General features: G+C 48.0%; 19 protein-coding genes across 41 annotated transcripts; 10 read left to right on the forward strand and 9 right to left on the reverse strand.

Moving 5' to 3' along the window:
• The first annotated feature begins 68422 nt into the window (after nucleotides 1-68422).
• ALDH1A3 (aldehyde dehydrogenase 1 family member A3) lies at nucleotides 68423-106682 on the forward strand. 2 transcript variants are annotated; one of them, XM_050309013.1, is made up of 13 exons: nucleotides 68423-68447; nucleotides 74940-75044; nucleotides 80714-80854; nucleotides 83032-83161; nucleotides 84797-84858; nucleotides 87703-87831; nucleotides 90164-90277; nucleotides 93081-93183; nucleotides 94149-94333; nucleotides 99246-99410; nucleotides 101243-101400; nucleotides 102579-102653; nucleotides 104044-106682. In XM_050309013.1, exons 3-13 carry the CDS (start codon nucleotides 80780-80782, stop codon nucleotides 104114-104116), a joined length of 1269 nt encoding a protein of 422 aa, XP_050164970.1. In that variant the 5' UTR covers nucleotides 68423-68447; nucleotides 74940-75044; nucleotides 80714-80779; the 3' UTR covers nucleotides 104117-106682. The 2 variants fall into 2 exon arrangements, with proteins under 2 accessions (XP_050164970.1, XP_050164969.1); XM_050309012.1 differs by lacking the exon at nucleotides 68423-68447 and adding an exon at nucleotides 71418-71534.
• A 4912-nt stretch (nucleotides 106683-111594) lies between these two features.
• Nucleotides 111595-184390, forward strand: LRRK1 (leucine rich repeat kinase 1). 2 transcript variants are annotated; one of them, XM_050308998.1, is made up of 33 exons: nucleotides 111595-111793; nucleotides 128209-128372; nucleotides 129238-129409; nucleotides 131627-131806; nucleotides 132410-132558; nucleotides 138429-138655; nucleotides 139200-139327; nucleotides 139592-139755; nucleotides 140462-140599; nucleotides 144264-144376; nucleotides 145541-145617; nucleotides 148938-149067; nucleotides 149605-149717; nucleotides 150578-150792; nucleotides 152754-152918; nucleotides 154909-155081; nucleotides 157076-157196; nucleotides 157446-157605; nucleotides 158213-158489; nucleotides 161462-161633; nucleotides 163020-163183; nucleotides 164255-164394; nucleotides 165838-166087; nucleotides 167491-167657; nucleotides 168735-168932; nucleotides 169597-169874; nucleotides 170059-170253; nucleotides 171009-171160; nucleotides 172754-172871; nucleotides 174219-174335; nucleotides 179639-180474; nucleotides 181049-181150; nucleotides 182924-184390. In XM_050308998.1, the coding sequence occupies exons 1-33, from the start codon at nucleotides 111727-111729 to the stop codon at nucleotides 183099-183101; spliced, it is 6000 nt and encodes a 1999-aa protein (XP_050164955.1). In that variant the 5' UTR covers nucleotides 111595-111726; the 3' UTR covers nucleotides 183102-184390. The 2 variants fall into 2 exon arrangements, with proteins under 2 accessions (XP_050164955.1, XP_050164956.1); XM_050308999.1 differs by lacking the exon at nucleotides 111595-111793 and adding an exon at nucleotides 112434-112754.
• Nucleotides 184391-190484: 6094 nt separating this feature from the next.
• On the reverse strand, nucleotides 190485-266121 carry CHSY1 (chondroitin sulfate synthase 1). 2 transcript variants are annotated; one of them, XM_050309008.1, is made up of 3 exons: nucleotides 265850-266121; nucleotides 256373-256868; nucleotides 190485-193060 (listed from the first exon to the last, which is right to left on the reverse strand). In XM_050309008.1, exons 1-3 carry the CDS (start codon nucleotides 266119-266121, stop codon nucleotides 191468-191470), a joined length of 2361 nt encoding a protein of 786 aa, XP_050164965.1. In that variant the 3' UTR covers nucleotides 190485-191467. The 2 variants fall into 2 exon arrangements, with proteins under 2 accessions (XP_050164965.1, XP_050164966.1); XM_050309009.1 differs by lacking the exon at nucleotides 265850-266121 and adding an exon at nucleotides 257542-257561.
• A 7721-nt stretch (nucleotides 266122-273842) lies between these two features.
• On the reverse strand, nucleotides 273843-279774 carry SELENOS (selenoprotein S). Its single transcript, XM_050309036.1, has 6 exons — nucleotides 279646-279774; nucleotides 279414-279545; nucleotides 277989-278095; nucleotides 276777-276866; nucleotides 276611-276686; nucleotides 273843-274628 (listed from the first exon to the last, which is right to left on the reverse strand). Exons 1-6 carry the CDS (start codon nucleotides 279749-279751, stop codon nucleotides 274549-274551), a joined length of 591 nt encoding a protein of 196 aa, XP_050164993.1. The 5' UTR covers nucleotides 279752-279774; the 3' UTR covers nucleotides 273843-274548.
• Nucleotides 279775-280145: 371 nt separating this feature from the next.
• On the reverse strand, nucleotides 280146-285967 carry SNRPA1 (small nuclear ribonucleoprotein polypeptide A'). The gene is made up of 9 exons (XM_050309035.1): nucleotides 285814-285967; nucleotides 285043-285190; nucleotides 284458-284536; nucleotides 284089-284135; nucleotides 283290-283392; nucleotides 282683-282762; nucleotides 281332-281407; nucleotides 280890-280983; nucleotides 280146-280306 (listed from the first exon to the last, which is right to left on the reverse strand). Exons 1-9 carry the CDS (start codon nucleotides 285893-285895, stop codon nucleotides 280248-280250), a joined length of 768 nt encoding a protein of 255 aa, XP_050164992.1. The 5' UTR covers nucleotides 285896-285967; the 3' UTR covers nucleotides 280146-280247.
• Nucleotides 285968-289278: 3311 nt separating this feature from the next.
• On the reverse strand, nucleotides 289279-323782 carry PCSK6 (proprotein convertase subtilisin/kexin type 6). Its single transcript, XM_050309007.1, has 21 exons — nucleotides 323564-323782; nucleotides 318369-318473; nucleotides 313630-313740; nucleotides 312863-313006; nucleotides 312214-312290; nucleotides 311456-311544; nucleotides 308184-308356; nucleotides 304248-304460; nucleotides 302759-302859; nucleotides 301112-301215; nucleotides 300538-300655; nucleotides 299431-299619; nucleotides 299110-299246; nucleotides 297003-297182; nucleotides 296313-296415; nucleotides 295555-295751; nucleotides 295030-295117; nucleotides 293893-293984; nucleotides 292488-292617; nucleotides 291376-291488; nucleotides 289279-290934 (listed from the first exon to the last, which is right to left on the reverse strand). The coding sequence occupies exons 1-21, from the start codon at nucleotides 323780-323782 to the stop codon at nucleotides 290837-290839; spliced, it is 2781 nt and encodes a 926-aa protein (XP_050164964.1). The 3' UTR covers nucleotides 289279-290836.
• Nucleotides 323783-340437: 16655 nt separating this feature from the next.
• Nucleotides 340438-367051, forward strand: PLEKHO2 (pleckstrin homology domain containing O2). Its single transcript, XM_050309690.1, has 6 exons — nucleotides 340438-340608; nucleotides 345347-345499; nucleotides 351761-351877; nucleotides 358470-358574; nucleotides 360708-360806; nucleotides 362593-367051. Exons 1-6 carry the CDS (start codon nucleotides 340600-340602, stop codon nucleotides 363823-363825), a joined length of 1716 nt encoding a protein of 571 aa, XP_050165647.1. The 5' UTR covers nucleotides 340438-340599; the 3' UTR covers nucleotides 363826-367051.
• Nucleotides 367052-380626: 13575 nt separating this feature from the next.
• Nucleotides 380627-393943, forward strand: ANKDD1A (ankyrin repeat and death domain containing 1A). 6 transcript variants are annotated; one of them, XM_050309588.1, is made up of 15 exons: nucleotides 380637-380841; nucleotides 383225-383328; nucleotides 383990-384109; nucleotides 384659-384757; nucleotides 385219-385323; nucleotides 385986-386084; nucleotides 386491-386589; nucleotides 387519-387617; nucleotides 387944-388039; nucleotides 388243-388341; nucleotides 389249-389347; nucleotides 390650-390745; nucleotides 391803-392010; nucleotides 392701-392832; nucleotides 393065-393943. In XM_050309588.1, the coding sequence occupies exons 1-15, from the start codon at nucleotides 380808-380810 to the stop codon at nucleotides 393124-393126; spliced, it is 1551 nt and encodes a 516-aa protein (XP_050165545.1). In that variant the 5' UTR covers nucleotides 380637-380807; the 3' UTR covers nucleotides 393127-393943. The 6 variants fall into 6 exon arrangements, with proteins under 6 accessions (XP_050165543.1, XP_050165545.1, XP_050165544.1 ...); XM_050309587.1 differs by having other exon boundaries at nucleotides 380650-380841; nucleotides 387941-388039; XM_050309589.1 differs by having other exon boundaries at nucleotides 380652-380841; nucleotides 383990-384088; nucleotides 387941-388039.
• A 203-nt stretch (nucleotides 393944-394146) lies between these two features.
• SPG21 (SPG21 abhydrolase domain containing, maspardin) lies at nucleotides 394147-404479 on the reverse strand. The gene is made up of 9 exons (XM_050309593.1): nucleotides 404338-404479; nucleotides 401356-401449; nucleotides 398443-398604; nucleotides 397570-397650; nucleotides 396803-396948; nucleotides 396179-396287; nucleotides 395627-395734; nucleotides 395110-395250; nucleotides 394147-394807 (listed from the first exon to the last, which is right to left on the reverse strand). Exons 2-9 carry the CDS (start codon nucleotides 401416-401418, stop codon nucleotides 394682-394684), a joined length of 936 nt encoding a protein of 311 aa, XP_050165550.1. The 5' UTR covers nucleotides 401419-401449; nucleotides 404338-404479; the 3' UTR covers nucleotides 394147-394681.
• Nucleotides 404480-405445: 966 nt separating this feature from the next.
• Nucleotides 405446-424661, forward strand: CLPX (caseinolytic mitochondrial matrix peptidase chaperone subunit X). Of its 2 annotated transcripts, XM_050309580.1 has the most exons (14): nucleotides 405446-405569; nucleotides 409022-409182; nucleotides 410635-410752; nucleotides 414879-415033; nucleotides 415845-416004; nucleotides 417219-417260; nucleotides 417743-417919; nucleotides 419059-419223; nucleotides 419516-419604; nucleotides 420148-420312; nucleotides 420917-421216; nucleotides 421350-421442; nucleotides 421674-421780; nucleotides 422779-424661. In XM_050309580.1, the coding sequence occupies exons 1-14, from the start codon at nucleotides 405509-405511 to the stop codon at nucleotides 422867-422869; spliced, it is 1884 nt and encodes a 627-aa protein (XP_050165537.1). In that variant the 5' UTR covers nucleotides 405446-405508; the 3' UTR covers nucleotides 422870-424661. The 2 variants fall into 2 exon arrangements, with proteins under 2 accessions (XP_050165537.1, XP_050165538.1); XM_050309581.1 differs by lacking the exon at nucleotides 417219-417260.
• Nucleotides 424662-424828: 167 nt separating this feature from the next.
• Nucleotides 424829-429278, forward strand: PDCD7 (programmed cell death 7). The gene is made up of 5 exons (XM_050309680.1): nucleotides 424829-425562; nucleotides 426613-426751; nucleotides 427090-427326; nucleotides 427883-427970; nucleotides 428319-429278. The coding sequence occupies exons 1-5, from the start codon at nucleotides 424867-424869 to the stop codon at nucleotides 428434-428436; spliced, it is 1278 nt and encodes a 425-aa protein (XP_050165637.1). The 5' UTR covers nucleotides 424829-424866; the 3' UTR covers nucleotides 428437-429278.
• UBAP1L (ubiquitin associated protein 1 like) lies at nucleotides 428500-440953 on the forward strand. 5 transcript variants are annotated; one of them, XM_050309678.1, is made up of 7 exons: nucleotides 428500-428544; nucleotides 429302-429382; nucleotides 432642-432796; nucleotides 434121-434840; nucleotides 435738-435947; nucleotides 438880-438981; nucleotides 439871-440953. In XM_050309678.1, the coding sequence occupies exons 3-7, from the start codon at nucleotides 432665-432667 to the stop codon at nucleotides 440003-440005; spliced, it is 1299 nt and encodes a 432-aa protein (XP_050165635.1). In that variant the 5' UTR covers nucleotides 428500-428544; nucleotides 429302-429382; nucleotides 432642-432664; the 3' UTR covers nucleotides 440006-440953. The 5 variants fall into 5 exon arrangements, with proteins under 5 accessions (XP_050165635.1, XP_050165632.1, XP_050165636.1 ...); XM_050309675.1 differs by lacking the exon at nucleotides 428500-428544 and having other exon boundaries at nucleotides 429274-429382; XM_050309679.1 differs by lacking the exon at nucleotides 428500-428544 and having other exon boundaries at nucleotides 429331-429382; nucleotides 432645-432796.
• Nucleotides 440954-441306: 353 nt separating this feature from the next.
• RASL12 (RAS like family 12) lies at nucleotides 441307-451535 on the forward strand. 5 transcript variants are annotated; one of them, XM_050309649.1, is made up of 7 exons: nucleotides 441307-441756; nucleotides 445550-445737; nucleotides 447611-447727; nucleotides 447838-447894; nucleotides 448997-449070; nucleotides 449194-449384; nucleotides 450107-451535. In XM_050309649.1, the coding sequence occupies exons 3-7, from the start codon at nucleotides 447619-447621 to the stop codon at nucleotides 450489-450491; spliced, it is 816 nt and encodes a 271-aa protein (XP_050165606.1). In that variant the 5' UTR covers nucleotides 441307-441756; nucleotides 445550-445737; nucleotides 447611-447618; the 3' UTR covers nucleotides 450492-451535. The 5 variants fall into 5 exon arrangements, with proteins under 5 accessions (XP_050165606.1, XP_050165604.1, XP_050165607.1 ...); XM_050309647.1 differs by lacking the exon at nucleotides 445550-445737 and having other exon boundaries at nucleotides 441308-441756; XM_050309650.1 differs by lacking the exons at nucleotides 441307-441756; nucleotides 445550-445737 and adding an exon at nucleotides 445919-446712 and having other exon boundaries at nucleotides 450111-451535.
• Nucleotides 443568-445094, reverse strand: KBTBD13 (kelch repeat and BTB domain containing 13). Its single transcript, XM_050309642.1, has one exon. The coding sequence runs from the start codon at nucleotides 445092-445094 to the stop codon at nucleotides 443712-443714; it is 1383 nt and encodes a 460-aa protein (XP_050165599.1). The 3' UTR covers nucleotides 443568-443711.
• Nucleotides 450970-458211, reverse strand: SLC51B (solute carrier family 51 subunit beta). 2 transcript variants are annotated; one of them, XM_050309645.1, is made up of 7 exons: nucleotides 457980-458211; nucleotides 454500-454600; nucleotides 453872-454246; nucleotides 453430-453573; nucleotides 452888-452978; nucleotides 451865-452121; nucleotides 450970-451388 (listed from the first exon to the last, which is right to left on the reverse strand). In XM_050309645.1, exons 2-6 carry the CDS (start codon nucleotides 454567-454569, stop codon nucleotides 451902-451904), a joined length of 900 nt encoding a protein of 299 aa, XP_050165602.1. In that variant the 5' UTR covers nucleotides 454570-454600; nucleotides 457980-458211; the 3' UTR covers nucleotides 450970-451388; nucleotides 451865-451901. The 2 variants fall into 2 exon arrangements, with proteins under 2 accessions (XP_050165602.1, XP_050165601.1); XM_050309644.1 differs by having other exon boundaries at nucleotides 450970-452121; nucleotides 457980-458207.
• A 5015-nt stretch (nucleotides 458212-463226) lies between these two features.
• MTFMT (mitochondrial methionyl-tRNA formyltransferase) lies at nucleotides 463227-468421 on the forward strand. Its single transcript, XM_050309766.1, is given in 10 exon segments — nucleotides 463227-463344; nucleotides 463818-464030; nucleotides 464418-464540; nucleotides 465283-465385; nucleotides 465944-466019; nucleotides 466565-466656; nucleotides 467183-467264; nucleotides 467581-467663; nucleotides 467975-468124; nucleotides 468126-468421. Coding segments are annotated over 10 exon segments (1083 nt in total). The 5' UTR covers nucleotides 463227-463234; the 3' UTR covers nucleotides 468177-468421.
• A 4989-nt stretch (nucleotides 468422-473410) lies between these two features.
• Nucleotides 473411-484453, reverse strand: CILP (cartilage intermediate layer protein). Of its 4 annotated transcripts, XM_050309755.1 has the most exons (10): nucleotides 484299-484453; nucleotides 482628-482760; nucleotides 481725-481808; nucleotides 480874-480954; nucleotides 479281-479466; nucleotides 477854-478168; nucleotides 477639-477747; nucleotides 477047-477204; nucleotides 474084-476440; nucleotides 473411-473929 (listed from the first exon to the last, which is right to left on the reverse strand). In XM_050309755.1, the coding sequence occupies exons 2-9, from the start codon at nucleotides 482692-482694 to the stop codon at nucleotides 474102-474104; spliced, it is 3339 nt and encodes a 1112-aa protein (XP_050165712.1). In that variant the 5' UTR covers nucleotides 482695-482760; nucleotides 484299-484453; the 3' UTR covers nucleotides 473411-473929; nucleotides 474084-474101. The 4 variants fall into 4 exon arrangements, with proteins under 4 accessions (XP_050165712.1, XP_050165713.1, XP_050165711.1 ...); XM_050309756.1 differs by having other exon boundaries at nucleotides 473411-476440; nucleotides 480901-480954; XM_050309754.1 differs by having other exon boundaries at nucleotides 473411-476440.
• Nucleotides 484454-494083: 9630 nt separating this feature from the next.
• Nucleotides 494084-502149, forward strand: LOC126636909 (gonadotropin-releasing hormone II receptor-like). 2 transcript variants are annotated; one of them, XM_050309670.1, is made up of 4 exons: nucleotides 494084-494524; nucleotides 495774-496286; nucleotides 496798-496999; nucleotides 497298-502149. In XM_050309670.1, exons 2-4 carry the CDS (start codon nucleotides 495780-495782, stop codon nucleotides 497702-497704), a joined length of 1116 nt encoding a protein of 371 aa, XP_050165627.1. In that variant the 5' UTR covers nucleotides 494084-494524; nucleotides 495774-495779; the 3' UTR covers nucleotides 497705-502149. The 2 variants fall into 2 exon arrangements, with proteins under 2 accessions (XP_050165627.1, XP_050165628.1); XM_050309671.1 differs by having other exon boundaries at nucleotides 495777-496286.
• An 840-nt stretch (nucleotides 502150-502989) lies between these two features.
• Nucleotides 502990-508208, reverse strand: PARP16 (poly(ADP-ribose) polymerase family member 16). The gene is made up of 6 exons (XM_050309672.1): nucleotides 507983-508208; nucleotides 507011-507148; nucleotides 506191-506397; nucleotides 504867-505038; nucleotides 504341-504482; nucleotides 502990-503708 (listed from the first exon to the last, which is right to left on the reverse strand). Exons 1-6 carry the CDS (start codon nucleotides 508172-508174, stop codon nucleotides 503564-503566), a joined length of 996 nt encoding a protein of 331 aa, XP_050165629.1. The 5' UTR covers nucleotides 508175-508208; the 3' UTR covers nucleotides 502990-503563.
• Between the last annotated feature and the right edge of the window lie 27251 nt (nucleotides 508209-535459).

The following is a 535459-nucleotide window of genomic DNA, read 5'->3' on the forward strand; positions in this document are numbered from 1 at the left end:
AACACTTTGTGAAGGAGCAGTAGGAGGGATTCTGTAGTTGGGGCCAACTTTATAAGCTACCAGTAGACTTTTTTTCTCCCTAAAAACCTGGCCTGCTTTGATAGAGTTGCTTAAACACTTTGATATCTAGTCCAGAATTGTTGGGACACATTTCAGTTTGATGGTCCGTTCCATATCTTGAGTAACCTAATTTATCTGCTTATTTTCTAACAAACAGCAGATTAAAGTAGCTTTGCAAATGAAATGTAAATTCATTTTATTTTAAAGGCTTAATTAATTTTAAAGCTGGTAGAGATTAAATTTCATATATTTGAACCTAGCATCAGGTCCTTCTGTTCTTTGCTGAGTGGAGTCTTCCTTGCAATCTGCATTCACAATGGGTTTAAAATACAAGGTGCTGAGTTTGAGCAGCATCTGTGGGCTGGAACAGTCAGAGCTACACTTGTCCATGATAAGTCAAAGCCTAAAGTGATGCTGGAAAATGTTACATTCTGTGCCCTGACCAGCTGCAAGCCAATTCTGGGTGATTTTTAGGTTCTCATCTGTTCCTACCTGGCTATTGCATTCACAAGGGATAATTTAGATTCAGTTTCATCCAAGTTGCTTGAGTTTTAAACCTCAGAGTGCCCAGCTGCAGGATGTGGGTTATGGAAATGTGGCTTCCAAGCTATGCCTGTCTCAAGCAGCTCAACTTGAGATCCATCCCCTGGCTCTCTGGGTGTTGCTCATCTCGTTATGGGTTTTAATAAAGCTGCTAGAAAGCAAAACCAAATAATATTTAGAGAGCAGTCAGTCTGAAAATGAAGTGATCAGGATGTTTGGTGAGAGGCTGGAGTTTGGATGTGTGTGGGATTGTGTGTGAGAGAGAGCAGAAAATGCAGCTTTTGATCTTACAGAAATGTTTGGTATGTGGGTTGTTGGGCTCAGGAGTTTGAACGTCCTTAATATAAAATAATCTCTGTGAGTATTTGAGTCTGTTCCTTTTTGACTTTGTGTGAGCTGTTTAATGGTTAGTGAGCCAGAAAAAAAACCACTGAGTTTTCTGATGGTTCGGGCACCCTCCTGATGAGTGGAAGACTTGAATTAAAGTTCCCACTCTGAACCAGGCAAAGCAATTAAGGGATGGGGATTTGCACTTGCATTCCCACCTCTTAGTGCTGTGATTACAGGTTTGTTAAAATCGTGCCACAGGCAGAGAGCACAACAGAACTGTTACACAATCTCCCAGGCTGACCCTGGAAGTGCTTCAGAGCAGGTTCCTTCAAAGCAGTCTCTTGCTCTTGTGAACAAATGACTGAAGCTCATGGGGCTTTTTTGTTCCTACTTACCTGCAATCGACCTGGGAAAATTAATTCAGACCTCTTCTGGTTCCACGAGCACCTTCCCTTGAGCTCTGGTGTGTTTGTATTTAGATGCCACGTCCTTGGAAGTGTCCAAGGCCACGTTGGATGGGGCTTGGAGCAGCCTTGGGTGGTGGAATGAGCTGAGCTTCAAAATCCCTTCCAACCCAACCCATCCTGTGATTCTGTGGGCACCCACCTCCTTCCAGCTCTTGTCTTTGGTGTCAGTGCTGACTTGTTCTTCCTCCTCACAGCCTGTCTTCCACCCCAGGTCACTGAGGAGGACAGGGAGTGATGAGACATTCCCTGCTCCAGAGGAGACCATCCCTAGTGATTATAGTGGTGTCTACGTGAAAAAGTCTAATGCAATGCTGGTTTTTGTGGAACTGCTCAGGGCTCCTAATACTTTGTTTTTATTTTAGTTTAATCTGCTTGCTTGGCTGAATACTCAATTTTTTTTTTCATAAAACCAAAATACCTTACCCTGCATTTTCACTGACTTCAGTTCCAGTGTTTCATTCCAGATCACTGATTTACCTTAGGGTTTTTTTGAAGGCTCTAACACTTAGCAAACTTCTTTCTCATCACAACCAGTTGCTATTTTAATGACTCAGACTGTTTAAGGGCACAACAAAATCCTATAGTGACATATCTGCATTATTAGTACTATATCCTGTAACTCCACTTTTAGTTGTTCATGTCCAAGTAAATTAAATTAAGGGGCTTTTTTAGGAGTCTCATCAGTTGTTTTCAACTAAAAATAGAAAACACTTTAATGATTCTTTGAAAGATGCCCACATAGGGGCATTTTCAGTCTTACCTGATAAATAACTTCAGACAACCTTTGCTGCAAACTGAGCCTCGTGGTTTGTGTTTTCTTCTTCCCAAGCTTGAGTACGACACTGATTATTTTTCTCAAGACATTTTGCCAAAATTTTTTACAATCTGCCATTTTGAGCAAAGAAAACTCGAAGTGCTTTCACAATTCATTGGTCTTCCTTCAGTCTTGGTGAGAGAACAGCTTTTAATGAGAACAGACCCCTTGTTCTAAAGGGCATTTTTGGTGCCCCCTGTGTTTTGCCCACATGTTCAACATCTTATCCAGTACTTTAGTAATTTGGAGTTATCTTGTCAATCAGGTGGCTTTTTAGCAGATAGATGTAGCAAAGCAGTTATTAGTTATATTGGTATATACAGCTGAACTTGCTGGCTTTGAGTATTTCCTGTGCTTCACAAATACTTTGTATAATCTGTTGTGCAGGCTCAGCTGTTCTTAATTCTAATGTGATTCATATTGTGCTTAGAAATCTGACATTCTTGGCTTGTCAGAAATATTAATATATGTTAGTGCCATATCTATTGAAAATTGACATGTTTTGTGCAGGGCCTTAATTTTCACTTCTTTATATTGCAGCATTCCGTGTTGAGCAACGTGGCTTTGTTTGCTTTTAAACTTCCCTCTCACCTTCAGCCCTGAGAAACCAGAAATAATTAGATTATATCTTGCTCTTGGCTCGCACAGCTTTCACTTGCAGTGAATTATGCCATGCAAAACTATCCCTCCAGTGAGAATTTGGTTGTCATTGTTAGGAGCCACATCTGGACTGTGTAACCCTGGGTGCGTTGTGCTACAAAGACTCGGAGTCAGCGAGTAGGAATTGCTCTTTCCTCCAGCAAAAGTGCCACTCTTCACCTCCCCGGGCCCTTCTGCTGTGGGCAAGGCTGATGGACAGACAAAAGCTGCTCTAAACCTCCAAAACTGGTGTGAGCCTGAGGCTCTAAACAGCCAAAAGTACTCCAGGAATGGTGACCTCCACGTGGACAAGTCCCATTTCTTCAGTGGGTGATGGAGGGCCAGATGGGGAGTTCAGACTTCCACCTACTTGAGCCAAGTAACTTATCCTGATAACTGGGTGAAAGTTTAGCTTCAGGAGAGAAGTTTGAATGCACCTTTAGGGTCTGTTGGTGGTGAATGAAAAGCCTTTTCTGTTCAGCCCCTTCTGTGTTTAATTACCCAACCGCAGAGGAGCTGAAGCTTTTGTTTCCAGGTTGAGTCCTGATCTCAGCTGGGAAGTAATGAATGTTGCTGTCTCTCTGTACAGTCTTTCATCCTGCTGATGATATCATTTTCTTGGGTAATCATGGGAGTAGTAAATGATTCCTATTCAGACTTCCTCTTTAAAGTCAGCCTGAGAGTTCCCCTCAGTCCCCACACTGGTTTTGTCATCTGTCATCTCTTATGCCACGCTCTCTTTTGGGGATGTGCCTGGTACAGACCCACCACCAGTTCTTTGCTGAGGCTGATTCTGACAAGGCACTACAAACCCAAACCTTCTTTGGAGGGTTCTCTTGGTTGTGAAGTAACAAAGCAGTGATGCCACTTGGCTGCCCAGCAGAGAACACAAAAAATGTGTGGCCTTTGGCTTTGGGTGTTTGCTTGTTTGGTTTTTTTTTTTCCCCCTTCAGGGTCAAGAGAGCATCAAGTGCTCCAAGCAGAAGTGCCCCTGCAGGCAGAAACCTTGGTGATTGCTCTAATTCCTCACCCAGTAAATTTTTCCTTGCTTTAGAGCCATACTCAGAGCTGGTGCTGGAGGAAACACTCTGGTTGAAGTGTAAAAGTGGCCTGATGTTGAACTGGGACAGCAATTAAGGTGCTGCCATTTTCTGTCCACACAGAGGAAAATGCACAGCTGGAAACTTCACCTCTCTTAGTTTCCCGTCCTTGTCCATGTCCTGTCCAATCTCCTTTTCCCACATAAATTACAGCATCAGCAAAGTCAACTATTCTGCCTCAGAAAAAAATCTACTCTGAGTTAAAACCCTGACTGTCTGGTTTATGTACTATTAGGAAACTCGGGGTTTTATTCTAGCGTGTAAATGAAGTCCGGACACGGCTGCACAGCTGCCTGTCCATCTCTGGCAGCAGGATCTGTTCCAAGGGCAGGAGATGAACTGACGCTCGCTGAAGTTCCCCTGACTCATCTGCCTTACCAGAACATCCCACAGCACAAGAGACATCGTGTTTTTAAGTAGCATTTCCCCTCGAAGTGGCTCCTCGCAGCTGCCTCTTCTTCGTGCCGTGCACAGATGTGAGGTTACAGTACAGTTCTTCCCCCAGAGTGATGGATTGCCATCCTGACCTCGACTCCTGCCCCCGTGGAGGTTCACGGCCATAAAAACCACTTTGTTCAAGAGCAGTGGCTGTAACAAATAAGCTTAACGAAACCATCGCTTTTTTCACTTTTACTGATTCCACCCCTCTGCTTCATGACAGAGGTTCCTGCAGAGAACGAGATTGCGGTGATGTCATTTAAATCTCCTTGTCCTTGTCTAATTAAACTGAATGCTTTAAAGATGATTCATATCGCTTGACACCCTTGCAGCAAAATGCTCCTTCTTTTAGGTGGGAAGTGAGGGGAAAAATGCAGGTTAGAGACTCGAATGGGCCTTCCTTTCACTTGCTGAAAAAAGGGGAGGGTTTGGTTTTTAGGTATTTGCTTGAACTCTCACTGGAAAGCACTTTACTTTTCCAGTGTCTGGTGTGATGACAGCCAGATCCCAGATACACCATTTCCCAGTAGATGTTTCTTAAGTGGATATGCTCCAAAGCTGTAATGAAGACTCCTGTTTCAGTGCAGAGCAGCTTCGTCACCTGTTGCAGGGGGGCACCACCTTGTTTTGGAGGTTGTGACCTCACCCTTTGGCATGAACACCTTTTGACGTGTTGGTAAGACCCAGGACTAGGTACAACCTTCCCTCAGCTCCATTCCCCATCTCCCCTTGCTTCCAGCTTTCTTATCTTAGAAATTATGGTGTACTGAGTGAAGAAGTTGATGGGAAGGGGCATCAGGACTGTTTGTTGCCCCCTCCACAGATCAGTTGTGGTCTTGTGGCAGATTCTTCCAGGCTTTGTCAGCTCAGTCAACAAAGACACACTGAAATGAAAGTTCTCTGCCGTGTGATGAATTCTTCTCCCTAAACTCCCAGGAATGACTTGGTTTTGCCTAACATTTTGTGTGCTGTCCCTTCCAGCAGGCATGGTGTGAGCAACAAAGGCAGGGTTGAAAGATGCGATGGGTTCCTTTCCTCCTCATGGCAGGACTTAATGGTACAAAGAGCTCAGTATTTCATTGATGTTTGTTGCCATTTCTGCTCGTGGGCTTTTCACAATACTGTGGTCAGGAAGATGACAAGATAAAGGATGACTAGTGTAGATCTGCTCCCTCTTGTAGAATAGGAATAATTCCCTTCTCTGATTATATTTCCTCTCCCCTCCCTTGGAAAAGATGACTCAGAAATCCATGACAAAGGAAATAAGTTAATTTGAATTTCTATTGAACCCTGAAAAGCTGCTTTTATAAGGTCCTGTTTGGAGGCTTTCAGCAGTGGCCTTTGACAAGAGCAGAAGGCAAAACTGAAACTCATGGTCCAAATACTCCAGTGTCAGTGGGTTGCCCTTGGCTCTTGCATAGTATTGCAGATGGAAAATGAGACCATTACTCATTCTTGGGGGTATGCTGTGGAATTCAAGTCCTCAATAGCTGTAATAGTAGGAATCTCTACCATACAAGGAAAAATTACTGTAAGCTAATTGGGGAAAAAAAAAAAAAAAAGAAAAAAGCCAGCAGAAATCTGCTTTTCTCTATTTGGAGGTGAGAGAACAAGGCTGAATGCGATGACTTATTTCCTTGTGCCTTTACAAAATCTCTGATGTTCTTCTAAATAAGAATTTGTGCATCCAGCCTTCATTTTTGACAGTGGGATTGCACGTACTCAGAAGAAAGACTTCTCTTTTCTCCTTTGAAACAGCATCACTCAGAACAACAGTCCCCAGCGGATGAAAATGAGTCTGTTCAGCCCTGTGCTGCAAAGTGGTTGTGGTTGTTCTCAGTGCTCAGCGTGACGTGAAAACGTGTGAGGTGCTGAGACCAAGAGCAGCAGTTGTGTGGCCACGTTATGAATGTAGAATAGGTGCCTCTGCCAGGCTTTTGAGGCCAGGAGAAACTCTGCTTGCCCTTGTCAAAAGTTAACATTTAAGTTACCATCAGGTTTGCAAGTGGTGTTCTGAATTCAGCCCAAATCTGGTCTTGCCCCGAAGAGCCTCCATGGTCTGCACTCTGTTACTGGGGCATTTTGTTACTGTGCAAGCAAGGAGATGTGGTAGAGCAAAGATACTGGTCCCTTCAGCTGAAAAACCTTGGCTTTCCTTAAATCAAGGCTTTAAATCCAACCAGATATTTTTTTGTCCCCAAGTCACTCAGTAAGATACACAAAGAGGACCCATCAGCCCAAGGGAAGTCACTTCACGCCTCAGGGTTTCTGTGTTTGCAGCTCGATGGGTGTTTGAGCCCTGCTTTCTTCTTCCCCTTCCCATCCTAAAACACCTTCTCTGAGGGCTAGAAAGGAAAAGCTGTTTCTGCATTTTTCATCTTCTGTAGGGTAATCAGAGGCTTTAGATGATTGAAAAATGTTGTCTGAAACCGAGTCCTACTCGTTAAGCAGTACCAAAGACAGAGATGAGATGGGGAGTGGTCTCGGGCTGTGATTTCTTTTGGAGGTGATTCAGTGCAGAAGGAAACAATTGGCACATCATCATTTTAGCTGTGCAAGATACAATTTTTAAATAAATCCCCTTTCCCTGATAACTTTGACACTGAGCTGCTCATTTTGGTGCTGGTGTCGTGAGCTGCTGCCACACAGGACAGGCTGCCCAAGTCTTCAAACTGTGCTCTCCGTGGCTCATCCTGCTGAGCTATTGCTGATACCAACAGTTTTTTCTTAGTTAATACAACTCAGGATAATGTGACAAGTCTTTATTTTTTTTCCCTCTCAATAGATTGTCTTGAAAGAGAAGTTCTAAAGAGCAACCTAATGTGTCTTTAAAAGATGCCCACCTGGTTTTGGGTGTGAGTAGAGAGGTCTGGACCCAATGTTCAACAGCAAGGTAGTCTCTGAAGTTTGGTGAAGTCTCTCAGAGCTCAGGCTGTCAAGTTATTTCAGTAAATCAAGTTGCTCTGCACTGGATTAACTGTATATTTTTAAAAGCCATTTTTAGTGCTAGAGAAATAATGTCATGTATGATATAGTCTGGTTCTGTGTCTCTTTTATTTGAACAGTTCTCAAAATAACAGGTGGCAATAGGAAGGCAAATAATGGGAATGATATGAGGCCATGCCTTGAGAAATACTTCTTTCTTGCATCAACATTGGAGTTTATTTCTCCAGGGTTAAAATCTGACAGATCATTTCTGCACTTTTTTCCTAATTTCATACCAGTCTGCACCCATGGAACTCAGCACTCGCTCTCTGTAGCTTGTTTATCTGGCCCAAACCCTGACACTGCCACTACTGAAAATACTTTTTATTTCATTAAAAATGAGATGGGGGAGATTTTGCAGATAATCCTTAGACGAGGTCACTTTTGCTATTTTTTGAAGGGAGTTGTTTTTGCGGCTCTCTGAGCGCCGAAATAGCCGGAGGAGCCCGTTGGAGGCCTGGGAATCGGGGCTGGATCTCTGCTGGAGCTGCTCACGGGGTCCTTGCCCACGCAGGGGACAGGGCACGGTGTCACTTGGCCCTGCCACGGCTGCTCCTTTCTCATGGCTCCCCTCAAAAGGCTGGCCCTGAATTTTCTAGACTAAACATCGGAGCTGTGTGATGGCCATGAGGGTCAGGAAGGACGAGAAGGACAAAAAGGGTTCAGGCTGGGAGGATTTCACTGGAACTTGTCCATGGGGCTGAAAATGTGTATGTCTGGTGGAGCCTTTAAAGATGTATAATCTCTGTAATGGAGCCTGCTCTTAATTAGCAGTTTGTTTTAATATGAACATTTGCATTTTGAATTCTGCCTTCCAGCTCGTGTAACTCAGGGCTTGGTATTTGCAGCAGTTCCCTGAATCCTAAGGATTTTCCTCTTTTCCCGTCAAACTACCATTTCTTTTTGAGGGTTTCTAACACTTTTTTGAATGTAAGCACAGTTGTTAATGGATTATTCCCTGCTTGGGTTCACTTCAGGCAGTTGTTTGCATGCACTCTTTTTTGTAATAATAAAATTAAAGGGTGTGTTAAAAAAGACTTGCAAGCAGCAGATGAAGCAATAAGCGAGCAAAGAGCATTTGTATGCAAATGCTCCAAGTGCTTTGTCATGTTCTGGGATCTGTTAGCCACCTCCATGCTTCCAAAACTCCATCCCCATCAGCTCTTTGTGCTGAGACCTTCGTGCCAAAGCCCAGTGAGGTCAGCGGGTCTCCCACAGCCACTGGTGGGCTTCAGACTTGGGTATGACAGAGGAAAGCAGGAAGTTACCAACCACTCTGAGCTTCCCTGTTATTAGGAAGGCTTTTCCTGTGTGGTGAATAAAACCAGCTCACAAGAGCCAGAGAAGATCCCAGCTTTGGAAACTCTTGTGTTGCCGTCTGTGCTGGCCACTGTCTTGATCTGTTGACCTCGAGAGCTGAGAGCACTGAGCCTGTTCTGCCTGCACGAGGGAGCCAGCAGCCACTGGAGCTGGAACTGGAAGAGGTTAGCAGTTTTTGCAGCTTCTGGCAAAAAAAAAGAGGACAGGAAGCATGTTGACCAGTGTGTCAAAGCTCAGTTTCCTTGTGCACAGCGTATGAATCTGTTGGGTTCACCACGAAGTTACCCCTTGAGAGTTCGCAGAGTGGGTGATTTCCATCCCTCTCCCCCATCCCCTCGTGCCTGCAGTGTCTGCTGTTAAGCTGTGAGATCCCTGAGTAAATCCCTCTGCTCCTCAGCTGAGACAGGCTGGAGAACTTCCAAACTCTGTCCCACCGGTGCCATTACCTTTTTATTAGCGGGAATCACAAGGTGCTGTTGTGCTGGTGGGAACGAGTGCAACCTGGCTTGGTTTTATACAGCTTTGGAGTTGTTCAAATGACTCCAATGAGCTGCTTTACATTATAGGACAGGCAGATCAGTATCTCAGGGGATCTCCTAAGTTTGGCTCCTTTTTCCTTGAGCTTGGTAATCAGGAAGGATATTCCCTAATGGGAGGAGAGGGAGGGAAGGAAGGAGGAGACATGTGGCACGTGCAACCTGGAAAACTTGTCTCTGAGCTTGACTCGAGTCCATCCAGGGAAGGAAGCTGATGTTAATGGCTCTGCATGAGATAACAAATTACACTGGAGCATGTGTTTTCTGTATTCATTACAATATGTCATGGGGGGTGGAGAGACAGGATGTATGGAGTGTGCTTATTTCTGGAGCCTCAGGAGAGCTTCCCAGATGTTGAAAAGAAGCAAGGAAGGGTTGGAGATAACGGAGAAAGACCTCCAGGGTGGGGACTGTAAAAGCTGATCCAGAATAGGAGTCATTGTGTTTTGCTCACAGTCACACCAGCTGGCTTCAAGTGGCAGGGGAGCTTTCCGGATAAACTGTGGACAGTAGGAGCATAAATAAGGAATTTGGTCCAAAAGGGTGAAACAAAAATAAAATAATAATAAAAAAAAACCAAACCAAACACAAACCAACTGAGGGATGCAATACACCCAGAAATAATGTTTTAAGCAAGCTCTCCTTAACAACAGCTGCTGGGTTGATTGTCCTAATGTGAGCCTTGGGTCTGGTGGGAAATGTGGTGATGCTCTGTTTGTTGATAGTTGTTGTTCAGTTGTCTTAACGGGCCTTCTAAGGAAGCACTCTGGTAATCCCATTGCCATGTGTGCTGGAGGTGGTTCTGATCCACGTGCTTGGCTCTCAGGCACTGCAGCAGTGACTGATGGGACTGGCTGCACGTGATCACTGTGTGCTCACAGCATGTGGTTTTTAATGAATTATCCCATTCCAGTCCTTCCCCAAGGCTTTCCCAAGACTTTCCTTCTGCCCTGTGTAGCCTTGCTGGAAGGATGGCACTGGGGGTGGTGCAGCAGCCCCCCTGACCCAATGTGGTTGCCTGTTGATGCTTCCTTTTGTTCTTATCACACCAGTCATATTTTGCTGTATTTTAATTTAATCTCTGCTAAAACCAGAGTTCAGGATCTGATGTCTGAGCACATCCCACTTTCATGTCCTAATCAAAGGGTATGTTTTTCTCTCCACACACACACACACACACAACTGTAGAGAAAAAAACCCTACAAATTAAAAAAAAAACCAATTTAGGCTTCCCCACTATTCCCTGTCATTTTGTGTATTTGCAAGAATCCAGCTGCTGCTGCTCTTGCTAGGTAAGGAAAGCCCAGAACATCTGGCTTCCTTGTGAGTAATATTGTGGTTTAGTTGTCCTGAATTCAGTGTGAATAAACTCCAGTTAGTTATTCCCAAAAAACCCGTAACCTTTCCAGATAAGAAGTTGGATCCCCGTTTCCCGCTGTCGCTGATCCGTTCCCATGTCCTTGCCTTTCTCACAGCGGGATTTTCGGGGGCGAGTGGTGCCTTAGCAAAGCCCTCCTTGGCACAAACTTCTCGGATGCATCAGCCCTGCGTGGAGTTCGTGTGGTGGGAAGTGCCTGTGCCTTGTGCCAGCTCCTCGTGGTGGGGGCGAAGGTGGGAGCTTTGCAAAATCCGCACTCGTCGATGGATTTGCTCAATCAGTCAAACGGGCTGGGGGGGGGCCACAACCTTTCCAGAGTCCCAGAGGAGGTCAGTGCTCGCTCTTCCTGTGCTCCAGGGAAAGCAAAAGTAATCTGGAAGGATGTATTTTGGCGGCTTCAGCAAAATACTTGAAAATGGCAGAATTTTATCCCGGCTGCCGTCACTTCTTGCGTCTGTTGGAGCCAAGTGGGTGGATGAGGAGACTAAATCAGCAGAGGGCTGCGAAGGCTGGGATGATGGGCAGTGCAGCTGACAGATAATGGGGTGATATCATCCATTTCCTGGAAAATGAGATGTTTCTGGCCAAAGTATTCCAGACCCCGAGTGCTTAAGCGATCTGCAGAGTTCCTGGAATATTTTAGACACATATTTCAGTAGTCTAGGTGTAATGTGATTAAGGATGAGTAACAGCAAGATATGACTCAAAGGGAAGATTTCTGGTAACTCCTCTGTAGGCCACAGTAAGAATTACAGGAGAGGAAAGAGAGGGAGGCTGAGAGAGGTGGCCAGGACCTGGGAAAAATTTAATTATCGTTTGACCTTTGTCACTTTGGGAGTGAAGAGCTCTAAACAAGAATTAGATTTGAAGTATTGAAACAACCAAAAATGCCATGAGAGAGGGGAAGGTTAGGAAGCAGCAGACAGCTTGCCTGTCCAACAGGTGGCTTGGAAGAAGACTGAGCTTCTGGGAAAGGTGACTTCTGCATTTTGCATAGCGGGGAAGATGATTTCTGGTTACTTGTTTAGTTCCCTGCTGAGGAGTCTGATGTCTACAGTCAGTCATAACACATGGACAGATTCCTTGTGAGAGAGGCTGGAAAGCAGCAAGAGACTTTCTGGGTGTTATGGGCAACTCAAGAGCAAGAGGGATTTTACTTGCCAGCTGTTTGGTTTTAAACTTTAAAATGAAGTAAAAAGGGACAAGAAATTTGTACATTATTTCACTGTGGTAAAGGTAAGGAAATTGCACACCCAGGTTTAATACCTTGGGATGAGAGAGGGTGGAGGAACTGCTCCAGACTGAGATAAGGATGCTCATGAGCAGACAGGTAGTCCCATAAGGGCAAGCTGGTTCGAGCTCCTCTGCTAAAGAAAGTAAGAAAAAGGTATAGAGGCAAAAAAAATTCACTATGTCAACGTAAATGAACCTCAGTAACATCCAACAACTTTCCAGCAAAATCCTCAGGACCACAAAAATAAACTGGGGCTGTACACACTTCATCCAGCTGCTGACATCAAGGTGCTGGGGTGTGAAGATAGACCCACCTGTCTGGGCTGCCCTCAGGTAATTGTGTTTGGGAGGATCTTTAAAAGGCAAACACAAGGTCCCCCCCCCCACCCTGTGATGTGTCTCGTGCTCACAGCAGCCCGTGCTCAGCATGTCTGGCAAACAGGAGCTGGTCTTTTCTCATTCTTGTAGGATCAGCTGATCAACAGTGAGTGTCTAATTACCCTGATATGGGCTGGTTGGACTTGGTGTTTACAGGTTGTCTCCTCAGAGGAGGCGGGGAGTGTGGGTGGAGGGGTGGTCAGGAAGAAGGGAGAGGTGATTGGGACTAAATACAAGCCATGTTCTGTTTTCTGGGAAATGAATACCTTTGTGAAAGGGAAACCCCCTGATCCATACTGAGGGTCTTCTAAATAGCAAAGAAAATCCATCTGAAAGAATGGGGAACTTCAGGAGAATCCCAGTGGAATGGTTGGTAGTGAGATCCCAGCTTGGCTGGGGGTGGCAGGTGCGTGCAACACGTTCTGCCTCCTGCTTTTTTTTGATGGAATTACCTGCGTGCTGCAGGTGTGGAGAAAACAGATCCCTCTAAAGCTTCTCAGACCTTCTTTTCGAAGCAGCAGCTGTTTGTCAGCCTGAGGAGTCTCCTGGCAGATGGAACCTCCCAGCCCCCTCCAACCTGGTGCGCGTCATCTCCGTTATCGCTGAATTAGCTGTGTTGTCACGGGGGATCTCAGAAAATGTGGTTTGCCTTTGCTTGGATCCAGAAATAGGAGGTGACGTGATGTTCCCGTTACACAAGGTGGAGGCAGGAGTGGAGATGGAGCAGAGCAACACTCTGGGAGGTCGTGGCAAAAACCTCGGAGAAAGTCAAGGTAGATGATGCTCCTCTTGCCCCAGAACAGGCAGCAGGTAGGAGATGAGACTGGAATCATACAGTGAGTATGTAAATATATTCTGGGAGCTGTAGATGAGCTGGTGGCTCCAGGAAGAGCACAAGTGCTGCACATGGGATGTCCCTGGCGGGGCTGGTGGCTTCTGGCGGCTCCAAAGTGTGGCAAGGCTGGACCTTGATTTTTATGAGCTTAAAGTAAGTCTTTTGCAAAACTCTGAAGCTGTAATCCTTCAGGTCAGGTGATGGCTTAGTGCAGTTTAATGACCTTGTAATGGGACAAAAATATCTAATTTTTTTTGTTTTTTAAACTCTCTTTTGAGAAACAGTGGAGGGCTGTACATGGCACTTAAATTCCAGGAGAGCTCCTTTGGAACAATCCATGTTGCTTTCTGAAATACTGTTAAGGAAAAAAACAAGAACCAGACCACCTGGTTATGGGGCTAATGGTTTTGAAAACAAGGCTGTTCTGAATTCTTACACACTGTTGAAAAAAATGAAAGCAAAGGTGTCAAGTGAGTCAGTCTGTGCAGATTTCAGACTGCAAGTGCATGTAATTAGCAAAATACTGGTGGAAAAGCCACGTCTTGTAAGGATGCTCCTTGTTCTTGTAAATTGATTAATAAACAAAAGTGGGTCTAGAAGAGGCAGCAGCCCCTTCTGTGCTGACCAGGGCAGCACAGACACTGAGTGTCCCAAGAGCCTGGAAAAATCCACAGCAGTTTGTACTTTTTCCCAGTGGAAGGGGGGTGGGAGGTGACTGTAGGAGTAAGAGGCCCCTGAGCTTTCTGGTCCCAAGCTCCATCTGCAGTGGGCTTGGCTCAAGCTCAGGGGACATGGACAGGGACATCCTATTCTCTTCCCAGAAGCTCCTTCCTCAATAATTTCTCTTTTTCATTCATGATAGACCCATCTCACTTTGCCAATACCTACTGGCTGTTACTTAGAGGAAAACAAGGACAGGGCAGGTACCCCCCTGTCTGGTGCCTTCTTGGAATGGCTCTTTGTGGGTTCCTGCACCCCCATCCTGGTGCTTCACCAGCCCTCACTGCAGCACCACCCACAACTTCCACTGCTCCCTGCAAATCCCCTTAAAATCTGGGATCTGAAACATCCCATGACAGTGAGTTTCCCAATCAAATGACTGTTGCACACGAAAAGATACTTTCCTTTTCTGACTGATTCTTCTGCTGGTTTTCCCCTAATTTTTTGATGTTTTCAGAAAAAAAAAAAGTGAATTTTTTTTTTCTCTTCAGCTTTTCCATTCGGTTCATCTTCGTGCTTCACCTCCAGCTGTTGTTCATATACACTTTTCTGGGTATACAGCCTGTTTTTATCCCTTCTCTGGTTTTGTTACAAACTCCTGAGGTGTAGGGAAGGGCGATTCTGGAGCTGAATGCCATGCTTGGGGCGTGGGTGAGCTGTGGATTTACAAAGCAGAGGAGCATCACTTATTTTGCTGGGTTCTCTGTTCTCTCTGCAGTTGTGCCAGCTGTTGAACATCGTGCCAGTGTTTTTAAAGTATCACTCAGGGTAGTGGCAAGACTTCTTGGTGGCAATAGCTGATTCAGTGGCCACTGCTGCCTGTGTGGCATCAGTGGTGGTTGTCTCCTCTGTGTTGCCATTGTGCTTCAGAGGCAGATGAAATTCACAGTGCTATTTTCATAGAATCACACCATCATTTAGGTTGGAAAAGGCCTTTAAAGATCATCACATCCACCCAGTGACCCAGCACAGCCAAGGCCACCACTAATCCATGCCCCCAAGGGCCACATCCACACGGCTCTTCAATCCCTCCAGGGATGGGGACTCCACCTCTGCCCTGGGCAGCCTGTTCTTGCAACACTTCACAGTAGGTTCCAGTTTGAAATACCCTGAAGAATTTTTTGCACTGTTGGTAAAATTAATTGCCTTTGTGTTCACTTTTATGGGCCAGTTATGAATGTGGACCATCCACAGCGTCCCATCCTCGGTGGCTGAGGATGGGAAAGGCCAAGACTTGAGCTTTTCTCACAGTTTGGAAAGGGCACGTTGGTACTGAAGGAATGGGGCTTCCAAATTAAGAGCAACCAGTGGAGCAGGGACTTCAACCTCTGAACAAGCAAATAAAGGAGGGAACTGGGGATAAAGGAGGTGTTTTCAGCCAGAAAAAAAAGTGCTCAGCTGCTGGGGAAAGGGACAGAAACAGGGCTCACCAGAAGTGGCTTAAGTTGCTATTTTGGGAGCTGGCTGTCATTCAGGTGAGCAGTGGACTTGCTTGGATGGAAAGCACAGAAGGGCCTGCAAGAGTTTCCCTGGATCCATGAGCAGCTACTGGGAACGAGCTCTTGTGGTGAGGAATACGCCTGGCTCTTCGTGTTTGCTTTCCCCTCCATCAGATGCGCTGAGCCACTAAAGCCACAAGGTTAAGATGTTTTCTGGACTCCAGGGGCTCCATCTGCTCCCTCATTGCTGCTGTTCCAGTGGGGGTGTTTTGTTTTGATTCGGTTCAAGTCTAATGGGTTCGGGTGGCTTCGTCTCGAACTCTGAACCTCGCAGTGCAGCAGCCACAGCAGGGCAGGACCCCTTCTAAACCTCTGCAGGAAAATCCATCTGCAGGCAGAAGCAGTTCCTCATAAACAAACACAACGTGCACTGGGGTAGAACTTCAGCTTTTGAGATGTAAACAAGGAAAGTACATGTAACGAGGAGTGAGGGTCGGAATGTAAGTGCCTGGATGTTCTGTCCACTCTGGATGACCACTTGAGCTGGCAGTGGTTGACAAGAGCGTATGTCAGAGAAGCCTTAAAAACAAAGTGAAGCAACAACTGATCCATCTTTGTCTCAGATAAACATTCTAATGGGAATATTTGTGGGATTTAAGGAGGTTGAAAGTCACAACTTGAGGGATGAAGAAGTCTCAAAAGGCAAAGTAATCATTGTATTCCAGCTCCTAGCAGTAAGAATGAGACCAGTAGCTGGAAGGTTCAGCAGACAGAGGACTTTTAGACTTTGTATTGGAAAGGAGACAGACTGAGGATTGCACATCTTGAATTTTCCAGTAACTGGAAAATAATGGAGGATGTTCCCCTTGTACATGAGCTTGTGGGGTCCTCCCTTGTGCCTGCAGGAGGCAGAGCTGAATCAGCTGCTCAAACTTTGATTTGGTTTCCTTTGTCTTGTTACCTGTGAGATGCTTCTGTCCTCTAACTACAAGATTCATTTGTTATCTTTAATTTTAGGTTGCCCAGAGAAGCTGTGCATGTCCCATCCCTGGAAGCTGGGGCTTTGGGAAGTTGGATGGGGCTTTGAGCAACCTGATCTAGTGGAAGGTGTCCCTGCCCCTTGAGCAGTGGGATTTGGAACGAGATGATCTCTCAGGTTCCTTCCAACCCAAACCGTTCTGTGATTCCCTGTTTGGATCAGCTGGGAATGCCAGTGCTGCTACTGGGCTGCAGAGGAAACGAAACACATCCAAAACCAACAGCCTCTTTAAGTGTTTGGTTTGAAAATACAACACAGGATGCAGTTTTTACCCAGGGCAGCTGTGTTTGGCTTCGCTCTCCAGTGCGTGCAGCCCAACGGGAGCTGCTCCGGAGCTGCCAGAGCTTCACGGGGAGAATGTGGAGCTGATGTTCCTGTTCCTTTTGGTGTCACAGGCATTATTTCCACATTTTACAAGGCACGATCTACGCCTCGTTTAAGAGATTTCAGAAAGCATTATTCCAGGAAGTTAAATTACCGAATTTCTTCATTTTCCACCCCTCCCTTTCCGCGAGGGACATTCCGCACCGCTGGGTGACGAGTCACCTCTGCACACTGTGTTTGTAAACACTGCACATTTCACCAGGCTTTCCTCCCCAGAGTGGGCTGTCTGAAAGCAGCCTCTGCAGAGAGCACCCATCTGGGTTTTCCTTTCTCCTTAGGACGGCTCTTTGTGCTGTCTAAACCTTCACTCTGCTGTTCTGTTTCTCTGTCTGAAAGTGCTGCCGGGTTTCCTTGCCTGCCTGATGTTTCTGCTTTCAGCTGTGGGATTTCATCCTTGCTGTTACCCTGGGCAGCTTCTTCTTTTCTATAAAGTGATTTGTTCCTGTATTGGCCCTGCTCAGGACACCACCCCTACCCTTACCTTTCTCATTTGCTTCTCTTAGAAACATTAAAGCTCGTTAATGAGCTCTGTCTTGGCATTAGGGTATTTTTGTAACTGCTACTGCACTTAGAAAGTTAGTTGGAGGCTTTCTGTATGGTCAGGGTGTTCTGTCTCTTTTGAGTTTGGTGCTTTCCTTTGCCTTCTCCATGAGAAGAGCACTGAAACTCTCATGGAAGCAGAATTACATCACACACCAGGTTGCTTAAACAATGTCTGTTATGCACTCCACGGTGTAACGGGGGAAAAAATCACGTCATTATTCCCTCTAGGTATTAAACCCCAGCTCAGCTCAAAGGGGAACTATTTGGAAAGCAAACAGCTCCCTTTCTAGTATCATCACTGGGTGCTTTTTCAATATCCTGTATCATTTAGGACTGAAAGCACCTGTCTTCTCAACCAGCTACACCAGGCACTGAGGCATGACCAGCTGAAACCCGGGGCACTGGAATGTCCTCCTGCTGAGTTGTTTCCTTAGCCATCATCAACAATCACTATTTATCTGCAATCTGACTTCATACTGCATTTTCTGGAGGGCTGGGGAGGCTGAAAACTTGCTTTTTACCCAGGAGCAATATCTGTGCAGGCAAACCCATAAATGCCAGGTCTGTGCTCCCAAACATCTCCCTCGTGCCTGTAAGAGAAGAAAAAGGGCTTGACACAAACCAACAAGGGCTCTATTTCAGTGCAAAAGTTGGGAGAAGAGTATGAAACACGAGCTGATTAGCTGGGTCTCAAGCACTTGCAGTGTCTAGTGATTCCCTGCACAATATTCCTCACGATGTCAGCCTGACAGGGCCAACCTTGGGGACAGCCAGGGGGCCATACGTCGCTTGAAATAATTAGGCAAAAATATCTCACACATGGCTTCTCCCCGAGAATGTGGCCTTATCGGGTTTCAATTTTGTTTTGTTTTTGTTCTGCATTATGGCTTGTTCTGCCCTGCTTGAGGTTGGTTTGTGGGGGCTGTGGCAGGGGAAGCTGAAAGAGGGAGAGAGCAGAGCACGCTTTGTTTATTTTGGAAAAATACGTGTGATTTGCAGATGAACAACTACTGGGATAATGTTTTTGTTACCATTTCTGATTGTAGCTCTAAATGGTGGTTATGTTAATGATGGATGTGATGTTGTGTGCCCAAGTGTTGAGATGTCTCAGTGATTGCTATTCTAGAAAGTCCTTTGTTTTTAGGAGCAAACTTAAGTAGCTGCAAAAACTGAACAGGATTGTTATCCACTGAAATGATCAGAACTGGCTTAAATAAGCAGGTAACTTTTGGGCAGTGGTGGTCAGCAGTGAGTGGAATAGCTTTGTGTCTTCTTTCTGGTCTAAAGCCACTGGGGATGTCGATGGAAGCCATGAAAAAATGAGCCAGGGCAGCAAAGCCTTAGGAACACCCAGGTATTTCTGATCCAGCTTCAAAATAAGTAAAAAAAAGCAATATTCTTAAAATAATAGAATGACTGTCTGTGCCAACTGAGGGCAGCCTTTCCCAAAGGAGAACATCCTCTCCTATCAGCTGCAAGGATGGATTAGCTGGATGATGGATGAAAGAGGATCCTTTTTGAATCTTGGTTTGGAGCGTGGGGGAAAAAAAAAAAAAACCTAACAAATTTTTGTTTATTTTGAGGCTTGGAAAAGTGAATTTGTTTCTTAGATCTCCATTCAAAGTCTTGTTTGCATAACTTTGCAGAAGGTTGAGTTTGCAAGAAGCAGATGGTGCCTTCAGTCCCTCAGGTGGATGTGACAGCAGACAGGACAAGCTTAAAGTGAACATGAGGCTCCACTTGTAGTGCCAGTGAAAAGTCACAACAGGCTGGGCTATGTCATGGAAAGAAAAAAGGCACTTTTCTGGCTGTTTTTAGATTTATCTAAAGGGCTGTTCAGCTGCAGAACCACCAGTGCTGGGGTCTGGTGGTGCCACCTTCTGAAAGCAAGCTCAGAGCTCCAGCTCCTTGGAAAGGTGTCTTTTTGGACACAGCTGACCGTGTGGAGATAACCCTGGTAATGCTTTAAGGTCTCTGTGGGACAATCCAAGCCTCACTGTGGTGTGAGGGTATCTTCAAAGGCACAGAACTCTTCAGCAGAAGCTGTAGAAACATCAGGAAAGATGTAACGAGGATTAAAAGTCAGTCATTATTTACTCTTCTGGTGCTGCTTGAAAGATGGTTCTTCTTTTGATACCTTGAGAGTCAGCACATGGAAATAATTGGTTGCATCATTTTGTAGTAGCTGTGGAAACCTCTCGGTAGCTTCAAGCTCAGTAGCTGGAGAAGGTCATGGGCCACTTGGCATGGAGCTCATGGCTTTTATTGTTCCTGGGAAATAAGAGGAACTGTGGCAGGAAAATCTGGTAGAACAGACGCAATGACAGACCCAGGAACACTCAGTGGGTACAAGGGCTCTGCTTTGTGCTTCAAAACAAAGGAAACACAAACATCTCTTCACTTTCTCTGGTACAACTTAGTATTTTGTTTGGTTTGTTGTTTGTTTGTTTGTTTGTTGTTGTTTTGTGTGTTTTGAATTTTAAATCGTTCTGTCCAGAGGTATGGAATGATCGCCTTGGAGATTTTGGGACCTTGTGCCAGTGATCTGCTGGCCTGTTTTATGTGGAATGTCACAGAGCACACCTGTGTGTGCACAGAGTTGGGCTGTTGAACCCATCATCTCTCTGCCTGGGTAACTTTGCATCCTTCCTAAACGAGCACAGATCCAGGGCAGTTGGGTTACTTAGTTTGGGGTTGTTTTGTTAACTGTGTGTCTTGGCTCTGAGGGCTGCAGTTGGAACCTCCCAGTGTTAGGATCAGTTCTTCTGTTGTGGCCAGTTAACGTAGGATTTTGCTGATTCCTTTGAACACCTTCAGCTTCCCTGGAGGTCCCAGTATCTTCCTGGGCTGCTGGAGAAGCCCCTGGCATACAGAGAGCTCGTTATTCATTCCATTTTGCCCATTTTCCAGGATGGCAGAATGACCCTGATTGATCTGATTCCTCTGGAACCACATGGTGGCAACAAGTGATCTGAGTTTCCCCTCAAAATAAACCCAGTTTCAAACGGGCTGGTTTCTGTCCAACAGTTCTCCTGAGGTGTTTGGACCCACTAACCCATTGCAACAATATCAGGTTGAAATGGTTGTGGGTTGGAGGTTCCAAAGGTGCTGCATCCTCAGCAGATCTCAGTGGAACTGGCAGGTGAAGGAACAACGGGGATGCAGCTTGTGGTGTTTCCATGACAGATGAGGTCGGGAGAGCTCGAGTGATCCCAGATTGGTGCCTGAACCTTCCAATGCTGACCAGCTTGGGATGCTGGAGGTGGTTGGTTCACACACACACAGCCCTGAACAAGCTGCAGTGACCCAGCCACGAGGTCTGAGAACACCAGGGGACAACAGGAGTAGGAATATGAAGTGTAAGGAGTAAAAACTGGGGACACAGGACACAAACCTTCTGCCATTCCTGCAGTCTGAGGAACTCGGATTCTTAGAAGCTGCTTAGGCTGAAATTGGTCCCATCCAGGGCTGTGTAAAACTGCTGAGTATTCTACTCACTTTTCTCCTCTTTTTTTTTCTGTCTGGTTGTTTTGGAGGGATGGGGTGTGGGATTGGGTTCAAGTGCTGTTAAAGGCTCAAGTACTGGGGGACCCTGCAGCAAATGAAGTGCTCAGGAGGATGGCCATTTGCAGTGAGTGGAGCTAATCAAGCAGAGATAATGGGGAGTTAGACCATCTTTGAAAATCATGATGTGTGTCACATGAAAGGGTTGGAGACTTACTGTTATAAGTTTATTTAAGTGAAGAGAGATTTGGCTTCTTGTGGGTTTGGTTCCTTCGAGGGACTACTGGCATGGAAAATCAAGAGGGGTTTTGCTGGGGAGGTGCCTGGAGGCATTGCCTCTGTCTTGGTCATATTTATGCACACAAAAAGAACCCGAGACAGGATTGTTAACCTCTCAAACTTCTCCAAGGCACTGAATAGAGGCTTGTGTTTCACTGAGAGAAAGCAGGATGTCATCTGCTAAAAAAAGCAATTTTATATTCTTTATCATGGGTTGTGATGCCCTGAATCTCATTTAAGGCTTTGAAGTATTCCAAACCCACTTGCATTATCACCAAATCCCCTCCAGTTAAGGTGTTCAGGGAAAGGCACATCCCTTAAAGGAAATAACCATGGAGGGAGCCTTCCCTGTGATAGCTGAGACGTTCGTGCAGACATTGCAAAGCGTAATCTAAAACTTCCTTGGCTGCAATTAAGTAAATCTTGTGTCCTACAGCCCTGAGATAATATCTCCACAGAAATGCTTTTTGAAAGTTTCCTGTTTCCATTGTGCTCTCAATCCCCACGGGATAATATTCTCATTCACTAAGTCCAGGGCCCTTAAAAAAAATAATCATTAAAAGGGGTGTGAGTCAATGGGATTCCCCCAAGTTTTTTTGTTTGGTTTTTGCTTAAGGAGCATTACAAACAGGATTTGAGCAGTCTGGGGGAATGGTGGGGCTCACACACACTTGGCTGAGCCCAGAGACACGAGGGTGAGGCAGGGAAAATGGGGGTTCTCAGGATGCACTCCAGACCCTTTTGTCCCACACTTTGTCTACACTGGCAGAGGTTTTTCCCTGTCTGTCCCATCACACTGTCTGTGCTTTGGGGAAGTGCTGTCCTGTGATGAGCACACCAATGCCTTGGAAGCGAGGGCTGAGCCCCAGCCCTGCTCTGGTTCAGTGCAGTGAATTCCTGTGCCTCAGTTTCCCCGGGTGCAATGAATGACATTTGGAATGCTGAGCAAAACAAGGGCATAAAAATCACACCACAGTTCCCAAATCTTTTTTACCCTGCTTTTGTGCGTACCCCTGAGCTCCCTACCCAGCTTGGGAGCCACCAACTCTCACCCTTCAGGAGGATTTTGAGCTTCTCCAGTGAAAGCTGTTGGACAGGGAAGCCTTTGTGGAGCTGCCTGGTGGGAGATGGTGTCTGGTTCTCCAGATGAGCCCAACCCACAGCTGAGTGGTTTGACTGTTTCCCTGATCTGCTGGAGACACTGCCCTGAAGTGCATTTTAGGAGGAGACCACTGTGTTTCTCAGGGCATTTTGGATCTGCTGCCCCATCCCAGGGAACAGGAGAAGGAGGAGAAAATGGTCCATAAAATTTCCATTACTCTGAAAAGCAGAAACATCTGTTGGAGCCTGTGAGTGAGGTTGGAAGTGGTATTTACCAGCGAGAAGCTGGCATCTGAAGTCTGCTCAGACCCTCTGCAAAATAACTCCTGCTTCCTCCCGTGGAAAACAACGTTGGGGAATCTCTGAGTCAGGAGCTGCCCCAGGCACTGAGAGGCAGCAAAGTCCTCACTGCTGGCCAGGCCGTGGGGATGGACAGACGCTCGTGGGCCGTCTGAACGAGGTGCATCTCATGAGATCCCAGCTCAGCACGGGGCTGTTTCTAATCACCAGGCTTACGTCAAGTCAGCTGTTCTGCATCACGCACTCAGGGTTGGGGAGCTCAGCTCTTTAGAGCAGAGTTTCAGAAAATAAGCTGGGGGGTTTTTTTCAATTTATTTCCTTTTTTTTTTTTTTTTTAAAGGAGGGAATTGGAGGAAGTGGTGAAGTTCCCAAGTTATCCAGAGACCTGTGGTTCCTCCATCCCCAGGAAAAATATGTATTAGGGAACAGGGAATTGCCTGTTTTTCAAGACAGTGCCTTGAGTCTACATGAGGTTTGTTTGCTCCACATATAGCCCATGACTGCCTCTTCCATGGTGATTTTGGTGCAGAATGGCAGGCACCTTCTCTGGGATTGCAGAGCTGCCCCAGGAGAAGCTGCTGGAAGAGCTGGAGCTCCTCAGTGCAGCAAGTTCCCTGTTCCTCCTGTAATTCCAGAGGATGGAAGTGTCCCACTGTCCCAGCTCGCTGTGTGAGCTTCCCAGTGTAGTTCTGGGCCCTGTTAAACCAGAGTTTAAACATGGAGAGATGACCTGCACTCAGGTAAGCCAAATGTCCACATATTAACAGAAGTTTTAAAAGAATGAGAGGGGTGTGTCTGTCTGGGGTAGGTTTGGTTTCTCCTGGTCTCCTGTTTCTCCTCAGTTTGGTCTCTCCCCAGACCCCAGGTGAGACCAGGTGTGTTCTGGGTGCCCACCAGAGCAGGCTTTTCTGGGAAAAGGGCATGAAATCCAGAGGCTGGAAGCCACTGTGAACATCCTCCTCCTGGCAGCATCCTCTCCTGCCAGGTGGGGGGCTTGTATCCCAAACTGATGGTAAATTTACCAGATGAAGTGTGGCAGGAAGGCAGTTAACATCTTTGGCTTTCATCACAGGATGCTTTGCCAGCTGCTTCTTCCAGCCTGTTTTATTGTGGAGCGTCTCATTAAAAAGCAAGGGGGTTTAAATGGTGGTTTGAAGACCCAGAGGTGAGAAAAGCTCTTTTGTGTCACTGTGGTGTGGTGTTTCCTGGGCACAAGCAGCTTCATTGGTTCACCCTGTTCCAAGAGATCAGATGAGTAAGTGAGTTGCAGCGTGTTCTGAGCTGAGGCTGCTCCTTGGCTGAGGGATTGGCTGATTTTGGAATTAAATTAGCTGTGAGCTCATGCTTGTACCGAGCTGGCCACCTGTGACGTTGGCTGATTGGCAGGTTATTTCCTTGGCTTTGTGTAAATCATTTTGAGACCTAATTCTGTGGGTGCTGCCTCTTCCCAGCCACGTGGTGTTACCAGAAGGATTGTCTGGACTTGCCCACCCTGGTAGAGGAGGGCACAGAGCTGCTGAAGGTGCCAGGGAAGGAGGCCCTGTCTGTGATGGGATCCTGATCCCCTTGTCTGGGACTGATGCAATTCTTTAAACCTGCTTTTTGTGCCTTCCACCTGTGCTGCACAGCTGGAGAGTGCTTGGAGAGTGCAGTTGTTTGGGGGTTTTGTGCATCCCTCTGGATCATCCGGTCCGAGCCCTGTCAGATACAACATCCCAGGCTAAACCCCTGCAGTGACTGTACATGGCATTTCTTTCTGTCCTTTTGCCAGGTTTTCCTCTGAGGATAATATTTGTGCATTGCAATGTTGGCTGATGATGCCAAGGACTGCTGGAGGAACTTTAGCAAATGACCTGTTTTTTGGTTTTTTTTTGTGTGGGTTTTTTTTGTGGTTTTATTTTGTGAGATAATCTGTGGGTTATTAAAAAGACATATATTTAAAAATCCTGAAGTCAACAGATTTGCATGAAAAATTGTCTGCCTTGCCTGGCTTACTTGACACTTTGGCTGTCTCAGAACAGATGGGACAGTATCCAGCTGTGGGAAAGGAAGTAGATTTAATGTTCATATTGTGGTCATTTGAAATGTGAGGGGCACCAACAGGCTCATAAGGAACCATTGAGAAAATCCCCAAAGCCTATCAAAGCCTGGGTTGCATAATTTGGACATAACAGCACTGCTCAAAGTAGCTGGGCTAAATCTAATAGATGTCCAGGCTGTTCTGTCCTGTCATGGAAGATTAGGCTTGATTAAGACCAGTAAGTTTCAGGAGATCATTTGTCCCTGCAGATCCATGCAGGATGTTCTTGGGGGCTTAAAGAAGAACCTCTGAGGAGGCAGAAACTGGAGAGGAAAGAACACGAGACATACAGGCTGGACTGAAAAGGAAACAGGACCCTCAACTGTCCCTGATTTTCAATAATGCTGAGAGTTCCTCCTCTGGTAGGATCAGTCATTGCTGCCCTGGTGGGCAGGAGCTGCTTTGGGTGGCTTTGGCCAGGTGGTACTTTCACGAAAGAGTAGAACTGACCCCAGACTAGTTCTGTTCTGTGCAAGAAAACCCAGAGGTGAATTAAAAACTGGCTCTGTGTGTACCATTCCTCTTCACTGCCTTCTCACAGGGAGTTTTGGCAATGAGGGCAACAGCCAGCACCATTAGAGCCCTGTGTTGGAGCACTCTCAGGGCTCTGCTGCCCCATGCCAAGGGCTCAGATGGCCCTGCAGCACAAAGGGAAGCTCCCTCACCACATCTCCCTTCCAGCTGAGTAGAGTCTCCTGCAGTATTTCATAACTCCCCTCCTCCTACCATTTATTTTCCTTCTTTTCACTTCGAGATGAGCCTGGATTTACCCCTTCCTGACTCTTGATAAAGTTGATCAATGGACCATCTCAGCCACGTGCAGAGGGCAGAAAAAAGCTCTGACCCAAACATCTTGAGAGTTCAGATTCACCTCCAAACTCCACAGCTTGAGCCCATCTCCACGTTTAATTATCCCAGACCATTCCCATGTGTCTTACTTTGCAAAAGACTCATCCCCTCATCTCTGTATCTGCTTAAAAATTCTATCAATTGCCGTTCTTCTAAATCCTTCTATCAAAGAAATCCTCTCCCCTCCCTCCTAAATCTCTTGCACTTGGAACTTCGGGGAGCGGAGCAGATGCAGTTTGATGCCCTCATCCAAACTAATGATTTGTTTCTGGCCGAGAACACGTTACCATCAAGGGGTTTTTAATATTCTGCAGAATTTAGTGGAGGCCAATGGAGTAGGAGGGGGGTTAGATGCTCTGCCTTTGCCAAGATGTTTATGCAGCAGGAATGTTATTTATGTAAATCTGGAAGCACTCTTGAAGCGATAGCCTCGCTCTTGCATCTCAGGCTTTTTTCATTAAGTCGTTGATCTTCCTTCAAAAAAAGAAGAAAAAAAAATTAATTATTTTTTTTTTTTAAATAAAAAAAATCCCTCTGAAAACCTTAAAACTCAAGCATGAAAAGCGCTTGGGGAAAAATATTTACTGCATAACTGCTCCAAACTACCCACATTATACAGACCACGGCAATTGGTGAAGAATGCTGGGGTAACAACCCCACACCCCGATCCGGGGCTTCACACATCCGCTCCCCCTCTTCTCCAGCTGCCTCCTTCCTCCTTCTAAATGAAGTTACTGCCTGCTCCAGCGTCTGGCTGTCCTCTTTAGGGTGAGTCTGTTCACCTAAACAGACACCAAATTAAAATACAAGGTCTGGAGGAAGTGCTGATGGCCAAAGCGTGTGGGCAGGGAACACGCGCCATCCTCGGCTCCGAGCTGTTCCTTTCCCACAGGTAGGAAGCCCCACAGAGCCCGGGGTTCTTACGTGAAACAAATGGGTTCTGGCACAGCTCAGTCTGCGCTCCTGATTTATTTTGGACAGACTTGCTCTCCCTGTAAAGTTTTGAACATGTTTTATGAATTTCCTCCCTGTAAATAGCATGATAAGTGCTGCTCACAGCTCTGCCGGTTAAAACTCAGTGTAACAAAGTGGATCGGGATGGATTGAAGGGCGCAAGGTGGGACACCTAGGAATGGGTTTTGTTGGTGGGAAAAATCAGGCAAAAGCTGATTGTCAGAGCAGGGCAGCCTTGGCTGTGGTAAGGCCTGTGGGTGCTTGTTGTGTGTTTATGCATCTATATCCATCTATATCCATATATATATATATCCATGAGGAGACAGGGATGCACATTCAGTGAGTGAGGTGGGGGCAGGCAGAGGAAGGCTGGATGAAGTGTTGCTCAGAGAGCAGGGTGTGCATGAAACATCACAAACTCAGTCTTACCCATCTTCCTTGGAGGGACATGGGTAACAAACCTGCAGAAGCACTCCTCCAGAGCCCTGTTATCTATCCTGAAAAGCTTTAAAAATAGCTCCAAAAAGGCTAATGGCGATTCTGGATCATTGTATGGATGCACTGTGGAAGATCACCAGTGCTGGTGATGCTCTGACCCGCTCACTGCACCTCCAGGTGCCCCACGAAGCTCCCACTGTACAGAAGACGCTCCCTGGGCAGAATTATCCTGCTCACCGTGGAAACCAAGAGCTGCAGTGAAGTGGATGCTGTGTTTCAGGTATTTGGGTGTGATGATTTCCCCAAAGGAACATGCACCCAAGTTGGTTAACCTGTGTTCTGCAGCCCATGTCACTGCAGGATGCTGATGCTGTGTGTTAATGCCATGTGGGTGATGGAGCAGCAGGTCTGATAAAAACAAATAATGTGAGCCACCCATGGCTGGAAGTGAGCAAAGACTGGAATACCCTGGGAAATAAGGGATCAATAACGTTGCCAGTTGCTTGGGTTTTCCCTGGAGTTCAGTGCATGCAACTCTGATTCCCGATTAATTGTGAAACTCTTGCGTGGCGTGTAATCCTGAGACTTTATGCAGATAATTCACCTCGCTTATCTTTGGGGGATTTGCATTATCTGCACTGGCAGCAGAATTTGACCATATCTGATCCTCTCAGAACCCCAGCCAATCCAATGGCAAAATATAAACATCTGCCTGGAGACTATTTTTGAAGGGCATATATGGTAATGCCGGGGATTCAAAGGCACGAGAAAGGCACCTACAGATAGCACAGCCCAAATCCCAGGCCACTGTGTCTCTTTGCCTGCTGCTCAGGGATTCTTCCAAGTATAGCACATTTGTGCAGCTCACGGTAGTAGCAAAGGCAGTGAAAAAAAAAATGGTGACAACAAGCCAAGTATTAATGCTTTTATAGCTGAGCAACACAGGCAGCAGAAACAGAAGGAGCTGTTTTACAGTCGGCACCTGACCACAGCGAGAGCATCCACATCCAAGTTTGTCCAAGGCTGAGGGAAACATCTTGAATTCCCTGGTAATTAACCCTCTGTGTTTTGTGTTTTCGCATCCCAAACCTTTGCTTTCAGCAAAGGAGGACAGAGGTGCTGTGGGCAGGACCCACCGAGGTTGGCAGATCCCGCCAGATGTGCAGCTGCCCTTAAGCTCCAGCCATAGAGCTAAAATTGGCTTTTAGAAAAGAATGTTAAAAGCAAACTAGATGCCTTTTTTTTTTTTTTTTATTGACCTCCTTTTTTTTGAGGGGGGCAGGGTATGTATTTTGGTGTGTGTTTTTTTGGTTTTTTTTTTATTCCTAATGGCAGGTATGAGACCAATTATCTGCATTTTCTCTGAGCAGTTGTTACCGAGCTTTATTAACATCTGGAGTTTGACCCAGACCATCAGTGTGTGGCACTGGTAGCAAACAGGATTATGATGTGGCAAGGGGACATTCTTATGTGCATAAAGAATTCTTGGACTCCTTCCTGCTAGGGATGCTTGGATCCCTCAGAGATGGGTGTGGGGTTTATGAGGAGGGGGAGGAGGGGTTACTTGCTGGTTTTTGAGTCTCGATGGGTAACACCCTACCCGTGGGGCAAATAGCAGGCAAATCAGAACCAGGAAGTGATGTGGCACATGCACATGAAAAATGATGGGTGGGGAATGTTAACCAAACTCGAAAGGAACTTGGGACAGATGCCAGGTCGTGTTCTGGTTCAAGCCCTTTGCTTGGCTCCCGGTTCATCTCAACCCAGTGGCCCACTCGGTAAAACCCACATCTCTGAGAAGCCCAAAGCAGCGAGAGGCAGGAAGGAAGTCTCTCCTTGTTTTTGTTTTCAAACCTGCTTTGGATGGGGACATGGCAGGGACTGTCCCTTGGACAGTTGCTTACTCATGGCTCTGCCTTGTTCAGCACCTTCCACGCCAGCAGCTCCTGCTGTCAGCGTGCGTTGCTGATGGGGTGGGAAAGGCTTCTCAGCTGTGCCTGGGATGGTCAGTGCAGTCTAACAGCCAGGAATGACTCCAGGAGCCGGTGCTCAGCCAGCAGCTCCAGCGCTTCCCAGGTTTTGAGGGAAAACTGGAAGTGTCCTGAGGACACCTGCTGCCCTCACTGGTCCTTCAGCTTCATGAAGGACAACAGGGTTCCAGCCTGATGTGCAATTATCCCTCCTGTGTGGCTTCCTGCTCTGCACAGCAGGGCATCCTTTAGATGCCCAATATTATCTCAGCCTCCTGTGCCAGGATCACGGAAGGTCCAAGTCTGAGGGGACGGCAGATGTCGGATGTATTTATACACCTCTGGCTGGGAGCCCTGGAATCAATCAGTGCTGGATCAGAGCTTTTCCAGCTTCTTCATATGAGAAGCCCTGACATCACCCTGGGATGACCAGACCACAGCAGTGGTCAAGCCCTGTGTCCTCTCCTGGGATACTGGGCCTCAGGAAGGCCTGTAGGAACCGTGAGGTGAGGATTCCTGCGTTTCATGTGAGATCCTGTCCCACCACAATAGATTTATTGACCTGCCACGTCATGTGAGAGGTGCCAAGTGGCCATAGCATGAGGGAAGGTTTATCTTTTGAAGGTAATTATCCAGTAGAATGAAAGACTGTGGATTAAAGAATGTCCTTCAAGAAATGCCGAGTATCTGAGCCCAGGCAGCAGTTAGATACATATGATTTGATGAAATAATTAAGAAAACATGCCTGGTTTCCTTCAATGAAACATGCAAGCCATCTCTAAATGCTCATTTGTTATGTAGAGGTTTTACTGCCTGGATCCTAATTTCTCACAGCTGTAAACAGAAGACAAAGGCTGGTGAAAAAAACCCAGTCTTAAGTAGGAAGGAAGAGGTGTGTGATCAGAAAACCTTTTGGCAAGTTAAGAGGATTAAGAAAGACCCCAATGTTCTGATTTTAAGTTCTCTGAGTTGGACTAACATCATGGATTAGATTTGGGTGGTTAAGAGGAAGAAAATACCTCATTAAAAAGGAGCAATTGGGTTTAAAGTTGTTGTAAGACAATGGCTGAAACAGCTCAACTGGAATGGTCTCGCTTGCTTAATTCTGGGGTTTTGTGTGTGTGTTTTAATGCCCTCCCCCACCTCTTCCTTCCCAGTCTGAAAGCCTGCAGGGTTTGCCTTAACATATATTACTTTCATTCCTTCAGCCCTCTTGGTATTGCTGTATTTGGGATGTGTTGAGCTCAGTGAAGCCAGGCTGGTGTTGGGGACTCTTTGGACTGGGGGCTGTGAATGTTGAAAAGTGGTGCTGGAAAAATGAGAGACCAGACTTATTTTTATCCAATTATTTTAAGTCCACCTCTCCCTTTACGAAAAACAAAATGTTGGAGTTTTACACCCTTACCCTTTGCAAGGTAGTAAATAGTGGTAATAAAGCAGAGGGCCACTGTGGTGGGATTAAACTCTGCAGGTGAGAAGGGGACTCAGGGTTGAACGCTGCAGTCCCTTTCCCAGCTGAAGCTTTCTCAAAACACACCAGCAAAATCCTGGGAAGACATTGGGGGGGTCCATATTTTGGAGAAGAAGTGTGAGAAATACCAATCTGGAAGAGCAAGCAAGGTCAGCACAGCGAGAAGGCAGCCAGGAGGCTGCAGGGTAGTAAAGAGCAAAGCAAAAAAAAAAATATAATAATTAAGCTGTGTCTGTGATGCCCTTTGCTGAGAAATCACCTGGGAACCGTTTAGTGCTGGTGGAAGGTTCCTGTGGCAAGGTTTTCCATCATTTAAAGCTCTCAGGTGGCTCATTGACAAGTGTTTGATTGTTCTTGGAAGCCAACGGGAGAAGAGTCGAGAATGCTGTGGCTTGGGCAGGTGCAAGTCCTGTTGGCATCCTACCAGGGGGAGCTGCATCCAAGGAGGAGATCAGTCCAAGAGGAGGTCAGAAGATGCCATGACCCTCCTTGATTAAGAAGTTTTGGGTTTGAGAGGGACCTGTGCTCTTCCCGAGGGCAGCACCTCCGTTGGCGTGCGCGAGACCCTCCTCGCTTGGACCATCTCGCTGTTACCTCGGCTGCTTCCTCCTGCTCCTGCCTCCAACCAGGCAGATTTTTTCCATTTCGTACTGAAAGCAGCTCAGTTCCTCTGAGAGAGCAGCTCTCTCGGCCATCATATCTTTTGCCAATGGAAAAAGTGACACTAAAAATAAACTTGTTTCGGAAAGAAGCGAAGGCAGCTTCCAAAAATCCCCAACTAGAAAGGAAAAAAAAAAAGAAAGCAAACCACCACCACCCCAGTCTAGACAGCTGCACTAGGTGGAGGCAATAACAACCAAAAGGAATAAATTAAACTGTGGTTAAGGGGAGAATTTGTCTCCCCTGATTGCAAGACAAAGGAAACCCAATTCCTTGTTTGTAGAAAGAGATGCTGGGGAATTTCTCGGGCCAGCTGAGGGCCCATTAGAGTGATGTGAACTGGAAATGGAGTTGAGGGCTTTGGCTGGTTGCATGACCCAACTCTGGACCACACACACGACGCAGGGCTTTGACGAGGCACTGAGTGGTGGGAGGTGGCAACACCATCTGTTATTCCACCGAGGAACAAAACGGGCTGGGGCTGCGTGGCCTTGGCACCGTCTGCAGTGACAAGGGAAGGAGAAACAAGTCCTTCTCCTTCCAGGTGCTGCTTCTCAAAACTGCCCAGCAGCTGGAGCTGCATCAGTAGTTAATGGATGCAAGTTGTGACCGTAGTTTGAAAATCCCTGAGGTGATGGATTCCTCCTTTTTATCCCTTGGGTTGTGATCAAACTGAAAGCTGGGTCCTGCCCACGCTCTGGGTGGATTTTGCTGATTTATTTTCGTGTTGTTCCTGGGTGCTGTGGCTGCACAACTGGCAGAGAGGTTGGTGCTTTCTAGGTCCTTTCTGGGTGTGTACATGTGCCACACAAACTTTGACTCCTTTATTTGATTTGACGTGGGCAGGGTTTCATCCTCTCAGTGCTCTTGGAGACTTCAGTGGGAAAACTTTACCACATTTATTTACTTTTTATCTTCTAAGGGAAAACTGAAAACTCACGAAAAAATAGCCATAGTTGCACTCTCAGTTGTCTTTCTCCTCTTAATGAGATCTGTCATTGGTCTGTGTGTGATCTGTCTTGAAATATCTTTTCAAGAGTGGACGTGTAAAACATGGTTTTGGTTTGGGAACTGTACCTGGAACCTGGCTGGGTGTTGGTTCCCATCCCACAGCAGACATAGTGGAGGGAGGACCTGCAGGGTATCACACTTTGTGTCCTCTGTCCTGGAAATCAGCAGCTGACACAAAAACAAGGACCAGCTCACCTGCCTCTAGTCAGTGAGGGTCACTTGACACTTGATATAAGCCCCAGTGTCTGCCCCAGTGCCCAGCCTGAATTCCACTTTGCTTATTGAGATTTTTCCTATGTGAAACTCATAACTTCAGTTGAAAGCCAGATTTTTCTTTTCTTTTCCCACAGCCTTGCACTGCAGAGGGGCTGCATTTCAGTGGTAAACAAACCGTGGAGGGTTTTGGTACCACCAGTTAATAAAATAGCTCAAAAAAACACTGACAACCAGCTGGAAAAAGGGGTTTGCAGTTGGTTTATTTATTCATTGCTTGGAAGTTTCCTTTTTTTAATTGAATTATTGATTAAAATTGGACTGTTTCTGGTTTTTTTAAGGTGGTAGCTGTTTACAACCAGACGCCTGCGGCCGATGAAGTCCCAGTACCTCGGCTCAGCAGGAATTTGGTTTCCTATCAAACCTGCCTGAGGACACGTGGAGAGTGGTGATGTTTTCAAGCTCCAGTGAAGGCATTGCTGGCACAGCAGGGGTTTGCAGAGGTGAAACTCGGGGAGTTCAATGCTCAGGGAGGGAGGTTTGCTGAAGTGTCCCTGTCCATGGGGTCGCTTCCCGCTCGCGGTCTGGGTTTGTTTGCCTGGGATGTGGTGACGCCACAGGAACAGCTTGGGTGGGTTTGGGCTTGTTTTCTTCCTGTGGCAGGCAGGTTTAATAAACCATGTTGGGGGTTTAGCTGCTTTCCCAAGGAAACAAGCCTGATGGGAGCACATCATCTACACCAGTCCGTGTTCTTTTTCCCTACGTGAGGCTTTCTGCACCTCGGGGTCTGCAAAATACCTGCCAGTTTTGTGAGAGCCATGGGATGGGGTGAGGTGAGAGGTGCGTGCTGGCATCCCACCAGGGGACCAGTTGGGCTGTCACTGTGCCTTTGTGTGAGACACCAGGGAGCAGGAGGGGAGGGAACATGGTGGGTGCTCCAGCAAAACAAGAGTTACTTGGGATTTGCTTCTGCTTTGGCATAAAGTGACCTGAGGTGCACAGCCACAGGAAATCCCTACCTTGACAAGTGTCACTGCTGGTAGGAAAACTTGGATTAAGTATTTCTGCTTGCCTGGAAGGATCCAGGCTGCTGGAAGCAGACAGGCTCACCTGGAAATCACGAGCTGCCTGAAGCTGTCTGGTGTAAAGGGGCACCCACGAGGACCCTGTGAGAATAAACCCACCCTGTGGGGGTTCTTCCAGGCTGCTCTGAACACCCCTTGAGGTGGGGGAGCCTTGACTGTGCCTTTACTGTACCAACCACAGGGACCAGGCAGCCCAAACAGGGCTAACAGAGGGATAATCATCCCCATGGTTCCGTGTGAACAGTGGATAAAAGGCATCGAGTCCTTTCTGTCCCACCTGATCTGCTCCCTCCTCCCCAGCTCCTTTTGATGTTCGCTTTCACGGCGGTTCCTTACAATGTGAAATCCATCCTGGGTTTAATGGTTTGGGGATGATGTGGTTTTTCAGGGGAGCAGAACAAGGGTGCAGAGCTCTGAAAGATGCCTCTGCTCTTTATCAGCGATTTCTTTCAAGTACTAAATGCTTTTTCATTCCCTTTTTGTTCTGCAAAGGTGGATTCTTCCCCCGCCCTGTTTACTAATTAAAATTTAGTTGGTAAAGAATAAGCATATTGTCCCTGCTGCAGTTTGATCTATTGTTATTAGGGCTCTGTGTTGTTACAGATGAGATCAAAGAATTTAATTTATGATGGGTGGATAGGTCAAGTTCAGTCGTCTGAAGCGAGTGCTGGGTGGAAAGCATGGCCAGACAATGATGTCTTAAGCAGCAGCCCAGGCAATGAGATTTTCCTTGTCAAACAGCCCCACTTCCTCCATTTTTGACTCAAGAAAGTCAAGCACTCCTTTGGTTATAAATTCCAGGGGACAGCTGGATGCAGTCTATGAAACCCACTCTGCCTTCCCTTGGTGCAGTATCCACAGGGGATGATACCCTACCAGAGGAATCCAAGGCTGAAGATAAAGGAAAAATCCTGGGACCACAACTGCGTGTTTCATGCAGCCCAGCTCACAGGTTTGCATCATGTCTGAGTGCCTGCTGCGACTTCCTATGATATTTTTAATGTGATTTTAAAATATCCCTTGAGCTCGCAGCAAGAACCTCTAATTAAGACCTAAAGTCGATGCTGCAAATGTGATGTTTTAGTCACACCCTAATAACAAAAGGGGAACGGGGCGGGGGGCTGAGGGGGGAACAAATTTATTGGGTCTGCTTATGGTCTCTAGCTGCAATATTTTCCTTGAACTGTGCTCAAAGAGGAGTGGGTTGGATTATTTCCACTTCATCTTTTATTTATTGCACATCAGCGTGCAGCGCTGTTGTGAAACCAAGCAAGACACCCACCTCTCCCCTATGCCTATGGAAACCACGAGGACTGGCTTGACGTTCAAGATGAGTAACTTGGGAGCAGTTTTTGGGGCTCTGTTGCTGGGCCACGTCTGTGAATGCATGGTTAGCATAGCTGTGTACGTGGGGCGTGCTCTCCCTGTGTCCTGCCCAGCTGGAGCCTGGAAGCTGCTCTGGGTGGGAACAGCATCTCCCTGTGTCTGCCTGGAGAGCGCTCAGCACACCATGGGATGCTGGAAGGGGCAGGGTAGCTCGGGGCCGTGGCTCTGCTTGGGATGGAGCAACAGGAGGTTCCCTGTCAGCTCCATCACTGGGCTCTGCCCCTCCGTGTTCCTTGCTCTGTCCCAGCAAGGGCTGTGGTTTCCTGGGGCCAGGCAAACCCATTACGAGGCAGTGAAGCTGCAACCTTTGCACAAGAGCCAAATGCAAAATGTCAGTGGTTTGAAGCAACACAGTCCCTCTCCCTGACCTGCTTAGGGCTCTCCCTGACAGTGTCAGGGCTCTGTGGATGGGTTTCCATGGGCAAACACCTCCTGCCCTGACATGGTTGCTCACCCAAAGGGTCCGTGTTTTCGCTGCTTGAGAAGCCTTGGAATTTATCAGTGATCCCATTTAAAGACCCCAGGGTGCCTTCTGCCTCACAGGGCTTCTGCTCCAGGTCCCATTGCCTTGACTCCCGTTTCTTGTCCAGTGTGGTTGGTGGTTGTTCCAGCTCGTTGTGCTGATGCCTCCTCCTCCTCTCCTCTGCTCCTGCTCCCAGGCTGCAGCCTCTGTCCCTCAGTCATACACGGCATTTTGGCCACGATCAGGGAACTTATCTGGCACTAAAAAAACAAAACAGTGGAAGTTTCTCGTAAGTTATTTGGGGGTTGTTTTGTATTTTGGAGTGAGGGCAATGCCTCAGGTTGGTTCAGAGTGTGGCCACGCCCAGAGCTGTGCTGGAGGGGCAATGGGATATTGTGCATCAAGAGGGGAGGGGTTGTTTGAGGAGGGGGTGTCTTGTGCCTGCATCTCACCTGGGCTCCCACCCATGACGTGGTCTCAGCAGATCTGCCACACTTCCCTCCACTGGTTGTGTCAGAGGATCAGCAGGGGCATTTCAGCTGTGGTGACACAGTCATGACATTTTCAGAGCCTGGATCATGGCTTGCCCTTTTTTGCAACTTCTTGTTGTCTTTAGCTTTGGGAGGCCAAACTCTGTGAGGTGGAACTGCAGCTGTACAACCCCACGCTGCCGCTTCAGTCCAGGGAAGGTTTGCTCAGGTCTGTTCTCCCGTGGCTTTCCAATTTCTCCCTCATCCACACCTGGACTGATAATCCACAGCTGTAACAGGGCAATACTGGAAGAGATGATGCTCTCAGGGTATTATTTTTTTTTTTTTTTAACCCAGGGAGAAGCTGTAAATATGTTATACCTTGGCACGTCCTTGTAAATCTTGCAAGCCAAGAGCTGGATCCGAGCAGCTCGTACAGTCTGGATGAGCCTCAGGGATGCTCACACACATTGTGTTGCTCATCCAAACCCAAACCCCACAACTCTTATAATTTTCTCATTATGGCTCTGTCTGCCAGTCAGCTTGGAAGCTTTAAAAGGGGAACTGGTGGGTGGCACAGTGTCTGTCTTAGTGTCTTCCTTGCATTTGCTGCCTCTTCGTTTCGGGAATAAAAGCTTCAGTTTTGTTTCTCATGACTTTACAATGTATCATCTTGGAAATCAATCTTCCCCTTCAATTTACTTAATAATGCTGTCAAAAGTCATCAGCTAGAAAGCATTCGGTGGTGAATACAAGAAATCTTTTCAAACCCCACTCCCCTCCATGATGAGCGAAACGGACAAAGCAAATCTTTTACAACTTCGTTTTTCTGTCTCAGTAAAATAAAAACAGCCCCCTGAGAGGCATTAGTAACTGTTGAGAACCAATATTTACATGTAGTAATTTATCCTCCTGTTTATAGAAGCCACAATTAATTTTTTTTTTTAAATCTCCAGAAAATTATAAGTAGAGATCTGCGGCCAAATTTTGGGGAGGGAATTTAAAAAAAAAAAAAAAAAAAAAATTTACAAGGCTTTTTAATGTCTGGGGATTTGTGTTGTTTGTTGCTGTTGACTAATATATGGAGTAAACTGCCCGAGCCCCGAGGTGACTCACGGGCTGTGCAGATGGGGAGCTTTGGGCTCTCTGAGTTAATGGAGCGGGAAGAGACGCTGTGGAACCACGTCCTCATCCCCTGCTGCAAAACCAGAGGCTGTGTGAAAACCCCTCCTGGAGACCCAGCTGCAGGAACACTGGGTTTTCCAGGCGGTTCCATTTTTGGGAAGCCTGTGCCCTGACCCAATGTGAATGAAACTGGGGGGCTCCTGGAGGCTGCCGAGGTGGAAGCCGAGGGGAGGGTGTGAGGGTGTGAGAGGAGAGAGCAGCTCTTGGAGGACAAAGTGGCTTCTTTTCAAACTCACCTCTCGTTTAACTGTGTGTTATCCAAGATGCTGAGGGCCTGGAGTGTGTCCAAAGAAGGGTGACAAAGCTGGAGGAGGGTCTGGAGCTCAAGTCTGATGAGGAGCAGCTGAGGGAGCTGGAGGGGCTCAGCCTGGAGAAAAGGAGGCTCAGGGGGGAACCTCCTGGCTCTCTGCAACTCCCTGACAGGAGGGTGTAGCAAGGTGGGGGTCGGGCTCTGCTCACAGGGAACAAAGGACAGGACTGGGGAAAACAACCTCAAGTTGTGCCAGGGGAGGCTTAGGTTGGTTATTGGCAAAATTTCTTCACCAAAAAGGTTGGCCAGCATCAGAACAGCCTTCCCAGGGCAGTGGTGGAGTCACCACCCCTGGAGGGATTTAAAAATCATGCAGATGTGGCACTTGGGAACATTGGGTGGACTTGGCAGTGCTGTGGGAATGGTTGGACTAGACCTTAAAGACCTTTTCCAACCTTAAAAATTCTCTGATTCCGTGATCTTCTCCAACCTAAATGGCTCTATGATTCCTGTGGGCAGGACAAGGGGAGCTGTGCTCTGTCTCGGTAATGAACTCTGACTGTCCAGGAAAGCATTTATTTTTGAAAAATTAAAAGGTGGGAGGAGTGGAGAAAATCGATGGATCTGTTTATAGCCGTATAAAAAAAGGAGGAAAAGTTAATGCTGACATGTGTTGCTTCATGTTCCCAGAGCAAAAACCTTCTCAGGATGTCCAGAGGGCCCTGGCTAAGTGACACAATTCATCACTTCCAGTGTCACAATTCCCAGTCTATAAAGTGCTGAAAATTCTTTCTCCTTATTGATGCAGATTTTTGGGGTGAGGGGCTTGCACCTGGCATGGGGTTTTGGACCATTCAGCCCAAAAGGCACAGGCTCCTGTGGGTAATACCCAGACAGGACATGTCTCTTTACAGGTCTGACAGAGTGTATATTTTAATTTAGGGATATATATTGTTAGAGATAAATCTTTCTTTCCTTAATCTCAAATATTTGGTTGGCTGTTACTTGTGTTTCTCACACATTTTGATGGAAATATCCTCTGGTGGTTTTGCAACAGAACACAAACTTTTCATCTTCTCTGTTGCTGTCAGTGATCAGAGATAAAACCCTTTTTAGTGCCTTGCTGTGTTTTCTAGGGGGAGGTGAGAGGCTGCTGGTGTGAGATCATCCCCTTTCAGAGGATGATGAACTGGTCTAAGAGACCACTGTCTGAGTACAGGTGAGATAACAGGCAAGGCTCCGAGATATTGCTCCAGGACCTCAAACGTCCTCCCTGCCTTCAGGATGCAGGTGTTGCAAGTTACAGAGTTGATCCTCCAGTCACAAAACAGTTTCCTCAGTTCGTGAAGCCAACAAAAGGGTTGACCACAAAGATCCAGGGCTAACAGGTGTTGTGGTGATTTGGTTTGTAGTGCTGATGTTTATCTTCCACGGAGAGGGAAGGTCCTATGTGCTCACTGTATCATGCTCATAGTTTGCTTTCCCATTTAGGGCCAGATACTCCAGCATAAGTTGGGAACTTTGGAACAGGAACTCACAGGCTCTGCATCCCATACTTGCCATAGGACTATCTAGGAGATGATCTGGTGGGACAGCAGGCAGGAAGGCTGGGCTCTGCTCAGACCCTGCCTGGTTTTGACCTTTGTCCATATCAGTATTTTTGTGGAGCACTTTGATCATTGACAGTTTGTTTTCTGCCAGAAATGTTCCACCAGAGAATTTGCCAACTGATCTAAAGAGCTGGTTAACTAATAATTGTTGGTGCTTCGTCTACAAACGTTCCCACAGGAGCCATTGCTGTGGTTTGATTGAAAACATGAATGAGTTTAGCTTTACTCCATCTCTGGAAGTTAGATAAATAGGACATTGTTATTTTTCTCTATAACACAAGCAGTTTTTCAAGCACTAGACTGGACACAACACAGCAAAAGTCAAGAGTTTTGTCTGTTTTCCCCAAACTGGTAACAGAGCTGAACCTTTTCCCAGTGTAAATAGCAGGAACCCCCTCTGCCAGGCACAAGGGCAGCCACCATCCAGCCCCACATCATGTCACACCCATCCAAAGCCACCCGAAAATCAGCTTGAGCAAATCTATCTTGGCCTGGGTGTAGCAAAGAGGCTTTGGGGAAAATAATTCCAAACTGTGAAGGCTTTCCTGACGTCTTCACTGGCAATATCTGTTTGAAAACCGAGTGAGCTCTGGTGTGGATCTCTATCCACTCCAGCTGTGATGTTATGGCAGGAGGACAGAGGCACATTCCCGGTGGGAAATCCTGCAAGGAGTGGTTGGTTCTGAGCACAGGGGTGGCCTGGCAGTGGGCAGCACTGTGGAGAGAGTGGTTAGAGCAGGGAAGGGTCTGAATGTTCCAGCTGCAAACACATTTCAGGTTTTGGAGAAAATTTCCTGGGTTTTGAATTCATCAGTTTGCTTGTTTTTGTAGTGGAATGAGGGTGGTTACCTCACTGCTCAGGGCTCACACTGAGCAGGGTGCTGGGTGAGGATCAACCACTGCTGTTGTTGAGGCTTCACTGATAAACCCTGCCTGGGGCTGGATGAACCTACAAACACTGCCAGCTCTTCTGAGATGGGAAAATGCTTTTCCTCCCCCCATTCTGTTTTATGTATTTTCCTAATGTGTGCTGATGCTATATGTTATTAAAATCGATTACCTCCTTCACTTATTTCCTCTCCTCTGGACTCAATTATTTTGCATCTCTTTTTTTCTTTCTTTTTTTTTTTTTTTTTTTTTTAAAGTAGTTTGAAGCTGATACGAGAGAAATAATATCCAATCTGTATTTCCTAAGGTACAGGACCAGTCTGTCAGGCTGTTGGCACAAAACAACAATTGTTTTATTGTTGGGGTAAGTAAATAAGAACAAGAAGTCTTAAGTATTGGCATATGTTGATACTTGGCCAAAAAGGTCTCTAAACAATACATTTTCTATTCATTCCAGAAAGCTCATACTCTGTTATTTCTCATTTAATGCTGCTGGCAAATACCCATGTCACCATCTAATTTTGACTGTAGTTCAACTTTTTTTAGTGCAAAGCTAATCCTCATTATAGCTGTAAACATGTGTTTCATTTGCACTCGTGTTCACGTGCTGAAGTGACAAAGGCAATCGAGGGTTTCTATCAGGAGTGGAGACGTCCAGGTAAGTGTTTTGGTCAATCTGCTTCATCTTTCACACAGGGAAAAATCAACCCAGTTGCTTAATAGGGAAGAATGTTTTTACAAGCCTCTCTGTGCTCTCGTGCTCGGTCTGTTCCCTGCTCTGCACCTTTATTTGGGAGAACAGGACACACTAAGAAGGAAAAGAAAAGTGAGTGCAGTGCCACCCACTAGATCAGGTTGCTCAGGGTCCCATCTGACCTGGCCTCGAACACTTCCAGGGCTGGGGCAGCCACAGCTTCTCTGGGCACTCTGGAGAGTGACTTTTCAGCTGTGGTTATTTTACTGTGCCTCAGTTTTCATGGAGAATTACAAAGTCAATCCTTAATGAGGACCTACTCAAAGTGAACTCTCTTTAAAATGACTCTTCCTGTAAGGGCTCCCAAAGCAGAAGCCCTGAAGTCACAATTCACTTTCAGCCAATTTTTTTGTAAAATATTTTATGGTTTTTAATGGCAAATTCAGCCTGACTTGCCTGCCTCCAGTAGAGCAAGCAACAAACTGTTTATGAAAATTATCTGAAGTCTGGCAGTGATTATAACTGAGGTTTAAGTGTTGTCACCAAACTCCTGAAAATGCAGCACCATAAAACCAGCAGAAACACCTGAGCCTTCCAAGGACAGCAAGACACTGATAACCTGAGCCAGGTGGGACCAGACTTGGTTCCTCTATGGTTTCTTTCAGTAGGATAGAGTAGAATATTTTCAGCTGAATGGGACTTGCAGTGATCATCTACTCCAACTGCATCATCCAGTACAACAATTAAAATTATTCCATTGAAGTTCCTGGTTAAAATGGACCTTCATGTTGGCTCTTTTACTAATTGCTGCCAAGTTGAGATATCACGTGGGGATAGATCAAAGGGAGGGGTTTGGAGGCGCAAGGTGGAGGTGGAGTTTTGTTCCTGGATGTGGTTTGCAAGGGGATGGGGTTGCAAACAGCCCCCAACCTACAGTGGTAGTGCCAAAATAGGGATTCTCCTGAGAAATCCCCGAGCAGACAGAGCCCATCTGCTTGGGCTGGGTGAGCACCACAACTTCAGCAGCTGGCAACTTGGTCAGGGCTTGTCTGTGCTAAAAGAAATACAGTTTGCCACAAAACATTTTTCTATATTCAAATACACACTTGGGCCACAAACATTTCTCTGTGTTTTCCTACACCACCGAGTTGCAAATTGTCCTCTTGTATTTAAATGGAGCCCAAATTCAATCCATACATTTCCAGTCATTATCACCCCATTATCCTTTCCATTTTTTTTGCTATTTTTCTCACCAGGCAGTGGTAAACCCCAGGCCCTCTCTTTCAAACATGTGGTTGATATAAGAGGAGAGGAAAGTTCTTTTCATATATTAAAATGTTTTTAAATACTGTTTTATGGCAATCATGGTCATCTGCAAGAAATCAGTTTTCAAAGAAGCGTTTGATGGACTGACAATCATCCGACCCCTGGGATGAGATGAAATGGCCCAATTCAAGCTGGAGTGGGACTCACTTTTCTGGAGAGCACGTGAGTTTAGGAGAGAAGTGGTGAAGCTGAATTTTGAAACCACCAATTTGGCTTCTGGAGGGTGTTGGGGTCCAGGCTGGCAGTAATAGCAAAGCAGGATTTTGCACCGTGAAGTTGTCACCCCAATTTGACGACAGTGAAAACTGTGCCTGTTCAGCAGCTGCTGGAGCACCTGAAGCATCTGTGCCACCTTCAGTACAGCTGTGTTGGAAACGAGGGGGAAGAACTGCCTGAGTCTTGTGGTGACCAAGGCTGGAGGAGACCTCGTTAAATCACATCAAATGAGCCTGGAGGTGCAACGCGTGGAGAGCTCACCCTGATGGTGCAGTGGGGTAAGTCCAGGGCTCTGACATCTCTGGTGTCCACAGCTGACAGGTGAGCAGGAAATCAGTTCCTAGAGGGAAAATTCTCCTTTCTGCCTTGACCTCTGCGGGTTCTGCCTAGGGAAACCTCATCATTTAGGTGGGTTCTGGGGGGACATTGCTCTTGACACGAGGTTTTGGGCATCCCAGGTGCCTGTTCTGTGAGGATCAGAGTGAGCTGGGAGCTGAAGAGTATGGAAGGTGGCCTGCTTTGTAGAGTGGGCAGCAGTAAGGAGGAATGATCAATGTATCACACAGGTCACCCCACCTTTCCCTGGGCCGAGGCACGAATCCAATCACAACCTCTTCATCCTCTTGATTAAAGATCTAAAGTTTTTACTTCCTCCACCCAGTATTTCTGGGACAGGTTGTCCTGTGAAGGGCGAGCAGTTGGACTTGATGAACCTTGTGGGTCCCTTCCAGCTCAGGATATTCTATAATTCCATGATTCTTGTGTTTTTGTTACACAGCATTTATTGCTCTCCAATGCATGCAGGGTGTTTGCTTCCTACACACTTCAGCTGATGGTTTTTGCCATGAACTGCATATCGTTTTGTTTGTGTATGTAGACAACTTTCAATATTAGGTTTCAATGTGTTGATATGGAAAAAGCTCAAGAAAACTCCCTCTTGGCTGGAATTCATCAGGTTCTCAGCTGGCTGGTTGTGTTGGGAGTTGCTGTGTTCACCATGCACGTGGCTGATGTGCCCCCAGTGTGAGAGACCTCCTGCATTTTCCATCATTTATGCTGTTTTTACTGGATGTCCTCGTTCAGAAGCAGCAATAACTTCAGGCTATTTTGCTTTTTCTGGTTTTATTCTCTTGGATACTGGTAAGGAACAGCCAAGGCTTTGGTGATCAAGACCCGACACTGGCGCTGCTTTAAAAATCATTCAGGCTTTTCAGGTGCCCAACTTCCAAACTACTTAGGGCACAAGGGGAAATGTAAACATTGTCCTGTTATTCAACCTACTACATAAGAGCACTGAGTCTGACAAGGCTCCAGGTCCCCCTGTGCCCCGTCCTTCCCGAGATCAGACGCTGATATCCCTCCCCAGTGACATCCAATCTGCCAGGTTTGTTTTCACTATAACAATTGCCCACTGTAAATGTTGGTTATGCTCCTTCGTGCCTGCCCTGACGGAGCTGCTTCCAGGAGGGTTTTGCTGCTTTTCTCAGGGTTCAAGCTTGTAGCAGTTCTTTCTTAAACACAGCCAGGGTGTATTTAAATACAAGTTCAGGGTGTATTTAAATACAAGTTCAGCTGTGTGCTGCGTTTACTTGATCTGTGTGGGGAGGGAGGTGATTTCAGGTGTTCTTTTGAACCCTGTTTCAAAGCCTGTCTTATTTTTATATATATATATATATATATATTTTGAAGATAGATACCTGTGGTATTAAAAATTGTGAAACTTCCCTGCTATGGAATTGGCCACATTGGATGAGCTTGTTTGCACAGCCCAAAGTTGGTTGCAGAGCATGAGATGGGTTTCCAGGCTGTGCCATTGACAGACTGGACACAGCTCATGGGGTTGGAAGTGCTCACTGTACATATGGAGGGCCGTGGTAGGGGAGAGGCTGATGGGCTGCAGGGCCGCTGCTGGGAGCAAAACTTGGTGTCTTTGTTCTGCAGGGAAAGCAGAGCAGGAGCCATTTCCTCTGTCCTCCCCATCTGCAACCCCTGCTCTGCCTCTGGTGAACGTGGTCCATGTTTATATCCAGGAATGGCAAGGCCAGGCCTGGCAAATGCCAACAATCTGACTCTGCAACAGTGCAAGAACATTCAAAATGCTACTTTAAAGTTTGAAGTGTATGTAAGGATTATAAGCAGTAATAAATGTGCTCTGACCAGGCAGGAGAGAATTACCCCTTCTGATCAGAGCTGGATGTAGAACAGGACCCTGGACTTTGGTGTAGTTTGAATTAAGCTGGATTTCTGCACTGGGTTGTTTTTATAGTCTCTTCCCATCCAACAGAGATCTCTATTTGTTTGCTAACATGACTCTGTGCTGTGTACACTGCACATAGCTCAGTCCACTGCTCAGTCCACTGCCAGGGAATAGCTGTGCCATGATAGTTCAGGCTGATAGTTCCCTGAGCTGGTGGATGGGATGGTCCTCCCCAGAATCCCAGCATCCAAGATGAGATAGCTCCTTCCCAAAATCCTGTCCTCTCCCCTGCTGCACTGAAAGACTTCTCTGCTGGTCCCAAAAGCAGCAGGGAAGCATTTCCATCCAGAGAAGTTTGTTTCTTTTTATTTACCTTTGGCCTCTGGGTCAGGAAACCTTAATAATTTCCTTTTTATTAATTTAATCCATAGTTCCTAGTCATTACCATAAATTAAGCCTGCTGGGGGGAAAAACACAGCCAATAAACCAGAGAAACTGCTGGCTTTATTTGGGTAACGTCAGTACCTAGAGGATTGTTTCCTGCAGGTCAGTCCCTTGGTTGTCGTGATTAACTCGAGATCAGCAGAGAGTTTCCCGTCCACCTTTTAAACGAGGCTGGGGCGTGCCAGGAATTCTGCTAATGCCCAGGGTCCTGTTAAATGCTTAACCTTGGTGGGAAATGAGCTTTTTCTCGCCCCTGTGCAGGTACTGGGTATTTCCCAAGGGGTGTTTCTCTGTGGGTTGAGCGGCCTTGACTGGAGACACCGGTGCGTTCCTCCCGACGGCGTCCGCAGGGGAGGTGACAGCACTGGAGCTCAGGGCGTGGATGAAAACTGTGTGTAACCTGCAGAGAACAAAGGAAACCAACAACAATCTGGACTTGCAGCGGGAAAATACGTGGTGTCATTGGGCACAGGCCATTCTTTGGTCCCTCCTCAGCAGCGCCTTTGGGAACGGGGCGCTCGGAGCGCGGTGGAGAAAGCGGGAATCGTAACGAGCCCGCGGGACGAGAGGCCGCCTCCAGGAGCCCGCAGAGGCCCCACTAGTAAAGGGTTGCTGGTTTCCTTTTCTAACTGGGCTGAAGCCAGGCATTCCTGAGTGGCACCGGTCCTCCCAGCGCTGGAGAGGAAACATTCCCGTTTGTGAGCTGTGGAAGTGCATGCCTAAGCCAAAGGTTACCAGGCTGAGGTGATATTTTTGCATTCCTACGATGTCTTGGCTTTTTTAAATTAAATTCTTGCAACATGAGGATTTAATCCCTTCTGGTATATATGGTGTGTGTGCGTGTGTATATATATATATTTATTTTTTCCTGCAGAAATTTCATCAGGCAAGTTATTTTTGTTTTTGAAAATTGGCTCAGATACAGGGTCAGTAACTTTCCATCCAGAGCCTGTGGAAAGGTTTGGGGTTTGAGGCTGAATAGAGGGTCAAGTTTTAGGGTTGTACTTGAAACAAGATCTGGGGTTGAGAGCCACTAGGGATGAAATCTGTTGAATTGTTCTTGAATATTTTTTATTAAAAATAATGGAAATAAGCAGTTTTCCCCTGCCCAAAAGCAGAGTCCTACCACATTGGTACTAACAAAATTAGTGGTTTCCAACATGGAATTGGGTTCGAAATCCAATCCCAGAAGGATAAGTTTGGAGTCAGAGACTCAAAAGTGAAGCTCCAGCAAAACAAAAAAGCATTTTGATTACAATCCTGTGAGGGTGGGGAGGAACACAGACTGTGCCCTGATCCTGCTGGAATGGAGCTGGAAATCACCTGGGGCCAGAGAGGTGCTGTGGGACACCACCAAGGGGTGAAAGCAGCTGCAGGCACAGCCCAGCTCTGTGTCCTGGGCTCCAGGAGCAGATATTCCAGCCCAGGGCTACTTAAATGAGCTCAAGGCTTTGGCCTTGCATGGGCTGTGCCTCTGGTTGCTCTGAGCTCACACACTCTCTGCCCTGCTTCTGCTGCTGGATGAAGGTAGTGGTTTTTCCCTGGGGAAAAAGAAAAAAACCTGTTTGCTCAGGCTGTGATCTGGTTTTCTTTTTCCTTCTGCTGAGATGCTTCTCCAGTTTTGAGATGATCAGGATGATTAAACCCACCTTCAGTGATGTCCTGGAGAAAATACCCACAGCTGCTTCTGCTAAGACAAGCAACCCTCTGCTCTGGCCCTCAAAAGGGGGTGGCTCAAACCTGCACCTGGTTTGAGCTGTGGGGTAAAGATGGACCAGGCCAACAGCAGTGGGAGACAAGTGCCCATTTGCTCCAGGTTTTAAGCATCATTTTCCTACTGAGATGCCCTTGAAAATATATCTTGGTCATGCTGGAGAAACTCAGTATTACATTTCTGTGGTGAGTTTTTTCCTCTGAAGCATCAGCTTGAGGTAAATCCTGTGCTAATGCCAGGGAAGTGCCCATGTGGGCTCTGCTAAGACCTGGCTGAGGTGATTTGTCCGTGTCCTGGCTGAAGGTGTCGTGGAGCAAAGATGCTCGGGTGAAATGAGGATTAGGGTGCTCCAGGAGCTGGTTCCCTTCTGGTGGCTGCTCAGTTGGGGACATCCCATGGCTGGCATGGCCACCTTGGGGTTTGCCTGGTGGTGGGAAGGGATGTCCTGAGCTCTTCCCTTGCTCTGGCTCAGCAGAGCCCAAGTGATGGGAGGAAATGCAGGTTCTGCTCAGGGAAGGTACCTTTGTTTTGTCACCGCTTCCTTCCTTGGAAGAAAAATGATTCCTCCAGGTCTTGACATCTGCTGCTGTTTAAAGGATCATCATCATCACCACCTCATTCTTCCCGGGGCCTCAAGGTATATAAAGCCTTATTCTTCCCAAATTTGTGATTGGAAACAGATATTGTGTGATGGTGTCCCCTTAAATGCCACGTCAGTGGTGGGAAGCTTATTAATTAATGGTTCTGCTGGACAGAAGCTGGTGGGGACTGGGGAGGGCAGGTGGAAGGTTTTAGGCAGATTTTAGCCCCCCTTGGGCAGGTGGGTGGTGACCACCTGTGGACATCCTGCAGGAGGAATCAGCAGCGCTTGCAGCTCTCTGCTGGTGCTGTTATTTGCATTATCCAGGGATTCCCTTGTGACCCTTAGCAGTTTTTATTCGGGCTCTGGTGAATGGCTGTGTCAGAGGAAGAATTTCTCAGGTTAGCAGCCCCCTCTGCTACTTGTCACCCCCCTCGTACACCCACGTACAAGCCCCTGCGGCCGTGGGACCGAGGGAGCAATGGGAAAGTGCACCTGGAAGCTTCTCAGAGGGTCCAAGCTGTGGAAAAAAGCTCATAAAACACCTCCTTGAAGCCTGTCTCCTGTGGGAGGCTGTGTGTAACCTCCATCCTCACCCTCCATCAGATGGCTCTGAGGGGGGAGGCTGCAGCCACAGACACTCTCACCACGAGCAGCCCTGTGCTGGAGGGGAGCCCAAGCTCTCACTCTGTATTTAGTTTGCAGGGTCAGTGCTGATGGTAATTATTTCTTGGTTCTCAGCATGGTGGTGAGGCCCTGGCACAGGTTGCCCAGAGAAGCTGTGGCTGCCCCATCTCTGGAAGTGTCCAAGGCCAGGTTGGGCAGGGCTTGGAGCAACCTGGGATAGTGGAAGGTGGTGGAGGTGGAACTGGATGATCGTTAAGATCACTTGCAATCCAAATGATTCTTCTAATTGCAGGCCACTGAGAAGTGAAGTGTTGCTCTGAAACGAATAAAAGGAGTCTGTGTCATCAGCCCATTGTTCTGGTCACCTCCTTTAGGGACACCTTTCATTAATTAAAACTTGGATTGTTCAGCTCAGTGCAAGGAGAGCTGCCCCTGCCTCCCCCCACTCTCCCTCACTGCTGTGTCCATGCACATAGAGCAGATTTAAGGACTTCACCAATTGCAAAGCAACAGCACTTGGAGCTGGTTGGTTTGACACAAACATGGACCTTCACCTTTAGGGATATTCGGTTCCTTTCTCTTTGCACATCTGAAATGTTTGTGTCGTGTGGTTTTGTCCTTAGGAGGCCAATCCCTTTGAAAACTTTGAAAGGTGCCAGGACTGGTTCAAAGTGAAGGATGTCCCACAGATGGGACCAAACTCTGATGCTCTGTCATCTTTATCTCCCTCCACAGGCTCTCAGCAAATAACCTCTCAATTGCCAGGGCAATAAAAGATGTCAGGGCTGATTGAAGATGTGGCAGCTGCTCCATATATCTCCATGCAGCCAAGTCCTTCAGATTTTCCTCGCTCCCTCCAGAACAGACTCTCCCAATATTTGTTACCAGCCTCCAGCACTTCCCAAGGTCATTCCCAGAGCAAGCTGAGGATGTTGAGCACCCAGCAGGATTCAGCACATCTCTCCAAGCTCCTTTTTCTCATCCATCTGATCCTACCCATCCCTGCTGGGTGTCCTGCCCAGGGGCTGAGCTGGGAGCGTGTGGTCCTTGTGCAGTGCCTGGAGTACTGCTTACATCTGGTATGTTTTCTGTGCAAAATGGTTTTTTAAGAAATAAGGGCTTTCTTTAAATGGACTAAAAATTTTTACTGGGGCATCTGGTGTTGCAAATATTTGAAAAAGTTGAAAAAAATTTTTTTTTCTTTCTTGGCAGGAGAAACAACCCAGCTTCTTGCCCGCTGCAGTCCAAGAACTATTGAATGCATTTTAAAACAGATCGTTTGGGGGGTTTATATCACTATTTTTATGGTACTGAACAGAAGATTCTTTTCTCCTTAGAACTGGTTCAGTATCCTGAGTTATAGTTGCCCGTTTCTTGGCTTATGGGGAGCTATGTGATTTACACCAGTTAAGAATGTCAGAAAGCTCCGAGAAACGTTGAAAGAGCGAACCAGAGGAAGATGAGCTTTTGTTTTCCTTCCGAGATATTCCTGTTCTTGTTGCAGACCATGCCTGGATTCACTCCATTGCTGTTGTGAACTGTGAGACTTTAACCAGTCCCCGGTACAGAGAGAAGCTCGAAGGTTCCCTGAGCAATTGGGAGGGATCTGAGGGAATCCAGTCCCAGGGATGAGGTGAAACCACCCACTGCAGCTGCTCTGAGCTTGTTCCAGTTATTTTTTTCCTGGGAATGACCATAAGGTCACAGGGTCTGGGGTTTTTTTTTTGGTGTGTGTTGCTTTCTAACTTACTGAATCATGATATTTTTTATCATTATTTTTTCTCGTGCCTGTTGCACTCGGATATAGCTTTGACAGAAGCTGAAAGAATCTCCCTCAGCTGGAAGGTGGGACTGGACCTGCATTTTTGGCATCACAGCTGAATGCCCTGAAAACTGCAGATGGTACAGAGGGATAACACTAATGTTTTTTGGGAAAAAAATAAAAAAGTGGGGGATGGGAGGGGGAGAGGAATAGGAATGGGACAAATAATTATAAAAAAGCAGCATTTTGTCCATAACTGACCTTGTACCTGTGTGCTGAAAAACCCTCCGTGTGTGACAGCTCCCTGTGCCCAGGTGTCAAATCATCTTGGGAAACTCCAGATACACCTGGGATATCCTTGCACACAGTCAGATGAGTGTTCAGCTTATTTTGTGGCTGGACAAGTCCTGGTGCTGGCAGGAGGGAGGTGGCAGGAATGAGGATCATGGGATGGGGCTGGGAATGCCCTGCAGAGGCAGCTCATGCCTGGCTGTGCCCGTGGCCAGCACTGCAGTTGCTGTAGTTGGGATTTGCTGATGCAGAGGTCTGTCACCCCCCCTGACCCAGGGTGAGACCTCTCAGGGACGTAAATGGCCAGAATTCCAGCCCTGCACGAGGAAGGGAAGGGGATGGTGCTGGTGGAGGATCCAGCCTGGTCCTTGGGGTCCCAGCTGCCATCACCTTGGCACAGCCACAGCACCAAACCACATCCTGGCCAGTCCCACTTCGCAGTCTGGCCTCGTGCCCGGGTTGTGAAAGTGGGTGAAGGGCAGATGGGTTGTTCTGGCCTTAACATTTGTCCTGTGGCATTTAAAAAAAAAAAGAAGAAAAAAAAAAACTGGAAAAGCACACAAGGACAAAATCCTGAAATTCTTGGTTTATTTAGATTTGCTCAAGTGCTGCTGGGCTTGTCTCTGCTTGCTGCTGGTGCCAGGGTTTCTGTAACTCCCCCGGGCTTTCCACATGCGGCTGCACACGCGTGTGTTTTCATACACAGACCTGCTCGGTGAGATTTTGCTCCAGCACTGCCACAGCACAGGCTGGACACTTACAGATGTCCATCATTCTCTCTGACCAAGACTCTTCTCCCCCCAGCCTTGGTAACCCATAGCTGGATCACCTCTCTCCAGAAGACAAATTCCCTGTTTGATTTGAAGACAGCGAGCGCAGAGGCATCCGCCGCATTCCTTCCGGACGTGTTCCAGTGGTTGGCTGCCCTCATTCAAAACCAGATGTGTCCTCTCTGATTTGAATGCTGCTGACTTCAGATTCCTGCCATTAGACCTTCTCCTGCCCGTTCCTGAGGGATGTGAAGAGCTCCAGGTTATGGGATAGCCAGGCTGCCGCTGCCACCCAACAAAGCACCACCTCAGGTGTCCCACCCCAGCTCCCTCTCCCTCAGCGTTACTAAAGCAGAGCTGTCGGGGTCAGAGAGATCAACAACATCGTAAAACACTTCAGGCATATTCCTTCACCTTGTATCATGGCTGTGATGGCCATTTAGTGGCAGCAAGGCTTTCATGTGCACAGTCCTGGTCTGGTTTTTCCATTGCTAACTCTTCTTTGACCTACCTGCTGGGCACAATGATGTGGGTTTGTCCTTAGTCCAATTTTCCTCCTCTTAGGAAATGATAAATCTGTTAAGATGTGTATTTTCTTTTTTTTATATATTTTTTAATATTTTTTTTTTATATCATGCCATTAATATTCCACAGTATCATCCTGCTGCAATGCTGGTTGAGGTTAAAGGGTTGATCCAGTTTCCGATTGAGCAATGGACGTTCCTTCCACAAAAAACTCCTGGTGAGATGTGGGGAAGGCGATGGACAGCCCGACCAGCAGTGCTGGTGAAGCCAGTGCATGAGTCTTCACGAGCAAGAAACTTGGGATTTTCTTCTTATCAACAGTGTAAAGGTCAGGCTTGTTTTTGTTTCTCAGCTGCACGCACAGAACAATGTTGGTTTTCTCTGCCGAGCTGTCCTTCCACCTCCTTCCCCTGTAGATTTTGCTCTTAATTTAATTTGTTTGCAGCCCAGCCTTTGGAAGCTGAGGCAGAAACGCTGGCAGAGACAGAGTGTGAGACTGGAAAATATCCCAGAAGGGGTTTGGTCCTGCAAAACGCTGGGACTTTTGCTTTTTGGATTGAATGTTGGGCTCTTCTTATTGGAGGGGGCACCTGGTCTCAGCTCATTTTAAGCACAACTGGCATTTCTGAAGCACTTTAGGAACTGTGGAATCATAGAATCACAGAATGGTTTGGGTTGGAAGGGACCTTAAAGATCACCTAGTTCCAATCCCTCTGCCACAGTGGACACCTTGCCCTAGACCAGGGTGCTCAGAGATTTAAAGGAAGAAAAATAGTGTCCATAGTGGAAGTATTTGTGCTCTCTGCCTCCCCATAAGTACATCACAGTAACTCAGAGGAGGAGCACGTGCTCATTTACAGAAGATGAGCTACAGAAGAGTTATCACTCATCAGAGGAGATATGGGCCTAATGCAAAAAAGAGCCTGAGATCGCAAAGATGCTCAGCACAGCCCGTAGCTGAAACGTGTTGTGATACCCCTGGGTGAAGATCAAACTCTAAAGGTCTTACCGACATCTGATTCTCCTCAGTTTTAGTTGGATCCAAATCTAGCAAAAGGGCATTTTTATGTCTGGTCACAGTCCAAAAAGATATAGCAAAATCACCTGGAGTTACAAATGTGTTGCAGAACCTGTCCCTAATCACATTAAGGGCTCTAAACTGTAAGGCTCGATTGTTTGCCAAATGAAATATTCTCCTCTGGTATTTGCAGAAAGGAATTACAGTCTGTGAGTCATGTTTTTCATTTGGTATTGAAGTGCAGTTTCTGTTTTACGGACCCAATCCTGGGCTTGGGGAAGGAGTCGTTAAAAGGGCTTTGTTTGTTGGGAAATAAGGGTGAGGTGACTCTGTCATCACACCCACCTTGGGACTGGCATCCAGGGCCTGGTTGTCCCCACTGGGCTGGTGTCACCTGCCCTGTGTGGTGCTGGTGATGCCCAACAGCAGCAGGACTCAGACAGTGCATTTTGGGCTCTCAGTTTCCAGTTGGGCTTTGTTCTGTGGCTCTGAGAGAGATCTTGGTGGCTGTTGGATTTGAAGTTGTGCTTAGACAAATGGAAAGGCTGTGTAATTGTGGGGTTCTGGTCTTCAGAGCTTCAGTGACAGCCCCTAAGGTTGTGAAGCTCACTGCAGAAATGCCTGGTGGGTCCCCAGTGTCCCTCTGGCTGCTTCACTGTCACAGTGACCACTGGATTCTTGCTCCAAGGTTGAAGTGCCTTTGGCTCTTCTTTTTGGCCATTCTGATATTAGCTGGCCATCAGCCACAGTCTCTGGTCTGGAGGTGACCTTTGGTTTGTTCGTGAGCTCCTGGTCTAGTGGAAAGTGTCCCTGCCCATAGCAGAGGAGTTGGAATGAGATGATCTTTAAGGTGATTCTACAACCTGATATCACCCAGTAAACTGATGAATTGGGTGACATGGAATTCTTGCAGTGGGTAAGAGGTTAGGACAGTGAAATCAAAGAAAGGAAAATGTTTCTCTTCTCAGCAGGGATTTGGTGCTTTGAATAAGGCAAGATGGTTCAGAGAGCTCCTGTCCCCCAGCCACAGAGGATGGACCTTGCCCAAGCTTTGCAAGCACAAGCCCAGAGCTGTGAGAGCTGAGCCAGCTCCAGGGGCAGCGGGGAGATGCTCTTGGCTCAAACCAGAGCTGCTGCTGAATGAACTGCCCATCACACCACACTTAATTACGCTCAAGCTGAAGGAAACCCTTGCCCGGAGTCGCCCTGTGTCCCACGGGAAGGAGAACCCAAACTGGCTTTATACCACCTCATCTTTAGAGCTGGGGGCAGGAGGGGTGGGCAAAGCTCTGTAACCCCTGGGGAGAAGGGGAGCACAGCCCCTGGGCTGCCCAGCAGCCACAGCCTGCCCCCAGCCTGCCCCCTCCTCATCCTCGGGGAGGAAGGAAGAGCAGGGCCAGGTCAGCAGTTGTGCCTGGGGGATTTTGGCCTGACTTCTTGCAGTGTCTTAATATACCCCAGCTGGCAGCAATAATTGGAGAGTTATTAAATAACTGTCTGCAGTGACATACAATCTGCAGAGCACTGTACCAATTATTTTTCATTTGCTTCCCTCTATCTCAACGTGTCTCTATCTCCCCATCCTGCACCCGCTGCCGTTCCCAGGAACAATTTACTGTAGTGAGATCTTCTCCAACAAAGAAACTACTTTATTTTCTGCCATGGTTAATGCCCCAATTTAATGAGTCCTTCATATCATTCTCACCACCCTAAATTAAAGGGTAGCCAGTGCAATTAAACTGTTTAGCTTCCAGAATGCCCCTCACAGTTATCTGCAAAATGGGTTCAAATGCAGCTGCTACTAATATTGCTTGTATTAACACTGGCAAAGGGAAAGCCACTTTCATCTCTTTATTTTTAGTAGTGTGCCTTTACTTTCAATTAAACTAATTATTTGCACCATCTTGTTCCTGATCGTTGTCCCATGAGATTTTCCCAGCCAGGAAATATTTCATGCAATACATAACTGGAGATGCTTAGACCTTCATGGCTGTGTCTTTTGGGAATGAGGAGAGAGCTGGGATTTGCAGCTCTTAGACTAATTTATACCACTACTAATCCAGAGTAAAGCTGTAGTTTGCAGTGGATTTACTCCAGATTTAAGCCTTGTTAGATGATAACTGCTCTTTCTTCTCCTTTATTTTTTAGATCAGAATTTGCTCCTTTTTCCATGTATTTTTAAATGTAGAGGTTTAATGAAGAAAAGAATTCCCTTAAAACCCTTCTCCACAAATGTCTTCTTTGCATCCAGAACCTACTGCTGTATTCCCAAGGGTCATATAACAACCTGCATTACAGAGCATCCTTGAGGACCTCCCAGTTCTTTCCATCAGGAGCTGCTTCACCCATCCCACTTGAGATGAAAAATGGCTGCTTCTTAAGAACTTGAAAGAGGTTTGTAACTGCTTGGGTTGGGAGCAGAGCAGGGACCCCCCAAAATGTCAAAACAGAGGCATGAATTGTGGCATAAAAATAGCTCTTCTCTACCATTTAGCTGAGAAAGGCTCTGCAGCAATCCAAGGAATTCTGTTTGGGATGCATCTGCAGGGAAGTGTCTTCCTGCCCCAAACCTGTTGAGTTCCAATGTTCATTTTAATGATCTCATTTTGTAAATAATGGAAAGAAAAACAATGCATTCAATAGAAATGAGATTATAAATAGGAGGGGAAGGAATTACAAATGCAAGAGTCTGTAGTTATTCCAAGGAAGATAAATCTCATTTTAAGTGGTCTCCAGTGAAACAGTGTCTTGCTAAGACTAAAACAAAGTAAATCTGGTTTTGTTGATAAATACAAGTGTGTGGCAGTGGCAGGGAGTGTTTTCCAACACTCTTTGGTTGTCATGGTATCCTGGGACTAACACTACCTGGGGTTTAGTCTCGGCCTCTCCACTGTCTCTCTGCAGTAAATCATTTTACACCCTGTGCTGGAGTCACAGCACAAACTGGAAAATCAAACTTGAGTGAACAAATGTCCCAATGACATCAGTGTGTGACCCTCGGTAAGGCTGTCACTGACAGCCTTCTGCCTCAGCAGGGTCATGGAGTTTGGACTGGAAAGTGGAATCAGTGGCATTTCAGCAGCCCATGCACAGTTTGCTTCAGACTGTTGTGGGAAAGGCTGTTGGTGGGAGATCTTTTAATTTGGGGCTGGATCTGGGGTGGTGATGCCTCTTGTGTGTCACCCAGTGTAGACGCGATGCCAGCGGTGGCTTGAAAATTCTGTTTTGGTTTGGTTTTTTTTTTCTGCTGAGATTTGGTCAGATTTTCTGTCCACATGAGTAACAGGCAGCAGAAAGGGTGTTTGCTCTGCAAAGCTCCTCCCGAGTCACCTCTCCATCTGTTCCTTGAGCTGCAGTGAGGAAGGGTCTGTATCAGGGATTGTAAGAGGGCTGAACTGCAGACGCCAGCTCAGCAGGGAGGTAACACCACCACTGTGTTCCCACCTGACTGAAAACACACTGTCCCTTTCCATCCCAAACCTGGTGACTGGGAGGGAAGCGCTGGCATGAGCCATGATGGGATGGATGGAGTGAGGTATCCCTAGAAAGAATGTCCAGCCAGGAGCTGGCACGCGCCGAGCCGGGCACGCAGAGCTGCACGACACAACACCACAGTCAGCAGCCACGTGGGCTGGAGCTGGAGAGTGGCCGACCCTCCTAGCTGGGAGCTAATGATTCCCTTCAGGATTGCATCATTAGATTCGGACTGAGTCATTATGAGGAGATTTGGGAAAACAAGTTGGAGTTCATTGCTGAGGAAACGCTGGAGCTGTCGCAAGGGCCTCCTGTCGGGTGTTGGGTGTTTGGAGGCACGGCCAGGGCCTCACTCCTGGGGCCCAGCACTGCTCTGCCCTCGGTGGCAGGAGCTGAGATCCACAAGATCCAGGTGTAGTAGAGGGGCTGGAAAGGAGTTACCTGCAAATTGCTTCCTCTTTTATACGGAGTTCAGCATTTTGTTGGAAACCCAACAAAACCACACCTCTGGAATCTTTGGGCTATACCTCGTTCCGTGGAGCTGCCACTGAGCCACAGGATTTCTACCCCAAGGTCACAAAGCTTTGGCTTCAAAATGCTGGATGAACAGCAACATCCTTAAGGAGGGCAGAGAATGTGGTGTGAAGGATGAGAAAGGTTTGAGTGAGCAGCAAGACAAAAGGAATTTGGGGAGCAATCCAAGGCTTGATTGCAGGTTGGCACTCGGATGCTGTCATGTCTGATCATCAATCAGCAGAGATCAGTCACTCAGGAAGCTTAAACACCTACAGGAGTGCAAATTAACATCAGCCTGATGACTAAGGAAACAAGGGCAGGGATAGAAACCGGAGTGGATGGATCCAGGACTGTTCCTTGTCTCTGCAGAAAGGTGTTAGCCCAAAATTACTGCTGGGAGAGATCAAGCTGTGGCCACTGAAGGTGAGCTGGGGTCTTTGCTAATATGTTCATAAAGATGTAAGGCCTGGGTGTTTGCTGAAAAACAAGTCCTTGCAAATAAAATAAGCAAATGTTTGCCCAGAAAGGGAATAAAAATAATTCAGAAATATATTGAGTAATGGTGAAACTCCTCAAAAATCACATATAGTGAGGAAACAAGACCGTGAAACCCTGCTGAGGTGAGCCAGCTGGTGGGTAGTGAAGGCAACAGGGGACAGACTGCTGAGCATTTCCCATCAGACCTCCATGCCACAGGTGCTGGAAGAGATGACGGATGGCTGATCCCAGGTAAAACCTCTACCAGCTCGGCATGACTCACCAGGAATGAGGAGGTTTAAAGGAATAGAACTCAGAGCATCACAACCCTTGCTACCACTGCCCCACATGGTGCTTACCACAGGACTGGCAACAGAAAAGGCTTTACATGTCCTCACAGCTGCATGTGATGCCAAAGCCACGCAGGACAGGTGACAAACTCACCAGTCTGGGGCACTGGAGTGGCAGTTCACCCTCTACCCAGTGGCTGCAGGCTCAGGACTGGCTCTACCAGGTGACCCTTTGAAATTAGAGCCACAAAATCGGGTCAACTTTGTGAATTAGTGGTGGTTGCACCTCCAAGAGTGGGGTTTTTTCCCCCAAACTCCTACTGAAAAGCAGCAGGGTCTGCTGTTTGCGTGAGGGAGAAACCAGGTAAAATCTTGGTGAATTTGGGTATAAAGGCTTTCCTTTGCTTCCTCAGCAAACAATCTTACTGCAAATAACTTCGAACCCCCAGCCTTGTTCTGTCCTAGGTGATGCTTAAACTGTCAATAATCCTGAGGCTGCTGTCACAGTGCTGCTCAATGGGGGTGACAGATTATATCTCTAAAGTCCCTTTATTGGACCTTGTTCCCAGAAAAGCTTGCAAATTGCTCTGATCTTACCAGACAAAGGCGTTGCTCACTCTCGGAGTCCTTGGATATCCTGCACAATAAGGTAGGAATTGGTGAGAATTACCCGAGATAAAATATCCCTTACAACATCAAAGTTCCTGATCTCTTAGCTGTCAGCTACAGGTATGTGAAAGTCCTGACAGGCTGAAGATAGAAGGAAGAGATAAAGCAAAAAAAGAAGGGAGGGGGAATGGAGAAATTCTCTGGATGAAAGGTTATATCACTGGATTTGGCACAAAGATGTCAGTGCAGCGGGTCTGCACGGCCAGCTGGGGTGTGAGCAGGGCACTGGGCTTTCACTTCTGAAACAAAGCAGCAGCAGCCGATATCAGGTGACCAAGGACAGATCCTGATCCTTGTCACATCAGTGGATAAGGAGTAGAACTTCGATGATCTTTGTGAGTCCCTTCTAACTCGGGATATTCTGTGATAAAGGAAGCAGGAGTAACAGAGACCAGGATAGGGCTAAATCATGATCGTACAACCCCCACATTTTCCCCGTCCCCACACACTCAGCTGCCGGTTGGTTTTGCCCAGTTAAACGGCTGAAATGGGTCAGTCCCGAGGGGGATTCACTGGTGTAACACAAGACATCATCCTTTTGCCATCGTTGCTCTGCACGTTTAATAATTGACCTCCCTGGACTGTTCACAGGAGCTGTGGCAGGAGAGCTGGGATCAGACTTCTTCTACCCAATGGATCACTAAACTTGTTGCAAAAGTCCAGCTCGCTGGCAGCAAAGCCACAGGTAAGTCTGACACTGATTTTCACAAAACAGAGTCAAAGAGGTTGAACTGAAACAGGATCTGGCTTGTTTGTCTAAAATCCTGCCCTTTCACACCACAAAGATCGGACAGACCTTCCCTCTGCTCACTGCTCCTGCACACCTAATCCTCCTCTAAAACTGTGTTTTAGGGCAGATCAAATACCTTTAGGTTCTTAGAAAGGGCTGGTTTTGGCAAATGCACAAAATACTTTTCTCAAATGACATAAATATCGTATGTGATTTGCTGCCTTGCCAAAATGCAAAGGCACACACATGCTCTCCTAACTAAGCAGCATTCTTTAAAAGTTAAGATCATTGCTTAGAAAGAAATATAGAGCATTTTATAAATCCAAATTGATCACGCACTGCGTGTGTTGAAAATATGTACCAAAAAAAAAAAAAAAAAAGGAACCCCCAAACTCCATTAAACCACTTCTGAGACAATACATCACTGCACCTTTATATTGCACCGAGGGGTTTAACAACCCTTCTCCAGGAAAATATTTTACTAGGTAACAAAAAAAAAAAAAAGTTATTGAAAGCATATATTTGATACTTTTGGCAATTCATTTTACTACTTGCATTTCCAATTCATTGGTATAGTTCATGAAAAAAAATATTTTCTCAGTTGGGTCATGTTATTATTTCTCTAATTTTTTTTTCTACTTGAAAGTCATGATAGGATTTTTTTCTATGAAACAACAAAGACAGACAAAAGCTGCTTGCTTGGTGATCCTGTAGATGTTTTAGGGCCTGCTGGAAATGCAGAATACACACAAACATGCCTACAGGGAATTATGGCATCTTTCTGCTTTTCGGTATAACCAATTTTATATCTGAACAAGTTAAAGTAGAACTGGGGAAGAACTAGTGGGTTGAATCTTCTAGGGAACAAAAAGAAGATATCGTTTATTAGAATATTAAAATCTTTTAAAAAATTAGATGATTTTGCTTCAGATTACCTGAACCTGTCCCTGGCACTCACTTATTGTGTGACTCATCCTCACCCTCCAGCTCAGCTCCTCTCCTGGCTGGTGTGAATGTGCCTCTCCAGGGGAAAGCCTGGCTTGAACTTGACCTGCTCACAGGATTCCAGAAGGCAAAGGAATTCCAGGAGAGGAGGAAATAAGTATTTCCTAAGTCAGACTAACAGCAGATCTTCACTGCAAACTTAACTTGGGCTCAGATTCCTTTTCCCATCTAGAGAATAACTTTTCACCCAAAGCAGTTCATTCTTTAGCCCATTTTATCTGGCCATCATGGGAATGTGGGCATGCACTGGGTTTTGCTTTCCCTTGGGCAGAAAACACACTCATATGGCAACAAACCTAAATCATAGGTGCAACCCTTCAGTACCAGCTTGTTATCCATCCTCCCTTCTCTCTCCCCACCTGCCCCTTTCCTTCACATCTCTCCAAGAAGATTTTGATGGAGAGGTTCCGTGGAAGGACCCAGGTGACACGTGCTCTTGGAAGCTCTGGTGACCTGCAGGCCTGTTGGTCTGAACATCCACACAGGGACTTCTGCTTATTTAACCAAACTGCTCCTGGACTGTATGTGTGTTCTTATACCACTACAGGTGAGTGTAACCTTCGCTTTGAGAGAGATCCTGCGAGTGCCCCCGAGCATGTTGGATCCCTGTTTGCCTGGAGAACGGTGATTTTCCATTTTAATTGTTTCCTGTATGGCACATTTCCTTAGATCCCAGCTTCCTGTCAGCTCTCCTCCTCACTGCATTTGTTTCCTGATGTGTGTGTAATTACAGCCACGAAAGTCCACCAGCAAAGGCAACATCAATTTGAAAGATTAACGAATCTCACGCTTTCCCTCTCTCTCCTCCCCCCAAAATTAGAAAGCCCACTCTGTAGTTTCCAGCTCACATCTATCATTACACACTCCTGGGTCTCAGGTAAATTAGCAACCTGATTCTTTTCCCTGCTGTCACTTAGAAGAAAAGGGCTTCTTATTTGCCATCCAAGGAAAAGTACAGTAAACCTAGAACTAGATAAAAGGGAAGTAATCAAATATATTTAACTGTACTCAGCCAAATCCCATTGTTTGTATAGATGTTAGCTGGTGCATTGGAAGAATTAAGGAAGCCTTTTTTTAATAGGAAATAGTACTGCTTGATTGAAAAGTACAATGTCAGAGCTACTGTTCTTCAGCTTAATTAAAAGGAGAAGTTCAGCTTTATGTATAGATAATTTATATAAGAATAGCAGATTTAAAAGAAGTTTAATGCCCTTACTCTTCCATAAATCAAGTGCATTTGGGGTGAGCACAGCATCCCTGTGGGTTTTTTTCAGAGATGGGAAATGCCTCCTCAGTGTGGGAAGTTTCCTTGGATTGTCCTTCTCACTTCTACCTGAAGGAAGTAAGCAAAATAATTTTAGATAAACCACCTCCTACAGATCAGAGGGCACCACCTCCCCACGGTGTGAAGAACAGCTTACAGGGTGTGGGGATAATGTAGGGACAGACTGAGCATCGTGAAGGAACATCCTGGGATTATCGCATGGACATTATAACCTTGGTGAGGGCTGTAGGAGAGCACAGAAAGCCTTCAGTTGGTGCTGGGACCACAGGTTTTGAAAATATATGTGGACAATGTCACGGCAGTGCTTGCACAAGGGATAGTCCTTCCCCTGGCAGCTGGTTGTGTGGGAAAGGGGGAATGCGCCACCTCTAGATGGCTGTGGTCGGTGGTCGCACACACAAGACCTTCCTCGTGGAAATCCCTCTAGTGCCAGGGCACACAGAGTGCATGGACCAAGACTAATCTCACTGGGAAATGTACCCAAATATACCCAGACCCACCTCACCCTCAGCCCACAGGACCAAATTATCTTCCAGGTGTCCCTGTGCAAACAGCGCGAGTTTTGCTGTGGAAGTGTTTGATTAAGATGTTCCACCACAGGCATTGAAATCCAGGTCCAAGGGCTGGAGGAGAGCCTCCCCTGACTTGTAGTCTTACCAGCACACAGCCTTTCTCAGCTCGGTTTTGTGCCCAGAAGTCACTGTTTTGGGTGCTAAACAGCCAGGTAAGTGACTGGGACTCTGCAGGGAGCCTGGTTTGTCCAGGATGATGAACCAGCTCACCCCATGGCATTATGATCCCAGACTCCATGTTTACTTTGCTTGGATGAAACATCACAACTCAACGTTGTTTCAGTTCTTTGGGGAGAGGAAGGAGGCAGACAAGAGCCCCCACAATGGTTTTTTACATGCCTGAGTCAAATTACCTTCCCTTCTGCGGGACTTCTTCTGAAGTAACAGATCGTACTGTAACCAAATATTGCCATGCAGGAAAGCCATTTTCCATCCAGCAAGGAGGCTTCTTCCTTCTCAGCAGCCACTGAAAAGGGCCTTTGTTCTCAGGCTGAACACCTGGGGAGTGTTATCAGCACTGGCCTCTGCGGGCCGGCGCACTGAGCAGCTGTGACAAGAGCCAGTGGCATTGGCATCAGGGTCAGCAGCAGCATCTGGGAACTGCTGGCACCCAAAAAACATCCTGTTGGTCCGTTGCATGGGTAACTCTGGGTGGTGCCCCTCCTCTGTGGGGACTGGGGAAGCTGGTCTGGTCTGTATTTTCCTCCTTTTTCCATCCTAAAATGCACAGCCTCACTCCAAAGGATCTTCAGACAACCTCAAGGATGTGACACCTCTGTGGGGAATGGAGGACAAGACTTGAGCATCACCTCTCTGGAGAAGCTGGTAATGTGAGGGGTGAAGGGCTGACTGAGAGCGCTGGTGTTCTGGGCACATGGCTTGAAACTACACCTCAAGTACAAGGTGGAACTGTTGCTTGGCCTGAGGGGTAGGACATCCAGCAGAGAGGGAATCACCTGATATGACCAAGGACAAGATTGCACAGCAGCTGATGTGACCCTGGGCACAGCTTTCTGCTCTGTCCATACAGTCAGCACCACTTCTGTTTGTGCCCATGAAAAGACAGTCAGACCCACAACTGCTCAGAAACTCAAGGAAACCCAACTCATTTGGCCCATCAGGTAATTCCCTGAAGGCAGAGGGTCCTTTTCCATACACTGCACTGTATAAACCATCACTTCCAGAGATACCAACTTCAAAATCAAAAGGTTTTAATTCTTTTGCTGCATTTACATGACAAAGTAAAAAATCTGCACAGGGTGAGGAAAACTGGAGAGTCATAAAGCAGAGGCTGTCGGTGGATCTTCCATGGGATAACCAGGAGAGCTGCTGGCCCCAGCTGAGCCTGTGCTGAGTCTGTGAGGGTTTTACCAGTGGCCTCAGGGGGAATTGTATCTGCAACCCGTGAGTTATTTAACAGGTCTAGATCTGCAGACTGTTCTCAGTGTATTGATTTTCCACTGAAGTCACAGGCCAGGCAGTCCAAATAAAGGAAGAAAAAAGAAGAAATAACAATACCACAAAACCCAAAAACCACAACATAATTCTTCCTTTCCTCATAACCCGGATAAAATTTTGATTCCTACAAGGGAGTCATACATTGGAGGATTTCAGCAATGCCTCACTGCAAGATGCACAGCTCTGCAAAGTATCTGTTCTGGAGCAGTTCTGCCAAATACCAAGAGAAAGTTGCATAACGTGAGAAGGAGCAGACCACAGCTGAAGCTTCATCATCCGCAGTGGCAGTTCAGCATGGACATCACGAGTTCTTCCATACCCTGTGGCATCCTTTCCATTTTCTTTGGACTGGAGCAGTGAAAGAACAAAACATCTCAAGAGGTTCAAATGAGACCTCACAGTGCCAGCGTGAGGTTCAGATAAACAGACAAATTAACATCCTGCAGAAGCTTTGCCTGGGACAAACCAGCATTTCTGTGTCCCTGTTCCTGCGGTTTGTAGCGTGGGGGCCACTTTAAACCTTGGTCTCTGTCCAGGCACCAGTACCAGCTCTCCCATGACTTCATGTTTGCATCTCTTTCTTCCCTGCAAAGGGAAAATGTCCAGGTTTGTTCCTTTTAACTTTGTTCGTGGTAGCACTCTTGACAGAAGGACTTAGTGTCTATTTAGTGTCTTTGCAAGGAAAAGGGAGAAACTTCTCTGTTACATAAAAGTTTGTATCAAAATTCAAGAATCCGGATTAATTATAGAAGACTTGCCTTGTATCATTCAATTTGTTTGAATAGCTTTAAAGATTAAGCAGATCCAAGGCCTAACAGAACCAGAGCCAGTAAGACAATAGCTGAGATTTCCCTTTGAAACAAAATATACAGGTGGTTTCTGTGAGTTTCTGTGTCTATCTGCCCGGCTTTTTTATTTTTATGTCGTATCCAATATCACAGAACCTGGCAGTAGAAATCATATAGCAATTTGTGAAAGCTTGTTGCTGTTCTAGATATCATATAGTCTGTTCCACACCAGCAAAGACAAAACCAATGCCTTTACTCCTCGAGTTTTCATTCAAAAGGATAATGATCTCTGGTAACAAAATATTTGGCAGTAGCGTTATTTAAAATGCACAGAGGAAATGTTTGTCCCTAATTCAAGGGACTGTGGTCACACAGTATCTATTCACTTGGTATTTACCAGCGAATGCCAAAGGCTAATCTGCAAAGAACCCCGGGAACAGAGTTAAGTTTATCACACTCCGTCCTTAACCCATCCCATTGTAAGGGAGGAAAAATTAGTAATTACTGAATTTCTTTGTGGCCAGAGAACTTATAAAGCGTGTTATACCCAGCAGGCTCTAATGGCTCCTTCGGTAAGTATCTAATTAAGCGGTTGGGGTGTTGGATTTTTTTTTAGTTTGGTGGTTTTTTTCTTTCACCGCATACTTTTGTGTTTTAAAATCCCTTTGCATTAAACGACTTCTCGAGTTTTCCAAATTTCTCACACGCACAGGAGAGGGAAGTAAGGAAAAAAGCGGAGGGGAGATTTCGGTCGTGGGAACAGGAGGCAGAGACGAGGATTTTCAAAGGCTAAAGGCAAATCCTCCCCGAAATCTCCATCTAAAACACCGAAAACCGCAGCTACGGTCTGCCTGGAACCGCTGGCTGGCTGGAGAGGGGGGAATAAAGCCTTCCCGGGGGGAATTGGCTGCGTTTGGGTAGGGGGGGCCACTCCCCCAAATCCCAAAGCGGTTACAGCACCTCGAGGGCTTTGGACGGTGCAAATGCGGACTTCGGGCGACTTTGCCGACCCCGCTCTGCATTTGCCGCCCGCCGGTCCCCGCGAACCTCCGTCCTGCCCCGGAGCAGCGGAACGCGCCGAGCGGCGCCGGGAGAACGCCCGCTCGGGGTGGGGAGAAACTGCCCCGGAATGGGGGGAGAGGAGCCGAGCATCAGCCCCGCTCCCTCCCGGCCTCTGGGAGGGATGCTCGGCTTCGGCGGGGACGGCGGGCGGTGAGAAAACTGCGGATCTCCGGCCCGGAGAGCCCGGGGAATGCTACCTGCTCCCGGGAAAACTGCCTGCTCCGGGGAAGAGCCTCGCTGCGAACCTCGGTGCCAGCGGCCACCGCCTCCCCGCAGCATCGCTGCTCCTCCGAGCACCCCGGGGACACCCCCGCTCTCCCGGCCGAGCTTAAACCCGGCGAACGGTTTTTTTTTTAAAGTGGAGCCACGTCGAGATGCCAGAGATGGGCTGGAAGGCGCTGAGCCCCCGCATCCCCGCTCGGTCCCGCATCCCGGCTCGACCCCGGGCGCACCTGCCCCGACCCCGGGGCTGCGGGTCTCTGCCGGGGCGGCTCCTCCCCTGCGCCCCCGATCGCTCCGGCCCCTTCTCCCTCGTTAGGGAAGTGTTAGAAAGTTGCTGAAGTGCGAAATGAGCCTGCGAAACCTCGTTGTCCTCATTAAACTCTGACAAGGAGGGTGACAAGAAGCAGCGGAGGGGAAACAATGCGGCAGTGTTGGGGAGAGCCCCGCGCCGGGGCAGCCTTTGTGCCCGCACACAAAAGCTCTTGTTTGCATGTGTTAAAGTCCATTAAACCGCGGCAGCCCCAGGTGCAAACGCCAGCCCGGAGGGGCCGCTCCACCTTCCGCGCCCGCTGAGCGCGGCGGCCGCTCCGCGCTCGGCCCCGGCACTGGTGGGCGGCGGGGCCGGGGCACGGCCCGGCGGGCTCCTAATGAGGGCCCGGGGCTGGCCCTTCATTAACAGGCATGGGTGGGTTTTGCTCTCTGTGCCCCCAGATTCGCCTGTCCCCCCGCCTCGCCGTTAGTGGAAGCGACGGAACACAATGTCGCCTATTGTGCTCACCCGAGGGGACACGGATGGGACCCCGCGAGCAGCCCGGGGGTCGTGGATGCTGACCTGGTGCCAAAAAGCCTGGTGGACAGGGGCCGAGGTTTGTTTTTTCCCGCTTTGGATTGTAAAGGTACCTTTGGGCATTGGAACATCATCAAATCCTTATAGAAAGTACCCCCAAGCAGAGCAATTTTCCAGCTTCTGGTTCAAACGGCAGAATTCAACCCAGAAGGTGGAAAAGGGAGGAACTGTGCAGAGAATAACCACAAAAAAAAGCTTTGCACAGGTCGAAGCCTACAAAAACAACCTCATCACAGTGTTAGTGTTTCATATGACTGGCACAGGGCTTTGTCCAAGAAAAAGTATTTCCAGGTTCTGTTGCAACAAGTCCACATCCCTTTATCCCCAGTGGGTCTGCCAGGGATCTGCCCCACGGCTATTTTAAATTGTGCTGTTAATAGCAATTCATTACAGTTGATAGAACTGGGAGAGTTGCCTTTTATTTTGCAATTAGACATAAAGACTCTGATCTGGCAAACTCTGCACTGTGAGAATGTGAGTAGCTCTGCTGAAGTCATCTGGGACTGCTCATGTGCTTAACATTAAGCCCGTGTGGGTTTGCAGGATCAAGGTCTGAGACAGGATCATCTTTAAGGATGTTTGTTTACCTGCTCTGTTCCGTGTTTTCCAGATTTGTGACTGTGCCCCGCAAAACCACTTCTCTGGGAAGACCTGCAGTGGCTCGAGTCAGCTGGGCACAGCTCACAAGTAGCGTTATGGGGGTGAATGATTCTTCCCGTAAACAAAAATTGTTTGCAGGAGCTTGATTCGGGAAGACATGACGGCACCGGGTACGTTGCACTGCAAACTGTTCAGCTGTGCGAGCCTGTGTGTACTGAGGCGTTAATGCAGAACTGTTGGGCACTGGGCCCAGCACAGATGCGAGGATGAGTGAGAGCAAAGAGACACGGGGGAAGAAGCAGGAGAAGAAAGCACATTTTAGGGTCCCCTATTCCTGCCTAGATAACCATGGCTTTGGAAACCTGGGCACCGGCCCCAGATGCCTCTTATCAAGACAAAGTGGGAAGCAACATGATCTGTGAAGAAAACAAACATATTTGGTTTTTTTCATTTGCCAATCCTGCAAACAATAGCTGTTTGTAGGCAAATAATCCTCAGGTCTGCATGGCTGGATCAATGCAGGGAGTGGTTCCCATCAGTTCTGTGGTGCCAGACACACTGAGTGGTTTGTAGGGAAACAGGCCCTTGAACTTCACAGCACAGACACTATCTTAGTAGGTTATCATGCACTTGCTTCTGTTCCTGCTCCCACTCTCCTCATCTTCCAACGCTTGGCCTGGCAGGAGAAGCGAAGGTGAGAGGAAATGGACGTTGTTTTAACAGAAAAGGCTTCAAAACGTTCAGCTGTTTGTTATTTCCCTGCCACTTACTTTTCCAATTTACTTTTGGAGCCAGGCAAGCTAAAGGAAAAGCCAGTCCTTGTACACAGTCACAGTTTAATACCTACGATATGCATGAAGAAAATTAATTTGACTGAGGATTTTGCTTCATGAAGTAATTACAGTGCAATGCATAAAAAGGCTGTGTTTTGTCTTGAGCTGCCAAAGTCCTGGTTTGCATCATGAGGTCATGTTTAGGATTACAAATGTTTGCACAAATAGCATCTCACAGAGTCTCACATCACTTCTCTTCACCTTTACTGACAGGATTTGTGGAGGTGGAGAGGAATAGGAAAAGGAAGTCTCCTTTAGCCTCAGATGTGTTAAAATTGCAAAGTATTGTCTGAACAGTCTGATTTTTTAATTTTTATTTTGATTTTCATTTTTTATGGCACCTCTCTGAATCCAAATCCTTTTGAAATGGCATGTGTGTACTTTGATAAACTGAGTAGGACTTGTCTTGGTATAGAATTTGGTGTGATGTCTTTCACAACTGAAGGCAGCACTTCAGTTATCACGATTTTACAACCAGAAAATATTTGGGAAAACAAAGCAAACCAAAATGCACTGGCAAAGCACACCTCACTGCCTTTACATGGACAGCCCATATGAATTAAACAGTCACTACTGCTACCAGGGAGCCTGTAAAATGCCAATCATATCACAATTCAAAAGTATCCATTCTGCCACCAACCCATATCGTGGAAAACTACCCCAGGAAAAAAAAAAGTTACAGGAATAGTAGACTTAAAAAAAATTTAAGAAAATTCCCAGATTAAAGTCACTGGAGAGCAATGCCCACTCACCTGCATGCTCTGCCTTGCCTGGGTGTTTAGGTGGGAGCTCTTTAGATCCAGTTTGTTGCACAATGACTGCTGGAGCTGAGCTCAGTGGGAGCTGAGCTCTGAGTGTCTGTCCTCACAGTTCTCGGGCTGTAGGTGACTCACATTGAGAATCCAGAATTATGAAGACCCTTTTTTTAATTCACCTGCCTTCTTTCCTCACTGATAATACAGGGTCAGCATCCTCTCAGAATTGCTGGAAAAGGAAATGGTGGATGTGAAACACTCAGACACTGCTGTCACGAGCACCATGGAAAAACCACATGGAAATGAATAATTTTGTGCCCAAAGCACAGTTTGAATAACAGGCAGTAAAAAGCCCCATCGCTGCACATTAAACAAGAGGAGAATAAATCATGGGGGGGAGCTGCTCCCTCAGGAGCAGCAACCACTGCCAGTGTGGAGTGAGGGGGATGCCTGTAGGAAAAGGGTGTGGATAACTCAATTACAGCTCATCTGGATGAGGAAAACCAGGCAAACTCTGGACACTGCAGGCTGTTGAATGCTGGAGAGCACAGCCTCAGTAGCCTTTCAGAGTGTATTGTTTCACACACGTATTTATGTTTGTGTGTGCATGGGCTTCAGGGTATATGGAAAATAGGCAGGATAAGCTTTGGCTCTGCGCCAGGTTAACTGCTCTACACAGCAAAGGTCAACTGGAAGCACAGGCTGAGGTCTAGATGCAAAAAATCATTGAAATGTCAACTGAGCAGCTTGTAGAGTCACTCTCAGATGCAAGAACACGTCCTGTAATTGCCCTTGGCACAGAGAGACAGAGCAGCACAGGGAACTGTGGTTAGGTCTCATTAATGGTGGCAGATTTAGGAGTGCCTGATCCAACAGAGGGAAGGCAAGCTTTGTTCTGGATGGAAGAGAAGAGATGATCTACTCAGCCGAGGAACTTCTGTGAGATGCAGCTCTGCAGAGCAGCACAGCTCCAAGGAGGTCACAGCCATCACCATCCCTTCAGCAGGTAAAGGACACTTACTGCAGAGATCTCTGCAACTGGAGAACACAACAGGGTGACTCAGTAGTAATGGGACCTTTCATCAACAGATGCTTTTCCTCTTGTTTCTAACACATTTATCAACTATTTAAAACGTAGGTAAAACCATTTTTTCAGTGCTTCTATCCAAGTGGTGGCATGGCTCTCCCAGAGCACGGGAATGAATGTAAAATGTCTTGCATTTGTTCTGATCAGGGCTCTGTTGTTGCTTTTAGGGCATCTCCCACTCATCAGTCCGGAGATGTGAGTGTTTCCACCTCTGTGCATCTGCTTATAACCACCAGTGACAAAAGACACGTCTCTCCTGGGGTTGGTGAGTTCTTGTTTATGACAGGATTGAGTTTGCCTAACAAGGGACCAGTCAGTGTCCACAAAACTCTTTGACAGTGAAACATTTCACTACTCTCCTTGTGACAGTACTAGAGGAAGCATTGCACACAGCTACATATATCAGTTAAAGTCTATTTTTTCTACTCTTTCATATGTCACTGACTCACCATTTGTTAACTTTGGACAACCTTTTAAAGGTCTCACACACCCCCAAACTCTACATATGGAATTTCTGCCTGAGATATATCTCATGCTGCACCAACATTGACTCAAAGGAGCAATAATTTTCCCAGCAAAGTCCTGTAAAAAATCTTCCTCATAAGAGATAAGAGAGAAGGTCATTTCACATGATACTGCCCACTGGAATGACTCTTTAGACACTGCTTGTCCTGGAACTTCTTATTCATCCTTCTCCTCATCCAGATATTTTGTCTTCTAATTGCAAGAGTATTTTCCACTTCAGCCGAGGGTCTCTGTGGGCAAAATACAGATAGAAATGGATGAAGTCTATCGATAATGTGTCACCTCTGTAATGATTTGCTCCTTTGAACTATCAAATTGTTGCCTACAGGGTTGTGGTACATTCTGGTAAAAATAGAAATGGTGAATTACTAAAGGCCCAAACAAGTTCTGTTGCCAATCTGGCAACTGTCACTGGCCCTAAAAGGGATCAGTGGTCGCATCTTTTCCAGAGATAATAGAGAGAAATATTTTCCATCTCAGAGTTCAACTTGCACATCCTATCAGTCACCTCGTAGTTTTGTAGTTTACACCTAAGCATCGCTTGGATCCAAACTTCTTTTCGTGGGGAATAGGAATATGCTGGGATTTGTTTAAGGGATTCTTTGATGGGAAATAGGAATAGCTAAAAATGGATAGCTTAAAAAGAACATTTCTGCACCAGTTACCATCAGACAGGTTTTAACCCGGGCAGACGACCTCCAAGGACATGGTGCAAGCTGCAGGGATCAGGGTTTGATTCACCAGGGTACTTTCCCTTCTGAATCAGCACTAGCTCTACGCCACTGTGATATCACGGGCTATCTGCCTTTGGAAGCGCTGAGTATTTTTAAGCGTTCTAACAGCAAAGTGCTGACTATTGCTGGGGATTACAGATTCTGTGAAACATTTTCTAAGATAACTTCTGGCATCTTGCCACTTGTTATATGGAAAATATGTTGTATTATCTTCCATGTGTGTGGGGGTGTAAGGGTGCTCCTAGTGTCCTGGCCCCCAGCCTGCAGAGACTTACACATATTTTATTCAGAATGAAGTTAAGCAATACATGATGAACTTGTTCAGGCGCAGAGCCTAGATCTGTCACTTCAGACATGTTCCATATCCTGTAGGACTTCTCGAAAGACAGCATCTTTCTCGACGTTCCAAGTATGCTACTATGAACACCACACTGGAGATTGGCTGGGTGGGACACAAATATGTTGGTTATCAGTGTAAGACGTTTCAGTGGAAGGGCCTGGCCCTGCCCTGGTGGGCTGAAGTCCTTCAACTGGGATAGTCAGACTGGGGTGGTCAAACTGGTCCCAGACTCCTGTACACCGGCAGGATGTGGAGGAGTTGCTGTCAGACGTTGCACGTCAGACATTTGATTTAATGTTCTTCTCTTACTACCAGTCCTGGAAAGCTCTCCAGAGACACTGTGTGAAGGATGGGGTGTAGCAGGTTGGGGTGAGGATGTCGGGGCACCAGGAAGAGCAGAGAAAGGCCCTTGTTCTGGAGGTAGAGGGTGAAACGTGACATATTAGGAGAGAACTGTCTGGACAGTCCAACACCATGCCTGGAGAGAGTGATGGTATTCCCATGGAAAACCTACAGTGGTCCTTCCACGACTCACTTCTGGATGAGTTTGAGTGGGGCACGAAGGCAGCAGAGAGGGTATGTCCTCCCCAGACCCACCCCAGTGCCACACTTTAGGAGAAGCCATGGTGGCTGCTCCACTCCCCAAAAGGAACCCTGTGAGAGCCCCAGGAGACCCTGCGAGAGCCCTGAGGGAGCAATGTCAGAGCCCTGCAGAAGCCCTTTGGGGTCACCTGTGGGGAGCCCTCGCAGACCCTTTGGAAAGCCTTTGGAAACCTTTTGGGGAGCTGCGAAGGACCCTGTAGGGAGCCGTTTGGGGAACCCTTTGGGACTGTGAGGGGAACCCTGTGGAAGCCCTTTGGGACCCCGTGGAAACGCAGAGTGGAGGAACCCTTGGGAAGCTCCGAGGGAGCCTCTTGGGACGCTGAGGGGAGCAAAGGGTAGCCCTCTGGAAGCCCTTTGACAGCCCTGAGGGACCCTGAGGGGAGCCCTTTGACAGCCCTGAGGGACCCTGAGGGAGCCCTTTGACAGCCCTGAGGGACCCTGTGAGAGACCCTGAGGGGAGCCCTTTGACAGCCCTGAGGGACCCTGTGGGGGCCGCTGAGGGGAGCCCTTTGACAGCCCTGAGGGACCCTGAGGGGAGCCCTTTGACAGCCGTGAAGAATTCTGAGGGGAGCCCTCTGAACGCCCTGAGGGACCCTGTGAGGGATCCTGAGGGGAGCCCTTTGACAGCCCTCAGGGACCCTGAGGGGAGCCCTTTGACAGCCGTGAGGGACCCTGTGAGGGATCCTGAGGGGAGCCCTTTGACAGCCATGAGGAACCCTGAGGGGAGCCCTTTGACAGCCCTGAGGAACCCTGAGGGGAGCCCTTTGACAGCCGTGAGGGACCCTGTGAGGGACGCTGAGGGGAGCCCTGCGGGGTTCCCGCCGTGGCGGGCGCGGCGCGCGGGCGCCCCCGCTCCCGCAGCGGTTCCTCGGCGGGGCGGCGCCGCCCGTCACCTGCGGCCGCGCGAGGGGCCGGGGCGCGGGGCGGGGCGAGGGGCGTGGCCGGGGCGGCGGCCAATGGGGCGGCGGGCGGGCGGCGCGCGCGGCGCTCTTAAGGCGGCGCGGGCGCTGTCAGCGGGCAGAAGGCGCGCGGGCTCGACGGCGGGGCCATGGCCGCCCTCAACGGCGCCGTGGAGAACGGGCAGCCCGACAGGAAAGCGCCGCCGCCTCTGCCGCGGCCCCTGCGCAGCCTGGAGGTGAAGTACACCAAGGTGAGGCAGCTCGCCGGGCGCGGGGGAGGTGGGCGGCGGGCGGCGGGGCTCGGTGGAGTCAGGGTGGAGGCGAGGTGTTAAGTTTTTTTGATGCGAAGTTTTCACCCTCGTTGTTGTTTTTTCTTAAGTTCTTTTATTCCTCCTGCTGCCTGAGACAGTAGGTTTATGGGGGTTTGAGGTTGAGCGAGCAGGTGACAGTGGTATTTCCAATGGTGCAGCAGTTGCCTCTATGTCTAAAGCCCAAAAACTAACTTTTTTTTTTTTTTTTAAATAAAATGGCCCCACTGAACCTATTGTGCTGCCCCAGGTGCTCTGGGCTCCTATGGTGCCTGACAGCATCTTCCCTCCCAACCCACCCTTGAGCGCCTCCAGCCCTGCACTGGTGCTCAGCGAAATCCGATTTGGATGGAGTGAGCCCGGGCAGGGAGAGGAGGGGGTTTTATCCCTCAGGAAGCTGCTTGTCAGAGTTGTGTTCAGCTGTCCTTGACCTGGTCTGCAGCTCCTTTGCTGGGAGGGGGCTCAGTGCCAGGGGTGAATTTGGGTTCTGGCAAGCCTGGAGAAGGACCAGTGTCCAGCAGGACAGGGCCTCATGGAAGGGCTTTGCCATGAGGCTGGAGCCATCCTGCAGCTCTGGAAGTTTTGTTCATGTGAGTCTTGTTGGTGACTCTCTCTCTCTGTCCCGACAGAGCTCCTCTATGGCCTCCCTGTGGGATGAGGAGTCAGGCACTGAGCCTGCACAAACCCTCACCTCTCCCCTCTTCCCTGAGCTTCCCTTTAAACAGTCTCTCCTGACCTTTTGGATTAAACCAAAGGCTCCTGAGCTTGATAACTCCATCCCTCAGAGGTGAGGCTGGTGTGGAGCTGAGCAGGGCTGCAGAAATCCCTGTTCCCAATGCACTGTAGCTCTGTGATCGCCAGGTCGCTTTTTGTTCCACAACAGCCTGACCCGCTGCCTTGCGCAGTGCAGAAAATGTCCCGGCTGGTTACGCTGCTAAGGAGCCTCAACTGCCATAATTTCAACTTTGTGTCTGGACTAAAAGAGCTGGAGGGGCTGAATGAGTGTGCTACTGTTGCATTTGTGTGTTAAGTACTAAAAAAAAGGAAAAAAAAGGAGAATTTGAAGTTCATTCCCTTGCAGTGAGAAGGAGTAAACAGCGATAGCTTATCCCGCGAGGTGTTGATTTGAATTATGCGTCCAAGCTAGTGAAACAGATTAGCAATTAGTAGTAATCACCGGACTAGATTAATTTTTACCATCCCAAGTTTATCTGCTCTTTATTTGTGAGATAAACTTGTCATTTAGCAGCAAATTGGATCTGCAGCTGCTGGTTGCGGAATGGCGTAATGCTGCACAAACAGCTCTTTCCCGCGTCCAAAATGGACACGGCCATTCGAGTTCTTCTTAAACATCCAAATGTTCTGGTTTTTGTTATTTTTATTGTTGTGAACACTTTTAAAGGCTCCTTAGGGATCTTATCCTGCAGCCCGTGTATGTTTTAAGGCACGCAGTTTTATTCTCCAGAGTTTTGCCAGAGACTCTGTGCGCTGGAAGTATCAAGGTAGTCTCTTAAAAGTGGAAACCAATGTAAATTAAGAGTGGGAGTTTGATGTTTGATCTGGTGCTGCTGGTGCATCTGAGTAAATAATGAACAGCAGTCCATTTTCATAAAACTTCGGGGGTTTTGTACAAGCTCTGAGTTTCACCAGATGTTTACAGCTGACAGCGTGTTTTCCTCTGCTTAGAGGAGATTTTTATTTTTGGTTCTACCAGTTACGGGGCTGGGGCAGAAGAAAAAAATTCCCAACAAAGATCTTTCTTGTGAAGGAGCTTAGTGCTTGTCATGGATGTGTGATGGAAGTGATCTGTCCACAATTCCTTGTCTCAAATCCTGGGTATGCAGCATGAACGGCTGATAAATTATTCGATTTGATTTCAACTCCTGGCACCAAAGACCTGGGATATGTGGTGCAATTCCCAGAATGATGCCAGTGCATGTGTTACATTTAAAACAGCCTGATCCTGTCGCTCTCATGTTTTACTACTTGTAGGAACATCATTTTCCCACAGAATTCACGTTGAGTGCAAAGGAAAAATGGTATCATTCCCCAGTCCTCAGTTTGTGAGCATATACCTGATGCTTTAATTTTACAGTGCCCGTCATATCTCCTCAGTTTATAACGTGACTCTGCTTCACTAGTGAAACAAAGAAAAACTGAAGTTAAAATGTGTGAGTGTTAAAATGTAACACTTGGATAACAGAGGTAGTTCAGGAGTGTTGATGTCTTAAAATGGAGTTAATATTTCTAACATTGTATCTCTTCTTGTGACTTTCCTTGGCCACATCTTTGGCAAAATAGTCTTTTTCTTGGCCCGTGTGAAACAGGTGGGTCCAACTGTGCACCTTCTACACCAGTTATATTTTGCATGCTTTGTGCAGAAATAGTGAGAAAAAAGCCCTTTCTTGAAGAAAAAACTGCCCAAGGAAAGAAAATTATGACCCAAAGCAGTGGGAATTCCGAATGTAAGAGATGCAACATTAATCTCCTGGTGGTGTGTAGAGACTCATAAACAAGATTGCAAATGTGGATGACTTCCAAATAAAAGTACTAGCTTACAGCCACTAGCAGGCTACTAATAAAGATTACTTCATCTAATCTTACTTGAAGTATATTTATAAAATATAACACTGCCAAGTTAGATCACAGCGTGGATAAGATGCATGTTGAATCAATTAATTGTATATAGGTATTCATGTTCTGTTTACAGTGAGTAACAACACTCCAGTATTTAATGCATTTTCGGTTACGCAATGCTGGGACTGTTTGTTCTTGCTGTGGAAATGCAATATTTTGAAACACTTAAATCTTGTCACAGATGACTCCAAGTGACGTGGGAGGCTTGATCCAGCCTGTGACAAGGCATGGTGGGGTAGGACTGAGCCAGTCCCCACCCTCCTCTGGGTGCTGCCAGAGGGGGGAGCAAGATGTGGAAGTAGCCCAGGGCAGGATGCAAACAGCCAAGGAATATTGTGCAGTGACATGTAACGAAGGGCTCCTTTTGCTTGGACCATGCCAGCTTCTCTTGGTGTCTGCTTGGTGTTCCCATGGAGGTGGACTTCAAAACCCGCCTGTTTCTCACTGCCAAATCACAGTGGTGTGTGGTGTGAGCCCCATTCCTCTGCCTCCCTCTTGCTCAAAACCAACTGGGTGCACAAAGTTTGGATAAATGCTTCTGTATTCCAGTCTCCCTGGCAGAGAGACCTGAGCACACTTGACTCTGCCACTGATGGAAACTGGAGAGCTCTGGGAACTTGGAGAAGCACTTGTGGTTTTTTCTTCTACATCAGTGTTTTCTTTCTCCTGCCCATCCCACTTCCCTTCCACTCTCTCTCTCTCTCTCTTCAGATATTTATTAACAATGAATGGCACGAGTCTACAAGTGGAAAGAAGTTCCCCACCTACAACCCTTCAACGCTGGAGAAAATTTGTGACATTGAGGAAGGAGACAAGGTAAGCGTTGTCAGAAAAACAGTACAGAAGACTGTTTCCAAAGCCTTTCTTTTTGTAGGGAAGCACCCAGACGAAAAACTGGCTTTTAACAACGTCATCCATCTGGCCAGACTGATTTGAAGGTCTGGGACACTGGATGTGCTGCTCAAGAATTACATGGGCTGGGTGGGATCAGTCCTGTCCAACTCGTCAGAGGCACTTTCCCTGGTAGGAACTGGCTGCTGAGCACTGTCAGAGGAATGAGATTGAGCATCATTCTTGTGGCATGGACTGGAAGGGAGCAGCCAGCCTGAGGAAATAGCAATGATGGTGTATGCACATCCCTGACAGGACATGGGCCTTGTGTTGGGAGTGGTTTATACACCAGCTGCACAGCAGCCTGTTGGACACACTGAGCTGAAATTTGTCTCCTTATAAACAAAGTCAACAAATAACCTGAGTGCTTGGGGGAATTTGAGCTCGGTCATACAAACACTGACCACTTACTGCTGGAGACATGGTGCTGCTTTTCCAACTGGTGTTGTGGGTTCCGGCCTCCTGCACAAGTGTGGCAACTCCCACTTAAAACCAAACTGGTATCTCAAGAGCTCTGCCAATTCTTGGCTGGCCCTGGTTTACTGTAGATCAACCTGGGCTGTAACAGGGTTTGGTAACAGTTTGAGGTGAGGAACAATCAGATGTGACACTTTCTGTCCAAAACAGCTGATCATATAGGGGCCAACCTATGGAAGAGGGCTGGCCCAAGAGCTGGCTTTTTGCAGGGTGTCATGGAAAGGTGACTCACAACTGCTGTGCTGTGCCAGGGCTTTGGCAGCTCATTGCTATGGGCAGTGTGGCCATTTCTGCCCTGCACTGAGATCTTTTTGTGGCTCAGCTTGTCCAACACTTGTGGGGCCCAGTGCCTGGTTTCCAGTGAGGTAGCTGCCTTGGGGGTCCTTTCCTAGTAGGATTGAAACTAGCTGAGCAGGGACAGTGTGTTTTCTGGTATTGTACAGTGTAGAGTATAAAGCCTGACCCTTCTGGAGATGGGAGCAAACTTCCTTGGGAGTACAATGCAGTGTTGTGTAAGGTAGTTGTGCTTTTTTTGGGTGGCACTAAAGCAGCCTCCAGGACTTATTGCCACGGGGGATTTGTGTATCCATAGGGCAATTGCAGATCCAGGCAGAACCAAACATTGTAATGTCTTTATACTGACTGGGTAGGACACAACTGTGTTGAATTGCAGTGGCATGTAAACAGTGGAGTTGAAGCTGACTCTGATGCAACTGTATTTTGATAGGCACAAACCATGACACTGTTATTGTTCCCTGAGCTAAGTGTCTCCTCCAGCAGCTACGGGAGTATTTCATGCCTGCTTCTTACTGTCTGACTAAAAGAAAATTGTTATGCAGAACTGAAAACCCAGTTTTAAAGCTTGCCTTCTTGAGATTTCTCCCTGCCTGGATTTGGCTTTTAGCTTGCAGGAGACTCACTGTAAACCTGTCCTTGGGGTCAGTCCGTGGATCCCTCTGCCCCTGGATACTCAGTGGGTGCATGGAAATTGCAGGAAGGAATGTAAGGTAACTCTGGCTAAGGTGCTGAAAGCCTCTTCCACCCCTTTATATCATACTTTTAAAAAACCCCAATAATTTTTTGCTGTAAGTGGTTTTTTCCAAGGAACTGAGTGGGATTAGACCTGGATCTGGGTTACTTAGAAAGCAGTCATGGTTGAGAACCATCCCCAAACAGCTGTTTGGCTTCTGGTGACATTTGCCATAGGACAGTGGGACATGGTCAAGCCAAATCCTCTGAGGCTTAATTTGCCCTGGTTGGACTTCCCCCTCTGGATGTAACTCCAGTCTGCTGGAGTCACTACAGGAAGTGGTGAGTTGTGTTTGGTGCTTTCCAGTGTCCTTCCCCATGTGCCACCACACTTGTTGTGCCGCTCGGTGCCACCCCAGGGGTGTCAGTTCCTGGTACTGGCTCTGGCTTCAGCTGTGCTGAGCCGGGTTTGGCTCTGCCCTCACAGCAGGCTGGGAGCAGAACTCCACTTTCCAAGCCCTCAACAGAAACCTGCCCCTCCCTGGCCATGCAGAGTGTTTTGCTCAGGCTGCACGTGAGGGGTGGGAATTTGGCAGCCGACATCTCGGCGATGACAGTTCAGTCTGGTGTTGAAACTTGGCCAATGCTTTATGAGCCTCGAAGCAAAGGTTTTGTTGTTTGTTCTTTAGTTACAGAATTGTCCTTGATGGGACAGTTGAGGGATAAAGAAAAGTCTGTGTGGAAAAAGAAGCCCTGGAAATAAAATGGCAAATGTCTTCACTGGATGGTGGGAGGCTTTTTACCTCCCAAAAAGTGTCTTAGAGTCCAAGTGTTTGCCAGGTTGATAACAGAGAAGGAATAACTTTCTCCATTAGACTTCTGCTCCATGGGAGTGGTGAAGCCCCAGAACTTCCACCCTGTCTTGATGTTACCATGTAAAAGCAGGAATACTTGTGCCATCATAATGTCTCTGGTGCTGTCAATAAAAGTTGGAGAGAGGCTTTTTCCTTCCAACATCTTGCTGATATCCATCAAAGGCAGGGGAAAGGTGCTCCCTCCTCAAAGGAGTGCCCAGCTCAGCTGGAGGCCCCAGAGTACAGGCAGCAGGTCCACAGCTGTGACTGTGGAGCAGACTCGATGTTGTGGAGTGTCTGCCATGGTCATTTCCAAGCAGTTCACCCTCACATGTGGATCTTTGAAGGGTTGTGAGAGGGATTTGTCTGCAATCTCCCTCAGATTGTAGCGGCAGGCTGAGGTAAGACTCCAGCAGACTCCAGTGCCCTCAATAATGATTTTGGATACTTGGGGCTGTTAAGATGCATTTTGTGGCTGTTTTGAACTCAGGTTCAGAAGTCAGAGCAATGCAACGTGTTTGCAGGGGAGCAGGTCAGGGAACCTCTTCTAATTGATAAACTGTGACATGCTCGTGCCCTGTGTCAGAAAAGTGCCTGTCCAAAGACAGGGGAGCCTTTTGAAGGAGTTGTAGCTGAATTGAAGGAAGATGGTCTCCACTGGCTGTGCTCCACCTTTGGTCTCCTTAGTGACCACAGTGAAGCACTGTGGGACACCCTGAGACTGATGCAGAGTGAGGCTTTGTTGCAGGTGTTTTCCCCACTCACAGAGCCAGTGGGTCTTCACTGTGAGGAAGACACAGGAGAGAGAAAGAAAGGCCAGGGGAGAAAAAGGGAGCAGTGATGAGCAGGACTTGAGGTGGAAAATGGAAGAGGTAGCTTAGAACAAAGAACAGTGTGTTTTTTGTCCAGGGGGGGAAAGGTATGTGGTTGTGTAACTGGGGGTTATATCATAATGTGAACACCAAGGTGGGCATGAAGGTTTGCAGGCATTGCTGCAGTGCTTGACTTTGCAGTCTTAATATTCTCTTAGTGGAGCTTTTTGTGTAATACTCCATGTGTTATAGATCCAGACTGAGCACCAGGATGCACAGGATCTCCTCCTCCTGTGGTTTTGTGCACCACAATGTGTTCCTGGCACCTTGACAGTCCCGAGTCCCTTTGTCACGCCTTGTGCCTACCTATTGCAACACGCCTGCAATGAACATGCCATTCAGACTCCCCTAATGCCTAGTCATAACAGGATGGATTAAGAATGGCATTTCAGCCTTTCTGAAGAATTTCCTTGTTTTTGCTGGTCTCTCAGCCCTATTGAGGCTGTGCAGGCTCTCAGGATCTCACTTGGTGGTGTTACCCCCAGGGTGTTTAGGGCAAGCCTGTTTGCTTGTGCGACAGTGACTGCAGTCCCTGAGCCCCTGTTTGTACCCAGCATGTCTGAGAAAAGAGACAAGAATGAAGACAACCATCTACAGGAACTGCAGCAGGACTTGAGCTCCCATGGTTTGAGGATGGGGAAGATTTGGGCATGCACTGCAGTCCTTTGCCAACACAGCCATCTCACCCCTGTTCTCGGAGTGCCAGGGTAGAGGGAAGACCCTCAGTACCAAGGGCATTGTGCCACTGCAGACCCAGTTCCCTGCACGTCAGTGCTCCCAGACCAGTCACAGAACTAATTAATTGCTGCTAAGGGAAGGCTTGTTTAAACCTGACAGGCTTTTTATGTTCCTCTACCTGCTTTGTCACATAAAATATTGCCTTCTTTCAGCTCGAGCCTTCATTCCAGCAGGCAGGATGGGGAGTACCTGAGTGTGCAGTGGCTGGTGGTGCCTTCTGGCTCTCATGATGTGCCAGTTTGAATCCAGAGCAGTTCTGAAGGCCTGTTGTGCCCGTGGGTGACAGGCCCCAGGCAGGATGTGCCTGTCTGCACTCAGTGGCTCCTCACCACCTCTGCCTGACCAGCATCCTTTGCTAGACCAGAGCCATTCTGTAGCAGCACAAGTTTCCTGCAATAGTTCCCCAGCAGCACTCTTCCAAAAGGGTGGGTTTCTTCAGTATAAATCAGGTTATTTCAAAGCTGTGTAATCTTTTTGTGAAGAAAAGTAGCCAACTTTAAAGTGCCACTGCCTTGGGTGATGACTTGCTGTTTTGACCAAGGACTTTTTGAGGTGTCAACATGTCTCTCTGTAACATTTTTTTCTTGGTTGAGCACCACACATCTCCCCATGAGGAGAGAGTAGCCAGACCTGGTTGGATCAGTGCAGAGGCTCATTTCCTAATTGTGTCCAGACAAGACTTGACATTAAACATAGGTGAAGTTCTGTGAGGAGCAATCAAAGCTCCTTTCTCACCCTTTTGAGCCATGTATTGCAGTGAGGAGCAAATTCTCCAGCAGCTGAAGTGAGGCACAGGCTGTGCCAGACATTACATACAGCAGGAGCCCCTCCAAAGCTTTATGTATGCTTGGGCTACAGCCTTGGCCTTGTGGATGTTGGTGGCAATGTTCCTGTTGATTCCATTGGATCATGAGGTTGCCCTTGGCTTCACTTTTTTAATCGATGTATGTGAGAGGAAGGGAGGAGTCCAGGGTCTACTGTGGCCAGAGCAAATGCATGAAGCTTTGGGGGGTGGTGCTGTGGAAAGAGAGTGAACTTGCTGCCCACTTGAGTAGTAACTTGGGTAAAGAGAGTTAGATTTGGTCCAGAGGATGGTAAAGGTGCAGGGAGATGAAGGGAGAATGGTACCAAGTGTGTGTAGGTGAAATGCCTTTGTTGTAGCACTGAACAGCAAAACCTCTCCCATCTGGCAGAAATGTTCTGGAAGTGTTTTAGGATCTAAGGGATGGCATGGGTTCCAGGGGGACTGAACGGTGGGATCTGAGCTGTGATTGTTCCCCTGGATAAAACCTTGATCTCACTGGGAGACTTTCCTGCCCACACTTGTTTAGGCAGGAGGCTGATTCATGTGGGCCAGTGGCCTGTCATGCTTGTTTCTCCATCTCCCCCAGTGTCACATCCTCTATTGGCAGGAATTATTTTATAAACAGATCAGTTACATTAAATTGCCCTTGCAAGACCCTATTGGTACTTTGACCTCAAGGTTGTTTCTGAGCCCAGGCCAAACCTAAAACATATTCCAGGCTGGGATTCAAACCCAGGAGTAAAATGGAAGGGGTTTTGTCGGACAACTTGGTTTTTGCCATCGCAGCATCAATAAGGAACCAGCCTGAGTGGGGTTTCTGGGCCATTGTCCAGCTCCTTCCTTGTAACCTGAGGTTTTCTTGTGTATGTGGTGCTGTAGCCTGATGTGGATAATGCAGTGGAGGCAGCAAAGGCAGCATTCCAGAGGGGCTCTCCGTGGAGACAGATGGGTGCCCCAAGCAGAGGACGACTCCTGCACAAACTGGCTGATCTTCTGGAGCGAGACAGAGTCATCCTGGCAGTAAGTACTGGGAGCACTGATAGACCAACAATAGCTGACTGATAATTCACCTCCATCCCTCTGATGCATCCACATCTACCTAATATTTTTCTTTTACTCCCTTTTATGAAGGGCAGAAGAGCCCATATAGGAGTCATGACTTTCTTCCTCTTTCTGCAAGTTGATTCTATATAGTTGACTTCTCCAAAACTTTAGCTAGTTATTAAAGTGATTACAGATATTAGTACTCAAATTTTCAAAGCAATAAACACACTTTTTCTTAGCTTAACGGTCATTAATGTTCATAGCTGTCTCCCAGCTCTTATCTATTAAAAAAAACACACTAAAACTGTGAAACAAAACCAACCAACCAAAACAACCTCAAACCACCACAGCTGACTCAGTCTTTAGTACAAAAATGCAGGGCCAGTTTAACACTAGTGCAAATTCCTTCCCCTAAAATAGGGGGCTGGAAAGAGAATCTTTCTCTTGCTGGATATCATCCAAAGTTTAAAATGTGTGTAAGTGGGAATTGTTCCTTTCCCTACTGAGTGTACTGGCTCAGGACAATCTGTCTATAGCTGTGAAGCTGTGTTAACTTGGACATCTGCACTGAAAAACTATTGCTAATGGTTCCATTATCCTGTCCTGGAGGAGTCCTGCTGGTGCAGAACAAGGGGATGAGAACCTGAGCTAAAACGTGCTGCAGTTGGTAAGAGCCTTTGGACTCCGTGGGCATTGCACATCTCTCCAAATCCCACTCCCAGATCCTCAGCTTAGGGCTGCTGTCCCTCCATACCCAATATCTGAGCACTCTCCTGTTCCATGCTGCACTTTTATCTTCATGGGAATGGCATTTCTGACATTCTGTGCTGTTGGAGGTGCAGGTTCCTGAGCCAGGGTCCTGCTGAGGTCAGTAGGAATTACATACATGGGATGTGTTTAGGAGCCTGCACTTGCATGACTGCTTTGAGCTGAGTTTCTTTCCCCAACAGTGTCTCTCAACCACATGACAGCTTTCAGTTTCAGCAGGACAAAACCAAACTATTCGGATCTAAAGGCAATTCTGGCCAGCAAATAAAAGGGGAAAAAAATTATGTGTGTGTGAATGAACCCTGTTCATTTTTGCTCACTTTTTGATGTGACTTTAGAGGATCCTGCTTTTTCCATAAGCAGAGCACTCACTTCAAGCTTTCTCTGTCCTTCTGGTCTGGGAGGGCTTGTTTGGCATGGCTGTTTGCACTGCAGAACACCAGCCCTTAGCTGCCTTGGCTGTGTGCTAAGTAATGACTTATAAAAATCAGTTGTTTTAGCAGACATTCAGTGGATAACAATCCCAGTCATTCCAAGGGGAATGTCTGTTCGAGTGCTGTTTGGACCCTAATGTCTGTGGAAGATGACAGGGTATGACTTCATATGTAAACAAAGATGTTCCAATCTACCAAGGGATAGTACTTCCTTTATGGATGTGCTGGCCATTTGTACCAATATCCCATTTAATGACCTGTGTGGAGAACAAAGCATTCCCTGAGCTAATGTCCAGAACAGTGCAAAGGACACAGGCTGAGCCTGGACTTTGTTGAGAGCTGCTCAGCACCGGTGCAGCTTCAGTGGAGCAACTTCTGCCTTGCCTTGGTCTCAGCACAGATCTGAGCCCAGAGGTTACTTCACCAGAACTCTGTAAAAAATGTGTTTTCTATCATTGGACAAAAGAGGCTTTTCAGAGGTTGGGTTTAGGGTTATGAAGTAGGAAAACTAGATTTTTCTTTTTCTTCCACATAAAAGGCAAGTGGGTCTGATTGCTTTCAGTGACACCATCTGGAATGCAGAACATCTGCATTGGAAGGTCAGTTATGGTGAAGTCATGACTGGCTTTGTTGCTGACCAGTGCCCCAGACCCTCTGTATCCCACCCACACTCACATTCTGGGGGCTTCTGGAAGGTGACCTTTCATCATAGCCACTGGACAAAGCAACTCCTGCATGGATCAGGGTTGTCTGGTCTAGTCTTCCTTCTGCCTAATTTGTATCACAAGCTCATTCCTTAAATATAAGAGGAGAGAAGAACATGCTGTGTCTTCAGAATGAGGCAAAATAAAGCTGAGAAATAGTTCCTCTAAAAGCTTTCTTTTTTTTTTCCAAGAAAAATAGTCATTAATTTGTCTGAAAGTGCATGCAATTTGTTTTTTTTATTCCCAGACTCTGGAAACAATGGACACAGGAAAACCTTTTCTGCAGGCTTATTTCATTGACCTGGAAGGCTGCATAAAAACACTCCGGTATTACGCTGGATGGGCTGATAAAATTCAGGGCAGAACTATCCCAGTGGGTGAGTTGTGAGTTCCTTCAGACCCAGTTTTAGAGCTGGGATGGGATTGGGCTTTGGGGGGTGGGAGGAAGATCCATGGAAAGGCTGGCTTCTGAAAACCTGCAAAAATAGCCTGCACTTCCTTGCTGTCTCAGGATGCATTTTAAGCAGAGGTGTTTCAGTATTTAAAGTAGTGAAAGAGCTATGTCAAGGCCTGGATAGATCTTTGAAAAATAATGGATGAGCTCTTCTGCTGCTTTTTTTGACAGAGAAACCTTTTTGGTTTTGAACCGATTAATTCTTAAAGAAAACACCCCAGACATTATAGGGGAATTTGTTTGTAGAGGTCACTGAAATGAATTAAGATGCCAGAGAGTGTGAGGACAGAGGTTTCTGGGGAGAATTGTATGAATTCTGGGGAAAATTGCTTGTGCCATTCCAGGGCCACAGGGACGTGGCAGAGGGTTGATGTGGAATCCACTGGTGTCTCCCACCTCACTGATGTTCCTGGCATTGCTGTCTCAGATGTTCAGAGAGGTCATTTACTGTTTTTTCTTAACTTTTATTGAAGAGGAGATCTAAGATGTTGACTCCTCTCAGGAGTCAAAGCACTGAGCTCTTTGGGGGCCCCTGTCAAGTTTTCTGACACTTAAAAGAGGTTTTCAAAATGTGTCCTAGGCTGCAGAGTCAGAGCAGTCACACAGAAGGAATGCTTTGGTTCAGCTAAATAAGTTCAGGTATGGTTTTGGGGAGGACAAGTTAAGACAATGAATGTCCATGTGGCACAATGAGCAGCGTGGTGCATTTTCAAATTCACCCTCTTTTGTCCCTGTGTGCAGGTGATCACTGAGGCTGTAAAAAGGGCAGGCACTGCAGACAAAAATTAGTCACCAGGGGAAGGACTGAAGGGCTGAGCTAGTTCAGTCTCTGCAAGCAGCAAAGGGAGTCATGTCAGCCTTATAAACAGAGATGTCACCCTCATTCAGAGTAGTGTAAAGCTTTGCTTGCTTGGACACTGCTCGTTTGTCCTGATTTGAGATTCACTCCCAAAAATTGTCATTAGAAATGTTCATGTTCTCTCTCAGATCTTCCCAATAAAAGTGGGTGTTCAGCAAGAATGAATTTGAAAGGCAAATGTCCTTCCTGCTTTCTCTTTGAAAGAGTAACAGCAGTATTTTAAGAAGAATGGTATTACTTTAGTCCCAGAGTTCTTACTAAAAGTGTAATTCCTGTTACACTGAGCACGATTCGTGTACAAAATGAGTTTAAAAACTCTCTCCCTCAGGGAGGCAAGTGCTTTGCTTCCTTCATTGAGACACAACCTGAATGAAATTTGTGCTTGCTCTTCAGTGTGGTGGAGATATAACCTCCATTGCAGAGAGTTTGCAGAAGCAATCGAATCCCTGGTTTTGAAAGGCTCCACTGTAACCATGAGTAGTGTTTGGCTTTCGAGCTGACACAAGACCTTTACCCACAGTCATCTTCATCCATCTGGGATGTCCCAGAGGCACGAGTTAAGAGGAACATATACAGGGTTCTTTGTCTAACAGGGGTTTAGTTCTGTCCCCAACTTGTTAGTGTGCAGTTATCTTGCACCCTTTCTGTACAGGTGAGGGTTTTGACTGTTCTGTTGTCTTTTATCCTCTTGTCTCGCAGATGAGAATTTTGTGTGCTTCACCCGGCACGAGCCGATGGGTGTCTGTGGAGCCATAACCCCAGTAAGTACCAGTGATGCTGCCCTGCATCTCCCCAGAACTGGAAAAGTCCACGTGCACTCCCACCCTCCACTCTGCAGCCTCCTGCTCCCTGGTTAAGCACAGCTGTTCTGCAGGGAACTCCCATCTCAGTGGCCTGATGTAGTTTCTTGTTTTACCCCCATGCCAATTGCTCTTGGCAACAGAAATCCCCTGCAATGGAAGGGTGGGTCTCCTAATCAGACGCTCTGTTCCTCTCTGAGGCTGACAGCAGTCACCAGAGACCAGTCAGAGCTCTCTCACTCTCGCACTGCTGGGACACCCATCTCGTCATTACGTCTGCTGGCCCTTTGCTGCCTCGTGCTGATGCATAGTTTTGAGTTTTAAATCATATCCATTCTTAATAAACCCTGGCTGTTCTCTGAGCTTTCTGGGATGACATCTCACTGAACAGTTTTCTTTTCCTTGAGGTCTCATTCTCTGCTGAGGGGACAGTGTGGATGGTTCTTGGAATACCTCCAGTATTACCATGTGTTGCTTGCTCTCTTTAAACAGACAGCCAGGAAGACTTTACAGCTACAAGGAAGACATAGTTTGTTCCTGTCTGGTTGTAAAATGCTTTGAATGTGGTATCCTATAAGTCATGAGGCAAATTTTGCTGTGCCAAGATTCTCTGTTTGGATACAGCACCAAGCCTGCCAGAGTTCAGGATGGTCTCAGGCCCATGGTGGGATTCTTGGGGCTGTCCCATGCAGGGCCAGGAGCTGGACTTTGGTGATCCTAATGGATCCCTTCCCACTCAGAATATTCTGTGATTATATACTGGGATCAATAAGAATCCATGGAAGATTTTAACCTTTGGGATAAGGAGAGAGTGAAAGGAATGCATGTGGGGCACTGGATGCATGTGGATGCTGGGAATACCAGGTCTGGACCACTTCTCAAAGAGATGTCTGGGAAAATTCTGCTTTTTTTCAGCACAATTGAATCTAAATCCCTAGTGGTAAGAGGACATGGTCTATTTGGCAATGTCAGGGTGAGGCAGAGTGGGAGATGCTCAGTAGGATTTATCAGATGTTTGTCTTGGTGACTTCTGCACAGCTTTCCTGGCTGAGCAAGAAATGTGGCTGCTTGTGAGCAGAATTTATGACTAAAGATCAAAACCTCAGGTTCCTCACATTGATCATCAGTTAAAAGGTCACACTCAGCCACCTTTGGCACTCAGCAGTGCTTTGGAAACTATCCCTTTAAAAGCCTCCATGATGTAGGATGCTTTGGAAGGGAACATAGTGGGACTTGTAAGATCTCAGGTTGATCCTAGATCAGCAATAAACACAACAGAAAACACAGAACCAAATTTGACTCAAGTTCAACACTGTGTTTGTAAAAAGGATGATTGGGGTCAACAAAACCACATCTGTCTTCAGTTTACTCAGAACAAATCTTCTCCAATCTTTTTTCCCAGTTTGATCTCAGTAACACCAACAGTCCGTGGGTTTGTATATTCCTATTTGATTGAAAAAGATTCTGTCACTGTTCTGCATAGGTCTCCCCAGACCAATTACCAGTCCTCCCTTTTTCCTGTGGCTTGACTATATTTAAACCAGTGTTGTTATCAAGGGAAGTTCTAAGAAAGTGCAGCATATGGCTGATTTTTATCCCAAGGTGATATCATGAGGCAGCCCTGGAGTCCTTTACTGTTACTTTCACCAGCCACTCTGCAGCAGAAAGCTCCTAATGGAGTTATTTCATGCTCTGAAAGTGTGGAAAAGTAGTACAGGTGTGAATGGCTCAAGCTGCAGAGTCAGGCCTCCAGGAAGGCTTAGAAGAAAAAGACAAATGGGCAAATTATGGGATGTGGCCATTGGAGAAGATCACTGAAATGGAACAGGTCTGGGAAAAAGAGTGAAACGAGTTGAAGAATAGCACTTGAGACTAAATTCTGCTTTGTCTCAGGCTGCTGGGTTAGAACAGAACTCATTGCTTAAAAGCTACACTGCTAATTTCTTTGTAAGTGTGAATCTGTGGATTCCTAACATATTTGGCTTCTTTGTTGATAGTTAAAGCCCTTGGCTTGAGTCTTGACAAGAAGTCCCCTTACTGTTGGCCTGCTTCCATCATCCCTAAAGCAGCATTAATTATTTTTAATGAAGAAATCCTTTCTGCTGCCAAATGACCTTTCTGAGATTCATTGTGAGCTACATTTTCCACTTCTTGCTTAGGCTCCAAAATCTACAAATACACATGACCATGAGAGAGATTAGCACAGAGTAAACTGATGTGGACTGGTTCCTAATTCTAAATTAGAAAACTAATTGGAAAGGAAAAATTTACAGTTTGAAGGGAGGATAAGACCTCCCCTAGATTTACATGACTGCAGATTCCTAGTTATAAATCTGGAACTGAATGATATTGTATAACTCCTGACTACTCAGCCAGTGCCTAACACAGAAAAACGAGGGTTTCTTTTCAATGAGTAGTTGCACCCTGCAATTCCCCACATACGGACGCTGTGCAGAAGTGACACATCAGGAAACTGCCTCCAACACAGCCTCTGTGAACAGCCAAAATCCTACACCAAGTGTGATCAAACTCCTGTAAAGAATGAGGTCACTCCATACAGAAGTTTGTCCAACTTACAGGATTAGCGTGAGGACTGCCAGCAATATTAGGGATCTCAGGGGGGAAATCAAGGAAGTTGTACTCTGTAGTCCAAGCAAATGCAGTATTGTGAGCAGACACTTCCCTTCACAGCTTTCCTCCCAGCTCCTTTTCTCCCTGAGCTGTGGGAAGGTGGGGAAAACACTGCGTGGAAGCGAGTAGGTGACTGTGCCAGGCTGGTCTGACCTGTGAGTTGTGTTCTTGCAGTGGAACTTCCCCCTGCTGATGCTGGTTTGGAAGATGGCACCGGCCCTGTGCTGTGGGAACACTCTGGTTATCAAGCCAGCTGAACAAACCCCCCTCACGTCGCTGTACATCGGCTCTCTGATCAAGGAGGTGAGGAACTCTCAACACCCCCCTGAGTTCTCTTAAGGTTGTAAGGAGGAGTTTTGAACTGTCTGTCCAGATTTTTCGGGTTTAAAGATATTAAAGCCTCACAAGGGAAAGTGAGAACAAGCTTTGTATCCAGTGTTTCTTCACAAAGACCTTCGTGACTGACGGTGACTGGCTGGGAGGTAGCAAAGATCACAAAACCCGTACGTTTTTCTCCTTTCTCAGGAAGCTGCAGGGAGGAAAAAATGGTGCTTTTATTACTCTGCCTTGTCTTCCCTTCTCCCAAATGAGGGAAAAACAACAGCTCAGTTTTATTAGACAATGGGACAAAAAAGAGTGTGATTAGACAGCAGTGTTGTGTTTGTTGTTTTTAAGTGGGATAATTCAAGCAAGACAGAGTGTCCTGGGAAACAATTCTTCGTCATTTCTGTGGTTCATAGAACAATTTAGCTATGTCTGGCCTGGAAAGTCAGCTGAAATAAAGGGAAGGTCATAGGTTGGGGTTTTAAGTGTTGGTTTAGGGCTTGTCAGTTAGGACCTGTTGTGCCCTGTTCATCATACAGAGGGGTGGGAGGTGCACAGAACCTTCCAGCACTGGTCAGAACAGCAACTTCCTATAGCTATGGATGTGACTCACTGAGGAAAACTAAAGGAGTTGTAGATATGCTTTTTCCTCTCAGCTGGAAGCCTGTTTGTTAGGCTCAGTCAAATGATGGTGATGATTTTGTCTGTTCTTGGCTTAGCCTGGGAGAAAACAGAAGGATACGTTGATAATTGACACTTAGGGCTCCTCCATCAGGAAAGGAAGCGGGGAAAAATAATACCAGTTAAGCATTTCCTACAATTGCTTGGCTTAATAAGATCACACAGGATGAGTGCAGTTGTCATGGCTTTTAGTGAGCCCTGCCACACCACTGCTTTTTTCACTCTGACATGCAGCTCCCCAAACACAGGCATAGCATCCCCCCCCGAAAAAAAACCCCACTAACATTCAGTTCTGGTAAAATTAATGTTTTGAGCTGGAATTCTAAGCTCGCTGTTTCTCACAGTTGATCTTCAAGGCAGAAGTGTAATTAGAGCAGAATAATTTTATTTGGAGGTGCTCCTTTCTCCACCCAAAATTAGCTAAATTCTTTGGAGTTTTTCAGAAGAGTGAGTTAAAGTTTTTTGGTTTTCATCTTTAAAAGGATGCAGAAGAAGATGTTACCACACAAGCAAAGCTACATGTTGGGTTCAATGAAATAATTTCAGGCCAACCAAAATATTTTGGCTTTCGTTTTTTTGCTGAAAAACAGAAAAAACTTTTTGGCTCAGGGTGTCCTGAACCAATTTTTTGCTTCCTTGTGGCTTTGCTGCTTACTCCAAACACCATTACTTGCACAGTTTGACACGCAGTATTTGCTTGAAAACTCATTAGCCAAGACACAAACTCCATTAAGTGCACTTTTGTCATTGTCACATCCACAGAAGAAATGAGACTGCCCTTCCAATTTATGAAGGGAAAACTGGGAAAAAAAGGTCTTATGAGGATAACTTTTCCCAAGATAGTACATGAGCAGTTGCTTCCTTCTTTACTCTGCTAAGAGGAGAAACTGCACTTATTGAGATTTTGTATTAAAAAGTCATAAGAAACAAAGAAAATGTGTTATGTTCTGCAATTCCATCATTAGAAATGGCAGGGAAAACAACCCTGTGCTATCAGCAGTAGGGGAGGGCTAACCTAGAAGAGTGTAATCCTTGAAACTCTTGTTTCAGGAAGTAAAAACAAACCAGTAAATCCCTCAGTTCTCCTCGCACTAGAATTTCACCTAAAGTTCTGCCGTTTGTCTCTTTTGGCAGAATTACCAGTTGGCTAATCTAGGTTGTAAATGTGGTGGAAACTTGCATAAGCCTGTGACCATCTGCTTTTGTATTCCTGTTTTATTAGCCCCACCATCTAGTGAGAGGTTTTACTGACTCCATAATCCCTCTGGCCCCTGAAGAACCACAAACGTCAACCTTTGTTCAAAGCAAACTTTCCTTCGGTTCCCCCTTGGCTCCAGCTGCACTGCAGTAGCTGGGGGCCAAGTTTGGCCAACAGACTCACTCTCCTTTGACTTGAAACTGGGATTTCTCCAAGAATTCCTACTGAAACTTGGCATTTCCTAAGCGTGGCTGTGAGTTCCACCCACGGCCACTCCAGCTGGTAGCACGCAGCCACGTTACTGGAAAGTCTGGAAAAGAGGGATGTATCTGGTAAGAGCTCTAGGGAGTATAGTACAACTAATTCAAGCTCCCTGAGAAATGAGCTGTGCTCTCAGAATCTCTACAGAGCTGTTTTTAACCTCTGTTTCAGGTGGGTTTCCCTCCTGGTGTGGTGAACATCGTGCCAGGCTACGGCCCCACAGCTGGAGCTGCAATTTCTACCCATGACAACATTGATAAAATCGCTTTTACTGGGTCAACCAAGGTAGGTGATGGATTTCTCAGAGGACACCTGTTGTTCCTCTTTGCATTCTCTCCTAGACTGTCATTCATATAGGACTGGACTAACGAAATGTTGGTGATTTCTGTATAGCCAACAACTTCCTCCATCACATTCCGAGGGACAGGATTTCTCAGAAGCGTTTGCTATTTGTCTAATTCAGGTCCTTGTGCTAATCCCACATCTCTGTAAGCTGGGTTTTGCCAAACCACCACACTTCTGTAAGAACTGAATAGGTGCTCTCATAAAAGACAGTGTGCTGGGCAGGCTGGCAGTGACTTAACATCTTGTCATTGACCTGATGGAGCTTCTGGGCAAGTTTTCCTGCCAGTCCTGCCCTGCAACTGGAAAACATGTCAGTCAGAGCCCTGAACAATTCTTCCTTGGCTTTAGTTACCTCTGAGGAACTTAGGACTTAAACAAAAACATGGCCCAATGCCCAAGGCTTCCTCTGCTGACGTGGAGGGGATTAACATTTGAGCTTCTTCTGAGACCTGCATGGTAAAGCACCTTCTATTCAGTTTTTTTTTTCCTGTAAATAGGTACATCTGCCTTGTTTATGAGAGGGGTGGAAGTGAGGCCTCTGCACTCTCAATCCCCTACAGCCATCCCCTTCTGTACCTACATGGGGGAGAGTGCACAGGGCCTGGCCAAGTCCATGGAATTGAGCACAGCTGAGACATGCAAAAAAAAATTGCCTCCAGTAATCACTGCTGAAAATTCTCAAACAAAAGATTGCTTAGAAATGTGAATGTTTTTCCACTGACTGCTTTAGATGTTTCTTGCATATCCACACCCCCTGAAGAGAGGCAGTGTCCAAAGAATGGAAATGCTGACACCAGTGGAGGCAGTTGAGGCAAATAAAGTCTCTTCTCCTTTATTTCTTTGAGGAACATTGTTCTTGTCGAGTATTTGCTGAGTTCATCCATTCTTATGTCTGTTCTCATAACTGCAGAGCATAATCTGAATGTATAGTGATGACAAATTACCTTGAAAGGTGTTCTTGGCCAGTAAAGGTAACTCTAAACACTCAAAAGCTGCTGCATTTACCAACACTACCATCTAGTGGCTTTGTGTACATCCAAACTGCTGTGCATATCCCATAGGAAAAGGTGTGTTAAGCCTCTGTTTCTGTGCAGGGATCATGGGAACAAACAAAAATGCAATAAAGCAAAAGTTCACAATGAGCTTTTACTCTCTTGATAGTTGGTCTAATCTCAGAGTTTACTCAGTGTCATGCTTCTCTCCAAATCCTAGATCAGAAACTTTTAGCCCAGATGAGACTCTGGCTGTGTGAAAACAATGGAGCTTATAGACTCATCTAGCCCACATGGATCTGTTTGGGTTTTTAATGAAAAAGGAGTATCCAGTGGATTAGTGGCAGAAGGAAAATCTCAGCTGTTGGAGCCCGTAGGCAAAAAAACTCCTGTAGACACTGTGCTTGTCTCCTAATCCATGGGTGTGCAGGAAACACCGAGGGAGACAGATTCTTTGCTAATGCATGTGTAATTTAGAAGTGTTTTCTTCCCCCTCCACCCATCTGTGAGTTCAGCTGCATCTCTGCAGTACTTGCAGCACAATGCTACTGTTTCTGAGCCAGGAAGTGAAGTTAATTCAAAATATATTTTGACTTAGTTTTTAAGCCAGCTCGGGCCCAGTGCCAGCTTGGAAATACTGATCTTACACTCCATGAGAATTTTCCCATCTAGATTTCTTCTTTTCTCTTACTTTATTAATTTACTCCTCTTTGGCCAGCTAGCTTGTAGTAATGCCTCTTGCAAAGCTATGATGCATCACTTATTTCTGCTGTCTCCAGGACTAAGCTCTGAGTGACTAGAGATGATCTGCACTGCTAAGTTCAGAGTCGTGCTGGAGTTACAAAGGCAAACCAGGAGAAATGCAGATCTGTAACTGCCAGCCAGCTGCCCCCTGCTTTCCTTGCTCCCAGTTCCACTCCAGGGAAACAGTATTTTTGGGCAGTAATAAGGTTTCCATGTGCAAAGAAAATCAGTTGTAATAGAAATAAATTCAAATATAAGGTCACTCTTAAATTAACCTGTCCTAACAACTAAAGCTTCCAAATAGTTATAATTCCTACTGTTTCTAACAAAATTAGATGGCTAAACTCTGGAAGCAGAGTAAATCCTCCCCTTCAGGAGAGGGTGGGCATATAAATGCCAATAGATGGTCAGAGCAGGTTCCTGGGCAGAAAGTGCCATGGCAGATCTAGTTGGAGTTTCTCTGTTGGCATCCTCAGGTGTTGCCTTGGAAGGAACATATCTCAGCTACTCTTGCGTTTGGGGTAGCTCAGCCTAAACTGTCAGAAAGTTTTAGTTTTCCCCTAAATGCCAAAATCACTGCATGGCTTTTTGGTATGGGAGTGCTAACAGATAGGAACAGTGAGCTCTTATCGTTGACTTGGCAAGATTTACACTAAGAAGTTTGAATTCCCACTGTTTAAAGGTAAAAACTTGTAGCCCTTGGAGCCAGTTGACTGCCAGCGTTGCTCACTGGGTTGCACTGGGTGGGAAATGCCTTGTTCTACAGCTCTGAGTAGCAGATAACTTCAGGATACAGATCCTGTAGCTCTCCCACATAGCTCACCCTTTCAGATCTGCCCAAAACCAAACGTTAATTCTGGGGCTGGTTTTGACCCAGCACATCACAGCAATAGGAAGCTCAAACTCCTTGAGTTCTACCTGCTTCAGCTGCCTGCTGGGCTCTTCCACTCTTGTCAGCATCACACTGGGGGAAAAACTCATGTCCTCTCTGTCTCTCACTGCTGCAGGTTGGAAAACTGATCAAGGAAGCCGCTTCTAAAAGCAACCTCAAAAGGGTGACATTGGAGCTGGGAGGGAAAAACCCCTGCATCGTGTGTGCAGATGCAGACTGTGAGTATGGGCTGCTGGGTTTGCTGTAAGAAGAGGTGGGGGGTGGGTTGTGTGTCTCTGCTGTCCTTTGGCAGCTCACAAGGCTGGGGTTTGCCCCCACATCCACCCCAAAGCCTGGAGAAAACCTCTGTCTTGGAGCAGGATACAGTTCTGCATCACTGGAGCTCTTCCCTAGGGCAGGGATCATTCCCATGGCCCATGTTGCCTTCCCTGGGGATCTTGCATTTGTGTTTCTGCTCTTTGTGTGTTTTCCTTTTGGTTGGCAGTGCTGCAGAGCCTGAGCCAAGCACTGGGGAAAAGCAGTTTTCTGGAAAGCAGCCCCTGTGCAGGCATTCCTGTGACAGGAGAGTTTTGTAGGACCTGATCTAATCCAGCCTTCACCTCTATCCTGGGGGTCTGCAGGGCTCATTCAACAAGTTCTGTTGTGATTTTGTTACACTAGGAGATACTTGTAACCTGTGACCACCAAAATAGCTGGAAAATTGTATTTGGGCTTCAGGAAAATATTCTCTACTCTCCTGCTCAGCAGAGCAGAGGTTGGAATCAGAGGTATTTGTGCCAGCTGCTAATAGTGAGCCTTGCAAGGACGTGGCCAAAGCTGGCACACTCCTTTCTGAACAATCACTGCTGAAACCAGTCATGAGGAACCAATGCATGGTATCCAGGAATCCACATTTGAATTCCCACAGCAAGAAAAGCTGGTCACTGCCTTCAGTGAGTCCTTGTGGAAGAAAGTATCAGGAACTGTGGCAAACTAGACCTCGAGACAAAAGGCAGGAAGGGGGGTGGATACAATAAGAGATGTGGTTTGGGGGCAGTGGGAGGCCCTGTGAGTGCCCCCGCTGGGTGTGGACCATCCATCAGCGGGTTTTTTTGAGGAGTTTTTCCAAAGGGAAAGGAAACACTGGAAGGGTTGAAACTGTGCATGTGGTAACACTTCTCCTTCCTCTTGGGCCATCTTGCAGTGGACTTGGCAGTGGAATGTGCCCACCAAGGCGTGTTCTTCAACCAGGGGCAGTGCTGCACGGCGGCCTCGCGGGTGTTCGTGGAGGAGCAGATCTACCCCGAGTTCGTCAAGCGCAGCGTGGAGTTTGCCAAGAAGAGACTCGTTGGAGACCCCTTTGATGCCAGAACTGAACAAGGGCCCCAGGTAACCGTGTGCCCGAGAACAGTTTATTGTTTGGTTTTTGGTTGTGGTCTTGTTTAATTTTCCTTGTGTAAATATTATCCTTGTGAGTACGGTCCCAGCAGAAGTGCCGAGGGGTGAGTAATGTATCATGGCTTTATTTTTCCTCTCCATTTTAAATATCAATTAATCACAACTGTTGAAATGTTATGTTGTAATTTAAAAAAAAAAAAACAAAACACAAATGTATTTAATTCAGTTCTTATCCAGCTTTAAGGAAGGAGCTGTCTTCCTGGTGCAGTAACACAAAGCACGTTGCAGTGAGCCATAGCACTGCTCAGAAGAGTTCAGCTAAATGTCCATTCAGCTCCTTGGCTGTGTTGGTGATGACAAGTAGTTAGAGCCCAGGGACTCCTGAGTCCTCAGTTTCCTTCTCTGCTCCCTTCCTGATCCTTTGGAGAAGTTTCAGCTGAATTAGGAGGAAGAACCATGCCAAGCTGCTGTCAGGACCGGCCTCCTCAATGCTTCCAGAGCCTTCCTCTTAGTTTTTGCATTTGAAGCAATCTGAGCTGTGCTGGAGAGCTCTGGAGAAAGGTGATCCTTGGGTCACATCTTCTAACAGGCCCACTGTTTGCTACCAAAAATAAAGCAGAATTCCCAGAAATCTCTAGCCAAGGCCTCTTGTTCTCAGTACTGCACTGTGAGTTTAATTTCCTTGGTGCTGTGTAGGATCCCTCAGAGAAGGGATGGCTCTGGGTACATCTGCCTCCCCTTATCTGGACCTGAATCCCCACATGATTCATGCATGGCATGTCCTCTTGCAGGGGCAGTAAGATGATGTACACCCTCTGTTCATGCTGAGGCTACAGCTAGCCCTGTAACTTGCCTAGAAAGGGATTTCAAACTGCTCAGAAGTCTCTGAGAAAATACTCCCATATTTTCTCTCAGAAAATACTCCCATGCTGGGACTTGCTTCAGCAGAGATGAGCTGACCCTCAAGCTGTTTCAGGGTCTGCTCTTACCTTCTGTTAAGGGCTGCCAGCTTTGGAGGTTTGTCTGTTGTTTGGTGTTTTTTAATATAACATCATCCTAAACCTTATCCAGTGGAAGCAATAAATGAGCTGCACTTATTGCTCCCATCAGGACCGTGTTCACCTGGCTGTGCTGACAGAGACCACTGAGTTCATGAGAACAGCCCCTGAATTCACAGAGAGCAGTTGTGAGGTTTGAAAGGGTAAAACACCCTGCAATGATTGGAACACAGAGAACTGGGCTGCTTGTTTCAGTTCATCCATGCTCCCAGCTCTCCAAGAGCACTCCCCAGGGCACAGCTGTGGCACAGCACCATCCTCTGGGATCACTGTGGCTGAAGGGAGACTCCCTGCATACAAAGCTGTCATTAAGGGTAACAGTAAGGCCAATTAGCAGTGTCTGGGCAGATTTTAAATATGGCCCATCTGTCTTCTTTCCCTGCTCTGGCTTACCTGTTACATTTGTAGCTAGGAGAGATAGCACACCCACACACACCTGAACTTCTGTGCAGGCAACTGTCAAAGCCCAAGATGGGAAGGTGTTGAGAAGTGGGAGGAAACTGTAAATGCCAAAGCTCTTATTTGGTTACCAGTGCAAAGGAGCAACCTCTTCCTCTGCAGCTCTGGTTCCTTGCTCTCTGGAGCCTATGCTGTGGGCACACACAGGAACTTCAGCAGAGGAGAGAAATGATGCAGTGTCACAAGGACTTAAAATACCTTCAAAAGTAGCAAAGATTCACACCTGCCCACAAGTTACTGTTCAAATGTGAAGCTTCCAGCTCAGTTTTTTTCCCTGTTCCTGAAGTAACCTGCTTGGCTGTGAGGGATTTTTTTATCTTGAACTGATGGATAAGGGAAGAATCACCAGGAAAAATAATCTGTCTTCCTCTTCTTCATCTCTCCCCATCAGATGCTTCAGATCCAGCCTGTTGCTCTCCTTCTCCTTTTGCGTGGGTCAGGGGGAACATAACACAACAGCATTACAAAAATGACCACATGCTGCTGCATAGATCCCACTTTGGGATGGTCACTGCTTGGAAACCAACAGTGGGAAGGAGTTGGAGCCCACATGGGCTGACAGTGTTCATAGCCCATGATCCTTCTGGTCCTACATCATCTGTAGGTGATGACAATCCTGTTCCACAAGAAGTTGATGTAAGCTAGTCCTGGAAAAGTGGTCTCATGTGCAGCTGTTTGTTCCTACATTGCACTGCACTAGTCTGGGGAAGGGGCTGATTCAGGGCTTATCCAGCCTCTTTGGAAGTGAGGAAGAAAGGTTTTACTCAGGTCAGTTCCCTGATGTGGATTACTGGCATGGGTGCCCGTGGCATGGACGTGGGGAAAAGGCTGTGTCAGCTGCAGTGTTGGGTTATGCTGATACAAACTGTACTGCTCTGATCAAAATTAGGTCAACTTTAAACAGCATTAAATTTAGACAGAAATGAGGCATGCTTCTGATGAGACCTCTCCAAAACTCACATGTGTCTGGCAGTGCTGACTGGCTGGAATTCAAAGGACACCACAAGGAACCTGCGGGGTGATCAGGGCCGTTTGAGCAGAGTGCCAACCCCAAATCCAGACCAAGGGCAATTTTTAATTTTGGATTCCTGGGAGCTGTATCACAGGAAGCAATAAAGTAAATCTGCACAGATGGCAAACTGGTTAACCAGGGCATTATACAACTGGGAACAGCAAACAGCATTAGATGAGACTGATTGTCCTGGTGGACTAGAACAGGGATTACATTAGAACAAGACTAGACTACTTCTGCTATTTTAGAACCCCAAATACTGGGATTGGTGGACTGTAAAACCTAGTCTACAGGAATAAAATTAACACTAATCATGGCAATTGCTAGCCAGGAGTTATTCAGCCTAAAACATGTAATTTGATTTATAAGATGGTGAATATTTTCCCTTTGACTGTAGACATGCACCTCAGGATTAAAGTGTGAAAGTAAAACATGTAAGTAGAAAGGGTCTGTTTCCAACAGTGTTGGACCCAGTTGTGGGTTATTGTGCAGGATTACAAATGCTAGGATTGGAAAAGGAAAAACTTCTCCTTGTGGTCTTGACTTAAATGAAGCAAGAGAAGAAGATTTGGGGGTTCTCAGATTTTCGGCATTGCAGTGATCCTTAGAAGCCGCCTTCTCTATTGAATTAGATGAATAAATAGTAGAATTTGCCTTACCAGATCATGTGTTTTTAATAGAAGTCAATGCTTGAACCATAAATAATAGTGGAGTAGGGGACAGAATTTAAACAAGCCTTGCAAGCTCCAGTTACAATGACAAACAGTTCCATCCTTGCATGTCATTTTTACAAATGTTTTCTTTCCCCAGTGTCTTTTCATCTAACTGTAGTTTGCCTTGCAACAAGTTACAGCTGTATAAATATCCTTGTTTTGTTTTCTGTGATGTGAAGTGGATGGACTGGATTGGTCTGGATCACAGACATGCCAGGATGGAAAGCACTTGCAGATATTTTCAAATTATTTACGCTTGGCAACCAAGCAACCAGACAAATAGACAATATGTCTGACACCTGCCAAGCTCCCTGTGTGACACTGTATCCTCCATGAGGACACACATTTCCCAGTGCAGTAGCATGTATGAAGTGTGTCCTTGGGTGGCACCTCAGCACTGGAGAGGACACGAGCACTTGGTCCAGGCTGTCCACAGTGCAGGAGGGACACCCACATCTGTGTGGCAGCAGATGTGCTGTTCTCTGTTTTCCCTGTGTGCCAGAAGTACCCCAAGGACACCCTCCTGCAGCTTTGATATTTGTCTAAAAGCATGAAAACTTGGATTGTGTGTGGCCAGGATTAACTAGGGACAGGATATAGTCTGTAATCTGGAGGAGTCAAGTGTGGAACACTCCGTGTAAACAGTCCCAACTGGCAACTGGCCCTGCTGAAATAAAAACAGATGCTGAGGGAAAGGGACTGAACAAGCACAAGCATCTGGAGATACCTGGCATTCAGAATAGCCCCCTAGGCTTCCAGGGCACCTCAAACCCTGGTGGAGTCTTTTATTTAACCACCTCAATACGTTTGTCAAGCTTTTTGTTAGTTTTACTCTTTTAAAACATCTCTGTAAGAGTTTTACCACCTCCAGCGTGCCGGTAACAACAGCACTCACTAATTGAGGTTATTCCATATTTAGATGTGGGTGAGGAGGAGTTAGACCAGGTTGGTAGTTTGAAGATATGGCTCCTAGTGCAGAGAGCCAAAAAAATGCAGGGTCTCTAAGATCTGTGAAAAGAGATTGTGATTTTAAAAGCAAGGCTTCAGTGCAGCAGTTGTTCTGCAGTCACCCCACTAACAGGGTTTATCTTTGAGGTTGTACATAGAGTGTGAGAGTGTGGAAGGGGATGGAGGCAGAGCTCACTGGGTGCTTCCAGCTGGGGACAGAGAGCTGGGGGTGAAGCTGCACGTTGCAGCGAAGTCGAGCCAATAGTTTATATACCCCGATTTTCTCTCCCTTGCACCAATTCTGTTGTTCAGATCCCTTGCTGAGCCCAGCAAAACCCGTCTCAGGCTGTCTCTCATGCTGCTACTGAGATGAATCAGTGCCTGGAGAAGGTCTGTAAGTCCCAGAGCTCAAGGTGAGCTGCATATCCAGGACACAGAGGAAGGGAAAGTGGGGAGACCCCTCCATGTGGCAGCAAACTATTAGATCAGATTACACAACCCCATGCAACTTCACCTTCTGTTTCCTGTGGCTCAGGGCTGTGCCCACGTCCTGTCTCTCACCCTGTTCCTTGCCTGACTGTCCTGTCCTCAATGGAGATGTTAATTGACTGGTTGGACAGTGCAAAGCTGTCCCTGGGCCACCTTCCATGACCTGGTCTCTGGAACCACGATAATAAAGGCACTGCTGTTTCTCTTCCTTTTGTGTCTGACAGATTGACCAAAAGCAGTTCGATAAAATCCTGGAGCTGATAGAAAGTGGGAAGAAAGAAGGGGCTAAGCTGGAGTGTGGGGGTCTTGCCATTGAGGACAGAGGCCTGTTCATAAAACCCACGGTGTTTTCGGAGGTCACTGACAACATGCGGATCGCCAAAGAAGAGGTACAGTACAAGTCACCTGAATTTTATCTGCATTTACCGCTGCAAATGGGAAAGAAAGAGGTATGGTGGTGGTTTGAAGTCAAAACTTGAGAGCAGAGTAGAAGTCATCCATTCTACTGATGAAGTATCTGCAAGATGAGCTTCAGTTTGGACGTTGTGTGTGAGTTGTAAGAGAAGAAGGGAAAGAGCAGAATAGAAAAAAATGTCAAAATGTTTTAGCGTAATTTTTTGTGCAATTTGTGGGTGTCTGTTTGCCATCCCTTCCTAATGCCTTGCTGCTTTCCCTCATTTTCTTTGGTTTTCCTGGGGAAATTAGCTCTGTGAGTGTACTCACTGGACAAAACCAAACCCAAAACAGTAGATAACACTACTCTAGATTTTTTTAGTTCTCATTTTAGGAGAATTTGATATAATGCAAAATACGAGCACATGCCTTACCTGGATAAATGCTGCTTCAGTAGTAATGGCTATGGAGGGGTTTCTGTCTGAATCTGTGATTTTAAATATAACTAACTGAGTAAAAACAACTGAAACTGTGGCAGGATGGAGCAATTCTACTTATTCTTTGTCCTAAAGTTTGAAGGTTTTTCTAAAGACAGAGTTAAGCTTTATGGGAAAAGAACTCTGGGGCCTGCAGCTGGTGAGGAGGGAAGGAATGGCCACTGAAGAACTTCTCTCAAGTAGCCTTAGTCTCAAACAATCCCAGATTCCATTCTCATGGCAAAATCCCCCGAGGCTGACCATTTCTTTCCTATATGAAAACATGCTCAAAGCCAGCAAAGTGCAGATCTAATGCTCTGGCTTTCATTATTCATCTGCAGAAATGTTGAACAAGCTGCATGTGATTAGATCCTGTGATATTCCTTTGAAATAGAAGTTAATCTACTTTTCATCGTGTTCCCCAATGGAAAAGAAGTAGTTGCCAAAGTCTGACTGGCACTTGTGTTTTATAGTTGAGCCTAGTGCTTTTTATGGGGCTGCTTGCTGTTCACTCCTGGCAGGATGTTGAAATGTCTCAGATCTGCCACAGAATCTCTAAGGAACCTGGGAAAGATATCAGTCACTCAGGGCATGAGTTACATGCTAAAAATAGAGGGAAAAAACCTGAAAATCCCATGACAGGCCTTTTCTTAATGAACTGACTCCAAATCCCATGTCATGATTCATGAAGCTTATCCAGTTTCATTCATTTGCAGTTTTGTGGCAAATGCATGTTCACCCTTTGCCTAGGATTGAGGCTCCAGTTAAACACCTGGAAATCCCAAAACAGACACTTAGAAACCCTTCTGTGACCTTAAAAGTAGCCCAAGTGACAAGTGAGTCTCCATCTCACCTTCAGAGGGGTTTATTGTGCTGTGAGGCCTGGGAAGCCAAGTTTGTGGTCAAACACAGACATGGTAAATGCAGTGCATGCAAATAAACTGCCCACAGTGACAAAGGCAGACTTAAAATCAAGGAAGGAAACTTGCAGTCTTTGAAATATATTAATTACTACTTGAGTACACTCAGCTTCAGAGTTCAAAAGGAGAGTGGTCAAGGAGTAAGGATGAAACATTTGAAACTTGTCCAGATCTAACTCTGCTCGTTTTGACTGTTATAGATGATCCATTAGTTGTTGGATTTTAGCATGTATTAACTAAAATAGCAGATCACTGTGCTTCCTTTGAAGTTTCATTAGTGGTTTTTAAGAGACTCTATCAGTGACTTTCTAGAAGGCGAGGATGTAACATTTTAAAATATATTATCCAAACAAAGCATCTGACTCTGATTACTCCAGAATTACCATGATCACCAGAGGCTTTCCTGTACTAAACTTTAATTGATCTGTGCAGATTTTTGGGCCAGTTCAGCCAATCATGAAGTTCAAGAGTATAGAAGAGGTGATAAGGAGAGCCAACAGTACTGAGTACGGACTCACGGCCGCGGTGTTCACGAAGAACCTGGACAGAGCCTTAGCTCTGGCTTCGGCTCTGCAGTCAGGAACGGTCTGGTGAGCAGTGTGGGAACGGAGTGTGGGCTGGGAGTTGGTTTCCTGGGAGGAGAGAGGGATTTATGACTTGCAGTCGTGTATAAATGCTGGAGGTGAGATGTATTAGGAGCCTGTTCAGTTCTTTATGCTGCTCAGAAACAACATCCGTTCCTCAATATGAGGTGGTGAGGACCAGACAGTCTGTCGAGAAATGGATTGGTTTTTCCTTCAGTTGATGTAGTTCTTCGTCTGAACAACCCTGGAAATGTAGGAGTTGTAGTAAATTCCACCAGATGTGGTGCCTTTCAAATCCTCTGTGTGTGTCATGATCTTCAGGCACCACCAGATGGGTCTTTTCTGCACAAACCAGTGTGGACAGTAGATGGCAACACACCACTGTCACAAAGGGCAGCTATTTTTGCCTACAGAATTCCTTATTTTATATTAGAATCATTTTAAAGATGGAATCCTGATTTTTTTTTCCCAGCTCAGTATAGGAGTTTGATCTGATGCCTGATTTTGATGCACACAAAGGATTGATTTCGAGAGCTGGCACCTGAAGAATCTGCTTCAAATATCTAAGTAAAAATGGGATGTTGGGCTTTGAAGGATACATGTGCTATACATGGAAGTGCAGAGCTACAGCACAAGCCATAGCTGTCCCTTTTCTGTCATTTGATCTCACTGAGGTGCTGAGGAGGTGTCTGCATTAGCTTTTTCTCCCACATGTCTATAGAAATGGGCCCAGTGCTTTCATTTTACTGCAGCACAATTGTCTGATACAGTCCAAATTTTTTTCTATACCTGGAAGCGGATGCTGGGCCTGGTTGTGGGTGTTTAGACAGCTTTTGGAGTAAACATGTTCAGTTCAGAATGTGCTTCATAAACTAGGGAATAGGCTGGACTATTTATTGTAATCACATCTCTGAACACAGACTAAATTCCAGCTCTAGCACGAATGTCTTTGCCACTGGAGACCATGAAGTGAGATGTGGGTGAGACTGAGTACCACTCAAAAGTTTTGTGTTTCTGCAGCAAAATAAGATTTTATTGCTAAAATTTGATTTCTCAAGTGACTGAATTGTATAAAGAGAAAAGGGACGGATTTCAGCCCTTTTTTGCATTGTCGTTGTTGTCATCATCTTGCTTCTCTTTGGTGCTGAATTGACTTTTCAAAAAAATTGATGTTTTTATTGTAGGATCAACTGTTACAATGCGCTCTATGCACAGGCTCCTTTCGGTGGCTTTAAAATGTCAGGCAATGGCAGAGAACTGTAAGTTTTGCTCAGTATTTTGTTTATATGTGGGTGGTGAATGCAATAACAATTGTGACTGTGAAAACATTGTTGGATTTGCTTCTAAACTATCAGGCTTGCAGCAGGCTGCAGGGGGAGGTGCTGAGCCAGCTACAGTGTGGATGTAAAGCATTCCTTCAGGAGTACCTTCATCTGCTTTATAAGCTTTTAGGAACATCAGTTCAGTCAAGTCCACTTGGAAGCATTTTTCCATACTGGTTAAGTTTTTAGGTCAAGGGAGAGGTGTAACAGCTTGGCTGGGGACGCTGGTATTTACCCCAAACCTCCTCCACCTCTCTCTGGTGGTGTCTGGGCCTCCCTGGGCTGCTGTATCATTGCTTCTAGTTGGACTTTTTCCAGTGGGAATGAATGATCTCCAAAATCATTTTGCATCCCACCTGCCAAGCTTGCTGCTAAATTACAGGAGGACCTTTTGTCCCTCTCCCCTAGCCTGACCTGTTGCAGTGGGTCTACCAGACATTTCAGCTCTAAGTAATTACTAAAGCCAAAATTTTTAAACCAAGGTCACCCCATGAGTTAGAGGTAGAGCTGAGACATTTTCTTAAATCTTAATTGTTTTCTTGTATAGGAGGGAGGCAGCTTTTCTTACACCACTCAGCAAACTCTTCAGAGAAATCTAAAGCACTTTTTCTTTCACAAGACAGATTTCATTCCAGGAACCACTTCCAGTAGCTGTTCTTGGTGCATCTGCTGCTCTGGGACATTCAGGTGCCTCACTTGCTAAGCACAGCAAATGAATGAATCCTCAAATGGGACACAGATATATTGAGACCTTATGGTTTACTTTGCCTGACTGCCTGTCTAATTAAAGGATGTCAGGGCTTTATCCCTTGGGCAAGGTATGGGAATAGAGCCAGTTTCCACCAACCATATAATGCAGTGGTGGGCTCTCTTATCAGAATGATTCTGGAGCAAATGCCATGGTAACTTGTAGATAGAAGCTTTCTTTCAGTGAAAAATTAACTTTAATTACTGACTGAGCACTGATAACTGTGTGTATGTGGCTGGCTCTTCTGTGGCTGCTCACAGCAGCACTCAGTTTTCATTAGGCAGAGTCACAAGGTGTCACCTTGTGGGTTACAGTGACCAGAAGCATTCCATGTTTCTTTTCCAAGAGGATGTAGTTGTATGTCCTTGTGTGCACGTACTGAGCAGTTACTAGAAGTGGTGGGACAAATCAATAGCTGGTCTAAGTTGGTTCAGATCTGGGTTTAATGGCCTGATGTCTCTACAGCAGCTGGCAATGAGAAGTTAAAGTGCACACATGCAGAACTCTCTTCTCTTAGGGAAGTACACGTTAACATACTACAATTGTTTGTCCCTCTCCCTCCTCTCTCTTCTTTTCTAGTGGTGAATATGCTTTGGCAGAGTATACTGAAGTGAAAACAGTCACCATCAAACTCTCCCAGAAGAGTCCATGAGGACAAGAAGGCCTAAAATGCTGACACTCTGAATGTGACACATGTGGGACGTGTTCAGAGCAAGGGGGAGGGGAGGGGTAAGAAGGAAAATGGAAACACCTGTCTTTATTCCTCTAGAAACACTGAATCTACTGGACTCCATTTTGTCAACTGGCTCTTCAAAAACTGATTTTCCTGGCCCTACTGGCAGTACACTCTGGTACTGTGCAAGTCCCTGGCTGTTCATCTGCCTGCTACCTGTGGCTAAAATGATGGTCGGTCACGGTGCTTGCAGGGCATCTGCTTTCAAACTGTACCCTGGAGGATGTGGACATGGCTGGCATGTGAGACAGATTGCTGGTACCATCAGCATGGGCTGGCAAACAACTTCAGAGGCATTTGGGTTTCACTTGGCGTAGATGGACTCGAGTGGTAGGGTTAGTACAACTTGTCTGGAGTTGGTGGAGTTTGTGTGGAGATTGCAGCTGGAGTTTGGGACCTGAGTGCAAACTTCCATGGAAGGATCTGTAACAAAATTCTCTTTGAAAGAGCTATCTTAGTCTCTCTAAAGATACATGCATTCTGCATACTGGTGATATTCTAGCCCTGAATGAGATTTGGGGGAGTTTCCTAGAGGACTCCTTTGGGGCCAGGATTTCACCCACCAGAACTAGACTTTCAAGTGCCCTTGGAACCTGATGTTTTGGTGTGCACACACTGCACATGCTGCAAATGCAAGTCACTGACTTGCTGACCCTTCTGGCTCCGAGCGAGTCCCAGTTGTATCTCAAACCTTCACTACAGCACTTTTTGCAAGAGGATTTTGCACTGTACTTACCGTGATGACACCGAGTTGGATGCTGAGCATGTAGCATGGCAGATACCCCACAGAAAACACCCCCCACCAATCCTTCTGACCTGGGGGAGAGAGCAGAAGAGCTGCACGAAAGCTGTCCTGCTCTCTCTTTCTCTGTAACCTTCAGGCTTTGTGAACATCTCTTTGTTTTTTGAGCCAGGGCTATTAATTGTGAGCATAAAACTGATAAGCTCTTCTCACTGCTTCTTTATCCTGTGTGAATGTAGCTTAAAATACATTTCTGGAAGTGCAGTATGAAAAGGCAGGTGCTCCCAAGCACACATTAAATGCTAAAGAGGTGGGTGTACGAGCCAGTTACTGATGTATAAGCTATGGCTGGACTTCAGTGTGCCAGAGCTTAGCAGTAATTGTCCCTGTGAGTGCTGTCATCTCGTAGCCAGCACAGAGTAGCTGATCCTTCACTGAGCAACCAACTGCCTTGGACTGTCTCTTGCTCACAGCTGTCCATGGAGTGGCTGTCACACCAAGTTCATACCTTAGCACTTCCTGCAGTAACTCCTTTGCATGCCCAGACATTATTAGGGGATTAATGACAGGCCACACACTGTCCTCAGTTCCTGGGTTCACTGCTTTCCCTCCTCCTCCTCCTCCTGGAGAACCACTGGCAAAAGGATGGCAAGTCCCACGTCTGCAGGAGCTGTGAGTGTGCAGGAGTTAGTGGTGACAGCTTGGTAGGAAGTTCAGGTGATCCCACTGGGATTGTCCTCTGGGAACCAGCCCACGGAGGTTCCTTATGGTGTATCAGCACATCTCCAGGGAGCAGTGATAAAGATTCCTGCCTGGAATTTTCCAGATGGTAGAGCTTGAAGCAGAAATGCAGGTCTAACCTCTTTTCTCTCTGCTGCAAGCAAGGATTTAACCAGTACCTTCCTTTGCTCAGAGATACTCAGTCAGTAAATAGTTCTGTTGCATCAGTGGAGCTTTTTTTGGAGGAGGAAGGAAGGTGGGTGGTGATAAGTAAGGAAAAACTTTGCATGAGCCTAAACTTCCTTATTAGAGAACGTTGAAATTGCACTTCAACACCACTTAACTTCTTACATGACATACCTCCAAGAGCTGTAACCAGATGCCTGTCCTTCCACGGGACGTGAGACAGGTAAATCTCCCCATCCAGTGATGAAAATGTCCTCCCTTCCCCATGAAAGGCCAAATGGGAACACTGTAAATAAGTTTTTATTTTTGTAAAACTCTTAGAGTGCAAACATCTTCTCAGACAAACGTTTTGCTCTTGCCTACCTGAGGGTTTTCTCGGGCTGCAGCCAGACAGTAGGGAGGTGAGGCAAACAGTAAAAGGTTGGTTATCTTGATGTATCTTTGTATTTTTGGTAAGCAGTGGTGGAAACTGAAATCATCTAAAATTCTTAAAATCCTACTATTCTGACTTTATATGTATGATATATATTTCACTTTTTTTTTCCCTTATCATGTTTTTTAAAAAAGTCAATGTATCTCTTATTGTATAAATCAGGGTTTGACTCTACACACTGAATTTTCTAAGTTATATAACACTAGACACTAACTTTAAAATAACCCCTTAGAGGGTATATATATTTCTTTCATTGCACAGTAAGGCTTTCATATGAAATACTAGTTGTTTTTTTAAAAGAAAAAAACTATATTTATAAATTAGGATACAGTTAATCTAATGTATTTTTATAGCTAAAGGTACATGAAAATGCTATGTTTAAACCTCATGTATATATTTAGACTATGGGTATCTTTTTTTTTTGTAATAGTTCTTGTTCCTAATAAATGTTTAACTTTGTGAAATGGGTGTGTCTGAGGATTCAGTATCTCACTGGGGAACTGTGAGGGAATCTGCACTTTTGGTTTAATTTCTGCAATTTGTGAAGAATTGGCCTGTTTTAATAGAGTAAAGTGCTGAGTGTGGTCAATGCTCTGCACATGGAAGCTGGAGTGTGTGTGAACAGCTCACCCTGCAAACAGCCACTCGTGTGAGTTGTGCCATTTACTGTGGGTGGAGGGAGGAGGGGAGCAGAGCTGCAGCTGGCAGGGGCAAGCACAAAGTCAGATGGATCCTCTTCCTTCTGAGGTGAGACCCAAAATGGAAGTATTTGGAGGGGTCATGCAGACAGATGGGGCTTCCTGCCTTGGTCTGGCTGCTCCTAAACCCCTTTGAGACACATCCACCCAAACTCCTTGAATTTTCCACTTGCTAACAGCATCTCTCAGAAGCTTTTAGACTCCAGGAAGGGGAAGACTGGAGATACAAAGGAATTACTGTGAGTGACACAATCAATGGAGACTTAAGGAAGAGTGGGATGAGATTTGGGGAGGGGAAAAAGGGAAAAGTTAGCTTGAAGGTGTGGATGAATTATTGCCTGGGGAAGTTAGAGTTTCTATCATAATGAAGAAGTTATTTTAATGTGTTTTCAAACAATTGTGGTAAAAAGCTGTAAGAAAAAAAAAGCTGAAAAAAAAGCTGGGTAAGAGCTGGGCTGTGAGGCATAACAGGCAGCAGGCTGGGTAAGAGGTAGAAAGGGTGCTAAAACCAGGTAACACTTGTTTTAGCTGTGTTAAAAGTTAAAAGACAATGGTAGAGGTTTGTTCTTGCTCTCTGTCTATGGCTGCAGAGATTGACTGATGGGGACCTGAACACAGGTAAAAGCACCAGTGAAGACCTATGCTCTCTGTGTCTCCATAATCACTCCAAAGAAGCATTCCAGGGGAATCTCAGGCTGCCACAGCCATTCAGCGAGTGGGCATGGCTTTTTCCATCCTTAAGTGACCATCAGAGACCCATTGCTAAGTACGGACCAGGGAAGAAAAAATATCCTCAAGTGTTTAATTTACAGAATCACTGTGAGTAGCCGAGCAAAAGGCACGCAGAAATGGTCTTTTCTTAGTAGGTCCAATGGGTGGGGAAAATTCCAGGCTTGTCCAGGAAAGTTCCAGGCTTGTCAGAGGCTCCCGGAGAGGAACGGGTCAGGGCTGGGGAAGGACCGCGCACACCAGCACAGCGCTGGAGCGCAGCCCGGCTGACTCCGTCCGAAGAGAGGGGGCAACCTCGCCCTGCTCTCCCAGCGGGGAGCAAACTCGGCGCGATCCGGGGAAGGAGCAACTCTCGAAGTCGGAGATCTCGGAGCAGCGCGGTAAGACCGTGCCGTGCCGATGGGCAGCGCTGCCCGGGCAGCCACATGGCCGGGGGCGGGGGCCACGCCGGAGCTCGGGGGTCCCGCTCCGGCCACCGCAACTCGCGGTCTGTTTTTTTCCTAAAAAAACCAAAAACCCTCCACCCCGCAGGGCCCGCGGGGCTGTGCGGGGGCGGGCGCGGGGGTCGAGGCCGGTGCCGCCCTGTGCCCTCCCTCCCTCCCGCGGGGCCAGGCGAGGGGCCGGCCCGCAGGACTCGCCCTTCGCCGCCGCGGAGGAGGCGCCGCTGCCCCGCTCCCTTTCCTGCCGCCTCCCTTGGCGGAGCGGGGCGGGCGCCGGAGGAGGAGGAGGAGGAGAGAAAGGAGGTGGAGGAGGCGGCAGCGGCGCAGCGACCGCCGGCCCGGGACGCTGGAGGTACCGCGGCTTCGCTGCCCCCCTCGGCCACCTGCCCGGCGGCGAGGGGAGGCTCCTGGGGCTCGCCGGGGCGTTTCAGGTGGAGAAAAAGGGGTGGAGGGAGAGGGGAAAGCAGCTTTTTTAGAAAGAAAACGAAAGTTGGGAGGGAAGTTTGCAGGCGCAGGGCGGCGGCGGGCGCTGCCGGTCCGCCCTCCCCGGCAGCCCCGCCCGGCTCTGCCCCGGCCAGGCGGGCACCGGGAGCGCCGGGAGTCGCTCCCGGGGGTCACCCGGGTCTCGCTTCGGCGAGTGGGAAGTGCCTGGAAAGGCTTGTGAGACTCCCCGAATCGCGGTGTGCTCCTGGTCTCTCCCCAGCCGGGAGTGGGGTGGGAGAAAGGGGCTGGCTCGCTGCGCAGAGCTCACCCAAGGATGAAGGATGCGGGTCCCGCAGGGAAGGGGGTCCTTGTGCTCGGTCCCTGGCACCGAGCCTGCCACTTCAGCCCCAGGTTCACCATCACCCTGCCCGGTGTGACAGCAGGCGGGTCTGTGCATTCCCACCCGGACTGTGCCCTTGGGCCTCTCAGATCCGCGCCGTTCCCATCACAGCGACCAACCCCAGGAGGGATTCTTAAAAACAACAGGTGGTTTGAGCGAAGAGCTGAAGTTTTGGCAGATTTCTCACGAATTGGGAAGTGATCTCGGGCAAATCGCGTTGTTTCTGAGGGCCTGGCTGGGTTTAGGCACAATGCACGGAGTGAGACCAAAGAGGCTGGTGAAGGGGAGAGGAGGTGATGGCACAGGCACGGTCAGATGTGCCGGGGCACTGTCTGACTGCTGGCAGTAGCAGCTCTCGGGAGAGAAACTGGAAACGTGTGAAATGGATGTAAATGCCACTTCAGGTGTATTCTGCATGGTCCTTCTCCTTCTGAATGAGATTCTGCGGAGCTTATAGATTCCTTCTCCCTAAATCAAATCAAAACATGGTGTTTGCACGCGTTACAGTTGAGATGACCTTGCTTAAGGCAAACTCTGTAGGGTTTTTTTGTATTATATGCTCAAAGGTCCTGAAATATGGAAATGCTGCTTATATGGGCGCTGTGTGGCAGTAACACACATGTAGTTACTTAGAGGGAACTGATTGTCAAAACCACACCACTGTTTTTCCTGAAAGTGTTTCTGTTTTGTGTTTTTGTCGTTTTTGTTTGGATTTTTTTGTTTGTTTGGAGTTTTGTTTGGTTGGTTTTTTGTTTTGTTTTGGGATTTTTTTTTTTCACTATATACAGGGAAAGTTTCAGCCTGGGGAATAAGCTGAGTAGAAGGCTAAAAATCAGGAGTAGGATGGTTTTCAAGCTTCTGTGGTTCATGCTGACCCCTGTTCGGTGTTTCTTGTACGGTTGCTGTGAGTGCACAGGGTTTGTCCCCATCGTAGAGCAAGGAAATGCCTCAGAATTTAGCAGGGGCTAAAGAGAGCTGGTCTGTTGGTGTGTGCAGGGAGAAGTGTTTATTCTTACCAGAGCTGCTCAGTGCTGGTGGAAGCATCTCATCCCTTCCATGGTCAGAGTTAACAACCTGGACAGCTTTTGGGAGGTGTGAGAGCCTCCCTGACACCTCTGCCTGTGGCATCACACCCTTGGCATGGCAGAGATGTGTGATCCCAGCACAGCAGCTGTGCCTGCCAGGGTGGCTGAGGGAAGCTCAGCCCAGGAGCCAAGCTGATTCCAGTGGGAACTTGGCGTGTTACAGGACAGAATCCAGTCCACCAACATGGTCCCAATTCACCAGTTTGTGGGCTTGGACTGGAAATTAGGGATTACCTCCATCTCAGCCTCCTGCAGCATGCAGTGCCCAGACTGTGGGGCACAGGGGTGTGAGTTTTGGGTCCTGCTGCCAGGCACCACAGTCAGGGGCATCAGAAGCTATTTTCCTTTAAGTACTCTGAAATGCAAGTATTTGCCTAGAAACAACTGATATTAGGAATCACTGCAGTGATTTTTAGTGTTGTTGGCTAGTGGTTAAAACCCAATGTAAGGAGGGAGGACAGAAAGCTTCACAAAGTGTGGAGATGGATCAGCATATTTTTGTATTCACCTTGGCTTTTGATCCCAGCTCTGCTCAGGGAGAGTCATGGATGATCTTAGGCCTTGCTGGTCAAAGCAGGAGGTGGGTCATGAGCTTTGCCTAATTAGAGCCTCAAATCAAAACTTCGAGCATCACACACCAGACATCCGAAGAACCAGTAAGAGTCAGTTGAGGGGCATCGTATTACATCTGAGAGGCATTTACTGACTGAAACTGAAAGCAGAAAACGAGGGAACTCTGATGCTGGTCTGGCACACGCTGCAAAGTCACCCGTAGTTTAACCTCTGTGTGGAAGAAGTTAAAAGGCAGGTGTGAAGCTGTGAGGAAGGAGGGAGTTGGAATTGCCTGGGAAGGCTGAGCTGCGCAGTTTTCTGCTGGCTGTTGTGCCAGACAGTTCAGAAGAAGCCAACCTTTAAGAGCTCCTAAGGACCTGATCTGCCTCCCTGGATCTGTTTGGAGAAGCCTGATGCTTCCAGGGTAGGAGAGCTCTCTGAAAGGACTGGGCAGAGGGGACAGGAGTGTGTTTCTCTTCGCCCTCCTTTCATTCCTGCAGAGGATTGTCTCAGTAACCACAGCAGTGTTTCTCAGTTTCTCACAGTCTTACAAGGGCCGTGGTTGTCTTTGTGGATGGGAGAGGTTTTGAGGTTGCATTTAGGATTTTTCCAGCTGCACTGCATGGTTTCAATGCTCTGCCTTTACACCAGCTTGTGGAGAATCTGAAACTGCAGCTGTGACCCCTGCCCGCCCCCACGTGCTGTGCCCAAAGACTGAGCAGCTTTGGTGGTGAAAAATTAAGAACATTATCTTTCTATAGTGGAGAAATTGTTAGTCCCCTCTGTTAATTCACATTATACTCTTAACAAAGCTAGTATGCAAATAATTGTATTTATAGGATAAAAATAATTGTATTTATAGGATAAGTGCATTTCTGCAAAACAATATTTAGACAACTGTGTTAGACTGCAGAGGCATGAGGAATTTCTATACTAAAATGGTTAATCTGTTTTGTTGGTTTTATTTTTAAACAGAATAAATGATGTTTCTTCAGGATGGTGCTTAGTAGCAGTCGCTGCTGCTGCATGTACATGATGGAGATGGTTCAGCTTTGACAACACTGTTCAGTTTGAAGTGCTGTGGAAAGTTTGCCTGTTGGACCTTCACAACTGGACCCAGAATGTACTGGTGTGTGGGAACTGAGGAATCCGCTGTTTGCAGGGAGAGCACCATGGATCCACAAAATGGTAAATAGGAGGAGTTTTTTTTTCTTTCCTGTTCAGGTTGGGAGCAAAAGTTTTTAAGAGAAATCAGCAGCCACTGGGTTTTGATGAAATTTAAAGATATGAAAGATCTTTGAGCCCCAGTCTTTGAACATTTGCCGAGGAATTTTACTTGCAAGGAGAATGATGCTGAACTACTCAGGTGGTAAGAATAGCATTCCCCTCAAGATTGATATTCTCCAAAAGGCTACAGAATTAGTCAATACATGCATCATGTCTCCCCAGCTCCTAAATATGTTTTACAAGATCTGTGCTTTTTCAGTGTGTGAATGCAAATATGTTCCCAGTCACTGATGCAGTGGGTTTTCAGGGTATGAAAGCTGCTAAAATCAGAGCATCCTTTCTCAGCCTGAACAGATATTAACCTGCTCCAGTTTTACTGTCAGCTCCGATTCAGTGCCTTGCAGTGATTTATTGCTGGGCTGGATCAGAAGGTCTGTGTTTATGTAATCTAATAAATCCATGGGTGGAAATTCCTCTTTCAGCAGGGACATATGCTTCAGGTTGCTTCCTGTGAAATTTCTTTTTCTTTTTTTTTCCCCGAGCAGCCGAATTATTTTTGGATGGTTTCTCTCTCTGAAACCCTCAGCTCCCAGGCACTGCTGCTTTTCTCTGAGTCAAACCCCAGTTCTGTTCCTGCAGCAAGAAATAGCCTCCTGGTTCTTGTGTAACGGTGTTCCCCCCTTGCAGCAAGTGCTTCATTAGGAGGCAGCATCTGCGTTTGAAGTGTGGGAAGAAGGTGTGTTTGACGCTCTGTAGTGAGTAAGCAGCCCTCAGCAGAAGCTCATGTTTTTGCAGCCTTATTTCGGATTTTATCAGCAACTATGAAGCAAAACCTGGTAGTTTATTCAGAGGCCGCCTTGTCTTGTTTGAAGACGTTTCTCACCAGCATCACAGGGAGCTCTGGGAACTCTTTCCTTTCTCTGTATGTATTCTGCTTGTTCCGTGATACTGATCTTTCTGTTTGCCTTTGCTTTTGTTAATTAGCATTGCGATTTTCTATAGCACTTGGTTACTGAATATTCTTAACATTCTTGAATTCTATCCGCTGAGTTTCACTCTGGAAGAAATTATCTCCACTTCAATACTAAGCTACAAACCATGAAAAGAATTTTAATCTGCGCTAACGATTCGAAAGTGTTTCAAATTGCTACATTTTTGTTTTGCAATAGTGATTTGACAAGTTATCTCACTGTTTAAAGATACAGTAAATAAATTATTTTATGAGTGAATAACGAAGTGAAGAGTGAAACAGTTATGCTTTCTACATTTTGAGTTCATTTCTTTTTTTCCTGAGAACTTTATTACGTGTTGCTGTTATGTAACTACCTTCAGTTAAACTGGTTGACTGGAAGCATACAAATCTTAGTGGCAGACTCTTCTATACTGACATGCCTGGGTTGTATTGTTTGGTAAACAGAGTTGGAAAACTCACAGAGAGATCCTTGGAAAGCTTAAGATCTTTGTCCAAGGCACCACTATTGCCTTGGTAGATTTGCTCTTTATAAGGATGCTGTACATGCTTAAACTCATTGTTATTTCAGGATTGTTTGGGTCCTGCCAAGAGTAATTGTCATCAGCTAACTGGTCCACTCCCTAAGTTAGCTGGTCCTTGTTCTGCGTTTGGATCCTCTTCCAGGGATGGAATCAGGAACACGGTGACTCATCCAGCCTCCACATCTGAACCTATTGTTTACGTGCCTTTAGGAACACTGTGGATGCAGCCTCCTGCTTCCATTCAGTGGGAACTGCTGGGAAAGGGTGGGGGGGTGAGATCCCAGATCGTTTCTTTAATGCTGACGACCTCATTAGTGCTTGCAGAGCTTGGAGTCTGTTTTTTGGGGCAGGAAGGGCAGGTGTGTGGCTGTGAGGGGTTTGTCCAACGGTGGGTGGTGCCGGTGGCTCCGTGACGGGTCCATTGGAGGCACCTTCTGTGCCTGTGCACCCACTGCCTTGATCTTTTCAAAACCTTGAGATTTTTAGGGCTTTTTTTTTCCCCCCATAGCAGCTATGAAGCCCTGGCCAAATTAGAAGATGTAATGGGTGATTCCGGGGCTCACCTTACTCTCGTGTCTCCCCTGCTGTTCCTCCCGGCAGTGCAGTGATCTTGCCTGTATCCCAGCAGGATTCCTGCTTTCCCTGGGAGTGGGTGAGCTGTGTTTCAGAGCTGGACCCTGTCTGCCCTCCAGGGGTGGTGCTGGGTTTGACTTGGTTACACACTGGCTGGTCCACAGCGTAGATTTGTCACCAGGGTGCAGGATAAGGCTCCGGTTTGGATGCAGTCACATCTCCCTCCTCAGACCCTGCTTCCTCTCTCTTAGATTTGTTCATCTTGTCCTAATTAAGAGGTAGAAACTGAGCACAGATACGGGGGCGGCTGCAGTCTCTCATGAAGCACAGGGCTTGTTTTTTTTTAAACTTGGTTAAAGAGCTCTACATAATATAGTGGAGGTGACATAATGTGAATTTTATAGAAATACAACAAGGACATCAGTGTGGGAATGCCTAGAAAAGCATAAGGATTCATCTCCTTTCTACAGGCTGGTTGGTTTCTTTGAATCTTATGAAATTTTACAGTAGGGATTTAATTCTTACATGGTTCTCTAGGAGACAGTTCCTCAAAGATGTAGGACAGCAAACATTGTCTTCTGAAATGTAAGGGCACATCTGTTAAAGAGCTTATCTCCCTCTTACTGTGAATTTTATTCCAAGTTGCAGAATGTTCGTGTGCCACTGGTGTGTGTCTCGGAGGTGGAATTGGATTATCCTTTTCCAACATGCCAGAGGGTGTCTCTTCTCTCCTGCTAAACCTAGAAATGAGCACTGAAAAAGGGATGTTACCTTGTAGTGTATCTAACATTACGTGATTAGGGACAATGATGCCAATGATAGCTGCTTGAAATTTTATAGTAGCTTTGCAGGTATTAACTAAAGGAACCTTCACAATTTCTTTAGAGGCAAATCAGTTGTAAGCTGGTGACTTTCCACTGTTCAGGGCAACACACATGGACATGTGCAGTATGCCTGGAAAGGAGACCTAAATATTAAATGAGGGAGCAAGCAAGTCACCAGAATATAATGGCTTGAGTTGTCCTCTGGAGTGGACCAGAGCCCCTAAAGCTGTGCTTTGGAAGTGCTGTGGTGACCCTGCAGCACACAGGGAATTCTGTTTTATCAGAAAGAAGCAACCCACAGCGGTAGTGACCTCTGCAAGCCCTCCTGGGCCATGGCTCAGCTCAGAAATGACTCAGAGGGAAAGCTGCTGCCAGCAGAGCTGCTTCCTGAGTGGGAGAAAAGCCTCCTGTGCGAGAAGGAGTTGAACTGGAAGAGTTAAAAGAGCAGTTGTAACAAGAGGGACTTCTCAGGAGCAAGTGCAATTTTATATGGAAAGTTTCACAATGGACTGTGTGGTGATAACTTGAGCTTAGCAAGTGGAACAGCTTGTCCTCCTGGGACACCCTTTGTGCATCCAGCCTTGCTCCCTGTTTGCAGCAGGGCAGGACATGTGCAAGTGTGGCCGAGGCCTTTTTGGGGAGCAGCAAGTTTGGGGAGGTGATGGAACTGTAGGTGGAAGGATGGAAACTCTGACAGACTCTGCCTTTGCTCTCCATTCTGTACTCACTGACAGCCCGAGCCTTCCAGCTGCCAGCCTGGCAGTGTGAGACCCACTTCAAAAATAAAAACCTACAGAAAAACCCTGACTTCTTATAGCAAGAAAGGCAAGCAGAGCCCACCCACTGCTGGGTGGGCATGGACATGGCTTCCAGATTAGATCTTTGGAGGGGTGTCCTTTGCAGGGCAAGGAGTTGGACTTGATGATCCTGATGGGTACTTTCCAACTCAACATATTCTATGATTTCCTCACAGTTCTGCACTGTTGGTTTTTTTTGCCTTAAACATGAAGGGCAGGAGCTTAATTTTGGTAGTGTGGCACATTGTGCTGTATAACAGGGAAAAAATACTCACAGCTTCTCTCCTGCTTTTCCCATCCACACCTTACCCTGTAGTAACATTACCCTGAGTATTTTGTGACAGCATGGGGTGAGAAGGGCAAGGAGAGCATCTGGGACGTGAGCTGAGGACACAGAGACCTGCAAAGTGTGTTGGCTGTGTGAAGTTCTGGATAATCAGACTAAATGAGCCCTGAAGGTTTTCTGTTTTTCTTCCCGCTTGTTAAGCTGAGAGTTAATTTGAGTCCAAACAGCAAACTGAAAGTGTTCCTATGATCAAAAAAAACCAACCAACCTAGCAAAAAATAGAACAGGTATTGTGTGTGAGTTGGTCTCACTGCAGAGTGCCCTGCAGAAGGAGAAGTAGGAAATGCTCAGCAGGAATAGGAAGTACGCTAGTAAAGCAGTAATAGGTCTGTATTTTTAAACATTTAAATAAACTCTTGATACAGAAGTGGTGCAATCTCACAAGAGCTGATGCGGAAGGCTGGTCTGCAGCAGAACATGCCTGTGGTTAAACCTGCCCTCCCGTGCAGACAGCAGCAGGGCTGTGTGTTGCAACATCTCTCCAGACTGACCCTGGATTATCAAAAAGGGTGATGAATGCTGAGGCATTTACAGTCTTCCTGATAAATACCATCAAAGCCAGCGTGCTCTTGAATTTGAGGGCTGCTGGGAGAGCCACTGGTGCAGTAAAGACCTTGGGAAGCTAATTGAGCAGAGTCCAACCTGAGAGCCAGCTTGATTTACAGGCAGTAGTAAAGAAATTGATCTTTATCTGACCTGGATCTGGCATTATCTGCTGCTTTACAGCTTTATTTTTCCACCTTCCTGTTACAATAGATTTGTGGTTTATAACATTGAAATGTAACTTATGACAAGTCTATCAAGAAGCCTGGGAAAAAAACAAAGGTAAGGTGATAAGGTTGTAAGGAAAATCCTTTGCCCTTAGAACTTGTGCACAGAGACTTTTTTACAGCCTCAGAAAGTTGTGATTTACAAGGCAGCTTTCAGGTGAGAGTTGATTCTGAGGTCACAGAACTGCTGTCTTGTGTTTCAGTGGGAAAAAGGCAATTGATAGTGTTCACACCAACTCGGCCTTTACCAGGCCTGTAATTGATTTGCTGTTTTGTCAGAGATGTTGCATGTGATTTTATACTTGCATTAAGAAAACGCAATGAATTATTTTTTTTTTTTTCATCCTCCCCAAAGCCTGTGGGGGCCTCATCCAAAACCCATTAAAGACTCTGGGCTGACATAATGGGATCTTCAGGGATCCTTACAGCATTAAGTCTGTGGTTTGTTTGTTTTCCACTGCTCCGATCGATAAAGGGGCTGCCAGGGCTCTGCTTGGCAGGAGGCAGCGAGCTGGGAGGAACTTGTTTGCATTGCAGATGGGGGTGTGGGGGATGGATTCTGTGCCATTCAGCTCCCAATATGCTGTGTGGAATCACAGAATCACGGAATTTTTACGGTTGGAAAAGACCTTTAAGATCACCGAGTCCAAGCATTAACCCAGCGCTGCCAAGCCCACCATTAAACCACGTCCCCAAGTGCCACATCCACAGGGCTTTTAAATCCCTCCAGGGAGGGTGACTCAACCGTGAAGTCTGTCTGTCCCTTAATAGGTTCTCTTTCAGGTTTGACATCAAGTCAGGCTGATATTTAATTCCTTTCCTTAATCTAAGTCTGTGTGCTCATTAGTGGGTCAGGAATTGCTTATTGGCATGATTGTGTATCACCACAGCAGCAGCTCTTTTATGTAAGCTGCTGATAGTTTCACAACAGAAGTGTCTCCATGCTTTGAATTTGTGCCTTGCCCTCACTTAGAGAACTTATAAAAGAAGTCTTTAAGTTACAGGGAAGACCCTCAATCTTCCCAAAGCCCTCCTGCGTTCAGAGGGGCTCTGGAGGGTGGCAGTTTGTGTTGCTCCAGGCAGACTGGCAGGACTTGGGGTCTGGAGAAGTTCACACCCTGTATGAGCACACAAACCCCATTTCTCCAGTATTTTATACTCATACAGGGTGTGAGTATGGAGATGCACAGAGTAGTGGGAAATCTGGTGCAGATCCTCTCCTTTCTGTCTCACCTCTCCAATTGGAGAGGGCAGCAGATCCGTGGTGAGCTTTGGGAACTCCTTGTCTACAAAGACAAGCCCTGAGTTGTGTCACCCAAGGGTGAGGGAAAGGGTCAGTCGGCCACAGGAAGGGCAGGAGGAAGGAGACAGATGGAAGGAGCAGGGACCTGGGGTTGGGAGCTGGAGGAGCAGCTTCATTTCCTCTCTAACACTCAATATATGGCTCCCAAGCATAAAGGTTGGCATTTCAGGTTCTGCCAGGGAAAGCTCAGTCCCAGTCTGTCCACAACTCCTTCTCTGTGTGCCTGCCTGAAAATCATGGAAAAATAACCACCCAAAGCAGTGATTCAAACAAGAAGTCTGGATAAATTTAGCTCAAATATTCTTGGTATGTTTGTGGCCGCTGTGGAAATTGCGTCACCGCTCGCTTTAATGATCCAAATATCGCATGGCTGCCCGAGAGGGGCTCAAAATGCAATCTTTTAAAGGCATGTGTGGCTTTGGATTTGCTTCACCTGCAGCTAATTGGTTTGGGGGGTTGTTTGTTTTATTCCCTTCTTGGTTAAGGAGTTTTTTTGGACTAGAGGTTACTGCTGCTTAATTGAAAAGCCACAAGGTTTAGGGCTGATGCACTCTGCAGCGTGATTATCTGCTTCACATGAAAGTTCTGTCTGGGGAGCAGGATTCAAAAAGAGTGCTGGTAATTGCTGAAGACAAGACCTCCTCCAGAATCTCCCTGCACATCTTTTTGTCTTGCACATCAAAGAGCCTTTGAAATTGCTTTTATTTTTGCATCAAACAGGAACATCAATTTTTTTTATTTTATTTATTTTTTTTTGTAGCATTAATGGACAGGATCCCTTTTCAGATCTCATACATAGTTTGAAAAACAAAAAGCCTGGCTCCTTAAGTGAGTTTCTAATCCTGGTCACAGTTCTCCCATGTTTTGCACCTTAGACCTTTCACACAGTGGCAGGGTGGGAATAAAAGCTGTCAAATCAAAACCATTTGCATGGATTGGACCAGGTCCTTGGATAAAACGGATCAGAGTTCATCAAGGGTTGGTGAGAAGGGGATGAAATGTGCCTTGCCTCACTTTGCTGTCTCTGCCTTGAAGAAGACACCTAAAAATGCTGTGACCTGCAGCAGGGTCACATCATGAGCTGGAGACTCACTTTCTCCACTGTTTTATTGTTGGTTTGTTGTTGTTTTTCCCAGACTGTCATATCTGTCTTCCCAGCTCTGCCCTTCCCTTGGCTCTGCTGTTGCCAAATTGCCCCTTCAACTCTTTTGATGCCAACCATATCTAATATCTTGATTGCATTTTCTTTTCCTCTGCATGAAACACTTTTACATAAACTGGTCTAGAGTGGTTGTTGTTGTGGTGATGAGAAGTGAGGATAGCAAAGAGTAAGGTGTTTTATTAGGCTGGCAGGCACAGTTAAAGAAGCTCTAACATGCACTAAGCTTGGATTTTGCTGTGTGGGATGTTTACCTCCCTCAAATCTCCTGGAAGGCTTCTTCCTTTAGAGGTGTCTGCTTTTTCCTGCATCTGTCAGTTTGTTTAATAATAAAAAATATTCTCTCATTCTCCAAATTTTTCCTCGAAGCAGGCTGTGAAGCTGTTATCATCTCTCGTGTTACGAGTTAGTGCTTGGCAGTTGGGTTGACTCCTGCCCGTGTTTAATGTGGGAACATTGGCTGTAGGACTGGAAGGAGTGTGTGGATCAGTGTCCTGGTGTCACACTCCTAAACCTTATGCAGGGCTTGCTTTAAGCAAGTTGAGTTGTCTGTTGCTTCTGTTTTTTATAGAAGACTGTTCCAAGCCTCCTTTCTCCAATATTTTATACTTTTTTTCTATCTGTCAACCAAAATGTATTCACACCCTGAACACAAATAGCTCTTCTCCTTCCCCGGTGTCTCCCTCTGGATGTATTTATAGACAGGACTCCCAAGCTCCACAAACCAAGCTCTTCTCATCTCTAGTCTGGAAATTAAATCCTCCATTTCTTCCATTTGTCTTCTCCACCACTTCCAGATTCTCATAGTCTTCCTTGAACATGATAAACTGCTGTTGTGCAGGGTATTTCACACATCTCTTTAACATTGTCTCCCCTTTTTTCTCCTCTTTGAACAGCCTTTCCAAAACCTTCCCCTGTCCCAGCTCTTTCTCTGAAAACCCCTTGGAGGTTTGTTTTTTCCCAGTGGCATCCATGGGGCTGGAGAGACAGATTTTGGCAGCTTCTATGCTGTCATTTTTCACCAGCAGTTGAGTTGCAGTGTCGGGAATGGGCTTTCCACTTCGGAGGGTGTTTAATTAAAGTGAAACATAAGCTCAGGAGCTGCTTTTCTCAACTCAGACAAGCTGTGGGGTCACTGGATGTGTCTTTGGTGGAGCCAGTGGAAGACTTGGACTAAGAGGAGACCTGGGCAGAGACTTGGGCCCATCCTCCCCTCACACTCATACAGGGAGTCCCTCCTGAGCTCCTCCCAGCTGAAAGCATTTGCTTCTTTCTAAAGCAACCTCCCGTCTGAGGAGGTTGTAGTAGAAGAGGGCTGGCCATGAGTTGGTGCTTCCCTAGTGTAAATAATTAATGATTTTATTGTTTTTAGAAGAATGTTGAGCAAATTATTTCTTTGAAAGAGAGAAAACGTCGATGCATGGGATTTTTTTCCCTTCTGATGAAACTTGAACTTAAGGGAAAAGGGGAAAGTTTCAGAAGAAACCAAAGCTAGCCATGAAATTTTATTTTACGAAGTTCCAAATGAAATCCAATCTTGGTTTGGTTTCGTGGCTGTAATATTTGATTCAGTTGGACAGCAATGGTCTCACTAGAGACACCTTTCATCATTTAATAATCCTCTCTTTGCTGCCATGCCTGGAAACGAACACAAAGAAAACCCAGAAGCGTAGTCATACTCCTGCATGCTTAATGTACACCTTCCAATTTAAAATTTGGAAAGCAAGAGTGGCATAGCTGGCCTTGCATGCAGAAGCATATTTCTGAATGATTCAAGCTGTAGGATGGGAACCAAATCACCGAGGCCAAAAGACAAAAATAGCAACTTTCACTTAGAGCTGAGTCATTCGTATTTTCAGTACAGCTCTGGCCATTTGGAGCTCTCTTGGTTCCCTCAACAGCTTTGCTTTGGGGGTGAAAATTAACTCTATCAGTGCATGTGAAGCTGCTTAGGCCTGACACTCAGAGGAGAGAGTAAAACCATCACTATCACCAACAATTCCCAGTCCATGGTGCTGGAAAATGGGATGGCAGAGTTAGCGAGGGGCTCTCTCTGACCTCGTTGCCTTGCCATGGCTTTGTGTAGCCTCTTTGGTGCTCCAGCAAGGAATAACCAGCTCAGTTTCATTTTAACTTCTTGGAGAGTACAAATGATTCCCAGAGTCCCAGGAATCTGGGAGGTGCACACACAAGTGCAGGAGGTCTGAGCTCGCTCAGGTCTTTTCAGCCCCAGCTCAGTGCTGGTGTTGGCAGACACTGATACTGCCCCCGATACTGCTGAGTCTGTGTTACCAGTATTTGAGGCTTTTCTGTCCCCTTGTCACCCATTATCCTGGGTGAGGGAAAAAGGATTGTGTAAGTGAGGAACTGAAGCCTTTGGAGGCGTCTGTTTTTCATAAATCAGTTCTGGAGCCCAGTCAGAAGGCAGGAGTCCAAAGCATTTTTCCGTCCGGGACTTAATATTTTCCTTTTAGGTTGGCGTTAGCAAATGCCTTTTTTTTCCTTGCAGGTTAAGAGTGTTTCTAAATAGAAAATTTCCAGTGATTCTGGTTGATGATTGGTCACTTTGCACAGCTGTCCCTAAAATTGTCAGCATGCCCTTTAGGAGCTCCCGTGTGCTTGCTGGAAAATGTTCATTGCAGATCAGCACGTTGCATGTGTGGTGCTGGCATGTAAACAGTTTAAAAAATACTTCCAGAATATGCATTAATAGTGAGAAGAAAAAAAAAAATCCCTTCAGGGCTGGACTTTTGCCTTTGTGGCATTCTTCTGTGTTTCATATCTGGTTTCTTTTAGGGTTATAAGTTTCCTTCAGGGGCAGCGAGCATTGATTGTGAGCTGTGTTGTAGATGCGGGTGGCTTTTGTACTCAATACATCATCTTTTCCACTGCCTTGGCAGGAGGTTCTTAGTGCAGAGCCACTCCTTTAATTAGCTGAAATAATGGATGTTTGGGGGAAATGGAACCACAGAAAATGGGCAGAAAAAGTGTGTGGAGGGTTCCCACTGTCCTGGGAAGCTGGCACGTCTCACTTGTTGGGAGAGACATTAATCAGGGTCAGAGGGAGGTGGCCCAGTTCTGGCCCAGTTTCTCCAGTGGGAGTACTGAACTTTCCAGATAAACCATCTTGTTCCCTCTCGGTTGGATTTACCGTAGCTTTCCATCCTTATCTTCTCACGGGGGGATTTATAAGTAGTTCTGACCAATTTTTTAATCCTTTCAGGGGCATTTTATTGCAGAATTGGTTGAGCTGTGTGTGTTGGGCCCACATCTGAGGACAAGGTGTAGTAGATCAGAGATCATTCTTGCTGCAGGACCCTCCTTTGAATAGTCCTGGGCCAGGTCCTGCCTGTGGGGCCATGTGGGCAGGTGGGGAGCACAACTTCCCTCCTGGGGAGAGATTTTGGTCTGTGACTTTATCTTCTAAGAACTGAATGAATGAAACCAATGAACAAAATCTTTCAACTTCTTAAAAAATGAACGAAACCTTACTTTGAAGTGTCAGCTAATTAGAGAAGGAACACAAAAGGTATCTTTGTTTCATGAAGCATTTTTACTGACTTGGGCTGACTTAAAAATGTATTTCTTTATTTTTTATTAAAGAACTCAGGGCTTTGGGGTTTCTTTTCCTTCCTGTTTTGGGATGGGATTTTTTTCAGTATCTCAAAGATTTCTGGAGGACTGAGAAATTTTTCTTCCCCATCTAAACGGAAAGTGCAATGTAGGACAGATCCATCATCCTTTGAAATCACTGGAGGCTTCCCGTGGGCTGCTCTTCAGTTTATTAGCCTGAAGTTTTTCAAAGCAGCAGAAGATACACGAGTCTGTTGCAGAGACTCAAGAAATAACATGGCTTTCCATTAATTTTTCCAACCCAGCAGGGCAAAGCTTCCGTAGGGTAGTACTGAAAAATGCTCAGCGACGCTGGTGAGTTGTGAAGCGTTTGGGGGCGTTGGCTTTGAATATTCAGAGCATCTTAAACCTCATCTCTGTCCCATTTTGTGTTTGTGCTGTGGCAGCACTCAGAAGTCAAAATGGCAAAAGATTAAGCTGGTGAAGGTTAGCTGTAGCCATCTGGTGCTGTTGAGGAATTAATGCCTGAGCTCAGGCCGGAGAGGCCCTGCCCACCCCCCATCTCCACATCCTCTGAACCAGAGGCTTGGATTTCGCTGTAATGGGACATGGAGATGAAAATCACTGTCAGGGCTAAACTGGAGTAGTTAATTCAGACAAAGAAGCAGCCAGCCAGCTGAGAGCTGTTCCATCCAGTGGCTGCCGTAGGAGCTGCTCGTGCTGGAGCAGGGGTGGGTGGTTATCAGTCCAAGGAATTAATAGCTTAATTGCATTGCTGAATGGGAGGCTGTGTTAGAGCATCATCTGGATTTGTTCCCGTCTCTGGAAATACCTGCACAAATTATGACAAGGTTAGTAGTGGTTTTAAGGCTTTATTATTGTTGTAATTCTGTTTTGGAGTAAGTTAGCTTCCTGCCCTGTTATATCCTAGGTTAAGCATCTCATTTATATCTTTCTCTGCTAAATAAGAATATCCTGCTTAGTTGCCAAAGAACTTATAAAAGGGCCTAATGTAACATTTACAAGCTCTGTGAGTCTGTGTCAGAGGCAGAGATGCAGTGATTTGGGAAATAAAGGTAATAATCATCTCTACAGTGTTCTGCTTTGTTATGCAGCTGTTTGCTGATTCACAGCGTTGACCTGCAAACCCTCCCCTTTTGATAATACTGGCATACCGTCAATTTAGAAATTTTAGAGGGTTTTTTTCACCTGCTGTAATAACAAGGCCTGTGACATGGTGTAACTGCACATACCCCTGAAATTCTCACGGTACTCTTTATTGTTAATAAGACATTTTTATTTTGTTTCTCTGAGCAGTCTATTGCACTTTAGAAGTGACACCTTGTACCCTTTCAATGGCAATAAAATAACACTGCTTTTTTTTTATTGATAACCTCTGTTTGCCTTGGGATATTCTTTTTAAAGAAAATTAGTTTTGCCCTTAGCTTTTATAAAAGGCTTTTACTGCAAAGGTAAACTTTAAAGGTGCTTCCAAAGTATAAAATGTGTAAATTGAGAGTGGGAATTATTTCCATAGTTGGCTGTTTTGTTACAAGCTGTTAAGGGGGGTGAGGAACAGATGAGGGATGTGTTTATAGTGTCAGCAAATGCCTTCCATTTTCCCCCTGCAAACAGCCCTGGGTTTGCTTACAGCCATTAGTAGGAAGCAAGAAAAGAAAAGAAGCCATGGATCTGTGAGGAGGTTAAACAAATGCAAGGCAGAGATGCAGAGGCTGAATGATTTGGAGTAAACTCCATGGCTTTATTTTCACTGACATTTAAAGGGGTCAGAGAAAAGAACCCACCTGAGTTCAAATAGGCTTCATTTATCTGCTTTTTGGTGCTACTTTGGGGCAGTGGCTTCAGAGGAACCTGTGCCAGCACGGGAACTGTCCCAGATCTGTGTGCAATAAAAACCAAAGGGAATGACAACAGGTGTGTAAGAATTTCCGGAGTTTCTTGGATATTACAGGAATATCCAAGAAGTACTGCTGGAATATCATCCCTTGGTGTGCTGCTTTGCATATGCTTTGTTCCAGGCTGCGTGTGAGTGAGGTGACTCTGTCAGGAAAGCCATGAAGAGCTCAGGTGAAGACCGTGAGATTTGTAGGGTTAAAACCAGAGGCAGAATTTCTTTGGATTTTGGCCCAGATTTTTGCTTAAAATGGCTGATGCACGTATTGGCAAAACTTTATTCCCAGCCTGCACGAATTGATGACAGTTCAGCCATGTATCTTGTAGAAATAAAACAGCCTTTAGTCACTAGCATGTAATTTTCCTCATTTTTTTTTTTCTCTCTGCTGGTGAATATAAATTAAGATTATAAAATGTGCTGTTTCTTATTTTCCACTTGTATTTCAGAAGTCAATATATCATTTACGAAGTCACCGGGAAGTCTTTTGTGAATTGGGTAATTTATTTGGCGTGATGCAGCGGATGACTTCTGTGTTTTTTGGGAACTCGGGAATGGATGGCCAACCGTCTCTCATTTAACCTTTGAAAGCTCAGCTTAACTTAGACAGGATCTTGTGGGTACAGCTGTTGGTTCAGGGCAAGCTTTTTTATCACTTTGTATCTCACCAGTTGTGCTCTTTTGAGGCTTGCAATTAGTTCAGTCTCAAGGACTATTTTTTTTCTGAAGACTTTTGGCAGCTTCTTGACTCAGGTCTTAGGCAGGAGGTCAATTTACTCTGCAGAATGGAATGATAGAAGGAAGCTTTGCTGACAGCTACGTAAGAAACTTGAATGATGAGCAGGATTATTTTTTTTTTGCCAGGAATATTTCATGTAAATATATTGGTTTCAAACAGTAGAATAGCCAAAATTTCTTACCCTCAATGAAACTTTTATTGACTTCTGCTTGATGGATGTTCAAATGCCCAAAGCTGAACCGTTTTGCTTAGGTCGATAAAAATTTGACAAGACTAAAATTGAGTTTAAGAACTAAAATTAATATCCTGAAAACTCTTCTGATAGCGTATGAACTCCATGGAACCAGTTGTTTGTCACCTTCCCATTCCTGGAGAGCCCAGACAGTCTGCACCTAACACATGGACAGGCTGTGCTGGTTGATGGCCAACCCATGTTCTCCAAGCAGTGGTGGTGGTACCAGTGGTTTTAACTGAGCTGTTAAACTACAAAGGACTTAAGAAATTTTTATTTTTTTTTGGGGGGGAGAGCAAAACTGTAAGAGGAAGCATGACACATTAGCCAAGTAGTTTTGTGAAGTAGTTGTTTGGTAAAACACAGAACTAGTCCTGGGATTAGAGTCTAGCATGGAGAGTTCCTCCTTCCCTCAGTTACCATTCCTGATCCTTCTCGTCCTCCCTGGACAAGTGGTTTGGTAGTTCCCCTGTGCACAGTGGGGCAATGCCAGTAGGAGAGGTGGAAAATGCTCCTTTAAGGAGAGTTCTGGTGTGCAGGATGCAGGGGAGGTTGGCTGGAGACCTCTCTACTAGAGAAGGATGTGACACCAGGGTGAATAATAAATAATGAATCATGGATCTCTGTGAGATACTCGTACCTCCACCCTCCCTGGCCATGCTGTAGAAAGAAAGGAAAAATGGCTCTGCAAAATCCTGTGGCAGAAAGGATGTGCCTTTACATCTGGGATGGCTGGAGATGTGGGTCTTGAGTCATAGTCCCCAAAATCAGGACTGAGGCTGGAAAGAAGTGAATTTTGTCCCTCCTTTCAGCATTTTTGTAGGAACCAAGTTAGAGCTGCTGTGCTCTTGCAGCCCTGCTTTGCAGGGCTTCTTGAGCAGGAAGCTGAGCAGTTTTCCAGCTGTTTTGTATCTCCAGTGTGAGACATTTTTTTCCTCCAAGGGGAATTCCAGAGCTTCTCTCTAGGTTCAGGATTTCATCACAGGGCTCCGAGCGGGGAGGCTGCTTGTTCCAGTAACTGCAGGGTTTGCTTGGATTTGTACTTTCTGATTTTACTTGGTCCAGTTCTGAGTTGTTTTGACCATAGAAATGTTTGGCTTTAAAGTTCTCCCTTCTATCAACCTTTAAACAGTTACTTGCCTAAGAACCATTTGCATTTGCTACCTTTGGTGTCATTAAAATGAGAACTAAATCATGTGCATATGCTCTTGGAGATCCCTTATAGGTGTATGGTCTGAAAGACTGGACCAAATGCAGATTTCATTTCTTTTCCCATGTGCTCCCTAAAACTACGGAATGATGAGGGCCCTGCATGAACGTGAGGTGACCTCTGAGATGCTGTTTGTTGTGCTGTAATTTAATCCCACTTTCATCAGCCTTGATTTCTGCTCCTCGTCCTTCACAGGTTCTGCAGCATCTGAGAGAGGTTATTGATGTGGGCACATTTTTAGTGGCGCGAATCTCTGGAGCCGTCTCCGATGTCTGAGTGATTTGAGCTTCGTTTAAATAATTGATGAGAAGTGTTAGTCAGAATCTATCGGTGAATCAGACTGCATTATTCAAAGATATTTACTGACATGTATAGATTGCTCCAAATTTACTTCTTTTTTTTTCCCAGGCTGCATTAAACTAAGCCCTGTTTGACATATGTGCCTGTTTGAAAAATAAAATCCTGATTAACCTATGTGAAAATCTGTGGGCTTAAGGGCTTTATTTAACCTGTTGCAAATAAGCAGTAATAATTCATAACAGGAAAAGAGTGAGCATGAAACAGTTTCTTTTCAAGTGAAAAATGTTTTTTTTTTTCCTCTGTCTTGCCTGTTGTTCAGGAGTAGACCTGAATATCTTGGAATTCAGTGACTTTCCTGCAGTTTTCCCTGTCCTGATGGCTGGAGGAGTGGGTGTGAGACTTCATGGCTACCTCTTCTTTAGCCACCCACCACAAAGCATCTTCTCTAATGGCTTCCAGCTTTTAATCTTTGACATGTAAAAGCTCTTCTGGCTCCTGATGGTATTTAGGGAAAAAAAGAGTCTAGTCTGGGAGAATTCTCCAGGATTGATTGGGGTGACACTGGGCACCTTGCACAATCTTCAGAGTAAAAATATTCCAAATTTCTCCTCTTTCATGCTCTTTGAGGTGTATTGAAAGCACTGGGGAAGGACAGCAGGGCTTTATTGGGTTGTCAGGAGTGAAATACGACCGAAGCAAGGCCAGTGATACCAGAATTGCCTTGCAGGTTGTGCGGATTCCTTGACTGTAGGAGTTCTGCAGGTGCCAGTCCCATGGAAGCCCTTCCCTTCCCTGCTTCCTGCAGCAGGAGGAAGAGTTCCCAGGTTCCTGCAGCCTGTGCCAGGCAGCTGCAGAGTTTACATGTCTGTGTGTGTGAGCTTTCACACCATCCTTTGGAAACCACCTCTGGGAGCGTTTGGGGAACTCGCAGTCCCCTTTAGTTTCATGTCCCTCTGGGGAACTACTTTAACATATTATCACTTCTTTTCTTCAGGCTCTCTTTTTAATTGTGTGCAGTAAACATTCCAGTGAAAATAATTTCACCTCCTTTTTTTTTTTTTAAATTGCCAGCACTGATGTTGCAGCTGTACCTGGTAATGAGCAGCTACTTCTTCCTGACCCCTCTTTCCTATTTTCCCTGCAGGAACTGTGGACATGGGTGGCAAACAGTCCACAGTTGGAGAAGTCTCCGTAATTCAGACCCCTGTGACAGAGAGCATCCAGGATGCCTACAGAGCTGGGGACACCAGCAAGGCCCAAGAGCTGATTAGGTTGTCCTGTGAGGAGACTGCACTGCAGGTGGAGAAGGTAGGGTTAGGTTGCTGCTCTTCCTCCAGTTTTATTGGGCAAGAAACCCAAATGCCAAGCTGCTGTCATTTTTCACGGAGAAAATCCATTCAGTGTATGAGTCCCAGATGTGGCTAGTTGTGTGAGGCACTTCAGAAACATGCTCAGGGACACTGTTTGCCCTTGGAAACACTGATCAGGGAGATGAGACAGACCACAGGGAACCCTGCATGTAGGAACAGGAGGCTGTGTGAGGAGGGGTGCTGGTGCTGTGGTCACCAAAACAGGGAAATACATTTTTCCCCGTAAAAAGGAAGCAGTTTCTAGACTTAGCAAAACATGTATTCCCCCATCTGTACAAAGATGGTTAATGGCCCACTGGGCAGATATTGCTGCTTGTGTTTGGAACTACATCACAAGCCCTGTGCCAGCTTCTGCTCTGCTCTGCCTTCAGAGCCCTCATTTTGAGCCTGCTCTTTGCACAGGGCTGATCTTGGTGTTTTGGGAGAGCACCTGCATGTCAAGTCCAGACCACCTTCAAAATAGTAGGAATCCCTTCAAAAAAGGAATTACTACACCTCGTAACTGAGCTGTGCAAATGCTTTTGCTGTTGCTCCACGAAAAATGGATTTACACTCACTGTTCTCTGCCTCAGGCACTTCTGTGTGAAAACCATACAAAAACCAGTAACAAAAACCCCCAATAAATCAATTAATTAATATACCACACCAATGATTCTGAAGGCTGCTAGTGGTTATGACATTCTCAATTAACCACGGTGACAGCGTGCATGCATTAGCATGGGCACAAATAACCAGCGTAGCTCTGGAAATGCTCCTTCTCTGCCTTTACAGGAGAGTTTCTTTTGCTGTGTTTTCTTTACCAGTGTCAGCTTTTGGGCATTGCAGCAGCATATGGGGATCTGCAGGCGGTGAGGTACCTGCTGAAGGAAGCTTTGGTGGTGTTGCCAACAGAACCCAACGATGACAATGCAGCTGTGGTGGCAGCTTATTTTGGACATAAGGACATCGTGAAAGAGCTGCTGGATTCCCTGCGTGGTAAGGCTGCCTCTGCCTCTCCTCCAGCCTTCTGGGAGCCGTGTGCTGGAGCTTCAAGCAGGCATTTATTTGGGTTTTTTTCACATTCCTTGAAAGGGGAGGGCCTTAGTCATGGGAAAGTGCGTGGAGGGATCTGCTCTCTGCCGTGCTTGAGGAAAATTTCCCCCGTGGGGGAAGAAGCACATACATAAAAATATTCCATGTTTGCACATTGGAAGTGGAGGAAGATGCTGTTTCGACAGTTCATTCCCATCAACCCTCACAACTGGGTAAAATTCCAGACCCTACAGAGAAATTAGGGGATTTTTGAGAAAAAGCATAATTCCACTGCTGATCCAGCAGTCCCAGTGGTGCTGGGAGTGAGCAACAGGACTGGTGAGGAACAGTTTGGGTGCACAGCTGGCACCCACTTTGTTCTCTTCTTGGCATTTTGTTTTGACTAGCAGGGGAACTCCTCCTTTAGAATCATCACTATATTTTACTTCACTTTTATTTCAGCAATGATTTTACAGCAGAACAGAGACATTTTTAGACTCAGACACAGTTCTTAAGGCAGCTGTGGGGGCGGGGGGCAGAGCGTTGCTCTGAGTCAGGACCAGGAGCTGTGTTTGGGTGCCCTGTTGCTCTCTCAGTGTTCTGTGGGCTTGGCAGCTCCCAAATTCTCCCTGGGACCCTCCCTGGGTTTGGGGTCCAGTGATCACTGCCTGGCCCTCAGACACTGCAGTAACCAGCAGAGCTAAGCTGGCTTCTGCAATGTTTGACCTGGATATAGGTCTATAGGTCTAGCTCCTCACCAAATACTTGCCAGTGGCCTCACTGAGAACGGGAATAACCTGCTGGGAAACCTGCCTATTTGGTGTTCTGTTGGAGCACTGGCAAGCAAAAGAAATGTTCCAGTTTGGAGGATGCAATTAAATGTAATATTTCCTTCAGCCAGAAAAGAAACCGATTAACCTAGTAGCAAAAATTGAATTGTATTAGTATAATACACTGAGTAATCAAAAGTGACTTGAGTAGTTTCTGGAAACTTAGCTTGGTTTAGAAGTGACCAAATTCCCTCCAACACTTGCTTTCAGGCATTATTATGCAGGACTTTCCAATTGTTTTCCTGGGAAATTACACAGAAACCAATCACAGGGCTCAGGAATAAATTACATGAATTTGCAGTTTGGCTGATGCACTGCAATGAGTCTCTCTGGAACAGTGAGAACTTCTTGTGGCTTACAGATTAAGTGGAGCCCGTTTTTTGTAGCACGAGGGTGAGGGATTTGGTCCAGTTGTTAAGAATGCAAAGAGCCTTGTAATTTCCTCATGGATAAGCTGCAAAAAAAAAGCTGACATGTAAACTTGGGCTTCTGGGTATTCCTGTAAGTGTTTTGAAGGGGACGTGAATTTGTGAAGTAAACAGAGGTGGTGCAGTGAATCAGAGGAGATTTGAGGACTCCTTACTGTTGGCAGAAATAATCTTGTCACGGGCATTTAGTTACGTGCACAGAATTAGGCACACCTAGAGGACAGCTGTGTTCTACAGGTAAAGCATTAATTCAGCAAAAAAAGCAGTTTGGAAATGAAGAAAACATCAGCAAATTCATGCAGAGATCAAAATGTGGTATTTTAGTTTTAGCCTTAAATGACGTTTGTCTGACTTTACTATGAATTGATAGTAAAGAGCTGAGCTAAAATGAAATGTTTCAAGGGGAAATGAAATTTTTTGTGGCAGACTTTAGGCTGCAGAGAAAACAAACTAAACCAGTTTTTTTTTTTTTTTTTTTTTTGTTAAGTGAAGCATTTATTTTTCTTTTATTCACTCAATAGCATGAAAAGTAATCTGGTTTTCCCCATCCTTTGTATTCTCATGAACTTGGAAGAAGTGGCTTACCTTGGGTGTTTGGATCTAATGTTGTTGGATCTGGATGCAAAGATAGTCCTGGGCTTCCCGTGCCACCTCTGCTAGGGATCAGATGGTTGGTTTATCTGCCTGTATTCTACCTGGCATCCTCAGAACCTTCTGGGTTAGACTGGGGGTGTTAAAAAAAATTGCCCCTTAGCTGGGTAGGTAATGAAGAACAGTTAAGCAAAGCTGAAAACTCTGTGCTTAGGGCTCTCCCCATCACACTTCTGCAGTTCCTTTGTCCTCAGGGGCTGCGCCCTGAACCCAAACCCTCTGCACAGCCCCCGTGGCATTTACTGAGTCACATTCCATGTCTTTTTGGGTAGGCCCTAACACTTGCCAGCAGCTCCTGAACTGGATGCTGGCCATCGCCTGCCAGCAGGGCCACCTGGACATCGTGAAGCTCCTGATCCGTGCGTACAGCGCTGACCCCGAGAGCTGCGCGGTCCGGAAGAACGAGTTCCCCGTCCTCATCCGCTTGCCCCTCTACGCCGCTATAAAGGCAGGTGTGTGTCTGCACGCTCCCAAATTGTGCCCCTTTCTCCCGCAGTGCCTTTTAAAAAGGATGGCCGGAGTTGCTCGCAGCGCGGACTGGCTCGCCCGGCTTTCCGGCGGGATGAGTTGAAATAAAATTGGCTCTGCGTCTTCTGACTCAGCCAAATTTAAGTCAGCGCCTTCTGAGGTTCGATTACCGTAAATGCTGAGAGGCTGAGCTTTGCTTTATGAACTGCCAGGGAAAGGACCCTTAAAAAACTAGAGGCCTTGCAAGTGAAAGCATTGTTGTTATGGACATTCTGGCACTCATGCTTGAATTAGGCTGAATAATTTGCACTTCAAAGCACAGCTGTGTGTGTAGTTTAATAAGACAGGGAAAAAAGAGAAAAAGGAGCCTGGGCCAGCACTTTTAAACAGTGTCTGTGCTGTCTCAGTTTGACCAAACTGAGTCCTGTCACTGGAGGGAACAGTCTTTACACAGTTCAGTTTCCTTTTTGCACACCCCCATGGGTTTTTTTTTTTCAGAAGTGGTTATTTCTCAGGATTTCTGTTCAGCTCCTTGTTCGTTCATTTACATGAGACAAAGAGAACAAACAATCTGCTTTTCTCCGAAGGGAATGAAGATGTAGCCGTGTTTTTGTTACGGAATGGAGCTTTCTTCTGTTCCTACATCCTGATGGACAGTCCTGAATCCAGCAAACACCTTCTCAGGAAGTATTTCATTGAGACGAGCCCACTGCCAGGTAGTGCTCCAGCAAAAACAGTAAGTAACCAGTTATCTATCTGAAGAGATGTTATTTTAAAGGGGAATCATATTAATAGTCGATAAATGTCTTTGTGTTCCATGTGACTGGTGATTCTTCTTCTCAACTAAGAACCTTGTGGTTTGCCACCCATTTAGAGATCAAGCTGTGGAAGTGACTTCGGTGGCAGAGCTGAATTACAAGGTGTAAAACATTAGGCCTTTAAATGGCCTTGTGCAAGACAGGGCGTGTGACAACTTCCACGTGGCAATTCAAACACCATCCTGTGGACCAGGCATGTGCTGGGCAAAGGAAACATCCACTTTGCTCTCCAAGTCTTCCAGAGGAGAAGCTGGGCTTCTCCTAGCACAGGTTTCCTCTGTGACCCCGGGGTAATCACTTCATCTGGGTTGCTGTTGTTCCTTCTGTGGTTGATGCCACAAGCTCTGTGCTGTCCCAGAGTGTCAGTGAGGCACAGAGTAAACCCTCCTGTGTCTGATAGCTCGGGGACAGCACATACAAACTCCTGAGGTTTTTAGTAACGTGGAGCATGAGCAGAACAAACTCACATCAGTATCATTCCTATTTGAGGTCTTCATCAGTAAAAGATGCCTGGTAGGCTTTGCTGTCACTGGCTCAGGACAGATGTGAATTCTAGAGCAGCTGGGTATGTGATCAGATCATATTACTTGAGCTGTACTTGTCCCACAGAAGTGTTTTTTGATGGGACACAGAGGCTGACAAAAAGCAAGTGAAGACTAATATTGAAGACTAATATTTAGCCACTTACAGCCTTTTGACTGTTTTGGTAATTCGTTTGCATCTCTCTTTCTCCCACTGCAAAATGGGGAGATTTAAACTCCTCAAATCCCACAGCTGTTGGAAGGCTTAGTGCTTTGAGATGGATGCTTTGAGATCTGCAGTTGAGTGGCATTGTTTTCATGCAGGGTATTAATACCTTTCATTATTATTAAATGTCTTTGGATGACTAGGCTATATTCTTTGTACTCTTAATCTCTATTATCCAAATATCCTTTATTCAGAACTGAAGAATGTCTCACACTGTTACTGCTTTGTAGGGAAGCAAATAGTATTTCATATTATTTGTACTGTTACCCAGCAATTTATTATCAGGCATTTTTCATTTTCCCCCCTTACTGTGTAGTTTGTCCAACACTGAATAGGAGCATCAGAGCCCTGACCTTTCAGTAGTTACAGTTTTCATCAGGTCATAAAAGTTTTTGCAGTGGAAAGTTGTCCCTAATCAATCCAGTGGAGTGTCTGTTTGCTCACTTTGTAACATTGCAGGCTGTTGATTCTGCTTTGGTGTTAAGTAAAAATAAGCAGAGAGGTTTTCAGAGTTTTACAAAGTTTTCCATTCTTTGTTTTCCTGCCAAAACCGTCTCACTGGGTTGCTGATGGTGTTCTGAGTGTTAGTGACTACAGACCACATAAGTGAGCTTGACTTGGTTAGGTTCAATCAGCAGATTCAGAACCCTCCCTGTGTTATTCTTAATTTTGTTGACAAATAAACAAAAGGAAGCTGAATCCTAGATATGGGAGAAGGGTTGATAAAACTACATGCCTTTTAGAAGAAAAAAAAAAAATCCAACTGGATAATTCAGCTTGAATAAACTTGGAATAAATGTTTGAATCAACAGGGAAGAGGTCTGTTTTCCATGTGAATTTGCTGGCAATATTTAACTTAGCTGCTGTAAAAATGACTCAGCTTTGCTGTTGTCACACCCTGAGTGAAGAAGAAGAAAAGAGCAGTCTTAAAACATCAGCTAATTGCCAGAAGGGCCAGGTTTAGAAAGAAAGAAAAAAGTAAAGAAAAAAAAAAAAACCCAGAAACCTGACCTTGTTTTTTCTAGCAGCTGTTTATTTTTGATATGTTTGCTTATTTAATACCTTCCCTTTGAATTCGCTTTGGCAGACTGGGACAAATTCGGGAAGATGTGTCCCAGTTTGTCTGCAGAGCTCAGGTCCCCGGGAAGGGACAGTCACACTGATAATCTTTTAAAGCACAACTTCATGGCAGCTGCAAACAAACAGCCCCAGTGCTTCCTGCTTGTCTCAGAAGGTTCATGAATTCGGGTCTCCTCGTGCCGGTGCTGGGATGGATTTTGCTCTGGGGGGAAGCAGGACTGGGTTGTGTTGCATGGCACGAGCTGGATGTCAGAAAACCTCTCCCCTTGGACGGGGCAGAGCCAGCACTGACCATTTCAGAGCCCAGAACTTCGAAAGGGTTTGTCCCATCTGTGCTATCTCTGAGTGGAAACACTGCACAGTTGACCTCCAGTGGATTTCACAGTAGTGAATGCTGCAGCTATGCAGAAAATGTGCTTGGAGAGCTGGTTTTGGCTGCCACACCTTCCAGACAGCCACTGCACCGAGCAGTGCTGCCCTTGCTGAGACAAGAGGAGTTACATCTCATTTTTCTAATATCTGTTTCTCCTTTTTTTTTCCCCCCTGGCATAAATTTATCCCCACAGCAAACCACAGTCTTGCTAAAGAGAGGAAGTGGTCCATTTTTACAGGAACAGGTAACAAATGCCAAAAAGACCCTCTGCAGTAAAGTGGCTGGGCACAGATTCCAGACTTTGATAGGTGTAATCAGCATGGAGATAAATGTAACTTTCCAGTGTGTGTAGTGGGAGATATATTTAATTTTTCCATCACAGACCAGAAAAGAGCTTGGGCTGCTGCATTTTCCCTAGGACATATTTTACCAATAATCTTATATACAAGCATACAAATGTTATGTGTATGTGTGGGATCCTCCTCTCATTTCTTTTTTTTTTTTTTTTATCCCCTGCCTGGTACATCCTGGTTACATCACCATCAGTATAGAGATCTGCAGCAGTCCCACTCAAGATTCACAGCAGTGCTGGTGATGGAGGAAGCAGATCACCACCCTCAGAATATCCCACGTATGGCAGGAGCGAGGTTCTGTTGGGACACGTCACGTCATTTAGGAGAAATGCACAACAGCCCTTTTTAATCACCTTACCAGACAGTCTCAGATTTAAGTAAATATTTTTCATATTTATAGTTGATCCTTTGCCCAAGAGCAGCAGGGTTTCCTGCTTCTGCACAATTTCCAGTCTCTTGCCTTCTTCAGTGCATCCCCTGACGTCGGTGTTGTTGAGGATTTCAGTTTAGTCTTCAGGGCTTATGTTGAGAAATCCTTCCCTTGGCAAGAGAGGGGAGTCTGCAGAGGTTTTCCTTGCCCTTCTGAGGAGCAGTGAGATGCCTGGAGTCAGGCTGTGCCCAGAGCTGACATCCTCTGTCTCTCATTTGAGCACAGAGCTCCCCAGCTGATTCCAAACAGTGAAGGATTGGGTTGATCACTGTGTTCTGCACGTTTGGCATCATAGACCTTTGGCATCAAAGACCTTTGGCTTTCCTAGGAAGATAGTGGGGATGATTAAGTATGGGTTGGGGAGGAAATCCCCTCTCTTTGTGGCATGCCAGGCTTTCTTTCACTTAATTACGTTTTCACTGCAGAGTCCTGAGCCAAGTAAAGCCCTGAGGTAACTCCCCTGACATCAGGTCACTGGTACCAGGATGTATTTGGTCCAGTGTCCCTAAGTCAGACGAAACCCCCCAGATTGCAGCACTCAGGGGCAAGAGGCACTCTCAGTCCCTGGCTGTGGATGGGAAGGAGGACTGAGTGGGAAGGAGGGCACTGATTGCTGAGATTCAAAAAGCTGCCTTGGAGGCAGGACACCAATCCTGCAGCCCTCATAGCAGGTGCTGGATTTCACAATCTCATCTGTGGTTTGGGGAGGCACTGTCTGAATTCTTCAGGTATCTTTTTATCATGTTAAATACCCTTTGGCCATGGCTCTGCATTTTTCAGGGAAAGGATACACAGCAATCTAGATGCAAAATAGAGATGGGTATCAGTCTGCAAAGAGAAGCAGCAGAGACACACGGTCCTGCTTGCACCCACAAAAACAGGCTGCAGGTCTTGTTATTACTGCCTTGGTTATGTACTCAAGGACAGGTACTTTTCTCCCAGGCCCAGGGATTTGTGGTGTATGTTGCAGGTGAGAGGAACTTGCAGAAAACCACATACAGAATTTAAAACAAGGGTTTGTAAGCAGGAAGCTGTTAAGACTTGGAAAATGGGGGGTAGAGCAGTTTACTGTTTAGTGTCAGTGTGAAGCTTTGCAGAGTAACTCCCTTTGGATATTGTGTATTTTGCAGTAGCAGTGGCTACTCTGCTTAATTTGATGTCTTGTTGCTGCTGGCTTGTTGTGTTTTACAGGGATGCCTTGTGGTGTGATGGGGAATGTAACTTTAAACAAACAGCTCGTGCTTTCTGCCTTGGTTTCCCCAGTGATACAATGGGCATAATATTTCCATTCATATTTACAGGGCTGTCCTGAGGCCTCACGAGGGAAGATTTGAAAAGCACTGTGTCTGCACTAAATACAGTTGCTGCCAATAAGGGCAACTGTTTGTGCTTACCCTTTGTTCCATTCTCCTACACGTTTGAACAGTCTGATCTGCATTACTTGGAGTCCTGAGTCTCAAATAACCGTTTTAGATAGACCTTTGTTTCTCTTTTATTTCCCTCCCTTCCCAAAATGTATTCCTTTTCATTTTAAATCTGGGGTTTAAAAGGTCTTCAGAGCTAAATAGTGGGCATTGGAAAGCAAATTAATTTGCTGTATGGTCCTTGCTGCCTCCTGGTGGAGAATTGATGATCATTCCACTGAGGCTGTTCTGGGGATGAGTTTTGTCAAAAATACCAAGTTTGTGAGAAAGCTTTGGGAAAAGGAGTTTACAAAGGTGTATTTTGGAACACAGCTTGGAATGCAATGAGGTGATCTTGAAAATGAGGCCTTGGGTTGTTTCCTTGCATTGGTGACTGCTGTGTGTTCATGTTTTCTTCTGTCCAAGCTCAAGCCTGAATAAGTAGTGATGCCTTTCACAACAGCTTCTGTTTTTTCTCAAAAGACGATAAACCGACTTCCTCATCTTACTGTCAAAAGCAGCAGAACATTGTCTAGAAAGGAGGCAACTGCCAACATCATGCCTCTCAGAAACTAAAATATCTTCCTGAATGATACTGAGCAAATTTCTGTTGTTTAGAAATGCTTTATAGGAGGTGTTTGCCTTCCCCTGCCTTTCCCAGGTGTTCCTTGGCAAAACCTAAACCTCCCCCAAAACAGTTTGACTGCTTGTTGATGGAAGGTTTAAGGTGGAAGAGCAGTGTCTGGGCATATGTTAATGACTACAGCAACAGGCCTCTTTCTGAAAAGTCATTTCCACACTCGGCAGATCTGTCCTTGTCCTCTCTACAGAGCACAAGGAATGATCCATCAGCATGTCAGAAGCTGCCTGATCCTCAGGGCTCCTCAGGGTTCTGTTGGAGGTTCTGTTGGTGTTCAGAGTCCCCTGGAGATGTGGGCAGCAATGCAGACCATGTCTAAGAGGCAGAGTGTTGGGGTTCTGTCAGTGGAGTCTGGATTCAGGACGGTTTCCATGATCTGTCCATAACATGCTGCTGGTGTAGGGTGGGATGTGTCCTGTGGAACATCCAGCCCCATGAAAACTCACCATTAGGGGCTGGGGCATGCTGGTCTCAGGCAAGGGGCTTGCTGGAGCTGGTGTATGGACTGGGGAAGAAGTCCAGGCTCCCTGCTTGCACTTGCTCACAGTGTTTGGAGTGAGATCATGGAGCAGATACAGCAGGAGCTGCTGATATCCAGCCATGATTTCATCTCTGAGTCAGTTTAATTCCTAGAAGCAGATTGGAAAGTGAGCAAAATGTTTATGGTCTGTGCTCTGCTCTGCCAGATTCCTGGTGTTGAAACACAGGCTGAGAGCAACTGGGACCTCACTAATGTGGTTTTTCTTTCTTTGACATATGCAGGCTTTGTGTGTGAACTGGTCAAACCTCAAACTGCCCTGGGTGGATCTAGACTGGCTGATAGATATCTCCTGTCAGATAACTGAGCTTGATCTCTCTGCCAACTGCCTGGTGTCCCTTCCATCCGTGATCCCATGGGGCCTGATAAACCTCAGGAAGCTCAGCCTGGCTGACAATCAGCTGACGGAGTTACCCGGTGTACAGTCCTCTGATGAGATCATATGTACAAGGTGTGTGCACTGGATGCCTGCAGCAAACTGAACCCATGTGGAGAGCAGGTTCAAATGAGTCCATGTGCCTGTGTGAAACTGTGTGAGCGAAGAGCATACTGCAGGAGTTTTTTGCTGTATTTTCTGTCTGCTGTGAGGTTTAACTTAGGATTTGCCCCTTTGTGTTCTCAGTATTTCCATGTTAGTTGTCATCAGGACAGTTGTGGGGACTTTTGTCCATGTATTGTCTCATGTTGCCTCTGCTTTTCTCCAGCTCTGCTGAGCCCCATTCCCCTAAGACTAAGACCTGAGCTGACTTTGACATTTACTGGCTGATACCAATGATCTGGTCTGCTGTCTATCCAGACCACTTCGCTCCCTGGAAGGGTTAATTTTCTAATTAGGGCTTTATGCTTTGCTTTGTGAGGCACATTTCAGCTGCTTTCATTCAGAACTAAAGCTGTCCTGGTAAAAAAAAAAAAAAAAAAAAAAAAGATGTCTATGGCAACAGGATTCTTTGCTAGCATTTTACTGATGCCTGACTGAGTATGTTCTGTACTCACAGGTTACTCGAGGTCGATGTATCCAGCAACAGGCTCTCTACTCTCCCTACTGGATTCCTACATCTTAAAAACCTTAAAAAACTCATCGCTTCCAAAAACTATATGGAGAAGTTATTTGACGAGGAGAACAGTACGTACCGTCCAGTATTTTGCTTACATTTCAAGGCTGCTGAGTTGCAGAGGAGAACCCCAAACTGGTATAACAAGGGCTCAAAACCAGTATTAGATGGAGATGCTCAGTGTCTCTCAGCCCTTTGTCTGAAGTACATGAAAAAGCCTGGTTGTTCTTTAGCCCTCATGAAATCCTTCGGTTTTTATCTAACAAGTGTTGTTCCTCTTGCTGGATCAGAGTGCTGTCGTGCTTATACAGTCCCCAATGTTTCCTGTTTTCTAGCAACTAACTGGATTGGTTTAAGGAAGCTGCAGGAGTTTGATGTCTCTGACAACAGGTTGGTGGAACTTCCAACGGTTTTTCTGTACTGCTTCAAGTCCCTAAACGTACTGAATGTTTCCAGAAATCAGCTGAAAGTGTTTCCAGATCCCTGGGCCTGCCCCTTGGTAAGTTGAACTGTAAGCTCTGACAGAGTCAGAGGCTGAAAGAGCTGTTGAAACAATGCAGAAAATAAAATGTGGTGCTTAAAAAAGCTGTGTCAAGTGCTTAAAAGGGTGTTCTGTTTCTGTAAAAGTTCACCTCCCTAATTTGGTTTATGGGTCTCAGATCGGGTCTTTCTGAGGTTTTACCCTGTTCTCACCATGTTGATGGCACTGGTGGAAAACTCCTAGAAACGTGTCTTATTACAGGGATGTGTTAGTTTTCCCTGTAGTTCATATGAGCATAATTGTTATAATTGTTAGGATCGTTTTACAGAACACTCAGCCTTTATTCAAAGTTAACTTTGCCCAAAGCCATGGCTAATTAGGACATCTTTATCGACCCATCACTGTGATTTCACTCCTCATTATTGTAACAGAACAGGATACTCTGGTGAAGTGTTTGTTTATGGTTGAAAAGCAAATGGGGATGATTTCCAAAATAACTTTTGAGATACATTTTGCCTCACCAAAGAATTTGCCCATCAGTTAAGTGCATCTCCTTAGCAAATCCCATGTGCCTGCCTGCCCAGTAATTTATCTAGGTCAAAATATTTAAAGACATTGCCTAGAATGAATTTATTTATGCCTTTAACATGTGACAGCTTATCTACCTCATTATTGAAGGGGATTATTCCTACTCTGTAAGTGTGTTTTCTTTTATGTTTTCCAGAAATGTTGTAAGGCATCGAGAAACTCACTGGAATTCCTACCTGATGCGTTGACTGTTTTCTGGAAAAATCACCTGAGAGAAGTGGATTTTTCTGAGAATTCACTAAAAGAAGTTCCACCAGGACTCTTCCAGCTTGAAGTAAGTGTCATTTCTTCATACTTCACAGGATTTCTCCTAGTACTGACTCAGACCTCGAGGTCACAGCAGTTGTTGAGGAGGGGGACTGTGCAGTTTTGAGTTGGTGCAATTGCAGAGGGTCTCTGAGCCGCCTGGAACCACCTGAATCAGTACAGTCAGGCCCTCATCCAGTGTGATATGATATCTAGCTCTTGACACAGGTGTTCTGAGAACTCTTTGGGTGTCTATGGTTTCCAGAAATTGGGAGCACAGTTTGGAACAGAACCACTGCATTGTAGCTCTGAGCTCCAACCACTGAAATATTGATGTACTCAAAAATGCTCCCAAATGGTCGTGTTTTTTCTCCATCTGGCACACCAGTGTTGTGCAATTAAGGGTTAGTCTTTCTGGGCTGAAAACAGCACGTTTGAATGCCCTAGACAATGTTACTTGGGACCTCTGCAATCTTTAAGTTTGTAGGTTAAATAATTCTTGCCAGTGGACAAGACACAGATCCATAGTTTTACATCAGAATTCTTCAGAATTTGTGGTTTTGTTTGGTTTTGACATGAAAACAAGGCAGAACTTGAGGTTTTCCTCCAAGCTTCCCTTCCAGATTGTGAAACTGGGGGGGTATGGTGAGAGAAACAGAGGCCAATCTTTGTGCAGAAGTTTCATGCTTTTCACTGCTGGCCTCTGTGGGAAGGTTGCAGAAATGATGGATCATTTTGGATCTCAGGAGTCTTCTGAAGAGGTGCCTTTTATTCCTGCTGGAACAGGAGTACTGAGGGTTGAACTCCCTCAGTTCTCTTTAATGATTCCCTCAGATTTGGCTTTGCTCTCTGGGAGCCATTTGTTTTCAATTGGCATTTCTCCCAAAACAGAATGAATCCTATGGACTATTGTCTCCAAAACTTGCTTTTTGTGGATGCATTAAAAATCATCCCAGTGGGTGGGAGCCACCATGACGGGCATTAAACACTAGGTGGTGCTTCGAGGGCACAATTTTTGGGTGCTGCTGCTCAGAGGCTGCTGGGGGGTGCAAAGGCACCAGTAAAGAGGGTCAGAGACCTCAGTGCCACCCCTGCTGATGGTCTGTTTTCAAAGTTAGCGAGCTTTGACTGCCCTAAATTGTGTCAATTTTTATCCATACCTCTTCATAAAAGGAATAAATAGCAGATATTTCCAGTCCCTTGAGGGCTGGAGCATGGTGGGCAAACAGAAGGTGAAAGCCCATGCCCAGGTGAACCCTGGCTTGGCTTGGTTGTAGAGTTTGTGCTGGTGAATAGGGCTACACTCACACTCCAACCCTCTCCAGGAGCAGGTGTGGGAAGGGGAGGAAATTTGCAGTAACATGTTCCTACATATAATGTGTTATTGTTATGTAGGAACAGCAGTGAACTGCCTTCTCCCTGGGAAAAGTGAAAAGCAGAGGAGACCTGTGACTTGAAAGCAGGTCTCTGACCTAGACTGGTGGGACTTGTAGTTTAGCACTGCCCTTTGCATGGTTTGTGGAGGAATCTTAAGACTGGGACCAGCTCACAGTCGCTAATATGATGTATGTTCTGGAAATGTGGTGTTAAGGGAAGCAGGAACATCCTCAGCTTTCCTGGCTGTTGCCTTCTAAAGGAACCAGCCATATGTTCTCCAATCCAAGGTTTTAGTTCTCTAGACTAGATTGTTTCCACCTAGTTTGCTTCTCTTGAAGACACCTGACCCTCCCTGGGTGGACTTATTCAAGTAAGACTCTGGTCAGCTTTTCCACATCATGAGCTGACTGAGCCACTGTGATCTGAATGCTGCAGTTCCTTCCCCCAGGTACAATCTAACACCCTTTCTGCAACTGTGGCAGCAGGCTTGAAGGAAGTTTGTCTGCCACTGCCATTGTGTCCCTTCTGGAGGCCCCTGTTCTCATCCTGTGAGGCAGCAAAAATGGAGAAGTTAGAGATGAGGGAGGAGAGGCAATTGCTAAACAAGGACTAGACATCTCCAGAATTACAGCCATGAAGAACCAGAGCCAGTTGAAAGTCACTAATTTTCCCTATGGAGACAGCACATAAGCATTGGATAGAATCTCACCAGGCTCTCAGCATCCTGGAGAGTGGCCTTTGTCAGCGTTTGGGGGGACATGTAACACGGATACAGCTGACTGAGAATGAAGCACCCCAGCTAGACCACACAGGACCGAGTTTGTGCTAATTCTGGAACGTGTAGCCTCCCTTTCCTCCCACCCCCTGCTCAGGGATGTTTTGGGGAGAAATCTGAGGCATTGTCAGTGCACAGCCCCATGCTGGTACTTGGAGAGAGCTCCACACCAGGCGCGGAGGGCGGGCTGGGCCTTCCTTCCAAAGGGAGCTTGAGCCAGTGGAAGACTAACGATGGGAAAAGCATTGGCTGTCAGGACTCAGTTTTCCAGCCCTTTCCTCCAGTGGCTCACTCTGCCTTGTCTGCAGTTCTTTTATTTTGCTCCACCTTTCCCAAATCCCAACAAGGCCCCTCTCCCATCACTAGAGGGAGCGTTTTGCATGATAATTCCCTTTCCAGCAACTGCTGGTTGTCCATCGTCGCTGTCACGTGGATACCTCATATTTTTCCAATCTAAGAAAAGGGGAGCAAGGCCAACAAACTTTGTGAGACATTGTTAATCCTGCTCGATGAAAAGGGGCATAAACCTTTATTATTAAATGGAGCACATAAAACATACTTGAAGCTGAAGTCTCTGCTGGTAAAACATGATTTCCATGGGGTATAATTCATTATTAGTGCTGTACTTGTGGCACGAGATAATTCAGCTCACGTTCTGCTTATCTCAGTTTTCGTGGGGGGAACTTGCAGAGTAAACTTGGTTGGAAACTCTACATAGAAGACTGTTCTTCAGTGGAAAATTGGATTTTCAACCAAATGAAAACGATCATTTGAGCCTCAGCATTATTAAGGACAGATGGAAGAGCATAAACTTCACAAATCTGAATGGGAACTACATTTTTTTCTTTTATATTTTGGTTAAGTGTAAAGGAGACCTCATATTTAACCTTATTCATGGTGTTTCCAGCTGAATCCTTTCTGTATGGTGTGAACTGTGCGGGGTCAGTCAGCTTCACTTGGCTTTAAAATTTCTGTCTCTGGTGGGAGGGGGGTAAAAAACCTGGGTGGGTAACTTGTACAGACCTTGGAAAACTAATATAAATCCTTTCCACTTCAATAGAGATAAAAAAGCAATTAAAATCTTTCCTTGTGTGAAGCAGTTCATGTTTTGCATGATTTTATTCACACTCAACAGGTGTAAGCCCACTCTGAACACCAATTTTCACACACACACATATAAATATATATATAATCCTATCCATACGTGGCATGCTGTGTTGGTAAATCACACTGTTCTTTTCCATTTGGAAAGGTTTCCTCGCTTAAAGCAAAATGTCCTCTTGCATGGGTCGTTTCCAAGTGCATCTGTCAGCGAGCAGAGTAATAATCTCCCCGAGCTGAGAGCGGTGCTGCTCCGTGCAGAATATGCTTGCTGGGGACAAGAAGGAAATGTTTGCATGCTGGGCAGCACGGACAGGATGTTCTGATGAATAAGATGTACTTTCTCGGTGTTTCTGTTATTTAATAGCCACGCTAAAAAAGCTCTTTCTGTGTGTTTGGGGCGCTCTGTCTTCTAACTGCAGGCTGTTCCTCTCTTTAGGCTTTGGTGTCCCTGAAGCTGCCGGGAAATCAGTTGGTTACGTTGCCTTCGCAGGACAAGTGGAATTGCAAACAACTTAAATCACTGGATCTTTCAAAAAACCAACTTGGGAAGTAAGTGTTTCTTTCAAAGTTTTTGGCTGAGAAAAGAAAAGCTGAAGAAATAATGGCAAGCCCGATCCCTCGTGTGACACAAAGGGTGTCAGGAGAGAATTAATCACCTGCATAGAAGGCATTGATATCCACATACCATGTCCCTAAGTCTATTGTGTGTCTGTGACAGTGATGAATTATCCTTTGCTGATTCTTTGGGCATTTAGCACACTGTATCATTTATTAAGTGGATAGATTACTGATAATTGGCACTTTAATTTCAGAGCATGTAGGAATTTCTTTAACCCAGTGTGTGGTTCCTCACTGCAAATACCAGTTTGTGGGGAGCAGATCTTAACCATAAGCCATCTGGCTGGACTTCAGTTTGTAGTTTGTGTGGGAGTGTTGTTTTGGAAAAAATGAAAAATCTTTGGGTTTTTAAATGGAAGTGTAACCAGCTGCAAGTTCGTAGAGAAGATTTCCAACCTGAATGATTCTATGATTCTAAGATTGATGTTAAAAAGGTCATCAAATAAAAGAGTGATGCTCTCCTGTTTAGAAATTCCAATAGGGATGTTTAACATAGAGAGTTAAAGGTCCCTAACCTTCTCCAAAACTGCTCTGAGCTGTGCCACGCTGATATCTCCTCGTTTGGGTGCCTGTCCAACACATTTTTTGGAGTCCTCAGGAGCTGCTGTGTCAGTTGCAAAAGACAGGTTGCCGTTTTCTGAACGTCTCAGTGCATTTCCAGAGCCATGTTGGTGGGTCACCTTGTCAGAGACCCTCTGGTGTGGGCAGGGAATGGCAGCAGCTCGGTTCTCCGGCGCTTCTCGTGGAGCTCCTTCGATCTGCTGTCTGACAGCCCACTTAACCTTGACACCCATAAAGCTGGGGGTCAAGTGCTCTCGCCCTGGGAGCTGGAAGTGCTGCCTTGAGGAGCTCTGTTGATTTGCCAGGAGTAAAACCATCGGGCCTGGACAAGTGTTGTTGCAGTCTGGCTCTGTGATTGCGCAGCAGGTTTCAATCCCACCTCTCCAGGTGGGAACCCGTGAGGGCTGTGCTGGGGATCAACAGCCTTAGTGGGGGCAGACTGTGCATCATGGAGCATCCCAGGCATGCAGCTCAGCACATTGTCCAAGCCTGTTTTTCCATGTCTCCCTTTTTTTTTTGATTTTTGGCCCACAGGAGCGACGAGGGATTTAAAACGAAGCGGATTCCCTTTTTCACCACCAAGAACAGGGTGCGTGGTGGCCCAGAGGCAGGTAAGGGGGCGTGGGGAGGCAAGTGCTGAGAGTGCCAGGTGAGCAGCAGGAATCTGTGGAGTTTGGTTGGAGGGAGATCAGTGTAAATTCATCTGCGATTTTAAATGCAACAGCGTTTAACTGAGACAAAATAGGGTTTTAGGTAAAATGTTTCTAAATAAATGGTGCAGCTGGTTGGTACCATCAATATAGGAAGATGAAAAATGAGTGAAACCTGTTTCTTTCACAGAGCTTTTGTTCTTTTCATGAAGGTCATGCTTTGTAGCCAGAGTTCTGACTGGTATGTTGAAGGCAAATTAACCCATAATTACCCCTGTTACTCTTAGGGTTGTTTCTGTTCCTGACTTTGTAAATGGCACATTTTCCCCTGTCTCTGTGATTTGCATCCACAGTTTGGGGCAGAGCAGAAGAAATGCTCTGGATTAGTGCACGTGAAATCCCAGAGAGAACAAAGGAATATCTTCAGATATTGCACTGCTTCCTGACCTCTGTGGGATTTGTCTCCATTTCTTTTGTTTATTTGTTTTATTTTAAAGCACTTAGAGAGCTTTCTCGCTCTGGCTGCCTGCAGAATGCCTGGCTTTAAAGCACTGCTTGCCAACTGCAGAGTGGGATGGAGCCAGTGCCTCCCTGAACGCTCCCGAGCAGCCCTGAGCTGCTCGTGGGAGGGAGACCCTCCTGCAGCAAATGCTTTCCTCATTTCCCCTGCAAATTGTGTATGATCTCAATTAAAATTGCAAAATGAAGCACGTACAGCCATAGCCGTGGGTTATGGGCTCGAGATCCTCACCTCCAGTCTGCTCATCTGGGAAGCAGAGGCTCTACCTGGACCTCCAGGCAAAGCTAATCCTACTCTTTTTGTTGTCCGTGGAAGTAGAGGCTGCTGTGCAGCAGGGTATGTGCACCCTAAGGATGAGCAGGGGCTGGTCTGCTCTGTGTCACAGGTAGGAAATGCAAATAGAACTGCTGTGACACTGGTGAAATCCTGAACATGGAACAACTAGAGAAGAGTCTGAGTCTTGTGAATCTGTGGAGTCTGACATATCCTGAGAGCTTCTCTGTGAAGCAGCATTTAAAAGTGGGGAGAGAAAGAGAGGAGCAGCAGGCAAAGGCAACTAAAACCAGCTTTAAAAAGGGAATTGCTGTCCTAATGGAAATGTCTACATGCTGCAAACTCAGCATAACCCCCTGCATAAAGGAGGAGAGGGTGGACTCTGCATTAGCAGCATTTGAAAGCCTTGGCACATCATACCCTGGTGCAACTTTGAGCTGCCTCAGGTGGTCTCAGGTTGCAGGAGGGCACAGAGTAGCCCACCTGGCTGGTGCCACGGTTGAACAGCCACAGAGGCAGAGCAAAGCCAGCTCATCTCCTTCTCTCTGTTCCTCTGCCAAGTATAGCTTGGTGAGACTAGAGGATGTGGCCAAGAATTTAAAGAACATAAGAGAAAACAGAAGCTGGAGTACATCAGCTACTCACAGAAGTCTCCTGGTGAGGTTGGGGGAGGGGGGCAGGTTTTCATCTGATTTACCAACAAAGCTGTTTACTTAAGTTTAGATTATTTTAAGAGAATAATTTATGGAAGCTCACTATACTGGATTGATAAGTCTCAGAATAACTTCTTGCACACGCATGCGGCGTTGGTGGTGTTTACTCATCCAAAAATATATTTTCAAGATGGGATTTGTTTTAATTTTTCTACAGTTCTTTAAAAGAAAATTTGAGCTCAAGCCAGAGAAATCATAAATAACTCATGAATAAATAATTACAATTCATAAACACCTCGAGCTTGCTTCCAATATAGTACACCCCTTCCCACCTGGGACTCCTTGGTGAATTCAGACTCGAGCTGCTATTTTAGGTGGCTGTTCCTACGTGTCCAAGAGGGACTAAATCTGTCTGTGCCTAGGTGCATACTGGAGAGGAACAATGAAAAGTTTAAGTCCAGCGATGAGCCAGAAAGGAAGTGAATTGCATCCATGAATAAGCCTGCTGTTCTCCTAAAATAATCCCCAAGATGATTTTTTATTTGAAAACTCAAAGGCGGACTGTGACACTCTGCCCACACCAGACCTGTCACGTATATGAAACACCCCTGCAGACAGTGGGACTCTATCTTACTCCTTTTCTGATCATGGCTCAGGCTGGAAATGCTGTTAATATTAGAACTGGGGAATTTTTCCTGAGAGAACCTCTTCCATTTTCTTTTTTTCTTTTTTTTAATCTTTTTCTGCTAAGTCTAGTTACAGTTCCTCAACTCTTCTCTGTAGAGGAAGGAGATCTTGGTGGAAGTGGAACCGTCCTGTGCTAGGGGAAGGCAGGGTCTCACATCTCAGGGAGTTGCTTTGATTGACCATGGAGGCAGCAGGTGGTGCTGATTGTACTTTCCCAATCAGACTCAAAACCTACCTAGTTTTCCTTGACTTCAGGATGCTCCTTGGCAGATAAATGCGACGCTCTTAATGCAGCAACACAATTCATGACAGCTTTTCGTGCCACTATCCCAGGAGCAATTTGTGGAGCGAAATGATGCTCTTTGGAACGAGCTGAACTTCCCTTTGTTTGAACCCTTCCAGCAGCAGCAACTCAGCCATGCAGTTGTTGCTATTATTACTTGGGTTGCTCCCAAAATACGCAATCTGCTGCTCAGACATGGAGAGAGTCTGACGTGCCCTGAGTCCTCTCAGAGTAAAACAGAACAGAGGGGTAAACGCCAGTGTGTTTTAGAGACAGCATATGTCAGCCTGTCAGCTGCAGTTTGGGTTTTCTTCTCTGTTGTTGTTGACTTTGATCCACCATAAATTACTCCAGGATGCAACGTGAGGGCCTGCCCGTAAATTCTGAGTGGCTTCTGGCTTTTCTCAGGCAATATGGAAAAAACATGTTGAAAAACCAGTTGTGCCACTGGTGGGCCCTTTCAGTGCCGTGTTGAGAAACAGTTGTGCCCTCCATATGCCCTTTCACTGCCAGCTGTTGGGCTGGAAGAGGGGCAGTTCACAAGATATTACCATCTATTCATCAGTGCCCCTTGTCCCCTGATGTTTAGTCATTTTGGCAGTCTCGGACTTCCTCCCTCACACCCCAGAAGCCCTGGACACTGTAACCTTCAAACACATGATATTAAAACATTGAGGTGTCAACATTGATGTCTGATTGTCACTGAAGGCCATTTGCTTTCCTGCTCTTGCTTCATGGTGGTCCCTGCCAGTGAGCGTGACCTCGTGTCCTGCCTACAAAGTTCAGGTGAAGCTCTTGGTTCAGAGCCTTGATGCCTGTTTGTTGCTTTTTTAAAAGGTGCAATTTGTTTCCTGTCTTGTTCCAGGTCCTTTTTTGGAGTTCCCAGCGTTCCTGAGTGATTCTCTGGAGGTTCTTTATCTGAACGACAATCAGCTGGACTCCGTCCCGCAGTCCGTTTGCCTCCTGAAAGGTTTAACAGAACTTTATTTAGGAAAGTAAGTCTGTGTCCTGGAAAAAGCTTTGCAGTGTTATTTCCATGTTGTTTTAGTGACCAGTCTTCTGTGGAGCCCCACCCCAGATGTCCAGTGCTTTTGAAATCAAAAAGCTGGAAATAGTCAGCCCCTTGTTAGAACTGGGCCTGTCGTTTGCTTTAGATAAAGGAGGAGGCTGGTCTTTTGAACTAGGGAAGATGATCTAATGCTTTGAACACAGGCCTGGGAATCTAATGTGCCTCTAGTTCATTCTGGCTTTTTGCTGTCTGTTTCTGTAGTGTTAGATTCAATAACTCATCATTTTTGCCTTTATTTCCTCAACTATCCAGTAAAGATGATTACATCTGTCTGCCTCAGACGATAGATTGAGGTAGTACATCACTTTTAAGGATGGAAATTGCTATTAAAGTGCTGAGTAGTCTTATTAAAATGTTAATGGCAGATTTCTGCGAGGAGAGAATGGTGTAATGTGAGAGTCCGTGAGAGCAGCTACTTACACACAAAGCCTGGTTGTTGGTAGATTTATTTGTTTTTGTACAGTAACCCTGGGATCCGAGAGCTTCCTCCAGAACTTGGACAGCTGGCTAATCTCTGGCAGCTGGATATCGAGGAACTAAATATCAGTAACGTTCCTGCAGAGATCAGAAAGGAGGGTAAGGCTGATCCTGTGTATTTTTTATTAAACTGACTGAACTTATAATGAAAATCTCTTCCTTTTAATGGTCAAGAAGAGGAACAGACAGTGTGTGCCTGAACCCTTTTCCCAGGTATCTGGGATTGCACAGAGGAAACCTACTCATATTTCCAAGTTTGACAATCAGTGCTAAGCTCTGGCTGTGTGATCAGTTTAAGATAGATCACATGTTAAAATGATGTCTTATAAATGCAATATTTCATTTGCAACATGCAAGCCAGATAAATTGCATGGCTTGCTTCCTCGGTGTGTATATTTTAGGGTATTTAGATGGTCTTTCTAAAGACTGAAAATGTTTAGGATCAGCAGTCACAGTCCCATTGAAGGGACTTTATTGTGAGCTGCTAGATTTTTGGATCTCTTACAATACTGTTTTCTTTTTTGTGCCCTTTAATCAGAAAATCCTGTGGGAACAAAGTTATTAGGAATTATCCTTCTCCAGCAGTATACTGGTTGAAGCCTAAATCTAATTTTAACTGGAAACATAAAAGTAGAAGGAAAAACTGAGTATTTTCCAATACTAAATTACTATTTTATGTTTCCTTTCAGCTTCTGGAGCATGTGAGCCCCAGCATTTGTTTCTCCTTACAGTGCTCCATTGTGGAGCCTCAGAGCAGTGACCTTTCTCTGGGGTCTCTGTCTCAGGTTTGTCCGCTGGAGGTTTCTTTTGTTTATTCTCCGGGTTGTCTCGGCCCGCAGCTGAAACTGCAGGGAAAATATTAACTCAGCTGATGCGTCTGCAGCAGCAGGTTTTGTGCAGTCCTGGTTGTGACTGCAGAGCCCAGAGATAAAGCCCCGTTCCCTTCCCCGTTCCCACAGGCCCCAAGACGGTGCTGGCGTATTTGCGAGCGCAGCTGCGCAAGGCGGAGAAGTGCAAGCTCATGAAGATGATCGTCATCGGCCCTCCACGGCAGGGCAAGTCCACGCTGGTGGAGATCCTGCAGACGGGGAAAGTCCCCCAGATGATGCACAGCGACGCCACCATTCGCACGACAAAATGGGAGCTCCCCAAGCCGGTGGGACACAAGGCAAAGGTGAAAAACCAGTCAAAGGTCTTCATCCCTCAGGGAGATGTTTGAGCCCTGCAGTGTCCGTTTTTTGGGCTGAAATTGTGAGCCCTTTTATCACAATTCCTGTTTCATGTCCAGTTTTTTCTAGAGGACAGTTCTGTTTTCCTGAGCGCTCAACTTTGTATTCTAAAGAGAGAGAGAGAGAGTGTATGTAGACCCCTGTGCCGAAATTCTGGCTCTCCCAGCTCGGGTGGCCCAAGAGTGTGTTTTAAATCAGCTTCTTTACAGCAGATTGTCCTTTTATTTGGGGCCAGAAAATGGGACATCAGTACCTGAAGCTGGAGTCCCTTGATATCAGAACTGTCCTAGGTGGGGAAGGTGGGTGGAAGGTGGGATGCCTGACCTCTGCTCTGATCCAAGGATGTCCAAGGCGTACCTTAAACACCCAGATCTCAGATGGCTCATTCAGGGCGTGTGTCAACCCATATTGAACTCATCTGGAGAGCACTGAATTCATCCAAGCATTTTAAGTGGCCCTGTCCACCACCTGCATGGTAGCCCAAGGATTAGAGCCTGCAGAATTGGTCTGAGATCTTGTCAGAGCTGAGGGGGTGCAATGCATGGCTCTCCATTCCCAGATGAGAGCCATGACCACCAGACTGTTTTGGAATGGGGGAAGGAGCCTGCTGAGTTCAGCTATTCTACAGCAAAGAGTGCCAGGCCAGAGACAGAAAGAAAAGAACAAGCACAGGCTGGCTCCTTAAAGGGAAGGCTTTGGTGGGAGAAGGGATTTGTGTATTTTGTGTTGAAGAGTAATTGAATAAAATAAAAACATAGACAGCATCAGAGACCTGGAGTGGGATCAAGATGCTGAACAGGCTTTTGTCCCTACCTCCGAGTCTCTGTCTCTCCACACACGCACTCACAGCTGAAGGCCTTTTGGATGAACAAAGCAGCTCTTGTGCTAGTTAGGGCTCGGTTTAAACAATATGGAAGTTCTTCCAGCTGTTTCTGGGAGACTTCACACTGGGGCTCTGCTGGGAGATCAGAGCCCTGCTGAGATACTTGCTGAAACCTCGTGGGGTAACTTGTTGTGTGGGATCAGACAGTACTTGGACCCAGACCCCTAAACAGCCCACTCGGTGTTACGTGATGCTCTGAGGATGGTGGCTGAGTTTTCTCCTCAGTCACAGGCTTCTTGCCTCCTCAGGGCCAAGTGTTTTAGGGACAGAGCTTCCAAGGCATATAGATGCTTCCTACTGCATTTGGGAGCCTGAATGCCATTTAAGCAGAGAGCCATGCTCCCTCTTATTGCTGTCACAGAGGAATGGATGCAGAGATACTTGGAAGAAAGCCAGAGCTGGGGAGGCCTCCATTTACATATTCCCCCCAGAAATCAGTGAGTGTAGTTTACAGTAACTGTAATTCTGGCCCATCTCTGGCGTGGCACACACGTCAGAAGCCTCAGAGCAACATGTAGGAGGTGTTTATAAAGGGCCTGAGAAGTTTCCCATCTCCCCAGCATCCCTATTCTGCTTGGCTCGGTTCAGTCTGAGCTCAGTGGAAGTGATTTCAGCAGGGGTTTCCTGTTCCCCGTGGCAGTGGCTGATAAGTAGCTTCACCGGTCCTGTCAAGCGTGGCACAGACAAGGATGAAACAGTTTCTATTCCAGATGCAGTGAAATACAGTGCTCAGAATGAGACCCTTGTTTGTACTGGAGAAGCCCCAGCATTAACTGGAGATTTACCGGCATCAAGGGCACCTCTATGGTTTTAGCAGCGAGTAATTAGTCTTGATTTCCTGTGGGGAAGTGGTAGCCATGCCTAACAATTGCTTGTTGATTTATCTTTCCTGGAGGCACAATTAGGACATTGAACCCCCTTCTTGTGTCATACATTATGCAGGCGTAGGTTTATACTTCAGCTATTATCTCCCAGTGATTTACTGCCACCGTTGGACTTGAACACTTCTCTTTGTCTAAGTAGGTTGATTCAGTGGAGTTCAATGTCTGGGATATCGGAGGCCCAGCAAGCATGTCTACAGTCAATCAGTGTTTCTTCACAGACAAAGCATTGTACATAGTGGTCTGGAACTTGGCACTGGGGGAAGAAGCTGTGGCAAACTTGCAGTTCTGGTTGCTGAACATTGAGGTAAGAAGTCACTGGTGGGCTCGAGGGGGTATCTATTTATCAAGTAGTAGGAGCTCAGCGTGCAGATATGCGATATTACAGATTCTTTTTGGTCTGCTTTTTTAAAAAGTCCCCAGGCTGTGAGTTTTGCACAGCTTTTGGAATTCGTTTGCCATTACGCTGTAGGCGTATCGCTAAATTTAATGGTTTAAATTTATCATTTGCTTTGTTCTCCCTCACACACAGCAGAGAACGAAACAAAAGCTGATTTATAAACCCTTGCTAAGTAAGGCTGAACATACTTGTTTTGGAATTAGTGTTTGACCACACTGTGCTCCGAGGGGGGTTTGAAGCATTTTCTTTCTTGTGTGGGTTAGACACACATTAGTCTTGAGGTTATATTTTTAACACTTTAGATTCAGATAAACCTGAGAGTATTTCCCAGACAGGTCTCAGCTGAGACTCAGAGCTGCAGTGAATTTATTGGTGTTGATGATTTTTATAATAACAGCGACATAATTTTCTTGTAAGTGTTTATTATTTGATAATTGCCTTAACATAACATACAAAAAAAAGGGCTGCAAGCTGACACCTTTCAGAAAAGAAACATCTTGTCATTGCAAAAATATTGTCTTAATGGTCAGCAGCTCTCAAAAACCCAATCTATGTAACAAATCTGAAAGTAAAATTATGATACTTCAAAAATATGTGATGTGCCCATGTCCTTGATACATCCCAGCAAGCACATAGTAGCATCAGAAAAAAAATCCAGAGAAAAATGAGCATGATGGGTAAAAGTATGGAAAACTGAGGAGGGCTGTGTGTAGACTTAGTGGGGTAAGGAGAAAACCACAAGGGAGTCTTTGTTCATGGTCTTTTACAATAGAACTGGGAGAGATTAAGTGAAATAGCGAGATGGTAGCTTTGAAACAAACAATGGGAAGTATCCTAAACACAACAGAACCTGTGGAATTCACTGGGACTACAATGTGCTGAGGGTGTCAGAAAAACAGACTGGTGGAAGAAAAATCCATCAAGTGGTACTAATTCAGAGATACCGTCTCATGCTGAGGAGGTTGGTGAGCTGTGGGCTGCTGGATGGTGGGAGAACACACCAGGGAAAATCTCTGCATGTGACCCTGTGCCTGTACTCCTCATTAACCTCCAGGCAGCATACTGAGCCAAGGGGGCCCTTTGGTCTGGCTCGGTGCAGGCACCACTCCTGTTGACTTTGGTGTCATTCCGGTTGGGAGATTTCAGCAGGAATCATAAGAGAGAAATGGATGGACTGCAAATAAACATATACTGCTGCATCTGAATATTGGTCTGTGGTCAAAGCCATTTGGATTGGGAGTCTGATCCCTGGTGAGCCTGTGCAATGCTGTTGCATCTGGCAGCGTGTTCCCTGAGATCTGGATGCATTCCATTGTTGTCATACAGTCACGGAAGGGTTGGAGGAAACCACGAGATCATCTAATCCATTCCTTTGCTCTGATTCAGTATTAAGTCGATTTAGACTTTTCTAGCAGTTTATCTCACCTTTCCATTTGCCTCCAGTGAAAAAGTTTGTGTAACTTCCCCAGGTCTCCATTCCAGAGCATAGGGAGGCTTTTACAGAAAGTCACAGTTAGATCTTCTGGCTACAGGTTGGGTTAACTTTGTCTGGGCAGACTTGTTTCCCATCACTGAGCTGACTCGTAGCAACTTAATACCACAGGGCAACTCCCTTTATGTTAAACCCTGATGTAATAAACCCAAACTGACAGTTTCCTGCTCTGCAGTAGCAGCAGATGATGAAGCTGTGTTCTGCAGAACTTCTGTAATACCCAGATCGCTTCTTGCTGTTGTCAGGATGCCACGACAGGTTACCTCTATTTTATGTGTATATATATAATCTGTTTTATTAATGCATGTGACTCCCCCCTCTTGAATATTATACTTTTCACATGTCCTCACTGCATTTGCCACCACATAATCTGGATGAGATCATTGTCAGTGTTTTCTTGTACAGGCCAAAGCTCCAAATTCGGCGGTGCTGGTGGTAGGAACACACCTTGATTTAATTGAAACGAAATTCCGCGTTGAGAGGATCGCGACTCTGAGGGCATATGTCTTGGCTCTGTGTCGGTCTCCCTCTGGAGCCAGAGCAACTGGCTTCCCAGATATCACCTTCAAGCACCTGCAGTAAGTACTTGTGCCTTTATGAAGATCAGTCACTATTATGTCACTTTAAACAATTTTGAAATGCTTGATCTCCTTGGCAACGGGACCGATTTAAGGACTCGTCTGCGTTGCATTTCGTCTATTTTTGACTGAGATAATGTAGCATAATGAGAGAGAAGGTCAGTGTTGCTCAGGGGTCTGATCATGGGATCTCAGAGCTGCAAGCTCCAAAGTCGTGACCTTGACCAGCCTGTTTACTGCTCCTGCATCACTCAGGTTTGTCACCGTTAAATGGTGATACAGTTTATTAGTCACAAGGAGAGAAGGTGCAGATTGACTAATTAATATTGCAAAGAGTGAGAGCGTGACTGTTACAGGGTGGGAGCCGCAGGGTTTGCCAAGGGGAGGCTGTGTGGGTGTTACCTGATGTGAGAACACGGCTCACGTGGCAGCGTTGGCTGGACCAGGAGCGGGGCAGCCCCCTGAGCTCAGCCCAAACCTGTGCCAGCCACGTTCTCCAGTGTGATAATGGAGGGCTGGTGCTGCCTGGAAGGTGGGTGTCAGTCAGGCCATGCAGTCTGACTCCTCTCCCTCCCTTTGGCTGACAGAGAATGCCCTTGGGGAGAGGAGCCTTCTCCAGTGGGGAAAGAAGCAGGTCTGTCAGCCAAGGGCTGAACATGAATGCAGCAGGCTGGCACCACACAGGGTAAAATCACCACTGCCTGGGGCAAGAGCAGGTGGCAGCTGGCAAGTGAGGAAGGGCACTACAATGTCCTCAGCACTTCCCATCTGCTGCCTGGCAGAGTCATCAGCCGCCTCCCACACGCTGCTCTGCAGATCCAAGCGCTGTGTCGGGCATCCCAGCTGGCTCTTCCCTTAGGAGGAGTACCAGGGACCCCGGGAGAGGATCAAAGACTCACAGTGAGAAGGATCCAGCTTTGTGTTTGAGTCACCTCAAGCCTCTTTTCCCATCACCACAGAGCGTCCTAACATGATTTCAGTCATTCTGTCTCAAGGGGACTTTCTTACACCCTTGCCACACATCCTACACATTCCTTTTCACCTTCCTTTCCCCCTGCATTTTTTCCCAGTTGGAGTTGTGCCTGATTTCGTACCTCCTCCCTCCCATGCCCCATCTGGGTGGACCCCATTGTCCACCTTTATGGTGACCTCTGAGCTGCTCTCTGTGGCCAGAGGAGCGTGAGGGGTGTGAAAGCCTTGCGTGGGTGACCCAGAGTGCTCTTATCAGTGGTCAAGGTCCTCCAGCATCCCGGTGAGAACACTCTTACCAGTGCCACTGAGGGCTGAGGTTTGAGATAAAACATCCTGCTTTAGAAAAGGATTTTCTGTCTGCCATGGGAACACGTGTAGGATCAGTTAGAAAGACTCTTTGTTGGGAAAAGTGAAAAAGAACTGTTCTTATCCAGTCCCTAAAAAGACCAAAACTAGTAGGAGCTGGAGAGAGCAGGTTTTTAGCTAATAGAGAGATAATGAAGGCCAGCTTTTAGGATCTAAGCATCAATTCCCAGATTACAGGATCCAGCTGAGCGAGGGCCGGAATGAGGGTGGGGAAAGGTGTCTGGTAGTCATCACTGTGCCTCTTTGATCTGAGGCGGGGAGAGCTGGACTTGTCTCCAGAGATTGCTGGGGCACAGTGTTCTCCTCCTCCCTGCAATCCCTTCCAGGATGTGTGTGGCACTGAAGGGACAGAGGGGGATGACTTTGGTCAGGCTGCCAGGGATGTCCCCAGAGATCCCTGAGCGCAGGGAACAGAACAGCAGTGCACAGTGAATGAAGCAGGCAGAGCGGAGGTTGTCCTGATACAGATGTGGCCTAATATATCTTTTCCAGGCCACTTGGTATTTTCTCCAAAGCTAAAAATGCTCACTGACAGCCTTCCTCCCATTCAGCTGACACAGGAAATTTAAAGCCACTGATAAGAGAAAGTGAGCCTGGAAAGGAAGCCAGTGTGCTGATAAGGTTTGATAATCTTTGCCCTTGTGTGACTTTTGCAGTGAGCTCTCGTGTAGGACTCTGGAAGGCCTCGAGGGACTCCGGCAGCTGATTTTTCATGTCACTTGCAACATGAAGGACGTTGGCAGCTCCATTTGCTCACAGAAACTTGCGGGGAGATTGGTGAGAACTGGGATTTCGTGGTGATAACTTACCAAAGTGGGCCTTTTGGGGGGCTTCGTCTTGGACTGGGAGGTGAACTTTAGGAGTTGTTATTGATGCAGGAGGCACGTGAAGTACAAAGATGGCAATCTGGCTTTGGGAAAAGGCAGCACTGCAAGATCCCTGGGAAGGGGTGATGGCAGGCAGTTCATCCCCAGCAGAGTGATGGCTGTCTGATACTGATCCTGCTGTTTCTCTCGTGGCTTGCAGATACCAAGGAGTTACCTCAGTCTTCAAGAAGCTGTCCTAGCAGAACAGCACAGGAGGAGTCAGAATGATGATGTACAGTACTTAACAGACAGACAAATAGAACTGATGATTGAGCAAACACCTGGAAATGATATCAAAGACTACGAAGACTTGCAAACTGGTAGGTCAGATCAGACCAGTGATTTCTGGGAAATTAATATGTGTGTCCAACTGAAATATTCCACAAATAGTAAATACAAAGTGCTCTACACCAGTGCAGAGGTCACTTTAGAAATTGGCAAGACAGCAGATTAGTAATGGAACTTCGGGGAGGGGACTGGGAAGTTTCTAGGATGGTCTGAGTCTACTGATTTTTTTTTTATTTTTTTTTTAAACAAGCTTTGTCTCGTTTCTGCTCTGTGAAGAATGAGGGTTGCCATAGTTTCAAGGCTGACTTCTCTGTAGGGCCCCAGTCTTGTGATCTTTACGGAGGCCTTGCTCCACAGGAGGCAGGGAGAGCCCTTCCCTGTGAGGATGGCAGGAGGAGGGTAAAGGGGAGGTGTCATGGGGACAGAAATACTGCCTGTGAGGCAGTGAGATGTGGGGTTTACAAGTGGAGTGTCAGATAGCAGCACTCCTCAGATAAATGTTACTCTCTTGACTTGGCTACGTGCTGGATGTATCTGGAATGCATAAAACTGCACAAACTGCCTCATAATCTCATTCCTCTGCGCTGTGGTTTCCTCATGCTGGTCTGTTGCTGATCTCCAACTCTTTATTTTTTGCAGCAATTAATTTTCTCATAGAAACAGGTACACTACTGCACTTCCCAGACACGAGCCATGGCCTGAGGAACCTCTACTTCCTTGACCCTGTCTGGCTCTCAGAGTGCCTACAGAGGATTTTCAACATCAAGAGCTCCAAGTCTGTAGCTAAGAATGGAGTCATCAGAGCAGAGGATCTCAGGATGCTGCTGGTCGGGACGGGCTTCACTGAGCAGACCGAAGAGCAGTACTTCCAGTTCTTGGCCAAGTTTGAAATTGCACTGCCTGTGGCAAATAACAGGTGAGTTGATAATTAGAGCAGCTTAGCCAGACTGAGGAAAAATATCCATTTAATCAGTGGATATTGACAGGCTTTGCCACTCTAAGTGGTTATCTGGACAAGGATCTTACTCTGAGAAAGTGAGAGCCTTAGGGAGGGTAATGGAAGGCGCCCATCCATTCAGGCTGTATTTCCCAGCTTAAGCATCCTTTGGTCCAAACCAGCTTTCAAGCTTTGCAGAGCAGGTCTTTGTCCCCTGGGTGCATTGAGGCTGGTGACAGGCTCAGCCACCAGCCCGGAGGGGCGGTGACACCGCCGGGGATGTGGCGATGAGCAGGTGGAAGCTGTGAGCGCTCAGCCGGCACAGCTGCAGCCGAGGGAGGATGTGAGGCTGTGGCTGCCAGATCTGAAATATGGATGGGCTGGAGTCATCTGTTTCCAGTGAAAGATCCTCCATTCTGAGCGTGGCAGAAAACTTTGGGCAATCAATAATTATGTCAGCCCTGAAAGTAGTAGTATTTTTATTTCTAGTGAAATCAGGAAAGCGTGGCTTCAGTAGTAACGTGATTCACTCAATTTTTAGCCTCAATAGGTGTTGATCAATAGTTTTCCTAGAAATAGTCTAAGAAACCTCACTCTCTTTAAATGTTAATGAGTCCTCCTCCCCCTCTGCCCCCCGATCTCTTTTCCTCTGGGCAGAGTTCCCTGCGATTTTTCTCTCTCCCATCTGCTTGGCGACAGCCTGTTGTTGGGTGAGCGGTGGAACCAGAGTTGTATTGCACTTTTGATGGGGCATTTGCATTTCACTTCCTTGCCCTCGCAGGACAGCGCGGCTGCATCGCCCTGAGCCCCTCGGGAGCTCTGAATGCCAGCACAAGTGCAGCATTCTCTGTGCTGTCATTATGCCTGTCACTTATCCAGTCCCGGATGCCAACAAATTTTCTCAGGCTTAACACAGATAAAGCAGCAATGTTTCTGCTCAGTCCAAAATGCCTTTTGGACTCCTTGTCACTATCTGCCATTTTTCTCCAAGGCAATTACATTGTCTGTGCCTCGGGAACAAGGAAACTGCTTTTTCATGGCCTGCCCAATGTTTTTTTGAGCGATCCAAGCCACATTAGCGGAATATTCTTCCCACTGACGGACTGTAGCAGGTTGGATTAATTTAATGTACTAGCCAGACACAGAGCAGTTATTTGTTACTGTGCTGCTGCAATTATTGTCTAGATTGCCAGATAGAGTTTCTGTGCAGTCAGTAGAGAAAGCAGCTGCCAGTTTCTGTTCTGAAAGGGTGGATGGGGGCATGTTTCACATATTTTCAAAATTTGCATTGGCTGTAACTCAAGAGCGTTGAATCACCATCTGTGCTATAATCCACTATATAGTTGTGGTCCAGAAGGGCCTCACTGGCCCTTCTTATACTCCTAGTTATACATCCCTTTCTTGGATGTGCTGAGGAAAATTTATTGGCTGTCTTATGATGCATCCACTACTTTTGTAGAGCAAGAAGTTTTAGTTTGTTGCACTCCACTTTCCTGCTTAAGGTGCACATAATTAAGCTGTGTTCCTCTTGCTAAATTAGGGCTAAAAGTGGGGACTCTTAGTGTAATTTATAAGTGAAATTTTGAATAGTTTTACATTCCAAAGATGCTTCATGGAAGGGATAATTCGATGGTGGATGATGTCACCAGATGTTATGGACTGTGACATATGGAGAGAGCTGCTGTCTAACGATGGCTGCTTTTTCTGAGCTGATATTTCAGGTTTTACAGAATACTGCAGCTGCTAGAGAGAAAGCATGAGAGGCTTACAGCCTTGAATTCTGACCCAGCATTGATTCTAGTTGTGAGTCTGGTCCCCACCACTGTTACTTTGGTCAGGTCCCTTGGCCATGTGCCTCATGGCTGTCGTTGTGCCCGTCAGCGAGGAGCCCCAGATGCCAACACATTTTCTCAGGCTCAACACTGATAAAACAGCAGTGTGTCTGCCTGTAAGCAAATAATATTTTAGACTGCACAGGCATCCTGGGATGTATTTGGTTCTGAAGAGAATCACTGTCAGGAGATTTACTGGCAGGTATTGAAAGCCATAAGCTCATAATTTTCAAAACAGTTCTAGTGTTTCAAGGGGTTTTAGCTTCTCAAATACTAAAGATCATGACAAATGAGTATTCTGGGCTTACTGGGAGATCTGAAAATAATTTGTTGTGGTCCCCTACACCAGCATAACTTTGTTCCTACTGACTGGTCAGGCTCAGATAACACTGAGTCTCCTCCACACTTGGGCAAAGTACCTGATAACCTGATTGCAGGAGGAGTCTGAGCAAGACAAGGGATTTCTCTGCTGGCATCAGCCTGGCAAAGCGAGCTCTTGCTTTGGGATTTTGTCGGGGATGTGGCAGGGATCCCTCAGTGTGGAACAGCAGGAAACCCTGCTGTGCTGACCCATGGGGTGCTCTTGTTCTGGGGCTGGGGGGGGACAGCCAGAGCAGCTCAGTCCCTGCCACCTGGAATGGCATCACTGCCACCTCCCAGGACAGCTCCTCTCCCCGCCTTCTGGGCTTATTGAACCTGAGCTGCTGCAGGTTGTTTTTTTGCATTTATCTTCTGCTCCACAGCTGTATTCCCCTGCTTGTTACCAGGGCAGAGTAGTACCAAAGAAACGAGTCCCAGCATCACAGCTGTTCTAATGACTCTTATATTTTAATGCATTTAATTTGTGAGTACACAAATGCTCACTACATCAGTTTTAGCCCTGTCCAATAGCCCTGGCTGGATTATGTAATGTCTGTTTTGCCTCTGCTTGCTTCCACAGTGTAAATTAATTTCTCCATGTATTGCTGCAGTGCTTTAGTCTAAAAGCTTTTTTATATGCAGTGGGCTGTGCCATTAAAAATCTCTTTGGAGACTGAATCGCCTTATTATCCAGTAACAATGTACTCACTGTTACAAGCTGTAGCTAAAATCTGAGCTGCTGAACTTGATGTGTTTCAGCTACCTCCTCCCTCATCTGCTTCCTACCAAGCCGGCGTTGGATATCCATGGGCTCTGCCACCAGACCACAAACACAGTCCAGAGGGTCTTCAAGATGAGTTTTGTCCCCGTTGGCTTCTGGCAAAGATTCATAGCCCGGATGTTAATCAGCCTGGCAGAGATGGACCTCCAGGTAGGTTACTGTGTCTCTCTGCAAGCAGAGAAAGACAGCTGCAGTTGTTCAGTGTAAGTGGGATGTCTCTTCACATCCAGCTCGCTTCAGTCACAGACTTCAATGGCGTTATTTGAGTAAACAGGGAGAGATGAGACTCTGCAATCCAAATCTGATTCTGTTTTTAGAGTAGGTGTCATTGAGAACAGCAGTTGGCACCGGGGAAGAAAGCCTGAGTTCTCCACAGCCTCTTTATAACATGATCTCCTGGAAGGTCTCAGCACCTTCAGCATCTTCCAATTACAAGCAATTGGAGTTCTGCCTGCGGCTCCTGTCCATGACCATCCCACCAGGCCAGACTCTGCTCACAGCGTTTGCCAGAGGAGATCTGGAATAGCTCCACCAAAGTCAGCTATCTGAATGTCTGTGGTTGAAATGGGAACAGAACTACAGGACTGTTGCCTTAATGAGGCACCCTGTTAGTGCAAGTGCTATGAATGACATTAAAGTAGTGTTTGGAGGTTTTGAGAGCTGAGTGGATTTTGATGTTGTTGCAGGCACATGTTTGCAGCAGCTTCTGTCTGAAGCCGTAATAAATACCTGCAAAATATTTATAGTACTGCTGTGATATCTTCTTAACAGCCCTCCATTAAACTGTGGTCTGTCAGTGATGTACAGAACACGGAAAACATGATACCTGTTTTTGGAAGGTCCTCTGTGTTCCAGGCTTCTCAAGCCATGTAATAACTTTACCTCTTTTAACGGGCTGTCTTGGCAACCCCTTGCTCACATCCTCATGGGCACTACATAATCCTAGAGCACCTTTCCTAGGAACCTCATCCAGTCCTCATGAAGGGAATGGAAAGGTTCCCAGGCGTCAGACCCGTCTGCAGTCAAATAAATGTTGGAGCAATGAGCACAGAGTTGTTCTGCAGATTAACTTTTTGGTTTTAAAACAGAAATACATTTTGCTCTAAGTGCTGGTTTGAAGTGTCTTGGAGAAGAGCCATCTTCCTCCCACTGAAACAGGTGGAAAAGTTAACTCTCTACATTGAAGGCAGGCTTTATCACTCTCTAGAACATTTAGTTCTTTGGGCTTATAAGACTTTTGCAAATGCACAATAAATATGACAAATGTCACAGTCATAGAATTAACTTTGCTCACTGATACGAAAGTGTTCTTTTTTTGAGTGGCATGAAAAACATTTCCATTGCTGCAAAAGCAATTTTACTACATATATTTCCATTCCATTGCAAAATTTTTTACGAGCCCAAGTCGCTTTTAATGGAAAAGGTACAACAGCACCTGTGAAAGCCAAAAAAAGAAGTCACCTTATTGCTTGATTAAAACATCCTTGAGAGAAATTTCAGCAATTTAACGACTTCTTTGTTTTCTGCCTGTTTCAGCTTTTTGAAAACAAGAAGAACACCAAGACAAGAAACAAAAAGGTGACCATCTACAGCTTCACAGGCACCCAAAGGAACCGCTGCAGCACATTCCGAGTCAAAAGGACTCACACTGTTTACTGGCAGGAAGGTCTGTTCGTTACCTTTGATGGAGGCTATCTTAGGTAATTTGTGTTCCTAATGCAGCATGTGTGACAGGGCACTAATAGAGTGTATGAAACACATCAGCTCAATAGAGATGAATGGGCCTGACTCATGCTGTGTGCTCACTTGTCAGGAGAAGAGGAGGCTCTTTAATGGACATAACTCATCTGGTAACAACTGGTGACAAAAATGATCTATAACTGATTGTTTGGCAGTTCTGAATATATCAACCTTATCTGTTATTGCAGCCACCAGTTTAAAGAGGCCTGAGAACAGAAAGTGGTATTCAGAGCAGGACTCTGCCAGCGTAAAATCATGCATTTTCACAAGCAAAGATTCCCTTATCTCAATGAGTTTTCCACTAAATCCTAAAACTTCACCACTGTGTGTCAGTAAATCCAGGTCAATGGATCTGCTTCTGTGCAACAGGGGACTGTGATTGCATTTGCTCTTTCAGTCCCTGCCAGAATAGGGGGTGACCACTGGTACTGTTTGCATGGCTGGAGATCAGAAGGAAACAGGGACTTCTGTGAGTTTCAAAGCTCAGTAGAGACTTGGACCCAGATACTGCAGATCACAGGCTGGAATCCCAAATCCTGGACCACGGTAGTGGTCATACTCTTATTTCTCCAAGTACTTCAGGGAGTTATAGTTTCATGGGAATTGTGCAAAAATTATGTCAATAAACTTTCCCTAAGGTTTTTGGAATCTTTGTTATTCATATTATTATTCCACTGGAATCTCATTACTGATTTTAAAACTCCCAACCTTCCATCATCCTGTATGGGGCATTTCTGTCAAAACTCTCCATCGTACTCAGCTCACTTAGGCCAGAGTTTTCTCTAGGTCTGACCTTCAATAGCATTTACCCTCTGTGAGTAACTGGCATTTCTGTGCAAGAATTCTCTTCTGAAAGCCATCTGCAGAACAGACTGAATAGAAAATCACCCTCAAAAGCTAGACTGCTTTTTGTTTTGATGGCTTATGAACTACGTGTTATTATGGAACTCGGTTTCCCTGCCAGACAGAAAGTTTGTTGACACTGAGACTTCACAGAAGCTTCACAGGTCTGTCTTTTGGCTTTCTTACAGTGTCGAGTCTTCTGATGTGAACTGGAAAAAGAAAAAAAGTGGTGGAATTAAAATCATTTCCCAGTCAGAAGTGAGAGACTTTTCAGCCATGGCGTTCATCACGGACCACGTGAACTCTTTGATAGACCAGTGGTTTCCTGGTAAGAGAATCACTGATTTTCTGTGCAGGGTTAGGTCTTTTTTGCAGAAGGTTCTTCAACAGAGCTCTCCTAGTGCACAATATGGTATGTTAATTGAAGACCCCTCAGGCTCTGACAGTCTCAACCCCGTAACATCTGATGAAAACTGATAAACCTGCAGACAGATTGAGGTCAGTTGGCAACACCCTTTGGTCTAGACGTTGTCTTTCAGTCTGCCAGTCACTGCAGCACAGGTGAGACACTGCAGTTCAAACAGGACCCGTAGGAGTTCAAGAGACTCTTCCAGTGCTCGAAGCAGGGGCAGAATTTGGCCCAAGCAACTTGGCACTGTCTCTTAATAGACAGACGTCATTTTGGCATCAGCTGGGATCAGAATTTGCCCACCATTTCTGACATCCTACAAGTTATAAAATTGTGGTGTGAGGGGCAAGAGTGAATGTGGTACCAAGGACTCTGTGCCAAGGTGACTTCCTTGACTCCTGCAGCTGTTTTTCCTGTGCTCAGCACAGATCCTGCTGTTACCCAGCGGGCTGCTTGCAACCCCAAATCGCTTTGTTTCAAACCAAAACAAAATCTGAAATGTTCTTTGTCGTCCCACACTGGTCTAGAAAACAGTGCCAAAGTCTCTTAATTGGAGGCTCTCTGGAGGAAACAGTGGTGCACTCTCACACATTCACGTTCTACGTGTTTTGAAGATAAAAGAACATTTTATTTGCCTTTGGATTAAAATAATGCTAACATTAATCACTGAAGCTTGAGAAGAGTCATGACTTCAAAGGCTGCAGCCTGTGTTCACCCTGACTAATTGTGGGCATTTAACAGAGCCTGTCACCACAAAATCCCTCTGTACTTACAGGAGAGGTGTGAACCTCCCAAAGGCTTAGTCTTGGTACAATCCCCATTTCTCTCATGTTGCCCATGCAGGAGCCCACAGTACCTGTGTTCCCCACCTGGGTGCTGCAGGTGTTGACCCTGAACCTGCACCTGCAGTGCTCAGTCTGAGCTCAGCGTGCTGTGCCCCCCAGTCTGCTCCCATTCCCATTCCTGCTCCCCACCTAAAGCCATCTGGCAGCTTGCAGTCTGGGAAGAGAGATGCACCCAGCACTAGGAGAGTCTCTCCAGTGCTTTATTCACACACTTCTAATTTTTGCTGGTCCTGAATATATTTTCCTCACCAGCCTGTGGATTACCCGTGCCCAAAGCAGGGGAGGTGGCAGGTTATGTCCCCAGTCCTGTCTCCCCAGTGCTGTCCCTGCTACCTCTGCATACTTTGCAAAAAGCTGTTTTCTATTCCAGTCAATGCACTGCTGCTTTCATGAGCATGACCTTTTTCAGCCAGTGGACCCAGGCAGTGCTTGCAGACATTTGGATGCACTTGGAGCTGTTGTTCCTCCTCAGTTCGGGTGAATGATGTTGTTTTCTGTTTGCTTGCTTGCTCTGAAGCCCTCACAGCCACGGAGAGTGATGGCACGTTGCTGATGGAGCAGTATGTGCCCTGCCACATCTGTGCAGCTGCCAAGGCAGAGGAGAATGAGTTTGGTGAGAAGATGGAGGATGCCCAGTACTTTAACATGGAGGACTGTGTCCTGACTGCCATTGAACTGGACTACATCATGTGTCCCAACCACCCTGACATCCCTGTTTCTCTCCAAGAACTGGTCCCAGAGCTTTTCATGACCGATTTTCCTGCCAGGTAATGTTATTTGAGGGCCTTTGATTAAGTTTCAGTGCACCGATGTCATTCAGTTGGACTCTTTTCCTAAGTTATCTCTGCTAGAGGAACATACTGACCACAAGAAACAAATCCATCTGCTCTGGCAATTCATCCTGAACTGCACTCCTGGTGTTTAGTGCACTTGCCTAGACAATAGCTGTGTGCTGACCGAGTCATCACATCGGGGGTCCTTTGAGATCACTGTGGTGCAATGTGAAAGTCCCTTTTTAAAGCCACAGCTGTCCTGCACTGCCCAGTTCTCTGGCCAGAGCTTTCTGTAGCTGGAGTCTTTCTGGAATCCCACAAAGGAGATTTTAATGTGGCAAAACCAAAAGGAAGTGCTGCTGCATCTCAAGGTTGGCCCTGGAATTGCCTGCCTTTTTTTAAGGGGCTGTAGGTGAGTGAATTTATAGGCGCCACAAGAGAATTCACACTGAGTCGAGGCTCCTGCTCGGCTGAGAGCTGCTGGATGTGTTGGATGTGTGGCAGTCCTGAACAGCTGAAACAGCTCTTCCCTACCCAGAGCAGCACTGCCAAATCTTTAAGCTGCTTAACTGCTTTCCCAGATGGGTTTGGTCTTATACCCCTTATTACTTAGTGTGTAGAACAAGAGACCTGACAGCAGGCAGGACAGGACACCAGCGTCTCTTTTGGTTCATGCTCTCTCAGAACTTTCAGTGCCCGATGCAGAACCTCTAGACCAAACTGCCCTGTTGGCTGCTGTCAGAGCTTTCTGTGCTCCCACTGGCCTCTGTTGCTTTCTTGGGGTCATTTTTCTGGGCAAGCACCCCATCAGCTTGTCAGACAGCCCTCCTAACACTGCTATCTCCTATAGATTTATTTGACGGGTGCGGGGCGAGTGGAGGTGTTTGAAGTGTGAACAGCTGTAAAAGTAGTCTCTGGGAGAGTGGGGAAATGATGAATTACAGCCTGGGAACACTAAGCTGATTTGAATAATCAGGTTTCAGAGTGTGGGGCTGTTCATAAACATCCTGTCCTGCCTCAGCGGAGAGAAGACGAATGGAAGGTAAATGAAGCAAAAAAAATCGTTAATACAGATAAATGGTACAAGTATCGGTACTTGTGTCATCTGGCTGGAAAAGAAGCTTATGTGCTTTCCAGATCTGTTTGATTCTTGTGGGATAAACTAGTAAAAACCCTTTTTTGCTTATTTGCTCAAGTTTTTCTGGGACAAATCCGTTGTACAACACGAGCCAGCATAGAGTACACTGAGATGACCAAGGTAGTTTAGGTTATCCAGTCCTCTTGGTAGATAAGACAAGAACTTATCAGGCATTTGTGAAAATGGAAATCACATTAAAAACATGAATTTACAATGTCTTTGAAACTTTAATTAAAAAGGCCCAATTTCTCCTTGGCAGACTGTTCCTGGAAAATAGCAAACTGGAATGCAGTGAAAATGAAAACAACGTTCTTGGCCAGGGTGGAAGTGGAACTGTTATATATCGGGCACGATACCAAGGAAAGCCAGTGGCTGTGAAGAGATTTCAGATTAAAAAATGCAAGGGTTCTCCCACTTCAGCTGCAGGTACAGTGCACAGAATCAGTGTTGGGAATCAGCTCCTGCAATCTGTGATCCCAAGCTAAGACCAAAGAGCCTTTGCTCTCCAGAGTGCTGGCAGCACCTGTTTAAATACAGCTTTGAAATAAATAGCAAAACTGGTGTGTTTCAATGGAGGAGGAGGATGCATCTTAAGAGTTCTTCATGAACACTTGTAGCCTTGAAGGTCACTGGCACAGGAGCTTCTCTCCTGCAGATCAGTGGGTGGATTTGTAGGGTGCCAGGGCAGAGCCATGGATTGGGGTGGAAGGTAAGATTTCATCTCGTGTTCCCGACCTATCTGACCGTGAGAAGTGTGGATTTGCATGGGTTTGCACTAAGGACTTGTGCACCTCTGTATTAGCTTTTTGTCCCATCTGTGCCAGCAGCTGCAGAAAGCAAACTGGGAATCCTTCTGAGCCTGCCAGGTCCTCCAGGCAGGGATGGGCTCTCATGTCAAGTCCAGGATTCCAGCAGAGCCTCAGTCCATGGACAAAGGAAAGGGGAAAGGGGCTCATATTCTTCATTTTTGTCAGGGGAGGATGTGGTGAACTCCTGAGCTGTGGAGGAGGCCAGCTGCTGTCCCAGTGACAAATAACCTTTGGGAAGACCCAACCTTCCTGAGCAGCCTGTGGCACAAGGACCATTATTGTGATGGGTCTCTCATCTGGCAGGAAAGCCAGGAAAGGGTAGGGAAAGACCCCTTCCAGCAAAGGGTCTGCAGTGTGACACCCACACAGAGTCCCTGCTTGCAGAAGCACAGCATGAGTTTCCCAAAGTCATCCAGGTGAAATATGAGATCAGCATGTGCCAGACACACCAGAGCCCCGTGTTAAAGGGCCAAGGGAGGTTTTGCTTCCTGAGGTACCATATATATCCTGCTTATAGCCAGTGTCTGTTAGTGGCCCATGCATCAGCACAAGGATTCAACTTAAAGCCTCGCTGTTGGTATCATCCCACCAGCTGCCTTCCTCCAGCAGCCCTTGCTCGGTGATTGATACCTTGCAAAGAGTTTGTGGCTTGGTTTCTGAGCTGGGCAGTGAGAAGGGGGTCGTGTCTTGCCAGATACCATGCTGAAGCACCTGAGAGCCATGGATGCCATGAAGAACTTCTCGGAGTTCCGCCAGGAGGCCAGCATGCTCCACTCCCTGCAGCACCCCTGCATCGTGTCCCTCATTGGCATCAGCATCCACCCGCTCTGCTTCGCCCTCGAGCTGGCCCCCCTGGGCAGCCTCACCACTGTGCTGTCTGAAAACTCCAAAGGTAAAGCCAGGGTCTCCCCACTGAGAGAGACTGCTCTCCAAGTGACAAACAGCCAGTAATATTTAAATTACTGCTAGATTTATCGGAAGGGGATTTTTTTCCAGACGAGGGGAAGTGGGAGGGGTGGAATTGTTCTTAAACTGTGCTTTTGGGAACCTAGTAAAAATTGATGCTCCATGATTTTCAAAACTACTTTGGAGACCTGGATTTTCAATTTTCCTGCAAATTAGTATGAAGTGCATCTCAATTCAGCACTGCATGGATGGTGCTGTGTTCCTCCCCCTGCAGATGGGTGTCTGGCACTCTAAATTATCTCATAAGTATCTTTATTTCTGTTGCTGTCAAATGAACGACGCTAATTCCAAGATAAGTGGAGGCCATCTGACCCTCTTGGCACCTTGGCTTTGTGTCAACTTTCAGTCAAACACTAATTTTCACCAGAAGATTTAGGAGCCTAGAAGTGAAAGGGTTTAAAAAAAGCATCTAATAGGACTGTCAGACACATATAGTAACACAAACAGTGTCATTTTAAAAGGTGGCTTTGAGTGATGTTTTAAAAGGTTGTCAGTTATTGCTCTGGAGTTAAAAAGAGAAAGAGGAAGGGGGAGAAAAAGGCAGTTATGGCAATTAGAGGAGCTGAAGACAGGCTGTTCCTTTGTGGCAGGGTCTTCCTTTGTGCCGCTGGGACACATGCTGACACACAAAATAGCGTATCAGATTGTGACAGGCCTGGCCTACCTGCACAAGAAGAACATCATCTTCTGCGACCTGAAGTCGGACAATATTTTGGTGTGGTCCCTGGACGTCAAGGAGCACATCAACATCAAACTCTCCGACTACGGCATCTCCCGGCAGTCGTTCCACGAGGGCGCGCTGGGCGTGGAGGGCACGCCGGGATACCAGGCCCCCGAGATCAGGCCTCGCATCGTCTACGATGAGAAGGTGGCTGGGGTATCCGTGGGGCAGCCCCCGTGGCAGTGGGGGGGTGCTGGTGCCACGCCCTGGGGCTGCACTCCCTTATCCGTGGTGGAGGGCAGCGCTGCTTTCCCCCTCTGGCCTTCCCTGCTCTCCTCTGCACCCACCAAGGGAGCTCTGCCCTGATTTTCCTCCCTGTTTCCGGCTCTAGGTCGATATGTTCTCCTATGGGATGGTCCTGTACGAGCTGCTGTCTGGCCAGCGGCCTGTGCTGGGGCACCACCAGCTCCAGATCGCAAAGAAGCTGTCCAAAGGGATCCGCCCCGTCCTGGGGCAGCCGGAGGAGGTGCAGCTCTACAGGATGCAGGCACTCATGATGGAGTGTTGGGACACTAAGCCAGAAAAGGTACAAGACAACCCTCCTGACCCCTGTTTTCTGATCTGGCTGCCCTCTTCAAGCAGGAGGGCTGAGCTTGCTCTTGGTACAGCAGAACACCTCGACTGCCCGTTCACCCCTCCTGCTGATTTGGCCCAGAACTTCTGTTGACTGAAATGAGAGTGTTCTGAATGAAATGATGACAGATCTGTGGCCTTAGCCTTCTGTGGTGACTGGAAGGTCCCTTGATGTCAGTGGCAGTTAGGCTTAGTTGATTTCACCAGGACAAGACGTTGCTCATAATTTCTAGAAACAGCTCCAGCATCAAGCTGTGAGTGTAACTACAGAGACTTCAAACCCCCTGAGATTATAAAAGGAGGTATGAGGAGGAAAAAGTGTTCAAAGTATGGGAAAAGGATTATGCTGCACTGCATTTTTCGTTAATTACAGCTCCGTGTTTCAGAGCTGTTGTCCTTCAGACAAAGGTGAGCTCGTCTCTCAAAACAGCTACACCCTGTCAAGACAGCTTCCAAAATCCATAAACCTGAAGAAATTAATCAGCAAAATGTGTAAGAGAATGACAGACCAAGCTTTAATAAATAATCAGAGAATAGTTTAGGTTGGAAGGAACCTTAGAGACCATCGAGTTCCCTGTACCTGTGTTTGGGATTGCCCTGACCCAGCTGCAGGACTTTGTACTTGACCTTGTTGAATCTCCTGTTTATTATGGTTCTTCTATTTCATTTTATCTGACATTAAGTCTTTCTCTTTTCCTTTCCCCTCAGCGTCCACTGGCCATTTCTGTGGTAGGACAGATGAAAGATCCTACCTTTGCAACATTCATGTACCTGCTGCCCTGTGGGAAGCAGTCTTCCTTCTTCTGTTCCCAAGGACAGGAGTACACTGTGGTGTTCTGGGATGGGAAGGAGGACACCAGGTGAGATGGCTCCTATTGCTAATTTCCTTTTTTTCTTTTTCCTTTTTAAGTAAAAACCCTTCAGCATCTTCACTTCTGCCTCTGGGAGGGAGGTAGAGAAGGTGAAAGTGAATTTGGGTGCATGCCAAGGGTATGGTGAACACTGTTTTCCCAAACTCTTTTAATTGGGAACAGTGGTTTCTTTATAAAGGATATTTAATGAGCTTAACTCTGCTTCAGTTAATATGAGGAGAAGATTAGGGCAATGTAATGATTCACACACACAAGATGAAGCATTTGCACATGAGAACAGACGTGTTCTGCCTTTCCTAATGAGGCCATTTAACACTAAACCTTTCCTAATTGAGGCTGCAGTTCCATCTCTCTTCTGCAAAGCAATTAAGCACATGCTTAAATCCTATTGCAATCATCGGGAGTTAACCACATGCCTGGAGCTGTGTGTGCATCCAAGTGTGCACTGCCAGTAAAATGTATTCCATACTGAAGGCATGTGCTTAAAATGTTATTAAATTGTGACTGAGATGATGGCATTTTGCTCAGCCACATGTGACCCGTGGCTAGTTAGGTTCATTTTTATGGATGCTACTGATTTTTATAGCCCCAGTCTTATTTGGAAACATTCACAAAGTGATCTGAATTTTATAATAATGTGTTCATTATTTGAAACCATTAAGCTAATGGGATAGGTACGTGATTTGTTCATGAATTATTTGCCTTGCTATTTGTGGCGCCTGGTCAGTCATTCAGTGCAGACAGTGCAGCTCTTCCTGCTAAACTGGTGGAACACATGGCACTCACAGATGTATTTTGAATACGTGGATGATGTCCAAATATTCACAGTGATATATCTCAGTGAATCAGCTTCCTGACTGGACAATCCACTTAGGAGACTGCTGAATAACAAATTACTTATATGTGACAGATTTCAGGACGTGTAATTGCTTGTGCCACAGTTGGTAAAACATCTGGGGCTCACAGATGTGGTCGTGAATATCCAGTTATTTGTTCAAGTACTCAAACTCAATAAACTTCCCCAAACAAATAAAATCCTTTTTGTTACAAAAAAAATATTAATTAGTCATATTTATAAATTATTTGATCGGGTTACAGATCTTGGCTCTTACTGGGAAGAATCATGCTCTTCTGTTTATGTGCTGGATTTAATAATGAAGCCAGATAATATCGAGGCAGTGAACTTGGAAATGGAGTGGACATTCTCTTGAGAACCTAATGGGCAAGATGGGCTGAGACTTCCCAGCTATTAATTACTGCTGTTGAGCTGGAGCTGTTTGTCTCACAGCTGAATTATGGTAACAGGCCATGTACGCTGTCCTGATCCTTTCCATGCAAAATCAGAGAGCTGAGTGTAAATCTTCACAGAAGCGATTGCACATTTTCCCCCTGAGGAAGAGCCGTGGCACATCTGTACTCCTCTTCCTTTACAAGGACCATTTGGAGGGGTGTAGGTCCTTGCAGCATCATCCACATCTGGACAGTTGTGTTACGGCTTGGCCACAGGTGCCATCGTCCTGTCCCGTAGCCTGTGCAGGCTCAATGTTGGCTGCAGGAAATCGTTATCTGCTCCTTTTTCAGAAACTACACGGTGGTGAATCTGGAGAAAGGAGTCATGGAAGTGCAGAGGATGAGCTGCCCAGGAATGAAGCTGTGCTGCCAACTAAAATTTCAGAATGCCCTCTGGGCAGCCACGGAGGTGAGCGCTGCCTGTGCCTCAGTGCCCCACCTCGAGAGGGGCCTCGTTAGGAGAGACACAAGCGAAGAGAAAGAGCCTGTTAAATTAGTAAAGCCGAGGGGGCGGTGAGACAATGGGCTTCTCAGATGAGCAGCGTGACTTTGCATCTGCTGTCTCCAGGTTTATTGTTCCTCCCTGTCACGTAGCTGATACCTGGAACTGAATCCTGCCTCCTGCCGCTCCAAGCGAGCGTGGGAACCTCGGCTTTCCGAGGGAAAACTCTCCGGGTTGGAACGATCTGTACCCCGGGGGTTCATCTGGGAAATGTCCTTATCTGCCAGCGATAAAGGGAAGCAGTGACAGAAACCATGCATTTAAGGGTGGGGTTCTGAAGGAGGCCTGAGGGATTTCAAAGTTGGTGGGAAATGGGTACCCAAGTTTTGTGTTCACCGTGGAAAATTGCAGCTAAAAAGATAAGAGTGAGAGAGTGGGGTTGGTTTATACCCCAGAGCCCCCATCCACCCATCAGAAAGGGCTGTGTTAAGTGTCAGCCAGTTCTGACATGATCATTTGACACAAAACAGATGAAAAAACAGCCAAAAAAAGTGAAACATACCTGAAATTCAGTGTTTCAGAGTGGGGAAAAAAAAGGACACAGTGAATAAATAATTTGTGTTGGTTAATTCACTCCACCCTGGCACAGATGCTATAACTGGGTGAGAATAGAGATCTTTTTTTACCATGTAGAAAAATCAGCTATTTTGAGTTTTTCTCTTCCTAAATGCTTTCTCTTCCTAAATAGAGATAAACTTCAAATACTCATGTGTTGTTTTTTTTCAGAACAGTGAGTATAGAAAAATTAAAATTCAAAAATCTTAAAGTATTGTATTTCCACCTTTTGGATCAAAATGGAATGTGTTGCTATTCTACAGACTGGGTGCTCTTGGTCGGTCTAGTAGATTTATGAGGTGTGGAGCAGATGTAATTCCACATAAAATGTAATATCAGCTTTCCATGAGTTGACAGAATAATGCAAAATAACACACAACGTGCTTCAGTTGTTGCTTGGGATTGTTGCAGTCAGGGTTGTCAAATGCTGCTTTTAGATGTGGTGATAAAACCCCTATAGTGGTGATTTTTAGTGGCTTTTGGATAGTGTATATATTGCCCACAGCTCATTCTTGGGAAGGCAGCACCTGCTTTCTACCCACAGACAGGGCAAACAAAAAACAGATATCCAGGCTTTGGGCACCAAAAATATACAAGTAAAAACCAGTTTTGGGACCAATTAGGTCCTGTTCAGGTATCAAAATATGGAAAGCATGGGAGGTGATTGGCATTTACAGAATTTTCTGTGCTCTTTCACAGGACCAGAAGATTTCTGTGTATGCGTTGCAGGGCATGTGTCCCTTAAAGACTCCACTGAAGGGTTTAGACACTCCTGCTGCTGTGAGCTGCTTCCTAGTGATGCCTGTTGTCAAAAAGGTAAGGAGCAACCTCAAGGAAAAGGGGCATTAGTGAGACTCAGCTGTCTGCTCCCGGGCCAAGCTGCCAGACGTAGCTGGTGTTGAAGGACTTTGCAAAGCCCAGGAACATTCTGGCACCGGGAGGAGAAGGTTTCCTGGTCTTGGTGTCTCTGCCAGAAAACAGAGGTGTGGGCAAGAACCTGAGTCAGGGGACCGAAGCTGGCACTTCCAAGCCTGCTGGGAAAATAGTCAAAATAGGTCAAATTTCTCCACAAGGAAATTTTCCAGCTGTGTTTCCACATCACTGGAAGACAAGGTTTAGGCTGATCAAGCAAAGTAGGGAGGGCATGAAACAATAATTAGAATAGAGATTTGTTAAGTGCTAATTCAGGATGTGGGTATATCCTGACTCTTGTACCCTCTGTTTTCCTGGGATGTGTGCTGTTATTTGTGTGCACAGTCATCCATAGTATTATCTAGGCTCAGCCACACTTCTGTTTTGGTTTTGAATGAGAACACTTAGATAATACAGCTGTTTTGGGTAATACTCTTAGGGATAACATGTATAATTACTCTTATGGGTAATAACACAAGTTATATGCTATCTATCTAGTTCTGGAATGGCCAGCATCCAGTTTTTGGCAAGAGAAATCTGACATGAGTGCCTATTGTGGGCAAGTCTTGGGAGATGTATAAAAACTGTTTGCGAGCTAAATTACCTCCGGTTTGCTTACAGCCACCTTAAGTGAAAACATATAATTATGTTCCAACATTACTGGTAGCTGTGTAGTCTTTGCAAATGCCAGCAGACTGGTATGTGTCTGCCAGCTCGACGTGGAGCAGCTCTGGGAGCGACAGCGGGGCTGGTTTATACCACAGGCCCGTCCTGAGCTCTTGTCCATTTCTGGCGCGTTTGCTCCCATTGCTGCATCCCTGCAAACTGAATCCGAGGCAGATGGTTAGTGTAAGGTGTTCTGCCTCGCTTCCAAACATGGTGTAAGTAGCACTAAAGTAGGGCATGGATGTGAAGTTGGCACAGGGGTGGATTTCTCCTGCCGGGAGGCTGCATCTGTCGGCTTTCTTTGGCTCCCGGACCTGCAGCGTTTCTCTGCCGTGGAGTTTCATTTCTGATGTGTAGGGCAAATTTCTTTTTCGTGCTGCCTGAGGTTTCGTCCAGGACAGTCGAATGAGTCTTTCACTTTCAGCTTTTCCACTGTCACACAGCTTGCAAAGCCATTCCTCAGGGGTTACGAGTGGCTTTATGTCTCCTGGTTTCTATTTCCAGTTTGTGGCTTGCCTAGAAAATGTCATAAATAATGCCAGGCCCTACAATAGCAATATTGAGTCTAGACACCTCCCTTCCTCCCCCGACCCTACCCAACCTTCCAGAAATCCACATCCCTTCAGCGCACTCCTTCTTAGTTTATTGGACTTACTTTTTCCTCTCTCCTTTCTATGAATGAGTTTGGCAGTGAAATGGCCAGAGCAGCAGCCGTGGGGATGTGCAGACCAGGTTGGCAAGAACTAAACCAGCCTCTTCTTCCAAAAATTCTGAGTGGAAAGCTTACACTTGTCACACTCACTGTGTGACCAGTGAGCTCTGTCAGAGTTGTCAGAGTTATCAGAGTCGTTGCTGTCCAGCGGAGAAGGGAATTGCATTTTCCTGGGAAGAAAGCCTTTAGCTGATGAGATGTGAGGTAACTTTTAGTCAGAGAATTGCCGAGGGATGTTGCTGGGAAGGGGAATTCTTTACAACTGCCTTGGGAAGGCTGATCCAAAAGAAATAGTTTCCAAAACTTGGTTTCTCATCCAAAGGAAGCATCATGGAAATTTAAAAGCAACAGAGAGGGGCCCAGAATCCGAAACTCACCCAGCAGGGAAAAGTCTTGTATAATTTAAGTTTTTTGTTGCGTGCTTTCTGTCACCAGTATCATTCTTTTTGGTAAACAATACAATTTTCAGTAAATTTCCTTTCAGAAAAAAAACACCAAGTAAGCCCCCAAACAGGTTAAAAACAGCAAACCAAGATGATTTCTGACTTGGTTTGCAGCATTCTTACAAAGAGATGAGGAAGGGAGAGGAAGACCTGAATGGCTGCAAGGCTCTGGCCTCTTGCAGAAACCTGGAACACACGGGAACAAAAGCTGCATTTAAAGGCTGCAGCCTGCCCTGTGTGTGCTGCCAGCAGTGCCAGACCCCGCAGGGATCAGAGGAGGAGGAGGAGGTGACCAGGCCCTGGTGTCAAGGGCTGTATCGTGTTTTTTAGCCTTCTCAGAGTGGCCGTGCCGATGGCCCCGAGCCTTGTGCTGTCCCCGGCCCCAGGACAGGACGTCTGGAGCCGGCTCATCCCTGCACATCCCACCCCGTCACGGCCCCGCTCTGGGGCCTTCCTCCTGGCACGGCGGGGCTGCTGGCAGGGCCCAGCCTTCAAATGCAGTTTTGTTGCTGCGTGTTTTTGTTGGCTCTTTGCGGAGCCCAAACGTCGAAACTGAATTCTGAGAAAGTTACTTAAGGTTTCTGGAGGCTGCGGCCCTGCCTGCCTTTGGTCGCTGTTGGAACACCCGGATCAGGAGGGCTTTGCCTCCCTGCCCAGCTGCACCAGCACCAAATGGGCTCTGGCAAGGCGGTGGCACCTGTGGGGAGGTGATTTTTGCCGTGGTCTTCCATGAAATCGGTCGCTCCCTTGGCTCAGTCATGTGAGGGGTGGCAGGTGTAGGATGTGTGTTTGGATGATACTCTCAGGTGCATGGTGTGACCCTTGGGGATGGTTCTGTGCAGGGCCAGGAGCTGGACTGGATGGATGATCCCTGTGGGTCCCTTCCAAGTCAGCAGATCCTGTGATTCTATGATTTGAGTTCCCACTCCACATTTCTTATCTCTCTCTCTGAGAGAGAACAACAGTAGCTGGATAGAAACAGGACCCAAGAGCCCCCAAAGCCAAGGCAGGGAGTAATAAATGCCCCAAAGCAAAAAGTATCTTCCCAGCTTGCTTCAACAGTTCTGCTGTCCCAGGCAGGATAGAATTTGGCATTGATATTAACCAGTAACACCAGGTGGGGGTCACTGACCCAGCTCTACCTGCTTATGGTGCCAACTTATTCAGTGCCAGGGAGACTTGGCTTGTGGAACCCAAAAGGGAATATGGATTCTGTCCTGCAGTAGCTGACACACTAATCAAAGAAATCAAAATATTTTTTATGAAGACTATGCTTGGATAATTCAGCATTTTCAAATAAAATCAAATCAGACAAAATTATAATGTCTGAAGACTTTAATGGTGTCCTGTGTCATGCTGGGAGCAGTTCAGGTTGACATACCCACATTACAGTTAATATCAGATGTTCCCATTTCAATTTAAATTTTCCATTTTTAGTAAGAAATGCCCTTTGTGCGGGGTCCTTTGGACTGAAAAAGTTGGACCATTTTCACCAGAGAAATGTGGGCTGTTCTGCTTTGTTTTGTTCAGTTTTAAATAATTGAACTCCTTTCCAAAAAAAAAAAAGTAACCCAAGACCCAGCTTGTGCAAAGCATCGTGCCATGTTCCAACCTATTGATGCAACTCCCTGGCAAAGCCAAATCCAGGAGCCTTTGCACCAGATGCACATGGCAGCAGGGACACGGCACCGAGCACTGCAGGTCATTGGGGTTTCTTTTAATTAGAGGTTGGAGAATTGGGACTGGACTGAGTTAAAGTCCAAGCCCCATTTCACAACTTTCCACTTGCTTCCCTAGTTTTTCCCATTACAGTAAAATTCTGCTGTGATTTGGATTAGTCATCCAGGGCTCAGTGCTCTCGTGGTTTTACTCATACTTGGTGTGCAGAGAGTGCCTCTTTGTCCAGGACTCTTCATGAGCCTTGCAAACAGAGCTGTCAATTAAATAACACTTACCCTGCACTATCTGCCCCTCGATAGCTGGAGCAAGTCAACATACTGATTTCAGCCTCTGTGGGTTTAAACAGCCTGGGAGCTTCCTTCCAGGGCTGGCAGAGCCATGATCCTTGGAAGGGCACAGGGATCCCTGAATTTATGAGCAGCAAGGGGTGACTCAGAGCCCTCAGCCCATCCCACTGTCCTCCCAAGCTTCCCACCATGGTGAGGCTGTGGAGGGGCGAGGTTGTGTCGGATCAGCTGATGGTGCTCTGTCTGGTTCTGTTTGGTTTGCTGTGCTTAGTCCAGGCAGATTGGAACAACAGCAAAAAAAGTCCTGGGTAAAAGGGTATTTTTTTAGAATGTATTGCTCTCCAGGGAGGAAATAGAAAGGCCTTTGAGGTAGGTATTGTTTTATCTGCTTCACAGATCGGGGAGTTTCTAGTACAGACCCAAGGTCACGGGGAGTTTTGTTCCCAAGAGATCCATTTCCCAGTCTGTTTAGCAGCATTTTGCACCGCTGTGATGAGCTGGAGGAGTCAGTGAGCCATGGCCTCCTCAGCAGCTCCCACCCACAGGACGTGAGGGCATCCATCACCGCAGTGCCACGGCCAGCACATCTGTACGCTGCAGGGCAGGTTCTTACCAACATGCAGAATTGTTCATGGCACTTTGGTGAACTGCTGGGCAGGGGCTTTGCTGAACTGCTGCTGCTGGGATGCCTCTGAGCTGCCAGGGATCCCAGACCCAGAGGACGTCCCTGAGAGGTGCAGTGGTCTCAGAGCAGCAGCCATCGGGTGTGCAGTGATCACTGGATGCTCTTATTTATGAGGATATTGGCTCCCTCTTTCCATTTTAACTGCATTTCTTCCATTCCTCTCCTACCTACACTGATAGCAATAGCTTTACTCCTTTTTGGAAGTGAGCTGGGTTTCTACAGCTGGATTCCAAGGATCATGATGGCTGCCTCTGAACATACTCCAGCTTGAATTTGTTAACCGTCAGGGCAGGCTGCCAGGTCTGTCTGTCCGCCCTTGCCAGTAAAAGAGAGGTAATACTGGGTGAGAGGAGTATGGCTCTGCAGCAGCTTCTTGGTAATGACTTCTTTTTATGTTGCTGTTATCACTGTTCTGGGATAAGTTACCCGTGCTCTTGCAGCATATGAGAAGCAGCCAGAGCCTCTGGGATTGAAAGGTCTTGTACTGCAGAGACATAAAGAAGTAGGAAAAAAAATCTTTACTTTAGGGGTGATGAGGCACTGGCACAGAGAGGTTATGGACTCCCCATCCCTGGAAGTGTTCAAGGCCGGGTTGGACGAGGCTTGGAGCAGACTGGTCGAGTGGAAGTTGTCCCTGCCCGTAGTGGGAGGGTTGGAATGAGATCATCTTTAAGGTCCCTTCTGGCCCAAACCATTTTGTGATTCCATGAGATCCTGCTGTCTCTTTCTTGCAGAACTCATATGTGGTGCTGGCCGGCCTGTCAGATGGACTTGTAGCCGTGTTTTCAGTGTCCCAGGGCATGCCAGGGGACAGCTGCTCCTACCTGTGCTCCCACACAGCAAACAGGTCCAAATTCAACATTTCGGATGATGACCCCCGGCAGAACCCGTACCCTGTGAAGGCCATGGAGATCACCAACAGTGGGGCAGAGGTGTGGTACAGCAACGGCCCCGGCATCCTCATCGTCGACTGCGCCTCCATGGAGATCAGCAGGAGGCTGGAGCCCTTCAGCCCACCCTCGGTCATCACATCCATCGCCTGCAACTCCGAGTGCCACGGGGAGGAGGTGGTGTGGTGTCTGGACAATAAAAGCAACTTCCTGGTGATGTACCACGCGTCCACCTACCAGCTCTGTGCACGCTACTTCTGCGGAGACTGCAGCCCCCTCAGGGACATGTTTACAATCCAGCAGCCCTCGGCAGCCATCCCAGCTACAGCCCCCATCGACCACGGGGCGATGGAGAACAGCCCAGTGGGGGACATGAGCATTATGTACAGCCCAGAGCTGGGCACCCAGATCCTGAACCACCAGGACTCGCTCACAGATTACTGCTCTGTGTCTTCCTACTCCTCCTCGCCTCCCAACAGGGTAACCCGCTGCCCCTCCAGCCTACCCAGCTCGCCCATGAGCTCTTCCAGTGCACCATTCTCCACAGACTTTGAGGAGTCTGAGAAGTTTAATGAGCTGAAGGCTCCCCTGGATCACGATGCTGTGCCTGTGGATGACAACACAGAGCATCTACAAGCCATCAAGATTCTTCCAGTGAAAGACCTCATATGGATCCCCAGGTAAGCGGGTCCCTTATCAAAGCAACTTCGCCAAAATCCCTCGTGGGCTGAACGTGAGGTTAACTCAGGCTAATTCAAGATATTTTGCATTCCCAGTGTGAGTCACCTGGCCAGAAAGTTGTTAACCATTAAGAAACTTTGTTCCCAGTACAAGGGTACATCCATTTTCTACCCCTTTTTGAAGTATCTGGTGTTAAGCAGAAATGGCCACTGGTCTTGCTGGATTGATTTCAGGGGAATGAGAAGGGGGTGGTCAGACTCAAAGCCCTGTTTCCCCAGCTACTGAGGAAACAAAGAGCAGCAGGCAGCTTCCTTGCTCGGACACAGCCCTGGCAAGTCCTGTTGCCTCCTGTGGAGCTGCTGGAAACCACCGGGAAGCTGATTTTGCCTGTCACGGGACCTCTTGCTGCAGCAGATTCAGGATGCCCCTGTGGCATCGCAGTGCCCCTCCCCTGCAAGGTGTCATCCTGCAGGCGGGTGTGCAGCAGAGGGTGGATATCCAACATGGATTTTCCTCAGCTGTCAGCATCCCTGTTGCTGAGTATGTGTGACATCTCCCTTGTTTCTCTTCTAGGAGAGGAGGGGATATCATCGTTATCGGGCTGGAGAAGGAATCAGGCACCCAGCGGGGCAGAGTGATCGCTGTGCTGAAGGCTGGGGAGCTGGCTCCCTACGGGTGAGGCTGAGTGGGTCACACCACTGTCCAGGGGTGCAAGGGGATTGGGGGCCAGGAGGGGGCTCTGAAGGCTCCGAGGGCTCTTGGGAGCTTCCTCTTGGCCTCCAGTGGCCTCTGAGAAGGTCCCAGCTGGAGGAGACACATTTGCTGGTTGCACATCGAGGCACGTGCGTGCTCTTCAGCGTGACAGATGGTGAGGGGAAGGTACTGTGGGTCTCCAAAATCCGCAGAGATCCAGTACCCCCACAATGAAACAGGCAGGACGGTGCACAGTGAGATAAAGTCGGCCTGATCCTGCCCGGTGCTGGCTCCCGGTGCTCCGAGGGCACCTGGCAGAAGGTCGGTGGAGCTTGGCAGACTCAGGCCCCGCGCTCAGAACAAGAGGTGTATTTATGCAGAGCACGGTGCTTGTCTGTGGCTGCATTCACGGGGGTCAGGTTGATGTTCTGGCTCTAAATGAGCACCTTTGTGCTGTGGGCAGTGACGGGCTGGGGGACGGCCCCTGGAGCACAGGGGGGAGCAGTTACATACGTTAATTTAAAATGTTTCATACAGCGAAGAGAGTCCAAGTAAATAAATAACTGCTGGAGAGGTGGGGGTGTTCCTGCTGATCACTTAAATACCGGTCTGGGATTGTACTATTTATGTCCAAACAAATGCAGGTTAAGCAGTGCTAAGGATTATAAATGGTCATTTATTACCACCAGGCAAAAACAACAGGAGATCAAAGGGCTCCTGCCATTCCCTCTACTCTCTAGAAATGAGAGTCTTTATCAGTTAGTTAGGGGGAAAGTATTCTCCTTATTGGTCACAGATACTCTCAGGTTTGTTTTGCTTCACCCAAACTGGAGTGTGGAGTTAAGGTGAGGTGACACAGCATCTCACATTTGGCCTGACTGGTCCAGGCGTGATGGCCATTGACTCTCCTTGTTTTATCTGCAGGATAAAGAGCAGGGTAGTGCCTGACTGCTCCAAGGGCAGAGCACAGCAGGGAGGGGAGGGGGCTTTGTAGGGGCAGTTTGTGATGAAAATCAGCTGCTAAGGACAGCTCCTTGTGGGCAGTGCTCCCATCCGGGGCCTTTCTTGGGAGACAGTTTGGGGCCAGCCTTCCCCATCTGCTATTGGAGCAGTAGAAAGAGCCCAGCAAGGTTGGACTTGTGTCCCTTGGACTCTGCAAGGGCCACCTCCCTCAGAGGTATCTGCAGGACCAGCTTCATTGAAGAGCATGAAGGGAAGCACACACAACGTGATGCTGTTGTGCAGGGTGGCTCCTGCATGGACCTCACGGATCCCTGGCTGCTACCATAGCCGTGCCTGCTGTTCTGGGCTCAGGGCTCAGATCCTGAGCTGGCAGAGCCAGGCTCCATCCCACTTCCACACTGTATTCCAGGCTGTGGAAGCTCTCAGCAGCCTGTTAGCTGTGGCATGATGGAGCTGTTTTGAAAATGCCCAGCTGGCAGCAGGCACAAGAGTGTGTGGATTTAGCAAATGGGGAGATTAACAGCAACTTCAAAATGCCATGGCAGACTTAAGCCCCCACCTGAATGTTTAGGCACCTGAAACCCTTTGAAAACCTCTTCCCCTGTCACTGAGCCGCTTGGTTTTGCCGTGACACAGTTTCTGATCCCCCTCTTTGTTATGTTCTCCTTGCTCAAGGATTTGCAGCTTATGAAAAGATTGTGTAGCTGGAAGGGAAGCTCGTGAGCCGGTGCTGCACTTGCAGAGCTGCTTTTTGTCCTCATGCCCTTCCCTGCTCTCTTCTCCCTTCCCCAGGACGCTGGTGGACGCGGCCCTCGTAGCAAAGGACACGGTTGTGTGCTGCTTTGAGAACGAAAACACGGAGCGGTGCCTGGCTGTCTGGAGGGGCTGGAGTGCCAGAGACTTTGACATTTTCTACCAGGCCTACGAGGAGCTGGGAAGGCTTGAAACCTGCATGCGCAAGAGGAGGTAGTGCTGGTGGAGCTGGGACCCGAGGCTCGACGGGAGATGGAGGTGTCCTGCTCCGAGGTGTCCTGGACTCGGAGACACGGCCCAGAGAGGCAGGGGATGAGGGGTGATAGGGGGGAGTGTGCATCTGGTTTGCTGCTAGTGAGTGCTGCGGGGTTCCCAGGGCTGGAGCCCCGTCAGAGCTTTTGGGGAATGAAGAAAGGGGTGTGAGCAGGGCAGGGATGAGCCCGGGAGCTGGGCCAGCTCTCCGCTCTCCTGCTCCGTCACACACTCCCCTGCACTAGTCGAGAGCAGAGGGCATGGAGGTGGCTGCAGTTCTGCTCACGCCTCTATTTCCGGTTTGTTCTTCCCCATTTGAAATTCCTTCCTCACCTTCAGCATGCCCTGGCTGCTGCTGCTGCTTTGATCCTGTGTATGTCAGCCAGGAGAGCTCCCTTAGCTCTTCCCTTGCAATCCCGGCTGCCTGCTGGCTGGCAGCGTGGGGCACTGTGGGCTGATCCACCCTGTTCCCAGGGGAATGCATCTGCTGGAAGCCCTGCACCGTGGGGCTGCTTCCCACCTCCCTGCAACTCCGTTAGAGGCTACTTCAGGCGTAGTCCCTGTGTACAGACACCCAGGTGTAGGAACCAGCAATTGAGCTGTGGCTGGCCACTGTGCTCCTGGTTCCTAAAAGCTGTTGTGGTGCAGTGTTCCTGTGAGGGAGCCCAGAACAACCTGCCAGGAATGCTGCACCTCGAGTGAGTGAGCTGGTTCACTGCACTGCTGCAAAGTCAGCTGTCAGTGGAGCTGATGGAAAGCAAAGCCACTGGGTGTGACAGATACTCCTGGTGGAAGAGAAGGGAGCCCCATAAGGGGGAAGGTTCATAAGCTGTCTCTGCTCCACTCCTCTTTCTCTTGGGAAATGCACTCTGGAGCAGTGGGAACACAATAAGCTCAGTTTGCCTCTGTGTATCTGTGCAGCTTCCGCCCACCACAGCTTGTATTTTATCTTCGTTAGTGGCCTGGGATGCTGTTTTGGCTCTGAACCCAATTGCACTTAGTTATCCCAAGCATGTACAGCAGTGTAAAAAGTGAGCTTGGCTATGCACCCTGTATAAAGGTGTACAGTTTGAATTTTGGACCTTTTTTTTTTTTTCCTTTTCTATCCCAAGGAACTCGTGTGAGCATCGGCAAGGCTGGCCAAGGCCGAATGGGCAGGTTAACCCTCTGGTTCACATTTCTGTTGCAGGCTGCTAAAATATCCTTCTTCAGAAACAGAATGTATCTTTAAAAATAAACAGATTCCTCCAAGAATGACACTGCACTGGTGGCATTTTTTATTGGCAACCCATCCCTGCTCCAAAACCCGCTGCCCCCCTTGTGAGCCAGGTCAGGGTGGTCAGGAGGAGAGAAGGGGAGGGCAGCTGGGTTTCATGGGACCTGTGAAGAAGCTTGAGAGATGCTGCAGTGATGGGTGTGAGTGTGTCCCCAAACCTCCTGGGACTAGGGAGAGTGGGTTCCCAAAAACAGCTGAGATCCTGAATGTTCCCACCCTGGAATCAGGATAAAATCCCCCCTTCAGCAAACCTGAAGCCTCATTAGCACAAGGCTCCATTAAGCAAGCACCGCACGTGCTGTGGGAATGAATCTCCAGGGGCAGAAATAAACACAAATTAAAACCAAAATTAGGAAACTCCCACCAGTTCAAACAGTTTGAAATCTCTGTGCTTACTCCCAGCTCTCCTACCAGCAAGGCCCGTTCTCCTGATAGCTGGAACAGGTGAGGAGCATCAGCCATCCTGGGGAAAGGGGTGGGATCATGGCCAAAGGCAGGAAAAGCCCCCAGAGCTCAAGAAGAAGGGGCTGCCCAAGCCCCAGGCGTGGGTCTGGGGAAGCTGTGCTTATCACAGTCACTGTTTTATTTCAGCTGTTAGAAATAAGTCCTGAGCAGGGGCCTGGCAGGGGTTTATTCCTTCAGCTGACGAGGAGAGGTAAGAAAACAGCTTGGGGTTTTTTTTGTCAACGTGAGGTTTCCCCCAGCCCTGTCTGGGAGCAGCAGGAGCACATGGAAAGGGCGGGATGCTGGGAGGGAAGTGGATACTCTCAAATGGGATTAACCCCCTGTACCAGCCCTGCAGTGGGAGGGTGGCGGTGCCTGGGCAGTTAATTCCTCATCGAGGAAGCTGAGGGACATGAACAGGACCTGCTGGCACAGGGATTAATTGAGCCATCAGTGCTGGAGCCCCAGCCTGGGCTTTTTCCTGGAGTGCTTAGTGGTCCTTTACCTGCTTTGAAAGAAATAGACCCAATTCCCATCCAGATACTGATTGCTATTCTTGTTTCTTTGCTGGCATCAGTGTGGCAAGAGGGATGCAGGGTCAGGGTTATGGAAGGAGGACGATAGCTGTGCCAAATACTCACATCCCAGCTTGGAGCACACCCTGAATATTTTTGGGGGGAGCTGTGGATACAAACTGCTGGTTGCACCCCATCTCTAAGACCCCACATTCTCATGCTTTCTCAGGGTATTTTGGGGCCCCAGCACAAGCTCCCAGCACTGTGGGTGCACTGGCCTCACCAGGCTGAGGCTATCCAAACCAAATCAACCCCTTTTTGTGCAGGAAAACAGGGAACATCACAGCTAATTCCACTAGGAAAGGGAAGAAGGGCTGGCTCTGCCCCGTTGCTCACATTGTCCTGGGCAATGGGGCAGGAAATACCATAATTTAATTTACTATGGCAAAACCCATCTCTTATGCCCCCATGACAAATGTGGGGGAAGGTGGGCATTCACACACCACTTGGATTCTCCCTCATCCTGAGCTGCACTAAAATCTCTCAGCTTTGTGTAAGGAAAACCACGATTTCTAAGGGAGGTTGGGAAAGGGGCAGCGCTGACTGCTTTGTATTCTGGTACCAAAGGGACAGAGGAAATTAGTTTTCTTTAAGCAAACTTTAAAAGGACAGGAAATACTGTGGCTATTTCAGGCTGCTGGCCTGTCCTCGGCTTACCCCGTCTGGCAGCGGTGGGATGGGAGCTCTGTCGGGATTTGGAGGCTTAACTGAGGTGGAAGAGGATGAGGATGGGGCTGGGGATGAGGATGGGGACTGGGATGAGGATGGTGCCAGGGATTGGGCTGGGGTTGAGCTCACCTGGGGCAGGTGAGTTCACCTGGGGAAACCACTGCCAAACCCAGGACATGGAACATCCAGTGATTCAGGTTCCTCAGGGCCACTTCAGTCCTACCCCACCATGCAGAACCATCCTGGCAAAGCCAACACTGGCAAAGCCAAATGCCAGCACAGCAAACAGCCTTTATCTGCCCTTATCACAGCCTGTTTGCTTTGGAAGTTTGTTTTATTGTGGAATTATTTTAAACCGTGCCCTCTGTGTGAGCTCTTTTGGTGAAAAGTCAACAAAGCAAAAGGTGTTATTTGTTTTGTTCTCCTCTTCTAAAACAGTCAGTGAGAGGTGAAGCAGGACCCCAGCAAAGTCCTCCCAGCACCCCCAGCCACGCAGGGGGGACCCTTGATTTCCAAGACACTCCAGCCCAGCATGCTGGAAACGTTGGAGCCGATTCAGGTCAATTAAAGTTGAGGTTTTTATTGAATTAAAGTGTGAAAGTAAACACAGCCAGCCTGGTATTTTGGCTGGTTTTTTTTTGATGTTAATTCAATTTTTTTCACCTGCCTCATAAATGTGATTTAGAAGGTGATAGAGATTCCTGGGCTGGAGGAGAGCTGGGAGATAGGTTTTGGAGCTTGGAAAGGACGCGGACAGGTTTCTTGTGCCTGGGAAAGCATCGGCAGCAGGTCTGAGGTGAGGAGTAAAAGTGCTCCTGGCAGCAGCAGACAGGTAAAATCCAGTAAAATCCCCAGGGAAGGATTCCTCATGAGATGTGGCTGCACTGCCTTGGCTGGGGAGCCCAGGATGTCTCCAAACTGCCCATGCCCAGGGAGGAGGTGGCTTTTTCTGGAGCTCCAACTGAGATCAAACCCCCTGAATTTGCAGCGGTCAGTGCAGTAACTCACGTTGGCTGAGGGAAGACCTGGACACAAAAACACTGATTTAAAACAGGTCCCACAGGGGCAGTGTCCCACCAGCCCAGGGATCACCACAGCCAGAGCAGAAAAGGAGCCCAATGGGGCCTGGATGCATCTGCCCAGGGCAGGGCACTGACCTGCTCCTCATTTTTAATGCCTCTGCAAGATTTTCTTTCCCAAGAGCTCCCAAGTGTGGCTGGCTGTGCGAGCAGCGTATTTTTAGCAGGTATTCATGCAAAACAGCTCAGACCAACAGTTTGCAATGTAAAGTTAAGAGCTTCCACAAAAACTCAGAGTAAGCAGATTTGGGTCAGAGGGACTTTCTGCTGATTTTGGTGAAAGGAACCATCCAGCCAGGCCCAGGGCAGCTATGTAGGCCTGGAGCTGGTCACTGAGTTTTCCAGGTAATAAAACCCCACTGTCAGTAAATCAGACCAAAACTTGAAATCCTTCCATAGCCTGTGACTCTGCAAAGTTACAGACAAATGTTTCACCTCTTTCAATGTGTCACATCGAGCACAGCAGTCACTGAAACCACTGTGTGAGCATTTTCCCAGGCCTGTGCTCTCCCTGTCTCCTTTGCCTCTTTGCACCATCCTTGATCCTTGAGAAAAGAAAGCTGCTGGGAAGGAAGCACTTCTAAAAAAGTGGTAATAAATCCAACCCCCCTTTCCAATGTTGGCTTTAGGCTCCTTTTTGGTCCCCCCAATGGTCACCTCAACCCATTAGCACTGTTCCTGATGGAAGGTGGCAGACATAAGGCACCCCTAAGACCCTCCAGGGCCACCAACGTGCCAGGCACAAGCCAACATGGGTGAGAAACTCCTGTTATGGCCCCGTGAGCAGCAGGAAAGTGGGAATGGCAAAGTTTTTCTGAGCTCTGAGCAGCAAGTTCATCCTTGGCACAGGCATGTGGGACAGTGTTCGCTTCCATGGGTGCCCAGAGAAGGTGAAGGGTTTAAATCCAAGTGCTGAGGGGCTGCAAAGCTCTGCTTGGGTGGGAGTTTTATTGCTGTGAGGATGCCCGTGGCCAGCACAGCATCACACCCAGGTTACCTGCACCAGAAGAACGAGGGAAAGGAGTGTCTCACATTTTTAATTGTTTTAATGAAGAAGAGAAGCATCTCCATAGACAGCAATGCTCAGCACATGACTGGTCACCACATCCTTCAGGGTTTCAGGATGGCACCATCTCATTTTCTCCTACCTAGAGGCAAACCCTCTGGAATTTTCCAGCACCAACGGGCTTCTCAGCATGAAGGAAACTTCTCCCTAAACCAAACCACCAGAGTAAACTGGGATGAAATGTTCCAGCCCCACAAAGGATTTTTGTGAAGGCTGGGTTAGCACCTGCCCACCGACGGCTTCCACCTGGTCCAGCTCCTTACAACTGGGGCAGCAAATACCACTTATTTTAGTAAAAAATGGGTTTTATACTGTTAGACTTTATCACAGAGGGCTATAATTAGAGATTTAACTTTAAAATTGATTACTTTTAAGCTGTGAGTCCATAAAATACGTGATCAATGTGAACAGTGTGGGCCCCTCAAGAGCTGCCTGCAAGCTTGGTGGAAAAGTCGCTTTTAATACAGATATGGTAACAGAATTAGAACTGCAGCAACTGAGCAAAAAAACCCCAATACCAGATGGGTGCTGGTTATTAAATGGCTTTTTCCAGTTACATACATTCTGCTTTTACCAGCTGTTATGGGCTAAAAAAAGTCCTACATAATCATAAATGTTAATAAATACAGTACGAATACAGGGCTTTTTTCCCCCCTCTCTTTTGGTGTAGTTCTTTAGGATTACTATTCTCCAAGCTCTTTTCTGCAGCCACAAATACAAGTTGCCTTTTTTTTTCCCCTTTCCCTTGTGTGAAGAAACACTTCTGCAATCCCTAAGATTCTTGCTTTGGGACTTCATTTTTACATAAAAAAGCCTCCACACCAACACTGAACAACTGGCAGAGCTATTAAAAAATAAGCGCTCAACCCACTTCAAAATTATTTTTACTGTGTTTGGAACACACAAAACATTATGACATCATTCAGCCTTGTCACTGTATGCAATTGCAATCTATAGCTGTGGATATTTTCAGACAGCAAAAGCACTTTGAATCTTTTCAGGAGGAAAATCTCAAACCCAGGGAATGGCAGAGCTCACCGGTGCTGTGTGCCGAAATCTGATGAACAGGTTTGTTCTCCCTTTCCCCACAGCCACGGGATGTGGCATTAAGTTTATTCCAAAACACAAGATGAGAGTTCAAAACCCTTGGAAAGATGGGAGATCCTTTTACCTGGACTTCCCAGAAGTGTGTTGTTACCTCTGCGCTGTGCCTACGCTGGATGAAACGATACGGACTGACGACGTGAGCAGCTCCGATTGCAAATAAAAAAAATCTTTATTGCATCTTAAAAGCAAGTCTTAAAAAAAAAAAAAAAAAAAAAAAAAAAAAAAAAAAAAAAAAAAAAAAAAAAAGAGGGAAAAATAAATTCCATGCATTGAATTCAACCAAGTACCTACATCCTTGGGACTGTCACCAGAAACGATGGACATTGTAAGACACTGACTCTACACTAGTTGCAGTTTGCACTCCACACACGTGTGAACAATAGTTATTTCTTCTACTGGAATAGCAATTGCTCTGTAAGATCCCTTCAAACATGGCAACAACCACCTAAGCATCAGCTTTTCTCTGTTCCTTCACTCGTCTCCACTTCCCAAAGAGTAGGCAAAGTGGAACGGAGGGCAATGAGACGAAGTGGTGCTGGAGGACATGATAGAAAAATATATTGTTCACTGGTTTTTATTTTTTGTTTCTGCTGAGCAGGATATTTACAGGTAGGTAAGTCCCAAGAGATCATCTGCTTGATAACAATTTCCATACACTGTCCAAGTGTCAATGTACAGGGTTCCCTTTCTGACTTTAAGGCACTTTATTTTGTGTATTTTCTCTTACCTTGCTAGGTGTTAATTCATAGGGATCTCACTTTCCTTGTATTTGGCCTCCCCATCCCCTCTTCCTCTTACAATACCAAATAAATTCATAAGCTCACTGAAGTCCTTCCAAAAATGTTAAAGAAATTCAGGGGGGAAAAAGAAAAAGATTCGTGAAAAAATATTTTAGAAAGTAATCTTTGGAGATCATTTACTATAAGTATGATGTACACTACCTTATCAGTGAGAAGATGCAATACATTCCTAATATATATATATATATTTACACACACATATATATATATATAAAATATTAAAATGACTAACAGATATTCAAGGAAAGGTCAAGAATCTAAAACAATGGATATTAAATAAATTAACGGTCTAGAAGATACAGAAAAAAAAAATAATCCCAAAACAAAACTAGTAATCAAATGTAATAATTGTTCCCATTAACATCACGTAATTGACTGAACAAAATCGATGCGATCGGGCGCAGGACACTCAGCGCAGAGGAGTTTTCCAAGTTCTTTTCAGGAATCTTGGATTGTTCGCTGTGTGCTGCCGTTTGGCTGCAAGAGATTCCCATTTCCCAGCCTCTTCCCCTCCCACACGACACTTCAGCATTTCTTGGTCGCATCGCCCAGCTCTAGGACAGCGGTTGAGGACAATACACAGAACCCACCACGGATTCCTAAAACATTCCGTCCATATACGGACCAAATAAAACCACAACAATTTCTACAGGGGCTAACTGGGTCACGGGTTGTGCTTACTTCCTTCCCTCCCTTGGAGTCGCCTGCCCATTATAAGTGGAAGTGTATTTTTAAACTGAAATAATCAGGAAATAATTAGGAAAACCCCCCCCGCTGCGATTACCACCCTTCTCATCGCCACGGCGGTTTGGTTTGGTCTCACACGATTTGAAAATTCATGGCTACGCTGAACCAAAGGAGCAGAATCTTTGCAGGGCAGCAGTCACACCAAAACATTTAGACACAGCGTTTTGTCACTTGGCTTTGCACGCTCAGGTCCCAATTTACAGAATCCCAGCAATGAAGACGGCAACGGAAACGGCAGGAAACAATCTTTTGTTCATAAGGAAATTCTAATTCAAGTCAGATTTCCGCTGATTGGTCAGATAACTCTTAACAATTATTTTGTTTTGTCTGAAGGCAAATATTGATCACAGTTTTGTTCAAGACCAAAAACACAACAGCAACAACAACAACGACAAAAAAAAAAAAACCCAAGGGTCTTGTTCTTCTCGAAACAAGCGCTTTGTAAGAAAACAACGATGATTTCTAAAATATATCCTGTGTGGTCTTTTAAAAGTGAATTATCAAAAAACATTTTCCCAAAAATAAATTAGATAATTAAAAAAAAAGTCTTTTCCAGCATAGCTGGACATTAGGCTGTCCTCACTGAGCCATTAGTATTGCTGCTTTTCCCAAAATTGGGGTCATTTTTTTCAAACCATATTTCAGCCAGCTGTTGTGTGGACCCATAAGTTGAAGCTTTGGACCCCAAGCACATTTTATATTGTTTTGGATCAAGATTAGGGTCACAAAAAACAGGGTGATGCACGTGGACTACTCCAATTTCTTGGCTTCGGAAAATTTTTAAGCCAGCCTGAATGACTTTGTTAAATAGATCTACGTCTTCAAGGCCCCAACCTTGGATGGAGACATCAAAGCCACCTGCTTGAAGAAGATCACCTTTGTAAATACAGGTGATACCAAAGCCGTAGTTCCTCCAGAAACCTGTTTTCTGGGTGAAGGCAAAATGATTGTCACTAGGAACCTTTCCACTATAAACAATCTTTGGATCATACTGGCTAAAAATGATGGGAAAATATACTTGTTGACCCAAAACTGTATTGGCTCTACACCGCTGGAGGAATTCTGCGGTAAACACTAAGTCAACATCACAGAAGAAAAGTAAAGACTCGTTCTGGAACTGAGAAGATCCGACTTCCAGAGCCAGTGCCCTCGAGAACTCCCCCGACACCGGCAGGACCTGCATGTCAGCCTTGGGGTACTTGGAGCGGTACTCCCTCATCAGATCGATCTGCTTCGCTTTGTCAGGGTTGGAGTTGGAGCTGAAAATCAGGACAACCAGCTTGACATTCTGGTTTGGAATGAGGCACGTCTTTTCAAAATTCCCCATGAACCTTGCGAACATGTCGAAACGCCCGGAGAGAGGAATCAGGATGTTGATCTTCTTGTCTTTGAGTTCCTTCCTCTCTGCCCTGGATCTGCTGAGCTGGAAGGGAACGAACATCTTCAGCGAGTTGGAGAGGAAAGACAAGGAACCAGAATCCTGGTTGATTTTGCTGGCCAGCTCTTTGGCGTCCATCTCCTCGTGCTCCATGAACTGGATCTTGCTGAACGTCTGCTGCAGGTACGCGTGCCTCCGGACGGGGACCGTCATCTTCTTCCCCTTGTGCTTCTTGTACAGGAGCAACAAGTCCAGAACGTACTCTGCTCCGTACATGGGGTTCACCCTGCGATAGCCATACTGTATTTCCTTGAAATCTATGATCCTCCCCCGGGTCTTGGCGTTGGCGTTGATCATTTCCATGACCTGCATAACGATGTCATCCAACGCTTCGCGCTGAGATGAGTCCATTCCTCTCCGCGGGGGCTGCCCGTCGGCACCCGAATACAAATATTTTCCCGTGAGAAACTCCCACTCCAAGATCTCTTCCCGGTGGCGGGGCTGGAATCGCATGAAGGAGGGCGGCATCCCCAGCTGCAGGTCTTCTTTGTGGATTTCAGTGTTGCTGTATTTGCTCATCAGGACGATCTCCCGGTGCAGCTGCACGGTCCGGTGGCGCAGCTCCGCTATCTTGCGGCTCAACATGTAGCTGTGAAGCCTGTACTGGTACGGGGGGTTCTTGTTGGGGTGCAGCGTTATAGCTCGGTGTATTTTGCTGTTCCTCAGGTCTCGGATGTAGCCCTTTTTGTTCTTCTCATAATTCTCGTAGAACAGCTGCTGCATCTAGAAGAGAGAGAGGAAAAGTTACAGTCTCGGCAGTGTGGTCCCCGTGAAAGTCAGCCCACGCAACCCCGCTGGGAGAGAATTCCTCCTCGCTTGCAGGGCCAGAAGGCTTTCTGAATAAGCTGTTCTTGGGTTTAGGCACAGGTTGTAGCAATACCAGCTGCTATTCAAGGAAATTAAGAGGATTATTCATTGTAAACTGGTGAAAGAAACATCCATCATGGATTTGGGATTAGTACAGCCCATTCTAGAGGTATCACCGTTGGGCAAACAACTGAGCAGTAAGTCAACTGTAAGCTCATTTTTTCACGACACACCATCACCAGGAAAAAACATCATGAAGTGTTCACTACAAAAATCTTAACTATTTGTCTGCCTCCCATTGTTTTAATAATAACAATAAAGAACAATTAAAAAAAAAAAATCCAGGTTTAGGCATTCAAAATCCAGGTTGCTGAACATTTTAGTCAGGGTGCCAAATACTTTATTTCAAGTGCTGCAATGCAAAGCTATAGTTGTCATTTTAAAATGTCAGTAAAATGCACCTGAGATTCCTAGAGTTCCAGAAGGCAGGTAATACAGGATGCATGTGTACACTACAATAAAAACACCTTTATGGCAACTGCCATTTCAAAACAAGAAGACAGAGAGCTGAGATGTGATTTACAAGCCTTAGTAAAGCAGACAAACCAGCTTTCCTGTTTTTAGCAGCGCAGGCAGTAGCTGATATCATGAAAGAAAAATCACGATGATAACGTGGAAAATAAGCTGGGAAAAAAAAAAGAGAAACAAGAGAAAAAATCCCCTCGAGGCCAAAGGCATATACCAGCTCAGGTAATGGAAATTTAAAAAGATCATGGGCTGATTCTGTCACAGCACAAACATCATCAACCTGCCGGAGGAGCTGGCACGGCACCTTCATTCGATATGGGACCCAATCGATGCTGCTGGCAGTAGAATCTGCTACAGGTAACACAGTCAATAAACCACAAAGGGCTGTAAAGGGCTGCAAAGATTAGCAAAGAGCTAAACCAAAAACAAGAACCAGTGAGAATGGCTCGAATATGATGGCAATTAAACTGAGCACTAAAGGGAAAATCACCGGAACAGAAACCCTCCCTTTACCAGCTGCTCAGAGGCAGCACAAGCCCTGTTTTATTAGGCCTTCAGCTGCATTTTTCCCATTATTGTGGACAGACACTGAAGCTAGGGATAAACTTACACCTGGATTTAATTGCTGCTATCTTAACACACCAGCTGTGTGCATGCTGAAAGCTGCCACTCGGTGCATCGCTGCCGACAGCTCGGGAGCAAGCTGTGCCTACTGGAAGCATGGATTTTAATCTGAACAAATGTAATTCATTGCAAAGGAGGGAGGGAGGAATTGCAGCCAGATTGAGAAAGAAAGGACATTTATTTCATGGGTCACCCCCTGCCCCCCACCCCTTCTTTCCTGCTCAAGTTCACCTTCTTCCCGCTCTCCCCCAAGTGATCCCTGCTGCGTGCCTGCTGTCTGGGAGCAATCCAGGCCAGAGGATAGATGGATCTGCACAGCAATGCAGCCAAAGGAGAACATCTTGGCCATGGCCTCTTGGCAGGCCTCAGATGAGCTGCCTGTCGAGATGTATAATATCCCTTTAGAAGTCATGCAAGATTTAAAAGCGCGCTACGGGCAGAGGTTGGCTGGTCTAATCCTGCGTTCAGCCGTTATCCAAACGAAGCATGTTTTTCCACTCACCCAAAGATGTTCTTCATTTCTATCCCCATATTGTTTCCTCTACTAACAACACTCTATTTTTTGGTCACTCTGAACCTGGCTGCTGCTGTGAAGGGCTCTAGGAGACCTCCAATCACACCCACTTAGGGTCAGTCCTGTGAGCACAATTTATTACAGCAGGGAGCTCACACGGGAAGAACGAGATCAGCCCAACGCTGCAGGACCCACATGGATATTTTACTGACTCCACTGATCTATCCTCTCTCAAGCTACACATATGGAGAACTAGAAGCACTAAATGCATATGGCAATAATTTTACTGACCTTTTAACTACAACTAAAGGCAGAGGCTTTCCCAGGAGTATTGTGACATTAGATAAAAGTTCTTAAATCACGTCACTATGCGATTTCCACTATTTAAAGCAAAACTGACAATAGGACTTCATTTCAAATCTTGTTTTGAATTTAAAAGAAAACAAAATCAAGACCATGCAGCCTGAATGCATTTACTCCGAAATTGCTACCTAGGGCATTCTGAATTAGCTACAAGAGGAAACCATGAGAAGCAGAAAGACTTTTAGATTACACAATGATGTTTTAATAGAATACTGATGGGTAGGAAAATGTTATGAAACTTCCCAATGGAAGTCAAGATAGGAACCCCTAGCAGATGGCCCTAAATAAAGTTAAGAAGTGTACTTTAAAACTCTGGCTTGCCCCTCAGGAGCCACTTTTCAGGTACACTGGTTAACCTTGAACTTCTAATACTATATTTTGCCTCTTCCAAAAACTAGCTTGCTTCAAAAACTGAAAAAAACCCCATATCTCAGCAAGACTTTACTGGTGCTTCAACACAAAGCAATTTACAACTGAAATGCCTATCAACAGCCACCTTGCTCCAGCCAAAAAGGTGACCACTGCCCAAACCCTACGCTCCGGCCAACCCTGTGGTGCAGCTAATGAGAAGCACCACAGTAGCCAGGCTTCTATATAATCCTATTTTTCAGAAGAATGCCTTGAAAGGCTGGCACCTTCAATATTTTTCCTGTGAAGTCTCCCCTCTCCTCCTCCAGTGTCCCTCTTGTCTCCTTGCATTCTGCAAGCTGCAGTGGGCACGGGATGTGCCAGCTTCCCGCAGCTCCAATCACCCACCTGGGAGCCAAGGAACACCGGTGGGAAACACAAAGGGCATTGGAAGGGATTAATAAATTCTCTATGGAGAGTCCAAGACTTACAGACTATTTTTTCACAGTGACATGAAGTGTTGTACACAAAGTCCAAGTGGCCAGAGGCCAGTGGGGCAGTTTAACCCTTCCTGGGCCCAGGTGCTGGTGGACACTGCCCCAGGGCCACAGAAGCCCTGGGATGCTCATGGGCTTTCCTCCACAATAAGAAGTGGTTCTGTTTTCTCGCCCACACCTACAAACTTGGAGGAAATGAGCAGTTCCCTCCATGCTGTTTGACAACTCCACCAAAATCAAAATCACTAATCAAAATCCATCAAAATCACTAAGGCAGCGCTACCACTGGGTTCAATCACTAACAAGGGCAATGCCCAACTATCACAAATCACTGCTAACATAATTTTCTACCTTATTTGGGTCCAAAACACTATGCTAAATATTACTTATTAGCACACACCAACTTTCAACTCCAAGCAATACCGGAAAGCCATAAGGAAGACCAAAAAAAAAAAATCATAATTAACTGTTGTGTACATCATTAATAGTGGGGTGCAGGAAGGCCACAGAGAAAGTAATACCTGTAATTTATCTGCTCCTCCCACATAGCAGCCATTAAACACATGTGGGGAGTGACACAAGCCCGGCACACGCACGTCTCCAACAGACATTACGTGCAAACCTCCCCATGCCTGTTACCAGAGTCCTGAGAGCTGAACTCCTGCAAAACCCTTCTTTTAGGGAAACAGGTTCCTCTGTGATTCTTCTCAGAAAAAGAACCTTTCATGGATATTAATTTTGCAATGATTATATTCTGAGCATGCTTTATTCTAGTGCGGAGCACTGAGAGCGTAGGGATACAAAGAAGATCTACTCTTTATTGACCACTATTTACTCTAGACCTGTTGAAGCCTTAAAAACCCTAATGTTCCCCAAACCATTAGAGACTGAATGTTTAAACTGTGGTACAGCTGTTGTGGGCACTGCTGGCTCGTGTCCAAAAGACCAACTGAAAGGAGAGAGTGTTATGTTCTTCGTTTTAAATGAAGAAGTCTTTTGCAGGCCAAAAAAAAGTGTACTGGAGAAAATGGACTTTAAAAATAAGACCAGTTTATGCAGAAACTGGCCTGCAGCCACGGATTAGCCCCCGAGGGCTTTCTCTCACAGCTCCAGATTGTACTACCAAAGCCCAGAGAACGCAGCCCCACAAGTCTCATGAAAAGCAATCACGGACAAGACATGTTGTATGGCAGGTTTTGAAATGCCCAAGATGGGCTTTAAATACAAAGGCAAGCTAATTAAAAGATGGTTCATGTCACCTAGTGCCGAGCACCTCTGTCTGGAGGGGATGAGCATGCGGTCCCTCTCCACAGTCGGTGTGGAGCTGTCCTACTATGGGAGCAATGCGGGTGCTGGGACAGCCCTGCCCCTGCCCCAAAGCTCTGCAGCCAAAACAAGGCAGGATGCTCACCCTTATCTTCTCCTTGCTCCGCCTTCCAGACATGCAGCAGAGGTGGTGCACTGGGGACAAATCCTGTTGGCTGGTTGAAGTGAAATGAAAAGACTTTCTGCACCCACATCCCAAGGAACTGCATGAAATAATTGCAGCTGCACTCACATGGCTTTGCCACTTCACAGTGATTAACCTCAACAGATCATTAGTTTTCTGGTTTTTATATCACCAATACAGCTTAATTGATCAAATATTTTGCCAAGGGAAGGAACAGCGGGGCTCTGTTTACTGCTGACATCCCTATGGTGGAGGGGGAGACTGCAGGGACCCCCTGGATACAGCTCTGGGTATTCAAGGTTCTTTCTGTTTAAACCCCGCTGCTTTATGTGCAATTCCACAGCTAAACACTGACATGACTGAAGCCACTCCTTCAGAGAGTTATTATGGTGGAGACAAACACAGGGAAGTAATGGGTAAACACTCACTTCCATGAACTTGGCCACTCGTTCATGCCCGTAACCTCCCCAGTTGCCACTACAGGAAAGGATGCAGGAAACGCCACTCGGCTCTGGGAGATCAGACTTCCCTCTCAGCTGGCAAGTGAAGCCCTGAACTCTGGAGCACGATTAAATGATGTGATTCCTCAGACAAGTTACTTCTCACACAACATCCATCATGTGCTGCTGGTTCACGTTTGCTTTGTTTCATAAAGGGGGGCAAGAAAATCATCCCGAGCAGCCAGTACTCAGAATTTCCATGGCAGATTACTAGGGAAGCAGAGGCAGATCCAGCTGTGACCTCTGGGTGCAATAACTCCAGGCATGCTCTGAAGCAAGAAGTTTATTTTGCACAGCACAAATGCCTCTTCTTATACGATCCTAAGTGAAGCAGTGCTGGTCTCGCTCAAGAGCCTTGCAGTGCCTTCTGCACAGCTCTCCTCTCCTCTCCTAAGTATTCCAGAAAGGAAGCCAACTACTAAGGCAAGTTTTGAGCACAGCAAACTCAAGGTCATTGAATTCCCAAGGAATCTGTGAATTAAGAGAGTTACTGCTGGAGTTCAAGCTTTTGTGAACCGTACCAAGTAGCTGTTTAATTAAACAACTGTTCTTCTCCCAACCCTTTCTTGTTTAAGCAAGTAGAAGAGCTTTAAAATTACTTATTCATTTACAGTTTCTCGAATCGAGTAGCCTTTAAAGTATTTCCAGCTTGGCAACAGAAAGAAGAAAACCTGCAAAAATGAATGGGTTTTCAAAACTGGCATCGTGTACCTCACCTCTGACCCTGAGCTTGACGATCTCATTACCCAAAATCTACATGTGGGAGCAGTCCAAGGCACTTGGGAACTGAGATCCTCCAGCTAGGAAGCAAAGAACTTCCCTCCTGGCCCTGCATTAAACTGAGCTTCATCCTCCTGGTCTAAATGAAGATACAGAAACCAGATAAAACAGAATGTGCCAGTTCAGGATATTTGGATTTAACTGTGCAAACTGCAGGGAAGCTGGACGTGATTGCGAGGTTTCCATCCAAAAGGTTCTGATTTTGAAAGAAACAAAAACAAATAAAACAGCACTAAATATTAACAAATGTTCTGTGCTACGGCTATTAAGGAGTCAGAACATCATAGGTGCTAATGACTAATTGTCATTGTGATTGCCTGAGAAAGTACTCCCAAAAGCTGTTTCTAGCATAATTTCCAAATTACGAGTTCTGGTGCAAACTGCTGCTCTGCACAAGGCTCGCCCCTTGCTCAAGGCTTCGACCCATGGGGCAAATGATTCAGCTTTCCCTCTCCAGCCTCTGTCCCAGATCCAAACAAAACCAGGGATACAGTGACTCGCCGCTGATTTCTTCATTTAAGGGTCAGACTCGGGGATGATGGCAAATTACTTGCCCATCGAATATACTGCCTCAGGATTTCTTTTCCTTGTTGTCAACTCCACACTTTTACTCTGCAGTACAGGCAGAGCACAAGAAAACTTGGTTTTCATTATGAATTTCAACAGGCCCCTGAAAGACAGAGCCACAGCCTTGGAAGTCTGTATCTGCTCTTTCTCATGCAAAGTGTTAAGATTCCAGAGGAGCAGCAGACGACCCTTGGAGGGTAGTTTCTTGGAGGTGATGAGAAGAAAGCTTCTGGCACCCTGGCCAATATTTTTTTGGATGCTAAAAGCAGAGTTAGAGGGATGCAGTCTCCTCTGAGCAGGGACTACAGAAGAGAAGACCCCTCCTGGACTGCTGTGGGATTTTCCACCATGTGTTTTCAAGAAGCAGTAATGTAATCATTTAGAAATACTTCTGTTCATGGAATTCAAAGATTCCTATTTGGGAGCTACTTTCCACATCCAGTGGTTTTGCAGGAGTTGAGAGCCCTGATGGATGATGAGCCTCTTTGGTCCACTTGGCAAGGCCACCACAAGCTGCTGCTTTACATGGGGGTGGAGAAGAAACCCTCTGCTTGGAGAAACTTCAGCTGCAGCCCAGGCATCCACTCACCACCACCTCAACATCAGAAATCAAGCCAGAGCAGTGCAGCCTCTCTGCCAGACTGGAAGGGGACAGCAGTGATCCTGCATCACACACCAGGTCTCTGCCAACACCGGGTTCTGCGGGAAGCCTGGGGGAAGGACTGGCTCCAGTGGGTCTGCCTGCAGGATCCATCCCTTTCAGCCTTGCCCACATGTGCCCACCAGCACAGCTTCCTTTAGCTGCAGGATGTCTCAGGAGCCCCGAACCCTGAGGAGGAACACGGAGCCCTACGTGGAGACGATGCCACAGTAACAGAACCGAACGACAGGACTGGAACAGTCACATCAGCGCAGAGCTCTGAATCTCTCTTGAGCCTTCACAGGAGATTACTGTGAATTTAATTAGGCAAAGACTCAGCCTCACAACAGCAACTGCTGCAGTTCTTGCCTGCGTGTAAAAAGGTGGGGGTGTATTTTCAAAACCAGACTCATTTTCAAGACGTTCATCGCTTCCGGCTTGAGCAGAACCATTTTAGAAGAAGAGGGACACAGCCCCCTTTTTCATGGCAACAGGCCATGCTTGCTGTTTCTGATTCCTTGAAAAGGCTTGTGTCAGGAATATATCTTTTGGAAAGGGGCGAGAGGAGAGCTGGGAATGCTGAATGAAGTCCCCACGACAAGACCAACCGCTGAACTGCCTGTGTCAAAGGTGCAGCCCTTCAAACCTGTGGTGCCAGGGCAGCCTTGAAGTGACAGAGCCTCTTCCACAAAAGCATTCATAAATCCATTTGCTTTATGTTTTCCTAAGAACTGATGGTACAAGCACTTTTTTTTTTGGCCAGTTGTATCAGTATCAGCTAATGAAAATTGACAGAAAACTGGAAATATTTAAGATTTCTAGTTCCTCTGCTAGTGAACCCTCCTCCCAGCTGCCACAACAGCCGCTCCGTGGGGGCTGCTGTGTTGTGCCTCTGCCAGGAGAGCAGCTGGAAGAAGGGATGCTGTTTAGGATGCACTCTTGAAACCTCAGCCCTTTCCAAACTGGTGGTGGCCTGTCCCTAGGAGGTGGCAGCTGCACACCACTTCATTCTGGAGAGCGTATCTGGAAAACAGAGCAAGCCAGCACTCAAACACACTCCGAGAGTGGGCTCACTCCACCCACTTGGCCTCACTGGATCAACCCTCAGCTCTTTTTGTGTCTCACTGGTGTCACCTGGTTTGGCACAGCACAAGGGACAAGGTGATGATGAATTGCTGCAGTGTCAGCTGTATGGCACAGTCATCTCTCCCCCAGGCTTGGATTTCAATGAGTGCTCCAACGTGGTGCTCCCTAACTGCTCTTCCATGCTGAAGACATCCTTTGTTGGCCACAGGTGAAGGCTGCCCTGCTCCCAGCAGGAGGGGATCCGGCAGCACGAGGCAAGGCTGAGTTTCCTGCCCAGGTCCAGTGTCAGCAGGACACCCCTCCCAGGCACCCAGCAATGAAAGGGGAGCTTACTTCATGATCCTCTGCGTGGTTCTCCTAAATCAAGCTGGATTTAAAAGAATATCTCCTTTTATTCCTGTTGGTAGGAAATCAGAACAAGCCACGGCGTTCCTTACAGACTCCCACAGAGCTGGTGCCCAACAGTTTGTGACGCAGGCAGATGGTTTCCCGCCTCCTCTCTCACCAGCCCGCGAGCTCAGAGCGGTTCTTCATCTTCCAAAACGTTTTTTTCAGCCAGAGCCACCATTTCTGGAGCTGGTTTGAAGACTGTCTCCGAGGGCCTGGACTCAATCACCAGCTGGTTTCACACGGTCAGCAGCGCAGGATGACAGCTTCCAGGGCTCACCAAAGCTGCACAGCATTGTTCTCAAGTGTGGGGATTAAACGCAAGCTCTTTTTTTCCTTTCTCTTTTTTTTTTTTTTTTTTTTCCCCCTCCACCAAAAGAATTGTTCAGTAATTGCTCGGAGGAGGGGAGGGAAATAAAGTCGCAAACCCTTGTTTTATGTGGAGAAGCCACATGTTTCAGTCAGCCCACGAGGATGCACAGCTGAGCCCTGGCCCGGAGATAACAGAGCTTTAGAAGGCAGTGATGGTGACGAGCACCGTGCGGTAACGCCGCTGCTGCAGATGGAATTTCCACAGAGAAGATGCCACGATTGCGAAAGCCTTTCTCCAGTGCTTGTGTCACCACAAGCAGGACTTAAAGCCTGCCTGCTACCCTGAGGTTAAAAGCAAAACCTGCCCTTTGTCTCATCACTGGAAAACACATGTACATCGTCCCAGTGTAGACGTGGCACTGCCAAAACCATTCCATGACAAGGTCTCTGCCTCAGAGAGTTCTGCCACATAAAATGACACGCAAAACAGAGCAGTGTGGTGATAAAAGATACAGCTCCTTGATCAGATGAGGAGGTTTGCCCTCTGCTGATTATCAGAGGGCTGATAATCTCTCAAGAATCTGACTTTCATGCCCTGTCAGCCAAAATTCCTATAAATTGTGCACTAGTAGCTTTAACTACAAGCTGAAGCACAAGGGATAATATATTTAAAATTAGGTGCTTTTTAGGAGAAAGCAGTGATTTGCTAATGCAAACTAGAGCCTCACTTGGATAGGGTTGGCAAGGTGGGTGCAGACTCAACACGCCAGAAAGAAGAGAAAAATGGTTAAAGAAGGGAAAAGGGATGAAAGAAGAGAAAAGGCTGCAAGAAAAGGAAAAGCACGGCTGCACGTGCACAGGACCAACCCTTTCCTCTGCAGTTTCATATATGCTCTGAACTAGAAGAAAGGCAACAACTTTCTAGGCAGCCACGGTTTTTTATTGTCCTCCTGTCAATGGAACAACTTTCTCATTATTAAAACGAGCTGTCAGGCAGACTGGCATTTCCCTCCTTGCCGTGTCCAAGTCAGCCCGTTCGTTCAAATATGGTTAAAGATTTCACATAGTGTTGCTGGCTAACTGTATATGGTCTGAGGTTTTCTGGAAGTTTGCTGTCTGGCACAGTTTGGAAAAGTAACAAGCAGAGTTGCTCTGCAGTGCTCTGTAACCAAGTGCCTCTTGCATTACACACAGTCTGTCAAGAGCGAGGGGTTCACCTCCACACGGGTGTTTAAGCCTTGCTGGTGTTCACCATCCATCATCCGGCTCTGACAAAAAGAATATTTAGCTGCTGCTTTTGTAACGCTCTAAATTAAAACAGGAGATGTGGATCCTGATAAATGCAGTTATGCTGAATGTAAATGCATTAGCCACTAGAAATGGAAAGGGAAAAAAACCACTGCCTCAAACATTCCCCAGCCTGGGGAAGGATTTGCTACTCACACAACACGCTGAACTCTCTTCTGAACATTAGCCATACATACAAGGAGTTTTTCAGTCCTTTTGTAGGGTTTTCTTTGTTCCTCTGCTTCCAACCTGGAGGACAGTTCATTCTGCTGGCTGCAACCAAGTTGCTGCAGGTGCAGTTTTGGGAGGGTGGACCTGGCTCCAAAACTTGTGCTCATTACCTGCAGCCACCATGGCTTGGTCCCTCCATCCCTCAGCTGCCAGACTGCAGGCTCCAAGTCTCAGCGTGCACCCAACTGGTGTTTCCTTTCCCTCTCCCTTGACCATTGCAGCCCTTCCAGATTTGGAAACCAGGGCATCTTGAAGGAATTTATCATTTTCATTGGTGGCTTTCCCATACCCCATTGACACTTTTCACTCATCTGGGAGACAGTGGGAGATCTTCTGGGTGGTTTGCCTGCTGGGTCAAGGTCCCGTTGCTTCAGGAAACCTTGTGGGTGCTCAGTGCTGCTGAGCACAATGGAAAAGGGCAGGGAGGGAGGAAAAGCCATTGCTGAGAAAGCAGAAGAGCTTTACCCAACAGATGGAGAAGGCCAGTGGAGTTTGCAGCTTCCTTCACCAGACAGCAATGCCTTGTCTTCTTATGACCCATTTTTAGTTGCTGATGAAGAACATTTCAGGGATTTGACTCATGAATAGCAAATGACTTGTGCTGGGTTTGCCAAAAAGCCTTCTCCTTGCTGCAGGAAGGCTGGGCTGCTTTGAAGTAGCTCCTGAACCAAGACAATTTACAGCCTGACAGCTTAAAGCTGCATTTGAAATGGGCACTCGTGTCCTCGGGGTGTTATAAATCACCGCGGTTCAGAGGCAGGCGGGCACCGGCCCGGGAGGGCAGGGTGCATGGATGGGGACTGTGTTCCTCTGCTGTCCCATAAAGACACATCCACGAGGGAGCCAGAGCCCTTCAATGGGGCTTTCAGAGGGACACACAGGACTACTCTCTGCTGCATTTTCCTCAGTACTCTTCTGAGATGTACTTGTGTCATCTGAACTGCAGGTTGTTCCCGAGCTCAGTGCGGTTTTGAGCTGGAGCTAATACGGGTTCTGACGTGCACCCCCTGAGCAAATAGGTGCTCCCAACTCACAGTCGACAGCAGGCCTGGAAACCATCACCGAGAGCAAGTTTTGGGAACAGGCCAGGCTGGAGGCAGAGGGATCCACTGATGACTCAGCCCTGGGGGCTGCACCTTGTGTCAGAAACAAAGTGGGCACCGACACTCTATTTGAGTCTTAAAATAGCAGCACTGTTCAACACAACTCATCCAGCAGGAAGGTACCCCGAGAACTCAGAGTGGGAGGAAGGCTCTCGCCTCACTCAAGGACGTGTGTCAAGGACGTCTGTCAGCCATCACTCTACAGCAACAACCTGATTTGGGATGCTCAATCCAGCCTTAACAGGACTTTTCTCTACAGCCCACAGAAAGCTTTGCATGTACCCCAGGATTCTCACCCTCACTTCATGGCTGCTGGGGGGTTTTTCCCATCAGATGTCCAGCAGGACAGTGTGCAGGCTGCTGAACTGTGCTCTTCATCAAGCCCTGCCTCCGCTGCCTTTGCCTCGTCCTGATGTGAACGCCAAAGTCAAATACAATCCACCCACCCAAAACAGATGTTAGAAACCTGTCTGTCTCTCTTCAGCTGTCCTCTGGGGTCTGGCCTCCTGTCAAACACCCGAGGGCATAGTTTTCTTTTTTATTTTAAAGGCAATGATAATATGTTCAAAGGCGGTTTTTTTTCCTGTTTGGAGAAGGCAAATCTACACCTGGTCCAGAAGTGCTTCAACACACACCAGCAAATAACAAATCTCTGTCTCTGAGAGAGGTTTGACTTCTTGACTTGCAAAATAATTGTTTCCTCCCTTCACAGAAATTTTAACAGCTAATTCAGTAGTGCCACAGGAACACAGGCGACAAATTGAGCCAGATCTGTTCAGCCTGCCACCTTTTTATTCAGCATACTGTCAGAAGAGAACTTTTATTTTCCCCTCTGGAATGACATTTGTTTCTGCAGGTCTTTAAGCCAGAATAATACAGAGCTGATCTCCTGTTCTCCATGGAAACAGTGCATCGTTGGATATTTCCCACAGATAAAAAAAGAGCGAGGAGCAAAGACAGAGGGAGAGTAGAAGGGAGAAAGCACAAGGATGGATCAGAACAGAAGAGAGAACTTAACAGCAGTGCTGTGTTGTCTTTAGAGTACTTTTAAGTAAGCAGCTCTTTTTGGGTACTTTGTGTCCTAAAAAAACCCCAACACGTAACAGCAGCCCGTGTTGCTCAAAAGATGAAAGATGGAAAGCATTATGCTAACCTGAAAACGTGGCTCGGGGGCCTGGTGCATCACTGGCTGTTTAGTATTAGAATTACCCAGAAAAGCACCGAAAAATGCATTGCAGGATATTGAGGAAATCTATATCCGGATATTAAAACCGGCATTCAGTAAAAACTGCGATCACAACACGGGCAGACCACGGGCTTAATGAAGCCTAGGAAATAAAGCACCGTGACTGATTTGAAGCACGTTAAATCACACACAAACCCCACTAAATCCATCGACTCACAAGGGTACTTCTTCGCCTCCCTTCAGGGGGGTGAGGAGACAAACACACGTGATTTACACAACATGTTGCACCGCTCACTGCTTCACGTCGATCCTCAACAGAAGTACTGCCTGTTCTTGAGGGCTGGGATTTCACATCTGGAGGATTTCTAAGGAAAAGGTTTTGCTGCTGGGACTGAAGTGATGTGGTCAGAACCTGAAGGCCCAGCATATCCAGACTGCTGCTGCCCTCCTGTTATGCAAAGCCCCATCCTCTGGCACAGGATGAGTGTCCTGTGGGTTCTGTGACTCACTGGTGGGGTAACAGCGTCATCTTAGCAGATGTAGAATGTTATTTGCAATGAGTTAAGAAGTAGGTCAAAGCCTTCCTTATCATGAAAGTCCAGCTCCCTGGGCTCCTTGTAGGCTGGATTTTTATTGTGGTGTGGCCCCCTGTCCACTTTGAATGGGAAAGAAACCACTCAACCCATTAAATGTCACTCTCTACAGTTTGTCAAAGGCCTAAGGTAGAGTAAAACAACCCCATGGCATCAAAAAACACACATCAAAACCCAACCCTATCCACAACACCCTTCTCCTCTTCACCCTTCAGACAACTGGTACTGAGACTGGAAACTGTCCTGAAGGGACATTTACCTGAGCTGGTCTGCCCTGCTCTGGTTTTGCTCTGTGTGCCACAGGAGAGCAATTAGAGAGGGATCAGGTGGCTCGTGGGCATGAGAAGGTGTGTGGTAACAAGAGCTGATGGCTCACTCGAGGTGGCAGATGGAGCTTTCTGAGCTGCAGGGGATCATACAGTTCTGCCATGTTAGATAGGAAGTGGTGCAATGAATTCCAGCCCAGAAATTTCCTTACAGGAAAAGAGATATACTGAAGACTGTAAAAGAGCAGAAGACAGCATGGGGTCATAGTTTATGGGAGTGGTTGAGAGTACTGCTAACAATTTGTGCCCTGAGTGTTGCAAAATGCCAGAAAAAATGAACTGTGTGAACTCACCATGATGCAGGCTTGTAAGAGAAGCACTAATTCATGTCACTGCTGAATCATACCAAACCCTAATGTCAAATACACTCAAAATCCACTGGTAAGTTAGCCAGCTCTAGATTCAGTTTCTTTCTTCACTTCCAAGTTACAGAAACCATTACCCTGACATAATGGTTTGGGTTTTAATAGCATGAATCTTTTGGCCATAACCATGAAGTAAAAACAAAATAATAATAATCTGTAAGCCTCAGTGGCAAACACAAGAATGCAATCTTGATTCTCTTGCCCACTAAATAATTATGCTTAGATCAGGCTAAAACAAAAGTCTAAGTTTTGCTTTCTGTTATTAAAAATACAAGGAAGAGATCAAACTGTCCATATAAATGGAATTATAAAACCAAGCCGTATATAACCCAGACCAAAGTATGTAATCAGAACATAACAAATGGAGTTTAATACTCAGAGGAAACCACAGCTCTGGAAGACATTTAAAGGAATATTTCCATTTTCCTAGGTACTATATCAGGTTCTTGGCCAGACATTTCTGATTGCACTGTACTAAAAATATAGCCCCAGTTTCAGAAGACAAAAATTTTCGAAGCATGACGAAATGTGAAAGGTAATTGCAATGCACCGCTGAGCTATTTTATTACATTATCTAACATCTTTAAAGAGTAGATTAGCTCACAGTGCAAACATTCTGGTTTCCCTGATGTTTGAGTGCTGGCATCGACACAAGCAGCAGGAACAGCCGTGCCTGAGGACGGGGGAGTGGTGCTAGTGAGCTTCTGGAGCAGCTTTCCTCGGCACAACGGGCAACGCTTTCCATCCAAGAACTACGTGGAAGAGCTACAGCCCCTGCGTAAAGGCAGTCTGGGAAGATGCTGGGAGAGGTGTGTGATGCCTTGCCAAGGCCTCCTTAGCAAAACTGAAATAGCCAAACATTTATCAGCACTGTGTGGGTCTCACTGCTGACATAAAACCGGGGGGGGAGCTGGGATGAAAAGCTGCCGAGGGCCTGCAGGAGCCCACAGAGCACTCGCTGGTGGTCGGGAGCTGCCTCCCCCCTCAGCTTCCTTCATCTAACCATGACTTCTTACCTTCCCAGAAAGACAGGGCACAGTTCTAATGCGGCAACACCTTAAGAACTAATGTTGACCCAAATTAGAGATACTCAACTCTTAAGAAAAGTGAAAAAAAGCACAGTTAGAAACAGCAGCTGTGGGGAGAACAGAAGGGGCTCGCTACACCTGCAACAAATAACTCACTCCAGTGGATTTGTGCTACACAAATCCCTGTTTACCTAGGAAATCCGTATTTACAATGGCTGCAATTGCATTTTCCTTCTGTTCCCTTTGCCCTCCCACCTGTTCCAACAAGGAGTGGGGGGAGCCCTCCTGCAGCCGCTTTGTTATTCCCAGCGACTTTCCCTTCCTCCTCTTTCTCCGGCTGGTCAGTCCAAGAAACAGTTCCAGTTAGGGGACAAACAGCAGTGAGAAAGAATAATCACTAACCAAACTTTGCTCCCTTCATGCAGCCAGGCTCAAAAATTAACTGCTCCCCTCCTTCAGCACAGGGAAAACCTCTAAGGAAACAGCATGCAGGGGGATCCAGCATGGCATGGGATGCAGGGAATAAACAAAGGAAGGAAGGAAAATATAGGAGAAATATCAAGGCCTTCAGTTAAAAGTAGACAGTAGCTGTATGTTGCCACCATCTAGTATGTGACATTGCATTTTACTGCTCCATAAAAATCAGTTTTAAGTTCAGTTTGAATCCTGAAGGCTGTCTGCAAGCAGCAATTTAAATGCAGGGTTTCAAACGTGACGTTTCAAAACTGAAGACTCATTTTAGACGAGACTGAATGAATTGTATTTTGAATGTTGTTTTTCTAGAACATGTACAGTCTGCCATAAAAACTAGTGGGAGAAACTACAGCCAGAATACGAGGTGTCAATGGTCAAGCATATCCTCATTAGAGGGTGGCCAAGTGATATTTATTTAAAGTGTTACGCACTATGAATTAAACATTTATTTTGTATCACCCAGTAAAATACCTGAACCTCATTTTGGCAGCTGTGCAAATTTCTACCCCGACTGCACTGACGACTGACTGTACTTCCTTTGACTTTCGTGCAGCCTCTCTTCTCATTTTAAGAGAAAAACCTAAAAATCAAGAATGCCAAAAATGCAAACATTCGTGTATCAGCCCGCAGTACGCAAAAGGAGGACGAAAGCAGATCACCCCTCAAGACACTGTGTTTATTAAGGTCGCAGATGGAATTACAGCACGATAATTAAAGTTTTCGAAGACTTGGTTACCTCATCCTGTGACTCCTCTAAAAGATCTGGGAACACAAACCTTCCGCTCCTGGGTCAGTGGCCTAAACAGGGACCATATTAAACAAAATCTTGGAAATCTGACCATCAGTTCCTTTCCCCTCTAAGGAGAGAATGAGCCTCACAGATTTTGGCTCAAACACCCCTGCGGATCCTCCTGCCCAAGGTGGCTAAAGCTGGAGATGACGGTCCGCAAGAAACTCGTGTCAGCCTCCTATTAATATTTCCCCAGTCTGAAAAGTGTTTTGGCACGCTTTTAACAGGATTGCAAGATTTATTCCATTCCAGATGCTCTTTGGACCACACGGCAGAGCAGTGCTGCTGTGTGTCACTGTTCCATTGACTCAGCACTTGAAATGTGCCACTTTTTTCTACCTCGGAACAGGCTGGCAGATCAGAATCAGCCTCTGCAACTGAGGGACCTCAAAAGGTTCATGGAAAAATACAACAACTCTAACAACAACTGAGACAGGAGCTGTTGACACCTACTTCTCTTGAGCAAAGCACATTCAAAAGGCACCTTTTTACAGACCAACATTTACTTCACTTCAGTGCCTGGTGCACAAGAGAATCGTCACCACACATACTGCCCATTGGAGGGTTTACTATGAAGCAGGAGTGGGAGAGCCATTTACAAAGGGAAGTCCCAATCTGAACACTAGGTGTGGGCAGTTACTGTCTGACAATATGGAAACAGGCCTCCATTATTGATTTAAAGGTGCAACGAGATCCAAGAGCTGAAATGGGGGCACCACAACTGTCAGAGTGGCTGAACTTCTGAACAGCTTCACCCAAAATGGAGAAGGTGGGTAAGATAATACACTACTGACCAACTACTCTGACTTTAAAATGAGATTTAAAACCTTTTATTGGAAAAAATATACTTTCAATATAGTTTCTGGGAGTTGTTGCACAGAGCATCCCCCTTGCATAGATGTGACCATCTTGTCTGGACCAGAAACACTGAATTCTCTTTATAAGTCATCACTTTACAATTGCCTTTATCTTGCTCCATTTGTTCCCACTGCTCACAGTCCTGTGTTAATGAACTTTTATTTGAGAGCTTCAGAAGCTGTCCACCAGGATCAGGGAAGATCCTGGTACTGTTAAATGTATTTGTGGTAGCAAAAGATTTAGGAGGAGGAGATCAGAGGGGCACATGGGGGCTTTGCTCTGAGAAGCTCCTGAGCCTCTCTCACCAGATCAAGTCCCATGCAAGATACAGACTTTTTTTTAAGAGGTTTGGCTAGTTACTATGCTGAAGGTCACTGCTGGTCAGCAGAGCTGGTGTCAGGAATAATTCCCATGCAGGACAGATGGGAGACTAAATCCTTCCCCCAGAGCCTCTCTTGCTGCAGTGTGAGATATGCCTCTCTTTTAGGACCACTTAAGTCTCTCTCACCTAATCAATCATTTGTCTGTGGAGACGATCAGGAATTAACCTCTCTGTCTCTCCAGAGCAAAATTGGATTAGGCTGAAATTCTTGAGTTAACACAGACATACCTGGGTGAAACTTACCAGCCCGTGATGCACATGAGATCAAACGAGCAAAGTCCAGGAGGGGACATGAACTAAGTGCTCTACAAGCTACAACTCTCAACGAAAACATCACCTGCTTTTCCAATCGCTTAGGCAGGAAAAGCGGATTCAGAGCCGTGGCTCCGACTCAGACCCACGGATCTGTCCCAGCTGCAGTGCTGCTCTGCCTCCCTCCCGGCCGTGGGGAACACGGCACAGCGGTGCCAACTGCAGGAGCATCCAATTTCCTAACGAGGAACGGCGCGGCAGCCGCCAGCTCCGGGCACCGCCGCGCGCCGCGCCTCGTGGAAAAGCCACTGCCAAACACCGCGCCGAGCCAGGCCCCAAACGCTGCCAGGAATCAGCCACTGCAGTCGCAGTCTCCCCATCAACGTGGACAGGAGGCTCCCACGAAAACTACCGGGACGCAATATTCCTCCAGACACCGGCAAATCCAGTGGCACATTTTATGCCGCTTCGGTAATGACGCTGGTCTGGAGCGAGCCAAGCCTCAGCCCTGGAGGACAAAGCACTGGAGAGCAGGAACTCCAAGTTAAACTGTGGGCACAAAAAGTGACTTGGGATTAAGTAGCGTTTTGCTTTGCTTAGACTATTATCCTGGGTGGAGCACAGCAGCTGGGCCAGATATCCCTGAAAGGCACTTTGCCGTGCAGCACAGCTGGATCCTCCAAGTTTTGTCGGCGCTGGAGACCAAAAAAACTCCTGCTTTAATTCTAAGAGAGCAGTGGAGAGGGAATGCTGACTCAGGATTTTAGCTGCTTCTCCCTGTGCCCCACCACATCCTAGCAGTGCTAGAAAGGTGCTGTGTTCCCACACCCACAGCAAGAGGATGAGGAATAAGTAATTTTTTTGGGCTCAGTGAGACGTTCAATGAGAACCTCTACCAGTGCAATGCACCAAACCTCAGCAAATTGTCATTAAAATGCAGCCTGCTTCTTGTCCAGAGAAAACCAGCACTCCCTACCAACTTCTCCCCCTCTTGGAAGGCCTGCCAGGAGCGCACGATGCCTGAGCTGTGCTGAGATGTGGGGAAGCTCAGCAGACAGCAGGATGAGCCTCACTAAATGAGAAGCAGCAGGTTTGGAACCGGGGGGGAAGGGAAAGGAAGGGATGAGAGAAGGAAGCAGATTACTGACCATGGCCCAGGCTATACTCATTACACAGAAAGGACATGAAAGGCTTTACTTAAAGTGCCAACGTCAGTTCAATGTATTTATAAGGATTCAAACAAGTCCCACTGGTGCAGAGCAGCCCGAAGGAGCTTTGCATTTGTGCAATTTAATGGTTCTTTGTTCGCTGAAGTCAAAAAGCAGCAGCAGCGGATTTTGGAGAGTCCCTGGCCAGGCCCTGCACAGCTTCCAAGACAAAAACAGCCATCGCTGGAGAGTGCACTGAACTATGGTGGGGCAGCACGAATTAAAGGGCGTTGTAAAATAAATCCTCTGATAAGAGCAATTAATGCTATCCTAATTATGTCTTTTCCCATACTCCCCACTATTCGTGCTGGCTGCCACGAAGGCAACTCCTCCTCCCAGGCGAAAATAAGAAGCTACAAGCGAGGTGGGGACTTTAAAAACACACTTTTGCCAATTTCTTTTCAATCCAGCGTACTGAATACAAGATATAAAAAACCACTCTGCAGCCTTTTGTTCTGGGATCTATTTCTATTACTGGCAAACCCATTAGGCTTGAGGTTTTCTTATTTTATCTTTGCTTTCAGTTTTTTGGGGTGGGATTTTTTTTTTTTTGGGGGGTAATCAAAATGGCAATAGTTTATTATATGCTTTGAGGTTTCCTGCACACAAAAAGAAAAAAAGGCTGTGCTACTATTCCTGTCTCTAATTCATCCCTTTTGCTTGCTCTGCTGTGGGCAAGACTTCAAATCATAACCAGCAATTTTGTCTGCCTCCTACTTACCAAAAATTACTGCTGCACCCACTGGTGATTCACAGACACACATGCACACACGTTTGGTACCAGGACATCCATCTGAACCAGCAGATGCCTGGCAGCTTTAACTTTTGTTCATTAAAAAATGAAAGCAAGCCAGGCTAAAAAGTCTCCCAGACAAACCAGTGGAAAACACACATGTGTTTTCGAAGGGGTTTTTTAGGTTGATTAGGTGGAATAATATTTTCAAACCAAGAGGATGATACTGGAGCATTAAACATCCTTGAGATACGTTATCTGAAATGTACTTTGTCAAAATGGATGTTTTCAAAGGCAATATCGGGTTATTCCTAAGAAAGATATGGAAAGGGAGAGAAACCCCTCCTGTATCAGTGTACTTAAACAGAACTCCACCTCCAGTCACCAGGATGTCCCTCAAGCTGTCTGGAAGATCACCCTCCAGTAAGGCACAGCTCAGCATCCCCCCCAAACACGCTGAGGCGTTGCCCAACACCGAGCTGTATCTCCATCTTCCACGCAGTATCTGCGGAAGAAAGCATTCATTTGCATCCCCAGAACAATAGAGAAATTAATGAAGATGACTGCAATCCACAGAGCCTTGTGTCTGCAGCAGTGGAAAGGTCAAACAAATTAAGGCTCTGAATTCTGGGCAGAGATCTCAAGCTGGCTCCCTAACATTCGCAACACAAGGGAATAATTAGAAAACATCCATCAGCTCCATTTCCGTTGGAAAGCCCGTTACTGTTAACATGGTGATGAGCTGTCCTCTGCATAGTGAGATCTGCTGTCAGATTATGGTCAATTACTTCTCCTCAAGTATTTCAACTCCCAAACATAGACTTTAACTTCCTTCAGCTCTCAGATCTCAGACCGGCCCGACCACACACAATACCCCTCGCAATAAAGAGCACCGAAACCCCGCCGAGCCAGTGGATGGGCTGAGCCCCTGCAGGAAGCCACTGCAGCTCTGAGGGACAGCAAGGAGGGGGGAAATGGTCCCTGCATTTAAAAAAAAAAAAAAAAAATCTCTAGGTACTGTAAAAAATAATAAAAGGCTCATGGGTTTTCCACGCTGAACACACAAAACCCACATCACCTCCCTCCTCCTCTAGCTGTGAAGTCATATTCCAGCACTTAGTCCTCTTTTACAAGGAAGCACCCAGCTGAGCCCAGAGGATGTTTTTGGACTGGGAGACAGGAGAAATGCAGGACACTGCAGTTTCAAAAGCACATTTTATATGAGCTGTTCCATGTGAGAGTTTGCACACCCAAACGTATCACTCCCCACAGAGCTGGCACAAACTTATTTTTAGCAGACCAAACCAACCTGTCCCTGCTGGGATGCAGAAGGCTGCTCAGAAGAGGTCTGCTGGTTTGGCTCTGCCTTGGAACTCCAGGCTTTTTTACCTCACAGCTGAGGAGGAGACTGCCAGTTTCTGGAAATCTGGGTAGGGATCCATAAACCTGTGCAACGTCCCCAGTTACCCTGTGAGAACAGTGCCAGGAAAGATTTCATGCAGGAGCCTCAGAAAAGGAGACAAAAATCCCTTGCCTGCCAGCCTGTTGTGCTGTTTTGGGCTGGACAGAGTTAGTTTATAGGGGGCTGTGTTTTGGATCTGTGCTGAGCACAGTGTTGGTAACACAGGGATGTTCCAGTTACTAAGGAGCAGTATTTAGAGAGTCAAGGACTGTTCTGCTCCTCATCCCACCATCAAGGATGCTGGGGGGGGAATGAGCAGTTGGGAAGGGACACAGCTGGGACAGCTGACCCCAGCTGACCCAAGGGATATTCCAGACCATATGGCATCATGCTTGAGCACACAGAGCTGGGGGAAGGAGGAGGATGAGGGGACGTTTGGAGTGATGGCATTTGTCTGCCCAAATCACCATTAGGCACGATGGAGCCCGGCTTTCCTGGGGATGGCTGAACACCTGCCTGTGATGGGAAGTGGGGAATGAATTCCTTGTGCTGCTTTGTTTGCAGGTGTGGCTTTGCTTTACCCACTGAACTGTCACCACAGGAGAAAACAGAGAGGAGGGGCCCATGTGAAGGGTTTCCCCACCGTGCTGCTGCCGTGCAGGCAGTGATGGGACAGGTGAACCTGCTCATTACATGGCTCAGCTCTCTGCTTTCTCTGGGGTCTCTGTGTCAATCATGAGCTTGCACTGAACCAGTATCTCCAGTGATGCCCTTTATTCTCCCATTTGAGCAACCTGGTCCAGTGGTAGGTATCCCTGCCTACAGTAGAGGGGTTGGAACTTGATGGTCATTAGAGTCCCTTCCAGTAAAACATTCTATCATTCTATGTCCTAAACTTGCTTTCCAGCTCTTGACAGACACAGGGATCAGCAGCAGAGTCCCACCTGGAGTACTGTAGCATGGCTGCCAAGGCTAATATTGATATCTGGCCATAATCCTTCCTAACCCCACGGACGGCTCTGGCAGATCAGTGTGCTGCAGCAACAAGGTTTAAGGGTTAATGGGTGCTCCATAAAAAGTTTGCCCTTGGAAGATTTAAAACGTGTTTCCTTCTCAAACGTTATGACAACAACCCCCCCACGACATGCCCTTTCCATGCTGTCCATCCCAGCTATTGCACTGCCCTTGTCCCACTTCCTTGGTTTGCATTTGTGTCCCTTTCCCCCCAATTTTTCTTTTTAATTTAATTCAAAATGTTTGGTTTGCTGAGGCTCCATTACCTAGAAATGGCACCAAAAGGAAAAAAAAAACCAAAAAAACCAGACTTTTCTGGTTTTGGAAAAAAAAAATGTTTTGGCTGCCAAAGAAAAGAAAGAGTTACACCCATGTAAAGCTTTCACTTAGGGAGAATTAATACAGCCAACTGTTTTTGGATGGACTGCTGGATAACTACAGTACAAAAAACAACAACAACAAAAAAAAGCAAAAAGAGTCCCAAGCCCTGTCCTATCCCATTAGACTCACTCCAGCTTCCAGCTTCTACTGGGTTCCTGTTCAGAGGGAGATCCTCCGTCACCTCTGTCTAGACTCCTCACCTGAGTTTTTACTGGAAGAAGTGCTGAGATGCATCTTCCAGGACCATAAACCTCTCAAACCACACATGCCAGAGCACACATACACGCTGTGTTTTATGCACTTGCACTGTTTTATAGACGTGTCTCCAGCATCAACCCCAGTGAAATTCCCTGCTGTGCTATTTCCTTGCTGACCACCAAACTCAAACATTCCCATCCACGAAATGCTTCACGAAATGCCCCTTTTAAAATAGAAGTTGCATGTGCAGTTCCTAGCATGACTTCCTGTACGTACTATAGGATTTTGGCTTGATCCCTGTCACCTCCCACAGAGCCAGTTAAGCTAAAGATCTGTCCAGCAGGACACGTAATCTTGCACATAACACTGCTGAATACACAGCCAAACTACCCCAGCTAAACTCCCAGCCTGGGTAATTAGAGATTTTATTCCTCCATTGTCCGACTGCTGATTTCATTACAGACTTTATGAAATCTCTCCTTTAAATTCCCTGATACTCATTAGCAATAATTAAGCAATGAAGATACAGAAGACAGAAATAAGAGGTTAAGCAGAAGGGAGTGGCTTTTTCTTCTTCCCCTTTTAATAAGTCCAGAGCCAATGTTCATGAGCCATAATTTTCACAACTGTCCAGCAAAAACATGTGTCAGGGGGAAAGAAACCCTGGAGAAATCAAGGGGTTTTGTCTCCCTTGGATGCAATGCTGAGTGCACACCCCATCAGCTTGATTTAGACTGTGCTAAGTAAGAGGATCTGCTTCAGCATCTCCCCTTATGCTGACTCACAGCACAACAGGGACATGCTGTTTTGCCACCTCGACATAAATGACTTGTATTACAGCAGGACAGGCTGTCAGAGGGGCTGACAGGCTGGATTTCATTACTCATACCCTCTTTCCTGCAGCACTGACATCCCTCACCTCGGTGCTGCAAAGGGTCTCACCGCTGCTCTCACATCGTTCTGTGCTTTCTGCTGTCACCTGCTCCCCAGAAACACAGCAAAGGTGTTTTAATATGGACTAGATCAGCCACTCAACCCTTTCTTCTGGACAAAGTGGTGAGATACAGAGGATCCTCTGTATAGATGTTAACTCTCTCCAGCAACACAAGCTAAAGGAAACACATTAAAATGCATCGCTTGCAATTAAAAGCATGCTGACTTGAATTTTCCCACTTAAAAACAATAAAAAATTCAGCTCCTGAGTACGTATCCCTCCCTTCCTCCCTGATTTGGAAGCTTCAAATTCTGAATAATCATTATTCTGAATAATCTGCCCACAGGCACAGCCCTGAGACTCCTCACAAACTAGGACATCTCAGCTGTATTCGAAATTCCCAAGTGCTGCTCTGACTTGCTTATCAAATGTCTGAGTCCAGCAGCAGTGGAGACAATCAGTCTATGCACTGGTGGCTCAAGTATCGTACACTGTTGCTCAATTTTGTCCTGGGTTGTATTTTTTTTTTTTTTCTGGTTTCCTTCAAAAAAAAAGCAAGCAGCTGTTCCAGCAGACAGCTCCCGGATTTCCCTGGATGTGCGTCAGTGGGATGATGCATGCAGCTCCTTCTCAATCTGGCGGCCATCCTTCAGACAGAAGGAAGTAAGACCGTGGTCATATCTAAGCTACTGAAAATCTTGGACATAATCTGCAAAGTAAGCCAGACAGACGGCTTTCCGTGCTTGCACTTTCTAAAAATGAATCATGAAAAGCCACGACAGTGGATAGGACGGTTTGAGCCAACCAGTCAAAAACAAGCCAGAGCAGAACAGCACTGCCAACGTTGCTCCACTGTGTCATTTGACATTCAGGAAGGTCTTACAAGCGTTTGCAGAGCCTTAAATTAAGCCATCAGCAGTAAAGTGGACAGTCTGTGGACATCCACCACCGCTGCTCAGTGAAGCAGCGCGACGAATCTCCAAGCTCTGCCCTCCTACAGTCATATTCCCCCTACTGCCTTTAATAGCGTATTTTGAAGCACAGCTTCACCTTTAATTAATGCAAGATGTACAATAACTCTGCAACCTCTTCCCTCCCCAAAAATATTCAGCCTGAAGGTCAGCTTATCAGTTTCATATTGAAAACCCAAGACGCAGCCAAGAGTCCAAGATGACACGGTCGGGCCACAGCAAGCAGTGGAAAATGTACAAAAGAGATTTACACATCTTTGCTGGAAAATTCCAAGAGCAGCAGTATCTGTTCTGGGCCCACTGCTTCCCACAGAGTATGACAAAATCACACTGAAGTCAATGAAAATTTGTCATATCCTGTGAGGGAAGAGAGACAGAAGGGGAGAGGGAGCTGTCAGTGTGTCCTGATGAGGTGCAGCTGATCCAGGAAAGAAGCCAGACCCCAGATATCCTGACACCAGCTGATAAACCCTAAATGAAGCCATTTTGCCCCAGGCAATATTCTGACAGGGCTAAACCACATCCTTAGCAGACACCTTCTTGACCACACGCATTGTTGGCCTGCTGAGAAATGTGCACAGGAGTTAACCTAAAAACCTGCCAGGTGTTAACCTGACACACACAACAGCCTTTGCCTACCAGCAGCACAGAGGGTCAAACTGAGTATCACTCACAAGCCAGGAATTTTTGCCAAGACTGCACTGGAGTATCTATATTGCATGTGACAAGAAGATCTGTTTCACTTCCTCGCCACCTCCTGCCTAAAAATTCAGCCCAGACAACAACATCCTAAAGCTGTCCCCAATGTAGGCAAGCCCAGAGAAGGTGTCTTGCTTCCATTCCTCACACACCAGCTCCCACATGACATTCTTTCAGACCATGATTAAAAAATCCATCCCACCTACCCACAGAAGGCTCACCACAGTTCAGATTTCAACAAAACGCGACATTAAACCCACCCCAAACCAGAGTCACGTTAAACGGGTGCAAGTGGCCAAACTTGCAGGCGATTTGGCCGTGCAGTGACAACCCAGATGTTCCCTGTCCGTGCCTCCCTTCCTCCCACCCACCTCCTCACGGCATTACTCACTCAGAAGACATCAGAACAAAGCCACATTCAGGCTCGCCAGATCAGGTTTTGTTTGCTTCAAGACCACAGTGGTAGACAGCTGTTGCACATTTTTACCCTGAAGTCTGAGTGAGTTCCTCGCAGGACCCATGAAGCTCTGATCAGGAGTGACCTCTGAAGGGCTCCAGCCCAACCTCCTGCTGGAAGTGGGGCTACTGGTACGGCTTTGTACCCCCTGAGCTTCATTATGTGTCTGCTGCTCTTCATATATCATCAGGCAATCCCAGTTTGGTTCTGTCACCTTCACATCTGCCCTTCAAACAGTTGTAGGTGGCTATGAGATGAATCCATAACTTCTTCACCAGAGGAAACAAATCCAGCTCCCTCATCTCCTCCTTGGAGGGCATTTGTGACTAACGGGTCTTTGGCCATCTTGGTGGCCTTCTGCTAAACCCTCTGCAGTTTCTCCATGACCTTTTTGAGCTGAAGGGATAATATTTTAGATGTATTTCATCAGTACCCGAGCAGAGGTGGCCTGAGCTTCCCCCATCCTGTCGGCCAGGCTTCCAGGGTAGGTAATAATAAATGAGAACAATTTGCTTCGAAATATATTCTTTGTATGATCCCCTCCCTCTATCCTTCCTTGGCCTGAAGGATCCACACAGTTAAATCCCCACTGATATCCTATGACACCAGGTTGAAGCATTTGTCCTCTGTCACCTGCTTTCCATATTTAAGAAGTGATAAATATGCACACAGTTATATGCATAAAAATCTAGGTAACACAGCACTTCCCTGCCTTGAAGGTGAAGGTGATGTTAAGTTCACTGGCAGGCAGTCACTGAAAATGCAAAAGTAACATGACCATATCAGCAAGTGCCTTGCACTGAATCAGTGCTCTTTCTTGCTTAAAGCTAACTGTAAGGGTATTAAATATATTTAAAGCCTAAGGGTTATAAACAATTCAATTTGGAACAATTTTAATTTTAGACTATATACAAATTGACCTTTATGTAATCAGAGAAAAAGCAGGGCAGTTTAATCCTATAATGATTTTTTTCCCCTATAAATAGGCATTTAATCAACAGAAGACAAAACATGGCATCCTGGAAAATCACTGAAATTATCAGATTTGGCAGGCAAAGCCCTGGTTTTCTTTATTTTCTGCATTAATCTAGGAAAAGAAAGAAAGGAAAGAAGCACTGGACTTCTTTCAGAACAGCTGTTCACCTTAAGGGGGATGTAAAGAGCTGTTCCTCCTCACACCCTCTTTCCTGGAGAGTTTCACACTCAGCAGCACAGCCAGGACCAGGTAACACCTCAGCCCCTTTCTCTCATGGGCAATTTCACCTGCTGAGAAAGGAGGCATAACCCCCCCAAACTAAAACAGGGAAAGGTTGGAGCTTTTTGGGGGTTCCTTTCAAATAACTGATAATCCACGATGTCAATTCAAGCTGCAGGGGGAGAAAGAAGAGTCAAAGATACTGTACACGCTACCAGGATCATGGAATCACAAGATCTGTCAGGTTAGAAGAGACCACAATGGGTCACCTGTCCAACCTCCCTGCTAGAGCAGGTTCACTGTTCACCTTCATCCTACACCACATCCCAGCTCAACCCTTTCAGCTGATGTCCTACAAAGGTCTGTTGAGGAGAGGAGCAGAGTCCAGTGGTATGCATGGATCAGCCCTCCCAAAAAAGCAGGGGAAACCACAGCTGGAGAGGAAAGATTAAAGAATGGATGGAGGTGGGGAACACACACCTCTCCCTCCTCCACCATGCAGAGACACCTGTCTGTTCTTCCCTGCAGCTTCTCCTACACTCCTCAAAGCAGGCTCAGTTCTGAGTCTGGCTGTGCTGGTTGTAGCTGCAGGTTGTAACCCTGTCCTCCTGGCACCCATCCTGCCTTCTTCTAGGGAGGGCACACTGAGCTGGGAAGGCTCAGGCAAAAAACTGGCACTGAAGGCAAAACCCCAGTGTCAGCAGCCCCAGTGCAGGTGCACCTCCCCGGGCAGTGGGCGTGCTGCTCCTGTAAACACGTGCTGGATGTGCCCCAAAGGGATGTGTTTTCACCTCAAGCTCACCCCAGTGCCCTCAGGATGTCGCCAGGCACTAACGCACACCTCCCTGCGAGTGCTTTGTTCTCGTTTATGGCTTCTTGGACCAACAGCTGTTTAAAGTTCTTCTTACCCCCCTATTTTTAAACGAAAAGGAAGATGCTGACAATGCAAGTGACCACCCAGGCTTTCAAAGAAAGCACTGCAGGAGGCCAAAAAGGAAAGTCACCCATCAAGCTGCTTGTTATCCTGATGCCTCTTTAGAGGAAAGGCAGTTCCCACAATCAGCCCTATTTACTGCAGGCTGTAATTTTGCCTGGATGGCAGGACAAACTCCTGGATACTGCTCTAGCTGCACGTGAATGCACTTGAGGCAATATGTAAAATTAATGAAGACAGGTTTTGAGTCCCTCCCCTGCAAACGTTCAATGCCCATGTGCTGACTGTCAGTTTTAATGGACTCACGTGACGTGTGTCAACGTGGAACATGCAAATACCCAGCCTGATTGGGAAAAACCGTGTGTGTTATGGGGCTAAAAGAGTGGCAAACCTGTAACTTTTAACGCCTCAGCCTCTGTCAAGACCACAAGGCCCAAGAACAAGAGCAGTTTTACTTGGCACGAACAGGGATGCCTGAGCAAGACGACACGTACAAGGATGCCAGAGGTTTCAATCTCTTCTGAAAATCTCTGCCCTAGTAAGCCAATGACAGGGAACATATGGCTCCCAGCCATATTATTTGTTCTAGTTTATTATGCATAGCACAATACAGACAGTAACAAGTGCGTGTCAAGATGTGGCCTGTTAAATTGTGTTGAAAGCATTTACTGGGCCAGTAGCAATGAAAAGGTTCCCTACCCTTGTATTACACAGATAGAGGTTTACCACACGCAGCCCCACTTTGAATGCATTGCCCAACTTGCAGCCAACAGCCCCAAGCCTCAAATGTTTCATGAGCAAGCAACTTGGACTCCTTCTCTTCGATACGCGTGACGTGTCTTGCTTCCAATTTGCAACTGCAGTTGCATTCACGCGTCCAACAGGCAACGGCCGATTGCACAAGGATTGCAAAAGGGTTGCGCTTTCCAGTGGTTACCAAATGGCAAACTCCAGTCCCAAGGCCATTTTAGAAGCTTCAGTAAGCGTAACAGAATGAGTCAGGCCGGGAGGGGCTGGTAGAAATTATGAAGTCCCACCGCTCTGCTCAAAGAGGGCGGTTCAAGCAGTTCCTCAAGACTCTGCCCAGCTGGCTGTTGACTGTGTCCAGGGATGGAGACATCTCTCCACAGCCTCTCTGGACACACAGTTCCCATGTCTGACCAATCTCACAGTAACAAAGTTCTGTCTTATGTTTACATGTAATTTCCTGAATGCCAGTTTGGACCCCCTGCCTCAAGGCACTAAGCACCACTGAGAAAAGACTGGATCCATCTTTTTACCATTCTACCAGCTATTTATGCGTGTTGATGAGATCCCTGCAATTCTTCTTTCTCCAGGCTGAGCATCCCCATCTCTCCACCTCTCCCCACACACCAGATGCTCCAGTCCTCTCACAGCTTTCTCAAGGTGTGTCACTGGACTCCAGTATGCCTATGTCTCACTCGTACTGGAGAGCCCAGCACTGGACCCAGCACTCCAGATGTGCCTCACCAGGGCTGAGGAGAGGGAAAGGCCCACCTCCCTCAGACCCCCTGGTAATCCTTCACTCAACACATCCCAGGATGCTGCTGCCCATCTTTGTGCAAGGCCATACTGATGTCTCACATGGAACTCTTTGCCCACCAGGACCCCCATGTCCCTGTCCTTCAGTGTTGCTGCCACCTGGTCAGCCCCCTGTTTTAAAAACTCAGTAAAGTTACAAGACTTCTTTCACATCCACAAGACTTCCTTCACATCAACCACCCACCCTGGTCCGTATTTGCCCTCACGTAGCCAGAAAATCCAAACGCAAACAGCTGACTCACCAAGCACGTGGCAAACCCCCAAGTCTGCCCAGAGCCTCACCCACTGCACTGAGCTGCGAGAAAAGGCCACCAGTGCAGACATCTGAAAGGTCCTTTTCTTGGTGGGAGACAAATATAAAGTTCAGATCAGATATGGGTCAGAAAAATCAGCGTAACCTTGTAATCGGTTTAATTAACGTAGTCAGTGTAATTGAAAGCACTCTGATCCGTTGAAGGAAGAGCACGTGAGGAAATAACACTGTAAAACAACACATAATGACAGTGTTAGCACAGCAATTACTGTTCCCAGGTTTAAAAGGCAACAGGAAGGTAACAAAGAGTGAACCAGTCAAATCAAAGCTTGAGACAGCACATTAAAAACACCCCTCGAACAACCTTAAAACTGTCCTGCTTCAAATTTGCATTCTCTCTCCTGGAGAAGATGATTACGACCTTTTGATCTCTGCAAGCAAGACAAATTATATTATCATGATTAAAAATTCAGGTCCTTCTCTTGCATCAGTAAGTAGGACATACAGAGAGCACCTCACTGTGCTGGCCCCTGTGACAAAGGTGCACAGCAGCATTTCTTTCCTGAGAAATCTCAGTTTCTGGACACAAAAGAGTTAAAACCATAAACTGCCATGGTTTCAGGGATGCTCAGCTCCCTCACCCAGAGTGCCCAGCACCAGCTGCCCAATGCAGGAAAGCCAAAAGCAGCTCTCCCAGAGGTGAAATCGAATCGCACACACCCATTATTTGATTTCTAGCAGCACGTGTAACAAAATTAAAATTAAAAGGGGAGGAGGGGAATCAAGTTAATTTTACCAAAACCTAATTGGGAAGGGAAACCAAACAAACTACCACATGTCTCCTTTTCCTTTCAATAAAAGCTCCCCTGTCAAAGCCTTAACATCTTGTCAGTGCACGCCAGCAAATCCATTTAAAGTTCAAACACAGAATTTTATTCTTTTGTGACTGCACAGCAAAAGAGATCGTTCTTCCTTTGTCGTGCTGGAAGGATTTGGGCTGAAAACTGGCAAGAACCAAATTTTAAAGCTGGGTCACTTTTCCCCCCCACCTTTTTTCATCCTGGTAGGATCTTGGTAGCAACCTTCAGTGTGAGTCAAAGGGGATTGATTAGTAAGAGGTTCAAGAGCAGTACAGCAAGAAAACCAGAAGTGTTACCTTTAATAATTACCAAGACTTTCATGGTGTTACCATAGGAATTAATCCTTATATTAATATTTAAAGCACGAACAAAGCAAGGACTCTGGAAGACATGATGGGGGGGAAAGTGGTAGCAGTTCACCACTGCAATGCATTAATTGTAACTTAAGGGGGAAAAAAAGACACCTTGAGATCCCCAAGGAAATTGTGCTGTCTGGATAACAGGGTGAGCTCAAAACCAGAACCACCTTCTTCCCTTGCCATCTGCTTGAGTGAGCAGCCAAGCCTACCTAGATTTTTACAGGTCTCCAGAACTGAACTCCTTCCTCTACAGCTTTTTGGAAATACACACCAGCAACACAGAGCACTCTTGAGCAAACCACATAAATTACAAGGCAATGAGATGTGAAGAAAAGAGTCCTTTCCAAATTCCGCAGGGTTGTTCTGAGTAAAGTTTGGCACCGCACCAAGCCCTAAAAAAGGAGGAAGGTGTTGGGCCAAACGTAAAACTTTTATCTTAAAAAAGATCAGAAATATCAGACATCCCCTTCAGATCATTGCTTCACAGCAAGCCTGAACAGCAGCTTCGAAAGTGAAGTTGGGCAAACCTCAAACAGCCACAGAAGGCAGAACTCAGAGGATGCAGCAAGGCTGATGAAACCCAGGCGGGTGTGTGTGCAGGAGGAGCTGCAGCACCGCTGCCCAGGCTCAGTGCACGTGGCCTCAGTCAGCTCTCCAGTTCACTTAGCCCTCTTTGCAACCAAGAGGCTGGTGAAAGCAGGGAAGAGGTTCTGCCTGCAGTGGTGAACCTACCTGACACCTCTGCTCTGGAGATGGGCTGGGAGAGCTGGGGGTGCTCAGCCTGGAGAGGGGAAGTCTCCAAGGAGACATTAGAGCTCTTTCCAGTGCCTAAAGGGGCTTTTAACAAGGGTCTGGAGTGACAGAACAAGGGGGAATGGCTTCAAAATGACAGAGGGCAGGGTTAGATGAGATATTAAGAAGGAATTCCTCCTTGTGAAGGTGGTGAGGCCCTGGCACAGGTTGCCCAGAGAAGCTGTGGCTGCCCTATCCCTGGAAGTGTCCAAGGCCAGGTTGGACAGGGCTAGGAGCAACCTGGGCTAGTGGAAGGTGTCCCTGCCCATGGCAGGGGTTTGAAACGAGATGATCTTTAAAATCCCTTCCAACCCAACCCAGTCTATGATTCCACAACTGCTTTTAATAGAACAAAATCCAATGTAAGTGCTGTGACACGGCAAATGTACTAAAAATATAGGTCATGCAAGATGCACAACCACCAGAAAGGTGGGGGTTTAGACTATGTCTCCCTTTAAGTCCCATTATTCCAAGAGAGCTTGCAGATTTCAACACCACCCCATGCAGGAACTCTGATCTTCAGTCTCCTTTTCCCTGCCAATTTTCCTCAGTCTTTTGTGTTTTGTTTTGTTAGGTTTTTTTTAAAGAAAACTGTACACCAAATGCTGCATTTCTAAACATTACACATTTATTCCCTGCTCTACCAGTTTGTTACAAGGCTTCTTCTAGATTCATTCCCAAACCATTTTAAACATTTGGAATACCTCCCATGTGGGGGAAGAGCACAGAGCTCCTGGTCCCTGCACAGACAGCTCAGAAATGGAAAAATCCTTTTAGCAGCTGTTTGGACATTAAAGAACAGGTCCATGAGCAGAAGACCTTATTCCCTTCAACTTGTAACAGAAGGTGAATATTTCCTTTTCCTTGGCAAGTTTGAAACAGCCTGAGTTCTGGAGTTGTATGGTGGCTTTGAGAGATGAAAGTAGCTCATTCAAGAGAAGAAATAAGGTTTTTAGCTCTTAAGGAGGTTAAGTGCATGTAAATCAGATAATATGGTTAAAGTGAATTATCAAATTCTTCAAAACCTCATGTTGCAGAATACTGCAAAGAAGTTTGGGGGAGCAAGCATGGAAAGGACAGGAAGAGTAATAACTAATAAGAGAGCTCTCCAGTTGCAATTTCCTAAAGCTGATGTCCTGAGTACTGCTATGACAGCAAAAATAACAAGCCTTTTTTTTTTTTTTTTTTTGCCCTTTCCCTGTTAGCAACAGCTATAAATGTCATCAACAGCACCAGCAGGAAACCTCCACAGAGGGTAGGATGTGAAGAAATGAGATGCTTGCTAGTTTTAGAAACCATTAAATTTGCCATTTCCACTGAACTCCTACAGTCACTTCTTCCTGCGAAGTTCAGGGACTCAGAAAATAAAAAAGCCATCCTGGCAGAAAGAGAAACTGCCTCTGCACTGGAGAGCGAGTGTGACAGTCTTACCCATCCCCTGGGGAGCCTTCCCAGTCTGCTGGCATCAGGACTAGCCACTGCAGGCACTGGAAGAGGCCAAAATCCTCTGGGTCAAGAGGATGAGGAACTGAAGACAAGGTCCTCTGTTTTCTTAAAAAAAACCCAGGATGATTTCAGGGGAAAGACCTCACCGTCCAAAGGACTCTGCTCTCAAGCTCCCATGAAAAATCCCCCTCCTCTGTTAGATGCCCAAGAGGAAGGAGCACATTTCTGGAGATCTGTTATTTTCCACCTTCAAACAGGTATTCAGCACCACTGAATTCAGTCCACTAACTTTCTGTTTTCCTCAGAGATACTGGATAAGTTTATGAACCGTTTACATTTAACTTACAAGCTCGTGTGAAGTCAACGGGACAGAGAAGCTGAGCAACACAAGTCCCTGTAACAGTTTAAAAAGTGCTCCTGTAAAGTCTGTGGACTTAACAGATCAACTAAGTACTGGAGAACTATAATTAAACCTAATTCTAGCAAATGCCTTTTGGAGGACAAACCTACTGCTGGAAAACAGCAGCACTTCAAAGAGGCCTGTACAAGTAGCATGAGAAAAATCAGATGCCTCCAGCTTCTTCAAACACTGCAAATCGCTGCAGTCCTGGGGTGTTTTTCCCTGGTGGTGGGACAGCAACACCCAGAATGACTTGAAATGCCTCAGCTCAGGTACCAGGTGCAGTTTTACTCCGGGAAGAAAGTTACAGTAAGTGTTTGTTACACCTTCCTACTCAGGCCCTGCTTTCACCCACTTCAAGGAGAAAAGTGAGGTCTGCCAATGGGCTGCCAAAGACTTAAAATAATTTTAAAAGGCAGCAACGTCACCAAGGCCACTGGAGAGCAGAAGTCAGATCTTCACAAATGCCAGCTAATACAGGTCTCCATTCAGCTGGCTAAAAAAATGAAATTTATCAAAAGATCAGCTGGGCTGTCTCATGTACCACGGATTCTGGTACACTGTCACTTTGACAAAGATTGCTTGTTAACACAAAAAAGCAGTGCAGCAAGAGCAAGAATCAGCTCCACACAGTGTTTTTAACTCTCCTGCAGTGCAGTTGTGGAAGGGAACAAACCCAGGGCTGCACTAACCTTTCCTCGTTCTTCCTTCCCTTCATGTTGTGAGTATGACCGAACGCTTTTTGTTTTAAAGGTCAGAATTTGAAACAAGAATGTTAACGGTCTCATGATCCTTAAAGTAGCAATTCTAGGTTCAGTTGCAGAAAGCATTTGAGAAACAGTGGTTAAAAGTAAGTTTTCTCAGTTAATACTAAAAAACCAAGAACTCAGCCAAGAACCTGAACATTGCACTGTACCCGTGTGTTTTGAAGGAGGGGATGCTCTCCCCAGCACACCACCCTGGCACAGCCCTTCTCCCCAAGGACAACAAAGCTGGAGCAGCCCCAGGCCAGGTGCAGGCTGCACTCCCATCCCTTGCAACACGCCCATGGTATTTTGGGAGCTGTTTTATTGATGTGTTCTGGAGGGACTATCAAGTCTGCTGGCAGCAAATGCTCATCAAGGCCCATCACCTCGTAAAGCAGGAGAGTGACTGCTGCTATGTTACATTAGGAGCTGCTGGCAATAAAACACATTTCAGCGATTCCCAAAGACAGGAACGTTCAGCTATCTAATGGAAAATAATGAGTTTGGTGAGTTCAGTGGACAACAGCACTAAATAAAGCAAAGATTCCTGCAGAAGCACATAACTGAGCCGCAGGTAACACGAGAGGATGATGATGCAGCAGAGGCTGCAGGAACCAAAAAGCCCAGCTGCATCAAAAGGGAGAAAAGCAAAGCAAACATCTGCTGCAGGACTAGCATTTAAATAGACACTACCTAGACTTCAAACTGAGAAGTTTTCAATAACTGAAACATTAAAGGCCTCTGTATTGTCCATACTCCTTTACCACCCACTTAAAAAAAAAAAAAAAAAAACCAACCGGATAGCATTTCCAAATCCATCTTCATGATTTAAGGGCTGCTCAGGAGTGTTATGGAAACCTGCCTAATTCGTCCAGACAGTTTTGACAAATCCAAACCAGTGTGTTTAAATGTTTAGCGAGGAAACATTTTTCAGGAGATGTAATACCTTTTATTAGACCAACAGATACAAACAAGGAGCCCGAGGGGCTGGGAGGGCAAAGAGACCGACAAGCTTTCAACATCTAAGTCTTCTTTTCCAGTCTGAAGATGGGCTGTTGGCCTGAAAGCCTTTCTGCTCAGACTAAATAATACTAAAAAAAAAATCAGAAAACTTGGCTCCTCCTCTAAACCTCCCTTCATTTGTACACTTAAACTGTCAAAGCTTCAACATTATTTCGTTATATGATGAATATACCTTTGGACGGTGTTTTTGGACGCACCAAAAGGTTTGCAAATCCCTTCTTTAAACAATGAGAAAACTTAAACCCATGTATGGAAAGTGAACAATGTCATCTCTTGCCAACCTTTGCTTCCCTGCCCCTCAATGCAATGTCAGCAGTATCACCAGCACATGTTAGACTCGATGCATCCCAAGCCTCAAGCTGTGAACGTGCTGGACTGCCAACCGCTCTCAGTTCAGTAGCCAGGGAACACGAGAGGATGTGTATCCCTCCAGACTCCCAAAAGCTCCACAGAAAAAGCCCTTTTTCTGCTGCCCTGCAGCGAGGCTGGGTTGTGGGAAGCAGCTCTTACAAAGCTTGTCGCCACACGCAAGACGCACTGCAACATCCCCAGCGAGGATGAAAGAGGGAATGCACAAAAAGTCATTTCAGAGTTGTGTCGGGAGAAACATGACCTCAGTGTAAGTGTAACGTGCCTCTGGAATTTCCTCGCTGCACCTGGGGACTGCAGCCTGCAGGAGAGGCCACTGGCCATGTCTCCTTCTCATGGAAAAACGCTGCAGGGCCACGAGGGTGCTCAAGGCCCCGAACATCTCAGCTGCCCCTGGATTTCTGAACCATTCTGAGTCATTCTGTGTGTATTACACGGCCTTTTAGAGGAGATGGTTGATCACTGTGGACATTTGGAATGCTGTAATCTAATCACCACCAAGGACAGCTAGTGGCTGTTTTATAAGCTGTACTAAGGAGGATGCTAGGTATGAGAAGCTCACAAGGATATTCCCCAAATGTAACTTTTAAGAGAGTCACAGGATACTAGAATGGTTAGGTTTGGAAGGGACCTTAAAGACCATCTAGTTCCAACCCCCTGCCAAGGGCAGGGACACCTTCTACTAGACCAGGTTGCTCTAAGCCCTGTCCAACCTGGCCTTGAACACTTCCAGGGATGGCACAGCCACAGCTTCTCTGGGCAACCTGTACCAGGGTCTCACCACCCTCACACGGAAGGATTTTTCCAAATAACTAATCAAACCCTGCCTTCCTTCAGCTGAAAGCCCTTCTTCCATGTCCTATCGCTGCATACCCTTGTGCAATGTCCCTCTGCAGCCCTCCTGTAGCCCCCTCCTGGGTATTGGAAGGCTCCTAAAAGGTCCCCTCCCATCTGTGCCTTCCATGGTTTGATATATTCTGGGAGGGTTTCACGTTACAGCCACCACCACTGACGACGTGCTTGACTGGCAGGAATACAGATACACCCTCCTGGCCTATTACTCCTAGAATCTGGTCACCCTACCCAAAAAAAGCAAATTATGGTCCTGCCAGGGGATCCTCTCCAACAGTGAGGCACGGCTGGACAGCTCAAGCAGCAAGAAAACACCAGCGCTGCGACAACTGGCTTAGATGAAGGAGCAGCGACCACAGCGAGCTACAGCTGAGGGACAGGGAAGGAAGCCCAGGGGCTGTGCCCATCCTTGTGTCTGGTCTCACACCCTTGCAGTTCTCAGAAGGGTTTGATCTCGCTGCCAAGCAGCCGCTTGTGATTCCAAGCCCGGACGCGGAGAGGCTGCCCAGCGTTACGCGCCCGGCCGGGCACTCCGCCCGCATGCCACTCAGAGCCAGCTCGGACCACAGCGCTCCAGCCCAGCCCCTGGAAAGCTGGGCCACAGAAAGCCAAAGCTGCAGCACATCCAGCTCCGAGAACCACCTCAGAGGGCCCTCACCTCGGTGTACTCACATGCCCCTTTCAGAAGGAGCTGGGGAGCGAGAGCCGGCGGCACTGGGAGTCTGTGCCAGGTAAAGACAATCTGCACTCAAGACTCACCACTGTCAAACACTTGGAAGACAAGCACGAATAAAAGAAACTGAGGTATTTTAAACATCAGCTGCCTCCATCCCACCCTTAAAAAATGAACCAAACCCAAGGCCAAATATGAGGACTTACAGGCTAATCTAGTACCTTAAATAAGGTCAATTTTCCACGTGACCAGCATTTTAATACTGTATCAAATTATATATATTTTTCACTGTACCCCTTAGTAAAAAAGCCTTAAATAGATGCCTGAGGTCTTTTGGGCTGTTATTAACAGCAGAGACAACAGACTTTGAAACACACACCCTGCAGGGATCTCTGCGCACATATCCAATTACGCAGAGTTCTGCTTCCAAAGTTTTCTCCTGATAAGTGTCTGGAATAAACTGAAATCTCTTCAGCAAAACTTCTGGGATGAATTTAAATGAGCGTCTTCAGCAGTTTATGAACAATCCCTTACAAAGAGGAAAACTAAAAGACAAGGCTCATTGTCTGAAATGAGCTCTAGGTAAGGTTTTGTCATAAAATTCCTATATGACTTATGGGAAATGTCCATTCCATAGAATGGAAACTGGAAATGGAAACTGGACAGGTATAAGAAACTGCTTTCCCATGCATCTAATAAGCCAGATGACAGACTATTTAAGTGGTATTACAGACTGGGCAGAGCTGTCTCCAACCAGACACAATGTCCCTGCCCATGAGAGTGCAGGAGATTTGGGGAGCAGCCAGAAATGCCCACTGTCAGAAAGAAAAGCCCTGTTTTACTGTCAAGTAGGCAGGACCTGAAATCATGTGCTAGAGTCAGAAAAGGGTGAAATAAAAATTTTAAAAAAATTGAAAAGGAAAGGAAAAAAAAGAAAAATAACTTGTCACAAGATACTTTATTACCATGGATCCCGAGCCAACTGTACAACAAGGCTTTGCAGCAAGCAGACAGCTCTGCCAGACAGCTGTGAGAACTTCACACTCAACAGACAACCAACCTCGGCTCTAATCACCACCTCCAGTGGTGATCTCCTCCAGGAAAGATTTGCTCAAAATCTGCAAGTTGAAGGCAATTCTGTTTATAATTTATAGGCTTGGGATGGCCAAAGGTTCTCTCTTACCCCGGAGGAGAATCCATGAGGCTTGGTAACAATATGAAAAGAAAAAAAAAAAGCAGCCAAGAAAACACAAGCAACAACAACAAAAATACCCAGCAAAACCCCCAACCTCTCTCTGACCTCCAAACTTAACAAGTCAGAAGTAGGGTAGGGTGACACACAACAGGCAAGTACAGGCAGAGCAGAGAGCACAAGGCAAAAGGTGAGGTACAAACAAACACACCTGGAGAGGACACACAGAGGAAAAATGGGGCTACAGACTGACAAAAAGAAGATGAAAGCTAATCAAGGAAATACAGATCCTTCCATCACACTTCATCCTTTACTGTGGTGGCCTTGCAGACTGAATGTGTTAAGTCCAGACCCTGTCCAAGACACTGCTGTTCAAAACATGGAATTCAGGTAAGCAACAAGTGATTTCCCTAAGCTTGACCCTGCAGAGACACATCATCACACTTTGTTGCCCCAGGCTTTGCATTTCAGCTGTGACAAAAATTAAGGACAGAGGAAAGACACCACCTCACATGGGTGCACACTCTTTTTTAAAGAGTTTTGTATGCTGATGGTTTAGCAATCCTGCCATTTTTAATCACAGCTGTGGTGAAAGGTAATGTGTTTTCCCATTATGGCTTACAACTGGGAAATATTTATGGAATGAGCAGCATGTTAGAGTGTCTTTATTTCCAGCAGTTAAACGAGGCTTCTGAGAGTCCTCCCTAATATTGTGGACATTTGTTTCATTGCATGAGACTTGTGCTCCAGTTCAGGATTAAACTGTCATAGGGGGATTTACTGATTTAACTGAATACTTGCTTTCTGAGAGAGAAATTCCAGTTGTCTGCTTCTCAGCTCTATCTAGCCATCAATACAAGCCAATTTCAATTTCAGGTTTCCTGGATTGAAAGAAAAAGAGGTGAAAATAAAAATCCATTTTTTCATGAAAAAAAAAACCAGCCAAGACAACAACAACAACAACAGAACCAACACAAGAATCAAACAACATTAAAAAGAACCCCACATATGGTTCTTCCTAAAGGTATTGAGAAGTCTCTTCTGCTCGGCCTTTATTGCTTCCAGCTTCTTTAGGCACACAAACTTGTCAAAGTCTGACATGCAGAAGGGACTCTCGCAGGGCCTGCCTTTTGTCTGCTGTCCAAACTTGTTGGATCCTCTGAGTGGCTGCAGAATGGAAATGAAGCCGCAGCTCTCGTGGCTCAGCCTCTGCCGCCCCGGGCAGATGAACACCCATAAAGCACAGGAAGGCAAGTTCCCCTCTCAATGGAGTTAATCAGATCAACAATTATTTTCCACAGTGTCGTCATGTTCAAGCATAAACATGTTTATCTTTGTGCTTAAGATACAGCAAAGGCAAAGCCCTGCTGCAAAATCCCTTTTTCATGTCTGGTTCTGTTGTGGGAGCCATAATCCCAGAGGAGAAAAAAGGATTAAGAGCAAGGACTAACTTCATTCTGTCCTTAAAACTCCAGCATTTTGAAAAGTGTTTGGGATTGCAAATATGAGTAAAAATTTAGGTGTAATTTTTTGCTATTTACCTTTCCATAATTAATGTAATGCTGTTTATTTTAAAGGTTGCAGGCAAAGGAAAAAGGACATTATCAAATTAATACTATAAACATACCACGTTCCAACTACAAAAATCATTATTAACAAGTTTTTAAGAGACTTTTCAATACTGTACCTAAACAAGCCTTCAATTTAAAAATTCATTTCCATGACCTCAATTCAACAGCTATGATGAACTACCAAATCCTCCCCTTGTTCTACACAAGAAACAGAAAAAAACCCCACAACACAAACAGAACGAGCAGTGCAGGGCTGGAATGAGCACCAGCTTAAAACTTCCTTGGAAATACCTACAGCTTCAAAGGCGAGATAAGGTGATTGGAATATCAGAAGTAAAAAGAACTCCACAAAGGCATACTCCTCACCTTCTGAAATAAGTGACATCCAAGTGTCCACAAAATTCTTGAGAAGTTAATTAACTACTCAGGAGTGCTCAAATCAAAAGCCATTGTCTCTGTCAAAAGCCTAATAAAAGTGTTGGTTTAAAACAAAGTACTGACACAGATTCATACCCAGGAAATCACTTTCTGAACAAATCAAAAGTTCAGGGAGCCTGGGTGAAACTGCCCAGCTCTCCTGGCCGTGCCAGTGCTTAAGAGGTATCTAGATTTTAATGAGCCACCATTTCAGGCTGGATTGGTTCAGCAGGTCGGGTCCATCACTGCTTTGGGGTACGTGGAAAGGCCACTCAGGTTCAGGAGCAGCCCAAGCCTCTGTGCAGAGACCAGCTGGGATTTTCCAACCAAACACACGGGTCAAAACCCGGCACTGCAGGTTAGGCACAAATTAACCTGCCCTGTGACTCTATTCAAAACATGGAAAGTTTTCCTTCAGGAGGGAGAAGAAACAGAAACCTGATAAAAACTCCAAGAGCCAGAAACCCCGAATCATCATTATTGCTGATCACCCAAAGAAGGAACAATCTGGGCACTGTTCTTAAACCACGAGATGTCAGTAGAGAAAGTAGGTGTGTCTTTCCACCTTTCCCACTTGCACATGTCTAGCCCCAGGCCAAATATCTTTAAGAAAGGCTATTAAGTGAAATATAAAAAGCTCTTGGCTTCGTGTTGCATTGTTCATGTGTTCTCTCTCTGCTGCAGTGCCCTTTGGAGAGCTGTAAAGGACAAGGCAGATTTAAAGACAGGGAGGAGGAGAGAAACAAGACAAGGCATTCTCATTAAAAGCAACCCAGCCCCATCTATAAATTCTAAGTTCAACTGACAACTAGATTTAGCACTGCACTCTGGTCAAGGACATTTTCCACTGAACAGTTCGTGTTCCCAGGACACGGAGGAGGAAAGCACAAGATGTGTTGGTGAGAACCAGGAGACAGCACGTGCTCACCCAACTCAGTACCAGGTTAGGGCACTCACGCCAAACAAGCACTGCTTGTGAAACCTGCCAAAGTCCAGTGAGCAGGCAACAACTGAAGCCACTGGCCTGGCATTTCGTAGGATTTCCCAGTACAGGAGGGTCCCTTTGGTCTGTTGTCTCCTAGTAATCTTCCCTCCCTGAGCAAACATCTCAGAAGCACTTGCATAAGCTTAAGATTGATATTACTGGAATACACCCAGTCAGATACCCACTTCTTTTCCTGATACCAAAAATAATCCTATACCATGAAGCTTCATTAATCACAACCAAGAAATGCAAAGCACTAACCTTTATTAAAGTGCTTTCACGTACCAGCAGGAAGGGCAATACTTGAACTTGCATTAGCAAAGGGAGAGGAAACACTACAGATATTACCCTCTCCTGCCAGCAATTAAAGAGGCTCTTCATGGAAAAGCTGCTCTTTACAATGTTTGCCCTACTTAGCATTAGCTCTCAATTAGTAAGAGGCAGTGCTCCAGAGGATGGTAGGAATCCAAAGAAAAATATTAACAGGTAGAGAGTAGAGGTTGAAGGCTGTTAAATGAGCTCACAAGATCCTCTGGGTGGTAATAAGAGGGGGGAAACGGGCTGAAGCAAACTAAATGCTGCTTCTCAGTGCAGACTGAAGCAGAGCAAAGCCACCACAACAAAAAAAGAAAATGACATCTGGTTGCAAAGGAAAGACTGAAAAGCACCAGAAATTAAAGTCTATGCAGAAATGGGTACATGGGAGAAGATGACCCCAGCATTAGCAGTACAATTTTTCAAGAGTAATGCTTTTTAAGAGACCAACATTACAAACAGTTTAAACAGCAGCAGTGACACGGCTCCATCCAGGGGAGGGGAAGCTCTGGAGGGGGGGCCCATCTCTTAATTACAGAGGAAGAAACCAAAAGGCGACACCGCACCAGTAAAAGCCTTCAATGACATTCCTCGTGCAAGAGAGAAGCTCACAGAGCTGGAAAAAAAAGGGTCAGAGGAGCAGTTAATGTATTTCATCTCGTTGCATCCCCTTGGTGCAGTGAAACCAGATGACATGCAGCCAGAGTTTGTGAGCCAGCTGGAGAAGCATTTGGACAACTCAGTAAGACAGAGGTGGCACCAGAAGGAACTTAAGATTATAAACACAGAGCAGCCACACTGAGCTGGAATAAAGGCCCACCTGGATCATGCCTGGCCTGGCAGTGGGCAGTTGTGAATTCCTCTGGGATGTGTCCAAGCAGCAGGGTAGATATAGGATGGCCCTTACCCCCATGCTGTTTTCCAGCTACAGCAGTTGAGGAGCTTCCTGAGCAGGAGATTGCATTTGGACCATTATGTTTAACAGCCCCTGACAGACCTTCTCACAAAAGGAGAAAACATCCTACAGTGTGAGCTAGAAAGCCATTTAATCACCAAAGGCTATTGCTTTGGGAGATATTAATGGTATCCCGACATTCAGGGCCGGGGAGCCAAAAATCACTCATGGACTCCAATGCTGCACCTTCTGAGGATGTTCCTGGCAGAAACCTGGCTGCAGAACTAGGAGAGTTAGGGAAAAACCCAACACAGCAACAAACTACCCAAGTATATGTCAGACTGTGCACAGGGAAGAGTAATGTCATCGGTTTGAAAGGAGCCAAGGTCTGATCTGCTAAAACGTTACAAAGATTTGTAAAGCAATAATGAAAATGTGAGGGGTAGAAATGTCAAAGCCCTTAGCAGGCACCAAACCTTTCCCCAGCCCTTCAGCAGGAGGGTATCTCAGAAAGCTGTGCACCCATTTACTGCACATTTACATCTCCATTTATGCACCAATGTGCACAAGATAACTGTTCATTTCTTCAACTGCGTGAGTACCAAACCATTCGGCTGAACCACAGCTGTGTTTTCATTTACACCTGCCTTATATCATCTGATACACTTAACAAAACAAAAATGCTCAAAACTAATCAGATTTATATTTGCTCTGCTCAACTGCTGTATGAATAATCTAAAAATGATCAGTGGGCTGCAGTTCTCAGATTATTAACATTTACCAAAAAACAAATGCAAAAAAAATAAAAATTGAGTAGAACTAGACTTTCAACTGGAGTCAGTTTAATCAGCAAAAAAAATAAAAGGATTTTCAAAGCATAGGTTCATGTTCAGTATAATGCTGATACTATTATGGGTTGGTTGTTCTTCAGAAAACACTTCCTGCACTATGGAAATCAGGTTCTTCAGTCATTATTTGCATGTCTGAACTAATGCATGGCAAGTGATGCAGAAAAACTCAATGTCTTTATCCAGGGGTTGCAAGAAAGTATTTCTTCAAGCTACAGGCACCTTGGAGAATTCAGTATTATATGTGCATTTTATAAGAAATGTCACTTATTAATGTACAGAATAACTTCAGTGGTTTTACCTACCTAAGAACATTTTTCACGTTCATAACTTCTCATTTCCTTCTTCCACTTAATTTAACCTGCAAATATCAAACCTAATATCCTAATATTGCCACGACAGCGCTAATCCCTCCCTCTGCCAACGGAGACAGCAGGCAAAAAAGATAACAACCCATAATAAAATTGCTTCTCCTACCTTTCCAAACACAAAATTTGCTCCCTAAATTCCTCTTTTTTTCCCCCCAAGGCACAGAACGTGCAAGCCCTTACTGACATGTCCTACCAACAGCAGATCTGACATGGTTAATGAAAATCAGACATTTTACATCATCCCCCCCAGTATTTATAAAGGACTTCATGCATTTCAAAGGGAGATTCCCAGCTCAATAATGGAAGAGTCATTACTGGAGCCTAGTCCTGCAAGAGCCCAAGACACTCAGCTTTAATGTCATGCCAATCTTATGCACAGAACAGCTATTTTGGGTAATTACAGAAGTTGTAATAATGCCTTTGGAGTCCCATGAAGTTGAGCTCACTCAAGACATGTAGTCTTGGAGGCAGAAGTTTTTTTCAAAAGGGGTTCAATTTGTTTCAATGAAAAGCTGAACAAAAACAACCTTTAGACCTTAGTATTTTATTGTAGCACTTGTGTGTAGTCACATCCAAGATCTCTAACCTTTAGCTGATGTACATCAGCATAACCTTGGTATCTGATCAAGTTACACCCATTTACATCAAAGGAAAATTCAACCTTATGCCAGGTCTTATTTAGGAGCAGCTCCTGTAACTCATCTGTGTTTCACTTTCAGTATAAATACATTAATTACAAAATTATCTTAAATGTCATCTGATACCGCACTTGCTGTTTTGAACTGGGCATTTTATTAGAGCAGAATTAATTTCCTATTGTGCATGCATCAAAGGCAGATCAATCCAAATCGATGGAGATGTGCCTGTAGGAAGTTCAAGAGAAACCTTTGTCAGTGTGAGGCTGTTTTTGCACGAGGAACCCCCTTTCCTTTTGCTGCAGGACAGGTGAAGGGTGAAGGCCTTGGTACAGCCCACGAACCTGTGGATATGAGCCGTTCCTCCAGCTCATTCAGATGCAGCTCTTGGAATGTGTCTTGACTCTCCAAACCTCCACAGAGGTTGTGGACCACATTTTTATCTGCTTGATGCCTCGGGATTTTTTAGGATGTTTAGTTTTTTGTACTGAAAAGCAGCACAAGGACCTGCACATCTCCATCCGTGGGGGTTCCCATGCACGTATTTTGTGCTGGTCATGTGAATTTTCAGGTGCACTGCGGCTTCACCCTTAGAGCCAGTCAGTGTTCTCCTGAGATGAGAAGACTCCTCTCTCCCTGGGAGGGAACAGCCTGTTCTACAAGCAGGCAAAATGCAGTGAAAGCCAGCAAGAAATCAGAAGAAGTATGACAAAATACTAAAGCCTGTTAGCTGGTTTTCACTGACGTCTTTACTGCAGCCTCCACGTTCTCAAGTCCCTTCTGTTAAGCGGGCATGATTAATTCCCCTTCAGTTTTCCAAGCCTGCTTCTGCTTAGAAGCCAATTTAGCAATTAAATTAATCGGCAAATATTTCTTGCCAGAGAATAAAAAAGAAGTTTCACTCGCCTGGGCAAAACACAATTCCCAAAGGATCTGAGAAGTTAATGAGCGGAACAGTCACAAAAAAATGTAAAAACTGGCAAATCAGACAGCCAAGAGAGAGACAGGAAGTGACAGATTTCAGAAAATACCTCTAAAGTAGAGGAAATGAGTCGTCCTTTAAGAAGAAATCATACACATAAAGCACATAAAACAGAGTATTCTTTGTAGACTTGACTGAAGAAGGAAAACAAAAAAAGAGGGATCAAAAAAAAGACACATCCTGAATAGCAGTAAAAGCAAGGCAGCTTCAGTGGTCAGCCTCTTCTAGTCAAGACAGAAATCTGATAAAAGCAGTGGTCAAAACCTGTAGGTAACAGAAAAAATGGGAAAAACAGAAAAAAGGCCACTAAATGTATGGAGAGGAGTGAGCTGAGCCAGTAAATGGACACACAGCTGCTCGCTTTAAACAACAGGTCTGCCCTGCAGGTAAAGTCCTGAGGGTGACAGTCTCGAATGGATAAAAGGAATTTTTTAAAAATTAAAATACAGATAAGCTTCTCCTGAGACAGATGTGCTGAGAAGAGCCTTGTGTTGAGTTTCTGCTCAGGTGAAGTTCTCCTGGACTGAGAGGTTGCTTCAGGGAGTTACTAACTGGAGGCCTCTGTGGTAGCCAAGCTGTTGGATGCCCAGTTTGGGGACTACATAAAGATGCACCATTATCACAGGCATGACAGGCAGTTCCCAGACTCACAACAGCAAGAATTACCCAGCTGGATCCACTGAGGTCTTGGAAACCCCATGCACCAGGTCAAGGAAGGGACTGGCAGCAACCTGAGGAAGGTGTTAAGGGCTTTGTTGAGTGACACTGACATTAAAAAAGGAAACTCAAGCTAAGTACAGCCTTGCTTATGTGACGTTAAGTCTTCCTTAAACACTCATTTTTTACAGCTAGTTGCTATAATGCAGGAAATGTCACACATAAAAGAGCTTTATGTGAGTGCAAACACCTTACAGGGCAAATTTAACCTCTGAGATTGTGTTTTCATCCCTACAAAAGGACACTCATTGTCCAGACGTGTTCAGGGAAGTTTTGCTGGGGAGGAGGGGAAATGCAAGAAAAAACCCTATCTTCATTGCATTTTATGACTACAAAAGGCATTTCTAAGACATTTCTGTACAAGAGAATCACAGAATATTCCAAGTTAGGAGGGACCCAGTAGGATCAACTACAATGTTCTCTTTTGTTATAACGTTATCTCATTAAATATAAATTTACCTGGACCTGATTCTTTACTTTTGGAATGGTTTGTCTTTCACAAGGTAGAGAAATTAGGCTAATTAATAAATGCGAAAGCCTTCTGCCACAAGGATTTCCCCTGAAAGAACTCTCACAGCAATTTTAGCACTAAACTGCTTCAAGCAAGTTCACTGCCTGGTTTTCTCTGGCCACAAAGGCAGCAGCAGTTACACTGAGGAACAAGCCTGCTACTGTAATACATCACTCATCACGGCCTAACTGGCATGATAAAGTGTTTGCTCGTGAGGGGATTGTGTGGCCAGCCCAAACAAAGACCACTTCATCCTGCATTTCCTAGAAATCTTTTTTTTTTTCTTTTTCTAGAAGAAAAAAGCTCACATCCTGAGCTGTGCCTATGGAGAGTGCTGGGAAGCCTGAGCCACTCCCCAGCCTTCCTCTTCCCCCACAAAGCAGAGCTGCCTGCCCTGTCAAATAACTGCTCTGTTGCAGACATCCCCTACGTATTTCATTCAGTTATAAGTGAAATAATATTATAATCACTTGGGCTTTTATTACTGTTACCTTGAGACACTGCCAGCAGTTTGCTGAGTGGATGAGATTTGCAGCAAACCTAAAGCAATCGAGCCAGCAAGGTCGGTCTTTATTGCAGAGCGAGAAATAAAGCCTGGATGAGCCTCACGTGTTACTTCGCTCCTCGCCCTTCTCATTTGCCTGCTCATCCCAGCAGCTCCAGTTCCTGAAGGCTCAGGGGGAGGTGATGTAGAACTGCTGGGAGAGCATCTCCCCACCTTTCAGGGAGCAGGGCTGCATATATATGGACATACAGAGATATATACACAGATATATCTCACATGCACATCTGCAAATCCCCATTTGTTCCCGTGTTTCCCCACAAATAGAAGGGAGAGAAACAAACAGCGAGGTCTATCATCTCTGCAGAATTATTATCCTGCTAAATTTGCTGTGGTTTGGGCAAGCAGGGATTTACCCAGCAGCAGCTCTGGTTTGAAGTGCACAATCCAGAGGTGAGCGTGGCCCAGTGCTCTCTGCACGTCCTTATGTTTTAATTCCCCTTCAGATCTTCAGAATTTCCTACTTGCACTGACACTACACGTCAGTGAGCTTCCCAGGCTACCCTGACACGAAAAGCAGACCTCAGCCTCGACCGTCAACAGAAGTTTCAGGGGGCAGGAGGGAGGGTGTGTTTGGCCACCTGACAGATCCTCCCACCCTTCTGAGAGGCTGGTGTGACATTTGCTGTAGTTTACACCCGGGAGATTTGCCATCTCAGCCTGGTTAACTTGTACGTTTGAGTCCCCACTCTCAAAGACTAAAGGACCACTTGCCAAAAGCCAGCATGGGATGGAAGGTGCCGGCCTTCCCAATGCTACGTGCCTTGTTCAAACCTCTCCTGATGTCCAAGGGCCACAGGATAGCTTACCCTCAGCCTCTGAAAGTCTGCTGGCCCTCCTTTGGTGGCTGTGAGCCTGGGCTCACACCCAGCAGAGATCCTACAGGAGCTCTTCATCCCATGGGAGAACCAATGTGGTCACTCCACACTGGAAGTGATGAGGAAAACAGGGCAGACGAGAGCTAAAGGGGACACAAAGCAGCCAGCTTGACCAAGAGGGCAGCCAGGAAGCTCTCCTAAACCACAGGCAAGAAATTCTTTCCTTGTCAAGTTGTTCATCTAAACCGAATTCGCTTCAACGTAAAACATCACATAATATCTACATCTGTTCCTGCTCTCTCAATGCTGCCCATGGCACTGTGTGGTGCCCTGCCATTCACTGCTCCTCTCCCAAATCTCCTGGCATGTGACCGTTCCAGGGCGAAGGCTGGAGCACACAGTGCTCTGCACTTCCTGCACAACTCCCAGACTCCCAGCAGGGATACAGCAACCCTTATGGGATTACAGACTCCACATCACAGCGGATCAAACACAGCAGGAACTCTCTCCACATTGCAGTCTGCCACCTTCAGCCCAGGACCACTCTCAGGGAATGAAAAACAACCCAGACTGGGTCATACATACAACCACAGCACCACAGGCCAACGTGGATACTGCCCCAACAGGACACAGTGCCAGCAGCTTCTCTGGCAGGACGGGCTCGAATCCACCGGGCAACTGGATCTAAGAAGAATGGACAATCCCACGGTTTGTTTGGAACATTATAGAAGACACAGGTTGAATATTAATCAGAAAGAAAAAAGTACTGATCATCACCATATCAATGGGCTCAGTTTAGCTTTCAGTGCTCATTATTGTCTGGTGTGAGGTGCAGGACTGAGTCTGCACAGATATTTCCAAGTTTCAGAGTTATAGCTATGGCTTTATCCCCAAAGCCTCATGTAGAAAGGACTGCAGAAAATCTACAGAACACTTGAAGATTTAAAAATAAATAAATAAATAAAACCCCAATAGCTGCAATAGCATCATCCAAGTGACAGTGCTCAGGAACAGGGTCTGGAATATTTTACAGCGATTCTGCCACATTCCAGCACACACAAGGATGTGAACATTTACTTTAGCTAACCACAGAGTGCATGAGCATGCAGCTACATGAAAAGGGGTGCTTTCCAGTGTGTGGCAATCGGGGGAGTCTAACCAGAATATTAAGAGCCAGCCATATTTTACTATTATTTACCATCGAGGGACCACAAGAGCCACTGCAGCTCCTTTCTTCTGAATATAATCATCATATTGATAAAACTGGCACCCATCCCAAACTGGACACGGCTTTTTTTGTCCCACCACACAAAGAGAGGCAGACACAAAGACAATCAGTGACGTTATATTGGCTACCAAAGAAAACAAAATCCAAGCCACTGTTCTTCACCGCACGCCCTCTGCTTGGGCAGGAAGAAAACATACCCTGAGGAGTCACTTTGAGACCCCGTTTTTGGGTAAAGAGATGACTGTTTTGCATGGTAATTAGGCATGAAATTACACCAGCCACAATGCAGGCTGCTCAGTGTTTTTCCTGTGTTGGCCATCAGTCAGGTGCATGAGTGCTCCCACTCGGATTGAACTCGGATGCCACGCCAGAACACGTCCCATCAGCATCACACTTGTCACTTCCGTGCAGGATGGTTTTGCTGGCATGGGGAAGCAGCTGAGGCTCAGAGCACGTTGCCTTCTTGGCAGGTGTTCTACCTTGCCTAGGGGAGACAGGCATAGGGGAGTTCTACGTCTAGGAAAAATAAGATTATTGTAGCCCATCAGATATGATTTCCGGCTTTGAGGATTAGAGTTGTGTCACAGCGAGAGCCAGGGAAAACAGCTGGTGGTTCCTTAGCTTGCACCTTGTAACATTTCACTGCTTAGCTGCATTCATTTTAGACTGATTTCCTTGCTGAATGCACATCTCGGTCCTTCTCTGCCCACCCCCACCACATACCCAGCTCCCATACTCTTGTTGGAGAAACTGCAACAAAGGTTAAGCACATTTAAGGTTCACACTGTCCTCACACTCCTTAAGGAGGCAGTTCCTTCAGCAACTGCAAGTGACTGCTTCTCCTCCACTCCCAGCACTCCCCACCTCAGTTTTATCACTCTTGGTCCTCTGCAAAGCTGAGCACCTGTAAAACAGCTCCCCGATTTACACAAGCAGCCAAACTCCCTCACGGCAAGAAGCTGGCTCTCTCTGAACAGCAGTTACAAAAGGAGCAACATCTGCTCCGTAACCGCTCGGCAGAGCGTTGCACAAGAGCGCTGACTTTAGCCAGCCTGATATTGCAAATGCCAAAGGAATCCGGTTCCCTCGTATCTCTCTGCTCACGGGACCTCTGTTTAGAATATTTGAAATTTCTTGGACTCCACCGCATGAATAAGACCCCCCCTGGGTTTCACTCGGGCTCTCTTGCTTTCGCTACCTTTCACCTTCAAGAGGTTCTTTCCCGTTCCTCCACTTTGCTCCCCCACCCTGCCAGTCCCAGCAGAGTCTCATCTGCACCCCTGCAAGCCAGGCCCCCCTCAGTTTTATTAAGATATAATCTTCAGTGATTGCTCTGGGCCTTGGTTCAGAAAGGCTGATAGAGAACTGCAGGTTTGTCTGCAGGGCCCTTTGCTTCCAGCTCCATTCGTTCCCTCTCTGATGCCCTCGGGGAGCTGAAGCACAGCATGCTGATTATTTCTGCAATCTCTGCCTGTGACTTTCCTGCACCTTAACTGGTGGGGAGGGGACATTTCCTGAGCCCACTCTGGGAAAGGCCCATTCCAGCAGAAAATTCAGTTCTCCCTCCTGAAAACAAGTCTGCTCCTGCCTCACCTCCCTTCAGCCCTGACGGTGGAATTTTAATTGAAGTGACTGGTGAAAGAGGGGAGGGAAGGTGTGGTTTGGCTGCAGGACACACAGTCAGGACCTCTTACGCTCTACACCTTGCCCTGGCAGTACCTCCTCCTGTGCCCTGGGGATAACCCCGTGCCATGCAGGGAGAGCTGTTGTTCCACAGGGTGGAAGGAGCATGGGAAAGGCTTGCAAAGCTCTCTTTGATGCCAAAGCACAAAATTCTAGACCCGAGGTAACAGTTCCCTCAGTGTGCTGGGAAATCAGGTTCCTCCAAGTTGCCCTGCGAGCAAGGTCAAAACCACAACTTCAAGTTTGCTGGAGTATGACAGCCAGTCTAAACTTAAGTTGAAAAGTAACTTCTCACCCTCTTGTGAAAGAGGCCACAAAAAGCCATCTTCAAAGCCAAAACAGATCTTCAACAAGAAACACTCCCCAGAGAGGGAGCAAGGCAGAGCTGGGCACTGACACCAGGGCCTGGGCAGGGCAGAGCTGCTGCTCTCCAGGGACAGGGACTCAGTGGTGGAACATGCCATGGACCCACCCCAAGTCACCTTTTGCCACACTCAGATACCAGATTTCACAACTTATCCACCCTGATGGAGCAGAAGAGAAGATCAACACCGAAGCAAAAGAGCTTAAAATAAAACAGAGCACATCCCTCTCGTGCTCTTCCTCTGTCCCGTGAGACCTATCCCATGGTAATTTGATGAAAAGTTATTTTTCCACCCAAGCTCTACTTTGAGACAGGAAGCCAGCAGTGACAGCATGAGAAAGCTATTTGGGAATGGAATTGAAGAGCCATCAGATAGCTTTGTGGGGTTAAAGAAAACCAACTTAGAAAAGCAAACACGAGTGGCCAGGAGATGGCAAACCTTAAGATGTCTGAAGGCCACAGGAGACAAACTCAGAGATTCCAGACTCACCAGGACTTTGCTGGCTTACAGAGCCTCCTCTCACTCCCTCCCCTACATTTCAAAAGATGAGTGTGCATTTCTGGGCTGGACTGGTTTCAGCAAAGTCTTTGTGAAACGAGCATGAGGACACGTGCAGGAGAAAAAAAATATCAGAGGAGGCAGGGAGAAAATGAGAAAATTAATCCAAAGGCTGCAATAAAGTTCAAAAACTTTAGGAAGTCAGGGTTTTTTTTCCAATTAAGTGCCCTGTGAAGGACAGGGGTCCCTCTGTGATGGTACATGCAGTGTCTTTCAAGCCAGGTCTGCCTCTGGAGCAGAAATTCAACACACTTTTCCCCAGAGAAAGTTCTATTATCCTGCAGTCCCATCGCCAAATTCAGATGTTTAACTGGAAGCGTGAAACAGAAGGATTCCAGTCTGTTTTTAAAGAGAAAATCTCCAGGCTACTGCTCCATCCCATAACTAACACCAGCTTTGTTCAGGGCAGGACCCAGCACAGCTCCCTATCCTCAAAAGGAAAGGGAGGCAACATATAAACAACATATCACTGTACATCACAGCCTCAGAGCTGCATACCTCAAACAGCAACCAGTGCTCACAGTCTGAGGCACCTCGACAGATGTATAGCCAAGCAGCTATAAAAGAGCCTTTGTGCTGGCTGAACAGAAACAAGGCATTTTCTGTACAGGAGACGGCCCCGACCACCTCGCAGGATAAACGGGGTTACACATTTCACACTTCCCCTGCACCGGGAACCGCGAGGGCAGATGGCACGAGGCAGACGCCGCGGGCTGGAGGAACGACCTGCTGGCTCTGCAGGGCCACCTCAGGGATCTGGAGGAGCCACCCTACCACCACAAGGAAGGTGACTTTGCCCCCAGCTTCCACCTTCCCTGCATCGGAACCGCACGGCTTGATTTAAACCTGAGCCAACCTCTGCGATTCAGCAGAGACTTCTCCGTGCAAGAGATCACCACAAAACACCTCTGATCCACCAGCCAGAGCTCCAGACAAAGGCTTTTCATCCCAAGGCTTCAGCACCCAGCTGCTATTCTGTATATTTTGAAATGCACTTTTCATCCTCACCCTTGTTTCCAGCTCTGAAATTAGGCTAATTCTTTAAGGCTGCAGGAGCCACGGTGTTATTTTTGGCCTAGAAAAGATAAGAAACCACGTGGACAGTTTCTCCTCAGTACAAGCACACACAGCAGCAGCACTACCACTGGCAAACTTCAGGATTCAGCCAAAACACATTATTCCACGGGATCAGAGGAGGCTTCCAGTTGGGCCCAGTAAAACACAAGCAAGACAAAGTACAACTGCAAAAGGCTCTTGCAGCGACTACAGCGAACATTTCAACTCCAGGGAGTCAGAGAAGGGGGGGGGGGGGAAAAAAAGATTACTTGAAAAAGTCAAAGAAAAATTGCTCTGTCCAAAACCTGGAAAAGCCACAGTTAGCAAACTCTCCCAGGGAAGCAAAAGCCCTGCTGCTTTATGAAGATTAAATCTGCTATTGTCTCACGGTTGTTGGTTGTTCCCTTTTTTTTTTTAGATAAAGTTCCCTCGGCCAAGGATGCCAGGAAGTGTCTTCAATAGAAGAAGGATATAAAAACAGGTATGCCAGTTTATTACCTGTGATAAGGTTAAACAAACAAGGTAAGATAAGGTGAGGGTAAGGCTTGATAAATCATCTGTGATAAGGTTAAGCAAATTTTTCCTTTGTCAGGACAGCAAAGACTCACATGCAAGGGCAGGATATTTTTGCTGACCTGGACAATGAATGCAGGAGGTGAATGTTCTGGAGTCGCTCATGTTGGACAGGACTGTTTTTAGTGAAGCATCTGGTCTGAAGACTGTAGGAAACCATTAAAAAAATTGGGTCAGGCATTTAACCCACTCTGCACCCAAACATTATGGGGGACTGTAAAAAACTCTGACCTAAGATACAGACATTTCCCCACTGAATATCTGTGAAGAATTACACATTATACACCCCCACCTACTAAGAACTTTCTTAGCCCTTATTGAGGACAAAGAACATTGCCCTTATGCAGAGATGCTGAGGAGTGAACTCTGCTGTCCCCTGGGCAATTGTTTCCTCTCTCTGTAAGACAGTAACACATAATAAAACCTACGGTTATAAAGGATTAAGGCAGCTCAGTTAATACAAACTAGCACTCTCTCCTGCATTCCTCGCTAATACAGTGGTGACATAACCAGCCAAAACATGTAGCCTTAATTCAAATAAGGTTTAAAGAAGTTACTGCCAAGTAATTACACCCATTGAAGGCCCATGAGCAGAGGAACCTTCATTAATACCCTGCTGCTGCTCTCAGAGCACTTTTCTAACCAGCTGCACCAATCTGAAGTGGCAACCATGGACAAGAGCAGGCAACAAGTTTTCATGAGCAAACTTGTGCCTGCTTTTCAGGAGGCACACGGTCTGAGCAGGGCCACGAGGACAGTGGGCAAGGACACAGCATCCAAATGCTGGCTGCCTGCTCGGCAAGGGCTGGGGCAACCCTGAGGCAGAGGAGCTTTCTGACAACGTCCTTCTTTATTCTTCTGTTAACACGCTTTTCTTCGCAGCTGGAAGAAGGTGGCAGTGGCACTTCTGGAGCTGCAAGCAGCCTTTTAATGAAAAAATGCTTTCTAATGAACTCCTGGCTGAGTCCAAACTATGGGTTCCCATTTATTTCGTTTCTAATCCTGGCCTCTGTCTAAGAACCTGTGCTTAATCCACAAAGAGCACCGGATGCTTCTGAAGGCTGCTTCCAAGAACAAAAATACGGCACTCAGCTGGAGCTCCCTAAAGCCATTCAGTAGGAAGGATTAAACCCAGAGACTCGGGTGGAACTTTAGATCCAGTGGGCATGACCCTACCTGTGCTCTCCTCATTACACAAGAGCGTGTCTTTGCCTTTCCCTAAACCTCTCTCTAAGCTGACTCCAAAGCACCGGCTCCAGGAGCCTCAGCCCACAGCTCTGCACAAACATTCAGGGCCCCCATCCTGCACTGACTGTGCTCTCAGCTACAAACCAGGGCACTAAAGGAAGCTGTTTGCCCTATCCCAGCAATGCTCCCAGGACATCAGAGAAGCAGACAAGCAGAGAAGATGATCACTGAAGTTTTCATCTGCACTGGAAGTGGAAAAACTGCTGGGCTGCTCACCTGTAAAAAGGGAGCTCGCTGTAGTGGTTCTCCTCTTATCAGCAGTGCTTCACATCAGGGCACAGCACTGCTGTGCAGTCAAAGGATAAATGATAATCAGACAGTTCTGACTCCAAGAGTCTTAAAAAATGGTCCTTAATAGCTTGGGTCCTTAATAGCAATATATAAATGATATTCAGGCTCTGATTCTCTTCCTGAAGTCATCATTACCACACGAGCTGCAAGTAACAGACATGAAGTTCAATTGGTTCTTGAGAAACTCACCTGAGAAAAATCTGCCACAGCTTTTACTTTGGTTTCTTTATGATAGCAGCACTTTTAACTTGCTCAAGACACAATTGAAAAAAAAAACATTGGCACTAACTTGTTTTCACAGCAGAAATGTACTTTTATGTAAGAAACTAACCAGAAATAACCAGGACTCGACTTGCAGTTTTGCAAGGACTCCCAAATACACTTTGAGCTGAAACTTCAGGACTGAAGAAAACAAAAACAGTTAGTTCCCCAAACTCTTCCAATTAAGCTCCCAACTTCTTTGTGACACATAAAGGTCATTTTGATCTGGGCATGCAGGAAGATAATCCCCACCCTTCAGGCAATTGGGATTTCTGGCAAGATTTTAAGAGGTCTCCAGCTGATAACCATGAAAGTTCACACCACCAGGAGTCCAGATAAGCTTTTAACACAGGAAATTAGTGCAAAAATGTTTTAAGCATTTTAAAGATCAATTAAGATGGTGTAACAGTCCAGCAAAGTAGAATCGAGTTCTCTGCTTCAAATCAGACAGTTTTAGAATACAAAACAGCAGCTCCTCAGCTGGGAGGTGTCTACAGGAAATGAGGTTAGACAAATGCAGGGTAATTAATCCTCTGTGCAGTCAGATTAGGGACTCACACAGTCCACAGGGCCATCACACACAGCCCAGAGCACTGGGCTAAACTGCTACCTGCCTGCTGCAAGTTGTCATCTTCCACCTTCCCTGCCCCTCCACGAACCAGTGGTTCTCCCACCAGAGCCTAAAAAGCCAAGCTCCTTCCTGACACCTCAGGTGCACTTGGGTACAATGCATGGGAAGGCAACATATGCAGTTTTCATTTGCAACTGCAGGTGCAAGCCACAAAAAAGGGAACATGCCAGCACTCCAAATGCAACCTTTTGCCTTGTCAGCACCAGGGGACCACAAATCCATCGAGGACAGCGACTTGAGGAGAACCAAAAGGAGAACTGGGAGCTCCTGGGGCCCGGGTGAGGAGTCACCTGGTGTTAACAGCTCTTTTCAATCCCTCTCCCAGCACCAGCAGCAAACCAGTGGCTGCCAACAGTGTGAACTGGCAAAATGTGACTGCAGGGATCAGAAATGCATCCCCAGACACTGCCCTGGTACACTCTCAGCCCAGGGAAGCGCTCAAAGAGCAGCTGCTCAGTGCTGCCTCAGGAGAGTGAGCCTGATAGGAACTATTTGCTCCTAAAGTATTAAGAAAACTCTTCAAAACAGGTTTAATGTTACTATTGCTACAACCAGCCTAAACCAACTCTGGATAACTATCTGTGTTGATTCAAAAATCCAAAAAAACAAACAGTGTTTTACACTAAATTTGGTTGGGGTTTTTTTTCAAGTAACAAATAGATATTGCATCAAACCCCACCATATCCATACATTTACAAAATCCAACTTCTGTTCCTTTTGTTTTTATTGAAAAAAATCCCAGTACTTCTCAAAGCACCATACTCCAAGTATTAATACAGTTTGCACTGAAGGCACTGGAGCTGTGTGTTCCTACCATCCCGTTGGTGACCTCAGCTAAGTTTATATTAAGCCCCTTCCCCACATCAGCACTTCATTTCTATTTCCCATCACCAAACAAGTCTGGTTTTTCTCTCCCGTGCTTACAGGCTCTGACATCTCCACGCTGCTGGTGCTTTAAGCTGCTCACAGGACTGAGCTATAATAGACTGAAGGGAGAAATGCAAATATTCTCTCCAAATTAACATAACTAACCCCCCCTCCCCTAAACATCCAGGTCACAGTTACCCTCTACACACAGACCAGCTAAAAATTTCCATACTGAGAGCCCCAGATGAAAACACTTCATGTCCCCTTCAGTGAGAAAGACAATTTTTTTTTAATTTATTTTTTTACTGTCAAGTCACGTATGACATTTACAGAGATTCTGTTTATACAGAAACCGTGAAGTGGTTTATTCCCCCACCCTTGTATTTTAGACACAGAAATAAGCACTAAATAAAACAGGAAAAGAAACTTGCCAACTCAAAATTTGGTCAGATATAATTGACCCATGGGAGATAACTGACTACAAAGGTATTACTGGGTTTGGTGTTGATTAGATTTGGAATTTAACAGTGTCCTTCCAAGGTCTCCAATCAGGTGGGATTCTCCTGCAAGAAACAGTGCAGCTCTGACCACAGCACAATGGTGTTTCTTCCAAGTCTCACAACTCCAGCAAGCTGTAAAGTACCTACCCTAAAGAATCTACCCTGTGGGATGGCTTTGCCATCAGTTCAAAAGCAAAAAATACAATAGAAAGCTTCTAGTCTGACTTACCTCCCTCTGCCTATCCCCACTGCTGCTCAACAGAACAAACTCAAATCCTCAACTATCTTCTGAGTGCCTTAATTAACAAACTGGGATGATGAGCTATTTTACTCGAGTTCTTTGTCCTGCCATGCAATGAAGGATTAGCCTTTCCTGACTTGTCCTCGAGATAACAACTAATCCTGATGGCTCTCTCAACTCAACAGGCTGCACAGATCCTAATTTATAACTGAACCACTGCACTTCGTGACAACAATAATGGGGGGAAAAGCATTACTTCTGTTTGCTGGATTCATGGCTGAAGCTGCACGACACCATCAAAGTCCTCATTTCAGCAACCCTCAGCTTAGGCATTAGGTCAAGTCACCCAGCTACCTCAGGACAGATTACGTGTGTGCTCACAAGAACTAGGTCAGTCCCAAACAGCCTCTACAACCTGGAAAGGCATCTGTGTGTAAGCACGAATCACACAGCCCTCCACTTTGAAAAGGATGGTCTGCAGAAAGGGAGCGGCATCCACACTCAGGTTTTGTTACAACACTTGCTCTTGATTTCTGCAACACAGAAGAAACCTTTACCAACCTGAGCACAGAAGTCACTAAGAAATAACTTAGTGAAGCCACGTTCTCCCTCTTTGAAATGTCTGGTGCTCAAATACTCAACTATTTTCTGAACTGAAAGGGCCAGGTCAGGACCCGGGTGCAGACCCGAGACAAGTCTCCTTATTCCAAACCCTCCTAATCCACGCCTAGTTTCACAAGCCCAGTCTGCAGCCTTTACTCTCTCCTTTGACCTCTCTGCCCTCCTCCTCAGCTAACACTAAAATTAAACCACAGTGGTCAAACCACGCTGCCTCTCCCACTGTCCTCACAGTGACTCCCTGTCACATCAGTCACGTATTTTCAGTCTCACACTGACCCCCACACATCACCTGCCCTGCCCAGATAATGCTCTTCTCTAGTCTTACCTGTCTGTCCTCTGACAAAATGCCATTCCTCATTACCTTCAGGGAGCTCAACCTCCATCCGTCCCCAGAACACATGGCCACCCGCTTACAATTTAATCTGAAGCCAAAAAGACATCTCAGAAGCGTTTTGAAGATAAAATTCAGTGCTGGAGGAAAGATGATTTATAAACATCCACTCTAAAACTCTGGGCGCTTTTGTATCCTCCCTCTCTCACACGTGATTTGTACTGCAGGTTTCTTGAATGAAGAGGTGCAATGGGCTGCACACCCAGGGAGATAAGATATCTGAGCTGTCAGGGTTTGCCAAGTTCCTATGCTCTGACTTTGACAAAAAGCACAAGCTTTGAAGCCAGGACAATACACATACACTAGAGCATCTGATTTCAGAAGTGCTGCTGGATGCTCCCACCACCAAGACAAGTCTGGAGTCTAAGGCGAGGGTTTCAGAGCCCTGCCCAGCACCTCCTCACAGACCCATCCTGCTCTGAGATGCTGCAGCAGCCACTGCACACAGCGTGCCACACACGAGCCACCCACAACAGGAATAATCTGCTTTTTTGATAACAAAGGAAGGTTTACTCAGAGGATAAAGCAAAGGAACTGCACGTTAGCTGTTCACAGCTGCAGCTCTTCCCAGCCTTTCAGATCTGATCAATCACAGCACAATCAATCTTTTTTTGACTTCTGGCTATCTTACTGAAAACCATAAACTTCAGTTTTGCCCATGGGAGAGTCCATTCCAGAAACGGTACATTCTGGCACTGCCAATGTTCTTGGCAGACATAATGTACACTTTAAGGGCTTTCCTAACTTCAGTGAATTTCACAGTAGCAATTATCTTCAATTACTCCAGATGAAAGACCACACAAAATGTTAATTCAAGCCCCCCTTCTCCCAGAAGCCCCCTGCTATCCCCAGTCACCACTGCCCTACTTTTTGCCTCACCAACGCCCAGAAGGTTGGACCTGCTCTTTTCCCTGATGCTCACGTTTCCTGATGTGATCGCTGCCTCTGTCATTGCCTTCTTTTCCATGTGTATTATAAAAAATCCTGTCTCATTTCAGGTATTTAAGAGTATTTCTGCCACCTCCACAGACACACATTTGGCTGCTTTTTACCTGATTTCTCCCCCAGCCTGAATCAGAACAGAAAGAAAAACAGAGAAAACATCTGGGCATTTGCACCAGCAATCAGAGGTAGAATAAGCCACTTTGTGATATCCAGCTGTTTCTGCTGCACTGTAGGACACAAAGAAGCATCACCTACAAGCAGTGTGTGTCAGAAGGGTGAAGAAATTAATGGGATATATCAGCACTACCTTGATTTCTAGCAGCTACAAGGAGCTGGTATTAAAGTTGTGAAGATATTTAACATAAACTAGAACAACATTCAGCAGCAGCTACGAAACAAGACTGAAACAAAACCAAGCTACACAGCGATGGCTTCGTAATTCAGGTGCACTTAGAGGAAACAGCAGACTCAAAATAAAAACTGAGATCAGCAACATGTTGGGATGGTTTAAACCACAAATGAGAGAGCTTGTCTGCAAAACTGAAACTTGTTCTCGGGCTGAACTGCCAAGACCACACATGGCACCACATGGCAGTGCAGGAGAAAACAAAACTTCCATGTCCCTGTGATCCATGCAAGATGAACTGGAAGAACTACTGATGAAAGTCAAGAAGAGAAGGAAGGAGACTTAAGTATGTACATTTTTTCTGAGAAAAACACGCAGCAAGTGTGCCAGAGGTCCAAAGTACCAACATGCACTAGAAATGCAGAATCATTTCACTTTCAGAGCTAGCCTTTGGTCCTCTTCAGGAGGAATGACTACCCTCTGCATTGCTTCACAGACCCTCGAGCTCCCTTCTGTAAACTTCTGAGACTTCCTAGCTCCATTCTTTTCATGACTTTTTTTCTTCTAGTTTGCTGCGTGAAACCTCCAGCCCTGGCCGCTCCACCCCACGGAGCACTGCGTTTTACAGCTATTTGTCAAACAGCAGCGCCAGTCTCAGCTTTGCTTTTTACAGTGATGATAATCCTTGCCCTAAAGAACTCACATTTAACAGGCATGTCTCATCTGTGACTCACTTGACCTGTGTCAAATATAGCAAACGCTACGAGCCTGGTCACGGAAGCTCAAAACCCATCATGGGCTGCAAACTGCTCCTGGAGCAGCAGCCTGGGTGGGTCAGAGGAAGCCCCCCAGAGCCCAGGGAGCTTCAGCTCTCAAGCCTGCACAGGCTGTTGCTGCCTCTTTTCTGGGGTGGGATGACACAGGAAGTCCAAAGAATCGCGGTGTCAATTCCTCTACTGTGTTTGCTGAAAAGCTCCTGACGGCAGGAAGAGGGTGAACAAATCTTTACAAGTCTCGAAACGGGCAATAACCGGTGCCGCTAATGAAGTGGTCTGAGAGGCACCGCGGAGAGCAGAGCAGTGACAGAAACACAGGAAGGGGGGGAAAAAAAAGGGGTTTTGAGACAGACTGCTGCGAGCAGAAAAAACACACAGAGCTCGGCCTGGTGATGCATTTGGGCACAACACCAGGGCCAGGGCCAAGGAAGATGAGCAGCACAGTAAAGACATTGTGGGATCCTGAAAATCGGAGAAAGGGGGCAGTGACAGTCGTGGAGATGAGTAAAACGGTTCTGGGCAGGGAGCCCACCATGAGAATAGTGCAGGGGAAAAGCCACCCGCGGAGAGGTTCGGCAGGGCGCTCCACGTCCCAGATGCTACGGACTAAAACCAGCGAGCTGGGCGGGTGACTGCAAAGCCCTGAGCTCCTCGTTTATGCTGCCACTTGAGCCTCTGCAGAATAGGAAGTGCGGGCTGCAAAGGAGTAGTTTGAGGTCTGGGTTTTCTGAGGCCAACGCCGCTTTGTTTGCTGGGCCTCGTGCCGTCGCGGCATCCCTTTCCATGGGAATTGTGAGGAATCTGGTGGCTGTGCCCCAGCAGAGCAGGCACAGATAAACCTTTTTTTCCTCCATCAGGAGCTCACTGAAGTACAACGCTTTGCAATTCACTTCCAGTGGCCTGTTACTTGATGTTCACGAATGCACAAGACACGGAAAATGTCGCTTTTGCACCAGGCTTTCCCAACACAGCTGTTACGACAGCTGTGTTATTTCACACAGCTATTGCTTTATCTGAAATAAAATACCAGGCACATTTCATCTAGTTGTCTGGGCAATGAGAGGACCACATCAAAAAAAAAAAAAAAGGAAAAGATGACAGGTTTTTAAATTGAAAAGCCACAACTAAATGAGAGTGGACCTACTCCTTGCAGAAGCAGAGTGCTTTCATCACTGGAACTCTTCCCTCCTCCCCAAACAGCTGAGCCTTAACATCTCACACACTTGGGTTACTTCTGAACATCCTACAGTTTATACACTTCACACAAACCAATTTTAAGTAATTCATGGCACTTGGGAGAATCCAGCACTAGGGACAATTTAACAGAAGCTGATCAAACAAAACTGATTTTGAGAAAAGCCCCATCTATTTCTGTCAGACAGCATTCCTAGTGCAGTTGTGTGCTGTCATTAGCTATTTCAATCCAACATTTGATCATATTGAACTTAGGAGAGCTCTGCCAGTTTAAGTAGAATAAAAATGTTAACCTTCAGTAACTTAATCAAATGCCACATGGTACAGGCACTCACAGCAGAAGTTATTTCAACTCTGAATGTCTAGAGTAAAAATTTTACACGGCCAAAAAGTTACTGTGGAAAAAGTTACTGATTCCTTACAAACGTCTAACCACAATGCTGGCAATTCAGAAACTAGTTCCAGTTCTGAAAGCAAGGAACATGGAGTGAGACACTGTTAGTCCAGAAAATCTCTAGGCACAAAAGATATGAATGAATTACTGCAGCTGGAAACCTCCTTCCTCCTCCTCAGAGGCTTTCCCGTCACTGAACTGTGAACTGAAACGAAGCAACAGCTTCTCGGGCAGAAACTCAGCGTCAGAAGTTGAACACAAGCCTTTGCCAGTGAGAGAGCGGCTCAGGAGCAATATCTGTCATCATCTGTGACCACAGCTCCTGTCACACGGGCAGAAGAATCCCCCCCCTTCACCACATCTCATAAAAGGACAAAGCGGTAGTTGCGTCAAGTCATAAATGTTTGTGCACAAAAACTGTTCACCCTCTCTTCTGCTTTCAGCTTCTCCCTTATTTCCATGACAGACCCACTGGCATTTGCTCTGGTGAAACTGCAGCTCAAGCCCAGCAGGTGTTTTCAACCAGACAGCCTGCAAACACCCAAGACTCGATTTAAAAAGCCCAGCACACCCAGGCAGGAGAAGCCCCCTCGCCCCTGAGAGGAGCTGCCAGTCCCCAGCAAAAAGCAGCAGGAAACTCTGCCATCAGCAGGCTGGGACTCTCTGGTTTATTTTCCCCCAAATGCCAAAGTTGCAGCTACATCAGTGTGGGCAGACCATGAGTTTTGGTGTAAGAGTGCTGGTTTGTCTCTGCTGACACCAAGGACCTGCCGAGCAGGATGGGGCTGCCAGCGAGTCCCCAGGGCAGCAGCAGATATGGGCTGTGCAGGGTGACAGTGCCAGCCACCAGGAGACATCTCTGGTTTGGGGAAAAACTGTCACTGTCAGGACAAACATCTGTCAGCCTCACACATTTCAACTGCGGTAAGAAACACGGTAATTGTATCATCCATTTTCCACACTCGCACCGTGACGAGCTAAAGAAGATAAAAGGAGGCTTGGACAGCCAGGACTGCAGGGAATTGTGGCCATTTTGATTTAAGCTTATTCCCTTTCTGTCTAAATAAACATATCTGTTATGAATGATGAATGTTCCTCCCCTCATGTGCCTCACGTCCAACTCTGTTTCCCTTAGCGCTGCACTTCCACATTTCCTTAGGTCTTTCCTGACACTTGCAGGAAACAAAAAAGCGTAGAAACTCTACAGCTGGGAGGTCAAGCTGCAAAGGGAGGCGAGGGCCGTGTACAACAGCACTCCCCTGCTGCAGCCTCTCCCACCCCCAAAGCACGCTCCTCATCCTTCTTACCTCGTAGGACCACACGCACTGCACTCCCGCAAACCTCCGCACGCATCTCCCCACTTCCACGTCCTCGTGGGTCGTGTACATCTCCCGCAGGCACTCGCCGATGTGGGGCACCATCCTCCGCAGCACCTCCCTGCTCATGATCACTCCTGGCCCCCCCATGCAGAAGTTCTCGCCCGGCTCCAGCGCCAGCTTCCCCATCTCCTCCGTGGTGCCGAGCCCGGTCTGCCCCAGGAAGAGCGGCTCGCTGCTGTTCAGGCTCCGCAGGAAGTTCTCCAGCTTGTCCCCTTTGATGTAAACGTCGTCGTCAGCCCTCATAAACCATTCGTATTTGTCCAAGTAGTGGTCATGCATGTATTTGAGCATCATGAAAGATTTCTTCTGGGGTGGGTAAGAGTCATCTACACCTGGGAGCGGCACGATGGGGATGGGAATAGAGGTGTCCGAACCCTCGCTGGAGAAGAACTCGACCTTGCCAGGAATGGTTTTGGACCACGTTCTAGATCGAAAAAGACAAGAAGGACTAATTAAGTACACACACCAGGACAGGCAGAGAGTGCTCCCAGAGGCTGCACCTCATCTGCTTTACAAATTGTCTTTATAAACGCCCTGAAAGGTTATTTTTCACCACACAAATGGCACACAGAGCAACTGGTACAACACACAAAAAGGTCTGCTACGACATGCATTTGAATATCATTTTTGCACCTTCATGTGTTAGAAAAGTAATTTGATAGTAGCAGTTCACTAGTGGAAGGCAGGATTTCTTAAGCACCCTCAGTTTTGGACTAACTAGTACTGGCCACAAAATACAGAGGGGAGCCAGTATGGACAAACAATCCACATACAACTGGATTTAACACTTCCAAAGCTTCCCTGCAAGTTATTCAGCATCATCTCCACCTTCCATTCCTTCTAAGCCTCCCCAAAAGCTCAAATGTGCACTCAGAAATACAGACTTCCAGAGAGTAAATTCACATGAACTTGTAAGGAATCGGTATCCCGTGGGAAAAGCGACCAAACAGCAACTTCTCCAGATGCTGCCTGGAGAAGCAAAGCACAGAGCATGGAGCAAGAGTAACCTCAGGCAGGTTTGTCCATACCACTGAAGTCCTAAAAGACGCCTGTAAAACATGTAACTCCCACAATAACGTGGTGCTACCAACACTCACACCTCCAGCAGCTTTCCAGGTGCTTCATTCCAGATTTTAGTGGAGAGGAAAATCACAGAAGAGGAGCTTTTCCTGCGCAAAGCAGCACAGAGACAACATCTGCTCCACACCTTTCGTGCTCCTCTGACAAATCCAACCCCTCTGCGTGGGCAAACTGGGTCACTTATATGGCAGGAAGAGCTGCAGGATGATTCCTCCAGGCAGACTGCAGAACACTGTCTCCTCCAGGGAGGATTTCCAGTCATGTAACTGTTACAGCCTTGCCCTAAAAATTATTCATTTTAAGCTTTCAGGACCATTTTCTGAGATTCTGTCTGGGGAAAAAAGCAGAGATCACATATCCCTCACAATGAAAACTATCTTCATTGGTAAACCAACAAATTTTGACCCTTTTTTCATGGGGGGAGAGTATTTTATAATTGTATTTGGTGACTGTGCTCAGAATATAACCTAAAGGTGAATGTGAAAATGCTCTCAAGGTAAAGGACACAGTATTCCCTCAATGCATCACTGTCACTCTGACCAGATGTCTCTCAGTACAGGTTTCTTGCCAAAACCTGAGCAGATTTTGGGCAGCACAGACCATCCCAAATTTGAAATCTCCAGAATTAGCTGTTGTGCAAAGTCTGAAATGCAAAAATATTTCGGAAGAACTATTCCTAAAGCTCCACCAGAAAACACAAAGGTATTTAATTAGACTTCCGTAAACATCAACTTTGACACCTTAACAGTTTCACACTAATTGAGTTGCGTGTAATTAATACCACCCAATTACTTTAAAAGCTTTGTCTTCTGGATTTCTTACTGCCCTGGGTAGCGTTTCATAGGAAAAGTTTAGATCCCAGCTTCCCAAAGAGCATAGAGTAAAGCAAACAGAAACATTCCCACTGACTTCACAACAGAGGTGATGAGGCTTTTAATCATCAGTCATGCAATTAATGCACAGTACCACTGGTTATAAGTCATATCCTGTTAAAGCACTGAAAGCTGCCCCTTGTAAACGTGACATGATCATATCTCGACCTTTCACTATTAAGGAAGTTCTGCTGTTTACTTTCTGACACCCACACTCACCATACAAATCATCTACAGCTCTTCCCACACCAACTCCCAATCTAAGTTTAAAAGGCTTCTTTTCATTAAAGGTACTCGATGTATTTCAATTTTAATCTCACAGAAAGAAAAGGCAGGAGCAGCTACTGAGAAATTTCATCCACTGCAAGCAGTTCCCAAGGCAGCTTTCGATGGACCCAGGACAAGTTATTACCTAAAGTCTTATGGAAATTTCTGTTTATTGACTTTTTTATTCAAAAGCAAACAAAGACTTTTCAGACTTGTTCTCCATATCCTGAAAGATCTGCCTTTCTAATGACTACAATCTATGGACAACACAGGATGTTTTCTATCACTCCAAGCTTTAGCTCCTTGCTGGACTCATGAGGATTTGTCGTCAGCTAGTTTGTTGGGTTTTTTTTTAAACCACCACCCAACTCTGTTGGTTCCCAGCTTAAATTTACTCCCTGCTCTCCAACCTGGTACCCTCGCCTCTGGACCCAGAAAGTACTGTCAAGAGAAGAATTCCCACTCAATGAAGATGGAACAAAATGCATCTACATCCATAAACCCTGGCATGTTTGATTCCCAGCCTTCTCACTGCACTAAAACCCTCAAATCAAAGCCAGTTTGAGCCCATTTCTCCACGTGTCTGAGTCATATTTAAGTTTCCCATTAAAGCAGGAGCACACCAGAGACATATTCCTGCATATGTGAGGAGCACAACACAGACAGAAAGACCAGGTCCTAACAACAACCACACCCCAAGGACCAGTGTGTGACCTGGGTCGGCACCAAAACGTTACTTCAGCCTCGGGATCTCACGTCAACCACATCAACCGCATCGACCAAGCCCCAGCACAGCTTGACTGAGCCTTTGTTCACTTCCTGCAACAACACAATTTCTGGGATGAGACAACTCGACGTGTTGTGACTGTGGCTTTGAGCGTTTGTTCGAACCCAGGCAGGCAAAACACATTCCCACATGGAAAAATGGCCCGAGTGTCTGTGTCAACGGGCAGAGGCTGAAACAATGGAGTCACCACGGGCTGCTCCTCACGTCGGAGCCACAGCTCGCTGCGGCCCTTTTTTGGGGGGAGAACACACAGGGAACAGTTTGCTCAGGAAACATGTTGTTGCTCTCAGCCAAAGAAGCCAAACCACAGACAGCAAGATGAACTGTGAGCACGTCTTTCTGACCCCAGTTATCAGCAGAACCGAGGGCTGGTAAATGCAGGGGCAAGTTCTGGTCAAAGCTGCTTTTAACTTTTTTCTCCGACGTTGCAAAGAATCAGACCTGGCTCAATCACCAGCAACTCCGCAGACTAGCGTGGTAACACCTACGTTTCTTGCCTGTCCTCCCACCTCCAGTCTAGTTTACCATGTCAGCTCTCAGGTTATGGGCAGCAACCTGACCCCTTCAGCTCCTTAGCACAGAGCTCTTGTCTCAACACCTCCCCACCTCTGTGGCCCCCCACCAGCACCCACTGGCATCACTTTCCTGGTCAAGGGTTCTCCAATATAAGAATTGCAGGTTGTATCTGAAAAAGAACTGTATGTTTGATAGTTAAACAAACAAACAAACAAACAAGGGAAAATGTTTTAATTGACACTTGATGCCCTCCTTCCCCTGCGCTGCCCTGTCACCCTCAGCTGTTTAAAGGACATGTGGACACAGCATTTCTGCCACCAGACTCCTGCATCTACACCTGCAGAGAACACCTTGGCTGCAGTGACCGATTGCTGGTGGCCTCAGTCAGCTCAAAGCCATTTTGACTCTGTCCAAGGAGAAATATCAGGTTCTGGATACAACTGATACATGTCCTGCACCGGTCATTAAAAAACTCAGCAACTGAACTGCTCTGACAGATCCCAACCTTATCTCCTCCGTGTAATCTGAATCTGCTGCCTAAACAAGAGGATGTGCATGAATCAGGACAGCAAGGCTCTCCATTACCTTCCCCAGGAGGTAAAACACCTGCACAACAGTGTGTGACCTGGTTTCTCTCAGTGCAAGAGGTACAGAACTCCAACAAAGCAGAAGCTTGTCTTGGCAAAGAAGTCAAAGTGAAAATTAAACAAACACAAACAAAATCAGTAACGCTTCCTGAGGAGAAAGCTCTTAGCAGAGGACACTGATCTCCAGTATTGGTGGCTACCAAATCAATTTTATCACCCCTCAAGTGGTTTTGCACACTGGATACCCTACATCTGAGAAAGTCACAAGCAAACTGAGTGAAAAGATTTTACCCCAGCTCGTACAGGTATTCACAAAATACAGAAAACTTTGTGCCCCCTAAGAGTGCTAAAAACCCCAATATTGTCTAAAACAGTGACCACAACTATAGTCATTGAACCTTGTCGTACGTTTGTTTCTTCGTTCAAAAAGAAGCTCAAAAAGCATAGCTTGAAGCAGGAGGAGCACAGATCTTGAATGTTTTATCTTGAGTTTCCAGTATTTATTATTTATTTGTATTACCTAGCTTTGTTATCAGCTCTGCAGACTCGGCAGAAGCACAGTCAGGGGTATTATGCAGACAGTGCTCCCTTTGTAGAGACCCAAGCTGAACACTATGACAAAAAATGCTTTTTGTCTGCAGCTCAGGAACATCCCTTAGAGGAGATCAGAGAAATCATTTAAAGTTTTGAGAAACAGTCACCTGGTATAATTACGCTGAAGAAAACCGTAATTTGTGAAGAACTCGGAAAGATAACAGACACAAAAGACCGATGTGTTGAATGCAGCTAAATCTCATGTTGTATTAGGGTTAATTTTGCATCACTTCAAGGTCCCATCTTTCCAGCAACACTTGCTGCAGGGGAAGCAATGAACCACAGCTTAGCCAGGACAACTGAGCATGGAAACCAGCACACTGCTCCTGCACGTGGTACTGCACATGACCATCATGAGAGGTCACCAAAAAAAAGATGTTTAATAAAATCTCCAGATAAGTTTAAAAGATCTTGTCGTTAAGATCTGCATCACAGAATTTAGATTTTTGAGGAAACATTCCTGTCAAGTTTTTGCAGGGCAGCTTTACCAGAGAACCCAAGCAGCTTCCACAGCTCTTAAGAGTCCTTTGAACTAAACTCTTCCAATTTAAAGTGATGCCAGGTTTCTGTCCGTGCATATCCAGCCACCTTCCCTGTGGAAACAGGGACAGAAATGGATCTATCACCCATAGGTAAGCCAGCAGTCAGCAGGTCAGGCTAAGATCAAAGCCCAAGTGTCCCAGAGGTTTGGGCCATGTGGTTATTGGGGGGTGTGTAGGTGACTTTGTTGCTCCTTATCTCCCACATACCAACGCCAGCTGCTCTCACTCTATTTGTTTCATACTGTTCCTTAAACATTCTTGCAAATTTTAGGTTACTGCTCAGAAAGCTCCGAAAGTACATCGTGTTTCTGCTGGAAAGGTACAAGGGCAGGACAGGACCGAGTCCTCACTACTGCAGTACTGTGGTACAATTAACACGTGAAGTAAAGCATGTATTGAGATGTCACGATGTTCAAAGTCACTTCACGTGAACCCCAGTGCCACCCAACAGCCTCCACCCAACAGCCTCTGAATTCAGAAGCAGCACAACAATGTGTTTTGTATTACACTTCTGCAGCAGCTAGTGCAGGCTTAGACAGATAATACCAACTCCTTTAGGCCCCAAATCCTTCTGGCTGCCTTTCACTTAAGCCCTTCCAAGCACTCAGGTATTTAGGTTTCAGTGCACACTGTCTCCCCGAAGCCACCACCACCACCAGTGTGGCAGCAAATGGAGCCTCCCAAGGGGGCATCCTTCTGCCACAGGAGAGGGATGGCTCAGCACAGAGCCCTGGGCATCACTCATGGTCCTCGTGGCGCTGGAGGGTGCCGTGGGGACTGTCCCAAACCACAGTACTGCGGCTGTGCTCCTGCAGAGATACTGCCAAAGGCCAGCCGCTGACATCTCGCCATTAACTGCATTCACACTACTCTCCTGCCACGTTTCCCGGGAAATCTAGTTGCTACGCAAAATAAAAAAAAAAAAAAAAAAGAAAATGGGTTAACTGCCTGATATTTCTGTTCCTGAGACAGCACACTTAAATCTTCTGGGAGCCTGCTTATTCCCATCCTCTCCTTCCCGCAGCTCTTTTAGGGCAACTCCCCTCAACTGCAAAGCCATTAGCACATATTGTTGCACTTTCCCTGAACCCCAGCCACACTTTAACTGCTTCCTGCCCGGCTCTTTTCCTGACTATTCCTTGTCCTGTGATGTGACACCGCAGTTCCTGCTGCTGCACTTCACCGGCCTCCTGGCAGGGAAGCTCTGCTAACCTGGCTGTCAGATGCAATAACTGCTGAGGGCTGCAAACCTGCCCTCTGAAAACCTGTAGAGCTAAAGCTTATTCTCTGTCTCCTACACTACAAAAGCACGACTGTTTCAAAGAGCCAGCGGCTCCCGAAAATCCAGCAGGCCCTGTTTTGCCTTGCAGTGGTCATTTTGCTCATGATTGATGTTCAGGAAGTGGATTGCTTCCCCTCTTTTAGACCCTATCTGGATTCACAGCAGCAAGGATCAGCAAATGCTTTCCGCTCCGGTCCCTTTTAGCTGTGTCTGTAAATGGCCTTTGAGCCACAGCAATTTGGAGGTATTCAGCCTCTGAATCCCTAATTCCTTTCAGCGTGGTATCAAGGCTCTGCACACGCTGCCACCCCGGGAATGCCTTGCTAGCAGCTTCCCATTTCACTGGCTGTGCCAGCGATTCAGCTCACCAGGATGCTTTGTCAATGTAGTAATCCCAGCAATTGTCTGCTTGAGTACTTCATGGCAATCAAAAGCCATTTAAGATTTCAGGTTTGTCTTCCTCTTCCCCCCTCCCCACCTTCCCCCCCGAAGATGTCTTCCTGTCACCAGGACATTAGCTCATTTCTTTCACCAACGGAGGTGAGAAAAACGCATTTAGCCCTACCACATCGCTAAGAGTCTCCTTATCCATCCCTTCCAAGAGCAGACATCATCTCTAGAGGTTAAACCAAAATAGCTGTGCAGCAAAAAGCGACACTCAGATCTCCTTCTAGGGGCTGAAGGAGCCCGGTTTCATTAGTTGGATTTGTTAAGTTGCATCTTTAGCCATTGCTTTGTGAGAGCAGATGTTGCAGATCTGGTTCTGTAAACCCAGCTCTGCCACAGCACGCGACTGCTCAGCCAGCACGGGCAAAACCAGGGATGAGAATCCTTCCCACACCAGCAAAGCGAATTCCTCCCAGAATAACACCAACCTCTGGACAATATTGTGATAAATTTCCCTTCCTTGAATTCTTGATGCAAAATCTGAGGGACGCTAGACAAGCTCTTCTACCAGAAAACATGTTACGTGATGTTCCAACACAACTCCAGCCTCTCTGTATGTAAATGTAAATTACACAGCACATGAGATTTGCAATCCAAAATGCTCCATCCCACATGGTGATGAAAAGAACATAACCCTGAAGAAACAGATTCTTTTACCCATTTCAAAGCACCAATCATGCTCTCCCTGTAACTTAATTACAGGTCTAGTACTGAAAGAAGGAATTAAGTTTCCGTTAAAACCATCGTTGGTGGACAATACGCCTCAGATTGCCCAAATTAAGCAATTTTACTGCATTTGGTGCTGATATAGAGATATCTTGAAACCAGAGCTGGGCAGAGGAGGAGATGGAGATGGCCCGTCCTACACGGTTTTGCCATCCTGTTCTTATTGGCCAATAGGGCCGAGTACTTTTCAGCCAGGGCAGGCGGGAGATGGAGAAGGGTTTGTTCCAGCACAAGACTAAAGGGGATGTTTTATTAAAGATCCTCTCCAGAGCTCCTGGCCACTCCTCCGATGGTGCTGGCTGTGCAGAGCTCAGCCAGAGCTGGGGTTATACCCGAGCTCACATTTTAGCTCTTAACTCTTTCAGATTCCCAAGCCAGGCTTCCCGCGCAGCCTCCCAGCACTGCCTGCTGGCGTGGACGCCGGAGCAATAAGCATATTCCAGCATATTTCAGCAGAGCAGAGTGTTTCACCAAAGCCACAGACACGTCTCTCACAGAAGAGATGATTATCCTGATGCTGCCGAGGCTTTGGACAGAATTCCTGTTAGCGCTCACGGCCATATCCAGCTACAGCTGGAGACCATGCCGCGAGCTACAGCAAGCAGCACAAAGATTATCCCTGCTCCAAAAATAGGTGTGCTCAGGTAACAAGCACTCGGCTCTGAGCCCCCAGTTCCTGCATTAGCTCCATCAGCCCAACGCTTGGAGCATTTCACCCAAGCTTACTTCCCTCATCCCAGCTGTTTCACTGCCTGGTCCAGCCTCAGCAGCAGCTGTGGCGAGCAAAGGTGGGTTTTACTCTTTGTTCCCAGATGCCTTTTCTGGGTCTCATTCCCAAGCACATGCTTTTGGCTTGGTGCAGTGGTCTTTTCTCCCTATCCAGAGGGTCACAACGGTCTCCAAACTTTATTACTGTTCCCGTCACGCTGTCAGCTCTCCCCAGAAGCAGCAGCCAAGGACTGCACCAGCGTGGCGCAGCCGTGCCAAGGCAGAAGCGCTGAGGGACGAAGTACTTAGACGCCTGTGCCCCCTTCGGTGACCGGAGGTCGGTGCCCCCTCGCTGTGGTGGGGCATCCTGACCCTCAGGCAAAGCCGCTGGGGCCACCTGCCAAGCGGCACTTGGCTGAACCAGACCCTGTGAGAGCGGCAACGCGACTCCTTCGACCCCTCGCATCTCCGCCGACCTGCCCGGGCAGCGGAGGAGCGCTCGGGGCACTGATTCTCCCGCACCCCGCACCCGCCCGGAGAGCGCCCCGGGGCTCCCTCCCTGCGCCCGGGACGGTGCGAGGAGAGCCGCGGCTGAGCGTGCCCTGAGGATCGCGAACACCTGCCCCGGGCAAGGGCGAGCGGTCCCCGGGGCCGGCAGGGACATCCCGGATGCAAGGGCATCCCGGGCCGGGGGCTCATCCCTCGGGGGGACCGGCCGTGCCCAGAGCCGAGCCCAGCCGAGCGGGACTGAACCGAGCGAAGCCCAGCTCAGCTGACCGCGGCCAAACCGAGCCGAGCCGAGTCCAGATGAATGGGACCGAACCCATCCGAGCCCAGCTCAGTTCAACGTGGCCAAACCGAGCCGAGTCAAGCCAAGCCGACCCGACCCGACCCCAAGCCCAGCCGAGCAGACCCCCAGCCCAAGGCAGCCCGCCGGACCCGAGCCCCGCCGAGCCCTCCCGCCCGCAGCCCCTCGGCCCCCCGCCCGCCCTCTCACCGGTGCGCGGCCACGGCGCGGCTCCGCAGGTACTTCTGCGCCGTCATGACCCCCACGAAGAGGAAGCTCTGAGCCGGCGGGCCGGGGCGGCGCGGCGGGGCGGCGGCGGCGGCGGCGGGCGGCGGGCGGCAGCCCTGCGGGCGGGCTCGGTGGGGCCGCGCCGCCGCCGCCAGCTCGGAGGCGCGGGGCAGGACGAGGCGCGATGCGAGCACGAAGCCCAGCACCAGCCCCAGCAGGACGCTGAGCCAGGCGCGGCGGCCGCGGCCCGCCATGCCCGCCCGGCCCCGCTGCTCACAGCGCCGCCGCCGCCGCCAGCCGCGCCGAGGCGCCCAGCGCCGCCATGGGGGAAGGGGCAGGGACGGGAAGCGGAGGGAGGGGAGCGGGGGGCCGCCCGCCTCCCCGGCCCTGCCCCTCGGCACAGGCGCCGTGTGCGGCCCCTGGCCCCGCCCGGACGCCGCCGAGGTGGCGGGGCCGCCGCGGGTGCAGCCCCCGGGACGGCCCCCGGACCCCGCGCGGGGGTCCCGGCGAGGGGATGGAGGAGGAGGTGGGGAGCGGGAGAGGGAGCCGCGGTGGCCCCGGGAGCCGGCTCGCAAAGCACCACCCTGGAGCGGCACCGCGGGACGTCCCGCCCCGTCCCTGGAAGCGTGCCAGGCGGGGCTTGGAGCAACCTGGTCCAGTGGAAGGTGTCGCTGCCCGTGGCAGGGGTGTTGGCGTGAGATGAACTTTAAGGTCCCTTCCGACCCAAACCAGTCTGTGTTCTATGAGAGGGACCAGCACCTTGACCCAGCAGCCCACACTGGGGACAAGGACCCTGACCCAGCACCCCACACTGGGGACAGGGACCCTGACCCAGCAGCCCACACTGGGGACAGGGACCCTGACCCAGCACCCCACACTGGGACCCTGAGACTGGCACACCAGAACATCAGCCCAGCTGGGACAGGAGGCTGAAAGAACATGGGTGCCCAGATCTGGGGACAGGGACTGAGACCCTGGACATAACCCCAGGACCAGCATCCCAGCACCCTGTGCCAAGACCCCAGGGCAGAACCCTGGCTCAGGGGCCAGCAGTGGGACACCAGCCCTTCAGACCACGATGGGAAGGCACTGGGACACTGGGACCCTGACTCAGGATAGGCACCAGGTCGGGTTCCTGCTGCCCAAGCCCCAGCCCTGCCCCACGGCACACGCAGAGCCAGAGGGGAGGCAGGCGGTGAGGAGCAGCCTTCCAGCCCCGTTTGCCTGGCACTGATGCATTCCTGCAGCACATGCTCTGGTGCCAGGGAGTGAAGGCACAGGCAGCCTTCCGTTTTTTCCCACCTTGCTAATTAACTCGACCAGAAATAGGTCAGTCTGTTTCCATCCGCAGGCTACAGCGACTGCTCAAGAGTGAAGACTTTATTGAGTGGAGATTTCTTTTTCTTTTGTCCAAACTGACTCTCCACGTGCTTTTCATCTACAGAGTGCTTCAGCTTCAAACACTGCAGACCCAAAACCTTCACATTTCACAGGAAAAAAACCCTCCGGTCTTAACAGAAGAAACTTATCAAGCACAGCCCACTGACCTCCTGCTTATCATTGTGGTTTTTTCCGTTTCCTGCCCACTTCGGCATTTCTAAATGCCATTTTAAATTTTATTTATATCATGATGTCATCCACAACAAGCTGAGAAGAAGAAAAGTCTCGGTGTAACGGCAGTCTGCTCTTTTGAGCAAGAACAGTTGCAAGACAGGAAACCATAACAAATGAATCCTCTACATTAATAAGCCAAAGAGAGGCATACATAAAATATTTTTATGATCCATGTATCACAAGTAATTGTATCACATCTGGGATTGAGCAAGTAATAAGACAATCTGCTTATCTAAAGAACTCGATGACATGTCTTGAAAACAATGCTTTTGTGCAGGGGTTTATTGCCCTTCTAATGGTGCAATCCTCATACCAAGGTCAGCACCGGTGAACTCTTGATGTCAGGAGCAACAAATAACAGAAAGAAAGTGCCATCACAATTTATGGTATTAAACAACAATAAAACTCAAGAAACATAGAAACTAGATAAGAAAATAGATAGGAAAAAAAGAGCAGTTTTCCTTTCGGTTGCCCACGAGCAGAACACAGAGGTATCGAAATGTGTGTCTGTGGGAAGGGAAAGAGGAGAACTAAATGGTGAAAAGGGGAAAGGAAGAACAGTCCAAACTGGAATACACATGAGGTGGGTAAAGTGAGGAAGGGGCAGGAGCACCACTGCTTGGCAGAGGCTAGCTGGACTGTCCTTTCCACCCCCTTCCCAACCACTACTGTAATTCCTTTCTATTTCCCAGGGTTTGCAACGCTTCATTATTATTTCTAACTATGGGTGCCCTGATCCCTTTCCATGAAGTCTGGGGTTATCGTCAGACTGTGCCACTCTGCACATGTGGATCTTTTAGCCCACTTTGAAAAGCTTCTTCATCAGACTCTGCTGCTCCCCTCTCCCCACAAGCCTAAAATACAGGACACTGGTAGACATTCAAGCTGAAGTAAAAAGTAAGGCCACTCCTTTCCAAGAGAGGCACATGTGGCAAGTCCATGAGCAGGAACAGGATTACTCTCTGCGTGCTCCAAATCAGCTGTAAAAAATTCCTGATTCAAGGGAAAGCCACTGTGGCCTATGAATTACAGGAAAAGGCAGAGCTAGCGTGGCTAAAAGGCAATAAAAAAGAGAAAAGTTGGGGCTGGGGCTGGGGAGCTGTCAGTTGGCTTCTTCCCACAGAGAAAAGAAGTTAGTCATCAGAACTGAAAACTCCGTGCAAGTTCAGCACACATGGAAATGATGAAGCAGAGCAGCACGTTCCCCTGTAGGATCTCCTCAGCCCCGAGCTCCCCTTCGGTGTGTTCCCACCCCCCTGCACCTCCACAGCAATCACAATCCCGGAGCCCTTCAACGCAGGGGGTGAGAACACTTGGGGAAGGGGCAGGACAAGGAAGGGGCAATTTCCTGGTGCGACCTGGAGAGGAGGCACTGTCAGACTTATTGCTGTCACCACACGAGATCACAGCCCTGGCTGTAAGGCCGAGATGTCCAGCTATAAAGAGGGGGGTGGCACCTGGCAACGTCCTGATACCCCCCAAAACCTCCCACAGCACATCCAAGTGCCTCCCTTTATGTCATTTGTTGTGCTAAACTCACGTTCCAAAGTGCTGGCAGGCAAATGCCCCTTCTACTGCTCCTGCCCCCTCCCCTGTTCTTGCATAGAGCAGTTGCTGTTTCCACTACTGGAAAAAAAAAGGAAAAAAAAAGCAGGTTAAAGGAAAACTTGAAGAGAATAGCTTAGTTCTTCCAGTGGAAATATAACCCTGCTGTTACCTGCCTGAGTGTGTTTTTAATCTGGATGGCAGAGAAGGGTCATACTGCATAATCACCTTTAAGTGCCTTCCCCTATTAATACAGCTCTTAGTCTCAATAAACAGTTGACACTATATATTATGGCTCCTACATATTAAAGGCATGGTATTTTTCTCATCTAACACTGTATACAAGCATAAGCACATTTTTATGCAGCATGTTTTCTATTCCATGTGGGATGGCTTAAGGAAATATTCCGAGGGCTCTCCAAAATCTGCAGAGGATGCACAGAGTGTGTGCTGATTCTCCATGTTCCCATCCCACTCACTCCAGTGAGATTAGCACCCTGACCAGCCAGCAAGAGCCCACTTGACAGGCCCACATGGTTTAGATTCATAATCAGATTAACAAAACAGTAATCCTATTTTTGAACAATGAAAAAGCCAAGTCCTTGAGGCGGTGAGCTGGTGTGTGTGTGTGTGTGTGCACACAGAATAGATCTCATCCTTTTGGAATAAAGAACCTTAATACAAAATGAAAAAAGTTCCTTGCACAGAGGAAACTCTGCCCTGTAGAAGAAAAAGGGACTATCTTATATTATACCACTTCTTTCCCATTGGTTATGATCTCTGATAGGCCCACTCCAACACTTGCAGGATGCACCTTCTACAGTACACACTCTTTACCACATTTTAAAATAATAAAGAAGTGAACTACTTCCCGAATGCTCCAGAAACTTCAATTATGAATGTTCCAGTACTTATACTGTAAAAACTGCCCATGCATTGGAAAATGAGCATATTTCATACACTCAAGGTAGCAGACTCATGGTGGAAAAAATCTCACTGGGCAACCAGCAGCATTTGTCTCTGTCACAGTATTTCCAGCACCGTTGCATTTTCCCAAATGATGCGGAAACTCCTTCCCCAGTTCCAGCCCTCACTTCTTTTTTCCCTCCCCATCCTCTTCTGGTGCTGCCCCAGACCGGTCCCAGCCTTTCCTCTCAGCCGAATGACTCAGAAGGTGCCCGCTCAAGGGACTGAAGGAGAGCTGTCACGGCTCGCTCCTGCTCAAAGCCAGCCCGACATTGCCATCGCCCGGCCCGGCCCCGCAGTGCAGCGCGCCGGCCTCCGCCTTCCCGGGGCCGAGTGAGGACATTCCCGGGAGTTTTGGGAGGTGATGGAAACCCCTCCTGCTCCCCATGTAGCCCATCAGGCGCCTGCTCAAGCCTCCAGGTCTCATCGCTCGTTTGGCAGCAGAAGCACTGCGAGGTGCACCGAGGCACTCGAGCTCTGCAGCACGGAGGGGAAGGTGACCTGTTTTTAACGTGCTGCCGCCAGATCCGAGTCAAGAAACCACTGGAAAAGTCTAGAACGTGTATTTAAACAGCAAGCATCAAGATGTGATAACCTAAAATGCAGAACAGCTGAAGAAGTGGCAGTTACATTACCCAAGAAATGGAATTTACAGGGAGCACTACCCGCCCCCCCCCTCATATGAGATGAAGTTTTAGGACCCAGGTTTGGGTTTCTGCAAAGTGCATCTTTTAGGCCAAGCTAACACTAACTCCCCATTTTAATGCAGAGCACTAGAACTAGGCTGAAAGGCCAGGTGTTTCAGGATATTGATTTTTCTTCCATTCTCTTTAAATATAATTTTCTAAGTTCTTTTCCCTGCCCTTCCTACACGACTGTTACTCACGGCACCAGCTTGGAAGCTCAGCTTGGCAACCAGCACACAGAGAAAATCTTGATCAGCAAACTTGACACAGAGGGAGGAATGAAAATGTATCAGTGGAGATCTTGCTCTGTGCTGAGAGTGCTTGTCAAAACACACATGATATCACCAATAAATACATGAGAACAGGAGCTGCCCACCTGCCAGTGCCTCGCAACAGAAACCTGCCACGAAAATGTGCATTTCCCCCCAAAAGCTGAGCTGAGGGGACCTATCCCATTGCAGACATCGGGTTTTCATAAGAAAAATAAAGGAAGTTTTTGAAGTTGCTGGCTCTGGAGCTGGGAATATGTGCAGGGTGTGTGTCAGGCGTGGAACAGCTGGCTTGGAAGCTCCCACAAAATCAGCTACAACGGTGCAGCCGGGCCAGGACACCACCCAGCCAGCAGCCGTGTGCTTTTCCTTCGTGGTTGCAGAGCTGTTCCAAAAGCCAAGCTTTCATTCCACAAAGGAGGGAGAGGGGAAAAAAAAAAAAAAGAAAAACCCAAGGCTTCTGCCCATCCAAGTCTAGACCAGCTTTTTTTTTTTACAGCTGGAAATTACATAGTTTTAGTGTTCAGCAACAGCGTGGACAAAACACACTGAGCCTTGCTCGTGGCTAAACTGATCCCTTAAAAGCTGCCACTTTTGAACCTGTCCAAGGGCAAAATTCATCCATCTGATGCAGAGACGTGTGCTGATGTGCAGCCAGGCTTCCAAGAACACAATTGCCCAGAGAAGGGAGCAGCCTGGTTGAGCAGGAGGCAGAAAGAACAGCATTAGGGGCTTTAGATGCAGCCAGTAATCACAGGGCTGCTGGTAAAATGTACAGGAGACTGTCAGGCTGGATGCCATCCTCCTTCACAGAGCTCTGGAATGTGAAGTCACCTTCTAGAGAGGGGAATAAGACAAAGCCCAAGAGTCTGAGCACAGCCCAACTCTCTTTTGAGTCAAAACAGTACAGAACCCTGTGAAACACAGCAGATGAGATTTGTTAGTACTGGCATTCCACATCTCCATTCAGACTCTGCAAGGGCAGCTGTTCCTTGCAGATACAGGTGTAATTATCATTTTAATTCACACTGATCTTTGATTAACACACAGGTACCTCTGGAATGCCTGGGAACAGCTCTGCTGACAGACTCCCTGATTGCCCTCACCCTCCCAAGTCCATCCTCTGCTATTTATTAAAAGTGTCCAGCATAAGCAACATATTTTTTTTAAAAGTCCAAGTATGCAATCTCTCTCTTAAAATCTTTCCCTCATTTCACAATGTTTTTGAAAGGCATAAATAAAGCCAAATAAATTTTATGAGTGTGACAACACGGAGGCTTTTTTGTTCAGTTTTAACTCCAGTGCTCAGTATCTCCTGATGAATAGTTAAGAGAACTATGCACAAACCAGATCTCATCTGCAATTTAAAGAAAACAAAAAATTTTGCTCCTCCAGCATATAAACCATCCAAAAGCAATAAAAAATACTTAGCTGCACATTTTTCAGGCATTTTTTTGTGCCTCTGAACACTTGCTTGATTTAGGATTTTTCAGTACCCAAAATACATTACTCTACAGCAGTTAAATACCATTTTACAGCAGTTTAATAGCCTTGAATTAACTCTAAGTTTGTTACCCAGCTTCTTCCAGACAAAGGTATTTCCACCTGCATCAGCAGAGCAAGAGGCTTCTTGCATAACTGCTCCAGTGGGGGGAAAAAAGAAATCTCCTGAAGGCTTTTTAATATGATCTTTCATAATTCAAGTTCTTGGGAATTCATACCAAAGCAGGAACAATGGATTCATTAAATAGTTCACTTTCACCTAATGCTTTCTGCATGCCTCACTCTTAAGTTATAAAGCAGCAAGCAACCACCTTTCCATAATGTTTGTGGTCAAGGGAGAGCTTTCCATTTGAAGTCAGAGGAAAAACCCTTCCATCTTGTGCAGGTTATGAGCCAAAAAAGAAGTTTTACAAACTGAGGTTCTTCCTCCCACGCTGTTCAATAGCTTAGAAGTGTCTGATCAAGACAAATTTAGGGACTTCATGATTAAAATAAAATATTAAAAAAAAAAGGGAGAGAAGAGAGAAAGTTGAAGTTTCCAGAAATATGTAAATCACTTCATTCTTACTATGTATGTCCTAATAAATCTCAGAATTGGGCAAAAAGCCATATCCCTAGTCCTAGCAAGAAGCAAGTCTTGACTCACAGAGAGAGATTAGCACATGCTCAGTCCAGACCTGCTTGTTTCTTAAAATGTTTTTACTGAATTAAATCAACCCATCCTAACCATTTTATCAGCACGAGGATTTCTGCTTCATTATGACAAACCTCCCCCAGTTGTTTTTCTGAAGACAACCCCTCAGTCTGTTGCCTGTTTCCCCAGCACAAGGGGAAGGTGTTCCCCAAGGCCGGAGTGAGATTACAACTTAACCCTCTTTCCTGAGGAGGAATCTTCAGACCTTGAAAATATCCTTACCCACCTCTAGTTTTCTTTTGCCTCGCTAAAGATTAAAACCTGAACTTACATACACCAATCTGTGTTACAATGATAGGAATTTAAGTTTACATACCAAAACGGGCAATGGCCAGGAAATGAAAATTAGTTTCCATAGGAACATCACAACAGCATTTCCACTTCTCCACACACTTATCTGGCAACTTTAAAACTCACTGGTTAACACGCTCCTGTAACATTTATAGTCAAGAGAAGTATCTAATGCACATGAACAGTGTATTCAAAGTTGGCACTTGTACCTGTTGATGAACACAAGGATTCCAAGAGCAAGTCACAGCCCTCCTGAGCACACACCACCCTCAGCCTGGGTGCTGCACAACCTGGCAGCAGGCTCATCTCATCATCTCCCATCCTGCTTTCTGCACATTTATTGCACTAGAACACCTTCCTTCTATGAAAAAATGCTGTAGAAAAACCACGAGATCGTAAATACTAGATTTATCATTGGTTTGCAATTATATTTAATATTAATAATGTCTTGTTTTTACAAAGCAGTTGAAATAAAAAAAAAGAAAAAAAAAAGAAAAGGAATAGCAAGAACCCCCCTCCCCCCATCTGCTGTCTAGCATGTCTAGCATCAGTTAACCTCACTGGTTTGTTTACCATTTATGAGGGAAACGTCATTCAAGCTGACTCGTTACAGAGACTCTTCTGCAATAACTGGCCACGGTGCAAATCCGTGGCCTTTGTCAGATCACCTGTGTTTTTCCTGGAAGTCCCTCTGCCTAAATTCAAAGTGTCTGCCAATGATAATATCCTTCCTCTCAGATCTGGTAACACACGTCTGAGGATGGCAAACATCCTCATTTTTGCAGAGGTAAACAGAGATCATTAAATTTGCCTGAGGCCAGTGCTGTGAACAGCCAGAGAGCCCAGATCTCCCAATTCCAGGTGATTCACCTTGGCTGGAGTGAAAATGAACTGATTACACTGGGAATTGCTTCTCTGTCCTCTCTAAGAGGATCAGGTACTCCTCTTGGGTAGGACCATCCAACGCAGTTTGGAAAGGGTGTGAATCTGTTTTAAGTGACCACCAGCACTAAACCAGCCCCAAAGGAGTCCCTGTGACAGGCAAGCTGTAGGCAGGTAGACAGTGGGTAAGATCAAGGCTGCTAGTGCCATGGGGCACTGGGGAGGTTAACCTCATCCACCTGCTGACGGGCCTCTCCGGCCTGGTCTCCAGGAACACGTTCCACCTCCTTCTCCAGACAGTGGGTTGTAGCCTGGGAATACAGAGGAGACATCCATCGTGTCAACATTCATCCTCCACAGCCCTTCACCAGCACACAAGGAACACCAAAAACAAATCTCACCGTTATTTACGCCTCATTCATACGTACTACATAGGCAGCATTTTATGGAAAATGAAAGCAGAGAAAATATCCAGTCTTGAGAGGGCTTATTTTTGTAGTGCCAACAGTAAAAGCCATTGCAAAACGCTTGTGTTTTAATATGATCAATTTGGATCAAATTAAATTGAAATGAATTACCATTTGATTTCTCTAAGTCTGCACTAAAGCTGTAGTGCTGCTCTGCAGGATAAACAGAGCGGTAACAGCAGCTTTTACAGTAAACTCTGTGGGAGTGTAACTGTTTTCCAAGAGCCCTAACAGTCAGGCACTTAAATAATCCTGTATTCCAGACCTGCATGGTCTGAAGGTCAAAAGGTAAATCCACTCATTACTACTACAAGGTATTTTTTTAGAGATTTTCAAAAGGTGAGCATAGATAGTGAGAAAAATACATTTTAGTTAAACATCCTAATGCTTCAGCTATGGGAAACTTCATTTCAGGACACACTCAGAAAGATAAAACCTGGCAAATGTCCTCAGTTTGTTCTGCACAAAGCAAAGTACCCAAATTGTAGCAGCACAGGTTTCCCTGTTCCACTGAAACTCCCAGCATCACCTTCACCTTCTAAATTTGTTTTTCTCAGAGTAGCCAAGTTTCTCTTTCTAGCTTAATTCAGCAGCTGAACAGTGCAGATGGTTCTTTCACTTCATGCTGATCTCACCTCATGAGAAGATACCAGACCTTTAATTCTATAATTGGTTACTTAAGCAAAGATTTTGCTTAGGATTAAGCCAGGAGAGGTGGAAGGTGGAAAGGTGCCTCAGCCCAGCTGCCCTGATCCTGGTTCTTAGCACAGCTCTAACCCACACATTGCTCACCCCCAGGGAGGTAAAAATCCCATGTGAGAGCTACCAAAGATATCTGATAGGATCAGACACCGCACTGCCCTCATATTAAACAACCTAAGAGAAATCAACTTCTTGATTCCTTCAAATGTCAGGAAAACTATTCAAAGCACAAATTTCAGCACTACTGAGATTTGACGTTTAATATGTTTAATCAAGAATCTGCAGATTTTATGCACTTAATCAAGTGGCTTACTCAGTGCTGCACCCTAAGTGGGTCTCCCTTTCAGCCTGCTATGATTAAGGTTGTCTACACGATCCACTCCACTGTGGAAAACTGTAATTAAAATATACCCAAAGCAGCATTTGCAGGTAAGGCACAGGCTGTTGGGCTGAGAGGAGAGAAAGGAGACTGCCTGCATGGCCAGTGTATGGCAAGGAGCCCAACAAGGGCAGTGTGAGGCCATAGGAAGCACTTCATCCATCAAGGTGATTTCAGCAGGTGACAGTGAGTTTAATGGTGAGACCTACTGGTGCTTTGTGACAGTTGATAAGGGTTTATACATCTGCAGGATTTATACATTCAATAGGTCATTACTGTGGTATCTGTTAAATAAGGTCAGATTTTGCATGATTAAGTCTTTCATGTTCCTGAATCTACATAATAAATCTACAGATTTACTTCCAGCATTTAGTTCATGCTATGGGAGCTTGAAAGACAGAGCAGGTATTAAATTACTGGACTTCTACCATAATGGGGGAGGTATTCCAGAAATATTGTGAAAATCTATAATTTTGAGGGACAAAAATCTCAGTAAATTATGGCAAAAGCATTAACAAAGAAAACTGGAACACTATTTTCCTGGGGAAAAGCCCCACAAAAACTTCCTGCCAGGGTTTTTGCACAGAGTGCAGAGCAGACCAACTGACCAGAGACACAGAGCTCGTTTGTGAGGCACATTTTGCTTCCTCACTGATGAACACAAGAAGTCTGTACAATGACTATGGACACAGCTGGATAAATGCTCTGTTTCAAGCTCAGGGTGTCTCAAGGATCCCACACTTACCCCCTCCTCTCAAAGGCTTCTTGTTTGGTTTAGATTTCGGGACCGCTGAGGTGGAGGCACCAGACTCTGCTTCTTGCTGTTCAGAGAAGCAGAAAGTTACTGAGTGTGAACTTCAGTTAATTTAAACACACAAACACAAGTGTGGCCTGACTAGCAGGGTTGTTACCTGATTCAGCTTCAGGTTTCCTTTGTAGCTCTTCCCCTCTTGCATGCTTTCCCACATCGCTATCTTCTGCCTCCGCTTCTCTTCTTCAAGCTGCAGAAAAAAAATCCAGGACATAACAAGATTTCCGAACAGAATCTCCAGAAACAGCTACAACAGACTCATCAAAGCCCAAGGGATCCACATTTATGTGATGCAGTAGCTCTGAGCTTATGGAAGCATTTACTTCTATACACACCCACATCTTCCCCTTCTCGGTATGTGTCTGTATGTTCACCTCCTCAGACTCTGTCTGCAGCTTCTTTTGGCCACTTGGTGCTTTAAAACATTTTGAAAGTAAAACAGAACCAAGTGGCAAGCTTAAATCCTGAGCCTATAAAAAGCACTAAGTACAGAATATTGCACATGACAGGACTTCAATGCACAACGTGGGGTTCCTCAGAAGAGAGTCAGCTGCATTTTTACATCCCCATATACACACTGTCAACAACTCTCCCAGCTCTCTTCTAGAGGAATTTATCCACAAACCAAATAAATTAATGGTTAAGAATCACTGAATGGTTTGGATTGGAAGGGACCTTAAGGCTCATCCACTCAAGGACACCTTCCACTATCCCAGGCTGCTCTAAGCCCCATCCAACCAGGCCTTGGACACTTCCAGGGATGGGGCATCCACAGCTTCTCTGAGCAACCTGTGCCAGGGCCTGCCCACCCTCACAGGGAGGAATTTCTTCCTAACATCTAACCCAAAGAGAAGAGGTGGGATTAACATGCTGATCACACCCACTCCTCTGCCCTGCCCCACACAGCAATCTGCTATTCCCTGTCACCTCAGGCTGTAATTCAAACCCTTAACTTGCAGCAAGGCTGAGCTACAAGAACTCACATTTGCCATTAAGAACACAAAATGCACGTATGCAGTGGCACAATTAATCCAAACGCCAGTAAACCCCCTGCAGCCACTCACTGCACACACAGCTGAGTTCCTGCAGGTTCAGATTCACCCGTGGAAAAATCAAGATCAGGCCCACACAGTGACCCTGGCACACAATTACTTGTGCAGAGGCAAGTTCACAGAGGTGAATCACATCAACATTCCAGGGAAAACGAGTCTCCTGTTTGTCTGTATCTAACATGGAATAATCATTTCTTTAACAGCAGCAAAGTACTTGCTGACGAGTTTATGAGTTAAAGAAAGAAGCAGTCTCTGGTTACCTGTTTTTGTCTTTCTTTGTATCTTTCTGCTTGTGCATTCAGCTCCTCCTGCATCCTGAGGCGAGCTGCTGCCAAAGCTTCCTGCCTTCTCACCACCACATCGGGCTCTAGGAAATTGGGAAAGTAAATTCCAGATGATCTCCCCAAAGAACTGCAACAAGGAAAGGCTCACATCTCTCCCTGCAGCTGTTCTGCAGAAAATCACAGCTTAAGTCCAGTTTCCAGCTAATCTTTTACAGTAATTTCTATGCTGATTTAAATTTCATCGTGCTTTCACATTTTAAAGTTTTGAGTTTATTGAATTAATAAGGACAACGATGTAACTAACCCATAAAAAATTAACCTCACACCTCTGGGGTACTTGCTTCTATTTCTGAGGGATTTGTTTGATACAAATAAATTCAGAAATATCACCCAGGCTTCACAGGGATCCCATTTTTACCCAGAGAACTTCTTTTACGCAGAAGGCTGAGGCAAACCAGCCCACACTCACTCCTACTCCTTCTGGCAAAGGGTCCTGCTTGTGTCAGTGCTGCAGTGGATTTAACACACTCCACCAGCACAGAAATCACTTACAAACATGACACATCTATGTCTCAGAAAATCTACATGGAGTCACCATTTCTCTTCATGACTGGCCTTTAGGAGAAGTCAAAAGAAAAATTATGCCCCAAAAAAGGCAAATATTGCTCTCCCTTTTTCCCCAGCAGCTGAAGTGTCTCCCCATTTGTTGGCCTCCTTATATGTTTGCTACCATCCAGCGATGACTATGTGAAACAAATGTCAGCACTTTCAGTAATTTCACTTCACAGGCAGTTCTGGCAGTTAAACCACGGCTTAATTAGCACCACAAAAGAGCAGCAGAGGGATAAGGGCACGCAAGGGAGATTTTCTGGGGCCCCACGTTCAAGGTTCCAAAGGGATGGGTGCCAAGCTCTCGTGGACTTGGCAGATCCACAGGCACAGCCTGTGCTTTTACAGCAGGATCCTGTCTCTGTGAGCCTTGCAACCTGTGCCACACTCACTGAGATAACACAGGCTGCTACACCCCAAATGCACACAGTGCTGTAGGAGCAGGAACTGGGAAGGACTTAATTTAAAGAAAAACAATGAATACTAATTAAAAAAAAAAAAGTTAATATTTTCCCCCGGGGTTCAGATTTGGTTGTGTTTGGTAAGTTTGAAAGTTAATCTGGTAAGTGACCACATCTGCTTTCAGCCACCATTCCCTCAGCTCCTGCCACCACCAAGGGGCAGCTGTTCCCCCGCCCTGCAGGTGCCCAAACACGTCCCTTCGGGACACAGCCCTTCCTTCAGAACCTTCTAAAGACACTTCTCCCGGTCCAGCTTTTCCCAGCAGGACCCGGCGGGGCACAAACACCGCCCCGGGGAGGAGGGGGGCTTTATTTCACTGTGTTTACTCACCCTCCGCCGCCTCGGCCGCTCCGCGGGCGCCCGGCCGCGCCGCCAGGCTCCGGGACACCTTCTGCACGAGCAGATAGACGGCGACGGCGGCCAGGAGGATGTACCAGCCATAGCTGGACAGCAGCGACCCCACTGCGAGGGGACAGGCCGGGGGTGAGCGCGACATCGGGCCCGCCCGGCCCCGCCCTCAGCCCCGCCGCCCCGGCCGCGCCCCGGGCCCCGCTCCCCTCACCCGTGTGCTGCAGCACCTCCAGGCCGCCCCGGCCCAGCGACGGCCCCGAGCCCGTCCCGGACCCCGCCGCGGGCCCGCCGCCCCCGAGCTCCAGCACCGCCGCCATCGCCGCCGCCTCACGGCCGGCACCGCCCCTGCGCCGGGCACGCCCTCCGCGCCAATCACCGCCCCGTCCGCCGCCGCCTGCGCCAATCAGCGCCCCGTCCGTCACCGCCTGCGCCAACCACCTCCCCGTCCTGCGCCCCTGCGCCAATCACCGCCCCGTCCGTCACCGCCACACGTACGGGCACCGCCCCGCTCCGCCAATCACCGCCCTGTCCGCCGCCAACTCCAGCAAGCGACGCGCCCCTGTGCCTGACGGCTGCGGTGGCCAATGAGAGCAGAGGGGCCGGCGCACGGCAGACCAATCAGAACAGAGGGGCCGGCGCTCGGCAGCCAATGAGGGCGCGCAGAAGGTCCCGCCCGCCCCGCCCCCGGAAAGGTTCGCGGCACGGCGGGGAGAAAAAGGGAGCGCTGGTTTATTGGACACCGAAATGTGCAGGGACGGGGGCGATGGGCCCCGAGCGGCGCGGGAAGGGGCTCCGGGGCAGCACCGGAGCCGGCTACGGCCCGTTGGGCACCGTGTCCTCTTCCATTTCTTCTTCGCCGTCCTCCGAGGGACCTGAAAGAACAGAACAGAGTTTCAGGGAAGCTGCCGCAGGCATTGGTGTTCTTTTCCCACCCCTCTGCACAGGAGGACTAATAATGAGGACTTCCACTCCTTCCAGGAGGAAAAATCCAAGCAGCACTGACACACAGCAAACAGGTGACGTGAGGAGCCCGCCACGGGCTGTGTGTGCTGGGAGAGCTCCAGGGACCCACTGCTGCACCCACAGCCCAGGCACCGACACTCAGCACGAGTCCAGACGGACTCTGTAATTCATCTCATTTTTTAAAAATATTTTTAAAGTATTTTTAAAATATTTTTTGGAGCTATCCGATATAGTGAAGCCCCTTGTTTGGCACCTGCTCTGGAGGGAGTGCAGTAACAGCCCTGAGCTGCACTCGAGGCCAGGCAGATCCCACACCAATTAGGAGTCAGGGATGTGCTCCACAGTCCTTCTGATGATTGATAGTTACACTCATCTAAAATGAGCTTTTCAACTCCCAAAGCATCCTTTTCTCATAACTCCCTACTGAGATCACATAAAGCATCAGAGGGGTGGATTCTGCTTGGGGAACAAAAGCAACAGAAGTGAAGTGACCTGATTTTCGCTCTCTGCCAGGGATCTGTCCAGCCTGCAGCAAACCCTTCAGCCTCTCCACCTCGGCCAGAGTCGTGGCATTTGCTATGGCAGTCTGAAAACAGAGAGAGAACACAGTGAATCTTCACACTCAGCACCTTGCTCTGCTCACAATCAGCACAAGACACGGGTTTTTCTTCCAAGGTCCTACGAAAGTTCTACTAAATCCTAGAAAATTCTAAGTACAATCTTACTTCTCTCCTTATTAAACAAACTGCTCTCCCCTGGGAGATCTCTAAGCTCAGACTAACTTTCATTCAAGTTCTCAAAAACAGGTATGTCAGAACTAAAATTACAGGAAAAGCACCTAAACCAAAGTCAGGACACGCTGATCTATCCGTCTGAACAAAGGAAACATTTGTTCAGTTTGGATCCACGACAGTTTTTCTCCTGACACATTTACCTTAATTGCCTCCACGTCCCCTGGGGACGGCCCAGTTTTCTTTTTGTCAGTTGGCAGACCAGCCCCGGGGTTGAAGCTTCAAAGGAAAAATAAAGACCAGTTAAGACTTTTCGAAGAACAGGTGCTTCTCTAACTTGAAATGTTTCCAAACTGGGTTTGGAAGCATTTCATTCAATCAGGTGTAGTATCTTATCTTTGTTAACAAACTGATACAGTGAAGAATTGCCTCCTTCAGAAACACCAGCAACTTGTCCTGCTGTCCCATTCCCCCCCACCACCACCTTTTCCCCTGCTCAAAAAGAGAGGCAGAACTTAACTATTAATCAGGCAGTTGACAAAAGCTCTTGGCTTTGGATGTTGTTGAACACTCAGGAGGGTCTGTTGCCATTACAAAAGCAGGGTGGATAAATAAAGAGTAACCCAAACTGGGTTTCCCATTCTCATGTGTCCAATGAGATACTGCAACAGAATATGTTAAAGCCTCTTCTAGACTGGGTGTCATCTTAACACTCCAAAGGAAAAGGTTATTTGCTGCTGCTTTAAGCAGAAAAAAAGAGAAAAATCTGTAGTATGTCAAAATAGAAAGAGCTGGAAAGGAATTCCTGGAGTGCTGACCCAGCACCAGAGTGCTGCAACCTCTCTTGCAGCTATAGAAAGGTTTCCTTCATATTTATTGAGCTATTTAGTTCACTCAGCTGCTTGTTCTGAAACTACCACAGACCTGACACCCCTTCCACTCACAAACTAGAGCTGGAGTCCATCTATTAAAGCTTTAAATGCCAAGTAAGTTCAAGGCATTTTTTTATTTTACTATGAATTTGAAATGCTGTTGCCACACATGATCTGAATTCTTACTTCCAAATAGGCAGATTAAACAAAACATATGATGTACAACCTAAGAATTAAACTAAATAAACATATACTTGCAATAGCTTAACTAAAGATTTTCATCTGCCTTTATCCTCATAACTCCAGCAGATTTTATAGTTTATATTTCCTGGCAAAAGAAAAAATTTTAGTTACTAATTATCTAGGGGAAAAAAAAAACCAAAATAGACAAAGGCCACCACTCTACAGTTAAATAACAAAGAGAAAAAAATAAAATTTAGATTTCCTGCTCATTCATTTCAGTGAATCCACCCTGACCAAAGACCTCTTTCAAAGATATTCCTGAGATGCATTCACCACCACCCAAAACTCGGGGTGCTTGGAGCAGGCACTTCTGGCTCCCAAAGCTTTTAAGGCATCCTGCCAAGCAGCTGACACTCCAGTTTTCTGCCTGCCACTGCACACAGAGGAAGTGGTGTTTCTGAAGGAGGATGCCAGTGTAAATTTGTGTGTTTTATCTTACGTTTTTGCTCTCCTGGCAATATCCTTTGCAAGCTGTGCACCCCGTTTGCCCTTGAACATTTTCTCTGCCTCCTGTCGCTCCTACAGCGATACCACACACACAGAGTTAATTTGAGAACATCACAGTTTGCAAAGCTTCTGCCTTTGCCAAGAACAGACACTTTGGCTCATCTTCATCACTGAAATTGGTACATGGGGACCAGATGTAAGAACAAGCAGATAAACATTGCCCAGAAAGCTCAGAGATGTATCAACCTCGTGCTCTTAAAATTTAAACTCTTTCCCACGCTCATCTTCACCGAGAGCTGAGGGCTCTGCTGTGATTGCTCATTTCTTTCTCTAGAGGTCTGTCTTCTACCAACCCCAGAGGGACAGAAAGGAATAACACTGAACAAAGGCAGTAAAAATTAATTACACATAATTAAACAGACTATATCCTTAACAGAATGAAACCGTGAAAGAAAACAAGGAGCGTGTTTTAAAGCCACTTAAAGAGTTTCAATAAAATTTACAGCTATGGCAAAAAGCTTTCTGTCTTACTGAGGAATTTTCAAGAATGTAAAAGAAAAAAAAAAAAAATTTGCTAAATCAAAAGAAAGCAGACTTACTTTGAGTTTCACTTTTTGAAAATCCAGCACTCTGACCTGGGGAACTTTATGGATTAGGTACAATCTGTAATGCTTCTTATTTGTTACAGGATTCCTTAAAACGCTATAAAGCAAATAAAGGTTATAAAGAAGTTCTTAATATATTTTAAAATACATTTGTACTAAAATACATTAATATACTCAAAGTGCATTCACGTAGCTTTTGCTGTAAGGCTACAAATAACACCATTAAAAAAGTTCTTTGATATGATGGAGACTACAGTAAAAACTTGCACTTCATTAATAAGTAGATTTTGCTGAAGAAGGACATAAAGAACAACCTCAAAATAAGAATAAAAGCCCCAAACAAATAACTGAACCATCACATTTCCCACCTGGACACTGATCAACTGAAAAACCACAGGACAAACTACTTTTCTTCTTAGATCAAATGTAAGGTTACAGAAAAGTCCTTGCTTACACAGCTTAAAGTAGTTTGGAACAACAGTTTAAACCTTTTTAAGTTTTTAAAGTTTTTTAAAGGTCAAGTTTACTTCAGCCCTTGCTGGTTTATAGAGATGTTACATCTCACTGGTCCAGCAGCCACTCAGTGACACAAAGCCTCAGACATTAAATAGCAGATGTTTATGAAGCACAGTTTATTAATTCAATTAAGTTGTTTACTAATTCAATTTTTAGACATCAAGGATCTGTCACAGCTCATAAAAAGCAGAACACTCCAGACCAAAGCAGAGAGCCAGGCCAGCAGCAGAGTTCAAACACCAGAGGAAGAGCAGCTTTTGTTTTTAGGATTACATACCTCAGGTAGGTCAGTGATTTAATAGTTGCTAACGGATCCAGTTCGCCCTGGGAAACACAGAAACTCTAAGTCCATTTAGTGAAAAAGCAAATATTTGAAAACAAAGTTCCTGAACTCTTATCTGTTTTAGAGATTAATAAGAAGTACTGCAAGTATTTTAACAGGAAACCCACTAAGCTTTGTGCAAGCTGCAAATCATGTTCCTTAAAGTATGTTCACCATTAACACCAAACCCACATGATATTACTCTGAAGAAAAATAACCAACTATTACCAAAAGCACATGGTCCTACTCTCAGGAAAACGGTTCATTAGAAAGAGAAAAATCACAAATTTAAGCCTGTTTAAATTATCCTGCACCACAGCTTACCAGTTCAGCAATGTTGTTGTTGGTGAGAATGAGCTCTGTGAGGCTGGGCAGAGCCTGCTCCAGGTTCTCCCCGATCCGACTGAAGGACAACAAAAAACAAAGGTTTAATTTAGGCCAGGAGTCAGCAGTGGTGAAAACACACACAGAAACATGACAACACAGAGGGTCTCCCTGTGAAACAACCCAGCCTGGCACGGGCAGAAGTTTGGGTGAGCACCCACCACAACTAACAATATTTATTGCTCTGGCAATAAATACCAGAGCACTGGGTGCAACATGGGATTTAAACCCATTCACTTGCAGGTATCCCTGTTTTCTTGTCTCTACAGGGATGATTACAGAAATCTAAAGTTCTGGCCAAATTTCAAACTCTGCACCTCGCTGTCCTGGCTGAAAAACAAAGACTGACTCTTGCACTGAAAGAGGAAGGAAAATCAAAGAAGGCCTATACAGGACTTTTTTTATTTTATTTCCATAAAACAAACACTTCTGCAGCTGCCCAGCACTGACAGTCACATACATTTCTCTCCCAGGAGCATCTTCCTCTGCCCCAGGGTCCCACCTGGCCCACACACAGCCCCTTACCAAATCCTGTTGTTGTTCATGAGCAGAGTTTTCAGCCTCCTCAGCAGGGGGAACCCATCCAGCTTCCGGATCTCGTTGTCAGAGAAATCAATGGCATCAAACTGGTCCAGGGTGGCTCCCAAGTTCTCAATCACGGGGATTTTGTAGCCTGGTGAGAGAGGGCAAGGCAGGGATCAGGTGGTGCCCAGAGCAAAGCAAAGCGGGGGGCACGCCTCGATGGACCCAGGATGCTGATAAGTCTCAGTCAAAACACCTCGGTGTTGACTCCTCCACGCCACTCACAGACCAAACATTCCCTCTCAAACAACAGCCCCCGTGGCTTTTTGAACCCCTCTCCTTCAGCAAACACCCCAAGTCCCCCCCTATATGTGACTCCCCCACCCTTGCAGCGCATCCCTCGTGCTGGGGGCACATCCCACCCCCTCCCCCGCACCTTCCTCCCACATTTCCCCCCCATCTCCCCTCCCTGGGGGCTGGAACGAGATAATTAAATCCCCCCCCAACCCAAACGACCCCGTAACTCCGATCTCCCCCCTCATCTCTCCCCACGTTCCCCCGACACTGGAGCCTGTTTAACCCCCCGATCCCCAACCCCACGGACACCGCAGCTCCCCCAACAACCTCCCCGACCTGCTGCGGCGCCTCCTCCCACGGAAACCCCCGGATCATCCCCCACAGACCCGCCCAGGCCCCACCAGGGACCCCCCCAGCCCTCAGCCCCCCGCCCGAGCAGGCCCCTCTCCCGGCACAGCCCCCGCCGGGCCCGCGCACCGCGCAGGTCGAGCTCCCTGTCGCGGACAGCGTTGGTGTACTGCGCCGCCTGCTCGATGAGCTCCGCCGTGAGCTTCACCATCGCGACAGGCCCCGCGACAGCCCCGACAGGCCCCGCGACAACCCCGACAGGCCGCGCGCGCCGCCTCAGGACACCGCGCCGAGCGCCGAGCACCGAGCGCGCCCAGGCCGAGCGGCCGAGCGCCGAGACAAGCGAGCGGCGGGGACAGCCCCGCCCCCGGCCCCGCCCCGGGAGGGGACAGACCCCCCAAAAACAGTTCGGAAACCGCGACGCGGGCATCCCCCTCCTCCCTGGGGTGGCACAGACCCCCCCAGTACCCCCCAGTGCACCATTCCGGGCATCCCCCTCCTCCCTGGAGTGACACAGACCCCCCAGTGCCCCATCCCAGGCATCCCCCTCATCTCCGGGGTGACACAGGCTCCCCCCAGTACTCCCCAAAACACCCTCCCCGCGGTGACACAGACCCCCCAGTACCCCTCAAAATCAGCCCCCATCCTGGCGCCTGAGCCATGGATCACCAAACACAGTAGGGACGTGGCTTTGCCATCTGCAGCGCACTAAAGCAGCGCAAAGATGCCGCCAGAGGTTCCCTCCCGACTTCTTGTGTTTCCAGGCACGGATTTATCCACGGAGATCCCGGCGGAGCGGACTGGGAACCTGCCTCACGCAATGACTGGCAGCAAGTGGGCTGCTTCCCTTCGGACACAGCTGGACTCCTGGGTGCTCAGCCCATGGAATTCTGTGTCCCATCACTTGCTGCTCCCCTCCTGCCACACAGCCAGGATGGTGTCCACAACTTTAGCTGCTACCACGGCTCTGGGTGCTTTCCCTCCCTGCAAGCAGCAGCTCAGCCTTTGCTCCTGGACATCACCTTGCCCATAAGCACCTTCCCCTGCAGCTTTTGGGGCAGTTGCTCTGTCACTTCCATAGGAATTCCCGGTCTCAGAGATGCCGTGATGGGCTGGGAACATGACACTGGCTATGGCATGACATCCACCCTTCATCTGTGAGGTGAAATGTGCTTTCAGATGTCACTACACCCCCTTTACCTGCTTTAGGAATGCAGAGAACAGCAAGGAAGAGCTGGGAGTAGGGCTAGGGGAGATGAGATGGCTCTGCCTGTGGCCGAGGGACCTGGTTCCACGGGGAAGGCTCAGCTGGTGGCAGGAGGGCTCTGCAGGTGGGTGAACCACAGGGATGACTGGAATGAAGGTGACACGTGAAGGGAAGCAGGTGACCACCCTGCAGCCCCAAACCCTGCTGAATGTCACCACGCCACTGCTTCTGGAGTAATCCTTCCCCAGCCCTCAAGGTTCCCCTGAGCAAAGAATGATTCCTGTACCCACTGCTACCGAGGGAAGGACGTTTTTCACGAGCCGTGACATTTCTGTGAATCCAGAGGATGTGCTAATAGGTTAAACACTGCAGCCACGCTTGGCACTGCAGGGTGGTGGCTCACACTTTTCCTCTGGGAGCATTTGGAGCATCACCCTGAGCATGAGCCTGGCTCCTTCCCCAGGACTGCGGCGTCAGAGGGGTCAGCCGGGGCCAGGCAGCTCCTGGGCTCCCTCCTGTAAAACCCCTCACCAAAGCTCTTCGTGCAAGCACGTAGAGCCAGGCCTTGGTGACATCTGCATTTGTTTAAAAAGCAGTAAGAGAACAAGAACAAGAGGGAGCTGTCACAAGAAAAACCCAGGAATTAGCAGCGCTGTTGTACGTGACTCAGGCATCATGCGGTGGGAAAGACAACAGAGTCTTTAGTCATTTCAGGCAGTTGTTAAAAGGAGACTCTTTTCAGCCTTCTGGAAAGCAGGTCCTGCCTCTGACAAGGCCAAAGAAAACAGGGGCCTTTCTCCCCTCAGCACAATGCAGCTGTTTGCCTCAGCCCCACAGCCGTGGAGGAATTGGAACCGCGAGCAGACGGGTTCTGGGGCTCAGATGCTTCACAAGAGCTCTCGACAGCCCTTCCTTTGCGATGGAAAGTCAAAGCAATGGTTTTTAAGATGTGTGTCCCCCACCTGCCAACTGCACAATGGCAGATGGCCGTGGATGCAGCCTCACAGCCAAGCAGCAAGCGAGGAGTCAGGCTGCACTAAGATCTTCCAGAAAACAGCTATTATAGATTTAGCTTTGGTGCCAGGAGACAATAGAGAAATGAGCTTTAATAAATTGCCTAAATATGCATTTATCTTGAAGACACAGCCACTTTGATCCTCTGAGCACACCAGAGCCAGAATTAAATAGCTCCAAGCAAGTATTGCAACAGCTTGGAGAAATAATCTGAATTTTATTACTTTACAAGAATGATTTCTGAGGGAAAGGCTGGAAGCTGATGTTGTTGCATAAACTTGATGTGTAGAATTTGTTTCTCTTTCCCTGGCAGGCTGGAAGGCAGCAGAAAGTAGGATAAAGCTGAGGCTGCTGGGGACTGGTCATCTTAAATTGCATTGCTTCTCCCAGTGTGTATTTTAAGTTATGCCAAGGATATAAGAGTAAACATTTTCCTCTTTTTTTTTTAGCATTTCAGTACATCTAAATATACCAGCAAGCAGTATTTAGAGGGAGGCTTCTGTGAGCCAGAGAACTGAAAGGCTGACACAATAATCCTGACCCACAGCTCCTGTTTTCTGACTGAGTAACCCAGCAACAAAAATGAAGTTTGGTATTTTACAACCACAGGGGCAGAAGACAGGAGCATTTCACCCCAGTCCTGACCTCTGGTTTGGCCCAAGACCGAAAGGGAAATCCTCAAGCAAGAGAAGGAATCCTTCTATGTGATTAATTCACATTTATCATCTGATAAACGTGAAGACCCACAAGATGCAGGAGCCCAGAGCAGCATAACTGAGGAGGATCTTCCCTTGTGGAGGGCTCCTTTCTTTTCTTTCTTTCCCACTTAAAAAGCTCAGTTGCAGATACCCAGACACTACCCTGGGCACTTGGCCCATGCTTAAACATTGCAAAACCAACACGACAAACAAAAGGCTCCGCAGCTCCCTCCATTCCCCAACACACCAGCGGCTCCTCTCCTTCCCCAGACAGCCAACAGGGAACAATTCCCCTGCTGCTGGGAACTTCAGGGGGGAAATGGGGGGCTCAGGATGCTCCTTGTACGAGTGGGAGTGGGGAGCAAGCCCTCCTGCCAGCTCACACAGGATCCCCCACACTGGAGAACACACCCAGCCATGCCCAAGCACAGCCCCAAACCTCACCAGAGACACCAACCCAGCCTGGCATGGGGCAGGTAAAGGTGAAAGACCTTTATGAGAACAACAGTGAGGTTTCAGCAGATGCAGCTCATCTGTTCCTGAGCGTTTCTCCCACAGGTGCTCTGGGCTGATCAGGAGCTGCTTTGTCCAGCAAGATGAAGACTCACAGTGCATCCCTGCCTTGCCGCTGGCTGGGATGGCAGCTGCGTGAACTTGGAAAAAGCACAGATTCACTTGTCAGGGGAGATCAATAGTTTATTAACTTAAAAGGTCAGTTCACCAAAGCTCCGTCTTTCCTTGGGTTTGGCCCAGGCAGGTGAGGACCGGTGGTGGTGTGGCTTTCCCCTCTTCACCTGGCTGAGGTGAGCTCTAGTGGGCAAGCCCAGGCAGGGCACGTGTCACTGCAGCTGAAACCAAGCAGGGATTATCCCAGCTCCGTGAGGGACTGGTGACAGTTCATACTGAGGATTTCACTGGCAAAAGGTTTTTAACTCATAAAAACTATTAACAATGAAAATCAGAACATGCAGCGTAGGAAAGAGTGTTTACATACGTCTGGTGCAAAGAGTGGCTTTGCAGGGTCAGAGAGGAGAAAAGGAGAAGGAAAAAGACACAAAGAGGTACCCCACTCCCATATAAAAAATAGTCCACAGAGAAAAAACAAGGATTGTATAAGTTATTTTTTAAAAATCTGTAAAACAACATAGCCAAGGATATTTTAAACACAATTATATAAACACCACATGACTTACTATTAAGAGAGAGCATGAAAAGGGTTGTTTCAGGGGAGGGTTTTGTAGAATTAAGTTTCCTGTCTGGATCCCCGGAATGTCTCATTTGGGAAATAGATGCCCAAGAAAAATCACTGCCATCAACAGGAGGATTTTGTGAGAGAGAGGGGTATACCCAGCAAAACAGGGGAAGGATGATGACACAAAATGCCAGAAGAGATTAACTGGGACAGCATCTCGTTTAGAGGAAGGATCTAGCTCGTTCCAGAACTGAATTCATCAGCAACTTACTCGCAGTTCCAGGAGGGAAATACATTTCGCGGTAAGGCTGGTCTGTGTGGACAAACCCCCTCCCACATCCCTAAGACCCCCTGTAGGCACACGGGTTTTGCCTGCCTGCAGTTCCCTGCTGGGCTGACACACCTGCAGAGCCACGTGGGTCAGCTCTCGCTTTGGTCCTCAAACCTCCAGTTATTGCCCCGGCCAGAGGGAAACAGCGACCGACCGAATCCGAACAGGAATTCCGGAGCGGGCTGCCAGGGCACCACTCCGGAACCGCCTGGTTCATCGTTTGACCTATGTACACAGCCGCTGGCAATGCAGGTTTGTGTCGGCTGTCACCTGGCAGAAAAGGGTACCGAAAAGTGAGCCCCGAGCGGCTCTTCCCTCGCAGGTGTGGAGTCCCGCATCCCTCGCGGCGAGGGCTCCCGCCGGCCGCTCGGAGCGGGCGGGTCAGTAGGATTTCTGCGAAGAACCAAGCGTGTGTACATGGATCATGCATCAGTCCCTGCTCACGAGGAGTGTTTGAGAGTATTAATATCACCGCTTGTCTGCTGCTCCCGGGACGTGATCACTCAGGGTACGATCCGATCTCTGCTTAACATATCGCTATAGAAACGCGCTGACAGTGATATTAAAGCTATCAAACTTAGGAGCGAAATGCTTGACAGCACCATGTAAACTCTCCCAAAGCTGAAAAAATAAACTTTTTTTGTCCTAAACATTTGGCAAAACTGGGCTGGCAGTCGGTGGAAGTCCTGGGTGGACGCAGCCGCTGAACTTTACCCGGCCATAAGACACGTCTGACAGCAGAACTGCACAAACAGCTTCTTTTCACACAGCTTGTTTGATTTCACCATCTCACAGAAAGTCTTGTCAGCTGGGAGGCCGAGGTGAGGAACAAGAGAAAACGAGAGCAGATTAACATTTTAAACAAACAAACATTGCGCATAACGGGCGGTGCAATTCATTCCAGCGTTTGGGGAGAGAGAATTGAAAAGGAGTCACTTTTTAAGGGCATCTTTCACATGATTTTAATGAAGGAATAAAGGAGCTTTGCAGCGAGTGGGAGAATTAGCCCCAAGACTTAAACTATAACGAAATACAAACGCTTGGATGTGTTTGAGCAACAGGCAGATATCCAGCAGCAATGCTAGTTGAGCTACCTGCCCACCTCAGCTGGAGCCCAGCCCGCTGCAGCTGTGCCCCAGCAAGCCCAGGAGCTCCAGCCCTTTTGGCTTTACATGGTGAAGGGAATCCCCCAAACCCCTCGTTTTTGCTAGCAGGGAGGCACTGCGGTGCCAGCAGTTCTGCCACTTACCGTTGGTACAGGTTTCATTTCTTACACAGGAGCCACCCAGGAGGCTGAAGCCTTCCTTACACCGCAGGCAGTTTCCACTGGAGCCCTCGCAGGCTGAGCAGTGATCGTCACACCTGGGGACAGAGACCCTGCTGTGGGCTGAACCATCAGCACCCCGATCTGGCCACCTAAAATGGGCTGTCAGCCAGAAAACGCGTGTGCCAGCACTGTGACATCCAGACTGAACCAGAGGATGTGGAAAATGGCAAATCTGAACCTTGAAAAGCTGTTGAAGCCCGAGGAAAATGGGCTCAGTGGTGCCAGCTCAATGCCCAGTGACATCCCAAAGGCTCTCGCCTTGCTGGGAAGATTTAGTGGGACGTGAACCTCTCCTCCCAGCAATATCAGTTAGGAAAAGGACTGTGAGGGGAACCTGTGCTGCTCCCATTCTTTTGTTCAGGAAGAAGAGCCCAGCAGCTGTGCCCCCTGCCTGGAGACAGTGGCTTGTGGAGACTGTACCTGAAATCCCTGGGAAGGGATGCTGGTCCCTTGTTCCTCCCTGCTGGAGAGCCAGCGCAGCTGAGTGAAACCCCAGAGGCAGGCAGGGACTGTGTTGTGTGCTCCCAAGTCACCTTTAATCCTTCCCTTTCGTGCTTGCTTTAACGAGGCTGAATCCACTCCCACTCCCCACTTGAAGAGCAGATGCCGGAGAGTGGGAGCAAATTGCTGCCTCCCGGCACCTCCCGGTCTCCCGCACGCATCCCCTGCGCTGGGCCAGGGAGTGGGGAACACTCCTCAGCGTGGCCACGGGGCGAACGGAGCAGCTTTAATTGAAAGCTCCAGTATTTACCCAAACATTACTGTTCCTCCCACACCTCCTCCAGAGAGCCCGGGGCTGGGGCTGAGCCCCTTCCACCGTAGCCCTAAGACACCTTGGCTGGCTCCAGCGGGGGAAGCTCTTAAACCCACAGGGCAGGGGCGTGTGGGGTCCAGCCCCACGGCTGCCCTGGCTCCCTCATCCCTATTTTAATCTTCCTAGCAAACAGCTCCAGCTGTGAGCTGTTTCTGGCATTACTTTATCATTGCTGACAGTGCTCCCCCATCGGGGGGTGCACCCCGGGGTGGTTCCGTACCTCTTGCAGACCTTGTTGGGCAGCCCGTGGCTGTCGGCGGGGTAAAAGCCCTCACGGCAGGCGGGGACGCAGCGCCAGTGGGGTGCAGGGCCCTCGGGGGTGCAGGGGGTGCAGTCCTCCTCTCCTGGCCCTGTGGGGACAGGGAAGAGGGCAAAATGGCATGTGGGTGATTTTGGAGACAGTGCAAGTATGGCCATAGCCCCAGATAAGACGGGGGGCACCAGTTTGGCTCTGCCTTGCTCATGAACAAGGTGGTTGTTGCGTCACCAGAGTCCAGCATGTCTGCTTGGCTCCCAACCCAAAAACCTCAGCTTCCATCCCAAAAACCCCAGTTCCCACCCCAAAAATCCCAGCTGGGACACAGTGTCTGTCCCTTTGCAGAACCAAGAGCCAGCCACCAGGGCTCAGTGGGGAACAGCACATCAAAATCCCCTCAGGGCCATGAGCCACCACTCCCAAGCATGCACTGGTTTGGGCTTCCCAACCTGTGCAGAGTGGAAAAGGAGATGCTAAACTGGGCTGTGGAAGAGCTGGAGGAGGGAAGGGCTTGGGACAGGAGCTGGGAAAGCAGAGGACTCCACTCTGACACCTGCACATCGTGGCTGGACAGCAAACTCCAATGATGGAGGTGGTATCATTAGAGGCCGTCCATGCACCAGGCTTGAGAAATGGTTATGCAGCAAAAGGAGACGAGAAAGGGCTGGAAAAATAATTGTGGTGAAGTACATTTACACTGACTGGAATAAGAATTAGAAGGGAAGTAATTTTCTTATGGGATTAAGAGCCCGTTCCCTTCCACACTTGCCAACAAGATCAATAAATATTTTGGATTTAGTCTAAGGAAATTGCCCATGTATGATAGAAGAGGTTCACGCCACTGAACATGAATTGTCTAGAGATCATATTATCATCAGATCTATGATGATTTCGAGGGCAGGCGCAAACATTAAGAATGGAAAATAATTGGACTTGCAAGGAGCAAGAAAGGCAGGATTTACAGGGAACGGGGAGAGGCTTTGGGCAGCTGGGGGAAGGCAGCAGCGGCCAGCCCAGCACCGAGGGGCGGCCGGAATAACACGCCTCAGCTGCCTGACATTTTTATCCGCTGCAAACCCATCCTCCATCACTCCGAGAGGGTTTTATGGCCTCCCCCGCAACCTTATTAAACTAAAGCACCTGGCTTCGGGGAGATCGGGAAATAAAAAACGGCTCCAATAAAAATGCAAAAACTCCCTAAAAACCTTTCCAGTGTGAACACATACACTGTGGGATGTGCTGGAGAGCTGGGATTGCTTCCCCTCCAGCACGCCCTGCCTTGGCTCGAGGCGGATATGGTGGGTATTTGCTGCTGATGCACAAGGGTTTTGGGGTTTTGCGCGGGGACGCTGTGGGGTGAAGGGTGTACCTGTGCTGGCAGGGCAGGTCTCGCAGCGCCGGGGCTCCCGGCTGAGGTACATGGCAGGCTGGCACTCGGGCACACAGCTCTCTCCTGCCAGGCTGTTGGGGAAGCAGAGAGGGTGTTTGCACCCAAAGCTGTGGGCTCTGGAGACTCAACACAGCCCATCCCCAACTCCACACCCCCCAATGTCCTATGGCAGCCTCAGCCTGCAGCGTGTCAGAAAGCCAGCCAGCGCTTCAGGAGAAATTAAAGTCCTGCCTGGACCAAAGGGACGGCTGCAGGTTCCTTAATTAGCTATCCAGGAGGAAATAAAATTATTTTTTTCCCATGGGCAGCCAGCCAGGCTCTCCCAAAGACCTTTTGCACCACTGAGGCTCCCTGGAATCAAAGGAAATTGGTTCAGCGCCGTGGCTGGGCCGGTGCTGCTTCACCATGGCAGGGATGATTTGAAGTCCTGGCTTAAAAGGATATTGAACAATAAAAAACAAGCGCCGTGCGGATTATGTCTGACAAGTGCCTCCACCTGTGCTTTTCCGAGGGAGTAGATAATCTTTTGGCAGTGGGAATTTCTTTGTCTGAGTGAGCCCCACTGCTACACCGTGGCTCTGACTCACAGTGCCTGGACACTGCAAGCTGCTGTGGGATCATACTCCCATGGGCAACTTGGGATGGAAAACAGCTCCTCCCTAGTGGAGCTCTGCATCCCACAGGTGCTGTGGGGCCAGCAGCAAGGGCACCCAGTATTCCTCAGGGGGTCAGGGCTTCCCTGCCTGCACCAGCATTGCTGGGAAACCACCATGCTATGCTATCCCCACTCAGCAGGTGTATTGGATAAAATTTTCAGCGTGGATGAATCTGAGGGAAGGGTTTCTGCACTTGCAGGGATTATTCCCAGCCTGCCTGGCACAGCTCAGCCTGGTACCGGCCCTACACAGCACTTACCCGCCACCCTGGCAAGAGCTGCAGAAAAGGAAATTAAATTTAAATAATGGTTTTCAGCTAAGAAAGGGACACTAATCACCACCTAGTACCATGGAAGCAGGATCTTGGGTCTTTAACTAACTCACTCTCTAATTTCCCATCGGAAATCCCAAATTTAAACTAATGCTGCAGGTATAAACTCGTCCCATGCTGGTGTTTTACCTGAATCCCTCTTTGCATGCGGTACATTTGTCTGCTTCGCCAACACATTTTTTACAGCTTTGATGACATTTCAGACAGCGTTTCTGACCTTTCAAAAAACAAAGCAAGGCAGGGAGAATAAAATGCGGACAGTGATTTGCAAGCAGCAGGCAGAGCTGTAAAACCCCACTGCACCCCAGCGCCAGCTCCCCAGGGAGCAGAGGCACATCCCCCCCAGCGGATCCCTGCTATTGCAGGTGACCTTATCTGTCACTGCTTGCTAAGAAGAAATACACTTTGCAAGCAACTGGGATCATTAACTACAGCCTTTTAATTAAGAGCCGAGTCGAGCACCTCTGCTTCGCACCGCCCTCCGAACACCCAGAGGTTTTGCCTCCTCCCTTCACTGTGCAAAGTGTGCCAAGGGGGAAACTCAAAAGCCAATACTCAAAAATCAAGGCGTGTTCTCCGCCCGTGGCGCTTAAAAATAGAAGCAACCCCTGCACATCCTCATGCTGCAACTTGCAAGTGATAAAAGATCCTTACGCTCCTCGGCGTAGAAGCCGGTGGGACACAGCACCACGCAGGTGTTCATCTCCTGGTGGTGGTAGAGGTTCCTCTTGCAGGCCGTGCACTGGGTCGGTCCCCTCCCGAGGCAGCGCTCGCAGCCCTTGTAGCACCGGCGGCACCTCCGGGCGCCTTTGTCCCCAAAAAACCCCGCGGGGCAGGAGCTCACACACATCCTGGGGGAGGAACAGAGAGCACCGGGGTTTTGGTGCCACCTCCCGCCTCAGGCACCTGCTGTCACCCCCCTCACCCACAGCATTTTGGGTGTTCCCCAGCCTTGGAGGCAATTTGGGCTTGTTTATTTCTTATTCTTAAGATTTAGGATGTCTTGAAAGTCATGGGTGTGTAATACAGAGTCAGGGACTCTCTTGTCCCAGCCACAGGTAAACTTTTCCTGTGCCAACCCAAGAGACTGAGGAGTGGAAACCCCAATTCCAGAAGTGATTTGTCAGCTTAGCTAGCTGTCCCTTAGGCATGGCTAACCCCAGCTGATGATGCCAGTCCTTCTTCCTCAGCATGATTACATGGCCAAGGTCCTCCAGGGCTCTCCAGCACTGTGCCCCCCACCTCATTGTACCCCAATCCAAGGCAGGGATCCCCACACCTCCTCCTCCATCCATTTTATCTCTCATATCTTTCTCTGTGCAAACATCTATCACCCACACTGAGGTGCAAGACCTGGGGAAAGGTGCTGCTGCTGCCCAGGGACCTCAAGGGAACACCCCACCACCCCTCACCTGCCAGTTTTCACACTGCCCAGGCTGTAGTGGATGCAGTTCAAGCACTGGTCGGCGTTGGGGCCATCACAGCCCTGGTCGCCGCACTCGGGGTGGCACGGACCTGGGTGGGGAGAGACTGGTTCAATGAGGGGAGAACCTGAGAATCCCCCAGAGCCCACTGCCAGGATGCCCTGAGCACACCCTCCCCGGACTGACAGATGCTGGGAAAGGGCTGGAAACCCTTCACCTAGCTTATCCTATACCTATTATATTATAAATTTTACCATATCTATCCTGTGGAGCTGCAGGGCTCTGAGTGCTCATCCCTCCTGCAGCTCATCCTTCCCTGTAAGAATCCCACCCAGCCACCCTCTGGCTGCACTCCTGCGGAGAAGCAGCTTTGAGAGAGTATCTGCTCTCCAGGGACCAGCAGGGACACCCACTCCTGCCCATGGCAGAGGAGGGAAGGTGGGCAGAGCTTTTTTTACCCCTCAGACAGCTGCACCACCAATTTGTGGCGGGAGCGCCGGGATGGGGCGTTTCTCTACCTTCTAATTTCACCATCCTGCTGGCCACAGGCACTGCTCCTCCCAGCCTGCCTCAGCCCCGGGCAGGATCAGCCCTTGTGGTTCCCCCCCAGTTTATCAGGATTTGCATTTTCCCAGGCACTTTGGGGGGGACAATGCAGCAGCTCAGGCTGACACTTACCTGCATACTCCTCCTCCTCCTCCGCCACCTCCACCTGGCTCTGCAGGAAGGCGGCTCTTGATGGCTCCATCTCCGATGTTGGCACTTCCAACGACCTCCCACGGGACTGGGGCCCACCCAGTGCAGTGTAGGGATGCTCAGCTGTCCCGTAGAAGATGAGGCTCCACTCCTTCAGCTTCCCTGTGGGGCAGGCACAATGTCACCCATCCTGCTCCCTGTCTCGCTCTGCCCTGAGGGACCCAGTTTTGGGGGAAGCAGGAGGAGCATGGACTGGACCATCAGGGCATCACCACTGGCACAGCAACGCAGAAGAGCCAACATTGAACACCCAGAGATGCTGAGGAGCCCCTGAGCTCGCAGCCCACACAAAAGCAGCTGTTTAAGGCACCTACCAGGGATTTTTAATTCTATAAATCATCTGACGAACTGCAGCAACACCACAGCCTTCGTGTCCAACACTGGAGAGAGCCAGTAACTTTAAAAGCTACACAATAGAGGATTATTTCTGTCTGACAAAAGCTGCCTGGCACACATTGGATTATTTCTTGCTGCTGTTGCTCCAGCCATCCCTTTGCCCGACATATCAGAGGTCTGAGCTTGGCACCCCTTGAGACACTGTGGGAGCCACCAGACTGTGGTGCACCTGGTAGGATCCCCCCAGGACCTTATACCCACACCAAGACCCTCCACGATCCACATGGCTTTGGGGAGGGAGCCCAAAAATGCTGCTGCTCCTTTCCAAGGCTGTTTTTCTTTCAATTCCCCATCAATGCGAGTCACTTCATGCCCGCGGCGTGCTCGGCTTTAACTCCTAATCCCTGCGTTTCCAGGAAGGGCTTAAAATTTCCAATACCCAAATCCCTTGGCTCTCCCCAAGGGATGAGAGGACACACCTGCTGCACTGAGCAGCACCAGCATGAAGCCTGCAAGGCAGCTCAGCCAGGGAAGTGCTTCCATCGAAAGAATTAAATTTGCTTTAAATCTAAAGTATCCCGTGTGAAGAAAGCCCGGGCTGCACAAGGCTCACGTGGGGATGCAGCAGTGCCAGCAACAGGACACCCATATTATTTAATTGGTTTTAACCAATTTAGTGGTATTAAATTAACATTTATTACCAGTTTCTGCTACAAGCTGGGAGCATCTTCCCTCTCTTTCCTCATGCTTTGCCCTCTCTGCTTCAAACCAGGTGCAGACCCTTTGAGGGGGTGACTTAACACACCCCTTTTCATTTCATTTTGCCAAGCCAGGTAAAGCTGAGCCCTGATGCCCTTGAGGGGCTCAGAAACACCCGCCACGAACTGTAAATACTGGGGAAAAATCAGCTCCGTGGGCGCTTTGCTGCCGCTCTCCAAGTTCAAAAGATTTTGGGTGAAGGCAGCAAACAGAAACACTTTGTGCTCCATGAACAAACCCCCACCTGCACCTCCCGCTAGAAAGTCGCGTGGGAGAAATTTTTTAATATACTCCTGGCTTCCTATCAATGATTGTGTGGATTTAAAACCCCCACAACACACGCCAGCCCCAGGCAGGATTCTTCATGCCCTGCTGCCACCAGCCAGCGAGGCGGCTGCCCCTTCCTGGTGGGGCCAGATCCTGCCAGCACGGCTCCTTTGCTGGGAGCAGGCGGCCAAGTCGGGGAGAGGAGGGGACACAGGGACATGCAGGGGGCCAGGCTGAGCCCAGCCACCCCCTGCCAGCACAGTGGCAGCCTGGGGAGGATGTCCGTCTGTCTGCAGCCTGAGGGGCATCGTCCCCTTGCGTGTTGCACAACCAGCCCACGCGCCAGATGTCCCAGCAGCGAAGCAAAACAAACAAACAACAATTACAGCTCTTGGGTTTCCTCCTTTTGACTCATTACGGTTTAATTTTGGAAACCTGGCTCTCGGGTGCAGCAAGTTTTGCTGCTGCTGCTGGGAGAGAATCCACTCAGCCAGACCGGCAGCCTCCTGCGTTCAGGGCTGACGTTTTATTCCCACTTTTGAGAAATCTGGGCAATACCGTTTTGCTGGAGACCATAAAAGCTCCCAGCAAAAGATACAGCCAAGTGAAATAGCCCGCAGTGAGTTTTGGGAGCTGGAGGAACTGGTGGGTGCTGGGGGGTCCTTACCTTGCACGGCAGGGTTGCGCACTTGGGATGGCGTGTCGTGGATCTCCAGGGTCCACTCCCCTGCCGCCCGCTCCCCCCAGCAGTGCACGGTCATGAACTCCCAGCCCTTGAAGCCCTCGTTGGAGTGGTCGAACACCCTGCAATGGTTATGCCACACACCGAGAAATAAGGCTTCGGATGTTGGATTTTATCGGAAAAGGTAGACAGGTGATTAAGGATTAAGGTTAGGATTAACAATTCCTTGTACACACCCACCCTTGCATGGAGCTCTTCTGCAGCAACCCCCCACAAAGGACACATCCCGGCTCCGGCTGCTCTTACCTCCTGGCGAGGAGCTGCGACCTGGTTCCTGCTGGAGACACGAGGCTGATCTGGAGGTCTCCCCGGCGCGGGTGGGAGATGCTGAGCCTCACCACGACGTGCTCCAGGTACAGCACGTGCTGGTCACGGTGCTCGGCGCAGCCGCTGCTCAGGGTGCTGGCGCGCAGCACGTGGTCGGCTCGGATGTACCTGCCAGGGACGGGCAGAGTGTCGTGATGGGGACAGTTCCCAGCAGCATGGACACCCAATTATACTTGAACCCAGGCTCCTACTGCCTCACAGCAAAAATTATCTCCTCCTCCACTGCAATTCCCAGTGTCCCAGCACAGGAATTTGCTGAGTTGCTGGATGGGGTTGAACTGCTCTGAGGATCTGTTCCTTATGGGCTGCAAGGGCACTGCTTTATTATAATTAGCAATGCAGTGCTCCTCTTTGGGCTGTAATTAGTGTCTGTATCAGATAAATAGCCTCATGAACACACTTGGCTCCACATTCATTCCTGTTTTGCATATGCAAGTCTTCCAGAGACTTTTCTGATTAACAATTCTCGCTGTACAGCCAGGCAGTGGGAAATCAGGAGGGTCCATCTGGTCAGATCCATGATGCCACTCTTTAACCTTTAACCAGGGACTGACCTACTAAGGATGAGATGTGAACCTAAGCTGGTTTGAACCTGAGGCCAAATTCAAAGAGATCCCAGACACCAGAAATTCGGAAACCTTTGCAACAAAGCACCAGTTTTTGGTCTCTTCAATCGAAAATGTTTGATGGAAGAGGGTGGAGAGACCCAAGACATCACTGCTCATGTAGGACCCAGCAGGCAAGTTTGGTTTGGTCTCTCACTGTCAGCCCTCAAAAATTCCATGCTGATCACCCATCTGGGAAGTGAAAGTGGATGGTGTGGATCACTCTGACCATAAAATCCATGAACATCATCTTGTCTGCCCATGGACTTGTCCCAGCCACCCTGATTCCTAATTTCCTTTTCCAAATGTTGAGACCAGAGCCAAATCTTTGCATTGTAAGAGCCAGCTCCCTCAACACTCCTTCCAAGCATCTGCATGCCCTGGGAGAGCATCCCACCCCACCCCACCCCACAACACTCACTTGGGCACCCTGTCCAGGCTTCCCACGCAGACGTGCTGGGGAGGAACCATCTTCCACTTCTTGGCTTCCACCACAATAGCGTCAGCATCCACCAGCCCAAAGCCATATAGATGGCTAACTGGAAAGAGAGAAGACTCAGAAATCCACTGCCTTCCAAGCAGGGCTCAGGAGCTCCTCCTCAGTGCTTGGTGGAGCATCCTCCAACCGTGGAGGAAGGCACGGAGTTGACTCCATTGCTTCAACACACGGAGCTCATCACCCTGTTCAAGTTACACCCCAAATCCACATTGGCACCATGGAAAACCCATTGTTGGGAGCAGGAAACACTCCAACTCAGGAGAGCCTCCACCAAACAAGGCTTCCAAACCTCCACCAAGCAAGAGCTCCAAGCACTTCACCCCATGAATTACTGCCCTCTCCTCCCCCCATTTAACAGCCTGCTGGTGGGAGCCCCCAAGGAAGCCGACAGTGGCCACACACGGTGAATCCTCCTCATAAACAAAGCTCTGGAGACCTTTCTTTTCCCTTGGTTGTCCCTTTTCACTGTGTCACCTCCACCCCCACCTCCTCTCACCTTTATGCCCCGCGCCGTTGGTCTTCCAGTCGGGCGCTCGCAGGTGCCCCGGCCGCGAGGTTTTGACCAGCAGGTGCTGGACGTCCCTCCAGGTGAGCAGGGGGCTGCAACAACACAGAGCTCGTGGGATGGCTCTGCTGCTCCCAGTCTGCCCAGCAGCAGCAGGGACCCCCCCACTGGTTTAAAAACCCTCCGAAAAAATCTCTTTCCTGCTCAAAAAAAGAGCAGAAGTGCTGACGCCCTGCCTGGAGGTTGGCCATCGCTTGGGGTGCCCCAGCAGAGGTCAATGCCCCAGGGAGAGACTCCCCATGTCCACAGGCATTGCAGGATTTACTCCTGGATAAGGCAGTTTAGCTCTCGTGCTCTGAGGTAGAAATGAAGCAAATCAGGAGTGTTTTCCCCATTTTCATGCAGGAGATCAGGAATGAAGCCCATCCTGAGGCAGGGTACTGGGCTCAGCAGCTCGTTGATACACGGTGCTGAGCAAACCTTCCCTTTATAGCAATAACAGCAAAAATTGCTGGAAAAATCCCTGGGTTGCTCATTTAACGCAAAAATGAAATCCAAATTGTTTCCACTCCCCCAGACTGGGTTTGTGTGAGGTTTGTGTGTCCAGAGTGCTGGACACCAAGCGCTCCGTGCTTCCCAAGACCCCGGCCCAGGGATATGGCTGAAGAATTTTCCGTGCTTTTCTTACAGTCAATTCTTCAGCATCTCGAGCTGGGATTTATATTGCTCTCGAGCAACATTTAAGGAAACAAATTCAATTTATTCTCTCTTGTCATAATGGAGTGCCTGAGCACCAAGCTCTCGTACTTAATGTTGCGTTTTATGCCTCAGCTAAACAATTCAAAAATTACATCTAAAGCTTTTAATATACTTGTAATGAAAACGGCATCTCCGGAAATGTGTTCACCCGACCTGGGTGCTGGGATTAAACCAGAGGAGGAGGACTGGAGCCACAATCACCGTCCCTGGATGAGAGTGCAGTGCTGCCCTGAGGCTTATTTCCCAGCCTTAATTTTATTTCCACTCCATAAAAATAATAATAAGCTCATGAGAAGATGCTCCATGAAGCAACACAGGGATGCCCCAGGGCTGTTCCTGGGCTGGGAGACCACGATGGAACCGGGATGGGACTGGGATGAGACCAGGATGGGGACAAGAGGAAAAGAACAGCTTGTTGACACACCCGGGAGTGTCTCGCTGTTGGTCAAGCTGTGTGAGTTTTTGACATTATGCAAAAGTAGTCATTTACACCCAGAAATGCAACACTGGCTGAAAACCATCACTTCTACGGACACCTCCCATTTTCTGTGCTGTTTTCCGATATTTTTTTCTGCAGGAGGGATTTATAAAACTCCTGTTGGAGCCCGCTGTCAGCAGTTTCAACACACCAACTGAAAAGCCTGACTTATCTCACCAACCCCAAACGTTCAACAGATGAGGAATTAGATCAATAAAACACCGGCAGGAAGATGCAAAACAACAACGCTGTATCAAACCTCGCCAAAAAGGAGCCATTTAAAATAAACTTTGTCCCGTTTTGAATCACTCCAAAGGAAAACAAAACTACCTCGTTTCCTCCTGGGTTTGCTCAGCAGGTACTGAACACAGAAATGTTTCTCCTGGTGAGGTAACACTTACTTTGCCTCCAAGGCCAAGGCGATGATTCCCGCGACCATGGGGGCGGACACGGAGGTGCCGGTGTGGCCGTCGGTGCAGCGGTGCCGGAGATCCGTGGTGACCTGTGGGGAGAGGAGCTGCAGCTCCCAAGGTGCTCCCAGCGTGGGCACTACCCCATCCAGCACCCCAGGTTTGCTCAGGGTGCTGCCAGAGCAGAGCTGAGCCTGCTGGTACCCAACCCTTGCCACGGCTCACGTGCCATCACGGCGCCCAGAGCGCCCAAAACGGGCTGCAGGTACGTTTGGTGCATGAGGAAACACCCCTTCTTACATTTCCCTTTTCTAAAGGGGCAAAAACTATTTGGAAGGGGGGAAAAGAACGTCAATTTTGTTGTGGTTCAGCTGGAGGAAAAGGCAGAGGGAGTGAGTGGTGTGAGCAGGGCAGAGCTACACATATATGGGTGCATGTTGAGCTGTGCCACATTAAAAGCTTTTCTTAAAATCTCCAGCTCCTGGTTTTTGGGCAAGAATTTCCTTTTGCATAGGGATAAAAAAAGCCATTTCCAGCTCTTTTGTTCCAGGACGGAGGACAATGTTTGGGTACCAAAAGCTTGGAGAGAAATGGGCCAAGAAATGCTCCATTGGTTACATTTTTAACAGGCTTCTGAGTTTTGGGTTAATCTGGTGATTTCTGGAGGGCAAGGACATACCACCCAGTTCCACCTCAAGATGCCCCTGAAATCTGCTTTTTTTTTACACTCCAGTAGCACTGGACTGTGCCGGCTTCAGCCATGCAAATGCTCCTGAGTGCCATGAAAATGGCATCTGGATTTTGTTTTCTGGCTGGAAATTCATCTTTTAGGTGCTAAAACCCCCACTCCTGAATGCAAAAATTAATCAACTTGTAAAAAAAACCAATCATTTTTTGTCAAAAAACTCATTTGGGTGGAAAACTCCCTTCCCAGCTTGGATGAGGTGCCGTGATGGTGGGTGAGGCTTTACTGCCCAAGCTTCAGATGATGCACAAGGATGTCAGTAATGAACAACCTTGGTGTGACAAGAACACAGCAGCTCTTGGGATGGGGTAAATATAGCCTGGCAGGCAGGAAAGTTGGTCTGATCCACACATGCACACACTTCCAGGCAATTCCTGACCTCCAAAAAGCCTCATCTGTCCATTTGGTGCTGCCACATCCCTGCCAAATGACTCCATCCTCCCTCTTTTTCTCTCTCAGGCTAGAAATCCTCAAAATTAACTTCTTGGTTTTTTTTTTTTTTCAAACAAGAGACAGCGCTTTGGGGAACAGGTAAATATTTACATGGGTATTTTTGCAAACCTCCAGCCCTTTCACCCATTTACCAGGGAAAATACCACATCCCTGAGCTTTTGAGCACCACTGCAGAGCTAAGGGCAAAGCCTGGCTCTTACAAACGGGCCATCACCCACAGCCCAGCCATGCCAAAAACATCCAGGGGGTGCTGCCCCCACTCAGTGTGGGGGTAAAACTCACTATTTTGCGCTCGTAAAAAGCCCCGCTGCTGTAGGTGGTGGCAAGGGTGGAGGCACATTCCTCCAGGTACCAGGGCTTGTAGCCATTCTCGGTGGTGCTGCTGATGGAGATGGTGTAGATGCTGTTGGTGTAGCCGTCACAGGAGCAGTAATCGCCCTCTCTGCCGCCGTTCCCCGATGCCCAGACGAAAATGGACCCCAGTCCCCTGCGACCCTGTGGGCAGAGAGGGGATGGAGGGTTAGAGGAGGTGTCTGCCCAGGATGAGAGGCCATCTCGGCACAGGGAGGAAGGGATAAGTCTGATTTTTGGGTCTGGATATAGGGTTTGGGGAGGGTGGAAGGATGGGTCCCATCCTGCTCAGCGCTCAGCCCCCTGGGTCAGTCCCCACACACGCCCCCCCCTCAGCTCAGCCAGCCCCAGTTTACAGGCAGCAATTCCCCACGAGGATGGGAGAGCCTCCAGCCATGGGATTTTGACATTTTCCACAGGCTCTCCTGAGGGAAAACATCTTGAGTACTCAGAGTTCCTGGACCAGGCAGTAACACCTGGTTCTATGAAGAACTGGCAGGAAACCCCTCAAAACCCACATCTCCCAAGCCCACAAAGCACCTCACGAACCACCCAAACCACCAGAAACCTTTCCCCGGCTTATTCTTTAGGTTCCCTTTGTTTTTTTATTTTTTAAATCCCCATCACTTGGCAGGAACATCTGATGGAGCCATCCCCACTGGGCACAGCCGTGGGAGCCCACTGGGAATTGGGAGGGGGCAGGAAGGCTGCACCAGCTACCCAGACCTCCCTGGAGCCAGGGAAAATCCCAGCTGGCAGTGGCAGCCGTGGTGCCAACCAGGGGCCCCTAATGAAGCTGCTGTTACAGGGGCGAGCCCTGTTCTCCATCCAATCCACCACCGGCACTCCCAGGAATAACCCAGCCCTGCGGAGGTTTGGAAGGAAGGTGCCGCCGTCCCAAAAAAGGAGGATTTTTGGTGATCCAAGGGGGTTAGGGGCAGGAAATGAAGTGGCTGGTTCTCTTCCGTGCCCTGTAAGGCAGGGTTCTCCGGGGAGGATGGCGCTCTGCCGGGCTTGGCAGGCGATGGAAGACGCGGCGGAGCAGCCCCATCCTCCCCGCGGCTACTCCTGCCACCGAGAGGTTTCGGCGCTCGCCTGGGCAGATCTGGTGTTTACCTCTCTCCCACTGCTCTGCCGGAGCTTCCTCCACAAAAAATAATAAAAATAATAATAACAAAGCAGCTTTGCTCTGGAGGGGTTCACTGGGATTTATCGTGGGTTTTAAGCGCCGGGGGGAGAGGGATGTTTATTACCTGTCTCGCCCCCCTCCTGGGGCAGAGGCTTTCTGAGCTGACCCTGCCTCTGGATACACAGGCTAAGTCAGGCTCCTTCCCTACTTTATGAAAGTTTTCATTATCTGGGCTGCCTCCCAGCCAAACTGGGTGGGTATTTCCCTAGCAAAGATTAATAGAGCTGTCTGGAGCTCTGCAAGAAAACGTGCAAATGCCAAGGGAATTATTGCCCTGCTCTGCATCACGGAGAGCTCGACCCAGCTTGCCAGCCCACCAAGCCTGCTGCTGGCATCTCCCACCCCGCTTTCCAGGGTTTCCTGGATCTCCAAGGAGGCAGCATCCCAGCCCGTGCACTCGGCGCAGACAGTGACCGTCCAGCTCGCCTACACCAAAATCCACCCACCTCCAATCCGAGTCCCACTGCATGCAGCCCAAGCTTCCCAAATCCCTAATCAGAGGATTAAACCAGGCACCGATTGCTGAAGGATGTGGAGGTGTAGCAATGATTTCAACTGGGATCAGAAGACAGGGAGCCCAGACCTCCCTTGCATCCCACACCCAGAGTGTTGCCCCTGTGGGAGCTGAGAATGCTCCTCAGACCTGATCCAAACCCACATCCCCACGAAGCCCAGGCAGGGTTGCACTGGAGGAAACTGGGTTTGGAGCCAGCACAATCACATGAGGACACGAGCAGGCACATGAATGACGCTACAACAATACACATCTAACACCTGACAGCATTTTGAGAGCTCACTGCATATTGCAGCTCCCACAGCTCAGAAGAAATCCACTCTTTTCCTTTGCTCTCAAACAAGAGAGACTACCAAGGTTCCTGCAAGCACACCCCAAACACCCAACTTCTTCATCTGCCATCCTCCTAAACCAAAACCATGCTAGAGAGGGGGCTCCTTGCTGATGTAAAACCTGGATCTGAGCATCATTTAAACCAGGGAATCCCTCCCTGGCCAAGGTGGGGACGATCCAGCTCACCCCAGCTGCTCATGGTTGGCTGTGGGATGCACAGCATCTCCTGCTTCCGCAGCACTGCGGGGCCTGGGTGTTTGCCCAACGGCACTCCATGAGCCACCAGGATAAATCTCCCCTCGTTAGCTCGGGAACTAATAAAGTGTGGCTGGAGGAACAAGAAACAAGATGATAAATTACTCCAGCGCAGTCCTATCGCTAATAGATAAAGGTTATTTTAATGTTTCCATTAAAAACTCAATTTTAAGGATTTATAACTCAGTTACAGCTGTTTGCTCGGGCTAAAGGTGGTGGTTAACTATCTCCTCGCAGCTTTCCTGGTTATTTAAGGAGAAGAAGTTGGCAATTAAGAGCTGCGCATGCAGGATAGTGGGTGCCACAAACACCAGTGGCAGCTGGGGGACAGGGGTGCCCCTGGGAGACAAAACCAAGCATCCCAAAACAGTGGGGCTGTGCTGGGCAAGGACCCTGCTGCCACCCATTTGCTCCTGCATGGAAAAATGAGGTCTAAAAAGCAGCTTGTTCCCCCGTATTTACACGGCGTGAACTCCCCGGCACTTCAATGGATTCCTCGGCGGGCTCACCGCCCCAGCAGGAAATCAAGTAAACAGTGGGAAAAACACTCCACCCTATTTTTAGATAAGAGGCAGGCTGCTCACCCCAGCCTGCGGCCGCCCAAAATCCCAGCACGGTGTGAGAAGAGGCAGCAGGGGAAGGAGCGGAGGCAAGGGTCAAATGGGGGGGTTCCCAGCCCAACCTGGGGCTGATGGTGGCAGAACTCCAACCCCAGATTGTGTGGAGCACCCAGGGAACACCCAGTGTGGAGCCCTGAGCCTCCGTGACACTCATCCACCACACCCACCGAGCTGCCAAGAAAGGTCTTTTTCCTGATGCTTTTAGCCAATGTTGGGCATTTTTTAGGAGCTTCCAGAAAGAGAAGGGCCACGGGAAGGCCATAGCATCCCCAGCAGGGACTGATTGACAGCTGTCAATCACATGTGGTGCTGGTTGAACTTTCTTGCTGGAGGATTTCAAGGATAATAATCCACTGTAAGACCCTGTGGTGGCACCCGTGTCCCTGCCCAGCTGCGACTCAGCTGCTCGCTCCAGGTGGAGAACCAGGGAAATGCTTAACGTGATGGAGACCTCTGGGAGAGGATACCAGGGGCCCTAGGGAGGGTGGGAGGAAGGGGTTGGAGATACTTGGGGGTGTTCACTTCTGCCCATGCCAGGATCCAGGGAGGATGTTTTGAGGTGCAAAGTCACTTCCCCGCCAAAGAACCGCTCTGGGTTTCTCATCCCGGCAGAAGAGCTTCGCAACACAACCTGGGGCCTCCCTGCTCTGCCAGGGCCCTGCCCGGTCGCCGGTGCTGCCGGGTGCTCCCACCGGGGCCGGCCATGCCGAGGGGTCCCACCGGGGCCGCGCCATCGCCAGGCACCTCCCGCCGTCACCACCCTCGGCCGCAAAATCCACCGGAGCTCTTAGGGACGCCGGGGAAAACTAGGAAAAATTAGAGATGGTTGGCTTTCCCCCCCGCCCCAGCCCTAGTGCTGGCATCACCTCAGGGGGCCGAGCTGCCCATCCCTGGCACGCGTTCCCACGGGACAGGAGGAGGAGGGCGAGCGCATCTGGGCGCTGTGGGATCCACACCTTTTTAATGCCTTGCTCAAAAGCCTGTTTGGCCAATAGACCAGGTCCATCAACTGTCTTCCCATCATCATCTGGCCCCCAGCTCGCGCTGTAAATGTCAATGTAATCGGGTCTGATGCCAAGCGACTTCGCTTCAACAACATCTGTTACATCTCCATCTAACATACGAATGCCTAAAAGCACAAAAACATCAGACATTAGGGCTTCATGGCGTGGATGACAGTGTGAGGATTGCAATCAAAGGGCTTTGTTAGCGGCGGCGGAAACCGCGCGGCTCAGGCGCGCCTGTAATAGCTTCAACCCGCGGCCCTGCATGCCAACGAGCCTGGCAGTGGGATGCCAGGGAGCTCTTTGGGAAGTTTTCTGTGTTGCTGGCTTCGTGGCGAGGGATGGAGGCGGGGAGGGTAAAATTCACTTCCCCTCCATTGGTGGGGAACAGGTGGTGGGAGTGGAACTGCACTCCCCAGTGGCAAAATCCCCCCACTAAAAAACTTTTTCCCCTCCCTTTTAATTCATTAGCTAACACATCTCTCCACTTGGAAGGTATTGGAGTTTCCTGATCACTCATGCCCACACAGCCTCAGGCACATTGGTGGGGTGAAGCCCCGAATCCCATCACTGCCCAACTGATGCCAGCGGTTCTCCGGAGTGGGAGAAGCCCCAGGCTGTGGTTTGCACAGCCAAAATCAGAGCCAGGACCCCAACCCATGGCTGAACAATGCCACCTGGAATAACCCTCCCTTCCAGCTGGGAATGTCAGCAGGCACCAGTCAGGGTGCTCACAGGCAGAGCCCCTCAGCCGTGGTGGGATGGGCTGGGGGATTGCTGCACACCCCCAGCCTCCAACTGCTGAATTATGAGAGTACAGCCCGCTCTGCGCTCTGTCACCCTTCCCCTGCAGGATTTCCCCTCTGCACAGTGGGTGGAGGGTGCCAGGCACCCCAGTGGGCTGCCCAGAAACAGCCCTTACAGGAAAAGAGATGCTGGAAATGTCAGCATCGTATTTTGTCAGCCAGGGATAGCCTGGTTTATAAAAATGCATTTCCCCTTCCACATGTATTTCGTCTTAAAGCAAACAAATGCAGGCAGATGTCATTCCAGCTGCAGCTGCGCTCTGGACACCAGTCAACTCAAATATCTCTTTCTGACACTGTCCCCGATCAGCCAAAACCAAGCTTAGAAATGTAAAACCAGGGAGCTGAGCAGTTCCCCAGAAATTCCTCTCTGTCAACAAGAAAACAGGACAAGAAGGGGCGAAAAGCCGAGCCTGCTGTCTGAGCTGCTCTCAGCTGCGGCACAGCAAGGAAAACCAGCTGAGGGATGGGGCCTGTGCTTGCTAAACGTGGGCATGTTCACCAGCAAGCCCAAAATCAGCCCAAAGCCAACCCAAAGCCAGCCCAGAGACAACTCAGAGACAACCACCCACAATGCCAGACTCCCTGGGCAAATAATGGGGAGCAGGAAGGAGCAGGGATGGATGCTGCAAAGTAAATGAGCTTTGTGTCACACGGGGAGCAATACCAACCTCCAAAGTGAGCGCTCGAGGAGAGGGAAAAGGAGGAGGAACTGCAGGAGCCCTTTGCTTGAGCAGTGATGTGTTTTGCCCAGAGCAAATGAAAAGCAACGCAAGGGCGCTGAGGAGCAGCCAGTAAAATTAGATGGGAGCTCTCCAAGTGTGACAAATAGGCTTCCCCAACAAGTTGTGCTCATTAATCGCTGCTTTATTTGTGTAATCCATCTAAAAATCACTCTCGCTGCAGCTATAGCGTGTTTTCCTCCACGATCTCAAACTTGATCTGGCTCAGACTCTATTTTTCCCCTTTGCCTGTTGATGTTGTGGGAAGCCCCCGGCCCCCAACCCTCTGCCAGGTGCCTTGTCTCACTCAACACCTCCCCAGCACACCCCTGGGGCAAGGCACTCGTTAAAGGGAGCAAATTAAAATGAGACCCATAGGTCGTCATAAAGTCAACAAGTAAAGCTCGTCTCCACCAGCAGCTGCAGAGAAATGGGCTTGAAAAGGAGGATGAAGGGAATGGCCTGAGCCTACAGGACCCAAAACGGCACTAAACCCCACCTGGAGCTTTGCCTTGCTCAGCTGCTGCTTGGTGTGTGCTTGGAGATGTGTTTTTAGGGGCAAGAAACCTCTAAGAAGCAAGAAGCCATCACATGTGCAGGAGGCAGAAAGATGGGATGGGATGATGTGCCCCTCCCAGTCCCACATTCACCCTCCCTGGGATTATTTTTTCCCTGTGGGGACCTTCCCCACATGGGCAACCACTGGAGGTGCTTGGCCAGGAGCAGGATCCCTGCAGGCACTGCTCCCATGCAGACACAACCCTAAAAAAAGCTGCTTCTTACACAGCCAGGATGAACAAGACAAGAGAAGTAATTAAGTCCCAAATCCACCCCATGGCAGTTGGGTCCACGCTCCCAACACTCACTTCTCCCAGTGCTGGGCTGGTAGGAGGGGCTGCAGTGAAAACCCCTCTCCTGTTCCAGCCATGGGGCTGAAAGCCCTGGGGCGAGGACCCAGCTCCAGGTGTTTGTCCCCTGCATGGTCCCACCAGCCAAGTAGATGGGACACCACACTCCCACCCCCACTGAGATCCTCATCTCCCCAGGGATGTCATACCCCTTGGGTTGGCCAGGACTGCCCCAGGTCAAACAGCTCTGTGATGCTAATTACCACCAGGATCCAATTTGGTGATAAAGATTCATTTGCTTCCTGCACTTTATGTTATTTGAAGGACTGTGCAAAAGTTCCCCCACATACACACAGCTCCAGCCCCACACTTCCTTGGTGTCTTTCCTATGAGGGTATTTTGGGGGTCTCCCCAGACCCCCCCCAACTCCAAGCAGCTCAACTGCAGATATTGACCCCACAAATGAGTGACTTCAGCTCTGAAGCTCAACCAGCACCACAGACCACAGCAAACACAGCCACCCTAAAGGCAGACCCTCCCGAGAGCAGTTGTGGACTTTTGGGGGTGAAACCACCACACCCTCATGGCCAGGATGCCGCCCAAGCAGAAAGTTTCCACCCCAAAATACACAGAGCCATGGCTCCTTGCATTCTGTATCATCCACCCTCCCCCAACACCCCCGGGGTTCCCTGCAGCCAAGGGAGGCATCAAGGAGGAGACTCTCTGGGCAGTATTTGGGGGAGTAGCCTCCCACTACCCACCCCAGGGAGCCCATCAGCGTGGCCAGGGTGGCCACAGTGCCTCGGGGGGCTGGTGAAGGGCAGGGGAGTGCAGAGGTGCAGCCTCACCTCCGATGCGGGCGTTGTAGGCGATGCCCACGATGCAGTACGAGTTGTTCGCCGCTGCCGCCACCTCCCCCGCGCAGCGAGTGCCGTGTCTGCAGAGAGAAATCCCCCATCAGCTGATGTCCATGGCAAAGGGCCCCTCCAGCCACCCCCCAGCCAGCACCCCAAAACCAGCCTTGAGGCCAAAGCAGCAGAAGAAAGTGCCCCAGGAGATGGAGAGTCCTTACCCAGAACCCATGGCAAGTGCTGGGGGGTGCAGGAAACTAATGCCAAAAGAAATGTGCTGTTTGTATTTTGCACCTAAGTCCAATCTGTTGTTTGCATTCTACGCCTCGATGCAACTTCTTGTTCTTTGCATTTCGCACCTAAATGCAATTCCTTTTTGCATCTTGCACCTCGATACAATCTCCTCTTTGCACCTGTTTTCTTCCCGCACATACCCAACTCACTTTTGTCATTTATATGAAGCCCCAGAATTGTGTCCAAGGTTTGCCACCTCAGCCACCCATCCTGACTTCTTGTGGTTTAATCCCTGGCCAGGGCAAGGAACCCTCCCCAGTGTTTGATGGCTCAAGGGTCCACTAGCACTTGGCACCGGCTGGATTTGCATTAAATACAATAACTGTGAAAAGCACATAACCCAGCCTCCTTGGCAGCACTGTGGATGGGAAAAGGCCACAGACCTGGAAGACACCCCAGGGGGGACACCCAGCCCCCAGGACCCCACAGACCCCGGCCCCATGGCAATCAGCATCACGTACTTATTCTCATTGCTGGCATCGTAGCGTGGAGTCGGGTCATGGTCGTTCCCGTTGACGTCGTAGCTTGCAAGAGGGTCCTGAAAATAGGTTGCCACCATTAGATTCAACTTACCAGTGGGTTGTGGTGGCCAATGGAGCCAAGCAGGGCAGGAAGCAACATTTTCCCCTTAGTTTCTGACTGTTTCCTCAGGATAAATAGTTTTAGGCTGCAGTCCTGCATGTTTCCCAGGGGAAACATCCTGCTGCTTCAGGAACTGCTCCTCTGAACCCCAAACCCTGCTGGGTCCAGCACCCCCCTTCTCCCCACTGTGGCTGTTTAGTTTCTGAGCTGGGGCTGAGCGGGTTCATGAAGGTTTTTGGCTCTGCCCTGGTGAGCAGAGGGAGGTGGCTGCTTCCCAGGCAGCTGCAAAGGGAGTTTCCCCCAAACCTTCTTATCTAAAAACCTCATTTCCTTCTTAAAAACATCTCAAGCTTTCTCAAAAAAAAAAAAAAAAAAAAAAAACACCAAAAAACACCAAAAAACTTTTCCTCTAAATATGCCAATGCACAGACTTCAGCTGTGTTTATACACTGAAATTCTCCACAAATCAACTTGTGGTGAGGATCAGCCGCAGCCCGTTCGCCCCAGCCCGTCCATCCCCCAGCTCACGTAGTTCTGCAGGAGGTCGGGGTGGTTCCTCTCTATGCCGTCGTCCAGGATGGTGACCACCACGTTCTTGCCCGTGTAGCCCCTCTGCCAGGCTGACAAGATGTTCATCTCCGACCTGCACCGGCTGTTTTTATCGCCACAGTGCTACAGAGGCAAACACAGCTGCAAAGAAAGGCTGCAACCCCATTCCAGCCCATCTAAGCAAACAGCCAAGCTGGGAGCCCATTTAATCAACCAGAAAATATATTTACAACCCACCCCCTGCCATATAACTCGCAGATTTGTTATAACTTTACTCCACAGATCAAACCCATCCAGCAGCAGTTAATCCAGGCAATGCTATCTCCCTATTATTCTTCTCCTCTTCCATTTCAAACACTGTGGGCTCTTGGGTTTTGAAGAGCTCGTTTCCTTTCCGCCCTTAATTTTCAATGAATTTCCCTGTCAAACGCAGATCGATGACGCAGGCAGGAGAAAAATGATATTGCAGATAGATGGCTGCAGCTCTGGGATGGGTAAAATGCAGTGGTGCTGCTCCCAAGCCTCGGCTGCACAGCCCATGAGGAGGGGCTGCTAACGAGGGTGAAACACTTCAAACTAGACCCTCAGGTGCAGTAGTCCACAATTTTAAAATGCTGCTGCCAAGCACATTTGCTGATATCAAGGTATTTCATTACTGGCTGGGCTGAGCAAAGACTGGCGATGCATTTGCCCAAAACTAAACGAACCCCCCACAAGGCACAGGGGTCCCTGCGGGAAATACCCACCAGGTACCACATGTTGGGCCACACCGGGTCGTTGAAAGGCAGAGCATGCGGCTCCCCTCGGACCTGCCTCTTCACCCTCCGCTTCACCTCCTGCTGCTGCAGCCAGTCCACCTGCAAGCAGAGACGTGGGTCAGCATCACCCTCGGGCACAGAGCCCGGAATTGCCCACTGAAACGGGATATGGGATGCAGAAGCGATGCCAGCCACAGCCTGGACCCATCCCAGCATCACCCCATGCTCTGGCAAACCCTCATCTCCTTAGCCAGAGCTGCTGTGCAGACAGCAGACCCATTTGGAAGGAAAAGGATGGATGGACAGACAGACAGAGCGAGCGAGCTCAGCTCTTTGCGGTCTCTGAGCCAGGGACCAGATTCCTCTCGCAGTGCAGTAAAACCCTCGAGCATAAATAACGTCGCCTCCCAGCGCAGCCTAAACCCCCCTGGCTTAACGAAGCACAGAAGCACATGCTGGAGTCCTGCTGGAGACAGACAACATATTTCAGCGTTTAGTCAAAGTTTTGGAGAAGACTCAGGTGCTTGGCTTAGTCTTTGGGCTGATCCTTCCGGCTGGGAGGCAGCAGCTCAGCTCAGCCCTGAGACTTTGCCACTTGGCTCCAGGGCTGCTCATCCTTCGAGCTCATTCCTCTCCAGGAAATAACAAAACTGGGGGATTTACCCAAGGATAACACGCATTTCCCAAAAACGTGTGATGACCACTCCGAGCCACAGCAGATCTGGGGGACGTGACCAGCTCCAGAGAAACATTTTTGGCACTGGCTGAGGGCGAGGTGGCCTTGGAGCTGATCACTCTGACATTTGTTTGCTTTTCAGCAGGGCATGACACGCAAAGAGATCAAACAAGAAATGATCCGGAAACGGCCAGGATTGGGAAACGCTGGTGTTTGCTGTGGCTGGAGCTGCCTACAGGGCTGGTTTGGGATTAGTCACAACCCATCCCTGGCATGCATTAACCCCCCCCAAAACCTTTTACTCCTCACCAAAAAAAAGCCTTTCCTGCCTTCAGCATGAAGGTAAAAACCCAAGTTTTGTGAAAAGAGATTGTCAAAATAATTTATAGAACAAAGCTTTAGAGGTGTCCATCCATGTCGGGGAGAGGGCAGAGGCACCAGCTGATGAGCTGGGAGGGCTCTGGGGCACATCCCTCCTTGCTGGACACTTTCTTCCTGATGGCTCTGGGCCTTTTGGGAGCTGCTCACGGGGATGCCTCTATTGTTGTGACTAAGGGTTGGTAGCAAAAAGAATCAAAATCCAAACCACAGTTTTGTTGGGCTCATTTATGTAAAACTGTCAGCTGAATGGAGTTCTTGCACATTTATAGCTTTGTGCCTCGGATGGAGGTGGACTGGGAGCTCTACGTGTCAGAAACCCGACAGCTTCCAGCCTAGAGCTTGGGTTTTAAACACATATATATTTTAAAGAAAAAAAACACTGTTGAAAGGAAAAAAATACATATATTTCATAAAAAAAAAAAATGAGTTTCCACGCTGCCTTGGCTGACGACAGAGCACCGCTTTGCTTGTACTGTGATGGATTTAAGCACTGGAAGCAAAAATACCGCTCCATGGTCTAGTTAAAAAAAAATATAAAAATACATTAAATGGAGGTTATGATTCTTTTTCCTTAAAGCACCACTCCCTGGCAGCATTACCATGGGTCTTATTGTCCAAGCCACAGCTACTGCCTTTCCCTGCAGCTTTGCTGGATGCAGGAATGATGGGAAGATATGGGATTCTGTGGGGGTTTTGCCAGGAGCTGCCATGCCTTGTGGGGATGTCTTCATCTCAAACATGGTCCAGATCAGCCCCAGAGCTGTCAGCCTGGAGTCAATGCATGTGGACATGGAGAAATCAGCAGTTTAAGGGCATTGATTTCAGGGGGGAGTTGATAAATCAGTGTGGCTGGCATGGGAAAACAGGCAAGCAGGAAGGAGCCTGGGGCATCCCTGCAACAGCTCCTGTGGCTTGTGAAACTCAGATCAACATCCATTGTTAATCCAGGGTGGGGGAAAAGCTCCTTGGAAATTTAAAAAAGCAAAAGTCTTTTTACCACGAGAAAGGGCCCAAGGTGCTACAGTCTGAGAGCCAGGGGTCCCAGTGCCACCACCCTGCAAACCTCAGTTATCACAGAATCATAGACTGCTTTGAGCTGGGAGGGAACCTTAAAGCTCTTCTCATTTCAACCCCTTGCCATGGGCTCCCATGAGATGAAATTGCTCCGAGCCCTGTCCAACCTGGCCCTGGACATTTCCAGGGATGGAGCAGCCACAGTTTCTCTGAGCAACCTGTGCCAGGGCCTCCCCACCTAACAGGGAAGAATTTCTCCCCAGTATCCCATCTGATCCTGCCCTCTGACAGTGGGAAGCCATTCCCCCCTGTCCTGTCACTCCAGGCTCTTGTCCAAAGTCCCTCTCCAGCTCTCCTGGAGCACCTTCAGGTACAATTAGCAGGAAGGAGGTGACTGTGAGAGGCACCAAAGGACCCTGTGAGGCAGCACAGGTTCATGAGCTGAAGGTTTCACCCTTCCTGCAAACAGAGCAGCAGTTTTACATGTTCCCCCTCCCCTTGAGATTTCAGCAGGTGATGCCTCAGTCCAGCCAGCCAGGGTGGCTCCACCAAACACAATAACCAACAAGGGTGAGGGTGCAACTCCCTTTGCAGCTCCAGAAAAGCGACTGCTTGACTTATAGCAGTGGATATGCATTAGTTAAAGCAGAGATCCAGGATAAACAAGTGGGTTCCAGCACGTTTGCCACGGCATGGCACAAATAATTAAGGTGAGGTGGATTTTTGCCATGGTGTGTGGCCAGAGGGACAGGGACTGAGGCCATGGCATCCTCTGATGAGGATTAAGAGACTGACAGCAGTAACCTGGAGGTTCAAGCCCTGCATGGACCAACGAGGAGCATCCCAGAGCCAGGAACAGTTTATGACAACAAGAGCTGCAAGAGGAGTCCTAAGAGGGGTGGCACAGCATGGTATGACCCACTCTGCATCCCACTGCCCCTCCACACCTCTTACTCTCATCACTACAACCTGCCCCCAAAATTGCTGGGTTTGCCACGTTCCTCCTCCCTTTCCATGACCTGCCACATCACTTGGCTCACATCAGCCCCAAACAAAGCAGCTGCAAGGTCTCTTGGGCCAAGAGGGCAGCTGGGCAGCAGCTTAACCCTACAAGGGCCAGGGCTGCCCTGTGTGTGCTGCATCTCCCCTCTCCCAGACTCCTCCTCTGGGCAGAGAGCTGGGCCGTGGGTGCCCCTGCCACCCGACCCCCACAGCAAACATATAAATAACAGCTCTGGAAACAATAGCCCCTGGAAGGCAGGAACCACCCAACATCTGCAAACGACTGGATGGGCTGGTTCTTCAGGATTTCTGCAAGATTTGTTTCCATCTTCCCTATTCCAGCTCCTGCCCTCTGTGCCTCGAGGTGAGGTTTTCCTGTAGGCATGCTAAGCTGGTGCCATCCAAATGCATCTCCAAGAGGATTTGCAAATGTACACGGGAGAGGGGGAGAGACAAGACATGCCAACAGGTCTTGAACTGATAAGAAAGGATTAAGAGAACAGGAGCTAATTGATCCAGCTTGCAGCCCATAGAGAAAGGTAAGGTAAATGTTAATGTGACTAAAAGCCAATTGATTTAGTTTGCATTATAACCAGACTCATTTAAATGGAGGTATTTCAAATGCAGAGCCGAATCCACAGTTTGCTGGGATGCCTGTGCACCTCCCTGAGGGTGAACAGCTTTAATTAAAGCCCAGCACAGTTCCAGGGCATCAGTTCCCCTAGCTGAGGTTTCCCTGCCGAGGCTTCCCTGCCGGCAGCGCAGCCACGCGTGCACCCCCTCAGAAATGTGCTACAGACCTTGTCCAAATATTTAACAGCAAATTTCTCTGCAAAGCCGGCTGGCTGGGGAGGGCAGGGCTGCTCTGAGCATCTGGAGAGATGTGGATGGGAGCTGTGGTGCTGAGTGGGTTGGAGATGTCTCAGGAAAGAGCATCCCAAGGGTGGCTGGGAGCATCCCCAGCGTGGCCAGGCATCAGTGCAAGCACCAGCAGCTTGCTAGAGCGTGAGTACCTTCACCAAAATGGCTTTTTCTGTGTTTCTGTTCCCCTCTCCAAAAAAAAAAAGAACACCCTCCCCACCATTAACCCTTCCCTGCTCTGCAGAAGTCCCATCTCACAGGACTTGGGTGAGCTGGGGAAGGAGAAGAGCCAAGGCAGAGCCCCAGCCCTTCCCCACCACCCTGAGCCCAGCTCACCCAGGTCCCTCCTTGCCTTCTTCCCCCGCTCCCCATTACTTTTGTCAATTCAGCTGCACTCAAAATCCCCTCGGATGCTTGCTCTAGGAAAAAGCAATGCAGAGCCATTGCCAAGGATTTCACACATAGCAACCATTGAGGCAGCGAGTGTTGTGGCAACTGGATCAACACCCCGAGCATGCAACAGCCTTTCTATCCTGGAAAGCTTTTTCCCCCTTTTCTTCTCCCTGGCTTTCAGGCAGATGTTAGTGTTTAGTCACTTTTAAGTATTTTTCACCGCTCTCCATCCCCATGTCCAATGAGTCACCCCGTGCATGCACAGGGCCCTGGTTCAGGGATAACATGTCATCCTAACATGCTTCGGCTCACACTTGACCCAGACCAAGCTCTTCCATGGGGAAGCAGGGACCCCCATGCCCACAGAGGCTAGGGGACCCCGGGCTGCCCAGCCCTGTACCTTGGGGTCCATGCGGAGGAAGTTGTGCGGTCCCCGACTGCTCAGCGTCGAGCGCTTGAACGTCCTGCTGTGGTGAAAGTGGTAGTAGTTTTCCAAGCTTCCAATCTGAAAAAGAACCACAAAAAACAAAAAACAGAGTTGTTTGGGTTTGTTTTGTGTTTTTTTAAAATGTGTTTTCCCCCCATTTTGGTACTGGCAGAGTCCCTCTGTGCAGCCGTGCCCTGCACCCCAAATCGTTCACTCACACAGAGCTCCCGGGGTTCAGGGTCGCATTCAGGATGCTGGCACAAACCCCGGTGCTGCCGTGCCCTGCACCCCAAGTCCCTCACTCACACGGAGCCCCTGGGGTGCAGGGGGCATTCAGGATGCTGGCACGAACCCCGAGGCCACCGCTGTGGCAAACAGCGTTGGTGGTCGGACGCTGCACCGGCACAACAGAGCCCGGAAAACATTTTTATGAATTTTCACCCATTAAATGCATCTTTGCAAACTGCCTTTCATCAGCTCCCAAGCAGAAATAATGAGCTAAAAATGAGCTCAGCAGCTGCGGCGGAGCCAGGGGAGCTGTGCCTCATCCTCCTGCCTTCCCCACCCGACGCTCCACTCCGGCTTCGCCCTGGCATGAGGAACAGCCCATAAGGAGAGGTGATGGGATCCCTGATAGCCCTGGGATGCTCCTGGGAAGTGTGGGATATAAATGTGCTCTGTCTGGAGTCAGGGACAGCAGCAGTTGCAGGAAAACACAGTGCCAGCCACACCACCCTGCCAAGCCCCGGGGTGGCTGTGCTGCCTCGGGCCCTCTCATCCTGGCATCTGGAGACACCACAACTGCTCTTTTTTCATCCCAACAGCACGGATATAAAGTCCCGGGGCTATGCAATGAGTGGAGGGATCTCAGCCAGGCACCGCATGTGAAACATCCCCATGGGGATTCACAGCCAGAGGGATGGGAATGACCCAAAAGCTGCACTTACTGGTATGTGGCTCCCAGATCACACAATTTGGGTATGAATTGGGACACTGCTATAAATTCCCTTTTGCCTGTGGCTGGTTTTCTTTTTTTTTTTCGGAAAAAAAAAGCCCAAAACTCACACAAAAAAAAAATCTCAAACCACATCCCATGTCAGGAGCTGGATGCTGGGATCCAGTGACATTCCTTGTGTCTGGCTCAAAGAACGAGGAAGAGCCATGCTACAAGAACACATCTATGACCCAGAAGCTGAGGTGACATCTTTAGGGCCATGTGTGACCCAGGGGCCAGGGTGACATTCCTGAGGCCAGACCAGGACTGGCTGCAACAGGGCAGGGGGAGAGCAAACAGGTTTATCCGGATCAGACACTAAAGCAGATGACAACTACTCACATCTTTATCACACTTGATACCTTGGGATGTGCCAGTGCCTCTTACAGGCATTAAATATTTAATTAGTCTTGCTCTGCCTTTTATGCCAGATTGTCATTTCACCAACTTTACTGCTGTTAGTGTGATTTTTGTAATTTATTTCCACTCGAGTTCATTTAAACCCTCCCTGTTCCCCCTTCCCCCCTCCTCTTGTATTCTTTGCATTACAGCATAGCTGGGCACTTTCTTTAACATCCACATAAAGCAGCTGCTCATCACAATCTGCTTTCACCTTTTAAACCCCATTCATCAAACCCACTCACACTTAGGAAAGGGGAGTGCTTCGACCTCTCCATGTTTTGGGGAAACCTTGAGCAAGGCCACTTTGCCTGGAAATGAGGGCACAGGGCTTTCCATAGAATCCTGGAATGGCTTGGGATGGAAGAGACCTTAAAGATCATCTCCTTCCAACCCCCTGCCATGGGCAGGAACACCTTCCACTAGCCCAGGTTGTTCCAAGGCTCATCCAACCTGGTCTTGGACACTTCCAGGGATGGGGCAGCCACAGCTTTTCTGGGCAAACCTGTGCCAGGGCCTCACCATGCCCAGAGTAAGCAATTCCTTCCTAAGTGAAAGATTTCTTCCTTTCTTTTTGCAAATAAACACAAAATTACCATGTGATGCAAATGAGCAAGAGGACAGGGAGAGCAATGACCCCATCACAGGCTCTGGGGATACATGGCCAGAGCAGCAGGAAGAGCACCCTGTGCCTCAGGTTCTTTAACCTCCTGGGATTTACAGAGGGGAAAAAATAAGAAAAACCTTCTCATGCTGGGTCTAACTTGAAAGACTGAGCAAGAGGTTGGTCCTGGTGGCCTCCAGAGGCCCCATTCCACCCAAGGTATTCTAAGGAGAAGAATTTATAAATGCCATTTTTTTTAATGGAAAAATATTTGTTCTCCTCATGGTGAGTCAGCTCAGTGAGGGCTCTGCAATGCAAGCCCTTCAGTAGCTCTTCCAAACCATCCCATCTCTGTGAAGTGCAGCTGCACTGGTGTCTTCCAGGAGGATGTTTTCAGTTGGGAAGGCTTCGAGCACTCCCCTCCTGGGGACACCACCCATTCCCATCATGGACAAGGGCTGAACTTCAGGAATTCTGAGATGGTCACGGATGTATTCAGCCCATAAAGATCAAGCCTAGAGCTGCAAGTTCCAGCATCTCCCAGACAAGAGGAATCCAGGAAAGCTCCAAGTCCAGCCCAGAATGAATCCCATCCACCTCCTGCACTGAAGGTGAGGCCGCTGAGGATGTGCCAGCCCTCCTAAAACTTAGCACTGGAAGCCACACGAGGAAAAATCTTCATAAACTCTGCACCCAGGATGGGAACAGGCTCTTAACCCCCCTGGGCTGCGGCTGCCCAAGGCCCTGGCCCCGCTCAGCCCTCGCAGCGCCCTCGGCCAGGCCTGTCCCGGCTTGCCCGGCACAGCCGCCAACAAAGCCTGGCGGGGAGGAGTGAGCAGCGTTCGTTCGTTCGGGGCTGCAAGAGCTGCTTCTTTTGTTGGGTTGTTTGCTTCACTTAAATAGAAGTTGACGCAAGTGATTCCCCGAGGGAAATGTCACTCTGTCATGACCCAGAAGGGTTTGGAGTGTCTCGGTTCGTGGTTTGGGCACAGGAACAGCTCAAACCTGCCTGTGCCAACCCCAGTGATGCCTTTCCCAGGCAGCACCACGTCAGGAGTCCCCAGAGCTGCATCTCAGAGGAAAAAAGGTCACCAGTCATCATCGCAAGGCTGAGCCTCCTTGCACCCAGCTGGGCCTTCCAGCGACCATCATCTCTCCTCCTCCCCCATCACACTGGACTCCACCCGAACATCTCCCCAGGGCAGGGCGATACACCCTTGGCAGAGTTCCCCTGCAGGTTTTGTGCAGGACCAGGCCCCCCAGGAGGGTGCATCTCACTGGGGACTGTGCCATCCCCAGCAGCTCCACAAGCAGATGATGCAGCAGGAGAAGCTGGGGACACCCAGGCCCCCACAACACAAACCCCAAGCAGGACACTGCAAACGTCACACACAAGTGTATGAGCGCGGGGAAAGTGGCTCTTCGAGGTTTGGCCCTGGCCAAGATTCAGTGGGGAAAGCCAAAGGGGCTTGGGAAGCCAGAGGGCTGAAGGCAGGGCGTTGAGAGCAGCTGGGGAAGCCCCAGCTGTGCACCAGGTCCCAGTATCCACGGGAAAGGCGGGAGCCAGGAACACCCTGATGCAAGCACAGAAATATTTCCCCTGCTCTCCAGCCTCAGCCTGCACGGGGCTGCCCCGGGAAAGGGCTCAGAGGGGAGGGATGGATGCTCCAGTGGAGACACATTGTGCCCGTAGGCCAAATGCCTCCAGCGTCACAAGGATGAGCTCAGAAAACCGGGATGCTGGGCAAGGAGGGAGAGGGGACAGATGCTCCGGCAGGGAAGGGACACAGCAAAACCCCAAACCAGGAGCTGACGTTAGGCTGATGCAAATAGGGAGAGTGGGAAGTTCAATCAAGATATTCTCTGGCTGAAGAGAGATAAACACTGAAAAGCCCTTCGGGTTGCACAACCATCTTTGCCCAGCCCTGTGACAGAAGCGTTTGAATAATACAAGAGATTTTCTCCTTGGTGGGACTAGAGCCGACTGCAGCAGGTAGGAGACCGAGGGTGGGACGTGAGGGGTTATCCCCCCCACGGGAGGTCACGGACACGAGGGTAGGAGACAACGTCCCCAATCCAGCCTCCCCCAAAAAAGATTGTTTACGCAGCACCCTGCGACTTTAATTACGGTTAAAAGCAGGGTTGCAATACAAAGCAAGGTTATAATTTGGAGTCCAGGAGACACCTTGGGCAGGAGGACAACCTGAAGTGCCACTCAGCCAAAAAAGCACCACGGCAATAAACTCCGAGGACACCAGCCCGCATCTGGGATTGCAGAGGATGAAGAAATAGAGAGGAAAACGAGCTGCTGTGCTGAAAGTCGCCTTTAAGCCACCCGTGTGCTGAGTGGACTTGAAAGCAAAAGTTCTCCGTGTTCCCAAGATCTCAGATAAACCCAGGCCAGAGAGTCCAAAGTTTGTTAAACCCACAAATGCAACTTGTCGGGGTGGGAGGAACTTGTGCAACCCCCCCGGCGGTGCTGGGCGAGGGCACCCCGAGAAGGGGCACCCATCCCGAGGGGGAGAGCGGGGTCGGGGCTGCCCCCGGGCCAAAGCGTCTCCGCATCGTCCTCATCCTCATCCCCACCGCTCCGGGGGTCTCCCGGGGCTCATCTCCCGGTCCCGGAACCCCCGGCACCGCCTCGGTCCCAGGAGACCAAGCAGCTCGGCGGGACCCCCAGCAGCGAGGAGAGCCCGGGATCCGTCTCCCGACATCGTCCCGATCCCGGGAGCGCCGACAGCTCCGCGAGACCCCCCTCCGCCTCTCCGCTCCCGGGACCCTCGGCAGCTTCCCGGTGCCGAGACCCACAGTGCGAGACTGCGGGCAGCTCCCCGGCACCGAGAGCCCCAGCAGCTCCCAGCTCCCGGCATCTGCCGCAGGCTCCCGGTCCCGGAACCCCCGGCAGTTTCCCGGGACGCCGCCTCCTCCCCGGTGCCGGGACCCCCGGTAGCTTCCCGGAACCCCCGGCTCCTCTCCGGTCCCGGGACTCCCAGCGCCTCCCCAGTCCCGGGACTGGCGGTGTGAGATCCCGGGCAGCTCCCCGCAAACCCCCGGCAGCTCCCAGCCGATCCCTCCCGCCAGCCCCCAGCGCGACCCCCCCGCATCCCGCTCCCGGTGCCCCCGCACCTGCCCGCTGCCCGGAGCCCCCTGGTGTCCCCCGCCGCCCCTTACCTGCCCCAGGCTGATGTACCCGTAGGCGGCAGCGAGGCGGGCGGCCTCGGCGGGGCCCCCCCGCACCCGCACGGCCCAGTGGTTGGTGTAGACGGTGCGGGCGGGCTCGGCGGCGGCCCCGCGCCCGGGCAGCGCCAGCGGCAGCGCCAGGGCCAGCAGGCAGAGGCGGGCGGGCGGCGGGGCGGCCGCGCTCCCCGCGCCGGGGCCGGCGGCGGGCATGGTGCGGGGCCGGGCCGGGCTGGGCGGAGCGGGGCGCTGCGCCTTTTAACCGGCCCCGCAGCCCGCGGGGGCGGGGGATGCTCGGGGGCGGGAGGGCCCGGGAGAGGGCGGACGGGGCGGCCCCGGCACGGCCCCGCGTCCCCGCCCGCCGCCGGGCAGTCCTGCTGCGTGCCCGGCGCTGCTCCCCGGAAAACCCCGCCGCGCACCTCTGCAGCCCCCCTGCCCGCCTCCGGGAGCGCCCCGGACCTCTCCTTGCATGGCCCCACGTCCCCCGCTGCGTATCTCCGGACAACACCCTATAACGCTCTGCATCCCCCCCTGTGCGTCCCGGTGCTGTTCCCTAGACAGCCTCCTGCATTCCCCCGCATGCCGCGGTGCTGCTCCCCGGAAACTCCCCTGGCTCCCCCTGCACGTCCCCGAACAACCCCCTGTATCCCCTGCGTCCTCCCTGCTCGCCCCGGTGCTGTTCCCCGGACAGCCTGCTGCATCCATCCTCATCTGCCCTCATCTACATGCATCTCTCTGCATGCCCCAGCTCTGCCCTTCGGGTTTCCCCCTGCACCCCACTTCATCGTTCTTGGTGCCTCAACTTCCCCCGGGCATCCCCCCTGCATAACCTGGGCACCCACCCCTGCATGCCCCTAATCAGCCCCCCATGCATCCTCCCAGCTCTATTCTCCAGGTACTGCCTGCACCCCCCAGAGACAGTCCCGGCATTCCCTCTGCATCCCCTCAGCCATCCCATCATGCATCCCCTGACTCCACTCCCCAGGTAGCCCCCTGCAACCCCTGGGTAGCCATCCTGACCCCCCACTTTCCCCCTTGCCTCCCTGCAACCCATTGGCACTGCCCTCCCCCATCCTCGGCATCCCCCCAGGCATCTCCCCCACCCCCATTCCCCTGCCTGCATCCCCCCAGGCATCTCACCCACCCCTCTGCACTGCCCCCACAGGCATCTCCCACTGCACTTCCCCGCTGCATCCCTCCAGCACTACCCCCCACATGCACTGGACCTCCACCCCCACCACCCCCATTACCCCATGCCCCTGGCACCCTCCTACACCCCCAGGCGACCCCCAGCCAGCTCCTCATGGGCTCAGGAAAACGGCCAGGAGGGGCTGCCTGGTGGGGAGGATTTGGGGGCAGGAATCTGGGGGCAAGCCTGTCCGAGTTGGGCCCGAGGGGCACCTCTGGGAGCCATGGACACAGGCAGAAGAGCTGGAGTGCTGACTCTGCCTCCCAAAGAGGCCGTTCAGGGAACAGCAGAGACCTCGTGGGGTATTAGAAAATGGGCTTTGTTTGGAGAAGGTGGCGGCTCATACGAAGGCCGGGCACGGGTGGGTGATGCTCTGCTCCACAAAGCAGAGCCTGGCAGCAAACTGACAACTGCCCAAAATGAAGGGATGTTTCACTGGCATCACATCAGAGCTTCACTCTCATCACACCAGAGCTGCACCTGAATCAAGACAGAGCTGGGGGACACGGGCTGGGCGAAGGGGGGCACTGAGCACATCCCATGTCCCAACACTGGAGCTGGAGGGGAAAATCATGGTCTTGTTGACATGGGTTTGTAGCAGCCCTGACAGTGGGCAGGTGAGGTGGTGGCAGCCCCAAGGAATAGGGAAGTGGTCCCAGCTCAGCGGTGAGATTAATCCAAGGGAAATTTATAGGGAGCCTGTTCTGCATCAGACAGGGCCAAAATCCTGCAGCAGCTCCTGTGCTGGGTTGGATTCGGCCTGTTTGCAGGCAGCAAGTCCATGGAGAGAGGCAGATGGAGGTGAGCCCCTGTGCCACAGGCAGGCATGTCATGGGAAATTAGAAATAGCAGGAAATGGGGATTTGGAGGGTTTCTGTGTGCAAACAGAGTGTGTTGTGCTTGCACGAAGGATGGGACAATTTGCTGCCACAGGAAAAGGGGAGTTTGGGGACTCTGTGCCCACCATAAGCTGCTGTTGGAAATCACTGTATCAGTGATGGCACATGGGGACACTGGAGCCTCCAGGGCTCATCATCCCACATGTCCTTGCAGGGCTGCCCCGTGTGCTACCTGGACAGAAACAATGGGTTTTGCGTGGCCATTCCTTCTGATTACACGGTGAAAGATGGTTTCCATTAGTACCAGCACATTGCAAATCCAATCCTCACTTGCCATCTGGTTTATGGGCTTTTCCTCGAGTTTTCCATTGATTAAGGTGTGTGAGATGGATGAGCAGGGCTGGCGGGTGCCGGGTGTGCTACGTGTGCAATGCACGTGCAGGGAGATGCAGCGGGGCAGAGCCACCGGAGAGGTGAGAGCAGATGAAAGAAAGCCCTTTGGTTACACAACATCCACCTAGTTCTGCTGGGTAAGATCTGTGGGGGCCCCCTTCCTGCTGTCAGCAGGGGGTGCAAAGGAGGGTCGAAGTATCTCCACAGGGAGCAGAGAAGGAGGGATGGGCTCCGGGGGAAGCAGGGAGGATTTAGGGTCTGATGGTGGGAAAAGCTTTCTGAAGCAAAGGGAGTGAAGATGGGAAAGGGGTTGCCTTGAGGAGGTTCAAAACCTCATCACCTCTGGTTTAGGTGGTGAAAAATGGGCAAATCCCAGGAGAATCAGGCTGAATCCATGCCCAGGAGCACTCCCCATCCCAATACAATGTCCCCATTGAAAACAAAACCCATCCACATCCTGCATCCCAAACCTTCCACCCCAAGGCCATTGACCACAACTCCCAATGTATCAGCCCAGGAAATAGTTACTGGTACCACTAAAATCTTGTGCCCCGTTGTGGGTCTGGCAGTGCCCAGCTCAGCCTGCAACAGCAAGTGAGGGGGGTGAGAGCCTTGCTCAAGCACTGATTGCCACAGTTTTGGTCCTCTCCAGTCCCTGCATGGCTCCTGCCCTCTCTCCCACTGGCATAATTTTGAAATTCAGAGTGGCAGCTTTCCCAGATGAACCCATGGGATTTACCAGGGGTGTCAGGAAAAACAGACTTTGGCCCCACATGCTTTGCAATGGATGTAGACTAAGGCAGAGGCTCCGGTTTAACTCTTTTCCTGGGATTATTTGAAAACCTGGAGAATTACAGTGAGACACCAACGATGCAATAAATTTTGCGAGCCTGGAGGTTAAACAGAAGCTGCTGCAAAGGCAGAACGGGAAGAGACACTGCTGAACCAGTAACGTTTAAATTCTCCTGAATAAAATTCATAATAATCCTGGCAGTTTTATATCTGCCCATGAATTACAGTTAAAATCCCACCACGTCCCACTCACGCTCTCATTGCTCCGTACGGCAATAAGATTATAGCTGAGAGCTGGACGGGCAGGGAAGAACGTCATTTAAATGCAGTTTCTTTGAAAACCGAGCCCTTCTTTTTAAGGCAGGTTCAGAAAAGGAAAGCACAAATAAGGCTCCCAAAAGGTGCTATTTTTTTCCAGGGGTGGGATGGCAGGGCTGGCGCTGCCCGGGGCAGCGGGACTGCCACCCTGTCCCTGCCTGTGGAGAAGGGACGGGGCAGTGGGAGCTGTGTCTCCGCCTGCTCCAGTGCAAGGAGTTAAGCAAACAAAAGCCATTTTGCAAACACGCACGGTCCAGAGGCACCCCCGGGATGCCGGGACAGGGCGGCCACTTGGCTCGGGGACATCGACCAGCCGGACCCCCAGCGTGGCTGGCGGGAGCTGCCCGGTGAAACCCCGCAGCCACAGGAGATGGGGTTTTATCCTGTGCGTGCTGAGAGCCTGTCGACGTGGAGATTACAGCAAAAACCAGGTTAAACCCCATTTATCTGGCCCAAGCGGAGCCCGTGTGCGTGTCCCAGGGACGTGCAGAGGCGTGAGCGGGGCCATCACCCTGCTGATGGTTGCGAATGTGTCCCGGTGCGCCTGGAGAGCCCGACAAACCCCGGCCCTGCAGCTGCGCGAGGTGGGCAATCCAGGGCATGCGGTAATTAAACCAGCACACCTGGAAATAGCTCTTTCTGTAGCTCCCAGGCTTAACCAAATGAGCGAAATTTGCGCTGGCATAATTAAAGCAGTGTGGTTCGGGATCTTGCCTGCACTGGGGAGTTACTGCCGCTTGACTCTTTGCTCCCTGGTGACAGCCCACGTGGAAGAATCCTCCAGCTCCAAGCCCTTCACGGCTCCAGCGCTTACTTCTTGCCATCAGGGTGCCCATTAACACCAGCCCATTAACACCAGTTCATTAACACCAGCTTTCAAACCTGTCTAGCAGCACGATGGCTCCAACATCCTCCCAGTAGCTCGTTTTGGCACACTTCGATGCCAAAGCACAGGGCTCTCGACCGCTGTCCCTGCTTCCCTCCAGGGAATTGTAAATCTGAAGGAGAAATCAGTATTTTTCCATTTATATTCACTAATCTCAAACAATACTTCCCCCCCACTCCTTGTCCTTTTAGGTGTTAAAATAACCCCAGACTCACTAGTGGCCAGATGGTTTTGGGGGGTACTAATGGTAAAATCCTGCACACAAGTGAGCTGATGGTGAAACTTGCCAGTGGGAAATAAGATTTGGAGCTGCTGTGAAGCATCATCCCCACGGCTGATGTGTCACACAGCACACGGGCCCTGGTAACGCCACCACTGTCACCACGCAGCCGCCACCAGCTTTGCAGCTGGGAAAACCCTGGGTGAATTCCCAGGAGATTTGTGCCCACGGGAAAAATCCTGTCCCTGCCTTTTTCCTTTCCTTCCTAAATCTGGATTAAACTGCTTTCAGACTGAAGAGGTGACATCAAATGTGATGGGGAGGAAGGAGGGGATGCAGCGGAGGAAGGTCAGGGAGGTGGAGATGAGCGACAGCTCCGAGCTGGTGCCCAGCCCTGGTCACAACACCCCAGGCACAGGGAAATTAATCTCCAAGTGCTCGAAACACCCATTTTATAAATCTCTGATCCCTGGCAGCTCTCAGTGAGAAATGGGGAGCAGTACAGGAAAAAAAAAATAGAGCTCCGGCCAGGCTGGAAGATCTCAGAACCACAGGGATGACTGAGGAGGATGTGCCAATGGTTTCCTACCATCCAGCACCTCTTCCAAGCACTGGAGGCAGCAGCCAGAGGGATTTAAATTGGGGATTAGAGAGGCTGGTCGGCTGTGATGATGCACTCAGGGTACAGGAACGGAGCATCCGCAGTGCCAGAGGTTTTAGCCGTAATTAGACCAACATCTGTCCGGCCACGGTCGGGGCTTGCGCAGTCACTGCCCTGCTCCAGGCTGGGCTGGAGATTTCCCACAGGCTCCTCCTGCTCTGCTTTCCTGCAATTTCACAGATATCTGGATGGTTTTTTTTTTTTTTTTCCATCTGATGCGTTCTTCCTCTCTGAAAGATTAAATCTTGATTGCCAGGTACTGATGTAGCAGGCAAGTAGATTTCCCTGCCTAGTCCAAATGTCATCCTGGTAAAAATGCTAGTAATAAAAAATAAAAGAGAAAGGCCCCGCTATGCACTCAGGCCTGTAAAAATATCCAAAAGATAGATCTGGAATTTTAGAAACAATTGAAGCTCAGTGGCTGAAGGGCGCTTTGGGGACTGCCAGGCCCAGCACAGACATTCACAGGATGGGAAAATCAATAAGTTAAAATAATTGCCTGTGTGATTGGTCTTGAATTAAAAGGGAACAAACCCAGACCTTCTCACCCATCTCAAATAGTGTTTGAGTTTGTTATTATTTTGGAAATTAGGGCAAGGAAGGAAATGCCCAGGCGAGGCGTGGTGGGATGGGGAGATGCTCCAGCTCCTGCTGCATCCCTGTGGAGCTGCACTTGAGCTGTCCTGGCTCCCACCCGCTGTGTTTTGGAATACTTGGTGTGCAAAAGGGCTTACCCTCAAGGAGAGGGTGCTGGGACAGGGTGGGCACCCCCAGGATGTGTCCTGGTGGCACCCACCCAACATGACATGTCCACATGTGGGGTAGGAATCCTTCCTCCTCCTCTCCTGGCTGCTGCCACCGTCCCCTTTCATCCAAGAGCACCATACCAGGGAAAAGCATTGGAGCCAAGAGGGAGCTGGTAATGAACTGTGGCCAACCCAACCCCACCCCTGGAACAGCAGGTCTTGGAAAAGCCGGTTACGCCGGCGCCTGCGTGGGGGATGTGTTGTCACCCTGCAGGGGGAGGCTGTTTTGGGTCCCCCCAAAGGAAGCACAGCCATTGCTGTTGGAATGGTGATTGCAGGGCTGGACTTGGGATCAAAGATTGGACTCTAGGGAGAGCTGGCGGTCACCAGATAGGGACAATCACATTCTGCTTGCTGTGGTGGCTTCATCAGATCAAACTCAACTCTTATTTCACAGATTTCCCGTCCCCAGGTCGGGTGATGTTCCCAAAGATCCAGCTGTGACTGGCACGGGATGAGCCCCCCCACTGCATTTTCACTTCTCAGCAAACCCTGTTGCACCAGAGCAAGCCCTGGGAGCAGAAACACAGGGAGAGAGACGAGTCTGGGGGTGGAGAGATGCAAAGATCAAACCAGCAGTGATTTCAAAATAAAATCCTACAGCCCAGGGAAAACACGGCGTGTCCTTGCCGAGGCTATCATTTATGCCAATTAAAAAAAAAAAAAAAATTGGCATGGCACGAAGGAGAGCTGCGTGGTATTTCCTGAAAAGGGTGTGGAGAGCATCCTTGGAAAGCCTGCCCTGCACAATGTACTTGCTGTTTCCAGAAAAATAAAGTTTGCTGTGACCCACCTGTCCCTGAAAAGCAGCTATTTAGGGCTGGAACATGGTCAGCTCGGAGTCAGTGGCCGGGTCTGTCCTGACTGCAGAGTAGCTGGCACCTTCACCAGGCTCTGGGGTTTGGCATTTACCTGCAGCTCTTTAATTGCTGCAAAATGCCTTGGAAAAAAATGCAGGAGAGCTGTCCAAGCACCAAGCGCTCCTGACTAAAGGTCTTTCCCCCACAGCTTTTGGCTGGTGGCCATTAACCCCCTGCCAGCCCCCAGAGCCGTGCCTGGCAGTGCCAGGACAGGACAGGAGGGGTTTTCTCCTTTGTCACCTTTAGGTTTTGGGAACACTTTGACCCAGCTGGGAATCTGGGGGATTCAGATCCTGATAAACAGCAGCTTTGCCAGAGAGACAACCGTGGGAGCGATGGGTGGGATCATCCTGTTGGGAAAGGACAGGAGAGATCCCCTTGGGAAGGGACAATTTTTGGCAGGGAAGGGAGTGTCCTGTGGGTTAGTGTCCCCACATCCCCCAACAAGCCAGGACTCATTCCCCATCCCAGTGGCAGTGCGTGCTTGGGGCTCACCAAGGGCGTTCCTGGAGGTTTCGGCAGCGTAGCAAGACTTGCCAAAGCCTAATCTCCAAGCAAGCTTACCTTTGGCATGGAATTTCAACGGGGGAGAGTGAAAAACAAACACAAACCCGCAGTTTGGGTGGGTTTTCTTTTGCCTGAGCCCTGCTCAGAAGCTGCAGGCAGGAGGTATTTGGGCAACCAGACGGGATCCAGGGTTTTCTGTGAGGCTGCAATGCTGAAGAGAAGCAGCTCCACCTAGGGCAGGCTTTGCTCGAGCAGGGCCGACCTCGACACCAGTTGAACCATCAGCCATCATCTGTGCCAGGGAATGGCAGCATCTGCTTCAGCCTGCAGCCAGGCTTCAAGCCAACACCAGGGTCCCAAGTCCTGGGGTCAGTTTGGGTCTTAAGAATTCAAAGTTTCCCTTTGTCACATTGAAAAAAACCCACCTCCAATGTTTACTTTCTTTCCTCCTGAGGCTGGAAGATGGGGGTTTGAAAAAAGTCTGTTTTCACCAAATTGCCCTTTGCATCCTGCAAAAAGCACCCCAAGACCCGTGGAGGGGTGGGGGAAATACTGCAAGGAGCAAAACTCCACAGCAATAAAATTCCATCCTGTATGGAAAAAGACCCTTAAAAAGAAAGTCAAAGGCAAAGCAGGGTTTTCTGGAGCCCTGGATGTGTCTGTATTAGCCCCACAAAAATCAGCTGTTGGGGAATATCGGTTTCCCTGCAGGAGACAGCGGGAGAGATGCTAACCTGGTCTCGTTTTGAAAGCTGCTTATTAGTCCTCATCAAGCATAATTATACTTCAAAGCCAAATGAGATGTCCAATCGAATTCTGAACACACGTTAATGTTTTTAAATGTGAAAAAACCCAACCAAAACCCATTTATTGAATCCCAGCCAGGCTCCAAATGTTAAAATAGATGCTGCTAATGGCCCTGGGAAGGAGGGGACTGCAGCTTCGTTGCAGCTTTGCCAATTAAATGGTTATTACTGACCAATTAGGCAGAAATCAACACGGTTTTCAGTGATATCTGATTAAGTGGGTTCTGCAGATCAGCCTTGATTGGTAACCAGGGGAAAGAAACACCTTCTCCCCACCAGCCCCCCCCAGGATACTTGGACCAGGCAGGGTTTGTGTCCACCCTGCCCATGAAAAATCCCCTTTTCTTCCAGCACTACCACTCTCCTGGGGGAAACATCTCAAGGACCCGCCCAGGCGCGGCAAAAACCTTTCAGAGCCGGGAAGGAAATGGGAAGGAAATGAGGGAAAAGGGGAAAATTAACCACACACAGAGGGTGGCTTCTCCCCCTGCAGATTGCAGGTTGCTGCTGCCCGGCACATGCTGGGCCATGCCCATTCACAGGCTTCTCCAAATATTATCCCAATATTTTCTTTCAGTTCCCAGATAAATGGGCCTCTTCAGCAGGCTTTAAGCCCGCTCTGTTCCAACATTTCCTTTAAAGCAGCAGAGGAAACGTTTGAGTTATGCCGAGCTGCTGAATCCTGCTTTCAGGACTGAGCTGCGAGGGGTTTTCCAAGGCAAAATAGGGGCAGTGTTGGGCTTTTCCCTTGCTTCATCAGGAAATATGAAGGAGGCCACATTGCCCCTTAATCTTCCTTTCCTCCTGCCTCCTCTCCCACCCTGCAGTCCATCTGTCCCTTGCTTTTCTGTGGTCTTCACAAATTTCTGAGCATGTTCCCAGCTTTCCATAGCACCCTGTGGGCAAGTGGGAGCATCCCCCTGGCAGACCATCCCCTTCACCTCCAAGTACCCCTGAGCCAAGGGAAACTCCAGGACACCCTGATATCTCCCACAGGTCTGGAACATCAAGGCCCCAGCATCCCAAGGAGCTGAGGAAAGTGCCTGTGCAACTGCCTGGGGGTGGTAGAGCCAGACAAAAGACAGGAAAGCACAAAAAGAAGAGCAAAATTACGGAAAATTTCAGTGCAAAGAGCCACTTCCTTCTGAGGACCGTCTACAGCAACATGTAGAGGCTCCATCCAACCAAAACTATACTGGGTGGAGGATGCTGCAATCCCAGGGAGGCTGGTGTGGTTGAGCAGGGGATGGCTGCTCTCCACCTTGTCCCAGGTGAGCAGGAGGTGCCTCTGGATGCCCTGGACAGCTTGGACAGCCCAAGAGAGGTGGGGTTTGGGCAGTGCCTGGGCAAAACAGCCCTTGGCTACAGGGATGGGGCAGGCGAAGAGATAAAAAGCCCCCAGGTCCTCCGGAGTAGTGCAGACAATGCATCAGCGCGTTTCCTCCCCCTCTTCCCTTACCCCGGAGCATCCCTCGGGCCCGGGGAGGAAAATCCCCCTCGGGGCCGTGCCACGGGTGTCTGGGTGCAGCAGAGGGCGTGGGGGATGTGTCACGGCCCCCTGAGCCCGAGGAGCTCCATCTCATCCCTGCCTGCGCCCCGAGCCGCGGCCGGTGCGCCGGGCCGGCACTAGGTGGGGATGGCACCACGCGGGGAGGAGGAAGGGCGGGAGGAAGAGCGGCGGCTGCTGCCGGAGCTGCCCGGGGAGCAGCGGGGGCTCGGGGTGCTGGATGGGGCTGAAGGGAAAGGCTGAAGGGAGGAATGGGGCAGGGATGCTGAGGATTGAGCGGTGGGGATGGTGGAGGCGGTGTGTCAGAGATGCGGGCAGTGGCACGGCAGGGATGCTGCAGGCAGTGTGACAGGGATGCTGCAGGCAGCAAGTGACCCAGCAGCACATCAGGCTGCTGAGATGGGCGCTATTGCAAAGGCTGTGGCTGTCAGATAGTCTGAGCCCCTCTCCTCGCCCCTCTCAGACTCACAATGGTTATTAATTACATTTTGCAGTTTTAGAAAGGAAATATTTCCCACGTGTTCTTCTTGACCAGACCTTATCCTGGATCCCACAGCTTGTTTCATCCATGTGTCTGTGCTGGATCACCACTAAGGTGGGACACTGGCACAGCTGTGACCTGGGCAACTGGTCACCAAAGTCTTGGCCTCACTGGAAAGGCTGGGAAGTGGCCACAGTGCTGGGAGAGGGGTGAAAAGTGCTCGTGGTCCCAGTACCACCTCACTGCTGGGTTAAAGTGGGATGAACCCATGGTAGGAGGAAAACCCATCACAGGGAAGTGTTTCACACTCCCTGCTTCACCTTGGCTGCTCAGCCATGAGCAATGGCTCCAGAACCTGCTGGACACAAGAGGACAACACAATAAGCCCTGCATGTGAAAGGGTTTACTTGCTGTAAATTCTCCAGAATTCACTTGATCCAATCCTACCTCATGAGTCACCACCAAATCCAGGGTATGGCCCTGCTCACTCCAAGGCTCAGCTCGTGTCTGCAGCTGCTGTACAAGGCACTTCAGGAAAAGCATCACCCTGAAACCCTGATCCAGGAGACAGGATTTTCCCAGGCTCCTCATGCAGGGACCCAAGCACTGGCAGCAGGGACCAAGGATGCTCTCGGTCATGAGCATCCACAGGGAACCCCAAAGGTGAGAAACAACTGCTGATACTCCTTTTCTCACACAATTTTGGGGAGCTGGTCTCACCAGCTTGCTTGGTGCACAGACCACAGCCATGGTCAGGTTTTTCCTTCATTTTTGCTTCATGTCCACCCCAAAAAAGTCAACAAATCAGACCAAATCCTGCAGCGTGTGTGTCAAAATCCATGTTCACAACATAAACATTGGCTCAGAATCAGCCACTGAGGTCTGTGCCCTCAAACCAGGGCACAAAGGAAGGCGGCATCACCGGGACAGGAGCATAAATCAGATTATTGATTTAAATGTAACTATTGATTTAACCCCTCCTGCTACTTCCCTGTGTTCCCCACGTGCTCATCCAAATGACAGAAAACATAATTTTAGCCAAACTCCATGACCACTCATTGTGCAAATCATCAGCTCCCCTGCCAACCTCAGAGGTGGCACTGGGCACCACCAGGAGAAGGATTTGTCCCCAGGAATAAGGCAGGAATGTCAGAATGGACACGGTCAGGGAGGGCCCTGAGAGCAAGAGCACACAAAGCAGCATCACATTACCTGGTGTCATCAGTGCCACGGGTGCCAGATGACACTTCTCTCATGGTTTTCTTCCTACCATAGTAAAAATAAGGTTCTGAGGGTATTATCACATATATATATATATATATATATAAAATACTTTTTATATATATATATCCCAGCAGCTCAATTGCATTTCTCAGAGGAAAGCTTGTGGCTGCAATGCACCCAGAGATGTTGCCTTACCTCAACCTCATCCAGAGAAGTCCCTCCAGCACCTCCAGGGCTTCAGCCTCACCTTCTTGAAGTGGCATGCGCTGAGCAGAGGTGTTTGGGGAGCTCCCCAGCCTGGACAGAGTAGGGAGGCAGTGGGAGGTCAGCACTGTGGTACAGGAAGTGATCCCCCCCAAGCTCAGCCCAGCTTGAAAGCCCAGCAAGCACTAACACTAACAAACAGTCAGTGTGTTTATATCCCACCTTCCTGCCAGAGAGCAGGGGTTATTTTTGGCATATTTTGTCATTGTTGGAAATGTCAGTGAAGGGCAGGAACAGCACAGAGCTGTTGGGAAAGCCTAGAGGCAACTGCCCCAGGCACAGAGTGATGAGATGAGGGATGTGGGAAGCTGCTCTGAGCCATTTACACAGGGATTGGGTTTTGCCCACAGTATGTGGGACAGCTCCCTGGCTTCAAAAGACCTGGGGATTAAAAGCAGAATGGGCAATCCAAGCTATCTCCTATTCCAGCCCCACACTGCTCCCACTCACCCCATGCAGCAGTGGAGCAGGACAGTTATCCTGAGCTCTCCCCCACCAGGTTCTTCACCTCTTCCCACCTGTCCTGCCCTTGCATGGGCTGTGGACATCACCTGGACACCAGCAGTGAGGTTCTGGCATCACTGAGCACCTCTTCCAGCCTGTACCCACTGCCTTTTGGCAGGTCTGGCTGCTAACACTGAGTTAAAACAGAAAGGAAGAAGAGAGAACAAAACAGCATCGCTCACAGCCCACTTGCCATCGTGCCACAAGGCTTGGCCACGTTCCTTCAACTCACTGATGGTTTTAAGATCACTTAAACCACTCACCTCCCCCATTTTTCCCAGGCAAATGACCTCTTTATCCACACTTCTGGATCTGCTTTGTCCCTCCTGTGAGCACCAGATGTCCTCTGCAGGACTGCTTTTCCTTACAAAACCAGCAAGATCAGCAGGGAGAGCACTCGAGTTCCTGCAGGCACTTGCAGGCTGATGGCTGTGGCTGATAGCTGGGTCTTCTCTTTCAAACGTGTAACTAAAACAGGGAGCACAAGTGGCTGGAAAGCCCAGGTTTGATTAGGGCAGAACCTTGGACTGGTATCAGCCAAGAGGAAAACAGGTAAAACCAGGACTTGGGAGGTCAGGAGCTACTGGCCAAACCCCAAACCAGGCAGGCTAACTCTGATTGCCCCACTGCAGTAGGGACTGTGGCTGGAAACACCCTCCTTTCAGATGGTTTGTCCATAAAACACAACGTTTAAACCCAGAAAGCAGACAGGAAGGTGAGGAGAGCCCTCCTTCCATGCTAGCCCCATATCTGTGGTCTCCCATCTCCTTCAGGCTCTGCAGCTTTTATTTCTCTGTGCATCACCCAATGATGTGGCCACCTTCACAGTTCTTGTCTAGCACGTGTAGTTTAGAGGACCTGAGAAATGGTTTATCCCCACAAACACACTGCAGCTGTGAGGAGAAGGCGCCATGGGCTCTACTTGGCATCAAGAGCCTGAATTCAGCCTTGAGCATCCATTCAGACTCAGCACTTTTTCTGGGTCTCTTTATTTTAGCCCCAACCAAACAGATGAAATTAAGAGCATCCACATTAATTTGCTGTGCATATGAAGGGGTTGAGGATTTCTCGTGGCCACTGTGAGCCCAACACTGGCTTCCAGCCTCACCAGCATGTCCATCTCCTCCTCCCCAAAGATGAGCAGATAACAGGCAATTTCCATAATGAGTCTCTGTCCTTCCAGCCCTGCTGAAAGCAATTAATGAAGGCAGACACTAATGAACTTGGCTTCATAGCACCCCGGAGAAGGGTTATTGTCATCTGAGGTGCAGGAAAACCAAGGCGAGGGCAGGTGGAGTGGCTGACCCTGGTCACGAGGTACCTCGGGTTGGATGCAGGAGCCGGAGCTCCCTGCCCGGAGCACGGAAAGGATGGCAGGTAGATGCAAGGGCAACCACAGCTTTCTCATGTGGTGTCTGTGGCTGGAGAGACTGGTTTGCCCACGTTTGGGATGGCAGGAGGGCCTCCCCACCCGTCCCGGTCCTGTCTCAGCCCTGAGTGGCTTTGGGGAAGCTGTGTCTCTGCAGCCAGAGCTCCTGACACCCGGCACCCCCATCCTCCTCTGCATCCTGCTTCCCAAGTTTTACCAGACCCCAAATGCTGACAGTGAGGTGTGGAACAGGAGGACTCATGGGTCCTCTTGCATAGGAACATCCTCAGTTTGTGACTCACCAGCCCACCCTCCCTGGTGTCACTCGTGACTCTGTTCCACTTTGCTGCAGCAGCATTCCACCATCTCTTATCAGTGAAGAAGATAACAGGGCAGCCCGACCCAGTTGCAGACAGGTGCCCAAAGCCTCTCCCTGCAGCATTTTTGGACCAACCTCCATGTTCTTCTGCACTGAGTATCCTCTTATAGACGACAGGTTCCCCTGCAGCAGCTGCTGCTGCATTCCTGCTGGTGGGATCACAGTGGTCTCTGATCTCTCCAGGTCTGCCTGCAAGTGTGAGGATAGCTGATAAAGCACAGGGATGTGGCCTCTGCATCACATGCTCTTACAGCACGCATGTCCTCACATGCACGTTGATGGCATGCTAAAAATATTCTCCACTTTTTGACCGATTAAAATTTTCCAGGAGAGTTGGAACCACAGCCCACACCCTATCTGTGCAGCCAGAGGTTTCCCCTCACCTCCCCCAGCCCTGCCGGGAAAACAGAGATTACTGAACAACATTTCTGGTACTTTGGGTCTTTTTTTGGTTATTTTAAAAGCCTGGCTAAATGATTACCTTTTTTTTTCAGTTGTTCATTTTGTGATGTCTGGCACCATCCTGGAGCCAAACTCGGCACTGTGACACCCTGCCTTGCTCTCACACTCCCACTGAGAAGGCTGTAGGTGAGCTGGGATGCTCCCAGCCCCCCACTCAAACCCCATTTTGATGGCTTGGAAAATCAAACAAAGAAAATATGTTTTTAAACCAGCTGTCAGGCAGCAGAGAGCTAACCCTGGCTTGGTGACAGCTCTGAACGATGATGGCCAGCCATGATTTTCTTGTCACATCTTTCAGAGGTGCCCATTGTGCTGGGTAAAGGAGGAATCTGAAGGATGCTCACAATCCTCCTGGCCACTGGCCAGGCCCCTCTGTGCCATCAGTGACGTTCATGCAACATTTTCTTTGCCCAGTTTGGCTCTTGACCATGGAGGAGAAGCAGGGTAGGCCACAGACGGTGTTTACACAACAAGAGGACGTCTCGGCGAGACCAGAGCCTTTGCCAAACCTGGAGCTAAGCTGATAGGAAGGAGATGTCATCAGTGTGCTTTTGCTAATTATCACTAATAATTATTTGTGTGTAGTTTCTCTTAGGAGCTCCAGTTCTGGCTCTGCCCCTGCTGCTCCTGCAGCCCTGTGCAAGTAAAGCAAACTGGGGGGTCCTGCCCCAAAATCCTGCAGGTGAGAGGAGAGGGAGGGTGAGTGCAGCGTGTGGGCAATGCCCTGACCGTGGTGGTCGGCATGATGGATTCCCCCTCCTGATGTTCTCTCCCCACTCACACCGGTGACAGCCAGTTAGACCCTGTCTGTCCTCTGTTTGCTTTTCTGAGTGTGTTTGGTGCCTCAGCCTCTTGTCAAAACCCAGCACAGCTATTAGCTGCTCCCTTCCATGTGGCATGTCTTTCTGCTGACATGGCAATCATTTTCCTGTCAACGCGCCTTGACAGCACCAGGATTTCTCATTTCGAGTCCTGGTGTGTCCCAGGGTGATCCCTGGCTCCTCCATTAACCCCTGGCCCTGCAGGATGGGGGTAGCCAGCCCTGATGGATGCTCTGGTATCCCTCCCACCTCTGGTTAGCAGAAGCTGCCTCCTGTTTTTCCTCCCAGCGCTTGCCATACCTATGCAGAAGAGGGTTTAACCTGGAGGTAGAGGGTGTCAGACTTTTCTTCTCCTTTCCCTCTTATTTTCTCTGCTGAGAACAATGGAGACAAGGTTTGCAGAGGGAGGTAATGTCTTTTTTTAGACTGACTGAAATAATTAGAAGAAAAACCAGGCAGGCTGTTGGGTACATGAGCCCTCCAGCAGGCCTGAAATAGCTGCAGAAGTCTGCAAAGCTGAATACCAGTGGAGAACAATAGCTCTGAGCGTGACTAGTTGTGTTAACCAGTTCTGCCACTGAAGACCATTCCCTATCTGTTTTCCTTGAATGAACAGAGTGGCATCACCCCTCTGCCAAAATCCACTGTCCAGGGAGCACCCCATGGCCAGGAGCCATCGCTGTGGCTGAGGGAGCCACACGGCTACAGGGACCTGAGTCCTGGGCATTGCTCCTCACCAGCTTTGTGGAGCATCCCTCGCCTCTCTGCACCCTGTTCCCTGTCCTACTGCTCCTGGGACCTGACCTGACCTCGGCCCCAGGGACACTGTCCCACCCTGGACCCCGTCTGACCCCCAGGGCCCTGCCTGACCCTGAGGAGTCTCTGATTTCAGGGGTGCTGTCCTGCTACAGAAGTCTGGCCCCATTTCTGGGGATCCTGTCTGATCCCAGGGGACCCTATCTGATCCCTGGGGACCATTTCAGACCTCACTGACCCTGCATGACCTTTGGGACCTGCTTTCTGGGATTGCCCTACAACGGGGCTCTGGTCTGATCCCTGGGGACCCTGCCTGACCTCAGGGACCTTATCTGACCCCAGGGACCCTGCCCGACCCTGGGTATCCCATTGGACCCTGGGGACCCTGATGGACACCAGGGACCCTGCCTGATCCTGGGGACCTCCCAGTTTCAGGGACCCTTCGATTTCAGATACACTGTCCTACCACGGGGGTCTGGCCTGATGCCTGGTGACCCTATGTGACCCTGGGGACCTCTCCCACCCCAGCTCCATGTCCTGCCCCGGGCATCCTGTCATGCTCGGGTATCCCGTCCTATCCCACAGTCCACGTCCCCCCTCACTGTCCATGTCCCACCCCGCAGCTGCCGTCTGAGCGCAGGGACCCCGTTCATGCCCCTTCCTCGGGCACAGTCCCAGCGTGTCCCGGGGGCTCCCAGCCCCACGCCCGCGGCGGGGGGCCGGGGCCGGGCCAGGCGGGGGCCGGGCCAGGCGGCGGCGGCGGGGCCGGGGCCGGCGGCGGGGGCATCCCCGCCTCCTCGCTGGCAGCGGCGGAGCCGCCGGAAACCCGGCGGTGCTGCTGCTGCCGCGGCTCCGGCTCCCCGAGAAGTTGTTGCGGAGGCGAGAGCGGCGGGGCCCGGCCCGGCACCCCCCGGCATGACCGTCCGCCCGGAGCCCAGCGGGGCAGCGGGGCGGCTGCCGAGCCCCTGAGCGGGCGGCGAGGAGCCATGGAGCAAGTGAGTCCGGCCGGGAGCGGGACGGGCGGGGAGTGTCCCCGGGACTGCGCTGGGGGACCCCCGGGGCCGTTCGGGCATGGGGGACCCCCGGGGCGGGCGGGAGAAGCGCCCGCCGGGGCGGAGGGACCGCTCCGGCCACTTCGGAGTGATTTTGGGTGTCCGCTGGCGCTGGGACATCCCGGCCCCGCTCCGCCCGGGGGACAGCGATAGAGACCGCGGGGAGGGGGGGTCCCCATGCCCAGCATTCCCGGAGCGGCTCGGACAGAGCCTCGGCAGCGCATCCCCGCCGCCCTCGGGATGTTGGACCGGGCCGGCCGGGGAGGGGCTGCCGGGCTCGGCCGGCTCTGGTTCCACGCGAGCTCGGGCCATCCCGTGTGACTGCCGCTGGGGTGTTGTCCTGCCCTGCTGGAGCCAGGCCTGGGTCAGAGAGCCGGCTTGGACATGTCCACGCACCTCCAGCCTTCCCCACTTCTGTTCTCCTCCTCTCTGTTTGGGACGGGGTTAACTCGGAGAAGGGCAGCGCTGCTTCTCCTGCACACGTAGTTTTTCACGTCCATGGGATGACGCCCCAATAATCCATCCCTGTACGGGTTGATTAAGATGCCACAAATTTGTAAGCAAGTTAAACAGGTCGTTTTCTCCCCTCGTCTGGCCACGCAATTATTCCTGCTTCCTTTCCCTGAATGAGGTTTTGCTACTCGTGCACAAAGCTCGCTCACGGTAGGACAGACTGCCTGAGGACTTCAGGCTCTGGCACATGCGATCCCGGTAGCTGTGGGTTGTCTCTCCCCCCTCACACCCCCTTACTTCGGCTCCAGACATTCTGTGGCAAGAATGAAAGCTCTTTTAAAACAGCGGGGAGACGGCAAAGCAGCCCAGGTTGGTAGTGGCTGAGAGCTGTTATTATCCGCTGGCATCCATGAAATTAATCCACAGCAGAGAAACTGCTTCCAGCTGGTGGCCACCGGCCAAAGGGGCTTCACACCCACCCCAGCATCGACCGAGGGTCTCACCGGCCGCTCTGCGTTAGTGAACAGGGATCCTCCAGGGAGCAGTTGCGGAAGGGGGGTGTCAGATGCAGTTCCCCAAGTTCCACGTGGATCTGAGCAGTTCATTTCTAGTGAGACAGTTTTGCTCCTGGGAGAAGTGGAAGCGCTAACAGCCAGGTTTGGAAGATAAAATGGAAAGGGAGGAAAAGAGTGGAGGTGTGGGGACGCGGGTTGTCTCCTGGGGAATGTTCATTTGCTCCTTGCTAGAGAGGAGTGTGCCATAAGTGAGCTGCTCGCTCTAATGAAGTTGCTGTAACTGGCTAAGGCACTTCTGTGTACTGTGTGTAACTTTAAAAGTACCACCGTGGTTCAGCTCTTTTTTTTTTTTTTTTTTGTTGGAAGACATGAAGGGTATGTGGGTTTGTGGGCCTGTAAAATACAGGGCAGGGAAGGGAGAAAGAACTGCCTGATTGTTAAATAAAAAGTCCCCCTGTCCCCCTGATTTGGGATCTCTGCTGAGCTGCGAAATGTGAGGCTAAACCAAAACTAGAAGAGTGGAACTTGTGTTTCACTTCTAATGCCACCGTGATATAAGATGCAAAAATGGCTTGGTTACGGATTGGTTTTGGGAGCGATGCCTTTGGAGTGATCCAGCATCAGGATAACTCAGTTCTTCCTTCATTTACGCTGGCTTGCTTGGCTGATGTCAGTGGGGTTCTTCTCATGGATTTACCGCAGCGTCAGGAATGAATCCAGGCCAAGAACATCCCAGGAAGGATATGTTAGTGTTTCTTGCAGAATGCTCACATATAACTGAGTTAACAACAGCAACTGATGTCTTTGTGCCATGCTCCTGTTTTAGTTGTGGAACTGCAAGCAGAGAGGGTAGGATGGACACAATGACCTGCTCCTGGTGGAGCCAACTTCCCCTTGCTGATTCAGGGTAGGGGTGGCATAAAAAAAATCTGCAAAAAATGCCAGGCAGCCATCTCCAGGACTCTACTTGCTTTCACGGTAACAAATAGCCTAGTTGCATCCACAATTTTTTTACATCCTTAAGCTGCAGGTGAGGGATTACAGCACCTGCCCCCTCTCTGGGGATGTGCTGGGTATGTGAAGGGAAAGCTGCTGACCCAGAGCTGGCAGCTCAGCAGCCCCATGCAGTGCAGGATCACACCCCTTACTTCTGCCTGGTCGTGGGGACTGGAGGAGGCAGCTTGGGCTCTGGTCACTCCTGCGCAGTGACAGGGGCAGAGAGCCCTTTGCTTCTCAGCAGATGCCCTGTCATATGCTGAGACCAGCACTCTGCATCTCATCCCACCTGCCCTCCCCTCGGCTGCTCAGGTGGGGCTTGAAGTCACAGATCCTCCATGTGGATGCTCCCAGGTCCCGGCAGAGCGGGAAGTCCTGCCTGGTGTGGAGGGAGCCCCACGCACGGCTCCATTTAGACAGGTGGCTCCAACCGGGGCTGTGAAGTGGCCTGGGGAGAGGGTGAGCTCCAAGGCCACCCTTCAATGCCATGGAGGGGAGAGGTGTCAGCATGAGCCCCAGCTCTACTGGGATGGGTTGCTTTTCAGGGGCAGATCTTATATGCTGTGTCTTCACAGGGAGTACTTTTATTTTAAAACCAGAGCGGTTTTCACTCTGCAGAGCAGAGCATGGATAGACGGATTTACCTTGTGATTTCAGCCTCTCTTGCCAGGTGGGGAAAAAGAATAGCAAAAATTTATCTGCCAACCAAGAAAAGCCTTAAAGAGTAAAAGCATTTTGGTGATTGTTGGTCTGGGCTCACACAAATAAAGTCCTCATACAGCCACATCCATTCAAAACTGCTACAAGGGAGGTTAAAGTCCATGCCCAATTATCTAAAAATGACATCAAAAGGGTGCTTGATCAGGAAACCAGCAGGTCTATATTTGTGCAGGAATTGATGTTTGCTGAAGTCGCAGATCTCAACTGAATACAACTTCCTGGCAACCTAAAAAGTCAAGTTTAAAAAAAAAAACAAAAAAACCCACGCCACACAGTCCCCCCTCGTTTCCCGGAAAACTTTTTGGTGCTCAGTCATCCTGTATCGTGGCCGTTTCAGACACGGCTCGGTACGACTGAAATAACTTCTGCAAAAGGCAGAACAAGGATGTTACAGGTCCTGGCCTGATTTTCTTTTTAGGTGAAACAGGGTTTATTTGAGTTTCTTGTTCCCAGTCTACCACCTGAGCCTACCTGCAAAGCCCAGCCTCTTCCTGACCTTAGCAGGGATCAGAAAAAATGTGGGTGCATGGTGTATTTAAGCTGGTTTTCCTCTTTTTGTGGGTGCAAGCTCCCTCTTTGGGATAACAGCTCACCCCGATGGCAGCTGCTGTCCAAGGGCGTGTTCACTGGGAGTCTGGTGCAGGGAAACAGATTCATCAGCAAGGCTCTCCTCCTTATTTTTGGAGCTCATCCATCTGTACTCTCTCTGTCCTGGCCATGGGAGTGTGCAGCTCCAACTCCTTTCCATGCACGTGGGATTTCCTCCTGTTATGAAACGTGATGTCTGAGCTCCAGCCAGTCCAGCTTGTGCAGCGAGGGCCATTTTGGTGTGTCTGGGGCTCTCCTTTGTCACTCATCCTCTTTTTGTGTGCCAGCTTTCTGCAGCAGGATTGCTGCTATTAGACATGAAAACATGGAAGAAACCGAGTCTGGGGGACAGTGGGGTTCCTGGGAGGGGGCTGGAGGATTTGGGCTTGGCCTCTCCTGACAAGTCACAAGGTTGGCAAGGTGTTTGTGTTAGGGGATTTGGCTCAGTGAGGGATTCCCCTCACCTTGCTTTAGGGAAAGAGGCTTATTGAGAGGTCCACGGGATGTTGGGAGAAGCAGGAGGCTCCAAGGGAGGGGATATGGGGATCTTGCCTCTGCAAAGGCTCTTCCAGCACGCTGGAGGGGAGGAAAGCTCTCATCTTCAACTAGTCTGCTGGTGAAGGCATCAGCTAATAAACCCAACTGCACCTGCTCCCTGTCTTAGGTTTCCTGTCTCTGTTTGACGAGAATATTGACATTGGATTTTTCTGATGGTTTCTTCAGTGCAGGGAAGTTCTGCATCTCCTGCATCCCAGTGCAGGACATGGAGCTCTCCGTGCTGCTGCAGGCAGGCAAGAGCAGGCTGTGACAAACAGCAAGGAGCTACTAAAGGGAGGACAAAAAAACCACCCCCACTCTTGGTGCTGCCTTGTCTGCCAGTCCTTCCCACGCAGGAGCCTGCTGGGAACATTTTAGTGCAGATGGGATGAAGTCCTGACCCTCGTGGGATTTGCCCAGGGGAGTTGTTTTGGGCACGATGACCAAATGTAGACCCAGAGGAGAGGCTTGCAGAAGTGGCCTTGAGCTAAAATATGAGTGTTGCTACTGATGCCAGCAGGATCCATGCTGCTGGCATTTATCAGAGAGCTGGAGGAGCAGAGAGGAGAGGAGGGTGCTAATTTTCAAGGTGCACTTGGTGCACAAGTGAGCAGTGAGTACCTGCACAGAGAAGGTAGTCTAGGTTGGACTTGCTGCCATCCCAACAGTGTCCCCAGGGGTGGCCAGGGTCTGTGCCCACTCCCCAGTCCTGTGGGAGCTGGTTGAGTTTTCCTCTGGAAGTTGCCAGTCCCTTCCCTTGTGATGTGGTAGGGAGGGACCGCGTTTGGTGGGTGCTGAGATCTTCTCTGGGAAGGCTTTCTCATCATGGAAAGTGCTCTGAATATAATTCCTTCTGCCTTCTCTCCTTGCAGGATACAAAGGAGGAGGTGCCAGAGAAACCAAAGTCTGCTCCAACTGCAGAGAAATATGGCTGGATTAAGAAAAGCAGTGGGGGTCTCCTGGGATTGTGGAAGGATCGTTACATCCAGCTACGGAAAACACAGCTCGTGGTCTATGAGGACGAGGTATGGTCCCAGCTAACAGCCTTCAGTGAGGGGCAGGATCAGGCCCTTGGGGACACATGTATGTCCCTGTGTTTTTCACTCTTCCCTGCAGCCCATTCCTTTCAAAAGAGCTTCTCCAGTTTACTCCAGGAAGGGTAAACTCTGTAAAGAAGAGGCAGCAGCTGTGTTTTTGAGTATATTATATATCATAAATATTTTAGCCAGTAAATATTTTGACAGTGCCATTGCCAAATAAGAAAAAAAAGAGGGAGGCAGGACATCCTGTGAGAAGGTGAATGGAGTAAAGCTTCGGGCGGAAGCAGGATATGTGCAGTGTGGTTTTGGCTCTTGAAGGATAAAAGTGGATTGTAGCAGGCTGACTTCCCACCTGCTGCTTGAGGGGATGGCAGGCAACCCTGCAGCTGTTTGGCACCCCTCAAGCAGCTCAAATTGTTGCTAACCAGACTCTTCAGGGTTTCCTTTAGCCGCTGATGGATGCAGGGTGAGCTTTTTGTGTTTGTTGTCCTCTTTAAGCAGGGACACAGTCTGGATTTGGCTCATCTTTTCCCTTTGCTTGAGCCAGTTCTGAGCGAAGGACCCCTGGGAGCCTTGTCCTGGACTTCCCCAGATAAACTGCATGCCTTGAGTTCATGGCTGCGATTAGAGCTGTTTCCATACAAATGAGAAATAAGAGCCAAGTGAAATCTGTGCTGCGTTTTCAGGCAAGAAGAATGAGAAGTGCAGGGCTGGCGCTGCCGGGCTGCAGAGGTGGCTCTTTCCTGAGCCAGGCCCTCGGTTCCTGGGCTGGAAGCAGCTTCTGCAAGAGCAGAGTTTGCCCCAAAAATCAGAAATTCCAGTGCAGAGCACAAGCTTCAACCAAGAGAGGTTTGAGGTGAGGGTTGAATAAGTCTGAGCCCTGCTGGTACGTGGTGGCTTGAAGTCTGTGTGTGCAGCAGGAAGGGGGAGCGTGGTCTGCACAAGGACCACGTGCCTGTGTGGTGTCTGACCCAAGGGGGTCTGGGTCACGTGTGGGCATCAGGATGATATAAAAGCAAAATCATGTCGTGCATCATGTGCAGCGTGTCGAAGGAAGAAGAATGGGGAAATGTCTCAGCAGCTGCATTGCTGCGATGATTTCAGGAACAACGGGACCAACAGTGAGTTCGGTTCTCTTTTTTTAAAAACATACCATTGCCTAATAAAGAAGATTTTGTTATAAACAGATTAGGTGAAAGGGTATTACCTCCTCCCTTACGCTGAACCCTCCTGCTCTTCCCAAATCCCAAAGCTTTCCGCAGGCGTTTGTTCTTAGCTGTGAAGTGTCACGGAGAGCGCAAGAATAATGACAGGAGAAGTCGATGTCAGGTGATGAGCAGCTCAGAAGGCAGGAGAAGCAGAGGGGGGTTCTCATACACAGAGGGATGCAGCCTGGTCCTGCAAACTGTTGACTCTCTGCAGACCATTTCCCAGTGCTCTGGACACCTGTTGACTCCAGCTGAAGCTTCAGGAACTTGCAGATTCAAAATCTATGAACGTGACGTAGGTTTTTTTTGTAAAGGGCATGCCTTTAAAAACAAGATACATGGGGGCTCTCATTACCACAAGGGAAAAGGAGGCTTTTAAAGTAAGATTAATTTTCACAGACAATCAGAAGAAGGAAAAATCCCAATCATTTAAAGGTTTATTTTATTATCTCAACAAGGAAAATGGCATTTGTAGCAACCAGGCCTAATGTTTTCTGGTAGCCTGCGGATTGTGGTAACATCCTGTAATAAATTGCATCTGTAAGCTACAGTAGCTGCAAGGTCCCATTATTGTAAATAAGGGATCATGTTAATATCTATAGGCTATTAAACTGGCTTACAGTGAAGTCAGATGTCTTGGGAGAGGAAATTGCTGCAAAATTATCTGGTAGCACAATAGGATAGCATGTGATTGTGCAGACTTACTACAGGGGAACCAGAGGAAATGGCAATTTTCTGCACTCAGGAGGGGTCTTGTTGCCACAGAACTGAGACAGTTCATGTTTATTACTGTATTTATCTTCCTTTATCGTGAGTCAGGCAGGTTTGGTTGTCTCCATCTTACAATTGGGGAACTAAGTTTTTGAGATGGGAAGGGCCAGTGTGCAAGGAGAGCCTGCGATGCAGTGTGCTGTGGTGGTTTGTATTTCTGGAGCTCAAGGTGCCATTTTCCCCCCACCCTGGATCTTCTCCAAATACCTGCTTTGTGTGACCCTGGAGAAGGACCCAGCATCCCAGACCATCCTCAGGCTGAAACATTTTAAAATATGTGGTTGTTCGGTGCTTCCTCAATCGGAGCCCTGGAAGAAGAGAGGAGATAAAACCTCAGGCAACAGAAATACAGGGATATTTCCATATGAACCCTAAATTAGACCTAGATGGGTTAACTGAGAGGGAGGTCAGCTTCCATGTGGGCGGGCAGGTTTAGAGGCTGAGTATTTCAGCTGGTCTGAGCCCATCAGATTTCCAGGAACTGTCAGTGCCTCGGACTCGCTGTGCTTTTATCAGCCCCTCCCGTGTCCAGCCCTTCACCAAGAGGTGCTGATGTTGCCTTTAGCAGTTGTTGGCTGTGCAGGCCGCCCTGTTGGTGCACTGGCTGCACTTGGAGCTGAGGTTTAGGTGCAAAACAAGAGCAGAGGGGACAGGCAACACAAGATCCAGGCAGGAATGTTGTACCGTGTCACCGGAAAGCACAGTCTGAGCAGCACACAGATACTGTGTTTATCATCATCGACAGCAGTCTCCTGGAATGAGCTCCTGACCTGCCCTGGGAGCGTGTTCCCCATGTTGCATCTGTTAGTCAGGCTTTGGGTTTGGTTTAAAGCAGGGCCACCTCCTGAAGGCAAATGGCCAGTGGTTATTGTGTTCCCTGGAGCAGATGGGGTGAAAGTCATTCCGCCCGGCTTCGGGTTTCTTTCAGCGGGTGGGAAATGAAGGGAAATGGATTTCTTGTTATCTGCTGTGCCTCCATCTACAGCACCCTACATCTGTACCCTCACCTAAATGAAGACTCATTTAAGCAAGACATTTATATAATAATTACATATCCAAATCTCAGGAAAGGAGGCACTGATGCAAATACTGGGATCCTGAGAAACTGCTGTGCAGGTCCACACAGAACTAAGCAGGTTATTTTCTAATAGGATTTCATGTCTTCTTGTCTCTACATATTCTTGCCAGAATAAAAAAACCTGCAGAGAGCATCTGAAGACCAAGCAATGCTATGCAGAGAGACTAAACAGATCAATATCATCACTCCATGGATTAGAAAGTATCAGTCTTGGGTTTGATTTTTTTTCCCCAAACAGTGCAGCCAGTGCTTGGAGTTGTTTTCTTGCTGGTTTAGGGGGTTTTTGTAAGTGTATTATTTGACAGGGAAAAATCCTACTAGACAAAGTCTTTTAGAGGTCAAAGGATCCACTTGGCATTCAACAGTCAGGCAGTTACCATCTGTATTTTGCCCCTGGTAAAGTGATAGCAAGGTATACCCAAAAGTGATTTATTAAAACACTTTGAGAGCCTCAGGTAGAGAAATAAATTATTATTTCAGATCTAGGCATTTTACACTGAATGGAGGGTCCCAGCCTGTGAGTATGTGTCAGTGAGGAGGTCTTTGCTGAGAGTTATGCCTTCATACAGATAAAAATTTCAGGGAGTCTTTTTCCACCCTTTTTATCAACTTTTCATTAAGGAGCTCTGCCAAGTGTGATTCTTTGGTTAAGCACATGCATTAATATGTCCAGGTGTTCAGTAATTTTCTTCTTAAGGGCCAAGCCAACAGACACAGACATGTTTAAGTCACAGGATCTGCTCCATGAATAGCTAATGGAATAGTCTTTCTGCATTAAATCAGGAATGTAGGGGTTCCTGTACCAGGACTGAGCTTGTCCAGAACCTGTGTCTGACACCTGTGTGTTGGGGCAGGGCTCTGGAAGTGACCTTGTCTCTGTCTGATGCTGAGTGTCCTGCACATCCCAGGAGGTTGAAGGGACCCAGAGACCTGTGACAGGGTTGGGTATTTCGTTCTTCATTCTTCACCTTAGTGGTGCAGGACACACATAAAGGATGTCTTTGTGACCCAGGTAGGCTCACAGAGAGGGGATGGCTGCTTGCCAAGGGTAAAACAGAGACAAAAGCCCCATTCTGGTGCTCCCTGAACTCAGATGCTTTGCCTTTGCCTCAGACATGGAGTTTTTATATTTCTCTGTCTGCTTTCTTCCCCACCCTCCCTGAAGAGGATAACTCACTGGAGAAGTTCAGGTCCCTGAGAGGAAGGAGCCATAGCTTGCACACTCAAGCCAGTGTCCCTGGGAGACAGGGTCCTGCATGTCCCCTGTCCTCTCTGCCCTTGTTCCCTGGCCAGGCCACAGTCCCCAAGGCCTCTCCAGGGAGGAGAGGGGCAGCTGGAAGGCAAGAGGCAATTTCACAGTGAAACCACAGCTCTCCACCCCACAGTCCTTAGGAAGCGCAGGATGGCTCGCATGGGATCAGAGGAAAAGTTCCCGTCCAAGAGGCAGGAAGGATGGCGTGGACAAGGAGGGTGACAGGGAGCCACTGGGCTCTGCTGGGGACAGAGCTGCTCTTGAGAGCGGGGAGGGTGGGCAGGAGCCGTGGTGCTGGTCTCCGGTCGGAGCGCTGCCAAGCCCTCCACATCCTGAGCCCGGCGAAGGAGCTGGAGCTGCACCGGCCGCGCGGCAGGGCTGGAACGTGGGCGGTCATCCACCCAAGGCCAGGATGAGATCACCCATCCCCGAGGCATGTATTCCTGACCTCACCCTCCTCTGTCATTTGTGGGCCGCTGAGGGGTTATTATTTCCATCCCTGTCCTTTTGCAGTGACATTGCGATACCAGGATTGCAGCAGGAGCCTTCAAAGGGCTCGGTAGCGTCAGCAGGATTTTATCGGCCGAGTTTTAGGTTTGGGCAGGATTAATCTCCTCCTCCTAGTATGCATTTTCCCAGTTCACATTCACCTACTCAGTGTTAAATGACATAAACAGTAATGTCATTAAAATAATAAACCTAAATTAGATCCAGACATCCCTCGGTGGCTCAGACCTTGCTCTGTGTATCGGCATCGGCTCTGCCGGGCCCCCATCCCCAGGTAGGAGGGTTAAGAAAACCGAAACACAGCCCGGGCTCTGCACAGCAACTTAAATGTCAAGTGGTAAAGGGAGGAAATTCCCCGCAGCCCACTTCCCTCTGAACTCTCCATTCCCTGCCTCCAGCCACGCAGCAGCTTCCTGGCTACGACATGTTTCCTCATCCCACACCCCCTCTCCGCTACAGGAATTGCTAAATGCAAACTCATATGGGTACAAGGAGCTGCCTTGGGAGCGGAGGCTGAGCTGAGGCTGGTTATGGCCAGCAGTTTTAATTTGGGATGATACTGGAGAGGTTCATGGGCCACGCTGACTGTAGCACTTCCCCAGCAAGAGCTGCTCTGAGATTCTCACTGCTCGTTTTTGCTTAGCTAAAGGGCGCTCTGGTCTCTGCTGGGCTACTGAGACATGAAGAATATTCTCTGCCCAGCATTACACTGCGATTCCTATTAGGGACGGTGCTCTGCAGCTGAACCGAGCCACGCACCACGTGTGGAATCTTAGTTATGTTACTGGGAAAAATGAGCCAAGATCGTGGCCGGCAGTCATCAGTGGAGATACTCCAGAGATAAATATTCCCTGCTGAGACAGTGGTCCAGACAGTTCTGCTGGCTGGATGGGACCGTATTTCCAATCCCAAGCGTTTTGACAGCTCGGAGCGTGGCTGTGAGAGGACTCTGTCCGTCGCACGTGGCTCCCACTGACCTCTTCGACGTGAGGAGCAGCCACCCCAGCTCCATGTGGCATCCGGGCTCCCCTCTTATCCCTGCTCTGCCTCAGGCTTCCTGGGGGGCTGCTTGGACCATCAGGGTGCTTGTGTCATCTTCCCTGTGAGGAAGCAGGATCACGTCTGCTCCTTTCATTGTTGGGAGGAAGTAGAGTCACTTCTGGCTGCAGATCCCTGGATGAGGCCAACAGCTATGGCAGGAGCTGCTGTTACTGTCCATAACCTGTTATTTGCTCAGCCACTGTGGACCACTAGGACTGTAGCTTAAAGACCAGGGTGTTTTCTTAGTGAAGTGCCAGCCTGATTTATGGGGCTTGCTGTCTGCATGCGGGTTATTTTTAAGGCAGAAGAGCTTTTATACAGATGCAAGATGGTAAATGATTGATTTCAGTGCCTCCTATTCATAATACTGTTTCATTCCCTCACTGCAGGATGAACAGAAGTGCATAGAAACAGTGGAACTGGAGAGTTATGACAAGTGCCAGGAGCTGCGTGCGCTACTAAAAAGGAAAAACCGTTTCATTCTAATCCGCTCCCCGGGTAAGAAGGTAGGATTGCCTTTCTCATCACCCTCCGGTCTGCTAGCTCCAAAATGAGTTCCCAGGCAGCTGTGCCCAGAGCAGATGAAAGGCTCTGAGATTTAGGTCCTTGGCAGCTGGGAGTGTGTAAGGAGGAACAACACTGACATGCAGACTTTCTTCCTGTCATGGGGAAAGGGGTCTCGCTGTGGCTCTACTTTTTCCTCTTGGTATTTTTCCTGCCTTGTCACTTTCTTTCTTCCAGTACTCCCTGTGCAGTGGAGAATGACCATTCCCTGTGGTTCTCCCATGTGCTCTGGGTGAGGATGTGTTGATGTCCCAGCTGTAGGTGCTGCAGCTTTGCCCAGTTTCCAGGGAAATCAATAATCCCAGTTCATGTAGTGAGACAGTTCCTGCATTTGGAACTGTTGATCTGAGAAACTCCAGTGCAAAGTTACTTGCAGCCAAACAGTTCCTAGGAGAAAAGATTTATTTTGCAGAATAAATGAAACTCCACCTCTTTAGCTTCCTGCACAGCATCTGGTTACATCCAGAACCTAAAACCAAGGCTGGTGTTGCAAAGAGACTGTACATCCACATGAGCACTGGCTGTATGCAAGGACACCCTGCCTTACTTCCTATCCAGGTTCATCATCACTACACATCTTTGGAAGTTCTCCTTAGCTCCTACTTATGTGCTATCCCTTTCAGCATTGTTGTGGGCTTCATTGTTGCTTTGGGGCATCACACTTTGACTTGTTTCTAATTTCGCTGTGATTTTATTAGCCTAAAATTCTCACTAAGTCTCCCCCAGCAAATCCGAGAGGTTGTGAGGGACAAAACATGTTCATTTCCATAAGGACATGAGCAGGCAAAAATACCAACTTGCTGCATTCCCCCATCTCCATTTTGTTTAAATAAATGGAGATTGTTTAGCCCTTAGTTGTCACTGTTGCTTATTCTTTCACTCCAGTCACTTCGTGTTTATTCGCATAATAAGACCCCAGCTGAGTTCAGGGCATCATTGTGCTCAACTTCATTCAAAACAACAAAACAAGGACTGTCCTGCCCCAAAACACTCCCATGGACCAGGGTGGGGGTGGAGAGAGAAGGTGATTGATGTTTGTTTTGCAAGTAGCCACAGTCTGGATCAGGGAGAGAAGTTATCTTAATCACCATGCACCAAAGTGATGGGGTGTTGGAAATCCACACCCTGGGCTGGGGAGCTCCAGTGCAGAACCAGAGCCCAGAGCACATTAAGGAAAAATTCTTCCCTGTGAGGGTGGGCAGGCCCTGGCACAGGTTGCCCAGAGAAACTGTGGCTGCCCCATCCCTGGAAGTGTCCAAGGCCAGGTTGGACAGGGCTGGTGGAAGGTATCCTTGCCTATGGAAGAAAGGCTGGAACTGGATGTCTTCAAGGTCCCTTCCAACTCAAATCATTCTAGGATTCTGTAATTCCAAGTGCACACCTATTCTTAGGGAGGCCAATAGAACCCTGTGTGTTCAGAGGTAGACATCATGGTAGGAATTAGTATTATCTGCAAGTATTACTGAGAGAGAAGTGTGTAATATCTACATCTGTCTCTCTACTGCTCCAACACAGGGTGTGAGACTCTTCCTAAACCTTTGATTTCTTGCTATGAGAAAAATATGCCCAAATTGTGCCCAAAAGGGTAACTTCATCCCTTTGGCATGCTGGCAAGTTTACAGCTCCCCTGGTTTTCGTGCCACTGATTCAATGGAGACCTAGATAGAGGCTACTTTTTATAAGGCTCTTTTGGTGAAAGGAAGGGCTTTTATAAATGAAAAGTTCCCTGTTTGTAGCTCCCCTCCCACCCTCCTTTTGGCTGGGAATCTGGTGAGGGTGTTGACACACAACATACTTTGGCAGATGTTAGCACAGGCTTCAATTAGGAGGCCAACGTACACAACTGTCCTTCTTCTGTTTTGAAATCGCAGCTGTGGCGATATATATCAGCTAAACATTTTCCATTTGGGAGGCTTGCTGCCATCCACAGTTTAAAATCACCCTGAGAGCCAGCCTGCCAAGCCCTGCCACATCTTGCTAGGGTTTGGGTTTGGTTTTTTTTTGGTCCCTCTCCTCAGTATAATTGTGAGGAATGTAGAAATCCAGTGAGTTTTTGGGACTTAGGAACAAGCTGGGAAAGGCCATTTCTGTTTCAGTGCACAACAGGAGTTTCCTTCTTGAATACAGGGAGCCCAGTTTAAATCTTGGATGGGATACTCTTGAAGAGCAGAGATGAATGTCAGTTAAAACTACTCACCAGCTAAAGTTTCACCCAAATAAATAAACTGTCCTGCTAAACACTGGCCTTTGATGGATGTACCCCAGATTCTGCTTGCCCTGTTCACAAGGAGGACATTTTTGCCAGGCTGTGACAATATGAGCATGTCAAATGCCTGCACTGGTGTGGAGCTGAAAGAAAGCACTGCCCCCTGAGCTTTGATTCTTCAGGGAGGGGAGCTGGCAGTGTGCAAAAGCCCTGGTCTGCTTAGAAATCTCAAATGCTTCATTCCACCCACAGCCATTAGATGAAAACTGTTGGGTGCAGAGAGCTGGCCTTCTAAGAAAGGGCACCAGCCTTGGCCTGAGGACTTTAAACATGATCATGCAAAAAGCAGTGTGAATGATGCTTGGTGTAAACTGCCTGGAGACTGGCACAAGAGATTGGCACAAGTCTGGTGTTCAGTGGATCTGGAAGCCTTCAGCTGCAGGGAAGTCTTAACATGGGGAAGAGGGTGATAGTAAGGGAGAGTCCACCAGCAAGCCCTGCAAAACTCCTCCCCAGCGTGGCCAGGCACCTGCAGTCAGGGGTGCAAACTTCCATTGCTTACTTTTTCCCTTTGTCAGGTACCTGGAACTGCCTTCAGCATGGGCCCAGCCTGGAAGCTGCAGTAGAATGCAGTAAGGCATGGAGGAGTCTGCTCCTGGGGTCTGCCAGTCTGGCAGAGACGCTGTGTTATTCCCAGGGATGAGGTAGCTCTTGGTTCAGCTGCAGCAAACCACCAGAATACTCTGACAATCATCTCACAGAATCATGGAATGGTTTGGGTTGGAAAGGACCTTAAAGATCACTTAGTTCCAACTCCCCTGCCACAGACAGGGAGTCCCTTGGCTTCCACTTTTCCCTCCATGATCTAACCAGATGACTTCATGCAGAAGAAGGCAGGAATTGACCTCGCATTTGGGAGAGAGACTCTGCTGCACTCTTGGTGGTTTAAGTCATTACTGACCCAGCTCTGGTCAGCTTCTTCTGGAGGTGACCACTCCGTAGCAAAAGTCAGCAGTCAACATCCCCACAGCAGTTCACAAGCAGTTCACAGTCCATCTTAGCCCAGCCCCAGCACCAGGCTTTGCACTGAAACAGGTGAGGAGCAAGCACAGGTTTCTGTCACCCACCTCTGCTGCAGATCAGCAGAATTGCTCAGCAAAGAGCGAGTGCTGGTAAAGGTCTTAAACTGCAGCTACACAGTTCTCCAGAGCTCGTCTGTTAAATCATTCAGTGCAAGTACAACAGCCTGACCCTGGGAACACTTCTCTTTCCTGGAAAGCAGGCTCAGCACAGCCATCAGACTGTCAGTGCTCGAGGAGACTGATGTCTCGGGGAAGGCAAGGAGCAGTCAGGGAGCCTGTGCCCGCTGCCGTCACGGACAGTGATCCGTGTGGGAGCTCTTGTTTCATGACATCTCGGCAGTGATTCAGCAGGAGCTGACTGGCCGTGCTGTGCTCTGAGTAACTGACAGTAAATTGCGTAGCCTGTATTCAGGGCTTACAATGGTCACTAGGTTTGGCCAGGACAGCTTTTCCTGGCACCCCAGCCTGTTGTTTATGGCATGACTCAGTCTCAGCTGGCTTAGCAAGAAGGAGTGTAAATGTGCTACCCTGCCTGCTGCCCTCTTATATTGGTGTCACTGACTTAAATTCCTGCTGGAGAACAGACCCTGCTTACCATTTTGTGGGAAATACTCATTTTCAGGTGCATCCGCTGATATTTGTAAATATTCAAAAGAGAAAAGTACAGACAAGATAAATTCATTTATTCCTTGTTTGTAAAGAACCTGGGGGGTCTCAGAGTAGTGCACAGAGCCTCAGTTACAGGCAGGACTGAGACCAGCTCCCCCAGCTCCTTCCTGCCTTGTCTCACTATCCATTGGATTTGCATTTGATGGCAAAGGGTTGCATGCCAGAGGGACATCTCAGCTTCTCATTAACGAAGAGCCACCCCCTCCCGAGGTCCTCTCTGCCCTGCCACAGAGTTGCTGACACCAGCGCTTAGTCACAGTCTGGGAGGCTTTATTTGGAACGAGGCACAGAAAGTGGCATTGGAAGAGGAAGCTTGAAGAGAGGCAGGAATCCTTCCCTTGAACAACATGTACGGAGATTTGTAAACCCTGGTGCAGGCTGCCAGGTCTTTGCCAGGCAGTGCAGCAGCTCAGCTGCTCACAAGTAGAGCTTTCTCATAAGCTTTTATAATCACAAAGCTCTGGGGCAAAATCGTTTCCAAACAAAAAAAGTTTTTAAGCACACGCAAAAGCAGGCCAGCTCAGACTAAAACAAAATCTGGCCGTCGCTCCGTTTTGGAGCCTTGCCTTCCCTTAAGTTCCCTGGTTAGAGTGGCCCTTCTGCACCCCAGACAAAGGGCTCTTTTTCCAGGGGGCTGTGGGTCAGGCCCTGTCCTCTCCTCTGAACTCTCAGGAAGGGATGTGATCCTGTTACCTTCTGTGCAAACTGATCAAATAAACAATCTTTCCTCAAATTGCTCCTTAACTCCCTGCTTGTCGTGTTGGTGAGGGTCTGCCACTTTGTGGCTGTGCAGATGTAAATCCATGGCATTGACACGAGGAATAAATACATAAGGAAGAACAGTTGGTTTCCAACAGCAGGAGTGGGTGTAAGAAGATCAGGCTTTAGTTCTGCAGAATTTCTGATGGTCCCTTCAGAAGTTGCTGAGACCCAGAACAGTTGGTGCTTTGTTGTGCCATGAACAGGGAGCTGCTAAGAGCCTTGGACTGTCAGTCACCATTAGCTTTGCCCCCCTCATTTAATATAGTCCCTGTTTTATATAGACACTGCCACGATTGCAGAATGTGGGGCCTCACTGACAAAAAGGCTGAGACTACAACTGCTGTAGAAGGCAGTGGGAAGGTTAAGAATATCTGCTGGATGTTAAATACCTGTAAAAAAACTGTTCCAAACAAGACCCCACCAGTATGTTTTGAATGAGCCTCTCTGTATCTCACTTCCACATCTGTAAGAGGGGGATAATTTCAGCTGCTCTGAAAAGGAGCTTGTGAAACCCTCAGATATTCTAGTGATAAGCAGGAAAGGAAAAAGACTGACAGGGGAATCAGTAATCCTGTTCTCAGGGCAGGGCCAGAGCAGAGTGCAATCAATAAGACATATTGACCCATGAGGATAAAACACCCAATGGGATAACTCAGGAAGAAGTGCCATCCTGTTGTTAGGGAGGGTGCTGGGAGGAACACACACAGCAGGCTGACAATCCCTGCAGCCCCAGAAACACTGGGAGTGTCTCAATTTTAAGGGCCTGATTTTGCAACGTTGCTGATGTTCTTTAGCACAGGAGTATTCCTGTGTGCCTGTGCAGTGTGGATTAGGGCACCACATGGAGCTGTTTGCATTCCAGCTGGTCTGCCATGGAGCCACCTGTAATGTGAAAATGATATTTCCCTCACCTGAAGTGTACTCTGGGGCAAAGCTACACAGCGCTGGTGAGGTGCTCAGAGAAAACAGCAGTGAAGTAACTAACACCCTACCTGTTGTCCCTGCTGTGGTCAAGAAGAGACTGTAAACAGTGAGCAAAGCCATGGGGCTGCCCTGGAGGAAGGGAAGAGCTGGTTGGCTGGAGGACAGGCCATGCAATCATCCGTCCTCCCTCCTTATTTGTGACCCATGCTTCTTGCCAGCTCCCTCTTGGATGGCCAGCTCTTCCCTTCTCCCTAGGACAGCTCTTCAGCCCCCAGAGAGCTCATTTCTGTAGCGTTCACTGCTGGATTTCATTTGCAAACAGAAAAAGATACAGTGAGTTTTGTCACTTACATCTCCCTGGTGCCTCATGGTGTCCGTGCTCAGCTGAGCCAGGGTTAGTGCAGCCAAGGGCAGTGCCCTGGATTCCCGGATCAGTTCTGTTCTGCAGAGCCACAGGAATAGGGAAGCAGTCAGAGCCCACTGCATGCAGCCTTTCTTTCTGTTCCTTGCAGCCTGGGGGAAGTGGGAGATAAAGTATTTTATTCCATCTGAACCAGCCCAGGATGACTTGGACTTTCAGTCTGACTCTGTGCACAGTGTAACCATTTGCTGTACCACTCGCTGCTGCTCTAGGAGCTATTCCAAGTGTTTTGCAGAAGGAAGAAATTTACTTTCTTACTACTTTAGTTACTAGTTACCTAAATAAAACTACAGCAACAGGCTGTTCAGCATAACAAAATCCTGTTCATGGGAGCTATGCCAAAGCACAAAGGAATCTGTAGTTTAAACACAGGCTGGAACTGGAAGTTATATAGAAACTGAAGTGATTCAGAGCTACCTCTGGTCCTGACAAGGAATGCTCAGGCAAAAATTATCTCTCTGCTCTTGCAGGTTCATGATATCAAATTTCAAGCTCCAACTTTGGAAGAAAAGGAATCATGGATAAAAGCTCTTAATGAGGGGATCAACAGAGGCAAAAACAAAATATTTGATGAGGTAAGAGAAATAGTTTTCAAACTCCTGTGTTTCTGTGTCAGTTCTCATCCACAGCTCCTTTAGCTAAAAGCAGAACTTTCCTGAACCTTCTTTCTCCCTGTCCTTCCTGCATTCTAGCCATGGTCCAAGGGAAGAGAAAGACAGTGTGCAGAGCAAGGCAAGTTCCTTCCCTTCAGGCTGGGAGCTTTAAGCCTCCTCAGTTCCCAGCTCAAGGAGGCAGAGCCATTGGTACCCTCCTACACTTTGCTGCCTTTCCCTCTGTCCTGACAGGGTTAGATGCAGGGAGGCAGGAGCAGCTGGATGAGTAGATGGAGTGTCAGAGGGATGGACTGTGCTGCTACAAGCTGGCATCAAGAGTCCCACGGGACACAAGAGCTCACTAAAGTTGGTGGGAGGTAGTTTGGTGGCTTCAGTGGGCTTTGGATCAGAGAATTCATGGGAATTTCCCTCTCCCAGTGGAAGCAACTGGTGCAGAGAAGCAGCTGCAGTGCTGAGTTGTGTAGAGCTGGGATGCAGCCTGGAGAGACACATCTTCCCAGTGCTGCCATGATCCTCAGCACCAAGCAGCCTGCAAATGGAGGCATTTGGTTAGGACATAGCCCAGTCTTCAAGACTGGAAAAATCTGAAGTGACTCAGTCCACCAGCTATTCCGCCTGCAGTCTGGAGACAAGTCTGGTGGAAAGTTACTCCATGGCCCCAGCCAAACCTGCCTGTCTCTCAGCTGGCCTCAGCACACCTGCACTCCTTAATTCTCCTCCCATCCTTCTGCACAGAGGGAAGGATGAAGATTGCACATCCTAGAGCCTGTTCAACCTTGCCCTGCTCCCTGTTAGCTTGTGAATCAGCCCTGAGCTAAACCAAAGGGGCAGCATCTCTTCTGCAGTTGTTTCAGCAACTGAAAGGAAGTGCACAAAACCAAAACCACGGGAATGACACAAGAATAAAACGAGCAGGGTAAGGAGGGGCGAAGCAATCAGCAACATCTGTTTAGCAAAGGAAACCAAAGCAATGAGTAAAAGTTTTGAGAAAAGGGTTAAGTGCTGTACATACAGTGCTGGAGGTGTGAACTCTGAGAGCTTGGGCTTTGCTTTTGTTCAGCAGAGGACAAAAGCAGGTGGGTACAGGTGGCAGTGAACTTTGCACACCCCTCAGCAGCACAGCAAGGTGGGATCTCAGGTCCCCTCCTTGCCCGGTGACCTGGGGTTATCCTCCTTACAGAGGGAGCCAGCCTCTAATAATCATTCATTCCAGTAAGGATCAAACCTCAGATTTAAAGTGTTTCCACACAGGCCAGGCACAGGCTAATGAGTCAAGCCCTCAGATGGCTTGGATTAGCAGTTCTGCAACCAAAAGAGCTGTAAAACCACCCTGCCATATCAGCCAGAGGTTGGGATACATTTTTCCCTTTAAATTCCTATTTCACCCTTGCCAGCTTTCCTACTGTACAAACGTGTGGTACCAAGAACATGTAGATGTTTCACCATCCCCAGTCACTGCAGTCCCTCTGCATGGGCTGGATTCCAGCCCTCAGCCATCACAGGGTGGGTGGGTAGGTGGTCACAGAGAAATACCTGTCAGGGCGCTGGGACCTCCCTCCCTACACGTGTGAGGCAGTGGATTTCTCATCTGATTCCAGATGAGAAAGGAAATAAATTTGTTAATTCAGCTGGAGTTGCAATTAATCCAGGTCACTGCTCACACCTTCTCCTCAGCATCCTGCAGTCATTAGAGCTGTGGAAGGGAAGGGCTGTAACAAAGCGCTGCTGATACAGTTCACCGTCAGGTCATGGTTATTAATGAGCTTTCACCTCTAAGATGGCAACAGCAGTTTTGGGGCTGTGCTCTGCCACATGCAGGACCCACTCCAAGCACGGGGTGCAGCGAGGACAACAAAGCTCCTTGTGTCCTTCCTTCCCTGCCCTTTAGGTGGAGGAGAGCTTAGCCATGCAAACCTCTGAGACCTTGGATATCCATCATGTACACGCAGGGCTTTGCAGGCAGGCTGTAACTGAGCTCTGAGGCAGAGGCTGGTGGTGAAATATTCGCCCCCATCCCTTCACGTGTGACAGTAAGTATAGACATGTCTTGAGAAATTAATGACCCTCTTGCTTCTTTTTCTTTCCCTGGTAAAGGTGAAAGTAGACGAGAGCCTTTCCTTGGACCACGTAACTCGGGACAGGGTGAAGGTGTCCCACGGGCGCAGACCACCCACGAGAAGTCACCTGAAGGAGGTAAGTGCAGCCTCCTGGAGTGAGCCATCCCACCAGCTGGGACAACCAAGAGCTGCTTCTTCCACTGAGGTAGAAAACCCCAGGGAAAACCCCAGGTAGAGCCCAGAGAAAGGCGACGAGGGAAACAACTTCCTCTGGGAAAGACTGTGCCAGCACCCCTCTAACGAAGCTCCAGGTTCCCACAGATCTGTAACTGCTGCGACAAGTTACCATATATTTAGCTTTCCATAACTCACAAGCTGCTTCACCATCTGCTGAGAGCCATTATAGTTTCATTTTCATCAGAAGAGACTGAAGCTCCTATATTTATTTTCTGAGACGTGATGGTTTCGTAGCCACAGTGGTCTGAAGGTAGAAGAACTGCACAGTCTGTGGGGAGACGTTGTATTTTTATTAAGCTAACTGGAGAAAGCAGACGAGCTTTCAAGCTTACAAGCCCTTCCTGAGATCTGAAACACAATACATTATCCTCCCAGGCAGTTTTATGGACTAGCCTGTCTACTCTTAACTGATTTTCTGGATCTGTCACTTAAAACAAAAAAAAAAAAGGCAAAACCACAAAGTAAACCTGCAGTTCATTTCCATGGGAGAGGTTCTTACTAATGTTTGATTCCTGTGATTTATGAAACTTTCCACAGACAGATTGATAATTTAGCAGAGCATTAATCTTAACCAAGGAAGGTTTTTAAATCAAACCTTCTTTCTTCAAACTTCCAAGGCTCTGACTTATGTGCCTGCACAGCACCCAGATGACCCTTGTGCAGAAAATGAGATGCCTTGAGACTTTTTACTTTGCATAGAAATGGAGGGAGAGCGTCTCTTCCAGAGAGATGCATGGGAATGAATCATAGATTCTCATCCACTCCTCCATAAAACCGCAGAAGAAAACATGACAAAAGTCACAGCAACAGTGAAATGTGGATTCTCTGTTGCCTAATATGGGTTAGGTAAGGTGGGAAGCCCTTCCCTAGGCACTAAAGGCATCTCTCTCCTCAGCTCAGATCACTATTTTCACAAGGTATCTCCGAGGTTAATACCTGTAAGAGCTCTCACCTTCAGCCAAAATCAAGGGAAAGTGGCTTACAAATTCAGAAGCAGGAATGAGGGGAAAGGGAGGGAATAGAGCCTGCAGAAAGATGTGTATCACAACTTCTGGCTGCAGCTCTGTGAAGGAAGTGGGATGAAAGATGATTTTCAGTGCCGAAGCAGGCCAGGTGAGGACGGGTCAGGGCCAGGATGCAGCTTGTCTCTGTCTCTCTGGTGGGCTGGAAATGCAAAGAGAGACTTTAACTAAACTGCCTGCACTGCAGGAGCCTGGCCCTTGCTGCAGCTACGCCTTTGTGTGGTTTTGGGTTCCCTCACACAGGAACTGCCACCGCATTTCTCCCTCTGGGGCACTGAGCTTACACACTGCAATGTCTTTGCTAAGTCCATCCTTTTTAGGAAAACCTCCCTACTAGAGCGATTTACACACAGCCTGTGGTCTGAAGGAGGTTTAACCAGCTGAGGCTTGGCCCTGGTAAGTTAGGGATGACATCAGGTTGGAGGAAGCAAGCAGAAGGCACCAGGATTACAATAGTATCCCTGGCCATGCAATCTAAAGATCAACTTGGGTTTTATCTGTTCAAGTGCAAATACGACAATCTCAAAAGCAGACAGCAGGTGAGCCTTTGGGTAGGCACGTTGTTGCCATGCTGGTTGTTTTGCACTTTGACTTGAAATTAAAGGGTGGAGCACAGGACTGATGATGGGATAGATATTGAAAGTTTTCTCTCTCGTGTTTCAGGCTGCCAAGTGTACATCTGATGGTATCCTGCGACTGGATCTGGATATAGTAGACAATGGACCGCCAACCTTTGATTCCACCATCAGCGAAAGTGACAATGAGCCACCTCAAAAAGAAACTCCAAAGCCACCTATGCCACCTATAAAACCCACTGGCACAAGAGAAAATCAGGATGCAGACAACAACGTTCCTGACCAGGAACATAAAAAACCTCTGTCTCCTCCATTGCCTCCAGATAAGAAGCTTAAAGAAGGCATCACATCAAAGGACAGTGTAAATGTCAAGGATGAGGACTCTGTAAGCCCAGAGAAGGGGGTAGAAGGATCCCAAGCACCAAGTGAGGAGAACAAGGAGAACCTCGTTGAGGTCAGCAACAGGGTTATAGCAAAACCTCCAGTCCCACTTCCTAAGAATGTGCCAGACAAGCTAAAAGTAGCTTGGGACCAACCAACCACTGAACCTAAAAAGGCAGAAGGCTTGGAATCATCAGGAGATGAGAGCAACGACAACCTGGATGAGATTGATGCTGCAGATGTTGCAAAGCCTCCTGTTCCTCCTAAGGTTCTGTCAGAGAAAATGCTTGACACAGTGAACTCCAGCCACGATGACCTGGAAGCTGGGGAAGAGCTGGAATCTGGCAGCTCCAAGACCCCAGTGAACGGGATCGCAGCCAGCGAGGTAGCAGAGTTCACATCCCCAGCAACTGAAACAGAAGAAGGAAATGGGAGAACTGCTGCTGAGAAGGAACAGCAAACTTCAGCAGAAGAGACAGAGACTTCCTTAGCTACAGAAACAGACCATGAAAGTGTAAAAGCAACTGTTGAGAAAAAAGATTCTACAGATTGCACTTCAGCTCTCAAGCTTCGCAGTTCTTCTCTGGGAGACTTGCTGTCTGACTCCAGAAATAAACAGAGAGCACTTGCAGGCCAAGGTTTCCTGAAGGATTCCCATCAGTGCTTAGCTAAAATGGAGGAGAAAGTTGCCAGTGAAAGGGAAAAGGCAGAAAAACTTCTGCAGAAGGTTTTACGTGAAGGGTTGGAACAGGCACAGGAGGGGAACGGACCCCCAGTGATGGCAGAGACGTTGCTCAATGAGGCAGTAGAACAACTTCGTCAAGCTACACAAGTTTTGCAAGAAATTAAAGATCTTGGAGAACTGAAAAAAGAAGCAACACAGAAACAGAAAGAAAAGCAAAAGGATCTAGTGACTCTTTATAGGAGAAGTGCTCCTTGACATACTCTGCAGAGACTTCTTTCTCAAAATCAAAGCTAAACATTTGCCATTTATGATTTGTACCATTGCTAGGCCAGTGTTTAAAGGTGGTCTTTTGCTGTGCACACACCATGTTTGTGGGGCAGAATTGAGCTTTCAGTTATAGCATCTTTCTTTCTTCCTGTTGTACATACCAGTCTGGTTCTAATCCTCTTAGCACAGCAGAAGGTTACAGGACAGTGAACAGTTTCAAAAATGTGAATGCTCTTTAAGGACTCTGTCCAAAATCCTTTCAATGGATCAGGCCTTAAAAATTGCTGGTAATCAGACCAAGCCAGATTTTTTGAAAGGAGCAGAAAGGCTATTCTAGCAAAAGCCCCTGTCCTCTGTATTTACAGACAAGCAGATACGAGATTACACTGGCACCTATCTGGTTTTCCCAGTTAAATCATGTAAGGATAAATGGAGACAGTGTTTGTTCACTTGCTGGCAAGGTTTCCCAGACCACCTGGCCCAGTGACATCTGGGAATGTAAAGATAAACGGTTTAATCTTCTCCAAAGACACTCTCAAAAACCACATCCACAGTTAAAAAGTGACCTCACACAGAGGCAAACCAAACTGGCCAATTCCTGACTCCAAGTAGTGTCCCTGATCTGGAGCAGCTGTATGAAGGCACTCTGAGTCTGGTTCTGCAGAGTTTTAGGTGTGCTAAGCACTGCCTGAGTGAACACAAGTCTCAAGGCATCATTGCCAGGCAAGTATTGATTGTTCCTCTGTGATTAATAGGGAAATTGAGGTTACACTTGGCCTGTGAAGGTGTCTTCTAGCAGCACAACACATTTATTATTGAGGACCATACCCACCTGGTAACTCTGAATCCCCTCAGCATTGTTGGGAACAATGAGCCAGACATTTGGAGAGCTTGGCTCTGGGAGATCCCCAGGAGAGCTGTCACTAGGAAGCTTTGGGGATCTGCATTCCCTTAGAATTGTCTTGGGATGTAAGTGAAGGAGCAGGCACATCAGGCAGCGGATCTGGATGAGATCCCTCTTCCCATGGAACGTGTCTGTACCTGCAGAGTCCTGGCCAGCCTGAGAGCCAGGGTTTGGCCCAGACCTCTGTAATTGGCAGACATGGAGGGAAAGGCATTTTGCACGCACAGCTTTGGGGCTGCTCCCAGTTGCTGAAGTACCTTAAAATAAAAAGGCATCGCTACAGAAGGGTCTGAGGAAGGAATTGCAGAAGGCTCCAGCACAATTCCCACAGCTTCCCTGCCCACCTGCTGAAAGCAACCACAAAACCCGTGGTCTTTATTGACTACAGCAGTGACAAAATCATGTCTTTGCACTACTGCTGTAGAGCCCTGTACCTGAGCTGGGTCCCCTCCCCTGTTCTCTAGAGTTGCTCTGAGGAGAATGTGACAGCCCAAAGGGCTTCTCCTTTGCTCGAGCCAGACTCTGAAAGCAAAGAAAAGGTTGATCTTCCCAGTCTGGTTCCGAGGAGTGACACGCTACCTAAACTCTCTTCTCTCATTTGCCAGCACTTCCCTCTTAGTTCACCCGTTTATTCTTCTAATTTCCCAGGTCCCACAAGGCTGCAGTGGGCTGCAAACACCCCCCACAGCAGCTGTAAAGCTTCATCTGAGTCTCCTCTTAGGCTGGGCAGTGGGCACTTCAGGTCTGAGCACAGAAATGTTGGCTTTGGGCTTCCAAACATCCTACTTTTCACCACCTGGAGCCAGTAAGACAGGTAGTGACTTCAACTGATGCTTCTGCCTCTTTTGATTAAAACAGCCTTGCTTTTGGTGGCCTGCCCCCCTCTCAAGACAGGCAGAGATGTCACATGGGAATTCACTTGCTATTCTATCTAGTGGAAAATTCTACATAGTCAAACACTCAGGGCTCAGGTGCCAAAAAGCTTTGCTTTGAGACAAAAAAGTTTCCTACGTCCTAAGCCCACCCCCAGGCACACAGCCTGGAGCAAGCTCTTGGATCTGTGTCATTTGCTGCTGTAGAGTCAATGTGAACCGTGGGTCATATTCACCTTTCCAGACACACTTAGGGCAAGGGCTAAGAACACAGACAATAATTCAGTGCCTATCTGCTATCTAAAATGTATTTTTCTGCATGTGCACTTTCGTTTACCGAACACTGTGTGGTGTGAATGTGAGCTGTCAGAACCTGGTGTGCACTGAAGTCGGGGGACATCAGCTCCAGAGAGCGGGCAGGCTTTTGCAAGATGCAGTTCTGTAGCAAGAAATAAATTAGATGGGGAAAAAAAACCCCAGTTCACACTAACAGGAATATAAACAAACCAGGGCAAACTCTGCGTACAGGTTCGTATCCCAAAGCTGAAGCCAGTCCTGAACTCCAGGGGTGGCAAATCAAAGGCTGGAACTGAAATCCAGGAGAATGCCAACAGCTTATGGGGTAGCTCGGTCCCCTAATTTATATACAAATGCTTTTTGCTCTCACAAGTGTTTTCTTGTGGCAGTGTGTACTGTAGATACTCGTCTGGCAAAAGTGCTGATGAAAATATCCAGACATCCCTATCTGTTACAGCCAAACCTAGAGGATGTGCTTATATTTACTGTATATTTTTATATTATACTGAATATTCTAATGAATAAGTGTCTGACATTTTACAGTAGGAATCCTAACAGATAAATACCCTATATCTGTTAGGAAATGGGCAAGTTAAATCATTTTACAAGCTACAGCTAATTACTGTATATGCTGTACTAACAGAACGTACTAGATTTGTATTATGTCTTGTAAATAGGTATAACTTAAGTGGAATCTCTGTAGCACCCAGTAACTCTCCTTCTGAGACTCTTGGTTTTAACTATATTTTCTAATAGGTTTAGCAGTTTCATCCTAAAACATCCAGTCTTTCATGGCAACTCCCATCTTCAGCGAACATCCTGCCACCGTGCACTTTTTTTTTTTAATCTTCCTTTAAACTTACATTTAAACTTGCATCTAATTCCTGGCTACACTAAGCCTGGCTTGTTTTCGGGTTTTTTTTGTGCCTGAAAGCCCCCTGGGCATGGAGTGCTGTGGTGTGAGTGTGTTTCGGGCTGTGCCACCAGGGTACAGGTCTGTGACAGGAAGGAAGTGAGTTTGCAAGCGAGCAAGTGTGGATGACGATCTGAAAAGCAGCTGCTGCAGCCCGTGGAAAGGCAGCACTTTGTCTCCTGCTTGTAAAGAGCTCTGAGATTTGGCAATAAAACCTCCTTTTAAAAATCTGCTGTTTCAGAGCTATTTGTCCTAGAGAGGAGCAAGGAGGAGCCACCAGGAGCAGCAGGTTAAGGCTTTGCTCTGGAGGAGGGAACGTTGCACAGGCTGTGGTCAGGCTGGGGTGATGCTGTGCTAACCACAGCATGGGAGGAAGGAGAAGCGCTGGGGGCTGTGGCTGGCACAGAGCTGGAGCTGCTGCTGCACACAGAGCAGTTCCTGACTCATCCCTGCCTGCCAGCCTGGCTGCCCTGGCCAGAAAGCACAGCCAAGGCCAGGATCTCCCTCTGGAAAGCAGTGGGAAGCATCACCTCACCAAGTGCAGTCTCCAGCAGTGCTGGCTGGGCAGCCCTTTACATCTTCATGTGGACTCTGAGGTGTCTACAGAATGTGGAGCTTGCTCAGCAGTGACAGTGAGCAACACCAGAGCCTTTTTTCTTTGCTGGGATGCCAGGAAGCTGCAGGAAGAGAAGGAGCTGCTATCACAGTGACTGCTTCCCTTCTGTGAAAACTGGGCACAGACTGGTCAGTAGGTTCAAAAGTTACAAGGAAGCAGGGAAAAGAGTGCAAGTATGCAATCTTATTGCATAATAAGAATGTTCATTTGGGTAAAAAAATGTGGTTAGCAAACCCTTTGCTGGGAAGGGGGGCTGTTCCTCATAGGAATCTCCAAGGCATGGGGATGATTTCTACAGACAGCCTGTAGAGGAAGGGCACTCTCTTCTCACACTAAGAAAAGACACAACATATCTTATTTTGGCCTTAAATTAATGTTGGTAAGGAAGGGAAGTGTCTAGCACTATGTGAAACAATATAAGTTGCAAAAGAAAATATTCACAGTGTTGGCATATCAATCATTTGCCTGATTTGCCTTTAATGCAATGGATAGTTGTGGGTCAGTTGTTTGAAGAGACTGATTTGTGCAATCTGAAATAGAAAATGCAGGTCCTGGATTACTTACAGTGATCCTACAGAACTCAATCATTTGCAACTGAAAAGGAACAGAAAGAGCTCTTCCAGTCCCAGGGGGCCAAAACATTTACTACAGCCTTGGCTAGCCTACACTGATGACTAATTATTCTTGCTATTAAAAAACGCATGTTTTATCTGAAATATGAGTCATCAGCAGTGAAGTTCTCCAAGATTTCCCCTTTCCAGTTTAAGAGTCAGAAAATCTGTAGACACAGAAGGTCCCCACTGTGTTCAGAGAATGGAGATCCCTGTTTTGTTGTGCTTTGAAAATTGACACGCTTCGAGAGGCCAGTGCTTAATTTATTCCAGGCAACCTAGTCCCTGTGTTCTCCTAGCCCTTCCCTCACACCTAAGCAACCCACAATATTCCTGTGGCAACCACTGGTAGGTGATGCTACAAAACATTAACAATTCCATTCTCAGCAGCAATCCTGATGTCTGAGAGCAATGTGAGGTACTTTAAGCCACGTATTTTCATCCCCTCCTGGGTATCAGGGATCCAATCCCACCAGCTTCCCTTCAGCTGTGCAGTGTTCATCCCCTCTTCCTGAACTAACCCAGCTTGGCATTTAGAGGTTGTAAACACAACTCATGAAGAAATGGTGAAAGAATCCTACCTTTACTAAACATGATACATAAAGCACATGTCTTAACACCTATGGAAAAAGAAAAAGAAAACTGGAATATTGCAAAATGCCATTTGTAAGAAGTTACTGCAGGAGAAATGGCTGTTGACAGCTTATCACAGTGACTAGGTAAAGGAAAAAAACAAAGCTGGCTTAATTTACTGTAAAAAAAGGTTGGAGACTTCTAACTAGAACAGCCTTCCAGGTACAGTGTGGATGTATTCCAGAATGGGATCCACAGAGGGATGTCCATCACTGGGATTTCCTAGGAGCATGTGTGCAGGGAAGGAGGATAAATCTCACCTTCTTTCACACAGAAGGGTGGATGAAAGTGTTGCCTGAGGTCCTTCTCAGCCATAGGGTTTCCACAGAACACTGGAAGAAGCCTCAGCAACCAGACTCAGGGAATGATAAACCTCACAGGCTATTCAGGTCTTTAACCCTGGTTTTCCTCTCGCTGAGGAGCTGTGAGATGATAAATGTGCCTTAAAAATCCCCTGCAGACCGTGCTCATACCTCTGCAGCCTGGCCTGCTCTCCTCAAATTTATCCACTTCTCCTGCTCCAGATTTCAGTTCTCGTCTCTACCCACCTTCTTACCTCATGCCCCTTGTCTGCCAGAACAACTGATCTTTAGAAAGTTCAGTGCTGTGTTGATAGAAACTTTCCATAAGTTTTAGTTGTGCTGCTGCCAAGAAAACCCTCACTCCTCACCCTCATCTCAGTCATGAGCCATTTTTTACATCCCCAACATTTACAATCCCCATTTTTACATTTCCCACATCCTCCCCTTCATGAGAGGTAAGTTTATGCTTTAGAACACGGGCATTTTTCACAGGCTGGAAATTAATTTTAAAATTATTTACCCAAAATAAATAAATGAGAGAAGTCAAAATGCAGGGAACCCCAGCTAGAACTACCTCCAGTTTTTTTTACTAACTTTTATTTTTAATTGGTGAACTAGTGACATTTTCCAGTAAACATTAGATAACCAGAACATTAGATGACCACATGAAGTGCTCCAAAAAACCCAGAAAAAAACCCACCTCAAACAAATAAACAAACAAAAGGCCAATTCTGAGAATTTGTCCTTTGATGACTTTTCTAACCCTTAGCAGGGATGGGAATGGACCTCCAAATCTTCCTTTTTTTGGGCAATATGACAGTTAAAGAACTTGTATTCGTAGCCCATAAGTGGATAAGACATACTTTGAAAATACTATATAGCTCTGTTATATCTGCCATATTGTTCATTTAAAATAATAAATATGAACTCGGAATATTTTGGAGATGTTCTGGGGGAAAAGAAAAAGCCATCTGGAGCAGAGGCTGTAAGGAGAAGAGGTCAGAGACAGGAAGAGGGCAAGACGTGGGAATGCAATGCCAAGACCTGGCTCCCATTCTCGTGTAAGGATATGACATTTATGAAATGCAAACAGATCCAAAGTCTCCTTCCCCTCAGAACTGCACAGCAGGGCCATATCCAGAAATCAGGATATTTGAAAGCTGGTTACTGGCTTTCCTTTACCCTTTATTGAAACATTTAATTCCCTCTTGGTCTCTAAATAGTTTCAGATGCTTGGTGAGGGTTTTAACTATATTAATATTTTTCCCTCCCTTCCACAAAAACTCGAGTAGTTTTGGAGGAGAGTTATTTTTTTCCTTCCAGAAAAACATACCTTGCACAGAAAAAACCCTGCTTCTTCCAGGAGAAATGCTTATCTGTTTTAGACACAAGTTATCTGGTACAACACCCTACACTGGGATATTTAACACTGAAATTTATAAAACATGTGAAGATCTTCAAAAGCCCAGCAGATGTGCAAAGCCAGCATGACTAACTGGGCAAGGATCCGTGCAAAACAAAACTGCAAGTTCCTCTGCTATTTCATCCTCCAGGAGAAGTGAGTTTTGAAACACTGGCAAAACGCTCCGGGTTTGTTTACACCACATCACCATGACAGCAAAGCACTGCCCGGCTCTTCTTGTACTGTAGGGCTCTGCAAGAAATCTGTGGTGAAGGGGAAATGAAGCTCAAAGGGAAAAAACAGGGCCAGATGTCATATGGGAGATCGCAGGAGATAGAGATTCGCACCCACCTTCTCCAGTGGTGCCAGTCCCCATCCCAGGGATAACCTTCCTGCCCAACCACAGAGCCTCTCTCTGGTCAGCTCTCTCTCTGGAGCAACACTGAATTTTCAACAGCATGGGTTGAATTTCCTGAGCGAGGCAAATAAATTCCACTCGTTTCCAACTGCCAAGAACTAATGAATTTCTGAAAGGTCATCAGTGCGAACAACAGTTACGTTTTCAAACGGCAGGACTGCTCTCTCTTCTGCTGTTCCATCTAGGTGGGTTCAAAACCTCCCACCTCAAAGGGGTGGGATCGGGGCCTCACGGGAACTGCTGGTGAAAAAATTTTCTGGCAAAACATTTTCAGGTCAAAACAGCGACACAAAGCTGTTAACAGAGGGCTGCTGATGCGGAAAAGTGCGATGGTTAAAAGAAATGCACAAAAAATAGTTTTGAAAAGTTGACATTTCAAAAGGGGACAGTTTTGCTCTGCAGCTCCAAAACACAATTTCAACACTTTAGTTAATTTATAATTCTTTAAGTATTTAACCCAAGGAGTTTTTAAAAGTATGAAATTACGTATTTTGATGGAGCTCATAAGATGTGAAAGCTCTTTCAGCCTGACCTAGGCAGACAAAGTAGCATTCCTGTGCATTTAATACAAAACATGGCACAGGGTTCCAGGCTGGCTCCTGTGCTCCTCCAAGGAGCATTGTTTCATTCTCAGATGATCCAGTCAGGCCATGAGCTGTGGTCCATTTATTTTGGCTCAAGACAACAGTTGCTGCACAGGTACAGGGTTCTTTTTTTAAATGAGAGAAAATGCCATTTTCTCACACGATCCCAGTAAATTTGCAGACATCAAAAGAAGGAGTCCACAGAAAGTCTGTAAGGAATCAGGTCTCATTCCTGTGACAAGTTTGAATTCAAGACTGTCATGTTCTTCTGGTAAGCTTGGAAGTAAAGTATTTTCAGCACTAAACACAAGAGATGTAAATTTGGGGGCTTGGAGCCAAGGCCACCATTCCTATAGAATAGAAAGATCACAGGCTGTTCTCTCCAGCTCCTGTTGTGCTCACTGTGGCAGAGGCAGAGGGCAACCTCCACAACAGCCCCATCCTGGTTAGACATCATTCCCGTGGGCATGAGACATGTCAGCAGAATAGAAGGAATTTTTCAGCCTCCGAATCAGGGCCCTTGGAGGACCCTCCCCATTCACCACAGTGAATAACAGCAAATTGAAATGCAGCCACTGCCTACCCCAGTTTCCTGGCATTTTGCAGACACTTGCACTGGCTAATTGTCACCAGGCCTGTCCTACCTAGAGCTCCCAAATACTGCAGCAAACTGCTCTAGGGAAGAACATGCACTCAGGGGTCTGCACATGTCATAAGTACCGTGGGAATAGCATCTGGGTTTGAAGATGTAATGTCCACAGATTGGTTCTGCACAAATGCACTGATGAGGAGAGCCAGCCACTGGGTTTTGACCCCAATTTCTAGATTCAGCAAACAATGGAGGCCAACGGAGTTTAATTATTATTTTTTTTTCTAAACGGTTGGGCACTCGACTGAGTTCCTGTGGCTGTAACTCAGCTGTGTTACAAGCCATCTCCAGCAAGAAGGCGCTGGAGCAGGAGGTAATTGAGGGTTGGCTCCCAGAGGGAATTTTCCCTTAAAAGGATAACTACATTGTCATGATGAAACCAGCTCGCTTCCACTGCCCGCAGAGCTTTTCGCAAGCACGGCTGCCAGAGCTGGGGGCGGTGTTGGGTATTAACAGCAGCCAGGCAGGAGCAGCAGGGCAGTGCCTGCTCCTTAAACGCTACAGAACCACTCCAGCCTCTCTCAGCCAAGCTCGGCCATGAAGGGCAGCAGGACACACAGGCGGCCCCAGGAGGTCACTTCAGTGCCACGTAACGAGAGGCCAACTCCTACCATCTGCTCGAGGTGAAAAGAAACCCAAGTGAGGGATTACAAGCAAAGAAATCAGACTCACAAGAAGTGTTTGCAGTCAAAATCAGCAGTATTTTCAGAGAGGAGCAGGCAGCATGCCAGCTGAAAGCATGCCAAGGCTACGCAGGAATTTTTCCAATTAAATATTTTTCCACCAGAAAATAACCAAAACCCCAGCTCTTCATTCGAGAGTCAGTGGAACAATTCTTATCAAAGCCCTTTAGATGAGATCAAGAGGGCAGAACCCTAGGGTGGCCTCTCACCCAGCAGCAGGCTGCTGAGGAGGCAGAGCCAGGTTTAAGGCCAAGCTCCTCTTCGGAAGACTCGGCCCTGTGACTTGAACCTCAGCTTCCCACAGCCAAGAGGAAACTGCCTCAGCTTTAACATGGCCCTGCTACAGAGCCAAGATACCTCCTTGTCCTCTGACAGCCCACCCACCTGGAGCTTTGCACTGTGCTCTCCTGTGCAGTGCAGGAAGGGCTGCACTGTGGTTTTGACACGGAATGAGGCTGAAATGGGAAAGGCTGGGCCTGGCCCAGCTGTGGTGGCAGGCACTGGTTCCCACCTCACAGCTAAAGCTATCCCAATCTCGGGTGAGGTTTTCAACTCTGACTCATGTTCCTGCGGTCTCTAGCACAGAGTAAGCCACCCATCATGCTGCAAGAGAAGGAACCAGGGCCTGGTGCTTCCCTGAACCCTGATGAGCTGACAAAATACGTGCAAATGAGCAACAGCCAGGTCTGAAGGGAGCAGAGACTCCTGAGCTGGCAGTGCAACAAAGGCTTACACAAAGTACACCACCATCCCTTCCTCTGAGGACTGGCAGCCCACAGAACCCCAAACAGCTCAGGTCCTATTCCAGTGGGAAGACAGTTGGTGAGACAGATTTCTGATCACCAATAAGCCAATGTCACTGGAAGCAGAGTCTCCTAGCACTGAGAACCTTTAAGAGACAGACCACCAGCAACCTCCTCCAGACCACACAGTTCAGCTCAGGAGCTGCAGAAGCTCTGAAGCCATTCCCAGTTCTGCCTGGTGGTTGCTCCATCTGGTCCCAGCCCGTTGCTACCCCTGTGAAGTGTCTGCTTGAAAGAGTCCCATTTGAGGAACTCCACAAGCAGCCATGGAGATTCAGCACACATCCTCTTAGCTTTAGGGGTAGAAAACTTTATTTTCTAATCAGTCTTTCTCTGTAGAGAGAAGCATGAAAAGTTTCAGCAGGATAAGTGTGTTAGTGCCGACAAACTCATCCAAAGATTAACAGCAGAAAGCTGCAGAATTACAGGTGGCTACAGGCACAGACTGGTTACCATTTGGCTTTCCTTTTCTATGAGTAACAGCAAGAAAATGAGTCAGACTCTATAGCTGAGTCACAGTGAATGAATATAAACTTGCTCTTCAGACCAGGAGAACCTGGGCAGGTGGAGGAAGAGCTCTGTATATTCTTCTGCCCCTGACAAACACAGCGTGGTGTGTCCATGGAGCTGTGCAAGTCCTGCTCCGGGGCCTGGGATCTGCAAGCCACTCCCAAAGGAAGACCCCATGGTGGAAACATATGATAAACATATGACAACATCTGCCTTCTGTTTCCTGTGCTGTGTACAGATTATCTCTCCCCACAGATAACTGTGCTTCTCCAAGAGAAAGCTGGGGTTGTGCTTTTAAAACGCCGCCTAGGCCAGCAACAATTTGAATCAGCTCATTCCATACCTGTTCACAGGCCACGTGCATCCCCACATTTCAGCGCCATCTGCTCTACACTCGGGTGGTGTGATTACACATCTGCCTGGGGTTGTTTGTTCTCTCATCCCTCCTGAGCACTGAAGGCAGGGGTGGGACAGGCGAAGTGCTTTCTGCATTCACGTGTGCTCCCTCCGCACACAGAGCAGAGCTGACGCCCAGCTGAGCTCCCCCACCTCCTCTCCGCTGGTGTCATTATTTTCCCTGTTGCTTGTTGTGCCCAGCAGTGAGGAAGCCCCTGGAATGCAGCAGCCTGTGTTGGAGCTGTTCCTGCACTGATCACCAGCAACTCTAGCAGAGGACTTTAAAGGGAAGCCTGGTGGGCTGCAATAAAATAAAAGTCATCAGGCTGTGATTTGACATCAGCAGAACTCCTTACAGAGCACATGACTCCGTCTGCTGTCCCAGCCCCCTCTCCCTCTCTCCAATTCCAAGACCATAAAATTACTCATTAGGCTTGGAACAAAACGCTCTCGGTGCACTTGCATGTGGCTGGAGGCAGAGACAGATGTTTTGAGCTCTGGAAGAAAACTGCTGAGAGAGAGAAATGAAACACTTCCAAAGCTGCACTGCTGCCTCCTAACAGTGTGCTTGCCTGCTCCTGTTGCACTCCACGGTTTTCCATGGGGTCAGAGAAGAAAGCAGTGACGGCATCACAGCTGAGCAACCCTTTGCTTCTGCTTTGCTTTTATTAAATCCTCAAACACAATTTTCTGTTTTGCTTCAGGTTTTGCATCGAGTCCTGCAGTGTGGCATAAGAGCAGCCCAGGGCTGTGCCTCTGGCAGTAGGTTTCAGCACTTTGGGTTTATGGTTATAAGATCCTACATTTCAGCTGCACTTTTGTCCCGTAAAGAGCAGGGAAGAGACTGCTTTTAGGAGCCAGACAGTCCTCAGAGGCCCAGGAAGCAGAGGATCCTCCCTCTTTTTACACATGCAGGAAAGTGAGAATAAAAACATTGCCTGCAGGCATGTCAGCGAGGGGATTAGGATTCAGTGTCTGATTATTGCTTGGTTTATACAAGGCAGCCGTTCCCACCTCCCATAACCAAACACTTGCTCAGTTAACCATCACATCCAGAACCAGGGAGGGCCAGGACCCCGGCTTCATCTCACCACTTCTCTTCTTAAATTCGAGAAGGAATATTTTGCCCTTTAGATCTTTCCCTGATACATTTACTTTTGGTCACATAGTAGATTTTTAAGAGCATACTGGTGGTGCATTCCCAGCTTTGAAAGACCAGCCTCCATGATTCCAGTAGAGCAAACGGTTCAAAACACTGAATGACCACTGTGAACTGATCAGCACCGTGAGACAGAGGTTGTCACACCAGTAATCTCCCAACTACTGGTCAGACCTGGGACTCAGGCATTAAGAAGGTTTGAACACAATGGGCTAATACTGACCTCCTTCAGCAAAGCATCACAGATATAACAAATATCTCCCCCCCTACAGTGTTTTCTAAGATATCATTCAGGCACGCATGGTACTGGGCAGGTATGTTTTTGCTTCTCGTGTATTCCTGCAGGATAGATGTGAGCCCAGTTCTCTGCAGATGGAAGGATACACCAGGTTGGAAGATATAGCTGCACTCGTGTCAGTAAGCTCTGTGTGGAGGTCAGGGATCGACAGGAGTGACCTGACTGCCAGGAACAACCCCGGCCACAGTGCTAATTACATGTAAGCTTCACTTTCAGAGCTACATAGAAGCTTAAGCCCATTTATCTTTTCAAGGGATTTAAAGGCCTATCGGCTTTAGGAAGTGAGAGTGACTGGAGTGGGAAGTGTAAAATCACCAGCTGAAACCTCCAGTTACATGGACTGAATTATCTGTGTCAACACCATGAAGCAGAATCTCCCAGGGCAAGGCTCACTCACCAACCCTCTCTGACATCTCTGACTTCCTTCAGACTTTTTCTTACAAACAAACAAACCAACCCCCCAGTTTCTCCAATGTGATTTCCTCCCAATCCCATAATACTGGATTAATCCTAAGCCTAAAGCAGAGGACATCACTTTGTGATTCAGGCTGCTTGCTGAGCTAGGAGCAACAGTTCTGCTGAAATACCTCATTCTGTGCTGTCTGAAACACTACACAGGATGAGCAGAGTCGGGGAAGACAGGAAAAATGGAATTATAGGCTCGTGAAATGGACACTGACAAAAACCTGAAGTGTTGAGCTCACTCAGATGCAGTCTGTGTTTAATCCAGTCATCAGACAGTCTCTGTTTAGCTAAATATTTGACTTCAAAATTGGGCCTGAATTATTACTGGCAGAGCTTCCAAGCTCCACAGGTCCCTCTAACAAGCTGTTCCTCTGTGGAAGCCTTGCAAGGAAATGAATGCAGCCTTTGAGGAAAATGCTGGATGGCTTCTCAAGCTTCCAGAGTGGGTTTGTGAAGTCCCATTAGGTATCCAGGCCTTCTGAAAGCTCTGTATGTTGACAGTTAGAAGCTACAGGGCTGATGTTTGTGTGCATTGCTGGTATGTTCCCAGAGGAGTTCTGGCTCCACAGCATGTCACAGGAACCGAGTTATCAAAGAAAGCACCAAAAATAACCTAGTCTACAGAACAACTAAAAGCCTAGGCCAGACAAAAATAAATAAACTGAAGCCACACATGAAGCCATGTAGCCAGAGCTGTAACGTGTATTCCATTCCAATGGGACACATCTGAAAGCACAGTTTGTAAGCCACAACTCAGGACTGGTATGGTGAGTCCCTTTCACAGCCACAGCAGGGACATAAAGCAGCACAAACATACAGTTCTTCACGGCATCAGTGGCAGCTGTGTACCACAGAGCCCAGAGATCTGGTTTGGGTGCTGCCAGGCAGAGCCTGTGGCTGCTACCTCAGCACACTGGGCTGTTTGACAGCCTGTCATGTGAAAACAGACCATCAGCAGTGAAAGAGGAACGTGGTCATCCCCTCTCCCATGCAATATTCAATTCCCTGGCTGTGGCAGCATATGCCAGAAAAGACAATCCTCCAGGGATGGAGGCTGTTCCTCAGTCAGGCTCCCCTGCTGTGGGCAGAGCCATGGAAGCAGAGGATTGGCTTCCCAAACTACAGGCAGCTGCAGGCAGGAGGAGTCACCTTCCAGTTTTGCTTCCAAAGGAAGATTATAAATTAAAGTCCAATTTGCTAAACCTTTAGGTAAGCAACTGTTTCTGCATAAACACATACTGGTTTGTGGGCTGCATTACATGGCTAACTGCAAATCTGACTGACTTTAAAATCACAGTGTATACAACTAAACCAGAGAGCTAACAGAGGCACATTTTAAAATGACATGGATTTAAGCAGCCTGGCTGGTGATTTTTGAATGTGATTGAAAATAATGATTATACTAAACTAGTACATAAAAATCGTGCATGCAAGGTTAGAGCACAGAATGCTCTGTTGGAGAACTTCACTTCTAAGTGAGAAAGAGGATGTAGCTGGCTCACCTAAAATTATCCTTCAAGTGAAATAAAGTCAAAAACTTTAACACCATTCTGAAGATGGGGTCAATGTCGGAAATATATTACAAAAAGAGCTCAAATTACCAACCTCCCCCTGTCGCTGGTTATGCCACAACCTTAATGGAAAAATCCAGAAGCTCTTTTAGGTCTGTTAGCTAATAAATGGATTGCCAGGCAAGTGTTCAGTGTCGTTAATAAATCGTCGCAGCATTCTGTACTCGGTATCAGCAGAAAGGCTTGGTCCCTTCCACCCCTGAACACATACCTCTTTGGGAAGGACAGAAGGAACTGCCTACATTGCTTTTTTTCCTGCCTGCTGGAAACACCCAAGCTCACAAACAGATGCGAACTTTCAGTACATCTGCACTACTTCTCTCCCAAGGTCAGCATCAAGCAGCAGAAGAGCTGTGGGTGATCAGTCCTGGCTGATTCAGGCTCTGGAAGACAATGACAATGACATTAGCAGTGGCAGGTTAAATCCAGACAGCTTTCCATCCAAGGATGCCTCACAGCATAACAAAAGACTAGCCAGAGCCAGAGGTCCCACCTAAGGCTGGGATGGGTCCACAGTAGGTACAAGTAGGGATTATTCTTATTCCCTGCCCTATTCAGGGCTGTTTCCCCAGCCCCCAGGCACTAGGATACCCAGTGGGAAGGGCTCAGCCCTTCTCAGCCATTCCTGCTGGCACCGTTCCAGTTTGTCTGAAGACACTTAAATATTCATCGAGAAAGAGCAAGGCTGCGTCTCGCCGGGTGCACAGACTGCTCTCCAGGGAGACAGGACACCTGCCTTCCCCACTCCCTGATCCATCAAATCATTAATTATTTAAAATAACAGGAAGGAGCAAGGAAAACTCTCCACACCAGACACGCTCACAGCCTGCTGTTTACGGCGCTCTCTGGGGTCTCGTGTGGCCCAGGGTTTGTATCTCCCCTCTGGCAGAAGGAAGGATCAAGCCCAGCTTTCCCCCTTCCTCGGGGAGGATGCCCTACCCGCTGAGCTATTGTACAAAAGAAGGGCTTCCCCTTTATCCAGACAGACCTTATGTTTGCTTTTCCTACCAGAGGGAGGGTCTCTTTTTTTTTTTTTTTTTTAATTCAATTTGAATAAAAGGCAAACAAAACTCAAATCCAAAGCTCTGAGAGCTACCCACAAACCCCCACACATTCTATGTTTGCTCAAGAGCTTAGGTTCCACCTCTCCGTTTCACAATCAGGCAGTCTCGTGGTCCCACTGCATCAGTGAACGCTTTGGCTACCAAAACACTCAGTGTTGGGCTTTGGTGAGTTGGAAAACACCATCTCCCTGCCCTGCAGACAGCTCTGGTGTAACTGTGCCCAAAGAGGGACATGTGTGGAGCAGCAGAGGGTCTCTGCATCTCTGCATACCTCCAGGACATCACTTGCCTCCCCACATGTCCCACTGCACCAAACGCCCCATGCTTTCTTGCAGGAGCATCACAGACCCTCACAAGGGTCGCTGGTACAGGGGTGTCCCCCAGAACTGGCCTTAGCCCACGGAACAGCCCCATCTGCACCCTGGAGTTCACTGCTTGAGAAGCAAATCGTGGCAGGTGAACAGCACTGGCACCCTCATGTGGTGACCAGCATCAGCATGTGCTCCCAGCCAAAACCAGCGGTACAGAGAGGAGAGAGGGCTGGGGGAGACTCCTCCAAGGAGTCCTGATAAGGACTGGGTCTGTGGGCCAGCATGGCACAGGGAGGGAATAAAAACCTCATGTCACCTCTTCTATTCTGAGACCAGAAGCAAAGAATCATAGACTGGTTTGGGTTGAAAAGGACCTTAAAGCTCATCTCGTTCTCGCCCCACTGCCATGGGCAGGACACCTTCCACTGGATGAAATTGCTCCAAGCCCCGATCAGCATGGCCTTGAGCAGTTCCAGGGATGGGGCAGCCACAGCTTCTCTGGGCAACCTGTGCCAGCGTCCTACCTCACCCTCACAGGGAAGAATTCCTTCCCAAGATTTCATCTAACCCTGTCAGTCTGAAGCCATTCCCTCCTGTCCCATCACTCCAGGCCTGTGTCAAGTCTCTCTCCAGCTCTCTTGGAGCCTCTTTAGGTACTGGAAGGTCTACAACAAGGTCTCCCTGGAGCCTTCTCTTCTCCAGACTGAACAATGCCAACTCTCTCAGCCTGTCTCCACGGCAGAGGTGCTCCAGACCTTGGAACATCTCCATGGCCTCCTCTGAGTTCACTCCATCAGTCCCAAATCCCTCTTATGTTGGGGAGCTCCAGAGCCAGATGCAGTATTCCAGGGGGGATTAGTCTGGGGGACCCACAGAAACAGATCTGATTCTCCCCCCAACCTCAGCTCAGCCTGGTTCCTTCCTCATCATACTACTAAAATGGAGAAGAAAATAAAATACAAAACTACCCACAGTGCTGAAAATGGAGAATTCACTAAAACCCCGAGGGAAAAGCCCTTTTGCCCTCTCCTGCACTCGCTATTGGATCTGAGGTAATGAGAGCACCTTATTGACTGAGAACACCAGAACCTGACCCCTGCTTTCAGGGCAGAAAAGCAACAACCCACCCCGTATTTCCCACAGAACAGAAATCCCTCTCCTCCTAAACTGCTTCGGAAAGAGAGTTAGATTAATTTTTAATTAAACCACCTCCAAGCAGCAGCACCCAGCTGAGCCGCACTGAGGTGAGGGGCGGCACCTGGCCGAAATGGCGGCGGCTCCGCGTGCCCCCTCCAACCGCGTCAAAACTGCCCGAGAACGCCGCGTTTGTCGGAAAGAGGGCTTATTTTCTGCTTTCTTTGCTTTAAAGAGAAGCTAAAGAGGCGCTCTGCGGCTGCGGGCCGGCCCGTGAGGAGGCGGGGACGCGCCTGCCAGCCCGCCCTGAGGCGGCGGGGACGCGCCTCGTCAGCCCGCCCTGAGGCGGCCGCGGCGGGGCCGCTGTGTCGCGACATGGGCGACGACTTGGCGTCGGAGGGCGACACCCGTGAGTGAGGCCGAGGCGGGGGGCGCCGGGCCGTGACGGGGGGATTCGTGCAGCGGGGCCAGGCGGGCGCCGGGGGAGGCTCAGGGGGCAGAGCCGGGGATGCTCCAAGGAATAACCAGATGCATGAAAATGCGTTCGGAAACAAAGCAGGTGTATAAACCTACGCGTGTTTTTGCCCCAAAGCATCCTGTCTTGCTCAGATGCTGGATATAACTCCAGTACCCCCCACTTGGGGGTTTTGGCCCCCTTTATCCCCTGGTCCCCATCCTGGGTTGCCTTTGTGTCCTGTAGCTCCAGGTAGAGCCCTGTGGATGGTTTTATCACATTTCTTTGCATGTCTTTCATCTCCTTTGCTGCTTTTTTACATCTCTTGCATAATAAATTGCCCATGAGTTAGTGCATTGGACTGACAATAAATAATTTAAAATGTGTTCCACGCTGTTTGGGGATAACTGAATTCATATTCAGTAACACAAACTATGAAACACCCCAGAATATGAGCTTGAAAGAGAAGGAAATGTGCCAAATATCCACCGAAATGCTGCTGTTGGATGGGTTTATGCCATGATGAGGAGTGCATTTACATTTACAGAGCTAGCAGAGCTGTGTGGGTCCTAAATAAGAAACTCAGACCATCAAATTGTTTTCCATGTGTTGCTGAAAACAGAGAAATTGTGGCTTCTACAGCCTTGGTGATGCCGGGTTTGTTACTGCATCTTCACAGGTAGAGGAGAAAATAAATAAGGCAAGGGGTGGTTTGGCATCTCTTGGCAATGATGCTCTGTGCAACCATAAAATGTAACAACACAATTCTGTCACTTGGAGAGCAGGGTAGCAGCATTTTCTTAACTAAAAACGTAGGATTTACTCCACTGAACAGAGTAGTGTTTACAAGGAGGTGTATGTGTGTCGCCCTCGGTGTTGATAGTTAACAAAAACTCCACGTGTTTTTCACAAGTTCTCCTGATATTGCCTCTCAAATCAAGGGTCCATGTGGTGTGGAAATGCAATCCTGTTAACACCCCTGACCAGATGATAACAGAGCCTTAATATACAGTACAGGAAATCCTGTTTCTGCAGAAATCAGTGGCCAAATCCTACTGCCTTAATTGTAGCAGCAGGTCCAACACTGAGGAATACACACTCTCAGATGATCATGTCTGGTGTTAAGTGGATAAACACACTATTGAATGATCCTGTTGTATTATTTGTGGTTTTCTTGAGATAAAGCTTTTTATTTGGAGGCAAGGGGAATGGAAATTGGAGGATGAGATTACACCTCTGTTGCTCTAAGGGTCCACAGTAGGGTTGCCTTTCTTCTGTGCCCTCTGAAGAGAAAAATGGGGTAGTGCTATTTAGGCAGCAAATCTGTTTATCTCCTCAGAGTAGTGGAATGGGAACAATAATATTTTTTGACACCTCGTGAATATCGTGGTTAGTGTCTAGTTGATATGTTGAAACCAGCTGAAGTTGCATTGAGCCCCTGAAGTTTCATTGAGCCCCTCAAACTGCAGCCTGAGCTCTGCAGAAGTGTGGAAGAGAGCAAAGCCTCTGGGCCAGCTCTCCGGTGGGATATTATAGTCCAGCACTTCTTGAAAGGATTTCCCAAAAGCAGTGGGGCAGAGACTGAGTCCAACAAAGACTGACACCAGCCTTGCCAAAAACCTTCAGAGCCTCCCTGTGGGGCTGTGGCAGCCCCAGAGTCACAGCTTTACTCTCGTTTCTTGGCAGGAAGGTTTGTTCGATTGAGGAGAAGATTGCTGGGGCAAGGCCCAGCATGGAGAGTAAACACTCTTAAATCGTGCCTAACTGTGCAGGACAAATACTGGCAAGTCGTGGTAAATTATGTGCAGAACTGCCACGGTTTATTAAGAGATGCAACACTAATCACAGGCCGGGCTGGCAGTTCTGTGCTGCTTGGCTGGTTCAGGTTGCCCAGAGCGGGACAGCAGGACCAGGCGTGAAGGCTTCCCTGTTGAGTGGTGGGATGTAGGTGGGAGGATGGAGGAAAGGGGGATCTGTCAGAGCCTTTACACTGGCTCTGGGCCTCGTAAGGTTCCCAGAGGACACGGACCTCATGGATCAAAAGGTTTTGCAGCTGGAGCAAATCCATGGAGAGAAAGACACTGAATTAGAAGAGAAGCGAGTAGGACTGGAAGAGCACTGATGTGGCACAGGGATATTCAGGGAAGGAGAGACGGTGTGAGAGGACAAACCCAGCAAACATCTGTAAGACTGGGATTCTTGCTGGAAGAATCTTCTTGCAGTCACCCTTCCCTGAAGCCACGGGGGCCGGTGAGATGAAGAGGAGGTTTGTTGGGGCGTGCTGCCCTGTGCTCCTTGCCAGCGCTGTTTTAATGCTCACTCTTCTGCTCTGCTGCAGTGCTTCAGTCAGAGAAGGAGTTCCATGATGCAGCCAAGCGGAATGACACGGCCAGGATGGAGGAGCTTATCAGGAGAGGGGTTGACATCAAAGCCAAAAACAATGTAAGTCCTGGGTTTTTCCACCTCTAAGCTGCAGGAAGTGCTGAGGGCGTTTCAGAACTGCAGCTCCTTAACGCTACTCTTCTCATTAGCTGCTTAATTGGTCAAAGCTTAGCACCCTGTGCTAAATAGAGCTTATGGCAACCAAGCAGTTCCTCACACACTGAGACCTCCACTGTCATCCTGAGCACAGTGGAAAGCTGCAGATGCTGAGGGAGGGTGATCATTTATGGTTCCCCTCATAACCTCTGTGCCAGATACACACAGTAGCCACGAAAGGCTTTGATTTTGCTCTCTCTCCATGCCAAGGCTGTGGGACAAACTCAATGCCTGGTGCAGGTCTCTTCTTGTTGACCAATATCTTCATGGAAATATGGGATTACACACATCCCTACTGTTTCAGTCTGTCCCTTGATAGGCAGCAGTGTTCTCCACTCCTGTGCTGTTGTTATGGCCCTGCAGTTCCTGAGTGGAAGGTGACTAACACCTGTCTGCCTGACAGCAGAGGAGAGGGGCAGGGGGTTGTGTCCAAAGAAGACCCTGCACAGTGTGAGAAATTCCGTTTGCGTGGATGGCCAAGGAGATTTTGGCCTTCAGGAAGGCTGGTGGATACACACACAAGATCTGCATCCATGAGCCTTCCCCCTCTGTCCTTCCCTTCCAGACAGACCGGAGTGCCCTGCACTGGGCCGCGGGAGCAGGGAACGTGGATGCCGTGCGGCTGCTCCTGGATCACGACGTCCCCATGGATGATGAAGACAGTGTACAAAGGCGACTCTCCCTTGCATGTCCTGCAAATGTGTTCAGTGTTGGGGGAGTGCCAGGGACTGGGTGCTGGGCCAGCAGTGACAGACATCACCTTATGCCTGGGTGGGTGGCACAGGGTGGCACATGGCACCTGCTGAGCAAGGGGCTGGAGTGAGACTTGTTTTCAGATGTGTCTGTGCTCTGTCTTTTGGCCTTTTCCTTGCATGCACAGTGACTGGGAGTAGGCTGGTGGAATCTGTGAGATTTTCTGTAGAGCATGGGGTGCTTGGCTTCTTCTGGTCATGTTGCTGGGGCTTGTGGGATGACAGGGACAGCCAGCAAATTCTCTCTCCCCCATAACAACCAGGCTAATACACACCATTAACTAGGAGGAGGCAGGTCTCTGCTCAGCTCCTGTGAATATCTGTGGCAGGAATAGTAATAACTGGACAAAGTGAGGCTAGAAAAAATAACAGTGAGAAACAAATAGATTTGGGAAACTGCATGAAGCTAAGGGGACAGCTTTCCTCCATGGTGGGGATGGTGGTGGTTGCAGTTTAACTGTGAGTATCTCTCTTCTGCCCAGTTTGGAATGAATGCTCTTCTCCTGTCTGCCTGGTTTGGCCACCTCCATGTCCTGCAGATCCTCATCAGTGCCGGGGCCAACATTAACCGTGTCAACAGGGTGAGAATCTTCCTGTGTGGCTCCACCACACGGCTCTAGACAGCGCTGGAGGACAGAGAGAGACTTACCTGTGGTTAGGAAGTCATGTGTGACAGCACCTGCTCTGGGAACTGCCATCTGCACTCTGCCTTATCCCCAAAACAGGTGTAATCCAATAATTGTAGCTATAGAGATGCTCACAGCATCCTCAGCTCGTGTTTGGGCAGGGCTGATGTGGAAGGTGTTACAGAAGTGGGAGATGGGTTTAGTGAATCAGCAGTCAGTGGATTCTAAGACACCTTGGTTGGGAAAAGGAGCATTAACACTGCAATCATAACTTGCTGTCTGCAGCACGAGGAAGTGTAGCCCTAGAGGTGCAGGGAGGCATGGGATGGGTCCTTGCTAACAGGAGCAGGTTGTCAAAAGAGACTGTCCCACAGAGCTGGACTCGTTAAATGAGCAGTCCTTTATCTCCTCCCCAGAATGGCAGGAACTTACTCCACTGTGCTGCTCAGAGGGGACACGTCCAGGTCATAGAGTTCATCGTGGAGGTCCTGGAGGATGTGTGTGTGGATGAGACAGACAAGGTAGGAAAGCTCATCACTGCTTTTGTTTCTTGAGGTCTGATATTGCTCTGCTGAGTTTAGCAGGGATGTTGCCCTTGGTCTTGGGAAGAGACCTGGAGTCAAATGCTATTCCCAGAAGTCTTCCTGCAGAGTGGGCTTGGGGATCATGGGGATTCTGGCTCTGGTCAAACTTCTAGCAGCCAGGACTTCTCAGTTCTGGCATACAGGAGTTAGTGCACATTCTTTTCTCCTTCATGGCCTTCATGTTCTCAAGAATGATCCCCACTCTGATGCTTGGGAGTTAAATGAATCAACAAGAGATTTGCCTTTCCCCAAAAGGGGTTTAGATATGAAGTCAATTTTTTAATCCTTAATTTGCTTTTAGTAAATTATTTATTATCCTCTATTTATAGGAAATAACCACTGAAAAGACCTCTTTTCCAATGTTTGGTGAGACCAACATGCTTGTTAGCCCCAGTGGGTAGTTCTGTTCTCCTTGTTTTATTAGGGTCATCCCAAATATAAAGCAGAATAAAAGCAGCAGAATAAAAGATAACTGCAGCACTTCTGCCCTTTGTGGAATGGGTTATTACCCAAGGCATTATTGCCTTTCTTGCAGCAGATGAACTGATCTTTTGCTTCCTGAGCCTTTTTGGACTGTGTTTCCATGTTTCATTTCCCAGATGGACAGGACAGCATTCCACCTGGCTGCAGAGTATGGGAGGCTGGAGGTGGTGGAGTTCCTCATTCGACTGGGTTGTTCTCACAGTGCCAAAGACAAGGTATGGGCATAAAATGACACACAAGGGAAGTGAAGTCCAATGATATGGATGTGAAAATCAGGGAACAGGATACCAAACGGCTCATGGATGTGAGTTTGCACAGTTTTAACTATGGTTGTGGTATGTCAGGGCTTTTCTCCCCTATCCACTTGCAAGCCATTTGCACTTCAGTCCATGTTGGATTTTTCTCCAGGGCTTTTCAGACAGGACATGCAGCAAGCCTGGTGTAACATGCTCCAGTTATGGGCTTCTTTCCTCCCTGCTGCAACTGTTAGAAGATTGCTTCAGTCTCGTGCTGCTGGTTACAACCTCCTCAGACACACTGCATATACCCTGTGCAAGGCTGTGGTGTATGAACACACCAGTCCTGTGATACATATATTTATGAAGTAATGTTTACTTTCAGGAAGAAAATACAGCATTGCATTTGGCTGCTAAAAATGGACACCTCTCTGTGCTGCAGAAGATTATAGACGTTGGAGTGGACCTTGATGGAAAGAATGCAGTAAGTACATTTAAATTAAATAGTAACCACATCACTTTCACCCTTTTCCTCCCTAGAAATACATTCCTGCCACAGTCACCAGGCTGAATAGTCAGTATTGACAGGAGAGGTCTAGAAAATAGCTGATTTTATCTGAAGCCTACGTGGGTAAATCCAGGTGCCACTTGAAGAGTATCAGTGAAAGGCAACATCCGTCTTGGACCAATTTCCCGCTCTAAAGTGTTGCCTTCTCTTCCTGCTGTATCTGCTGACCTACCTTATCACTCCATTTAATCTCCCTTTCTCTCCCTGACCCTTGGACATTCAAGTGCCTAAATGGTTATTGAATGTGTTTTAAACTAAACTTCTCCATGCTTTATAGTATTGACTTAGTCACTGAACATATGGACCTTCTGTTTGAGATCTCCCTTTTGACAGACCTGCTCTGGAAAATTACGTGGCTGGAACACAGTTAATGATTTAGATGGCAAATATTGGCTTAGTATCGCTGTTATTTATGCCAGGGCACACTCCCAATTAAGTTTATCAGCTTCTTTTTTTTTTTTTTTTAGTCTTGTTTGATTACTGTCTTTGGAAAGAGTATTTGATTAAGATCTGAAACAAAGGGGAAGCCACCTTCTGTGGTAACTGGTAGCATTTGTCTCCCCCCAGATGAGCTGCCCTTTGTCCTAAGAGCAGTAATAAAACCAGATTAAATCACTTAGGAATTCTGCTTGTTTCTGTTTTCTTGTAAAGAAATGAGCTACAACCCTCAGAAGGGAGAATCTGATTGAGGGTCACGGGTTTCCAATTCCTGATCCCTGACCCTCAGAACTGGTACCTTAACATGTCACGGCTTCAGAAGGCGGGGTAGAGTCTTGCTTATTCTGCTGCTCTGTCTTGGCCTTGCCTACAGAAATGCTGCCTGTGTCCTTTTCTGCCTTGTCCAGGAAGGCCTTACAGCTCTGCACTTGGCTGCTGAGGGGGGTCACAGGGACTGTGTGAAGCTGCTCGTGGAAGCAGGAGCTGATGTCAATGCCCAGACCCAGGTTAGCTCCGTGGAGGTGATTCCATTTCCAAGCACTGCTTCGTGGGTTTGTGCCTGGCTTCCCAGGGAGGGCCTTGTGGAGCCCAGCACTCAGGAAGAGCGCAGAGAGTCCTGAGGAAGGCAGACGTGGTTTTGTACAAAAAGGCAGGTGAAGCCCCCTGGGACTGGTTTGCCTGTGGAGACAGTCTCCATGAATTTGTCAGTGTGGGGCCATGGGACTCTTGCAGGAGGGAAGCAGGGAGCTTCCTGTGGATAGTCTGTACCAACTGCATCCTCTGAGAAGAAGCCCTGACTAACACCCCTCTCTTTTGAGGTGCCTCTCAGAAGAAGATGAACTGCCTTCATTACGCAGCACTGCATGGCTATGAGGAGATAGCCAGGATCCTCATGGATGCAGGAATCCACACTGACGCTGTTAATCATGTAAGTCCTTCTCAATGCTCCCACCACTTAAAAAAGGGCAAAGTCTGTTTGTGGAGCTGCTCAAGAGCACCAAGCAACTCTGCAAGGACCAGGGCTGCAGTGTCCCCAGTCAGCTGTGATAGAATAAGACATGCTGGGCACAGCAGGGTCCTTTCAGTGCCATGAGCTGAGCTCTCCCTAAGCACAGGGTCTTCTTTCGACAGCAAAATGCGTCAGCGACGCACATCGCGGTGCTGCAGAACTTCCCGGCCATGGTGAGGCTCTTCATCGAGGCAGGGTGTGACCTTGACGTTCTAGACAATGTAAGGCTGCAGCTCCTGTTCTTTGTCTTTGAAATGTCAACCAGTTGCATGGGGGGGACTTGATTACCTTGGGGACAGGGTTAAAGAGGAGTGCTTTAAAATGTGGAAAACCTGGAAGCGCAGCTTAGGAAACGTGAAGCCCGTGAAATGATTCTGAGTGTTGCGGTGAGGTAATTGCTGGATGGCATTCAACACATGGGCTGTGCCACATCCCTGGGACCTGTGCACAGCAGCACTGCAGTCAGGCTCTCTCCTCCTTGTTGGAAGCAAGTGGGAGAAACTTCAAGCTGGAAGATATTCTGCAAAACATTTGGAGGGCTGAGAACGGGAGGCAAGCCTGGGGGTAGCTGGTTGTCTCACTACATTGTAATTTTCTGAATGAAGGGCTTTGTGTAGCTTGTTTCAGTTAATGTTCATTCTTGTAGCAATGTTCCCTCCTGATGACAGCATAAAATTGCCACATTTTGTGTTTGATTTTCCTTGTTTCCATTAAACAATCCCAAGGGGGGACAATAACCCAGCCCTGTGTCCCAGGAACAAAGAACTAGCACAGGTCCTTCCCTCCCAAGGCCAAACTACCTGCCCACAGAAACTGTTTAAATAATAGGAAATAATGTAATCCTATAAGTGACCCTAGAGAGCCTTATCTGGACTGAACTGTTATCAGGGAGGCTTCTTAATGCTGGTGCTGGGACAGGGACAGACCAGTTCTGCTCAGCCAGAGGAACCCAACTGTGGGTGGACGTAGGAGGGTGTTTGACCCTCAGCTTGAAAAGAGGTAAAGTGGAAAGGAGGGCAGAGCTGACAGCGTTCTTACAGCATTTCCTCCTGGTGATGTCCTGTCTTGTCCTTCCAGCCTCACACTTGTCCTTCTCTGAACTGTAGTCCTTTCTCCCTCCCTGTGCAGAGGCAGCAGAGCTCACTCCACATCGCCGCGGAGCACGGCAGGCAGGACGTCGCCGAGATGATTCTCATTGCCGGAGTTAACCTGAAGCTGACGGACAAGGTAAGGTCTCCATGGGTTGAGCAGGTCCTGTGGGAGTATGGAGGAAAAATATAGATAGATGGTCTTTGCCACTGTCTTCATAACTTTCAAGAAAGGCTAGTAATATTAAAATCTGGATGTTTCCAGGGATAAGGCCTTAAAACACTGCTGAGTAGGTTATTTTGATGTGTTTTCCAGGAAAGAAGTGGCTGGTTTTTAGGCAGGTGGACAACAGTTCACAGTGAGCAATCTTTTCCTTCTCAAAGTTTTTCTAGTTTCTTTTGCTTCTACTTGTGCTATCACATACATTAATATCAAAGATTTCAAATAATGATAAGCAATATATCCCAAGAATCACAGCACACATATTTTAATAGGATAAAAGTATGTGATATAGATCTGGCAATGTTTCCAGGGCTTTTGCCCTCTAATTAAATCAACGGAATTCTAGAAAAATCAGGTAAATTGCATGTGGCCTGAAAGTGTGGTATGTGCCCAGAAAATGCTGAAGAGCATTGGTCAGAGAACAAAGCAGTGTCTGCCATCCTCAGTGGGTTAGAGCACATGCAGACCTGAAGCCACCTGGCTGAACTTGCCACCTTCCAGCACTCTGTGGAACTACAGTGACACTCAGCTCAGGGAACACATTCACACTTCTCTGGGTGAAATTTGGTTTCTGCTCACATCTGAGGCAAGATCCATTCTCCCTGGCATGCCTGGTGGCTGGGCTGGCTTGCTTCATGAAACTTTCAGATCTCATTCTTTCTGCTCCACAAGTTTAGATAGAAATACAAATCCCACCCCCCTGCCCAATCCAAAATCACGTTCAGATGAGGAGCATGGTTACATTTTCATAGTCCCATCAGCCTGTGCTTTTCCCAGGAGATGGTTTCTAATCATGTGTATGTGGAGCCTATAAAATGACTGAAGTTGTATAAATCACTTCAGTTTCAGTGTCAGCAAACCTGCAGTGCAAAAGGCTGTAAAATGCCTTGGATTGCAGTACTGAGCTGCTTTTCTCCTGGCTGCACTCCTGTTGTTGGCAGCCTGAAAGCAGCCTGCCATGCACTGGGAAGCTTTTCCACCTGCTCCTGCCAAATGGGCAGATCCCTTACGGCAACAGAGGAGATGCTGCAGAGCCTAGAAAACCACTCCCCATGCCCTGCACGCAGTAGATCAAAGCCAGCTCACACCTGAGGTGTTTATAGGTGGAGAATGGGTCCTGTCTGGATGCATTACTCAATAGTCCTGCTGCTGCAAAGGAGGTTGTGCCTCCTAAGGTGCAAGGCTTTTTTCCAGCTCATTTTCCCCTTCTAATTTCAGCAGGGGAAAACGTCTCTGGATGTCGCTGCCCGAGGCAATCACATCAACCTGGTGGACATGATTATCAAAGCAGACAGGTTTTACAAATGGGAAAAGGTGAGCAGCTGACACACCATCCCCTGCCCTTCCCAGGGCAGGTGGAGCTTCATCCACTCCATGGAGACTTCTCATACCAGCTGTCAGAGGAAAAGAAATACAAGGCATCCTGTGACAGCCTGACCTCGACTTTCATCCCCTTACTTGAGAAAAACAGAAATCCTCACAGTGCCAGCAGCATCTACTTAAGGCTTTCCTTATTTAAAAAGATGTCAGAAATCCCAGGCTGTGCTGCTGGGAACAGAGGTTTTCAAAGGTTCTTTGACAGCTGTTCCCAGAGCCCTGTAGAAGGGGTGGGATAGCATTTGTCCCTTTTTCTGGGAAAAATTGAAGGACCGAGCAGGAAAATGCTTGGCCTGATGTCACCAAATGGGATGTGGTGAGCTTTGCAGCAGTGGAAGGGAACTCCTCCTGCGAGCAGCGATGAGTTCTTGTTGGAGTCATACAACCAACTTCCCTCTCAAACTGCAGCTGCTCAGCCCCAGTCTGCCACCTGAAACCCTGCTTTCCCCAGGCCTGTGCCCAAGCTGAGCAGAGCATGCTGAAATTACAGCCAAATGCCACATCCCTCGTGTCTTCTTAAGATTTTGGGCATCTTCCCATACCAGGGCACTAGAGGGGGAAGAAAAGGAGGGCACATGCCTGTGGCTCAGGCACAGCTTCAGTGGTAATGCTGGGTAGATCAGGCCCTCCATGGGCTTCCCATGCAGCCCTAGGGAATGTCATCCAGCCTCTTTGCAGCAGGGCATGTAAAGGCTGGGAGCACGAGCCTGTGGTGCAGGGAAACAGGAGATTTAATTAAATGATTCTGCCCAGATAAAAGGCAGTATAGGAATGGAAATCCCGATCCGCACGGGCTTCTCCAGCAAAGCGGCTTTTAACGGTTTTTGTTAAAGGGCCTGGTTAGCACAGAGTGAAATGGGAATAAAGTGAGTAAAAATAATGTGAAGTGCCAGGATGAACTTGCAGCGACCTGCAGAGCTGAAGGTGTGGGAGGCTGCAGAATGTCAGGCTCCCTGGCAGCACCCCAGCTGAAACCCCTGCTCTGGCTTTGCAGGACAACCTGAACAGCGACTCCAACTCCAACGCATGGGTGGCAAAGCACTTGACCTTTAAGCAAGACCACAGGCTGGAAACGCAGCACATTCGCTCTGTCATGTGGAGATTAGCCACTAAGTACCTCAAACCTGGGGAATGGAAGAAGCTGGCACACTACTGGAAATTCACAGATGCCCACATCAGGGCCATTGAACAACAGTGGACAGGTATAAAAAGCTTCCCAGGTATTTTCCTTCCTTCATTTGATGTTTAAAGGAGATTCAGCTGCAGTGAGAGCAAAGCATGAAGGAAACCTGTTGGTTTATTTGAAACAATCTGAAGATTAGGTTAAAAATCCTGCTTTTAATGAATGTGGAGTTGCCTATACACTGGAATTTGCTTAGGAGTAAAGCACATAAGCAGAGGAATTAGTGATTCATTGCTCATTCCTTATGAGGCACTTACCAGGCTGGTGGGTTCTTGCTACAATTCTTGTTCTATAGGACAGGAGAAACTTGCTAGTTTTATTTTTTCTTTGAAGGATATGAAGCAAGAAGGCAGTGAAGTTTCATTTAGAGTTTAAGTGATATATTAGCAGAAGCAGGGCCTGAGGCTCTGGTTTGGCTCCTGTAGTTTGGATAACATGAGAAAGGGGCCAAGCTGTGCTCTGAAGGCAGAAACTCTGTATTGCCCTGAAATGTTGGGCCAACAAGCCCAAGCTCATCCAGGACCACTCCGTTAAGTTTCACATGAATCCAGCAATCCCACCACAATCAGGAAATTAGCTAAACCATACTTTGGAGCCTCCTAGTAAAATCCAAAGGCAGGGATGGCCAGACCCACTAGTTCAGAAATAAGCTCTGGTCAGGGCCGTGCACTCCAAGGGTGGGATTTCATCTGTGGTTTGATCTTGCCAGGCACTAAAAGCTACAGGGAACACGGCCACAGGATGTTGCTGATCTGGCTCCACGGTGTGAATACTGCAGGAGAAAATCCAATCAAGGGGCTGTACGAGGGCCTGGTGGGGATTGGAAGAAGAGATTTAGCAGGTAAGACTTTTGTCTTCCTTCACTCAGCATTATTGACATCAATTTATCTGAACTCTGTGGTTACACAACACACACAGAGGAAAACTTCAGTGAAGCCGGCTCATACAAGCTGAAAGCACCTGCCCTGCCCCCTTGCTTCCATTACGTGTCACTTCTTTCCTCTTCGTTCTGATAAGTGAGCACATCCTGCCATGGCTCCAAACTTCCTGCAGCAGAACATTCTCTCTTTCAGAAAGTATCCGGAAAAAAGCCAACGCAGACTCCACCTCTCCACGGAAGTGCACAGCGATGTAACAGCGCGAGCAGCCTCTGCTGGTCTCACAGCTACAGGAGAAACACTTCTCTGCTGCTGCTCAAAGGCAGCTGCAACTTAAGGGCTTCTTGTCAGAAACAGCTGGCACTGCTGCACCCTTCTGGCTCTGGAACGACAAGAGTAAAACAAATGCTCCTGGTCAAAAATGGCTCTTTACACAGAAGGGAGATTTTTATCAGCGGTTTCTTATGGTCTGAGTACTGTAAAGGGAGTTCAGTGAGCAAGCCTCACTTGTCACACTGCAGCAGGAAATGTTACACTGTTTTACTGTACCTTGTTTACAGCACCTGTTTGTAGATAAATTTTTCATTGTCAGTTTTTTAAGTTAATGAGGGTAAAGCCTTTGTTTTCAGGAGTGTTCTTTACTTACCATAGTGGGAGGTGTCTGTCACTTGTGTCTTAGACTCGTCTGTAACTTCCCTCTTAGGGTGGGAATTTAAGAAGCAAAATCAAAGATAGCATTTGGTCCTTTTGGAACCTTAGGGGCTGGGATTTTTAATGCTTTGCCCCTTCACAAAAAAGTTTCTGAGAAGAACATTAACAAATATAGTGTTTATAAATTCACATTAACATACATGTACTGTTTATAAATCAAATAGGTGGCTAATGACCCCCTCTTCCCTTCTCAAACTTTATCATTCATGAGATTAGTTATTTACACAACCTCTGGCAATGGACAGATAGTTTCCTTGAATACCAATTTGTCATGTAATACTTGATGTTTCTTTTTTACAGCATTTCAAGGGGAAAACAATGTATGCATTTCAATAAATCTAGATTGTACCCTCAAATGAGAAAGTTATATCTTGTCATCTTTATTTCAAAAACACTCCAACATTCTTACTTAGAGCTAAACGAGTACAACCTTATAATTAAAGCTTCAGGGGAATTCAAGCAGATGGTGCTGGTTTTCTTCATTTCCAGAGGTGGCTGTAGAGGCAAAGCAGGACTGTAGTGAACTCCACTGTTGTTCTCTTGGAGTCAAAACAAGAGACACTTGCTGAAAGTGAAGTTTTATTGAAAACCATTTTTAAGCTGCAAGAAAGTTAAAAAGTCAAATGCTTTATTTCAAATAGAAACAAACTAACTTACAGCACAACGTAGGAAGCAAATAAGTGATGGGAACATGGTCACTTAAACATCTTTTAAATCAAACATTCAACAAAAATATATGTCAGCTTATAAGTACACAATCTGCATGTGGTAATATATACAGCCAAGTGAAAAATATAAAAAGAAATATACTGTTCTGCTTAAGAACATGACAGTGAAGACTTTGGTAGAAAAAAATGTCTTTATTGTTTAAAAGTGTAGTCTTCAAAGATGCTTCCTTGAATCCAAAGACTAAAAATTAAAGAGATCTATCCCATTACACTGCTGGAGGTTTCTGTCCATGGGTAGTTCACTGACTGCTGATCCTGTAGGAATCACACAGTGATAATCGGCTAACACAAGGGAAAAGGCAGAGTGGGAACAGTTGATTGTACACAGGAAGACCACCAAAGTGATGCCTCCATCTCACTGGCACTCCCAAGCCTACTGCTGCTCTTCTTGCTCGTTGCTGGTGTGAAGACTGATCTTCTGGACTTCCAGCTCCTCTGCACTGACCATGGAGGGGTCGATGGCTGCGTACCGGGTACCGTGGAACTGCAGCAAGTGGATCTGTGGGACACGGGAAGTGACACGGAAACAGCTGTAGAAACACACTGGTTTGGTAAAAGAGAAACAGTCCTCCCAAGTAATTTTTGTGAGGATGAAACCACGGCTCTGGAGCACAACAGAAACCCCCCCAAAGCTGCCCCTCCATGCATGTGGCTGCTCCAGCCCTGCCCTTTGGTATCAGAGATCTCTGAGCACACAGAGCTCAGGGAAGTCAAGAAACAAAAGCAAGCACAGAGCAGGAATTTCCTGCTGCTCTTGTGGCTAAACACATTCATAGATTGAGTTTGAATTTAGAGACTCACCTGAATATACAGGTTGACCTCAGCACTCCTGCAGAGATAGGGGAAGTTGCCTCCTGTTTTGAGGTGAGCTCTCCTGGCGTTGGGGTAAAGTTTATACATTTCTTCTTTCGCTTCCGTCGAAAGCGCGCTTTGGTCGAACACCTACGGAACAAGTCCCAGCAGTCAGCTCTGAATCTCAGCTCTTGTTGTTACATCAGACTGGCTCTGTGTTGCTGCTAGAATTGACTCTCAGCTGCTTTGTGGAACAGCGTAATGAAATGAAAACAAGCAAACTTGCTGGGCACTGACAGATAAGAGAGCCAAGGCTGTGATACTGGAACCTATGGCCGAGTTACTGCAGGGAACATCCAACTCAGTGTAGCACAGAACAGTCACAGTGTTGCCCAGTCAGCACAAGGCTTCTCTAAATACAAAGTTACATGCTGCAAATGCTTACTAAGTTGCTAATGGAACATCAAGCCCATCTGCCAAGGGGAGGAAACTGCTTAGGAAAAGAAATAAGTCGAGGTGAACTTACATCCATAATGGTTACAGGGATGTCTCGGATTTTGTGAGGTTCTACGTAGGAGTTCTGGCAGTTGAGGGTGAGTCTTGAGGCAAGCTCGCTCTGCCCCAGGCTCTCCAGCTTGCAGGAGAGAGAAACACTGATTTAATAACATATTTCGCTGCAGGGAGTTAAAGTAATATGAACAATAAAGCCAGAGAGAAGATAATTTTAAAGGGATGAATGTAATAATTCCAACTCAGTATTACTCTGCATGAGACAAACATTTAGAGCACGTTCCATTAGTTGCTCCTACCCCCAGGGAATGGCCTACAGATATATCCCAGTACTTTCTCCTCTTCCATCTTAGTTCCTTAACTTCCTCTCTCTTGATCCACATAAATAAACAGAACCAGGGTAAAGTCACCACACCAGTTAAACTGCTGGGGCTGTGACAGTCAGCACCTGCTAAAGATCCATTCCTCCCTCCTGGACCAGGGAACGAAGAAAGCACAGAAATCCCTTCACCCTCCTCTCAATCTACAGAGAGTGACACCACAGGCATTGGAGCACACGGACACCTACCCTGTCCACCATGAAATCAATGCCATCTGCCATCTCGGGATCTAGAGGACCAGATGCAAAGTTCCCAAGGACGATTTTTTTCAGCATAAAAGCAGGCATCAGCCAAAAGCTAGAACAGAAACAAGATGTAACAATCTTCAGTCACCAAGGACTCCAGCACTGAGATGTTTTGTTGTAAGCACTCCCTTTCCTTGCACAGACTTTGTGCCTCAACTTCAAATGAAATCCTGAAAAAGCTTTAAGAGCAGAGAGATGGAAAACGTGGCAGCTTGGTGCTTGAAATGTCCTGGGAAGCTTTTAATCTTACATGGCAAAGGAGTATTTTAAACATACTGAGCAACACTTGTCTTGCTCTAAATTTCTTCTGTTAGAAAACAGGCAGAGTTTTTAAATCTGACCACACATCCACAGAGGATCACAGAACACCTTGTCTAATTCCACAATCTCAGTTGTGAAAATTTCTACTCCCCTTGTGGTATGCCTTTAAAAGTCATGAGTATTCCATCCTACACCTCCCTTACCCAGGTTGAATCAGGTTAGACACATGTCCAACCCAATCAGTGGGACATTTCATTGCAAAAAATTAATGCCATAAGTCTGCTTGCTTGTCCCAGTCTTCCTTACCTGTTTGCTGTCCATGTCTGATTGAAGATAGAAGTGTCACTAAAGGCATTACACAAGATCAGAGACTGAACTCTGGGAGATTTGTGTGTGTATTCAGCAAATTTTTGAGCCAGAAAGCCTCCCAGAGAAGCTCCAAAAAGGTGAACCTAATTCAAGGAAAAAAACCAAACAAACAGATGATGTTACACTTGTGAAATGTGACCTCTGAGCCACAATGTTTGATTACAAAAGTAGGTCGTTCAAGATTACCCTGTCCCCATAACCCATTTTTTTTGAAAGAATCACTATTCCATTAATCTTCTGGTTTTATGAGTGACATAAATGTGATAAATACTGACAGAAGGAAATGTTCCACGCAGAATCACAGTGCAAATTTCTTTGTGTTCATCAAGCTTAAGAAAAACCCCTGAACATTTCACTTTGTTCTCCACAGCTATTCCAATCCAAGGTACTTGATTGTGGTGTTCTGTTCTATGTGAGTCAGGAATGATAACTTCCATGGGATCTCATGAAAAACTGAAGGCAACCCATACAGTTTAATAAGCATAGAGTAGCAGCTGAATTTAGGCCAAGTGTTACAATTTCCAAGAGTATTCACCTTCAAAAATGAACTAGTTTCAAATGTGAAATGGCAACACAAAACAGCCTCTTTGTTTATAGCCTGCATTTTTGTGTCCTATTTTACAGACTGGCTATTAAACAAGACTTCCAAATATCAGTTTTATTACTGCAAGGATCCATCCACTTTCCCATCTCCAGGCACTCACTTTATCCAGCTGAAGGTGGTCTAACAGTTTCCTGAATCCATCACAGAACTCGAGGTGATCCCAGTACACTGGATACTGCAACTAAAACAACACAAAGTTAGGAAAAGCTGCTCTCAGATCAACCTGCTTCCAAGTCCTACCAGTTCTCCCATTAAAGGTTTCAGGACATCAACCTGCCTCTCCTGCAGGGTGAGGCTCCTCAGCAAGGTCCCCAGAGCCCAAGGGTGCAAACACCTCCCCCTCACTTACACAAACACACACACAGTGCTGCAGAGCAACTTTGCTGGGGAAAGTGCAGCAATACTTCATCCTGTAGTCAGCAGGAGGGGAGGCTGTAACTGTTCTTCAATAATTTTGTAGCATTTAACAGCTACAGAAATCATTAACTGCTGGGAGAGACACAGCAGGGCTCCTAAAACCAGGCTGTTTAATATGGTACAAATCAACCATTTCAGTTCAGCTCCACAGAAGAGCAGGCTGGGTTTGAAGGAGTGACATAGCATTTGCAGGTATTATATGGGCTAAGAACCTCGTTATCCACCATCCTCAAGGAAAACATGGAAACCCTGAACTCCTGTGTTTGCCTCAGGACAAAGATCCAGCTGGAGGCAAAAATTACTCGTGTCCAGGACACACGGGGGAAAAATAGGCTGAAGAAGTTAATTGTGTGCATGCACAAGGGTTTGGGTAAATGCTGCTGTGAACACACAGCAGATTCCAGCCTGGATCCACACGCTACCTACTCCAGAGTGCAACTTAGCAGCAAGTTTTTGGTGGATTCCCTTAGTCAAAACTAAGAGTTCATTATCCAGGTTCTGATCAGAGCAACAAGCACGAGCACACCAACTCTGGCACAGGACTGAGGATACTCACAGCAATAACTCTGTAGCCCCATCCAGTCAGTGCCAAAATTTGCTGGAAAAACACATCTGCAGTTCCACTTACAGGAGGGAGAAATATGAGTGGGCAGCGAATGCTCCTCGGTCCTGCATCATACAGTGACCAGACTTTACTGTCATCATCATCTACTATTATCTGCAAAGAGAGGCACAGGAGGGACAAGGAACACGAGACAAGTGAGGTTCTTCAGCCAGCTCCCAGGATTACTTCTAGAAATTTCCATCATCTAGTAAATGTTATCAAACTCATCACCATCTTTTACTATTCTTCACAATAGCTTTCCTCTCTAAGGCTGTTTTCTAACTGGAATGACAATGTTTGTGTGGAGACAGCTGGAACAGAACTGTGGCCATGCACCAAATGCTTTGTGCACCCTGAGATAAGCTGGACAAGGAACTGCACCTCAGGAAAGGAACTCTTGTGCTCAGGAGAGACCCAGGAGGTCAGTTCAGGGTACCAAGAGCAGCAGCTGGAGGCTGGAAGAGCCAGCACTGCCCCAGGGACAGGTTTTTAAACAACCATCAACGTTTGCATCCATGGACAGAGGATGTTATGGGTCTGGATCCATGCAAGCCTCCTGAATTAAGCAGCTAACACCACGAGTTATTGATCTGAAACTCTTAGAGCTGCCTGCCAGAGACACACACAGCTCCCAGGACAGCACTGCAAAGCTGAGCTGGGAGGAAAAACACTTCCATCATCTGGCATTATCTCAGAAGCATCTGGAGTGCCCGGGACACACTGCTGGCTGAGGCAGATTATTCACACATGAGGTGCTACCATTAATAAGCAGCTCCTCGTACTCATCAATATCTTCAAAAGTATAAGAATTGGGTCTTTTCTTCTAGCAGTGCTGAAGCCTGACTTGTTTTGACAGGGCCTGTTCTACCAGCAAACTGTTTTGTTTATTAAAATGTCCTTTCAACTCCACAACCCAGCAGAGAGAGGCGTGTGCTTCGTACCAGATCTACAAGCACAAACCTCTGGGGAAAGCCCGTGTCACACAGTGGGAATTCACCTCCTCTCTATCAAGATTTTAAAGCTTTTTGAACAGTTATATACAAGCACAATTTACTTTTCCAATCCAGCAGTTAAGCTTCTCAGCAATCAGAGAAGAGTGTATCACAAATCAGATTTGCTTGACTAACAAATCTGCTCCTAATAAAGCCAGTATTTCAGGCTCTGGGGGCATGTGAGGAATCACATGATACTGTTGTTTTCTAAAGTCTCTATAAAAAAAAAAGGAAGATTGCATACCAGAGCTTCCAGACCATTGAAACCATTTAAACATAAACTTTCTACAAAAGCTCTCCCAACCTCCCCCCCCCAAAAAATTACCCTTTGAACACAACTCCTGGGCCCCAGGCCTTGCCATTCTCAGCTCTCCCATCAGTAATGTTGGACCTGTTCAGGGTGGCTCCCTTGAGTTTTGCAGGGCCAGGGTGTCCCTTGCTGAAGACTTTTAGGAATGACTTATTTAAGACAGGGAGCAGTGTATGTCAATGGAGGCTTCAGAGGTAAAGCCAGAGATTCAGTTAAGAAATGTTATTTTCTGTGCTGTACTTCCTCTATTTGACCAGGGTAGGAAGGGTGATGGAGCTGTGCATTTCCTCAGCCTGTCAGGAGAAACATCTCAGTCCATTCTCCAACAAACTGCTCTGGCTCTGCTTCCTTAGGTTGATCTGACAGCAGTAACCAAGGATTGTCATCCCTTCCTGCACTTCTGGGGGTGACAATGCAGGCAAATGTATTCCCAAAGACAGCTTCAGATATTAATTACATCTTCAAATTGGGCTTTTTTTTTTTTTCCCCTTCTCTCTCCAGGAACCAGGACTGGTTTGTTTATTTTTATCTTCTTCACACCCCACATTCACGACTGTGGCATCTCTTGATTTTGAGCAGCCACTCAGGAGGGTGAGGCATTCCCTGGTCTGAAGGTCACCAGGTCACCATCAGCTTCAGTTTACACCCGTCCCCAGTTAGGAAACCCTGAGCTGTCCCAGCAGCTGGAGGCAGTGGCTGCTGGCACTGAGCTGTGGTGTCACATCCTCCCCACGGCAGCAGCACCGCTGTAACCACCACCTCCAGCTCACCATACGGCATCCCACGGAGCAGAGCCTCGGAGCACCCACACCTCTTTCCACTGAAACACTTTCTCCCGGCCTTGCTGACCTGCTGAGGCACTGCCTGAAGGCAACAGCTGCACCCTGTGGCCTCTCTGCCCTCGGCACACACAGAGAGGGAGCTGGAGCACTGCACACCTCCAGCACTCCCCTGGGACTCGGGGAAAGGATGTGGGAAAATCCAAACGAGAGGAGAAACTCGTTGGACAGTGATTAAGCAAAAGACATCTAAAGGACACGCAGCAGAAGAAACCATTTGGGGTTTTCCACCGTGGCTAAGGATCTTCCCCCTCTCAGTAACTCTGTGGGAAGTCCAACTGCTGAGAAGTTGCCTTTAGGCGCTGCTTTGGCCTGAGGATGATGGGTAGGGACAGTGGAGGTGGCTCTGGCAGCACAAGGGCAGTGCCCTGCCTCGGTGCAGTGCACGCAGGCAGCTCTGAGGCCACACGTGATCCCCAGCCCACACTATTTCCTTGGAGTCTCCTCCTCAGGCACGGCTGGGATCAGCACAGCAGGTACTGCTGCTGTGGGCCACAGCTGGGAGTCTGTGCTCCCCACCACCTGCACAAGTGACCTTTGAGAAACACGTGGAAATGAAGGGTGTGCTTCCATGCACTCACGTGACACGTGGGCCAACAGTTCAGCAGACAAAGCAGGTCGGTAGCACAGCCACAGCTGCCCTGCATTAACCACACAGTTCGGTTCCTCCCCACTACAAAACAAGAGGAGACTTCACCCACGACACAATTCCAGCCATACATACCTTTTTAAGAGGAACTGTGCTTCTGAACCAGTTGTAGTCAGGAGAGACTTTAATCTCTCCCATGATGTTTAGAAAAACCTCAGTCTGGGTCAGCCTGCAAAAGAGAAAGTGAGAAATCAATACAACAGCTTTCCCTTGGGCAGCACTGGAAAGCTGTGCCATGGACATAAAGCATCGCAGGGTGATTTGCTCCTATCAGTTGATGGCACTGCCTCTGACTCACACCAAGTTTACTTTTGCTCAGTTTTCATCACAAACCATGTAATTATTCCCTCAAGAGGCAGTCACCTGACTGCCTTACTGCACCAGCCTAACTGTGAAATGATGATGGTTTTGTAACAGCGTTCCCCTGGGACAGCTGCAGAGAAAGTCAATTGTGTTGCAGGCTCTAAGTGGCTTAAAGCCTTAAAGCGTGTTTTTGATTTGTTTTAAATTGATAAAGCACTCCAGATTTTAGCTAATAAATATGCACACAATTCTCTCAGCAGCTCACACCACAGACATCACTTCATGTCTCAGTATTCAGACCTCGTCCTTCCATCCGAGCATAACTGACCCAGAGGAGTCCCAGAGCACATCAGGAACATCATCTGACCCGAGGCTCAATTTACAGAAGATTCCTGAAATTTCAATTCTATCCACACAGAAGCAGACTCTTGTCAGGAGTTACCAGTGAAGAGACCTTTGAAACACGACAATCAATACGTTTTGAACAAATTGATTCAGAGCTGGGGCCGCACAGGAATGCCACTAATTCACTCCCCAGTCAGAATGTCCAAGCACACATAATGAGCATCTTATAATACTCCATTAATTAGTAATAAACACTGAGGTAACTCCAAGATTTAACTCTATTTTTTTTTTTAAAGCAGCTTAAAAGAGACCATTAGCTTCCATTTATACAACAAATGGCATCAAACAGTTTTGAAGCTTGGAGCCTCAATAGCTTCACCCTGAAAGCCAACTGCCTCAGGAGATTATTTTCATGCATTCACAACACAGCACTGAGCACAACAAAAAACAAAGAAACTTTTGCTCTTGTTACTTAACAGTTGCCAAGCCTAAATCAATAGGTTTTGTTCCTTAATTCTTCATAAAATAAGACCTCGTTGTGCTCTGTGAGTCACTGCAATTCATTTCTCCCTGCAGGAGAGCTGCTGGTGGGCAGCTTAGCCAGTTTACAGGGTTACAGCTGGATTAACAGTTAGTTACAATTTCCTCATCTCTCAGTCTTCATTTGCAACCGTTCCAGGTGCAGAAAACATGAATTTTAAAAGAGGAAGTACCTTCTGAATTGCAGGACAACACACACCTTCCACAGAGCACGAGCTGCACCTCTCGTGTCCAAGGGTTTCAGGTGAGGAGTTCACCTGTGTGGCTGCTGCTTTGAATTTGTAGTTTCATTTTGGTGCTTGCACCGATTCTTTTGCTCTCTATCACAGTCTGGCAGCAGGTAAAAACACAGCAAAAGTGAAAAACCATCTAATCCCAAAGCAGAGCAGGTGCAAGGATGTGTTTCTGGACTGGGGGACCACCGGAGAAAGGAAGCAGCAGTTCAGACTAATCCCACTCCACAACCACACACCAGAGGCTTTCTAAAAGCTGCTCAGCAAACAACAGCGTGACAAAGCTGTGGCAGACACAAATTACAGGAAATGCCTTAAAAACACACATTATCTCGGAGTGTTATATTGGCAGGGCCAAGAAGCAAAAGTCACGGCCAGGGAGGCGCCGGAGAGGGAGACTTTCTGCTGACAATTCCGGATGCCAGAGAGGGCTGGCAGATCTCTCCCTGTCGTGATCACCTCCCTGCTTCTGCCCCCGCAGGCTTTCAGCACCGTTAGGCTGATTTTTGTGGGCTGGGAGCACAAAGCTGTGTCACGACACTGGGTAAGGAAAGAGTCCGATGCAGGTGAGTTTTGTGCTGCACCTGCACCTTGTCTCACAGCACAGTGAGTTTGGAGTCCACCTAAAATCTAAATTGTGAGCTTCCCAGCTCACCTGTTACCACTCGTGGAAGTGAAGCACTGGCCTGTAACATCTGGGCTGATTTCCCCCAGCTTCCTTCTAAATCTATGCCCATCCTTCCTAAGGGCTGCCCTTCTTTTCAGGAAAGAGGAAGCAGCTTGTCTTGGATTAAAGAAGCTTTTGCTGAAGTCGATGTCCTGTTACTGAAATGCCTTGTTTTTTTACTTAGGCACAGAAATGCAGCGTTAAATTGGCACACACAAACGCTCATGTCAACAACAACAACACGTGCTTTCCAGCTGTGGGAAAGCTGAACCACGAACTCAAAACAGGAGCTCAGACCACAAGGAACCTGACCGGGGTCTGACAACCCAATTTTCATTTCATTTTTAGGCAAAACCAAACAAACCGAAGAACTCTTATCTCCTAAAAACAACTCCTCTACAGGAAGAATCGCCTACGGATGACGAGCACCCTCCTTGTGAGTTAACCCTGCCGCAACAGCGACATGTTCCTATCATTACTGATACAGAAAGGCAACAGGAAAGATTTACGGGTAACCAGGGCACGGCAGCAGCACCTTCCCCTCTGCTCCAGCCACAATCCCACCCTCCCTGCCCCTGCTCCATCCCCCTCCTCAGCCACGCTCGGCACCCCCCGGCTTTGCAGGGGAAAGGAGACAAACCCCCACTCAGCACCCTCAGCCCGAGTTTTCCCCCCCTGCAGAACGGGCCGAGGCGGCCCCTTCTCCGAGAGACCCCCGGGGAAATGAACCCCAGGGCGGGGCTTCGTGGCCGAGTTCCAGTCCCCTCCCTCGGGGTTCCCTCCAGACCTTAAAATACCCCCCCCAACCCCGCAGAGCCCCGCGGACCCCCGGGCACAGCCCCTCCAGCGGTAACACCGTCCCAAACCATGCGAGACCCCCGCGGCCCCTCAGAGAGCCCTCAGAGCCCCCCTCCCCGAGAAACGGGGGCAGCAGGGCCCGTCCCCACAGCGACAGCGGCGGACCCCCACCTTGCCCGGTCGGTGCTGGGCGCTCCCGGGCTGGCGGGGCCCGGTGAAGGATGCCGGACGAGGAGCAGGACGAGGAGCAGGATAGGATAAGGATAAGGATGAGGACAAGGATAAGGACCGGGATCCCCCGCCTTTCCCCCCCCGCCCCGCGCGCCCGGCCGGGGGCACGCGCCGGCCGCCGCTTCCGGGTGCTGCGCCCGCGCCGCCCACGTGACTCCTGGGGGGCGGGGCCTGGGGCGCTCGCGCCGCCATGGCGGCCAGGGCGGGAGTCACGTGCCCACCTTAATTAACAATTCGGGGGGGGGAGGGGACTGTAAAACTTAATCATTCTCTCAGCACCCCCCCCCCTCCCCCAGGGACGCCTGACACCGTCCCAGGTTGATCCGACCTGGCCTTGGACGCTCCCAGGTCAGCCACGGCTTCTCTGGGCAACCTGTTCTCTGACAGGTGGTAGTGAGTCATTGCTCTTGATGAGCGGGTGGGGGTCAATTAGCTCCGCTTAATTGGTACGTGATAAACAGGTGAGCTGAAACGGAGCTACAGTGACCTGCCGGTTAAAGGTGCGTTCTCCGTGGGACGTACCCAAAGGATACGCTTCATTAGACAATATGTATTTATATATATTTATATGCCCTGCTTGAAGATCACCCCACGACGCGGGGCATCGTTGTCTATCCGCTCCTAAAATCGCTTCGTTTTGCCTGAAGTTTTCCACCCTCCGTCTCAGCGTGATAATTTCCACGAAAGGCTTTTTTTTTTTTCAAAAAATTACTTCTGCCATCCAAGGGAAACACCCCTCTCACGTAGCGTGCAGGAAGAAGAATAAAAGGCAGCAATCACCTGAGATAATGTTTTTTTTGGGGACGATAGAGGGAAGTGCAGGCAGACCGAGGCAGTCTGTCACAGACTACACCTCCCATGGTGCCTCGCGGAGCGCTTTCCTCCACTCACGGTCCGGACTACAACTCCCATGATGCCCCGCGCGGCGAACCCGATGCCTGCGTGCCCCCGCGGCGCGCGGTGGCCGCCGGGAGCTGCAGTCCCGCGGTGACGCGCGGGGCCGTGTCCCGGAGGCGGGCGGGGCCGTAGGGGGGGGCGTTACCGGGGAGGCGGGGGCGGCTCCGGCAGCTCCGAGGCCTTGTCGGCGGCGGGGGGAGCGCGGCCGCTCGCCATGTCCTGCCACAGCTGCGCCGCCCGCCTGCTCGGCTCCACGCTGCCCTCCGCCCGCAGAGGTAACCGCCGCCCCACCCACCCACCCACCCGGCCGCGCCGGGCCCGCCCGGCCCCGCGGCCCTGAGGGGCAGCCCCGGCCCCGCCGCTGCCCTCACCGCGCCCTGGCGGCCCCGCGGCGCGCTCGGTGTCCCACCCGCTGATCGCTCGCTGGGGCGAACGCCCGCCCTGGGCGGTGTGAAGCTCCCGGGGGGGTTGCCCTGGCGTTTTTGGGAGAGTTCGTGTCGGCAGGAGGGATGCTCGGCAGCTGTCGGGGTTAGAGTGCGTTACCCCGCCGTGCGAGTTAAGGAGTTTAATTAGCTTAAAATCGCTTAATTAGCTTGATTGGTTAAAAGCCTACCTTTTCTGCAGCCTGAGCTTTGGATGTTTCTCCTAAAGGCTTGGTTTCGATGAGCAGAAAGTTGTTGTTTGTTTCTGACTTTGTAGAAGAGAGGCTGTGCAAACCACTCGCTGGAAGCTGAAGTGGTGGGAGGGTGTTGCTTTTTTACTGGTTTTGTCCTTTTCCTGGTGTTCTTGTGGGTACTGAGAGTTGACAAACCATGTGGTGCTTTGGTGAAAGGCAGACACCCCTTCTCCCCCCAAAAAACTGTGCTGGAAATCTCTCTGTGGCCATATTTGCGTCAATATTTTGAATTATTGGACCCTTGGCAATATCCTGGGTGAGTCAGAGATGATTTATTGCCTTTGAGAGGTGGGTTAACTCGTTGTAGCTGACTTTACATCTCAAGACTTCACCTGTGCTGGGAGGTTTAAAACAGTACTTTCAACCCCAGCCTGTCCTTATGTAAACCCACCAAAAAAAACACCTTTAAAGCAAGTAATGTTCTGGTTTTGCTTCAGAATTATATTTTTTTAAATTTGCTCTTTTTTTGGGTCAGAACTAAGATTTAAGAGGGTTATGCAAAAGAACAGATGAGACTAAAACACAGATGCAGAGTAATACAATTATTTATGTATCAGCTTTCCGTGGAAGTTGTCTAAGAATAAGTAAGTTTTATTTTGGTGCATTTCTTGTGAAAAATTATGTCTTCTGCCAGGTGCTTTATTTGCTGTTGCTGGTTGGTACAAACTTGAGAGTACTCAGAGTGTGTGGGATAGATGAGGCTTCATTCTTGTCACAGTCTCCCCCTGGCTTTCTTGAGCAATAGATTCTCCCAAGATATCTGAAAGCTGGCCCAAAAGTCAGTATTTATTTCATCAACTATCAGTTAAAGGTTAATAAGCGTCAAGGAGCTTCCCATCACTTCTTAAGGCACTAATCCGAACACGTTGGATTGATTCCAACTGTGGGGACACATCCCTTAAATTTACTGCTCCAAAAAACCACCTGAGCCACTGCCAGGTGTGTGAGTGAACGTTGGCAGCTGTTACACATCGGAATGTTTACCAGCATCTGGATCATTCAGTGGAAGCTGCCAGGCTGGGATGTTGATTTCTGCTGAAAATCTGCCTCTGGGCTTATTTATGCAAGAAAGGAGTTGTGATGATTTTCCTTCTGCTTCATTCTGTAATTACACAATGATATTTTGTCAAAAAATAACCCCACCACTCAACCCTCACAGTAAGCACAGGGACAGGGCTTTTCAGCCACAAGCTGATGTAGCAGTAATATGATTTTTTTTCCTCCTGGCTCAGCCTTCCCAGCTCAGCACTCGATGCTGGGCATGGCTTCACAGTTCATCCCATGCAGCTCTCAGTGCATTTTCTGTCTCACAGGAGCTCTCTGAATTAAAATCAGGGCTCTTTAAGCTGTTTGAGCTTCTGTGTTGGTGCTTCAGCCTTTCTCCCCAGCCCAGATCTCCCCGCGTTGCAGGAAGGTTGGGTGACTTCAGGTTCTGTTCAGGGAGAGGTGAGGCAGTGGTTGGTTCATTTTAAGGGATCTTTTCTCAGTTTCTAAACCAACTCTCACTAAAGGAACCATCTATGAGGGATAAACCTCCAGGACAGAACAGCTCTTGCATTGTAAACACTCTCCAAAGCTTATTCTCTACTGACAAGTGCACTTGGCACAGGGAGCCTTCGGAGTTCTCTGCAGACTCAGTTGAAAGACACAGCTGCCTGTGGGAGAGAGCCAATATTTTTAAGTTTCTGTGATGTTTTCATGGTTCACCCTGTGTAATCTGGAACGTGTTGCAGTGGCACTCAGCAGGGGGAATTCGGAAGGGGAAGCACATCGATCGTTGTTCCTCCCTCACGTTTACAGTAATGCTATCAGGCATCTTTCAAAGACTCATTTTTAGTCACGTTAAAAATAGCTGCAAGTCCTCCTCAGGTTCAGGAATCTTAAGCAGCATCTAAGTTAATAAACCAGCTTCGAATCTCATTTTGTTTTGGTTGTGACTGTTCAGAGGCCTGTGAGAGTTTTTCTGGTAACTTTATGTTTGTCTTCTTAATTTTCCTCTTACAGTACGTGAATTTTCTTCCAGCTAAGTTTTCATCTCTTTGTTGTCATTGTTACCTCTTTCAGAGCAAATTAACCGTCCTCTTCTTGCTGTTCTTTTTATTATTTTTTTTTTTTAAGAAGAGTTTTGGACTTTTCTCTAGGATTCTCTCATCTCTGTGACAGCAAAAGCACGTAGGATCAGCAGGTCTGTGCTTATCGTTGTTGCTGTACAGCTCTACTGTCAGCAAGGCACAGAGTCCTTATCAAAGCCAGAGAGCAAGTGAAAATTTGCCTCTTTAAATGAGAGGGACTGAGATATGGATCCCAGGCCGCTGTTGGTGTTGAAATCACAAGCACAACATATGTTGGTTCACGTCACAGCCATGAAATGCAATCCCGCCCGTGTTGCAAGAGGAGGAAGAGGCTGTTCGGTTTCTCAGTGAGGTTTGGTTTGTTGGGTTTTTTTTTTTCGTGTTGGCAATAAGGTATTTCAGCAAAGTTAAGATTACTCTGGATTTACCTGTGCCAAGTAGGGCACGGCCTCTCAGTTTTCCTCGGGAACAGTTTGTTGCTAAGCGGTGCCTCGGATTCCTGGAAACGAGTTTTTAGGAGAGTTCCCAAGCGAGAGCCAAATCCAGACGTGCAGTCACTGAGGCTGAGACGCCCTTTTGGCAATTTCTGCATAATAAAGAGACGCTTCAGAGGTCTCTGTCTGAGTTCAGGCGTTGAATTATTTCACAATAAATGCTGTGAGTTGATTGTGTGTTTATCATTCTGAGGATCTGTTTCATAACTGGGATGTTCCCTATTTCATGCCACAACGGGACTCTCCATTGTCTGACGTTAGAGGACCTGGAATTACTTTTGGGTCATTTTTGGACAATCCAGGCAGCTTTAAATGAGATGAACATTAGGGTGGTGAAGAGAATTTATTTTGGATGATCGAAATGTGAGTGTCATGTTACCAAAACCTTTGAGCTGCATTTAATGTGAGTACATTCTGGGATTGGGTGGCTTTGGGATTAGAACTGGAGGGTTTTTAATGTTTAATTTCCGTGGGTTTTTTTCCAGGTATTACGTGTGGTCGTACGCGCATCCCTGTTTTAGGAAAACTTGGGGCTTTTGAAACTTGTTCCCTGAAACGAATTCCTCTTAGGAACTTCTCAGAAACACCAGCATACTTTGCTTCGAAGGATGGTGCGAGCAAAGATGGTTCTGGAGATGGAAACAAGGTAATCTCCACTAATTGAATTTTTCAATAGTTTATATAAAATGTTCCTTACATTCTCTTTTAATTGATTTTTTTATTTAGAATTATCATGAAATTTTTGCCAGCTCTTGACATTTCTAGTCCTTCAAATTGCTGCAGCTGGCAGTGAAGAAGAAATTAATTGTATTGTGAATTTTTTAGCAGAAAAACCTTATAAACGTCCCAAAATGCTTTTCCCAGTTTTATAAATCTTTTTTGCCCAGCGTAAAGAGACACTCGAAAACTTTATAGGATGTCATAAATCCACAACAGGTTTCAGGATCTCAGGAAAGAGTAGCCATCAGAATTATTCTCCTTCAAAAACCTGCTACTCCCAAGTAGGCTTTTTAAAGTAAGTCCATTTTAAAATGTTTGTGTTTTTTTAGCACTGATTTGGGAGCTGTGTTAAGCAAGACAAGTCTGTGAGCACATGAGCTCTATTCTATTCTAATTCTATTCAATTAGTCAATTGTAGTCTATTTTCATCCTGGTTGCTCTCTATAATTATAGTTAATAAACAGCTACTTCAGATAAATGATTACCTGAGAATAAAACTCCTCTTCAGTCAGCAAATAACATTTGGAGAATTCCCAGGCAGTAACTTTGCCTCAGTGTGGTGTGTTGTGGTACCTGAGGAATGTCCAGATGGCACAGGTGTGTTCTGAAGGTTCCCATTAAAAAAATAAAGAAAGAAGATTAAAAAAAAATTAATAGTATTTTTCTCTTGCAAAGGATTGTGAGGAGAAATGAATAGGCAAGCAAGGTTTAAACAATGGGGAACTGCCTTAGAAAAGGAAGAGAGATCTTTGCTGTTTCCTAAAATATATAATAAGTTTTAAGAATCAAAGTATGAAGGCATAGAACAGATAGAGATTTTAAGAAATTGTAACCTTGAACACCACTAAACAGGGTAACATGCAGAAAGACAAGGAGGATTCTGCCTTAGAAGTAAAAAATACAGTATTTCCAAGCACTTTGAGATGCTTGTTTTAGCACAGGTGTAGCATAGCTATGCCTGTCAAGGGTGTGAGAAGAGCTGTGGCTTCAGAAACCCTTAGGATCAACACAGTTGAGATAATAGAATGACTCTCTAAATAAGATTTGTTTTCTTCTCTGGCATTAAAACACTGAAATACACTATTAAAACGTTCATGGCACAGTTTACCTTGTAATTGTTCTAGTACCAGTCAAGCAGTTCTGATGTAGGTGTGGGATACCTTTTCCATGGGCATCCAAACCTGGCAGATGTGTACACACTTCAAAGTGTTTATGTCATGTTCCTCTGAGCTTTCAAAGCCTTTAAACCATCCTGACAACCAACAGTTATTTCGTCATTCAGCAAGTGCAATATTCAGATTATTTCATTCCATCAGCACCGTGCGAAATGCCTGCTGTACCAGTTTTGGGGCTAAAATTGCCTGGAAATCTCTTTCAGAAATCTGTTGGAGAGGGGGGGAGTAAAAAGTCAAGCTCTGGAAACTCTGGGAAAGGAGGGAACCAGCTGCGCTGCCCGAAATGTGGTGACTTGTGCACGCACGTGGAGACCTTTGTGTGTAAGTCGAAGTTTTATCCTACCTAATTTCTATGATGTCAGAAATCTTGTTGTGCTTAGTCTGGCCCTGTTGGTGTAATCATTTGCTGTCTCTGTGGGTACATTTGTGTTATTCCCATGATGTGTGGGAATATGGTGGTGGAATTCAGATTGTAACTGTGAATGGGCAGTTTTAAAATAGTTTGCTGCATTTTGTGCATAAACAATACCATTTTAACCCCTGGTACTTGTTTCTGTCTATTGTATAAATATACACTTGCATGTGTGTACATTTGTAATGTCTGTCCTTTCTTTCCTAAATAATAAAACTTTAATCCTGCATGTGCTATAACCAAAGTGCTTATCCAGCAGAGGAATTAGTGTCTGACAGATGGCTTACCAGCACAGTCTTCTGTGGCAAATAAAACATTCCAAACAGAAGTCCAACTAGAAAATCCAAAATACCTCTTCTCCAGCAGCAATAGCTACTCTTTTTTTGGAAGTGTAATCTAAATTAATGCCAGTTATGCTTTAGGTTCTATCAGGCTTGAAGAACACTCCATTTCAGCACTGCTGAGACCAGCTCAGAAAACAGTTGTCAGAAAGCAAACACCCATTGTTAGCTGGTGGGGCTCAAGGAGGAAGTACCAAGTCATAATCAGACTTGTGCACTAAGAAGCTTAAGGCAAGGTCAGCACAAACGTGTTCAGCAGTTGTTCATGTCACAGCTGGTGAAAACAATGAGGGGATGTGCTGTTATTTGCTGCTACTCATTTAAAATACTACTTAAAACGATCAAAAGTCCTGAATCCCAAGGCAATTCTGTAATAACAGCGATGTATTTATTTACGTTAAAGGATCAGGCCTCAGCTACTTTTTTTCTTTTTTTTCCTCCAGAACCAAGGTTGTTTTTCTAGTTTGTTTGAAACTATAGGCAACAATGTGCTCTGCAAAGTCTGGCCCCAGTCCAGATGGAACTAGAAATACAATCCTGTCTGCTGTTCAATATGCTGGTCTCTCCCTGGACTAGGTGTGGTTGGAAACAGTGGAAGGATTTTTAACTCATTTACCTTCTTATGATTCATGAGTAGGCAGAGTCGTTTTGAGTCTCTCTCACTTCACTGGTGTGTTGCCCTTGGTGCTGGAGTTTGTGCCTTTATCTGGAAATACCACTCAGGCATTGCCCTGGAAGGATCACTGTGTATCCCTGGAAAGCAGAGATGTGGGTTATTCTATTACCAGTGTTGCTGGGAATATTTAAGCATGCTTAAAACTTTCTTAGGAAGAGGATTTATTCATACTAACAGTGTGGGAGAAAATGATACATGTACAATCTAAGCTAAGTTGTAAGTTCTAATTATCTTAAAAATTATTTGAAAAAAAAATTAAACAGGAACTAATAAGAGAAAAAAATCTGTCCTGTTCTGCCCAAAATGAATGGGTTGCAGGATGTACTAAACCTACTGTAACTTGATTTTTTTGGGTAAGCTTCTGATGTTGCTTAGTCAGGAAAAAATGATGAATTTGCTCAGTTCTGGTTTGAATTACCAACCTGCAGAGGCTTAAGTAAATATCTAAAGCCAAAGGAAAACATGCAATTAGCATTTGTTTCAGTTTAAGTATTGGATTTCCAGTCACTTTGAGAGAAGTAAGGAGACAAAATATTGAATAAAAGCCACATTCATTAGTAAATTAATTGCCATTGAGTGGCAGTGTGACAGGCTGGTTGTCCAGTGGAGTTTGTTTTTGATGGGGCTTCACTTTGTATCTGCAAATCTTGCCCAAGGATTTGCTTGGCAATGGTTTTCCAGTAATAACAATGAAGGGAAAATGTGATGCAAACAACAAAATCATTTTGCCATGACCTCCTTTCTCAGCAGTCCCTGTATTGTTTTGGGCTGTGAAAGTCTGTAAGGAGTTTGTGATCAGTGAAATAAGACGTGAGCTCAGATGTTGAGTGAAATCCAATAGCAGAAAAGCTGATTGGCATAAGAAGCTTTATTCAGATGCTGCTTTTACTGTCTCCACCTGATGCCATCGGGACTCCATCCTCCAAAGCAAGACTTCCCTGCTGCTGTCCATCAGTAGGCAATTAAGTTCCCCTGCTTTCATCTTCCTGATGATTTTTTTTATCTTACAGCAGTTTGATAGTGGCTCATTGTCTCAGCCCTACCAGTGTGTTTAAGATTAATCCTCCAATTGTTTTGGTTTGCTGTGCTGTACAAACCCAGCCTTTCTCTTCAGCAAGGTCAGCTCACACAGACTTTGGAAGTCCTCTGCAAATGCAGCTTCTGGGGTAACATTGCTGATTTGAAAACAACACTTGATTTGCATTTTGGCACATTGTGTATATTTCCAGACATCTTAATGACTAGGAGGTAATTTTGTGTGAAGGTTCTTTGCTGTGCTTTTAAGTGTTTGGTAAAAGAACATATGAAAACTTGCCAGTATTTAAGATTAGCAAAGTTGCCTGCAATTTTGGATGCTCAGATTTAGGGAGATAACATTGCTTAAACTTGGTGTCCTTGCATCTCAGAGCCCATTTCTCAATTTTTTTTTTTCTCTTAAAGCAACATATTGATGCTTTTCCCCCAGGCTGCTGTGTAGGTGATAGAAACTGCTCAGTCTCGTGTGTTTGATAACAGAATCTCCTCCCCAAGGCACCCCACACATCAGTTTCTCTACTGACCTGGTCTTGCTGAAAATTAGGAAGTTTATAATAACCTTCCATTGTGCTGCTTGAAACAATTGATAAGTGTACTCAGTTTTTTTTAGTGATGATGTTTTAAAGATGTACAGCGGTGCTGTGATAGCCTGCTCTTTGTCTTCTATCTTTTCAACAATTCCTGTGGATCTGTAAAGGGAGCAACTGCTCTTCTGGCTCTTCCACCCTGAATAAAGCATCAGGAATATCAGAGGTGTTTTGGGTGAGCACTGAGAGAAAGGTTGGGTTGTTTGTTTGTTTGTTTCCCCTACAGTATTGTTGCTAAATAATAGTTACGTCAGAGGGGTGGCTGCACGCAAGTGGTTCTCCATCCAGGTAGATAAATCACTTGGAAGGTTGCCAGGAGAACTTTCAGGCTGTTAACACAAATTTTCTTTGGACTAGAGTTGATTAAAGCTGTGATGGTTTTACAGTGTTAGGTGCTTCATTCTTAAAATAATCCACTGTCCCTGCTTATCCAGGTATAAGATGGGATTAATAGTAAGAAAAACCCCACCCACTCCTCTTTTGCTGATGCCAGCTCAGTGGAGGCAACAACAAGTTATAAATAAGCAGCTTGTTTATTGCTAGAGGGTGTTATTACAATCAGCTGGTGCTACAGTGTTCAGGCCATTTCCTAAAAGCCTTTTATGACTTCAGAAGTTTGGACATCGAAGTTTTTCACGTGGTTGTTTTGCTACATTTACTTTGCTTTTAATTGACTGCATTTACAAATGTATTTACTTTAAACCAGTCCCATTGCACGTGATTTGCATTTAATAGCAGAGTAGTATGGTTAGAAAGGATCTAATCTGAATTACAAATACATTATTCTTTTCTGCTGCCTATTTTTATTACTTTCCAAAGTAAAAGAGAAGCAGTGCAGGTTCTAGTTTTCAGGCTTTTGAAACCACTCCTTGCAGGTAACATGATTTCTTGAGACCCAGCTCACCAAGTCAGCAGTAGAAGGGTTTAGCTTTTGGAATTTGAAAGAAATTTGTTCTGCTGTTGACAGTAAAAATAAATAAGCAGAAGATCTTCCAAAACATCCAGGTCCTGAGGGTCTGTTGCATACCACAGCTGCCTCTGGGTTAGAAACAATTCCTGTATAAAACCCTCACTAATTTTGCCTCTCTTGAGGTGCAGAGTTTCCTATCAAGTATAGTGCTGTTGGAGAGGTATCAAACAGATTTTGGCTTTTTAATCCCTTGTTGGGTTGCTGTCTGTGTTGTGGCTTTTGGTGGCAAACTGTAATCCCTCTGTGTCAAATTTCATAGGCCAGTAATTGCTTTTAAATCTTCTAAGGTGAAGGAAGGGGGGGGAAGTGTGTGAACACAGAGTGGCTGTGCTGTCTTACAGGTGCTTGTCCTGTGTGATGAACAGGCAGTTCGGTGAATGCTGTCAGAGCAGTTCCTCTCACCGCTTTGTTTCACTTTTTCTGCAGCTTCCACCCGTTTTGTGAAGTGTGAGAAGTGTCACCACTTTTTTGTTGTACTGTCAGAGGCAGACACAAAAAAGAGCATCATCAAAGAGCCCGAGTCAGCAGCAGAAGCTGTGAAATTGGCATTCCAGCAGAAGCCACCACCCCCACCGAAAAAGGTACCTTCTTCATTCCTTCTTAATTCTTGTCCCCTTGTTTTCCAGGGTGAAATGCTTCACTTAACCTGCATCAGGTGTGTAAAGGGCTGCTGTGCCACAGCAACAAACAATAAAGGTGATTAGCTCAAGGTTAACCCTGTGAGAGCTGTGTGACCCAGCAGAGCACTGATAGAGGGAACAAGGAGATCCAATAAAAGTATTTGGGCTTGTTTCCCTCTACCTCTGTCTTGTGGTTGAAGCCTAGTACCTTCATTTTCTCCTGGGACCCTGAGGGTAACCTCATCCCTCACCAACCAGAGTATCTTTGATTTTCTGCTACAGCCTCATGTTCTGCACCCTTATTTTAGCAGGCAGAACCTTTTATTTGGCCTGCTTTGGGGTGAGAGCTGTGGCTGCTTAGCTTGTGGCCATGACCCATCTGAAGTCCTTTGGTTTCCCTCTCCTGATTAGTGAAGGAGTTTTTTCTGTTTCTCAGCTCCTGGTGGACCATCATGGTCTCTGAAGCTCCTTGATAGGCTTCTTTTAAGAAATGAAGTATTTTTGAAATTTCTGTTCCTCTTGGATGAAAACGACTGTGTTTACATATGAGTAGGGCAGAACTGACAGACACAATGTGATTGTGTAAGAGCAACGTTTTTAAAGTAAACTTGTCAACAGGAATATATTTTGGTATTTTAGATACTGGGTTTCTGTTTCTCAGTTCTGTAATGGTTGGTTTAGATCAAAGTCCCTCTTTGGCACAATATACTACTTTTTTTCTTTTCTCTGCAAGGTGATTTACAAGTGTTGCTAAGACTGAGTTATTTTTCAGATTTACAACTACCTCGACAAATACGTTGTTGGTCAGTGTTTTGCCAAGAAGGTGCTTTCAGTTGCTGTGTATAATCATTACAAGAGGATCTACAATAATATCCCAGCTAACCTGAGGCAGCAAGCAGAAGTTGAAAAGCAGACCTCTTTAACTCCAAGAGGTTTGTATATGATGTTTGCTATTTTTCTAGTCAAAATTTATCATTTAAGGACCCTAACTAAGTAAGTCTGAGAAAGGTTTTACCTTGACACCAGATATTCTGGAAGTGAAATGATCGAAAAGAATTTCTATTAAATTTAATTTTCACTATGAACCTCTGTGGTGTATTTAAATGCTAATCCAGAAGGTTTATGGTGCCTGGGGTATTGCCTACTATATTAAATGTGTAGCCCTTTTCTTTGGTACATATTTTCAGGTATTCTCCTTTAAGTTTCTAAAGCGAGCCTCCTAAATTTTTCTTTCTAATCTCATTTACTGCTTAACAGTAAATCTGCTGCTTAAGCTGCAAGCAACAATGCAGGTCAGGAAGGTGATATTTTGCGTAGGTAAATTGATGAGTATTTAGGTTTCTAACCTCAGCTGCTGCTGCTGGCAGCATCCATTGGTCACCAAAGTATTGTTCCATGTCTAGCAGGTATAGATGGAGTTACTCTTGGCAGTACTTTTCCTACTGAGTAAGTGTGTAGCAATGTTGATCTAATTTATTTTTAGAAGTAGGATTAAGTTACCATCTCTGACTCAAAGTGTGCCTTGGTGGTTGGTTGTTTTTTTTAAGGTGTTTTGTTCTGTCTTGCAAAAAAAAAAAAACATGTTAGGCAAAGAGAAATCTTTATTTTTAAAATTTACATAAATAAGGCTTTTTTAAACTGAGGAGGGAATATTAGTAGCACTGTTGAGGTGATTTTAGGAGAGCAGTTGTGTACCTGGCACCAGGAAGTTGCTGACCCTCTACAGGGAGATAACATGGTGCATACCCAGAGAGACTGATAGTGAATGTTTATAACAAATAGTACTTTGAAATATGTAAATGCTTACACTCAGATGTAAATGGGAGAGTTTAAGGAAGCCTTTTCAAACAAAATTATATTATTGCATTTTTTTCCCTTCTATAGGTGGTTTTAAAGTGCAAATCTAACCAGAGGTAACAGATCATTACTGTTTTAAGAAGTAGAAAGCTTGCTGTCATTTTAAAAACATGCAAATTGGGGTGTGGGTTAATTTTGACAGCAATAAAAACTAGTTCATGTGGGGATTTCTTGCTAGAAATACACTCATAGACAGTGATGAGATGTATTCAGAAGAGGGCAAGAGGTGGAGAATTTGTAAGCCTTTATAAACTTATTTTTTTATTACTGTTTTCATCCTCTCTCTTAGAATTAGAAATCAGAAGACGGGAGGATGAATACAGATTTACAAGTAAGTGAACTCTCTCCTCGTGTCCTCCTCTGCAATACCTACTCTTGATGTTACTGTAGAATAGTCTCGTGTGACTAGTTTGAAATGCTGGGAAAAATCCAATTCTTGTACTTTTTCATCATAGAGATCAACAATTTGGGTTTATTTCTTCTCATATGTAAAAAAAAAACCCCATAAAAATTACAGTTAAAATGAGTTAATTTGTAAGGACTGAAAATGTTTGTCCTGTCTTTAAACGTAGAGGAGTATTTTTAGGTAACCCACTGTACCATTAGAAATTCTTTTCATATTTGCTTGTGCAAAAACATGATTGGAACTCATGTTTTTGTAGTAACTGTGCCACATTTCTGTTGCAGCCCTATCTGTAAACTTTTATACATAGAGAATTATAGATTTGCAGAGCACACCAAGCTGTTACTGTGCATTTAAAGTCACGACACAGCTTGTTGGTGCTCAGACAGTGCTGTGATTGTTCCCTTCAGAACTGCTGCAGATTGCTGGAATCAGTCCACACGGGAATGCTTTGGGAGCATCAATGCAGCAACAAATGAACCAGCAGATACCTCAGGAGAAACGGGGAGGAGAAGTACTAGATTCACCCAACGACGACATAAAACTTGAAAAAAGTAATATTTTGCTGCTTGGACCAACTGGATCAGGTACACAGCTGCATGGTTTTATAGGTGTCACATTTTTTTGTGGTGTTCGCTGTTAACGAGTGATTTTCCTCTTCTGTGATTATTCCAACTTGGTAGTTTAAAAACTAAACCCTGAATTTCAGACTGGTTTTGTGGCACGTTAACACACTGAGCTAAGTGGCTTTAAAAAGGAAGGAGCTGTAGTCATGTGGTTTTCTTTTTTTTCTGTTTTTAATGCCTATATTTACTGACTGAATAAAAGATGCCACTTTGACTGAGCTGGAATAAAATGCATTTATAGTTTCTCTGCTTTAACTGGCAAGCTGAGATGCTGCAGTTAGAAAGAGTTGTTTCACCTCTGGGACAGATCAGCTGCAGGGGGTTGGAAAGAGAAATTATACTGTGTGTTCATAAGAAGTGGGAGTGTTTGTGCTGAAGTTGATGGCATTTTGCAGACTGTTTGGGAGAACATTGACTAAATAATATTTTAATTCTGTTTCTTCCCAACTTCAAAGCAGGAGCAATTGGACTTTGCACTGCACCCTGAGTGTCTGCAAAGGACTACTGATTTATTTAATCTTTAAACTCTGCAAGTACACGTGTTCTGGTTTTTATATTGTGTGGCGTTTTATTTGTGACACTGTATGCATTTCAAGCTGCCTTCAATGTGCACTATTCAACTAAAATCAGAAATACAGCTTGCCAATGTGAAAACCACTGGTTGTGAAAACTATCTCCCTTGGAAAATTATCCTTATGTGAATATATGAACGTGCTGGCATTGTTCACAATGTCTGATAAACTGTGGTAAATCCTAGAGTGGTTTGGGTTGGAAGGGACCTTAAAGCCCATCTCATTCCACCCCCTGCCATGGGCAGGGACACCTTCCACTAGACCAAATTCCTCCAGCCTGGTCCTGAGCACTTCCAAGGATGGGGCAGCCACAGCTTCTCTGGGCAACCTGTGCCAGGGCCTCCCCACCCTCACAGGGAAGAATTTCTTCCTAATATCTCATCTAAACCCACCCTCTTTCAATTTAAAGCCATTCCCCCTTGCCCTATCACTACATGGCCTTGTTAAAAGTCCCTCTCCGAATACTTGGGTTTGTGTGCTCTGGAAAAAGTAAATGGCAGTTGTAACATGCAGTTTTATTTTTACCAGGTAAAACCTTGCTGGCTCAGACTCTGGCTAAATGCCTGGATGTACCCTTTGCTATCTGTGATTGTACTACCTTGACCCAGGCTGGCTACGTTGGGGAAGACATTGAATCTGTCATCGCAAAACTCCTGCAAGATGCCAACTACAACGTAGAAAAAGCCCAGCAAGGTAAATTTTTACTGTGTGTTAATTTTGCCTAAGTGCTCAAAGCTTTTAAGACTACCAGTATTTCAGTAATTTATATTCCTCTTGCGTGTATCTAAATTTTAACACTTCAAATCAGACAGACTTAAAGCTGTTTCCATCTTTTACTTTTGTCCTTGTCCATAGTTGGACAAAATGCCCATGTTGTTACAGTCTACAGTAGGGAAGTAGAACAGTCTGCTGCTGTTATTCCCTGTAAATTCTTGCTTCTCTTAAAAAGTGAGGTCTCCCTTAAATCCATTTTCTGTAACTGCAGGAATTGTCTTTCTGGATGAAGTAGATAAGATTGGCAGCGTCCCTGGTATTCATCAGTTACGGGATGTTGGAGGAGAAGGTGTTCAACAGGTAAATACTTCCCTGGAGTGATTTTTACTTCATAAGTGAACAGCCCATGGAGTGGACATATCCTGTCATTTGTCAGACAGCATGGGAATGTGTAGTCATAGTTCCTCAGTTCCTCAGTTATTCACCTTTGAAACCCTCCTCTTTCCTCTTGACTTTGTTCATTAAAGAAAATAAAAGCAATCTGAGGGTGGCTTCATTGAAATTCTTTAACTGAAAAACATCTTTGCAGCATTCAGTCAGCAAGGTGCATAATGTAGGCAAGAACAGATAACATTTCTCATTTTAACAAAAACTCTTAGAGCAGCTCATCACTACATGCAGCTCATAATGTCACAATGGGAGTCACATTAAAGAAGGATTTTTGTCCTTGAGTGGGATTCTCATGTGGAAAACCCATTTCTTTAGACACTTACTGTTACCATAAAGGCATAAGGGAGCAAAAAATGTAAATACGTCCATGAAAGTAAGCACAGCATTGTGTGCCCTCCTACATGATGCTACACAGTGGAGTTTTTTATTGCTTATTTCTTCTCTTCTTCTTAGGGCTTGTTAAAATTACTCGAAGGCACAATAGTAAATGTTCCAGAAAAGAATTCTCGTAAACTCCGTGGAGAAACGGTGCAGGTCGACACAACCAACATCCTCTTTGTAGCTTCTGGTGCTTTTAATGGGCTTGACAGAATTATCAGCAGGAGGAAAAATGAAAAAGTGAGTGAATCAGGCTGTACCTGAGCTGAAAGATCATCATCTTCATTACTGTTCACAGTACTGACCTCTAAAGATTTTGCTATATCTGTAAACACACTGAATTTGTTTGTTTGAGCAAATGGTGCTAAAAACTGTCATCACCTTAAAATACCTGCTTATGCAGTTCACTCTTTTGTATACTGCTGTCTTGGGACAGAGTTCTGGCTGCAGCTTTCTGGAAAAATGTGCACCCTCTTTCTAATTTGACTGAAATTCAAATTATTGTTCACGTTAATTCATTTGGATTTTCATGTAAATATATTTACCTGCATTGGCTTCACTTATGAAGTGTCACTGGTATTTGTAAACTGACCAGGACACATCACTAACCTTCTTTATTTTATGAAAAACTTACTCTTAGGCTCATGTGTTTGATCCTTCGCTGAGGGTCAGTGTTAAACTGTGTGCAAGGGGCTGATTTTACTGTAAGTAATTTCTTGAGCTTGAATTAATACATAATGGCATCAGTCACTGCAGATTTTTTTAGTACACGTGGAAAGTGAATTATTTACATCAAGAAAACTCGCTGTTGCAGTTCTGTAAGCAGACCATGTTTGTTTTGCAGTATCTAGGATTTGGGACACCATCTAACATGGGCAAGGGCAGAAGGGCTGCAGCAGCAGCTGATCTTGCCAACATAAGCGGGGAGTCGGATCCGCAGGAAGATATCGAGGAGAAGGATCGCCTACTGCGCCACGTGGAAGCCAGAGACCTGATAGAGTTTGGCATGATTCCTGAATTTGTGGGACGTTTGCCTGTGGTGGTTCCCCTGCACAGCCTGGATGAGAAAACCCTCGTACGGATTCTCACCGAGCCCCGGAACGCCGTGATCCCTCAGTACCAGGCTCTGTTCAGCATGGATAAGGTTGGAATCGTTATTTGATGACTCTTCAGTATTCGTGTTTATAAATACAGTGGTGTTTCCAGTAATGCTTGCACTCAACACACTGGGTTATAAATGAAATAATTAACTGAATTTACCGTTTTTCTCTGTGTAGTGTGAATTAAATGTAACTGAGGATGCATTGAAGGCTATAGCCAGACTGGCCCTGGACAGAAAAACTGGTGCCAGAGGTCTTCGATCTATAATGGTGAGTAAATTAAGGCTTACATAGAGTAAATGAAGCTCCCTGGATTTGTGTGTAATTTTCAGTCGAAACTTCATTTAGCTCCAACTCTTATATGGATCCAGTAAGTCTTTCTAAAACTGGATATTCAGACTTCTTCCAACAAGACTCACTACCTCTGAAAATCACTTGCTGACCATATTGTTATGTAGAAAAGGGTGTACAGAAACATTTTTCCCTCTATTTTCTTTGTAGGAAAAGCTGCTGCTGGAGCCCATGTTTGAAGTGCCCAATTCTGACATCGTATGTGTGGAAGTTGACAAAGATGTTGTAGAAGGCAAAAAAGAGCCAGGATACATTAGGTAAAACCATGACAGAAGTAGCAGAACAGACCAGTAATACAACTAGGAAGGTATTCTGATGGGATAACACAAATCCATGCACACAACTTAAAAAAGACCCAATGCTCTGTATATTGTACACAGCTGAATTAGTGCCCGTTGTCCTAGAGACCTTGGGTTTGTAATGTTTTAGTTTTTAAACAGATATTTAAAAATAACATATATGAAGTTACTTTAAGGGTTTTATGTGTGTATACCTGTAGAAATAAAAGTAAATTATAAGCTAACAGTCAAAATGTGAAATTTAATTGTGACTGTAGTGAAATTTCTGAAATGGAACTGTTCCCCCTGCTTTTTACCACTGAGGTTGGTTTTTGATGCAAGCTCCAGGGTAATGCAGTTTTCTGCATTACTCTTGCAGCAATGGAGAGCCACAAAGGCATGTCTATTGATTTGCTGAACTCTTGTTAAAATAATCAATTTTATATTGTAAAGATCATGTTATGGTAATGATGTGGAATGCTGAAAGCACTGGACAAATCTGGATTCAAAGGAAACAGTTTTTGTGAACAGGGGATGGAGTTGAGAGAGAACGGGTCAGGTTAAAAACAGGTTAAAAATTTAGTTCCTAAATTTCAGGACTCAAATTTAGTATTTCTGTCTTGCTTTCTGTGTTTTTTGGGTGACTTTCTCCCCTGAGGTACATGTACTCATCTGTCTGGGCTGAAGCTTGGCTCAGCACACCTGGTGTCTCAGAGGATGGTGAGAGTGGGAAGTATTACACTGATGGTTTAAGTGATTTTTGTAGAGCACCAGAAGTATTAAATGTATTGATTAAATCAAACAGCCTACTGGAAATCAGAAGGTTAACTGAATTCAGATCAGTGAGACTGTGTACTGGTGGTACTGTAAATGTGCACAGCATCATCCAGATCAAAAGATCAGAAGTTTTGCCAGAACTTCTGGAAAATGTTTTTCCCTCAATTTCCAAAGTATCTGATAATTTGTTTTAATTCCAGGGCTCCCACTAAAGATTCATCTGAGGAGGAATACGACTCTGGCGTGGAGGAGGAAGGCTGGCCCCGACAAGCAGATGCTGCAAACCATTAAACACTGTCAGAATACTCACCTGCATATAAAGCTCACTGGGTTCTTTCCTTATGATTGCCTCTGGATTCAGGCTGATCCTAAAGGATTGGATCCATCTCGGATACGATACGTGATGAGGAACTTGATCAGCTAAATCAGATCGTGTATCTTATTGCAGCATCACCTTGATTTGATGGACAGCGTGGACTGGGATGGCATAATGCTCAAATATGAATTGTATATTACACTTGTTCGATTAAAATGTATAGCAAATACAGCAGCACCTGCACTGCTCTTGGCAGAAACTAAACCAGCAGTGCCGGTGCTGCCGACACTTAGATTTTACAATAATGTTACTCTACAAATGGGAAATCGAAATTAATAATTAGTAGAGGGTGAGTAAACTATCTTAGCTCCTCGTACGGCTCACAGGGGTTTGTTCAGGTCAGTGTTAGATTCCTGCTGGTGTTTGGAACCCAGCGGGTGCTGGAGTGACTTGTTACATTGGTGGGGGAGGAAGCCCTTTTGGAAAAACTGGGACACACTTTATGACACTGCTGGGAGATCCTGCTAAAATGTGACACTGGTTTGTTACAGTCGTTTGAATATCCAATAATACCGTTCACATCTCCATTGGGAGTTAACCTTTAGTCACCTTGGATACCGGGAGAGAAGGTGAAGTCAGTAATTTTGCTAGTTCTCCAGAGGGGTCAGCGAGGTTCCTCGAGGAAGAAGCAGTAAAAACCATCTGAATTTGGACGAGAAGTCGCCATAAATTTTTAAATATTAATGTTCTAATATAGTACATTTTGTTTAACGTATTGGAACTATCATGCATCAATTTTTTGGTGCCAGCTATTTGCCCAACCTATCTTATAATGTTAAGAGATGAAAGAAGTAAATGTATAATATTTTTGCTGTAATCAGTAGTGATTGTTCACAGGATACAGTGCTTTTTAAGTTATATTCTCAAATGCTAGTATTGCATCTTGTGGGTTTGTCTTTGATTTTTAGTCTCACAGCAAAGCGATTCTCCCTCTTCTGTTCTCCACCAAAACGAATTCAATCCTTTAGGAAAGTCTTTGTAAAAACACTAAAGGACCTGTATGTTTTTGATTTGTTTCAGGAATTAAAACTGTCGCTTACAACTTTGTTTTGTCCTTCGGTGATAACGTGGACTTGAGTTTCCCTAAAATTTTCACTCACGCTATTTAAATAAAACTTTCATCCTTCTTTTCAGTCTAGTGAATGGTTTAGGACAGGAAAGGATACCGAAAATCCACTGTGACCCTGTTTTTGTCGTTAATTTTTGTCATGTAAATTTTATGTCCTGCTCGTGTTCTTCCCTAGCAGCAGTGTGACATGCAGCTGTAGCCAGCTCCAACTGGTACTTCCCTTAGGATTTCAGGGTTTTTTAGGTTAAATGACCCACTAATGGTTCAGAAAAAGCTGCATTTGGATTTGAGGGTATTTCTAGAAGCTTAACCCCCCCCCCCCCCGAAATGGGAATCTCTGGTGAAACTATCTGTAACTGCATCCTCACTTTCCTTTTTGTAGAGTGAAAAAATATAACAGCTTTTAATTCTGAATCCTTTAACTCAAATCCTTTTTTAAACAGATTAAAAAAAAAAAAAAAAAACCAAACCAAACCAACCCACGACATTTTAGGTGAAACTGTTCAACAACTTAGTTTTGAAAGTTGTTTGGAATTCTGTAACCCAAGAAAACTTGTTTTTAAGGAAAACAAAAAATGCCGTGTAACTACAGTTTGTACTTCACCTCTGGCGTTTGAATAAAAGCGAATATTCAAGCAGCGAGAGCGTTGTCATCCCTCACGCCATCCCCGGATATTCGAAATTTTAGGGGTAGTTTTTGAAGGTTAATTATTTTTTTTAATTCAGCGGAGCGAGAGGCGGGGGGCGGAGGGTCCTCCAGGCCGCCAGGGGGCGCTGCGGCGCCGGGCCGCTGGGGGCGCTGAGGCGGCATCATGGCGGCGCGCTGAGAGCCGAGGGGCGATCATGGCGCAGCCCCCGCCGTTCCCCGCCCGCCTCCCGCCGCCCTTCCGCGCCTTCCCGCCGCCCTTCCCCGGCCCCGCCGCCCGCCCCGCGCCCTTCCCGGTGGGGCCGGCGGCGCCCCCGCCCTTCCTCCTGCCGCCGCCCGCCGGCCCCGCGCTTGAGGCCGGGCCGCGCTTCCCGCCGGGCGGCCCCTTCTTGGCGGCGGCCCCGCCGCGGGTCGGGGCGGAGGAGGAGGCGGCGGCGCAGCGGCAGCAGGACGAGCTGTGGCTGTCGCAGTTCCTGGGCCGCCGCCGCGCCGCTCCCCCGCCGCCGCCGCCTCCCGCCGCCGCCACCCCCAGCAGCGCCCGGGCCGTGGCGGTGGCGGCGCTGGGCCGGGTGGCCCGGCTGGCCGCGCTGTGCCGGGCCCTGCGGCGGAGCGAGGCCGAGGGCGACGAGCCGGGCTGGGCCCGGGCGCGGGAGGAGGCGGAGGCGGCGTTGCGGGAGCTGCGGGAGGTCGTGCGGCCCCTGCGGGAGCCCGGGTACGGCGAGGCGCTGCGCAGGAAGGCGGAGAGGGCGAGGAAGAGGAGGCTGCGCCTGCAGCGGAGGAAGCTCGAGGCCAGGGCGGCCAAGGAGGAGGAGGCGGCCCGGGCCGCCGAGCGGGAGGCCAAGATCGACCAGTGGCGGGCCAAGTGCATCCAGGAGGTGGAGGAGAAGAACCGGGTACGGCCCCGAGTGCCTGGTCCTGCCTTCCCCGGGGGCTCCTGAGTGTCCCTGCGTTAGCAGGGCGAGGTGACCCGCCAGTAATGGGGTCACAGTGGTCTGTGCCTGCCCCACACGCGGCTTTGGGCCCCGTGGGTCAGTGGGTGCCACCAGGGTGCTGCATGACTTCAGCTTCCTTGGAGTCATGCCCTTCCCAAGGCCTGCAGACCTGCTTCTTCCCTGAAAACCTTGGTGGGCATCTCAGCTTTGCCATGCTCATGTCCTAGCCCTTGGCAGTTGGGAGTTTAAGTTGCTTCTGAACTGCTGGAAGTTTTCCTCTCTGGTCCCAAGTGTCACCCTGCCCTGTGGTGCTCAGCACCATTTCGGTATCCCTCAGCCTTGCCTGCTGCTTTCATCCTTCTACAGCTGGTTGGTTGCAAGCGTTTTGGTCTCATCTGGAAGTAAAATGTCCCCAAAGCAAAAAAAAAATCACCACCTCAAATTAGCCTTACTGGGAAGTGCTGTAGGCACTTTTCTTGGTTTTTATGTTGGTTTTTGGCCCAAGAGCTCCCATTCTGCTGGTCTGCTGTTGGGATGGTCCAGAGCAGCTGCTGCGGAGGGGTTTGTGGTCAGAGTGTGGCACGTTAATGGTCTTTAATTGCAGAGCTGTGGAACTGGAATTGTTTCTGTTTATTGCTAAATGTTTTCCCTAAATTCCTGTGGTTAAAAGCTATCAGGCTTTATGAGTTCATTAGCCATCCTGGAAGTGTTCAAAAACATGGATGTGGCACTTGAGGACGTGGTTTAGTGGTGAGCGTGGTGGTGGTGCCGATTTGGCAGTTGGACTTGCTGATCTCAAAGGTCTTTCCCGACCTTTAAGACTCCATGATCCCGTGATTTGGTCCAAATTTATGAGTCCCACAGCACTCTTTTTTTAGTTTTCTGAAGTCTGTGGTTGTTGCTGTGAAGTAACTGATCTCCAGTGCTTCGCTCATCTCTTGGAAAATGCCACTTGATTCCTGTCCTCGAGGGATATTTCACACATCACGTCTGGGTTTTTTTCTCTCCCAGGAACGAGAGCTTAAGGCTGCTGCTGACAGTGTCTTGTCTGAAGTACGGAAGAAACAAGCAGACACCAAGAGGATGATGGATATCCTGCGTGGGCTGGAGAAGCTTCGGAAACTGAGGAAAGAGGCCGCTGCCAGGAAAGGTTAATTACAAGATTTTCACCCAACTTTTTTTATTGCACACCCAGGAAATAAGATGATGAGGGTGCCCTGTGCTGACTAGCAAGGTGCAGCTTCAAAAAGCTGTATCTTTATAATGGATTTGAGTTACAGGAATAGCTGTAAAATGCTGAATTCGCAAGTAGTTGTGTTCCTGTTTTTCCAAGCTCGCTCTTGATAGAACAATTATTCCAGTAAGAATTCCAGCTGTTAACAAGGTTAAGCTCATGTTTCCCTGAGATTTTGCCAGCTCTGCTCTCAAGTCTGATAACAAACCCCTTTCTGAATCTGAAAACTTAAAATCACTTCTCTTTCTCCTCAGGTGTTTGTCCACCCCCCTCAGCAGACGAAGCATTTGAAACTCAGGTGGAGAGTCTGAAAACGTTGCTCAAAACTCGCACAGAGCTGTACGAGGCTGAGGAGAGAGCACTGAGGGTTATGCTGGAAGGAGAGCAGGAGGAGGAAAGGAAGAGGGAAATGGAAAAGAAACAGAAGAAGGAAAGGGAAAAACTACTACAGCAGAAACTGGAAATGGACTCCAAGCTGTTTGGGGATCCAGGTAAATTCTGCGTGCCATACTTAACAGTTTTTCCACACCACAGCCCCATCTCACAGGCAGTGAGTTTGAAATGTAGGCACAGAATTAGTTGAGAAAGAAATCATCCACTGGAGTAATTTATGGTCTGAGAAAAAGGTGGGATAAACGTAGTGTGCTCTTTCACCTGTGGTGTAAGAGGAACTGCTCAGCTGATCAGTGTAGACTGCAGCACATCTCAAGCTGATTTCATAATGTTTTCCAAGAGGAGGTTGTAGATTAAGCTGAAGTGAAACTAAACAGAATAGATTGAAGACTTACAGTACCCAACAGATGCTTTAGTCTGGTGGTTTGGTGTGACTCAGGTAACCTGTACAGATTCGGTGTCCATGCGTTCCCTTTGTTTAGAGAGTAGAAGGCAGGAAAGTTTTGCTAGTCCTTAGTATATTACATAGAGACCTGATTTCAAAGTACAGCTGGGCAGTAGCAAATGAGTTGTCAAATTTGGGTCTTCTAAGACTCACTAAAATCAAAGGTTTTTCTGGATTATTGAATAATTTCAGTTTCTGTTTTTTCACAGCTGAATTCCCGCTCGCCCATCTATTGCAGCCCTTCAGAGACTACTACTTACAAGCTGAGCATTCTGTAGCAGCTCTAATCCAGATCAGGTAAAGCGAAACAAAGTCTTTATTTTATTGTCAAAGATGACAAATACTGTTCGTTGAGATTATAAAATCAGCATCCCTTTTGGTTTGTCAGCTTCCAAATTTGGTTATGCAATAGATTGTGCTGGTTTTTTCAAGTTTTTTGCTTGAGTCATATCCAGCAGATGCCCGTGTGAGGCAGAGTGCACTTCACGCATAACTATTCCATTTAACAGCAGTACTTTTGATTTTTACATTTGTCTTTTGACAGACAAGTTTCAGAGTACAATTTGTAACGGTTTGTGTCTCGATCAGTGTGGAAAAACACATCTGTGGCTGTATAATAAATCTTACCAGCTCTCTCTGTTAAAGGCATGAGTGGGATCAGTACTTGGTGCCAGCTGACCACCCCGAAGGAAGCTGCATCCCTCCAGGATGGGTTCTCCCCAGTCTCCCCACCAACGACACTTGGGCCACTGCCGTCAGATAATTCAGTAATTAAGTTATGTTAACGTTGGAGGATTGTTTTAATTATAATTCCATGTGTAAATAGGAGAGGGCCCGAAGAGGACGTCTCATCCTCTCTTTTGGCAGCCAGGTACTGGAATGTCTTTACTGGAATGTCTTGAAGAAAAGTTTTAAGAACTGTTTTTGTTGTTTTACTCTGCATGGAGATCTCTGAGCAGGCCCAGAGCTGCCAGGCTTCTGGTGATGTGGAATTACAATCCCGCTGCGAGTTTTTGTTAAATCTCAGTCTTAATAAAGGAACATTGCTGACAGTGGTAGTTGTGCCAGTATTAACATCCTATTTTTAGTGGCTTTTATCTTTATAAAAGATTATGAAATCTCCAGAAATAAATATTTCTATATATATACATATATATATACACCATTAGTAAATATCTTATTCTTCTTAAATTAAGCATGTCAAGTATCACTGTCAAAATAGTTCCTGTATTTTTGGGTGTAGAAATGAACCTATTACAAGTTTAAACAAATTCTGAAGTACAAACAAAACAGGATTTTTCAAGGTTGATTAAAGCAGCTGCTGACATTTTACTTCTGTGGGCTAAAACTGGTACCACAACATGGAAAAAATTCCCAGCTGTGGTGAAATAGGTCAGACAGCCGTGTGAATAGACACAAATTTGATGAATAAGCCTGCTGGAAAAAAAATTCAATAAAATCTGAAGTCTGTCCTACTGTAATTGTTTTGCCTATATAGCTATTTTTGTATAAGGACACATCATGTCTGTAATATTTGATTACAAAACGCAGCTCTATTTTGTAAGTTGGGTTTTTTTTTGTACAGAATAAATAGAGAAAAATGGATTCTTTTCTTTTTTCGTTTGAAGCATTTTTACTCCGAGGGAGAGATTTGTTTGAATACTTGGCATCAAATGCGACTCCAGCATGGAGAGGATTGCTGGGAAAAGGTTTGTGTGAAGGAACTTCTCCCTCCTCCAAGGTGACAGAGGCATCTGATGTCAAAGCCGTCCGTGTTCTGGACAGTTTGCTTGTGGCACTGATGGGCCATATGGATTGGGGGCTTTGCTGGGCTACACAGATGGTCATGGCACCGTTCCAGACTGCAGACCTGATTCTTGCTTAGCCCCAATGAGTGGGAATCGAGTTAATCTCTCCAGTGCTTTTCCTCCCGGCGTCACAACAGCGCGTCATCCATGGAGGAGGCGACGTCATGGCCTAAATTCCTCACTTGGGCCTTATGTGATATGTTAATAGTTCATTGGCTGAAGCTTTGCACTGGTTTCTGTTTGTAAGAGCACACAAACTAGTGGTTTTTAACAGAATTAGTGGGAGTGCAGAAGTTTGCAGTTCTTGCTCACCTGCAGCACCTCAAAATACAGATCACCAGGAAGCCCTCTGGAGGTGGGGTTCTGATTTCCCCCTGTCACTTCCAGCGTCTCGGTGCTCCAGACCCAATGCTGAGTCAGATCCTGGGGAGTCTTCCCTGATGGACATGCCCAAGTTCAAATGTAAAAATAAAAACAATTGCATAAAAACAATACAACCCCAGCACTTCCAGCTGAGGAAGCTTAGTGACCGGAGGATGCTCTGCTTAAACATTTAGGCTCCTTATCCCGTCAGTGCGTCCGAGGGACAGGCCAACCACTTAAGCTATGATTATCTTAAAACTGTCCAAGTCAGCTGCTTGTCTGACACTGCAGGAATTTAAAGAGCTGAGCAGTAGATAAGCAGGCAGTGGAGCAGCAGCCCTGTTCTCCCTGCCCTGCGAGGAGAGCTCCATGAGTTCATCTGACGGTAAGGATAACTTCATCTTGTTAATAAACAAACACAGGGCTCAAAAATGCCAGGGGACGATCCACCTATAGGTGTATTTCCATCCCTCAGACTTTCTGTGGTTGTTTTTGTGTATTTGTTCTTGTCCAGCAATGTCTGCCTTAGAATGTTTTATATCTCTAGTGGGGAAGAGAGGAATGTTTAAAATCTCAACTCATAAAATACATGGAAACAGAGTATTCTCAAAAATTGTTGTCTTCTGATTGAAGAGTCAGATTTGTCAAAGTATATTATTTCCTATTATCTTTAAGTTTTTAAAAAATTACTGTAGTCCAGAAGAAGATAAGGGTTGGCTATGTGTTTCCAAGGCTCCTTTGCATCCTACTCCTCTGCCCATCCCAGTGCAGTTCATGTTGTTAAGGCACATCCTCTTCCTGATGTGAGCTGGTTCCTGCACTGGCCAATGTCTGTGGTGTGCAAGCAGGCAGGGCTGGTGTGGGGCACAAGCTCAGAGCCCTTCTAGGAGTTGCCTTGTGGTGTGAGTTGGTGTTCAGAACTGACCATCTTGTATTCTTATCTAGTAGCAGTTTTCTTATCATCACACCCACCCCAAAGGTCTTCTTGTTTTCTAAACTGTGGCTTTGGGAATTAACACTTGTGGGAGCCTGTCTTAGAGCACCAGCATTTCTGCAGGGAAATACAGCAGGTACCACCATCTCTTCATATTTTCTTCATCCCCATCCCTTAAAGTGGCATTTGAACCCGAGTGAAGCCATTCTGGGTGACAGATGCCGAGACACAACTTTCCTTTGCACCTTGTACACAGAGAAGCACCAGTTTACAGCATAAACTGTAGAGAGGGTCCATCCCCCTTGCACACAGGGGCTGTGCTTGGAGCTGCAGGCAGCTGGGGGAAGGTGCAGGTCACTTCACATGTTGCCTTTTGTCCCTACTGACGTGGATTGTCCTTAGGCTGAGCCCTCTGAGGCTGGAGCAGATGGTCTGGCTCTGTGAGGGCTCCCCACACGTTGCCTGTGTGGTGTGTCAGAGGCAGGACATGTGCAGGAGCACAAAGCTCGTTAGGGGCTCTGCTTGGGCAGAGGTATTAAAGGCTCCTGGCGTAAGCAGGCAAGAGACAACCCCGGTGTCATTCTGTAATGAGCAGCTGAGTTGCATTGAGTGATTGTGTGTGTCACTCATGTCTGTTTGTGGTCTGGAAACGATTTTTTAGTCCTCTGCCAATGTAAGAAACTACTTTGAATCCTATTTCCCATTATAGACTCTTATTGTTGCATTAAGCACACAGTTTTTTCATCCTTGTGTGCATTCATCTGCATGTTTCCTTTTTGTGGGGTGTTTATCCTCGTTGTCAAAGAAGCTGTTTGTTTTTAAAGGAAAAAATAATCGGGAGAAGCACTTAGGGATGTCACACACATATTTACAGTGTGTCTTGAGCAGGGGGTGTCACACAACTATTTACTGTGTGTCCTGAGGATGACTGCTGAGGACTTTGGGATGAGCAGGCACAGGCTGTGGGTACCAGAACTCATGGGGAGAGTGGCCACCAACTCTTAACAGTTGATAATCTGTAAAAGAAATAATTTTGCATACTGTCATCACTGGGAATCTCGAGGCTTCATGCAGCAGTAGAGGATTTTTCCTAAATTGAGACATGCATAGAGAGCTGATGGCCACGTTATTGCAGTAATATTTTCTGTGCCACCATTCCCGATTCATCAGAAGTTTTTCTCTCCCCTGCAGTCCTGCTCTAAAACCATCACCACACTTAAAATGAACAGATGGTTCCTAAAACCTAATCTGGCCTTCAGATGGCTTGTTGGACATGCCCCTAACTTAAGTTTGCCTGATGCACCAGCATCCTGGCCTGGCTTCTGCTAAGCTGCTGTGGTGCCAGAGGGGATGTCCTCACCCAGCTCCCTCAGGGTGCTCCGTGGGATGGCTTAGCAGCACATGGCTGTGTGCATGAGCTCTGTCACCACAGCTTACACAGGGAGAGGAGACCTGCAAGGTGTCCTCCTTGGCTGTGGTTTCTCCCTCTGTAACTGGAAAAAGTGCTCAGTGTGTCCCCAGCTTGGGGAGGGGATCATGCAAAGGGCAGCAGAGGGAGGGAGAGGCAGGAGGGATGGGAAGCAGCAGGGCATGCATGGAGGCGGAATTGGAGGGGAAAAATGCTCAGGATCTCTGCCAAAGAAAGCTGTAAGCTTGGTCAGGTCCTGCTGGTTCAAGATGAGAATAGCAAAGGTTAGTTCAGACAAATCTTCCCAGTGTCAGTAAATAAGATTTTGCCCGTCTGGGCACTGCACACAGTGGTTTTTACTTGGCTGGCTCTTGAAAAAGCTCATCTTCCTCTCCTTCCACCCAACTTAGGTGCTAGTCCTGCTTCTTACAGTTCTGTTTCCTCCCTTCCTCCAGCAGCAAGAAATCAGGCAGCAGTGATGAGCTACCTGGATGAAATTCCCTTCCGGATGGCCCTGAGCCTCGACGGGGACTCGGAGGGAGAAATCCCCTTAATCACCGCCCCGGACATCGAGGTCCCCGACTGCACTGACATCCTCATGAGCACCCTGGTGAGTCCACACCCAGAGCACTGCTGGGGGATGCTCAGAGCAATGTCAGTGGTGCTCTCCTTTTCTTAGGGGAGAAGGGGCACATCCTGATTGATCTCCTCTTACTTGGCTGCTTTGCAGCGGTATTGGGAGGAGAGGATGATTTGTGATGGGTGGGAGTGAGGAAGGAGTTGCTTTTAAAAAATCCTGTTCAAACAGGAGGCTTGGGTCTTTCTGATGTAGAAGGACAAATTTCTGCTCTAGGGTTGTTTTCTACTTTGGAGTTATCGCTGTCACATTTATTAATACTATTTATTAAATATCAATAAATTTAACAGATATAAGCAGGCAACATTACCTGTGCTGACAGCATATGCACCAATTAGATATGTATGTAAATTTTTATATACATACACATATTTATATATACATAAAAAATTTTATATATGTGTATATAAAGTATCCTGTATTTCCCCCTATTTGGGGTGCACTGATGCTCCCCGCCAAGGCCAAGCAAGATTGTGCTGCTGCTTCAGGCTGATCCTTCTGGAGGGATGTGGGGGTGTTTTCCTCAGGGAGGCTGCTTTGGGTCCACAGATGACCCAAGTGGCAGGAGCAGTAAAAACAGCATTCCTGGGCTGTGAATGTACTTGCCTGCCTGTCCAGAGGAGACCTTGTTTGGAGAGCTCTGGGACGGGCAAGCCTTGTTTGTTCCAGGAAAATCCTCAGATTTCAGTCACAAACAAGCTTATATTTTAAGACAGACTATGTGGAAATGACAACTCTGTTTGGGGACCAGCCGAGCCCCTGGCGCCACCAGAGACTCCCTTGGCTGGTCCTGCCGCTGCCCGAGGTGGCATCTCCCTCCTTGGTGGCTCCAGAGCCCCTGTGCCTGAAGTGGCTCTGCCAAGTGCCACTAACGAGAGCCACAAACAAACTCTGCCACCACTCTGGGGGCAGCCTGTGGCTGGAGGCAGTGCCTCTCTGCAGCTGCCTAAAATTGGGATGCCCATACCCCCTGTCTGCACCCTCCCACCTTCCACAGCAGCCAAAGTGACACAAAACCACCTCTGAGCATAAAACACTTCTCAAAAGAATTGTAGGTACAACTCACAATAGTAATAACTTCATAGGGGGACTTTTATTGAGTGTAAATTTGGGGATTCCCTGTAGGGATGAGGCTGGCACGGCCCAATCCTACAGCCAGCCCTGATGATCAGGGAAGCAGGAGCTGATATGAGAAGGCTGCAGCCCTTAAGCTGCCTCGCAAAGCGCGTGGTTTGCTCGGTGCCACGTTGTTCTGGTTTCAGGTGTCCTCACCCAGCTGCCTCTCGCTCTTCCACAGCACGACTTCTCCCTGGAAAGGAAAGTGCTCTACTGGGTCGAGGTGGCCTCTCAGCAGCAAACCTGCCGGCACCGGGTCACCTCCGAGGTGGTCCCCACGGCCCCGCCATGCTGGCTGCTGCTGGTGGACCCCGCCGACAGCTACGGGGGCCGGGCGCGGGACGGGGCGGTGCGGCGCTCCATCAGCATGAGCGCCGCCGACACCTCCTACGGCCACGACGCCGAGAGCAACACCTGGCACTCGGAGGAGGGCGACTGCTCGGACGACGAGTACTCCTCGACCTCCCTGGAGGAGAGCGACAGGGATGAAAAGCTCCTCTCCAGGAGGAGAAGCTCTGGCAGAAGTGTGGCCTCACGTCTCAGCTTTTACCAGACCCGGCCGAAGACGTCGCCTGGCTTGCTGGAGCCCTCGCCGGAGAACAACGCCCACAGCGTGGCCAGCCCGGACCCCAGCAAGCAGAGAAGGTCCATGGTGATATTTAACAACATGAAGAATGAGCTGGAGGCAGCCAGGAGGAAGCTGGCTGCTCTGGTGCATCCTCTGAACAGAGCTGCCACGGGGGGCAAGGGGAACCCGGTACCACGGCTGCTCCCACAGTGTCCCGGCACCAACCGCGGTGTCAAGTACGGGCCAGCCCAGGACGTGTCCCAGCTGGGGACCTTGGTGCCAACTCCTCCTTCCACAATCCCACCCATCAAGCGGCACAAACCCACAGTGCCGGTGAGCTGCTGCCTTTGCTTGGTGCTGAGAGAGGAGGGAGGTGGAGGGTGTTGAGTTGGTCTCATTTGCCAGAGACTGGGCAGCAAAATGGATTCAAAATGGGACTTCAGGAACACTGGACCCATGAGAAATTACTGATGGGTTTTCATAAGAAGTGAAGGCAGGGTTTCTTTTTTCCTCTGGGTTTGTGCATGTTTACTTGCTCTGTCCTAATCAAAACACTCCTGTTTTTCCCAACAAGCAGGGTCTTACTTGATTATCAACTGAAACACTAAAAAAAAAAAAAAGAGTGAAATAACAGGATTTTTTCCCTCTTTTCTTTCTATTACCCCCCTTTTACAGATATAGGTGGGGTTTATAGGGGAAATGCTCCTTTACAGCCATCGTGTCTTTTCTAGGAAACTTTGGACTTCACAGTCCTGCTAAAAATACAGATCATTGGTGAAAGAGGGATGTGACAGGATGGAGTAAATATCACTCTGTCACCTTGAATCTGAATTGCACCATATTTTTTAAGAAATCACATCTCATCCAGCTACTTGAGAGATTTTAGGAGATGAATTACTGAAAACCTGCAATTAAAACCATGGGACACATGAATGACCAGGTTATTTATAGGCAGTTGTATTAGACATGGGGTAATTAAGGAAAGATTAAATGTATTTGTACATCACCCAGCCTGAGTACTCTTTGATCTGATCTGTATCTATAGCTGAGCCTGGATTTAATTAAATCCAGTCTCCTTTGATGCCCATTGGATGTTCCATGTATAGGAATTTTCCTCTTCTGGAGAGAGCAAGGGAGCTACCGGTGTCCAAGAGCGTTGCTTCAGCCTGGCTATTTGACATCATCCCGTGAGCTGGAGCAATAAGACCCTCTTCTGTTCTTCCCTTGCAGTCCCTCAGCCCCTACACCTGCCTCCCTCCTGCCTGCACGCCCGGGAGACCCCTCAGCTCCGTCAGATCCCAGCCGGATTCCTCGGCTGACCTGCTCTTGGCGCTGAGCCAAGAGGAGCGAGACCTCATCGAGCCCGTCGTGGCCCTGGGCTACGCCCCGCACAAAGCCATCCTCACCCTCCAGAAGACGGGAAGGCAAAGCTTAAGTCAGGTTGGTGGAGCTGGGGAAACCTTTGGTAAAGGAGACCTTGATTTTCCTGGAGAAAGGGATGGCTGTCTTGTTCGGGGTGGATTTCTGATGGCCTTGGCTCTCCCGCTTGGGTGTCAGACCGCAGCTGACAGGCTTTTCCATGAGATCACGCTTTTGCTGTAGTAAAATAGCAGCGAGTCGCCCTCGGCTTTTCAGCGCGTAATCACGGCTGGTTTCGTTATCTGTTCAATCTGTTGGTGTGGAACTTCATGTCCTTCTGAGGTACAAATTCTGCCCCCATATATGGAAACTTTTTGCACATCATTTTTTCCCAGTTGCTGGATTCGTGTGATGATTGCCATGGCTTATCCTGTCAGAGCGGGACTGTACATGTACCTCAAAGATTTGGTTGGGCTCTCTCCAAAACACAACTTCCTTGCCTTACAACAAGCAGGGAATCTGTGCAAGCATTGCAATGGGGTACATCCTTGAGTACATCTTTGCCTGCAGTGCTACATCCACATTCCTGAGGTCTCTGCTTGTGCAGATGAATCCCACAGTGATCTTGGGGGGCCTTGGAGCATCCATGATATGAGGGATGCTGATGCCTCTGATTCCTTTGACAAGCTTGGGGCTGGACCTACCCATCCCAGCAGAGGATTTTAGGGCTAAATTACCCAAGCAGCTCTTGCAGAGAGAGAAGGGGCTTAATTGAAACTCAACAAGAGGGATGTCCATGAAGCTGCCATGCCAGGGAGCGGGAGAGGCATGAGCAGGCGCAGTGCCAAGCAGCCTGTGCCGGGTGCCAGTCTCCTTCCCATTCCCCTGGGAGCTGCCTGTGCTGCGTGGGCCAGCTCCCACCCGCCTGCCCGGCGCATGGAGCTGCTCTGGGGCTGAGTCATCTGCAGCTCCCGGCTCCCTCCTGAGTCACCCCAGCTGGACCAGCCCCCCAGACCTCGCTGGTGTTTCAGGAGAGCCGAGTTGGGAAGGGAAGCTTTGTGTCTTCAGTTCATGGAGGTTTCATGCAGGCAGAGGCGGATGGACAGAGGGCAGCCCACATTCTTAGCACAGAGCCATGAGAGGGTGTCTTGTGGCTTCAAAACGAAGAAACTGCATCTTGTTAAGGATGGAAATGGGTATAGGCTGCTCTCTTCTGTATAAACACTGGACTCCCATTCCCTTGGAGAAGAGATTCCTTCACCAAAATACAAGGTCTGCCTTATATCCTGTGCCTGCTTCACCAGCAGATTCCATCTTTCCCATTTATGCCCAATGCAGCCAAGATAAAACGTAAGGCCTGACCTTTTGTGCATCTCTTACAAGTACAAAACTACCAAATTAGGCTAAACCTTCCTGCAAAATATGTTCCAACTGAAGTTAAAAAGAAGAGCTGTGGGTGCTCTTCACTGCTTGCTGTGTCACGCAGGGTTTCAGTGTGTGATGACAACAGCTTCAACTCTGAGGATTGATTGTAGTACCAGATGGTGGGCAAAAATTGCTCAGCTTCTTTGCACTGTCAGCTCAAAACTGGCAAAGCCCACCTTGGTAGGGAAGGCAAGTTTGTGGCCTTAAAGAGGCAATGCCTTCTCAGTTCTGGTGGAAGAATCTCTTTGAAAGGCTCAGGCAGGGTTAGTTGCCCCAACGTGCCAGAGGTTCATCATGTAGGATGTCATGGCCAAGGGCTAAACCAAAAATGCAGCATTGCATTTTGATCAGTGATCATTGACCAATTCAAAATCCATCCCTGATCCATGGAGCCCTCGATGTACATGTGAGCTGAAACAGGACAGAAGCTGCAGCTGCTCAGCACCCATGTCCCCAGGCAGCCATAGGCACAGGGCAAGAGTGTCAAAAAACCTCCTTTTCTTTAGTCTTGAGGAGAAAATTATAAAAAACACTGAGTTGACAATGGCACCGATTTCACACTGGGCTTGACCAGGCTGTCAGGACTGTCTGTGTTGTGCCATGAGTGAGCAGCTGTTCCTGCCACAACAGAGCAAGAAAATACAGCAATGAGCAGGGCTTGTCATTGATCAGGTAATGTGGGAAATAAAGTCAGGTTAGCAATGCCAGTGACCACTGACTGCCTCCTTCCTGAGTTACTGAGCTGCTCCTTAAGGCTGACATTTCTAAAAATCTACAGTTCAGCCAAACAAGATCAGCTCAACGTTTGAGGGACTTCTTTGCCTTTTTCCTATGTTTTGTGGTCTTTTACTCAGTCCTTCTCCTTGGCTACGACGGTGCTGGGGAGGGTGGAGGTCTGGGCACTGGTGGATCCAGGGAAGATATGAATCAGTTTCTCCTTGGATGAAGATGGCACAGCTCTGGGGAGACCCGTGGGATGTTTTTATTCCCCCTGCTATTGTATAGCTCATTTATTATTGTCTGTCCCATATGTTTTTGGACAGTGAGTGATTCTCGCGGTATTTAAAAGATGCTGCTGGGAATTGTGCTGTCAGCACTCCAAGAACAACGAGGAAAGCCAAAAATAACTGTTTACTTTCAGTAATGGCAGCACACGGGTCTCCCCTGGGGTGGGTTTTGCGCTTGGACCCTGGAGCAAACCCAGGGGTGCCTGAACCCTGGAGCATCAAAGGGATGTGGGGTCAGCTGAGGGTGGACATCCCACTGGGACAGGCTCTGCCTCACCCACAGCCCGGAGGCCATTGCTCTGTATCTCAGAGGTTCAGATGTTTGGTTTGCTCCTCATCCCCCCTCTGCCTCGTTCCCATTCCCACACTGGGAGGGTGAGTGGGACCGAAATGTCATCTCCCTCTGGGAATCCTGTGGACAGACAGACCACCCTGGCTGAGCACCAGATGGGAACCAGCAGGATGGTGGTTGCTGATGTCCTCCCCGTGGTGTGTCCCTGGTTGGTGGCAAGGTGGGCTCCTGTCTACCCTCGCTCCCTGTGCCTGTGAGGCTGGATTAACCTGGTTGTCTTCCTCTGCAGTTCGTGAGCTACCTGGGTGCCTGTGACCGGCTGCTGAAGCAGGGCTACGAGGAAGGGCAGGTGGAGGAGGCCATGGAAATGTTCCAGTACTCGGAGAAAAAGGTCAGAGTGGGATGGCACAGCCCAGCCCTTTGTGCTGTGTCCTCCAGGCTCGCTTTTCCAGCGGGCTGCACCCTTCCCTCCACTTCCACTGCCCCTCATAAGGGTCAGACCCACTGCCCTGCCACCAGCAGGACCCCCATAAGGATTCTCTGGGGAAGGACACCTGCTCCATCCCCTTTTCCATCCATCCTCTCACCCCACTGTAGTATGATGCTTGTTCAGCCACTGGGCAGGGAATCCCATCCCAAGCCCACCAACACCTGCTCTTGTTCCCTCTCTCCCAGCTCCCCTGCAGGGAGAAAAACTGGTGGCACACTGGCCATTGGTCTCCATCATCAGTCTCCTCCTGGGTAGTGAAGAGCCTGGGGAGGTGGAACTGCTTGAAGTCTGGGCTGGCAGTGTTTGCTGGGATGCCAACAGTCTGTAGGACTGTTGTGTCACCGCTCGTTAGGGCAGTGACAGCGGGGGGTGCCCAGGTCTCGGTGTCAGGGAAGGTTTATTTATTGAGGACATGGCTCTGGGTGATGTCATGGCACTGGGGCCCAGCCTGAGCAAGGGGGAAAGCAGGACAGATGAATTCCAGCTTGTGCTCAGTGCCTCTCCCTGCTCTCTTTATAGTGCAGACAAACGCTGCATGGAATTGATACAAACTTTATAAGGAATAAGTGAAGCTGGAGGCTGACTTTATTAAATATTTCTTATTTAAGAAGTTTAAATGCTACCAGGGGATATGTGTGTCCTCAGGCTGCTGTCGTGGTGCCCTTTGGCCGTGACACAACCCAGCCAGGGCGTTTGGCTGCAGCCTTGTGCCCCAGCACTGCTTCTGCTGCAACCCCACGATGGATCCATCCGTGATAACATCATTCCCCTGTCTTCCTTCTTCCTCCAGGCAGCTGAATTCTTGCATCTGTTGGCTCAGTTTAACGATATGGGTTTCCAGCAAAATGAGATCAAAGAAGTTCTTTTGCTTTGTGGGAATCAGAGGGAGAGGGCGTTGGAAGAGCTCGTGATGAAAACCCACTGAGCAGCACCCTGGACCCATCACAGCTTCCCCCTCTCCAGACTGGACCAGAAGCACTCGGGTGGTTCTGCTGCTCCATCCCCACCCCTGGAAGCAACCAGACCTTCACAGCTCTGCCTTGGTGTCTCAACTCATTTTATGGACACCCATCATAAGCGTGTTTATCATTCAGGCACCGACTTCATAGGAGGAATATTTATCTCCTCACCCACACGTCCCCACCCTGATCATCTCAGCTGTTCAGATTAGATGAAATAAGATCCAAACCGCCTTCGGCTTAGATTTTTGCAAAACCCAGACCACAGTGTTCTCCCTCCACCTGGGGTGATGGGTGTCGTGTTTTCAGCTACAATCAAATGTGGATTCTTAAGAGATTATATAAATCATCAGAAGAAATTGTTTTCCTAAAATCTGAAGGTTTCTGCAGGAACATGTGTTGGTCCTGGCTTGCTAAGAGTCTCAGCTGACTTAGTCATGGTTGCATATTGTAATTGAAATCCAGTTTGAGCACATTAGCTTCTCCTTTTAAACCAGAAATGTGAGAAAAACACACAATTCCATGAGGGTAAGGAAAGAAAACAGGCTGTCCTTGCTCTGAAATACATGAGGTTGAATGAAAAATGGTGGTGTTAAGGGTTTGTCTTCAGGGAACTTCCTGAAATCAGAACAGAGAGATGGGGAACTGCTCACTGCCCTCATGCTCTGCCCAAATCAGGAAAACTCGGGGGATGCTTCCCTAAACTGTGAAGACAGTGGCTCCAAATGAAATTAAGCATGAAAGTCAACATCAGGAACATCTGGATGCTCGGGGAATTTCTGTATGTGACTGAAGGACAGAGAAGGGGATGTGTGTCCTGCCTTGGCAGTGGAACAGTGGACAGTGTTTTCACATAAAGTATGTTATTTTCCTGTGAATTAGATACAGATGTAACTTCTTTGAGTAAAGATGCTTGGGGGGGTTCTTCTGCAACGTGTTTGTGTCTTTTCCTGTCAGGATGCCAACTGGCACAACCCTGCAGAGAAAATCCTTCGTTAGTTGCATTAGTACCATTTTTCCATCGTATCCTTCCAAACAATCTCCCAGTCTAACATACTGCCACTGAGGTAAAACACTGTGTCCCTTCTCCCTGGATCTCCAGGTGGCTGCCAGACACCAGCAGGAAGGTACAGCTCTCCATAGCTGCCCTCATTCTTGCCTGGATGCACAAGGAAACTTGGCATCCAAGTTTTGGGGGACTTGACCTATCCCATTCCCAAGGAAGCTTTATTCCTGCCCTTCATTAATGGCACTGAAACAGGAAGTGTGGTACCTTGTGTGACCAAGGGAGATATTCCTGAGGAGCTCCCAGGCTCTTCCTGGAGCTCCCAGCTCTGTTTTTGCTCCAGCTTTCCCTTGGTTATACAAGCTTTTATTTTTGATGCGGCCCTTATAAGGCAAGTCCGTTCTACAGACAGCTTTTCCTTACGTCCCCCTCTTGCCAAGATGATGTCACCTTAAAAAAAGAAACTTGAAAAAGGTTAAACTGTGATCAGGACGAGTGTGTCGCCTGGAACTGTGATCTTTGGCGGAACGAACCCCTGAGGATGGAGAGGGGGAGATGAAGGTGCCGAGCCGGTGCCAGCAGCGCGAAAGGTCGAGGGCTGAATTCTGGTGGAGGGAAGCACGTTGGCAGCGTTGTGCCCACAAAGGCTGAGCAGCCTCTCACCCTCCTCAGAGGAGCCTCCTTGATCCCGGCTCATCGTTTCTTGCAGAGGTAAGAGCTGTATCTTTTGTGCTCCCTTTGCACCTAAAATTACTCTCTGTATCATGGTCTGGATTGATGGATGAAACAAAGGACTCCTCTCTTGGGTTATCCATGCCATACTCAACAGCCTGCCAAGACCTGCGCTTTCCCCCAAGTGCTGCACTTAAAATCTTTTGCATTTTGTCAACAAATACCTTTGTAAACCCATGAACTGTCAAAAAAAACAGCGTGTGGAGGTGGGGAGGAGTTTGTATGACTTGGTGTTGGAGCTGGAGGGAAGGGGAGAGCCTGCCAAGTTCAGCAGTCCAGGGTTGGCCACAGGAGCCCAACACAAATATTTTACTAACAGAATTATTTTAACTTTATTTTAATGGAGGTTTAAGCTGTTTGTTCAACCTGAAATGGTTTTAAAGCAGCATGTTTCCATATGCTGCTCTCAGTTAGTTGAAGACAACTTGAAATGTTAATTGGCTTTATCTGGGAGGGGAATGAGGATTTGACACGATGGGTTCCTGTAACGTCCTCCTGGGGACACCAACACAATTCATCTCATGCTGCTCATGGTGCAGAGGTGAGGGAGGTCCCTTGGTGACCTCTGCCTCCCCTGTGCCACTGCCAGGCCTCCACCTCCACAGGCTGCAGTCCCATCATAGGTGACATCGGAGTGGTGGCCTGGCCCGGTGGCAGGGGACAAATGAGGACAAGGCCCATCCATCTGGCCATGGGTGCGAGTTGGGGTTGTCTGGTTTGTTTTGGTTTGTGGTTGCATTGAGGGGTTTATTCTCAAAAGAGGGAACTGTTTTGAAAGTGCTGAGAACTTGGCGAGGGTCAGCACGGAGGTATTTGAGGCATCCCGGCTGGTATTCCCTTCCGCTCCATCCTGGCCGGGACGGCACAGGGAGCCCAAAGCCTGACCCACGGGTGGGAGACCAGCTGACCACAGTCTGGGTTTGCTGCTGCCCTGTCCCCCAGCGCTGTGGTCACACAGGGGAGCTCTGTGCTCTCCAGGCACCCCCAGAGCTGGTGCTGAGGGTCAGCAACCTTCCACTCCAGGCAGTGGGATCTCATGGGAACAGCTCCTCTGGCTTTGGAGCTCTGCAGGCCTGGCATCACCATGCAAGGGTGCTGCTCCTTCCCTTTTTGTACCCTCTGTACTTCCAAGCTCTGCCGTGTCCTCAAAAGACCCTGACTTGGTTCAAACGAGCCTCTGACAAGAGCCAGCACCTGCCACCCCTTTGGGTCTCGGGGGGATGATGAATGGTTCTCAGGTCCCAGAAAACCCTCAGTGCATTAAGCACCTGATGCCCAGGAGCTGCTTTCCTTGACCCCCCATCTCCCGTTCTCCTCCCAGGACCCTGCTGTGGCCACATAGATATCCCAGGGGAGCACAGGGCTGTGTGGGAACCACACTCCTACGTACAGCTCTGAAATGGAGCCGCAGCTGAAAAAGCATTCAGGGGCAGGAGTGAGTCCTGACATGGATCTCTGCTAGGAGGTATTATCCTTCAGAAGGAGGAGGGGGGGGAAACCAAACCCAAGAATAATGAAAACTCAGTAATGAGAAGCTTTTCTATAGCTTTCCTTTTAATTCTGGGATATAATAAATATCCCATCAGGGCAGAGAGGAGGTGGGGTCCTGCACGCCCTCAGAGTGCAGTCAGAATAAATAACCCCCCTGTCTGCACCTCTCTGGTACTGTCCTCTGCAGAAGCCACAAAGCCCTGGACATGGTTGGCTCATGAGCCCACGTCTGGCAGGACTTTGCACCCGTGCAGGGCAGGCAGGGCCAGCAGCAAGTGCCTGCAGTCCCTTCCCCTCTGGCAGGTCCAGTGTCACCTTCAAGGTCCAACATGAGGCATCCCTGGACCTGAGCCCGGCTCCACGGAGGAGGAGAGGAGCCCAGGGGAGCAACAAGTGCAGAGCCACGTGCAAGGAGAGCGCCCTGACATGGGATGGGGGACCACCTACGTCGCGATGTCGTGGTCACGTCTCGGCAGCCGCAGGAGGAAGGTCTGCAGGGAGCCACTGCGCGGGAAACCTGCCCGCTCCTTCTTCTTCTTCCAGGTCTCCTCTTCCACGGAGTAGAGGAGCGTCAGCATCTTGTTGACGGTGTAGATGGTGTCCCCCCTGACAACAGCAGTGAACAGGGCTCCCTTGCTGTTCAAGAACTGCCCGGGCAGGGCCGTCCACTGCCGCGACGTCAGGTTGAAGCAGTCGATGACACAGCGCAAGAAGTCGTCGTAGGGGCCGTTGCGCATGACGTAGAGGTTGTCACGGTGGGCCACCATGCAGTGCCCGTAGCTCTGGTGCCGCTTGAGCTCGGTGACGGGGAGCCACTCGTCCCGCTGCGTCTCGTACTCGTAGATGACGGTGGTGTCCAGTGGCTGCCACAGGCAAACGAAGATCTGCCCCAGGGCTTGGGCACAGGGCGCCGCCGTGCTGGGCTGCGGCAGGTCGGAGACGAACGTCCAAGTGCTGGAGGCCACGTCGTACCTCTCCACGGACTTGAGTGAGATCTTCTCGTACTCCCCCCCGATGGCATAGAGGAAGCCCTCGTGGCCCACCAGCCTGACATCGTAGCGTAGCTGGTGAGGGCTGGGGAACTCGCTCCAGGCGTTGGCGTCAGCGTCGTAGCAGAAGCTGCTCTCCACCACCTGCTTGTTGGCCCCGTAGACGCCACCCACGATGTAGATCTTGTTATCCATGGTTGCCATGCCGGCTAGGAACGTGCTGGCGCTCAGCGGCAGGCAGGAGAGGGTCCTCCACGCGTTGGTCTCCTCGTCCAGGTAGCAGATGGTCCTGGACAGGTCCTCCAAGAACTCGAAGGTGGGCGTGTGGGCTCCCACTGCCACAAAGGTGCTGGGCAGGAGGGCTTCCACGTAGGCCAGCAGGTCATCAGAGAGGCAGTCCAGGTACTCCTCCAGCTCAGCGTAGCTGTCCCTGATATAGAGAGCGGCGCAGTGGAAGAGATCCAGGAGGCCGAATATGGCAGCGGCTTGGTACAGCAGGATGCAGTTGTCGGAGTTGATGGAGTGGATCAAGTACTTGGCCAAGGGCTTCACCTGCAGGAAGGCAGCACACTTCACTGCCTGGAGGGTCTCCTCACTGCCAAGGATGGGCCTCTCGCCCTCCAGCACCCGCAGCATGGCGAGGAACCCGGCCGCGCTCAGCTCCCCCAGCCCGATCTCCTCCTGCGTGCTCTCCCTCATGCCCGAGCGGAAGAGGGCACGGAAGTACTCACTGCTCTCCACCAGCAGGGTCTTCTCCACACAGAACAACTGCTCCTCCACCCGGATACGCACCCGCTGTGGGGGCCCTGCCCCAGAGCCTTCCTCCTCCGGGGTCATCCTCTCCTGGGGGTCAGCAGCTCTCAGGGGTGGGGAAGCAGCCGATGCCCCTCCGTGCCGTGTCCCAGCACAGCCCCCTCCTGCCCCCTCCACCCTTTGATGCCTTTGCTGCGCTGCCCGGTGGCCTTGTAACATAAATACCTTGGGCTAAAGATAGCTGAGCTCGTGACCGGGGCCCTTCAAAGGCATCCGCCGGGCTCAGCTGCCCACCCAAACTCAGGCAGGGCTCCGGCATCACCGGCCAGGCTGGGCACGGCAGAGGTGCCCGGATCATCCCATGGGGTGTGCCTGGCCGCTCCTGGGAAACCAGTTTTGCTCTCCCCACTCTCGGGCATCCTCATTGCAATACCCTAAAGAGATGGTTCCCATCCCGGGGGGTTGTGGGGAAGGCAACATGTCTGCACAGCTGGGAAGAGCACGTTATCACAGTATTCTATTTTATTTTCCCTTAAAAGTGGAGTTTATGGCCACAGGGAGGTAAACAACATCAGCAAACGTTGGTGCCATCCAGCCTGGCTGTGGGAGGAAGGGGACTTGGCTGCCACAGGAGGGAGAGAGGGAAGAGGCATCAGCAACCCAGGCAGCATCCAGCCCAGGCATAAGGAGCCATAAGCCAGGCTGTGCTTCAGCTGGGGATCTCAAGGTGAGGAAAAGGAAGTGCAGTGACCCCTTTTCAGCAAAAAACTGGCCTCAGGGCTCACCTGCTCCCTGTGACACTCAGCTGTGGGCAGAGATAAACCCCTGTGACTGACACAGAGGTTGGTAGTGAAGAAAAGTGACATTTGTGGCATGTTGCTCCAAAGCTGCTATTCACAGCTTTTCCTGGCTAGAAATCCCATTTCACCTCTGCCGTGGGGTGCCGAGGAGAGGGCCAACAACAGGGCTCACCTGAGAGGCTACTTCCCAGGTCTCCCCATCACCACCTGCAGCCAGCCTTTAGTTTTGATGAAGAATTTAACCTGAGTAGCCCACCCTGTTGAAGGTCTATTCTTCCCTCCATCCTTAGCCCCTCATCCCAGCACCCAGGAACAGTCAGGGCAGCGCAGGATGGGAAAGCCAATGTGCCAGGGTCGTGGCACCAGCAAGTCCCCCAAAAATCTTAGTTTAGGGGAGAAGGGAAGAGCTTTGCACTTATGCTGCTGTCATTGATTCTCATGGATACCCAGCTCAAAATACCACATTTAGGTCCGATTGCTTTTAAGCCTCTTTGACCTGTGTCCAAAGCGGGTCTGGGATCCAGGGGTCCCCAGAGGGGCTCTGCTTCCTGCAGGGGAGTGATCCCCGTGATCCCCATCCTCCCCATCCCTGGGTCTTGCACGGACTTCTACGCTCCCAGACTATTTTGGGAGGGTTTAAAAATATCCTGCCTGCATTAATGGGCACTATTCCCAATGGCGCAGCAGCCCCGCGTGGACACGGAGCAGCCCTCACCCCCCAGCCTCGGATATGGCCCCCCAGAAGCCTCTCGGGGCCGGCCCAGGGGCTGTATCCTGCGGTCCCGGGCACTGAGCCCCATCCCAAATGGCTCTGATCGCCATGACAACGCTGACTTCAGCCTCTGCCACCTACTCAGGCTCAGAGACACTGGGTGCTGGCTGATGGATTGGTGCGGGCACTGGTGAGTGCTCCCCGGGCTCCCTTTTCCCCTTGGGATCGAGTCTTTTGGGTGGGAAAAGGGTATTCCCCCCCCACACGCAAAACTTTGCTGGCAGCATAAGGTGTCTGTGCTTTAATGCATCCGACGGAGCCGGGCAGGTGGTGGGCAGGGCGGCTGGACGGGCAGCATCGCTCCGGGGTGCTGGTCCTGCCTGCCGGAGGTGTGATGAGTGCACCGGCCTCGGTCAGGGCAGCGGGACCAGGCTTGCGCTTCCTGGGGACACATCGAGGAGCTGGGAACACGGCGAAGTGTTGGGGGCTTAGGAAGATGCCTGGACACATCAAGGTGCCGGGACACGGCGCGGTGGCGCGGGGGTCCCTGCCCGAAGCCCCGGCAGCGCGGGGGGCCGGAGTGCCGTGCCGGGGGGACCGTCCTCGGGGTGGCCGGGGCAGCGTGTCCAGCCCCGCGGCGGGGCCGCTTTCCTTACAAGGAGTTTGGCCGGAGCCCGAGCAGGGGAGCCGCGCTCGCCTCCTCCCGCCTCATTCATCGCAGCCCCGGCCGTGCAGGGGCCGCTGCTCCCCCGGCCCCGCCATCGCCCCCGGCCCCGCCATCGCCCCCGGCCAGCCCCGCGTCCCCTCCGGCCCTGGCTTTTAAGGTGGGAGGCTGCGTTTCTCTTCTCTTTCTGGGACGTGAAGGGTGGGCGGAGGGCTGGGGAGTGGTCCCTGTATTTCGGTGAGGTGCTGGCCGCCAGCGTAGGATGGGGATGCCGGCCACCCTGGCTCCAGGATGCGGGGGTTTTCCTCCCCCGTGCTGCTGAGCCCCCTGTTGCTCAGGCTGGGGCACCCCACGAGCCAGGCAGTGAGAAGGTCCTCAGCCGGCACGGTAGCGGGTGTCCCACGTCCCTCCCTCTCTCCCGCAGGACCGAGGATGTCCTCGATGTTCGGCAAACCCCGAGCCAGCGGCGAGCGGCCGCCCCAGAGCCCCCTCCCCGAGTGCAACGTGGCCATCCTGGGGTGCCGAGGGGCCGGCAAGTCAGGTGAGACAGGCGCCCACCACTACGGGGATGGCCGGGCACCGGGGGGGGCTGCCAGGGTGGCAGTGCCATGGGGGGACACCTTCCTCATCTGCCTCTTTCACCCCCTGCAGCCCTGACCGTGAAGTTTCTAACCAAGAGGTTCATCAGCGAATATGATCCCAACTTGGGTAAGACTCTGTCGTCCCATGGAGTATCCTTCCCATCTCCCACGTTTCCCACAAATATGGCATTTAGGGGGGAAAAAACCCCAACCCACTCAAAATGATACAAAAAACAAGAAGGAGGACTGGATTTGACCCAAACCCACTTGTAAAATCAGAGGTGAAAGCAGTGCCCTCTCTCTCTCTGTGGGCAGATCCCACGGGGGAACGTCGGCTCCTCGCACTGCCCTGAAGAAACCAAAAGCTGAATTCTTGGGGCTCCCTGGGGAGCTTCTGGTGCCTCCTGCTCACCCCAGGGGTGTCAGGCAAGGGAAGGGCTGGGGGAATGAGGGGGGTTCAGAGTGAGCGACCCTGGGGGCTGAGTTTTGCAGCAAGCAGTTCTGGGCATTTTTTTTTCCACTCATTTGAGTAATTAATAACTATTTTTCTGGGCCTGACTCCAGGGCACAGGGAAGAACCATAAATGATTTATCGGGGACATTAGGGAGATATGGACCTTGTCCAGGAACCGACTACAGCCCCTAATAATTCAGTGACTCTTAGGAAAGAAGGATAAAGCCTTTCCTCCTCAGATATTTTTGGGAATGTGGTTTCATCTTCCCACGTCAAAACCTTTCCGAAACACATCCATTAGGAGCTGGCCCAGAGAAAGCATCTTTCTCCCAGGGGAATGGCTCAACAGCTCTCCCTGCCTGCCCTGCTTCCAAAAGAAAGGGCCATTCCTCTCGCCTGATTTATTGGGAAACAGCCCCATGTCAAGCCCCCAGCTCGCTTTATCTCTTCAGGCTGAGGCTTTTAGATAAGGGCTGAGCCCCGGGTGCCTGTTGTGCCGGGCTCCTTCTTCTCCCTCCTTCTCCTGCTGGAGCTCACGCTTGTGGCACGCAGGGGGAAATGAGCACTCCTAGCTGGGCTTGCCCAGCAGCATCACCACCAGTCTCCCAAAATCACATTGTCTCAGGAAGGAGCAAAGTGTGAGGCGTCAGTGGAGGATACTCCTCATCAGGGCTGAGATTGTTCCACAGCGTCCCAAGCATCCGGCGCTTTGCCTGGCTTTGGAGAAGATGGGGCTCATCCCAGCTCATCCTCACAACCACCCTTCTCCTTGCAGAGGACACCTACACCTCGGAGGAGCTGGTGGACCAGCAACCTGTGCTGCTGAAGGTGATGGACACCGCTGACCAGGTGAGGCACCGGCGCATCGCTGGTGTGATCCACCTGGATCGTGGCTGGACCAGGTCTGGATCATGGCTGGACCAGGTTTGGATCATGGCTGGACCACGGCTCAGCCGCTCCTCTCACCCCCAGGATGGCCCCGAGAACTGCGAGCGCTACCTGCGCTGGGCCAGCGCCTTCCTGGTCGTCTACAGCATCGACGACAGGAGGAGTTTCGAGGGCTGCCAGCGCTACCTCGAGGTGCTCGCCCTGCATGCACGGGGCTGCCAGCACCGCTGCCCCGTGCTCCTGCTGGGAAACAAGCTGGACATGGACCAGTACAGGTATGGGGCTGTTCCCTGGGAGACAGAGCTCACAGATCCTCCCATCCCTCCATCTGGGATGCAAAACCCAAATCTGATTTTTTTTCAAGGGTGTTTCCACACCCGTTAGTGTTTGCCACGTCCTCCCACATCTCCGAGGTTCCTGCTCTCCTGCCCAGGGGATGATGTGTTTATTTTGAGCCCGTTGGTATTTTTCAGCGGGATGTTTTTCGGCCATGTGGTGAGGCAGCGTCAGCACCCCTGGCAGGGCTCGAGCCAGAGTAGCCCCTCTGGACATGCCCTTCCTTTCTCTGGAGTCCTCTGGTTCCGGCCCCACTGCCAGGACTGGATGTGCCTGATGTGTTTTTCTGGCCTTTTGTGCCGCTCTGTGGTCCCTCAGGTCCCTGAGTCACGCGTGTTGCTGAACCCCCTGTGTTCCCAGCATGGAGGTGTCTCCCCACAGAGGGGTCTCCTCCACATTTCCCAGTGTACGGCCATCACACCCACCCCTAGGTCCCTGGCACACATCCCCAGCAGTGTGATTCCCCAGGGACCACACACAGCTCATTACTATGGGATTTCAGGAAAGGCAAAACTCTTTTGGACTCAGAGGGTGACAAGAGGGTGCTTCCCTGGCGCCCAGGGGAAGCAGGCGTGGGATGCAGGGTCCGCTGCCTGCAGCCTTTTCGGGAGGCTGCAGTGCCCCAATGGGTCCTGCAGCCAATGCCCTCCGCTCTCGCCAGGCAGGTGCCCTCAGCCGAAGGGATGTCCCTGGCCAGCAGGTTCGGGTGCCTGTTCCACGAGGTGTCAGCGTGCCAGGACTTCGCGGGGGTGCAGCACGTCTTCCACGAGGCCGTGCGGGCCGTGCGGCGCCGGGCCGAGGGGAACCCGCCCGCCCGGCCGCTCCTCATCACCGAGGAGCGCCCCTGCCCGCCCGTGGCCGCGGCCCTGGCCCTGCCCACCCACCACGGCCTGGCCACCTGCACCCTCAACACCCTCTCCACCGTCAACTACAAGGAGATCCCCTCGGTGGCCCAGGCCAAGCTGGTCACCGTCAAGTCCTCGCGGGCTCAGAGCAAGAGGAAGGCTCCCACGCTCACCTTGCTGAAAGGCTTCAAGATATTTTAGGACGCGTCCCTGCGGGCCGTGGAGAGGGAGGAGAGAGATGCTCACCCATCCCCCTGGCTCTGCAAGGGCTGAGACCTTCTGTGAGGGACTCACGGGCACCGCAGCAGCTGCTGGCAGGTGGTGGCCCTGGTCTCTGTGCCAGTGCAGGGCCAGCAGTGGCAACGTGGCGAGCAGGAGGGTGCTGAGAGCCCAACATGTGGCGTGGCTCTGCCTGCCCCTGCCCAGCACTGCTGTGGTGTTTGCACCCTGTCCTGCCACCGGCACCGGGGCCGGCTCGGTTTTCCATGAGGATCCAGCAGCTCCTGGAGGAGCCGGAGCCACAGGCACCACTGGGAGGGCAAGGGCCGTCCCCAGGGCCCCCAGCCAGCTTGGGCACCTGGCACACAGCGACAGGAGTCCAGGAGGGGGCAATTAATCATTAATCCAGCATGGAGGAACCCATCTCATTCATCCCACGGGTCACCGACTGAGCAATAAGTAGGAGGACTTTTCATTTTATTTCAAATCCAAATAAAAAAGGTGCAGATGCTGTTTCAGCTGACTAAAGGCCTCAGGTGGCCTGAAACTGATTCCCACACAGTGAACTAAGTCACACCAAAACTGCTGCTTTTTTAATCAACTTTTTACACTGTAGTGTCCCTTTCCAAAGGCTTTGCAAAGGAGACTCTTCACTGAGGAGGACATGGTCTGAAAAGCCTTTGTTGAAAAGAGTGATGTATTTCCAAAAATGTCATAAATTATTTCATGGCTTCTACATGTGCCCAGTGAAGGGCATGAGGGGAATCCTGGAGCACACCAGGCTCTGCCTCTGCCCGAGCCAGGGCCAAGGGCTGGGTGTTTGGTTTCAGGCCCTCTATCAGGTTAAATGTTCTGCTTCTCCCTGGAGTTGCAGTTACTCTGCAGAGTAAAATATCCACGTGTATATTTGTACATATCCATATATATATATATATGACCTTACTGACAGAGAGAGATTCAATATGGGATTTCGATCAACCACTTTGGAAAGTATTTTAATAAAGATGATCTCTGAAAAGAACAAAAGTGCCTCAGCTTCAGTGTGGCTGTTTTCCTGACGGGAAGTGGCTGACTGCAGGACAAGCCTCCCACCTCCTGCCCTGGCCCAGCTCCCAGCTGTTTGCAGCACCTGAGGGAAGGGGTGAAGCTGGTGCCAGAGGGAAGGCTGGAGGCAGCCAAGACCTGCAGGGGAACATCAGCCAGGCAAGAGCTGAGCTGGGGAGGTAGGGGTTGCCTCGAGCCCAGGGCCTCTCCTCTGGGTGCAACTCTGCTGTTTTCTTCTCTTTGTCTGTTCTTTCCCCAGGCTGAACTGCATTTTTAAACTTCCATCCCTACAAAATGAGATATTCCAGTACCTTCCTTAGGGCCTATATGGTCTGACTTCAGCTGCTGCTATAGGGCCTCCTCAGACGAATCCGTGTACAGGGACGTGACGGTCCCGTCCTTCCACTGGACCATCACTTCCCCTGGTCTCTGGTCCTGGGGCACTGGCTCCTGTTTCTGTGGCTCAGCTGGCCTGTATTCCTGCACAGGTATCAGGGCTTTCTTGGCATCCAGCTCAGCCTGCAGCGGGGTTTGCCCTGCATCTCTGCTCATGAGGATCTTCCTTTTCCTGCAGGGAAGGCACAACAAGGCCACGTGGAGTGAAGCAGCAAGCCCAGCCCACTTCTGGGGGCAAGTGCCCCGGTGATTGTCACAGCCCTCATTTTGCACCGTGTCCCTGGAACACACCAGGGCAAACCCCAGCAGCTGCACCCTGTCAGGTGAGTGCTCTGAAGTGCTGGAGCACACACAGCTGTGGGATTCCCACTTGGAGAGCACAGAGCTCCCGATGCCAGGAGCAGCACCCAGCCAGCACTAGAGGGAGAGCTTGGCAGGCTCAGAGCATTAGCTCTCCTCTCCTCTGAAGATGACAGCTCTGACCCAGAGGTAAGTTTTCATGCTGTAGCAAACAGTGAGTTGCTCCTCAGCTGCAGAGTTGTTGTGCAGCAACAGGGGAACAGCGTGGAATGCTGATGGGGAAAGGCTGGGAGTCCTGTCCAGAGCCTCTGCACGTGTGGGAGGGCACCTCACACCACACAGTTATGGTCACTTCCCTCCCAGCAGCCCTGTTGGGCTGGGCAGAGCTGTGCAGACCCTTCACTGCTGAGGATCCAGGGCTTGGAGAAGGGAAGTGGCTTGTTCCAAGTGACACATTGGGAGAGCAGGGATCAGGCAAGATTTTCTAAAAAAATATCCTTCAAAGGGAGTTTGTCTTTGCTTTTCTCCCCATCAATCAGGGCTTGTCCTGCCCTGCTAAACCCCTGTGTCTATCTGCTTGGAAGGGAGAGTCAGCACACCACCACACACCAAAAGATCCCCAGATTTTCCCACCTCACCTGTTTCGCATGATGTTAATGGTCAGGAGAACAAGACCCAAAATGAAGGTTGCGAGGGACAGCGCAAGGACAGAGTAATTCCATGTGGAGGCTGGGGAAAGCAGAGAGGCAGCGTTAGCAGGCACAGCACAGTGTGATCCACAGAGCACAGCCAGGCATTTCCTGAGGACACCCAGGATGCTCCATCCTGGACTCCGTCCTTGATTTTTGTGGCTTTGAAGTTGATCCTCGTGTCACTGACCCCCTCATATCAATCTGCTCCCTCCACCCTGCCAAAATCACCGGTCACCCCAGACCTTTGCTCTCTTGGCAGGCTCTGCCTGCAGAGAGGCCGAATCCTGCTTTGGGAGGAGACATTATCTCAGCAAATCCTCCTGCCTGTCTTCACCCATGGCCTGCTTCTTCTCACCAGAGGTGAGACTGAGGCTTTGTGTGTCTGGGGTAAATCCCCTCCTTGGGTAATTCCCTCGGGCATCTCTGTTAGGCAGGAGAGTTAACAGCCAAGGGCTGTGTCTCAGCACAGGAACACCAACAGCACTTACGGTCTTCTCTGCGGAAGAACCAGAGCAGCTCCTCCAGCTGTTGCTGGTCCATGCCCGGTGGAAGGGTGGCATTGCCTGTTGTGTGCTCCTGCACCTGTGGGCTGGTCAGGGCAGCTGGGAAGTATCTGTGATGCCCTGCCTTGGCTGGGGAGGAAAGAGCAGAAAGATGCAATGGTCACTCACTGGAGCCTGTCAGATTGGAGATGACCCTCCCCTTCACTCCCAGCGTTGCCCAGCACGTCTCTCCAAGCAGGCAGAACCCAGCCCTGAGGGCACAGCCTGACCTCATCACGCACAGAGAAGTGGAGAGCATTTTTGGCTGCAGACCCCACTATGGTGGAGCACCAGGGTTGGAAAGGCCCCAGGATGCTGGCAGGGCCTGTTCACGTTCCCCAGCAGTGCAGGTGTCCCCACCACTGGTCCCTGGGCGAGCAGCACTCACCGGTTTTCTCCTCGCACACGCTCCTGTCCGCAGCATCCTGCCACTGGGCCTTGAGGCCTCTCACATCACTGAGAGCAACTCCTTTCCTGCTTGCCACCAGGTAGCTCTGGCTGGTGCCCAGAGGTGAGAGCAGAGAGTTGGAGCAGTCCCAGCTCGTGTAGGCTGTGCTGGCACAGAGACTTGTCTGCACTCTGTCAGCCCCCGACACGGAGAGGCAGCTCTGCGTGCCGTGATTCACCAAAGAGTCGCCTTGCCACGACCAGTCCTGGAAATCTGACTCTGGATTACAGTTCTCCAGCAATAAATTCCTATTTATTGGGCTGGCTTGTAAACACAGGTTGAATTTAGCATTTTTTATCAGAAAAGCTTCAGTGCCTGCAAAGAAAACAACATATGAGTGTGGCCAACCCCAAAGCGCAGGACACACACACACACAAGTGCAAATGGGAATGACACCCAGGTCTGGGACTTGGGGTCAACTTTTCCGATGGCTGAGCCAGGCTGTTGCTGGTGTATAATGAGGAAAATGGGTCCAGAGAGAGGAAGAAACCATATTTCCAGAAAGTTAAGGTCTTTGCACATGTCACCTACTTCACCCACACCATTATCCTCTAAGCCAAGACTCTACCTTGCAGCAGGAAAAATGGGATTATCCAGAAGATCTTCATGTTTGTATATGCAGCTGGAATGGATTGCATCTTCACCAGTGTTTCTTCAGTGTGCAGATGCCTGGGAAAGAGAGAAAGAAACTAAGGAGCTGAGGGATAACCTGATTCCCTCTCTGCTCCAGCTCTGTGTTCAGAGGGGGACCTCATGCACCCCTGCAGCTGTGGTGTGTTTTCTTCTGTGAACGTGAGTCTGAGCTGCCAGGACAGGGTGCAGAAATCTGGGAGCCACTGAGGTGACAGAGAGTGGGTGTGGCACAGGGTCTGCTGCCTGGGGTTGGGCCCCTTGCCGAGGTGACCCCATGAGCTGTGAGCTCAGCTGCTGTGAGCCAGCCCCTCAACAAACTGTCTAAGCTTCCCTCCTTGCTCCCCTGACACCATCCATAGAGAGCACATGCTTTGGACAGTGCCTACCTGCTGCCAATCCATGGGTGGAAGAATAAGGGTGTGGAGATGAGGAAGTGGAGGGCTGAGCTCCAAGAAGAGGCAAGGCCAGCTTGCCATCAAGGTTAGGGTGTCTCCCATCCCTCAGGGACGCAGAAAGCTCCTCCTTGACCTTTAGTCCCTCATTTGCCAATGGCATCAATCCAGCTTTTATGGCTGCTTGTCCGAATTATTTCTTAAGCCTCCTCTGGAGGGACCTGCCCTGAGCAGGGGTTCCTGTCTGTCCACTGTGAGTTGGTGAGATGTTTACCTGGCTCTCCCCAGCCCACGGCTCACTGGCCTCACCTGAACCATCACGCACTGGCAGGTCAACGACACCACAACACACGTGCACTCTGGCCCCGCAGGCCATTAATTATTATATGAATGCTATTACGACAGCCCAGTACTCTCAACTTTCACCTGCCTTTACCGTGTGGCCTGGAACTGTCTGAAACTGTTCCCTGGAAATTGCTCATGGCCATGTTCCACCCCTCCAGGCGTGTCAGCAGCGCTGCTGCTGACTCCTCGGGGAAGCATTTGTCCCCTCGGTTATAGACCTAATGATTGCTACTATTTAGCCCCCATTCTCGATGTCTTCACAATTCAAAGTTCACATTTTATAATCAACCAGGCATGCAGGCTTGCTCCCTACTGCCAGAAAAACCACCTGCTAGCAATTCTTTGAGGAGGGGACTCTCAAGAACGTACGTGGTCGGCTTTGTATTTCAGAAAATGTGGGTAAAGCTGCTCCCCGCAGCGAGATGTGCCAATCGCCTTCCCGTCTGGGTAACCTTTAGCTTGTTCACATGGATCACCCCTCACAAAGGAGGAAATAAAGTCTTGGTGCCAATGAAAATAAGTTACAACTCGGCTACACCCTAATAAGAAGTGGCACTTGAATGTGTTAAATCTTGCTGTGCAAGGCTTCTGACTAATCATTTGGCCGAACAGAAATATTTGACAAGCATGGTGCTGATTTTCTCCTGAGGTGTTTCATAACTTGTGGGCCACCTCCTGATGTCCATGCACAGCAGGGGTGCTGGAAAGCTGCTGGAAGTACTTCACTGCTTCATAAAGTAGTGACCAACTGCCAAGTCTCCCCAGAGGTGGGAGGCCAGAACTTCTCAGGTACAACACAGCAGCAGAACGGATATTTATTGTGCCTTAACAGGAAATTTCGGTAAAGTACTTTAAAGGAAACTTCTCTTATTTTACAGATCTTTTACCTCTACATCACACTAACCAAACTAGTTTCATTCATCAAAGCTCCAAAACAGTGTTCTCAGGCCAGTGCATCTACCCCAGAGGAGAGCCTGAGCAGGATCCAGAACTCTGCCTGCACCACCAGCTTCCCAGTAAGGAAACAGCAAGCCCCAAAATTCTGATGAGTTTGGATCTTCCACCCTGAAAGAGAGATTTTCAGAGACATCTCCTCCAGCCTCCCCCACACAGCTGTTCTGTCCTGCTGCCCACACCCCAGTGTGGGTGAGCACTGCTCCACCAGAGGAGCTGGGAGAGCGTGGGGGATGTTCCTCTCCATCGCTGCCTGCACATCTCAGCAGTGACTCTGGCTGCTGAGGGATGAGGATGAGCCCTTGGATCCTACAACTCCAAGCTGCAGACTTTGGTCTCCTATCCCTCTGGAGACACCCAAGACCCTTCTGAGGTTGCTTCCCAACTCAGGTACTACACGGGAAGCTCACATGAGAGAGAGCTGGTGCATTTATGCTTGTGTGGAAGGAAGCAGAAAGAACAGAGACCAGGACCTCTCAAGGAAAAATTTTACCTGTGTTGAGTTCATATTTACACCTGGACATTTCTGTAATTTTTTTCTTTTGCAAATGGTATTTTCACATCAAAAGCTGCAAAGTCTGTATGCTGTGTGTATTTTAGGAACAGAGAGTTATTCACCATATCTGTCCTAAATCCTCCTAAGGATCTGTGGACTTTGGCAGCGTTCAATGAAGTCTCAAGAAATCACAGAAAAAATGGCAAGTGACTGCTTTTTTTTGCTCTGTGCATTGATCCCAGCACTTAAATGATAAAATCCTCTCTCATAATGAAAGCCCTTGGAGATCTGAGAGCCACCACATGCAGAAGGCAGAGCTGAGGGACTGGGGCTCTAAAGTTTGGCACAACCCAGTGAGAGGCCTGTGCCATGTGGGAACATGGGAACACACATGTCCCCGGCTGCACGTGGACTCCTTCCAGCCAGGGCACAGCACGTGGTGCTGTGAAGCCACCCTGTGCTTTTGATGGTGGTTTTTGCCAGGTCTAATATTCACAGTTGCTCACCAAGACACGTCGCCCTCACCCTGCAAATGAGAAGTCTTTGGATAGGTACTATATTGATATAAGTAAAGATGGGGAATAATCTTCTGGAAAGACCATCAATGATAATATCCCTCTGGACTCTCTGCTCAATACTCACTGCACAGTGTGGGACAATGCATTTAGAACATACCAGTCTTTCTAAAAACAGTCTCCTCTTGTCATCCAGACTCTCTCTGGTGATCATCTTATCTTAACTGGTGGCATTAAAATGCGTCAGTTATTCCAAATACAGTATAAAAGTGGGATGCTCTGTCTTTGGGATTCATAGAGGATATACAGTGGCACACCAGAGAGATGCAGATGGATGGGTTGGTTTATAGAAGTACATTAAGCACTGAGTTCCATGAAAGAACACAAGAAAAAGTGCTTAATATTTAAAATATTAAAGCAAGAAGGCAGTCTCTGCTCTTTGTTGACCATTGTAAAGTCAAAAGTTAAAGAGCAAATCTGAGTTATAATATAAATTTTCCTTTGACTGCTTCCCAGGCTTTTATAGGCAGGAGTTATCCCAGCCTGCTTCTCACTTGCTATTCAGACAGCCTCTCCTTAAACAGCCTTCACTTAAAATTTCCAAGGATTTCAGCTTTCTAGCTGGAATAAATAAATAAATAAGCCTTTCTTTAGCTGTAAATTAACCCAGCAGCTGGAGCAGCAGGAATGCCCGTTGATCTCCACTAACTCACCAGAAACAGGCAGTTCCCAGCAGGGAGGAAGCTACATCTCTTCTTTCAGCCCTGCCATCCCAAGACGTCTCCCCCGAGCTCCCGCCAGTGGCGATGTCACCGTGGCAATGCAGTGACAAGGTTTCCTGTCCTCCAGCTCGGGATGTGCTGCGAGCTGTGATTCACTCTGCTCCTGAGTCATGTGTGAAGGCCAGTCCAAGAGGTGAGGTACACTCCGGCCCCCAAAGAAAACACACCTCTTTAGTGGGACCATTTGCAGCGAGAGGTGAATGACCTTTTCCCAAAGAACGAACTGTAGGAACTTCCAGTCTATTTGCTCAAGCTATTGGCACAATCAGTATTGAAAGAGCACACTGAGTAGAATGACACTCAGTAATAAGTTACCCCGGAGTTAAAGATAATGTTCGCTCCGCCTGCCTCGGTCCTTGTTGCACACAGGAAGTATGTCCTGATAAAACAGTTATTATCCCTCTTTTTATTTTTTTTCTTTTAATGAATGGTTATTCTAAGGCTCTCAAAGTATCTTACCAGAGCAACAAACCTTGCAGGCGAAGCACAAAGCACCTATCAGAGATTCTGCCATCCTGTGTCACAGGTACTGGCAACACCTGGCTAAGTCAATAGTCTGCTAAGAGGCTCTGCAGGCTGATGTGCTGCCTTTTTGTGCCAGCCACGTTGGGAAAGGAGGATTCCTCCTCCCTGAACTACCTGGTTCATGGATGGAACTGCAAACCACATGGGATGCCTCTCAGTGATGGGTTTGGAGCACACAGTTAGCACTAGTTAGATCCAGCTTAACTGGAGATGGGTACAGTGCCCTTATATTTGTCCTGTTCTCAGGGTTTTCCTTGAAATAAAGTGTTCAAGACCAGGTCAGATGGGGCTTGGAGCAACCTCATCTAGTGGAAGGTGTCCCTGCCCCTGGCAAGGGTTTGGAATGAGATGATCTTTAAGGTCCCTTCCAACCCAAACCATTTTAAGATTCTGTGATCTTTGGCGTTGAAGCTTTGCTCCGGTGCAATGAATCCTTTGAATGCTATCTCACATCCCCATCAGAGCTTCCCTGGCTGCCCCTGTGAAATCTCATCCAGCAGACCTGGACTCCCCAAACAGATGTTTTGCTGCTCAACCTCAGCCTGGCAGTGATCGGATGGGAGCTCAGAAATTCATCCTCCAGGGAACAAGAGCTGCTCTCTGCTGGGGGAGGCAGCTCCAGCTGGGACATCCCACCACGCTGTGAATTGTGCTGTCTTTCCTCTTCATTTCAAGCAGGATCATTTAAAAAGTGCCATCACTGTAGGGAGGGCTTTCCCAGTGCCCCTGTGACCTTTGCAGTGCCAGGGAAGAGGTACAGGAAAAGGTCTCACAAGCTGCACAACCGAGTCCTCTGGCTTTGGGAAAAGTGTAAATTAGATGCCTGGCCCCAGAGTAATCTCAGAGTAGAAGGATAGAGATGCTGCCCCTGGTGAATAGGGTGACTGTAATGGGTGGATGGTGACTGCACAGCCCCAGAAGGTTCCTTTTCATCCCAATTTTCTACATGGTCTGATTTATGTATCTGTGTTTTAATTACAAAAAAAATCATTTCCTCCAGTGCTGTGTGGTAGCTGGGCTTGATGGTGTAACCCACATTTCCCTGCCCAAAACCAGGTGGAGAAGCCTGAGCAGAGGACACAGAGCACCTGTGGCTCCTGGGACATCACAGGCACCTCTGCAGCTCCACAGTGACCACCTGGCTCCCATCCTGCCTTGGGCTGTTTGTAGGAAAGGTGTCCAACAGCTCCTCCCATATGGGAGATTCCCATGTCCCTCCTGCAGCCCTTGCAAGCCCAGTGTCCCCCGGGCAGTGGTGAAGCCATGGGCTGCCTCATCTTGCCTCCCTGGGGGAGAGTGGTGTGGGTCAGGGCCAAGCCTCGGTGCATCAGCACAGCAGCTCCTCTTCCACCCATGATAACCCCCCAAAAACAGCAGCAGGATGCAGGGAAGTGGCTGAGCTGGACTCAGCGCGATGTACACGGAAATAAAATGTTTCCCACTGGTTGGAGTTGGCTCTTGTGCCCAGAAATCCCCTCCTTTTCCAGAGAACCGTGAATGCTTTCAGGAGAAACGTCTTCAGCAAGGCTGGGAGTGTTTGGTTTTGTGTCTCTCCTGACACTGGTTAATGGGAGATATCTTTTTACTTCTTGGAGACACTTTCAGTGTCTTGGCCAGCAAGTAAAGTGGAGATAAGATGTTGATTTGTGTTCTGCTTCCTCCTCGGATTTGTCTTCACTGTTCTTGGGAAGAGCTTGTCTGACCTTGGTGTTTTAATTTTGCTTATCTGTTTTGACCTCTTCAGTGTCTTTGACCTGAAATGCCTGGTTACAGAATAACTAAACCTTCAGAGCTGGTTTGGTTTTTTTTTTCCTTTCCATGTACAAAAGCAGAGTTCAAATGCAGCAGAAAAGCCAGAATGTTTTAATTTTTTTTTTGGTGAAACAAACAGATAATTGCTTTCATTCTGAAAAAAATTTATTATCAAGATAAATCTTCAGTTAAAATACATGTACACTGTGTCCAAGGCATAAAACAGGCATAATCTGTTTGAACTGTGCAGTGGTATCAGAGCTGAGGATGAATCACTTGGGAGAAAGTGTACTGGGGGGAATTTAAGTCCACCTCATAAACTCACTACAAATGAAACTTTAATTACTTCATGTGTAAATCTGGCAAAAGTTCAGCATGGAGTTACAGTATTTCCAGGAGCCTTAACTACTGCCAGAGGTGAGGATCCATCACCAGGGTTTAAGTCCTGGAGGAGCAGCAAGTGAAGCTCCACACATGGTGCTGATACCTGGAAATGAACACCCAGCAGCAGCTGGATTCTGGGTTCAGACTCCCAGATTTTGGGTGGCATTTGGGCCATCCAGACACACATGTCCCATCTCTGGCCTTTCTGAAGTGCTGGTAATAAATCAAGGCCTTCACCCAACACCTCAGAGAACTGGTATTTGCTGTCACCACACAGGACATCTCCTTCCAGCCTTCCAGGCAGTGACTGCTCAGCATGGCCCTGGAAGCCAGGAGTATTTTCCAGCATCTGAGATATTATGTGGTCAAATTTTTCAGCTACCCTCTTGTTTCTATTTTTATTTATTTTTACCTTTCACCCATGCACTGAGATGAGGTAGCTGGAATTGTGGAGTTGAAGGGTGTCCTGCACACAACCGAGCTGAGGATTTCTATGGGACTTCCAAAGTAATAGAAAATTATAAGTTCTTTTGAGCAACTGATTTTTACATGCTGGTAGCATATTCTCCTTTTTTTGGTGTGCAGGAATGGAAGAACCTCAGTTAGAATGACCTGGCTCATTTTTTTTCTAACATGTAACAGCCCTTTCTCATTAGTTTTCTTGTGTTTCTACCACTGAAAATAGTGGCATCCTCAATGTCTGAGAGAAGAAAACCATAATGAAAAAGGGAATGAATTGCTTAGTGTGGCACAAAATTTCACTTTCCTTTTTGATCCTTCCCTCGTGTATCCAACATAAAATTCTTCTATTCATTTTCCAATTAATTTACATGTTTTCACTGGCATATAGGAAACATTTCCAGATTCTCACACTCCCTGCTGCAGAAATTGCTAGTTGCAAAGACTGTAGGATAAACTGTGATTTAGATGCACAAGGGAATCTGTGTATGTGATTTACATTAAAAGCTACACAAATAAACCATCTTCCCATGAGGGGAAAGAATGTTCTTAGCAGAATAATAAAATATTTTCATACTTATGTTATGGGAGAAGACAGTTCTTTAAGTGGTGATTCTGACCCCATAGTTTACAAGAAAACATTCTTTGAGTTATTGTCACTGTTAAAACGAAGCTGTCCATGGGGGCAGACAATTAAATCAGCTTTTCAAGCGCTGTCAGAGCAGTGGCTGCGGGGTCAACACCCCTTTCTGCCCACAATGTTTTTCCACGTTATCTTTGCACTGAGGCAGCGCAGACAATTCATGGTCAGGGTTACAGGGCCGTGGCCATGGTGACACCACTTGGAATCACTGACACTGAGGGGGCCGGAGCTGTCAGAGCAACACAGGCACTGAGGGCTGCCCTGACAGCCCCACCACCCCACACCATGATCACAGAATCACAGAGATGTCAGGGTTGGAAGGGACCTCTGGAGATCATCCAGTCCAACCCCTCTGCCAAGGCAGGGTCACCTGGAGCAGGTGATGCAGGAACATGTCCAGGTGGGTTCAGGATGTCTCCAGAGAGAGACTCCATGCCCTTCCTGGGCAGCCCGTTCCAGTGCTCTGCCACCTTCAACGTAAAGAAGTTCTTCCTCATGTTGAGGTGGAACTTACTGTGTTTTCGTTTATGGCCATTGCTCCTCATCCTATCACTGGGAATTATGGAAAGGAGTCTGAGACAGTTGGCACCCACCTTTGAGATATTTATATGCATTAATGAGATCCATTCCAACCCCCTAACATTCTATGATTCTACGATTCTACAGTAGGAGGTTTAACAAGGGCAAGTGTCAGATCCTGCACCTGAGACAGGGCAGTCCTGGTGGTCCAGTTGGCCATGAGTCAGCAGTGCCCTGGCAGCCAGGAGGGCACACCGTGTCCTGGGGGGCATCAGGCAGAGCATCACTGGGGCAGTGAGGTGATTGTCTCGCTCTGCTCTGCGCTGGCACGGCCTCACCTTGAGTCCTGGGGGCATCAAAATATAGAAAAGACATTAAACTATTGGAGAGCATCCAAAGGAGAGCCACCAGGACGGTGAAGGGTCTGGAAGGGAAGCCACACGAGGAGCGGCTGAGGCCACTTGGCTTGTTCAGCCTGGAGGAGACTCGAGGGGCGACCTCATGGGGGTCTCCAACATCCTCACGAGGAGCAGTGCAGGGACCGATCTGTTCAGTGACAGGACCCGAGGAAACGGCATGAAGCTGAGTCGGGGGGGACGGTGTTTAGGCTGGATGTCAGGAGGAGTGTTTTCACCCAGAGTGTGGTCGGGCACCGAAAGAGGCTCCCCAGGGCAGTGCTCACAGCACCGAGCCCGAGCTCAAGAACCGTTTGGACAATATGCTGGGGTGTCCTGCGCAGGGCCAGGAGCGGGACCCCACGATCCCGGCGTGTCCCTCGCAGGCCGGGATACCCCAATCCCGCAGGATTCGCAGCCGCCGCCGCCGGGAATCCCTCAGCGCTGAGGGGCGGCCCCGCCCCGGGGCGGGTCCCGGCTCGTCATCGCTGCGCGCGGGGAGCCCCGCGATGCGGGCCCGGCTGCTGCGCGCCTGGGCCGGGCGGCCGCCATGGCGGGTCCTGTTCTTCGGCACCGACCGCTTCGCCGTCACCGCCCTGCGAGCGCTGCGGGCCGCCGGGTACCGCCGCCGGAGCGGGGACATGAGGGGGGGAGTCGGGGTCTGAGGGGCGCGGAGCCTGAGGGGCTGTGGAGGGTGAGGGAGGGCTGAACGCTGAGGGAGGGGACATGAGCCGGTGACAGGACTCAGGGGTCACTGAGGGATGAGGAGGGGTCGGGACCGTGGGTTGGGCAGAGGGTGGTAGGGAAGAGGAGGGGAAGGAGTCTGAGGGTGGCACATGGACGCGGCGGCGTTATTCGGTCGATGGGCCAGCATCACAGAGCCCGTGGGGGTTCGTGAGGAGGTCTGGGACTGAAGGGTGGTGAGGGGGCTGAGGGCAGGGTCAGGGAAGGGGCACCAAGGAGGGGGTGGGAGGTGGAGGGGCAGGTGCTGTGGAAGGGCACTGGGGCACAGCGTGGCGTGGAGGTGACCCAGCCCTCGCCTCTCCCTTGCACTACATTTACAAGGCCTTCATCTCCTTGTCCCCCACCCAGGGAGCCCAGCGAGGACGCGCTCGTGTCCCGGCTGGAGGTGGTGACCCTGCCGTCCCGCCTGCCCGGGGACCTGCCCGTGAGGAGCTGTGCCCGGGAGCTCCAGCTGCCCGTGCACGAGTGGCCGCACACGGGGCCCGCGGGGCACTTCGATGTGGGCGTGGTGGCATCGTTCGGCCGCCTCCTGAGCGAGGACCTGATTCTGCAGTTCCCATAGTAAGTGAGCGGGCAGGACACCTGTCACTGTGCTCTGCTTTTGAGTCAGCACCTGTGACTTGTAGCAGGTGAGGTCAGCTTGCCTGGGATGTGAGGTTCATTGTCCTTTAACGCATTGATGTAAATTTATGCAAATGTTCAGCAGAATGTGTTTACCTTTATTCCTCTCATCTCTCTTTCTGTGTTTGCTGAGAAGCTGAAGCTTATAGAGTGTGAATTTTCTTTTAGGTGTATATTTAAGGCAGTAACACTTCACGTGGTCTGAGCAGAGAATTCTTTAAGTAGTTGCACTCTGATATTCCTTGCACACCCATTAATGTATGCTTCAAATATACATAAAGATATGTATATTTGTTCCTATTCTAACTCTGAATTATTTCATTTCAGTGGTGTGCTGAATGTCCATCCCAGCTGTCTCCCACGGTGGCGCGGTCCTGCACCCATAGTCCACACGGTGCTCCATGGTGATAAGGTGACTGGGGTGACAATTATGGAAATAAGACCAAAAAGGTAGGTCTGACGTGCTTTCCAAGAAACTCACTGCTGTTGTTGCCTCTCAGGACTTTCGAACATCACCACTGAAGTAATAATTTAACTCGATCTATATCATGACTATTATTTAATGTGTGTGTATAATATTAAAGTTGGAAACACTTAGAAATGTTCACCTGACCATATGAGATTTGTCATAAATACAGTATTTTAGTGAGTTGTGTAATTTGCACTCCAGGCCTGTTCTCTAATTCTTAGCATTGTTACAGGGAGCAGACAGAACAGTCACACAGCTCTGTCAATAGACTTGGTATGACAGGACATAAAAGGTCTGGTTTTCAGACTTCAGAGTCACCTGCAACTATCTGTAAGTGAACAGAGGACAAACAATTGCCTGTCTAGGCATGAGACAGTTTATATGGTTTAGTTTCAGCCCAAACCCTGGCTTAAAAGGCTTGTGAAAACACATTATCCCAGTTATCCTCTCTTTCTCACATGCTTGTCTGATTATAGATCTTAGGAAAGTGCAAAAAAAATGTCATCTGGGTACTTCAGGTTGTTTCTGCTGAGACAGATCTGGTACTCTCTTCCCTGTGTTGCCTTGTGAATCAAACATCTGATAATGTGAAATGACGTGTGGAAAATACTTTCAGAGGGCAAAAAAGGGTGATTAGTAACTGAGTTAATGCACTGAGTGTAGGGTTTTGAACTAACTGAGTTTCAGCTCCTCCAGTAAACTCACAGGTTTCCTTCCTTGCAGGTTTGATGTAGGTCCAATCATTAAGCAGGAAGAGGTCGCTGTTCCTCCCCGCTGTACAGCACAGGAGCTGGAAGGGATGTTGGCAAAGCTGGGTGCAAACATGGTAAAGTCCTGCCAGCTCTGGCACTTCTGATTAGTACCTCCCTTTGAACATGTGCAAACAGAATTCTTAGCAATCTTGTTCTGAGTTAACTGCGACTTTAAAAGGAGAATGATCTGAAACTTGGTGTTTGTCAGCACTTTGCCTTGCTGAGAGCTGAGTGGTCTGTGATCAGCTGTTGCTGTTGGTCCTGGGTGTTGCTGTTCTGCTTCTATTCAGTGAAGAACACAAGTGTTGTGTATGGAAACAGTGCAAGTTCTTCTTTCATTGAAGTGAATGTCTACTTTTTCATCTGAATAATTAGCTTCTGTCCTGTTCTGGAATAAATATCTGAGAGGATATAATCCATTAAAAAATACTTGTGTTTTTCAGTTGTAATTCAGTGGGAAGGATGCCTTTAGTGTATCTGTGTGTATGATACAAGTCTTATATACTTCTTATATACTTACCCAGTTTTCTAAAAGCTCACAAGAAAGTTTCACTATTGAAAAGTTGAGATTTTACTTTGTTATTGCTTAAACTTAGCTTGGCCAATACCCTGTTCAAAATTTAATTTTGCAGCTGTTGGCAGTTCTGAAAAACTTGCCTGAAAGCTTAAAAAACAAAAAGGAGCAGCCAAAAGAAGGAGTAACATTTGGTAGGTACACATCCTATTTAATGGGACTTGTTCATTTTTTTCTTTTATCAGCTGGAAAACTAAGTTTCCTGCTGTGCTGGGTTGTATTTTTTTTTAGATTCCTTTCTCAGTATGGTCTCTTCACTGCCTTCTCTGGCTTAAAAATGCCTCAGAGATCTCCAGACTTACTGCATTGAGTTTGTTTTTTCAGAGTGGCTTGTACAATATCAAAATCAGTGGTGATGTCACAAAATCTGAGTTTGTTATTCTTCATGGTTGTAATGCAGACAAAAAGGTTACAGCTGTGTTTGTGAACATGTTGTCAGTTTGCAGTTCAATGGATAAATAAGAGAACAACTGAGAATAAAATATAAATAATCCAAATTGAGGTTTTTACAGAATCTTTTCTCCAGTTGTTGTCTGAGGTACCTGTGGCTGGATGGTAAACCTGCCATTGGTCAGGATAAACTGAGGTTTAAAATAGGGTAAAGTGGCACAGCTGTTTGTTTTTGCAAAAAGATGCAAAACAAACTATTAAATCTCCTAAATTTCTTTTCCCCCTTTAGCTCCTAAAATCTCTATAGCAAAGAGTTGTATAAAATGGGAGGAGCAAACAGCTACACAAATAATTCAGCTGCATCGTGCAATAGGAAGTATGGTAAGACAGTGGATTTTTTTGAACCCTTTTCTGACCTCTAGCATGGCTGAGATTGGTGTAGATATTTTAACTGATGACTAAACCTCAAGTTTAGTTATTTTAGCCTCTGTAACCCAGCATGTTTTAAAATCCTGGTAGTTTAGCATTGAAGGTGGACTGAATGTGAAGGAAAACTCTCGTGAACTTGATGCCAAGTGTGAAATCAGCTCAGTAATTTTATATTGTTCCCTTAGCTCTGAGATTTCCCCTGATGTGTTTGGGAGTGTTTAAAACACTGCAGTGACATCTCTGCATGAGAGCAAACAGCGCAAACAGCTGCAATGAAAGGGCTGTTTTAGCTAATTGCTTAACTCAGTCCTGCATGTGCTGATGGTTAGAGATGAGGAAGAACAAGGAAAGTCTTCTATTTAGACATATATATAATATTATCACAGGTATTTTGCTTGAGAAAAAAAAAAACCTCAACTAGTCAGCTGCCTGGAAATTGTGAATATATTCTCACTGTGTCATCTGCTTCTGTTTCCAGTTTCCTTTGCAGACACTCTGGAAGGACACTACTGTTAAACTTCTGGATTTTGTGGAAGTGGATGATATCCCTGGTTTTGCTGGTATTTACTTTTAAATTAATCTGTTAAGTTACGTTTTATAACCATTTTCTGCAGGAATGTGAGCGCCATGTGGGCTGAGGGGTGTGCCAGAGCAAACAGAGTTAGTGAATGTTCATGGATCAGATGCAGTGCCAGAGAGTGACTGTTCTGATTCTTCCTGCTCATTTGGTTATAATAAAACACAGAATACAATAAAATATTTTTGAGCAAAATATTGACTCAAGATTGTTATCATGCTTCAAAGAGACAGAATTGTTTCAAACTTTCTCTGTGCTTGTTGGCGTAAAAATGCAGGATGATCTTGCTTTGTTTTTAGATCAAACAATAAATGACTGTGAAGCTGTTCCTGGTTCACTGCTGTTCCATAAAGTGTCCCAAACACTGATAGTTCGATGCAAGGTAGGCTTTTCCCCTTTGTTTTATATTCACTGCCCCAAAGATGAGGGTTTTTAGTATTTGTGTGTTGCATAACTTTTGTTTTAATTGTCCACTGTTATTGTCTCTACTAGTTTAGATTAGCACATGACTTTTCGTTTGTTACCTTAAACCTTTAATTTCCACTAACAGGCTTTGCACTTGCAAGCAAGAGTTTGACTTGTAAACCTGATGACATTAAATAAAATGTATTCTGTAAGCCAGCCAGTGAGAGCTAAAGATAATTTTAAAACATGGAAGAAACTTATGCCCTTTTTGTTTGGTTTTATTTCTAGGAAGGCTGGGTTGGAATCAGAACAGTCATATTAAAGAAGAAGCTTACAGCAGTTGACTTCTACAATGGATATATGCACTCCTGGTTCCAACAGAATCCACGGACAGTTCATCGGGAATGCAGATTTCGAACACTCAAACTTAGCACGGCAAAAAAAGACTCTGAGAGAGAGGGGAATATTGGCACAGGATATAAAGCAATAGATGTGTTTTAAAATGTCTGTAAGTTAATAGAAATATAAAATATTTCAAAGCCCACCTATAACTTTCAGCTTAATTCAGGGGTTTCTTCCTTGAGTGTTTGATACTACTGTCATCTACACATTTACGTCGTGGCTTCCTGATGATACTCCTCTTTCCCCATGAAGGAAGAGAGTCTCTGAATGCTGAAGATGGTGAATAAAATCCCCATTTCCACTGTTGAGAAATAAATTTATTTTTATACAACATTTGCAATTTCTGTTTGGGGACTTTTGGTATAATCTTCCTCAGGGATAAGTTTTGCATGGTTACTTTGATCTGCAAATATTAAAGCCCGATGCTTCTCTAATTCAGAGTTTAGTGCTCACTGAGACTTAGACTGTCTAGTTTGATTTTCTTGTGGACCCTGAAACTCCCTTTGTATCCCCACATTGAGATGAATAGCTTAGCTGTGAAGGTCTAGAGAATCTTTTCCTGTCCATGATTATTTTCTTCCTTCTCCTTTCTGTTTTCATATATCTTAGGGTATACCCCATTTAATATTTGTGTGCCATCCATCCAGAAAGTTTAGGTTCTACTGTGATACTTTCTCCATGATGAGGAATTAATCTAATCCAGGCTTTCCCTCAGCCTTTGGTTAATGACATGTATAAGAGTATTTCATGTGAAGAACCCCAAAATTGGTGGCTCTTTTGAAGTTTCTTGTCTTAGAATTAAGGTAGCACTGCGAGGATAACAGCAAAATGAAGACTGGCCACATCTTAGGAGCTGCTCTGATGTTATTTGCTCAACTTTTTCCTGTTTTTTTCCGAGTTCTACTGAAGTAAAAGCAAAAAAATCTAGAAGAATGTGTTACATCACAAGGATTAAAATGTTTCTCAAGAAGCATCTGTTAAAGCAGATGCTGCTGTATTTTTCTCTAATTGCCATTGGTCCGACATTAATCTGCCTCTGACAGGTTTTCCAAAACACACGGTCCTCCAAGAAATCCAAGCCTATGAATCAGAGTCACAAACTGGAAACAGCAGCAAGGTGGAAGTCAGGCTCCTGTGGAGAACTCCTGTTAGCTCTGGCTGCAGACTCGGTGCAGTTTGTGCCGCAGAAGATCCAAATCTGGCAAGTTAATTTCCGAGCAAATGATGTATTTTTGTGTTTTGCTCCTGCCCACTCCTTGCAAGTGAAGGTTGTGGAGTCATTTTGCTTTTACTCTGTTTAGATCTGTCTGACAGGTTTTTTACTGCCTTATGCCAATAGAAAGGTGGGTGGGTGAGTTTTTTGTGGTTTTGGGGAAAGCGATGGTTTGGGAGTTTTCTGTGGTTTACTACATCACTGGTCATAACTGCGTGGCTGCTTGCCTTGTGTTTTCCCTGCTGGAGCTTCTGGGAATTTTTCATCAGTTGTTTTTAAAGAACATTCAAAGCCATCACTGGAATTCAAATATTCAATGTTTGCTGAGGATAAGAATGTTTTTTTCTAAAGCCCTTTCCCCACAGACAGGTTTTTGACACTAATCAGCTGCATGATGGGGCTTTGGCCTCAGACATGGATTGTGTCAGAAGCTGAATGAGCAGAGAAATGAGTCTACCAAAATAAAATCCCACCCAAAAACCCACCACCACAGTTTAGAGATAATTTTAAACACTAATGATAAAGAATTTTATGAGAAGTATTTCAGTTAACTGGGACTCAACAATTTCAGTATTTTAGGACCTAACTTTTCTAATGTCCCAGGTCCCCAGGCACTGGAGAATGAATTGTGATTGATTTGTGACCTGAGCAAAATGAACAGTGAGGTGTAACTCCCACAGAAAGAATACAGTGTCTGAAGTTCAGCCACAAAAGTCAAGATTAAAAGCTTTTAAATAACCAAACTCTTTAAATCAACCACTTTGTTCCTGTGAATGACTTGAGGAAAATTCTTTAAAAGTTCTTTGATCTCTGTGTGTATATTTTGTTGTCAGTTTTCGATGGAGCCTCGTGTGAGACCTATTGCTGTCAGTCCTTGCTGGCAGGCAGCAATTCCAGTTCTCACTAAAGCTCGGAGCAACAGGGAGGAGTTTCCCTGCGTTTTTGGGAAGCTCGAGGTGGCATGTACCCAGGATCCCTGTAGATGGAGCTCGCTGCCTCTCTTTTGGGCAAAATCCCAGGTCAGCTGGACAGAAGATGGTGAAAATCTGGTACAGAATGTCTTCAGTGAGTTGTTTAATAGCAAGTAATGTCTAAACCACATTGCAGCCAGGGTACCTGTACTTGTAACTTAATCTTTTGATCTCTGCAGTTTGCTTCAAGGCTTCTCTTGCTTTCTACACAAGAAGCTATAAAAGATTGGACAGTTCTGTGTCGCTTAACACTTTATATCTTAGCTCTGAATATGTGCAACTTCACCCCAGTTGTGCAAAAGAAGGTAAGATTAATTTAATTTTTTATGGAGGAAATCTTTGGTGTGCTATTTTTGGTGCAGTGGGGAAAGCTTTAAAGGGAATTGGTGTTCCCCAGGCAGCTGTTAGCCAAAATGTCTCTTTGGAAACTTTGCTTTCACCTGGCTCTGCTGGGATTTGACTCAGTAGGTAATGAAAATCTGATTATTTTTGCAGAACAGACAACACAAAAATGGGGCTTTCACTGATGAGGTGTGGAATAACATGTCAGGGTTGACTCTGGAACACAAGACACGGTGATTCAATCCCCAGTGCCGCTGCTGAGGTCGAGTACAGGCACCCTGGCCAGTGGAAGGGGATCCTAGCAAAATAAAACAGCTGTTCTCCTCTCAGGGGACAGAGGGAAAGTAGCAGAGGTATTCACAGACCCAGCATCTACCATGGCTCAGTTTAACATCACTGAGGCCAAATTACTGGCAGAACTGCAAAATGTTTGGGCACCAGAAGGGTCCTGGTGTTGGATAGGGTTGATTTCATCATGGATTTCAAACAAGTGTTAGAGGGAGTGATATTTCCTAGGATGCTGGTGACTCACAGTTAGATGCATCTGTTTCGTGTTCCATAACCTTCCCACTCTGCTTCCTAGGAAACCTTTTTATTCCTGTTCTCTGAATGAATTACAAACAAAAATGTAAGTGACTAATCAGAGGAATGCTCGAGTCTTTTTGTAAAGTTACATGCAAGATCCCCAAATAATTTTGAAAGTTGAGGCTAGACAAGAACATCTCGCCTTTTGTTTATCCTAACTGCTGACATCCTGATAGCTTCTGGGAAGCACTGGTTTCCCTTTTTTAGAAACAGGAGGGAGGGATAGGTCACAGGATTTATCTGAGGGGTTGGAAACTAAGTGACCTTAATGGAAGATGCTTTGCCATCAGCCACAAACCTGCTGCCGTTTAGGAGCCAGGTCTCCTGCTTACCCCTGTTCCTCAAGGTTGGTGGTCCAAAGGCTAAGGCCGAGGGAGGAGCTGAGTCCCAGCCTCCCTGCATTCCTCCAGCTGATCCTCTCCTTTGATATGTGGGAGTGTGGGTTAGGTTTCAGGTTGCAGAAAGGACATTGCTGTACACTGACCATAAACACAGGCTGGAGAAGTCAGAACTGACATTGAACTGCAGCATAAAACCTGTGTGAGTGGGGGACTCTGGGACTTGGTGCAGCTTTCCTCCTGTATAAACTTGCTTAATGTATTTGGAATGATGGTGAAGTGTTAGCACTGAGTGGTGCTTGTGGGACCAAGGTTGTTTTCTGTTGGTAGTGCTTGAGCACTCGTGTTTGAAACCTCTGTCTTGCTCTGTGTCCAGCACACTCTGCCAGGAGCCTCGGAGAGCTCAGGGACTCAGTGAGTGCATAGATTAGTTTGTTCCTCCAAGTCAGTGCTAAGCTGCAGAGGGGGACAGTCTGGGGAAATTTGGAGAGCTCCTGGCTGTTCCAGGGCTGTGACTGTTTCAGTGCTGTTGAATAGGCATCTCTCCCCAGGAGGAAGAGCCCTGCACTCTGCTGTGTTTGACTGGCGAGCCCACATGCGGCACAGGGATCATCTCCCCAGCCTGCTTTCATCCATTTATCTCCTGGGTTGGTCTGTAGAAGTCATTTTGTGTTACTTCACCCTCAAAGTGATGAAACTAAGTTTGGGTTTTGGCTGTCTGTCTGCAGAGGAGGAGGGGAGCAGAGGGAAGAGACATTTCTCTGTGCAAGCCAAGAGCTCTGTGGGAAGGTCCAAGCTAATGCTCCCCACTGGCTGCCTTGGCTCCGGCTCGAGCCAAGCCCTTGCAGCAGACTAGACACAAAAGAAAACACACAGAGTCTAAATTGACTGGTATGAAGAGGATGTGCCAGAGTATCCCACAGCTCTTCCTTTTCTGCTTCTCTTTGATAACTGTCAATTTGCCTAAAAACCTGGATTGTTAGGGATTTTTTTTTTTTTTACCTGTTTAAGCATACTTCAGGCTGCCCTGTGTCAGACCTGTGAACCTGTTCTGAAGCTTGCTAAATGCTACTGAAAGATTCCCCATGCCCTTGATGGGCTGTAGGTGTGACAGCATAGACCTTCATATCCATAGGAGGGGGATTGGGAGAAGAGGGAAACGTGTTTGAATCCCAGTTTACACCCAGTAGCACTGCCTACCTATTTGTGATCTCTCTCAGTGGGAATTTCGGTGTTGGAGGCTTGCTGGTTTGTCTGTACCCCAAAAATTTATTGCCAATGTTTGGCAGTAAACAAGCACAGGATGTCTTCTGTACTGGTGAGGTCCTTGTTGCTCTAGAAGTAGTGAGGGAAATTTAATAGGTCATTTGGAGAGGGATCACTCCCTGACCCCTGCTGTGGCCAGCTGTACCTTCAGCTAAGGACAGCTTCTTGCCCAGCAGTGTCCTGCTGCTGAGTGTGAGGGAAGCCTGTCTTCTCCCTGTCTCTTCACCCAGCCCTACTCTATATTACCTGGTTTCCTATAATCCTTAAAGCACAGATTCCCAACCCTCTTTTCCCTCCATCTTGTTTCATTCCTTGATTCATCCCTGCCCAGACCTACTGCTCTGCTTCTCCCAGCAGTGCTGCTGACTCTCCATGTCTCAAGCTGGGCACAGATTCCCTGACTGCAGCATGCCATGGCCAAACCCTGGACCTGGGGGGGCACCAGGCACCCACCAAACCCCTCACCCATACCCAGGATCAGCCTCACACACTGATAAAGCTGTGACCTGTTTGTGAACAGAAAGGTGGAATCCTGCAGGTTATTCCTTGCTCTGCTCTACATGTGGTTTATTTACTTGGGCATTTCAAACACAGAAGTGACACGGCATTGTCAGAGTTACAAAATTACTTTTTTTATTAACCTACCCTATCGTAGAGCATGGCTTTTCTTGTCAAATAATGCAAGAAGCAAGAGAAAACTCTAGCTTTATCCACGTGGAGCCTACAAATCCACATGGCTTCTCTGTCCTATTGAGCATATGAGTTCTTAGAAATGCAGCTGCCGATAGTTTAGCTTGAATACAGTCATTCTAAAACAAGCTAGTAATAAATAAAATACTTACATTTCAAGTACGAAACCTTGCAGTTGAATTCAGTATGAGGAAATCAGTTTATTCCTTTTCATGTTACCAACTACTGTACAGGTACTTGGGCTGGCAAAGTCTGCAGCTGCAGAACAGAAGAATGTTTTATGTACGTGACTTAATTGGATCATGTGTTTAGTCTTCCCTTTAGGCTATCATGTGAAGCTGTTTAATGTCAGGCAGAAAGAAGATTTTTGTGGATGCATTTAAGAAGACATGAACTCACTACCGCTGCTGGCCCCCAATTTTTGCCTGATGTCTTTCTGGTGAGGGGGGGAAAAAAAAAAACAAACAAAAAAACAAAAGTGGCACCTTAATTACGTCTCACAAACAACGACACCTACCAGCTTTCAGTTAGGCTATTAGCAGGTTGATGTTACTTTCAAATCATATTTAACTGAGCGTGAGTGACTTTACCAATGCTCCTCTACAGCTCTAGGAGACGGGACGTTGACCTCTCATAGGGATCCTGCCTTGGTTGTTCCGGCGGCTTGCTGGTGGCCTCTGGTACGCGGGTCTCTGCCCTGGCTGAATCACTATGGACTGCTGGCCCGAGTTCCTCTGAGACTGGAAGATGCTTTGCTCCGCTGCGCTCCTCTCCGAACAGGTGAAAGTCAACCCGACGCCCACATCGCTCTTCATGGTTCTGGAGGTGCCGTCAGATGAGCCGTCGAAACACCTGCCCAGGGCGATTTCCTTGGCGATCCTGGGGTCTTGGTCGGTGACGGTGTAGATGCCGTAGTTGTGCCCTAGCGGGTCGAGGGGCGCCAGCATGGTGTACTCACTGGTGTCGTTGTTGGTGGCCATGGGCAGGTGGTTCACCAGGTACTCGTGGAGCATGCTGTTGACGCTCACTCGGCGGCAGCTGCCCTGCGGCACCACCTTGACGAGCGTGCGGTCCACGCGGTCCTGGTCGAAGAGCATTCCGCTGCACTTGAACTCCACGCAGGCCGCCGACACGTCCTGCCGCTGTGGGTCGCGGATGCTGCGGACGTCCCTGATCCCGTAGAGCCGGCCAATGGTGCGCGGGTGCGTCCCACCCATGTTACGAGATCTCACGTTCACCTCCTGGGGTCCGTTTATTTTCACTTTAATGTAGCAGGCCCTGAATTCCATGGGCTTGGGCCACCATGCCAGGTAGTCGTCGGTCCAGCTCATGAGGTCGTCTTCACTGAAGGGAACGGTGTTGAAGTCGTACCGGTCTCCCTCTATCCTGTAAAACCTGAAGTGCGCAGCGCTGTGAGGAGCTTCCTCGCACTCGCTAATATTCTCGTAGGCATAAATAGGGCCGTTGTTCTCTTCTGGGGAATTGGGGCTTGGCTTGGCCATGTTAATGCTGAATGCTGTTTTCTTAGTGTTGGAGTCCTCGTGGTCTGTCCTCCTGTAGTTGAGCTTGTTGAGGTACGGCTGTGGGACCCCAATAGCAGCAGGGTTGAGTTTGGGAGCAGAGGGCACAGCTTCAAGCTCTTCGCCCCCCATGCTTGCCAAGATATAAGCTCCATAGGCCTCGGGGTTTTGCTCATCGCAGAAGGCGGGCACACAAGCACCATTGGGACCAGTGACCACACTGTCAAAACGGCCCCACGCTCTGGGGTTGGAGGAGAACCCTGGTTCTGGCTCCATATTTATAATAGAAATCACAACCCCTTGGATCTGCTCACTTTGCAGGAACCTCTCACTTCTGTAGGCTCGGACTTTGACGTAGCACCGTCTGCTCTCCGGGACATCCAGGTTAAAAAGCCGCCTTTCTTTGATCTCCATGTTCCCAACCAAAAAAGTTCTCTCCTCCCTTTTGCGCCGTCTGCTCCTCTGGATGTTGAAGTCCCCTTCTTCCTCCCACAGCCCTGTCTCTGGGTTCAGGGACCAAAGCTTCATCTCCTGCAGGTGCTCTGGCATCTTGACCTGAGCGGCATCCAAATGAACCTTCACGTCTTCTGCGTTCAGGGACTCGGTGCCCCGCTCATCAGTGAAGTCCACGGAAAACATGCCGTACGTGCGGAGTGGAAACACATCTCCTTCCTCGTCTACAAAGTTCAGGTCACTTTGTGTCACGGGGGCTGTGGAGATGTTCCTTGGGTCCAGGAACGTCACGCTGGCTTTCACTTTGCCTCTGTAGGCCTCTCCGTTTTTCCTATAAAATGCGTTGGGAGGAATTTCTAATTCAGCAATTGGATCATCTTCTTCCATTTCTCCCAGAGAGATCACGTTGGTCTCAGTGGATTCCAGTGTAACAGGAGGTTTCTTTCTCAGTAGCTTGATCTCATGGAACACAGCACCTCCATTTTCCTTGAAGGGCAGAACTTTTGTTGTGTTCACAAACTTCTGCAGCCGATCCACAAAAGTTAGAACCAGTCTCTCCATGTCTGCTGGGACGTGGACAGAGAAGGTTCCCTTGTAGCCAGTCATACTCACTCTCTTGTTCCCCATGTAGATGTGGCCAAACCTGAGTGGCTCTCCATTATCTGCTGCTGTGGCTCTGCCTCGAACCATTATTTTGGTCTCGGTGCATTTTTTGCAGCCACATTCCACGATGACTTTAGTGGGGAGCGTGTACCCGTTGCAGGATATGTCCCTGGTTTCCATTTTGGACACCCCACAGCAGTAGGAGACGTTGTCCTTACACCGGAGTCCCTTATCCAGCTTCCCCACACAGGTCTTTGTTGGGCACTTGCCCACATCGTAGTAGAAGGAGTCTGTTGCTTTTTGGAAGCAGTCGTGAGGAAGTCTGATGAGGTGGCTTTGGGGCTTGGGGTTGCAGGCTGCCTCTTCTCTTCCTGTTGAATAGGATTTCTTAATGAGCAGCGTGAAATAGTTGTACAGACATTGTTACATGGTCTGAAACCCTTTGAGCTAAACGTTGCTCCTAATAAAAGTGAGGTTTTTGCAGGATTCTGGTTAGCTGAATTCATCTGGCCTGGTTTCAGTGAAGCAGGTAGCTCAGCTTTAGCTTTAGGTTCCTGATTAAGAGCTGTTTGCAGGAAGCATCCCAGCTCCTCCTTACCCACCATGGCCCTCCAACCATCTGCATATTCTGCTGCTGCCTGGCTTTTTGACTATGACCAGAATAAAATGTGTCCTAAGGTTTTAAAAGACCCCTAAACAAACAGAAATATTCCCATGTCAGGCAGCAACTACAGTGAGGAACCTGCTGAAAGCAGCAGATTGAGCTTGGCAGGTCACCTGCAATCCAGAGCTCTGGTTTGTAGGGAGCATCTGGTTCATAACCAGCTCACACAAGCTTATCTGCAAGTGGATGCATGAAACAAACCCAAGTATTTTTCCTGTGACTTTTCTTTCCCAGCTGTATCACAGTTTCTGGTTCCTGCACACCGACGCCTCCCCAGCTGCTTGGAGAGAGCATCAGGCACATTTTCTCTTACCTATGACATCCAGCTTGGCAACCTGGGACTTGGCTGACCCCCCGGCGCTGCTGGCCTTGCAGAAATACTCTCCTGACTGTTCTCTCTTCAGGTTCTTCAGAATCAGGTTGTTTTTATATTTGTACAAGGAGGGATCCAGCAGTGAGCCATTGTGGTACCTGCCAGGAACAGTTAAGGGGACAGAGTCTGACTGCCTGGCTGGAGCAGAGCGATGGCCCAATCCTGCATCCTGCAATGCAGGTTTTGCCAGACCTTCTACCTCAGTTTCCCTGCTTTTAGGTGGCTTATGTGGCATCACCTAAAAATTATTCTCCTTTCCCTAGCAGTACTGAGATGTGGCTGCTGGGCAGCTGGCAGGCAGGCAGAGCTGCCAGTCTTTCTGCTGAGGTTTTTAAACTCTTTTCTTTGGTGTGCTTTTCCAGTGATCCCTCAGCAGATGACATTGCTCTGCATGCCTCGAGGAAGCCATCACTTGCAGCAATCAGTTCTCAGCATATTCAGCTGGTTTATACCTTATGGAGAAGGTAAGGAGACAAAACTGGAATCCGTGGGTCAGCTAAGACTTCTGGCAGATCAAACTCGAGTTCCTTACCAGAGGTAGCGGTCAGGGGCTGGGCTCCCACGGGCATCGCAGCAGAACGACACGCTCTGTCCCGCTCTCCTGGCCTTGTCCTCAGGGCTCCTGAAAACGTAGGGTTTGCCTGCAGGACAAGGACAAGGCCATCTCATTACTCTTCCCCTCCTAAAATCACAGTTTATTTCTAATTACTGCATAAAGCCTCCTGCATCCCCCCTCTCTGTGGCTACCTGATCGGTGCAGCTGCACTTGGATCGCCAGGTTTCTCCGGGTGCTCTCGGGCACGGTGAAGGTCGCGGTTGCATATTTGGCTTTCTTTATTTTCAGGGTGTTTTTACCATCAGGACAAATCCCTGGGATCCTAAACATGCCTCTGTTATCGGCCATTGTCAGCAGCTTGAGTTTCTTGGCTTGCAGGTAGACCCGGGCATCGGCAGCGGGCGACCCATCCTCGAGAGACACCTCTCCGTGCAGAGTGGCATCCTCACACATGCAGGAGTCACAGTCAGCGTTGACATGGCCCATGGGGCAGGTGATGTTGCAGCCTGGAGGAGAGGCAGGCAGGTCAAAAAACAGCCCCACAACACTCACAGCACGGTCTCGCGTCTGCTTTTAATTTAGATGCAATAAGGCAGATACTGCGTAAGGAATAACTTGTATCCAAAACATATTTTTCCTGATTATCCACAGCTGTGCATTAGAAATGCAGGGACGATGTCATTCTGAACCTGACAATTAGTAGAAAGCAGCCACGTGGATATAATTACAGCTAGGAACTGTTATTTACCTTCCCCAAAGGGCTGAATTTTGGAGAAATTTGAATCCAGCTCAGCATTGTGAGCTCTTAGCTCAACTCTGGCAAAATTACAAATCCAAATGCCTTAAACTTTCTAGGTTTCTGTTACCAGCTCATGCCCAAGAGTCGTGACTGTGGTCTATCCCAAAAGCTGTCTCCCCTTATTCAGTGGTATCCTGGCTTGGGCAGGACATGGGGTAAGTGCCAAGTGAGCATTACCCAATGGGTTTAACAATTGGTCTCCCAGTGATTCTGAAACATATTCATTACCTATAGTGATTAATCCTAAATAATAATCTGTCTCCTCCCAAGGCTCAGGTCATTCATTTTATAATCACAGACCATCCCTGTACAGCAACTACCTGATAATTTCTTTCAAAGCTGGAAATAAATGTAGGAAATCAGGGAAAAACCTGAAATAACTTTCCCGCAGAAAACACCAACTGTTTTCAGAATTATTTGTTAAAAGGGGGTTATAAGAATAATATAATTGATTACAAGCCCCTTCAGCAGGGGTTGTGGCAGTTGATATTCCCACCACTTCTCCTTCCTGGAGAAGGCATCTGCCTGCAATTGCTGACTCCACCCTGAGAGTTGCTGTTATAATGAGATTAATGGGATTTTTTTCCATATTGCCAAGATCTTTGTGAGTCCCTGATGATTCCCCATATCTGGATCCCCCTGTTATCTTGCTATTTGGCTATAAACTCCCTGTGTTCTGTTCTCCAGCCTCGCTTGGGAATCCCAGAATTCTGGCAAAGGAGGGAAAGATGGCAAAACGACAGCGAGGGGAACACAGCGCCTTTGTGCTGGTGAGACCAGGACATCCTCCCCTGCCCGTAAGTGAGGTTATAGGAGCACCTGAGCAAACATGTCCAATGCAGAGCCGCCCTTCCTCAGTTGCTTCATTACAGTGCACGCCCCAGAAGCGCTCAGCTAGGCAGGATCTGGTACGCTTCTGCACCCCGGTTTGGCCACACTTTGCTGAGCACTCGCTCCATTTCGACCATGGAGACAAAAACCTTTTTGAATCTTGCACCAGTGGACCTTGAATAACATCAGTGGTGTGTTACTGAGACGCACATTACACGTACAGCTGCCCCCAAAAAAATGGGCAGTTGCTTTCTTAGCAGCTTCTGCATAGCTCAGACTGTACATTTGGATATTATGCACCACATGGATTAAACAAACTCAAAGCATTTCAGGGAGCTGGGAAGTAAAGCATAAGAAGGCATCTGAAGGCTTCTGGCTTAATTCCCTGCAGGCTACCAAATTCAGGATGATTAAGATAAACTCGAGGGGAGCAAAGTGCAGGCAGCTCATGCTTAGCGTTGAATAACTTTGGCTTAGAGGAAATCAAACACACATTGTCATTTCGATGCTGTCTGAAGTGCAACACTCGCCTGTGTTTCAAATGTGGTTAAATAGGAAAAAAAAAAAAAAAAGGGGTAAAATTTGTGGTATGACCATGTTGAATGTCTTTAACCAAACTTCAACATATGTTTTCTGTAGGGGCAGCCTGTGTCCTATTGTGAGCACCACTGTTACTGTGTGCAAACCAGAAGCCTAAGATGCTACTGAGCAGCCTGAGCACGTCAGGGGCCAGCTGATCGGTAAAGCACAGAGAGAGTTTGCAAAACACATTTGAGAGCTTAAAATGGGGTTAGATTTTTAAAGGGATTTCTTTAACGGGGCTACTAGATGTTATTAATTTAAGCTTCTTTGAACGGATGAGATCCATTCCAAGTCTGTGGTTTGGGCTTGTTTTTAAATGACAATGTTCTAATAATGTTTGTGAGGATGAGCTTGTGACTAAAGTTTCTAAAAATGGGGTTTCTTGGAGATGTGTGCTGTGTCATCTCCTGTACCTACTCTTCCACCCAATCTGTAACAAAGCAGGTTGGGTTATTTCCTAGAAAGGCAGACAGGCACAGGGTGGACTTTTCCTATAGTGATGGCCAAAAACAAAGCAGGTGGGTGTAAAAGACCCTTTAAATGAGAGTAGCTATAGGAGCAGCATGTCTGGTTTAGAGTGAGTGCTTGGCTTAGATGGGCAAGTTTTTTATTTTGTTGGCACATCAGCATCTCCAGTTCAGCACCCCGACTAGCACATCCATGACCTTATTTAGCGATCTGAGGGAAGCAGGAGGAGGTGGGCTTGGGAACATGATCCCATCCCATGGATAAATGCCTGATTGTGCTTTGCCCTAGCAAAAATTTAACGTGCAGCAGGTTAAAGTTGGGTCCCAGCAAGATCCTAAGCTCATTTGGGATCAACTGCTTTAATCTGCGGGGCTGTCAATAATAGGATATGAAGAGGGGAGTGCAGTGGAGGAAAAGCATTGTACGGCTCTGTGTGGCACCTCAACAGCAGAAAAAGTGGAAAGTGGAAGAAGAGGGAGAAGCTGAGGCACAGAGCTCTGGCAGGGATGTGGGGAGCAAGGACAGGGATACCCCATGGCACCGCCGGCAGGAACCTACTGCGTCTGACGTAGGTGAAGGTCGGGTCTCCCCGGCGAGAGCTGCTCCTCGTACCTGCGGGCAGAGGACATTGGGGGTGGTCTGGGCAGGGTTTGCCAGTCATGGAGCCAGCCTCAGCACCACTGCCCTGTGCCACCCACTGTGAGGGGAAAACAGTTCTCCTGGTAGCTTTCCTAAAAATACTTTTCAGCAAGTGAAGGGGACCTCTGGGAGTCTGGGGTTTTGGTGCTTTGATTCTTCCCAGTGGCTAAGAGAGCTGCTGGGAGCCAGACAAAAGGCTGGGACATGAATCCTTCAGATATGGCATCAGTATGTCCAGCTCTTTCAGTACCCACTGGAATTTAAATTGCAAGCACTGGGTGGTAAAGATTGAGTGGTTAAGGCATCTCCCAGGAATTAATGAGCAGAGTGGGCTCTGCAGGTAATTAATGCCCCACAGGCTTTAATTCTAAAGGAGTGGTGTCACAGACTGCCCTGGTCGTGGGGACAGACTGGGCAGGGGAAAGGCAAGTCAGAGCATGTGCTGGCCCATCCCTGGGCTCTTCTCACCCTCCCAGCCCTGCATGCCTCCCACAGGAGCTGGGGCTGTGGTCACACATTGACCTTCCCTTTTCCAGGAGAGGAGCCAACAGCGTGTCAGTGATAGCCAAAACCCTACAGGAGGTCACGGATGATTAACATTTATTCCATTGCTTAAATCATAGAATCATAGAATGATTCTAACCCTAAATGTCCTCGTCTACCCAAATGAGATTGTTTGGTTGTAAATTGTTGGGAAAATTGTCCCAGCAAGGGAAATCCACCTAAAGTGGGAATTAACTTACTCTCCAAGCTGAGCATTACCAACGGGCTGAAGGTTTTTTGTCCTATCTGGACCCTGCTGAGGGCTGGTTTCAGAATCCTTTGTCCTAAGGGTGGATAAATGAAAGAATAAATTAGATTATTGCATAGGATAAAATCTATTAATTAGATTTAAAGGACTGGGCATCCTTATGCTCAGCATTACTGCTTTCCCTTTGGGTTGTGGCTGGTTAGAGCTCCCGTAGGATGCAGTGCAGGAGATGTCAAGTGAGGCACCACTGCAGCTCAGGTGTGATAAAAACATTCAGTTTCCCTTATCACCCAAGGAAAACTTTTTTGTACTTCCTATGTTGGAACAGCTCAGATCAATTCATCTTTTTATAGCTGGAGTGATAAAATATATCCTGCCTCTCCCTGCATGGGGAGAAACGAACCTGAGGTGGATGAGATTGGATGTCACGATGGGACACGGGCTGGTTTCTGCACTTGCTGGCCACCTGCATGCCTAAAAAGGAGCTGGTGGTTGTGGCTGGTTCCTGGGGTGCTTGCTGGGACCAGTGCAATTTAAACTGTCCTATTTAAAGCAAAGCCCCAGCACCAGTTCTCCCCTGTGCCTGGCTCCCGTGGGTGAGGATTGGACACCACAGGGTCTTGGGGATGGCAGGCAGGGATGGTCCCAGCGTTGCCAGTGGGCTGGTGAGCTCATCCCTGGTCAACCAGAGGCTGGCTGAGCCTGGCTGACTAGCTGGGGGCTGGATGGGAGCCAGTCCTCGTCTGGAAGTTGTTTGGCCGGGCAAATGCCACGCTGACCCAGAGCAGGACCCTGCATGGATGTCAGGCTGTGTCTGCTGGCTCAGCGGTGCCACAGACGCGCCTGCGCTGGCAGGGACAGCATGGGGACCGCAATAGGAACATTTAACCTTCACCTAGAACGGATGTGGCTCCCAGGAGGAGGAGGAGGAGGAGGAGGATCCAGCCTTTCACAGTGACCATTGTGGTCTCCAGAGGTGACCAGGGGCTTTTTGGAGTTTCTGCAGCCGTCCCACGCCTTCCCCAGTCCTGCAGAGACAAGTCCAGCCGTGTTGAGGCTCAGCCAGGTCCTGCTGCTTTTGGGGAGCTTCTCCCAAGCTGAACCACTTCAAAGCATGCCATGAGGCAGCTTATGACCCCTGCCCACCCACCCAACCCCAGCAGCTCCTCATTTTTTCCCCCAGGGAGAAGCAGCAGGGGCTCCACATCTGTGCTCGCATCCCCTCTGCTTCTCACTGTCACATCTGAGCCCAAATCTATTCTGCAGAGCACTGCTTTGTAATGACATCTCCTTAACGTGCCTTGGAACAGCTTAAATACTTCTGCAGGGATCCCTCACGGCCCACACGGCACCGCAGGCCCCCTGACACCCCACTCTGTTCCCTGCAGGAGCAGGGACATCTCCATGACTCTAACCCCCTGCCTGCAAACTGGGTGTAGTGCGAGGATAGCATCTTATCCCAGTACATCCCAGAGCGTGGGGAAAGGGAAGGCTCCTAAGCACCTCTGAAAGTGGAAAACCCCGTGCACAAGCCAGGTCTTTTCTGCAAGTGTGAGCAAGTAGCTCAATATTTTCCTTTTCCTGCAGGCAAAGATGTGGAACTAAGGCTTTGTGTCACTCTCCCCCAGCTCAGCCACTACAGAGTTTGTTTTCAGTGAGTCCCTTTGCCCTGTGGTGTAAAGAATTTGGGTGTTTAATTTCTGAAGGTACCCATGGAGCTGGTGTTATCCCAAGTGACACAAGCTGGTGCTTTATTTTTCTGCACCCAAAGTTAACGAACCAGAGTGGAGGAAATGTTGCCTCAGCCTTTCAGTGCCTCAGTTTCCCCTATAAAATGTGCTTGGCAAAGGGCAGCCGGCAATATGAACAGCCTGTTATTCGTAAAGGGTACTAACCATCCCCTCTGAGACTGGGGAATGTGGGACTAGGAAATACTTTGATTATGGCTCAGCAAATCTCAGTCAAGCAAAAATAACAAGCAACACATGAGCGGTGTCTTGTGGGCTTACGGTGGGGCCGTGAACTCGTAGCCAGACAATAACCAGGAAAAATTAATCCTGTTTCCCACTCGGCGCCTATTTTTGAAGCTGACTGCGACTCGTTCAGTGCTGGGTTTGGGATGGGATTCGTCCCTCTTGTCCCCGGGACACGCGATGGTGGGAAAGGGGGGGTTCAAGCAGCTGGATTTTGGCGGCAGGGAAGGTTTGGAACTGCCTGTGTCCCCCCTCTGACACGGAGCTGAGGGAGCCGGTGGGGGACAGAGCCGCGGGAGATCAAAAGCCCTGTTGTGAGCAAAGCACCGTCCCCCGCTCCCGCTGTCCCCGTAACCCTGCCCCAAACGCATTAGCTGGGATGGGGAAGGGAGAAGCGGAAAGCAGGAAACCGCATCCCCATCAATGTTTTTCAGCCTCCCTGCTTTCATCTACCCATTAATTAATTTCCACCTCGCCTTCAAATCACAGCCACTGTTAATTACGGCGCTTTAATAACACAGCAGAATTATATAACCACTGTCTGCCACGGAGGGGAAAAACTTAGCAGGGTCGGGTTGCGTTTTTTCTCTTACCTAAAAAATCATAGAAACCCCAATTAAGGAGAGTCCCGTCCTGTCGCCACCGAGCCGCCAGTCGAGCCGAGATCCGGGGGCGAGGCGAGGGCTTGTCAGCTGCGGGTTCAGGGATTTGCAGGCGGTTGGGAAGGAGGAGAAAGTTGCAGCTTACCGAAAGTCCCCTGCGCCGTGCCGAGCCGGGCTGTGTGCGAGCCTCCCTGCCGCCCAGGCGGCGGGGTCGCTTATATAGCCCGGCGTGTAGCTTAGGGGATGGCAGCGAGCCACGGGCCGCCAGCACAAACAGATCGGACGCGCGAGGAAACCGCAGCCTGAATAATCCCTTAATAAGGTGATGGTAAACAAAAACCTGCGGCGAAGCAGCAGCGGTACCACGGCGTGGCGGGGCAGGGCACGGAGTGGCTACCACGTCCCGGTGTGGGCACCGCGTCCTGGCACAGCACAGTCGCTGTCAGGGGTTCACCTGGGGTCTGGATCTGAAATAGATGCTGCCGAGCGTCCAAGGTGGAGGTACAGCAAACAGGCAATGAGGTTTTGGGGATGCTTTTTTGGCTTTGTGTGGTCTGGGACAAACGCGGTGCCCCCCACCCCAGCGTTGCCCATGTTGTTCCCCCCTTTCATAGGCATTGGGGTACGGCTCAGCTGGGCACCATTCCCTGCTCTGCCCACTCACCTCTGCCCCTGCACTGGCTCTGGCAGGGGTCAAATGAGGTTGCTGTGGGGATGTGAGGATGTGGGACAAAGCCAGAGGGATTGGTTTGGACACCAGCAGTAGCACAGAGCTGCAGAGGCAGGACCATCCTTACAAATAAATAAATGTGACTGCATCTCCCTCGAGCCATGGGAAGATCCAGCCATGACCCCTAACCAGAGCTGCCTGCTTGCCCCAGGCTGGCTTCGACCCCTCACGTCTTTCCTCTTTCTGCAGCTATGTTTTTTCCCCCTCGACTTGTGGTGGCTGATCTGTGGATTCGGGGCTTCTAGGTGTTGACAAGGCATGTGGCCTGGTGCAAGTGGCTGCCACCCATGCACGCAGCCCCAGCACCATGGGACTGTGCTGCCAGTTGCTGCAGGAGTGTGGTGTGAAAGCTTTATGTGTCAGGAGCCATCCCCCAAGGATGGGGATGGGTGTTGGGGCAGCCAGTGGCATGTGGGATGTGCCAGTGGTGTCCTGAGCTGCCTCCTAGTAATCCTTGCCGGCCCCGCTGCCAGAGGGAGTGGTGGAGGAGGAACACGGATCAAGATGTCACATAAAATAATCGGTGGTGACCTACACCCGCTCCTGTTTATGTTTACGAGGGAAAAGGAAAAAACACCTGAGATGTGCCAAAAAATGGCAGAATGTTTATGCGGTGGGCAAGGAGCACACAGTGAACTGGGAGCTCCAGATCTCCCAGATAAACACGGAGCTCAGCTGCGTTTCCCACCGTGACGAGGACAAGATGTGGGAAAAGTGCTGAGGTGGAGAGCAAGGAATTCATCTTTCCTGGGTGGCACCTACCTCCCACCATGGCTGACCCACCCCTAACACAACACCAATGCCTTGGGAAGGCATCTCTGGTCCCACCAGCTACTTTCCCATATCCTGGCATTAATTTCCATTAATTTCCATCACTGCTGGGTGAGGATACATGCTGTTCTGCAAAAGTAATGAAATATTATTCCTTATGTTATGGAAGCAGGTGCAGGCATTTCTGCAGGGGATTTTACAGCTCCCTGAGCATGGGTGTCTCCTCTCCAGCGCGTCTCCTTCAAGACAAGCTCCGGAGACACGTGTGTGTCTTCAGGAGCAGATCTGGGACACGTGAATTCATGCAAAACCCAAGTCTCTAGAAAAGTCTGTTTGCACAATCTCTCTTGGCTTGGCCATCCCTCTCTGCAGCTCCGACGTTTGGTTGATGTCGGATGGAGCAGCATGAGAAGATCCCCAAATGTTCCTGGTGCTGAGCACCACTGGCAGCACTGCAGCTCCGGGAGGTGCTCAGCTGCTTTCCATCTGCCTGAGGGTGAATGATGCCCTGATCCATGGGGTGGAGGGGGCAGGCAGGTGCTGCCCCATGCCCACAGCGGGCACTCTGCAGGGCTGTAGCACCCGTGGCTGGTGGGAAGGATGAATCCCAGACCAAACAGCTCCTGTCTTTCTTCTCATCATCAGTGAGTTCAGCTGCCTAAGGCTGGTGCTTCCCCTCGGAAAGCAGCAGAGCCACAGCCTCTTGGACTCATTCCCCTCCTGGATTAACCCTGGGAGCCTACCCAGATCTCCTGGGTTTTTTCCATGTTTTCATCACTAATGTGTATTTACAAATCTATAATGTATTTATGTGAACACTGCCATGCTTAATGACTCCCCCCTCCTCAACCAGTGCTGAGGCTGGGGCAGTGTCAGAGGAGCGTGACAGCAGATGGTGCAGCAGCATCTCCCTCCCCACGCTCCTTTGTGGTTGTATCCATAACTTTTCTTGTGTTCATCTAATAAATCTAGGGGAAAAATGGTTAGTGATTCTTATCCTGGCTCTTTGTGCCTCCCACCCTTTCTGATAGAGCATCGTCCAAGCGACCATCATCAAAAACTGACTACACTGTGCCAGGAGGGTGGCAGGGATGGTGGGGCTGCTCTCAGCGCTGCACATTCAATTTACAGGCTGTGGGGTCTGTGAAATGCTCCGTGGAGCCCACGAAATGTGCTTTGGGACCCAAGGCCGTGCTCAGTTCCCGGCCGGCTGCCCTCGTCCTCCCTCCCTGTGCCCTCTCCGCTCCACCGAAGGGAGCTGACGGTTATTTTCCCCTGCTGCATGTTCCTGGGCTTGCTTCTGTTTACGGAGCTGCGAGTTAAAATAACTGATTGATGACTTTGTTCCATCCCAAACACTTTGGGGAAGTTTGCGCGGTTTAGGAGGGAGAGCTGGGAGCTGGGATTTCATTAAGCACTTGGCTCCCGGCGCTTCTCCAGCCATGCTCCAGGGGTGGCTAATGTTGTTTTTGAAATCCTGTTTTGCTGTCCCAGGAGCCGGACTGGCGATTTCCATGGTTTGCAGGAGAACTTGGAGATGTGGCGGGTCCCTGGGGCTCGCTCTGAGCTCCGAACCAGGAGCAAACCGTGCAGCCACCACAATATTGTTTCACTTAAGCCCTCCTCCACCGCTTCATCAGCACAAAATCACACTCCAGTTGCCTAAAAGCTTTGGAAAAGAGCCAAAAAAATTAACTACTGGAGTTTGTTTTCATTGTGCAGATGAGGATTTACAGGCTGTGGCTGCGAGAAAAGGAGTGAGCGGACCTTTTCCCCCTCTGGAAGGCTTTGCTTAGGAGCTAAAGCTTCAACCATGGCTCAGCAGTGCTCCTCTCACGTACTCATTTATGGAACAGATACAAAAGGCAGCGCAGAGTGGGGACACCAGGAGAGCCAGGAGTGAGGGAAAGACTGATTTTTAGCTGTGGAGGTCAGGAAGGCTTTTTCTGGAGTGGAGAAAGAGCCGGGAGTGAGGGGAGAGCAAGTGGATGTGGCTGTGCTGGTCGTGAGGTCTGGCCACAGAGTGAGCCCCCAAATGTCTGCTGGCACAAGCACAACACAACTGATGCCCTGGTGTATAAAAGGGAGTGTCCCCTGCTCCATGATTCCATCTGTCAAGGAAAAGGGCTTTTCCTAGTGCTTTTGCAGGGCACATCTGCTACCCGAGTGCCCAGGGACTGTCACCTGCATTGCTGCCTCATACGTACAGCCCCAGTCCCATGTTCCTTGGGGAGAGTTTTGCTGGTCACTGGGATATTCTGGACTGCAGAGTCCCACTGGGATTTGCCTCCTGGATGCCATGTCCACATTTGCAGTCTTTCCTCCCCACCACAGCTTGGAAAAGCAGAGACAGGTGATACTGTGAGAGCACCAGAAGTGTCTCAGTAACAAATCCCTTTTTAATTACATTGCTGAGCTGGGGAAATTAAGATAAGAATCCTGGCTCATTTAAAAACTCTCTGCAAAATGGAGAAGGCCATTATTTTCAAGCCCTCAATGAGTTATGCACATCCCAACCTTTCCCTGGAGCATTAGCTGCTCGGGGACACTTGCAGGGCAGCATCGTGGTGCCATGTGCTGGAATGACACCACTATTTGCTGGGAACATTTTGCTGTCAAATGTGGGCTTGTGGCAGGGCCTGAGCTGTTGCACAACCTCAGATCAATGATGCAAAAGCGGTCTCAGGATGGGAAGGGGTGTGATGGGAATGTGGCCAGGTCCAAGCCAGGGCAGCACCTCAATGGGGACATTTACACCACGAAGGAGGGGCAGGAGCAGAGCTCCAACCCACAGCCTGCTGGCTGTTTGCTTTAGCTCTGGACAGGGTTTGGTGGACAAAGACCATCCTGTGTCAAAGCCCATGTTGAGTTGGGTAATTAGTTGCTCCTGAAGAAATCCTTGATTTATTACTCTTATTTACGGGCATTGGCTTGGGACTGGGATGCATTCCAGGCTGGGCACCCGTGGCACAGGGCACAGCATCCCACCCGTGGGATGGTTATCCCTTGTCTCATCTGTGCCTTTTCCTCCTTGATTTTCTTGCTATAAACCAGGTCGAGGTGGGCAGATTTGCAGTGATTTATACCAGCAAAATTTCAGCCAGTTTTTCCTAAAAAGCCAGCATCATCCTGTGTGATCCATGAGTGTGCAGCGGAGGGCTTGGGTCTTCCAGTTTGTCTTTCTCCTGCTCTGCAGGGATCAAGGGGGAACACATAGGAGAGGTGCAGGCTGTGTAATCTGGACCAGAGGCACCAGCAATGAAAGTGGAACTTCAGGTTAAAAGGTGTATTTTTGGTGTGCATATGAACCTCTACACAGAATGGGCAGAAGGTGGAAATGATGGAGCTGAGTGGGTGGTGGGCACTCCTCGTTGATCCATTTGGGAATTTATTTCAGGGTAACTGTTGCACTGAGCAACGTGGAGCTGAGCCTGGGCTGGGGCAGTCGGTGCCGATCCGCCCCCAAGTTTCAGCTCCGGAAGAGTTTGCCAACATCCATCTGCACTGGCAGGAGAGAGCATGGAAATGCCTCCCCTTCCCAGAGCGCCTGCGGTCACGGGGGCGACCGGAGACATAAAACATCTCTCGACCTCATGCGACGTGCCAAGGCCGCGCTTGGAAAAGCCGGAATCTGCCGAGCTAATTCCAGCGCTGCTGGGATTCCCCCTGGAATACGTGGCCATATCGGCTTTCGCCTGAGGGTAAATGTGTGTTTGCCGGGAGCGCACCAGAGGGTTTGGTGGGGGCCGAGCGCTGCTGAAGGAAGGACTGGCAGCTCCCAGTGGGAGCACCTTGGCCTGGCTGAGGTGAAACCTGCCAGGAGCAGGTTGGGAAGGCGGGATGGGTGGGAGATGAGCCCTTCCAGAGAGAAACTCACTGCAGCACTCCCGGCATCAGATCGAGCGCTGCCTCCCAGATGGGAGGAGATGTCAGCACTGATGCTCATCCCAAGGGATACCTGAGACTTGCATTCCCAGAGTTTGGCTCAGAGCAGGTTTCTTGAGGAAGGCTAAACACAGGGAGCAGAAATTATATCTCTTGGGCTCGTTAAATGCAACATTGATGGCATCTGCCCCACCAAGCCACTGATCCTTTCCAAAAAAGCCTAGAAAAGAATCGTGTCCCTGCATAAAGTTCACCCAGGGGGTGGTTTTAAGCCTTGAAAACTGCTCAGAGATATGAAGTGCACGGGAAAGAGTTGTCAGGGGAAGTGTTCCCTGCTTCTTGCTCCTGCAAGCCCCGGGTAACAGTGCCGAGGGTCCCACAGGGATGTCGCCTTTCCCCACATCTTACCTCTCCCCCAGTGCAACAAAGGAGACCAGCCCTTGAATCTGGCTCATGTTTGGGAAGGAGCATCCAAAGGGAGCACTGAAATATGGCCTGGGGGGACACAATCCAATTTGGGAGCTTGGAGGGAGGAGGATATTTGGAGCAATGCCACGGACAGGTCCCACAGGGAGTAGAAAAAGAGGAGGATAAAAGAGGGTGCAGAAGGCAAAGGCAAGAAGAGCAACTAAACCCGGTCCAAAAACAAGGGCAAAATTGTTCACTTCCATGGTTAGTCACAACGAAAACATTGGCATTTCATAATTTCTTCCAGCTCAAGAAAAATACCCAGTTAGGGCAGTGGGAGCCGTGGCCAGGTCAGTGTGTGCCTGAGCTGAAGGGGACCCATGGCCCCTCCATCCACCTCTTGGGTGATTTTCTTGCTTCACTGGGGACTGGACCATCACAGAACTGAGATGCCAGGTGAAAGTTCCCAAAGAACTCTCTCCACAAATAAATTCCAGCTTGGGCAGGGAAGCAGAGCTGCTGTGAGGAGGATGAGCTGTGGGTGTAGTGGCAATGCATGCATGAAACCAGATTTTATCACTTGGTGGTGAGCAGATGGGACTTGGCACCAAATCCCACCATGCTTTCTGGACCTTGACTGCAGGGTTTGGTCTGGGGTGATAAATCTTCTCCTCTCTCTTGCCCAGTTTGAAGATGAGGAAAGGGGATGTTGCTCTGGTCAAGATGTCCTGTTGAAAGATGGAGGAAAGACCACGAGAGCTGCTGCTCCTCATGGAAAGATGTGAATTTAGGGAACCCCTGGGACTGATGCTCTGGAAATCTGGGCTCAGCAGCACCAGAAGCACCAGCCAGGGTCTTAAAAGGTGGGAATTGCAGCAGGTTTGAGCATGTTTTCCTCAGCACCGCTGTCTGACGGTGGGATACCTGTTCGGAGAAGGTCTTTTATCAGCGAGACTTCGATGTAGGAAGCTGAATCAGAAACAGCGCATTGTTTCACCAAAGAGACAGTTTACCAAGTAATTGAGCCTGGAGGGCAGGAGAGATCCCTCCCTCTGCTTTAAACAAAGGTTTTTTAGGAGGAGGACGGGATGAGCCAGCTTATCCCCAGGAGGGGCAGCAATTACCATCCGCCCTGGCAGGCTCGGCAGAGCGGCCAGGGCTGGCTGAGCAGGCAGGATGGGGTGCTGGTTGATCCCCGGTGACCACCGAGCCTCTGCCTTTTGCTGCAGAGATTTTAGGGAATTTTGGGTGATGCCCCGCTCGGGACCTGTTTGTAGCATACAGCCAGAGGTGGCACCGTGCTGCTTTTTATGATGCTGTTATTTAATGAGAAGGCAGAAAACTGGGAGCTTCCCAATGCTTGACTTGTGAACTTTGGGTAAGAAGAGAAGCCGTTCCAGAGGTGAGCTCATTTCTAACCCCGGGAAATGACTTCATGGACGCTGGTATTTACTCACAAAAACATTGCATGTCAGATGTCCCTGACTAGACTTTCTGTTTCGAGTCCAGTATGAGACAAAAATTTCCTTGGACGAGACAATTCAAGGTTTGGAGGAGGAGGAGAAGAATTGGAGAGGGGGAAAAAAAGATCAGCATTAAAAACCCACTGAAATAGTGAGATTTTTCTGAGCAAAGGGGAGTTTTTGGGCAGGCAGCCTAGCAGAAGCACCTGCCCGGGATGAGGGTGCTGGGGGTGAGGGTGCAGCTGATGGGTCTGGCCAAAGAATCACCCATTGTTACTCCCCCATAATTCCCAGCAGCTGGAGTTTCTCTCAGAGGGGAAAATACAAGTTTTTCTCTCTTTGGGAAGCCAAGACCCCGGCAGTGATTTATCAGGATAAACAGCAGCAGGTTCCCTGCCCCGTGTTTGCACTAGGTTAATGGAAACTGTATCCCATGCTGCTTTCCCTGGATAAGATCCCGGTTTATATGGGATGTCCAATGGAAAAACACAGCACTTGCATTTTTGTTTAAGGTCTGCTCGTGCAGAAATTGCCACTGGGGCTGTGCTACCCAGTGTGGCTTTCTGGTTTCTGTTTTCTCCAGCATCCTGGGATGATCTGTGGGGATCTGGGGAGATAAGTCCTGTTTGGGGTCGCTGGGGGATGCTCTGTCCCCTCATGACCCAGTGCTGGGGATGTATTGGGGCACCACCCCAAAAGGAGAGGGTTTTGGGAAGAGCCAAGCTGGGATGTATGGAAACAAGCCCTTCCTGCCAGCACTGTTTCCTAATCCTGGAGACCAAACGGCTCTGATCGTTAAACCAGCGTTCAGAGATTGGGCTGAAGGCTGCTGAGCAGACAACATCCAAGCTGACCTTTGAGGAGATGAGCAAAAAAAAAAAAAAAGAGAGAGAGAGAGAGAAAACACAAGGGGGTTACTGTGCAAACGCCGGAGAAAAATAGTCATTTCAATTAGGGACCCCACCCTTAAAATAAGACTTATTGCTAATGCATGCCCAGGACATTTCTGTGTGATGGTATGCTAAAAAAATCCTCTCTGAACAGGGACTAAAGGCTTTGTTGTGTCATGAGCAAGGCTTACAGTTCCCAAGAAAAATCCCGTCCCTCTCTTGCATCATACAGTCGGGGATGAGGAGGACATTTCTAGACAAAAAGGCCACCAGCCAGAACGAAGGACAAACAGGGAATACATTCCTGACTCGCTATTTAATTGCTTTCGTGCAGGTGCAAAGGCCAAATGAAAGGAAACATAAGGATGAGTGTGTGGGGCCGAACCTCGGCTTTAAGCAGGAGCCCAACACCAGGAGGGGGTGGCTGCTCTAACAAACAGGCTGCCACCCAGCTTCTTTGTGGGTTTTGTGCTATTTTCCCCCCGGGATCAGGCTGGTTCCTGTGGCACTGGGGGGCGATGCTCCTGCCAGGTAAGGAGCTGGTGGGGACAGTCCCCTCCCATGTTGCAGGAGTGCTTGGTGCTCACGGACAGTGCCGGGGGTGGGTCTGCTTTTTTCTTTCCCCTCAGATGTAAAGCACTTTGAATGCAGGGATTTCTCTCTGTGGCTTCAAGCAGAGAGTTTCCAGCCTGATCCCTTTTGGCAGTTCCATGCAGAAGTCATGGAGGTTTTAGGGGACTCTGGGGTGAACGTGGTCCAGTGCCTGAAGCATCTCTTGCTCTCGGGAGCTGCTCCCTCTGACACACAGTTTGACTCTTAAACCCACTAAGGGGAAAAAGTCTTCTTCTGCTTGTGCCCAGGAGCACTCCTGCCAGCAGAGCAATTTCAGATATGGCGCAACCCCACTCATAGCTCGGGCATTTCCTCCTGAAAATAAGTGGGAATGTGTTTAATGATGGAAAACCTATCCCAGAAAGTGAATCTCCTCCTCCTGGGGAACAGTGCAGAGCCACCCCTACCAGCCTGGGACCTGCAGGGATCTGTACACCCTGCACTCCTTAATTTCATAGCCTGGGAGATGTGAAGGTCTATTTGCATGTCATTAAAATCCACGTGGTGCCACTGGGAGTGTGTTTGCTGGTGCTGGCCCCAGCAGGGCTTAGGGTTGGCACTCTGTCACCCCCACGGCTCTTTTGCTGGCCAGAGGAGCAGGGTGTCCTCAGTTTCCTTTCCTGCCCTTGCACTGCACATCATATTTTTTAAGCTCTTGTGAGCTCTTTGTCCCTCCCAAGGTCCTTCTCTCTCACTGCCTTATGCTGCAGGAAACACAGAAAGAACAAGATGGGAACTGATAGAGTGCAGGAAAAAAAATGTGTATTCATTACAGTGGCAAAATGCCCCAAGTTTCTTCTTATTAATCCCCTCCTTGCAGCATTCCCAGTCCAGGCACGTACCTGTGATGCTCCCACGGACCTGTGTGGTCCAGGAGCATCCCTGAGGGGAGTGTGCGTGTGTGTGTGTGTGTGTGTGTGTCCCCGTTGTCTGAGCAACGGGACGTTCATCACCAACTCCGGGGATAATTAACTCATTTTCCTGTATTTATAGCAAACCAGTGCCGGGAGTGTTGGCACTTATCCCTCACGGGGCCACATTTGGCCACAACATTTTGAATTTTGGCCATCTCTTGCATTACGGTGGCTTTGCCATCATCCCCGCTGCCTGCTCATTAAGAGGGCAGCTCGTTAAGCTGATGAGGGCAGGGGTGGTGGTGGCTGCCTGAGCCGGGCTGCCCGTGGGTGCCCACCTCAGCGTGCCCCACTCCCGGTTTGCTGGTGCAGGGAACGCTTGCAGCAGCATTCCCATCTCCAGATGCCTGCAGACGCCTGTGCGAACAGCGGCGTCGCTCCCGGCTTGGCCGCTGGCGAGGGGAGGTTTTACTGCTTCAAGGTTTGTTGCAGGGAGGTGATGCAAAGAAACACTGGAGCATCCTGACTCAGCACCGCAGCGCTGGGAGACCCGTGGGAAAGACACGGAGCGTCTTCTCTCGGCGTCAGGGCATGCGTATGCCAGGTATGTTCCCACCAGCCGGGAGAAATCCTGACCTGGACACGGGTTTCTCCTTATTTCTTCCTGACAGCCAGTGAGCAACTTGGTACTTTTGAACTGCTTTTTATTTTTGCTGTTTGTTTGGTTGGTTTTTTGGGATGGTCTTTGGGGAGGGAGGGGGTGAAGGCGGTGAGAGGAGGGGGGCTCGGGCTGCGGGTGGTGGGGCTGGAGGAGAGTGGTTTGCTGCAAGGTGTTGGCATCTCCATCCCGCAGAGCTGGGGAGACAGATTTGATCTCTGCTGCTCCTGTTATTTATGCAAAGGTGGGGAATGCTTTATTTTGGGATCAGCAAACATGAAGGTGCTTGAAACAGTAATAGATGTACTGTACCTGCAGCTGGGACTGTTAAGACCTCACGTCCCCAAGAGTTGGAAGAATTAGCCCTTGAAATGGGAGGTCTGCTCAAGATAAAAGGGCAATTAAATCAAAGATGGGGGATCAGCACGCTGCTCATTACCCCCATTGTAGGGGGGTTTCTGTCTTCCCCTCCTCCTCCTGCTTTGCCTCCCAAAGGGAAAGGTACAGAGGTGTTGAGCTGGTGCTGCCAGGGTCCTGTGAAAGTCCAGGCTTCTAAATTCCACTGTGATCCTCTCCCGAGAGAGCCACTGTCAGTCCCTGGACAGTGTGGAATCCCCATTTTCCCCTCCTGGCCACCCCTGAGTGCTCCCACCCACAGCTCCAATCCAGCACTGGAGATGGATCATCAAGGTTTAACACATTAATGGAAAGGGCCGTGGGGTTTCTGAAAAGCTGATCCCTGCCTGCAAACCCCCTTAGGAAGGATGAGTCCTTGAACCGAGCACGGCTGCCCCGGCACAGGCTCAGCCAGCTCTGGTATGACCTGTTCCCAGCAGGATGCTGGCAGACAGTGACTGGTCCCATGGTCCTGGCCACCACTCCTGCTTCCCAGCTGCTCAACCTCCTCACAAGGAGCTAAAAATATATGTCTGTGTGAGCAGTCACTATAGCTACAGCTACAGGGGTTAGCCAGGGAGGGCGGCCGGGCCTGGGGGACGTGGTGCCTCGGCAAAGAGGGCAGCACAGAGGGGACAGGCAGTGATGGGATGGGACAAGATGGGACAGGACAGGACTGGCAGATTGCTGCTGGTGCCTCCAGTGCAGATCCCACCCTGTCCCCATTCCTCCTCGCACTGAAGCTGCAGCACACTACACAGCCCCTCAGAAGGGCTTCACTTTGCCACTCGCATTTCAGCAGGGGATGAGCGAGGAGCAGCTCCCTGCGTCTGCCCACTGCCCCACCACACAGGAGGACACCAATGTCTCAGCCTCTGCCTACCCCCTGTACTGGGTGGAGCCGCAGTTCACGCCAGCAGCGAAGGTCCGTGTGATCATCACAGCCATCTTCTTCCTGCTGGCGGCGGGCAGCAACGCTGCGGTGCTGGGCAGCCTGCTGAGGAAGAGGAGGAAATCCCACGTGCAGCCGCTGATCCTCAGCCTGGCCCTGGCCGACCTGCTGGTGACGGTGACGGTGATGCCCCTGGACGCGGCGTGGAACGTGACGGTGCAGTGGTACGGAGGGGACATCTCCTGCAAGGTCCTCAACTTCCTCAAGCTGTTCGCCATGTACGCGGCCGCCCTGGTGCTGGTGGTCATCAGCCTGGACCGGCACGCGGCCGTGCTCCGTCCCTTCTCCCGCGCCCACCGCCGCAATGGGATGCTGCTCCGCGCCGCCTGGGCCGGCAGCGTGCTCCTGGCTTTGCCCCAGGTAGGGCTCGGGGCCTGCCCTGTGGAGTTTGCCCAGGCTGGGGTGGTTTTGGAGAAGAGATTCCCAAGCAGTCCATCCCAATCCACGGGCTCCACCACCACGGGATTGGCTCTGCTGAGGGAAGCAGCGTGGTTGTGCGCTGGGTGGTCACGGCTGCTTTGCACCTTCCTCACAGCACCTGTTCAGTGCCACCATCAGGGCTGGGAAAAACCAGTGTCCACTGTTTTAATTCCTTGTGCACATGGTAATCTTCTCCTAAAAATGCACTGCTGCAAAACATGTTGGAGCAGACCAAGATGAACCTGAGCAGTTCCTGACCAAAATAACATTCCTCATGGTGAGAAAATGGGATTTCTTGGCTGTCAGATCCCATCCACCCTGACCAAACCATGAGTTATCTGACCAGAGCCCCTCTCCCAGTCCGACAGTGGCAGGGAGTTGCTCTCCATGCACAGGACATAGGGCCCTGTTCCAAATCCTCTCTGAGTTATTCTTTGGTTCTCCATTTCAGCTTTTCCTGTTCCACCTGCACACGATTCCAGGAGGGAACTTCACCCAGTGTGTCACGCACGGGAGCTTCCGAGCACACTGGGAGGAAACTGTCTACAACATGTTCACCTTCACCACCCTCTACATCACCCCCCTGAGCGTCATGGTTGTTTGCTACATCCGGATCCTCTGGGAGATCAGTAGGCAGCTAAAGATCAATAAAGGTAAGCAGGTCCCAGCCCTTCAGTGTCCACCATGACTCCATGACTGAACCTGCTCCAGCCTGGAGCTATTGTTGGGTCTGTCCCAACCCTTTGAAGGATAAACCAATTAAGGGGTTTTACACAAACTAATTGACCCCATTCCTTGCTGTCTTCTGCTTCCTATGGGCCATGGACTGGACCACGAGATGGTCTCCCCTCTCTGATAGAAGCACAATCAAAGATAGAAGCACAATCAAAGATGGTTATATTCTCCTGGTTTCCCCCCATCTCGAACTCTCCCTTTGACTCTCCCTGGCAGGTCTGACAAGAAGTCAAAATGACCACATCTCCAAGGCACGCATGAAGACTCTCAAGATGACCGTAGTGATTGTAGCCACCTTCATCATCTGCTGGACCCCGTACTACCTCCTGGGCTTGTGGTACTGGTTCCAGCCAGCCATGATCCAGAAGATGCCGGAGTACGTCAACCACAGCTTCTTCCTCTTTGGCTTGCTGCACACCTGCACAGACCCTGTCATTTATGGACTCTACACCCCCTCCTTTCGGGAGGATGTGCAGTTGTGCCTCAGGGGCATCGAAACAGCCATCACCAGGCACAAGAGACACAAACCCATCTCAGCCCCGGAGAAGAACATCAAGGATGGTGTTGTAAATGGTGGAGTGGCATCAGGGGGCTCCAATGGGACAACTGTCAGCGCAGTCTGAGGGGAGACGTACCCACAAGGAGATGGGAGGCACAGCTTTGGGGCTGCTTTGTCCCATAGGATCATTCTGCAGACTGTTCTGAGGAGGTTTGCCACCCAGCTTTGGTGGGTGAGGGTCTCTGGCCAGGAACGGGGAACGCATCTCCTGCCTGTACTCAGGGTGAAAAATATTTGGGGGTATTTCTGGTCATTCTGCCGTATTCTGGCAGCCCTGTGACAACTAGAAAAACATCCTTTTCGTACTCTGCACATGCTCTATCCCTGATTCTGGGATCAAGCTTCTACACACTTCCAGCATCCACCCCTGGGAGGAGACTCTGTGGTCCAGGACCACCTCCATGGGGTGTCCAGTCTTCAAGTGCCCCTTGCACCTACACCTCGGTGTGGAGATGCATGGATGGTGTCACCCTGAGGCTGCAGAGGTGTGATCACAGGCTTTACTCTGTTTTCTCCACCCACTGTAGGAAAAGCTCCCTGGAAATTTTGGATCTCTGGGCTCTCCCATGGCTGTGTGACAAGCCTGGGAAAGATCTAAATATCTGAGGGTTGACTAATGCAAGGGTGTTAATTCTGTGGGGATGGAATGGCTTGGACAAGAGGGGTACAAAGAACCACAGTGGGATAGGTATGGGGTAGGGTTTTTCTCCCTTTTGGAGACAGCCAGAAGGGAAGACAGTCCCTGCTCCATGTTCCAGTGTGCAGGGGATGGCATGGACACATCCTTACACAGCAGTTTGGGACACAGGGCTGACCAGGAGGGAGGGTGTTTGGGGGTTGCAGGTTGCAAACCACTTGCTGGACACATCTGCTTTGCCCAGTGCCAGCCCCTTGGCTCTGCCCCAGCACGGCAGGTGCAGACACCCCACAGGTGATTCCAGAGGTGTCCCAGCAGGGAAGGTGATGGGAAACAGCTGGTGGGTGGAGGGGCTATCAGCACTTATTAGTGCCCAGGGGGGAGGCTGACACTCTTTGGCTGCACTGTGAGGGCAAGGGAGGCTTCTGGAGGGGCAGCTGAGCTGTGGTGAGTAAGATGAGTTTGCTTTCTACCACTGTGCCAAAGGTTTGCTTGAGAATGTTGAGGTCTCTTCTCTTCTCTGGGTATGGGTCGAAGAGATGGTTTTATTCAATTTTGTTGTTCTTTCCAGGTACTTAGAAACAGTGGATTATTTCTTGTTTTTCATTCTCTGATGATTGTTATTAAATATGTTTTTTCCTTTTTAAGAGAAATTTAGTTTTGAGCCAGGTGGGCTGTTGGGGTTTTTTCAGTTTTGTGAAACTTTGGGCAGTCAGGAGCTCTGGACTTGGCAGGAAGCATTTCCTTGGCTATTTTTGTGGCCACCTCGGCTTTGAACAAGCATCTGGACTTTATCAGGATGAAAGAGCTTTGTTTTAAAAACAACTCTTGGCTCGCTGTGGTTGCATGTGTCGGGAGCTGGAAGATGTCTCTGCCCAAGGAAGCAAATTTCCCTTGGGCATTGAGAGGGCTTTTTCTCAATCTTGTCTGCAAGAGGGGATGGCTCCCCATCAGTCAGAAAGGATCTGCACTGGTCTCCCAGTGCCCCAGCTAACAAATTACTAAAGCTGGAGGGGTGGCAAGCAGTCCTTGCAGGCTGGCTGAGGCTGGGCCATGAGGATATGGGAAGCCAGAGTGCTCAGGGTGAGCTGTTGTCCAGTGTTGGGCACTTACCTTTCCCCACACTAACTACCATTTATGCTAAACATGCTGCCCAAGGAGGAAAAACAAAATCAATTAGAACTGCAGGAGCCCAGACCAACTGGTGGGGATTAGTGTGAGCCATTTAGGAAGCGTCCAAACTCCAACAAGATGAGTAATCGCAGTATGGCTTTGCTGGGCTCGTCCTGCTCAAGGTTAATTACACAATGCAGGGGCTGGTTGATGCCAGGCTGGCAAAAAAAGGGCCTCTTGAAAGGTGGTAGAGATTGCTGGCAGCAAAAGAAGCTAATTTATTCATCAGCACTCTATTGGCCTCTCTGTTTATGTTGCTTATGATGGCTGATGGGAGACAGAACTTCAAGGTGTGTGGATGTTTCTGGCAAGCCTTCAATGAGCAGGAAAGTGCCTGTAACCTGCTGAAAACTTTCTTCACCTACTTCTTGCTGAGTGAGAGAGAGCAGGTCTGGCATTGCTCATGCACTTAAGACTGCATGTCCTCTCTTGCCCAGCAGCAGGGGAGCTTGGAGATCTGTGAGGAGCAAGAAGCATTTTTTCCTTTCTGTGAGGGACCCACCACCTTTACACTCCATGGGTACAGTGAGAGGGCTGGAGCAGGTTTGCCTTGAGGTGGACTCGATATTCTCAGAATCATTTAGGTTGGAAAAGACCTCTATGAAGGGCAGGAATACTGGGATGCTGCCAAGCACACCTAGCTTGGCCCTTAGGGGAAGCATGGCACATCCCTTGGGATGCTTGCGGGCACTCCAGCGCTGTTCCTTTTGCCCACCTCTCTGAAACCTTCCCTCTTGTTGCTGGTGCTCAAACAGACACTTTGGGAAGCCTGGAGTGTTGGGCAAGGTGCCCAAAGTGACAGCTTTCATGAGGGAAGGAAAATGTCACTGGAAGAACGTGCTGCCAAGCCATGTGCCCACCACATGTGGGAAGGGACAGTTGAGCAGGTGGGCAGCACCTCCCTGGGGGGGCTGGGATTGACCTGGGTTTGGGTCCTGTCACAGGTGGACCAAAGCACGGCCTGGTTTGAATATTCCTCTGTTTCTGGTTCTGCTTTTCTTAAATTTGCTCATACTGCAGAGAGCACAAGATTTTTGCATCACTTACCAGGAGCACGAATCCCAGAGCCTCGCTTCTCCCCACCCCAGGGATGGTCCTGCTTTCTTCAGAGGTTCCCTCTCTCCTCATGTTAGCTCAAACCCCTGCTCTCCAACAGCCCTTCTCTTCAGCTGGCTCCTGAGATCTCCATACATATATGCAGTGAAAAAACCCCTTACATTTATGTGTATATTATACATTTGCCCTTGTGGGATGAAAGTTCTCCCACAAAACCTGCCCGTCAACACCAGAAAGCACCAGCTGCCACACTCCTCCTTGCAGTCCCAGCAGGATCAGGTTTGTCTGATTCAGTAACAGTTCCTTAATATTCACCACAGTGATGTAACAAACACATTAATAAGTACAGGTAGCTCTATATTTTACAACTCCTCACCCTGGGCTGCCCATTTCAGACACAGCGGCCCTTTGTTCGGGAGGGAATTCTGATTCGTTCCCTGTTCAGTGTTTTCATAGCACTGTGCATGTTCAAAGAGCCACGCAAGTGGCTTAAGAGGCTAACACAAACCTTGGGTTAATTCATAATACTGTTAGTTACTCAGCACAATGCCCGCATTAATCCAGCTGACTGCGCCTCGCCACGTTGGGAAACACATGCTGAAATCAGCAGGGAGCACAGAAAACAAGCGTGGGAGTAGGATGTTAAGTACTTTGCCAGCCCACTAGGTAGAATGCGAGCACCTTAAATGCGTTTAAAATATTTTACCGTGGCCTCGCTCCGCAGCTGAGGAGCTGGAGCACGGAGGAGGCTGCGCCCGCCATCCCCGCAGGCCTGGGAGCGCGAGGGACGGGGCTGTGAGCCCTCCAAGGGACGCTCCAGACACTTCATCGGGACTCAGCCCCTACCTGCAGCCACTTTTTTCCCTTTTTTTTGAGTCTATTCAAACTGATAAAAGCAGAAAAACCAGGGTTTTTTTCCTTTAAAACCTGCTGATCTCATCGCAGAGCTGGACTGTGCGTGTCTGCCATGAGCCCCCACAATGCTTCCTCTCTCCGGGGACATAGCCTGGAGCTATTATTACTCCTTTTGCTTACTCTCAGAAACTTTCCTATGCAAAGAAACCCTAAGAAAAGAGCTTCAGATCCCTGCTGTGTTCCTTTCATCTGGCTCAGGAGCTCCCTAGGTTTGTGCCTTTTCCTGCAGTGCCAGAAGCCATCCCACAGCTGCTGCTGAACCTCCTCCTTTTCCAAAGGGCCCCAAATAACCCATCTGTTCCAAAAGATGGTGGGTTTTTTTTCAGACATATAAGGCTTTTAGCTACCCAGTACCCTTTAGACAGCATCAAACACCTCTAGGTTTTCTGGCTGGCACTTTACCTCCCCTAAACTTGCATATTTATATGGCACAACATTTAATATAACATGCTGAGGTGGACCAAAAATGGGCACCTATTCCCGGGACCCATGTGTCTCAAACCCCAAGTTTCTGCATTGAAATACCAAGGAGTAAACTACTATAAAGTAGTTGAATCTGTTGCACAATAAATTATTGAGTTTATGTATATTTTAATTGCAAATCACTGCTATAATTAGCATGGACACTTCTTGGGCTGAGGCGCCACAACGTGCTTTGACACTGAGCATTATTAACGGGCTGTAAAAGGCAATGGGGAATTGGATTATAATGTTCTTGTTTTGCAAGTTGTATGGTGAATAAATAAATTTGTTCTGGCAGCAAAATTAACTGGGATAAATGTGTCTAGCTCCAGCCACCAAGAAGAGGGGTTGCTGGAAATCAACTTGTTCTCAGCCTTAAGAAAACGTGATTACCAGGACATTATTTCTGGCAATTAGGTACCAGAACAACATCAGAAGAAGAAGAGATTTTCTTTGAAATATTTAATGAGTAAGGGAGCAATCACAGACTCATTTGCTGGAAATGTGATGAGTTTTTTTTCCTTTTTTTGTGGTTAGGGTTCACTGTGCAATGAAAACCCGTGTTTATCAAGTCTGCTAAAGGCTGGGCTGAGAGGCTGAACTGCAGCACATACCTGGCTTTTCTTTGCCTGCAGTTTCCCTGCTTCTTCATGGGGTTATCCCAGGCCCAGGCAATAATCAGAGGACAGTTCTTTGCTCCTTTCTCTGTTTCAGGTAGTGGTAGTTTGCTGTGTAACAACAGCAAACACAAATGACTCGGTGAGGAGGTGGAAGGTGCCGCTCCGTGTCTGTTGTACAAGTAACTTGTGCAAACCTGTGTGGGTGTTCTCTAACAAATCCCCTGTTTGATAAGAATAATCCTTATTCAGCATTGATGATGAACAGCCTGATTTTGTCTGATTTGCACACTAACCAAGGACAAGACACAGCGTGGCTGAGAGCACAAGCCTTGTAGATGTTTGTGCTGGCTTTGTCCAGGGTAGAGAGAATTTTCCTCCTAGCAGCTAGCGTAGGGACTGTGTTTTGGATTTCTGCTTAGCTGCCAGCTGGGATTAAAACACAACTGTTCTACAGAGGGGTGGAAAAAAAAACATACTAGAAATCACTTAACTTCTTCCATTTTGGCAGTTGTTTTATTTCTTGTTGGTTTGTTGGTTTTGTTTTCATACAATCGTTATGCTCAAATATAAAAGTTCCTGGCCAAAGTTAGTTTTAAAAGTGATCCCATCTGCATGGATACATACTAAACACTAAATTCAGTTTCTGAAAACATACTGATAAGAATCCTAACAGGTTGCTTTGCCTGACATACTCAAAATTTCTCCTTTCCCACTTATGCAAACATACCTCAGCTTGACAGAAAATAAGTTACACCTGAGTGTTTCCACTCTGTTTTTATTAATATTAAATACCCTTTTTTCCCCATGGACCCTTAACCATTGGTTCATGCTAAGCTGCACCACTATAATCCTTTTCAGCTGTACCAGGCATCCTCATGAAACACAGGAACACAGAAATAAGAATAAAATGAAGAGATGCCATGAGGATTAATACATTGGTGACAGAACTGGAAGGCTCCAGGCACCTCTATTTCCAGAGCTCTGGAACAGATGCAGTGCATTGCAGATCAGCTATTCTTAAGGCACGTGGTGAAAACAACAGTTCATTATCTTGGGTGATTCATCTCTCCGAGTCAAACATTCTGTGCCAGTAGTAGATGAAGGTTGGCGAGTTGCTGGCCCCAATCACTATCAACAACAGCAGGTACAGCATCATCATTATGGCAAAACGGTGGGTGTAGAACCAGGAAGATTGACTAGAAGGCCTGAAAAGGGAAAAGTGCACGGATTCTGTCAGAGATGCACGGATACCTTGGCAAAGAGTCATTAGATTTCATTATCTTAAGTGGTTAAGAGAATGCAATAAAAACAGGAAGCTGTTCCACAATCCCTGTAGCTGACAAAGCCTGATTTTCACCACATCCCTTTTCCCTAAGTCTCCCTCCCTGCACAGTCCTGTCTTTTCTCCCCATGTTCACACCTTTCCCTGTGGTTTGGAGCTGTAGCTGCCTGGCCTTCAGGCCTGTGTTGATTAGCTGAGTGAATGCTGCCACTCAGGATAGATAAGAGCAGAATTAAAACTGCCCCAGTTTTAAGAGCCACACTCACCAGACTTTCATTCTTGGTCTCCTGCCACAAACAGACTATTAGAGCTCTCAAAGATACCAAGTGCTTACAGGTCTGGTGAAAAAGGAAATTTAGCTGAGGCTGAGAATGTCAAAGAGTGAGACAGAGGCAACATGATGCTGTAAGCCTCATTTCCATAGGAAACAGGCTGAAAACAAATTCTGGCAGTGCAGTGTATCTTCTTTGTTTGTTTTGTGTTGTTTTTCAACCATGAGAAGTGTTTATCTGGCTGTTATAGCACACTCATCACTCTAGACAGCTGAACTCTTACCTCCTATGCTGCTTCTGTGAATACACCAGCAAGTATTTAACTCGTAAAAGCTGGTTGTTTGTGACAACAAAGTATTTCTGTGGCACATCCCCCCCTTCACTGTTCTTCACTCTTGCTCTCTTCCTGTCTATTTCTTCTGAATCTGAATTGGAAAGAGAAAAGAAGAGGGTTTGGGGGGAACAGGAAAGCAAAAAAAAAGACACAGAACTTCATGCAACTGTAAAAAAGGCAACCAACCAACACACACGTACACACCCGCCAGAAGAATGGGAATGAGATAACCAAAGATCTAGTCTTGGTATTCCCCTGAATCCCTCAGCATCCAAGAATAGACTGAGAAGTTTGCCTGAGGCTATACCACTCCTAGTCATCCTTGGTATGGATGACATTATGGCCCAGAGCAGGGTGACATGGAGGTGGGACTCCCACCCAGTGCTCAAGGAGCTGCTAATATTAACAGGGAACGAGAAACGACGTGAAGCACAGATGTAGCTACTACACAGAGTTATCACTGCAGTAGACTCACCTTTCTTTTTCACCTGGCACTTCACATCTGGGTGGTCAATGATCTCACAAACAGCCACACAGCTGAGGACAGAGCCCAGAGAGCTTCGCTGCCAGCCGAGACCGTGAGGGCTGTAGAGCAGAGCCAGGCTCAGGTCACTGGTCAGATAGGTGCCTTCACCAAACAGGGACGTCTGAAACAGAGCACTAATCTGTCCTAAAATCCTCCAGTGCAAACCTCAAACAACGTACAAGTGTTCTTTGCTTTCAGACTGACAGTTCTGCTTCTGATGGTAAATTATGAAAGGCTTTTCTGACCCGCGTTGGGCCTGGTCCATGCACTGTTTTTGTCCTGGCACAGCTTCCTCGGGGTGGGGCTGCTGCCCTCTCCTATCCCTCAAATTATCTGTCTGGCAGAGCCCCTGGTGTGGACAGATTCATGCTTTCCCGGATTTGGATTTCGTTTGCCAGCATAAGTACTTTACATCAACATGACTGCCCTGCTGCTAAAAGGCATTTCATTGATTTATTGAGATTGTCATCGTTCAAATAATCCAGCCTCCCCAAACAAGGCAAGGCTTTACTTGGATTAAACCCATGCTTTACTAGAAAAGAGGGAAGCACTTTTCAATTATGAATGCCTTTCAAATAAAAGTGTTTTAATAACTTGGAATCAGAGGATTTGCCATACTGGCTAAAATTGTTCATCCAGTAAATCCATTGTACCTGGTAAGCCATTGCTCATCTAGAATGTGGGGGAAAAGCATAGTCTAGGTTGACTGGGAAGGTCAAGCAGGTGCTATGTCAAAGCTGCCTTACAGCTGACACAAAAAGCCAGGAGTTCCAGCTGCCTTTCCACTGAAATCAGAAGAGGTGCAAATCCTATGGGATGTCTCCCTAAACCAAGCCATTTAAAGAAGGCTCCACTTGTGAGTAGCACCCAAAACTTTGCTGATCTAAACACGAAGCCACACAGAAAGAGAGAATCTCTACATTGCCAGGGCCACTCTCCTCCTCCTCCTCCTTTGTGGACAGGCACTGTCCAGCTGCAGGCTGTCAGACAGGCCAGTATTTTCAGAGGAATTACACTTCCTTACACAGAAGCAAAGGACAGTCATAATTTGTCACGCTGGAGAAAAGGGTTTCATGCCACTTCTGCTTTTCACCCTCAGGCTGCACTAGAAAATCCAACACAACCATCCACTAAGGCCTACACTGGAGTGAAAACAGCAGCACAAGATCATCAGCGCAGTTCACACCCCCAAAAGGACTCCGGGACTATTTTTAAAAGGTGTCCTTATCTGCAAGTGACCAAGAGAAGGCAGTGCCAATAGCAGGAGCCTCACCCTGTTCAGATGGCAGTGCAGGCCGTTGTGCAGGATGGAATGGAAGTTCTCCAGGCGGCTCCCGTGGAAGGCATAGATGAGGTCCCGCTCTCCCTTGGTCTCAGCAAACTTGGTATTCATTTGATCGCAATACACAACTTCAAAGAGATAGTCTGGAGCAGGAACTGCAGCCCCAGACATCCCTGTGAGCTCCTGGATCTTCTCGTACTTAAAACCAGGAAGAAATATCAGTGTTGGTTTATGGGGTCAGATTACTCAGTGGAAATTCTGCTTCCTGCCCCTTCACATTGCTTGATGTGTTCTGATTATGCTTTTCTGAGTTAGAATTCAACACTGTCACAATTCAGGAGTAAGGGGATACTAAAAATTCTGACAGTTTCTTGCTATCAAAGTTAAACACCCCCTCCCCCCCAAAAAAAAACCCACAAAACCCGGAACTGTGATTATGAATTATTTGATGATGTAAGGACAATGTCACAATTCTACTTTGGCTGGTAAGAAGATGCATTCATCAGCTGATTTTGGAAGAGGAAAAAAAAAGTGAAAAGAGAAGTTGTTTTCATCTTGCTGCTAATCTCTACAACTATTTTGATCCCTGTTACAGAAGTACCTCAGTGGTGCTGAATCTTTCCATTTTTGGGGCAGTAGGCAGAAGACAAGAGTTGTCTTTCTCAGAGACAAAACCCAACTCAGTGGCACCCAAGTCAAGCTCTCACAATAACCAATTAATTCTGGCAGGAGGAAATGCTCTCTGAAAGTGTGCAAGTTTGTCTTAAGAAAAACCAAACTCTAATCTAAACTTTAAGAATTCAAAACTTACCTCATGTTTCTTAGTACTTTGTATCGTGAAGACTTTAGATGATAGAATCCAACTGAATAGATCCCAGATCCTTTTGTCTGTGTTTGGAACAGACTCCAGAAGTTCTTTCAGGCTTGGTAGAGCATCAATATCTGCAAGCTAACAACAGAGGCATTTAGCACAAGCTCCTTCATTCCACTGTGATTAAACAGGGACCTCTAGTGAAAACAAAACAATATTTCACCCCAACAAACTGAAAAACAGGTTCCGTTCTGAGATATAAACATTTGTATCCAGTTTGTGGGAAAGCTTGTCAATTGCTCTGAAAGCAAATATCACACAAGTTATTAATATTTATATTTACCAGCAGTATCTGTAGGGCATGTACAGGAACAGTCAAACACACTCCTGAGAGAAAACAAGCTGTCACAGGGAAATGTGCAGCAGGACTGACATGGGGGTGTTCAGGCCATGTAATACACCAACTCTTTGATAATAATTTGAGTTTCATATATGGGCAAGCTCTTCTAACACTTCTTAGAATCAAGAGACACTAAGGCTGGAAAAGATGTCTGAGATTATCGAGACCAACCACTAACCCAGCACTGCCAAGCCCACCACTAAACCACGTCCCCAGGTGCCACACGTACAAGTTTTCTGAACACTTCCAGAAACGGTGACTCAACCACTTCCCCGGGCAGCCCCGTTCAAGTGCCGGCCCACCCTTCCAGCGAAGAAATTTTCCCTAATATCCAGTGTAAACCTCCCCGAGGCACCTTGAGGCCGCTTCCCCTCGTCCTCTCGCTACCTGTTCCCCATCGCTCGTTGCCTTCCACACCCCCACACTGGCGCTTCCGAGGGCGTGTTTATCGCTCAGAAACCCAGCCACGCTTTCAAACCTGGACCCTGTGACCAGATAAACCCTTCATCCCGCTTCATCCCCGCCCCCGAGGCGCCGCTGCCCTCCCCTCCGCGGGCAGCCCCGGCACTCACCAGCCCCTCGAAGTCCTTGGTGTCTCCGCTGGCGTAGCGGCCCGGGAAGGGCCTGAGCGCCGAGTCCCGCTTGTAGCTCTGCAGCGCGGCGGCGAACAGGCTGCACCGCAGGTCGGCGGCCAGCGGGTCCCGCCGCGCCGCCTCCCCGGAGCCCGCGGCCGCCTCGCCGGGCCCGGGGCCGGGCGCTGCCATGCCCGGCGGCTGCCGCCGAGCCCCGGCCGCTCCCACACGGCGGCAGCGCCCGCCCCGCAGGCGTCGCCCCTTCCGCCGCCGGGGCCGCTCCATGGCCCCGCTGCTCCGCCCCGCTCCGCCCCGCTGCCTTCGCCGCCCGCCCCGCGCCGCTCGGCGGCTGCCACTGCCCGCACGGCCGGTGCGGCCGTTCGTGAGGGAGGCGCGGGGGACAATGGCATCTTCCCCTCCGGTAGAGGCTGGGAGAGGGGCACAGAGGGCAATAGCGCCTTCCCCTCAGGCATAGACCAGGAGAGCAGTACGGGGGGGGAAATGGCACCTTCAGTCCAGGTAGAGATGAGGGTAGGAGTAGAGGGGACAATAGAGCATCTTCCTTTCAGGTAGAGAGCAGGAGGGTGGTACAGAGGGATGGAATGGTGCCTTCGCCTCAGGTGATGATCTGAAGAGGGGTACGAGGAGGGTGTGGTGCTTTCAGGTAGAGACTGTGAGAGGGGTGCAGTGGAAAATTGTGCCATCCCCTCATGTATTGATCAGGAGAAGGGTAAAGGGGACAATGGCATCTTGCCCTGGGTGGGGTGGGAAACCCTCAGGTAGAAACCATTAAAAGGGTACAGAGGGGAAATGGCATCTTCTTCTCAGGTAGAGACTGGGAGGGTTCAGGAGGGATGGTGCCTACCCCTCAGGTAGGAGAGGGGTAAAGGAGGCAATTGTCTCCTCCTCTCAGATAGAGACTGGAAGGGGGGAGAAACACCACCTTCCCCTCAAGTATAGACCAGGGTAGGCCCATGGGGCAGGGAAGACATGGAGGGGAGCCCATCTGTACCTATGACAGCAGAGCATCAGGACCCCAAGGCAGGGAACAGCTGGGGGACAGTGGCAGTGTCCTGGGGTGTGAGTTGCACCATGACCATGTCGGATGTCTTGTGCCCCATCCCCTGCACAGCGTCCCAGGCTGGGGCGTGGCAGATGCAAACTCACAGCTTGGGCATTGCATTCTTGTGAAACAGCAACGAAGATCAGCCAGAAAGGTCATCCAGGGTGACTGCCTTTTGGTTTTATGTGGCTCTAATTTTAACAGACTTACTTGTGTCAAAAACATGTAGATGTCATTACTCCTCAACAGCTTACTTTATCATCCAAACTTGTAGCCTTGAGAATGAATCCAGGTTTGTTTGAGTCATCTCTGCAAGCTGGTGTTGCAGGATTAAGGCACAGGAATGTACTTTTTAGTTGAACCTCTTACCAGTGGTTTCACCAGGTGGCGTTCACTCTGCTGCCTGAGACTGGGGCTCAGTGTTCCTCCCTGAAATACTGATGCAGTGTTAGTGCTGAGAAGCATCTCTCCAGTTCTAAAATGTTTTAGAAATCACCATCATCAGGGTGGAGGTCTCCTCAACCCAAACACTGCTGGTCTCATGAGTACAGTTTTGGAAATATTTAGCTATATGGGGTATCTTCTGACACCTTTCTTGGTTTCTTCATTCAGGAGGAATAGTGCACATATCCATGGAGTAACTGATGCAGATCACACAGGGACTATTGCAGATACTCAGAAAAATGTTAAGATCAGTTGTGAATATCTGGGCTCTCGTCTCACAGCTGGATCTCCAGAGATTGGTGGAGGTGCAGTTTGCAGCCTTCCTCAGAGTAAACAGGAACACCAGCTGTATTACATCCTGTTTGATACCATCTCACTGGTATCAAAGCAAACAAAACGTGGACTTCATTCAAGTGCAGAGTTCCTGTTCTTACTCACCCACTCGAATGGCTTGGGAGTGTAAGGAGGTTTCAAAATTTGGGACCAGATAGGTCATAGGCTGTGCACAGTTACATTAAATTGCAAATTATTTCGCAACAATGTATATATAAATCATGTTGAGTTATAGGTTTATTTACTTGCTTTTTACCAGTTTAATCAAAAAAGTGTCTTTCAGTAACAACTGCATGAACAAGGCTGCAATAGGAAGCCAGCACTTCTAGAAATACTTGCTTGGGTCTCATACCTAGTGGCAATGTGTAGATAAAATGATTTTAAAGGTACCTTTGGTTTAGGTCACCCAATTTACTAGTTGTCCGTATGTTGTTTTTTATTTAAAACATCATCCAGCCTGCGAGGTCTGTGCTATTTTTCCCTTGCTTGCTCCAGAGGGCCTCCCCTTGTGTGCCAGGAGCATGGATGAGTGACTTAAGAAGAGGTCTAGCACCACACAAAGCTTTTTCTAAGGAGTTATGGAAATTACCCAGACTTGAAATGCAGCTGGAGCGATTCCTTTCCGTATTTCTATATCCTCGAGAGGATGTATTTTACTTTATCTGATGTGGTGCCTTATTCTGCTGTAAATATCTGCTATCTCTGACAGGCTGTTAGCGACATCATTCAGTGATCCAGCTCAGGACATGTTTATTATCTCCCATGATATTAAATTGTTCCGTGCGATCCTTTCGAAAAATCAGTCCTTGGCTGTCTAATTGGCTGATTTCATTCACTAATAAATCAGTCAATGTAACAATTTTTGGTGCCCGTTTAAGAAGATCAGAAAACGGTAGAGGTGTCTCTTTCAATGAATTTGAATGGAATTTCGCATTGTTATTTTCAGCTCTTGGACTGATCTCATTTAAGATACCCCTCAGTGTGGTAGAGAGAGAGAAGGAGTATTAGTGATATCCCTGGGACAGGGAAAAACACTCCTGTTCAGGAATTTCTGCGTGCTGAATCTTTTGCCTCCCAGCATGCCCAGGGTCGTGATTTTGGACACAGCTGGGGCTCTGCTATGGGGGACATCCTGGCGTGTGACTGAGGAGTGGGGACAGGCAACAGTCCCTGAGGAGAAGCTGGAAGAGGAAGACAGCATGGTGAATTGGGAATGGAGAGCTGGAGGGAAAAGGGTTTCCTTGGAACCACGTGGGTTCTGGGGACGCTGGGCTTACCGTGCCACCACTTGTTATTTGTTTTAAGAGTGCCGTGAAGACTTTTTGTGGCCTCGCCCTGGCATAAAGAAATTAACCCAAAATAGTTCTAAAACGTCACTGGCATCGTAATGGTTAACGGAGATTCTGAGAGCATTGATCCAAAACTGATGCCTACCTTTGGGATTCCAAATGGATGGTGCTTCCATTACGGTGAGCTCAGCTGCATTCGGGCAATGACAGATATTGATGAGATAACAAGTTTGCTGTATCGATGCTGCCCGAGAGTGCTGTCTGCTCAAACTCATCTAAACCCTGTTTTACAAAGCTGCCCCCAAGGCAGAGATGAAGCACTGAAAGCTTTTGGGGCTGGTTGTAGGGGCGGTGCTCCTTTTGTGTGCTGTTGATGCTGATCGTCAAATCGTGTAGACTCAGGCCTGCAAAATGTGTGAGGAAAAATCATTGTTCCTTTGGAAGGGAAATGCAGTTCCTCCTGGTGTTACCTGCAGATAAGATTTTCCAGCCTGTGCCTTGCAGAAGCCCCAAAGCCACAAGAATTCTACTCATCCTTCTCCCGACAGCTCCAGGAGGCACCACGTTGGCCAGGCTTTAGAGTCAGGAGAAATACGGAACAGCTGCCGGTTTAGCTTTGGCGTTGTGGCTTTTTAATTAAGTACTGTGAGCACATGCCGTGGGCTGGAGGCTGAGATTCAAAAGCATCTTTTCCAGTCCTCTTCAAAACAACCTGATGAGGAATCCTTCAGCAGTGTGTGGTGCACCTCAGTATCTCCCAGCGACTGCATCCCGCATCCCAAGCTTTCCCCCCCAGCCTTTGCACCCCTGCTTGGAGGGCTTGTACCTTTTAATACCAACAGGCAGGCAAGACTGGCTGGGGCACTGGCAAGGAACTCTCTTCTGCTTTTCAGAGAATTGCCCTTCAAATGTGTTTCCATTTTCCCATTTTATTTTCCTAGATAGAAAAGCTACCCTTGGTGATTTGCTGTGATTCAGTGCAAAGATGGTTTCGTAAAAGATACTGAAAGGGTCGTTGCCAGTGCAGGAGTTTGAATAACGTGGCTGTGCGGCTTCTTATGAAATTGAAGATCTGATTATTAAACATAGACTGTAATAAAAATAGTTTCTGGTGTTGGCGGATGCATTTCAGCAAAGAAATGTGGCTTAAATGTCTTCATTTAATTCCAGTGTGTTTAAAATTGATCTCATGGACCGGAAAAGAGGGTTTTTTCCTCTTAACTAGGGTCTGTGAAGGAAATTAATACAGGGAAGGGAAAATAGAAATACAATACCACACTCAGTGAAACAAATGCTTAGGACTGAGGGCTTCGTTCCTTGCTAGCACCACTGGAACAGCCAGCTGTATAAGGTATGTTTTATTATGGAATTAACCTTGACCTGGGGTTCAAAGAGAAAGGTTAGTTCGAAATAAATCAGTAGTATGGTCAGGTCACTTCAAAGAGTCTAAAGCTGAGCTTGAAGATTACATGCTGTTTATGTGTATCCAGTTGGAATAGAACATATGGTAAAGATAATAGAAGTAAACTATTTATCTCTTCCCCTCACACCCCACCCCACCCCCCTTTAGGATTTAACGCCTTTTTGTCCTTTGCATAGATCTGCTGCAGGGAATGGGTTTGTCCTGGGATGTTTATTGAAAACAGAAATGTGGAATAAAACAGCCCTCTTAAGTCAGCTGGGTAAAATAGTCTTGCCTTTAATGTTTTTTTCCCATTGCTCAGAATAAAATAAACTGTTTTGGAAATAGTCATGAATTCAATGAATCATATTCCTCTGTCATTTGTCTCGGTGAATTCAGACAGTCGTAGGAAAATCTAAACAAAATGTGCTCAGCTCTCAATTGTTGTAGTTCTGATCTAAAAGCAGGAGCATATTTAATTGTTACTTATGAGTGACATGGATTTAAGAGCTTTCCAAATACCAGATAATCCTTGCAGCATCCCAGTAAAATGGGCACGAGTATCCCAGCAAGCACAGGGAATGGCAACTGCGGGTGGGTAAAGCAATTTACCCAAAGCCACTCAAAATCTGTAGAAAAACTCCTACTAGTCCTCATGGCTACTTTAGAATCCAACCCTTTTTGAGGGAGAGGACCAGAGCCCCACCTGGAATTTCCTGAATGCCAGTCTGTTGCTTTAGCCATAAGACCAACCTGTACCTTTTGCTCTCTGTGCAGGAAGAGAGATAACCACGACTCGAAAGGCAGTGTGTCCACCAGCCATTTGAGCCCATGTTCAGCTTTGTGTGGGTCACTGTGGAGGGGGAATAAAAGAACTTTTCACTTCTTCCAAACACGTTGGATGGTGTTTGGAGCAACCTGGTCTAGTGGAAGGTGTTCCTGTCCATGGCAGGGGGCTGGAATGAGATGATTTTTAAGGTCCCTTCCAACCCAAACGATTCTGGAATTGGGTGAAGGCCAAGGCAGATGCAATGAGGAGCTGGCAGTCGTTGTCTCTGATACAGAGAATTGCTGTAGTGTGTGATGTGCAAGGCTGACACTGGAATTGTGCAGTGCTTACAGGGAAGCAGTGGGAAGAGCAGGGCTGGTGGATGCTGGGAAGCAGAGGGGATCCTCTGCCGAAATTAAAACCAGCTGCTGAGCTGAGCCATGGTCACTCTGTAATAGCTTTCCTGCACAGATTGTTTTTTTCCCTAATGTGATACATGCAGTGTGCAGATAGTAGCACGTTTTAAGATTTATGGCTGCCTGATTTTTCCCATTAATAGGGAAATCTGATAATTATCCATTTTAAAGCGATTGCCGAACAATAGGAAGGAGCATGCTTGTTAAAAGTAAACATAAAAGAGAGCTGGATGTATCTTAGGGTGCTGAGCCTTTGATAGATTTTCTCCTTACAGCAGTCTTTGATCTGCCACACCAGAAAATAAACTCAGTGGGAGACTGGATATGGGATATAGAGCAGTTCACCTCTAGGTCACGAGCTCCAATGCAGGCAGGGTCAGGAGGGATCCTCTGGGTCAGCTTTGGCAGGAACTGGGAATGGCAGCACCCCAATGTCTGCCCTGCACCTGCCTGCTGGTGCAGGGAGAGTCTGCAGGGACACCCCTGCAGCAAGGAGGGACCTAGTGCTTCTTCCCCACCTTCCAGATGAGAGCTCTGCAGCTTTTCCAAGGAGATAAATGATATGGGGATACCCAGGGCAGCACAGGGGAGGCACCAGGATTTGGCTCTCGGGAACACTCTTGCTTGGAAGAAGCCGAGTGCTCTGGCATGGGACACGTGCAGGTTGTGCCCATCCCTTCACTGCAGTCTCTGTCTTCTCCATCTTCTCAAAGATGCAACAACTGTGCCTGTTAATTATCAGTTAATCTCAATGAAAGAGAAGTCTTTAAAGTGGTCCTGTCAGTCCTGTAGAAAGAGACCTGTGGATGTGCCCCAGTTGTCCCACAGGCAGCAACGTGTCCTGGCAAATAAAGGGCTGTTATCTCAGAAATATTTGAGGCCTGTGTCTCCTCACCTTTGGAGGGCTGATTTTGAAAGAAAAGTTGTGCAGCTTTGTTTTGGAAGGGGCTGGATGCAAACAACTCCGTGTAGGGAACACAGCACATGTAACAGGTCAGAAATAAAGTAATACAATGGACTAGTGTAAGGTTTTCTGGCTATGAAACCTGAATTTCCCTCTATGAACCTTGATCTAAGCTGAGAAGAAACATGGGAGAGAAACAAATTAATCATCAGAACTGAAATCTCGTGTTTTTTTACTGTTGGGGAAGCCACTTAAGTTTCTTTCTGATGGTTCTAGAAAGAGCAGAAATGGACTTTGGTGCACTTCAGCTGTGCTGGATCAGGGGAGCTGGTTCTGTTTTATCTCGTGCAAGAAACAGCTGCCAAGATTTATCTTTGCAGAGTGTTTTGCAGGAAGGGAAACAGAAGTGAGAAAGGTCTGGAATCTCATGTAGCTCTGGCCAGAATCGTGTTATCTTAAATAACTGGTTTTCTGAATCTTGGCCAAACCTCACTGTGCACAAGTCTCAACACCACACTAGAGCTGCAGGAGTAAAGAGCAAGACCCAGGCTGTCTGCAGGGGAACTGGACCCTGTCCACACCCTCCCTCCATCCTTAAGGATAAAGCAGCACTTAAGGGCAAGTTTTGCCTGGAGAGGTCCAGCCTTCCCCGGTGTCTGAGCATCCCGGCTGCTGGGTTGCTCTTTTTTACGCCCAAAAATGCCTCTTCGGAGTGAAAAGAGCCAGTGGAGGGTTTGGCATAAGTGGTGTGTGTTCTGCCTGGATTAGCTCTCGTCCCAGGGAGGGGATGTGCCCTGTGCTGGTTTCCAGCTGCCGGCTGATGGCAGCAGCGGATCTGCACAGAGGCAGCTCTGCCTCCTCATCTGCCTCTGCCCTTCGCTGCTCTGACCACATTACCCCAAATATTGCAATTTCAGGTTAGAACGCAGCTTCCCACTGCCCTGCTGTGAACCAGCCACTGACCCTGGTAAGTAAGTCATACACAGGAGAGGGACTGGAGAGTGGTGTGGAAATAATCCCGCTGCTTCAGAGGGGAAAAACTACCAGAAACTTTCCTTGTGTGCACACCCACCTGCTGATGTGTCCCTTCACGCACAGCAGAGCTGGTGAATCACCTCCAAATGTAAATGTCGGGCACTGAATTGTTCCTCTTCCAAAGACAGGACTGATCTTTTGGACGGGACAATTCCCCCTCCCTTGGAGGGACTGTGGGATTTGCCTCGCCGTTATCCTGCTTTTCCCTGGGATGTGTCAGTGCATGGCATTACACGGAAAGGAAAAGATTACCCACCTGCCTTCTTAAACACAAACAGTGGTTTCAGGGGAAGAAAGAGGACAGCACACACCATTGTTATGTTGTTCCCCACCTCAGTCTCACACTGAAATATTTAAGGTCCCCCATGAATAATGCAGCCTCAGCCCCAAGCCTGTTTTGCACTTCACACTAACCGGGCCCATAAAACACCGGGATTGCTCCCGGCATACATTATGCCGTATAGAACATCTCCCACCGAGCAAAGCTTTGTCTTCCCTGCCACAAAGGCTGTTGGGATTTTTTTTTTCCCTGTCTCCAAGAGAGATAATGAGCATGAGAGCTCTTTGCTTTGAAACAGTCGTGGGAACCAGTCACCTGTGGATTTTTACCTGGTGCTAACTAGCTGTGGCCCACACCGCATCTCCCGCGTGCGCTGATCCCGTGTCATTCCCTTTTTATCCAGCTGCTCTGCCTTATGGCAGGAGAGCTTTACAGCACTCAATCTATGGAAAAATACGTTGTGTTTAGCTGACAGGCAGGAGACAAACGGATACATCAGGAGTCAGGATTGCTCCATAACCCAAAATAGGGATTATTTCTTTCTCTCGACTAGGAATTATGCACCTAAAATGCAGCGAGGAGCAGGAGCAGCACTTTGTAACAGCTTGAGGCTCATACACACCCTGTCACATGAAGCATGTCCCTTCCCAGGACCTTTTAAAGGTCAAGAGAGGTTTTTGTAGCATTTTAATGATGCTTCTGTTGAGAGCAGGACCCCTTTGGTGTCGGGTTCAGTCACTCCCAGCTACGCCATGCAAAGCTCTCCCCTCCTCCAAGGGAAAATGAGGCAAGAGGGAAAAAAAAATATGTGGCCCCAAGCCCTTCCCATGAAGATACCTTTACACTCACCCTAAACTACAAAGGTGAGGCTCTTGATGAATTTTGGATTAAAAGGAGCAATATGGCTCCCTGGACATCTGGTCTGTCGTCAATAATGACATTAGGATCTGTCACACAGGAATTGCCATCTGTGATCCGGTCGGAGGCCTTTCAAAGGGAAGGAAATGGGAGGGTGGAGATCAAGGAATGGTTTGCTGCAGGGAAGAGTGACTTGGAAGCCCCAGAGGTGCATGTGCCCTTCCTTCAGCTCTGAAAATCACTCCATTCCTCTGTTTGCTAAAGAAAAAAGGTATAGGAATCTTGGGTTTTGGAAAAATCCTGGGAAGCCTTTGCTGAAGGGAGGAGATGAGGCAGGGAAGGTGGGATTGTCTGCTAGGTGATTTAAAAACAGGGCCATATTGAGTGCAAAGGGTTCCTCCAGAGGTTTTCCAGCTGCTTTCTAACTCCCTCCCAAACCTGTCCTGTTTGGAAAGAGGAGCATCTCTGGGAAACCCACCTGCTGCCACGGCAATAACATTAAAACCCCCGGGGACCCAGTGAGGCTATTTCCATATATTTTATTTGTCTCTTTATTAGTTAGGTATGAACTTGCCCCACAGATACCTAAGATCAGTCTGATCACCAGCCCATCAGCTGTTTATTTAAAGAGGTAAGCCCTCATCTTGTATTTTGGCCATCAATCCCCATTAGTTTCCCTGTATGGTTGATTGAATAGTCCATTGCCTGTACTAATAAGCACCCATTAGTTGTCCCAAAGAGCTTTAGTTTTATTAGAAACAATTCATTTCAGCCTAGGCCAGATGAAATGCTTTTAGCTGGATTGTTTTGATTGCATTACTTGGGAGGTGGTATGTGAGCACCTGGAAGGTTAGAGAGGCGCTGCATCCGACTGAGCTGCTTTTGCTGGAGAAATGCAGAGGATATGACTGAGCAAGAGGAGGATTTGCTGCAATGGCACACAAAATGCATTTAAATCTGCAGAAATGGCCCTTTGGGTCAGTCTAGAAAGGATCTCCATGGATTTGAAGCAAATGTTCCCATCACCTGTCTGGCTTTGGAAGGCCAGTGGGTCTCCAGACTTGCCATTAGTGTTTCTCTTCCTTTTTCATTTTCATTCTCCCTCTTCATTTCTCACACCACCAGCCCAGAAATTTCCCTTTTTGCAGCATTTCGGGCTGCAGTAAGCTGCTTACAAGCAATTTGGCTCGCTACTCTGCAGAAAAAAAAGTGTGGAAGGCAGGAGGAACTGCTGCAAATCGCTGTTCAGCTGCTCTTCATCACACTGGCTCTGGCTTCCATCTACCCGACAGCCCTGCTAAAAGGATAATAATGCTTTAAAAATTAGAGTCAGCCAAACGACTACTTCATAAATTCATGGCCTTGCCCTGATCCTTTCCAGAAGTTTTTCTTTCAGACTGAGTCCACATCAGACCTTGGATTCCTTCCCTTTGGAAATGCTGCCGCTTTTCTACTTTGGGAGTGCTCTCTGGGTCACCCAGCTATGCAAAGGGGGTTACCAATTATCTGTCATTACCTCCACAGAAACAAGCCTTGTTTCAGGATAATCTTGTGCTCTCTCCTTCAGAGAACACAGAATAATCTCCCCATGGTGTTGTCTCATTGTGGGATTTTGTCCTTGATAGGTAAACCAGTCCTGAAATCCTATGAAGAGCTATTCTGCCTCCCCTTAAAAAAAGACAAACTTGCAGATGAAACAAAGTTCTGTGGGACCCAGTAGAGACCCTTGACTTTGCCTACCTGATGGGAAATATCTCTGCTTTGCAGCAGCTGTTCCCATCTGTACCCCTTCTGAAAACAATTGAAGTTTTAACACAGTCTTGGCTTTCATGTGGGAGTGATGGTCCCTCTCAGCTCATCAAATCCACCACGAGCTACCAGCAGGAAACCAGGGTAAATGGACTAGGGGCTTGCTCAGGATGTGGTGGGAAGGCAGCACTTGGTGGAAAACCTGCTTGGGTGGGTGATGCAGCATCTTTCCAGTCCATGTCATGTCCTGTCTGTGGCAAGAGATGAATTGCCCCACTGGCTTTTCCATGTACTCCAAAGGTGTGGAGTGCTGGATGAGCTGGATGGGAGAGCTCCCACACCTGGTGGGAGTTGAGCTCGTGCTCTGAAATATTGTCTTAGGAGCAGCCTCTCAGATGTCACTGCAATAAATACAAACTCCAACCTTTTAGCAGTCTCTGCTTACTCTTCATATTTAGGGTCTTTATGTTATTAAGAAGATTCTGACAATAAAAGAAAAACAAATCCATCAGTAGTGAGGGGATTTTGAAAATGTTTTTTAGAAGAAGAGAAGATTTCATTAAAAAATTGAGTAAGGTATCAAAAGGAAAACTCTTATTTTGCAAATCTGACAGCTCCAGCAAAGTCAAATTGCTTCTCAAGGGATGCCGATAGGAAGAGGGAGCCTACTCAAGTCTGGGATTCATAAAAAACAGAAAAGAGATAGTTGACATTGTCTTAGGTTTGGGTTTTTTTTTTTTATTTGCTCAGAGCTGTTCAGCTGTGAAGGGCTCCAGTACCTGCTGTGCATCTGCAGGGTTTGTTGTGCGTGGGATCGGAGTCTCCCTATGGCTGTTTTTGTGTCTGAAAATACTGACAGTGACCTGAATCTCTTGAGTCCTTTTCCTTCTTGGCATTTTGCTTTTGGCCTCCTCTGGGCTTTGGGAATCAGGGAGTTGCTTCCTCCATGAGCTGAGAAGCACATCTTCTGCTTTTGAGATGTACAAGAAAGAATCTTCAGGCTTCTCCATTTTTGGGGGAGAAAAGTGTGAATATTTTTTTTGGAAAGTATGAATAGATGAGATATATGAATATATCTCATACAATGAGGACCATTCTCTTCCAGTGGTGTGTTACCCCCTAGTTCTACACTGCCAACTCTTTCTAGAGCCCATCAGTAGCTTCCCTTGGTGCAACCAATAAATTTAACCCTGTAGATTAATTCTGGTGGAGCTGAAGCAGGGTCTGGGTCTGGCTCTGGCTCATCTCCTCCTTGTGAAGGGAGGATCTCTCCTCGCTGCAGAAGCTGCTGGGGCTGTAATATGTCTCCTGTGCCACATCCTTGCCCGAGGACGGGCAAGCCTGAGCCCAATCTTCAAAAATAAATCCATCACAGGAGCGGATGGAGCCGCTGCAGATATAAAGGTCAAACGATAAAGGCCATGTTAAAATATGCTCATAGGAAATGGCAGCTTATAAGTACTCTGTGATCTAATTACTTATGTCAGGCAGATAAGCCTGGACAGCAATTATTTTTAACCTGAATCACGCAAACAACTTCTGTAGGAGCTTTGCCAGTTCTCAGCGTTTCTTTCATTTATCATTTTTGGGGCAAAACGTGGAGCTTTGCAGGACAAACAGCTGTCTTAAAGGTTTGTTTTTCACTTTCTCTGAAGGTGGGGAACTGCTTTACTTATCTTTAGTTATCTTTATTTTATCCCCTTCTGAGAAAGGGAAACCATACACGTCGTAGTCCACGGGCTGAGCTGTGTTTGCATTGCACGTGGAGGAGGACTGAGGTTTATTTTCCTGCTGGCATTACTGGAAGTGGGCAGAGGGAAGACCTGTGGCTGAAGATAGAAATTCCTCACGCAAGAGAACAGCAGCTTTTGGGTCGTGCTGGGTTGGTGAGATGAGCAGTGGTTTGGAGAGGGTGAGAGCCGGTCCTGCCACAGATCTTAGGGGTGGAGTGAGGGACTGCACCTGAGAGAGGAGCCACATGGGACTCGTGGTTTCCATGAAGAATGGAGATCACAGTCTCTGATACAGAGATGCCATGAGGACCCTAATCCCAGAGCAAGAGCATGGGATGGGGAGTCACATTGCCCTTTTGCAGGCAGGTGCCACATCCTTCTGCTCCAGCCTTGAACACAAAATCCACATCCTTTTGGTCCAGCCATAATCCTCCAGCCTCTGTGTGATCTAAAATCTTCCCTCCTGTTGTTGGAGAAGCTTTCTAGCCAAAAACTTTTCTCTGTGCCTTACGGAGACATCTTGGGACCACGGATCATCTTACAGAGAGCTTCAGTCCTGGCTCTTTGACCTGTGCCTGAGGGAGCTGCCCCTGTCCTCTCAAGGTCATTTGAATATCAGCAGAGACGTTCATCATCCTGGGGCCTCAAGGAAGGTATTGATCACCTATGATGAATCGGCACATGTGTTGTGCAGGAGGAATGATTAGTTAATGGATGAAAGATGTGAGAGCTCTTGCTTTCATCCCAGGTCGCTGCTGCTTCTTCCTCCTTGACACGAGGGTTTTCCTGCCCTGGTGGTGTGGGAGATGCAGAGGAGAGGAAGAGATGGGTTGTTTTTGTGGGATGGGAGCCAGTGGATGTTGGTGGCACCTCCTCCTGGGCACACAGTCTGGGTCTTCTACATTCTTCTATCTTTCCACCTTGGCCTGACTGACACATCCCTGAGCGGTGGGTTTGCAGCAAGGCTCCAGCCACGGGACATGGAGAGGTGCCACGTTTGGTGCCACAGGGACCACGAGGTGCAGGGCGGGTGCTTGAAGCACGAACGCGTAGTGGGATCGCTGTGGAGCTCCACAGCTTTGGAGACAAAGCGAGGAAGGAGGAGATGCCACGGGCCTTGGTCGTGCTGCTCTCTCAGCCTTCAGGAATTACTGCAGATGGTGATGTATTAAATCTTTGTAAACCAGTGCAGTATCACACGTCCCCTCCGAGAGCTCTTCTGCACGAGGTGTTATTATTCCAAAGGGCTGTTTCTGATTGATTCTTTTCACCACCGATTTTTTTTTCCCCCTGTATGAATGTTTTGGAAGAAAAGCACGTTATTCCAAATGCGATTAAGTCATTTGGAAGAGGATTATGGTGTTTTGGAATAACACCCTCTTATTCCAGAATGAGATCAGTCACACGGGGAGTTAATCGCAAACAGCTCTTCTGCTCCTCTGGGGAGCCTCCACCAGCATGACGAGCAGCCAGAGTCTCTCCCACCTCCTGCTGCCCACTGGTGCCTCCATCCACCCGTGGGGTCTACGGCCAGACGGTGCGTTATGGCTCATTAATGCAGAGAGAGAATTTAATTGCTTCTGGGCCTGACCCTGGGCTTCCTGTAGCAGTGAAACCTCAGAGCACTGCGTAGAAATCACAGCAAACAAACAAAAAACAGGCATTTCATGGCTGAAAGTGAACGTGATTCATAAAGGGGTGTTGCCTTCAAGAGGTGTTTTCTTCCCCAAAAGCCTCTGCACTTATTTCAGTAAGGGCTGGATTGAACTGCACCAGAGGCAGCTGCGTTGACCCCTCAGCATCGCTCTTCCCACCAGCCATGGCGAGCGGCATCTCTTGGCCATGGTCGTGAAGGCATCAGCATCATCCACGGCCTCAAGCAACCTGGCCTAGTGGAAGGTGTCCCTGCCCACAGCAGTGAGGTGGAATCAGATGATCTCTAAGATCCCTTCCAACCCAAACCATTCTAGGCTTTTTTGTGATCACGCTGCATCCTCTGCCTGAGTACACACAGCTCTGCTGCCACAGCCGCCGCACTTCAGGATGCAACAACCCAAGAACTATGGGCTTCCACGTGCCACAAATTATATTTTTTTTTTCATCTTCTGATACGTATTTATTATTGAAAATTAAAGGGTTTCCTAAATTTTTATTTCTGAGCTGGGCCAAACACAGCTTAGGCAGTAAGCAACGCATATTTATTTTCAGCTCATGAAGGAAAAATATAACTTCTTTCCTCGTGTTTCTATAATTTCTTTTCTGTGCATATGCAAATTGCCGGTTTATTTGTGCAAGATTTATGCAACTAAATGATGGGGAATTATAGAGGCAATTCAGCACTTAGAAAGAAGAGAGACAATTGCCGCAATTTGCTTGTGCCTTGCGCTAATTCCTTCGGAAAATGGTTTTTGCTCATTTATTTGCACCGAGCACCGATTTCTGCACCCCTAAGCAAGCTCAGGAAATGTTCTCTGGGGTCAATAGACTGCAAATGGTTTATATTTCTTTCTGCCTGTGCCATTGCCTCCCCATAATACTTTATAGCAATTAGTAACAATAATGAAATATAGCTGTGATTTCTCAGCGCCGGAGAAAACGCAGCCAGCGCCTGTGAATCAAGCACATTTTCTGGTCAAATTGGCCGTTTAAACACGCTGCTCAGGAAGCTTTAAATCCACCTCGATGGAACACTCCAAGCTAACTCCATGGGGGGGGGAAACACCGTTGGAAGCAGATTTCTTTTCCCTGACAAAGCTGAGCCTGCTCTGTGAGGCGACACTGGTGGGTTTGGGGGAGCCTCTCACCCTGGCATGAAGTGATGTGTGGTGCTTGCTCACAAGAGCATCCTCACTGATGCAGCCAGACCTTGGCTTGCAAAGCAAGTGGCAGCAAGAGCTGAGGCAGCTCCCAGGTTTTCCTCCATGTGCCTCCTGGGTGAGGCCAAACAGGGAAATCCCATGGGGCTGGGATTAGAGAATCATGGAATCATTCGGGTTGGAAAAAAAACTATAAGATCATTGAGTCAAACTGTTAACCCAGCTTTGGTATCACTAAACAGTGTCCCCAAGTGCCACACCTACATGTCTTTTAAATCCTTCCAGGGATGGTGACTCCACCACTGCCCTGGACAGCTGTGCCAGGGCTGGACAACTCTTTTGGTGAATAAGTTGTTCCCAATATGCAATCTAAACCTCCCCTGGTGCAACTTGAGGCTGTTTCCTCTGGTCCTGTTGCTTGTTACTTGGGAAAAGACACCAATCCCCCACCTTGCTACAGCCTCCTGTCAGGGAGTTGTAGAGAGTGATAAGATCCCCCTCGAGCCTCCTTTTCTCCAGGCTGAGCCCCTCCAGCTCCCTCAGCTGCTCCTGGTGCTCAAAGACCCTTCACCAGCTCTGTTCCCTTCTCTGGACAAACCCCAGCACCTCAGTACCTTTCTTGTCACGATGGGCCCAAAACTGACCCCAGGATTCAAGGTGCCTCACCAGTGCCCAGCACAGGGGGACGGGCACTGCCCTGGTCCTGCTGGCCACATTATTGCCGACACAAGCCAGGTGGCACTGGCCTTCTTGGGCACCTGGGCACACTCCAGCTCCTTTTCCACTGGGCAGCTTTCCAGCCGCTCTTCCCCCAGCCTGTAACATCACATGGGGTTGTTGTGACTGAAGTCAGGACCCGCCACTTCACTTAATGCCTTAGTTCCGATGCCCGGATGCAGGATGGAGACAGGACACGGGGACGGAGGGCCAGGGCCCCAGGAACTAACCTGGAGGTCCTGCAAAAGGACTTGTTGTAGTTAAATGTCACAAGACAGCTGGTGCCCAGCACTTGGGAGAAAGGGAAGTGATTTAGGTTTGGTCATTATCAGAAAAACATGTGCGGAGGACAGGCAATGAGAAGAGCAGCCGTTTTCTATTAGGATAAGAGTAGGTCAGGTGTAGTTAAAACTGGGTAAATGGAGCAGGAAATGTGGCTGTATATTACTCACCCAAGATATATTGCACACATTAGCCTTGTTTGATCGGGTTATTCAGAGATTCGGAGCTCCGAGTGGTGTTTTAGGGTGGTCAGATCCAGGCTTTGGACTCTATTAAAATAAATATATTGCTCGTGTTTAATAAAGTCTCTGAGTTTCCACGGAACCAAAAGTCTGCGAGCGGCCTTTGCTGGGAGTCTGGGTCTTAATGAGCCCCTGCCTACGACGGGCTTTTGAAGGTGGAAGGTGTGACATTAATATTGTTTATGTAGCGAAATAATTTATGAATATTCATTTAATGATGTCGGCAGCTTCCACCGTGTTTCTGCTCTTGGGAGCTCTAATGGGTTTTCTCTCCTGGCAAAGAGCTGCCTCATGGAAGCGCTAGAGGCTTTGCTGAGAGGGCTCATGGGCTGCCCTGTGCCATGGAAATGCGTCAGGACCTGTGGGACAAGGATGGTCAGAAAACCTCAAGGCTGGTCTGAAATTTGGCTGTGGTGACTGCCCTGTTTTTGCAGAAGGATAAAGGAAAAGATGCATTTCTCTGTTAAAAAGCCCCATGCAGTGCAGATGGCGTTATTGGACAAGTGAAAATGTGTTTAGCTTCTTTTTGGTGAATGAAGCTTTTGAGTCTTAATGAAGTGGAGAAGGAGGCACTAAGGTGGACGGTCATTATATGCTTCTAAAAACTAATACCTTTTATCTCAACCTTTGTGTCCTATGCAGCATCTTTATCTGCATTTACCTTTGATGGTTTTTGACCACCCCTCTGTGCATGTACAGGCTCTTTTTCATGTCCCTATGGCTCCTTCCTAACCTCCTGGATAAGTATGATGGATAAATGCATGGCAGCATCCCACTTTCCTTTCAGGGATGGAGGACTGAGGTCCAGATCCCTCTGAAATGCTTGGATCCACACAACCAGGTTCATCACAAGGCCAAGTGATGTGTGAAGCAGAGCAAACCTCCCTGGGGCCAAACCCTGCTCTGGGGCTCAGCTCAGTGAGATCCAGATTTAGTCATCCCACCAGGAAGAGGGAGGCATCCGAAAAAATTGCACCCTTCCCTTCCCTACCCGAGACCTCCCAAATCCCGATCTCTCCAGAGCAGCTAAAGATGCTGCTGCACAAACAGACACCACACCAGCTGTGGGGACACTGTCCCAGCTCCCCATTCCCAGCTCGGTGCCTCCCCCGCAGCCCCCGTCCCATCTGCGGGCAGTAAATCCCGCGGCAGCGCTCGGGGCTGGCCGCGGCTTCGCTCCCTCTTTGCCTCCGACAAAGCTTTATTGTTTCGGCGTGACCTGCTTTTAGGAGCCCCCCGAGGTCCAGCCGTATATCTGTCCTTGCCGGATCCCGGGGGGTGGCCGGGACCCCGGCGGGGTCAGCGAGAGGGTACGTCACGGCTGGACGGCAATTATCCCTTGGGCTGGGAAAAGCCAGGGCCGAGGCTGGGCCGTGACCTGGAGTCTCTTAAAAAAACCTTTGAAGGGTCCCAGGCTAGCGAAGGTTGGGCTGCTCTGCATCCTCCCCAGGGCATTCTCTGCAAAAAAATTTCACTCCTTCTGCTTAGTGGTTCCTTTCTTTGGACATGGCGTAGCAAACACACCCCGCTTTGCCCTGGCACCCCTGCTCTGAGGGGGAAAATGTCCTTTGACTCTTCTGATCCTGCAGGATTTCTGGGTGCTTTCTGATGAAATCCAGCAGGACTGAAGTGCCGTGCTTCCAATCTTTAGTTCATTAGTTGCCCGTTCCCTGGCTCTGGCACTTTCTGCCTGGCAGAGCCATTAAATGGGGTTAAATCCGAAAGAAACGGCAAATTGTGAGTGTGCAAAGTGCTCAGCTTGTGTTAAACGGGAGAGAGAAGCAAAGTCTGGATGGAAACAGGCAAATTTAAACCAGGAGATCGGTATCTGGGACAGCTCAGGAGGTGTCACTGTCCCCTCCCCAATGGGCTGGAAGGCAGCAAGTTGCTCCAGAGGGAAACCCCATGTGCCACCTCCCAATGCTCATCACTTTATTTAATCCCCTCCAAGAAAAAGCAGGCCGATTTCCTCTCTAAACAAGCTTCAGGAGTCACTGGCAGAGCCTGGCCAGCCCCTTCCCTTGGCTCTGTCAATCCATCAATCCACTAAAATAAAAAAAGCCATGGGCAGAAGGTTCTAGTTTTGGGGAAGGATCCTGTCGCCCCGGGGAGATGCCAGTGTGTCCTGTATGCATTAATGAAACACTTTCTTTCCAGTTAGGACTTGAAGGATGCTCATTGAAAATCAGGCTGCCATGGAAACCAAAGGTGTTTAGTCTTTTGGGAATGCTGTTGGACAGAGGCAGGAAGAGGTGTGGGAGGGGGGGGAGAACAGCCTCTGCAGAGGAGGCATTTTAGCAAAACCCTTGATTCACCATCACTCCATCCCTGTCTGTTGCTTGCAGCTGTTAATTGTGGGAGAGGAGGGTTCATGTCTTTACTGGAAGCTCTCCACGGCTCCAGGGGCCTCCTTGCCCGCGGTGTGTCCCTGCATGGATGTGGCACGTGGACTCTCACGGCTGGGGAGGCAGGATTTGCTGTAGCAGTGGTGTGGGGCGTGCAGGGGAGCAGGAGCCACAGAGCCCCCCCGAGTGTCTTTGTTGCTGTGGCACCAGGTCCCTGACAGGAGGTAGCAGGTCAGGGACCTTTGGCTGCTCAGGGACCCCCGGTCCTGGCACCACGGTCCCCTGCCCCGCTCTTCGAGGATGGAGCACAGGGAGGTGCAAGCATGGAGAAATAATGGAATTATTGCTCTGTCATGTACCATTCGTTTTAATTAACGCAGCACGTCGGCGCTGTGACAGCGGCATTAACGAAGGTTGGGAGGTTACTGCAAAACAATGTCATCTCCCTACACCTTGTCACTTCCCAGCGCTGTCCCCAGACCAAACCCCCTCTCCTTCTGCTGCTCATTCTCTTCTTCATCCTCAGGCTCTTGCTGGGAGCCCATGGCCTCAGGCAGGAGCTGGGGGCTGATCTCCCCCTCTGCCCCACACAGCCCCTCACCAGCAGAAGTACCTACTAAAGTGTGTTTTAATTAGAATAATTAACGAGTTGTGCTAGGAAGAGGACCAGAGCAGGTCCTTGTTGCACGCACGGCGCAGCTCTTCCTGGTGGCTCGTATGGCACCCTGCACTGATGCGGCTGGAGGTTGTCATTAAGACTAATTAATTGCAAAGATATCCAGCGCTTTTGTTTGGGCACCTTTGGATCAGGGGCTGCCACGGCGTGGGCAAAGATGTGCGGTGACAGCCTGGGCTTGAAGGCAGAATGCAAAGAAATGGATTAAAAGAGCTAACAGCCACCCTCCCTCCCATCAAATATTCCTGAAATCAGCACGTTCCTGCAGAAAACCTCAGCGCAATGGAAAACCCTCAGCGCTGGGGCCGGGGCTGTCAGTGCCGGCTGCCCGAGGATCGATTGGCCCCTGAGTTGGATTTCTCCTCTCGCAGCAGTTAATGCTCTGCCAGTGTTTCGCCACCATATCCCGCTCCGTAATTACAGTGCCTGCTCGGATCAATTAGCGCCGCTTAAAGCCATTAGCAGCCCAGCCCCTGCAGCCCGGAGCTCACGGCCACAGCCCTGTGCTTGGAGGGGCCCGTCCTCACGGTGGCTGCAGCGGGCAGCTCCTCACTTGCTTTAAATTCCATTTAAATCTGGTTTTCCTCATTGTAAAAATCTGGTGGTGTCCTCAGCAGGGACTCTGGGACACGCTTTGTCTGTCTGTGAATGTTTCATTTCGCTGCGGTTTCCGTGTTTCCTCTCGGGGTTGGCAATTCCGTTTGGTGATGGGGTTTCTTATCAGAAATTTGTCCCTTGTTTTTAATGCCAAATCCAAAGTTCATGAAGGTCTGGCACTGTCTTGAAAGATCCATTTGCAAAGGAAAAGCAAAAACCTTTCCTGAGGTCTCATCCAGAGGGGTGAGGGAAGCGGGGTGAGAAGCAGAGGAGGATGAGAACAAACACATTTTCATATCTGAAGGGGGGGAGAGAAATATTTTCTCTGTGCCTCAGTATCTCTGTTGGCAATGTGAGTATTGCCTCCACTGCCCATGGCACCTGCAGATTCAGAACTCAGTGGTTTGGGTTAAATGGTTTATTAACCCAAATAACAAACCAGCTCTGGCTCGGTTGCTCAGTGGCTCATTTCAAGGGTGGAGATGAAGTTCCAGGCTCTTCACAAACTCATCCCAGTGTATTGGTGAGCACAAACACCTCAAACACCAGGTTTCCATTCCAAATATACAACCATTTCCATTTACTTTTTGTCTTACACCAAAATTGACATCCAAAATATTGCCCAAAGAAGGCATCTCTTACAAAGTCTGCCCGAAAAGCGCAGGTTAAAAAAGTCCCGGGAGAAGCCAGAGGCTGATAACCAAACCTTGTAGTATTAATATCTCCCATGTAGGGACTTTTTCCTCTCTTTTCCTTCCTATTGATGAAAGGATTGACCAGGTTTAATGGTGGCACATCCCGACCTGTGTGGCCCTGGCTGTCCCTGGACAGAGCCCAGTGTCCCCAGCAGGGAGGACCCCTCTGCATTTAAAAAAATGTAAATAGCTCAAAGTTGCCTTTTTTTTTTTTCTCATAATTTTATCATGATAAGAAAAAAATTAAATATTAAACTGGTGTAAAACCCACAATATTTTCAAAGGGGCTGAGGTCCCCCATGTGCTGGAGATTCCACTGGGGATGTGCTGGTCCAAGGGGCAGCTTGGGGGTTCCTGAGAGAAGCTGAGGGGGAGTGGGAGGGGGGCTCATTTACCATCCCCAAATCATAAATCCCACATATAAAAAGTCACTCAGGGCACTGTCTAACCCAGTGTGGGGCAACTGCAGACGTTTCTGATCTGAGGGATTATTCTCTCTTTGGGCAGTGGCTCGCTCTGTGTGTGACATCTCATTCCTAGATCGATGTTTTATAGGCACGTGGGCCCCTGTATCTGCTCGTGGTTAGTCGATAACGCCAAAACATATGGGCTGTCGTGTCCTTCTCCGTGTATCCCTGTTATATGGGCTTCGAAAATAACTTGAGGGTTAAAAAATAAATAAATCTCGGGGATGGCATTGTTCGTGCTAGATAAAAATCCCGTGAACAAAGCAATTGGCATCATTTCCCTTGCAAATTGAGCAGCGGAGCAAAATACCATTTATGAAACTGTAATTTATTCTTGGAAAATCAAGCACTTACAATGTCGGCTTGTCGCAGGTTAAGTTACAGAAAAGGGAAAAAAATAGATTAATGATGAACGTGACAACATTTCAGGGTAAATCATCACAGCGAAAGCCTTTGAAAAGCCTCTTTGCTCCCTGCACAAACGGGATTTGTGGTTTTTTTTCCTCCCAAGAACATTAAACCAGTGATTGCTTCAGGGCTCGGTGGTGCTGAGCAGGCAGTGGCAAGGTCTGGGGAGGTCCTGGCACCCCTTTGCCCATGCTGGGGAGCCCTCGGTGCCTTTGGAAGCCAAACAGCAAAGCCTGGCTCGTTATTTTTTCCCTGCCTGCAATTAGTCCATCCCTTAACGATCCTCTTTCCTTCAGATGTGCTTATTATATTCATGGAGTCACAGACTGGTTTGGGTGGGAAGGGACCTTAACAATCATCCAGTTCCACCCCCTGCTGTGTGCAGGGACACCTTCCACTATCCCAGGTTGCTCCAAGCCCTGTCCAACCTGGCCCTGGACACTTCCAGGGATGGAATATTCTTATCTTTTGCTTCTGTACAATTAAAACAGGGCAACAAGCAACTCTTCAAGGGGGACATCACCAGTGCCACCACTGGAGCACTGAACCCCATCATCAGCTCCTCCAAAGGATCCACAGGAGACTCTCCTTGACCTGGTTCCTTGAAGAAGGTCTCCCAAGGTCTCCTCTCTGCCTTGGCCTTTATTCCCCATCCCTCTTAGCCCTTTCTCTTCTGACCAGGAGACCACTCCCCAGGTCATGGACATCCTTTAGAGCTGGCAGACATCGTGGGGTCCTTGCAATGGGGATGGGAAGAAAATTAATATAATTTGCACAAGATGAAGATAGAGCTCATCAAAGTAAGTGAACAGGTGATGAGGAGGTCTGGCCTCGTCTCCTGGCATGGGGGAATTTCTGGACCAGTGGGAGCTGTGAATCCAACTGGACTCCAGCTTGGAGTCGCATTCTGGATGTGCATCTTATATCTTCATTAAGGGAAATATCAGCAAATAATCCTAATCTCCACTATTTCTGCACCAGTATCTTTTATGGTCTGGCTCCAAGCTCTGCCTTGGGAATGGGTCTTGGCAGGGAGGGAGGGAATCCCTGATCTTTCAAGTGAAGTTTCAGATAAAGAAATTAATTAAATGGCCTCAAACACTCATTGATGGTGGTGACCACGTCGTGACCAGTACCCAAACCCCCCAGAGGGCTGATTGAGGAGTGGTTGGGGCTCACGGGGTAAGTCCCTAAATGAGTGTTTCAAGCAACTAAGATTTAATTCTGCCACTTAGGCTTTGGGTGGTCAGATAAGGTCGAGTGCAGTGGGTCAGAGCAAGCACAGGCGCCTTCTTGTCACACTGTTAAGCCACAATCACCTCAATGACGAGATTTTTGGGGCAGGAAGGGGTGTTTCCGTGACTCTGGCCGAGGCATCGCTGGTCCCTGAGTTCACGACCCGGGGAGCGATTGCTGGCTGTAATAGCGTGTCATGTATTAAGGGGAGCATGTTTGAAACCACGTTAGATTATTAAAATTCATGGGAGTGATTTATAGGGGTTTTTAAAAACAGCAGCTTGCCAATATAAATTGGCTTAGGAAAGTCAACTGTAATCCACCCAGGTCCAAATAATGACATTTCCTCCAATACATCCAAAAAGCTGAAAAGCAGAAAATAATATCCAGGCTCCAGAGATAAGGCGAGCACCCAAGGGAAAGAGGACTCTGAAATATTCATGCAGCCGTAGATTGGATGGTGGAAATGGCCATTCCCAACGGCTGCGTTTAGGGACTGATGAATTTAGTTACTGTACCTTTATATTTATCGCTCAATAAACAAGACAAGCTCCGTTACGACGCCGAGCAAGACTAATTTAGCTATTTTAGCACTGAGGAAATGGCTTTCTGGGCAAGGCAAGGGGTTGATTATTTTGTATGAAATTAGGAGACTTTTTTTAATTTAGTGCTGGTGAGCTCTGGAGGTGCTGGGAATAACAGGATAAAATCACTCCCTGGAGCAGTGTTGGGGTGCTCACCCTGGGTTTTGGGAGACCCCACACCGAGAGCGAGCGGAGCCTTTCGGAGCCGCCTGCACCTGCTGATGGAGATGTTCCAGCTGCTGATTTTTAAGATGATTTTTGGAGGCTGAGGACGTCGCTATAAAGGTTTTACAGCTGCCCTGCTGGAATCAAGCGTGGCTCTGTAAAAGTGTCAGCAAATGAAGCGGCGATGCCCGAGCGGTATTAACGCCAAAATGACCTTTCCATAGTTAGGGCTTTATGGGATATTATAAATTCTCCCTGTGTTGGCAGGGTTATAACTGGGACATTAGCAGTAACATCTTCTCCAGCGATATCTGAGGCAGGAATGCAGCGTTCAGAGATGAAAACGCCCAGTTTAATTTTTTTTTTTTTTTTAATATTTCTGGAGCTGAAGAGTCAATTTGAGATGTTTCCAGCAGAAATTTGAATGCACACGGTCAAAAGGAGATTTCTCCTCTTCAAGATGAGTTTCGAGCACTCAGGGTTTTTTTGAGGCTCTTAATATTTCCAACAACCAAAAATCAAAGCAATATAAACCTATTGCTTGGGGTTTTTTTATTTCTTTAGTTTCTAAGACTTTAGATTAATATTGTCAAACCTTTTTTTTTATTGCCATGAAGGCAGGGAAAGTCCTTTTTAATGAAAGCCACAAGCTCTATGCAATACCTTGACTCTGCAGTGCTATCTGAAGCACCAGATTCCACTGAACTTACATGGAAATCCCCAGAGTGAGCCCACTCTGATCTTTTTTTCACCTCTTGCATTGCCACTGGGAAATAAAATCAGTTTATATGCTGGTATTTATTACGAAGTATATATTTGGACGATCCATGCTGCAACTTAGTAGTTCCAAGAGCTTCAGGGAGTTGTTTGAAGTGACTTTTCACTCACCTGCTTATTGAAATGCTCTTTACAAAATGCTGGGCTCGGTGTCACTCATTTATTCCCCGTGGCCTTCACTGTGACTGTCCTTTGGCGTCAGGGGCAGCAGCAGGAGGGGATGGGGCTGTTCCTCCATGCAGCTCTGCAGCACAGGGGACAGTGGCAGGAGGGTGGCCCGTGGTTCACAGCCCCTGTTTTGGGGCAAGGACACACCTTAGAATCCCAGAATGGGTTGGGTTGGAAGAGGCCTTAACGATCATCCAGTGCCACCCCCTGCCATGGGCAGGGACACCTTCCACTAGCCCAGGTTGCTCCAAGCCCTGTCCAACCTGGCCTTGGACACTTCCAGGGATTCAGGGGCAGCCACAGCTTCTCTGGGCAAACCTGTGCCAGGGCCTGCCCACCCTCACAGGTGCTGCCCCGTCAGCGCCTGAGGCAGCGGGAAAAGCAGACACAGCGATAACTGAGCAGGAGCCAGGATTAACGGGAATCTGATTTGCACTTCCCAGCACAGGTGTCATTCTGTGACCCTGAAGGTCTCATCTCACCCACCCGCCAAAGAGCTCCCCTTCTCCAGCAGGTTTCTGCTGAGGGCTTGGCTGGAATTTTATGAGCAAAACATCAAAATAAAACCCACCCAGCCCTTAAATGCTGCATTTTGGAAGCTGCTCTGTGAGAGGACACAAAGCCACCAGCCGTGCCCGTGAAGTGGTGATGCCCCGAGGTGCCCCGCACAAACCCCACACCACAGCCCTGCATGTGAAAAGAAAAGCCCCACTCAGACTCATTTACTCTAGCTTTATTTTCCTTGTACAAGTAGCCACAGGCTAAAATCTAAACAGAGCAAACTACAAAAAAACCTGGGTTTTATTTTATTATTTTTTTTTAATACAGAGCTAACAATCGTGGGATCAGTGGGATTTCAATATCAAGACAGTTCAAAGTAAGAAAGGTAGAAAATAAACAGTAGAAAAGTGCTTTGCAATTTGGGTTTTTAGTATTACTCCTAACAAGTTGATTCCCAAAAAGGACTGGGACAAAGGTTTAGCGTCAGTTTTATTATGACTTTCTTACAAACGTAAAGATACTGCAAGTTTAAATGATGGAAATACGATCAAAGTACAAATCCCTCTTTGCTTTTTAAGTCAGACCTGGATCCAAAGCCCCGTGAAATCAGGCTTGTCCCCGACTCGCTGGGCTTTGCACCAGCCCTGTCCCTTCTTCCTACGTGATGCCAAAGCCCAGGCTTTGCCCGTGGAGTAAACCTGGAGCTGTTTCCCTGATTCCCAGCGGGTTTCAGTGCCCTGTGCCAGCAGCGTTTCTGCCTGGGGGTGCTGGTGCTTCCCTCATTCCCAACTCCCCACCCGCAGCTCCAGCCCAGGCACCTTCCCTTTCACAGGATCACAGAATCAGCTGGGTTGGAAAAGACCTCTGAGATCATCAAGTCCAACCTTTGACCCAACCCCACCTTGTCACCCAGCCCATGGCACTGGTGCCACATCCAGTCTTGTCTTAAACACCTCCAGGGATGATGACTCCACCCCATCCCTGGGCAGCCTGTTCCTTTCTGTGAAGAATTTCTTCTTAATCTCCAACCTAAACCTGCCCTGGTGCAGCTCAAGGCTGTGCCCTTGTGTCCTGTTGCTGGTTGCCTGGGAGAAGAGACCAACCCTCACCTGGCTACACCCTCGTGTCAGGGAGCTGTAGTACACGCTGAGTACAGGGGCAGAATCACTTCCCTGTTCCTGCTGCCACCGTCTTCCTGATCCAGGCCAAGATCCATTGGCCTTCTTGGCCCCCTGGGCACACTCTGGCTCATGTTCAGCTTCCTGGCCATCCCAGCTCCCAGCTCCCTTCCTGCCTGACTGCTCTTCAGCCACTCTGCCCAGCCTGGAGCTGCAGGGGTGGTTGTGGCCAAAGTGCAGGACCAGGCACTTGGCCTTGTGGAACCTCATCCTGTTGGAATCAGACCGTGGATCCAGCTTGTCCAGGTCCCTCTGCAGAGCCCTCCTGCCTTCCCCCCAAACTCGGTGTCATCTGCAAATTTGCTGATGGTACACTCGATCCCCTCATCCAGATTATCAGTAAGGATATTAAACAGGACAGGGCCTGACACTGATCCCTGGGGGACACCAACTGGGAACTGGCCATCAACTTTTCTTTCCCTTTTTTTAATTTGGTGGGGAGGGAAATAAATGAGCCGGCGTCAAGTTGCTAGATGGGATCTGAAACCTGCCTGCTCCGGCGTGCACGGGGAGGGATAGATTTCCACACACTGTTTGCACAGATGAAGTGAGTAAGTAGCTCCCCCCCAGTTTGTTTTCATAAGCTTTTAATTTCCTTTTTTTAAACTGATCTTTCCAGACTTAAGTGCTGTCACTCAGCTTCCCTTCACCATCCAGAAGCAAGCAAGGCTTTGTAGCTTCTCTCCTCTTTTACTGCCAACTTAAAATCTACAGTCCCTTGTTATAACTGCGGGTGGAAGCTTTAAAATTCCCAAACTGGGCCAGCACTTAAATATATCAGCACCTTTACTAAACAAGAAAGAAGAAAGATAATGGTAGACAAATAAATACCTGAATCCAACAGCGTGAAAATACCCTGTCACAGCATAAAACTATTCCCTGTTCAACTAAAGACAATGTGGATACTATCCCTGAGGTAGCAGCCATCTCTGGTCAACTTGAGAGCTCCAAGAATAGGTTGTGCCCATTATGGGTTACCAAAAATAAAATAAAAAAAAAGAAATGAAATCAGCTTTTGGATATTTATTCCTTCCTGTAATTCCATCTCACCACAGCCAGAAAATAGGAGGGGTTTTGGGATCAGCTGAGAGGGTTGAATTAAGTGGAACTGTTTGCTTGGAAAAATAATAAAGGATGAGATTCCCACCCCAGATGGGAGTGGTTGCCAGCAGTTTGCACCAGATCCAACACTTGCCCCCCACCCAGTGGGCTCATCTCTGGGCAGCAGTTTGGATGAACCGAGGACAGGTTGTCCCCCAGGCTGAAACCAAACACAAGCTCTCTTCTTTTTGTTCTTTTTTCCTTCTCGTTTCACAGATTCAAGGCCAGCCATACTCTAGGTGATGTT

This window comes from Myiozetetes cayanensis, unplaced genomic scaffold (assembly GCF_022539395.1).
Source record: "Myiozetetes cayanensis isolate MyiCay16 unplaced genomic scaffold, myiCay2020 scf14, whole genome shotgun sequence".
NCBI lineage: Eukaryota > Metazoa > Chordata > Aves > Passeriformes > Tyrannidae > Myiozetetes > Myiozetetes cayanensis.

Bases quoted from the DNA above. Each gene is read 5' to 3' on its own strand.
- PARP16 (XM_050309672.1), bottom strand. From the start codon at position 508,174: ATGGCAGCGCCCGGCCCCGGGCCCGGCGAGGCGGCCGCGGGCTCCGGG. The intron at 506,398-507,010 runs GTAAGTTTTGAA...CCTGGTTTTAAG, and splicing joins AAAGTACTAAGAAACATGAG to TACGAGAAGATCCAGGAGCT. The intron at 503,709-504,340 runs GTAAGAGTTCAG...TTCCCTTTTCAG, and splicing joins TCACAGAAGCAGCATAGGAG to GCCTTCTAGTCAATCTTCCT.
- ALDH1A3 (XM_050309012.1), top strand. From the start codon at position 71,433: ATGGCCGCCCTCAACGGCGCCGTGGAGAACGGGCAGCCCGACAGGAAA. The intron at 80,855-83,031 runs GTAAGTACTGGG...TTTTATTCCCAG, and splicing joins GAGACAGAGTCATCCTGGCA to ACTCTGGAAACAATGGACAC. The intron at 87,832-90,163 runs GTGAGGAACTCT...CCTCTGTTTCAG, and splicing joins TCGGCTCTCTGATCAAGGAG to GTGGGTTTCCCTCCTGGTGT.
- SELENOS (XM_050309036.1), bottom strand. From the start codon at position 279,751: ATGGCGGCGGTGCTGGAGCTCGGGGGCGGCGGGCCCGCGGCGGGGTCC. The intron at 276,867-277,988 runs GTAACCAGAGAC...TTTTTTCTGCAG, and splicing joins ACAAAGAAAGACAAAAACAG to CTTGAAGAAGAGAAGCGGAG. The intron at 274,629-276,610 runs GTAAGTGTGGGA...CTGTATTCCCAG, and splicing joins GAAGCCTTTGAGAGGAGGGG to GCTACAACCCACTGTCTGGA.
- CHSY1 (XM_050309008.1), bottom strand. From the start codon at position 266,121: ATGGCGGGCCGCGGCCGCCGCGCCTGGCTCAGCGTCCTGCTGGGGCTG. The intron at 256,869-265,849 runs GTGAGAGGGCGG...TTTTCGATCTAG, and splicing joins CGCGCCGTGGCCGCGCACCG to AACGTGGTCCAAAACCATTC. The intron at 193,061-256,372 runs GTAAGAAGGATG...TCTCTCTTCTAG, and splicing joins AGTGCGTGTGGTCCTACGAG to ATGCAGCAGCTGTTCTACGA.
- CILP (XM_050309755.1), bottom strand. From the start codon at position 482,694: ATGGTCACTGTGAAAGGCTGGATCCTCCTCCTCCTCCTCCTCCTCCTG. The intron at 477,748-477,853 runs GTAGCCACAGAG...CTTGTCCTGCAG, and splicing joins AGTGCAGCTGCACCGATCAG to GCAAACCCTACGTTTTCAGG. The intron at 477,205-477,638 runs GTAAGGAACTCG...TGTTCCTGGCAG, and splicing joins GCCCCTGACCGCTACCTCTG to GTACCACAATGGCTCACTGC.
- SNRPA1 (XM_050309035.1), bottom strand. From the start codon at position 285,895: ATGGTGAAGCTCACGGCGGAGCTCATCGAGCAGGCGGCGCAGTACACC. The intron at 284,537-285,042 runs GTAAGGGGCTGT...GTTGTCCTTCAG, and splicing joins ATGAACAACAACAGGATTTG to TCGGATCGGGGAGAACCTGG. The intron at 283,393-284,088 runs GTATGTAATCCT...TTTGCTTTATAG, and splicing joins AAATCACTGACCTACCTGAG to CGTTTTAAGGAATCCTGTAA.
- LOC126636909 (XM_050309670.1), top strand. From the start codon at position 495,780: ATGAGCGAGGAGCAGCTCCCTGCGTCTGCCCACTGCCCCACCACACAG. The intron at 496,287-496,797 runs GTAGGGCTCGGG...TCTCCATTTCAG, and splicing joins TGCTCCTGGCTTTGCCCCAG to CTTTTCCTGTTCCACCTGCA. The intron at 497,000-497,297 runs GTAAGCAGGTCC...TCTCCCTGGCAG, and splicing joins GCAGCTAAAGATCAATAAAG to GTCTGACAAGAAGTCAAAAT.
- PCSK6 (XM_050309007.1), bottom strand. From the start codon at position 323,782: ATGCCCGCCGCCGGCCCCGGCGCGGGGAGCGCGGCCGCCCCGCCGCCC. The intron at 299,247-299,430 runs GTAAGAGCAGCC...TAACCATTGCAG, and splicing joins TCGCAGCTCCTCGCCAGGAG to GGTGTTCGACCACTCCAACG. The intron at 295,752-296,312 runs GTGAGGGGTGGT...TTCCTCCCCCAG, and splicing joins GGCAGTGTGAAAACTGGCAG to GATGTGTGTGAGCTCCTGCC.
- PLEKHO2 (XM_050309690.1), top strand. The intron at 345,500-351,760 runs GTATGGTCCCAG...CCCTCACTGCAG, and splicing joins TCGTGGTCTATGAGGACGAG to GATGAACAGAAGTGCATAGA. The intron at 351,878-358,469 runs GTAGGATTGCCT...CTGCTCTTGCAG, and splicing joins TCCGCTCCCCGGGTAAGAAG to GTTCATGATATCAAATTTCA.
- SPG21 (XM_050309593.1), bottom strand. From the start codon at position 401,418: ATGGGAGAGATTAAAGTCTCTCCTGACTACAACTGGTTCAGAAGCACA. The intron at 398,605-401,355 runs GTATGTATGGCT...CTCTCTTTGCAG, and splicing joins GCACAGTTCCTCTTAAAAAG to ATAATAGTAGATGATGATGA. The intron at 395,251-395,626 runs GTAAGTTCACCT...CTTGTTCCGTAG, and splicing joins TCCCTGTAACCATTATGGAT to GTGTTCGACCAAAGCGCGCT.
- ANKDD1A (XM_050309586.1), top strand. From the start codon at position 380,808: ATGGGCGACGACTTGGCGTCGGAGGGCGACACCC. The intron at 380,842-383,224 runs GTGAGTGAGGCC...GCTCTGCTGCAG, and splicing joins GGCGTCGGAGGGCGACACCC to TGCTTCAGTCAGAGAAGGAG. The intron at 388,040-388,242 runs GTAAGTCCTTCT...TTCTTTCGACAG, and splicing joins ACACTGACGCTGTTAATCAT to CAAAATGCGTCAGCGACGCA.
- RASL12 (XM_050309649.1), top strand. From the start codon at position 447,619: ATGTCCTCGATGTTCGGCAAACCCCGAGCCAGCGGCGAGCGGCCGCCC. The intron at 449,071-449,193 runs GTGAGGCACCGG...TCTCACCCCCAG, and splicing joins TGATGGACACCGCTGACCAG to GATGGCCCCGAGAACTGCGA. The intron at 449,385-450,106 runs GTATGGGGCTGT...CGCTCTCGCCAG, and splicing joins CTGGACATGGACCAGTACAG to GCAGGTGCCCTCAGCCGAAG.
- UBAP1L (XM_050309675.1), top strand. From the start codon at position 429,274: ATGGATTCTTTTCTTTTTTCGTTTGAAGCATTTTTACTCCGAGGGAGA. The intron at 434,841-435,737 runs GTGAGCTGCTGC...CTTCCCTTGCAG, and splicing joins GGCACAAACCCACAGTGCCG to TCCCTCAGCCCCTACACCTG. The intron at 438,982-439,870 runs GTCAGAGTGGGA...TTCTTCCTCCAG, and splicing joins TCCAGTACTCGGAGAAAAAG to GCAGCTGAATTCTTGCATCT.
- CLPX (XM_050309580.1), top strand. From the start codon at position 405,509: ATGTCCTGCCACAGCTGCGCCGCCCGCCTGCTCGGCTCCACGCTGCCC. The intron at 415,034-415,844 runs GTACCTTCTTCA...GTTATTTTTCAG, and splicing joins CACCACCCCCACCGAAAAAG to ATTTACAACTACCTCGACAA. The intron at 421,781-422,778 runs GTAAAACCATGA...TTTTAATTCCAG, and splicing joins AAAGAGCCAGGATACATTAG to GGCTCCCACTAAAGATTCAT.
- SLC51B (XM_050309645.1), bottom strand. From the start codon at position 454,569: ATGCAATCCATTCCAGCTGCATATACAAACATGAAGATCTTCTGGATA. The intron at 454,247-454,499 runs GTAGAGTCTTGG...TTTTCTTTGCAG, and splicing joins CCCATTTTTCCTGCTGCAAG to GCACTGAAGCTTTTCTGATA. The intron at 452,122-452,887 runs GTGAGGTGGGAA...CCTTCCCTGCAG, and splicing joins ATTAACATCATGCGAAACAG to GAAAAGGAAGATCCTCATGA.
- LRRK1 (XM_050308998.1), top strand. From the start codon at position 111,727: ATGTACTGGTGTGTGGGAACTGAGGAATCCGCTGTTTGCAGGGAGAGC. The intron at 145,618-148,937 runs GTAAGGGGGCGT...GTCTTGTTCCAG, and splicing joins GCGTGGTGGCCCAGAGGCAG to GTCCTTTTTTGGAGTTCCCA. The intron at 158,490-161,461 runs GTGAGTTGATAA...GATGTGTTTCAG, and splicing joins CTGCCTGTGGCAAATAACAG to CTACCTCCTCCCTCATCTGC.
- KBTBD13 (XM_050309642.1), bottom strand. From the start codon at position 445,094: ATGACCCCGGAGGAGGAAGGCTCTGGGGCAGGGCCCCCACAGCGGGTG.
- PDCD7 (XM_050309680.1), top strand. From the start codon at position 424,867: ATGGCGCAGCCCCCGCCGTTCCCCGCCCGCCTCCCGCCGCCCTTCCGC. The intron at 427,327-427,882 runs GTAAATTCTGCG...GTTTTTTCACAG, and splicing joins CAAGCTGTTTGGGGATCCAG to CTGAATTCCCGCTCGCCCAT. The intron at 427,971-428,318 runs GTAAAGCGAAAC...TCTCTGTTAAAG, and splicing joins GCAGCTCTAATCCAGATCAG to GCATGAGTGGGATCAGTACT.